This window comes from Dendropsophus ebraccatus, chromosome 3 (assembly GCF_027789765.1).
Source record: "Dendropsophus ebraccatus isolate aDenEbr1 chromosome 3, aDenEbr1.pat, whole genome shotgun sequence".
Lineage (NCBI taxonomy): Eukaryota > Metazoa > Chordata > Amphibia > Anura > Hylidae > Dendropsophus > Dendropsophus ebraccatus.
Genome location: NC_091456.1, coordinates 178,727,016 through 179,303,731, shown reverse-complemented (window position 1 = coordinate 179,303,731; position 576,716 = coordinate 178,727,016). Strand labels below are relative to the sequence as shown.

At 43.7% G+C, this 576,716-nt stretch overlaps 6 protein-coding genes and 1 pseudogene across 13 annotated transcripts; 5 read left to right on the top strand and 2 right to left on the bottom strand.

Annotated features, from left to right (window-relative positions):
- Positions 1-80,836: 80,836 nt before the first annotated feature.
- LOC138787662 (U2 spliceosomal RNA) lies at positions 80,837-81,001 on the top strand (annotated as a pseudogene).
- A 24,879-nt stretch (positions 81,002-105,880) lies between these two features.
- Positions 105,881-137,397, top strand: SLC14A1 (solute carrier family 14 member 1 (Kidd blood group)). 5 transcript variants are annotated; one of them, XM_069963244.1, is made up of 9 exons: positions 105,881-105,951; positions 128,003-128,171; positions 130,247-130,436; positions 133,697-133,825; positions 133,921-134,113; positions 135,390-135,537; positions 135,913-136,047; positions 136,454-136,503; positions 136,895-137,397. In XM_069963244.1, exons 1-9 carry the CDS (start codon positions 105,886-105,888, stop codon positions 137,069-137,071), a joined length of 1,257 nt encoding a protein of 418 aa, XP_069819345.1. In that variant the 5' UTR covers positions 105,881-105,885; the 3' UTR covers positions 137,072-137,397. The 5 variants fall into 5 exon arrangements, with proteins under 5 accessions (XP_069819345.1, XP_069819347.1, XP_069819349.1 ...); XM_069963246.1 differs by lacking the exon at positions 105,881-105,951 and adding an exon at positions 120,237-120,305; XM_069963248.1 differs by lacking the exon at positions 105,881-105,951 and adding an exon at positions 123,943-124,026.
- A 31,292-nt stretch (positions 137,398-168,689) lies between these two features.
- SIGLEC15 (sialic acid binding Ig like lectin 15) lies at positions 168,690-184,521 on the top strand. 2 transcript variants are annotated; one of them, XM_069964845.1, is made up of 5 exons: positions 168,690-168,777; positions 176,448-176,831; positions 177,981-178,352; positions 182,159-182,192; positions 184,368-184,521. In XM_069964845.1, exons 2-5 carry the CDS (start codon positions 176,492-176,494, stop codon positions 184,414-184,416), a joined length of 795 nt encoding a protein of 264 aa, XP_069820946.1. In that variant the 5' UTR covers positions 168,690-168,777; positions 176,448-176,491; the 3' UTR covers positions 184,417-184,521. The 2 variants fall into 2 exon arrangements, with proteins under 2 accessions (XP_069820946.1, XP_069820945.1); XM_069964844.1 differs by lacking the exon at positions 168,690-168,777 and adding an exon at positions 173,241-173,410.
- Positions 184,522-212,107: 27,586 nt separating this feature from the next.
- ARK2C (arkadia (RNF111) C-terminal like ring finger ubiquitin ligase 2C) lies at positions 212,108-286,039 on the top strand. Its single transcript, XM_069964847.1, has 8 exons — positions 212,108-212,168; positions 266,143-266,452; positions 268,196-268,315; positions 270,578-270,707; positions 276,318-276,422; positions 283,265-283,360; positions 284,210-284,316; positions 285,922-286,039. Exons 1-8 carry the CDS (start codon positions 212,108-212,110, stop codon positions 286,037-286,039), a joined length of 1,047 nt encoding a protein of 348 aa, XP_069820948.1.
- A 21,690-nt stretch (positions 286,040-307,729) lies between these two features.
- Positions 307,730-457,938, bottom strand: LOXHD1 (lipoxygenase homology PLAT domains 1). Of its 2 annotated transcripts, XM_069964843.1 has the most exons (46): positions 457,794-457,938; positions 456,672-456,827; positions 455,863-456,014; positions 455,380-455,499; positions 452,747-452,911; positions 451,506-451,701; positions 421,694-421,808; positions 405,973-406,053; positions 404,577-404,761; positions 404,360-404,458; positions 394,928-395,076; positions 392,755-392,878; positions 391,149-391,399; positions 370,834-370,969; positions 368,495-368,655; positions 366,582-366,668; positions 365,475-365,610; positions 363,149-363,303; positions 362,787-362,947; positions 361,465-361,541; positions 360,520-360,716; positions 357,553-357,745; positions 355,896-356,056; positions 354,913-355,228; positions 353,541-353,692; positions 352,789-352,922; positions 351,953-352,107; positions 349,568-349,672; positions 349,139-349,267; positions 347,468-347,632; positions 346,146-346,327; positions 341,468-341,584; positions 340,582-340,744; positions 338,735-338,889; positions 338,226-338,435; positions 336,530-336,668; positions 335,254-335,462; positions 334,958-335,143; positions 334,752-334,879; positions 333,990-334,107; positions 332,794-332,971; positions 329,518-329,703; positions 310,432-310,602; positions 310,203-310,341; positions 309,844-310,005; positions 307,730-308,441 (listed from the first exon to the last, which is right to left on the bottom strand). In XM_069964843.1, the coding sequence occupies exons 1-46, from the start codon at positions 457,936-457,938 to the stop codon at positions 307,961-307,963; spliced, it is 7,482 nt and encodes a 2,493-aa protein (XP_069820944.1). In that variant the 3' UTR covers positions 307,730-307,960. The 2 variants fall into 2 exon arrangements, with proteins under 2 accessions (XP_069820944.1, XP_069820943.1); XM_069964842.1 differs by lacking the exons at positions 452,747-452,911; positions 455,380-455,499; positions 455,863-456,014; positions 456,672-456,827; positions 457,794-457,938 and having other exon boundaries at positions 451,506-451,639.
- Positions 457,939-487,942: 30,004 nt separating this feature from the next.
- LOC138787507 (uncharacterized) lies at positions 487,943-489,646 on the top strand. The gene is made up of 3 exons (XM_069964841.1): positions 487,943-488,080; positions 488,311-488,457; positions 488,599-489,646. The coding sequence occupies exons 2-3, from the start codon at positions 488,348-488,350 to the stop codon at positions 489,485-489,487; spliced, it is 999 nt and encodes a 332-aa protein (XP_069820942.1). The 5' UTR covers positions 487,943-488,080; positions 488,311-488,347; the 3' UTR covers positions 489,488-489,646.
- An 11,553-nt stretch (positions 489,647-501,199) lies between these two features.
- Positions 501,200-548,164, bottom strand: ST8SIA5 (ST8 alpha-N-acetyl-neuraminide alpha-2,8-sialyltransferase 5). Of its 2 annotated transcripts, XM_069964838.1 has the most exons (8): positions 547,545-548,164; positions 530,986-531,093; positions 518,743-518,835; positions 513,306-513,392; positions 511,240-511,384; positions 509,828-509,940; positions 505,452-505,544; positions 501,200-504,053 (listed from the first exon to the last, which is right to left on the bottom strand). In XM_069964838.1, exons 1-8 carry the CDS (start codon positions 547,673-547,675, stop codon positions 503,591-503,593), a joined length of 1,233 nt encoding a protein of 410 aa, XP_069820939.1. In that variant the 5' UTR covers positions 547,676-548,164; the 3' UTR covers positions 501,200-503,590. The 2 variants fall into 2 exon arrangements, with proteins under 2 accessions (XP_069820939.1, XP_069820941.1); XM_069964840.1 differs by lacking the exon at positions 530,986-531,093.
- Between the last annotated feature and the right edge of the window lie 28,552 nt (positions 548,165-576,716).

Here is a 576,716-nt window from a genome sequence, read left to right as displayed (position 1 = left end):
TAAAAGATTCGTGAATGTCCCGTTTTAACACATCGTTGACCACAAGCGTTGGCCTCATTGTCGCTTCATTTCAGTTATTGAGTCCATTTTTTTTTTTTTTTTTTGGACTTTTTACAGCATGTATACTCACACATTATTCGTTTACAGCGTTCTCGGCGCTCTTGCAACACAAAACAATCTCTCATTCCTGGGAATATGCTGGCAAGGCTTTTGGGCAGCTGGAAGTGATCAGAAGTGTAATTATTTCCTGTGCTGATGCACATCTGGAAAATCAATCTTTGCGAGTATTTGAAACAACGTTAAACATGCCTGCAAAGAGTGGAGAGCTGTTCTTAAATGGATCAAAGGGGGGAAAAGTTATATAAGCTGGCATGACAGATAGGAAACACTGATTGAAAAATAATGTGCGCAATGGGAGTTACAATGTAGTTACAATGTGGTGCCGTCCACTAGTAGAGTCTCTCTATAAAATGTCGGGTTTTTATTTCCATGGTATGGGCAACACTAGGAACTTTGTGGGTGTTTGCTATTGAGGGAAGGTGGAGCTTAGAATTCTCCAATATTTGGAGACTAGCATCAGTAGGGCTCACAAGTTAAAGGGGTTGTCCAAAAACATGGCTGCTTTATTCCAGAAATAGAAACTCCCTTGTCATCAGTTTGGTCTGGAGAAGCATGTGAATACATGCGAAACAGCTGTGAGGTGGTTGGCGTCCTCGTGGTCTGCTAGCATGGACTATGGTTTTTTATGCTGAAGAATAATAAAGAACACTAAATGGTGAGTGTCTCTCATTATTTTTCTTCATTGGATTACTTTACATTGTGTCACTATGTGTTTCTCCTATATGCAGTGTCCCCCTTTACTAGTGAGTTCTTACTCCTCATGTTTGACTTATTATATATGTATCTCTGAATTGTCTATAAAATGTATATACTACCCTGGGCCTACTGCCCCTTAGTACAGATAACCCTGAGAACAATCTACAAATCCTGGAGTATTTTCAAGTCTTATTTGAAGAGATAGGTTTTATTAGGCAAAAAAGCCTCTTTCTGTATTCAAAATGCTGTTTTGCAGACCCCCAACCCCTATCTTATCTGCTCATTATCAGGCAGAGGCGTCCTCATTACAGAGAAGCAAAGTGAAGATGGGAGGGAAATGGGAGTCCATTATAGTCCGAGGGAGAGGAGTGAGCAGGGAGATTAAACAAGCAGCTGTACAGTTTGGAGACTGTCTGACCAAAAATGCCGGATTCACTGGTCAGAAAGGTCAGCTCTTATCGAGAGCTTGGTGAAAGATTGCAGGATGTAGTGTTTTGCAGGGCTGACTTTTTTCCTCTTCGTGCTCCCTCATCCCCCTTGACCCCTCCCCTTTCCATAGACTATAATGGACACAGAAATCCAGCTTTTTCTGAAGTGAGTTCTGAAGTGACTTTTTGAATTAAGTAAAACTGTTTTGCTAAATAAAACTTATTAGAAAGTTTCTTAAAATTGCTTGTACTATTGATATTTATTGATTTCTGAAAAGGGACATTTAAATGACAGTTACACTTTAAGGGAACTCCACTTTTCAATCACCAGCCATACCTAGGATGTGCCCCATAGAGAGACTATCACCATTAGGGCACCCCTCATTGTGCCAACCAAAAGAAGTGAGAAAGGACCAGTGAAGCCACTTCTGCCCCTCTGACATTTGACTTGGAGACCCCCTTCCTTCACCAGTGCCTACTGGATCCCTAGTAACCAATAACTCCTGGGCTGGCACAGGTGTCTATTACCAATGTTGGTGGTTAGGATTTCCGTGTCTATACTACATGCCTATTATTTAATGCAGAATATTTCTATATTGCTTCCAATCATTTGTCTTCCTCACTTTTTTGATATGTATCTATCTTTGTAGGCAGAGTAAGGTGTAAATACTGCATGCTGTCTTGGGCTGAATGATGCAGCAGGTGCGGCAACCTCCCTGGTGCTGTGGGAAGGGAATAGGCAGGGTGGGAGAGCTGTTATAAACAACTAAGTACAAGCAATGTAATGCTCAACGTATACGCAATACTATACAGTTCTGCCACATGTTTCTTTTTTACCTCATGTCGGAGAACTTTAAAGAAAGTGTGAAATAATCAGTCTGCAATTTTCTGTACTTTTCTTAAACATTTTTGTTTCTTTTATGTGTCTGAGTAATATGGTGCATTATCCATAGGTACTAACTGCCTTTAGTACCTAATATTTTTCTATTCCCTATTGTGGTTATTGCCTTGAAGTGTTCCACTTTAGGGATGAGTGGATTTACAGTAGTAGTGAAGCGCTCCGGTAGGCATGGCGGTCGGCTTGTCAGGCGGTCACCTTTGAACTCTGTGCCACTCCATGATGATCCTCTACAGGTGCCTGGAAAAGCTGCATCCAGTCCAGTTGGGAGAAATTTCCCAGGACTGGATCCAGCTGAAGGGTTAACTGTTTCCTTGATTGTTTGAGGAATTGATTATCTGCCTTATCCTGTCACATGCCCCTGTTTCTGTGATCTTATTGTTTAACTGATCCTTGACATGGGCAGTTCTGCAGTATATGTACTGAGGTAACAGTATTTTTGGGTAACGGTAGTTTGGGAGATTAATCAGTGTGTTCCTAAGCAAGTGTGTACAGAAAGGTGTTACTCCTGCTGCAGTTTACTCCAGGGCCTGGTCTGTGGGATTGTATTTCTTCTTCCACATCTTATACTCTTAGCCATGTCCAGCTAGTACTAAAGGAAGTGAGACTAAGGGGCCTACATTCCTTATTAGTGTCACTCGGTACCCACAGTCAGCAATAGGCAGATGTTCATAACCATGGGTGCAGGTACTGGTTCTATTAAAGCCCCCACAGTTAAGTACCTTAGGGTTTATATAGGGGACCATTACCCTGAACTAGCCATCAGCCCACTATTATCTCTTCTACCAGTCAAGTCAGTTTATTCAAGTCTATAAAGTAGTTAGAGAATTTGTCAAATATTTATACTATATACTATAAAGTATTCTATTCTCAGGTGTATAGCAAGTTACCCAGCTCAAGGAATCTTAAGTATTGTAAAGTATTATCTGAGTATTGCACCTTTATTGAAGGGAAGAGACTGTTACTGTGTACTGTTGCTTTAAGAAGATATCTACAGTAAAGTTTTCAACTGGGTAAGTTGAATTGCTGGTTCCTCTATACCTACATCTGCACTACACCTGCTCTAACTTTAAAAAGCCGTGTATCAGTACATCCAGGGGTGGGTGCATCCCACTCCTGGCCCCTTTAATTACCAATACAACCTAGATTTAGAGGGTTCAAATACTGAACCTGAACTCATGTAGACAAACAAGAAACTGGAAGCAACTTCAGCGGAAACCATTAGGTCTGAAAATCTTTTTGGAGTGTGGTAGGAAACTGGAAACCCACATGACCATGGGTAGCAAGTACAAACCCCATGATTATGGTTGACTCTGAAACCAGCTCATGAGTGCTACTAGGAAGCAGTACTAACCACTAAGTCACCATGCTGCCACAATGTAATGTAAAACTCCATAAGATGATTTGTCTTTTCAAATAGAGTTCGATTTCTCTGCAAGTTATATAGTTTCGCAGAAGTGGTATATTGTTTGAAGTGAGTATTTCACAAAAAAGTGAGTAGTCTGCATGTGACATAAGGGGTACGTGTAAACCTAGCTTACCAATTAGTATAATGATATATCAATCAGCCATCATGTAGAACAAACTACAATTGAGCAAGAGTTTCATATGTGTCTATATGTAAAGGAGTACAAAAGTACAGTACTGTTCTTCTCCCCCATGGATTTGCAGTGTCCCAGAGCGGATGCCCACTACTTTTATGTAAGCAAGTATAGGTCGGTACTGTATATGTTCTGAGACTGAAGCCTGTAGTATGTTGCTCCCACCACTTGGTGTCACTGTATGGTCTGTCTACTATTTGTATGGCTGAAGGAGAAAATGTCAGAGAGTTGACCATGTACTGTATTGATTGGATGTATTTCTCTATTATTAATGCCACTGTATGATGTTTTATGATGTGCACCAATCCCTGAGCTAGGTCCCTTAAAGGGTTGTTAGGGTCCTATTCCACGGGCCGATGGGGGCCTGATCAAAGATGTAAACGAGCGCCGATCTGCTAGATCTGCGCTTGTTTACTGGGCCTTTTCCACGGCCCCGATGATCGTTAAGCGAGGGCTGTAGGGACATCGTTACCAATGTCCTTGCAGCCCTTGCACCATACATTACCTGTCCGGCCTGCAGGTCTTCTCCTTCTCCCGGGGTCCCGCGCGCAGCAGCTTTGGAGCGGGGCTGTCTAAACTGACAGACCGCTCAGCCAATCACTGGCCGCGGCTGCGCGCGGGACCCTGGGAGAAGGAGAAGACCTGCAGCCTGGGCAGGTAATGTATGGTGCTGCTAAAATCGTCCGCCGCCGCCGTACACCGCTATTCCACCGTAGCGATGCGCTGGTGGCGAACGATGATTTTAGGTCTGAACCTAAATGAACGATCAGCCAATGACACGATCATCGGCTGATCATTCTCTCTATTACACAGAGCGATAATTGGCCGAATTGGCCCAATTCGGCCGATTATTGCTCCGTGGAATATAGAGAGCGATCAGCCGATGATCGACCGATTATCCTTCCGTGGAATAGGCCATTTAGCCTATCCTATAGGGTTTGCTTAGTTTTTCTGCTCAATTAGATCCCCCCTGAAGAGGTATATCGAGTGGAGTCGGGACTAGTTGAAGCAGGAGAGGTTTTCAATGGGGATTTTCTCCTGCTCTGGAAAGTTCCTGACATGGACAGAGGTGGCAGCAGAGAGCACTGTGTTAGACCGGAAAGAATACACCACTTACTGCAGGACATACAGCAGCTGAATAAGTACTGGAAGACTTAAAGTGCCACTGTTAGTTTTTTTTGTTGTTTTTTTTGCAGAAATCATAGTACAGGCGATTTTAAGAAACTTTGTAATTGGGTTTATTAGGCAAATATGCCATTATCTGCGTTCAAATAGACTTCAGAGGAGATAGCCCGGTGATGTAGCTGTAAATTAACTCTTTGTTGTCCTGTTTTGGTGCCTCATCTCCCACCACCCCTCCCCTCTCCATAGAAAACCATGAAGACAGGGAGGAGAGCTTCAAACTGCTTTTTCATGATAAAAATGCATTTTTTCGAATAATAAACCCAATTACAAAGTTTCTTAAAATGGCCTGTACTATGGATTTCTGCAACAAACAAAAAAAACGACAGTGACACTTTTCAACAGAAGTAAATTACAAATCTCTGGCACTAGTTGATTTTAAAGAAAAAAGAAATGGTGAACAACCCCTTTAGGTACAGTATAACAGAGCACTGTGTCATATGGCATCTTGAAGCATAAAACTATTTTAAGAAAAAAAAAATCCCGTCAAAGTAAAGCAATATGTTAGAAAATAAAGCTAAAAAACTCAAGATATTGAATCGGATCCTAGGAAAACAGATTTGCAAGTTCTCGGATTTGTGTTGGAACAAGAAGGGGTTGGGATAGTCCTGTGTAAATACGCCTGTGTTGGTGGACCACATGCATTTTAGTGAATAAGCTTTGTGATTGGGGTGAGTACTCTCTGTAGGCGTGATCTGTAATACTAGGTGGTAACTGGCAAGACTTGGCCGCTTACACTGTATCCGTGTAATAATGAGAACATTAGAGTCACTTTGGTGAAAGCCGACATTGTTCAACACTTGGAGAAGTCCTGGTAGCTAGGCCTTATATACATCTCCGGTATATCCAAGGAATGCAAACACAGAATAAATCTTTGTCCTGGCCCTTTGCCTGTAATAATGCATCCACAATAAAATGCACAATTATTTCACTTGTCAGAATTTCCAGAATGTTGTTTATGGTTATTTGTGGCTATTATCCCAGTGGATATTATTTATGGTAACCTATGATTCAATCAAACAGAAGCCAACAGCAGCATGGATCATGTTATACTTATAATACAGAAGTGAGCTTAAAGGAAGTGACATCACCATGTTATCCAGGAAGTGTCATCACCATGTTATCCAGGAAGTGTCATCACCATGTTACCCAGGAAGTGACATTACCATGTTATCCAGGAAGTGTCATCACCATGTTATCCAGGAAGTGACATCACCATGTTATCCAGGAAGTGAAGCCTTGATGCAGTAGTAAGTGCAGGGAAAAAAATCACTTCATGTGCATTTCCTGTAATAAGTGTATATTGGTGATTTGTATAACTTTTGGGGGGTAATACAATACTTTAATTAAAAAAAAATTGCTGGACTTCTCCTTTAAAGCGGTTATCCAGTGTTAGAAAAACATGGCAACTTTCTTCCAGAGACAGTACCACTCTTGTTTCCAGTTCAACTGGAGACAAGAGTGGCGCTGTCTCCTGAAGAAAGTGGCCGTGGTTTTCTAATGCTGGATAACCCCCATAATATCTTTTCATGGTGGAGGTCATGAGATGGGACAGAGATGGGACAACATGTATACAGCCTATGACTAGAGATGAGTGAATCTACAGTAGGAACAAAGTGAAGCGCTTCATTCCTATCTGCATTCTGCTCATCAGTCTGCGGGTATTTGAAGTCTGTGCCGCTCCTCTCCAGGTACTGGAAAAAAGATGGATCTAGTCCTGGGAAAAGTTTCCCAGTACTAGATACATCTTTTCCCAGCACCTGAAGAGGAGCAGCACGGATAGGAGCAGACTTAAAAGCCACAAAGCCAGATGAGCAGAATGCCGGTAGGAAAGAAAAACTTCACTTGGTTCCCAATGTAGGTTGTGCGGATTCCGCGGGTGGTGGGTCCGAGCGGATTCTCTGCGTTAATTCAGTAGTGTGAACGGCTTTAAAGCTGCATTCAACTTCGTCAGCCACTGGTATTCAAAAACCGAGCAATCTGACTCAAGAAAGCTTGATTTGTGCTCTCTAATGGTCATGTCAACATGCCAAAGAGCTGCAAAGAGGGTATCATGTCACAGTCGTTCAGGAGCTTAAAGCAAGTGATATGGAAAAAAAAGAGTCGGAGACCATCAGTAATCCCAGCAAATAATATTGGACATCGCATGGTTTAATGGGGTTTAATTTGTTGGGTTACGTTACCTCATAAAACATCCATTGCTCCCACCAAAAATCACTCCACAATGAAAAAGTCAGTTTTTAGTGTGTGCAGTCTCAGTTGCCCTGCTTTCTTTGACACCACCGTGAACACCAATGTGCACCTTACCATTTTTGAACACTTTTTGAATCAATTGGATGATGGAAGTCTACTTCAAGCAAGATGGAGCAACGTGTCACCCATCATCAAGGAGCATGGCAGAAGTTGAGCCCATTTTGGCAAAAGGGGCTTTGGCTACTATGATTGCCGGATGTGACCCCACCAGACAACTTCTTTTGGGGTATATTCAAAAGTCTATGGAAACAAGTTTGGCACTGTGAAAGAAGGAAACATCTAACGGAAAAAACCTTCTATTCTCCCCAATACATTTGTCAATACATGTTGGGATTTGTCAAAATGTCGTCTTAAAAATACGTCAAGGTATGTAACTTTTTTTTTTAGTTCAGATTGCTTAAACCTAATGAATCCGAACTAGAGATGAGCGCAACTCGAGCATGCTAGAGTCCAATTGTTTGGCATTTGAATACCAGTTGCCAAAGAAGTTGGATGCAGTACTAGGGAGTCCAAAAAAACCTCCTATTGCTGTATCCATGTTTTCCCTGATAACCTAGGGCTGCATACAACTTATTCAGCCACCGGCATTCAAATGCCGAAAGTCCATGGGAACAAGTTTGGCACTGTGGAAGAAGGAAACATCCATCGTGAAATACTAAATATTCTTCCCAATAATTTGTCGATACATGTTGGGATTCGTCAAAATGTGTCGGCATGGCATGTATTGCAAAAGATTTCACATACATCAAGGTATGTAGCTTATTTTTTGATTCACATTGCTTAAACCTAATTGATCCAAACTAGAGATGAGTGCAACTGGACCATGCCAGAGTTCGGCATTGGAATACCAGTGGCTGAAGAAGTTGGATACAGCCCTAGCAAGTCCACAAAACACTCATGGCTGCACCATGTTTTCCCTGATTCCCTAAGGCTGTATCCAACTTAAGTTGTGCTCATCATCTCTAATCCTAACATTCGGGACCTCTTTTGAGTAACTTTCCTTGCACCCCTCAGTGGTAACATTTCTTGATACATACAAGTTACAGTATTTCAGACAACTGGACTTTATGAAACATAAACCAATATTGTTCATTCATGAAGACCGGTTTGTTTAACTGGCTCATTCTAGAAGATTTTTCATTGTCGGGGTTGGCGTAGACCTCGGATATTGAGTCATCCACACATTGCCTGTATACGTGAATTGACGTCGAGCCGCACATGGAAGATCCTGTAATATTCCCTCAGCTTTTCAATTTTGTTGCATGTAAGAGCAGATGTTCTATAAATGTCCTCTCTCCCACAGCACATGGATGATCTTGGTTCCTTCTAATCTAAACACAGGCGAGTCCTCATAAAGCGGAGTGCTGGGAAGGACCTCAACTTCATATAATGTATTTAGCCTTATGATTGAAACATCTGCTTTACATGCACATGCAGATGACATAATCTTCATCACATAGTCTGGGATCCTTCTAATGCAATCACCAGAGATATATAAAACCTTTATTATGTGGCTGCAGCTGGATGGGGGGGGAAAGCAAATTTTTTTTTTTTTTTTAAATCAATTTTACAGCAAATTTCATAAATTATTTATTCACTTTTATTTTATTTCATCCCTTCTGTACCATAAATGTATCTTCACATAAGGCTGAAATTTATTGCCAACCCACACGATTGGGAGATTTTAGCATCCAGACATACCACTTGTCTACGTACCATCATGTGTGTTTTGGAGGGCTCTCTAAAGGCAAACAAAAGAAAATTATTGTATCAGGAAAAGTGGGTGCACGTACGGTTGTAGTAGGTAAAAATATGGATTATCTCCTATCTATAACGAAGTGATCACCAGGGGTCCAACTGTAGTTTGTCACCGATAATGGGAATTCAGTCATCCTCACATTGAGTGCGGGGACAACTGGGGCGCTCAAGCGTCTGCAAGGCCCCCTCTATTTATTCTCTACCAGTTTGCCGAACATTTACGAGCACTGATCTCGGAAACATTCTCAGGATGGGGGGTGGTTTTCAGTGTGTGGAACGATTAGCCTATTGTGCCCTATCCTATGGATAGGGAATAACAAGCGGAGATGGCCACTGAATCAAAAATTGACAGCTGATAGAAAGTTTTTGAATAGGCATTATTATTGGGTGCACAGTAGGGGTGTTTGGCCAACTATGATGACATGAATTGGTTGCATGAATGATCCAGGGATCTATCGTATGGTTGATTACTAGAGATGAGCAAACTTAGAAACATAGAAGATTTTCATAAAAAAAAAACCCAGTCCATCTAGTCTGCTCTTTTAGTATTTCCCTTCTTATTCTCTTAGTATAGATATATGTTCATCCCAGGCAGGTTTACATTCTGTTATTGTAGATTTACCTACCTTATTTACTGGAAATTTGTTCCAAGCATCTACTACTCTTTTAGTAAACTAATATTTTCTCACTTTGTTTCTGATCTTTCCCCCAACTAACCTCTGTTTTTTCTAAAAACACTTCCCTCCTGAACCTTATTTACTCTTCTAAGTAGGTTTGGGTTCATCTGAACCCCAACTCTTGGCATTTGATTATCTGTGGCAGCCCTAGGGAGTCCTGAAAAACATAGATACAGCCATATGCTTTGTTCATGTTTTCCAGGCAGCCTTCGGGCTGCATCCAACTTCTTCTGCCACCGGTAACCAAATGCCAAGAGTTTGGGTTCAGAAAAACACGAATGTACTTGAAATTTGCTTAGCTCTATTGATTAAGTCTTATAAAGGCTCCGCAAACAAGTTCCAATCCCTGTGGTGTTGCCATGAAAAAGGGGCCTTACTTCCTTGAATGACTAACCTGTGGCCGTTGGTAGGTTATGCAATACATGTTGGCACGCATATAGGTGGCCATATCTAGACACTGCCTAGCATAAACATCTCCTAAAAGAGTAACTTAAAGTAGTTTTTTAACCTTGTATTCTTGTGAAACTTATCTTAGGATAAGTTAAACTTACAGGGAAGGTAGGCAATGGCACTGTAGATGTTGAATATCCATTCCAAGGACAGAACCAGCAACCCAGAAAAGTACAAGTGTCAGGAACCGGACGTCAGGGACAAGACAAGACAGTGAGCCCTGACGCTGAACCCACCAACTGTCCCTACCTACTTGCCTCAAACGGCCCTAGGCAGCTGCGGACAACCACGAAGGCGGTCCCTGCACTAGTATAGGTGTACACAGGACAAGACAGACAAACAAATACAATAAAGAATAGTAAACAGTCCGGGTCACAACAATTTAGCAGCAAAAGTACAAAATCAGAATGAGAATCCAATAGGCATAGTCAAAGTACAGGCAATATGGTAAAGATCAGGAGATACAAATAAACAGAAGCCACAAGCAGGCAGAGACAAAGTCAATAACCAGCAATAAGTACACAGACTGGGGTTAGTTATATAGGATGTCAGGGTTCTGGTCCAGAACATAATTGGACACCCCCCGCCCCCCATCTCCAAGCACAGACACCTGACAACAAAACACATCTACTGGCAGGAAGACCTGTCAGTCACAGCAGAATCAAAACACAGATTAACCATGACATGGCCAGACAGAAATCAGCAGGTGAAGTCGGGTGTGTCCACCAAACCAAGAGAGCAGATAGACCAGTGTTCAGACACTGCAAAACAAAACACAGAAACAGAACAATACAAAAAAATCGCCGCCTTCTCGGCCGCACAGCACGAGCTGAGGGGCGCACCACGCTCCACAAAGATACAATCCTGACAACAACAATGGCTTTGTATTGATTTTCCTTCCCAATGACTCATGTTTTTAAACTAACAATAAATAACCAACACCGCACTCTCTAGGCAGTATAACAGTCCGTACACATCACGACGGATCCCACTCAATCCGCAATATACCAGCAATACTTCATAATAAGATGTGTATAACGTACGAGAAATACCTTGGTGTTGCAGCTCTTCAGTGCTCGCTCCAAGAAGTAGCAAGAACGTGTACTCACACAGATGCAGGCTTTACTTTCACTTATATCTCTTTAATCGGTATCTCGTACAGGACAAAATCAAATGCTCACTGGCTGGCGTGTTCTCCTCTCAGTCCAAACCATCCAACCTCGCGGCGGACGTTTCGGAGGACAGGCTCCTCCTTCCTCATGCGCGAGGACGTACAGGTAAGGAACGCCTTAAGACTCTGACAAAGATCACATGATCCAACATTACCAGGATCATCCAAGGTGAAATACCCAATATCTATATACAAACATTATATTGCACATAGTACAGACGCATGATGCATAATGGAAGAGAATACTCAACTACATTAAATTCCCGCATACATACTATAAAAAGGCTCTGAAGCTGCAGACTTCATTCAGACCATTAGGGCTGAGAGTCTCCAGCCTCATAATCCACCATGTTTCCCTCTGGAGCAATCGCTTGCGATTCTCCTCCACATCACTACACAACTCAAGCTGCTCCAATACTTGCCATCTAAGGTCACATACACTGTGGCGGTTTTCAAAAAAGTGGCGTGCCACTGTGGTTTCCTTCTTGTCCTTATTTTCCTTATTGTCATTAAACTTCCTAATTGCCGACTTATGTTCATTCAGGCGTATTTTAATTTGTCTGCTGGTTTGGCCCACATAGCCTAGCCCGCATGGACATTTCAACAAGTAAATGAGATTTTTGTCATTACATGTGTAAAATCCTCTTACATCCATTTTTGTCCCCTTACTTGGGTGATAGATCGTATCTCCTTTAATTATATTGTGGCAATGCTGACAATTCATGCACGCAAATGTCCCTTTTCTACTTGCTGCCAGAAAGGTCTGTCTATTTTGTTTCTTTTTCTGTATGTCACTTTTAACTAGTAGGTTACCTATTGCTCTATTTTTTTTTGTAACCAAAAATCGGACGTTCTTTGAAGATTTTACCATACTGGGGGTCACTAGCCAGCAAGCCCCAGTGTTTCAATATGGAATTTTTAATCAAATTTGCATGTCTATCATATGTCGAGCTGAATAATAACTTATTGTCCCTCTTACTTTCTTTCTTCTTTTGTTTTCTCACTTCACTTCTCTTCATTTTTCTAACTTCTCTTTCAACCGGTTTTAATTCACGTTCCCTATAACCTCTCCGTGTGAATTTGTTTTTAAGTACCTTTGCGTTTTTTAGATACTCACTTTCTGTACTCGAAATCCTCTTAGCACGGATGAATTGAGATTTTGGAAGGCTTTTAAACACATGTGGGGCATGATGACTGCTCCGAAACAATGTATTGTTCCTATCCGTGGGTTTCGAGTATAGAGTGGTATCAAAACCGCTTTCATTTTTCCTCACCTCTACATCTAAAAAATGGATGACATTAGAGTGGTATTCAAGTGTAAATTGTATAGAAGGATGACAGGCATTCAGCCTGGACACAAATTGTACCAAGGCACTCTCACTTTCTGTCCAAAACAAGCACACATCGTCCACATAGCGAACCCACGTGGACGATGTGGGCATGCCACACTCACCAATAAATTTTTCTTCAAATTCATGCATGAAAATGTTAGCGAGACTTGGTGCTACCGACGAACCCATGGATACACCATGTAACTGTAAGAAAAAATCATTATCAAACCTAAAATAGTTTCTGGTAAGCACCAAGTCTAGCAATCCCATGAGAAAATTGATCATCCTATTGTCCAATCGGGCATTCCTGCAAAGTTGCTGCCTGACACAAGCCATCCCCTCGTCCTGTGGAATGTTAGTATACAAACTTTGCACGTCTAAAGTGCATATAAAATTCACCTCTTTAGAACTTACGCTATCCAGGATGTCGAGAAAATGTCCAGTGTCACGCAAGCAACGTCCCAGGTTTTTAACTATATCTTGGAGAAACGAGTCCACATACACCGCTAAGGACTGCAGCAGCGACCCAGACCCCGACACAATAGGGCGACCGGGTGGGCTGCTGGAGTCCTTATGGATTTTGGGGAGAAGATATAACACAGGGACTCTAGGGTGATCTACTTGCAGCATTCTAGCGGTCCTGCAAGCAGCTGAGCCTTTTTATAGTATGTATGCGGGAATTTAATGTAGTTGAGTATTCTCTTCCATTATGCATCATACGTCTGTACTATGTGCAATATAATGTTTGTATATAGATATTGGGTATTTCACCTTGGATGATCCTGGTAATGTTGGATCATGTGATCTTTGTCAGAGTCTTAAGGCGTTCCTTACCTGTACGTCCTCGCGCATGAGGAAGGAGGAGCCTGTCCTCCGAAACGTCCGCCGCGAGGTTGGATGGTTTGGACTGAGAGGAGAACACGCCAGCCAGTGAGCATTTGATTTTGTCCTGTACGAGATACCGATTAAAGAGATATAAGTGAAAGTAAAGCCTGCATCTGTGTGAGTACACGTTCTTGCTACTTCTTGGAGCGAGCACTGAAGAGCTGCAACACCAAGGTATTTCTCGTACGTTATACACATCTTATTATGAAGTATTTCATGTTTTTAAACTTACTTTAGGCATGTCGCTAAAAGTTACTCCTGAGACCTGCCGCAATCCGGAGACATAGCCCAGTTCCCCCGGCTATGCACCAAATCTGACTTTCTGACTTATTTAAATGGGTCGGATCTCCTGCACACTTTACTTGACTATAGCAGGGTGACATCATGCCAAAGTTAGTTTATCTAACACTAACACTATAAGGCTATTCACGCATCCGTAGAATTCCATCTGTACATGGAAGGTAATCTGCGGATTGGATCTATGAGCTCCCAGCATCATGATTAACTATGATGTCGGGAGCTCCTAAGCAGAAGAAACTTTCACGCCAGTGTACTGACACAGCCACGCAGCTGTGTCAGTACACTAGCACAAACTTTTAAATAGTTTAGGAGCTCCCAACATTATAGTTAATCATGATGCTTGGAGCTCCTAAATCCAATCTGCAAAACAACATCTTTGTACGGACAGAATTCTACGGACGTGTAAATGACCCCTTAGCCAGAATCTGCCATAACCGGTCTATCTTAACTAGTGCAACTCCGTTTCTGTGTTCCTATACACTATACTATGTCAAGGAATCAATGTTGCTAATCAATAGGGAGTAAGACTAGGAGGCAATTATTGGCTATTCCAATCATGTATAAGTAGAATACAAGAAATATTCAGGAGAGCGCTCACCATAAAACTTGACTTTTAATTTATTTCTTAAAATCCATCATTGTGTAGCGGACGGCCAGGACGACACCACCATGCAGTTAATGTGACAGCTGTTTCGCGTGCATCAGAACGCTTCCCCAGACATTGTGACCTATTAGGGACAATTATTGGCTATGTTCCTAGCACTTAAATTGAGTCACCTTATTTTGTACAGATATTTTGTAGGCAGTGTACAGATTCTGTACAGATATTTTGTAGGCAGTGTACAGATTTTGAACAGATATTTTGTATGTAGTGTTTAGATTTCGTACAGATATTAAGAGGCAGTGTTACAAAAGAAAAAATTATAATAATAATTCAACAAGGATCGTGATCTCAAGCTATTTTCTATGTTTAAAACAACATTATACATGTGGCCATTAGGTGTTGTCCTGTCCAACTGTGGTCCATGCCCCCTCCCTGCCAATATTTGGTCTTTTCTCAGCTCAAAAAAAAGACCAAAAACAGGAAGTCCTAGTCTGAAACGTTTAGACAAATGCATCCGATCTGCTTGAGGTGCACCTCAACACCTAGTGAGGCATTAGTCCCTTCCTTTACCTTAAACCTGTACGGTATTGAGATATGTTTTTTTATTCACTTGGTCTGCAAATAAAAAAAAATGCCAACAGTGCAATGTCAGGCTATGCTTTCATGCGGTTGGAAATAAAAGAGATGGCGGCTATAAGCGGCTATAAGATGCATATGCTGAAGGTACCTGTAGGGTCAACTTGTATTTCTCTGTGCTGGTCTGCCACCTGCTTGAGGGTCGGTCTGTCTGGGTCACCGCCCCACTCTCAACTTATTAGAACTCAGTCTGTATCTCCTCATTCATTCCTGGGGCTTCTTCTTCCCCGTTGGTTCAGGCAGTCTTGTTCCAGTGTTGCTGGGAGAGATCCAGCTCTATTCAGAGATGGGGTGTGTCCTCTTCTAGGGATCTGGCCGCTGGCCAGTGTCCACCTGTTTCTGAGCTGCTGTACTGTTGTCTGTCCATCTTGCCTTAGAACCAGAAGTATGCTAAACACATAAGCTGTGACTACCTCTAAGGAGCCTGCCTGTCCACGCTGCAAGGTCCAACAAGTCTTCAGTCTTAAATCTCTAGAAGGTTGGAAAAGCTCACAGATGGGAAAGTGGCTGCCTCTACTTGGTTGTGCATTCCACCCATCCGCACCAGGTGATTATAATTTTTGCCGGTATTAGATGGATCCTGTGTGCCCAGAGCATAGGCTTATTATATGCCATGGAAAAGCTAAAATACAGTGTAGGTCCATCCCGGTATAAGGCCACCTTATCGTGCTGAGGTGGTTTACACTATTTGCAAATGGTAACCAAGAGGCTCCTTATTTTTATGAAGATTTTTTTGGCAGTCGGGCGGCTGGTTTTAGCCATTTTTTATATCTGTTTTGGGTCTGTATCTTGCCATTAGTGGTGAGCTTTTGCGTTTCTCTGTGTTTTTTTGTGTTTGCAATTTCAGCCATGGCAATGTGCTCCTGCCTAGTGTGAATGGTGACCAATTTTTTTGCCTGTGTTCCAATCGGTCCTATAGACTTATATAGAAGTGAACCCCCAACCAATCAAAACTTTTCACACTAATGCTTTCATTAGACCCTGTCCGAAAGGCAACATGTATCCAGGGAAGTCAAACAAAATCGCTGTTTGGCCAACCACTATGTAAGCTGCATGGGCAACTTTTTGGGCCAGTCTTCCAGTTTTCTAATTCTGTGGTCCATATTCTGGGCTAAGTTATTCTGCTCAATAATCTCCCTTCAGCTTGCTCTTCTCTATTCCTCTCTTCAAGGTTTTACAATAAACACAGCAGGAAATGCCAGGAAAACATATGGGTGGTCTTCTACTCAATCACTCTATCATATATCCTAAAGGGAATTTGAACTTCGAATTCTTGGGGGAAAAAAAAAAGATTACTGGAATTTTAACTCCATTAATAAAATGAGAAGAAAGGAAGTCCTGGCAGGAACACTGCTGTTGATTCCCACACCACTTGTTAGAACCACAACCTCATCCATCACTAGCTCTCATTCCAGAGAATATGGTTGTCTCGGATGTTTTAACATTATCTGCTGGATCTAATTCATTTGTTCCTGGAGGATCTAAACTTTAATTCTAAGTGATAGAGCAGTTGCCAATATTATATAGAGATCCTGACCATTGACTTCTTCAACTCATGATCAGCTTTACCTTATGATGATCCCATAACACGTCATTCATCCTAATGTAGAATTATTTGGGGGGGGGGGGGAGTAAAATAAGGAAGGAAAAAGCCAATATGGATGGTCTTGATCATATAAAGCAACGTGAAGCTCCATTTTCAATTCTGACTGACGTAAGTATCCTTATAGATGAAAAAATTCCAAATGCGTGGTTGATGGTCACTACAAATGGTTTATGCCCACTTGTCCTCCATTAAACATTATGTTCATCATATTTATAACATTTAGGCTTCATCTTTTTCCTCTTGTGGCCTAATGAGTCTTATATAGGCTTGAAAGCTTCCCTTTCTCCTGTAGAAAAGACCAGTAATTTCCTTATATCTGTAGAAACGTTTACAACTCTTTCCTCTCCTCTTATATCCCTTGGTAGGCTTATACCAATGCACATGTTGTATCTTTCCACAGTCAGGGTGGTTTCAGACTCCAGAATTCGCACGGATAAAATCCAAACGTCAATAAAATGACACGTCAATTCTTTCGGCAGATAGCGGAATCAGCCGGCTAATAGAATGGTGTTTATGGAGCCAGCCGCCTGACCGTGAGCTCGCTCCAGCGTCGGAATTTGTTGGAATTTATCCGCGCGAATTCTGTAGTCTGAACCCACCCTTAAAGAGGATGTACCACTAGGTACATCCTCTTGAATTTAACACACCAATAGAACGGCGCCGTCATGGGGAAGCTGATGCCGCGGTCCATTTTTCGAACCACGGCCTGGTTCCCGTGTACGGCGACGTTCTATCCAGCGGTATCGGCCGGTGCTCAAGCACTGGAGGTCGTCCGGCCTGCCCCCAGTGTGAGGAAATTCCCTCCCCTCTATGACGGGGCTCCATTAGAATCAATGGAGCCGCGTCATAGAGGGGGGGGGGATTCCCTCCCACTGGGGGTGGGCCGGCCGGCCTCCAGTGCTTCAGCAAGGGTCGGTAACACTGGATAGAACGTCGCCGTACACTGGAACCGGGCTGCGGTTCAAAAAACGGACCGCGGCACTGGCTTCCCCATGACGGCGCCGTTCTATCGGTGTGTTAAATTCAAAAGGATGTACCTGGTGGTACATCCTCTTTAAGAAAAATGTCCAGCAAAAATACCACTTTAACATGACGGATGGGTATACAAAATTGCTGAACCATAGATGGTCTTCATTGGCTACTAAAGCAAATACTTTTTTTTTTTGGTAATCAACAACAACTATAGCCCATTTCTGCTGTATTCTTTACACTGAACTTTATTGCTAGATACTACATTCAAGCTGAGTCTCTAAACCGGAACACTCTGGATTTGACTTCTGACATCTGGAGCATCTAGGCCTACCATCTAGGCCTACCAGAAAAAACATGCACACAGCCTGTCACTGTATCCATGTTTTCCAAGACTCCCTAGATTGGCATCTAACATCTCCAGACACCAGGAGTCAAATGGCGAGCACTCAGTTTCAAAGAACATTGCCGAACCTGAATGGTTCGACTACTCCACACTACTAGACAATAATGACAGAATCTTTTTTACATAAAACTATATTAAGAGGCACAAATCACTTTATTTAATGCGGTTGTCCAGAGAGCAGAAGACAACTAAAGATTTTTGCTTCCCAGCACTTACTTCCAGTGATTCCATGTCTCGAGGACAGGACAGGACTGTATCCTGATCACCAATCTCCAATAGCTGCGCAATGTAGCCGCATGATCAGGGTATGTATCCACCCTCTCAATGTTGCTGAAGGTTTAACTGCAAGACATGGAATCACTGGAAATTAGCGTCGAGAAGTACAAATCTTCAGCCATCTTCTGCTTCCTGGACAACCCTTTAACTTTACTGGATAAATGGTCAATAATAATATAATATTATATTTGCATTATTAGGGTGATTGATGCTTGCCTATATCTTGGTCAAATCATAAAGGGTTTTGAATAAGGCCAGGCTGGTGAAGTGGATCTCAGGTCTGGTAAAATGAAAGGAGCTGTGATTGGTTGCTGTGGGCAGTTTACACCAGTGGATATTTTACACCCTTTGATAAATTTACCCCTTTGTGTGAATTCACTGGGAGACACCCATTTTTATAAACTACCTCATACAAGAGACCAAGGAACTAGTGATTACACACACAGGCCAGGGTAGAAAACTACAATTACCAGAAACCATAATATTGTGACCCCTGATACAGACATTCAATTCAATTTGGTGCAAAAGAGACTGAGACCCCATTTTCTGTCGAAGAGTAAGTTTCAAGTAAAGACTATTGTCTTGTCCAATGACCTCCAGTGTTTTGACCTATTCTTGCACATTATTAAAATGAGTAAATGTTTCTAAATTTGTTTTGGCTCTGGTTCAATTCTGAGCCAGAGGGCAATTGTCCATAAAATTCATGTGTTGCCCTCCAGGGTCTCCTGGGACTGTACCCAGGTATATTAACCTGTTTATAGAAATATTATAGGTTTTTAAAACAATTAGATTTTTTTATGGCACTAACAGATGAAAAACAATGACTGCACAGTGCTATCTTCAACAGGATTTAAATTGTCACTTGAATCAAAGATTTAAGTCCAATGGTATTATATATGTGCAAATCGACCAACAAAACACAGTTATCACTGAACTCAAGGAGAACAGTGAAAAAAATTACAATGAAGTACTCAATCAAGAGTCTCCACTGATGCCCCCAAAAATTTAAATATGCAAAACAGGAGTCTGTGGAGCCTCAGTTGCAAGTCTCAAAACACGGGATAGCCAGATATCTCTAGTCTGTTGCCACGGGGTGCCTCCATGATAGGGAGAGCACCACACCACCCTGATAAATAGCCCCTTAAGTCCCACTCGGTTGCGAGTATTGGAACATAAATCGGGAAACACCAGGGTGGCCCCTTTTTGTCAATGTCTAACTCAAGGTGCGAGTATTGCAATCATGACAAGGGCTTGCCAAGGCAGGCTTCCATAGCTATTGCCCCAACTAGCCAGAATCCTACTCCACACTGACGAGGGGCAAAAACCCCGAAACGGCTGTCTGTGGATGGAAGCCTGCCTTGGCAAGCCCTTGTCATGATCGCAATACTCGCACCTTGAGTAAGACATTGACAAAAAGGGGCCACCCTGGTGTTTCCCCATTTATGTTCCAATACTCGCAACCGAGTGGGACTTAAGGGGCTATTTATCAGGGTGGTGTGGTGCTCTCCCTATCATGGAGGCACCCCGTGGCAACAGGCTAGAGATATCTGGCTATCCCGTGTTTTGAGACTCGCAACCGAGGCTCCACGGACTCCTGTTTTGCATATTTAAATTTTGGGGGGCATCAGTGGAGACTTTTGATTGAGTACTTCATTGGAATTTTTTTCACTGTTCTCCTTGAGTTCAGTGATAACTGTGTTTTGTTGGTCGATTTGCTATTGCCCCAACTAGCCAGAATCCTACTCCCCACTGACGACTGGCTATCCCGTGTTTTGAGACTCGCAACCGGGGCTCCACGGACTCCTGTTGTGCATAATTATATATGTGCATCCTTAAATGGTACCTGTGACAAAGTTCCCCGGACCCAATCGCAGTGCAATCTATTAGGCATCAGAAGTTGGGGTCTACATTGAGATGACCATGCCAGGTCAATAATGCAAAGGACCCCAACTGGAACAGAACATGGGTCGCACACAGTACTAACCTGTCATGGTTGTCTACATGAATACCTGAACTTCTGTCGACAAATGGATTGAACGCCAGTCGGGTCCAACGTACTTCATGAAAGGTACACTTTAATAATTGACACAAAACACTAACATATTTGATGACCTTTAAAAAACAGATGTAAAACAACAACTGCATGTCGCTATCTTCAACAAGATTTAAATTATGGAGACAGGCTGAAGTATAGCAGTGCAGTATAAACACTTGCTTGACTCTTGAAGTGCTACCTCTATAAATATATTGTTAAAAAAGGTTGGTAATTCAGAAAAACTGTAAGCTGCAGCCATTATCCCAGCATTGCTGCCTGTGCTTGTCTAAGGAATACACTGGCTTCTATCTTTCTCTGTCTCCATTTTCTATACTTTTTCTTTTCCTCAATATGAAATACAGTGCCTGACACAAATCCAACGTCATCAGGCCTTGATCTATGACACTTCATGACTTGCTCTTATAAGTGAATGGCCTGCAAGGCATTGTGGGAAAGCACACTAGTCCACCAGCAGAGGTCATGTGATCCTCCTTCTAAAATGGTGACCACCAAAAACAAATCACAAATTTGAATATTTTGTAAAACTTGAGCTGAGAGTTGCAAAGTATTTCCAATTAAAGGGGTACTCTGGCTCCTGTATGTCCTGCAGGAAATGGTGTATTCTTTTCAGTCTGACACAGTGCTCTTTGATGCCACCTCCACCCATGACAGGAACTTTTCAAAGCAGGTTAAATTTTCTGTGGGCATTTGCTTTGTGTCTGACCCACCAGATTTGCTCTGTGTCTAGACGCACCACTTCCTGCAGGACATACAGCAGCTGATAAGTACTGGAAGACAACATTTTTAAATAGAAATAATTTATAAATCTATGTAACTTTCTGACACCAGTTGATTTGAAAGAAAAAAAAATTGCTGGAGTACCCCTTTAAGCACTTTAAACAGTTCCTGAACTTTCAGAATAAGCTGTCATGGGTGTGCACATGGAGTAGTATAACTATGCCTGGCCATTATTTAACCTGTGTATGGCAATTTTCACCAGTTTTACTTTCTGCAGATGCCATTTCTGTTTATTAGTGGTCTCTGAACAAGTGGGAGGAGACTAGAGGCTATGATGTCTTCCATATCCCACTCCCCTATATCATTATAGCACATCTGGGATAGCAGAAACACAGAGAGCATTATAGAGCAGTACTGAGCAGTGTAAGCTGTAAATCCACCACTTGGATGAGACAGAAGACTTAGGGGGACATGTATCATCCGGCGTACGGATGATTTTTGTCGGAAAGTGCCGCCTCTACATAAATCCCCGTAGCGCTGGAGATGCGGGGACATTTTTAAGTCCGGTGTAAAAAACGCCGGACTTAATAAATGTCCCCCTTACTCTCTAACTAGGTGTCACTTTGTAGCTAACTCCCCTTCTTCCACTCTCTTCATGGACTTCTATAGGCAGCATGTAATCTGATGCTTAAGTGAGAACTTAAGATCTGTGTAAAGATAAACTTAAAAGCGTGATCCAAGATTTGAAAAACAAACAGCTATTTATTTATTTTTTAGCTAAAACACTGTACTCTTCCCCAGGTTGTGTTGTATTACCATTCAGCTTCATCGACATCAATAGAACTCAGCTGCAATATCAAACACAAACTAAGCACAACAATGGCATTGTTCCTGGAAGAAAACAAAATAGAAAAGTGAATAGAAAATTTTGTAAACAAGGGGAAAGGAAAGGAGTCTTATAAGCCGAAAGAAAGGCATTTTTCTCTGATAAGGTACATTACATTGTTTATGTTATATTGTATATTATAATATAATGCAGATCGATATGGTTTAAAATGATTTTGGTTCCTTGCAGTGTACTGGTACTGATTTTTACAATAAAAATAATTCCCTAATATAGCCCACCCCTTTGCAGGCGCCATTGTCACCAGATATTTAATGTGAATCACTTCACCTGTCGATGATGTACTAGTTTATTCTAGTCACAGTACTGTATGTCATTTGTATTGCAAATTTGTGATTTTACATAGGGCTGCAGATATATATCACTGTAAGGCTGGGTTCACACTACGTATATTTCAGTCAGTATTGTGGTCCTCATATTGCAACCAAAACCAGGAGTGGATTGAATACACAGAAAGGCTCTGTTCACACAATGTTGAAATTGAGTGGATGGCCGCCATTTAATGGCAAATATTTGCTGGTATTTTAAAACAACGGCTGTTATATTAAAATAATGGCCGTTATTTACTGTTATTTGGCGGCCATCCACTCAATTTCAACATTGTGTGAACAGATCCTTTCTGTGTTTTTAATCCACTCCTGGTTTTGGTTGCAATATGAGGACCACAATACTGACTGAAATATACGTAGTGTGAACCCAGCCTAAGTGTGAATTCAGGTCAGTAACATCTGTATGGGTTTCAGCTGAAGATATGTATACATTTTAGTAGAGAACCTGTGTGTGTGAGGATAAATGTCACCCTGCACACCTTTTCTGCATTTTCGCCCTGTCTAATAATAAATGCCAGTTACATCCAGTTACTGGCAATGATGTAGCCGCCGTATAACAGTGCATTCGGATGTTATACTATAAATTATATTGTCAAATATCAGCATCTAGTGGCCACACTGAGGTACTGCAGCATTCCATAAAATTAGAAGCCACCAAGTCAGTGGGTTTGCCAGTTTATCAGGCGTGAACTATTCTATTTTATATTACCCAAGGCTGCCATTCAAATATTCTGAGCCCCACAGAGTCATCCACCACTCGGAAAGCATAGTACCTTACTTCATACTGTGCTACACTCAGTAATAAACAGTATTTTGTAAGCTCCCTCTAATTTTTCTTTTGCCAGTTAGAAGTTTATATAGGTTCACGAGATTGAGGGGGACCCCCTGAGATCTCTTAGTTATACCTTATTCAATGGATATAGTGCATAGGGCATAACATATCAATGTGGGAATATCATCACCTGCTCTATAATTGCTAGTTCTATAATTAATTTTACTGTAACTTAGACAGCCTTCTTCATTCTCATTTGCATATTATTTTTCCCAGTGACCATTGATATGGTATGGTAGGTAAGGATGGTGACATAGGAGAAAGTTTGAGAGGTAAGGATAGTGACATACTGTAGGAGAAGGTTTGGTGTGGTGTCCCACTAGGGGTGTCACTATTATTCACAACCTTCGAAAAAGTCTGTACTTTTTGTGGTCTCATTACAGCTAAAGTGTTACTAAAGATGACCACTAGATGTCACTGTATTGTATAGATGAAGTATGGAAGCTTCACGGCTGAAGTATCTCAAAGGGTTAATGTATTTATGTGTACCAGATTATGTGAACCAGGAGGATCTTAACTTTCTTCTATCCTATTACGTCTTCCCTTTCTGCTCTTCTATTGCATTCTTTCCACCCAACCACAGCGCACCACACACGCTGGTTAAGTAGTTAGTGCCTTGGGTGAGGGAGGAGTTGAGGTCTTAGTTGAGATTCTGTAGAGAAAAGACACAGCTCAGATAGCTCTCCACAGTGGTTCTATCTGGGCCCTGGCCCTCTGCCGGGTCCCCCCTAACAAGTTGCAGTCTTAGTCAGTTCCCCCGTATGGGTAGGATGCAGAACAGTGCCCTCTTACAAACTTCTTTCCTGAAGCACCCACAGGCTGTGTGATGCAGTGCTAAACCCTTTAGGAGAGGACTAGCCAACAGATCATATTAGTGTGGTTCAGCCAAAGCTAGTGAGCATAGGGTGGTGTAAATACTATAGGAAAGTCAATACATGGACACAGGTTGTCTTCTTCTACAAACATTCTTCTATATACTCCAACATCCCGGCAGAGCACATTACTGCTTGGGTTGAGACTCTCACGGCACCCTCCTCTCTACTACGCTACCTCATTACAACCTTATCAACTCTACTACATCCTACTCCACACTTATCACACAGCTCTGGTGGTTCTATGTTCGAGTATTTATTGGAACTGTATCAAGTGTATATCAAGATCCATTGTATTCCCTGCTCCACATTTACAAGTAGTAAACCAAGTCAACATTATCAACTGAGTCTGTGGTTATTCACCACCACCTGCACAGCACTTGCACCGCAACCTTGGGATATCTCCCCTTTCTGTGGGTGGCGGGCCCTACTACTATTCGGGAGGGTCATTACACCTCTCTGGCCATCTGTGATAACACTAATACAAGGGACTTGGCAGCAACCCGACAGGACATCGACCACAGGGAAAAAGGGTACAACCGGCCTTACACCTTAAAAGCAGGCGTACCATCACACCTGTGTGCCCACAGGCACTGGCGTCACGTGACAAAACCCAAAGGTCCGGCTCTATCTCGGCCATCCACCACAGTAGTGGCGTCACACTTCCATCTAGCAAGTGACCGGCCGTTCCCAGGGCCGTATTTACCAGCACCTTGCAGGGGGGCAGCACCAGGGAGCAGGGGGACAGAAAAAACAATTTTTTTTGTTTTTAGTTTCTTAGTTTCCCTCCTTCCGTTCAGACTTGCCAGTAAATCTGGTGTCTTTTCCAGGGGGGTGGGGGTATGGTGGTATTGGTCAGGTCTGGTATCGCCAATAGGTGCGTGAAGATGGGGCGTCTTCAGGTTTAGTGCCTAGGGCAGCAGCAGCTGTTAATACAGCCCTTGCCCTCCCACCGCTACAACATCACCCAGGGGCTCACCACATTGGAAGGTAAGAATGGTGACATAGAAGAAGTTTTGCTAGGAAAGATTAGTGACATAGGAGAAGGTTTGGTAGGTAAGGTTAGTGACATAGGAGAAGGTTTGGTAGGTAAGGTTAGTGACATAGGAGAAGGTTCGGTAGGTAAGGTTAGTGACATAGGAGAAGGTTTGGTAGATAAGGTTAGTGACATAGGAGAAGGTTTGGTAGGTAAGGTTAGTGACATAGGAGAAGGTTTGGTAGGTAAGGATAGTGACATAGGAGAAGGTTTTGTAGGTAGGGATAGTGACATAGGAGAAGGTTTGGTAGGTAAGAATGGTGACATAGAAGAAGTTTTGCTAGGAAAGATTAGTGACATAGGAGAAGTTTTGGTAGGTAAGGTTAGTGACATAGGAGAAGGTTCGGTAGGTAAGGTTAGTGACATAGGAGAAGGGTTGGTAGGTGAGGATAGTAACATAAGAGAAGGTTTGGTAGGTAAGCATAGTAAGATAGGAGAAGGTTTGGTAGGTAAGGATAGTGACATAGGAGAAGGTTTAGTAGGTAAGGATAGTGACATAGGAGAAGATTTGGTAGGTAAGGATAGTGACATAGGAGAAGGTTTGGTAGGTAAGATTAGTGACAAAGGAGAAGGTTTGGTAGGTAAGGATAGTGACATAGGAGAAGGTTTGGTAGGTAAGGATAGTGACATAGGAGAAGGTTTGGTAGGTAAGGATAGTGACATAGAAGAAGGTTTAGTAGGTAAGGATAGTGACATAGGAGAAGGTTTGGTAGGTAAGGATAGTGACATAGGAGAAGGTTTGGTAGGTAAGGATAGTGACATAGGAGAAGGTTTGGTAGGTAAGGATAGTGACATAGGAGAAGGTTTGGTAGGTAAGGATAGTGACATAGGAGAAGGTTTGGTAGGGGAAGTTAGTGACATAGGAGAAGGTTTGGTAGGTAAGGATAGTGACATAGGAGAAGGTTTGGTAGGTAAGGATAGTGATATAGGAGAAGGTTTGAGAGGTAAGGATAGTGATATAGGAGAAGGTTTGGTAGGTAAGGATAGTGACATAGGAGAAGGTTCAGTAGGTAAGGATAGTGACATAGGAGAAGGTTCAGTAGGTAAGGATAGTGACATAAGAGAAGGTTTGGTAGGTAAGGATAGTGATATAGGAGAAGGTTTGAGAGGTAAGGATAGTGATATAGGAGAAGGTTTTAGAGGTAAGGATAGTGACATAGGAGAAGGTTTGGTAGGTAAGGATAGTGACATAGGAGAAGGTTCAGTAGGTAAGGATAGTGACATAGGAGAAGGTTCAGTAGGTAAGGATAGTGACATAGAAGAAGGTATGAGAGGTAAGGTTAGTGACATAGGAGAAGGTATGAGAGATAAGGATAGTGACAGGGATAATTGCTATCAAAGCTGGGGCCCAGGTTTTGTTTAAAGAATGCAATCTTGGAGAACTATAATTTAAACAGTTTGGTTTTCATTATCTATTTTGAGACTTGGGTAAGGATTTATTAGGACCAGCATATCTGTACACAGTCTTCACTAAATCCCCATACCCATGTGTGCTTCTCAATAAATCCGGCATATATCTGAGGATGTTGCATAGCCAGAGCTGGTGCAGGTCCTTGCTCTGATATACGTCCACTTGCAGGCATAAACCATTGTAAGTCAGGCGCAGCAGGAGGTCACATCCCCTTTGCCCCTTGTCACACCCCCTGCACATCCATTAGGGCAAAATGGCAAAAAGTTGCAAATTATTACACAGGCCAGCTGAACTTCCTTGTGATGTGATCTAGGAAGGTGTGAGCAGAGAGGATTGGGCACCATTAGAATACCAGTGGCAGGGATCAGCAGATAAGAACAGTTTGGCACCCCAAATTAATTAATAGGACCCATGCACTATACTTTATAAGTATTATGGAGCATTTTATTTTTAATACTGCTACTACTGTATAATACTAATATACTTGTATAATACTTACCATTACAACACTTACATGTACAAGAATATATCCACTATAAAACTGCCCCCTATGTTCAATATAACTACTATAATACTGCTCCTATATACAAGAATATAACTGCTATAATACTGCTCCTGTATACAGGAATATAACTACTTTAATACTGCTCCCTATATACAAGAATATAACTACTATAATACTGCCCCCTATATACAAGAATATAAGTACTATAATACTACTCCTATATACAAGAATATAAGTACTATAATACTACTCCTATATACAAGAATATAAGTACTATAATACTGCCCCCTATATACAAGAATATAACTACTATAATACTGCTCCTATATACAAGAATATAACTACTATAATACTGCCCCCTATATACAAGAATATAACTGCTATAATACTGCCCCTTTACACAAGAAAATAACTACTAAAACACTGCTTCTATATACAAGAATATAACTACTATAATACTGCCTCTATATACAAGAATATAACTACTATAATACTGCCCCCTATATACAAGAATATAACTACTATAATACTGCTCCTATATACAAGAATATAACTACTATAATGCTGCCTCCTATATACAAGACTATAACTACTATAATACTGCTCCTATATACAAGAATTTAACTACTATAATAGTGCTCCCTATATACAAGAATATAACTACTATAATACTGCTCCTATATACAAGAATATAACTAATATAATACTGCCCCTATTTACAAGAATATAACTACTATAATACTGCCTCCTATATACAAGAATATAACCACTATAATACTGATCCTATATACAAGAATATAACTACTATAATACTGCTCCTATATACAGTAATATAACTACTATAATACTGCTCCTATATACAGTAATATAACTACTATAATATTGCTCCTATATACAATATAAATACTATAATACTGCTCCCTATATACAAGAATATAAATACTATAATACTGCTTCTATACTCAAGAATATACCTACTATAATACTGCTCCTATATACAAGACTATAACTACTATAATACTGCTCCTATATACAAGAATATAAATACTATAACACTGCCCCCTATATACAAGAATATAAATACTATAATACTGCCTCTATATACAAAAATATAATTACTATAATACTGCCTCCTATCTGTGAGGTTGTGTATGAGTGGTTCTCATGATGTCTGGAGTAAGCCCAGGGAGGGGCCACCCTGGGCGGGGAAGCTCCCCAAGCAAGGCCCAGGCTTCTCGGCCTACACGGCGGGAAAACTCCCAGACCTTTCCTACTGTGGATGCAAATCCCAAAGTGATTCCTGTGCAGAGGAATATCCAGCATGGCAGCACTGCAAGTGCAAAGAGTGAAAATAAGAATATGGAATAGAGTAAAGCAAAGAAAGAAGCAGAAAGAAGCATCTGAAGAAAGTCCAGTGAAACAGTCTACCAGCCAAGGTATGCAGCGTGCAGAGCAAGTAAGTTTCTCCTAGAAGGAATTCATTGCAGGCAAACCAAAGCCAGAGAAGCAGAGCCAGCAAGGTGCACGGGAGGTGAGGCTGATCCAGAGAGGTGTACAGGAGAGCGGCCTCCATGCATCAGGTGTGCATCTCACCTCTCTAGAACACAGACAGAGGAGAACTTCCCTGGAGAGGCAGACATTGCAAGAAAACCTGCAGCAGCATGATGTGGTGACTAGCATGGCCCGCTCAGGCCGCACAAGATCCCAGACCGGAGGTGAAAGCCAAAGCCATGCTGAGGGGTCTGTGCATGTATCCTCGCTAAATCTATGGGGAAAACACCTGATGTTTGTAAGACTGCGTCTGCTTCTAACCCTGGTGACTGTGACCGGACCCCAGTACATGTGCCTAGCGATGGGTCTGCTGTATTTAAACAGCCTGAGACACTGCCCAAACCCAGACCACAAGGCAATGAGACCACCCAGGCACCTGAGCTACAGCTGGCAGAGGAGATCCCTGCTAGTCCTCAGCATAAAGCGATGCATGACAAGCAACTGTACTCACTGAGTATGGAGCTGGCTGATGTGGTGAAGGAGATACACTGTGTACTGGAAAGGATGGGACCACTGGCGGAGACCTATAAAAATTAGGAACGCTTCTCCCAATATAAACTGAACTTTGATACAGAGTCCAGTATGGAGTCAGACATCATCCCTGATGAGCCCCAGCAGGTGACAAGACCCGTCATACAACCCGCAATTTATGGAGAACAAGAGGAACCTTCAGCTGCCCCTGTGCCAGAGGATAAAGCAGCAGAAGTACTACAAGTCCCAGAAGGGCCAGCACAAGACCAGGACAGTGGACATGTACCTGTGTGTGAAGGTGACGGGGTGATGGAGCTGAGCTCTAATGCTGGGGCACGGAGTAGGGATGGTGATATTGCTGACAATCAGTGGCGGTCTTTGGCACCAAGCACCCCAAGCGATTGCTTGGGGCCCCCAACATCAAGGGGGGCCCCCACGCCCCGCTCTTGTGCTCAAGACCGCTGGACAGGGCCGCTGCCCCGCTCGCTGCTACCATCTGAACTGTAACTATAAGCACTCGTAATGAGCGCTCATAGTTACATGCAGGAGCACTGACAGGACGGGAGACATTGGCCCCCTTCCTGTCAGTCACTCTTGTGGCCGCAGAAAGGGTTTTCCCTGCGGTCACAAGTGGCAGCTTTGTCCTTGTGGTGCCGGCGCTCCAGTGACATCACTGGAGCATCGGCGCCAGGACAAGGGGAGTGCGGCCTCTTGTCATCGCAGGAAAAACCCTTCCTGCGGCCACAAGAGTGAAGAGAAGAGGAGACGCCCGGACCCAGGTGAGTATAAGTGTTTGTTTATTGTGTTATATACTATATGGGAGGGGGAGCACACAGGGGTCTGTTTAACTGGGGGAGCGCACATTGGGGGTCTATATAAATGGGGGGAGCACACAGGGGGGCTATATAAAAGAGGGAGCACACAGGGGGGCTATAGACTACTGGGACTTCACAGAGGGGTCTATATACTACTGGGGGCAGCACACAGGGGGTCTATATACTACTTGGGGCAGCAGAATGGGATCTATATACAACTTAGAGAGCACACAGGAGGTCTATATCCAAGTGGGGGAGCACACAGGGGGGCTATATACTACTGGGGGAGCACACATGGGTCTATATACTACTGGGGGAACATACAGGGGGTCTATATACTACTTGTGAGGCACACAGGTGGTCTATATATAACTGGGGGAGCACACAGGGGTCTGTATACTACTGGGGCAGCACACAAGGGGTCTATAATACTGGTGGGGCACACAGGGGGTCTATATACTACTGGGGGAACCACACAGGGGGTTTATATACTACTGGAGGAGCACACAGGGGCCTATATCCAAGTGAGGGAGCACACAGGAGGTCTATATCCAAGTGGGGGAGCACACAGGGGGGCTAAATACCCCTGAGGGAGCACACAGGGGGCCTGCATACTAGTGGGGGAGCACACAGGGGGTATACACAACTGGGGGCAGCACACAGGGGGTCTATATACAACTGGGGCAGCACACAGGAGGTCTATATTCTTCTGGGGGAGCACACGGGGGGCTATATATAACTGGGGGAACACACAGGGGTCTATATACTACTGGGGGAAGCAAACAAGGGGTATATATAATACTGGTGGGGCACACAGGGGGTCTATATACTACTGGGGGAACCACAAAGGGGGTTTATATACTACTGGAGGAGCACACAGGGGTCTATATCCAAGTGGGGGAGCACACAGGAGGTCTATATCCAAGTGGGGGAGCACACGGGGGGGCTAAAAACCCCTGAGGGAGCACACAGGGGGCCTATATACTAGTGGGGAGCACACAGGGGGTATATACAACTGGGGGCAGCACACAGGGGGTCTATATACAACTGGGACAGCACACAGGAGGTCTATATACGTCTGGGGGAGCACACAGGGGGGCTATATATAACTAGAGGAACACACAGGGGTCTATATACTACTGGGGGCAGGACACAAGGGGTATATACTATTTGGGGCAGCACACAAGGAGTATATATTACTGGCGGTAGCGCACAAGGGGTATATACTACTGAGGGCAACACACAGCGGTCTATTGTTTTGGAACGCGTGTCGAGGGGGGGGCCCCAGACATAACTTTGCTTGGGGCCCCAGAAATGCCAAGACTGCCCCTGCTGACAATGGACCTGAGGGATCGGTGGCTGGTGGGGGTGCACAGTCTGTTTGGGGTGGATTGTCTGATGATGCTATAGAAGTGGATGGGACAGGAGATGTGGTACAGAATAATATGCTTGAGTTTCCCCCATTACCCACAAATACATCAGGTGCAGCAGGCCCCTGTGCAGCAGACCCCAACCCTGTAGGTCATGTTAGCGAGACCCGTCGGGCCCCCCCCCAGGAATGCCTGGAGCTGTGGTGCTCCATCCTTCTCCTCCAGTGCCGGTTACACAGGTCAGGCATTCAAGCGGAGGAATGTGGTGAGGTTTAGGCACAGAGGTGCCAAGGAGGACCTACCGAATAGGAGGTTTGTGGTGAGAGAGCTCCTGTGCCACCAGATGGGGTTCGTGCCAGCTGACATCCTGGCAGTAATTAACCTACCAGAAAGACAGGGCTACGATGTCAGCTTTAAGCTCATGTCTAATCTGGATAGGTTCTGGTCTAATTTCCCCAGGTTCAGAGACACAGAGAGTTGGAGCAAATTCAGCTTCATTCCAATATCCAAGCCAGATACCGTCATTGTTAACATCATCTTCTGGAATGAGGCTGCCCCCACCCCCTCAGGACATTGTGGTGTGGCTCCGCAGGCATTGTGATCTGGTGTCAGAGGGTCTCATCACTAATTCTGCTGTCTAAAGGTAAAGACCCTAGCGACATCAAGAACTGGAGGCCAATTGCCCTCTTGAATGTCGATAGAAAGATTCTGGCAAAAATATTGCCATAGATTCATAGATTGGCTGAGAACTTAATACTGTGAGGGTGAGAGCTTTCCTCTGATTAATGGTTTGCAGGGTGGCACGTTCAGGGTTGAGGCAGGGTGTGACAGGGTTGCCCACTGAGTACGCTGCTGTATGTTTTTGCCTTTGACCCATTTCTAAGGTCACTGTAGCGGTGTGGTATTCAGGGGGTGCCGGTCCCCCATTGCTTGCCCCTGGATGTTGTTGCCTACGCGAATGATGTGACTGTAGTGATATCTGAGCCTCGTGAGGTGGAGATGTTGTCTGCAGCCATCAGAAGCTACTCAGAGGCCTCAGGGTCTCTGGTCAACCTTGACAAGAGTCAAGCTGTCTGGATATTAGATAGTGAGCCAGACTTTGATCTGCCGCAGTTTGCAAGTGCCTCCTCCTATATTAATATCTTAGGGGTTAAATTTGGGAGGGATGACAATGCCAGGTTAAATTGGAAAGAGAAGTTGGAAGCTGGAAATGCAAAGGTTCAGCGATAGAAGGATTGGAAGCTGACCTATAGAGAAAGGGTTACGATGTTGAAGACTTACCTGGTCCTCGTCTTCTTGTACGTCTCTGTCGCCTTTCATTTGCCAGAATCTTTCTCGGCTAGGCTCTTTAGCCTGTTTTTCCAGCTTTTTGGGGGGAACAGGTTGAACCCACTAAAAAGAGGGATAACCTACCTGCAGAGGAGAGAGGATGGGATGGATATGCTGTATCCAAGGGTGTTCTTTGGCTCCATGTGTCTAAAAGTTAATTTTGGCTGCCTGGACTCAAACGACAGTCCTCTGTGGGTGAATAGTATCAGGGACTGGATATTGCCTTTTGCAGAACCTTGGATGTGAGGCGGCAGTCTCAAGAGGGGGAGATTGACTCCTGGCCACCTTCCCCCAGTATGTGGAATATGGGATTAAAAGTCTTAAGAGATGGGGCATAGAAAAATCTTACATTGAGAGTAAGACCCAGAAGGAGCTGTATGTCAGGGTGTGTAAGACTTTTTTCTGTTTGCTGCCAGCTCTGAGGGACTGTACAACTGCAACCCTACAGCAGTGATTTTCAACCAGTGTGCCGTGGCACACTAGTGTGCCGCGACACATGGTCGGGTGAGCCGCGGGGAAAGTTCCCCAAACTATGGTGCCCCTGTGAAAAAGGAGAAAACAATGGGGGAGAGAAACCTGGGGATGGGGGAGAAACAGGGGAGAGAAGCAGGGGGGAGAGAAACATGGGGATGGGGGAGAGAAACAGCGGAGAGAAGCAGGGGGAGAGAAGTTTGGTGGAGAGAAGTATGGTGGAGAGAAGCAGGGGGAGAGAAGTATGGTGGAGAGAAGCACAGGAGAGAAGCAGGGGGGGAGAAGTATGGTGGAGAGAAGCACAGGACAGGAGAGAAGCAGGGGGGAGAAGTATGGTGGAGAGAAGCACAGGAGAGAAGAAGGGGGGAGAAGTATGGTGGAGAGAAGCACAGGAGAGAAGCAGGGGGAGAGAAGTATGGTGGAGAGAAGCACATGAGAGAAGCATGGGGGAGAGAAGCACAGGAGAGAAGCATGGGGGAGAGAAGCACAGGAGAGAAGCAGGGGGAAGAAGTATGGTGGAGAGAAGCACAGGAGAGAAGCACAGGGGGGAGAAGAAAACAGGCCCAGGTTTCAGTGAGTATAAATACATTTAGAATCTATATTATTAACTATATGTATAATATGTACTGTTTTAGTGTCATTTTGTGCCATTTTGGTTGGTGGTGTGCCCCGGGATTTTTTAAGTATAAAAAGTGTACCGCGGCTCAAAAAAGGTTGAAAATCACTGCCCTACAGGACAGTCTGAAGCTCCTCAATGGTGTCAGGCTCCCTCCCAAGTTCTATGACATTGCCTGGTTGTCCTTATATGGGAGACTTTTTGTAAAAGGGAACTTGAAATACCTGAGCGTGTCAGAGCGCAAGTGTCCCCTGGGATGTCCGGAGGAGGAGACCATGGCACATTTTATATCAAAGTGCTGGGGAAGGCGACAAATATGGCAGGAAATATCCAGCAGGCTAAAAATCCCAGGACTGAAGTCCATAAAATATCCAGAGATCTTCTATGGTGTACCATCTAGTGTGAGTAACATTGACAGGGGGACCCTGTATATAATCATCACTGTCATAAAGTACTATCATTGGCAGACCAGAACCAGGGTGTCCATGTACAGTGAGCCCTTCTATCATAGCCGAGCAGTGGACCTGATCCTGTCAGAGCTCAGGTGGAACAAATCTTTAAAAGTCAGGAAAAATGAGAACAACAAAAAATTATGGAGGAATGAACATATATAGAATGATATCCATCATTATATTGCACTTGTGTTGTCTTTATTATTTATTTTTATTTATTTATTTATTTTTCCTATTAACAGCAATGGACTTTTGATGAGCTAGTATTATTAATTTTACTTTAAGATTAACATGTATGATTTCTAATACTTGGTCATTGTGCTGTTGATTTAGTTTAATTGTTCTGTATTATTTCTGTTGGTTTTATACTAATAAAAATTGCCCCTTATGTTCGATACAACTACTATAATACTGCTCCTATATACAAGAATATAACTACTATAATACTGCTCCTATATACAAGAATATAACTACTATAATACTGCCCCCTATATACAAGAATATAACTACTATAATACTGCTCCTATATACAAGAATATAACTACTATAATACTGCCCCCTATATACAAGAATATAACTACTATAATACTGCCCCCTATATACAAGAATATAACTACTATAATACTGCTACTATATACAAGAATATAACTACTATAATACTGCCCCCTGTATACAAGAATATAACTACTATAACACTGCGCCTATGTACGATATACAGATTATTATACTGGATTGACCTTTTTGCCATAGAACATAAACCCGTGTAGTCTTAACACCCCCACGCAGACCACTAACACACTGCTGTCACTTTCAGATTGATGCAAGCGAAAATAATAACCTCCCAATGACGGTGAGATTAATTTTTAAACCTGACATTTTATGACCAAATGCAAAAAAAAAAAAAAAAAAACACTACAATGTCTCTCGCACACAGAAGTGTGATACAAAGTCTGATCACTGCAAAGAACATTTATTGCGGATCATAACATTAAATTACAACCTCGCCCGCTCTGCCAGGAATTTGTTGCCGCACACATGTGCTTCTAATTAAAAACCCTTTGATGTCAGACTGGACATTTATTAGCGATGGATTTACAGCCCGGCCTCCACTACGTTTCCTCATCATATCTGCTTTTCGTTGGCTCGCACAAAAATCGAGAGGGGAAAAAAAAATGTATTTATACGTACATCATCGGAATTTTTTTTTCCCCCCGTACAAAAAGGTCCTTTGTTCAAACCCAAAGACTGGGACCGTAGTTTTGTTTATAGGAAATCCTTTATAATGCACACTTAGTGTTTCCATCTGGAATTCTCCCAGGACAACTTTTTTATTTTTTTTATTTGGATAAGTACGGAGAAAAAGTGAACGTACATTCCCGAGATTCATAGTCATTTCAGATCAAATTCAATGGATTTTGGCAAGAGTTTCAAAAACACAGATACAGTGTTTTCGATCTCCTGCTGCGAAGCCTCCAGCTGTGCGAGTCTGGTCAAGGCACTTTGTGAAAATCCTAAAAACCCTATTAAATTCATGATATATGATATGTTGCTTTTTTTTTTCAGAGTAACTTTCCACTGAACTGTCTACAAAGATAGATTTTAACTGGAAATGTTACATAAACCAAGCTGTGTTTTCCTTGTTGCTAAATGTCCTTTTGCACTTTCAAGTCGAAAGTTTTTGAAATTTTTCTTTTTTCTTTTTTAGAATTTTTCATTTCACAGCTACATGTCAGGATAGGGATCACGACAGCCCGCGTTGTCTCTCATTTAATTTTATTCAGACGGCTTTTTCACTGACCCAATCGTAATTAAATCACAGGAGGGAGTTTCGATGACTGCGCGGAGAAAAGGTAGTTCATCTCCCGGCGGACCGCTTTATATCAAGGAGAGGAAAGAGGTGAAAACACTTTCCAGTACGACTGAAAAATCTGGAGTTTTATGCACTTAGGTCATTTCCTAGTGAGCTATAATTCACATCATTAAACTTGAAGTTTACTTTGGAGCAAACAATGAGGCAAAGCTTTTATGGATCTCGCCAATTTTTTGGTGATTAAATTTCGCACGGTTGGTGAATGAGAAGGTTATATAGATGTAAAGCATGGATGTGATGGCGAGGAGGAAGACAGGGGTGGACGGGGGGGGTTGGAAGAAGTGGAGTCTTTTAAATTTAAAGAAGTTTTTTTTTAAATATTTTATTCTTTGTAAATAAATAAAGAAATAAATTTAAGAATATGGTTACTGGTTGTTTTAAGGATTGGCCTCTGGATATTGGGAAGGTACTCAAAGATGTTGAATAAATCCTCGGATCAACAAGACTTCTCCAGAACATACTAACTATGACATGTAATCTATGAGTCCGCAAATCCATGCCCCTCAGGCCTGATCATTATGACAACTTCGCCTGGCAGAAAGCTGGCAAAGTCTCTCTGCTCTTACAGTAGAGAATCCACCTCTATGTAGAAAACTTTTTCCACTGAACATAGAGAATGGCTCCTCGTTATAGATACAGTCTTGAATATAAATAGATGATGGGAGAGATCTCTGTATTGAGCCAAGATATAGTTTATATTATATATATATTTGTTAGGTCAGTCATCTCTTTTCCCAACTTAATAACCCTAATTTTGATCATCTTTCTCTGTACTGTAATTCTCTCATTCCATTTATTTCTCTTGACACCCCCCCCCCCCCCATAGTTCTTTCCCCATACTGTATACATTCCCCTTTTGCAGGTAGTCCCCATACTGTATACCTCCCTCCCTCCTCTGCAGGTAGTCCCCATACTGTATACATTCCCCTTTTGCAGGTAGTCCCCATACTGTATACCTCCCTCCCTCCTCTGCAGGTAGTCCCCATACTGTATACATTCCCCTTTTGCAGGTAGTCCCCATACTGTATACCTCCCTCCCTCCTCTGCAGGTAGTCCCCATACTGTATACATTGCCCCTCTGCAGGTAGTCCCCATACTGTATTCCCCCCTCTGTAGTCGGCCCACATACCCTATGTGCCCCCATATTCAATGTCCCCTACTGTGCATCCTCCTACCCCTCCTGCCTTCCCTGAATAACAAGTCTAACAAGAGCATAACAAGTCTTGCTCTGATTGGCTGCTGACTTTAACTAGGGCTTATATGTCAAGCCTGCTACAGAAAGCCTGCAAAATGAAGCACCTGTAATCCTACACGTGTATGTGCACGATTCATGCATACTCCATCCTTCACAGGCACTATGCGTATGGGGCCCCAAATGCTGAAATATTATAGCAAAACCCAAAGTCATTTACTAGTGTACATTACCAGACAAAGGCGAGTATTAGGCTGGGTTCACACTGCGTTTTGAGCATACGTTTAACGGATCCGGGTTTTTTTACGGACAAATAAATAGTGTCAGCAGCGTTCTTGTGTCCGTCAAAAAAAATGGATCTGTTTTGATCCGTTTTTCTTTTTTTATAATGGAAGTCAATGGAAAAACGGATCAAAACGGATGCACACAAATGCATCAGTTTTTTTGCAATCCGTTTTTTGCAAAAATGGATGAAAGAAACAGATTGCAAAAACGCAGTGTGAACCCAGCCTTACCAATAATACTACTGAATTAGGCACAAATAATACTGCCACTTCAGAAACACTACCATAACCACTAAGTTACAGAATAATACTACACATAAACCAATATTTTCCCATACAGTGACCATATAGTGGTAGATACACAAGCTCTGCAGCCCATATAAGTGATTACAGTGCAGTTACATCTAGTGACTCACAGGTGACGCCTTCCCTGACGTAGTTTAGTTTCCTTTTTCTTCATCCCCAGGTCCAAGTAATTGTGATTGCGTGTTCCAGCCATGCCACACTTCTAAAGAATTTGCCAGACTTACCCACATAAGCCTTCCATCTATAGTCCCCCAAACAATTATACTGTTCCCTTGATGCCCTGCTTTGTAATAGTGCCAACTTTTGTGCCCCATACTGTAAAAGTGGGTAGGTGAGCAAGTTATATGGCGGTAAGTAAATCCCCCAAGTAGGTAGGTTACCCCTTAGGTAGGTAGGTCCCCCAGTAGGAAGTTGTCTCCCATAGTTAGGTAGTCTCCTTAAGAAAGTAGGTTCCCATTAGGTAGGTACTGTAGTCCTCTTAGTGAGTAGATAGTTCTCTCCATTAGTCCTCCCAGTAAGTATTGCTTCCAGTAGGCAGGCAGGTTGGCAGCAAGTAGGCAGCTAGGGCACCTTGTATGTAGGTGCCCTGAGCAGTATGCAATCACTTGCAGTAGGTAAGCAGTGCTCCATTTTTTCTCCATTTTTTACTGTCTTCTCTGCTCCCATGCAAAAGAGCAAAGCCCTTGCCTTCCTCCTTCATGTGACATCTCTGCATTGACAGACTATGCAGGGACATTGTTTGTGGTGACGCAGAGGTCCTACACTTACAGTTTCCTGTAGGCCACACTAAGCATCTTACAATCTACAGGATTAAGAACAGGTTTTAGTTAGGTTATCTGTACCAGCGGTCAGCTCTGCAGTACCGCACCTGAAACTGCAGGGTTTGAATAATGTTGGCTGGGTTTTTCACTTTTTAGCAATCTAAAGATTGTAGGTACAGTTCTAGCAAACCACTGAATCAATTGGCACACAAAAAACATCCAACCGCACCATGAATGCACTTAGGAAAAACAGGAGTGGGGCCACCTGCCCACCCCTGAGTGCTGGCTCTGCAGCACAGCACATAGGGGGAGATGTATCAAAGGGTGTAAAATTTAGACTGGTGCAAACTGCCCACAGCAACTAATCACAGCTCAGCTTTCCTTTCAGCACTGCCTAAAACTGAGCTGTGATTGGTTGCTGTGGGTAGTTTGCACCAGTCTAAATTTTACACCCTTTGATAAATCTCCATCCATAGAGTTGTAGTCACTGTAGTTAGGCAGAGTAGTGAGTATTGGATGGGATCAAAAAAATACACTCCAGTTCTTAAAAAGTTAAAGCTTTTAACTGAAGAGCTTAGTAAACAGTGCAACGTATGCGTTTCTTGCACAGTGTGAACAGTATGATTGATAAGCAAATTGTTTTCCAGATCCCTTTGTACGAGGTTGATCCGTAGTGTTGTTGAATAGGTAGTTTAATTAGGGTGCAGCTAAATGCTGTTAGGTGTGGGTAGTAAGGTTAACTTTAGCTTGGTGTAGGGCGAGAGAAGGTGCTTATCCAGAACCAGAGGCTCTCAACAAAAGGGACTCTGGCCACTTTGGGGTGCTGATAGAACAGCCTCTACTTCCACGGGGATGAACATCTGCTTTTACTATCTTGTGGGCACAGAGTGACACAGGATCAAGGAATGCAGCCCCTAAACCTGAGTGAGCTATTTGTCTAGACAACCCTCTAGGGACACTAGTGACTTGCAGCAGAGTCTTGGCTTGAGTAGTGTTCTTAGTTAACCACTGCAAAGAAAAAGGGAGAGGGAAGGCATAGGGTAAAGAAGTAAGGCGCACACTTGAAATAACAAAATATAAATAAGCTTTATTAGTACCGGCTACACAAAAGGAGATTAAAAACATTAAAAACCAAAAAACGGCATCCTCCTATGATGTGGGAGGTTGCTACCTGCTACATAGATAAGCTCAATAAGCCATGAGAGGACTACAAAAAATATATAAATACATAGGCAAAAAAAGATGAAAAACAATATAAAAAATAAATAATACCAACTGAGAGTGAAGGAGTCCCTATGTGGCAGGAAAGATGATAACCCCACGCGTATCGCCGCTCCGGGCGGCTTCGTCAGGAGTGGGTGACTAGTGTGAATAAGCCGGTATATATACCTGATCTAATGAGTATCCCATGACATGATTGTCAGACCGTCCGGGAATCGGCGTGCGGAAGTGCAGACTGCGGCTGCGCAAGAGGCGGGCAGAGCGACAGCCAATCAACAACCACGCCGTGCTCTGGGAATGAGTCACGTGGTGTCGACCAGCATCTAATGTCATGTGACAAGCCATGGTGACGTAACCAGGTCTCGCGTGATCTCGTGTGGTGTCATGTGACATACCGCAAGAAAGGTAGTAAGATGTAGAGGGGCGGTACTGGGGCTATATGCATAACTCGCCTCCCAATTCAATAAGAGCGCAGCAGAAACAAACATTATACACCACAGTCAAGGAAAAATGCCTAAACAAAACACGCCACCTAGTGGCAGTCACAAAAAATAAAAAGTAAAAATGGAGATAATTACGCTGGCCATGCACAAGATAAAGCTAAAGAAAACACATATTGCAATACCCCCCAAAAATAAACTAGACCATACTCATTAAAAACAGTAAACATATATAATATAATGTAATATATATATAGGGAACCCAAACCATGTATTAGCATAATAAAAAAATATATAAATGAATATTTGTACAAAATATATATAACACAATATGAATAAATATAAACTAATAAGGTGCACAAGTGAAAAAGTGCAAAGTGCATAAGGTGCAAAGTGTTATAGTGAGCATGCAAAAAAATATATATATGATGAAATAAAATAAAATAAATAAAAAGGTAATAGTGCTAAAACTAGGAAAATTGAAGACACAGCATGCCCCATAGGAATCAATATATATATATATATATATACAAATATAATATATAAAAGAGAAACACGTGCTCGCATAAAATGTTGGTCTAGCAGCATCAAAAAAGTTACTAGTGTACCCGCCACACAGCCACAGATAAAAAATATTCCTGCAGAAAAAAAAAAACAAAAACAAATTGGAATGAAGAAAATTAGGAAAACCCCCAAGGAATTCACAATAAACCTAGACAGATAGACATTATTTCTTTCAGAATACAAAAAATATACAAGAAATATATATACAAAAATGGTCGAAAACCTTCACATGCTATCAAAAAGGCAAAACCTATCTCCACAGGAGTACGTGGGGGGGCAAATTTTATAGGTTCACAGCAAAGTTTATCTCGATAAGAGAAAAGAACACTGGTTAGGGCTCTTCTACGCTTGATGTAGATTTATTCACGGAGGAACAAGCTCATGATATAGACGGATGTTGTACTGTATACGGCTTTCATGGGACAATTGTATCGTCCAATCCGAGGTAGAAAAAGAGGGCCATACATCTAGGATAATTCAAAGATTAATAATTAATGAAGCGAATGTAAAAAAAAAAAAAAAAATTATTCCATTAATTTTTATATAAAGTTGTATGTATAATAGGTATGAAGTATATTTTAGTATATGTTGTTGTTTATTATAAAAACATGACAAAAGAGATGGTGATGTGAGTGCATGAGGTGCATAAAGTGCGTAAAGTGTAAAAGTGCATGTAAACATAACTGAACACATGTGGTGTGAATGTAAATCAAGATACTGAAGGAGAGAGAAGGGAAAAAAAAAAAAACCACATCAGTGATAAAGAACAGGTAAATGAAACAAAAAACACAGAAAAACCCACACAAATGCCGAGAAGAAAAAAAAAAAAAAAAAAAGTGAAAATAAGCGAATGCTTGTAGATGTGTGTAAAGTGAATGACACTAAGAATAAAGTGAGAGTGAGTGTTATATGAATCAAGAATAAAGTGAGAGTGAGTGTTATATGAATCAAGTGAGTTAAAGAATGAAAGTGAAAAAAGTGTGATGTGCCACTTAATTAAATGTGTATAAAAAATCAATAATAAAATACATAAAATAAGTAAAAACATAAAAAAAAAAAAAAAAAAAAAAATTTTCTACCCTAAAAAACCTGTAAATAACAATTCCTCGTTTAGGCCAATGGGACTCACCGAGTTCAGTAAAAAAATCCAACGTGACTCTCTTCTTAATAATTGACTGGCAGCATCACCGGATCGAATGCCTAGAGCAATCTTTTCCAAGCCAAAGACTCGCAGACCCTGAGCAGAGCCACCATGTGCCTGTAAAAAATGAGAGGCCACAGAGGTAAGTAACTTACCTTGTCGAGCATCTCTAGCTGCTAAGTTAACAGTAGAGATGTGTTTTTGGATACGTTTCCGGAGCTCTTGTGTAGTCTGACCAACATATACCTTGTTACAGGGACAAGTGAGTGCATAAATTACCTGTCTCGTTCGACAGTTGATGTAATCCTTCAGATTATATCTTGCCCCATCCAAGGGATTCACGAAGTGGTCACAGTTTGACATGTATTGGCAGATATTACATTGGCCGCAAGAATAGCTACCGATTATACGTTGTCCAGTGCCCAAAGTGGTTTTTGGTCGCACAAAGTGACTGCGTGTCAGTTTATCTCGTAGGTTTGGTGCCCGTTTGGCAGTAATCACTGGTTTGGTGGGTATATTGTCCGAAATCCTAGCATCCGCCCGTAGTATTTTCCAGTTCTGTCCAAGAATACGAGTAATATCCTGCCATTGATTGTTATACACTGTAATGAACCTCAAAGAGTCATCCTGATGTCTATTGCGTGGTTGGAGAAGGTCGCACCGTTCTGTATTTCGCGCTCTTTGGAAAGCTGATGAAATAATTTTATGCGGATATTTTCTGGCCTTGAATCTGGTCGTCAAATCCCGAGCATGATGTTGAAAATCTTGCATACTAGTGCAATTGCGGCGGATTCGTTGAAACTGTCCCACTGGGATGCCTCTCCTGGTGTGAAATGGGTGGAAGCTGTCAAAACTTAGTAGACTGTTGGTAGCTGTTTCCTTTCGATGCAATGATGTCTTGATTCGGCCGTCCTCCAGCTTCAACTCCAAATCCAAGAATTGGACCATACTGGTCGAGATGTGGTGGGTCAAGACAATGTTATGGTCATTGTTATTCAGTTCCCGAATGAAGTCCTCTGCTTCTTCTAATGTACCTGACCAGAGGAATACAATATCGTCAATGAAACGATGCCATTTCAAAACCTTCTCCTGAAAGCGGGGGCAAGGGTACACGTGCGCCTCCTCCCACCAACCTAAAAAGAGGTTGGCATAGGAGGGGGCGCACCGTGCACCCATAGCCGTGCCAGATGCCTGTCTGTAGAACTTACCGTCAAACGTAAAGTAGTTATGTTTCAGGATGAAGGACAGTAATTCAATAAGGAACGAATCGTGTCGACGGTCATGTTCCACCATTTTATCCAAAAAATAGGTAATCGCCTGGATACCATCCTCATGTGATATATTTGTGTATAGTGCTTCCACATCGCATGTAATAAGGAGAGTACCTTGAGGGAAGGAACAATCAGTGAGAATCTGTATCAGGTGCATAGAGTCCCTGAGATAGGAGTCTAGTTTAAGAACCAGTGGTTGTAGAAAGAAGTCAACATATACACATGCCTTTTCCGTGAGACTACCAATTCCCGCCACTATAGGACGTCCAGGTGGTGATATCAAGTTCTTGTGTATTTTGGGTAACATGTACAATGTCGCCACCACTGGATGTTTCACCCACAGATAATCAAATTCACGCTGCAAAATAATCCCATGATGTTTGGCTGTGTCCAAAAGGTCATAGAATTTGCGTTGGAAAACTGCGGTGGGATCAGAGGGCAACAGTGAATAATACCTGTTATTGGTAAGTTGCCGCATGGCTTCAGTAATGTACATATGAATTGGCCACAGCACCACGTTGCTCTAAAAATTATTGTGGATATGCTCCTTGAACATGACAGGAGTTTATTGGGTACTACGAAACAAAAACTAAAAGATTTAGAGGTACAACTGACCAAATTTGACATAAATACCCAGGTATTGCCATTTCAGGAACGGTTAAAGGAGACAATTGATAGATATGAGAAGGACATTATTTCGGGTAAGAGATCCAAATTCCATCGGGATAAATCAGATTATGACAAACAAACTGTGTTCAAGTGGAAACATGCTGGTAATCCTAGGGGCCAAATTGGAGCACAGAAGCCAATAGGGACCACAGTCAGACCGAGGGATCAGAGTAGCAGTGATTTTTTATCCAGCGATACGGACGCAAGCCAAGACGGGGGAGGCGTAAATCCAAAAAAACGTGTGGCCACACATCGGGTTCCGGGACCATACCAACGCAACAAACGCCGTTAACCGCCACTCATGACCCTAATGCCAACCAATTACAGATAATCAATTTAAGCAAATATACGCTGTCTGAAAATGAGAGGTCAGTTTTACAACGCGGTCTTACATTCTCACCCATGCAGCCTTTGGATAAGTTCACGGTCATTAAAGATCTCTACTTTTTTTGCAGGAAACTTACACTCCGCATGTTACATTTATATCCCTCGGTGAGGACAGGAGCATTGGACACAGACCAACGGGTCTTACAGGACTTGTTAGAGCTACTTGAGGAAAATGAAAACCCTACAGGTATGGTTGAACATCATTCATTTCCACATAGAGCTCGTTCTAAGTCCATACCTTCCTTTGCCCTATTCCCTGCCATCCAATCATTTTTTCAGGTGGTTAGCCGGGACATCAAATGTCTTCCAACCGACAGACACATGGCACAAAATCTCTCCTCTGGGGAAAGAGCGGCTATTAGATCTTTACAATTACAGTCGGAATTTTTGGTGAAGGAGGCGGATAAAGGGGGCAACGTGGTGCTGTGGCCAATTCATATGTACATTACTGAAGCCATGCGGCAACTTACCAATAACAGGTATTATTCACTGTTGCCCTCTGATCCCACCGCAGTTTTCCAACGCAAATTCTATGACCTTTTGGACACAGCCAAACATCATGGGATTATTTTGCAGCGTGAATTTGATTATCTGTGGGTGAAACATCCAGTGGTGGCGACATTGTACATGTTACCCAAAATACACAAGAACTTGATATCACCACCTGGACGTCCTATAGTGGCGGGAATTGGTAGTCTCACGGAAAAGGCATGTGTATATGTTGACTTCTTTCTACAACCACTGGTTCTTAAACTAGACTCCTATCTCAGGGACTCTATGCACCTGATACAGATTCTCACTGATTGTTCCTTCCCTCAAGGTACTCTCCTTATTACATGCGATGTGGAAGCACTATACACAAATATATCACATGAGGATGGTATCCAGGCGATTACCTATTTTTTGGATAAAATGGTGGAACATGACCGTCGACACGATTCGTTCCTTATTGAATTACTGTCCTTCATCCTGAAACATAACTACTTTACGTTTGACGGTAAGTTCTACAGACAGGCATCTGGCACGGCTATGGGTGCACGGTGCGCCCCCTCCTATGCCAACCTCTTTTTAGGTTGGTGGGAGGAGGCGCACGTGTACCCTTGCCCCCGCTTTCAGGAGAAGGTTTTGAAATGGCATCGTTTCATTGACGATATTGTATTCCTCTGGTCAGGTACATTAGAAGAAGCAGAGGACTTCATTCGGGAACTGAATAACAATGACCATAACATTGTCTTGACCCACCACATCTCGACCAGTATGGTCCAATTCTTGGATTTGGAGTTGAAGCTGGAGGACGGCCGAATCAAGACATCATTGCATCGAAAGGAAACAGCTACCAACAGTCTACTAAGTTTTGACAGCTTCCACCCATTTCACACCAGGAGAGGCATCCCAGTGGGACAGTTTCAACGAATCCGCCGCAATTGCACTAGTATGCAAGATTTTCAACATCATGCTCGGGATTTGACGACCAGATTCAAGGCCAGAAAATATCCGCATAAAATTATTTCATCAGCTTTCCAAAGAGCGCGAAATACAGAACGGTGCGACCTTCTCCAACCACGCAATAGACATCAGGATGACTCTTTGAGGTTCATTACAGTGTATAACAATCAATGGCAGGATATTACTCGTATTCTTGGACAGAACTGGAAAATACTACGGGCGGATGCTAGGATTTCGGACAATATACCCACCAAACCAGTGATTACTGCCAAACGGGCACCAAACCTACGAGATAAACTGACACGCAGTCACTTTGTGCGACCAAAAACCACTTTGGGCACTGGACAACGTATAATCGGTAGCTATTCTTGCGGCCAATGTAATATCTGCCAATACATGTCAAACTGTGACCACTTCGTGAATCCCTTGGATGGGGCAAGATATAATCTGAAGGATTACATCAACTGTCGAACGAGACAGGTAATTTATGCACTCACTTGTCCCTGTAACAAGGTATATGTTGGTCAGACTACACAAGAGCTCCGGAAACGTATCCAAAAACACATCTCTACTGTTAACTTAGCAGCTAGAGATGCTCGACAAGGTAAGTTACTTACCTCTGTGGCCTCTCATTTTTTACAGGCACATGGTGGCTCTGCTCAGGGTCTGCGAGTCTTTGGCTTGGAAAAGATTGCTCTAGGCATTCGATCCGGTGATGCTGCTAGTCAATTATTAAGAAGAGAGTCACGTTGGATTTTTTTACTGAACTCGGTGAGTCCCATTGGCCTAAACGAGGAATTGTTATTTACAGGTTTTTTAGGGTAGAAAATTTTCTTTTTTTTTTTTTTTTTTTTTTTTTTATGTTTTTACTTATTTTATGTATTTTATTATTGATTTTTTATACACATTTAATTAAGTGGCACATCACACTTTTTTCACTTTCATTCTTTAACTCACTTGATTCATATAACACTCACTCTCACTTTATTCTTGATTCATATAACACTCACTCTCACTTTATTCTTAGTGTCATTCACTTTACACACATCTACAAGCATTCGCTTATTTTCACTTTTTTTTTTTTTTTTTTTTCTTCTCGGCATTTGTGTGGGTTTTTCTGTGTTTTTTGTTTCATTTACCTGTTCTTTATCACTGATGTGTTTTTTTTTTTTTTTTTTTTTTCCCTTCTCTCTCCTTCAGTATCTTGATTTACATTCACACCACATGTGTTCAGTTATGTTTACATGCACTTTTACACTTTACGCACTTTATGCACCTCATGCACTCACATCACCATCTCTTTTGTCATGTTTTTATAATAAACAACAACATATACTAAAATATACTTCATACCTATTATACATACAACTTTATATAAAAATTAATGGAATAATTTTTTTTTTTTTTTACATTCGCTTCATTAATTATTAATCTTTGAATTATCCTAGATGTATGGCCCTCTTTTTCTACCTCGGATTGGACGATACAATTGTCCCATGAAAGCCGTATACAGTACAACATCCGTCTATATCATGAGCTTGTTCCTCCGTGAATAAATCTACATCAAGCGTAGAAGAGCCCTAACCAGTGTTCTTTTCTCTTATCGAGATAAACTTTGCTGTGAACCTATAAAATTTGCCCCCCCACGTACTCCTGTGGAGATAGGTTTTGCCTTTTTGATAGCATGTGAAGGTTTTCGACCATTTTTGTATATATATTTCTTGTATATTTTTTGTATTCTGAAAGAAATAATGTCTATCTGTCTAGGTTTATTGTGAATTCCTTGGGGGTTTTCCTAATTTTCTTCATTCCAATTTTTTTTTTTTGTTTTTTTCTGCAGGAATATTTTTTATCTGTGGCTGTGTGGCGGGTACACTAGTAACTTTTTTGATGCTGCTAGACCAACATTTTATGCGAGCACGTGTTTCTCTTTTATATATTATATTTGTATATATATATATATATATATTGATTCCTATGGGGCATGCTGTGTCTTCAATTTTCCTAGTTTTAGCACTATTACCTTTTTATTTATTTTATTTTATTTCATCATATATATATTTTTTTGCATGCTCACTATAACACTTTGCACCTTATGCACTTTGCACTTTTTCACTTGTGCACCTTATTAGTTTATATTTATTCATATTGTGTTATATATATTTTGTACAAATATTCATTTATATATTTTTTTATTATGCTAATACATGGTTTGGGTTCCCTATATATATATTACATTATATTATATATGTTTACTGTTTTTAATGAGTATGGTCTAGTTTATTTTTGGGGGGTATTGCAATATGTGTTTTCTTTAGCTTTATCTTGTGCATGGCCAGCGTAATTATCTCCATTTTTACTTTTTATTTTTTGTGACTGCCACTAGGTGGCGTGTTTTGTTTAGGCATTTTTCCTTGACTGTGGTGTATAATGTTTGTTTCTGCTGCGCTCTTATTGAATTGGGAGGCGAGTTATGCATATAGCCCCAGTACCGCCCCTCTACATCTTACTACCTTTCTTGCGGTATGTCACATGACACCACACGAGATCACGCGAGACCTGGTTACGTCACCATGGCTTGTCACATGACATTAGATGCTGGTCGACACCACGTGACTCATTCCCAGAGCACGGCGTGGTTGTTGATTGGCTGTCGCTCTGCCCGCCTCTTGCGCAGCCGCAGTCTGCACTTCCGCACGCCGATTCCCGGACGGTCTGACAATCATGTCATGGGATACTCATTAGATCAGGTATATATACCGGCTTATTCACACTAGTCACCCACTCCTGACGAAGCAGCCCGGAGCGGCGATACGCGTGGGGTTATCATCTTTCCTGCCACATAGGGACTCCTTCACTCTCAGTTGGTATTATTTATTTTTTATATTGTTTTTCATCTTTTTTTGCCTATGTATTTATATATTTTTTGTAGTCCTCTCATGGCTTATTGAGCTTATCTATGTAGCAGGTAGCAACCTCCCACATCATAGGAGGATGCCGTTTTTTGGTTTTTAATGTTTTTAATCTCCTTTTGTGTAGCCGGTACTAATAAAGCTTATTTATATTTTGTTATTTCAAGTGTGCGCCTTACTTCTTTACCCTATGCCTTCCCTCTCCCTTTTTCTTTGCATGTATTATAATTACATAGGGTAGTAGGCTGCACTCCACTTTATCAGACCATTATTGTGGTGCCCACCCCCCCCCCCACTAGTCTTAGTTAACCACTGGCTTGACTTATCTTCTTCTCATAAATCCTCATTCTTTACTCCTCTCATTTGTGGATAAGTTATACCTATCTATTTCAATCCCCTTTGGTAACTCTGGAACTCTTTTGTAATCTCTGGATAACTCACTCTCTGGGTACCTGATTAGACTACCCTCTGTTCTCCTCAGACTAAACAGAACTGCAGCCAGACTACAGACAGACTACAGACTAACTGATACTGAAACTACTTCTTCACTTACATCTGCAGGGAGTCCTAGGATTGTGCAAAACACACCCTCTGACTAGATCTGAAGCCTCCGATAGGCTGTGTGTGAGGGGAGGGTTTTGTGTGAGGTACCCTCGACAGGGATTAAATCTTGGATAACTTACTGTACAAACAAGAGACAATGGTAGGAGGCAGCAACATTTATACTTGTATTATAGATGCATTGAAGTAACATACATAAAGCTCACGCATCTTTCTAAACCCGGCCTTGCCTGGTGCAGACTCTGCTCAATATATCAAACAGGTGTAGACTTGTATCATGCATAAATCAAGGCATAAGTCATGATAAACTACGCCTTCCCACCCATCGGGCGAGCAGGGGATACGACTGGCATAGGAGCAAATTTGCGCCTTCTCCCTGGCATATGCAGCCTTTGTAAATCCCCTTTATGTTTATGGTCAGCTTAAAGAGGTTGTCTGGCACAGTGAGGCGAGTGACTCGTTTCATAGTGGCAGGCAATAGGGATGGGGGAGTATCTATATTTTAGAGGATCTTCTACAGAACATAACAACTTGAGACCTATTGGTAATCAGGGGTCGGAAATCCTTGTTGTAGAATCCCACCACTGGTGTTCTTTTCTCTTCTCTTCTCTTGTGCACCTGTCGCTAAAGTTTCTTTCTCCAGGTTAAGTGGTGATGAAGAGCTATTTTGCAGTTTTACCACTAGATGTCAGTATTTTGTATTTCTATGTATTGCACAGCTCAGGAGGTTCATGGGTTAATGTTTTATTGTATGCCATGTGTTATTAGTGATCAATAGGAGGTGCTCTCTAATTCTGATCCATCTCTTTCCCTCTTTCTTATGTATCCCCACCACTCACATTGTAGATTACTTGGCCCCTGTAGGAAGTTGTTGCTTGGTGGAGGAAGTGCAGTTTAGTCTTATTCAGATTCTTGTGGGAGTGAGACACACAGAGCAAGTGTCCCTGCTGTGGCAAAGCCAGGGCCTTGGTTATGCCAGGACCCTTCTCCAGGACCAAAAGTTCAGTCTAGTCTGAGACATGTGTGTACACAGATGAAGCTAGAGACAACCAGTTCTTTTAGTATTCCTACTATCTATTATGCAGTGCAAAACACTAAAAAGGGAGAAGTGTCCAAGAACACCCTAACCCACGCCGAGAACCAGCCTACAAAGTGCAGGCAGTATCCAGAAACACAAAAGGAACTAGCCTGGATAGGACAAAGCTACCAAAGGAAGGTCTATGTATCCTATCTTGCAGTGCAGATAACTGGGAGGGCTTGGAAGCTTAGTTACACCCAGATAACCACGGCTGGGACTTGTATCACCCTATTAGGACAGGTCATGCGACACTGTAGGGCACAAGGTGGTCAGACATAGTCTAAACACAAGAACAAGTAAACTTCTCACTCTACAAGTACTTCTTTAAAGTTCCAGCAGAGTACATTGCTACATTGGGTTGGGACTCCCTCAACAAACTCCTCTACTCTCAACTTTCCAAGCACCGCTACAACTACCTCTCTTCTACTCTACTTCTCCAAGCATCTCCTTAGGCACAACCAATGTCCGGACAGGGGAGGCAGGACTAAGACACGGCAGTAAGCCCTAAGGCTGAACCCACCAACTGTCCCTACCTACTTGCCTCAACCGGCCCTAGGCAGCCGTGGACAACCACAAAGACATTCCCTGTGCTAGATACGTGCACACAGAACAAGACAGACAAACGAATACAATATGGGATAGTCAAACAGGAAAGGTCAGAACCAAACAGGCAATGTAGTACAGAATCAAGTAACAATCGAATAGTCAAAAGTCAAGTCAGAGGTCAGGTAACAAAGTGGAGCAAACAGAGAGAGTTAGGACGGGGATCGCAGGAATAGACAGGGGGAGCTGGGACCAGGGTATGAAACCTAATAGCCAGCGCTGGGAGACTGCCTCAGCTTTCTTTTATGCTGACCAAGAGCCTGGTCCGAATCCCCATTGGATCGGCGCTCTGATCTTTCAGGTGGCAGACAGGCAGAAAAACCAGTCAATCACACAGACTACTCAGCTGCATAATCAAGTCCAGCAGCACTCAGCTTAACTCCTGAATTGCCAGAAGCTGAGAAGCAATCGAGTGTGGCACACAAAAGCAAACACTAGGCCCAGTTCACACCAGGCTACTGCACATTCCTGACAACCGAGTTAAGCACTAAAGTCCGTGTGAAGATGTATCTATTTTACCAAAATGTGTTGTACTACTGAAAGACTGTACAGTAAAGCTGTTCTATTTTTTATATCACTGGGACTAACACTAACTACACACTAACCACAGACCTTAGATTATTCTTCCCCTTTCTGTGGGTGGCGGCACAGATAGTCTGGGTTGGTCATCTGCCACTCAGGACTACCGTGACAAGAACCCAAGGGACCCACACAAACCTGGCAGGTCACCAACCATTTGGGGATTGCAGCCAGCCACAACACAAATCAAATACCACTATCACACCCGTGCGCTGAACTAGCCCTGGTGTCACGACAATACCATCACTGGCTGAGCCATATCATATATATCAAACAAACTCATTATATCTAGGCTTTGGAACCAGAGAAGGTCCCGCTGCTCCTCATAAGAATGAACTTTGAAGTGACTTTGACTACCGAACTTCAACGTAGGGTACCTGATAGTACCAAACGCAGACACTACAAAAAGTATGGTATGTGCACATGTAAAAGATGAAGATACCCAAGATCTTGACTCAGTCAAAGTCAGCCACACCTCGAGATCTGATATTGTTGGCCTGTCCCCTTGAGGACAACCTAGATAACCCCTTTTAAATTCCACATTTGCTTATGTTCGTGTTCTACCTCCTTGCCTCCGATATTTTTCTTCTTCACTCCATTTTAATGCTACGCATTAGCCGGAAAACTTTTCTTTGCTGTTTTCGAAAGACATTTATGAGCAATGAGCAGATCATCTTAGCTTTAAATACATGCTTGAGGGCATATTATTTCCTGTTATTGCTTTTTTCTTGGGCTTTTGAACAGCGCTGTATTGTTGGCCTCTGCATTAGTAGATGATTTGAATGGCTGCTCTAGAGTTTATTACTTAGATGGCATATAAAAAAGATGAGGAAAAGGAAGATTAACCACTAGGATTTTTGACCTTGAAATGAGTAGAAGTTCATTTTATTGAATAATCCTTTCATACTTTATATCTTCCAGTAAGTGACAAAATCCATAAACGTGTAATAAAATGTTTGCGATGACTGCTTTTATGTCTGCTCATTTGGCTTTACGGCTGAGCTTTTAAGCGTCCATTTCCATACAATTTAAAAAACATTGCAAGCGTAGACAAAGTGCTTGATCAGGCCGCAAAACCGCTGGAGGAAGTGTCAACAAGCGGTGACTTGGGTCAATCCTCACCGTTCACTAAACACCCACTGTCAAAAGTCTACGGAAAAGAGACACTGATTATTATCTGCGCCTCGCAAGGTTACTGCCATCAAATCTGTCACCGAGTGAGGATTTCAGATGTTTTTGATGCCGTAGAAATGACGATCCTGACGATCCATCAAGAACCTTGTTACTTGTCAGCAAAGACGTATAGTTAAAAAGTACAAATGGGCCAACTTATGAGTCAAACTTTTTTTTTTTTGCGTCCATCAACAACTTTAAATTTTTTGTTACTAGTAAAAATAAGCAAATTGAACCTGATAATGGTGTGAAAAATTTGGTTGGGTGAAATCTGCAAAAAATGGCATCAACAACATGGAAAGGAAAAAGTGGAAAGATCCTACAGGTGTGATCCCAAGGTAGCACAAGTTGCTTTCCTAGCAAATTAGGAGACACTATAACGCTGAAAGGGAATCTTCTATCCGGGTATAATATTGGCAGTTCTGTGTTAGCGAAGACTTGAGAAGAGAAGGATTTAGGGGCAGTGATTTCTGACACCTCACAGGGATTTAAGAGTGTAGTCAGGTGATAGGAAAAGCTAATGATATACTGGGTTGTATATATCATGGTATGGTGGGCCGTATATATAATGGTATGCTGGGCTGTATATATATAATGGTATGCTGGGCTGTATATATATAGGTATGCTGGGCTGTATATATATAATGGTACGCTGGGCCGTATATATAATGGTATGCTGGTGTGTGTATATATATATATAATGGTATGCTGGGCTGTATATACTGTATAATGGTATGCTGGGCTGTATATATAATGGTATGCTGGGCTGTATATATATAATGGTATGCTGGGCTGTATATATATATATATATATAATGGTATGCTGGGCTGTATATATAATGGTATGGTGGGCTGTATATGTAAGGGTATGATGGGCTATATATATATATATATATATATATATATATATATATATATATATAAATAATGGTATGCTGGGCTGTATATATATAATGGTATGCTGGGCTGTATATATATATATATATATATATATATATATATATATAATGGTATGCTGGGCTGTATAGCTAGAGGTATAACCAGTAGGAAGAGGCAGATTGTGATCCCGCTGTATACAGCTCTAGTGACATCACATCTGGAATACTGTGTCCAGTTCTGGAGGCCTCACCTACATAAAGATACTGATATAATAGAACAGTCCAAAGACGGGCTACACAAATAGTGTAGGGTGTGAGGCATAAACCAAACCAGGAAATACTAAAGATCTAAACCTGTCTAGTCTAGAGGAAAGAAGAAAAAGAGAGGACATGATCAAAACCATTATATGTGTTATAGGGGCTAAATAGGGTTCAGGAGGGAATAAAATTGAACACAAGGACAAGAGGGCACACTCTCAGGTTATTGGGGGAAAGATTAGACGTAATATGAAAAAATATTACTATACTGAGAGAGTAGTAGATGCTTGTAACAGACTTCCAGCAGATGTGGTTGGTAAATCTACAGTAAATAAATGTAAACCTGCCTGAGATAAACATCTGCAACTTCTTCACTTTCCAGACAAAAAAAAAATCTGTAGTTGCTAAAAAGGGATAATTTTGTATACGGCTTGGAAAAAGCCATAGCCTCTATATCTTCATGTGGGTAAAAAACACTGGCAGATATCTGGCAATGTATGGGAATCAAGTCCTTCTAAGGCACCCTGCACAAATCTGTAAAAATGGTGAATATACAGTATAGGACCCATAGTATTATATGGGCCAATGCAGATGACCATGGATTCCATGGTCCATGCATTTGTCCAGAACCCGGACTGCGATAACCTGGCCAATCTGTGTTGAGTCAGGGGACCTGATGCTAGAGCATATAGAGCAAGTACCAGTACAGCTCAGTGGGAGACTTTCCTGGATTGTGTGCAGACTTTCAGAGGTGGTGACCTGTTCTTACAGATGGTGACTTGCCAAGAGTTGGCTTCAGACTACACAGGTTTAAAGGGTAAATTTAGTAGTTTTCACACCTTATTTTATATCATACATGACGTATGATATAAAATAAGGTGTGAAAACTGCTAAATTTATATATAATGGTCATGGTCATGGTGCTTGTTCCAGTAAAATGGGATCTTTTATCATCTGTGAATTGTGCTACCTTGGCGGGGTTCTTCAGGTGCAGCGCCACTTAGCCCCGCCCACATCACCACCATAGGCCATGACGTCACCACCATAGACCCCGCCCCTCATCGCCCATTGGTGGGGCCGGCCTAGAGGGGGTGAGGCCTTGACCTTTTGGCCAGCCCGTTCCAATGACTGCTAAGGGGACGGAATCTATGCAGCGATAACATCACGGAGGGGAGGGGCCTATGGTGGTGATGTGGGCAGGGCTAAGTGGTGCTGTGCCCGTGAACCCCGCCCACTTAGCACAATCTGCAGATGATAAAAGGTCACTTTTTACTGGAACAAGCACCATGACGTTTGATATAAAATAAGATATGAAAACTGCTAAATTTACCCTTTACACCTGTGTAGAGAAGTCAGAATTCAAAAAGGGGGGGACAGTGTCACTTTAAAGCTAAATGGCCTGAGATTATGGGACAGCAGCCCAAGTGTTTTTACAATCTCTCAGGAGATGTGATATTGTTATTCTCTTTTTGCATTTGTTGTACGTTACCAAGTAGAAATGACTGTGCATGTGTGAGTGTCTCTGTTGTGGGCAGGACTGGCCCACCATAGTATCGGAGCATCCTCCGGTGGGCCCATTAGTTATATAATCTATTGCAGCTCATTTCCTTTTGAAGTGAAATCTACTTGGCTGCAATAAACATAACCCCCGGGCAGGTGTGGTGCCGATTCGGGAAGAATGTAAAAATTTGTCTACTCTGAGAAAAAAAAAATTTAAGCAACTATATTAATTTTTTATCTAGATTCCATGGTGAGGACTGGGACATATTTTTTTAACTTGCCATGATTGACTTTTGGCACCAGGTGGAGCCACAATACAAGGCATACTATGACATTTATACAAGATACATACAAACAATTATATTTGCTATGAATGACTGGAGACTAAGCTATACTAGAGGTGGATAGAATGGGAGAGGTTTACTTTGGAATGATATGTAATTGGGGACATTGACTATTGGATAGTAACATCCTTCTCTCCCTTGATCCTGTTCTGGCCTACACTGCAATCCTGAAAGAAACTAATCTTTGTTACCTCGAGTCACTTTGAACCAACAGACCCAGTACATGGATTCTATGGGGGGGAAGGGTTGGGCACTCTTAAGCTCTATTTACTTCAATGGAACTGAGTTGTTAACTGGAGACAAGAGCAGTGCTGTCTTTGTAAGAAAGTGGTCATGTTTTTGTAGCACTGGATAACCCCTTTAAAATAAAGACAGGGTCTGGCCTGGAGACCAGGACCTATCCGTGGGTCCTATGCTGTTTCTGATAGTTGTATTTTTAAAAATTGTTCCAGTACTAGCCATGCTGGGCTAGTAACACCTGCGGTGAGGCTACTGGGGATGGGGCAGTAAGCCTTGTCCACGCTGAGGGGCTATCATCTTCTTCTATTTCAAGCATCCTGATAACTGAGACAGGAGCTAAACAGACAGCAGTCAGGAAAGTGCAAATAAAGCCGAGAAATCTGCTGCAATGTGCTAGGTTTCCTAAGGGGTCACCCTAACGGTTAACTTTACCCACGCGGTGGAGTATGTGTTTCTGTATTTCGTGTCACTCTGAGCTCTTACCCACGGATATTCATAGCTGTGGATAAAGGTACTGTTTGTCACCACTGACAAGCTGGTTGGAGTCCCTCCAGCTGAGAACCAAAGGGTCTGGATGGGACCCCCTACCTGCAAATAGCCCACCTGCAAGCCTTATCTTAAGTAAAACAAAGTAAACAGAGACTTTAGTCTAAAGTACTGTAGTTCAAGTACCCAGTGTATTACAAGGGATCTTAGTGAAAATACGGTATTCCTGCACCTTTATTGAAAGAACTGTGATTTACTGTGTACCAGACTCTATGGTTCCTCTGCACTACACCTGTTGTTAAGTGATCCGGATGCCAGCCACCATCAGCTGAAGATCCAGGACCGGATTTGGATAGAAAAGAATGATTGTTGACCTCAGGGACAACAACCAAAACACCATAGTGACACCATTGTGTGTTTCTCAATGTCAGTGAGCTAGCCAGACCTTCTAACATGACGGAACAACCAAACCAAGCAAGATGTCAAGACAGCTGCTCTGGATTTGGATGGAAGACTTGTCAGGTGTCTGTCAGATATCACTAGTAGAGATGAGCGAACCAGCCGGATTTGTGGTTCGTATAATTCAGAAATCTCGGCGGCTGACTCCCGCTGCCTGCTCCCTCCGTGCAGTGGGTGGATACATCGTAAGGAACGCCTGGAAAACTGGGATACAGCCAATGGCTGTATCCCAGTTTTCCAGGCGTTCCTTATGATGTATCCACCCGCTGCACGGAGGAAACAGACAGCGGGAGTCAGATGCCCGGCTGGTTGGCTCATCTCTAATCACTAGCTGAAAATATGATATTCTGTATCTTGGACATCACATAGGTGAGTCCCCCAGTCAGAATGCTTCTCTATGCGCCAAGGATGAAAAGATGCTCTATTTAAATGGCTCCTGGTCTGACAGTTTCAAAATGTTCAAGTAGTACATGAACGGCCATTCATTTGAATGATTGCCGTGTAATGCTTCATCTCCCCTGTGGTGTCCAATGCTGAAAAAATATACACCTAGATGCAGAGACAGCACCGGACACCAGGGCCGCTTTAACCATGGGGCAGATGGTGCATTTGCACTGGGCCCACTTGCTTCAGGGGGTGACCAGCCCAAAACACTGTAATCTATCTCTGACTGTCAGCCTGGCAGCAGAACCTGCAGCAGTTAGAGTCAGTGTATGCAAGATGCCACCTGACTGGCTCTAAAGTTACCCAGTCAGCTAGTGCAGGACTGCAGTCTGGAAGCTTGCTCCCTCCCCATGCTGGGTGATGGTCCTGCCACTGCCAATGTATGTATGCATGCACAGTATGTGTGTATATTATGTATGTATATGGTGTATGCATGCACAATATGTGTTTATGATGTATGTATATGGTGTATGCATGTACAGTATGTGTTTGATGTGTGTATATGGTGTATGCATGTACAGTATGTGTGTATATGATGTATGTCTATGGTGTATGCATGTACAGTATGTGTATATGATGTATGCATGTACAGTATATGTATATGATGTATGTCTATGGTGTATGCATGTACAGTATGTGTTTATCATGTATGTATATGGTGTATGCATGTACAGTATGTGTGTATATGATGTATGTCTATGGTGTATGCATGCACAGTATGTGTGTATATGATATATGTATATGGTGTGTGCATGTACAGTGTGTGTATATGATGTATGTCTATGGTGTATGCATGTAACATATGTGTGTTGTGACAATCTGGGGTTACTCACTTGCTGGGATCGCCATCTCCTGGGCCTGAGACGGTTGGCACATCACAAATTGCAGTCCAGTCAGTGCTGTATGCTTTATACTGACCTTAGTCAGCTTTATTTATCCGTTCAAAGAAAACACAAGACATAGGCAACACTGCCAATAAAATAAAACCTAGGCCGTCTAGCCACTGACTAACTCCAATTCCCACTCCAGAGGCATAGAACTGCCTCTTACTGCCCCACCATGCCACAGTGTGTATATGATGTATGTATACGGATGTACAGTTTGGGTGCATATGATGTATGTATGTACAGTATGTGTGTATACAGTATGATGTATATGTATATTGTGTATGCATGTATAGTATGAGCATATATAATGTATGTCTATGGTGTATACATGTACAGTATGGGCGTGTGTGATGTATGTCTATGGTGTATGCATGTACAGTATGGGCGTGTATGATGTATGTCTATGGTGTATGCATGTACAGTATGGGTGTATATGGTGTATGCAGAGAATGTAAACTTTATGGGGGGGGGGGCACTCTTGAGGTCTTTGCATCGGGCCCACCAGTGTATTAAAACAGCCCTGTCTGACACGACAACAGCCTGGGATTAGATAAGCTGAGATAAAGGGATGGTTTTCCATAGGCAGAGCTTGGTATCACAGCTAATGCATAATGAAGTTATGGGAAATGTATCCTCCATTTTTGAACGACCCCTCTAAATGGGTTTTGTTCTTAAGGGGTTACTCAGTGAGCCGGTGATGCCAGAAGTACACCTGTAGCCAAGTGATGATAATCTCCTCGATAGCCATCTCACAATTGTTTTACATAACATTTATAATACATCATAAGAACAGTAATATAATCATTTTATAGATGTTTTACGGCAGCTGCTGTCGGCTTATTCCCGGCCCGGACTCTTTGTGTATGCTAAACATCATAACTAACAATGCGTCTTGTAATTCTACAAGATAAGACGATAAGTGACTGATAACAGGTTGTACTAAACAAACAATATAAAAAAATGTATCGGAATGTTTTTGAAGGGCATCCAAAGCTGAAATAGTAAGTGCTGCACCTGGTCCTATCGGCCTCTATGGATCGGGGAATCAATGTTTAAGTAAACTAAGGGCCGGTGTTGGTCTTCTATATGCAGTGTGGGCCCTGGGAGTAGATGGTGGTTATATAGCTACTCGGTATATTAGGCGTCAATGGAGATAACTGGTGTCATAGATGTTTAGTAGGAGATTATCCGCCATTCCTTAAGGGAATTCCCATCTGAGCTTGTTATCCCCAATCTATAGCATAGGGAATAACATGGTGATCACTGGGGGAACCACAATGTTCCTGAGTACTGGGAAGCAATCTTTTAACAATGAATAGAGCATTCACTGTGCCTGTGCGGCCACCATGGCCTCCACTCCATTCATCCTTTATGGGGCCACTGAATGCTTCCTAGGACTGAAGCACCTAAAGGGGTACTCTGGGGAAAATAGTTTTTCTTGCACACTGATCATGCTCATTGCATCATTTAAAGGTTAACTATCAGCAGGTTAGAAGAATCTGACCTATTATGCAGGATACGCCGAGGAGGAAGGTATATGTCTTACCTAGATCCTCAGTGCCATTCCAGTGCAGTTAGTCGTTTGCTCCACGGTCCGGTAAAACCGTTAGAAGCATTAAGGCACCTGTTAAGAGCACTGCCCCACCCCCACAGCGCCAATGCAACCCCAGCTGGCCTGATCCTTCAAATGATAATCAATGGAGTGAGCAGGGGGTGGGTTAGATCGTTGATATGGGGTCGGGCAATGCTCCTAATGGTTCCACAGTGCTCCATTAGCAAATGACTGACTGCATCGGAATGGCACTGTCAGGCTGGGACTTTAAAGGGGTACTCCGGCGCTGATAAAAAAAAAAAAAAAAATCAAATAATCAATCATAAACATAGTTTTTACATTTACCATCCGTCCTTAGTCTGTCTCCGTTTGGATTTCGCACTGTTTGCAGGTCCCTGAAGCTCCAGTTGGTGGCTTCATTTTTTCTTTACTTCCTGGTTTGGGCTTTCCCATGATGCACTTTCTCTCCTGTGATGTCTAACTGACTTTGTAAAACTGTTAGATGGCTTACAGCTTGCTCAGCCAATCAGCGCTGAGCAACCTAAGTAATCTGATGAAGGGAGACTGGCTTAACAGGGCTTAGACCCGCCTCCCTCTTGATGATGTCATTCTCACAAAATGGCTGCCACAGAGAAGCCTGGATTCAACAGTCATTAGGTAAGAGGGAGTTTACTTCACTTGCTGGTGGGAGATGAGGGGGGGAAAGGGGGGCAGATAGGTGATTGAAGCATATTACAAAGTTATATAACTTTGTAATGTGTTTCAATTACTGGGAAAAAGCTTTTCGCTGGAGTACCCCTTTAAGCCACAGAATAGGTGAGGCCCTGCACTGGCACCTGCCCCACTGTCCCTGACTACTTACCATTATCTGCCCTAGGTGGCAGCAGGTAACTGGGCGCCAGTCCCTGACCTGGATTGGTTAAACACAGAGACGAAGAGAGAACAAACAAAAACAATGGTCTCAAGGAAAACAACTATCAGTCGAAGAAATATAAAATCAGAGGTTGGGGAGAATAGTCAAAGGTCAAGCCAAAAAATCATGAAACCAGGAAATACGAAATAAGCATACAACGCTAGCTTAGTCACACTCTAAAGAGGCTCTATCGCAGGAAAGGAAACATGATAGGAGTGGCAGTTTTATGGAGGCCAGAGACCCAGCCCCACGAGTGATTGGGGCAGAAACTCCAGCCCCCAACAATACTAAGAGCTGACTGGTGGTGTCAGTCTGCCAGTATGCCAGTCAGCATAACATTACCCTGGACATCTGTGCCAATCGGCCGGGGGCAGTGAAGTCCGACCGTGGCAAGAACAAAGGACGCCTTTGCAACCGTCCGGGCGGGTCGTTAGAGACACCGTCAGCATGCTCCCCACAAATGGCTGGATTGGGGAGGTCGCTCCTGCAGGATGCCGGCCATATGCTCTGGTGATGCCGGGAGCAGTGCGTGACGGCCAGCTCCAGGCAGGCGCTGAGGAGGAAGATAAGAGTAGGAATAGGGGGCTATGAGCAGGTTAGATTTGTCTAACCTGCTGATAGTTCCCCTTCGACGCTGATAGATTGTGATCGGCCACTTGGCCCCCCGATTTCTGTCATATTTATCAATAGGAAGAATATTCGGTAGCATTACAGGTTGAGGTTAGTAAATACTCTTAAAAACGGAAAAGATTGTGTGATATTGGGATAGAACTGTATCAATACCTCTTAATAGCAGACTAATGTTTTCCTATGGGACATAGGGCCTGACCTGCTGACTCGGTGTGCACTATGGAGATGACTATCTACGATACAACATAAGGAAACTGAACACAATGGATTCATCAACTTAAAAGCATAGGATAGGAAAAGGGCTCCAAGCTCAGGAAACAGGAGTCTCGATGCTGATGATGTTCCTTAAATCTAAAGAAATACAGGTTTGGTATTAGAAATAAATGAGTGTGTTATAAGTAAAAGGCTTCCTATTATGTCTAGAATCAAGGACCTTCATAGACTATGGAAGCCGAGAAACATCCCACCCATACTAAAAGGAATGTTCCCAATGATTATAATTAAAGGGGTTATCCAGAATCACAAAAACTTACCATAGGTGCTTTGTTCCAAACACAGCGCTACCCCTGTCCTCAGATTGTGTGTAGTATTACCACTTAAGAGCTGCAATACCATACACAACCTGAGGACCAGAGTGGTGCTGTTTCTGGGAGGGAGGGGGGAGTCCATGTTTATTCTAATCCTGGATCCTGAGATATTGCGCTCACCATAGCTGCTGCAGACAGAATGGGAAAAGACAGGAGGGATTGAAACCATGTGCACTCAGGTGTCTCCTGCTAATTGCGGTCATGTGAGTCTCACCAGGAGGAGTGCAAAACACGGAGAAAAGAGAGAAGCAAAATGCAGTTCAGGGAAGAAAAGGAGCGCTGCACCTCACACCTATGGCTTATACTTGTGCTGTTTGGGGGCAACCTTCTCCGCCGGCGGTGCTGGCCGGGTTCTGGTGTGGTGTTTTTGGGTCTGGTCCTGTGGCATGGGGGTCGCAGGGCCGTCCCATGGCCCCCAATCCCTTGCTATGCGCGCCTGCGGGGTTGGTGGCCACTGACTGGCACGGTGTGGACTTAGTGTAGGGACCCATGTGTATCAGATACCGGCACGAGGTACATGGGGCAGTATGGCTTGATCAATTCATACACAAAATTCTGATGTGTTTTTTATTTAGCCTAGGGGCACTAGTATCAGCCATAGGTGTGAGGTGCAGCGCTCTTTTTCTTCCCTGAACCGCATAACTACTATAATACTGCTCCCTAAATACAAGAATATAACTACTATGATACTGCTCCTATATACAAGAATAAAACTACTATAATACTGCCTCCTATATACAAGAATATAACTACTATAATACTGCTCCTATATACAAGATTATAACTACTATAATACTGCTCCTATATACAAGAATATAACTACTATAATACTGCTCCTATATACAAGACTATAACTACTATAATACTGCTCCTATATACAAGACTATAACTACTATAATACTGCTCCTATATACAAGAATATAACTACTATAATACTGTCAGGATGGTATCTCTGCAGAGCATTATGCGTCCCTCTGCTCGTGCTGTTCGGCCGAGAAGGCACTGATTTTCTTGTATCCTGTTTCTGTGTTTTGTTTTGCTGTGTGTGAACTCTGGTTTATTGCTCACCTGGGTTGGGAGACACACCCGACTTCACCTGCTGAGTTCTGTCTGGCCATGTCATGGTTAATATGTGTTTTGGTTCTGCTGTGACTGACAGGTCTTCCTGCCAGTGGATCTGTTTTGTTCTCAGGTGTCTGTGCTTGGAGATCAGGGGGATGGTCCAATTATGTTCTGGATCAGAACCCTGGCCTCCTATATAACTACCTCAGTCTTGGATATCATTGCTGGTTATTGACTTGTCTCTGCCTGCTTGTGTGTTCTGTTTTCTGGTTTCTCCTGACTACTGCTTTGTATTTTTGACCTCCCTTGTTTGCCGCCTGCCCCTGACCTCATTGCCTGTTTTCTGACTACGCTTTTGGATCCGATTTTGTACTTTTGCTGCCAGACTGTTGTGACCCGGATTGCTGACTATTCTTTATTGTGTTTTGTCTGTCTGTCTTGTCTTTGTGTCCCACCTAGCCAGTGCAGGGACTGCCGCCCAGTTGCTCGCCGCCATCTTAGGGCGGATTGTGGCAAGTAGGTAGAGGACAGTGGGCGGGGCTGAGCTTAGGGCTCACTGTCTTGTCTTGTCCTGCTGTCCGGTTCCTAACAAATACTACCTCCTATATACAAGAATATAACTACTATAATGTAATCCAACGAGAAAAGAAAGTGCCCGCACTATCGGTGTATCGGGCTGAATGAATTCAGGTGAGGCGTATATGGATAGACATTCACTGCAAATGCGTGAGACTGAATCCGGGGTGCATCGGCAGAAAGCAAAGTGTAAAATGGCACAAGCAGGTAAATACAGAAAGTCCAAAGTACTCACCGGATAGTAGCAGTCTTTAGCGATTTATTACACAGATCATCACAGGGAGGGGAAAAGATGGAGGAGGTGCGGGAGCGTCTCTGCGAACAACCGTTTCACGCCGAAGCCCTTCGGCGTAAAATAGCTGTTCGCAGAGACGCTCCCGCACCTCCTCCATCTTTTCCCCTCCCTGTGATGATCTGTGTAATATATACAAGAATATAACTTCTGGGTGAGTGCTGCTCCGTATTTCTCCTATTTCACACAAGTATTCCTCTGCTCCGGTGCATGCACCCCCATACAGCAGTCAAATACCCACAGGCGAGATCCCACGACCCATCCCTACCTGAGGACCTGTCTCTAGGTGCGTTTGTGGGTGTGGTGCGGAACTCTGTTTCTCACTACACCGATAACTACTATAATACTGCCCCTATATACAAGAATAAAACTACTATAATACTGCTCCTTTATACAAGAATATAACTACTATAATACTGCTCCTATATACAAGAATATAACTACTATAATACGGTTCAGGGAAGAAAAAGAGTGCTGCACCTCACACCTATGGCTGATACTAGTACCTCACGGCTGCATAAAAAACATCAGAATTCTGTATGTGAATTGATCAAGCCACACTGCCCCATGTACCACGTGCAGGTATCTGATACACATGGGTCCCTACACTAAGTCCACAGTGTGCCAGTCAGCTACCACCACCCCCGCAGGCATGCACAGTCAGGGAAGGGAGGCCATGGAACGGCCCTGCAACCCCCATGCCACAGGACCAGACCCAAAAATGCCACACCAAAACCCAGCCAGCACCACCGGTGGAGGAAGCTGCCCCCAAACAGCACAAGTCTGGATAAGGTATTGCACTCACCATATCAAGTGTGGCTTGATCGATTCATATACAGAATTCTGATGTTTTTTATGCAGCACTCTTTGTCTTCCCTGAACCGTATTTTGTTTCTCTCTTTTCTCCGTGTTTTGCACTCCTCCTGGTAAGACCCACATGACCGCAATAAGCAGGAGACACCTGAGTGCTCATAGTTTTAATCCCTCCTGTCTGTCCCATTCTATCTGTGATAGCTATGGTGAGTGCAATACCTTATCCAATATGCAAAAGAACACTGCAGAGACACCATCACATGTCTCGATGTCAGTGAATTAGCCAGACCTTCCCTCCAGGAAGGAACAACCAAGCCAAAGGCGTTCTCCAGTCAAGGAAACCACCTCAGCAAGGTATCCATCCAAAGACAGCTGTTTCAGGGTTTTTGCCCCTCATCAGTGTGGAGTAGGTTTCTGGCTAGTGGGAGCAATGACTAGTAAGTGCATGCAAAAGGACGCTGGTTGACCTCAGGGAGATCAACCAAAACACCGCAGAGACACCATCACGTGTCTCAACGTCAGTGTATTCTAGAACATTGCCCCCTGGGAAATCAAATATGCAAAAGAACACTGCAGAGACACCATCACATGTCTCGACGTCAATGAACTAGCCAGACCTTCCCTCCGGGAAGGAACAACCAAGCCAAAGGCGTTCTCCAGTCAAGGAAACCACCTCAGCAAGGTATCCATCCACAGACAGCTGTTTCGGGGTTTTTGCCCCTCATCAGTGTGGAGTAGGTTTCTGGCTAGTGGGAGCAATGACTAGTAAGTGCATGCAAAAGGACGCTGGTTGACCTCAGGGAGATCAACCAAAACACCGCAGAGACACCATCACGTGTCTCAACGTCAGTGTATTCTAGAACATTGCCCACTGGGAAATCAAATATGCAAAAGAACACTGCAGAGACACCATCACATGTCTCAACGTCAGTGAACTAGCCAGACCTTCCCTCCGGGAAGGAACAACCAAGCCAAAGGCGTTCTCCAGTCAAGGAAACCACCTCAGCAAGGTATCCATCCACAGACAGCTGTTTCGGGGTTTTTGCCCCTCATCAGTGTGGAGTAGGTTTCTGGCTAGTGGGAGCAATGACTAGTCAGTGCATGCAAAAGGACGCTGGTTGACCTCAGGGAGATCAATCAAAACACTGCAAAGACACCATCACGTGTCTCAACGTCAGTGTATTCTAGAACATTGCCCCCTGGGAAATCAAATATGCAAAAGAACACTGCAGAGACACCATCACATGTCTCGACGTCAGTGAACTAGCCAGACCTTCCCTCCGGAAGGAACAACCAAGCCAAAGGCGTTCTCCAGTCAAGGAAACCACCTCAGCAAGGTATCCATCCACAGACAGCTGTTTCGGGGTTTTTGCCCCTCATCAGTGTGGAGTAGGTTTCTGGCTAGTGGGAGCAATGACTAGTAAGTGCATGCAAAAGGACGCTGGTTGACCTCAGGGAGATCAACCAAAACACCGCAGAGACACCATCACGTCAGTGCATGCAAAAGGACGCTGTTCTAGAATACACTGACGTTGAGACACGTGATGGTGTCTCTGCGGTGTTTTGGTTGATCTCCCTGAGGTCAACCTTTGTCCTTTTGCATGCACTTACTAGTCATTGCTCCCACTAGCCAGAAACCTACTCCACACTGATGAGGGACAAAAACCCCGAAACAGCTGTCTGTGGATGGATACCTTGCTGAGGTGGTTTCCTTGACTGGAGAACGCCTTTGGCTTGGTTGTTCCTTCCCGGAGGGAAGGTCTGGCTAGTTCACTGACGTCGAGACATGTGATGGTGTCTCTGCAGTGTTCTTTTGCATATTTGATGGGGTCGACTGGGGTTGAGGTGTTGATGTCTGAGGACTAGAATGTAACTGCGACTCTTATTGCCGACAAGTGACCACGTTGACTTATACACCCCTGGAGAAGTCCGAGGGTAAGGACGGAACGCGTGGGGCTCTGTGGTCGGCACCCCAGCTTATCCCTGTCTCCCTAATATGGTGATATACAGCCTTGGTCATTTTCTTTTATAGCCATCATTATTTAAACTCTTTAGTATTACTTACCTTTATCATACTTTTGTTGTATATCTTACATGTATTGTTGTGCTATGGTGGTTTTTCTTATACTATATATATTCACATTTTTTTGCTGTATCTCTACTGTACGTATTGCTGCATCTTTGAATTAGGCAGGGATACTGTATGTATTGTATATGGGGTTGCCACCTTGGATAGCATTGGATTTCATGCTTTCCCTGGAGTTTTTTGGGGGGATTTTAAATGGTTTTAATGGGGATCTTTCATTTGTATCTTTGTACCTGATTCAATAAAGTACTTTTATATATCTAATATTGTGGTGTGCCGATGTTACCATTATAGTACACGTCTTTCGTTTTCTTTTTTGGATTTGTTGGTATAGTCACTACTCCTTTCTATAGACTATGTGATGCTGGTGGACTACTGTGACATTTACACAGTGTACTGCTATTAGTAGGTTTGGTTTCTGGTAATTGGTCCCTCTGGTGGATCAGGGAACGGACTGGACCGGACAGGACCAACTGAATTATGTAGGGAAAGACTAGCACGACATGGTGCATAATTTCCTACTTAATTAATAAGATTGTGTAGAATTTTGATATTTGTACATAACTGTATATATTGGTGACGGTTGGATACTTAATAAACACCTTTTTGTTACAAGCATATCCTATTTTTTCTTTTGTATTTTCGATTGCTGGGATACAGTTGATCTATTGCTTGGTGTAGCATATATACACTGTCGTATACATGCATATTTGATTTCCCAGGGGGCAATGTTCTAGAATACACTGACGTTGAGACACGTGATGGTGTCTCTGCGGTGTTTTGGTTGATCTCCCTGAGGTCAACCTTCGTCCTTTTGCATGTACTTACTAGTCATTGCTCCCACTAGCCATAAACCTACTCCACACTGATGTGGGGCAAAAACTCTGAAACAGCTGTCTGTGGATGGATACTTTGCTGAGGTGGTTTCCTTGACTGCCGAACGCCTTTGGCTTGGTTGTTCCTTCCCGGAGGAAAGGTCTGTCTAGTTCACTGACGTCGAGACATGTGATGGTGTCTCTGCAGTGTTCTTTTGTATATTTGATTTCCCAGGGGGCAATGTTCTAGAATAAACTGACGTTGAGACACGTGATGGTGTCTCTGCGGTGTTTTGGTTGATCTCCCTGAGGTCAACCAGCGTCCTTTTGCATGCACTTACTAGTCATTGCTCCCACTAGCCAGAAACCTACTCCACACTGATGAGGGGCAAAAACCCTGAAACAGCTGTCTGTGGATGGATACCTTGCTGAGGTGGTTTCCTTGACTGGAGAACGCCTTTGGCTTGGTTGTTCCTTCCCGGAGGGAAGGTCTAGCTAGTTCACTGACGTCGAGACATGTGATGGTGTCTCTGCAGTGTTCTTTTGCATATTTGATTTCCCAGGGGGCAATGTTCTAGAATACACTGACGTTGAGACACGTGATGGTGTCTCTGCGGTGTTTTGGTTGATCTCCCTGAGGTCAACTAGCGTCCTTTTGCAATACCTTATCCAGACTTGTGCTGTTTGGGGGCAGCTTCCTCCGCCAGCGGTGCTGGCTGGGTTTTGGTGTGGCATATTTGGGTCTGGTCCTGTGGCATGGGGGTTGCAGGGCCGTTCCATGGCCTCCCTTCCCTGACTGTGCAAGCTTGCGGGGATGGTGGTCACTGACTGGCACAGTGTGGACTTAGTGTAGGGACCCATGTTTATCAGATACCTCCACGAGGTACATGGGGCAGTGTGGCTTGATCAATTCACATACAGAATTCTGATGTTTTTTATGCAGCCGAGAGGTACTAGTATCAGCCATAGGTGTGAGCTGCAGCATTTTTTGTCTTCCCTGAACCATAACTACTATAATACTGCTCTTATATACAAGAATATAACTACTATAATACTGCTCCTATATACAAGAATATAACTACTATAATACTGCTCATATATACAAGAATATAACTACTATAATACTGCTCCCTATATAAACAAATATAACTACTATAATACAGCTCCTATATACAGGAATATAACTACTATAATACGGACATGGAGAGAAAGGAGCTCTGCACCTCAGACCTATGGCTCACACTTATGCACCTCGGCTACATTTAAAAACCAACGCCAGGATGTTGCTATATAATGTGATCAAACCATATTGCCTCATGTACCACGTACAGGTCCCCTTGCCCACATTCGGGGAGGGCCCTTGGGATTTGGTCCATTGACATTGGGGTTGCAGGGCCATTCTATGGCCCCCCTTCCCTGCTTGCGCTTGCTTTGCGGGGTTGGCGATCACTGACTGGCACAGTGTCGTTTAGTGTGCATCAGAGACCTGCACGTGGTACATGAGGCAATATGGTTTGATCAAATTATATACTAACTTCTGATGTTGGTTTTTAATGAAGCTGAACAACTTTCGTATCAACCATGGGTGCGATGGGCAGCCATTCCTGTCCTCCAGGCTTGTGCATAACTACTATAATACTGCTCCTATATATTTAACTTGGACATAGATTTACCTTAGATACGGTACATGGTAGCTGGTCAGTTTTATTACATTTGTCCGGGTGCCTTTAACTTATGTCCCTGGCTGCAAAATACAAAAACACTGCATTGAAATAGCATCATCATAGACTAATTAGTATTAGCTTCTCCCCTTCTGGTCCCCTGTATAATTACTTGGCACCCCCTAAAACTGTCCACAAGCCCATTTTATCAATGTTATAAATTTTGTGCATAGTTTTATGTCTGCTCAGGTTCATCCTGTACTTTGGTAACAAGTAAACAGGGCGGCAGGAGCGCCACAGAGATACTTGGAATGCATACTTTGCATTGCTGCTCTTACAGAGATTTTTTTTCTGGAATTTTCCAAAAAGCAAAACATTGGTTACCTAATATTTTTAAGGAACATAGAAGCTCCAAACCCATGTGATGCCAAATACATGTTTTATTAGAAGTAATCATTTATAGAATTGTCATAACAAACAAGATCCACATAAACATTAACAACGTAAAAATAGATTTTTTTTTTTTTTTTTTTTTGGGGGGGGGGGGGGGGGGGGTAGGGTAGGGTTCTGGAGAATAGTTAAAGGGGTACTCCAGCGAAAATCTTTTTCTCTCAAATGAAGTGGTTTCAGAAATTGATATAGATTTGTAATTTACATCTATTTGAACATTTCAAGTTCCAGCTGCTCAGGGGCGTAACTAGAAATGGCTGGGCCCCATAGCAAATTTTTGATTGGGCCCCCCCCCCCCCCCCCGCCCCGCCCGCCCCCTCTCGATCGACCACTACGCCATCAACACACTCAGCTCTACACAGGTCCTGTACACCATATAAATTACAGTACAGTTATATCAGGTGACTTACAGGGGACGTCTTCTCTGAGTTCTTCCCTTTTCATTTTCTTCTCCATCTCCTTCTCCGAGCCACAAATCCACAGAATCTGCCAGAAAAACATATTAGTCTCCTCACACTGGCACCATCCTCATCTCTCTATACTGCACATCTGCATTGGCCCCTTTACACCCTCATTTAGTGGGAAGGCTGACTCTATGTGATCCCATTTTATTATATGGCCCTCCTCTCTGTCGCCCCTCCTTATAAATAGCCCCCTTATGTTGCCCCCCTTATAGAAGCCCCCCATGCTGTCCCCCTTATAGATGCCCCCCATGTTGTCCCCTAATAGATGGTCCCCTATGTTGCCCCCCCTATAGATGGCCCCTCCTATGTTGTCCTGTTATAGATGGCCCCCTCTCCCCCTATATTGTCCCTTTATAGATGTTCCCCTCTCCCCTAATGTTGTCCCTTTATAATATCCCTCTCCCCTATGTTGTGCTCCTCTCCCCTATGTTGTCCCCTTATAGATGGCCCCCTCTCCCCTATGTTGCCCCCCCCCTTATAGATGTCCCTCTTCCCCCCTTCCTTATAGATGTCCCTCTCCCCCCCTTCCTTATAGATGTCCCTCTCCCCCCCTTCCTTATAGATGTCCCTCTCTCCCCCCTTCCTTATAGATGCCCTCCTCTCCCCCCTTCCTTATAGATGCCCCCTTCTCCCTCCCTTATAGACGGCCCTCTTTCCCCCATTCCTTATAGATGTCTCCCTCTCCCCCCCCCCTTCCTTATAGATGCCCTCCTCTCCCCCCCTTCCTTATAGATGTCCCCCTCTCCCCCCCTTCCTTATAGATGTCTCCCTCTCCCCCTTCCTTATAGATGCCCTCTTCTCCCCCCCTTCCTTATAGATGTCTCCCTCTCCCCCCCTTCCTTATAGATGTCCTCCTCTCCCCCCCTTCCTTATAGATGTCCCCCTCTTCTCCCCATCCTCCTTATAGATGCCCTCTTCTCCCCATTTCCCATATAGATGGCCCTCTCTCCCCCCTTCCTTATAGATGCCCCCTTCTCCCTCCCTTATAGATGTTCCCCTCTCCCCCCTCCCTTATAGATGCCCCCTCTCCCCCCTTCCTTATAGATGTCTCCCTCTCCCCCCCTTCCTTATAGATGCCCTCTTCTCCCCCCCCCTTCCTTATAGATGTCTCCCTCTCCCCCCCTTCCTTATAGATGTCTCCCTCTCCCCCCCTTCCTTATAGATGTCCCCCTCTCCCCCCCTTCCTTATAGATGTCCCCCTCTCCCCCCCCCCTTCCTTATAGATGTCCCCCTCTCCCCCCCCCCCCTTCCTTATAGATGTCCCCCTCTCCCCCCCCCCCCTTCCTTATAGATGTCCCCCTCTCCCCCCCTTCCTTATAGATGTCCCCCTCTCCCCCCCTTCCTTATAGATGCCCCCTTCTCCCTCCCTTATAGATGCCCCCTTCTCCCTCCCTTATAAATGTCCCCCTCTCCCCCCTTCCTTATAGATGTCTCCCTCTCCCCCCCTTCCTTATAGATGCCCTCCTCTCCCCCCTTCCTTATAGATGCCCTCTTCTCCCCATCCCCCATATAGATGGCCCTCTCTCCCCCCTTCCTTATAGATGCCCCCTTCTCCCTCCCTTATAGATGTCCCCCTCTCCCCCCTCCCTTATAGATGCCCCCTCTCCCCCCTTCCTTATAGATGTCTCCCTCTCCCCCCCCCCTTCCTTATAGATGCCCTCTTCTCCCCCCCTTTCTTATAGATGTCTCCCTCTCCCCCCCTTCCTTATAGATGTCCCCCTCTCCCCCCTTCCTTATAGATGTCTTCCTCTCCCCCCTTCCTTATAGATGTCCCCCTCTCCCCCCCCTTCCTTATAGATGTCCCCCTCTCCCCCCCTTCCTTATAGATGTCCCCCTCTCCCCCCCTTCCTTATAGATGCCCCCTTCTCCCTCCCTTATAAATGTCCCCCTCTCCCCCCTTCCTTATAGATGTCTCCCTCTCCCCCCTTCCTTATAGATGCCCTCCTCTCCCCCCCTTCCTTATAGATGTCCCCCTCTTCTCCCCCTATCCCCCTTATAGATGCCCTCTTCTCCCCATCCCCCTTATAGATGGCCCTCTCTCCCCCCTTCCTTATAGATGCCCCCTTCTCCCTCCCTTATAGATGTCCCCCTCTCCCCCCTCCCTTATAGATGCCCCCTCTCCCCCCTTCCTTATAGATGTCTCCCTCTCCCCCCTTTCTTATAGATGCCCTCTTCTCCCCCCCTTCCTTATAGATGTCTCCCTCTCCCCCCCTTCCTTATAGATGCCCTCTTCTCCCCCCTTCCTTATAGATGTCTCCCTCTCCCCCCCTTCCTTATAGATGTCTCCCTCTCCCCCCTTCCTTATAGATGTCCCCCTCTCCCCCCTTCCTTATAGATGTCCCCCTCTCCCCCCCTTCCTTATAGATGTCCCCCTCTCCCCCTTCCTTATAGATGTCCCCCTCTCCCCCCTTCCTTATAGATGTCCCCCTCTTCCCCCCTTCCTTATAGATGTCCCCCTCTCCCCCCCTTCCTTATAGATGCCCCCCTCTCCCCCCCCTTCCTTATAGATGCCCCCCTCTCCCCTCCTTCCTTATAGATGCCCCCTTCTCCCTCCCTTATAAATGTCCCCCTCTCCCCCCCTTCCTTATAAATGTCCCCCTCTCCCCCCCTTCCTTATAAATGTCCCCCTCTCCCCCCTTCCTTATAGATGTCTCCCTCTCCCCCCCTTCCTTATAGATGCCCTCCTCTCCCCCCCCCCTTCCTTATAGATGTCCCCCTCTTCTCCCCATCCCCCTTATAGATGGCCCTCTCTTCCCCCTCCCTTATAGGTGCCCTCTTCTCCCCATCCCCCTTCTCTCCCCCCCCCCCCCCCCGGAAAGCAGGTTTAAAAAAAAACAAACAAACTCACCTTACAACGCGCTCCCCCGTCGAGCCTTCTTCCTGTCAGTCCCCCGTCTGATGCGCGGCTGCCGGGGGTGTCGCGTCCTATCCCCGACAGCGCGCGTATCATAGAGCTCTCTGTGGGCTTGTGCTGCAGCCGCGACTTCCAGCACACAGAGAGCTCTATGATACGCGCGCTGCCGGGGATAGGACGCGACACCCCCGGCAGCCGTGCATCAGACGGGTGGACTGACAGGAGCGATGTCGGTCGATCACGTGCTCCTCCTGGCCCAGTGACTACTTTTCCCTATGGTTGGGGAAAGGAGTCGCCGGGTCAGGAGGAGCACGGGACCCGCGTCACGGGCCCCCTGATGCGGCGGGGCCCCGTAGCAGCCGCTATGGCTGCTACGGCGGTAGTTCCACCAGTGCAGCTGCTGTATGTCCTGCAGGGAGTGGTATATTCTGTTTAGACTGGAAAAAATAGACCACTTCCTGCAGGACATAAAGCAACTAATAAATACTGGAAAAATTTAGATTTTTAAATATGAGTAAATTACAAATCTAAAATTAAATGTTTTTTATAAAGTTTTTTTCCCCATAGTTTTCTTTCCAAAAAAGGTTTTTTTTATGTTTTCCCCACCAACAGACATCTTTAGGAGGAAAGCTGCACTAAAGAGGGAAAAAACACCAAAAATGTCACTAGTTATTTTCTATATTGACTCTCTAACATCTGGCTGCAGCTTTTAATGTAATATATATAAATTTTGCCCTCAGATAGGGACACTTAGTGACAGATTCCGCTTAAAGGGATTTTCCAGGCAAAACATGCTGAGCCCCAGAATAGTCACTGATCATTGCCGATTTTTTGGTAACATACTGTATGCCTGCCCCTCTTCATTTTTTGCAACCATCTATTCCTGTCACTGGCTGGTAATGTGAGAGACCAGCCCCTTTATAGTCCGAAGTGCGACCCCATATAACAGAAATGATCGGTTGTACTCTGCCCTTACGTTCAAGGTGGTGTTACATATGCTCACAGCGGTTCGATAGCCAGGAAGTTGAGGCAATAGGCTTCCCCCTGTCCAACTTGAGTTCTTTACCAGGGTACGAGATGTGCACGCCATGGAGCACCTTACTGCTAAGCCCAATAATAGGATGGAGGCCTTAGAAGCAATTTTGTCCCCATGGGATTCACTTAAAGTGTCACTGTCATTTTTTAAACCTTTTACCATGTCACAGAGACATGTCAAATGTTTTGATCGGTCCAGGTCTGAGTGTTCAGACCCATACCGATCTGGAGAACGAGCCAGGAGAAAATGGCGCTCAGCATGGTCCTCTCCCAGCTCTGAGTCGCGTGATATTAGTCTGGCTCCATAGATTTACATCAGTCAGAGCCTGACTGGTCACGTGAGACAGAGCCGGGTACCGATCGCACTTAGCATGGTCTTCTCCCGGAACCTTCTCCCGATCGGTACAGGCCTGTACGTTCGGACCTAGTACGATCAAAACTTTTCATATGTTAGCACTCTGCTGATCGGTGACTTATGAACAATCCTAAAGATAGTTCTTCAGTGCATTTTGCATATAAAAAGCCTTTGAGAGGGGAACTGTCAGCAGGTTAGACGAATATTACCCATTGATAGCTGCCTACTGCACCCGGGGCGATGAGCATGAAGGCGTCTCTCTTACCTTTTTACTAATTGCTATTCGAGTGCAGTTTTAATGTAGTGCTCTGTCTGGTCAGGCCAATTGGAGCTCTTCCCTGCCCCCAGCTGGCCGGATCGGTACTCTGGGGGCAGGACAGTGCTGCAAACAGCCTTACCGGACAGAGCACTACATTGAAACTGCATGGGAATTGCTCTGGGGATGAAGGTAAGGGACATATCGTCATCTTTAATGCCCCATGCGCAATAGGGAGACAAATATAACCTGCTGACAGTTCCCCTTTAAAGGGGTACCCCGGCCCGGGAGTATTTTTAAGCTATGGCTGGGGAGGGGGTGGTTATGGAAGTCACTTACCTCCCCGGTTCCAGCGCCGGGTCCCGGATCGCGCCGCCCAGCCTAATTCAAAATACACCACAAATACCAGACCAAAGCACATAGATGAGAGCAAAATCTTTCTTTCTGCTGACTGGGGACAAATGTCCAACTGATGATGTTAAAAATAAAAAAAAAAATAAAAAAAAAAAAGGATTGGGCATTGTAATTTAACCCCAATCAAGAAGTTTTTTTTTTGTATTAGGATTTTAGTTGCAACTTCTATGGCTATACATAATCCTGTCTTCTATACAGCTCTTAAGGAGTATTCTACTTCCTTTTAGCTGTTTGTGTGTGCATGACATTAAGGTATTATTTTTATTTGGTTTGAGTTACTTTCTATTTTCACCTATAACCTCAGAAACCACATTCCTCCTCAGTAACAAGTTTATAGACCTTAGGGTACCGCCATGGGCACCTTATAGCCCCTATTGCTTAAGTCTTAGAGCAATTACAATCAGAATTGTTGCCTATGTCCTTTTTTATAGAAATTTGTCCTCTTTGTTCATTACAATAGATTGAATATACATATAAACAGTGGCATAGTTTCTTTTTTATTTATTTTGATGATTCGGTTACGCCTAAGGCATAGTCATAATTTTCAGATCTATTATGTGAAAAATTTGAATGGAAATTTTTGCAGAAGCAAGAACATAAATTATGTCGTCTTATGTTTTCACAGATTTTATCTGGATTCTCTCAAAATTTCCACTCAATAAATCTGGTTTATACGACCTGCACATATTGTTCTTAAAGTAGACACACGTCAGGCTTGACTACAATAGGACTACGATTACGTACTGTAAGCGAGTATACTATCTGAACAATCCTTGAAGGAAGTTTTGAATAAATTTAATAACATAGATGAAAGATTTGACAGGATGCACGCTACCTTATGTTTGGTGTCCGAATTCCTGGACAAAAAAGTCTTTCTAGGTCAAAGGCGCATTGGATTGAAAACTTAATATCCTACTCCCCCATGGTTTGAGTAAGACTTAACCATTTACCTTTTTTTGTAATTTGGAAATTTTACTGTTAATGATTGTTTTTCATCTATAGCACTTATAGGTAATAGATATTTACATATAGTCATCACTTTGTGAGAAATTTAGTTTTTGTAAGGTGAAGTTTAAATGCACCCTCTTTCTGCTCATTCCTTGATCCCGACACAGGTAAATATAGTGATACGGAGCTTACCCCTTGTCTATTGTAGTGCATGCAGGTATTAGAATAACACCCTACACTTGGGGAAGCTGTCTGGATCAACAGCGCTGTAGGTATGGCAGCCTGTAGAAGAGGGTGCGGTAATTGTCAGTTACCCAAACTTGTTCAGCTACACGGTGGCACAGCTACAGTGCTACTGATGCACACAGCTTTCCAAGTCTAATGTCTGATAAAATGCATTGATATAGACATCAGGGAAGGTTCAGTATGGTTAGTGCTGCATGCAAATAGGTAAATGTGCCAAGACAGGGCAAGAATGGCCCTGCAGCTTTATAGAAAGCCATCTTTATATTCGTATAAAATTTGTCCATTCTCCATCAAATAATCTGGTCAAAAAACACGTATAACCTGAAAAAGCTCTGTCCCACAGGCATCAACCATAATAATAATAATAATAATAATAATAAAGCTTTTATTTGTATAGCTTCAACCAATTCTTCAGCACTTTACATAGTTTGTTAATTTTGGTCCATTTGGTTATTAGGGCTCACAACCTAAATTTGTTTATGTGTATGTTTTTGGATGTGGAAGGAAACCGGAGTAACCGGAGAAAAAACTTGCCCTTGGACCCCCAGATCTGCAAGGCTACAATGCTAACCACTGAGCCACTGTGCTGCTACAACATCAGAGGTGAATGGTCTGTCTCACAGGCTGTAGTCACATTTTCAGAGGAGCATAATCTTCCTTACAGACTGTAGTGATGTTAATGGATCTGTTGCACAAGCTCCAACCATAATTTCAGAGGAGTATAGTCTGTCTCACAGGCTGCAGTCACATCAGCAGCAGAGCATGGTCTCACTCACAGGCTGCAGTCACATTTTCAGTGGAGCATGGTCTGTCTCACAGGCTTCAGTCACATTGTCAGCAGAGAATGGTCTGTCTCACAGGCTTCAGTCACATTGTCAGCAGAGAATGGTCTGTCTCACAGGCTGCAGTCACATTGTCAGCAGAGAATGGTCTGTCTCACAGGCTGCAGTCACATTGTCAGCAGAGAATGGTCTGTCTCACAGGCTGCAGTCACATTGTCAGCAGAGAATGGTCTGTCTCACAGGCTGCAGTCACATTGTCAGCAGAGCATGATCTGTCTCACAGGCTTCAGTTACATTGTCAGCAGAGAATGGTCTGTCTCACAGGCTGCAGTCACATTGTCAGCAGAGCATGATCTGTCTCACAGGCTTCAGTTACATTGTCAGCAGAGAATGGTCTGTCTCACAGGCTGCAGTCACATTGTCAGCAGAGAATGGTCTGTCTCACAGGCTGCAGTCACATTGTCAGCAGAGCATGATCTGTCTCACAGGCTTCAGTTACATTGTCAGCAGAGAATGGTCTGTCTCACAGGCTGCAGTTACATTGTCAGCAGAGCATGATCTGTCTCACAGGCTTCAGTTACATTGTCAGCAGAGAATGGTCTGTCTCACAGGCTTCAGTCACATTGTCAGCAGAGAATGGTCTGTCTCACAGGCTGCAGTTACATTGTCAGCAGAGAATGGTCTGTCTCACAGGCTGCAGTCACATTGTCAGCGAAGCATGCTCGGTCTCATAGGCTACAAGAGGAAGGGGTGAATAAACCCTTCCTATTGAAAACCCTTAGAGGTTCTCCAAGGTTTTAAAAAAAGCCCTGCTACAGGTTGTGTGTGGTATTACAATTCAGCTCCATTCACATCAATTGAAGTGAGCTCCAAAACTCCCACAAACCCCAAAAAGGACAGAAGAGGCTGTTTCTGAAGAAATGAGGCCATGTTTTTCTAAGCCTGGGCAACCCTCTTAAAAATTTCTACCTGGGTTCTATTATGTCACCCACCTGGGTGCTATACGAAAAGCCAATTTGTAATTTGCCAAGGGGATAATTTATTAGGTACAAAATGTTATAAATTTCACAGCTATTGACTTTAACTAGGCAGGACACAGTCAGTCGTGCCAGGGGAGATTTATAGCTCTGAAGACGGTAATTAAAACGAGAAAATGACACAAAGAAGGAAGAATGCAAAGAAGCCGCAAACAGGAAAACAATAGAGGCAGTGAGAGGTAAAGCGGAGGTGAACTAACGCTGTGACATCACCAGTAACAGAGGTGGATGCTGGAGGAAAAGCACCAATGTCTGTGACCTCCTGACTATACAGAAATGACATGTTTATATAGTTTGCATATTTGTTAACATACTGACAAAAGTTACACCCACGCTGACCTAAATTCTTTACATGCATGCGTTTTATCTGACTTAGATCTTATATGTTTTATAATCTAAAATTGTTTACTGATTTTTGGTCATGGCTTTAATCCTTTAAGGACACGGTGGATTTTAGCCTTAAAGGGGTAGTTCAGTAAAAATATTCTTCATTCAAATTAACTGGTGCCAAAAACTGAAAGAGATTTGTAAAAATTCTTCTTTTTAAAGAAAAAGAAAACTTCTAGTACTTATCAGCTGCTGTATGTCCTGCAGGAAGTGGTGTCTTCTTTCCTGTCTGACAAAGTGCTTTCTGCTGTCACCACTGTACAGAGCAGTAACAAATCCCCATAGAAAATCTTTACTGCTCTGGACAGTTCCTGACATGGACAGAAGTGGCAGCAGAGAGCACTGTGTCAGACTGGAAAGAATAAGGTTATAAACTGTGATAGGCTCCTATGATGTACCAGTACAGCATGGATCCTTAAAAGGGTACTCCAGCGCTCATATAAAAAAAAACAACAATCATAAACATACTTTTTACATTTACCATCCCTCCTGAGTCTGTCTCCGTTTTAATTTCCTGCTGTTTGTAGGTCCCTGAAGCTCCAGTTGATGTTTTAATTTTTTCTTCACTTCCTGGTTTGGATTTTCCAATGATGCACTTTGTCTCCTGTGACGTCTAACTGACTCTGTAAAACTGTTAGATGGCTAACATCTTGCTCAGCCAATCAGAACTGAGCAACCTGAGTCATCTGACAAAGGGAGGCTGGCCTAACAGCGCTTAGACCCGCCTCCCTCTGGATTATGTCATTGTAACAATATGTCTGACACAGAGCAGCCTGGGGTCAACAGTCATTAGGTAAGAAGGAGTTTACTTCACTTCCTGGTGGGGGTTGAGGGGGGAAAAGATAGGGAAGGGGGGCAGATAGATGATTGAATCATATTACAAAGTTGTATAACTTTGTAATGTGTTTCAATTACTGGAAAAAAGCTTTTCGCTGGAGTACCCCTTTAAGGGGTTAATCATCTCTGCTTGGTGGGTCCTAGCCATGATTAGCCACTACCTTTCATCTGTTCTAAACACTTAGCAGTCACCTGTGTACTCTGAGGCTTAAACCTGTTTAAAAATAGCTGTTAGGCCAAAGGCCACGGAAGGGCCACCGATTAACCCAATTAACACAGTAAGCGAGTGCCGACCTGCTAGATCGAAGCTCGCTGACAGAGCCTATTAAATGGTTTGTTTATTGTGCAGCTAGGCCTGCAAGAGCTATCATCTGTGCAGCCCTTGTTTCAAATAGAAAGTAATAAAGAATATACTTACCTGTCCTTCTCCCCGGAGTCCTGCTCCCTGTCCCTGGCTCACCGAAGCTCCCGTTTAAATTCTGAGCAGTGACTGTCCGCTCAGCCAATCACTGGCCAAGACGGGACAACACCGCAGCCAGTGAATGGTTGAGCAGCCAGTAACTTCAAAGACGGCTTTTGAAGTTTCAGCGGCGGCTGCAGTGAGCAGACAGCAGGACATCGAGGAGAGTGGAAAATTAAGTATAATCTTTGTTATTTTACTTTATATTGTTATCTGCTGTCATCGACACATCACTATTACACAATGACCAGCGACCAATGATTTTTACACTTGCCAAGAGACAATGATCAGCCAATGATTGCACATTTATTTTTAAAACAAATAAATAAAAGCTAAGTTTTAAATTGAGTGATCTTCACAGTTGTTGGAACACGTTGTGATACAGATTTATACATAGCGTGAAGATCAGAGGCAACTTTGATTCTTTTCAATGATCTCTACCCTTTTCTATAGACTCTTTTCTCCACCACTCACAGGAGCTGTTACATACACTCTGTAGGAAGTAGTCACATGGGGAGATGAAGTGTAGGAGCACACTTCAGTTCTTTTCTGATTCTCAGTGGAGCAAAACACACAGATCAGGCATCCCTGCTGAACTTAGCCAGGAGCCTGGCAGAGCCTGTCCGGGACAGACCAGCTTTAGTGTACACATATGGAGAACTCAGAGACTGTCTTTCTTAAAACAACACTTATACTAAAGATGCAGCGCTTGACACTAAAAGAGAGGACAAGTAAGAGAACACCTCAACCCACGCCAAGAACATCTCTAAAAGTACAGGACAGTATCCTAGACAGAGGAACTGATCTGGATAGAGCAAAGCAGCCAAGGGCCATCTCGCAGCGCAGATGACACTGGGACACGCTCGGACACTTTGCTCAACTCAGGTAACCAAGACTGGGGCTTGTGTCACCCTCATAGGACGGGTACCCCGACACTGCAGGGCAGAAGTTGGTTTAGCAACAAAGATGGAAACACGGGCAAGAGTATTCTTCTTCTTTAAGTATCTTCAAGTATCTCTTTTTACAAGTTCTGGCAGAGCACACAACTAAACTGGGTTGGGGCTCTCCCAACGAAATCATCTACTCTCCTGATAAACTCTTCTCTATTCTTCTCAACTCTCAGCGATCAACCAAACTAGCACTATCGTTCTACCTCAGCACTTCGACAACTCTCAGAACAGATCCAGTGAAAAGCAAGTCACGTATTAGTCTACTACCCTGTTTAGTTTATTTATTTAACTGTGATTCAGTAATAATTGTACCAGAACCCATATACACAGGCTACAACGTCCTTGGGTCACATTCCCTTTTTCTGTGGGTTGCAGGACTGACAGTCTGGGTGGGTCATATGTCCACTCCGGACCACAATAAGAGCCCAAGAGACCCATCGCTTCTCGACCTTTTGGCTAATATCAAGTGTAGTATCTGTTCTTATCAGTTTAATATCTAATATGTCCCCTATCTGGGGACCATTTATTAAATGAATTTTTAGAACAGGGAGATGGAAAAAGAACTTGCTCTGTCCTCTCCAGGCATTGCAGTGCTTCCTGGCTCAGCATACAAAAAAAAAAAAAAGCCCAAGGGACCCATCACAACCTGGCAGGTCACCGACCATTGGGGGTGAATATAGTCAGCCACACACTAAAGATGGTATACCATCCCATAGTATAATATATGCGCGTCGGGCCCGTGCAGCAGACAATCACAATGAGGTGCCAACCCTCAAAAGAAAAAGTCTCTAGTGGGCATAATTCACAACAGGAAAATGAATGAGGTGGCACTCTTTATTTCATCTTATAAAAGGACATAACAGATGCAAACAACGGCGTGGCAGACGCCAGCAAGTAGGTGGTAACAGTCTGTTTCGCAATGTAATCGCTTCTACGGACCGCCTACCTGACATATGTCATCACTCAGTTAAATAGTCATATGACCGGTGACGACCATCAACAAATCATGTGATATAAAATACATATAATTAAACAAACAACATGTGCTTTACAATACTTTATAAACAAAGAACATACACAAGTGTGTATAAACATGGGACCCACTACATAATCTTAAATTAGGAAATTCCGATCAACTTTATCATTTAACCCACCAGGGCCTTCAGCTTCTAATCGCAGTATCCATTCCGTTTCTAATCTCATAAGCATACGGCGTCTGTCTTGCCCTTTAATGCCGTGGACTCTTTGTATGCCAGCAAATTTTAAGCAAGAGGTGTCACCATGATGCACGTCTCTCATATGTTCAATGAATCTCGGAGCTCCTGAGCCTGTTTTAACAGAATAAAAATGTTCCTTTATGCGTATATGCAAGGCTCTTCTTGTCTTGCCCACATAGAATCTTCCACAGGGGCAAAATATAACATAAACTATATGATTGGTTTTACAACAAATGAAATCCTTTACCTGTATAGCAAAACCATTAACAATGAGAGACGTGCCTCTGTGCACCTGTTTGCATAATTTGCAGTTACCGCAATGAAAATTACCGATTAATTCATTTCTTAACCACATTTTGTTTCTATTTTTATCTGTGAATCTGCTTCGTACTAGCATATCTTTTACATTTGTCCTACGTCTAAAAGTTGTGAACGGCTTTGTCATGGACCAAGCACCTAGAGCTACATCATTTTCCAATAAGCTTTAGTGCTTGGAAATAACTTTGCGTATCTGTGACGCCATTGGGGATAATTTAAACGAAAAAGCAAAATGTTCACATTTAGTCTTTTGTTTGGGTTTGGTACTTTTGCGCAACAGTTCATTCCTATCTTTTTCTCTTTGTAGAGCCCTATTCAGATTATGTTAAGGGTATCCTCTATTTAACAGGCGAGTTTTTAACTCCAAAGCCTGTTCCATAATGGACTCCGCCGAACTATTTATGCGACGCAAACGCAGAAATTGGCCGTAAGGAGCGGCTTTTTTGGTGGCCTCAGTACGATAACTTTCATAATGTAGCAAACTGTTACATGCAGTGGGTTTTCTATACCCCTGGGTAATGATCATACCATTTTCTTTATGTACCATCAAATCCAAGAATTCCAAGTGATTAGGATCAATCTTGGATGTAAAAGCTATATTCATGGTATTAATTATATTGAGATGGGCCACAAAATCTCCGAATTCATCACTCGTCCCTGACCAAACTATAAATATATCATGAACAAAACGTGAAAAATATTGAATATATTTAAGAAATGGATAACTAACAGAGAAGATGTGGAGCATCTCAAAATATGCAAGATACAAATTTGCAACACTGCAAGCCACCGGAGTGCCCATGGCCACTCCGGAGACTTGCAAAAACCACTGGTCATAAACTGAAAAAGTATTGTTGGATAAAACTAGCTTTAACTCTTCACATACTAAAGAGATAAATTACTCTCCTTTTTCTGCCCTTCTCTAAAATAATTCTATGCATTCAATAGCCATATCTTGGGGAATACGTGTATACAATGACTCAACGTCAATAGACGCAAGCAAAAAGGAGTCATGACATGCACAATCCCCCAGGCCGACTAAAAACTTGTTTGTGTCTTTAACTAAAATAGAAACACCACTAAGCATGGGCCCCAAGAGCCAGTCAATATACTGGGACAATGGTTCCAATACTGAGCCCACGCCCAACACAATAGGTCTACCTGGGGGATTGTGCAGTGTTTTATGAATTTTGGGCAGAAAATACCAACATGGAGTATATATACTCTTAGAAAAGTTTGTAATTTATCTCTTATTTTATTCTTGGGGTCTGAAAATTTTTTGAGTAATTCCTAATATCATCTAGCTGTCTATAAGCTTCAGAAATGTAGTAGTCTTTGGTCATTAAGACGATATCCCCCCCCCCTTATCCGCACTCTTTACCACTATATCTTCTCGTTGTTTTAAACATTGAAGAGCTAACCACTATTCTTTATTAAGATTGTGGTAGATGAAGTGTCGGATCCTCGGGGTAGGCGGGGACCACAGGAGCCAGAATGACGGCGCTTCACGGCTTCAGGTTTAATGAAGTAAAACGATGAATTTTAATGGTCTCATAAACAACGCGTTTCGAGGCATAAATTGCCCCTTTGTCAAGTAGGAGAGACATCTCCTACTATACCTAAACCCTTAAACCCTTAGATAACACAGATACAGTAGGGGAGTCTAAGGCCAAATCAGTCAAATTCACAATATTAACTGTATTACCATCATTATTCAGTCCCGCATTTAATGTCTCCACGAGACGTTCTTCCTCTTCCCCCTCATTTCTTTTGCCAATATTTTCCTTCTCCTCTTGCCTCCCCTTCTCGTCTTCCGCCTAAAGGGGGTGCAGGATGTGAAAGAGGGGGTGCGTTAATTGAGGTTGTTTCCATTGCAGCTGTTCCTTGGTTAGCCGCAGTGTCTGAGAGACTTGAGTCTGAATCGGTAGTCCAGTAGTCGTTATTGGTGCGATTTTTATTTTTGGGTTTGTGCTGTTTTCTGTTGTTTTTTCCATTCTTTTCAAATACTTTGTTTTGTTCATAATCTATTTTATCTCGTAAAAACTTGTCTCTCTTTTGCTCTTTTGTGATTTTTTGTAAAGTCGTAAGCTATTTCTCCAGACGATTCATAAATGACACAAATTGCTCTTCAGAAAGCCTTGTTTTAAGCTCAACTTTAGCTCTATTTAAATCATTCATTACAGTAAGATATTCCTTTTCATTTTGGGCTCTTACAGCTTTTAAAATGCGAATGGAGTGTTCCTGGTGCATTTAAACCCAGTATGCCATAAGTTCCGGATCTTCAGTAAATTGTGACCAAAAAAGAGCCTTGCATATACGCATAAAGGAACATTTTTACTCTGTTAACAGTCAGGAGCTCCGAGATTCATTGAACATATGAGAGACGTGCATCATGGTGACACCTCTTGCCTAAAATTTGCTGGCATACAAACAGTCCATGGCATTAAAGGGCAAGACAGACGCCGTATGCTTATGAGATTAGAAACGGAATGGATACTGCGATTAAAAGCGGAAGGCCCTGGTGGGTTAAATGATAAAGTTGATCGGAATTTCCTAATTTAAGATTATGTTGTGGGTCCCATGTTTATCCAACAAAAACTCTGAGTCCAGCTTCCAGCAAATAGTTGCAAAAGTAGGTTTATTAGAACCTTCGTCCCCGTACACACACTGCAGCCTGCTCCCAACAAGACGCCTACGCGTTTCAGCAGCTGAAACGCGTAGGCGTCTTGTTGGGAGCAGGCTGCAGTGTGTGTACGGGGACGAAGGTTCTAATAAACCTACTTTTGCAACTATTTGCTGGAAGCTGGACTCAGAGTTTTTGTTGGATGTATCTCGTGGCACCTGTTGGAGTGAGAGTCCGAGCTAGGAAGCAATAGGAAAGAGGGTAAGCTGGCTTTTCCTTTATATTACTTGGTCCCATGTTTATACATACTTGTGTATGTTCTTTGTTTTTAAAATATTGTAAAGCACATGTTGTTTGTTTAATTATATGTATTTTATATCACATGATTTGTTGATGGTCGTCACCGGTCATATGACTATTTAACTTAGTGATGACGCATGTCAGGTAGGCGGTCCGTAGAAGCGATTACACCGCGAAACAGACTGTTACCACCTACTTGCTGGCGTCTGCCACGCCGTTGTTTGCATCTGTTATGTCCTTTTATAAGATGAAATAAAGACAAGAAATTCCTCAGATGGTGAGTGCCACCTCATTCATTTTCCTGTTGTGAATTATGGTATACCATCCCACCTGGCGTCACAACAGAACTATAACCGGCTGAGCTATATTCCAACCACAACAGAAGTGGCGTCACCTGGAACAATTAAACAGGTGACCGGTCGCAGAGCTACCGCACAAGCATTGTTAAAAACGCTCATTCGTCCAATATTTGGTCCATAAAAAAGCGGTAGTGATCAGCTGAGGTGCGGGAAAACAACTCACTTTTTGGCTGAGCACATCTTTTAAGCAACCCTAAAAATCATTGTTTATTGGCAACTCATCTCCCTGTGTAAACCTGGTTTGGCCGTTCCAAACTTTCGCCCATCCATTCATTGGATCAGATGGCTTACAGCGTGCTCAGCCAATTGGAACTAAGCAAGGGAAGGTAACCAGATGAGAACCATTTTGGATTATATGTAACATGAACTATTGTAACAGAACTATTACATTGTTGATAAGGTAAAAAAAAAAAAAGTCTATCAAGTTCAGCCTTTAACCCTACTGTGTTGATCCAGAGGAAGACAGAAAAAAAAACTCTTATGAGACAGGTGCCAATTGCCCTATCACAGGGAAAAAGTCTTCTCCGACTAAAAATATGGCAGTCAGGATATTGATCCAGGGATTTGTTCTATCTTTAGACATCTAGTAGCCACAACATGTAATATTAGATTTTTCAAGAAAGGCATCCCGGCATCGAGACCCCTCTTGAACTTGACAACATCATGTGACAGAGCGTTCCAAAGCCTCACTGCTCTTACAGTAAAGAATCCCCCTCTGTGCTGGTGGTGAAACCTTCTTTCCTGTAGAAGTAGAGGATGCCCCTTGTCATAGTTACAGACCTGCATATAAAAATATCTGTATCCATACTATCCCTTCATGATCGCCCCCAAGATGCCTTTTTTCTGAACTATCACATTTTTTTCTTTATAAGACGCACTTTTTTTTTCCAAAGTGGGAGGAAAAAGTTAGTGCGTCTTATAAAGTGAAAATATGAAAATTTACTTACCTTATCCGAAGCTGTAAACCTCTCCCTGTGGGCGTTCAGCAATGTGATCCACTCCTCTTGTAAAGTTGCCGGATCTGAGGTGGAAGATCCAGATAAACTGCATGCACCGTATTCTGTCTCAGTGGCGAAGGCGCGGTCAGGCGTGAGACAGTGAATTCGCCATCCTTTATCTGCTCTCAATATTCCAGCGCCATGGAGACAGAAGATGGTGCTTGTCGTTCACCTTGATCTTCCACCTCAGCCCCGGCAACGTTCCAAGATCAATGGATCGCAGCCTGGACGATGCGGAGGGGGTTAAACAGGTACCCACTGACCACCAAAGAATTTAACTCTTTAAAAGGGACTGTACAGTGGCCGGGGGCAGCAGGAATGGGCGTCCGTATCAGGTGAGGGTCATGATGATGAATGGCCACCAACCAACTGACCACCAATTATTATAACCTTTTAAAAAGTACTGTACAGTGGCCGGGGGGATATCAAGTGTGGGTCGGGATGAACGGCCACCAACCCACTGCCTACTAATGACCTCCTTTCATTACAAAAAATTTTTGACCTGTCAAATTTTTGATCGATTCGGGTCTGAGTGCACAGACTTTAGGCATTACAACCAAATTGTCACTTCAAAATTGTTCAACGAACGATTAAGAGATTTCTTGCTCCGTGTAAAAAAAAACATAAGACTCCATTCTCCAGTTGGCACTCCCAAATCAGGTACTGAAGACATCCCTTTAAGAGACATCTCAGTTTTTCTGTTTGTCTTCTTACAGTGATACGTACCATGCACTCCCACCGTTTTCTCCTTATTTACAAACAATGCACCATGGGAGAGGCACGTGAAACTGCTGTGCCCTGCTTTGTCCTTAAACGGCAGCTCCCAAGTGGAAAGTGCCCCCTTGTATAACAGTGGGAAAAGGATTGAATAACTAGTCCAGGCTAGCCAGGTCAAATCAAGAGAATACATCAGGAACAAAATCACAAGACAAGAGACAAAAGACAAACAAGTCAAATACCAAGCTGAGGTCAGAAAGTCCAGGAGGAGCAGGTCAAAACCAAATCACAAAGGCAAAGGGTAATCTGGGACACAGGCTTTATAGGCCGACGAGAAACATACTGGAAAGTTGGGACCAGATCTGGGTGACCCAGCACTCCAGGCTTCTTCCAGTACTCCTGAGTGTGGGTGAATAGAATGGAGTCTCCTGATGTCGGTTCCCCTAGCAATCTGGGGAATTATCCCGATGTTTACGAGAAATAGGGGAGCCAACGTGTAAAAGGAAGGTCGGTTGGCACTGGTGGAGGATAGCACTGACTCGGGCTAAGATCACTTATCTGTCATTAAAAGAAGAAGTCCGGCCAAAATTAAGAACTACAAGGCAGGCAGGGGTTGGGGGGGGGGGGCATAATAGAGAAAGTATACTTACTGGTGCCCGTAGCACCATATCAACAGGCTCTAAGACCCCCCCCCCACACACACACACACACACACACACACACAACCCGCTGCGAAGGGGTCAGGAAAAAGACTGGCTGAGCAGGGCATCTATCAGCCAGGTCATGACATTGCAGGAAGGAGAGATGGAGGAAGACGACGGGGGGTTCGGTTTAAGAGCTCCCTGTACTAGGTAGGATGGGAAGTGGGGGAGGGGCATGTGTGAGGGGAATAGTGTGACCATGGCTGATCCATTTTAGGCTGCATCAGGGGACAGGACTGTGGAGGTAATCTCTCCTTAGCTGTAACTGTAACCCCTCTGTACACCCTGCTAATTCCTTCCTGCAGTCTCTGTCAGCCCTTGTTTCACTTCTTCGTCATTCCTGTTATAATGTGCCTGCACTCACACTCAGCTATACACACTACTGCTATAATGTGCCTGCACTTACACTCAGCTATATACACTTCTGCTATAATGTGCCTGCACTCACAGCTATACATACTGCTGTATATAAAAGTTTCTGTCACTGTCCTCCTGCACAGCTCTGTGATTCTCACTTCCTGATTGGTCCATGCTGAACACACACCCCTTCTTCATTGCTGTCATGTGACCACACAGACCTCTGACAGCAGCCCTGCTTGTCTATTCTAGCCTGTTATACTACACTACTGCATTATGGGGATCTGCAGTCCCATCCTGTATCTACAAACTGCTGCTGTTTTTAGGTTTATGCCCTTACTATACATTATACTCCACATGCTGAATGCTATACTGTACAGTAACTTATAATATCACATATTCAGCTGTTTCTTAATGTTTGTTTTATTAGTTATACATGTTATTCAGAATAAAAAATCATTATTTTGGAGCATGGAACCAATTGTTTGCATACCAGTCATTTCTTATGGGAAAATTTGCTTTGGTTTAAGAGTGATTTGGATTACAAGCACGGTCCCGGAATGAATTATGCTCCTAATCCAAGGCACCACTGTACTGGTAGAGGAAAACAAAGATACAGGAAAATAGCGGTGGAGTGCCCACAGCACCTGTCTATATGGTTGGGTCAACACCAAAGTACATGGAGTACTTTTAATAGTAATTAAAAAGACAATTAAAATCACTGGGAAAGTTGAAATGTCAGTGTGTATATTAATACTGGACTCTTTGTAGGACCAATTTTAACCAGAGGCAAATATTTTACAACCTAGTCTAATACCAAAGCCACGTGTATTGTACGGGACACTATTTCTTAATGACACTCCAAATGTGATGACATTGAGTAATGTAGAATTTCATAACCTCTGGCAAGTTCAGTGGTAATTGATTTTTCGTGAACTTGCAGACACAGGAAACAATCACCTTAAGCCTAGATTAAGATTGCCTAATACCATAACATACCGCCAGACATATGAATACAAACAATAGCGAATATTTGAAACAGTGAGATGTCATGGAATCGATCAAAAACTGAGATTAGATAAAGAAAATGAGATACTCCTGGCATGTCAATGAGCCACTTGGCTAGATGTACAGTAGGTCCATGTGCACCATTTTCACTCTGTGGCCATTGTTATTGGAGGAGTCCATTGTTGTTATTGGAATAGTCCATTGTACAGTTGTCCAATTGTGAAAAAAAAAACCTTCATATCATTTCATCATTTTAATTTTAAAAAAATTATTCCGGACAGGGGCCGTATTTAGGATCTTTATCTCTTGGCCAGGGTGCAGAGCGGCTACAAAAAGAGTCTCTTGTTCTGGAGGACTTGTCCTGTCCTACCGTATAAATACAAATCTATTCATGTCAATGAGCATTGAGTAATGCTTAATTTTCCTTGTGGGCAACTGACTTACTGTCAGGTGTCCCCACAGGACTCATAGGAATCATGATGTTACTACTGTCTTAGTCAAGATTTCTCACTTTTAAAGCGACTTTGTATCCTTCCCCCCCAAAAAAAAACACTTGTACCTTCGGATAGCTGCTTTTAATCCAAGATCTGTCCTGGGGTCCGTTCGGCAGGTGATGCAGTTATTGTACTAAAAAACAACTTTTAAACTTGTGGCCCAGTGCCCAACGGCCGGGGCTTAGAGTATCTGTGCCCTAACTTTGCACCAGCCCTCCGTACCTCTGTCCTAGCCATGTCAGGCTAGCATTTCTTGCGGTGAAGCTGCTGTAGGCCTGGTAAAACAGGAATACTATCCAACTGATAACTAGACAGGAGTCTACAAAAGCAGTTAGGTAAGAGCAATTAAAGCCAAGAACTCTGCTGCAACATGCTAGGTTTCGCCGCCGGCTATCTTTACCCACTAGATGAGGCCTGCATTTCTGAATAGTGTCACTCAGTGCCCACAGAAAGCAATAGGCGGAGGTTCATCTGCGTAGATTCCACTGTCACTACCACCAGTCAGTCTACATCTAGCTAAGTCTATTTTCCAGTCAAGTATCCAGAGACTGTGATGAAGCATTATTCTAAAACGTATACCTTCCAGTCAAGCAATGATTTCTCCAGTTTCCAAGTCTTCCAACCAGCCTATCTGTGCTAAATAGAGATTATCTAAAAAGTATTGCAAGCATCCAGCTACAAGGGATCTCAGTCATTGTCTCCAAATTATCTGTATTGCACCTTTATTCAATAGAGACTGTTACAACATGTACTGCACCCTCGATAGGTCAACACCACCTGGCTCCCCTGGGTTACTACACATATGTACTTCACTGCATTCTGGCATCTGCTCGGCTTCAGGCCAGGCCTAGCCATTGGTGTAGCTGCACTTGGTGTACAGGCACCTGGCCTTTACAGGTTGGGCACTAAGAACATCAAGTAATCCATAGGATAAATTGCCCCAGGGTGTTCTTCTATAAACACTTGCCTTGTAGCATCTGTACCACGCTGTGAAAAGTCTATTGTTCTTCTGGAATTAAGAGAGACTCATTGTCTCCTGCTGTTTATTCCTCACTACATCACCAGGTCAATCTCTACTTTCCTTCTGAATCCTGATCCAGCCTACCAGAACAAGGGAAACCTATGGGGAGCCCATACGCGTGACTGGCTCTTACACCACAAGTTCCAGTCTGCCCACAGGTACCCTATTGTATATCAGCAGAGCAGGCCAGCCAGGATGGATCTGTGTACTGGAGGTGGCAGTCCCATCCCCAGTGCACCAAATGCCCAATTAGCATACACTTAAGAAGTCTTCCAGTACTTATCAGCTGCTGTATGTCCTGCAGGAAGTGGTGTATTCTTTCCAGTCTGACACAGTGCTCTCTGCTGCCACCTCTGTACATGTCAGGAACTGTCCAGAGCAGCAGAAAATTCCCATTGAAAACCTCTCCTGCTCTGGACAGTTCCTGTGTAGAGACAGATGAAAAAGACAGTGTGGGCCTCTGTGCTATTTCAGCAAAAAAAAACAAAAAACAGATTTGTCGCTTTTCCCTTTCTTTCCTTCCCAAAATTCTATGCAAAGTATAAGGCAACAGTAGTGCCTTAGGACTTAAAATTATGTCCATTTAAAGGGGTTGGCCACTGTATAGTAAAATTGTTCAGTGTACAGTATTAGTAACTGTACTCACTGTATATACTGACAGCGGCTCCCTATGTGCCTCATAGAACTAAAATCAGACTGTCCTCCTTCAGGCTGGGCTTCCCTGCTCTGTGGTGAGTCTGTCCATAAGATGTCCTACATGGAGGTGCATGTGACCATGCCTCGCCCCCCAGTGTCCACCATAGGCATATCCAGGCTCAGCTATGCGCACTGGGGGCGGGGCATGGTCACATGCTCCTCCATGTCGGTCGTCTTATGAACAGACTCACCACAGAGCAGGACAGCACAGCCTGGAGGAGGGGAGTCTGATTTTAGCTCTATGCGGTAGAGGGAGCTGCTGTCAGTATATACAGTGAGTACAATTACTAATACAGTACACTAAACTATTTAACTATAAAGTGTCCAACTCCTTTAACAGACCCATTCTTCTATTTCTCCATATTTATCTGGTTGTCTACAGGAAGAATATAAAAATTAGTTAAAAAAAAAGAAAATGGACCCATAGCTTTCTAAAACTACAAGGCTACATTCACACATCTTCAACTTGTCCACAATTGCAGCTCAACAGATATGTCAGTTAATTGAGCGGGAATGGAGGCACGCGAGCCATCCCATAGAGACACTGTGTGACGCTGAGGCAGGCGGGATTCAATTCCGCCTATATTACTCAGTGTGAACATACCCTTATCCAGGCTTTAGAAGAACACGTCTGCTTTGTTATAGACACGGGGGAGATTTATCAAACATTGTGTAAAGTGAAACTGGCTCAGTTGCCCCTAGCAACCAATCAGATTCCACCTTTCATTTTCAAAAAAGTCTGTGAGGAATAAAAGGTGGAATCTAATTGGTTGCTAGGGGCAACTGAGACAATTTCACTTTACACCATGGGGGAGATTTATCAAACATGGTGTAAAGTGAGACTGGCTCAGTTGCCCCTAGCAATTAATCAGATTCCACCTTTCATTTTCCAAAGAATCTGTGAGAAATAAAAGGTGGAATCTGATTGGTTGCTAGGGGGAACTGAGCCAGTTTCACTTTACACCTTGTTTGATAAATCTCCCTCACAGCGCCAATTGTGTCCTCAGATTGGGCATGGTTTGTGCAGCACCATTGAAGTGAATGGAGATTAACTGTAATACCACACACAACCTGAGGACAGGGGTGGCGCTGTTTTACAAAGAAACTTGCTGTCCTTGTTTTAATCCTGGATAACCCTAATTGCAAGGTCTTTTCTTTCAGCCATCTACAGCTCAAAAGTCATTATTTTGTAAATATATATATATATATATATATATATATTAATGATAAATAAAATACAAAAAAAAAATCAACACCAACACCCCCAGCCCCCATCTGCAGGTTTGCAAATTGCATCATAGCTCTTGCTGTAAAAGTACAATGAATGGTCCAAAGAAAGAAAATGGCTACACAGCTGTTTTTTATTCCTTGCAGGGCAGCTCAGTGGTAACAGACCCTCAATAAGCAAATCTGCAATGTGTGAAGGGGCCCAAAGTGCTTGAGATTTTCCTTGTTTTGCAGCTCTTACCTCTATGCTGAGATCTTGTGGGCCTGAGCCGGCTATGCTGGTCACACCATCACACTGCAGCAGGTGAGTCTGCACACCTGTCACAGGGCATACACCTCCCCGCCTTTGCACCTCCCTGGACCTAGGCTTTTCAGGTTTTCTGTAGAATGTTCCTTTTGGGAGATACTAAGTAGTTCAGGACATTGTACACCATGGCTGGTAGGCTGTTACTTTTCTTACATGCATTTGCTGTTACTACTTTGGGGTTTTTTTACCTGCTCACTTCCATCTTTTCTCTTTGTACTGTCAGTGTGGCTTTGCTATGTATTCCATTTTTTGCTGTCTACATTGGGATTCGTATCCATATTTATTATACTGTATGACCTGAGGAGTTTCTCCGTCCCATAGACTCAAGGATATTTGCTTGCATCACGTCAATTCTTTGGCCAGACGGTAGAATTCACTGGCAAATATCATTGAGTCTATGGGACGGGCGGAACTATAAGCGGAGGCCATGCAGCAGAATCCGCTTGAAGTCTCTGCACGTATTCCATTATGTGCGCTTATTTCCACGTTCCATGTTTTTCTTGGAACACGGATGTGGAAGTCCTGTACAGGAGCCTTCCCCCCGCACGGCAGCATTGACTCCGGTGCAGGCCTTCTACGTCCGTGTTCTGTGAAAAAAACGGAACGTGGAAATAAGGCCTTACTCGGGAAACAACCCTGATCTGGCCTGGGCCTATATCATACATCAGGAGAGATACTGACACACAGCCTCATAGTTGGAGGCAGTATTGTATATTGAGATAGATAAATATATCGGGGCAGTATCTTAGTAGTTATGTTCTTGTATATAGGAGGCAGTATTATAGTAGTTATATTCTTGTATATAGGGAGCAGTATTATAGTAGTTATATTCTTGTATATAGGAGGCAGTATTATAGTAGTTATATTCTTGTATATAGGAGCAGTATAATAGTAGTTATATTCTTGTATATAGGAGCAGTATCTTAGTAGTTATATTCTTGTATATAGGGGGCAGTATTATAGTAGTTATATTCTTGTATATAGGAGCAGTATTATAGTAGTTATATTCCTGTATATAGGGGGCAGTATTATAGTAGTTATATTCTTGTATATAGGAGCAGTATTATAGTAGTTGCATTCTTGTATATAGGAGCAGTATCTTAGTAGTTATATTCTTGTATATAGGAGGCAGTATTATAGTAGTTATATTCTTGTATATAGGAGCAGTATCTTAGTAGTTATATTCTTGTATATAGGAGCAGTATTATAGTAGTTGGATTCTTGTATATAGGGGAGCAGTATTATAGTTGTTATATTCCTGTATATAGGAGCAGTATTAAAGTTGTTATATTCTTGTATATAGGAGCAGTATTATAGTAGTTATATTCGTGTATATAGGGGGCAGTATTATAGTAGTTATATTCTTGTGTATAGGAGGCAGTATTATAGTAGTTATATTCTTGTATATAGGGGGCAGTATTATAGTAGTTATATTCGTGTATATAGGGGGCAGTATTATAGTAGTTATGTATAGATATACAGCGATGGCAAATATGTATTACATATTACAAATATGGTTTTAATATATATAGAATTAATGTTGAACATTTTTAAGAACAGTGAGCAATATACCACAAGAGTCTAAAATTCGGTTTCTATAAACAGTTTAACCAGGGGTGATTGTTAATTCTGCATTGTTAATCAGGGCGCCAGATAAATGTTTACGGTTAGTTACATTATAAAGGATTCAGGTGCCAGAAGAAGTCACAGTCGCAGTGTCTGCTGGCGCTATCTCCCATAGTGTGCAAACTAAGAAGACGTCCACTTGTTATGTTAAGTACGGGATAGGATGACATCCTTATTCTTTTGCGTATTGGGAGTTAATGCACCAAAAGTTCCGAGAACTTGCTTTAATCAAGGATAGAAACTCTGCGTCTCCACTATCCCTGGGAAAATTCAGAAGTGGGAGTCTAAATTACTTTAAATTACCCAGGTTTTGGAAATCGAGTGTGGGGGGGTGGCACCTTGGAGGACATCCTGGGAGGTAGCTTGGAGGTCTCTGAGAGGGAGAGGTCTCTGAGGTTAGTGTCTCTTAGCATGCAGGGTGCTAAGATCTCTGGGAGAGAGTCCGGGGGTGGCCAAACCATTGGAAGGAGTGATCTGGGCCTGGAGGGTTGGTGTTCTGATTCGGTAGCTATACTGCTGGCTGTTCATTATTATATTATTGTGTTCTTGTTATAGTAGATAGTTGGTTGCAACTGTGATGTGGGGTTATTTGTCTGATTATTTCTGATCATTTATGTACTGTTTTTGATTTGTGGTGGGTTATGTTGTGTTATATTTTTGTAAGATTAATTATTTTGTTTTTTTATTGCTTTTCACACGGTTTATTTGTATTTGTGAATAATATAATTCCTTTAATTTATATGCGCTGTTGTTTTGTACTCTCTTCGCTGACCGTCCTCTAGAACTTACGTGGGAATATTTTTATTGTTCAGTATTATTATTCATTAATTGTCAGGAACCGGACAGCAGGACAAGACAAACAGTGAGCCCTAAGCTCAGCCCCGCCCACTGTCCTCTACCTATTTGCCACAATCCGCCCTAAAATGGCGGCGAGCAACTGGGCGGCAGTCCCTGCGCTGGCTAGGTGGGACACAAGGACAAGACAGACAGACAAAACACAATAACGAATGGTCAACAGTCCGGGTCACAACAAACGGGCAGCAAAAGTACAAAATCACAATCCGAAGGCGAGGTCAATATACAGGCAGTATGGTCAGGGGCAGGCAGCAAACAAGAATGGTCAGAAAGGCAAAGCAGGGTCAGAATAAACAGAGCAAGAGTAGCAAACACAGAACCAGGCAGAGACAAGCTCAATATCCGGCCGTGAGAGGCAGGCTGGCAGACACTATATAGGAGACCAGAGGTCCAGTGCAGAAGCTGATTGGACCAGACCCCTAATCTCCTCAGAACACCTGGGGCAAGAGCAACCTGACTGGCAGGGAGAACAGTCTGTCAGACTAGCTAACCAGCATCAGAGTTAACTCCGGAGTGGCCAGGAGTATCTCAGGCAAAGCGGGTGTGGCTGAACACACAGAAGGAAATAGAGCAGTGTTCAGACAAGGTTCAGGTTACTGCTCAAGACACACAAAACACTGAAATCAGCGCCATCTCAGCCGCGCAGCACGAGCCGAGGGGCGCACGGAGTTCATCCCAGGCACATTCATGACAGTACCCCCCCTTTTATGAGGGGCCACCGGACCCTCACTCAATAAACCAGAAGTAGGCGGAAAATTACCTCTTACCACACAGGTTTGAATATCACTAGCAATATCGCTATCAGTCTCCCACTCGTCAGCAGAGGACTCTGAGTTATAGACAGATGAGGTACAGACAGAGTTATCATCACCACAATTTTCATTTACATCAGGCACAGGTATGGCAGGATTATCAGAGGAACAATTTATGCCAATTTCACCAATTGTTACCTGTGCGCCCAGATGACCTTCCTGGTAGTCATCTGGACGCTGATGATGTTCTGATCGCTGGGGACGGATGGGGCAATGGCTGATGTAGTGACCACCGTTCCCGCAGTAAAAGCACAGGCCATTGTCTCTCCGGAATTCTTGTCTGGTCCTGACAATCAATGCTCCCATCTGCATAGGTTCCTCCTCTGAGACAACAGGGAGGAAAGGTTTTTCAGCAGGAAAAGAAGAAGATTTGAAGAGGTCAGAGTTAGCTTTCGCCCTCTTCCTGTCACGGAGTCTGCGGTCGATACTAATGGCCAAGGCCATGGTCTCTTTAAGGGTTGGAGGATCTGGGTGACCTACCCAGGCATCCTTAATGGCCTCTGCCAATCCTTGCTTAAAGTAAGCCTTCAAAGCTGGTTCACACCAAGCAGTCACCACACTAAATTTTCTAAACTCGGAACAGTATTCCTCTGCTGGTCGTTTACCCTGACGGAGAGAGAATAGGTTATTCTCTGCCAATGCCCTGTCATCAGGTTGAGCATATATAGTACCCAGGGACAAAAAGAATTTCTCCAGGCTACTCCATTCCTCCGCCTCAGGGGGAATTTTGAGAGCCCAAGCCTGAGGATCTCCCTGAAGTAGTGAGACCACAATACCAACCTTCTCCTGCTCAGAAGGGAAGTGATTGATCCGAAAAAACAACATGCAAGCACCCCTAAAGGACTCAAACTTTTCCATATCACCAGAAAATCTATCAGGGAGCAACATGACCGGTTTTCTAGGCCTTTCCACCACTGGGGGCGCTACCACAGCATTATTCTGGTTGACGGACAAAACTTGAACCTGTTTAGCTAGGTCTTCAACCAGGCAAGACAAAGCCTCCATCTTAGCAACCAGGTTAGAATCCATTAACTGGGTGATCTGGTTTGCCAGTTTGACCACCAGGCCTGACACCCCCTCCACCCGGGTAGCAAGATCTTCCACAGTAGCCATGGCACCAGAGGGGGCAGTATATATATTAGGCCGGATATTCTGTCAGGAACCGGACAGCAGGACAAGACAAACAGTGAGCCCTAAGCTCAGCCCCGCCCACTGTCCTCTACCTATTTGCCACAATCCGCCCTAAAATGGCGGCGAGCAACTGGGCGGCAGTCCCTGCGCTGGCTAGGTGGGACACAAGGACAAGACAGACAGACAAAACACAATAACGAATGGTCAACAGTCCGGGTCACAACAAACGGGCAGCAAAAGTACAAAATCACAATCCGAAGGCGAGGTCAATATACAGGCAGTATGGTCAGGGGCAGGCAGCAAACAAGAATGGTCAGAAAGGCAAAGCAGGGTCAGAATAAACAGAGCAAGAGTAGCAAACACAGAACCAGGCAGAGACAAGCTCAATATCCGGCCGTGAGAGGCAGGCTGGCAGACACTATATAGGAGACCAGAGGTCCAGTGCAGAAGCTGATTGGACCAGACCCCTAATCTCCTCAGAACACCTGGGGCAAGAGCAACCTGACTGGCAGGGAGAACAGTCTGTCAGACTAGCTAACCAGCATCAGAGTTAACTCCGGAGTGGCCAGGAGTATCTCAGGCAAAGCGGGTGTGGCTGAACACACAGAAGGAAATAGAGCAGTGTTCAGACAAGGTTCAGGTTACTGCTCAAGACACACAAAACACTGAAATCAGCGCCATCTCAGCCGCGCAGCACGAGCCGAGGGGCGCACGGAGTTCATCCCAGGCACATTCATGACATTAATATTGTCAATAATCATATTTCTTACAGTTGTATTCTTGTATATAGTACCAGTATTATAGTAGTTATATTCTTGTATATAGGGGGCAGTATTATAGTAGTTATATTCTTGTATATAGGAGCAGTATTATAGTAGTTATATTCTTGTATATAGGAGCAGTATTATAGTAGTTATATTCCTGTATATAGGAGCAGTATTATAGTAGTTATATTCTTGTATATAGGAGCAGTATTATAGTAGTTATATTCTTGTATATAGGGGCAGTATTATAGTAGTTATATTCTTGTATATAGGGGCAGTATTATAGTAGTTGTATTCCTGTATATAGGAGCAGTATTATACTAGTTCTATTCTTGTATATACAGTGCTAGCCAAAAGTATTGGCACCCCTGCAATTCTGTCAGATAATACTTAATTTATTACAGAAAATAATTGCAATCACACATGCTTTGGCATTAATCTCTTCATTTAATTAGTCTTCAATGTGTGGTGTCCCACTAGGGGTGTTACATACATCCTTTGCAAAAGTCTGTACTTTTTGTGGTCTTATTATGATGAAAGTAGTATTAAGAGTTGGCCTCTAGATGTCATTGTATTGTGTGTTAGTATATGGAGGCTGCACAGCTGAAGGATTGCAAAGGTTTATTGTGTTTATTTGTCTGTAGACCAGTAGAATTTCTGCTTTGTTCTTTCCTATCACCTCTCCTCTCTGTTCTTCTATTGCACTCTTTTCACCCAATCACAGCGCACCCTACACACTGTAGAGGAAGTTAGTCCCATTGGTGGGGGAGGAGCAAGAGTCTTCTGTTCGGGAAGGTGTGGAGGAAGGATGCAGACTAGATAGCTCTCCACAGCGGTCCTATCTGGGCCCTGCCCCTCTGCCAGGACCCTAAGCAGTCAGTCTTAGTCAGTACCCTGCATGGGTAGGATGTAGAACAGCACACTGTTACCAAGTATCTACACCAAGTACTATGTAGTGTTAAACCTCTCAGGAGAGGACTAGCCAAAAGATAACCTCAACCCACGCCGTGGACAAAAAGAAGAGCAGGACGTATCCACTATAGAGCCACAGAGCCAGGAACTGTTCCGGACAGAGCAAAGTTGCAGTAGCCTAGGAACTCTGTCTCGCAGGGCGGCTAGTGGGCATAAGGTGGTGTGAAGTCTGAAGTCAAAGGTCAATACACAGGCATAGGTCTTCTTCTTCTCATTCTTCAAGTATTGTATTTTATCCTCTAACATCTCGGCAGAGCACATTACTACATGGGATGAGACTCTCACGGCATCCTCCTCTCTGCTACTCTACCTCAACAAAACTACTGACACGACTATCTCCTACACTGCACTTATCCTACAGATCTGGTCGTTCTATGTTTAAGTCTTTATTGGAACCATGTCAAGTGTATATCAGAGGCCTTATGTATTATCTGCTGCACATTTACAAGTAGTAAACCAACTCAACATTACTCCAAGAGTCTACGGTCATTCATCACCACCCACATAGCATACACACCGCAACCTTGGGACACTTCCGCTTTCTGTGGGTGGCGGGTCCTACTATCCGGGAGGGTCAATACACCACTCTGGCCACCTGTGACTACATCATCTGTGACATTATCCCAAGGGACCCGGTAACAACCCAGCAGGACACTGACCACAGGGGAAAAGGGTACAACCGGTCTTACACACTAAAAGCAGGCGTGCCATCACACCTGTTTGCCCACCAGGCACTGACGACATGTGACAACCCATTAAGGTCCGGCTGTATCTCGGCCATCCACCACAGGAGTGGTGTCACACTACAACACCTAGCAAGTGACCGGCCGTCCCTCCAATATTACACATTCGGGGGTACACCACAAATAGAAAACCACAAAAAGAATTGTCACAAAGCCAAATTTGATATAATTCCACACCAAACATAATAAAGGGGTGGAAAAAAGTATTGGCACCCTTAGAAAAATCATGTGATGCTTCTCTAATTTGTGTAATTAACAGCACCTGTTACTTACCTGTGGCACTTAACAGGTGGTGGCAATAACTAAATCACACTTGCAGCCAGTTGAAATGGATTAAAGTTAACTCAACCTCTATCCTCTGTCCTTGAGTGTACCACATTGAGCATGGAGAAAAAAAGAAGACCAAAGAACTATCTGAGGACTTGAGAAGCCAAATTGTGAGGAAGCATGAGCAATCTCAAGGCTACAAGTCCATCTCCAAAGACCTGAATGTTCCTGTGTCTGCCGTGCGCAGTGTCATCAAGTAGTTTAAAGCCCATGGCCCTGTGGCTAACCTCCCTAGATGTGGATGGAAAAGAAACATTGACGAGAGATTTTAACTAAAGATTGTGCGGATGGCGGCTAAAGAACCTCGACTAACATCCTAACAAGTTCTAGCTGCCCTGCAGTCCGAGGGTGCAACAGTGTCAACCCATACTATCCGTAGGCATCTTAATGAAAAGGGACTCCATGGTAGGATACCCAGGAAGACCCCACTTCTGACCAAGAGACATAAAAAAGCCAGGCTGGAGTTTGCCAAAAGTTACCTGAGAAAGCCAAAAACTTTTTGGATGAATGTTCTCTGGTCAGATGAGACAAAAGTAGAGCTTTTTGGGAAAAGGCATCAACATAGAGTTTACAGGGAAAAAAAGAGGCCTCTAAAGAAAAGAACATGGTCCCTGCAGTCAAACATGGCGGAGGTTCCCAGATGTTTTGGGGCTGCCTCTGGCACTGGACTGCTTGACCGTGTGCATGGCATCATGATGTCTGAAGACTACAAACAAAGTTTGCAGCATAATGTAGGGCCCAGTGTGAGAAAGCTTGGTCTCCCTCAGAGGTCATGGGTCTTCAGCAGGACAATGAACCAAAACACACTTCAAAAAGCACTAGAAAATGGTTTGAGAGAAAGCACTGGAGACTTCTAAAGTGGCCAGCAATGAGTCCAATCCTGAGTCCCATAGAACACCTGTGGAGAGATCTCACAATGGCCGTTTGGAGAAGGCACCCTCCAAATCTCAGGGACCGCGAGCAATTTGCCAAAGAAGAATGGGCTAAAATTCCAGCAGAGCATTGTAAGAAACTCATTGATGGTTACCGGAAGCCGTCGTCCGCAGTTATTTTGTCTAAAGGTTGTGCTACCAAGTATTAGGCTGAGGGTGCCAAAACTTTTTGGATGACCCATTTTTGGAGTTTTGTGTAAAATGACTTTTTTTCATTCTCTTTTGTGTTTTTCCATTGCAAGCAAAATAAATGATATTATTACCAAAGCATTTGTGATTGCAGTAATTTTCTGGAAGAAATTGAGTATTATCTGACACAATTGCAAGGGTGCCAATACTTTTGACCAGCACTGTAGGAGCAGTATTATAGCAGTTATATTCTTGTATATAGGGGGCAGTATGATAGTAGTTATATTCTTGTATATAGGGAGCAGTATTATAGCAGTTATATTCTTGTATATAGGAGCAGTATTATAGTAATTATATTCTTGTATATAGGGGCAGTATTATAGTAGTTATATTCTTGTATATAGGAGGCAGTATTATAGTAGTTATATTCTTGTGTATAGGAGCAGTATTATAGTAGTTATATTCTTGTATATAGGGGCAGTATTATAGTAGTTATACGAACTGGAGAGAATGGAACCGCTGCACATCCCATCTATGGCTGATACTAATGCCGCTAGGCCTATATTAAAAATCAACACCAGAGTGTCTGTATATGAATTGATCAAGCCATATTGCCCCGTGTACCACCGCGCAGGTCCTCTGGTCCACACGGGTCCCTACGCTAACTCCACACCGTGTCAGTCAGCGACCGCCAACCCCGCAAAGCGTGCACGTGCAGGGAAGGGAGGCCATGGAACGGCCCTGCAACCCCAATGTCACAGGACCAGACCCAAAAAGCCCCACCAAAACCCAGCCAGCACCACCGGCGGGGAAGGCTGCCCCCAAACGACACAAGTATGGATATGGTATTACACTTACCATTGCTGCTCTCACAGAATGGGGAAGACATAGGGTCCAGACATGTGAGCACAGAGATATCCTGCTAATTTTGGTCATGTGGGTCTTATAAAGGAGTGCTAGCTGTTCAGAGAGGGAGAACTGCAAAACACGAACTGGAGAGAATGGAACCGCTGCACATCCCATCTATGGCTGATACTAATGCCGCTAGGCCTATATTAAAAATCAACACCTGAGTGTCTGTATATGAATTGATCAAGCCATATTGCCCCGTGTACCACCACGCAGGTCCTCTGGTCCACACGGGTAGTTATATTATTATATAGTTATTATAGTAGTTATATTCTTGTATATAGGGAGCAGTATTATAGTAGTTATATTCTTGTATATAGGAGGCAGTATGATAGTAGATATATTCTTGTATACAGGGGCAGTATTATAGTAGGTATATTCTTGTATATAGGGGGCAGTATTATAGCAGTTATATTCTTGTATATAGGAGGCAGTATTATAGCAGTTATATTTTTGTATATAGGAGTATTATTATAGCAGTTATATTCTTGTACATAGGGGGCAGTATTATAGTAGTTATTTAAGTGTCAGATCAAGGATGGATTTTTTGCGTTTTTTTCATTGCAGTTGCGACTCAACACCATATTACTAAAGTTAGGTACAGCACAGTGCAATCTTTATGTTGCATGACAAGTCACTTGTAGCCTTAGTCCTATGGTTTATATAGGGTGGTTTAATGCTTGTATATATAATTGTTATAGTCCTCTTTAAAAAAAATCACTTAAAAGATTCATACAATCAGAATTTACACCTCTGCTTTGCTAATCTTATCTTTTGTACTTACAGATATAAGGCTATCGGTGTCTTCCCCTGGGGCAATCTCAGTAAGTAGTTCTATTGCTTTTCACTTTTATATGAGTCACTTTACACGTTGTCATTGACAAACCTTGTGTTTCAAAATTACTTACCATGCTTTTTATCACAGGTATTACCCAGCAGGGGGCGACATTGAACATATGAAAAAAAAAAAAAAAAAAACACCTGTCAGAATAAAAGACATAGTAAAACTGTTCATTCTCCCGGGGCACCGTAGACATGAAATTCAGAATATGAGAGTATTTCTCACATCGTCTTTGTAGTCTTTGCACAAAGCTTTGTGTCGCTGGAATTAGAAAAATGTTAATGATCATAAATCTTTAAAATACAGTGTCTTGTAGTATACATGGTGTGATGACCCCCATACATGACCCACATACACCTGTCACTTTTAGGATGAGTTCAAGGTAATGGCCTGCAGCAGGTACATGCTATTATCTCTAACTTTGCTGGCAGACCACACATTCTTATAGTACACGCCATCCCCACCTCTCCTGGACACAACAATGCATTGTTGGAGATTTGGTGAGAAAAGTCGGCCATGTGACCCGGCTCTGCCGAACATCATGTTACAGGAGCAGCTAAACTTGGCAGCAAGGTGGAATTCTCCATCGCTACATAGTGCGTGAAAGGAATCTTAAAAAGATCTCTCTGGCTCTCTTGTAAGTGAATCGAGTGAATATTGTCATTGATGGACTGTTATTTATAGGGCTTCCTGCCTGCTGGGCCCTGGACCTGGGCCATGGAGCTTATCCACACCACAATGACAGGAGCTCTCAGCTCGGAAAGTTTTGGAAAGTTACTGGAGTTTTAGGCACTTTTTCGTTCAGTATCGGTCGAGTATTAGGGTCCTGGAATCGTAAGGGTGTAGGATAACGTCGTCAATGTACAAGGGGTGGGAGGACTACTAACCCCAGCAATCAATGGCAGTCTGTAAACTGTAGGTTGTAGCTCTGTAGAATAGCCTGATTACTTTTTATTATTATTATTATTATTATTATTATTATTATTATTATTATTATAGATGATGATGGTTATATATAGTTGGATATTATAACACATATTACAATATATAGTATGTATTGCTGTACCAAACTTCATCCGTAGTTAACTATACTATTATAGTATCTAATATTATGTTATAGTTTATGCTGCGCTGATGTCATAAATGATACAATATAATAATTTTTATTAGTATAGCATACTAACATACAATACTATGACAGTGGTCTATATATGGTACTTTACTAAAGTCTCAAATACTATACAATGTTAGGGGTCTATATTTAGTCATATATAATGCTATACTATCCTATACTAGTCATATATCGTGCTATACTGTCATATATAGTGCTATACTAGTCATATACAGTGCCATACTAGTCATATATGATATATTATACTATACTATATATGATATATTATACAGCTACTATCCTATACTAGTCATTATATGGTATATACCATGCTATATGATGTGCATGGTCTACATGTTATGCTATTGTATATTAGTCATCTATTTGATATGTCCTATAGTTGTGGTCCATACCATATATTATTCTACATTATTCATCTTTACTGTATAGATTGTATACTATACTAATGGTTTATACAAGATACTTTACTATTCATCCATATGGCATATACAGCACTGACTTTTTGTCGTTGCACATTATATGAGAGAACCCCGACTCCATCTGCGGCCGGAATAGGGAGCGCTACATCCTTCTATATTCCGGAGCCTCTGAGATGCAGCTGATGGGATCTCTGGTCTCCTCTGGATAAACTGGTTATAGAGACCTCGTCCAGACTGCGACTCCTCATTCTAATCATTCTATATCCAAGGAGACAAAATATTCTCAGCTACATATAGGACATGCCATACTAGTCATCCTGAGTATATTATAAACAGTATATACTATACTAATATACTATCCTATTCATCTGTATAGTAGTGGTCTATAATATATACTATACTATTCTATACTAGTCATCTATATGGTATATACTATAGTAGTGGTCTATAATATATACTATACTGTTCTATCATTGTCTTCTATATGGTATATACTATAGTAGTGGTCTATAATATATACTATACTGTTCTATACCAGTCATCTATATGGTATATACTATAGTAGTGGTCTATAATATATACTATACTGTTCTATCATTGTCTTCTATATGGTATATACTATAGTAGTGGTCTATAATATATACTATACTATTCTATACTAGTCATCTATATGGTATATACTATAGTAGTGGTCTATAATATATACTATACTGTTCTATCATTGTCTTCTATATGGTATATACTATAGTAGTGGTCTATAATATATACTATACTGCTCTATACCAGTCATCTATATTGTATATACTATATTAGTCGTCTATAATATATACTATACTGCTCTATACTAGTCATCTATATGGTATATACTATAGTAGTGGTCTATAATATATACTATACTGCTCTATACCAGTCATCTTTATGGTATATACTATAGTAGTGGTCTATAATATATACTATACTATTCTATACCATTCATCTATATGGTATATACTATAGTAGTGGTCTATAAAACATATTAAAGACTGTTCTATCATTGTCTTCTATATGGTATATACTATAGTAGTGGTGTATGCTAGTTATCTGTGCGATATAACAATGCTCTTGTATTACACTTATATATCTATTGCTTGTGTGTGTGTGTGTGTGTGTGTGTGTGTGTGTGTGTATATATATATATATATATATATATATATATATATATATATATTATATTAGAAACACTAAGTTTGCGCCCCATGCAGTTTAGTGTGAGTTAGCAGTATAATAGCTGTGTTATATGTTATACTATTCTTCTTCCTGCTGGTGTATATACTATGCTGCTGTATCTGGCTGCACATTATGGCACCTCCTGTATTATCCTCTGGTGAATACACAGCAGCTTTTCACACCGCTTGGCTCTGACTATGTTCCATGTAGGAGTCTTAGGTAATTGTGATGCATTGATGTTAGAGGACAGGGGAGTTTCTGGCAGGGGCCCAGCCCCAGAGGTAGGAGCAGACCCCAGTCATGGGCGGGACAGGGAACTCTAATACTCTGATATAAAGGACTCTATGGAGTGTAGGAGAATCCCAGAACCCATGAGAGGTCCAGAGGTCCCAGCTAAGGCTCTGCACCAGGTAAGGTCCTATAGCAGTCTGTTATATGGGGGTCTCACCTTATAGCAGTAAGACGTTTATTCATTTACAGTCGTATTTGTATTGCTTCATGCTGAATGTCATGCAGGGGCCATGTGTTCTGCAGCCGCTGTAGGACTACAACTTTCAGCATGCCCTGATAGTTGTAGTTCTCAGCTGCAGAAATAAGACGCATTGGGAGCTGATATCATCCAGTGATACTGACTAATATTATACAGGGTGTCATGTGGTCCAGCGCTGCCAAATAGGCAGCACTGACAGCGCTGGCAGCTCCAACGTGGAGTCTATTGTTAACGGGAAAACACCTGGGAAAAGCCAGGGTTTATCTGGGTAGTATCACACTTTACAGGATTAGATACACAGCTCTGCAGAGAGTGTCACACGTTACAGGATTAGATACACAGCTCCGCAGAGAGTGTCACACTTTACAGGATTAGATACACAGCTCCGCAGAGAGTGTCACACGTTACAGGATTAGATACACAGCTCTGCAGAGAATGTCACACATTACAGGATTAGATACACAGCTCAGCAGAGAGTGTCACACCTTACAGGATTAGATACACAGCTCCGCAGAGAGTGTCACACGCTACAGGATTAGATACACAGCTCTGCAGAGAGTGTCACACCTTACAGGATTAGATACACAGCTCAGCAGAGAGTGTCACACCTTACAGGATTAGATACACAGCTCCGCAGAGAGTGTCACACGTTACAGGATTAGATACACAGCTCCGCAGAGAGTATCACACATTACAGGATAATATACACAGCTCCGCAGAGAGTATCACACATAATAAGATTAGATCCGCAGTTCAGCAGAGAATATCAAACACGATCAGATTAGATATGCAGTTCAGCAGAGAGTATCACCCATGATCAGATTAGATATGCAGTTCAGCAGAGAGTATCACCCATGATCAGATTAGATACGCAGTTCAGCAGAGAGTATCACCCATGATCAGATTAGATACACAGTTTAGCAGAGAGTATCACCCATGATCAGATTAGATACACAGCTCTGCAGAGAGTGTCACACGTTACAGGATTAGATACACAGCTCCGCAGAGAGTGTCACACCTTACAGGATTAGATACACAGCTCCGCAGAGAGTGTCACACGTTACAGGATTAGATACACAGCTCTGCAGAGAGTGTCACACCTTACAGGATTAGATACACAGCTCCGCAGAGAGTGTCACACTTTACAGGATTAGATACGCAGCTCCGCAGAGAGTGTCACACGTTACAGGATTAGATACACAGCTCAGCAGAGAGTGTCACATGTTACAGGATTAGATACACAGCTCTGCAGAGAGTGTCACACATTACAGGATTAGATACACAGCTCAGCAGAGAGTGTCACACCTTACAGGATTAGATACACAGCTCCGCAGAGAGTGTCACACGCTACAGGATTAGATACACAGCTCTGCAGAGAGTGTCACACCTTACAGGATTAGATACACAGCTCAGCAGAGAGTGTCACACCTTACAGGATTAGATACACAGCTCCGCAGAGAGTGTCACACGTTACAGGATTAGATACACAGCTCCGCAGAGAGTATCACACATTACAGGATAATATACACAGCTCCGCAGAGAGTATCACACATAATAAGATTAGATACGCAGTTCAGCAGAGAATATCAAACACGATCAGATTAGATATGCAGTTCAGCAGAGAGTATCACCCATGATCAGATTAGATATGCAGTTCAGCAGAGAGTATCACCCATGATCAGATTAGATACGCAGTTCAGCAGAGAGTATCACCCATGATCAGATTTGATACACAGTTTAGCAGAGAGTATCACCCATGATCAGATTAGATACGCAGTTCAGCAGAGAGTATCACCCATGATCAGATTAAATACACCACTCAGCAGATAATATCGCACGTGATGGCGTGTGCAAATAGTAGCATGTGTGATAGGATTAGATACATTGGCTCAGACGAGAGTATCATGCATAACAGGATTAGTTAGATCGCCTCTGCAAACAGTATCATAGTGATACACTCATTAGCCGATCACAACACTGTCATGCATTATAGGATTAGATACAAAAGCTCAGATGGGCTGTATCACAGTCATAGAAAGATGGGATGAGCATTACTGTAGATACACCAGCTCAGCAGTAACCATTCATTATGATGCTTAGATACACTAGAAACACTAGCTCAGCAGGACCATAATACAAAGGGGAGATTTATCAAACATGGTGTAAAGTGAAACTGGCCCAGTTGCCCCTAGCAACCAATCAGATTCCACCTTTCATTTTCCAAAGAGTCTGTGAGGAATCAAAGGTGGAATCTGATTGGTTGCTAGGGGCAACTGAGCCAGTTTCAATTTACACCATGTTTGATAAATCTCCCCCATGATTAGATACACAGTAGAGATTTATACATGAAAGGCTTGGATTAGCTTAGATACACTAGTTTAGCAGGACAGTATCATATATAATAATCTTAGTTATACTAGCTCAGCATGACAGTATTATATATGGTAAATCTATAAACACACTAGCTCAGCAGCACAGTATCACAATTATAGGCTTAGATATACTAGCTCAATAAAACTGTATAATATGATATACTAGCTCTGCAGGACAGTATCATATATGGTATACTAGCTCAGCAGGACAGTATCATATATATAATATACTAGCTCAGGAGGGCAGTATCATATATGGTATACTAGCTCAGCAGGACAGTATCATATATAATATACTAGCTCAGCAGGACATTATCATATATGATATACTAGCTCAGCAGGACAGTATCATATATGGTATACTAGCTCAGCAGGACAGTATCATATATGGTACACTAGCTCAGCAGGACAGTATCATATATAATATACTAGCTCAGCAGGACAGTATCATATATGATATACTAGCTCAGCAGGACAGTATCATATATAATATACTAGCTCAGCAGGCCAGTATCATATATGATATAATAGCTCAGCAGGACACGATCATATATGATATAATAGCTCAGCAGGACACGATCATATATGATATACTAGCTCAGCAGGACACGATCATATATAGTATACTAGCTAAACAGGACAGTATGATATATTAGTTCAGCAGGACAGTATCATATATGGTACACTAGCTCAGCAGGACAGTATCATATATAATATACTAGCTCAGCAGGACAGCATCATATATGATATACTAGCTCAACAGGACACGATCATATATGATATACTGTACTAGCTCAGCAGGACAGTATCATATATGGTATACTAGCTTAACAGGACAGTATGATATATTAGTTCAGCAGGGCAGTATCATGATGATAGGCTTAGATACAGTAGCTCAGCATAATATACTGTATAAAAGTCCTATGACCTATCATAAGGTTGTTCAGATACTACACACTGCCTCAGTAGAGTATTACACATAAGAAGTTTAGATACACTAGTTAACCAGACAGTATCACATGTACCAGCCAAACGTCACACATATAATTGTAAGTACACAGATTCTGCAGATATAATCACACATGAGAGGCTTAGATACACTGGCCCAACCAACAATGTCACCTATGCAGGCTTAGATACACTGACTCAGCAGACATTATTATTATATCCCAGAGGCTTAGATACACCAGCTCAGCAACTCATCTCCCTGGAAACCCTTTAGAGGTCTTGGCAGCTGTGCGGCTGGCTTCCTTCCCGCAGACTAACAATCCATCCATTGGCAGCCGCACTAGCTTCTGGCTTCCACCAGAGAGAAGCATTTATGGAACAAATTTATTTCATATGGCTTTGATGCTGTATACGGGGATGCTGCTAGTATCTGTCTATAATAACAGCAGATGGCCGGAACTATAGGGGGTGCAGTCGTATCGGGGTCCTTGGGCCTGGGGTTATGGCAATTGGTGGGGGTCCTAGAGGTTGGATCCCATCATAAAATAAGGACTTATTGTAGCCATATACTATACCTTTATGAGATTGTAATACTCCTTTAAAGGGGTACTCCCATCTGAATATTTATGGTATATGATAGATGGGGGATCCCACCTCTGGGATGAGTACGGCAGCTTGTAGTAATAGCTATTGGTTGCCAGGAAGAGCTGACATGGCGAAAATGCATAGAGGCCAGTCTGTCTCTTCACCTTAACTTTCCATAATTGCCATTGATCATAATGGCCCTATCAGGGGCGTAGCTAGGATTCACGGGGCCGCATAGCAAAAATTTTTAAGGGACCCCCCTTCCCTAAGCACAACACAAAGCACTGTGTGTATATATTTATATATATAATATATATATTCCTTTCATACTTGATTGCACAGCTGCAGAACAGAGGTCAGAGGTTATCAGTGCAGTGAAGCAGAGATCTTTTGCTTGTTAACCCTTTTTTGTGTTGTAGCATGTAAGTACAAAGGGGTTAAGCAGAAGGACACACGCTCTCACCTTCTCCCCTGGGCCTCCCTCTTGCACAGGCCCCATAGCAACTGCCTTCCTGCCTCTATGGTAGCTACACCACTGGGCCCAATCATTTTATCGATAATCGGGCAGTAAGGGCTGCATGGACATCGTTAGTGACATCCATGCAGTCCTTGCCCAAACACCTGATACATTACCTCTCCCCGCTCCCGGTCTTCTCTCCTGTGCGCAGAAGCTTCCCAGCAGCAGTGTCTAAGCGGCCTTTAAGCTGAAAGGCCACTCAGCCAATCACAGGACGAGACTGCCGCGTCCTGTAATTGGCTGAGCGGCCTGTTAGCTGACAGGACGCACTGACGCTGCTGCCGCCAAGACGGGGAGGCTGCGGAGCACAGGAGAGATAAGGTGTCAGGTGTTTGGGCAATCGTCAGCCGTCGGCCGCACATGGCTATGACACAGCGATCGGCGTTCGGCGATTTTAGGTCCAAACTAGAGATGAGCGAACCTCGAGCATGCTCGAGTCCATCCGAACCCGATCATTCGGCATAGCGGAGGCTGCTGAAGTTGGATAAAGCTCTAAGGTTGTCTGGAAAACATTAATACATGGATATGTTTTCCACATAGCCTTAGGGCTTTTCCAAGTTCAGCAGCCACCGCTAATCAAATGCCGAATGCTCGGGTTCGGATGGACTCGAGCATGCTCGAGGTTCGCTCATCTCTAGTCCAAACCCAAGCCAACGATCGTTGTCTCTATCACATGGAGTGATAATTGGCTGAATTGCTCCGTGTAATAGGGTCCTACTGCTCGGCCTACATGGTAACACAATCAGCAACCACCATGGTGCACTGCCTGTCCCATGACCCCTTCACTCATACAATTTATTAGGGTTACTTTACGAACCAAATGTGCCCAAAACCATGACCCGGCAGTCAGAAAAGACTTTTAGCTTACGTGTATGGGATCAACGGGATTCCACAACAGACAACTGGTTATTGGTTGGACGACTAGGAGTCGCCATTTAGCCCCAGTCTAAAAAAAAAAAAAATTTTTTACCTATTTGCTTGTCCAACCTCTATCCATGTTATCCAGACTCCCTAGGGCTACGTCCAACTTCTTCGATCGGTCTTGAGCACGCTCGGGTTGTGCTCATCTGTAGTTGTTATAACTGATTTCATTCTAAACAAGACGGTGGTTTAAAACTTCTCTCCAGTGAGGTGCCTACCTGGTGTTATGTGTTCATTCATCTCAATACAGAACAATGATCTCGAGGTTTCTCTTCCTCCTCTGCACATCGCGCAGACAGAAGAGACGGTTCATGTCATCAAACCCTCAGGCAGTAAAAAAAAAAAAAAAAAAAAAAAGATGTTTATAATCCCCTATCCAGGAGTGCGGCTTAACCTTGTATCTGTAGAATTGTAGAATACTACACAGGTACAGGCTTTGGTTGCCGACTGACATTAATTCACTATTAGATGAGCTCCCTATGTAGGAAGGTGCCTGACGAGTCGTCTCCAGTCCACCACTGCTTATCCCACCTGCACAATCAGTTGGTATATAAGATAGGGATTTAGAGCCTTAAAGGGAATCTGTCACTAGGTTTATTTTGCCTTAAATGAGGACAGCATAAACTAGTGACAGAAATGCTAAACAGATAAGTGTTCTCTTAATATGCAGGAGAATAGGTTCTTGCCACAACCCTCCCCCCGCCCTCCAGCTGCTGATTGGCAGTTAACTGCCTATACACAGCATGGATAGATAACTTCCAATCAGCAGCTGGTGGGCGGAGTCTTTTGCTTCTCATGAATATCCAGGACTACTGGGCTCATGCACATGTTACTCTGAGATAGGGCCACATAAACCTGCTGACAGAGTCTCTTTAAAGTAGTATTCCCATCTCATAAAGTGATGGCATATGCCAAGGAATGCCATCATTAATGATCAGTAGGGGTCTTCCCTTTTGTATTTCCCATCAATGGTGAGAATGACTACTGCTTCTCCTGCACAGTGGGCTCCCGTCTGTGCAGGGAATGCCAGTACAAGCCCCAATCACTTGTGGGTGGGTAGCCAGCACTATTGCCAGGTAGACTACTACAGAAGCCTAGTTTCTATGGTGGTTTAGGATAGCAAAGTGGTAATGACAACATCCCTGGTGGTCTAGGATAGCAGAAGGGTAATGACAGCATCGGGGTGGTCTATGTAGCAAATTGGTGACTTCTATAAATTCTTATGTAAGATGTACATTGGTTTTTGAGGAAGTTTTTATTAAGGATTTCCACAGTGTCCTATAGCCTTGGGCACAGTACATGGCAGTACATACGGGTGCCAGGCTTCTAGTAGAACACTGTGTATCCTCTGTAATATTAATGTATTAATAAAACCGGCACTGTACACTCTTTGTTATGTGGTATACTTCATCTGGGCATGAACATTACGTACGATGAGTGGCAGCCAAATGATGCAAAATTCATGGAAGGAAACCACCAAATGTCCTACCGCGTCACAGCATTTACTGCTATACAAAACATAAGGAACTGCGGAGATCCAGCCCAACCAGTGGGACATCCATTGCAAATACTGCCATGTTGTAGCTGCAGAAAAGCAGAACATTGTTAGTTGAAAAGTCCACCTAATAACATAGGTTGTAGATGGGTAATACTGCCCCCTAGTGGAGCTATGTACACAACTAGTAGTGTTAATGAACTTGCTGATAGTTCAGGTTCCACAACGTTTGTCTGAACCCCAATGCTTGGTGTTAGACTCCCGGCTTCTGTAGAAGTTGGATGCCGCCCTAGGGAGTCCTGGAAAACATGGATACAGCCATGGAGTCATGGAAAGCTGAGGGTTCAGGTTTGGACATTTAGAACATTGCAGAATCCAAACTTTCGGTAAGTTCACTAAACACTAATAACTATCCATGTGCGTTTGTTATTAAAACTTCCTATATAAGCCATCGAAAGTTGATCATGTTGGGTGTCAGCGATCAGCTGATCGACACTGATGCGGCAGTACAAGAGCTGGAAGATTTAGCTCCACACATTTTTTGAGTGCAACTGTGTTCCACTTCTATTGAAGGTCATGAATAGAGATGAGCGAACCTGGAGCATGCTCGAGTCAATCCGAACCCGACCTTTCAGCATTTGATTAGCGGTGGCTGCTGAACTTGGATAAAGCCCTAAGGCTATGTGGAAAACATGGATATAGTCATTGGCTGTATCCATGTTTTCCAGATTTATTAAGTTCAGCAGCCACCACTAATCAAATGCCGAACGTTCGGGTTCGGATCGACTCGAACCCAAACCCGGTTTGCTCATCTCTAGTCATGAACATTTTTGCCAGGAAAACTCTTTTAATGCCTTTTTGGTGGTGGTAACATCTTTTTCTAGACTGTTGCGTTACGCTCGTCCTCTGCTGTTCCGCCTGTGAATGTTTGAATAGAATGACAACCAGGTGTTACCATAAACCTTGTCAATAGGGTGTGTCCCATAGGGCCAGTTGAACAGTGTCAAAGCATAAAAGTACCTGCCCCGTTGACAAGGGGAATGGTAACACCCAGTTGTCAATGTATTCCGACATTCACCGGAAGAATAAGAGATGACGTTTGATTCTGGAATGTAACCATAGTAGTGATAACTACTATGAAGCCGCTTCACTTCAGACGGTGACATTTTGCCACGATCTTTACGTAAGAAATATATCAGTTCCTTGGAGGTTTTGCCAATAATTTTTTCACCATTGACACTGTGTGCTATTAGCCTTGAGCGTGGAAGCTTCGTCAAAAATTTCTTTACCATTGAAACAGTGTCCCATAGCCTGGAGCACAATACATGGCAGTACATACACATGCTGGGTGCCAGGCTTCTGTGGTGCCAGGCTACTGTGGTGCCAGGCTTCTGTTAGAACACTGTATCTTCTGTTATATAAATGGATGTAGAAAACCGGAAATATTCCCTCTTTGTAATGTGCCATACTTTAACGGGGCATGAACTTTAGAGGCAGACGATTGATTCAAAGTTCACGGAAGTTCCTACGGTGTCTGCATTTGGTTCACCTTGATCTACCAGGTTTGGGGATTCCAAAATGTAGGAGATCCACATCATCCATGAGATTCTCAGCAGATTCTGGTAGAAAATGACACATTTAGGGGAAAGGAATGGGATTCCATGATTTTTTTTTTTTTTGTAGAAAAAGTTGAAATAGCAACATCTCTGGTAGTCTAGGGTAGTAAAGTGGTAATGACATCTCTGGTCGTCTAAGGTAGTAAAGTGGTAATGACATCTCTGGTGGTCTAGGGTAGTAAAGTGGTAATGACATCTCTGGTGGTCTAGGGTAGTAAAGTGGTAATGACATCTCTGGTCGTCTAAGGTAGTAAAGTGGTAATGACATCTCTGGTGGTCTAGGGTAGTAAAGTGGTAATGACATCTCTGGTGGTCTAGGGTAGTAAAGTGGTAATGACATCTCTGGTGGTCTAGGGTAGTAAAGTGGTAATGACATCTCTGGTGGTCTAGGGTAGTAAAGTGGTAATGACAACAACATCCCTAGTGGTCTAGGGTAATAAGGTAGTAATGTCTGTATCCCTGATGGTGTAAAGTAGTTAAATGGTAATGACAACATCATCCCTGGTGGTCTAGAATAGTAAAGAGGTAATGCCAACATCCTTGGTGATGTAGACTAGGAAAGTGGTGATGACATCTGGGGTGGTCTAAGGAATCTAATTAATAATGCCAACATCCCAGGTGGTCTAGAAGTGGTAATTATGATATACTTGGTGGTCTAGGGTAGCAAAATGGTTTTGTTGACATCCCTAGTGGTCTAGGGTAGTAAAGCGGTAATGTTAGAATCCCTTGTGGTCTAGGGTAGTAAAGCGGTGATGTTGACGTTCCTGGTGGTCTAGGGTAGTGAAATAATGACATTAGCATACCTTGTGCCCTGTTTGTATCCTATTTCTTGGGGTTCTGGGAAGCTGAAGGTAGCTAGTATATGTCAGGATGATTAATGGCCCTAGGGGTGTGATATAGAAGACATTGGACAGGTGATTTGGGAGATGTCAATCTTTGATTCTTCAAGACACAATTTGTAGACTTATATCACTAAGGATAAATCTATCCCATTCATACCTAATACCTGTACGTGACAATGGGTTGAAACAGGAAAAATCTTCCTTGGTACCTTCATTAGCCAAAGTTAGATAGACGGGGAACTGTGTGACTTCTATAGATCCCCACGTAAGATGTACATGAGTTCCTTGTAAGTTTTGTTGAGGATTTCCACAGTGTCCTATAGCCTTGGGCACGGTACATGGCAGTACATGTGTGCCCAGGTGCCAGGCTTCTAGTAGAACACTGTGTATCCTCTGTTATATTAATGTATTAATAAAACCAGCACTGTACACTCTTTGTTATGTGGTATACTTCATCTGGGCATGAACATTACGTACCATGAGAGGCAGCCAAATGATGCAAAATTCATGGAAGGAAACCACCAAATGTCCTACCGCGTCACAGCATTTACTGCTATATGAAACACAAGGAACTGCGGAGATCCAGTCCAACCAGTGGGACATCCATTACAAATACTGCCATGTTGTAGCTGCAGAAAAGCAGAACATTGTTAGTTGAAAAGTCCACCTAATAACATAGGTTGTAGATGGGTGATACTGCCCCCTAGTGGAGCTATTTACAAAACTAATAGTGTTGATGAACTTTCCGATAGTTCAGGTTTCACAATGTTTGTCCGAACCCCAGAGCTTGGCATTAGACTCCCGGCATCTGTAGAAGTTGGATACCACCCTAGGGAGTCCTGGAAAAAATAGGGAGTCATGGAAGCCTGAGCATTTGGATTTGGACAAACATTGCCGAACCCGAACTTTCGGCAAGATCGCTCGACACTAATGACTAGCCATGTGTGTTTGTAATTGAAACTTATATAAGCCATTGAAAGTAAATTGTGGGGGTCGTGGGTGTCAGCGATCAGCTGATCGGCACTGATGCGGCAGCGGGAACAATGTACGGAGCATTGGCTCCATACATTTTTTTTTTTTTGTATAGGTGATGCGGTGTTCAACTTCTATTGAAGGGCTTCGATCGGAAATGCATCCGTTCTTTTGTCCAAAAAAAAAAAAGTTGAATCCCATAGACTTCTATTGGTGCTTCTGTGCCGCAGGTACAGTCCGCATTCGGGCCCTAAACTTGCAGATCGGCAATTAGGGAAAAAAGAACAGAACCTGTGAATATAGCCCAAGGCTTTAATTCAGAGGATTCTCCCCAAGCTTATTTTCTGCATTTATTTAAATAAAACACGGGACGATTATCGTGCGAATTATCATTATATTGTTCGAATTTAAACAATAATGCAGGCAAGGATCAAACGACCAACGAGAAATCGTTAAGCGTTTGTTTGATGCTGACACCGAAATCATTGTTAATCCATTGTAATTCCACATTCGTAAACTAATCGTTCAGCCCTATTACACGGCCCAATGACTTTCTATAAGCAGTCGCCAATCTCCTAGATCAGAGCTCGCTCACTGTGCCCATAAACTGCCCAATGTCCATGATGTCCGTGCAGCCCTTGTAAATAAACTCCTGCATCCACGCTCCCTGATGTCCTGTAGCTTCAGCCCGCTCCTGGCACTAAGTCACTAAGTAGTGTCAGCTACTTTTTTGTGTCCGCCAAAAAAAACGGATCCGTTTTGATTTTTTTTTTTTTTTTTTACAATGGAAGTCAATGGAAAAACGGATCAAAACGGATGCACACAAATGCATCTTTTTTTTTCATCCGTTTTTTGCAAAACATGGATGAAAAAAAACGGATTGCAAAAACGCAGTGTGAACCTAGCCTAACTAAGGACTATCATTTTGTGTAATATGGTGAACGATTTTAGGTTAACAATAAACAATCTAGTTTGCGATTGTATATCATAAATCGTTAAAAATCGATTTGTCTAATAGGACCCTTATTTACTCTTTTACAACGCACTGTTCCCAAGATCGGCCATCGGATGTAGACACATTCAGTGACGGCAACCACTGCGTCTAGAGGGTTAATGCTTCTATGTGCGCACCTTGTGCAACACCTGTAAGGTCACCCCAGTCATTCAGAGCATTTCAACCAAAAATATTCAGATTGACGTGTTCTGAGAAATACAGAAATTTCAAAGCGCAACTGTCCGTCACTGGCCAAGAGTCACAAAGCCGGGGTGACATTCCAGCCTAATCCTGTCCTTCATACGGTGACGTTTGTCCTGACTCAGTGAATCTATTATGTCTTCTTGCTGAGAACGCAATGTTAGTCCAGAAATCTCACCATTTCGGAGGCGATAGGGGCAATGGTCATTAGTCATCTTGGTTTGGATCTTAAAGAGCAGGACTAGCTATGTACAATGTATCAGACTGGAGTCCAGGCTGTAGAGCTCACAGAGCATTGTCTACACTGGATACAATTGTATTTACGTGTAAGTGGAGGGCAGGACTAGCTACTGTATGTACAGTGTGCCCAGGCTGTTCAGCTCACAGAGCATTGTTTAGACTAGATAAAAGCATAATTGCAGAAACACTGCCACCCCTGCCTATAGGTTATGACTAGTACTGCAGATTAGTGCCACTGACAGGAGCAGGGCTAAGCTGCAGTACCACACAGAACCAATAGATAGGTGTGGCTCAAGGATATCTGGGGAGGGTACGTGCCACCATACAGCTAGGCAGAAATTGGAGAGACTCATGGGGTAAAGTAGAATTGGCTCAGTTGCCCCTAGCAACCAATCAGATTCCACCTTTCATTTTCCAAACTATCTGTGAGGAAAGAAAGGTGGAATCTGATTGGTTGCTAGCGGCAACTGAGCCAGTCTCCCTTTACACCATGTTTGATAAATCTCCCCCATGGTCTTTGCCTGGAGTCACTGTGAGTTTCCCATATGATTCCTATTCTTTACTGACGGCTTGACCCAGAATGGCCTCCGCGTGTGTCTTAACCCCAAGGCTCATAAATACTTTAAACACATAGGATAAAGCAGGGTCTGTCTAATACATTTTACAGAACTCAATCCACTCAAGCCACCCAAGCCGTACACAATGACCAATTGTAAAAATTCCACAATTCCACTTCAAGAGATTAAAGGGGGTTGTCCGGGGACTACTTTTTGTTTGTAAACGTGCCCAGGATGGATGAAAAGATTAAAACAATGTGTACTCACTGGCTGCAGCCCCCCCAGAACTGCTGTCATTCTGATAGGATATGGTCTCACAGCTCAGCTCTTCCTAGTCTCTGCTCAGCCAATTAGTGGCCACAATGGTGACACGCCTCAGTCAGGGATTGGCTGAGCAGGCACCTCCTTGTGTCCTTAGAACCAGGTGATGATAGGGAGATTGGGGCAGGAGGGTACATTTGTTTTATTCTTTTTACCTAAATTGGCCAAATCTACACTTGAAAACCCTTTAGGGTGCATTCACACCTACCGCATCTGCAGCTTATTTTTCCGCGGAAATCCGCGGGTCTGGTAGTGCAGATTTCAACCTGCGAGAAATCCGCGTATGTGTGCGTTTTGCGGTTTTTCTGCAGCAAGTTTATCGCAACTGAAATGTCCATTTAGAATGAGAGACATTTTAAACGGACATTTCAGTTGCGATAAACTTGCTGCGGAAAAACCGCAAAACGCACACATACGCGGATTTCTTGCAGGTTGAAATCTGCACTATCAGACCTGTGGATTTCCGCGGAAAAATAAGCTGCGGATGCGGTAGGTGTGAACGCACCCTTAATATAGAAAAAAATGCTTCATGCCATTGAAATAATGCCATAGCTTATCTTACATCCCATAAAGTTATATTACACGCTGATAGCTATATTGAATATGCGGAGAAGTTAGCTTCTGTACATCCGCTGTGATAACTTTTATCTCATAAAGTAAAGAAACATTCAAAAATTATACAGTGCTTTATGCCTAGTACTGGGCCTTAAAGGGGGAGTGGCTTGACACAGATTCAAAGAACAGAAAACAGAAAGTCTGTGTCATGTCCCACCCCTGAGGACCCACATTAGGCAGTATGAGCCTCATGTCATATATCGGTCACCCTATGTAATACACTAGAGAAAAGTAGAATTTGTTCAGACACCAAAAAAACATTCCAGATAATGTTTCAAAATTGTAGGTTTACATCTATCTATCTATCTATCTATCTATCTATCTATCTATTTATTTATCTATCGGTCTATCTATCTATCTGTCTTATCTAATATCTATCCATCCATCCATCCATTTATCCATACACATGGTAATCCTAGGAGTTAACCCATTATATGCTTTGGCTGTCCATGATGGCTGGATTGATGGGAATTGTAGTTTTGCAACAGCTAGAGAGCCACGGGTCCCCATCCCTGTACTAAGGGCTTCTTAGGTTACTGAAATACCATGGTTATCAAGCATCAAAGCCTGGATGAAATTGTTATTTTTGTACCCCATACACTTACAGCTGGCTTGTTCCTATAGGTATAAGCAGTATATAAGCTAAACATTGTGTTGTATATAGTGCCTCTGACATGGGGGTTATCTGGCTTGAGCTTGATGGACTGTCTGTACATAGTGAAGCTGTAACCATATGTACTGTAGCAGAGAAATGACTTCCTGCTTCATAGCTATGAGACTCGGAAATACAAGACTTCCTGTATCTCCGCTGCATGTGCTGCAGACATCTGCCACGTAGGGACATGCTGGCTTCTTCTGGTCACAGTACGGGATGTATGCAAGCCCTGCAGGCAGTGTGCACCGACATGGCACCAAGTTCCTGGCCCTCAATATCAAGTCTGTCCGTTCATCTGACATCAGATAGCATTTTTCTTCATTGACTTGATTAACCTGTGACCAGAAAAAAATGGCCGCCTACGCGGGGGCAATTCCTACTAAGGATCTCAATGAAATGAGCTGCCTCTACATGCAAGGGAAGGTAAGTCACCGCTGTGTGTAGATTAAACCCATAATATCCATATCTGTGAACTGATGCCAAGCCGGGCATACAGAAGGACCTGGCTGGCATGGCTCCATGTGTCCTTATCCTTACAATTTGAGCAAGACCTACTCATACAATAACATTATATTATTCCTTAAAGTGTCACTTCACAAAACGTTTGACATGTCATAGAGAAATGTCCAAAGTTTTGTTCGGTATGGGTCTGAACACTCCGACCAATTGGGAGATAGCTAGAGCTGCAGCGCCTCCTCTCCCAGCTCTGTGTCACTCGATCAGTCAAACTTATAATGGAGCCCGACTGATTAGTCGACTGATCACGTGACACAGAGCCAGGAGAGGACGCGCTGCAGCTGTATCTATCTCCCCGCTCCATCTCCCGATTGGTACGGGTCTGCTGGATCGATCAAAACTTTTGACATGTCTCTATGACAGTGACACTTTAGTCATTCAGACCTTGTACCAGACCCCACAATAATTTCAAACCTTGGACGAGATCCATAGATCATTTCAGATCTGACACCACGCATTTCAAACCCCAGATTATACACTAAATATATTCAGGCCCATTAACCCCTTAGCGTCCCATGACATATCTGGTACATCATGGTGACGCTGGGGAAGTTCAGAGAGGGGTGCCGTTGGGACCCTGCTCTGAACAGCGCCGCTCCCGGCTGCAGCAGGGGACGGATCTCCGGAGATCCGTTCTTCTGGCCGGGCCGGGCCTCAGCGTCGCAATGACGCTGATCCCGGCTCGGCAATAGATTGCTATGGCCTGCAGCAGGCCAGTGCAATGTATCACCGATGTGACTGATCTTTGCTGTGTATATACACAGCATTGATCTCTATGAGAGATCAGTGCTGTGTATATAGAAGTCCCCCAGGGGGACTTGTAAAAAAAAAAAAAAAAGTAAAGAGTGTTTGTATTAATAAAAAATCCCCTCACCTATTAAAAGTCAAAATCACCCCCCTTTTCCCATTTTATAAATATAAATAAATAAATAAACATGTTTGCTATCCCCCCCCCCCCCCCCCCCAGATCTTCTACTTACTCTCCTTGCTCTCAGACCCACCACCAGCCACATAAACCACCACACACAAGGTCCTAAAGCTTACAGCACTATGTCCTGGCGCTGCACCATATTAGGATCATTGCGGCACATTTGGGCAGCTCCTGGCGTCACGTAGAGCCAGAGAGGTGGGCACCATCCGCCCCTATAGTATAATTCCAACAGATAATGGTCAATGATGAGTCAATCATTGCTACATTGACCTGACTAATGGAGATCTGCCTGTCTTTAAGTCTTGAGCGACTATCTTTCAACACCAGCCCATCTGGCATGTACCAGAATTGCAAGTTAGGCAGTCCTGCCCTTTATCAATGCAAATGTATATGCAGATAGCAAAGCACCTTGCAAGGAACCTTTTATACAAGTGTACAGTACCGGTAAGGCACGTGGATCCTGGAGTTGGCCTTAAAGGCAATCTGTCAATCTTACCAGGTGGAGCTGCAGACAGATGTGGCACTTCAGCCTCTGAGGAAAATACTACAAATAGATAGCTGTGGCCCTTCAGCCTCTGAGGAAAAATGTTGTTTTATAACTTTGCAAATGGCCATCAGCAAAGATAAAAGCATCACTTGTTTTATCTCCCTATCACCTATCTGCCTGCGTCTGCAGTTCTGTAACTGGTACATACCTGACGAATCTGTCCCCCTTTAAAGGGCTAGTTAAAGGGGTTATCCAGTGCTACAAAAACATGGCCACTTTCTTAGAGAGACAACACGACTCTTGTCTCCAGTTCGGGTGCGGTTTGCAATTAAAGGGGTAGTGCGGCGCTAAACAATTATTCACAAAATAACAACTTTGTAATGTATGTTATGTATGTGAATGGCCGGAAGTGTGGTGCATTATACTCACTGCATCTCGTGTCGACTCCAGTCCGCCATCTTGGGACAATGAGGTAGTCTTCAGGAGGCCTGCCGAACCGCTCAATCCGTCCCTCATGCCAGCCCCCCTCTGCCGCGTCATAACTGCTCAGCCGCGATTGGCTGAGCATAACTTTGCTCAGCCAATTGCAGCTGAGCTCCTGATGACGCGGCAGAGGGGGAGCCAGCATGAGGGACAGCAGCAGCGGGTCGGCCAACCTCCCGAAGACTATGTCATTGTCCAGACATGGCGGATGGGGGTCGACACGAGATGCGGTGAGTATAATGCACCACACTTCCGGGTCTAGCGTGGTGGGGGGAAACACGGGAAAGGGGGCCATTCCCATACATAATATACATTACAAAGTTGTATAACTTTGTAATGTGTGTTATTTTGTAAATAATTGTTTAGCTCCGCACTCCCCTTTTAAGCTCCATTCACTTCAATGGAACTGAGCAGCAAAACTCCGCCCAAGCTGGAGACAAGTGTGGGGCTGCCTCTGGAAGAAAGTGGCCATGTTTTTGTAGCGCTGGATAATCCCATTAAGCAAAAAAAAAATTATTCAAATCATATGGTGACAAAAAGTGCCAGAGATTTGTAATTTACTTCTATTAATAAAAAGTCTTCCAGTACTTATCAGCTGCTGTATGCCCTGCAGGAAGTGGCATATTCTTTCCAGTCTGGAGAGCAGGAGAGGTTTTCTATAGGAATTTGCTACTGCTCTGGACAGTTCCTGACATGAACAGAGGTGGCAGCAGAGAGCACTGTGTCAGACTGGAGAGAATACACTACTTCCTGTAGGACATACAGCAGCTGATACCTACTGGAAGACTGGAGATTTTTTTAATAGGAGAAAATTACAAATCTCTGGCGCTAAACTACCCTTTTAATGTCTAGGCTGTCTTTGAATGGGGCAAGATCATGATGGAAAGAAGGGGATGAAGAACAAGTGGCAGGTCGCAGAGGCAGAATTATTTTAGTGAAAATAAATACTTTAGGAGATGTTATGGGGCAATATGTTACTGGGACGGTGAGTAGAGGAGATGTGAGTTATACAGTGAAAGTAGAAGTGAGTAGATCGGGGTCGGGAACCTTGGCTCTCCAGCTGTTGCAAAACTACAACTCCCATCATGCCTGGACAGCCAAAGCTAAAGCTTTGGCTGTCCAGGCATGATGGGAGTTGTAGTTTTGCAACAGCTGGAGAGCCAAGGTTCCCTCCCCCTGGTGTACATCCTTAGTGTGTTTTTGTAGCTTAGTGTTATCTTTTTGGCCACAGCAGAGTGATGGAGCACCCGGCAGGACACAGATAAGACACGCCGCCCTATCTCTTATATAACTTTATAACACAGCAATTAAACCTAATATCATACTCTTCTTCTATCTCAGCTGGAATTTGGTGCCTCTTGTCCTCACGTCACATTTATAGCGTTGTCTATATCCGGCAGCCATTGCTATTAATTTCCCGGCTTGACGGACATGTGGCAGCTGCTGTGGGTCTCCGGCCTCTTTCGGTGACCACAGTGGTATTCTTTTTCTGTGGTTACTTGTGCGTATAGTGATGAGGAGGATAATATATTGTGATGTCTCTTCTGGCCAAGAGGCTGATGATGATTTTGCTAATTTGCTAACAGATTGGCGCAGCTCCAGCCTGTCTGCTGCCCGAGCTTAGAGGGGAAAAAAAAAATAACACGAGATAGCAAGTCCTAAGACCAAGTCATCTAGTAGTGACTCAGTGGCTGGGGTGAGCTGGACGTTGTAGGACGGAGGACATTGTAAGTCTATTTTGGTCTTCGCACATTGTTGCTTGGAGTGAGGGGGTTAAAGGGGTACACCTTACAAGGCAAAATACTGTTTATATGTATATCCATACTGTATATCCATTATGTCTCAGTACAAGGATATCACAGTACTGAGATAATAAACATGGGGGGGGGGGGGGATTGAAGACCATTTACGTATATGTGTATGGATAAGGAGCTACTGTGCGGGCAGGTATATCCTGTCCTGACTGCGTAACCTGGTGGGATATCAGATAGTCATCACTTACCCTGTGATTATATGGTGTACATAAGATAAGATACATAGAGATAAGGACGGGATTCCTCTTGGGTATAGTGGTGGGGGGGCACAGACTGATTAAGACTTTCTAGATCAAAAGTGAATGGGCAGGAAGGGGCAGTTCTGTACAGAGGGGGAGAAAAAAAAGTCTTTTAGATGCCACTTCTGTGTCTAGGGTGGTGCTCGCAGTAATAAAAAATCCAACAGTATTGTAAAAATTCATTCTCGGCACTCACCATCCTGCTTCATAAATGTTTATTGTAGAAAAAAAAGTCCATCAGAAAAATATACAACGGCAACAGGACGTTTCGGCTGAAGGCTGAGGAAGGCTTGACGCCGAAACGTCCTGTCGCTTTTCTACAATAAAATTTATGAAGCAGGATGGTGAGTGCCGAGAATGAACTTTTACTGTATAGAGAAGGAGGTCTCAGATATCTGGTCAGATGCCAAAAGAGAGAGGGTGCATAGTAGAACCACCATTAACCAGCACCAGGAAGAATAGGATGCTACGTATATCCTATAGAACCTCCTATATATTATGTATCCTAGTCCAGGGAAGGGTCTGACGGTCTATATGTATGCTGGGCAGCAGGGGTTGTGTGTGTATGTTGGATAATGAACTATGGTGATTGTATTGTATTGTGGCCTGTAGATTATAGTATGTCAGTCTTAGGGCCCGTTCGTACTACGGAATTGGCACCGAAATTCTGCTTGGAAGAGGCAGATGCGCGCAAGGCCTCTCATTGAAAGAGACAGCAGGCAGGATTCGGCGCGAAATCTGCAGGCGGGGGGTTTGAACGGAATTTTGTCGCTGAATCCGTAGTGTGAACAGGTCCTCACTGTGATCTGTAAAAATATTCTAGTTTAGAGACATTCTGATGGTTGGCACATAGCGAGCGATTTCTTTACATACTGTATGTCTAATTGGTCGTTTTGTTGATAGTGATCCCGCTGGGAGAATAAAGGGGTATCCCAGCATTTACTTTTTTTTTTTTTTTTTACAGTCATAGTAGATAATAAGCACCGTGATGTTACAGGGTATGATGTAATAAAGCAGGAATAACCAGCTCTGTGATGTCACATCACTGGGTGTTACATAAACTCAGTGGTGTTACAATACAGGCACAATAAACACAGTGATGGTACGGGGTATGATGTCATAATGCAGGAATAACCAGCTCTGTGATGTCACATTACCGGGTGTCACATAAACTCAGTGTGTGTGTGTGTGTGTATGTATGTATATGTATGTGTATATTATATATATATATATAATTATACATAATAAATACAGTTATGTTGCCGTATAAGGATAATTTTAAATGTTTATAAGTACATTGATGTCACACTGGTAATAGTACTAGGATAATACACTTTAAGGGATATTACACTCAAAAATGTTTTCTCTAAAATCAACTGGTGCCAGAAAGTTTTCATAGATTTGTAATTTACTTCTATTTAAAAAGTCTAAAATCTTCCAGTACTTATCAGAGGCTGTATGTCCTGCATCAGGTAGTGCGTTCTTTCCAGTCTGACACAGTGCTCTCTGCTGCCACCTCTGGCCATGTCAGGAACTATCCAGAGCAGGAGCAAATCCCCATAGAAAACCTCTCCTGCTCTGGACAGCTCCTGACATGGACAGAGGTGGCAGCAGAGAGCACTGTGTTAGACTGGAAAGAATCCACCACTTTCTGCAGGAAGACTTGAAAATTTAAAATAGTGAATTACAAATCTATATAACTTTCTGGCACCAGTTGATTTAAAAGAAAAATAGTTTGCTGGAGTACCCCTTTATTGTGTTGGTTCCCTGGTAGAAAACATAACTAACATGCTATTCCCTTATTCTTTGACTTCCCCCAGTTTTCTCCTACAGCATTAAATGATCCCACTTCCACTTCTGAAAACTCGTCTTAGCAGTGACAGCTCGCACAACCAGTCATTGACTGAGACTGGACAGCACCGTGCCGCGGGTGAGCAGGCTGTCGCTGCTGAGACCAGTCCATCTCGGAAGTGGAGGCGGGATCATTCAGCGGGGGACCCGAAAATGACAAAGGACACCCAGTGAGCGCAAAGACTAGCACAGTTGTTATGTTCTCCATCAGGGAAGCAACCTATGAAAAAGGTACAAATGAGCAGAATACCCCTATATAGGAATAATTTACACTGGGTTCAGGGGCAGCGCCAGTCTGTACCATGCCCCTCTTCTCCTGGACCCCATAATAGCTGTAAGAAGAGGAGAGAGATCTGCCTTGTTCCAGAACTTACCCTATCCTCCCAAATTGCACTTTTTGGCCCAAAAAGATGGTCAATAAATGTCATTTGATGCCCCATAACAATGGCATGACCTTCACCTGTATCGGATATACCCCTAGAATGAACATCTGAAACAATAATGTATGGTATTTTCCATCAATTTCTTCCATTGTTAGGGGACAATGCAAACCCAAAACACTGCGACACCTGAGATCAGAAATCCGGGTGTGTTCCGTTCCGTTCATTATGGAAAACGTTCAAAATATGTAATGCCATGCAAGAGGGCAAAGCTGTATGTCAAACAGCGCAGTGCAAACAGACGGGCACAAAGAAGGAATTATTGAAATCTCCTCTTTATCATAGGATACATTTCATCAGCCTGGCAATGCACACCTCACCTCTCAGTGACACCGGATTGTCCCTGTGTTTACAGATTTAAAAAAAAAGGATAAAATCAATCAAGAATGTTTGCCTTCAGCTTCTCCTTAAAGGGATAATCTGGAGAGAAAAAAAAAACGTACAAAATTATTTCTTTTTTAAAATCTCTAGTCTTCCAGTACTTATGAGCTGCTGTATGTCCTGCAGGAAGTGATGTATTCTTTCTAGTCTGACATAGTGCTCTCTGCTGCCTCCTCTGTCCATGTCAGGAACTGTCCAGAGCAGGAGAGATTTTCTATAGGGATTTGCTACTGTTCTGGACAGTTCCTGACACGGAAACAGGTGGCAGCAGAGAGCACTGAAATCATCTAACGCTTCGGCTGTCCGGGCATGATGGGAGTTGTAGTTTTGCAACAGCCGGAGGTTCGATAGTTCCCCATCCCTGGAGTAGACGCTGACTAGTTGAATGGGGGTATCTGACTGCTAACACTTCCATCGATCCCGAGAACAAAGGACGGTTGACACCTAAACAAATGGCGACGTTGCCCATAGCAACCAATAACCGCTCGGCTTTCATTTCTTAAATGGCTGTGGTAAAATGAAACATGAGCTGTGATTGGTTGCTATGGGCAAATAGGTTCATAAATCTGCCCTCTTAGTATATTAGAAAGTCCCTTAGCAACCATAGTCCATAGCAACCAATTCAATTTCTTCTCAAAGCAGGTTAGAAAATGAAAGCAGTGATCTAATTGGTCATCCCAGCCAATAACAAACGCTCATACTAAAACACGCTGGCCAGATTTATCAAAAGTAACCATGGTAACCAATCGCATGTGAAGCTTTTATTTTAAAGGGGTCTATATATTTTATACTAAAGTTGTCCGAACCTGGCACTGATGGTGTCAGCTGGATTTTTGCTGCATACTTTTGTTCTCAGAGGAATAAGCCAGTGTCAGAGTAGCCTGACTCCTCCCCTCTCCATAGATAACACTCCATAGTATGTGTGAAAAAGGCCTAAAAAGTTGATCCTACCTGGTATCTTCTGTTTTTTTTTTTTAGCACTACATAAGAGTCGAAACCATGGAAAGTCATATCCCAATGAACAAGGTAGAGATGGAGGAGAAGAAGACGGACACTCCGGATCGTTGTTCCCATGGGCTTGGAATACTTTGCACTGCCCTCCATTACATCTCAGGGGAAATGAAGGAACTGGGAGACTGGCTGAAAGGTGAGCGGAATATATTCTATTATTTATTTATTTGCCATTTTTATGGTTTCCTAATACCATGTTACATTATTATTACATGAAAAAACAGCTACGACCTATTTTTGGAGTAACACCACGTACCCTCCATCCTCCCATATGTAATGTCCCTTAGGGTATGTTCACACTGAGTGAATTAGGCGGAAAGTTCTGCCTCGGAATCCCGCCTCTCTGTGTGTCATTGCCCGTCTATGGGAGAATGTGCGCTCCTCTTCTTTGAGCGGAGAGCGGCGGCAGTGGAGGAGCGAGCGCTCTCCCATAAATGGGCAATGACACACTGAGGAAGGCGGGATTCTGCGGCGGACAGTTCTACCGCGGAATTCCGCCTAATTTACTCAGTGTGAACATACCCTAACTGTGTATGTTGTTATCCCTCCTGCCTCCCCTGCAGCTTGTGTTTAGCAGGTGGGGGCGGAGCATAACAAGTCTGGCACTGATTGGCTGATGCTCAGTCACCCAGTGTCAGAGGTTTGATCAGCCGATATGTCAATACTTTGGGCCTATGGGAATGGGGGAAATTTTAATCCCACGTCTCTGTGCGTATTCCGTAGTGTGCACATACCCTCAAAGGGAACCGGTCACCATGAAAACGCTACCAAAGCTATCAGCATCAAGTTATGGAGCGGAAGGACCTGAGCAGATTGATATATATCTTTATGGGAAAACATTCAGTATAACCTGTAATTTATTGATAGAAATCTCGGATGTTTTCATGCTAAAGAGTCCAGTCCAGAGTGGCACCGCCCACTGGACTCCTTACAGAATGTACAGGGATTTCAATCAACAAATTATAGGTTATACTGAATCTTTCCCCACAAAGATATATATCAATCTGCACAGCTCTTCCTGCTCTAAAACATGATGGTAATACATTAGATAGCATTATCTTGGTGAGAGGTTCCCTTTAAACCTAGTAATCACTCAAAATGGGTGCCTAAACCTCTAGGACCTTATCCTTACCTCACATTTCTATCATTGGGGTCAGACTAACTATAAACAGCCACCTGCCTATGCTAACCCCAACAACTCCACTAAACAAATCAAAACCAGACAATATAGCATAGTCCTAGCAAAAAAAGGCTACCACTTCTTATGGCAAAAACTAACTTGTGATATAAAAACATCAAACTACAATTATAGTTATACCCTTAAGGCAAAACATCAAATCCCAAGTAAATCGGCCAATATATACGATATGGCATAAATACATATAACATTGCATGCGAGTATTGGCGCCGGTACATTTCCACAGGAAGGTTCATCGGGGGATCAATAACAAGCAGTACCGTGCCCAATCTCTGTTAATGTAAAATCCCCCGGCATGGAGATTACCTTGCTTACAAATGATAATCACAATCAAACAAATTAATCTGGGCAATGATTGTCGAGACAAATGCTGAAGATGGGAAACCAGGAGTGATAAGGTGAATAGCCCCTAGTGTGGCCAAATCTATTCCCCGCTGTTTTCCCACTTTTGGCGCTTGTGTCAAACACACTTTGTACTGTCACAGTGCAGATAAGTTAGTTGATTGCTGTTATTATCCTTTGTAGACAAGACAATCTTCATGCTGGGGGATTTTACATTAACAGAGATTGGGCACCATACTGCTTGTTATTGAGCGAGATCCCCTGATGAACCTTTATAGGTGAAACCCACTGAGCCAATGATTGCATGCCTTGTTATATGTGCAAAGTCCTGTGTATTTATATCATAGTAGACTATGTCAGGTCACATTGACATACCTTTATACCAATGTAAACGTGATACTGATAAGTGACGTACCTTTATACCAATAGGGTCGCAATACCGATAAGGTCTTACACAGCACTAGTTCCATTGTTGGATTGTACAACATCTTTATGGGTGTCAATGCAAATTTCCTTGACAGGGATGAATGAATGTTATACAGCAGCAGTACACACATTCTATAAAATGTGGCCAAATTTAAATAGAATGATAGTCGAGGCCAGCTCACAATGTATGCAAAAGGGCAATGCAATAGCGGCAAAAATCATGAAACAATTCATTCACTTTCCAGATAAACCCATCCCGTTCCAGTTCATTGACTGGGTTTTACGAGGAACATCCCAAGTGATGTTTGTCAACAATCCTCTCAGTGGACTCATCATTATTGCTGGACTGTTCCTTCAAAACCCCTGGTGGGCCATTGCCGGATGTCTGGGGACTATAGTTTCAACACTGACAGCGCTAATTCTGAGTCAAGACAGGTATGTATAGAATCTACACAGCAATGGGATAGTAGTAGTTATATTTCAGTTTGCATGAGGGTGTAATAAAGTAGTTGAATTGTTGTAAAAATGAAACACTATTATAGTAGTTATATTCTTGTATATAGGAGCAGTATTATAGTAGTTATATTCTTGTACATAGCAGCAGTATTATAGTATTTATGCGGTTCAGGGAAGAAACAGAGTGCTGCACCTCACACCTATGGCTGATACTAGTGCCGCTAGGCTAAATAAAAAACACATCAGAATTTTGTGTATGAATTGATCAAGCCACACTGCCCCATGTACCTCGTGCCGGTATCTGATACACATGGGTCCCTACACTAAGTCCACACCGTGCCAGTCAGTGGCCACCAACCCCGCAGGCGCGCACAGCCAGGGAACGGGGGCCATCGGACGGCCCTGCGACCCCCATGCCACAGGACCAGACCCAAAAACACCACACCAGAACCCGGCCAGCACCGCCAGCGGAGAAGGTCGCCCCTTGGTGGGGCTTTTTGGGTCTGGTCCTGTGATATTGGGGTTGCAGGGCCGTTCCATGGCCTCCCTTCCCTGCATGTGCACGCTTTGCGGGGTTGGCGGTCGCTGACCGACACGGTGTGGAGTTAGCGTAGGGACCCGTGTGGACCAGAGGACCTGCGCGGTGGTACACGGGGCAATATGGCTTGATCAATTCATATACAGACACTCTGGTGTTGATTTTTAATATAGGCCTAGCGGCATTAGTATCAGCCATAGATGGGATGTGCAGCCGTTCCATTCTCTCCAGTTCGTATTATAGTATTTATATTCTTGTATATAGGAGCAGTATTATAGTAGTTATATTCTTGTATATAGGAGCAGTATTATAGTAGTTATACTCTTATATAGGAGGCAGTATTATAGTAGTTATATTCTTGTATATAGGGAGCAGTATTATAGTAGTTATATAATGCACAAGCCAAGTAGTGAAGCAGCAGAAAGATGACCCGTAGCACTCACCAGTCTTCAGGCAGTACGTATCTTTATTTCAGGGTGACATCAAACAGGTTGGTGTGGGGCAGGGGGAGACAGATCCAGCAGATGCTGTGCCCTCGGGCTACAGCCGTTTCGCGGGTAAACTTCCCGCTTTCTCAAGCCTCAAGGCTTGAGAAAGCGGGAAGTTTACCCGCGAAACGGCTGTAGCCCGAGGGCACAGCATCTGCTGGATCTGTCTCCCCCTGCCCCACACCAACCTGTTTGATGTCACCCTGAAATAAAGATACGTACTGCCTGAAGACTGGTGAGTGCTACGGGTCATCTTTCTGCTGCTTCACTACTTGGCTTGTGCATTATATTGGATTAACTTACCTCTGCATACCTGTCTGAGCACCACATAAAGGCAACTCTATCGGGTCTAAACAATCCCGTTACCCGAGATACCAAAAGTGACACTTCCTACACTTAATACACATTTGTGAACGCATTGCTTACCACTGAATGCGATAGTGCCGACATCTCTTTGTAGCTTGTGTTATAGTAGTTATATGCTTGAAAAAAAAGGAACAGTCATATAGTAGTTATATTCTTGTATATAGGAGCAGTATTATAGTAATATTCTTGTATATAGAGAAGCAGTATTATAGTAGTTATATTCTTGTATATAGGAGCAGTATTATAGTAGTTATATTCTTGTATATAGGAGCAGTATTATAGTAGTTATATTCTTGTATATAGGGAGCAGATATTATAGTAGTCATATTCTTGTATATAGGAGGCAGTATTATAGTAGTTATATTCTTGTATATATTCGTCTATATATTCTTGTATATAGGGGCAGTATTATAGTAGTTATTTTCTTGTATATAGGAGCAGTATTATAGTAGTTATATTCTTGTATATAGGAGGCATTATTATAGTAGTTATGGAGAAGGTAGAACAATAGAGGCGGTCACTCACCACAAAAGATGCCGAAAAGACCTTTATTCATCCGGGTATGAACATAGCAGGGAAGAGGGAAGGTGGAGGAGCGGATGCAATCAGACAAACGTTTTCACGCTATGCGCGCTTCGTCAGGTCTGGCGTGCGTAACACAGGTGGAGGTGTGTTTATAGGTCATGTGATACATGTGAAAAATAGTACAAAATGTTACTACAAAAAAGACACATATAAAAACACATTAAAACCAAGCCAATGTAACATATTAGAATAGTAGGGCATTGAGATCGTTTCTCTCATTGAAACCAGATACTCCGGTAGCATCCAATCGGATAATCCATTTGGTCTCACATTTGAGCAGCAATTTCAGCCAGTCGCCGCCATTGCCGGGAGGGTTAACTCTTTCTAAGCCTATAACCTTAAGACATGTAGCATCATTAGCATGATCATTACGTACGTGGTTAATAAGGCGGGGGACACCCTTACCCGAGCGCAGGGAGTAGAGGTGCTCTTTAAATCTAGTCCACATTGCTCTTTTAGTTTTCCCCACGTAGTATCTGTGACAGGGGCAGATTATCGCATACACCACGTGAGTGGTTTTACAAGTGATGAATTGTTTAATAAAACATTCAACACCTCCTAAAATGATGTAAGACTGTGCGAGTAGTTGGGGACAGTAATGACACTGGCCGCAACGTTTATTGCCCGAGGGCAAAGATTTAGTGAGCCATGACTTAGAACGGTCAATTTTACAGGAGGATAACGCATCCCCTATAGTCTTACTTTTCTTGAATGTGAACAGGGGTTTATTAAGGGCAACGTTTTTAATAATAGTAGTTATATTCTTGTATATAGGAGCAGTATTATAGTAGTTATATTCTTGTATATAGGAGCAGTATTATAGTTATATTCTTGTATATAGAGGAGCAGTATTATAGTAGTTATATTCTTGTATATAGGGGCAGTATTATAGTAGTTTTATCCTTGTACATAAGGGGCAGTATTATAGTAGTTATATTCTTGTATATAGGGGGCAGTATTATAGTAGTTATATTCTTGTATATAGGGGCAGTATTATAGTTATATTCTTGTATATAGAGGAGCAGTATTATAGTAGTTATATTCTTGTATATAGGGGCAGTATTATAGTAGTTTTATCCTTGTACATAAGGGGCAGTATTATAGTAGTTATATTCTTTCCAATGGATGATGGTGAAATGGATGGTTAGTGAGAAAAGAGCTTCCTGTTATTTTTTTTTATGTGTTTTATGTGTTTACATTGTATGCAAATTCAGATTCATATGTGATGTTTTGGAGTCTCACATCCATGTTTCACACAACAGATCTGCAATCGCTGCGGGGCTATACGGATACAACGGAATCTTGGTTGGCTTATTGATGGCTGTGTTTTCAGACAAAGGAGACTGGTACTGGTGGCTCCTTATCCCCGTTACTATCATGTCAATGACTTGGTAAGTCCTTGTCGCCGTTAAAACTTTGCACTACCAGTCAACATTATGGATTTTAGACCTAACATTTGATCAAAATTTTTTTTTTTTTTCTCTAGCCCAGTCTTGACTAGCGCTTTGGCCTCCATATTCAGCAAATGGGACCTGCCAGTCTTCACACTGCCCTTCAACATTGCGGTATGCCTTCACATCGCAGCCACCGGTCACTACAATATATTCTTCCCCACCGTTAACATTCAACCTATCGATGCTGTTCCAAACATCACTTGGTCTGATGTCGAAATAACCTCGGTAAGACTGGTAATCATATCATGTGAACGTCCATCTTAGTTGTTCGTAAATTTTTAGTTTCATCCAATGGCTCTTTTTGGGTTCATGTTAACACATTGGAGGTTCCAGACCACTGACTATGTATTAAAAGACATTGGATCCTGGATCAATACTATAACTAAATTATCTAGAAGTCTTCAATGATAAGTCTCCATAGCCGACTGTTATATATAGAATTCCCAGTTCTTTTATATATCCCATATAACAATGGATTCTGCCGTACGCCGCGCATCGATCATTTCACCCCGGGGTGGTTTTATCACCTGGCACATAATTCCACTAGATTTATTTGCCTTAAAGTAAAGTAATTATTTGAAATAGCTTGTGGCCGACTTTATTGGGCTGAAAACTCGTAAAAAAAAAAAAAAAGTGTGAGGCAAGATTGTTTTTTACAGGGTGCGGCCACTGCCCAGCTGTGAACATAAATAGTAAAATAGATGTGTGTTTGAGACCTTGTCCGTACAGCCCAGCAGTGCCGGGATTTAAGGAGGAACCAATAAAACTTACAAGATAAAATATGGAGGGTTTGTGTCTTGGCGGCACTACAACGTGATTTACACCTCGAGCACTCTCTCTTTCTATATCCACGACTTACGGGTTTTACAAAATGAGGGATATTCAGCGAGCTGAGATTGTTTAACCACATGATTATAGTTCAAATACCATTAAAGGGGTATTGCGGAAAAATCTTTTTTTTTCTTTCAAATAAACTTTTTCAGAAAGTTATATTGGTTTATAAATTACTTCTATTTTTTTTTTTTTTTGAATTTACAGTTTTCCAGTAATTATCAGCTGCTGTATGTCCTGCAGGAAGTGATATATTCTTTCCAGTCTGACACAGTGCCCTCTGCTGCCACCCCTGTCCATGTCAGGAACTGTCCAGAGCAGTAGCAAATCCCCATAGAAAACCTCTCCTGCTCTGGACAGTTCCTGACATGGACAAAGGTGGCAGCAGAGAGCACTGTGTCACACTGGAAAGAATACACCACTTCCTGCAGGACAAACAGCAGCTAATAAGTATAGGAAAACTTGAGATTTTTAAATAGAAGTAAATTAGAAATCTATATAACTTTCAGAAACCAGTGAAAAATATTTCTTGTCTGCAGGAATACATTAAGATACAGATTCAATACAACTCAATATACATTGAGGCCTATGCATAGTGGTCTATGAGATTATTTGTCAACAATTACTTTAATGGTGCATACTGTAACCTATATCCTTGTTTGTCTTGTAGTTGTTGAAAGCCGTACCAGTCGGTGTCGGTCAGGTGTATGGATGCGATAATCCTTGGACTGGAGGGATCTTCTTGGCGGCTCTCTTTTTATCCTCCCCTATTATTTGCATGCATGCAGGAATTGGATCAGCCTTGGGAATGATAGCAGGTAAATTCATGGACTGTATATGAGTGGTTTATATGTAGCTCAAGCCTATAGACTATGGGGGAGATTTATCACACATGGTGTAAAGTGACACTGGCTCAGTTGCCCCTAGCAACCAATCAGATTCCACATTTCATTCCTCACAGACTCTATGGAAAATGAAAGGTGGAATCTGATTGGTTGCTAGGGGCAACTGAGCCAGTTTCACTTTACACCATGTTTGATAAATCTCCCCTATACATATATATATATATTTCGCCCTATTTGATAAAGTTCCCCTATTTGTCTTCCTAGCAATTCTAGATGACTTCTTTTAATTCCGATAAATCTTAAGATTTTTAATTTACTTTTATGATGTCTCCATCTTATTTTTTTTAGGTTTGAGTTTGGCGACACCATTCGAGAAGATCTATTTTGGGCTGTGGGGCTATAACTCTGTTTTGGCCTGTATCGCAGTGGGAGGCATGTTCTACGCTCTCACCTGGCAGACTCACCTGCTCGCTTTAGCTTGTGGTATGTTCTTATATTTGGATTACATTTTATTAAAGGTTTAACATCAAAATGTTTGCCAGCTTTACTCAAAGACAATAGTGATTGTACTGCAGCCCCAGAGTGTAATACAGGATGTAACTCAGGATCAGTGGTGTATGTATACAATGATTCCACCAGCAGAATAGTGAGTGCAGCTCTGGAGTATAATACAGGATGTTACTCAGGATCAGTACAGGATAAGTAATGTATGTACACAGCGACCCCACCAGCAGAATTGTGAGTGCAGCTCTGGAGGATAATACAGGATGTAACACAGGATCAGTAATGTAATGTATTTAGAGTGGGCAAATGAAGATTAATGTATGGTGACATCCGTATACTCCTATGTGAATTGTTAATTAATAATAATTTTTTGTTGTATCCCTAGCTCTCTTTTGTGCCTACCTAGGAGCTGCATTGGGCAACATGATGTCTGTGGTAAGTATCCATGTAAATACTATATGTAAAATGTAAAGATAAATTGAACTTTACATTAGATCACATTATGGGCTCAGGATGGGTTATGGATGTTGTAGTGGGGACACACATTACATATTTTTATTATTATTATTATAATTTTTATTTTATATATATATATATATATATATATATATATATATATATATATATAAAATTTTTATTTTTTTTTACTATGGCTCATTTTATTAAGCCATATACCAGAGGCCTCACTATATAATAGTTCAGCCATGTCCTTCTTATTATACATAAGTACCAAAAATTATTTATATTCTAAATATATTATCCATAAATGAATAATCTATCATTTATTCTTACCTCCTTATAATCATACGCTTTGGTCTTTTTATAGTTTGGGCTGCCATCTTGCACTTGGCCGTTCTGCCTATCGGCACTCACCTTCCTCTTGATAACCACAAACAATCCAGAAATCTTTAAGCTTCCACTATCAAAAGTCACCTACCCGGAGGCCAACAGGATCTATTTCCAGAACCTGAAGAAGGACAGTAAGGACAAATGCAACGTCTGAACACGACACATAAGGGAATATTGGACTGTCTTAACGTCTTTTCTTATGTGTCTTCAAATCATCTTTTCTACTCTAGTTAAAATCCTTTGACATGCTAAAGGTGTAAGACCATCCACGTTGGTATATTTTGGTATCTGGAAACATGCCAAGAGACTTGGGAGGCCTAATACGGGTGTAGTGAGTAGATTAGAGTTTACAGGATTGACACGTGTAGATTGGGAGCTGATCTACAAACAAGTATTTAATCGTAAAACATTATTTATTTCTGAAAATAAAAAAACTACAGGACAAAAGGGAACAATTTCCGAGATAATACCGTCATCCGAAAGAGATGACAAAGAGTAGATATGAGAAGTCAAGGAACAAACCTATAAAAAACCTATATAACCTATAAAAAAAAATAGATTCGGGAGGCTCCATTTTTCATATTTGGTATTTATGTAGTGTTTCTAGGTCTATTTCCCGGTCTTACGCCCTCAAGTTCAGTTTAGGATATAGGAAAATGTCCATTCATGACTACTAGAACAAATCATAGACAATGGTGGCACAGCAAAAGGTTTCCACTAAAGCCAAGTTGAAGCTTGTTGTACATCCCAACATAAAAAAAGTTAAAGGCACTCAACCCTTATTTACAGGACTGACTGCTAGCACTGCCATGATCACACGAATGGAAGAAGTCTTTGGTTGAATGGACGGGTGTTTAGATCCGAGCCCAGCACCATGACCCACACCATTCAGACACCCGTCCATTATCTGTCAGTCAGCTGCTAAATGTCTTTCATAGGCGTTACTTTAAAATCTCCAACCAAAATGTCTGCTACAATTTTGCCTACCTCTACCCAGATTTTCTGCCTAGCAGATAAGGTTAAAATATAATCACATAGGGGCAGATTTATCAAACATGGTTTAAAGTGAAACTGGCTCAGTTGCCCCTAGCAACCAATCAGATTCTACCTTTCATTTTCCAAAGAGTCTGTGAGGAATGAAAAGTGAAATCTGATTGGCTGCTAGGGGCAACTGAGCCAGTTTCACTTTACACCATGTTTGATAAATCTCCCCTAAAGTCTTAAAGGTGAACTTGTCACCACTTCTGACCTGTCTATTTTAGAAAGTCCTTGTATTCTCCGTAAAATCACAATTCTGAAACATATTTTCTTATAGCTCTGTGATGTGCCGTTCCCCTCTTATTCTTACTAAAAAGGTATGACTAAATATCCAAAAGGGTGTTACTAGTTGTGGGTGTGTCTCTACACAGTCTAGCACCGTCAGTTCTGATTGGATCATGTCAAACAGTGTAAGGACACGCCCCAAATTGGTAACACCCAGTTAGTTACTGAGTCATGTATTTGTAGTAAGAATAATAAAGGAATGGCACATCACACAGATATAGAAATTGGTGATCTAGAATGGTTATTTCATGGGCTTTGCATGTATTCGCTAAAACAGACTGGTCAGGAGAGGTGACAGGTTCACTTTAAGGACTAAAGAAATAAGAGTATTGGTTTTAATAAAAAATTCCCCCCTTAAAAAAAAAAAAAAAAACTTTTTTATGTTGCTCATTAGAAAAACTGGAAATGACTCTCCTTCCATTGACTGTTATGATAAAAATGTGAAAAACTACTTTTTTTCATCTTATTTTAAACCAGAGCCATTTTTGTTTTCTGTGAAACCAGGAGCCGATTGTAGAAAAAAAATTTAAAAGGCTTGGTGCACTTATGTAAATAGTGTGTGTGTTTGTGATGAATATAGGAAATTCCTGTACCGATTCCAAGATGTAGGTTGTTGAATCTGCAAATTGGTTATGAATTCATAAGCTAAAAAATAAAAATACTAAAAAAAAAAAATTGAAATGAAGAGACCAATAGACTAGGACTATAGAGCTACATTCGACTTTTTATAAAAGTTTGATTTTAAAAGACATTTGCTCACTGATCTTCTGTGCACATACGAGTGTTCTCTGTACCCTCAAACATATATGTATTATACAGGCACACTTTGTACATTACAGTCGTATATTGTCACTAGTTTGGTGTGAAATGCACTAAATAAAATAAGGAAAAGTACTCTGTTTCATTGATTTAAAGTGATATTGTTGTTTTTTGTTTTTTTTGTTTTTTTGGTAAAAGAGTTGGTATAGTAATCCATAAACTAATTTAAAGGGCAACCCCACACAGATCTAAAAAAAAAAAATTCTGTTCTATTTGGTATTTTATCCATTGGTACCTTCCTCTCTTACATTCATGGGCCAATTTCATGACTATCCGTATTTATTTGGATTTTAGGAAGGAGCAGCAAATGTTTTCTTCCCTTCCAGCATGAGGCTGGTAAGGTTAAAAGGTTGTCCAGCTTTTTTCGCTCACTGGGAATAGTGCTGGTTCGGGTTATTGCTACAATGGCAATTCACACAACGTTCATAGAAACACTCAGAGACATAAGGGCCTTTTACATGGGCCGATTATCAGTCGGTAGAAACGCTCCTTTGGCCGATAATCGGCCTGTGTAAAAGTGACAGTAATCAGCTGAGGACTGGAAAAAAAAAACAATACTCGGACTGCGTAAACAGGACGATAGCAAAGGGAAACTGACAGCACAGATATACATACGGTATATCTGTGCTGTCAGTTTCCAGATCATACATGCAGTGCATACATACTGTACCTAGTGTGCTGCTGTGTGATCCGGCATCCCACTCTCTAACTCCGCCATCCAGCTCCGAAGGCCTCTGTTTTTTCAGGCCACCACCTCCTGCAGAATGATAGACAGCTGGAGGAAGGGGGTGGCCTGAAGATACAGTGGTGAGACAGGAGAGCCGGAGTGTGGGATGCTGGATCACACAGCAGCACACTAGGTATGCATATCTCCGCTGTCAGTTTCCATGGCCGCACGGACGATACAAGTTTGTGTGTCCCAGAAACGTAATAAATTTTTCTGTAAAGGCACCGAAAATGAGCGCCGATCTCTCTGATCGGCACTCCTTTGCATCCTTGCACAGCCTCATGTTGGGTGCCATGTTAAAGGACCCTTACATTACCCAAGTCAAAGTGACTTATGGTCCATGCAGAAGCCCCAGTGTGAATCAGCTAATCATACTGGGCAGCAGTAGGGATCAAAAGTGGTTCTCTATAGAAGGTGACTGGTAAGCAGTGGCAGCAAGGCAACCATTTACCCTCGCCACCCTTATGCTGGGAGGGTCAAATAAACTAGCTATGTTGCAGGAGTGTTTGCAGTGGTGCCTTTGTTTGCAGTGGTGTCAAGAACACCATTGGTTGGCTACAGACTGGAACCATACTGTTCTTAGTGACAAATCAAAGTTCTGTTTGGGATGTGTTGACGGTCAGAGACGTTATGTTAAGCACAACAATCCTGCCTTTACTGTGTAACATTGCCACACTGCCCCCAGCTAGTTGGATGATGAGCAGGACATACTGCCCCCTGCTGGGGTGATTATGTGGGGGAGGACACATTGTCTCCTGCTGGTGTGATGATGTAGCCAGGAAACACTGCCCCTTGCTGGTGTGATGATGTATGGAGAACACACTGTCCCCTGCTGGTGTAATAATGTGGGGAGGACACACTGCCACCTGCTAGTGTGATGATGTAGGGAGGACAAACTGTCCCTTTCTGGTATGATAATGTGGAGAGGCCACACTTACATAGTTACATAGTTAATACGGTTGAAAAAAGACACATGTCCATCAAGTTCAAGTTCAACCACTTCCTCGCTGCTGGTGTGATAATGTGGATGACACACTGCCCCCTACTGGTGTGAAGATGTAGAGGACACACTGTCCCCTGATGGTGTGATGTAGGGAGGACATACTGTCCTCTCCTGGTGTGATGATATGGAGGCCACACTACCCTGCTGCTGGTGTGATGATATAGGGGACATACTGTCCTCTGCTGGTGTGATGATGTGGGGAGGACATACTGCCCCCTGCTGGTGTGATGATCTGGGGGGGCTATCACATATGACAGTGGTAACCCCTAGCAGTAATGCGAGGGAAACTAAAAGCTTGGTTATATGTGCAGCACATACTGCAGCCATATGTGTTGTCCGGCAAAAACAAATAATACCCTGCTGGCAGGGGGGGGGGTGCAGGAACACAATAAAGAATCAATACTTACCTGTCCCCGTGGCACCAGCTCCCCAAACCGGGCTCCAGGTTCTCCCATGTTCCGATGCTGTCCTTCCTTAGTCACTGACTGGCTGAATGAGCATTCCTGAGCCGGGCTGTGACATGCCAGGAGCTGCAGGAGGCCGGCGGGGGTCCAGGAGCAGTTACACTTTGCTGCAAAGTAAAGGCCCTATTTCACGGAACGATTACTAAGCGATTATCGTTTAAAAGACTTGCTTCAACTATGGCTCGTTAGCGATATTTCAACAAACGATTTACCGTTATTCCATGCACGATTGGTGTCTTGAACGATAAATTTTGCGGTCGTTAAACGGTCGCTGAAACGTTTGCGAGGCGGAGGGGAAAAAAGAAAAAAAAAATTCTAGGCGGGGGAAAAAAGATGTAAAGAACACACTGCCCCCTTCTGATGTGAAGATGTAGATGACACACTGTCCCCTGATGGTGTGATGATGTAGGGAGGACATACTGTCCTCTCCTGGTGTGATGATATGGAGGCCACACTACTAAATTCGACACAAAATGCCACTTTAACTACCGCAGTCTTACAAAGAGCCCTCGTCTACAGATCTGGTGTTGTCTCAAGCATCATTGGCTTTATTCATTGCATCAGGTAACATACTTGAGATAAAACACATTAAGTACCTGGACTGGTTCAGACTTTGTTGACTGCGAAGTTGGATGGTATCACGACGACTGGATTAAGTTAAAATTAGAGATGATTGCAGATCGCTTTGCATTTGAATACTGGTGGCTGACGAAGTTGGATGCAGCCCTAGGAAGTCCTGGAAAACATGCATACACCCATAAGATGTATCCATGTTTTTCCGTACTCCCTAGGGCTGCATCCAACTTCTTCAGCCACCGGTATTCAAATGCCAAGTGATCGAGCATGTTCCAGTGACACTCATCTCTAGTAGAGGTCATTGCTTTGAAAAGGAAAAGGAGAAAGTCTGACCAAAACAAATAATACCCTGCTGGCAGGGGGGGGGGGGGGTGCGGGAACGCAATATCAATATTTACCTGTCACAAGGTCCCCAAACCCCGCCAGCTCCAGTTTATCCCATGTTCTGGTGCTGTCCTGAGCCGGGCTGTGATGTGGCAGGAGCTCCAGGAGGCCGGCGGGGGTCCAGGAGTAGTTACACTTTGCTGCAGGGTAAGTATTGATTCTTTATTATATTCCCCCACCTTCTTGCCTGCAGTGTATTCTTTGTTCTGGCCGGACTTCTCTTTTAAATAAGGAACTAAAATTTGCCCACAAAGCAGTGCACATCCTGTATATTTAGTGACTCTCGGTAACTTATTCTCTTAAAGTAATAAAACATTTGCAATAATTAAATTTGCAACACCAGGGAATGTTATTCACGATGATTTTTTTCTTTTTTTAGACTATATTGTAAATAAAGACAACAGTATTTCAGAAAAAATAGAAGCTATAAAATATCATTGTAAACTTTCAGAGCTCAATATATTAATATATTTGTAACATTGCACAATAGAATGAGACCCCAAGGTGTATCTTGAAACTCTTGCTTCTCGGTACTCACCTTCCCAATTTCCCACCACTGGCACTCCAAGGGCACTCCAACTCCGCTGTGCGCCCCTTTCTTGTCCCCATCTTAATCCCAATACTCACTCAATTGCCGGCTGAAACAAATCACCACTGCAACCAGCTATTCACCAAGCAAATCTTTCCTCCTGTGTATTAAGAGGAGACCAGGGAGTGGTGAGTGCCTGTGTTTTAGAGTAGATTTTAAGATGCAGGAATAAATATGTCCACACACAATAAGAAGTTAATAGAGTTTACTTAAAGGGGTACTCCGGGCTGGGGTAATTTTTAGGGTATGGCCGGGGAAAGGGTGGAGATTGAAGCCGTCGGCCACTTACCTTCCCGATTCCAGCGCCAGGTCCCAGATCGCGCCACCCCGTTCTTCCATCCCGCAATTGCTTCCTGGTCTGAGCTACGGCTTGAGACGTGACGTCTCGAGGCAGCTCAGCCATTTAGCAGTGGTCCCGCCTCGGCCGCTGAATAGCTGAGCTGCCTTGAGACGTCACGTCGAAAGTCGCAGCTCAGACCTGGAAGCGGCAGCCAGACAGGAGAACAAGGCAGCGCGATCCGGGACCCGGCACTGGAACTGGGGAAGTAAGTGACCGGCGGCCTCTATTCCCCCCCCCCCCCCTTCCCTGCGCCATACCCTAAAAATGACCCCAGCCCGAAGTACCTCTTTAAATAATAAAAGCAAGAAAAATATAAGGATATATGCAGAATAAAAGATACAAATACAAAGCTAAGTCAGATATAGTACAATATATTTCGCCATCCCAGGTCAGGGCCCCGTCCGTTCTTCTAGGCACCTGGGAAAGATGACTTTAAGACCCCATTACACAAAGCGATTATACACTAAGCCAAAATTCCAGCAAGGCCCCTGGCCCCCTGTACTTTGGGCAAGCGTAGATCAGCCTCATGTTGTCATTGGTGGAGAATGTGAAGACTCTCACAAACACACAGTCATAAAACATCTAGTTGACAGGTAGCTAAGATAAGGAGTCTGCACAAACAATAGTAAAGTGAATAAATTCACACTTAATCCAGGATGACTATATCAAAGTCCTACGTGCTAGACTATACATAAAGATTCACTGTGCTAACTAATTATTTCATTGATAAAACCACAAGAATTTATGGATATATAGTATACAGCCTGGAATTGGCCATCGTCAACATGGCAGCGGCGGGGTACCAGACGGCTTTTTTTCATCCCAGCCTGGAAACTTTTAATAGGAGAAGACTTGACAAACATTGCCAAAATGCCCTTTAAGATAAGCCAAGGCAATAAAACTGAGGTTTTTTTGTTACAGATTGAAGGCCAATAAAAGGTGTTGACTTAAGAGTTCAGCTATCTGAAGTCAGTCTGCTGCGGTTCAGGGTGTGAATTTATATAACGACTCATAAACTCAGGTGTTGGATTGATGCCTTGTAGCAATGAATAAAATGTGTTTATCAGTTTGAATTCCTTCTACATCTGCCATATCATGGCCTGGGCAGAGAAGGGTTTGTGTCCTGCACTCTGACAATGATCTAGGTCACAAGTGTCAATCTTGCAAAAATACAATTTTCATCATGTTAGAAATTGTAGTTTTGCAACAGCTGGAGGGCTGTAATGTTGCGGGATGTCACTTACTAGCGGCAGTGCCATCCTGTCCACTCCTCTGCTGTGCTCCAGCAGTCCTGGGGCTGCTTGTGGCTTCCAGCATCTTCTACCTCCTTCTCCTGCAGTTGCACCTCTGGCCACTAGGCTTCGCAGGTGGTCAACTGCTCTAGATATATAGAGGCAGCTTGTCTCCACCTCCTACTGCCATCTACTAATCCAGAACCTCCGGCACCTATTTAAACCAGCTTTACCTGCTCCCCCCTGCCTGAGCATTATTGAACTCTTGCATCTCTTTGACTTCTAACTAGAGATGAGCGAACCGGGTTTGGGTTCGAGTCCATCTGAACCCGAACGATCTGCATTTGATTAGCTGGGGCTGCTGAACTTGGATAAAGCTCTAAGGTTGTCTGGAAAACATGGATACAGCCAATGACTATATCCATGATTTCCACATAGCCTTAGGGCTTTGTCCAAGTTCAGCAGCCACCGCTAATCAAATGCCGAAAGTTCGGGTTCGGATGGACTCGAGCATGCTCGAGGTTCACTCATCTCTACTTCTAACCCATGCCTGTTCTTCAGATGACACTTATTGCATGACCCTTGCCTATACAGTGGACCTCTCCTGTTGCCTGACTCGGATTGTCTGACCTGCCTCTGAAGCCGTCTGCCCTGATCTGTAGCCTTTCTGATTACGATAGCCATTTCATCCCTGGTACAGTGCTGACTCTCCTTATGATGACCACACATACTCATCTTGTTCCCTGGAGCCTAGAACCGAACTGTCTGGTTTTTGGGAACCACCAAGACCACACTTGTGGGGCATCCTGATGCCCTCTAGCCCCAGACGTCCAGCTTCTGCATCCTGGAGCGAGATAAGGGATGGAGACCTAGAGGGTATTAGACTCCACTTCCTGGTGTGGCCTAAAGCTAACCCGGTTGAGTAGCACAGTGGGTCCATACTGTCTGTTACAAGGGCCACAGGTTTTACACAAGGTTATTTGGCATGAATCCACTCCTAGTTCTTATCTTGTTTTTCTTGCATCTTCTCGACTTGGCTTTTGTGTCATGTTCCTTATACAAGCTCTTAGTTTTCTGTCTTTGCCTTTCTTCTTCTTCATCATCTTCCATCATTAGTAGTAATATCATAATGGCTGCAACCAGCAGAAACGACACAATAAAGCCCAGTCATTCTTTAGATGGACCCTATCGGTGACCAACCACCGGTGCATTACCTACGTCCTCATCGACACCCCCAAGATTGTAATATTTCCCCTGGAAGACAACACTTCTTTCTCAGTTCCCGGTAAGAATAATGCTTATATCCAAAATCAATTTATTCCGTAACCGAATAACATTACATAAAACTAGTTAAGTGAAATACCATAACTTCTCCAAACAAAGAAATCTATTTCTGTCGGTACATTTTTTCCCTTTAGCGGGGAGTTGCTGACACCTCCGCGCAAAGGTCACCGGCATGGAGAAGCTGGCTCCATATGTGGAAAAACTGATGTTCAAAACATTCATACAATTACTGGTACTGCGGTGTCTAGACGCTTTTGGGTTATGTTCAAGCAAGACATGATTAAAGAGTAGCTGAGGATAAGACACAATGGTGGAAACCTAGCGGATCAAAGCTTATCAATTCACAAGGAAACGGTGAGATCATTAAAGATGTGATCCTGAGGTCACTCCGAGGCTGGGGAAAATGTGATCTGCAGAACATTTCGTTATTATCAAATACTTTCAGCCGCTCTACAGACACAGAGCACCCAGCATGGAATGTGAGGGTCTACTGATCACTTTTTTTAAACAATGTTAGTAGATTTTTACCTTTTTTTTTTTTTTTTTTTTTTAACACAACAATGGCTCAACTTCTCGATGGTTACAGTTCACAATATATTGGATCCTTAGCAGTTTGTTCCGGATGGTTGTCGATCGTTCTTGATCATAATTTGGTGGCGATTCTCATAGAAGAGAACCAGTTGGTGTCTGGACACTTAACCCCTATTATACGGGGCGATCACCGGGAGCAAGTGAGCACCGACCTGTCAGGTGAGAGCTCGATTGCTCCTCATTGCCCACTCGCTGCTGGCGCTATTACATCTGCCGACATGTGGGGGGGTTAGGGGAAAGCTGGGGAACCCATAGGAGATAGCGGCGGTCTGATGCCTGCCACTCCTACTACACGGAGCAATGGCAGCAGATCGTTGCTATCCAAGTCGTTTATCTTTCAACATGTTGAAAGACTACAAAATGCAATGTTCTGCTAACATCGTGCATGTCAGCTGATCGTTGCTTTTTAATACACAACGCGATTATCGGCAGTAATGGCTGACAACCGGTCAAATATGGCTGATAATCTCTTCGTGTAATAGGGCCTTTAGAGTAGGCAATCGCGGCTGAGCACAGTTTTGACGCGGCGGAGGGGGGGCGGGCGGCAGCGACTCGGCCGTCCGTCCAAAGATGACGTTTGGCACAAGATGGCGGACGGCCCTCGACACGGATCAGGTAATGTATAATGCACCACACACTTCCGGGTACACGGGTGGGGGGGTGGGACACGGGGAAGGGGGCGATTCACAGACATAACATACATTACAAAGTTGTATAACTTTGTAATGTGTGTTATTCTGTGAATAATTTCTGAGCGCCGCACTTCCCCTTTAATGGGTGAAAATGTATTGATGCTTGGGAACATCTACCTACTGGGAGGGAAATATCTATATACTGTACTGTGAGCTTCTACCTGATGGGGAAGGATTATATACCTGGTGAGGGGGTTATCTACCTACTGGGGGTATGTTCCTGTTCCTGAAGTGGGAATTATTTACGTACTATGGCTATATGGCTGATAGTGTGGTGGTGGGGGGGGTACCTACTTACTGAGAGTATCTCCCCGATGGGGTAGTATATATCACCTGGGGACTTCTACTAGATTAGGGTGATTAACTACTGGGGCCATTTACCTGATGCCGGGAATTATTTTCCAATTAGGAGCATCTACATAATGGTGATAAATAATCTACGTACCTAAACTACCTAAGATGATACAGTAGTTCAAGAGGTGAAATGAGGAGATGCCCCTTCAGTAAAGTGCAATTGTATGCGTCTAGGGATTTTGGGCAGCTTATTCTTTTCTCCGTACAGAAGTGCAGGTACTAGCATCACTGAGGTCATTCTTACGGATTTGCTACCATTGGGTATACACATAGCATAAAGGTTCTCAAAACAATTGCACCATAATGTCCCCTTCAAGGCGCAGGTCTTGGAATAAATGCTTCACCACATCATAACCACAAAATCTATAGGTGTGATCTGAAGTCCTGGTAGGTCCTAGACTTACTGGCACCTACTTTTGTAAACTTCATTAACTTTCCAACACCAGCGGGCACTTTCTTAAATTCCTTGCTGTAACCGTTTTCTTGATAAATGGTGGCTACTCCAATCATAGAGAAATACAATAGCGGGGAACTGAAATTCCCCATAGCTGCTGTTAAAGGAGCAGTCCGACCTCTGGCTTTTCTTTTTTTAAATGGCAGGGCATGGGGGAAAAACAACAAACTGCACTAACTTACCTCTTCCTGTGCATCTCCTGTGCTGCCGACGTCACAACCCGGCTAATTGACAGCCCACTCAGCAAGCTAGTGACTGGGGTGGGACGCCGCTCCAGTCACTGATTTGCTGAGCGGGCTGTCCATCGGCCAGGTTGGGCATTTTCTCCTGAGTCATGACGTCATCACAACGCTAGGAAAAATGCCTTTCGGTGGGGGTCCCGAGGTCGGTCAGGTGGCGCATCGAGAGCACGGGGAGAGGTAAAAAATCAATCGTGCTCATGCCTGCCGCCTGACAACTATTTGTTTTGGCGGGACTTCTCCTTTAAGGGAGCGTATACCAAAATGGCTCCCAACAAATTTCCCCCCTCCATTCACACAGTGCAGCCATTTTATCCAGCATCCATTGTGGCCAAATGACCCGCTTTCCTGTTTATGTACAATAATCAAGCGTGTATTGTGTGACAGATAAGGCAACGCAACTCCAATATTGAATTATTGCTTCGAACCGCTGTCCTGTAGATCTTGAGTCCCCATCTGTTTGTGTTCATTCGAGGCCATGACTTCCCCTTTGAAGCTGAATTTGTCTCCTGGCCAAATTAATAATCAGGACTCGGCCACACTTGATATTTACAGCAGGGAAGTCACATTGGCTTCCTGAGGGTGTTAATTGAAAACACAGGTCAGTTCTCAGCATACGGCCAGTCCAAAAAGTCAATTGCATAAAACCAAGTAGAACTTTTTTTTCTCAGTGTAGAATTATAGGGCATATTAGATACATCTGAAGTAAAATGGGCCTGGGATTCAGCCATTTAAGTTGTTGTTTTTTTTTTTTCATAAAAGGTAAAGCATAAAGATATGTTTACAATGAGGAATAGGCGAGGAATTTCAAGCGGAGTCCGCGCTTAATTTTAGGCTTTAAATTCTGCCCGTAAAATATGTACAGAGCAATGTCCCACAGTGTTCAAAGGGATTTTCGGTCTGTTGTTCAAACGGAGGAATTTACACGCGCAATGTTCTGCCATGGATCCACCTTTTTGGGTGAATTCTGCTAGAGAAATCTCATAGAAGTCAGTGGGTAAGAGCAGGGGGGGTCACGGGCAGCTGAGGGGGGGCTGTCCATGCTATTGTTAGATCGTGTGTGGAGGAACTCATAGAAAATAGCGGCGGTCTGCTGCCGACATTGTGCATGTTGGCTGACCATTACCTTTTAACATAACTATTACACGAAACGATTATCGGCCTTTAGAGTTGAGCAAACTTCAAATATGCAACTACCTTTGGTGAGTGCCGGGATTTATTTCTACTCTCTCTCTGGATTTAACTGCCTCAATGACCACGCACCAGCAGAGTGCCGTTTTCCCTCTATACTAGGTCTCCCTTTCTGTGTGAGACTCTGGAATTTTGGGAGTTCAGGTATGCTTATTAGAGTTGATCAAACTTCAAATATGCAACTACCTTTGGTGAGTGCCAGGATTTATTTCCCCTGTCTCTCTAACCTGTACTGATGTGTTGAAAACAATGCTCCACTCCAATAAACAGTCTCAGGTTTTATAGGGAACAGATCAAATAGAGGAGAAGTGACACCCCATAAGATAAAAAAAAAGAGTATCTGGAGTATCTATTTGATTTGCGCCCTATAAAACCTGTGTTTAATGGAGTGGAGAATTGTTCTCATCACATTTTTTTACCTGGAAGGGATCACACAGGAGGAGCTGCCATCACTACTGTCTTGGGTTGGACATGTCAATTCTTTCGACAGAATGTGGAATCCGCCCCTGCATAGAATGGTGTCGGAGAGGCACGGGAAGAGAGGCAACAGTATTCGCCGAAATGTATCAGTGCAGATTCCATAGTGTGAACCCACCCTTATTTCCTCTTGGTTTTCTGCACTATGGAGAACTGTCTTGTATTTCTATATTGATTTGTAACACACAGAATTAATAAGGAACTACATTTATGTGAGTGTCGGGATTTATTCCCATTGTTTTATAGTATTCCATGATTTTTCCTAGATGCTAAATGAAGCAACTTTCTAGTCTTTATTCGAAATGTCCTACTATTTACCTGTTTAGGTGCATTAAACACCATGGGGGGGCACAGTGTATTAAGGGGGTGCAGTGCATTATAACTCATTAAGGGGGGCACAGTGCATTATACCTCATGAAGGGGGGCACAGTGCATTATACCTCATTAAGGGGGGGCACAGTGCATTATAACTCATTAAGGGGGGCACAGTGCATTATACCTCATTAAGGGAGGGGGCACAGTGCATTATACCTCATTAAGGGGGGGCACAGTGCATTATACCTCATTAAGGGGGGGCACAGTGCATTATACCTCATTAAGGGGGGGCACAGTGCATTACACCTCATTAAGGGGGGCACAGTGCATTATACCTCATTAAGGGGGGCACAGTGCATTATACCTCATTAAGGGGGGGCACAGTGCATTATACCTCATTAAGGGGGGGGCACAGTGCATTATACCTCATTAAGGGAGGAGCACAGTGCGTTATACCTCATTAAGGGGGGGGCACAGTGCATTACACCTCATTAAGGGGGGGCACAGTGCATTATACCTCATTAAGGGGGGGCACAGTGCATTATACCTCATTAAGGGGGGGGCACAGTGCATTACACCTCATTAAGGGAGGAGCACAGTGCGTTATACCTCATTGGGGGGGGGGCACAGTGATGATATAAGCCTACATAAATGTATCCGCTAACAGATGCCCACAGTTTAAGTTTCTTCAGACATATTTTATTCTAACTAAATAAATACGTGAACGGAAGCTTCTGGCATAAAGAGCAGATCACACAAAACCCTCATTCTGCAGTAAGAGCCTGTGGTGACCTTTCGAGGTCTGTTCTGGCCTTCAGCACTTGACATTTAAAGAATATTTTGGAACACTTTGCATTTTATGATGTCTTTGTGAGAACATCATGTAACTTCCTAAAGTTATCCGATAAACACTGCAAGAAAAACTCTGATCCATAATTTTACATAAATCCAACTATAGGGATCTCATAAGTCCAGCCATAACTCCTAAGACTTCACTAATGCCCAATAAGAGGTGACTAATTTGGGAAATTCATGGGGAGATCAATGGGTTCATCCATAATTGTAATTCATCCACACATGTAATGCCTTTAAGTGTTACTATGTAATGGGCAGCAGACGTGGACCCACCAGGGAGCAAAGTGTCCTTTAGGTCTGCACCCTTTATTAGAGATGATCGAACATTGTGAATTTTAAAGTTTGATCGAACTTGAACCTTCTCGAACCTTCATCATTTGATTCTTAGGCTGTATCCCTGTTTTCCAGGCGGTCCCTGGGCTGTCTCCACCTTCCCCAAGGAACGGGAAGGCATTGGGAATCAAGGTGAAGGTTCGAGAAGGTTCGAGTTCAATCGAACTTGAAAATTTCCGATGTTCGATCATCTCTACCCTTTATGCAGCTCTAAGAAGTGGAAGCTGGACCTCTGTGGCTAGAAGACACCACATCATTTCACGAGCGTGGTCCTGGTGTGGGGAGCTGCTGGCCCCAAAGCCCAGACAGTGCCGGTGTGAGGCAATGGTGAACCGGGCAAGTAAACATAGTCATCAAGACGAGTCATCAACAAGAGAGTCAGCACTGTACCAGGGATAAGGAAGCAACATAGTCAACAAGGCGTAGGATCAGGGCTGGCGGACAGAGATGAAGGTCAGAAAGTCGAGGAGAGGTAAATAATACAGACAAAAGAAAGGCATATGTAATCCGAGGAACAGGCAGGATACCCGGAATAGCAATATAATAGCAATCGCAGAAATACACCTTCATTGGAAACTCAAGGATGCAACAACACTCAGGCAAGGATGAACAGGCAAAGTGGACCAGGAACAGCTAGGAGATAGGCGGAGGAGTGGGTAAGACAAAGGCGGTGAGCAGGAACAGGACCAGGATGGTACCAGAGGCACTAAGTATCGGGATACCTGATGGGCTAACTAAGATGGAAGACGAGAGACAAGACAACCAAACGGTCATCAACCTGCTATGGTGATGACAGAAGGAGTCACCTCAATTTGTCTAACCACTTAGATGACCCAGTCGCTAATGACTGCAGCATCTAAGGAGTTAAACAGCTGGGAATGGAGTTGTCTCTCTCCTTATTCATTGCCAGAGTGTCTCTGATGGTGCATGCTCCTTCCTTATGGTGCTGTATATACTGTAGTGGTCATACATACAGTATTACACTATGCCATATGGGATTTGCTATTCTAAATGTCAGATCTGGTCAACACATTGAAAAATCAGCCGTAACTGATGTAAGACTCCTTTTCCAATGTAATTTGGCCAAGTCTTAATTTCACAACTTCTTGGTCTCAGTCCAGCCCGGTAACAGTTTGACATGTTAGTAAAATGGAGTAATATACAGACCAGCAAACAGTCCTTATCTTGCCAAGTGTTGCCTGTTTGTCTTCTTATGTTATATAAATATTATCACATTGCGTTAACCAGTAAACACATGGAGACACGGACGTTCTCCGAGCGGATGGTTTCTTAATCAGTCTTTTGGCTCCTGGGGATTTTTGGCAAAGACTCTTGCGGGATTAAAATAGCACTTTATGTAAAGTTTATTTCGTGAATTTGGTTCTATAATCGTGTTTAGATCTTCAAATAGAACAATAAACGTCTTCTGGAGAAAGTTCACCGAACAATCCAAGCGTTTATGTATGAGATTATGTCGCCTTGGATAATCTATTCCAAAACGATAATGAGTCATGTAAAATTGAACCTGGTCAGGGGAGATCTGTTTGGACCTTGTAATCCTGTCAATACTTAATTTTAGGTGTGCAAGAAATGTAACAAGGATTAAAGGATAAAGAACACTTGGAGAAATCTAGCGTGAAAAGTTATATAGATATGTAAATTATTTCTTTTTGAAAATCCCAAGTCTTCCAGTACTTACCAGCTGCTGTATGTCCTGCAGGAAGTGGTGTATTCTATCCAGTCTCACACAGAGGCACGCGAGACATAGCCTAAGAAAAAGCATATATGTGATTCTAGCAATAGGGAAAGAGCGGTGACAGCTGTGTCATGGATTTAGTTCAATGGATCTCAATTGTACTTGACTGACCGCATGGGCAGTGGATCTACTTGCTTTCCTCCAGGTCTATGCCATTTTGTATGCAATGCTATTCTTGCCATAAATATTGATGGAACTGCTGACAGTTGCCTTAAAACAACCCTGTACCCACAATCTGCCCCCCAAACCACTTGTACTGTCAGATAGCTGCTTTTAATCCAAGATCTGTCCTGGGGCCGTTCGGCAGGTGATGCAGTTATTGTCCTAAAAAACTACGTTTAAACTTGCAGCCCTGTGTCAAATTGGCATGGCCTAGAGTGTCTGTGCATTGGACTTGCACCACCTCTGCGTCCCTCCTCCCCGCACTCCTCATCATTAAGAATGCACTATTCATCACCTGTGTGAGCACGGCACATGAGCTGGATCACTAAGGCACCTGATGAATAGAATAAATTCTGCCCAGGGCATTCCTAATGATAAAGAGGGCGGGGAGGAGGGATGGAGAGGCGGTGCAAAGTTAGGGCATAGACACCCTAGGCTACGCCAATTTGACACAGGGCTGCAAGTTTAAAAGTTGTTTTTTAAGACAATAACTGCATCACCTGCCGAACGGACCCCAGGACAGTTCTTGGATTAAAAGCAGCTATCTGAAGGTACCAGCGGTTTGGGGGGGGGGGGGGGGCAGATTGTGGGTACACAGTCGCTTTAAAGGGAACCCATTACCATGAAACTTCTACCTAAGCTATCTGCATCATGTTATAGAGCAGGAGGAGCTGTGCGGACGGATATTTATATATATCTTTATGGGAAAAGATTCAGGATAACTTGTAATTTATTGATAGGAATATTTGATGTTTCCAGGCTAAAGAGTCCAGTTTATTAAATTACACCACCCACTGGACTCCTTAGCACATAATGATCAGGGATTTCAATCAACATGTTACAAGTTATTCTGAATATTTTCCCACAAATAAATATATATCAATCTGCTCAGCTCTTCCTGCTCTATAACATGATACCAATAGATTAGATAGCATTGTCTTGGTGACAGGTTCCCTTTAGGTCCCCATACACCTTAAACTTTAGTCGGCTGTGCCTGTTTGTATACAATGTATGGGGCTCCACCGACAGATGATGTTGCTGGAGAAAGGGGTTGGGCCTGATGAAAAATCACTGCTCGACCCCTTTGTTCTGGTGCAAGATTAACCATAGTCAGAGCAGTCTGGCTGCGGCTTAATTCTCCCCTTCTCAAAGAGAACTTAGGAACGCTCAGCTACCCACGGCTGTATCCAAAACAAGCCGGGGGCCAATCTGGAGATCGGCAGGGAATACAGTGGTCGGACAGTGGTCGGTCTTCATCCCAAGAGGTCTGGGGTTAAAGACTTTTCAAAGACTACGGGTCTATTTTTTACAGTAACTTTCAGCACCTATTGTCCTCTCAGTCTCCACCCTCCACTGGATTATGTTTTAATTACCTCTTTATACATAGTGACCACAATGCTCTATTATATTTTGACAGTGTTTTCTACATAGAGCAATGATGGATTGCCAAGCCGGTCCTCCAACGTGGATATCTGCTAGTCACATCCACTCCAGCTTCTTGTGTTTGTCTTGGAGACTTAATAATGATTGAAATATCCAGTTTCATAACAATCCCCTATTTAAGATAGATAGATAGATAGATAGATAGATAGATAGATAGAAGATAGGAGATAGATAGATAGATAGATAGATAGATAGATAGATAGATAGGAGATAGATAGATAGATAGATAGGAGATAGATAGATAGATAGATAGATAGATAGATAGATAGATAGATAGGAGATAGATAGATAGGAGATAGATAGATAGATAGATAGATAGATAGATAGATAGATAGGAGATAGATAGATAGATAGATAGGAGATAGATAGATAGATAGATAGATAGATAGATAGATAGATAGATAGATTGATAGATAGAAAGGAGATAGATAGATAGATAGATAGATAGATAGATAGATAGATAGATAGATAGAAGATAGATAGATAGGAGATAGATAGATAGATAAATAGATAGATAGATAGATAGATAATAGATAGATAGATAGATAGATAGATAGATAGATAGATAGAAGATAGATAGATAGGAGATAGATAGATAGATAGATAGATAGATAGATAGATAGATAGATAGATAGATAGATAAATAGATAGATAGATAGATAGATGGATAGATAGATGGATAGATAGATAGATAGATAGATAGATAGATAGATAGATAGATAGATAGATAGATAGATAGAAGATAGATAGGTAGGAGATAGATAGATAGAAGATATATAGATAGAAGATAGAAAGAAGATATTCTGCTGATATTAGCCAGACGCTATTTACCTCTGAATTCCAGGGCTGTAAGTCCTATTCCTGTGAGGTACGGTATACCGGCGTTTTTGGCTAATTGCTAATATGCTAGTTAGAAAGCTCGGAGCATTTGGGGCGTTCCCCATGCTCCTGGAGCACCCGCTCGGCCTGCCTCCTCATGATCCGCCCACTATGCATATTCATATTTGCATAGCTAGGCCGCTTGTTATGGGCTGCTTCCTGCACATGCTGATAGTGCCGCTTTAAAAACCAACATCAGAAGTTAGTATATAATTTGATCAAACCATATTGCCTCATTAGAGTAATAGAGTAATAATATCATGTCCCTTTTACCATATAGTGCATTACGTAGACACAGGAACCCCCCAAACGTTACCATATTGCATTCTTTTTTACAATTTCACCAATTTATATCTACATAAATAATATATTTGGAATTCTGTCATACATGTTATGGTAAAATGAATGACGCCATTACACAGTACAACTATTCCTGTAACAAATAAGCCCTTACATGGCCCTGTAGATAGAAAACTGAAAGTGCTAGAGCTCTTAGAAGGGGAGGAGGGAAAAACGAAAACACTAAGATCAAAATTTGCGCGGTCCACTGGGTCATTTTGGGCCTGGTCCTCAAAGGGTTAAGGAATAGTGGATTGCATGGTCAAAATAATATGACTGGTGTCATATATCCAAGACTCTGTTGAAGTAACTACTATATATGACTTCTCCTTCTGCATTTTTTCTCAGAAAAATAACCTAGTGTCTCGATCTAACAGGTCACCAGGCAGACGTTGCAGAACATTCCTTCCATAATATTGTGTAATATTTTCTCATCTGACATTAAGCCAGGATTAAGTACATAGAAGGATACTACTATTGCATGTTCCCATCTTCTCTGTACAATGGAAGGTGTTTTTTTACTTTGGACAATGCCTCATTGTTAGAAAGGTCTCCTGACAATAATCTGATGACAAAGTGTTCCCTGGCCAGTGATCATCTCTAATCTGTAGAGAAACCCAGCTCATTCACATCATTGGCTTGTAGTAATACAGGACAGGTCTTCCCCTTTAACCAAGGCAGCGGAGTGATGATGCAGCGATTACCTCCAGCATGGACTTCATCAATGATATCCACTAGTCCTGTGGTCACTTTAAGCTTCCCTTAACATTCCATATACAATGAGTGAACAGTTTGGGTTCCATTTCAGGGAGAAAAAAAAAAGTTTTGGCCACTAGGTGTCTCACTCTTCTGAAATCTGCTGCCTATTTCTTCCTGTCAGGAGAAATCTGTCTCTAGCAACAGCCTGAACAAGACAGATTACAGGGAAAAAAGGGGTGGGGCATACCATGTGCTCTAGGCAGGAGAGGGGGAGTGTGCGCCTGCAAGCTGTGAATCTTCGGATGATCTGCACTGTGCATATGAGGTAAAGGCCTCCTTCTCAATAGCAGCAGCAGTTGGGTTTACTGAACTCTTTAATTGCTGAGTTGGGGCGGGTTCACATTGAGGAATTCCGCCGGCTGTACGCGCTCACGGACGGGCGCCTTTCCGCCGGCTCCATAGACACCATTCTATGGGCCAGCTGATTCCACATTCCGCCGAAACTGATATGTCACTTCTTTCGGCGGAATGCGGAATCAGCCGGCCCATAGAATGGTGTCTATGGAGCCGGCGGAAAGGCGTGCGTCTGTGAGCGAGTACAGCCGGCGGAATTTTATCCGCGAGAATTCCTCAATGTGAACCCGCCCCAACTCAGCAATTAAAGAGTTCAGTAAACCCACCTGCTGCTGCTATTGAGAAGGAGGCCTTTACCTCATATGCACAGTGCAGATCATCCGAAGATTCACAGCTTGCAGGCGCACACTCCCCCTCTCCTGCCCAGAGCACATGGTATGCCCCACCCCTTTTTCGCAAGAATTCCTCAATGTGAACCCACCCTTGCTGTTGCTTTTTCTTTAATTTCTGTTCACACAAAGCCAGTACATGTCGTCTATAGTAGTATACTGTATAAGTCAACCCCTCCCCCCCTCCGCACATTGCTGTTGGTACAGTGTTTAAGGTTCAGTGCTTGCTGTGGTTTATTTCAACTCTGCTCATGTAGCAGCTTGAAAAGCAAGTGCATCAGTGACCCCTTCGCCCACATCTATGGTTGTGTATTGTATAAATTGTCAGTCTAGCACTGTGCAGCCTGTTCAGTTCCCTTTCACTTACACTATGTCCTGGCATATGTGTTGTGGTTGGTTAGAGATGTAAGGGAGGAATTCTGCATGTGTACTACTGGCAAGCAGCCCAGCTCTGGTCCCGCAGCATGAAATGGAGAGAAACCAGGGATGGGGAACCTGCATCTTCCAGGTGTTGCAAAACTACAATTTCTATCATGCCTGGACAACTAAAGCTAAAGCTTTGTCTGAGTAATATTCCTATGGACATCGCTGCAGAATATGCTCTTGCTCTATTAGCAACATGAATAAACTTGCTAAAATGATTTATTAGATGTGGAAATACTGACATCTGCAGGATTCATAGTCTCCAACATAGTGACATGGGATTTTACTGGACAGGAGTGTTGCGGAGCCGCTTGCTATGTAACCAAACATCCAATCGTCTACGACTTTGCCTCTTGCGTAACGTCTGCAAAGAATTCACACGACACCTTATTAACGTTAGAATGAACAACCATGACAGCCACTTTAATAAATAATATAACAAAATATCACATGAAAACATTACTCAGTATATACACAGCATATTTATACACTTACAATCGACACTCTATTAGTAGAGTCTGCCTAAGGCAGTAAAATTAAAACACAGGAGAGCCAAGGAGGATATGATAACTGTATAGTAGAGAGAGGAGAGTGTGAGTTCGACTGCTAGGGTGCACTTCCAACGGGCCATGATTAAGGGTACGTGACGTACCGGAAACGCGTTGGCGTGGGTCTGAGAGAGCGCACTACATGTCTCCGTTGTTCTTTGGATCACCAAATAAAGCAAGTTTATTGAAGCACTGCATCGCTGAGTCCAGGTGAATTTTATGCACTTCCAACGAGGTCAACCTAAAAATGTTCCTATACCCCAAGGAAAAAGAGAATATATAGAGAAGAGAAGTGTAGGTCCTCTAGTTAGAAGTGTAAATTGGTATTATGAATAAAGAATAGGATATAATATATCAGGTGTATAAATTACTGGGTTTCAAATTTATTTATAAGATACTGTCCGCAAATATTGTAGAAAAGAAGTAAAAGATATAGTATAATACAATATATAATATAGTTTAGAGATCTCTAATTAAAAGACAAAAATTGTATGAAAATCCATCAAAAGAAAACAAAAAGCAGAAAATAAATAAAAAAAATCAAAATTAAGTATAAAAATCGAAAAAAATAGAAATATTGTAAAGTTCGGATGATCGAGTTCTTATGTTAGTCCTTTATACAATGAAATGATAGACTGATCTCTTGTAGAGACTTATTCACATTCATTCATCCGTATGTTTGCTATAGTATCCTGATTTGGAAAGTAGCAATCATGTATTATAATGAAGCAGTAATGTCTATTAGTTATATATATTAGTTATCCAATTTGGCAATCGTTATGACTTGATCATGCATTCGTAGATATTTGTAAACATGATAAAAACGTGCTTGATTATTAGCAGATGGTCTATAGCTGTGTACCACAGCCCAGGACGAGTGAGAGGACCATACTGCAACTCAGGACTGGTGAGAGGTGTCAGTGACACCAAAACATATGCTGTTAAATATATTTCATATACCGCTAGGACATTAAGTACATTTTTACTAATATCGCCAAATCTACAGCGGATTAACAAAAACACAAATACGAAACAAGCAATTGCAGACAGTGCAATAACCCGCTATAGACCATCTGCTAATAATCAAGCACGTTTTTATCATGTTTACAAATATCTACGAATGCATGATCAAGTCATAACGATTGCCAAATTGGATAACTAATATATATAACAAATGGTGCGTTTACACAGACAGATTTATCTGACAGATCTTTGAAGCCAAAACAAGGAGCAGACTATAAGGGTATATTCACACGAACGGGCTCGCAGCGAGAATCTCGCTGCGAGCCCGGCAGGTCCTGGCAGTTCCCATACACTACATATTTGCTGCGGTCTAAACGACCGCAGCGAGTATGTAATTATACCGCCCTTAACCCCCTCTGCTCCCCCGCTGTAAGCATACTTTACCTGTCCTTGCTGCACGGGTCCGGCGTCCTGCTCTCCCGTCCGGCCAATCAGTGGCTGCGGCTGGGCAACACATTAATTGGTCGGACGGGAGAGCAGGACGCCGGGACCCCGTGCAGCAAGGACAGGTAAAGTATGCTTACAGCGGGGGAGCAGAAGGGGTTAAGGGCGGTATAATTACATACTCGCTGCGGTCGTTTAGACCGCAGCAAATATGTAGTGTATGGGAACTGCCAGGACCTGCCAGGCTCGCAGCGAGAATCCCGCTGCGAGCCCATTCGTGTGAATATACCCTAAACAGGGATCAGGTCATAAAGAAAAGACTGGGATCTATCACCTTTTTTAATCCATTCCTGGCTTTGGCTTCCAAAATCTGTCAGATAAATCTTTCTGTGTAAACGCACCCTAATAGACATTACTGCTTCATTATAATACATGATTGCTACTTTCCAAATCAGGATACTATAGCAAACATACGGATGAATGAATGTGAATAAGTCTCTACAAGAGATCAGTCTATCATTTCATTGTATAAAGGACTAACATAAGAAATCGATCATCCGAACTTTACAATATTTCTATTTTTTTCGATTTTTATACTTAATTTTGATTTTTTTTATTTTCTGCTTTTTGTTTTCTTTTTATGGATTTTCATACAATTTTTGTCTTTTAATTAGAGATCTCTAAACTATATTATATATTGTATTATACTATATCTTTTACTTGTTTTCTACAATATTTGCGGACAGTATCTTATAAATAAATTTGAAACCCAGTAATTTATACACCTGATATATTATATCCTATTCTTTATTCATAATACCAATTTACACTTCTAACTAGAGGACCTGCACTTCTCTTCTCAGGATATGATAACTGTCCGGCAGCCTTCAATTGCATCGGATGTCTAACACCTGTCAGACACCCACCTAAACAATGCAATTTCGGCATCAGAGGGATCGCTGATGTCGGTCACTACAGCGAGTGTCTACTGTCAACACCTACAGTGTATGGAGTTGGCTCCGCTTCTCAATTCCATTCAAATAGAGGTTATGTTAACTTATGTGGGGCAGTCGGAAGTGATTAAAGGGATAATCTGCTTGAAAACTTTTTTTTTACACTATTAGGCTATGTTCACACTCTGTAAGAGACCGGCCGTTCCGTGACCCCGGCCAGGTCACGGAACGACTGGTCTCTGGACAGATCATCCCAGACGGTACTGCAGTAACGGCCAGATGATCTTTATGGCTGTAGTGCTCTGATGCTTGCGCATCAGCGTGCGCCTACATCAGAACACTCCACAGCACACAATGAAGCAAGCGGCCGGAGCTGCTCGCTTCATTGTGTGAACTGACAGGGCTTCCTACGGCCGCAATTCACTGAATTGCGGCCGCAGAAAACTGACATGTCAGTTTTTTGCAGGCCTGCATAGGATCCCGGCCGGAGCGTATACAATGTGTATACGCTCCGGCCGGGATACCATAGCAGATGGCAACAACGGACGTGCTTTTACGAAGTGTGAACATAGCTAACCCCAAGGTATTTAAGTTTGGAATATGCACTATATAGTCTGCAGTGTTCTGGTGGTATTTTGGGCTACTCAACCCCCTTTAGCAAGGAAAACTGCTGTTCTGGCCATGCACTCTGTCTTTTCTTTCCCCCCTCCCTTCAGAGACGGCGCCATCAACGTGGTATCCAGCGTCTCAGAATTGGGCCTGGCCTGGTACTAGTAAGCTAAGCCCACTACTGATGTCACCACTGGGGGAAGACTTTCTAAGAGGACAGGGGCGGGTACATGTCGGAACAACAAGGAGGTACACGGCATGGCGGGAAATGTGGTTTCCTCACCAGCACCATATAAGATGATAGTCCTGAGGAACCGGAAGAACGGCGGGAACTAGAAAGACAGGAGAGGTCTCTAAACTATCTCAAAGAAGCGGTGACCAACAAGGGTGTTGTTTGGGAGCTTTTTCTGGGGACGGGCTTGGATGGCATACTCCTTTAGGCTATATTCACACTACGTATATGTTCGGCCGCATATTTTCGCGGCCGGACACATACGTGTTAAACTCCGGCCGGGAATTTACGCAAGTTGCGGCCGGCTACGTGTGGACCGTGAACTTACGCCCGTAGTCTACTTACACTTCCGGAGCGCCCTACGTAGCGATCTGACAGCGGTCTTTTACTTGGAAATCTCCGCCTAGCCCCGGAAACCCCACAGAACCTTTTGGATCGGCACAAAAAGCTGCAAAATGAAGAAATCACCACTACGTACGGGACCGCATGTTACGCTACGGGCGTAAGTTACGGCATTTTCGTCCTCAAACAATGGTCTGGTTCATTTTTTACGGCGCCGCATACGATCCGGGCATAAGTTCGTACGTAGTGTGAATTGTGCAGCCGTACATCATATACTTTCCATTGTACGCAAACTACGTAAGTCTCCGGCCGCTTATTCACGGAACGCGCTACGTCCGGAGACTTACGTAGTGTGAACATAGCCTTAGGGTGCGTTCACACCTACAGGATCCGCAGCAGATCAGCAGCAGATTTGATGGTGCAGATTTGATGCTGTGTTCAGTTATTTAAATGAAATACGCTGCGAATCTGGTAAGTGTGAACGTACCCGTAAAGTTCCCATTTAGAAGAGTCCTATAAGACCTCCCTACTGCGATGCTGCAAAATGACAAAAACAACAACCTCTGCTGCTAGCCTTCTCACTGCCACCATGCAACACATGGCACAATGGGCAGCCGCAATGATGGGAATGGCAAGGTTCCACCCTTTCTGCCCTTGTAACACATATACTATATATTGGACATTTACTCCAACTTTTGATAACTATGGCAGTGAAAGATGCCATATTGTCTATTATCAAAAGAGTTACTTCTTTCTAAATCCCTGATTTCACTTTGGGCCCCTCACTCCTCCTTCCGACCTGGCCACATGCAAGTTCACGGCTGTGAAACTACTTATCCAAACATTTTGGCGCTCCACTGATCCATCTTGGCTCGAGGCTTGGTTGCCCAAGGTCTATGCAGGATGGAGGGATGGGTGAGCTGGGGAGACAGGTCTCATGAAACCACCCGCTTCACCTTTCTTTTTACCCCCTCTAAGTATCTGATGGTGGCTGGTGTCATATGTTCTATAAAGAACGGCAGAACAACAGATAGGCAAGTTAAGTGCCTTGAGATCATTGAGGAAACAATGAGTCCAGAGGTATATGAGCACATTTCACAGAAGAATGTACGGGCTGCCATCAATAACATTAAAGGGGGTGTTATGATGTTATGTTATGATGGTGTAATGATTTAATACTTGGGGGCTGCAGTGGACATGTGAGTAATATATACTTACCTGTCCCACTGCCCCACCCCTGCCAGATCTCAGGCCCTCCAGAAATGGCCGGTCAGCATAGACAGTATAGGATCTTTGCTGACTGGAGGGAGTGGGATATCACCGGATGTTTCCAAAACACTGACAGCGACAGAATGGACGGCCCGAGATCCGGCAGGGGAGCGTGACAGGTAAGTATAAACCACCCTTATGTCCCTGCATCACCAGACAAAACACTGACATCAACAGAGAACGGGCGGCAGGGGAGTGGGACAGGCGAGTATAAATCACTCACATGTCCCCACAGCCCTGGCAGGATCCCCAAGATTTAAATTATTCCAGACTTTAAGAAAAAAAGGGGGGGGGGGCATGGTCGAAACCTTTACATATGTTAAAGGACTAAATAAGGTTCAAGAGCGAAGAAACAACAAAAGAACATGGTGCCATAATGAGGTTAGTTTGGGAAAGATCAGAAATAACAAGAGAAAATATTTCTTTACTGAAAGCGACTCTGTACCCACAATCTGACCCCCCTTATACATTCGGATAGCTGCTTTTAATCCAAGATCTGTCCTGGGGTCTGTTCAGCAGGTGATGCAGTTATTGTCCTAAAAAACAACTTTTAAACTTGCAGCTCCGTGCCCTATGGGAGTATCTGTGCCCTAACTTTGCACCACCCCTCCGTCCCTCCTCCCCACCTTCCTCATCATTAGGAATGCTCGAGGCAGATTGCCTTCTATTCCTCACCTGTGTCAGCCAGGCACATGGGCTGCATCGTTAAGGACCTGTGCAATGTTTAGCATGGAGAAAATGGCACAGACACTCCCATTTGACACAGGGCTGCAAGTTTAAAAGTTGCTATTTAGGACAATAACTGCATCACCTGCCGAACGGACTCCAGGACAGATCTTGGATTAAAAGCAGCTATCTGAATGTACAAGTGGTTTGGGGGGGGGTCAGATTGTGGGTACGTAGTCGATTGAAAGAGTAGTAGATCCTTGGAACAAACTTCCTGCAGATGTGGTTGGTAAATCTACAATACGTGAATATAACTGGGATAAAACACATATCTATCCTAAGATAATAAGAAAGAAAATAATATAAGGACGGACAAGATGGATGGCAGACAATCGTCTATGTTTATATATTATACTCTTAGAAAAAGTAAATGAAAACTTTGGGTATAAAATATATATGTATGGTAAAAAAATAAGTGAAAACTCACTTTTCCCAGTTACTGTAGATGCTGACTGTCAATACCATCCTTTCTTGTTACACTGTGGCCTATCTTTATGACCCAGTTTTTCACCATAAAGGGGTTGTCCAGCGAAAATCTTTTTCTTTCAAATCAACTGGTGTCAGAATGTTATATAGATTTGTAATTTACTTTAATTAAAAAATCTCAAATCTTCCCATACTTATCAACTGCTGTATGTCCTGCAGGAAGTGTTTTATTTTCAGTCTGACACAGTGCTCTCTACTGACATCTCTGGCCAAAACAGGAACTGTCGAGAGGTTTTCTATGGGGATTTGCTACTGCTCTGGACAGGTTTTATGAACCAGAAAATACACACCAGATGGAAAACATTCTAAATTACCCAAGAGTCCAGTGCCATAACCCATTTAAAGGGGTACTCTGGTAATTTTTTTTTCTCTTTCAAATCAACTGGTGTTAGAAATTTATATAAGAAAGGTTTTCTATGGAAATTTGCTACTGCTCTGGACAGTTCCTGAAATGGACAGAGGTGGCAGCAGGGAGCACTGGAAAGAATATACCACTTTCTGCAGGACATACAGCTGCTGATAAGTACTGGAAGACTTAAAATATTTAAATAGAAGTAATTTTCAAATTTATTTAACTTTCTGACTTTAAAAAAATTATTTTATTTTTTTTGCTGAAGTCCCACTTTAAGCCTATAGGTCAATGGATGGGACTTTGGATGCAAAAGATCCAGCTTTAACCATGTTTGTTTTAAAGGTAAAATAATAATTTTTCACACAATTTTTAGAATTCAGTGTATTCTTGTGCCGACTATTATAAAATCTCCCCGTATCGTTCACCTCACATGGTCGGACTATCTGCAGATCTCTGGAATTTACTGTTATTTGTGGTATTGTTATTTGTTACCTAATCACCTTTAATGATGTCCATTTGCTGTTACAACAAGGATAAAAAAAAATTAAAAAAATCCCATAAAAATTACGGAAGTTCACTATCTGTGTCACCTTGTACTGTCCTTTTTACCATAGAATTAAAAATTCCTCAAATTGAGGATAAGGGTTAAAAAGCCAATGGGGGAAAGGGGGGGGGGGGTCTGACAGCTGGCCCCCCACACTTTGGATTAGTTTTTGCAATCCATTTTTTTCATCCGTTTTATGCAAAAAAAAAAAAAAAAAACGGGTGAAAAACCGGATGTTATGTGCATCCATTTTGATCCGTTTTTCCAGTGGCTTCCATTATTTAAAAAAAAAAAAAAACGAATCAAAACACAATCTTTTCTTAGTGTACACAAAAGCGTATTTTACACAAAAAAAAAGGATGTGCTTTGTTCCATTTTTTGGTCCGTTTTTTTTAATAATGGACGTCAATGGACAAACGGATCAAAACGTATGCACACAAAAGCGTCCGTTTTTCATCCATTTTTTGCATAAAACAGATTGAAAAATGAATTGCAAAAACGCAGTGTGAACCCAGCCTGATGCCTGATCCATGTTTTACGGATGCGCAAAAATTACTGACAAGCTCTTGTACGAGCAAAACTGTGGCACAAGGTGTCCCAAGGCTATGGGAACATCCGTAATTTCGTAATGTCCGCAAATCTGTAAAAAAAAAAAATATATACGGATGAGTAATCTTTTTAAACCATTACCACTGATTTAAAGGGGTTATCCAGCCATTTTTTTCTTTTTCTAAACCTACTTGTGTCAGAAAGTTATATAGATTTGTAATTTACTTCTATTAAAAAATCTCAAGTCTTCCAGTACTTATTAGCTGCTGTATGTCATGCAGGAAATGTTTTATTTTCAGTCTGACACAGTGCTCTCTGCTGACATCTCTGGCCGAGACAGGAACTGTCCAGAGCAGGAGAGGTTTTCTATGGAGATTCCCACAGAAAACCTCTCCTGCTCAGGACAGAATGGGAAAGATAGGAGGTACTAGTCATGTGTGCACAGGTGCCTCCTGCTGATTGGGGTCACATGGGTCTATGGCCTCCCTTCCCTGTTTGTGCTCGCTTTGCGGGGTTGGCGGTCGCTGACTCTAACAGTGGTAAGTTAGTGTAGGGACCCATGTGAACCAGGAGACCTCCACGTGGAACATGGGGCAGTATGGTTTGATCAAATTATTTACCAACATCCTGGCGTTGGTTTTTAAATGTAGCCAAGAGGCATTGGTGTCAGACACAGGTGTGAGGTGCAGCGCTCCTTTCTCTCCATATTTTACGTTTCTCTCTTTTCTGAGTGTTTGCACTCCTCCTGGTAAGACCCACATGACGGCAATCAGCAGGAGGCACCTGTGCACACATGACTAGTACCTCCTATCTTTCCCACTCTACCTGCAGGAACAATGGTGAGTGACAAGACCATGTTCACACTTGTGTTGCTTGGTGGCAGCTTTCTCCGCCGGTGATTTTGGAGGGGCCCTTGGGGATTGGTCCTGTGACATTGGGGTTGCAGGGCCGTTCTATGGCCTCCCTTTCCTCTTTGTGCTCGCTTTGCGAGGTTAGCGGTCTCTGACTGACACAGTGGTGAGTCAGTGTGGGGACCCATGTGAACCAGGAGACCTGCACGTGGTACATGGGGCAACATCCTGGCGTTGGTTTTTAAATGTAGCCGAGAGCCATTAGTGTCAGCCATAGGTATAAGGTGCAACAGCTCCTTTCTCTCCTTGTCCGTATCCTCCTGACCAGTCATATCATTCAGTAAGTTGTGTCCTTACACCAGGGGTAGGGAACATCGGCCCTCCAGCTGTTGCAAAACTACAACTCCCATCATGCCTGGACAGCAAAGCCAAGGCATGATGGGAGTTTTGCAACAGCTGGAGAGCCAAGGTTCCCTACTGCTGCCCTACACACTGTGAAACTTAGTGTACCCGCGTAAGAACATATTCCTTTGCTATGGAGTAACGTAGTTTTACGTTTCCAGGAGAAACTACTGAGGAACTACACAATGCAGATGGAGAGAAGATGCCACAGGGTTGTTATATTGCATGAGAATCCACATCTCGGAATACGGATATGTGTGGAGAGCCAACAGATCCTCTATAAATCAGAATAATATGGGTGAAAGGTTTTATAAGTTTATCATCTACGTGGTCCTGCGTTGCCTGAACCGAGGAATAATAACAACCAACATGAACAAAATGTTCCTTTCTGCCCTGTATGTAGTGTATGTCCTATCATCAGATCAGCCTTTATCTGCTATCATCTCATCCTAATAATCCTATCATCACGTATTATGTCAACAAGAAGCGCAGAGAACACGATTTACAGTCATAGATCGGAGGAGAGAGGAGACATCTGTGAGAAAGAATCCAGCTCTGGAGGAAACATGAAGCTGTATTAAAGGGGTACTCCAGTGGAAAAAAAATCTTTCAAATCAACTGGTGTCAGAAAGTGCCAGATAGTTGTAATGTATTTCTATAATAAAATAAAATCCAGTCTTCCAGTACTTATCAGCTGCTGTATGTCTTGCAGGAAGTGATGTATTCATTCCAGTCTGACACAGTGCTCTCTGCTGCCACCTTTGTCCATGTCAGGAACTGTCCAGAGCAGGAGCAAATCCTCATAGAAAACCTCTCCTGCTCTGGGCAATTCCTGTCTTGGGCACGGGTTGGCAGCAGAGAACACTGTGTAAGACTGGAAAAAAAACAACATTTCCTGCAGAATATACAGCAGCTGATAAGTATGGGGAAACGAGATATTTAAATAGAAGTAAATTACAAATCTATATAACTTTCTGAAATCAGTTGATTTGAAACAAAAAAAGATTTACCCTGGAGTACCCCTTTATAACCCCTTTAAGCTCTCGCACCAATTTTTCAAAGTGGCTGTCCCTTAAAGTCAGTGTTTTACTTCAACTAGAAGCCTTAAAACATGACTGGAGATATATGCCAAGCTAGAGATCACCCGATCTGTACACATCTGTATCTGGGTTATTGCCTCTTGTCTGTACTGTCTGGCTAGTGACAGGTCTGTGACAGGCTGAGACACTGATCAGTCAGGGTTTGAGTGTTAAGACCACCACTGATAACCAAGACAAATGAGGGGAGAAGCGTGGGGCTTAGCGCTTCCCTCTCTACTTTCTGTGAACACAATTAACCACAGCTCTATAGACTCCATTTGGACTCCATCTTAGTTACGTGGCAAAGAACCTGGAGAGAACACACTTTTCTGACACTTCTAACAATCTGAACACCTAGACACCCATCACAATTTTTATTTTATGACATTTTTTTGTTTTTCTAATTTTTCTATTTTACCATCTATATTATAATGAAATTTTGCCGTTTTCACTAGGCTTAATATTTAGCTGAGTTTTAGCGCTCCCATTTGAGTGAATAGGTTCTGTATTAGGCAATGGGGTGCTGTCAAAAATGGCAGCCCCCATAATAATGTGCTAATAATGGAATAAAAAAAATACAATCTGAAAATGCAAACAGATTAGAAAACATCAACATGTTTCAGCACCAACAATACAAAACCATCTAGTGATTGATTCACTTTGAAATAAACCTCCTGCTGTACCAGTAGTGACCACTAGATGTCGCACAAAGATCATTTATTCCTGTAAAGATAAGTACAGGAGCTGAGAGGTGACAGGAGACAACCGCTCACAAGTAGCAGAATTTCCAGCACTTATTACTTGTATAAAGGTCCGGCCCTGATGGTATAGTGTGCAGACACAGGTTATTTATTATCACCACTAAAGTTACACCATTATTTAATATTTGTGGGGTGTTTCTGCTATGTAGTGGTTACTACCTACCAAACATGATCCAAGGAAGGAGACTGGTACAGGTAGAGGTGGTGATGGGCACCCAAGGATCAGTGATTAGGAGAAGGCACACCTGGTATGATTCCACAGAAGAGCTGCTGTAAAGGAAACTGCTGTAAAAATTGTGTGACTGCGGGGGTCCCGATTGTTTAACAGACCGTCAGAGGTCTCTCACCTTCCTCGTGCGGTCCAATCGGCGCTCTGTTGATTAAGTCACACTGCGGGGGTCCCGATCGTTTTAACGGACCGCCAGAGGTCTCTCACCTTCCTCCGTGTAGTCTGATCGGCGCTCTGATGGCATTGCAATGATCAGTGGGAATAATCAAAGTGTTGAATGTAAAAGTCCTCCAGGGGGACTTAAAATGTGTAATAAAAAAAATAAAAATGTCTTTATAAATACCCCAAAGCCCCTCCCCCAATAAACGTTTAAATCACCTCCCTTTCCCATTATATAAATAAAACATATAAAAATAAATAAAAAGGCATATTATATACCGTAGTGTGCGTAATTGTCCAATCTATTAAAATATGACAAGCGTCATCACTAACGGCGAAAACGAAAAGAGGGAAAAAAGTGCGCGGATTAACGTTTTTTGTTACATAATATATAAAAAAAATTATAAAACGTGATCAAAACGTTCGATCTTCACAAATATGGTATTAATAAAAACTAGAGATCATGGCGGAAAAAATGACACCCCATACAGCCCCGTAGGTGAAAAACTAAAACCGTTATAAGCGTCACAATATGGCCACTTTATTAATAATTAATTGCAAAAAAAAAGGATTTTATTAAAAAATATATATATAACATTAGAGAATCTGTGTAACCTGCATATGGTTGTGTTCGGACTGACCTATAGAATAGTGGTAACATGTCGCTTTTACCATATAGTCCAGGGGTCCTCAACTTCCGGACCCCTGGTCAGACCTCCTAACCGCCCGGGATGGACCGGATCCGGGGCAGTTAGGAGGTCCCGCTCCCCACCTCACTGCCTCCCGCCCCATAGGCGTACTGTCCTTAGATGTCAGTACGCCTGTGGGGCTGGGGGCAGTGTCGGTCCGGCCCCCGGCTGATACGCGCTTTCTGGGGACGTCCCGGGGATTCCCCAGCAGAGCGCGCACCAGAGACCTCAGTGTACGCTGCCCGCTCTACCGGAAGTACAGGCCGGCGGCGTACAATAAGGGCCCTGGTGCGCGCTCTGCTGGGGAATCCCCGGGACATCCCTAGAGAACGCGTATTAGCCGGGGGCCGGACCGACAGGAGAAGAGAAGAAGACAGCCGCAGCGGGGAGCGAGGTGCTAGGTGAGTTGTGGGTTGTTTGTTTTTTTCTCTGGGGGCCATCTGTAAGGGGAGAGCGCACTGGGGGGCTATATACTACTGGGGGGAGCTCACAGGGTGCTATATACTACAGGGGGAGAGCACAGGGGGCTATATACTACTTGGGGGAGCTCACAGGGGGGCTATATACTACTGGGGGGCTATATACTACTGGGGGGAGCTCACAGGGGGCTATATACTACTGGGGGGCTATATACTACTGGGAGGAGCTCACAGGGGGCTATATACTACAGGGGGAGAGCACAGGGGACTATATACTACTTGGGGGAGCTCACAGGGGGGCTATATACTACTGGGGGGGCTATAAACTACTGGGGGGAGCTCACAGGGGGCTATATACTACTGGGGGGCTATATACTACTGGGGGGAGCTCACAGGGGGCTATATACTACAGGGGGAGAGCACAGGGGGCTATATACTACTTGGGGGGCTATATACTACTTGGGGGAGCTCACAGGGGGGCTATATACTACTGGGGGGCTATATACTACTGGGGGGAGCTCACAGGGGGCTATATACTACTGGGGGGAGTTCACAGGGGGCTATATACTACAGGGGGAGAGCACAGGGGGGCTATATACTACTGGGGGGACCTCACAGAGGGGGCTATATACTACTTGGGGAGAGCACAGGGGGGCTATATACTACTGGGGGAGCTCACAGGGGGCTATATACTACAGAGGGAGAGCACAGGGGGCTATATACTACTGGGGGGAGCTCAAAGGGAGCTATATACTACTGGGGGGCACTCACAGGGGGCTATATACTACAGGGGGAGAGCTCACAGGGGGGCTATATACTGCTGGGGGAGCAACAGGGGGCTATACACTACTGGGGGAGAGCGCACAGGGGGGCTATATACTACTGGGGGAGCAACAGGGGGGGTTATATACTACCAGGGCAGTCACCCCCTTTGTACCTAATATCAAAGGGCTGTTGAGAGAGAAAAAATGCCCGTTTTCCCGCTAATAAGCAGCAATTCTGTATGGAAATAGTTGAACGTTTGTGAAAATTAACAAAACACGTTTCCTACTGATGTTCAGCTCGGACCTTCACCTGACAATAGACCCCGGTAAGTGGCCCTTCACTAAAAGTTGTTGAGTACCCCTGATATAGTGCATTACGTAGACACAGGAACCCCCCAAACGTTACCATATTGCATTCTTTTTTACGATTTCACCTATTTATATCTTCATAAATAATATATTTGGGATTCCATCATACATGTTATGGTAAAATGAAATTAGCACTTTGTATCGGATCTGCATTATTTGATATTGCTGACGTGTAGCACAGGCGTATACTTCGCCGTTTTATCTGTTACTTTGCTATTTATTGTTTTTTTAATAAGATACTTCTTTGTAACTGGCATCAGCACTTTATTATAATTATGATGGGGTATTTATCTTTTCGGTTATTGGAAATCATACTGTCTATATTTGGGCTCAATTTTTGGGCTCACTATTTATACACGTTTTGTATAGGGGTTGTGTCATTTTTTATATCTTGTGCTATTGTGTCCGTTTTGTGTTTTGTTTCACTTTATTGTTGGGTTCTCTTGAACCTGCTATCACACGATTGATCATGCGACCGGGTGGCTTTAGGTATTTTGAATACGATGTTTTCATCGCTTCCATAGTATTTTTCTAAATATATTTTTCCTTCAATATTGTTCATATTACATTGTAACAGTGTGAGATGAGGTTCCTCACTTTACCCTTTCAAAGCTACTTATGTATATATTTTTCTCTTTTCTGACTAAGTTTATTGAATCATGTGACTATTATTTAGTCACATGATCGCCGACGCTCTAAGTGTTGCCGCGTGATCGCGCTACATTCCGGCTTGTCCGGACAGGTTGTGCGCAGCTGCGGACTCTGGTCCCGCTCACTGTCCACTCTGGATCTACTTCGTTATCACGTCACGCACCGGAACTCCCGGGAGCGTGGCGTGTGCAGCCGCAGACTCCATTTCCGCCCGCCATTCTTCTTGAAGCCATGTTATCCATGGGAAGACTAATTAGATTATAGGTATATATACCGGCTCACTGTCATTCTGTGTTTGACTCCTGACGAAGCCGCAACGTAGCGGCGATACGCGTGGGGTAATCTCTTCTGCTACATGGGGACGTGATATACTTTTAGGGTATGATCTGGTTCTTAACCATGCAAATATCAATATTTTTTTCTTGATCATTGTGTATTATTATATTGCCATTTTTCCCTGTCTTGAGTCCCATCTTTTTGGGGGGCCCATTTTGCCCGGAACATTGTAGCAGTGCAGTTGTACCTTTATTCATAGGTCCTGCAGTTTTGTCTTCCCCTTTTTTGGGGATTTTAAATGTTTTTAACATGTTTTGTGTAGCTGGCACTAATAAAATTTATTTTTCTTTCACTTTATTTTTGGTGTGCGCGTGACTTAGTTACCCTAGTTCTTTCCTGTCCTTCTTTCCTTACATGTTGTTATTTTTCTAGGGTCGTCTGCAGCACCCAGTGCTTTATTTGTCATTATTGGAGGGTGGTGCCCACCCTGTTCTCTCTTCTTTTCAACAATGGTAAAATGAAAGACGCCATTACACAGTACAACTATTCCTGTAACAAACAAGCACTCACATGGCCTGTAGATAGAAAACTGAAAGTGCTAGAGCTCTTAGAAGGGGCGGAGGGAAAAATAAAAACACAAAAATGAAAATTTGCGCGGTCCACTGGGTCATTTTGGGCCTGGTCCTCAAAGGGTTAATGAAAGTAATTTACAAATCCCTGGCACTTTCCAGCACCAGTTTATTTGAAAGAATTTTTATTTATTTATTTATTTTGTTGCTGGAGTACCCCTTTAAGAGATCTGTCTTCTTATACATATATATATATATATATATATATATATATATGTGTGTTGAGGTTGTATAGTAGGAAGGACACCACCGTAATATGTATCATCAGCCGCCCCATCAGGGACTATATTTCTAGCATCTTCCCCAGGAACATATGACCAAGTGGAACATTTCTGTATGTACACGGAGAGCTCCAGCAGTCACATGGTCTCCACCACCATCCTGACTTCCCTTTTCCCAAAGCTTCTCAGCTCAGCTGAGGATGACTGGATCCAGCACAGACCTCTGATCAGTGAGGAAGATGAGAGCATTACTCCTCTCCCTTACCAGCTGCATTTGTCTCCTCTATAATGGTGAGTGTTTACACAAAGGGTATGTCTATATGTAAGGTCAATGGGATCTGAGCACTTAAAGGGGAACACCTCATCCCCCTACACTCCTCCCACAAACCGAGGGTTTGCAGTATTATAGTAGTTATATTCTTGTATATAGGAGCCGTATTATAGTAGTTATATTCCTGTATATAGGAGCAGTATTATAGTAGTTATATTCCTGTATATAGGGGCAGTATTATAGTAGTTATATTCTTGTATATAGGGGCAGTATTATAGTAGTTATATTCTTGTATATAGGGGCAGTATTATAGTAGTTATATTCTTGTATATAGGAGCAGTATTATAGTAGTTATATTCTTGTATATAGGAGCAGTATTATAGTAGTTATATTCTTGTATATAGCAGTATTATAGTAGTTATATTCTTGTATATAGGAGCAGTATTATAGTAGTTATATTCTTGTATATAGGAGCAGTATTATAGTAGTTATATTCCTGTATATAGGGGGCAGTATTATAGTAGTTATATTCTTGTATATAGGAGCAGTATTATAGTAGTTATATTCTTGTATATAGGAGCAGTATTATAGTAGTTATATTCTTGTATATAGGGGCAGTATTATAGTAGTTATATTCCTGTATATAGGAGCAGTATTATAGTAGTTATATTCTTGTATATAGGGGCAGTATTATAGTAGTTATATTCTTGTATATAGGGAGCAGTGTTATAGTAGTTATATTCTTGTATATAGGAGCAGTATTATAGTAGTTATATTCTTGTATATAGGAGCAGTATTATAGTAGTTATATTCTTGTATATAGGAGCAGTATTATAGTAGTTATATTCCTGTATATAGGGGGCAGTATTATAGTAGTATATTCCTGTATATAGGAGCAGTATTATAGTAGTTATATTCTTGTATATAGGGGGCAGTATTATAGTAGTTATATTCTTGTATATAGGAGCAGTATTATAGTAGTTATGACACGAACTGGAGAGAATGGAACGGCTGCACATCCCATCTATGGCTGATACTAATGCCGCCAGGCCTATATTAAAAATCAACACCAGAGTGTCTGTATATGAATTGATCAAACCATATTGCCCCGTGTACCACCGCGCAGGTCCTCTGGTCCACACGGGTCCCTACGCTAACTCCACACCGTGTCGGTCAGCGACCGCCAACCCCGCAAAGCGTGCACGTGCAGGGAAGGGAGGCCATGGAACGGCCCTGCAACCCCAATGTCACAGGACCAGACCCAAAAAGCCCTACCAAAACCCAGCCAGCACCACCGGCGGGGAAGGCTGCCCCCAAACGACACAAGTATGGATATGGTATTACACTTACCATTGCTGCTCTCACAGAATGGGGAAGACATAGGGTCCAGACATGTGAGCACAGACATATCCTGCTAATTTTGGTCATGTGGGTCTTATAAAGGAGTGCTAGCTGTTCAGAGAGGGAGAATTGCAAAACACGAACTGGAGAGAATGGAACGGCTGCACATCCCATCTATGGCTGATACTAATGCCGCCAGGCCTATATTAAAAATCAACACCAGAGTGTCTGTATATGAATTGATCAAACCATATTGCCCCGTGTACCACCGCGCAGGTCCTCTGGTCCACACGGGTCCCTACGCTAACTCCACACCGTGTCGGTCAGCGACCGCCAACCCCGCAAAGCGTGCACGTGCAGGGAAGGGAGGCCATGGAACGGCCCTGCAACCCCAATGTCACAGGACCAGACCCAAAAAGCCCTACCAAAACCCAGCCAGCACCACCGGCGGGGAAGGCTGCCCCCAAACGACACAAGTATGGATATGGTATTACACTTACCATTGCTGCTCTCACAGAATGGGGAAGACATAGGGTCCAGACATGTGAGCACAGACATATCCTGCTAATTTTGGTCATGTGGGTCTTATAAAGGAGTGCTAGCTGTTCAGAGAGGGAGAATTGCAAAACACGAACTGGAGAGAATGGAACGGCTGCACATCCCATCTATGGCTGATACCAATGCCGCTAGGCCTATATTAAAAATCAACACCAGAGTGTCTGTATATGAATTGATCAAGCCATATTGCCCCGTGTACCACCGCGCAGGTCCTCTGGTCCACACGGGTCCCTACGCTAACTCCACACCGTGTCGGTCAGCGACCGCCAACCCCGCAAAGCGTGCACGTGCAGGGAAGGGAGGCCATGGAACGGCCCTGCAACCCCAATGTCACAGGACCAGACCCAAAAAGACCCACCAAAACCCAGCCAGCACCACCGGCGGGGAAGGCTGCCCCCAAACGACACAAGTATGGATATGGTATTACACTTACCATTGCTGCTCTCACAGAATGGGGAAGACATAGGGTCCAGACATGTGAGCACAGGCATCTCCTGCTAATTTTGGTCATGTGGGTCTTATAAAGGAGTGCGAGCTGTTCAGAGAGGGAGAACTGTGAAACACGAACTGGAGAGAGTGGAACGGCTGCACATCCCATCTATGGCTGATACCAATGCCGCTAGGCCTATATTAAAAATCAACACCAGAGTGTCTGTATATGAATTGATCAAGCCATATTGCCCCGTGTACCACCGCGCAGGTCCTCTGGTCCACACGGGTCCCTACGCTAACTCCGTCCCATGGCCCCCGTTCCCTGGCTGTGCACGCCTGCGGGGTTGGTGGCCACTGACTGGCACGGTGTGGACTTAGTGTAGGGACCCATGTGTATCAGATACCGGCACGAGGTACATGGGGCAGTATGGCTTGATCAATTCATACACAAAATTCTGATGTGTTTTTTATTTAGCCAAGCGGCACTAGTATCAGCCATAGGTGTGAGGTGCAGCACTCTGTTTCTTCCCTGAACCGCATTATAGTAGTTATATTCTTGTATATAGGAGCAGTATTATAGTAGTTATATTCTTGTATATAGGAGCAGTATTATAGTAGTTATATTCTTGTACATAAGAGGCAGTATTATAGTAGTTATAGAGCTGAAATAGCTGCCCATTGCTTCCTGCAATCTAAACTGAGTTTTCTCTATTTTGGTTATTTCAGGTGTGGGTGGAAACACTTGGTCCTTACAAGTCTCAAAAGATGTTATGGGAGAGATTGGGAAAGCAGCCACTTTGCCTTGTTCGTTCAGTCACCCTCACAAGAGCCATGACAGTGGATTAACCGTCATATGGAGAATCAAACATCCTTACAATGGCACGGTGGTCTTTAAGTGTATGAGTGAAAGCAGCGGCGACCCCTGTAAAACCACCATCAACCACATGAACAAGTTCCGTCTAATCGGAAACTTACGTAACAACAACATTTCCATCAGCATTGAGAACCTGACATGGGAGGACAGTAACAGATACTACTGCCGGGTAGAGTTATCCAGTGATAGACATGACAAATACGAAACCAAATCTGGGACGTGGCTGCATCTATCTGGTAAGATGTCCTTGTTCAACGGTGTCAAAGGGGCGGTGCTAATCCACAATATGGAGAGGGAGGAAGCATGCTTGTTGAACCTCCTCTTTGACACAGATCTGATGTCTATGGCCACCTATAGTTATCATAGTAAATGCAATGCTTTCACCTAAGAGGGTATATTAAAGGAGTCTGTCAGCAATTTGAAGCCATAAAGTGCTGATAGAGGTTGGGGGAAAAGACTGCAATGATATCTGCATTTTAAGTCAACTTGCTTGACTAAGACAAAAGTTGTTTAATATCCTGGTCATTGTCATTGCAAGTGTCCAGGAGGCGGGATCTTCTGGTTAGGTGCCCTGAATGCTTTGTAATGGGAGTCCCATGGCTCCTCTTAACTATGAGTGACAGATTTAGCAGTCTTCTGAATGGAGGGTAAATATGTTGAACTTAGCTTAGGGGAGGGGGGCATAGACTGGTAAAGCCCTCCTTTTGGACCTTGGTGATGGCCTCCAAAATATCATACAAGGTAACACAAGCTGCACGACCATAACATCAGGTATGAATACATTCCCCTCCATGACCTCTGCTGTCCACTGTTGTGATGGCTTGCAACTGCTGACTACTTTCTTTAAACTATATATTAACGTGTGTGTGTGTGTGTGTGTGTGTGTATATATATATATATATATATCCCGATCCCACTGATCGTTACAGGATTCAGTCAGTAGTTAGGTAAGCGTTAAAAGACAAAAATTTACTGCAACCTGCTAGTTGCTGTACCCTATGTGGGGCCTATGTCCCTCATCTCATGTCACTCAGTGCCCACTCACAGCATTAGGCAAACGTTCATACCCGTGGATGTAGGTACTCTTTCTCCAAGCCCTCTTCAGCAGAGTACCTTAGGGTCTAGACAGGGCCCCATTATCCCAAATTAGCCTTCAGTCCACTACTCTCCTGAAGTCAAGTCCATTCGGTTTATTCAAGTCAAGCAAAGGACCTCAGAGAGTGTATTCAAAGTATATATATCCACCAGTGAGAAGCTGTGATTATTGAAGTACTCCAAGTGTATTGTAAAGTATATCTACAGCTACATAACATATATATATATATATATATATATATATATATATATATATATATATATATATATATGTGTGTGTCTATTTCTAGCCCATCCTAGGATTGTTAACATCTCAGTGGCATTCGATAGCGCTCGGGGGTACCACGCAGTCTGCACAGCTGAAGGAGAGCCCGTACCATCACTGCTCTGGATCAACCCTCGCAACGATCAGGAAGATCTATTCCTCCCCAGCCCCATCCTAAAGCATCAGCGGACCTCAGAGCTCCATCACCTGAGATACGATGGGAAGTACACCTGTGCGGCCACAAACAGTCATGGAAAAGTGGAAGGGTCGGTGTACTTCTTTAAATTTACAGCAGGGGGCAGCAGCGGAATGGGGTACATTATAATATGTGCTGCACTTGGAGCCAAGCTTCTCCTGCTCTTCCTGATGGTTGGGGTGGTCAGCTATTACAGCAGAGGTGAGTGAGTTGCAAACAGTCCCGATTTTTTTTCTATATTTTTAATGGCATCGATGGCCATGTCCAAACCTGAGAAACAGGGCATTAGAAGAGGTACAGTATACTGTCCTTCTCTCTACCCTATAGATCAGGGGTAGGGAAACTTGGCTCTCCAGCTGTTGCAAAACTACAACTCCAATCATGCCTGGACAGCCAAAGCTAAAGCTTTGGCTGTCAATGCATGATGGGAGTTGTAGTTTTGCAACAGCTGGAGAGCCAAGGTTCTCTACCCCTGCTATAGATGGTCTACACTGCACTGTTTTTCTGTTGTTGCTGACATCTAGTGGCCACAATAAGAAATACCCTGTACTACTGGAAACCATCCACAGTGACATCATGCCTCTCTATGGTTGTACATAACAATAATATTACATTCTGTCATTGTCTGGCTACAAATGTAATTTCATTTCAACCACTAGATGGCACAGTAGTAAAAAATGGGTTTTACTATTCAAGTGTGAAAATATCTGTGTTCATTTACAGTAGCATCATCTATTCTAGAAATAAGTGCGGACTAACAGAATGTATGCCAGGGCAGGGCAGTTTCTAGGTCATTTTGGCAACAGGGTGAATCTTGATAAAAGCCCACCACCACCACCACCTGTCTCAGTTCAGTCCTGGGGAAGAAAGGGGGGCTTTTATCAAGATTCAGGTTACTAGGAAGAAGCAGTGTGTGTATTGGGGCATAGAGCAGTGTTGCACCCCTGACAAATAATGTTCTACTGAGTACAAAATCATCATACAGAGACTCACAGGTGACGTCTTCTTTAACCTCAGACATCATTTTCCCTTTTCCTCTCCATCCGGCCCCGGCCTCCATGACGGTTTCTTGCAGATACAATTCATCTCTTTAAGACCTGCCAGACAAACATCTCAGGCTCCGCACTTCCAGAAACTTCCTTCCCTTTTCCCACCTATAAGGTCCCAAACTGTAGTAGTTCTGCTGCTCGGTGCAGAAACCGCAGCTGGAAGCTGAGACCTCCATTATACACTGACATACAGGATGCTGGAAAAGCTGGGTGACCTCCATTATACACTGACATACAGGATCCTGGGAAAGCTGTGTGACCTCCATTATACACTGACATACAGGATGCTGGGAAAGCTGGGTGACCTCCATTATACACTGACATACAGGATGCTGGGAGAGCTGTGTGACCTCCGCTACACTGACATACAGGATGCTGGGAAAGCTGGGTGACCTCCATTATACACCGACATACAGGATGCTGGGAAAGCTGGGTGACCTCCGCTACACTGACATACAGGATGCTGGGAAATCTGGGTTACCTGTAAACTTTGGCGCCGGGGCGGGGCTTATCATGAAGGGGGTGGGGCTTATCACAGGAGGGGGCGCGGGATTATCGGGACATATCGGGCTCCCTCTGTGCAGGGTTCCCCCCACCCCCTCCTCACTAGCCCCCATCAGCTACTCACCTGTCGCCCTGCTGCCTCAGGCTCCTCTTCTGGGTGAGTCCGTCCTCTTCTTGGTGAGTCCGTCCTCTTCTGGCTTCCGGTGCAGGCAGACACCTGTCATACAGAGGTCGCTTGCACAGGAAGTGTCTGCCCCGGCGCTGTTACCTTTAGCTGTGAATGCGTAGGCACAGCTAAAGGTCGCTCTGCCCAGGGGATCTGGAACTTAGATTCCAGATCTCCGGGCAAGCCCTGAGGATGCGGGGGTACAGGCCGGGTACTGTCGGGCGCTGGGCGCCCCCTAGCTGTGGGCACCCCGTGCGGTGGCCCGGCTCGCCTGGCCCTAGAAACGGCCCTGTGCCAGGGGTCTGTTATTATGGTCTGAGGTCTGTATTTGTTATTATGGTCTGGGGTCTGTATTTGTTATTATGGTCTGGGGTCTGTATTTGTTATTATGGTCTGGGGTCTGTATTTGTTATTATAGTCTGGGGTCTGTATTTGTTTATATAGTCTGGGGTCTGTATTGTGCTACATGGTCTGGGATTTTCATTTATTTACATGGTCTGGTCTGAGGTCTGTATGTGTTTATATGGTCTGGTAGTGGGGTAAGAATTTGTTAGGGGGTGATGTCTCTATATTCATTTTGGGGTCTGGTCTGTGGGCTTCATTTGTTTAGAAGGTCTGGTCTGGGGTCTGCAATTTTTTTTATTGTTTGGGGTCTAGATTTCTGTTTATGGTCTGATTTCTGCATACGGTCTGGCGCCTGTATTAGTTTATATGATCTGGGTTCTGTATGTGATGAACATGGTCTGGGGTCTGTATTGGTGTATATGGTCTGGGGGTTGTATTAGATGTATATGGTTTGGGTTCTGTATTGGATCTATATGGTCTGGGGTCTGTATTTGATATATATAGTCCAGGGTCTGTATTAGTTTATATGGTCTGAGTTCTGGATTTAATATTTATAGTTTGGGGTCTGTATTTGTTTACTTGGTCTGGTCTGAGGCCTCTATACGGTTCTTGTCTGGGGTCTCTTTTTGTTTAGGGTATTTGTTCTGGGATCTGTATTTGCTTACATGGTCCGGTCTGGGGGCTGCACTTTTTATGGTCTGAGGCCTGTATGTGTTTATATGGTAAGCATTTGTTTAGGGGGTTGTCTGGGGGCTTTATTTGTATATAGGGTCTGGTCTGGGGCCTGTATGTGTTTATATGGTAAGCATTTGTTTAGGGGGTTGTCTGGGGGCTTTATTTGTATATAGGGTCTGGTCTGGGGCCTGTATGTGTTTATATGGTAAGCATTTGTTTAGGGGGTTTTCTGGGGGCTTTATTTGTATATAGGGTCTGGTCTGGGGCCTGTATGTGTTTATATGGTAAGCATTTGTTTAGGGGGTTGTCTGGGGGCTTTATTTGTATATAGGGTCTGGTCTGGGGCCTGTAACTGTTTTGGACCCATTGTAATGGGTGGAAACATTGCCATTTCTCTGTATGATGGACACAAGAAGAGAGATGGAATTGGATATTGTTTGTATTATGATCTCTAAGCTGCAGTACCAGACACAGCCACACATGTTCGGGTGTCACTGTGACTGCATAAACAATAAAAGCGCTGCTCCAGCGAGTCACTTTATTCTGATAATAATTGTGTGTTTTGTCGTTTTTTTTTAGCATATTGTAGCAGTATTAAAGAGGTTGTATCGTATTTCTTTCTAATGAACTGGTGCCAGAAAGTTATATAAATTTGTAATTCACTTCAATTTAAAAATCTCAAGTCTTCCAGTACTTATCAGCTGCTGTATGTCCTGCGGGAAGTGGTGTATTCTTTCCAGTCTGACACTGTGCTCTCTGCTGCCACCTCTGTTCATGTCAGAAACTGTCCAAACCTCTACTGCTCTGGACAGTTCCTGTCTCGGCCAGAGATATCAGCAGAGAGCATTGTGCCAGACTGAAAATAAAACATTTCCTGCAGGACATACAGCAGCTGATAAGTATGGGAAGACTTGAGATTTTTAAATAAAAGTAAATTAGAAATCCATATAACTTTCTGAAACCAGTTGATTAAAAAAAAAAAAAAAAAAAGATTTTCGCTGGAGTACCCCTTTAATTCCATGCCTTACTATGACATTGATCGTCCGTCAGAATGTTTATGTGGTCACCTCCATAGATCTTATCCAGGTTGTGTCATTGATCTGCTATATATCTATATAATCTCAGTATTGCAGATCATCTGTTGGATAACCCCCATGATTATTCATTCTAGAGCGCCACCATGTTGTGCAACCTGACAACCCATCTCTGATACTTGAGATACTGAAAATACTGAACCTTTATGTTCTCTCTTTTTTTCCTTCTTTAAGCGGACGATACTAAGTCTATTACGGACCCTTCCCGGTAAGTCACAGTTGTTATTATCATTAGTAATAAGATCTATATAACCAATACAGCAGCTGCTGTGACTATACGGATGCAGAACCGAGTTACATATAACGTATCATAATGGCGCCATGTGTTGCTTGTTGAACTCCACAATGCTCCATGTGTGCTTTTTTTTCTATGCCTTTGCAGCAGCTGCCTGGCATTGGTTGCTGAGGTTAAAGGGGTATTCTTATGTGAACATTTATGGCATATGCAAAAGATGTGCCATAGATGTGTAATAGATGGGCTCCCCCCCGGCCTGCCTGTGGCCATCGGAGGTGGTCAGGATGCCAAAAACAGCATGCAGCTGTAGGTACAGTAGATTTGGACACTTATGGCATCCTAAATGTGCAGAGTACCCCTTTAAGTTTACTGTTCACTAATATCTCTTTAAGTGGTATACTGTATGATTGTATTTCTTTTCTTATACTCATAGATTATTATATCACTGTTATGCATCCACTGGATGGCACAAGTATGTGCACAATCTATAGCAGTATTAGTTAGCTGTACTCTATGGCGGTATTATTTATTTACATTTAAAGGGGTTATCCAGCGCTACAAAAACATGGCCACTTTCCCCCCTCTCTTGTCTCTGGGATTGGGTGGGGTTTCAAACTCAGTTCCATTAAAGTAAATGGTGCTTAATTGCAAACCGCACCTGAACTGGAGACAAGAGAGGGGGAAAAGTGGCCATGTTTTTGTAGCGCTGGATAACGTCTTTAAAGGGGTTTTCAGAGAAAATATCAAACTTACACTACTGCCTCCCCAGAGACCATGCTTACCCCTTTCCATCCCCCCGCTGCTCTTGCTGTGTGATCTTCTAGTGCCCAGCTCAGGTGACATCACCAGGGGCGTAACTACCGCTGTAGCAGCCATAGCGCCTTCTATGGAGCCCGCCGCCTCAGAGGGCCCAGTAGCCCACGCCTACAATACACTGGACACACCTGAGCCATCATCGTTTGCAATACCCGGTGGCCTCCTGGGTGCTACAAATGTCCCTTTAACTGCAGCCGCTCTTGACAAGCACTTGCATTTAAATGTTATGACTACACTTGACGGATCTGTGGTCAGTTGGGAGGGGGGCTCACTGAAAAGTTTGCTATGGGGCTTGGCCATTTCTAGTTATGCTCCTAGACGTCACGTTCCTGTGTTCATCTCTGTGATTGGCTGAGCAGAAAGCTGGAAATCACTGAAAGCTGGCAGAATGGGAAAATAGCCCGGACTGGAAGATCGCGCAGAAGAAACAGCAGGGGGAGTAAAGGGGGGTTAGTATGGGCGGCTATTGTTTTCTGGAATAGCAAGATAATAGGAAAAGTTTTATATGTACCCAGAAAACTCCTCTTTAGACAGAAACTTGTCCCTTTAAAGGGGTTGTCCGGCGATTAAAAATTATTCACAGAATAACACACATTACAAAGTTATACAACTTTGTAATGTATGTTATGTCTGTGAATGGCCCCCTTCCCCGTGTTTCCCCCCACCCACGCTAGACCCGGAAGTGTGGTGCTCTATACTCACCGCATCTCGTGTCGTCCACGGTCTCCGATCCTCAGCAGTGACGTCTTCTTCGGGCGGCCAGCGGATCTTCCCGAGTGCCGGCCGCCCTCTGCAGCGTCATCCGAAGCTCAGCCGCGATTGGCTGAGCTTAACTGTGCTCAGCCAATCGCGGCTGAGCAGCTGATGACGTGGCCGCGTCATCAGCCGCTCAGCCGCGATTGGCTGAGCACAGTTATGCTCAGCCAATCGCGGCTGAGCTTCGGATGACGCTGCAGAGGGCGGCCGGCACTCGGGAAGATCCGCTGGCCTCCCGAAGAAGACGTCACTGCTGAGGATCGGAGACCGTGGTCGGCACGTGACAGGTAATGTATAGCGCACCACACTTCCGGGTACACGGGTGGGGGTGGTGGGACACTGGGAAGGGGGCCATTCACAGACATAACATACATTACAAAGTTGTATAACTTTGTAATGTGTGTTATTCTGTGAATAATTTTTTATCGCCGAACAACCCCTTTAAGTAAAAAAAAAAAAAAAAGTCCTGTTTTCCCAGGAGTCTTCACCAAATGTGATTTGTTCTAGATAAATGTTACATTGTAGCGAGTGATGTTTCTACTACTATACGCAATATCAATGTTACTTGTCTTATAGGAACACACAGGAGTCCACATATGAAAATTACACCCAGAGATCTCCGTGACATCTGCAAGTCAGGAGTAACAGCTGCAGCCGGCCCGGCCCGGACACGTATATGGCATCTAATGTAAATCCACAACTTTCCTTCAATCCAGTTATCTTTTTATTACCTAAAACTTCCAAATCTAAGTAATTTTCCAAATCTAATTGGTTTAATAAAATATTAAAGAAAAACGTGATGATGGAGCAGCGTTTTATTTAAAGCTTTGCCCTGATTTTGCAACAGCTGGAGGGGTCACAGGTTCCCCATCCCTGCAGACAGTAAACAGTAACTAGTACTATATAGTGCTCGGGTAATACTACTTGGACATGCTATGGCACCATCATTTGCTCACTTTATAATACTAAATTATACATGCTTTCCATAGCCAATTGTGAGAATGCAGGTCTCTTGTTCCTCGAGTGAATGGGGCCCCTGCACATATTCTTAACCACCACCTCATTCACTCTTTATGGGCTTTAAAACATTGCTGAGCTTCCCCTAAGTCATACCGCCCACTGATCAGCTGATTGTCACTTATCCTGGTGATAACAGGATTTTTTTTACTATTTTCAACCTACATGTGCAATATAACATTTGTCCACTAGATGGCAGCAAAGATTAAAAATTCAAAAATCAGTTTCTATGCTAAAGTATGTGAAAAGGTTACATGAGTTCAAGAGTTAGGAGGGGGGTTTTTCTTCACTTCTTCAGGAAGGAATTTTTTTTTTTGCATTGAAGTTGATCCTTATAATTGTACGTTAATCAGTGTATCGCCATTTTAATGATTAATTCAGACTTAAGAATTAATAAGTGTAGTTTTAACAATAAGGTCACCATGTAGTCAAGACCATCTAAGATATCATTAGGGGGGGGGTTATAATTCTATCCTGTTAAAAGATAATCACCATGTAGCTCATATTTTCTCCAAAAGGAGGAAGTGCATTATTTTGCATAATTTACTGCCCCTTTAAGGAGCAATCATTTTTATTTTTTATTTTTGTCTTCGCATTTCAAACGGTTCTGCAGGTTGCCATGATGAGAACAATACCAAATTTATATTTTTATGCTTTTTCAAAAATTTTGAAAAGGGCCCCTGTGTGCTGATCCATAAACTACAATTCTGCACACATACAAGCATGTAACCATATGATCAACCAGCAGAGAGCGCTATGTACAGACAGATTATATACCAGGCTTCCCAGGAAGCAGTGCAATTAAGGTCAAACTTTTAACTACTTCCCTTCTGCACTTATTCAGACAGAAAAGAATACACTACTTCCTGCAGGACACACAGCAACTGATAAGTACTGGAAGACTGGAGATTTTTATAACAGAAGTAAATTACAAATCTCTGGCACTTTCTGACACCAGTTCATTTGAAATTTACTTTTGTGGGAGTACCCCTTTTAATTGCAAGCCACACCTGAACTGGAGACAAGAGGGGCGCTGTCTCTGGAAGAAAGTGGCCATGTTTTTGTAGCGCAATAGAGAGCACTGTGTCTGACTGGAAAGAATACACCGCTTCCTGCAGGACATACAGCAGCTGATAAGTATGGGATATCTAGAGATCTCTTAATAGAAGTAAATTACACATCTGTCTAACTTTCTGAAACCAGTTGATTTGAAAGAAAAAAGATTTTTGTCGGAGTACCCCTTTAAAGTACAGTCTTGTAGAGTTATTTATAAGGACTCCAGACTCCAGTATCTCTGGATTAGGCAGCCATCATACAGATTATCCGGATCCGCGGCCTCCGCAGATTTCCGCTAATTACATTGGAGGTCGCGGCCTCGCTGGGAGAGCTGACGCAGGTATTCCCCATCCATTACACAGGTAATTACAGCTCCGCCATCCCAGGCAGGACGACATCCATCACAGGATCCGCACCACCGTCTTTACTGCCGCTCCTGCCCCTTAGTTCAACAAAAACAAGGGGAGCATCTCAATTACAGAGCGTGCGAGCGGCCGCAATAACTCAGCTATGACACCGCGAGATGGAAGCGTATGGTGCTTGTTAGAGGGGGAGAAAAAATGGCTGCCATCATTATAGACTTATCGCCAGTCCACAAGATGGCCGTCTGAGGGAGTTTTTGCTGAACCTTGTAGTTGCTTTTTATCAGGTCAGACATAAGCAGTCAGACTAAAAGAGGTGAAGGGGTCCCTGATTTATGGGCCCACCACCAACCCTTATAGCTACGCCATGGCCTGTCCTGTGGTTGCCATGGGGGAGATTTATCAAACATGGTGTAAAGTGAAACTGGCTCAGTTGCCCCTAGCAACCAATCAGATTCCACCTTTCATTTTCCAAAGAGTCTGTGAGGAATGAAAGGTGGAATCTGATTGGTTGCTAGGGGCAACTGAGCCAGTGTCACTTTACACCATGTTTGATAAATCTCCCCCCATATGTTTTCATTATGGGATAATCACCTTTTAAAGGGGTACTCAGGCATTGGGAAAGTTTTGATATAATGCTGTAGATATATAGAAAATAATATATAATATAATAAATAATTGTTTCTCTCTTGGTAATATAGCAAAACTTCCCCAATGGCAGAGTACCCCTTTAAAGGGGTTCTCCACTATATAAAGTGACATTGTCATCCAGTGTCGGACTGGCCCACCAGAGCACCAGAGGATCCTCCGGTGGGCCCCCAGCTTTAGAACCTGCACAAAACTTACTGACATGTTGTTTTTCGCTGGTTCTTCATTGGTGGGCCCCAAGGATCATTTCCTCTGGTGGGCCCCAGATACCCCAGTCCAACACTGTTGTCATCATTCATGGAGAGTCCCTCAACCTCAGCCCTGTAGATATGGCTGTGGATCCCAGAGGTAGGACGCACATCTTACCAAGCCTTGGCAAGGTGAGGCCCACAGAATCTCTCAGCACTTAAAGGGGTTATCCAGCTCTACATAAACATGGCCACTTTCTTCCAAAGACAGTACCACTCTTGTCTCCAGTTCAAGTGTGGCTTGCAATTAAAGGGGTATTCCAGCAAAAGAAAATTCATATCAACGGGTGTCAGAAAGTGCCAGAGATTTCTAATTTACTTCTGTTAAAAAAAATCTCCAGTCTTCCAGTACTTATTAACTGCTGTATGTCCTGCAGGAAGTGGTGTATTTTCTCCAGTGTGACACAGTGTTCTCTGCTGCCACCTCTGTCCATGTCAGAAACTGTCCAGAGCAGTAGCAAATCCCCATAGAAAACCTCTGTGCTGATTATCGCTCCGTGCAATAGAGACACTTATCAGCCAATGATCGTTTATTTAAGCTGATCATGTCTTTAGGTCCGGACCAAAATTCATCGGCCGCCGACCATACATAACTATATGTAATAGCAATTCAAGGCCGATGACTGACATTTAACTGAAGGGGGTTATCCAGTGCTACAAAAACATGGCCACTTTCTTCCAGAGACAGCACCACTCTTGTCTCCAGTTCAGGTGCGGTTTGCAATTAAGCTCCATTCACTTCCATGAAAATGAGTTTCAAAACCTGCACCCAAACTGGAGACAAGTGAGCTGCTGTATCTGTGTAGCGCTGGATAACCCCTTTAACAGTTATACATTACCTCTCCACGCTCCCGGTCTTCTCCTGCCCTCTGCTTCCTCCCCTGCCCTGCAGCTGCAGCTTCGGGGTCTGAGCCGACTGAGGCGGTAGCGGCCAGTAATTGGCTGAGCAGACTGTCAGCTCAGACAGGCCGCTCTGAAGCCGCAGTCCTGGGAGGAAGCAGAGGGCAAGAGAAGACTGGGATCTTGGATAGGTAACAGTTTAGGGCAAGGGCTGCATGGACATTGCTAGCGATATCCGTGCAGCCCTTGCTAAATGATGATCGACCCGTGTAATAGGCTCAGTAAATGAACACTGATCTAGCAGATCGGTTCCCGTTTATATTATTGATCAGGCCATAATAATACCCTTATTGTCCACAACACACCTTGAAACTACAAGACCTATCTCCTCAAGAACAAAAGGACCAGGAAGTTGTACTCCAACATCTCTGACCCTTCTCTCCTCTGACATCTGTCATTGGGGGACAGAAGGAAGACCCCCATATACATCTGATGGTCAGCAGGTTCATATCAGGTGAATGTACAGTTATCCGGCCTCTATGTTGATAGTAAAACAATATATGATATGGGTTTTTGTATACTATATGGACCCTCCCGGTACCAACATAAGGTATCGTACTCGGCATCATCCGACATACGCCTCTCCCGCCAAAGATTGTTCTCTATGACACTGAATGGTTAAACACGATTCCTGGAATAGCACAAACTACACAAGAATAATCCAGGAACGCTGATTGACCAAAGGCAAAACATCGACCCGGATGATGGATATTTATTGAAGTTGCTTTTTCCTATTGTACAGAATGTTGGTGGAGGGCGCTCGGGCACAGATCAAAGGAACCACAGCCAGATAACGGCCGCCATCTCATCCACATAAGGAGAAGTATAACAAACAGATTCAGTTGTTGTTACTGCGCCCACCGGAGGACAAACCCTAAGCCTTCTCCTGGTTCTCTGCTCCGTATTCATGAGACTGAATATAAAGCATGTTATAAATAAATAATAAGATAGGAAAAAGTGCAGAGCAATGTGAAAAAAAATACCTACATAGACTTCAGAATTCACAGCTAGGGAAGTTATTGCTGAGAAGTCTTAAACCATAAAGGGGTTGTTCATCCAAAAAAAAAAAAAATCTTTCAAATCAACTGATGCCAGAAAGTGCCAGAGATTTGTAATTTACTTCTATTAGGAAATCTCAAGTCTTCCAGTACTTATCAGCTGACGTATGTCCTGCAGAAAGTGGTGTATTGTTTCCAGTCTGACACAGTGCTCTCTGCTGCCACCTCTGTCCATGTCAGGAACTGGCCAGAGCAGCAGCAAATCCCCATAGAAAACCTGTCCTGCTCTCCACACTGGAAAGAATACACCACTTCCTGCAGGACATACAGCGGCCGATAAGTACTGGAAGATTTGAGATTTTTTAATAGATGCAAATTACAAATCTCTGGCACTAGTTGATTTAGAAGAAAACTTTATGTTGTGAACTACCCCTTTAAAGTGAATGTGCAGTATAGAAGACACAGAGATCCTCCAAGTGCTCGTCTTGTCCCCAGAGTAGAGTTGTCTAATTTATCAGGATTTAGGGTTGGGCGGCCATGTTTGATTTTAAGTAGAGTCCAATGATTGGATCCCCCTTTCTGGCGTTCACTGATTTCCAGGTATCAGATTTAGCCATAGCCAAAAGAGGCCGGTGCCTTAGGAGGCCAGAGCAAGAAGGGCGGCTGCTCTTTAGGTTGAACTATGGATGCAATAAAAGAAGGCTACTTCTAGGACAATGTACAGCCCTTGACTTTGTATAGAATTTGTTAAATAAGCTATTGAGGTTGGGTCTATTAACAGGAGGTAATAAGCTTCTTGTTTATACGGGCTCCTAAAATGTGACCCAAGTGTTACTGATATGGTCAAGACCCCAACTATTCTGGTTGTAAGCCAAACAAATGCGGCTAATAGGTATCTAAAATGTATGGTGGGCTTAAGTAAACTTACTCCTGGGATATGTTTGTTTGTTTTTCTACCTACAGAACAAGTGCTTGCTCAACAAAAAAAGGGCTATCGCAGTACCATCTGGCATTTGCCGGAATTGCCAGATGAGCAGTCCAGTCTTGCTTTCTTTCTATAACCCAGTGCTTTTACATTGATTTTTCCAATCATTCCATAATAATAATAATGCCGCAGAGACGATTTTATTTCTCATCATCCAATGACATTATTTCTACATTTAATACATTTTTAAAAGAAAAGAGAACTACCGCAGCAGCGGCCCATCTGGTATTTCTGGAATTGCCAGATGAGCAGTCCAGTTTTGCTTTCTTTCTATAACCCAGTGCTTTTACATAGATTTTTCCAATGTTCAATCATTCTGTAATACCATGACCTAAAGTCCTGTTCTCGTGGTTTGCAGGCCCCTTTTTCAGTTGTTTGAGCCAGCCACTGAAATACTGTATACTATGTCATTTATCAATTTATCAGAGCAGATGAAGGATATAGACTGCCACAGAGACGCTTTTATTTCTCATCAGCCAATGACATTATTTCTACATTTAATGCATTTGTAAAAGAAAAGAGGACTACAGCAGTAGCGGCCCATCTGGCATTTGCCGGAATTGCCAGATGAGCAGTCCAGTCTTGCTTTCTTTCTATAATCCAGTGTTTTTTTCCAATTTCCAATCATTTGGTGTTGCCATTCCCGTAATACCATGAGCTAATGTCCTGTTCTAGTGGTTTGCAGACCCCTTTTTTCTCTTGTTTGAGACAGCCACTGAAAAACTGTATACTATGCAGTGATTTTCTATTCATCAGAGCAGATATGGGATATATGACGGAGTCTGCAGACTGCCATAGAGACGCTTTATTTCTCATCAGCCAATGTCATTATTTCTCCATTTAATACATATGTAAAAGAAAAGAGGACTACAGCAACCGCGGCCCATCTGGCATTTGCAGGAATTGCCAGATGAGCAGTCCAGTCTTGCTTTCTTTCTATAATGCAGTGTATTTTTCTCTTGTTTGAGCAAGCCACTGAAATACTGTATACTATGCAGTCATTTTCTATGCATCAGAGCAGATTAGGTATATATGACGGGGTCTGCAGACTGCCGCAGAGACGCTTTATTTCTCAGTAGCCAATGACATTATTTCTCCATTTAATACATTTCAGTACTCCAGGAACCCGGCACTTCTAGTTCTCCAAGGTATTAACAGAAAGGCCTGACATTCTGGGCTTTGTTCCTAGTGAAGTGTGAAATTCAGTAATTATATTAACTTTTCATTGATTAGAGAGACGGCCCTGCTGGATGCCGCTGTTCCCTCCGCACAGAGCACGCTCGCCACCACCACGCAGGCTTTATATTGGATGAATGTGTTATTCAGTATACTGTAGGACGTTGCCTTGAAGTAGATACGGTTTGAAATGCAACTTAAACAAATGATCGGTCCCTTTGTGTCAGGTTTACGTCGCCATGAATATAGGATTAACGTTTTATAAGTTTGTATTGTAAAAGCGCAGAACACAACATAATGTCATGTCATGGATTTGGTAGCTTTCCCATAAGGCCCTGCAGCTCCCAATGGCTCCTAATGTATCTATTAGGAAGTCTGTGGGGTATTATATCGCCCCCACCCCCCTTAAAAGATTATTATACCGTAATTTTATAGCACACTGTTTAAATGGAAGGTGTTATCAGAGGAAAACCTATTGTTTAAGTTCAGTCTTTATGAATTTTTTGTTTTTTTCTAATTTTCTATTTTACTGTCTATATTATAAAATGATCCTGAAATCTTGCAATGTTTCCATTCTGGCCACTAGGCTTAAAACTAAGAAGAGACTTCCCATTTAGTAAAAATCATTTCCAAGCAGTCTCCTCCTTATCATCACAAAAAGGAATATAGTGACAGGTGACACCAGTATATAGATAGCACAGACAGGAGTACAGTGACAGGTGACACCAGTATATAGATAACACAGACAGGAGTACAGAGACAGGTGACACCAGTATATAGATAATACAAGCAGGAATACAGTGACAGGTGACACCAGTATATAGATAATAGAGGCAGGAATACAGTGAAAGGTGATACCAGTATATAGATAACATGCAGGAGTACAGTGATAGGTGACATCAGTATATAGATAACAAAGACAGGAGGACAGTGACAGGTGACACCGGTATATAGACAGCAGAGGTACAAACAATAGCTCACAACTCTGCGCCCCTCCCTGTTTAATGACCTCTATAAAGGTCACTAAGCATGCCCAGAAGCCTTTCTCATTTATCTGAATGGGACAGGTCCTGTCTATTGTTGCATATGGTCCATGGGGCTTGCTGTAAAGCATATCCTTATATGCTGTTAAAACTGCTCAGGTAAGATGACTGCCCCTATAATAATGGACAAAAAATAAAACAATTACACAATTTTTTTTTTTGTTATTACCTCAATCCATCTAAAAAAAAACTATTTAAATCACTAAAAATGTCTTCTCATTATGCACCTAAATCTCTTATGGGACCTATGTGTCTCTAAGCAAACATACAAAACAATCACTAAGTAGTCTGATCCTGCAGTCATACTATGTTCCCCTACTTCTTACAAAACAACAAAAAATCTGTAGGATCAGACTACAGTGAGTTTGTTTGTAGTCTGTTACCATGGAGACCCATAACTCTGCATAGATAATATAGACACAAGGCAATAGATTTTTTTTTTTTTAAGTCTAGAAGGACATAGTCTTAAATTTTTTAATTTTTCACAGTCGCTCTTGAACTCTCTAGTCCTTTGTTCTCTTTCACAGCAGAGGTCTCTCTTTCTTTCTCATAATGTCCTCATCTTACTTCATCCCCCCCCCCTTCCTCTTCTCTTCTGATGTAATTGGAATATACAGGGCCATCGAGAAAATAAGGAAACCCAACTGCAGGTCACAACTTTTTTTTTAACCTAGATTACATTGAAACAATAAATCACTGTCTGGCTCCACGTCAGAGCTGGCCCCTTACTCTACTGTATTGTGGCATGGCGAGAGAGTAATAACAGCAATAATAGTAATGACAGAGTACTTTACTGCCAGCGTAATTTAAGATCAGAATATACACATCATTTTCACAGCAAGAAGCCAGCGTGTCCCTAGAACAGAAGCCCGGCCTGTACAGCTACTGAGATTCCCGCACATATGATGGATACCCCCAATTACACCGGAACCTAATGTGACTCTTTATACGTGTTGACACCACGTCGCTGTTTATTTATGACCCACGCCAGAACCCAGACGTGGTTCCCGCTCATACCAACCATCTGAATTATATCTTTCATTATGTATTTTACAGTCCGACGCGACGGCCAATCATGTCTGCTGGTATTTACGGTCAGAATAACAGATGCATAAAAATGATACCTGCTTAGCCTGCGTAACGTAACTCGACATCCTATGGAGAGGTATAGTGATATTACTGCCTCATATATCAATGGTTATTAATATTTAATGTGGTAATGACAAGGCCACAATTATGTTATTTCTATAATCAACCACATCCATTATATTACCATTAATAATAACACTTAACCTCTTCATATCAGATATATTGTGAATCTTAAAGGAGAACTCCGGTAAAAAAAATACTGTTTTTTGTTTTTTTAACTGGCTCCAGAAAGTTGTACAGATTTGCAAACTACTTCTATTAAAAAATCTCAAGTCTTCCAGTACTTATCAGCTGCTGTACGTGCTGCAGGAAGTGGTGTATTCTTTCCAGTCTGACACCGTGCTCTCTGCTGCCACCCCTGTCCATGTCAGGAACTGTCCAGAGCAGTAGCAAATCCCCATAGAAATTCTCTGCTGTGATCCAGTTGGAAAGATCAATTGTGGGAATAGCTCTGCTTTTCTTTACACCTTATTTATACAACGTGTTATATATGCTGTATTTTCATTTGCAAAAATTTGCTTTGTTTGCAAAATTCTATTGAAAAAATTGAATAAAATATATTTAAACAGAAATTCTCTGCTGCTCTAGACAATTCCTGACATGGAAAGACCTGTTTTTAACAGCAGTTAGTGGTATTCTTTATAGTAAGCCCCATGGACAAAGACACAATGAACATCTCCTGACCCTATTCTTTATATAGGGCACATTTGTACACATGCTCTGCCACCCTCTGTGTCCATGAGAAGTAGTATTATTTCTGACCATAATATAACCTGTATATGGCATTCCCATTAGATTTCAGACTCCAAAAAGGGATCTTGTTCTTCTATGTCTAAGAAGTAGAAGCAGCATGGGTAACATTATAGAGCAACACTGAAAAGTCTAAACTTTCTGGTAGAATTTTGTAGATAGGCACAATAAGCTTTAGGGTGTTATTACACGGGCTGATGGGGGCCCGATAATAACTGTAAACGAGCGCCGATCTGCTAGATCTGCTCTTGTTTACTAGGCCTATTACACAACCCGACTATCATTTAACAAGGGCTGCATGGACATCGGATGTCCTTGCAGCCCTTGTTTAAACTTTATACATTACCTATCCAGGCTGCAGGGCTCCTCTTGCAGTCTTCTTCTCCCCTTGTCCTGCATGCTGCAGCTTCAGAGCGGCCTGTCTTAGCTGACAGGCCGCTCAGCCAATCACTGGCCGCGGCGGTCCCGGCCTGTGATTGGCTGAGCGGCCTGTCAGCTCAGACAGGCCGCTCTGAAGCTGGAACGCGCGGGACACGGGGAGAAGAAGACCGCAAGAGGAGCCCTGCAGCCTGGATAGGTAATGTAAATCATCAGCAATCACATAGCAATGCGCGGTCGTCACCCGACAATTATAGGTTCAAACATATATCAACGATCATCCGATGATCGTTGTCATTGGCTGATCGTTGTATTTATTACAAGGAGCGATAATCGGCCAAATCGGGCCGATGTGGCCGATTATCTCTCCGAGGAATAGGCCCCTTAGTGTAGCCTCTACTAATGGTTCTCTACACTCACCTCCCCCCCCCCCCCCCACACACACACACACACTTCTCTCCAAATACTTTTTTGGCCAGCATGTAATCTGATTCCTCAGTTAGATAGTTGTGAAAAAAAAAGTCTTTCAAATCAGATGGTGCCAGAAAGTAAGTCTTCCAGTACTTTTCAGCTGCTGTATGTCCTGCAGGAAGTGGTGTATTCTTTCCAGTCTGGAGAGTAGGAGGGGTTTTCTGTGGGGTTTTGCTGCTGCTCTGGACAGTTCCTGAAATGGACAGAGGTGGCAGCAGAGAATACACCACTTCCTGCAGGACATACAGCAGCTTATCAGTACTTAAAGACTGGAAATTTTTAAATAGAAGTAAATCACAAATCTTTTTAACTTTATAAAACTAGTTGATTTAAAAGAAAAATATTTTAGCCGGAGTACCCCTTTGAGACTCAAGATGTCAATCCTCATAGGCTCCTAAGTCACCGGTGGGGGGGGGGGTCTTCTCAGCTTCGTCATCTTAGGACGATTATATGTCATAACTCTATGACAGCCTCTATGAATGATTCCTTCCTTAGTGCATCTCATTTGGCGCATCAATCAGCCGCCTGTCGGGAGTCGATGTACGTGTCAATCACATGGAGCACTAAAACTTTTTCCCTGCCAATTAAATTATACAGGGAAAAAAAAGCCATATAATAGCCGTAACTTGAAATTGCTCCAAATTGCTTCCATTCTTTACTTAGCGGCTCATTACATGATGACAGGGATGGCGGACGGCCTGTGAAGGGTCCAGACGAGAGGATGAGAGCAGCCGACATCTAAGTCAATCAGGATGGAGCCTCTCATTCCTGATACTTCACTCTCCACGTTAGAGAGGAATCCGCAGCATTAAACTATAATTATCAATCAGACTAAGTTCCTTCTTCTGTGGAGTGATTCAGAGACATGATGAGCAGATATCGACTCTTCAAGGGGAAGTACACAAAATGAATATGCATCACATTGTTGCATCCTGTACTTCTATAACCCTATGGCTGACGTTTTTTCATGACATGGCGTCACTCTTCAACACTGCGCTAAAGTCATTGCTATTGTAATACTGATGTATTATTTGGGCTTTTTCTGTCCTCTTAATTTAAAGGGGTACTCTGTATAAAAAAAATTCTCAAATCAACTGGTGTAAATTACTTCTATTTAAAAATACTTCCAATACTTATCAGCTGCTGTATGTCCTGCAGGAAGTGGTGCAATCTTTCCAGTCTGACACAATGCTCTCTGCTGCCACCTCTGTCCATGTCAGGAACTGTCCAGAGCAGTAGCAAATCCCCATAGAAAACCTCACCTGCTATAAGGATCATTAGATATTCCTGCATTGCACACTTGCTCTCACACTACCTACCTGAGATTTATTTGATAGCTCATTTGTTATAGCTACTCTCTACATTCCTTTGCACATTTTCATTAGCTTTTAATGATGATTGCCATTCCTAGGCAAGGAAACTTCCCAGCTTTTCCTGCAATTTTAATATTCACTCATACTGCAGTGTCCCAGAACAGAGTATTTATTTGTCACTTTATCTCTGCACCTTTATTATGGCCAGTTCTGTTCTGGAAAGCTATGGTCCACTGCAAACTGTGTTTATCGTGTCACCTCTCTCAGTGTTCAGGTCTGCTATTCCATTCATTTCTTGTATGCATATTCAGTTATCAGTGCCTAATGGTATTATGTCACCTCCCAGTGTTCAATTATGGTACTTCTCATGTATATTCAGTCCTATATGCCTAATGGTGTGATGATGCAATGGCTTAATGTCACGTGACTGCCCCTGTTTCCATGGTAACCCCAATGGCCATCGAGCTTTGGCTGGGAATACCATGTGACTTCCTGTCTGCCTCAGTCCTGTCTTCCACCTTCAGGGGGACAGGTTGTGTGTGTGTCCTCTCTCCCCTGTCAGGAGAGAGATACGTGTGCTTTGCTGCTCCAGTTCCACTAGAAGTGTTCCTGGCTGTGTTCTATTCTCATGTTCTCAAGATTCTCATCTATTCTCAGGATCTGGGTGCCGTTCTTCAGTCATTCCTCTCATCATCTTCTCTAATCATCAACAGCAAGTATTCATCTCAGTCTCATTCCGCCCAGCATCTTATCCTCAGTATCACTACTACTCCCATCATTCAGCACGTTATCATCACAGCCTATTGCAGCATCACCCATTACTCTGCCTTATCCAAATCTGCTTTATACCCGGTTGCATCCGGAGAGACTGTTGCTACTAGTTACCACCGTTATAATAAATATACAACCACCGTTGTTTTTGAACCTTGGCATTGGTGTAATTATTGGTGCCCTGACTAAGGACAACGAAGAATTGCTCGGGCTCCGCTTGCTCAGGGTCCTGCTGATTAGCTGCATCCCCTCGTGCCATAACCGTGACCTAACATCTGGCAGGCAGCTGTCCGGGATCCTACCCAGTACTACCACCTACTACTACCCTCAGCGGAGTGCCCAGCGCAATACCCTTAGCCCATGGGTCTCCAAACTGTGGCCTTCCAGCTGTTGCTAAACTACATTTCCCATCATGCCTGGACAGCCAAATCCAAAGCTTTAGCTGTCCAGGCATGATGGGAGTTGTAGTTTCACAACAGCTGGAGGGCTGCAGTTTGGAGACTCATGCTTAGCCTAATATCACTTCCAGCATTTCCTTATACTGCATCATTGCTTATACAGCGTTCGATATATCTTACCACACTTATTTTATCTGTCATAACCTGCGTTGTTTTATGTGTTCTGTTCCACCCACATCTCTCCTGCCGATGGTATGTCCGGCTTTCTCCTGTAATTTATACCTCTATTATCTACCTGCTCAGTTACCCGACATGGGGAATATTACCTGTTATGATGTGTAAAATTTTTGTTTGAAAAATCTCAATAAAAATTTTATGAAACAGAAAACCTTTCCTGCTCTGAACAGTTCCTGACATGGACAGAGGTGGCAGCAGAGAGCACTGTGTTAGACTGGAAAGAATACACCACTTCCTGCAGGACATACAGCAGCTGATAAGTACTGGAAGACTGGAGATTTTTAATTAGAAGTAATTTACAAATCTGTATAACTTTCTGGCACTGGTGGATTTAAACACAATTATATTTCTCCAGAGTGCCCTTTTAAGTAGTAAAACTAAAAACAGAATTAATAAAAAAAAATAATAATAATAAATAAAAAAAAGAGTTGAACCATGAGGAAGGTAATCAAGGTTAATGCCCAATGGGAGAGATTTGTAATTAAATTCTATTTTTAAAAAAATCTCAAGTCTTCCAATACTTATCAACTGCGGTATGTCCTGCAGGAGGGTGTATTATTTACAGTGTGGAGAGCAGGAGAGGGTTTTTTTTAGTGGGAATTTGCTACTGCTCTGGACAGTTCCTGACATGGACAGAGGTGGCAGCAGAGAGCACTTTGTCAGACTGGAAAGAATACACCACTTCCTGCAGGACATACAGCCGCTGATAAGTACTGGAAGACTGGAGATTTTTTTTAAACAGAATTAAATGGCACTTTCTGGCACCAGTTGATTTAAAGGTAAGTCGTGTACATGTCTAAATATATTAGGGGTAGTCCCTTTTTTTTTTTTGTCTGTCGAACCCAAGGAAAGTCAATAGCCATTATCATCGAACACCGGCCCATGGGGATGTAAGGGGAGATTTATCAAACATGGTGTAAAGTGAAACTGGCTCAGTTGCCCCTAGCAACCAAACAGATTCCACCTTTCATTTTCCAAAGTGTCTGTGAGGAATGAAAGGTGGAATCTGATTGGTTGCCGGGGGCGACTAAGCCAGTTTTACTTTACACCAGGTTTGATAAATCTCCCCCTACAGGGGTTGGTTCTGGGGTTGATATTATTTAACCCATGGAGAGCTGTGTAGGTTGTGGGCAGTTGTTAGGAAAAAGTCGGACGTTATGTCCGTCCATGACAGCTGCACATACATGATACATAGAGCCAGGGTGCGTTTCTATATATCATTACAGTATTTTATGGTGCAGCTGGATATGGTATTAAAATAGGATCACTGTGTAACCTGACTACCGAGCGGTCGTATGGACCGCAGACCCCCGACACAGGAGAAATGTGCTAAAAGGCAGATATCATTCTAATATAAGGAATATAGCCAGCAGATTCATATACCAGGCGTCCACTATAAATATTCTGTGGGATACCGAATCATTTCTCGCCTGACGTTAGTTGGATGTAGATATTGTAGAAGAAGCTGCTATGGGGTAAGTGGAGAATAGGGTGTGTATGGGGGGGTCACTGCAGAAACAGTACTTATCAGCTGCTATATGTCCCGCAGGAAGTGGTATATTCTTTCCAATCTGACACAGTGCTCTCTGCTGCCACCACTGTCCATGTCAGGAACTGTCCAGAGCAGTAGCAAACCCATAGAAAACCTCTCCTGCTCTCCAGACTGGAAAGAATACACCACTTCCTGCAGGACATACAGCAGCTGATAAGTACTGGAAGACTTGAGATTTTTTTTTTTTTTAAAGTGTATTAGATTTTTAGAAGTATATTAAAAATCTATGGCACTTTTTGGCACCAGTTGGTGTGAAAGAAATGTTTTATTTGGTGAAGTACCCCTTTAAATGCCAATGCATTTATCAGTATGGTCCCCGGTTTTAGATATATTCCTATAATCCAAGGTCCAAAAATCTCCCAAGATAACATACAGAAAACAGAAAACTTTGGAATGATGATTCATCCACCAATCCAGTGACTGACTGATGTTGAGATGGAAACCAGAAAGTAAACCGTCGGAACAGTCGGACATACAGCAGCTGATAAGTACTGGAATACATGAGATTTTTACATAGAAGTAAATTACTATATAACTTTCTGAACCAGTTGATTTAAAAGAAAAATATTCTCGCTGGACAACCCCTTTAAGGATGCTCAAACCACATATGGTCCCTTGTTTGATAGGTCTGTCCCTCTTTGGGTATAAGAAACAACCTATCAATCATGGCTGGTGGGGTACACAGTCCGCCCCAATGACTCATGATTTGGGCACCAGGTGACAAGTTCCCTTTAACCCCTTCAGGACCGGGCTAATTTTCGTTTTTGCGTTTTCGTTTTTTCCTCGTGTTTAAAAGGCCATAGCTCTCGCATTTTTTCACCTACAGACACACATGAGCCCTTATTTCTTGTGCCACTAATTGTACTTTACAATGACAATAAAAAAATAATAATTATGTGCAGTGTAATTGAAAAAAAAAAAGGCATTTGTTTTCATTTTGGGGGGTTTCGTGTTTACGCTATTCGCCCGATGGTAAAAGTGACATGTTATAAATATTCCTCAAGTCGGTACAATTCCAATGATATGTAATTTATATCACTTTTCTTTCATCTGACGGCTTTTGAAAAATTAAAACCTTTAAAAAAAAAACTAAATGTGTTTAAAATTGCTCTATTCCCAGCTTTAGGCTATGTTCACACTACGTAAAAGTACGGCCGTTGTTGCCAACAACAGCCGTACTTTTGGCGCGGTGGAACAATGCCTGTTTCTTTATGGGATCCCGGCCGTAGCGTACACACATCGTATACGCTCCGGCCCGGATCCCATGTCAGTTTTCTGCGGCCGGAATTCAGTGAATTGCGGCCGCAGAAAGCCCTGTCAGTTCACACAGTGAGGCGAGCGGCTCCGGCTATGGGAAGCTCTGATGCGGGCACGCGCTGATGCGCCCGCATCACAGCTCTGCGGCCGGACGGATCATCCGGCCGGTACTTAAGTACCGGCCGCGATGATCCGGGCACAGACCGGGGTCACGGAACGGCCGGTCTGATACGTAGTGTGAACATAGCCTTATAACACTTTTATCCTTTGGCCTATGGGGCTATGTCAGGTGTTATTTTCTATCAGTACCTTGCTTGTTTATATGCGACTTTTTTATCACTTTTTATTACAATTTTTCTGCATTTGATATGACAAAAAATGCGCAATTTTGCACTTTGGCATTTTTTTTTTCCATATACCATGCGAGATCAGGAATGTGATAATTTAATAGTTCAGACGATTGTGCACGCGGCGATAACAAATATGTTTATTTATTTATAAAAAGTGAAAGGGGGGGGGGGTGATTCAAACTTTTATTATGGAAGGGGATTTTTTATTAATAAAAACACTTTTTTTCTTTACTGTACACTGTAACTTTAAGTCCCCCAGGGGGACTTTTAGTATTACTGCAGTGATCTCCCATAGAGATCACTGCAGTATACTTAATACAGCAATGATCTATTAGATCATTGCTGTATTACTCTGGTTTGCAGAAGACCAAATCTACAGATTGCCGAACCGGGATCAGCGTCAGTGCGACGCTGAGCCCTGGCCAGCCCAGTGTAAGGAAATCCCCCACTAGACACCAGGGAAAGGGTGATACAATACATTAAAATGCAGCTGTCAGTTTTGACAGCTGCATTTAAATGTATAATTAGCGGGCGCATCGATCGGACCGCGCCTGATAATAGCTGCAGTCCTGGGCTGCACATAGCACCCGGTTCAGAGCAGGGTCGCCATGCGACCACTCTCTAAATGCCCCTACCTGCATCACGACGTACAGTTACGTGCTGATGCGGGAAGGGGTTATACAATTTCTTATTTAATAATTTTTATCTATATTATTATATTTTTGCTGCACCAAACCACTATAATCCAGCATACAACACCGTCCTGGCATTGATACAGGATTCACATATTTTGTTTCGGGACTCTCGTCCTCTACCCTTAAGTGTTAATTTTTTTTGCCGATATTCCGCTAATCCAATCTCTTTCAGGTTATGTCAATCCTAATTAATAATAAATGATCATTTCATAGGGACTGACAGCGATGATGCTATGAGGTTCCTCCGATGGAGAACAGAACAGATGTGGGCGTCCCCTCCATTCGTCAGCCGAGTACTATGAATGATGTGAGCTCAGAACCCCGTGTTCCTTCCTCCATTATTATTCCGACACTGTGGGAGGGGACCTGTCGTCTCTCTGCCCACCAGAACGCTGTTGTGTCTGCCGGGGGATGATGTCACATGCTGCAGCTCGCAGTCACATTCATCAGACACTTCTCCGGAGAACCTCGTACCGTTCCGACAGCGCCGAGGATGATTTCCCAGCCAGGTGACCTCAGGATCTGGCTCAGGGGGGTCTACAACTTGTCACATGACCTTGTAAATTAAGTGTAAACAATTTCACCAATATAAGGCCAAGGTCAATGTAATAAACGTGGATCCCAGACGCGGCCGAGAACAGAAAGGGTCTCCTGTATTTATAAGACGCAATAATGCCAGCTGGAGATAAGGCTGCAGAAATGGACTTCAACCATAGCAGTCACCTTTCCTGAATCCTAATAGTGCTTCACATACTCCGAAACCCCCAGGACTTAGGGTATAGCCAAAGTCTACAACATGGCAAGTATAGAAAATAAAACATTCGGCACTCACCCAGATTTGCTGTACACCAGGTCCAGTTTATTCAAAGCTTTATTAAGTAGGAGAAAGATGAGTTGAAGCAGGGGAATCCCTGACTGGAAGAAGCGTCCCCTGTATCTGGAATTTTGGACAGTATCCAGATGTGCATCACGAGCTGTCCGGAATTCCGGATGCGGCAACCCGAGAACAGAAAGGGTCTCCGATGAAATATCTGTATCTATCAGACATTGTAATGCAAGCTGGAGACAAGACAGCAGAACGGGACTTCAACCATAGCAGTCACCTTTCCTGAATCCTAATAGTGCTTGACATACTCTGATACCCCCAGGACTTACAGTACTGTCAAACTACACAACATGGCATGTATAGAGAATAAAACGTTCAGCACTCACCCAGATTTGCTGTAGGGGAAAGGGGAGTTGAAGCAGGTGCATCCCTGCTAGAAAAAGCGCCCTTGCATCTGGAATTCTGGACTATTTACGGATGTCCATCATAAGCTGTGCGGAATTCCAGGTAACACAGTGCTCTCTGCTGCCACCTCTGCCCATGTCAGGAACTGTCCAGAGCAGGAGAGGTTTTCTGGTTCAATGTTTTTATTAGGTTTTTTTAAGAACAAATTACAAAAGAGAAAATCTATAAGCACTGACTTTAGTGCCAAAAGTATAGTTAACGTTTAGAAACAACAGGAATAACATTCGGTATATTATATAGATATAAAATTGTGGGTTTTCTATGGGGATTTGATACTGCCCTGGACAGTTCCTGAAATGGACAGAGGTGGCAGCAGAGAGCACTGTGTCAGACTGGAAAGAATACACCACTTCCTGCAGGGCATACAGCAGCTGATAAGTACTGGAATACTGGAGATTTTTAAATAGAAGTAATTTACAAATCTGTATAACTTTCTGACACCAAATAATATGAAAACTATTTTTTTTCCACCAGAACACCCCTTTATTTCATAATTACCTAATAAAGTGTTAAAGTATCGGTTCCGTAAACTGCACTGGCCAAACTGTACATGGCCAAAAAGATGCAGCGTCCAAAACATATGTGACAATGAAAACGACCAATCCTATATGTTGCTATATATGCAAATATGGAGCAAATATCCCAATATTTATAGTTGTCCATCATTGTGCTTCATGGCTGCTGACAGCAGGGGGCGCACAAGGAACTGTCATGCAGCAACTGTCCTCTCTTTGTCTCTCTCTAATTGCCCCCTTGGTTGGGTCATAGCCTGATGACATCATCACAGCCATCCCTGCTGTTAGAGCTAAAGATATGGCAGATATTTCCAGCTCAGCATTCGGGCGGTATTATATTACTGAAGCCGGGCAGCTGTACATATTATATTTCTCTGCTTGTATAGAATATATATATATATATATATATATATATATATATATATATATATATATGTGTGTGTGTGTGTGTGTGTTGTAATGCTGATACATATGTCTCTTCAACCTCTGCCTTGATAAAGCATCCGGACTCTAAAAGGAGATGACAAGCGGGGCAGGGTGGACGTCCCAGGAGATTGTCACCTACAGATAATATATCGATCGTTCTTGTTAGTGTCATCAGACTACGGTCGGAGTACAACATCCTCATCCCACTGTATCCAGCACAGATCTCAGCTCTGGAACTTTTCGCGCCTCCATTGACTATAATGGGCATTTGTAATTTACTTCTATTTGAAAATCTCCAGTCTTCCAGTACTTATCAGCTGCCGTATGTCCTGCAGGAAGTGGTGTATTCTTTCCAGTCTGACACAGTGCTCTCTGCTGCCACCTCTGTCCATGTCAGGAACTGTCCAGAGCAGTAGCAAATCCCTCTTCAATTCCTCGCCTATTACCCATATAGAAGATACCCATATAGAAAACCTGTCATCAATTTAAAGGCAATTTTTTTTCTTTTAAATCAACTTGTTTCAGAAAGTTATATAGATATGTAATTTACTATGTAAGTTTTCCCATGCTTATCAGCTGCTGTATGCCCTGCAGGAAGTGGTGTAATTTCTCTAGTCTGACACAGTGCTCTCTGCTGCCACCTCTGTCCATGTTAGGAACTGTCCAGAGCAGCAGCATATCCCCATAGAAAACCTCTCCTGCTCTGGACAGTTCCTGACATGGACAGAGGTGGCAGCAGAGAGCAATGTGTCTGACTGGAAAGAATACACTACTTCCTGCAGGACATACAGAAGCTGATAAGTACTGGAAGACTGGAGATTTTTTTTTTTTAAAGATTACAAATCTATATAACTATCTAAAACCAGTTGAATTAAAAGAAAAATTAATGACAGGTTTTCTTTATTGGTATGTTAAATTGATGACAGGTTTTCTTTATGGGTATGTTAACACTGAGGAATAGATGAGGGATTGAAGAGGGACTTGCTACTGCTCTGGACAGTTCCTGACATGGACAGAGGTGGCAGCAGAGAGCACTGTGTAAGACTAGAGAAAATAAACCACTTCCTGCAGGACATACAGCAGCTCATAAGTGCTGTAAGCCATCTGTCTGGGACAATCTGAACCAGTATCTCCTATTACTGCCTCTTGGTGTGTAGCAATTGCATGGTGGAGGGATCAGCGATTACTTGGTGGAGGGATCAGCAGGTGTGGACTCCATTACTCCAGTACATTTCATTTTGCTATATAACATAGTTAAAAGGGAACTCCGGTGAAAATCTTTTCCTTTCAAATGAACTGGTGCCAGAAAATTATATAGATTTGTAATTTACTTCCATTTAAAAGTCTCAATTATTCCAGTACTTATCATCTGCTGAATGTCCTGCAGGAAGTGGTGAATTCTTTCCAGTCTGACACAGCGCTCTCTGCTGCCACCTCTGTCCATGTCAGGAACTGTCCAGAGCAGTAGCAAATCCTCATAGAAAACTTCTCCTGCTCTGGACAGTTCCTGACATGGACAGAGGTGGCAGCAGAGAATGCTGTGTCAGACTGGAGAGAATATACCACTTCCTGCAGGGCATACAGCAGCTGATAAGTACTGGAAGACTTGAGATTTTTTTAATAGAAGTAAATTAAAAGTCTCTGGCACTTTCTGGCACCAGTTAATTTGAAAGATTTTTTTTTTTTGTGAACTACCCCTTAAACCCCTTGACGACCTAGAGTATACCCATACGTCCTGAGTTGTTGATGTGCTATGAAGCACGCTCAGGAGTGGAGCACGCTTCATAGCAGGTCGGGATCAGCTGCAATCAGCAGCCCGGCCCACACCGTTAATGACAGGCTACAGCAATCGCGCTGCAGACTGTCATTAACCCCTTAAAGCCGCAATTGTGGCATTTAAGTGTAAGTGATAGGAACAGCTCCTGTCACTTACCGATCAAACCCCCGCAGTCACACAGTCCCGATCGCTGTGCCGGACCGCCGGAGGTCTCTTACCTTCCTCCGTGTGCCACAGGCAGGCTCAATGAGCAGAGCGCCTATAACACTGATCAATGCTATGCCTATGGCTGCATTTACACGGAGCGGTAATTTGCCCGATCGTACAATTAACGATTTCGAAGTAACAATTTTTTTTTGTAATGATCGGCGTTTAGATGGAACGATATATCGCACGGAAGAAACATTTTGCGATCGTTTTGCGATCGCTTAAGCCTATCTCACACATAGGTTAAATCGGTGAACGATTACACGGAACGATCTGCAATTTTTTTGGGAACGACAAACGACGATCTAAGAACATGTTTAAAGATCAAAATGAACGATTTCTCGCTCGTCGTTCGCTGCGTTTACACGTACGATTATCGTTCGAATTCGATCGTTATCGTGCAAATTCGCACGATAATCGTTCCGTGTAAACGCAGCGTATGGCGTAGCAATGATCAGTGTATGCAAACTCCTGATTGCAGGTTATAGTCCCCCAGAGAGACTTAAAATGTGTTAAAAAAAAGAAAAGGTTAAAATGTCTTCAAAAATACCCCAAAGCCCCTCCCCCAATAAAGATTAAAATCACCCCCCTTTCCCATTATATAAATAAAACATATAAAAATAAACATATAATATACCGTAGCGTGCGTAATTGTCCGATCTATTAAAATATGACAAGCATCATCCCACACAGCAAACGGGGTAAACGAAAAGTGGGAAAAAGGATTACCGATTTTTTTTGTTACATTATATATAAAAAAAAAACATTGTTAAAATGTGATCAAAACGTTTGACCTACACAAATATGGTATAAATAAAAAGTAGAGATCATGGCGGAAAAAAATGACATCTCATACAGCCCTGTAGGTGAAAAACTAAAACCGTTATAAGCGTCACAATAGGCCCATTTTATTAATAATGAATTGCATATATATATATATATATATATATATATATATATATATAACATTAGAGAATCTGTGTAACCTGCATATGGTTGTGTTCAGACTGACCTATAGAATAATAGTATCATATCGCTCTTACCATATAGTGCATTACGTAGACACAGGAACCGACCAAACGTTACCATATTGCATTCTTTTTTACGATTACACCAATTTATATCTTCATAAATAATATATTTGGAATTCTGTCATACATGTTATGGTAGAATGAAAGACGCCATTACACAGTACAACTATTCCTGTAACAAACAAGCACTTACATAGCCCTGTAGATAGAAAAATGAAAGTGCTGGAGCTCTTAGAAGCTAAAACGTTAAAAAAGCAAAATTGAAAATTGGCGCGGTCATATGGGTAATTTTGGGCCGGGTCATGAAGGAGTTAAAGTGTATAAAATGTAAATTCCAAGTGATATTGTCACCCCCTTTTCCATATATGTAGTTCTCAACACTATTCTAAAGAGTATATTCTGGATAAACCACGTGCGTGTTCTCTCTCCGGTCAAAAAAGCAATTTATCATTGGTGGACAGTGCCATCTGGGCGGGGCTTCGCAGCCATCCTGCCCCTTCTTCCCGCCTACATCGGCCCGTTCCAGGACGTCATTGACTCATGGGCACAAACAAACCTCAAAAACATGAGGTCTTCAGCTTCCATTTACTTTAATGGAGGATTCTCAAAACAGCATGAGAAGCAACACTAAAAAAAACAGAATTTATAGCAGTAGTGGGAAACTTGGCCCTCCAGATGTTGCAAAACTACAACTCCCATCATGTCTGGACAGCCAAAGCTTTACTTGCAATACTGTACGTGTGAAGGCACGCTAAAGGGGCTATTTGGAGCTCGCACATTTTTAATGGTGCGTTTACACAGAGAGATTTATCTGTCAAATATATGAAGCCAAAGCCAGGAAGGGATTTGTAAAGAGGAGAAATCTCAATCTTTCGTTTGTGACCTGTTCTCTATTTATAGTCTGTTCCTGGCTTTGGCTTCAAAAATCTGTCAGATAAATCTCCCAGTGTAAACACACCCTAACACATGGGTCTTCAAACTGCGGCCCTCCAGCTGTTGCGAAACCACAACTCCCATCATGCCTGGACAGCCAAAGCTTTGGATTTGGCTGTCCAGGCATGATGGGAAATGTAGTTCTGCAACAGCTAGAGGGCCGCAGTTTGGAGACCCATGCCTTAACATGTTGCTGCCATATAAGTAAATATAACAAACATTATGGGGGAGATTTTTCATTTTCCAAAGAGTCTGTGAGGAATGAAAGGTGGAATCTGATTGGTTGCTAGGGGCGACTGAGCCAGTTTCACTTTACACCATGTTTGATAAATCTCCCCCATAGTGTCTATGTTTATGGCAGCAAAATGTAAAAAATGTGCAGGCAAAGGAAAACCCCTTTAGGCTATGTTCACATAATGTAATTTTTGAATTGAAACAACAGCCGGTATTAATTCCAAAGATACTTTGCATTGAAAATGAATGAAAACCCGGCTGGAGTGTATACACACAATGCAAAGAGTGGCTCCCGACGCACTTTACATTGTCTGCTATGATGAATTGGGATGTGGGCGTATTATAGTAGTTATATTTTTGTATATAGGAGCAGTGTTATAGTAGTTATAATAGAGCTGGAGAGTGCAGTCGGCACTGTCAGCAACGCTAGCAATAAAGGACGTGTAGTGGAGTGGACCAGCCTGAAGTGCTTGTACTAGAGGTGCTCCCAGACAAAGGCAAATAGAGATATGCAATGCAGTCCTCCCTCCACCATGGACTTGTAGATATCGGCATTAAAGTCTACAGCTTGGATACATTGGTGAGTGCCCCAGTCTCTACTTTCTCTCGCCACTGCGTTATAGTAGTTATATTCTTGTATATAGGGGCAGTATTATAGTAGTTATATTCTTGTATATAGGAGCAGTGTTATAGTAGTTATATTCTTGTATATAGGAGCAGTATTATAGTAGTTATATTCTTGTATATAGAAGCAGTATTATAGTAGTTATATGGTTCAGGGAAGAAAAAGAGCGCTGCACCTCACACCTATGGCTGACACTAGTACCTCTCGGCTGCATAAAAAACATTAGAATTTTGTGTATGAATTGATCAAGCCACACTGCCCCATGTACCGCGTGCAGGTATCTGAGTCCACACTGTGCCGGTCAGTGAGCACCACCCCCGTAGGCGTGCATGGGCAGGGAAGGGAGGCCATGGAATGGCCCTGCAACCCCATGCCACAGGATCAGACCCAAAATGCCCCCCCAAAAAACTCCCAGCCAGCACCGCCGGCGGAGGAAGCTGCCCCCAAACAGCACAAGTCTGGATAAGGTATTTCGCTCACCATTGCTACTGCAGATAGAATGGGACAAACAGGAGGGATAAAAGCACATGCACTCAGGTGTCTCCTGCTGATTGCGGTCGTGTGGGTCTTCCAGGAGGAGTGCAAAAACACTGAGAAAAGAGAGAAACAAAATACGGTTCAGGGAAGAAAAAGAGCGCTTCACCTCACACCTATGGCTGATACTAGTGCCTCTCGGCTGCATAAAAAACATTAGAATTTTGTGTATGAATTGATCAAGCCAAACTGCCCCATGTACCGCGTGCAGGTATCTGATACACATGGGCCCCTACACTAAGTCCACACTGTGCCGGTCAGTGACCACCACCCCCGCAGGTGTGCATGGGCAGGGATGGGAGGCCATGGAATGGCCCTGCAACCCCCATGTCACAGGACCAGACCCAAAATGCCCCCCAAAAAACTCCCAGCCAGCAGGGGTGGCCTCCCTTCCCTGACTGTGCGCGCCTGCAGGGGTGGTGGTCACTGACCGGCACAGTGTGGACTTAATGTAGGGACCCATGTGTATCAGATACCTGCACGCGGTACATGGGGCAGTATGGCTTGATCAATTCATACACAAAATTCTGATGTTTTTTATGCAGCCGAGAGGCACTAGTGTCAGCCATAGGTGTAAGGTGCAGCGCTCTTTTCTCTCCTGTAACTATTATAATAGTTATATTTTTGTATATAGGAGCAGTATTATAGTATTTATATTCTTGTATATAGGAGCAGTATTATAGTAGTTATATTCTTGTATATAGGAGCAGTATTATAGTAGTTATATTCTTGTATATAGGAGGCAGTATTATAGTAGTTATATTCTTGTATATAGGAGCAGTATTATAGTAGTTATATTCTTGTATATAGGAGGCAGTATTATAGTAGTTATATTCTTGTATATAGGAGCAGTATTATAGCAGTTATATTCTTGTATATAGGAGCAGTATTATAGTAATATTCTTGTATATAGGAGCAGTATTATAGTAGTTATATTCTTGTATATAGAGGGCAGTATTATAGTAGTTATATTCTTGTTTATGGGGGCAGTATTATAGTAGTTATATTCTTGTATATAGGAGCAGTATTATAGTAGTTATATTCTTGTATATAAGAGCAGTATTATAGTAGTTATATTCTTGTATATAGGGGGCAGTATTATAGTAGTTATATTCTTGTATATAGGAGAAGTATTATAGTAGTTATATTCTTGTATATAGGAGCAGTATTATAGTAGTTATATTCTTGTATATAGGAGCAGTATTATAGTAGTTATATTCCTGTATATAGGAGCAGTATTATAGTAGTTATTCTCATACATACAATTTAGAATATCATAGCTGAACCTAGGAAAATTTCTTTGTAAGTCTAAGGTGTGCTCACAGAAGTTATCTTTACCTTCCCCCATTCCCCTCGGCAGATTATATGAAGTCTATTACATTATAATATACTGATAGTTATAACTAGTCACCAGGGTCATCAGTATTTATGAACCACGATGGAAATAATAAAGTACATTGTGATTTACGTTGTTATAAACTTTCAAACTTTTTTGCTTACCCAGCCATAATATGGCTGTACTTCACAGTTTTTCTGACAGACTCATGCTGATCTCATTCTGGCAGTAATAATGTGAACCCTAAAATGCGGCCTCAAAGGGAAAATTATATGTAAACAGGGTCCCCTTAGGCTTGCTATAAAATGTTACATGGATTGTCCGAGACCCTGTAAACAGCTGATATTGCCAGCAGAGGTTTCTGTCCTTAGTATTTGCATACCTCTATGTAATAGGTGGCCGATCCAAATTCACCAGAATAAGGGGTGTAACTGTATGGGATGGGGTGCTGCCATAATTTCTTAGCAGTACAATAGATGGAATGTTATGATCATGGAACTCTGTCTATGAAGTCTTAAAGGGGTACTCCGGTGGAAATATTTAACTGGTTTCAGAAAGTTTTATAGATTTGTAATTTACTTCTATTTAAAAATCTCCAGTCTTCCAGTACTTATCAGCTGCTGTATATCCTGCAAGAAGTTGTGTATTCTTTCCAGTCTGACACAGTGCTTTCTGCTGCCACCTCTCTCCATGTCAGGAACTTTGCAGAGCAGGAGAGGATTTCTATGGGGATTTACTAATGCGCTGGACAGAGGGGGCAGCAGAGAGCACTGTGTCAGACTGGAAAGAATACACCACTTCCTGCAGGACATATAGTAGCTGGTAAGTACTGGAAGACTTGAGATTTTTTTTTTATACAATTACAAATCCATATAACTTTTTGAAACCAATTGATTTATAAGAAAAAGAGTACCCCCTTTAAGAGATGACAATTACTCTCCCTTCATTCCATTAAATATTTAGTCCCCTACGAGTTTTCAGTATAAAATTTCGATGCCCTTTGTCACCCTAAAAAGGCGACTAAACTTTTGTCCGCCCGCCGACTAGGTGTCAGATCTAATCTCGTCTACAGGCGAGTGACGGGCAGAAATATTACATTGACTGACAGCTACTCCCAAGAGTGTCTGCAGCAGCCATTCCGACAGTCCCCGTCTATACGGCCTTTTATACGCTTCCCATAAATACAGAACAAATGTCAGCTATCTGGGTCAGACACCTAACGCCCTCCTCTAGCCATCGGCCAGGCAGGGCACGCTGCCACCTAGGCGCCCCTTGACTCCGGCCCTTGTTTCGTCAATTACCAATCTTAAAAAGAGGAGGCAAAAAAAAGAGAATAAAAGATAATAAATCCAATGCAATGAAACAAGCTAACCCAGACAGACTGCAGGGAGCTTGGCCGCCCTCCCCCCAGCTCGGAGCTGATTGGCTGGGCTGCTTTGTCTTAGGGGAGCTGTAGAAGGTAGCTCCGAGCCCCCTCCCTTTGTGTTGAGGCAGCTGCAGCACATTTGAATGTATATAGGGGGGATTTGAAAGGACCATTACCAATGGGCCATCTGTCTCCCAGCCAGCAGTAGGAGCACACAGACTAGGATCAGCCTGTCCATATAGTGATCAGCAGCACCAGGGGTTGCAAGCACTGTTGTCTCGGCCAGCATGGTGTTAGTCCACGTAGGATATCTTGTTCTTCCAGTCTTTGGCTCTGTACGGAACCGAGGTATGGTGGTGGTGGTGGTGGTGGTGGGCTTGATGGGAGGGGGGGGGGACTGCACTAAATCCTATGGTGGGAGGGAGAGGGCAGCTATGTTGATCAGCCAGGTCTGCAATCTCCTGCTTGTGTATCTATTTATAGATCCAGCCTATGGATACATTGTATCCGTAACCAAATACATCTAAGGATACAATCTATCCCGATAAGCTCGGATCGGAATTTATTTCTATATAGTGATTATATTATATTGTATTGTATGGATACTGTGTATTGATTTATTTTATTTTTTTATGAAGGGCCGTCAGTGTTTTAGATACATCGTATCCGCACGTTCCTGGATACATGGTATCTATCTACACTGTATGGCTACAACATGGCACGGCTGTCTATCTATTGAGCGTTCTGCAGCAAGCAGATTCCGAGTCTATATATCTTATTTAGAACCTAGGCTGTATACGGTTTTATTTAAGGAAGATCAGATCCAATTACTCTTTGTGAGACGCCCCCCTTCCTCCTCCTCCTCCTCATTGCTTCGTCTCATCCTCACATCAGCTGCTTTTTCCTACTGTCACCAAATTCTCTTGCAAAAAAAAAAAGGTGGCTGCAGCTCAGGGGGGGTTGTGGTATGGGGTCCATTTAAAGAAGGGGAGGGGGGGTATGTGGGATTGTTGTTATGGTCTAGCAGATGCTCAAGGATTCTATAAAAACGTGCATAGGCTATAACCCCCCCAACCAACCAACCCCCCCTCCCAACCAACCAATGCAAATTGCTGATGACCTGACATTTTTAAGCATGGCACAGTGCATTTATTTTTAACCAGCTCAATTACAACCGGCTCTTCCCTGTGTGTTATGTGCAATGTTGTGTTAGATTAGAGGTTATTGCAACATGACTAGAGCTCACTTGTAGGATGTGATGATACGGTTGGGATTACTGTGCACTCTATGGGGGAGGGGGGGGGGGGCTGGATAGATTTGCACACTGTATTGCATTTGACTACAGACCTGTCCTTCTTCCTCTGCTGGTGAGGTCAGCAGATCATTGCTCTTCAATAATTTCCTGTCCTCTCCAGCCAGGGGAGTGTGAGAGTATTGGCTAAGCCATTGGGATGATGCCCCCTAAAAATCACTAGAATAAATTTTATTATTATGCATGCAAAATAATTTTTAAAAAAATACCCTTTAAAAAAGCTTTATTGACAATGGGATTTTACATTTGCATTTATCAATTCTTTTTTTTTTCCTTCATTGTGTAGCACAGTGAATGACCCAACATGCTGCTCTTGGTGTAGTCCTCTGCCTCTGCATATACCTGTATTGTGACACCCTCTTAACCATTTCCTGTTTCCATCTGAAGACAACATTGTTCTTTACTTAAGCTGCGGTATCCCCTTCTTTCATGGCTGCTTGTCCTTTCTTTGTTTATGGAGAAGGTTTACTTGCTGGGTAACCCTTGTGCTTGCATGCAAATGCAATTATTACCCCCCCCCCCCCCTCCTCCTCGCCACCACCACTATCACCGCCACCACCTTTAGGCTCCAATAAAGGCTTTTATTTCACAGTCTCATAACTAATATAAAGAAAATATATATTTTTTTTTTATTATTTATTTTTGTGTCACTTTTAGCCATACATTTTTTCCTTTTTATATTTTTGTCTAATTTTTTTATTAGATTTTTTTACGTTTTATTTTATAATTTTACAATTTTTATTTATATGTTTCATTTTTACCCATATTAATATTTACATTTTTTATATATTTTTAACATTATTTTTTTATTTTAGCCATTAATTATATATATATATATATATATACTTTTTTGCAAATTTTTTTTACCTAATTAATATTTAAATTTTTTACCAAATTTTTAGCCATATTATCTCTCCCTTTAATATATTTATTATTTTTGAATATTTTTTAGCCATATATTCTTATCTACTTTATATTTTTTTAATGTTTATGTATATTTTACAGCCTTAAATTATTATTATTATTATTATTATTATTAGCCATACATTTTTCTTTTTTATTTTATATATATTTTTAATATTTTTATCCCTATTTTTTTAAACCTTTTTTTAGCCTTTAGTCACAAATTCTCACCCTATTTTTAATTTTTAAGTCTTACCCCATTTTGAATATTTATTTATTTATTTTACAAATTCCCACAGTAGCTTTCGAATCCTGGGTGCCAATAATAAAGCAATGACGTTAAGCCCCATAATGCCATCTGGAGCGTTCAGCTCTAGGCCAGTATAGCCCTGCAACAAGAGGATACTAACGCTTGCAAATGAATTTCCTAAAATCATATTTTTACTTGTTGAAAACTGTAGAGAATGTAACCCTGGACCTGTTTTTCTTTCTTTTTTTTTCTCTATAGTCTCATTGTAGTAACATAGAACCTAGTCATTCAGTAGAGCTGTAGAGAGTAACAGCCATTTTTCTTTGTATCTTCATCCTGTTTAGCTAAGTACATTACACTGTAAATTTCTGTTAAGTGGATTCATTTTGCTCGTGGGGGGGAGGCCAGGCCTCGATCTGGGAGATTATTGTTTACCATCAGCCCTATGCCAAATTTAAAGGAACATATGGAGGGGGGGGAGAGGGAGTAAATTGATTTCCCTATTGTGTTTTGCAACAATCGGAACCTATTGTCTGCAGTCTACCGTCTGCAACAACGATGGGTTAAACTTCAATGGATTACAAATGGCGGCGTAAACACGTGTGCCCACCATTGTGAATCCTGCAGTCAAAAATTCTGAAAAAAAAAAAGAAAAAATTTAATTTAAAAAAAAAACAAACTTGTGCAAAATGGCCGATCCATTTAACAGGGGTATCCTTTTTTTCTGCTGTGCTATAAAAACTACTTCCTGTTCTTATTTTGTGGGTAATGTTCTGTATCTGAAAGCCTTTAGTCGTGGACCTCTTTTTTTTTTTTTTCACCTTTTTATTTCATGTACTAAGACTAAAGCATGTTCTGTATTTTTTTGACATTACCTAGTTCTCTGATGTAAAATCTCTCTGTAGAGACGTACCCTTGCTGAAATGTACTGTGCTGTAGCCTACACATCTACTCATTGTATGCCGCTTTTGTTCTGTTGTGCCCCTCCAAAGCATGGTGGGCTTGCCTTTGTATCGTGTGCATGACTCTGTTACACTCAGTTTCACAAATACTAATACAACAATCTTTCAATAAAGAAACTAGTTTTCCTATATTAACCTAGTCTGCCTTTTCTATTGCTGTTTTCCCATTTATTGTCGTACTCCTTTTCTCTAGTAGATCTCTATATCCCTCATTCCTTTTTACTGAATCTCCTTCCTGTGAGTGAATGACTTTAGTCCCTTCGCTATGGGGCCCTTGTCAGAATTTTTTTTATTTTATTGATATTTAATAGGTTAAAAAACAACAAAAATATATATATATAAAAAAAAAAAAAAGTTTGGCTGCCATTATTACAAAGAGGTTTCCCATCTAAAATGTTTAAAAATGATGTTTTATTAGCTGTGTCTTAAAGGGAGTGGTTTAAAGGGAATCTTTCAGCCCTATTTCATGCTCAGAGCTCAAGTGTCAAGGAGGCGTTATTGAGCCGCAGCATGCATGCCTCCTCCCTCCCCCACCCTTCCCTGCCTTGCATGTTTGATATACATCAATTAGTCAAGGCAGAGAAGGGGTGGGGGAGGGAGGAGGCATGCATGCTGCGGCTCAGCAACACCTCCTTGACACTTGAGCTCTGAGCATGAAATAAAGCCAGACGGATTCCCTTTAAAGGGAATGTGTGAGCTCTATACCATGCTCACAGCTGCTTATAGCTGATATGAGGACAAAACTAATGATACCTGTCTGTTAGTTCATGACTGTTTGCAAATTTATAAAATCATGTTTTACTTCTAAGCACAAAAGTCATAGATAAGCTGCAGCATGCATGCCTCCTCCCTCCCCACCCCTTCATGAATCCAAATCATGGAGGAAAGAGAGTGGTAGTGGAGGGAAGAGGCATGCATGCTGTAGCTCAACACAGTCTTTTGACTCTTGAGCTAAGAAAAACACATGATTTTATAACAGGTATAATTTGTTTTATCTCCTTATTAGCTATCTATGTGAGCAGCTTTAAAGATCATATAGAATTGACATATTCCCATAACTCTGCAATGGTAAAACCCTTAGATTGTGCATGTTGTCCACTTTCCTTAGTGTAAAACTGGTCAAAGCAGCAGGAAGTTGCCCAGTCTGAAATTCACTACTATGGGGGGGGGGGGGGGGGGTGCAGGTTAGAGGCCTGATGCTTAAAAAAAAAAAGTCCACTCTTTCTAATAATCACACATTGGGACACTTATTCTTGGTACTAAAAGGAATTGTTTGAAATTAGAAAACACTTTCTTCACAAAACAGGGCCGCAACTGTTAACAGGATGCGTGGGGTATTGCAGCCCCAGTCACTTAAACATTGGACGCGACCAATAAACACATATTCCACTGTTTCTGAAAGAGGGACTTGTAGTTTTTATATAAGCAATGGCTTTCCACCACCATCTTTGTTTGAAATGTCAGACTAACTAAACATTGCGTATGGTCTAGGACTATAAGTAAATTGCCCACCATATTGTATATGTTCCTTTCGATGTGCATGGTCCTTTAATGGCAGTGGTATTCACCACTTAGAACATCCAAGGACTGGAAGGAATCGGTGGTAGTTGGTGAGATTTCCTCCAGCATTTTGACCTTCAGAGTGGTGGATACCACGGTCTATAGCCATCTTTGCTCTTCAGTAGGTGAATGAAGTCTCTTATACTGCATCTCTAGTACTCAACATCTTGGAGACAATGAACTTACAGTAAATAAGAGAGAAGTGAAGGATGGTGTCCACCATTAAGGAGGCTCAAAGACTGAGCGACCAGTCATCTATGGCAGAGACCAGTCAAACCACCCATTGGCCGAGCCAGGTCTCCTCTACTGTGGAGAACATTTAGTCTTAAAAAAGCTTAAATTGAGATCTCGTAACCCTGCGTAACATAATGGCTGGTGGACATTGCAGCACCTACCGTAAAGCAACAACATTTAGGGATCTTTATTCAAATTTGCATCATGCCAATTTCCTGAATCGACGTTAGAAAATGGAGGTCTAGAGAGCCTAAGATAAGATTTCATGGATAGGAACGTGCACACACAAAGCATGAACGGGAAGTCCTCCAATGACGGGTTAGCTTGTGTCTCTCTCTTTGTAAACAATGTACAGACCCCCCCAACCCCCTTACTCTGCTCTTTTCTTTCTAATCTGGATTTGTAGGCTAAGCTCCCGGCAGCGGCATATGCACACACATACACACGTGTCAGTCAGGGAGGTTGTGCTTCGCCTTGCATGAATGGAAACATGCATGTGTTTTGAGGCTGCTCATCTCAAATGTGATTTTTTTTTTCTTCTTTTCACTTCCATTAAACTAAGATATGATACGATAAATTTCTCTATGGGGCCTGGATATCGGATGACGACGCTGTCCATGTGTTCCCTCATGGGGATATGTGCTACTCAGGAATATGTTCTACTAACGGGGTTTTTTTTGGGGGGGCAATAGCTGGACAGCCTGGTCATGTGACATCCAACACTGCGGCGCCAATAGATCTCAGACTGTGTGGACTTGAAGGTATCAGGATATTTTTATTTTAATATAGCTATACATCTCAAGGTTAGTGGAAGGTCACACTACTCAACTCTATATTTATGTAGGACATAAGAATGTCTCCTTCTCATCACCTTTCAGGGCATACGCTGGGTTACCCCTTGGCTGCCCAACAGTGTCCCTGGTGGGCCTGTTGACATTGATGGGCTAAATGGTGACTATGCTTGAACAACCTATATCTGTGTGGGACTTTAAGGTGGACTCAAATCAACTGGTATGAGAATTTACTTCTTTTTAAAAAAAAATCTCCAGTCCTCCAGTACTTATCAGCTCCTGTAGGTCCAACAGCAAGTGGTGTATTCTTTCCAGTCTGACACAGTGCTCCCTGCTGCCACCTCTGTCCAAAGCAGGAGAGGTTTTCTATGGGGATTTGCTGTTGCTCTGGACAGTTCCTGACATGGACAAAGGTGGCGGCAGAGAGCACTGTGTCAGACTGGAAAGAATACACCACTTCCTGCAGGACATACAGCAGCTGATAAGTCCTGGAAGTTTTAGATTCTTAGAAGTAAATTACAAATCTAAATAACATTCTGAATCTTCTTTAAAAACCCATGAGCCCTTATTCAGAAACAGGATATCTTTGGCAACTGGACGTTTAGACTACTGTACCTTCAGCCCCTTAAAGTCAAATGACACAATTGACTATATGTCAACATTCCTTTAAAGAGGTTGCCGACATATAGCCTGATGTATTCCCATGAAACATTATGGGGGAGATTTATCAAACATGGTGTAAAGAGAAACTGGCCCAGTTGTCCCTAGCAACCAATCAGATTCCATCTTTCATTTTCCAAAGAGTCTGAAGGAATGAAAGGTGGAATCTGATTGGTTGCTAGGGGCAACTGAGCCAGTTTCACTTTAAATTATGTGTGATAAATCTCTCCTAATGTATATAGGCCCCCAAGCAAAGGAGAAAATGGGCCTAAAAAAACCTCTGTATTTATAACGATGAACGATTTCTTGTTAGTCGTTTGATCGTTAGCTGCATTTACACTAAACGATTATCATTTAAATTCGAGCGATATAACTATAATCGTCCCATGTAACAGGGCCCTAAACTGAGACAAGCTGGTTGAAAGGGCATCTCAGCACCATGTTCATTGTCAGACAGTGTTGCCCTAGCAACCAGAGCCCAGCTCAAAGGGGGAGATTTATCAAACATGTGTAAAGTGAAACTGGCTCAGTCGCCCCTAGCAACCAATCAAATTCCACTTTGCATTCCTCACAGACACTTTGGAAAATGAAAGGTGGAATCTGATTGGTTGCTAGGGGCAACTGAGCCAGTTTCACTTTACACCATGTTTGATAAATCTCCCCCAAAGTTTTTAGTTGTACACCTTATAGCCTATGGTGGACCATTAGAGGTATCGGGAAGGCCAAGGTGTAGATGATAGCCGCTATAGCCTCAGACTCTTTTTACACAGGCATTTACCATATGAACCAGATATGTCCCCAGCATTTACAGGAAACATATCCATAGCCCCTGATTATAACTGCAGAGGTTAGCTGGTCAGTCAGGTGGTGGCTGTCTGTCGTGATCCACAAAGCATGTGCATTCTTGGTTTGGCCATTTTCTCAACAGGGAAAGAGTATGAAAGCCGCTGCCAGACTCCTTTTCAGCGTCAAATGACAACATCCCCCTCCGACTCTAATGGGGTCCATCAAATTTCTCAGACTATACACTATTTTGCCTTACCTGTGAAGGAGGTGTGAACCATAGTAGTCTGATGGTCCTTCCAACTCTAATCTAGCTTTATACGGGACCAGCAGTGTGTCTATATATCTTTTTAGGAAAAGTTTCCATTGCTCTATTGCTTACCCTACAGTCTAGCAAGTCAAGAAAAATATGTCAGCCTTTCCCCAAATTGTATTGCAACCATTCACGGGTGAAATACCAGATAAAACCTATGGACAGGTATGGCATTTGTTTTTGGAGGGATTGATGGTTATGATCCATCGTAGGTTTAGTCATCTGCTACTGATTCTGATGCCAATTATTTTCTACCCACTTTCATGACGCTACTGACGCCCATAGACGTTCTTAAAGGAGAAGTCCGGTGAAAATTTTTATTAAAGTATTGTATTGTCCCCCCAAAAGTTATACAAATCCCCAATATACACTTATTACGGGAAATGCTTATAAAGTGCTTTTTTCCCTGAACTTACTACTGCATCAAGGCTTCACTTCCTGAATAAAATGGTGATGTCACTTCCTGGAAAACATAGTGATGTCACTTCCTGGAAAACATGGTGATGTCACTTCCTGGAAAACATGGTGATGTCACTTCCTGGATAACATGGTGATGCAAAATTCCTGGATAACATGGTAATGTCAAATTCCTGGATAACATGGTAATGTCAAATTCCTGAATAACATGGTAATGTCAAATTCCTGGATAACATGGTAGTGTCAAATTCCTGGATAACATGGTAATGTCAAATTCCTGGATAACATGGTAATGTCAAATTCCTGGATAATATGGTAATGTCAAATTCCTGGATAACATGGTGATGTCAAATTCCTGGATAACATGGTGATGTCACTTCCTGGATAAAATGGTGACCCGACTCCCAGAGCTGTGCGGGCTGTGGCTGCCACAACCACAGCCCGTACGGCTCTGGGAGTCGGGTTGTGACATCACCATGTTATCCAGGAAGTGACATCACCATTTTATCCAGGAAGTGACATCACCATGTTATCCAGCAAGTGACATCACCATGTTATCCAGCAAGTGACATCACCATGTTATCCAGCAAGTGACATCACCATGTTATCCAGCAAGTGACATCACCATGTTATCCAGGAAGTGACATCACCATGTTATCCAGGAAGTGAAGCCTTGATGCAGTAGAAAGTGCAGGGAAAAAAGCACTTTTCTGTAATAAGTGTATATTGGTAATTTGCATAAGTTTTGTAGGGCAATACAATACTTAAATTTTCATCGGACTTCTCCTTTATAGCAGGCCGCGATTAGGTAATAGCAGGCAACGATTAGGTAGGCAGGCAATGAGAAATTGTCGATCATTTGAACATCGTTCGGTGTAATAACACGTCATTCTCTGGTCTATTAGCCACGAAAGGATGACTGTAAGTAACAATCATCGTTCTGTGTAATAGGACTGATTTAAGATAGTTTTTCATAGCGGCCGTTTGAGATCGTTAATTGCCAAAAAATCATCCCATGTAATACCGCCCTATGGGTCCTTTTACACAGCTTGATATAGGGCCGTGCAAGGATGCAAGCCATCAGCGAGATCGGCAATCATTTGTAGTGCCTTCAGGAGGCACGATTAACAATAATTTTGGTGTCAGCACCAAACAAACGATGAACAATTTCTCATTGGTCATTTGATCGTTGCCTGCATTTACACAAAACGATTATCGCTGAAATACGAACGCCATAATATTAATTTGCACAATAATTGGCCTGTGCCCTTAAGCCCTGATTACACGGGAAGATGAGAGGAAGCAAGCGAGCGCTGACCTGCTTGCTCCTAATTCCCTGCTGGCTGCCAGCGCTATTATACGCGCCAGCAGCAAGCAGGTAAGAGCCGGGGGGGGGGGGGGGGCGCATGGAGCTGCAGGGGGGGCTGCCCGGGTGATCACTAGATCATCCAGGCAGCCCATAGAAAATAGCTGCGTTCTGCTGTCGGTGCTCCTATTCCACAGAGCGATAACAGCATAACGCTGCTATCCTGGTCGTTGATTTTTCAACGTGTTGAAAGACAATGTCGGCTGATCGTTGTCTTCTATTACACGAGACGATTATCGGCTGTAACGGACTATATCTGCCTCATCAGTGGACAGTGTCACCTAAGCAGGGCTTTGTGGCAGTTGGACCCCATCTCCCAGCTGGGCATGAAGTCCTGCCTAGGTGACACTGTCCACCGATATAGAGACACCGATATAGTGAAGCAATGTTAGGGCCCATTCACACTACAGAATCGGCACTGAAATTCCTCTCGGAACCCCTACCCCGCAGATGTCAATTCTTTGAGTGGAGAGCGCAGGTGCACGAGGCCTCCCATTGAAAGAGATAGCAGATTGGATTCGGCAGAATTTCACCACCGATTCCGTAGTGTGAACGGGCCCTTAGAGCAGAAAGTTGACTCAGACAAGTGTTACACAGGTATATATCAAATGTGCAGCATCTAAGCTTGTAATCTAATAATACAAATATTATTATATCACTTTAAGTCATTCAGGTATAGTAACTAGTGATGAGCGAATACTGTTCGATCGAATAGTAAGGTATTCGATCTATCGAATATTATCGAATAGTTCGCCGAATATTCGACAAATATTCGATAAGCGTTCAAGTCCCCTACTTCCGTTTGTTTTTCAATAAACGAATACTTGTTCCCATAGACTTTAGTGGGATTGAATATCCGATCGAATATTCGAATATCGGGGAGATATTTGTACGAATATCGAATATTTGAATATTTCACTAATCACTAATAGTAACCATTGTCTACCCAGATGACCAGTGGCCATAACCTATATATCTACAGCAGCTACACAGTCAAAGGTTACCTACTCTTTATCTATATGTTCTTCTCACTCATGTCTTACATAATTTATGTTGAATTATCATTACTTATTGATGACCCCCTCCACCCTTAAAAGGGGTCATGACCGGAGCTATAAAATCTCAGATGATGACAAGCTCAAAAAGGAACATGAAGCTGTAAAGTGAACCCATTTCTTAAGTGTTTTATACCAGAAAGTAGACATCTGTCTTTGTTCCTCCGGAGCTGCACTCAATATTTCCCTAGAGGCACACTCTCAGGATCCCAAAACCATAGGGATTACAGGGTTAGCCATCCTACTGAAGACCATACAGCCACCCTACCATACTAAACCAGACTATAAATAAGAGGTATATTGCCCCTTTAACTAAAAACATCCTCCCATGATCTCCTATATAACGTACAGGACGTGTAACAAAATCTTGGCCGATCTAATAGCACCAATCCAAAGCCAATGACTCACCAGCCAACCTTATAATTACACCATATTGTGTTATGACAGTCCTGCTGGGATAGTTCTATGGTGTTCTATGTAGGTTACAACCCCCCAATCGGATATACAAAGGAACAGCCGGCATCTGGAGGTCTAATAATGTCTTCTCCGGGAAGGGCCTTCAGATAATGTTCTCCTGCTCTTGGGAGCACCTGAGTGTTCCTTCTCAATAGCTTCCCTTTAAGAAATCTTGAAAGGAGAGAATCTCACTTAACTACAGCTTGGAGCAATGTGTATCAATGCATCTGCCCGGACCATTGTTTTCCGGCCACCTGTCACTGGCCCAGTGGAGAAAAGGATTTCTTTTCTTTTTTTTTTTTTTCTTTGTCTTGCATTATGTTATCCTAGCTTTACCCAGACACATCAGACGTGAGGTTGGAATGTAGTCAATGAACGCTTTGTAGAATCCCTTTTAGTATGAAGTATTAATGGAGGCTGACCAAACAATCCCGGCGATCAAGTGCAAGAGAAACCAACAACAAGTATTCAGCTCCTCTACAGCACCACCACAGGAGAAAGGAGGCATTGCATGCTGCCCACTAGAATCAGATACTTGTAGCTGCTTTTCACTCAGGTTAAAGGGGAACTCTGCCGACATTTTTTTTTTTTTTATCAACTAGTGTCAGAAAGTTATACAGATTTGTAATGGTGCGTTTACACAGAGCAATTATCATTCGAATTTTCACAATAACAATTGCATGTGAGCGATAATCGGCTCGTGTAAACACAGCGAACGATCAAGCGACGAACGATAAATCGTTCAATGTGATCTTTCAAAAAGTTCTCAAATCATCGTTGGACGTTCACTGAAAATTCATGGATCGCTTTGTGTAAACAGTTTTTCACCAGTTCACTCTATGTGTGAGATAGGCTTAAGCGATCTTAAAATGATCGCAATAACGATTTTTCCAAACGATATATTGTTCCGTCTAAACGCTGATCGCTATAAAAAACACATTGTTATTTCGAAATCGTTAAACGTTCGATTGGGCAAATTATCGCTCCGTGTAAACGCAGCATAATTTACTCCAATTTAAAAATCTCTAGTCTTCTAGTACTTATCAGCTGCTGTATGTCCTGCAGGAAGTGGTGTATGCTTTCCAGTGCTCTCTGCTGCCACCTCTGTCTATGTCAGGAACTGTCCAGAACAGAAGAGGTTTTATATGGGGATTTGCTACTGCTTTGAACAGTTTCTGACATGGACAGAGGTGTCAGCAGAGAGCGCTGTGTCAGACTGGAAAGAATACACCACTTCCTGCAGGACATACAGCAGCTGATAAGTACTGGAAGACTGGAGATTTTTAAATAGGAGTAAATTACAAATCTATATAACTTTCTGACACCAGTTGATTTGAAAAAAAAAAAAAACATTACCCCTTTAATAGATAGTGCTCATAAATGTATATATGGCCTTAGCCCACAGTCGATGGAAGATGTAAGACACAGGTGTGACTGTATACTGAGCACGCATTTTCCTATATACCTCAGATAAAGTAGTCAATATTCAGTTTAACTTACCCTTACAAGACCATTGGGGCATATTAGGAGTTTCCATATATGCATATGGCAGAATTGATAATATCGCTCTGTAGTGTAATACAGGAGTTATTGTGACTATTTCATTGATAGTGTATCCTCAAGACAAGCCATTAATATATATATTACTTGGGGTCTGTGCTGATCAGCTGTAGTTAAAGGGTCAGGAAGCAGACAGCGCCATACCTTGAGTAGTGGCTGTACTGGGTTACTGCAGCTCAGCTACCATCTAATGGAATAGGAAGTTCACAAAAGGTGAGGGATTTACTTCCATATTTCCCACAAGCATTTGTATTTTGTTGCCGATGACTTAACTGCAGCTGTCTTGGAAGGAAATTGATCCAGTCTTGGCAGTCCAGCCACACGCATAGCAATATCAGCAATGCCACCATGGTGCTTACAGCAAGAGACAGGACATTGATCCAGCTGTCCCTCAGAAATCTCACACAATTAGTTTAGCCTAAATTCAATAAGCCAATTCCGTGCGTCTGGGGATCTTGAGCAACTCTGAAGTATTGTGTGAAATCCATTGCCCACAAAGGAGACCCCCTAAGTGAGTTATTATTCCACAAAGACGTCTGTGGTGGTGGTGAATAGGATTTGGGGGCCGTTCTCTTAACATCTTTGCATCGTGTCATCCTCGTAACCGCTAGTCAGGCCGAATGATTTTCTCAATAGATCCATAAGAGCGCGGTCTGACGTACAGTCTCTGGTGATGCGGTCGAAAACCACTCAGACATGCAGTTTGGCGCGGTCTTCTAATGGATGGTTAATGACTAAGCAGTAACCCTCTGGTGATGCGAGTAACAAGTATAAAGCTTGCAAAACCGCACCAGTGGGCCACTTAGTGGCGGCGCTAGGTTACTGCAGTGCAGCTCCCATTGAGGTGAATGGAAGCTGCACTGGAATAACCCAGCACCATCATAACAAATAATATATGGAGCTAAGACTTGTTTATTTCCAGCATTGGCTCCAGAACCATTGGCTTAAGCCAGTCAACCTGTGGGTGCCCAGAAACACCTTAAAGTGAATCTTTCACCCATGACTGCCTAACAAAGTAGCAGCATCACTGGAAAGATAGCAATAAAAGCATTCAGTATAAAATAAATATGAAAATAAAATTTGGGCCATAAAGAGTGTCAAGGAGGCGGGGCTTATGATTGCCAGGGTCCTATCATCACTACAATTAGGGTCCTATTACACGGCCTAATACTAAACAGTAAACGAGGGCCGATTTGCTTTACCAAGCTATTACACGGGCCGAATATCGGGCATCAAGGGTTTGCTAACGATGTCCATGCAGCCCTTGCATTTAGTCTAAAATAATAAATATTAACCCACATTCCTTGGAGTTCTCGGAGGCCTTCTGAGCTGTGTGCAGACTCCCCTGTGTGGAGACTCCCCTGCATCTACGGACTCTCTTCCTTTCTACACTATAGCGGCTGTTGCAATCTGACAGATATTCCCCTTCGGCACCCCTTAGTACCCATCTGCATTGTGTTATTGCTTATGATTGTACCTTTTTTCTTCCTCTGTTCTTTATAAAAAATTGTAATCTGCAATAAAATTCAGATTTACAAGAAAAAAAAAAAGAAGGTTGCACGGACATCGTTAGCAATGTCCGTGCAGCCCTTGCATTTAGTCTAAAATAATAAATATTAACTCACCTTACCACATTCCTTGGAGTCCTCGGAGGCCTTCTGAGCTGTATGCAGCTCTGCCTCTGCTCCAGTGTTTGCAGTGACAGGCCGCCAGCCTGTCACTGCAAAAGACTGACGCAGAAGCATAGGTGCACACAGCGTGGAAGGCCTCCAAGGATTCCCGGAAACGTGGAAAGGTGAGTTAATATTTATTATTTTACACTATAATCATCAGCCGTCGGCCGTGCATCGCTATTACACGTAACAATGTGCGGTCAGCGCCCAATGATTTTAGGTCTGAACCTAAAGAAACGATCAGCTGATGATTGTTTTATCGGCTGATTGTTCCTTTTATTACACAGAGCGATAATCGGCCAAATCGGCCTGATTATCGCTTCATGTAATAGGCCCTTACCGTGCTGTATGCTCCCTGTTTGCATACAGCACAGTGAGGGGTAGTGGTGCTAGGGCCCTGGGATTAAGGCCCCAGCCTCCTTAACACTATTCACACCAGCAAAAAAGCCACTATTTTATAAAAAATAAAAACACGGACACAGGTATTTTCTGAATGCTTATACTGATATCTATCCAGCAGTGTCACCAGCTTGGTAGTTGGTCATGGGGATGAGAGATTGGCTTTTAAAGGGTTTTTTTTCTGCACTAGGAAACCATGGCTGCTTTCTCCCAGAAACCTGTTGTGTCCCAGTTCCATTAAAGTGGATGTTTTTAGCTTTGTTTTTAGCAGCCATGTTTTTTTCAGTCCTTGACAACCCCTATAATAAAGAAGTTCAACTCCTATACTTCTAGGCCTCATACAGTCATAGCTCAGGACCAGATTGATTCCGCAGCTAAGATTTTGTAGATGCCCTAGTCCTAACTCAGTTTATAATCCTCCTATTTAAAAATAAAAAAGTGATGAAGCAGTGACTTGTTAAAGCCTCAGCGAAGATCCGTGACCAGCTCTCTGAGACTTATCAGGCGGGACAGATGGCTGACGGTGACTGGGTAACACTAGGCCTCTTTGTGCAGCCTCTAATACTTAACGTCCTGCACTAGAAGACAACAGATGGTCACGTTTTATGGACTAACTAATGTTTAGTGACACATTTTACACTGGCGTCATTGACGGAACCCTCTTACTGCGGCTTTATAATCTGATAAAACCTCAGGATTCTGTGTGTGCATTATAGAAAATACACCAAGGATAGCAAAAAAAAAAAAAACCTAGAAAGCATGAATGGTAAGACTAACGCCAACAGTCATGAAAAGCAATCTGTTAGCTGGGCCCTAAGCATTAGATAGTGTATAGGACAATGCGAGTACAAACTATTATGTAAAGTCTATGATGGACTAATCACAGAAATCCAGGCTAAGGAGCCTATTCCATGGATCGATAATCGGCTGAATCGGCCCGATTCGGCCGATTATCGCTCCGTGGAACAGAGAGAATGATCAGCCGATGATCGTGTCATCGGCTGATCGTTCATTTAGGTTCAGACCTAAAATCATCTGTCGCCACCCGCGCATAGCTATGTGGAATAGCGGTGCACGGCGGCGACCGACGATTTAAAAACACCATACTTTACCTATCCAGGCTGCAGGTCTTCTGCGCTCCTTCTCCTGGTCCTGCACGCAGCAGCAGCTTCGGAGCGGCCTGTCTGAACTGACAGACCGCTCAGCCAATCACTGGCCGGGTCCGCCGTGGCCAGTGATTGGCTAAGCGGTCTGTCACTTCAGACAGGCCGCTTTGAAGCTGCTGTTGCACTCGGGACCGGGAGAAGAAGCGCAGAAGACCTACAGCCTGGATAGGTAAAGTATGAAACAAGGGCTGCAACGATGTCCCTGAAGCCCTCGCTAAACGTTTATCGGGCCATGGAATAGGCCCGGTAATTGCGCGCCGATCTAGCAGATCGGCACTCATTTACATTGTTGATCGGGCCTGGTCGTCCCGTGGAATAGGACCCTAAGGGTTACTGTGCCGGCCACTTCAGACATGATAGTGGGATGGTCTGATATGTACAGCCACATAGATCTGATCACTACATAGACCCTGGATAGATCAAAGTGAGTAATATTTCTACTTGAATAGTCTATTTATATCACTTTTAGGAGGAGAAACTGGCTCAGTTGCCCCTAGCAACCAATCAGATTCCACCTTTCATTTTCCAAAGAGTCTGTGAGGAATGAAAGGTGGAATCTGATTGGTTGCTAGGGGCAACTGACCCAGTTTCACTTTACACCATGTTTGATAAATCTCCCCCATAGAGTGTCTATTTAAAGGGAATGCGTCACTAGAAAAGGAGTATACCTGTCAGGATGCCCCACTACAGGATCAGCAGTGAGTTCCTCGACTAATCTGGAAGTTTCGGTCTCCATGGATACGGAGACACAATGAGACGATGCATGCGACCCCCATTGGATCCAATCAGAGTCACGTGCGTTATGGTCTCATTGCATCTCCGTATCCATGGAGACTACCGAGTATAGTATATAGTATAGGAATACAAAAAGCTTGTTGAAAGGCGGCTGGGTATAATGAATTTTTACAACCTTAAAATGAACCTTCCAGATGAGCGGTGAGATGCTCTGCTTATCCAGAAGGTCGGGTCTCCAGGGATACTTTGACATACAGTCAGACCATAGAGGTTGTATGGGCAAAATCAATTTATTCAAGTTCATTTTTCTTGGAATATCCCTTTAGGCCATGTTCACACAACCTATGTTTTACATAAATTTATGCAAAACATATGTTGCATTTGAATGAATGGAATCCTGGCCAGAGTGTATACACATAGTATATGCTCTGGTCGGGATTCCATCCGGCACACTAAAAACTGACGTGCCGGTTTTCTGCAGACGCTTATGATTAAATAGCGGCCGCAGAAGACATGTCAGTGCACACAATGGAGCGTGTGGCTCCAGCCGCATGCTCCATTGCGTGCAGTGGTGAATTGGGATGCGGGCGCAACTCATCTAAAATGAAGTTCTGGCAGTACCGGTCGAGATGATCTTCTCTGACACTGGCTGCTCTGTGACCCGGTTGGGTCACAGAACTGCCGGTGTCTTGCGCCATGTGAACATGGCCTTAAAGTGTACCTGTGATCGACCCTTCCAGATCAATGGTGAGATTCTCTGCTTATCCAGAAGGTCGGATCCTCAGAGACTCAAGCAAATAAGAAGTAGGTAGGGTCATTGCTTCCCTGCCTTAACCTTTGAGATGAGCGGCCACCATAGGTATCTAGAAGCCAATTTTAGTTAAAGAACACGCACACTTGGCCAAGATTAACATCCATGGAGGAGCCCGGAAACATATAGACATATTCTCAACTAGATTAAAGTGGCCTCACATCACATTTGGGTTTCTCATCCCGTCGAGATATAGGCAAAAGCTATCATTTTGGGAAACAGACTGAACACAGTTGGTAGTAGACACCATTCTGTCCATTAAAGTCAATGGGCCCAATGTGTACAATATGATGTGACCACAATCTTGATGTGAATCCACCCTGTCATACTTCGAGGAACAAAGCTTCACTTTTCCTACATAAAAAGTAGTATCTCAACAATAACGGTATTTGTGACAAAAATGCCCATGAGGCTTTTAGGATATATACGGTAATATTTTCAGGAATAGTCCTGAGTTGTCCCCCCCCCCCCCAGAGCCGAGGATTGTACTTAAAGGAATATCAAGCTGTTTCTATCCATCTCCTAATCTTCGGGAACAGACGTCCATCACCCGCCCAGTGGCCTCAGGCCATAGATGAGTAGGGGGCGGTCATACACATAATGCATCTGCTGGGTGATTCATTGAAGCCCTTTGGATTTTCTTGCCCGCTTTGGCGGTATTGATCTGACTCACCATTACATGCAGATCCAAAAACAATCCCCACCACCACCACCCCCAACTAATACTGAGAACTCAAGGTTGATCCTATTTGATGTGGTGGAAAACAGGTCAGATGTCGCCCCCCACCCCCACCCTCACATTGTTCTTACACAATGCCTAGAAGGATTCCTAAATGGGACAACCAGCTCGAGCGGCAGAGGGGAGGATACTAGTTATATCAAGTGCTCATGGCAAATCTTTCAACAAAGGGGTAGCTTTAGGCACCAGGATCCGAGTGCAAAATCTATAAAAGGGCCCCCCTCCTACTATATGCCATTTATTATATTAGTGTCTACTAGAGATAAGCGCAACTGGAGCATCCAATCGTTCGGCATTTGATTGGCTGAAGTTAAATGCAGCCGTGGGGAGTCCAGGAAAACCTGGAAACGGCCATAGGTTGTATCTATGTTGGGTTGCTTTCAACTTCTTCAGCCTCCGGTAATCAACATAATCAAGCTGTTCTCATTTCTAAAGTCTACATACGTGGCCCATGGGTCTGTGGACTCCATTAGGCATCAGGGTCCACAGTTTTTCCTGCAATATTCAACTTTGAGCAATATTGGTTATAATTAAAATGTCTTCTGAATGCGCACGTTGCTTCACTGGAGTGGGGCCGGAGATCTCTGATAGGAACAAGGAATTGAACATGTAAAGGTAAAGCTTCAACTTGTGGACAGAAGGCATTGGAGATCATACACGTAAAGCTGGCCAAAGACGTTTGTGGCCATATCTGATGATGGAATCTGATCGGCTGACTATCCAATAAATGTAGGGTACCCCAACTTTCCCATGACAGTAGATTCTGGAATTTAACAAGCATAATGTGTGAGATGTGTGACCACCAGAGATATCCAGTAGGGAGCACTTATGCGTTCCATGCACGAACCGAAATCACAGAACTCCCGGCATCAGGATTCATTGTGGTACTGGGAGCTCCAAATCCGCGCAGCTATGTCAGTACAGCAGTGCGAAGATTTAGGGTCCTATTACATGGAGCGATTTTTAATGATTAATGACTAACAATAAACGATCGCGAACGAGATTGTTTATCATTAACCTGAAATCGCTCACCATTTTACACAGAACGATGGTCGTTAGTTACAATCGTTACTACGATCGTTACTATGATCGTTACTCTCCTTCTGATCCCAGCAAAACAATGAACAATGTGCGATTACACTGAACGATTAGTGAACAAATGCGGAACTTGAGCGAACGAACAATTAGCCAACGATTAACGATAATTTTAGGTTCAGATCTAAATCAACGATCAACAACATATGAATGCTTTTTCGATCGTTACCTGCTATTACACAGAACGATTATCATTTAAATTCGAACAATATAACGATTTTTCGCACAATAATCGTCCCGTGTAATAGGGCCCTTAAACTGATTCGGAGCTCCCGGCATCATAATGAGGAATGATGCGGGGAGCTCCGCATTCCATACTGTAGACGGAATGTGAGACTGCCACCTAATGGCCCTATTCCCCGGGCCGTCTAGAGGAGCAAACGAGTGCTCTCAGTGCTCGTTTGCTCCTCGTTCCCCGCTCGCTGCTGCTGCTCTTCAACGCGGCTGCAGCGAGCGGGTGAGTGCGGGAGGGGCGGCGGGGGGCTGCCTGGGTGATCGCTGATCGTCCGGGCAGCCCATAGGATACAGCACCGTCTACTGCTACAGCGACTCTGTACCCACAATATGAAACCCCCCCCCCAAACCGCTTGTACCATCAGATAGATGCTTTTAATCTAAGATCTGTCCTGGGGTCCATTCGGCAGGTGATGCAGTTATTGTCCTAAAAAGCAACTTTTAAACTTGCAGCCCTGTGCCCAACGGCAATGGCCTAGATTGTGTATGCATTAGGCTGGCACACCCTCTCTATGCCTCCTCACCGCCCTCCTCATCATTAGGAATGTTTTAGAACATTTTCTCCTGCAGAGGTGCCTTAACGATCCAGCCCATGTGCTGTGCTGACACAGCTGATGAATAGGAGACAATCTGCCTGGAGCATTCCTAATGATGAGGAGGGCGGGGAGGAGGGACAGAGAGGTTGTGCCAGCCTAATGCATAAACACTCTAGGCCACGGCCGTTGGGCACGGGGCTGCCAGTTTAAAAGTTGTTTTTTAGGACAATATCTGCATCACCTGCCGAACAGACCGCAGGACAGATCTTGGATTAAAAGCAGCTATCTGATGGTAGAAGCGGTTTTGGGGGGGGGGGGGAGGGGGGGTTAAATCGTGGGAACAGAGTTGCTTTAAATTAGGGCAATGAACGGAATCTTCAAAAAAAGAAACTGGTTGCTAAGGACTGGCTCTATAGAAGAGAATCCATAGCAACCGAGTTGTCAGTTCCGAACTAGATGACTGCCACTGTAAGTAACAGGAGAAGCGACTTGGCAGTAGTCAGACCCTGACATCCCCTCCATCCTGCATTATTAATCAGATTTTTCAGACTTGACTGGTTAATTTGTTTAAATGGGATCGCATTGTAACTATGTCAGATGTTGAACGAAACATTGACTTTGGAGTGAGGGAATCTGGCAGCAATTTTTTTTAAATTACCTTGCAGCGACACCAAAGGCAAAATAAAGCATTACACATTTCTAATGAAATCAATGGGTGGTCCCCAGATGTGCGGGGTCCTCTAGGGCAGGGGATGTTTTTAGTGGTTGCTTCTCCACACTGGCTAATAGACGAGGTTCCTAAACATGGCGCTAAGCCTATATAGCGATCTATGTATGGAGCACTGCCTGACATACACATCACACTAATACCTTAAATACCATGTAAATGGAACTTTACAAGAATGTCATGACGAAAAATCCAGCCTCATGAATCATGACTCCTCCAGCCGATAGCTGTAGGCCGTCAGAGTGAACTGTAATATTTCCTTTCTTTTTACAAACACTTTAAGCCCCTGAAACGCTCTGTGATAAATGTGAATCACAGGAGACCGAGGATTTCCCAGAAAGCACTGCTTCTAATTCATGAGAAGAGCGCAGACACACCGATCCCACTGACAGCTGCTGAAGATTTATTTATAGCCAAATGTCAGATATTAAACCTCTCCTACTCATTCAGAGCCATACTGTCATCATATAGTGCGCAGGTATGGCGTCATTATCTACATAGGAGCAGTACTGTAGTAGTTATATTCTTGTATATAGCGGTAGTATTATAGTAGTTATATTCTTGTATATAGCGGTAGTATTATAGTAGTTATATTCTTCTATATAGCGGTAGTATTATAGTAGTTATATTCTTGTATATAGGAGCAGTAATATAGTAGTTATATTCTTGTATATAGGAGCAGTAATATAGTAGTTATATTCTTGTACATAGGAGGCAGCATTATAGTAGTTATATTCCAGTATATAGGAGCAGTATTATAGTAGTTATATTCTTGTATATAGGAGCAGAATTATAGTAGTTATATTCTTGTATATAGGAGCAGTATTATAGTAGTTATCTTCTTGTATATAGGGGCAGTATTATAGAAGTTATATTCTTGTATATAGGAGCAGTATTATAGTAGTTATATTCTTGTATATAGGGAGCAGTATTGTAGTAGTTATATTCTTGTATATATGAGCAGTATTATAGTAGTTATATTCTTGTGTATAGGAGCAGTATTATAGTAGTTATATTCTTGTATATAGGTAGCAGTATTATAGTAGTTATATTCTTGTATATAGGAGCAGTATTATAGTAGGTATATTCTTGTATATAGGAGCAGTGTTATAGTAGTTATATTCTTGTACATAGGGGGCAGTATTATAGCAGTTATAATCTGGATTCAGGAATACCCTCTTTCTAATCTATGGCAGTCAAAAGGACACATTCTCGCCAGGCGACTTCCTTTAACTGAAACTTGCAAACAGGTTAATTTCTCCAGCATTAATAAAGCATTCAGCATATGAGTGTGACAGTATAATAAGCCCCGCGTAGTGTCTACCGGCACAAGGTCGATTAGTCTTTTCTTCAGCGGTGAAATTGCTGCAGTTAATTCACTCTAAGCGGGAACATTTTAATTACGCCACATAGGAAGGTTTCATCAAACCCCGGCGACATCTCACAATCTGCATCCCAGTTAATTAATCAAGTACAGAGAAAATCAATTGCTTCTTTTCCATCGGCCCTTGTGCATTCAGCCCGCCACTACACCGAGCTGCAGTCAGGTATCCATTATCCCACAGACGAGGTCACTTCAGTCTCCAGCTAACATTTCCTCTTACCTCTCCTATAGCCGGCTTCGCTCTTGCAGGTTTTATGGCACTTTCCGAATGGCGGCAGAAACCAATTCACATAGAACCAATTATGTTTTATAAAAATCTATCGAGGTTCACAACCACAAACTGCTTTTATATAATTGCATATAATATATCGATGATGATGATCCCAGCCGACAGGCACATTATACATGAGCCTCATTACCTTCTTCTGCTCATGGAACCGACTGCAATCTAGTTTCCCCTGCTGATAAGCAGCCTTCTGTATACAGCCCTGCTGGGCCCGCAGAATAAAGAGAAACCCGTCGGCTCTCCTTGTGCGTTTGTTCTAGTAAATACTTCCATCGCCCATAAAATAACTACTCTTGACCATCTTTTTCTGAGAACAATGCTTTCATTTGTTATTCTTCTCGGAAATGTTTGAATATAGTGACAGACGGACAATTAAAAAAAAAAAAGGTATTTATTAAGTCAATCATGTCAGGACGGTGACAGATCCTTTTTTAAAGGGGTATTTCTATTTCATCACAGAATGGGGATAACAAGCTCAGCAGTGGACTACAACCTCTGGGCCCCCATTGATCATAAATAGTGACCAGAAATGTATAGTTAGTACCATGCATGCACAGGCAGTGCTCCATTTTTCTCTTTTATCTTCCTTTGACAGGAGCTACTCTCTCCGTCAAATCCTTTTGTACGTGTATGTTCACACTGAGGAATAGGTGAGGAATTTTAAGCAGAATCTGCACTTAAAGGAGAAGTCCTGTGAAAAGTATTGTATTACCACCCAAAAATTATACAAATCCCCATTATACACTTATTACGGCAAATGCTTATAAAGTTGTTTTTCCCTGCACTTACTACTGCATCAAGGCTTCACTTCCTGGATAACATGGTGATGTCACTTCCTGGATAAAATAGTGATGTCACGTCCTGGATAACATGGTGATGTCCCGACCCGACTCCCAGAGCTGTGCGGGCTGTGGCTGCTGGAGAGGATGATGGCAGGGGGACACTGAGGGACACAGGGCACTGGGGGGACACTGAGCATCCCTCTGCCATCATCCTCTCCTGCAGCCACAGCCCGCACAGCTCTGGGAGTCGGGGCGTGACATCACCATGTTACCCAGGAAGTGACATCACCATGTTACCCAGGAAGTGACATCACCATGTTATCCAGGAAGTGACATCACCATTTTATTCAGGAAATGACATCACCATGTTATCCAGGAAGTGACATCACCATGTTATCCAGGAAGTGACATCACCATGTTATCCAGGAAGTGAAGCCTTGATGCAGTAGTAAGTGCAGGGGAAAACAACTTTATAAGCATTTTTCTGTAATAAGTGTATATTTGGGGTTTGTATAACTTTTGGGGGGCAATACAATACTAATAAAAATTTTCGCCAGACTTCTCCTTTAAAAAACTACTCTGGCGTCTTTCCCGTCCCTTAATTAACACACATTACAAAGTTATATAACTTTGTAATATATGTTAATCAGCTGTCTGGAGCTGTTCCCCAAACACACACCCCCTTCCCCCGGAAGTGATAAAAAAAAGCTATACTTACATGTTCACTGTAGACCACGTCCTCTTCTCCCGACGCCATTTTGTGTCGATGTTGTCACAAGCAAGGGGTCGGGCCTGGTCTTTCTCCTAGGAGAGAAAAGGCTACTGATACCCGTGCTTTTTCATTTTGGCTGGAACGCATCACATGGCTTCCAGCTTGCTTAGCTCTAATTGGCTGAGCAAGCTAAAAGCCATGTGATGCGATCCAGCCAATGAAAAGGCTGCCAGTGCACACGTGCACCAGTAGTTATTTCTCTCCCATTAATACCAGAGGAACCCAGAAGTGCAGAAGATCCGAAGACAGGGACGGGGCTGACGGGGACCGCAGCTGATGGGAATTTTGAATGGTGATCGACTCAGGAGGGATGGTCAGTATACTATCTGTGTCTGTTAGAGTTTTTTTTTCCCCCCTACCGCCAGAGTTGTCCTTACATATATTCCGCTTGAAATTCCGCCCATTAATCATGGACAGACCAATGTCCCATTATGTTCAATGGGATTTCCGCTCAGAATGTTCCGCCGCGGATCCACTTTCCGCCCAAAGAAATAACATGTCAATTCTTTGGGCGCATTCTGCTAGAGAAATCCCATAAAAGTCATTGGGGGCTTTGAAGTTCCACTTTCCGCTCGATTTTCACCAGAGCTGAAGAATAGAAAATTTCAAGCAGAAAACTTTCCTCTTCAATTCCTCACCTATTCCTCAGTGTGAACATACCCTAAACCAAACTTGATACTTAAGGGTTCTATTAGACTAAGCATGAGCCCATGCCCCCAGTTACTCGAGGCCATATCTTTTTCCCCCCTCTCTTATCAATGTGCATTTACATGGAGATTAGACAATTAGGTCTGAGCTGATTGTATGGGTATAGTAATGATAGCAATGATCCGGTAGAACGCATTCAGAATCTCGCCGCTATAATCACTGATCTGAGCCGCTCGCATTCTGCTGCGTGATTGCCATGAATTAATGCAGACTGCATGGGCAGCGAGATGGCCGGACAGAATGCTTGATCAAAAGCCCTGAACATTTTATTCAGTACATGCAAAGAACATCAGTCCATGGAGAAGAACTATAGAGCGAGATATTTAGCAGTGTATTCATCCAGCCCGACCATCATTCTGCAATCAGGAACTTGTCTTGGTTACCCATGACTATTGATGAAGAGTCATCCGGCACTGTAATTATCTGTAAGCTCAGACCAGTAGTGGTGGGGGTCTTAAAGGGGTATTCCCAATTTACTAAAAACCTAAACTAAAGGGCAAAAAATAAGGCACTCGTCCTTAAAGGGGAACTCAGGATAAGAAATAATAATCTAAGCTTGTGCATAACACTCTTCTATTACATGAATTGGGCCGTTTGTCTGCAGCACATCCTGACTTATATACCATGAAGCTGCTAAAAAACCTCACTTCCTCGTCCACCCTGTCTCCACTCCGCTGTCCTCCCCCCTCTCTTCTTGAGACAGAGGTCACATGATGCCAGGCAAGCTGTAACACCTCATCTGTAAGCCCACCCACAACTGACATTGCACCAAACAGTGAGCACCTGGCCAAGGTGGGAAAAAAGCCTCTCCTGAGTAGTATAGGGGAAAGGATACACTGTTGTTTTATCTCTCTGTCTTTCTCTAATCTATTAATGTAATAGATAGATAGATAGATAGATAGATAGATAGATAGATAGATAGATAGAGACTGTAATTACTGTGCAAAGTAGAAGCAGATCGAACCAATGGTGGTCAGATACTACAAGACAGGGGAAGATACCCAGCAGCAGATTCGGAGGTGCAATACATGATGGGAGATGTAGTTTCCCAGGGGGATGCCATGATGTAAAATTGGGATTATTTATTAAAATTTGAATCTGAGGCAAACAATCAGTGAGGAATTGGTGAGTGCCCCTATATACTTTTCGTGCATTTTATTTTTTTAAAGGATCAGTGAAGCTCCTCTTTAAATGGGTTCTCTGCTGTGGACAATGATTAACCCCTTAGCGACCCATGACATATCTGGTACGTCATGGTGCCGCGGGGGGTGTTCAGAGCGGGGTCTGTGATCTGCAGCCGGGGAGCGCCTCTATTAGCCGGCGCGGGTCCCGTTGCCGCGCCGGCTAATTAAGCACTTCAATGCAGCTGTCAAACCTGACAGCTGCATTGAAGTGCTTCAGACCTCACGTCCCTGGTGTCTAGTGTAACGGATCTCCCCCCGCGATGAGATCGCAGGAGGGAGATCCGCTCTTCTGGCTGGACTGGGCCTCAGCGTTGCAATGGCGCTGATCCCGGCTCGGCAATAGATTGCTGTGGCCTGCAGCAGGCCAAAGCAATCTATGACCGATCTCTATGAGAGATCAGTGCTGTGTATATACAAGTCCCCCAGGGGGACTTCTAGTTCTTGTGAAAAAAAAAGTAAAAAAAGTGTTTTTTATTAATAAAAAATCTCCTCCCCTAATAAGTCCAAATCACCCCCCTTTTCCCATTTTACAAATATAAATTAATAAATAAACAAATAAATAAACATGTTTGCTATCGCCGCGCACGTAATCGCCCGAACTATTAAATTATCACATTCCTGATCTCGCACGGTAAACGGCGTCAGCGCCAAAAAATTTGCATTAAATCCAGAAAAAATGTAATTAAAAGTGATCAAAAAGTCGTATATGCGCAATCAAGGTACTGATAGAAAGAACACATTATGGCGCAAAAAATGACACCTCACACTGCCCCATAGACCAAAGGATAAAAGTGCTATAAGCCTGGGAATAGGGCGATTTTAAGGAACATATATTTGTTAACAATGGTTTGAATTTTTTACAGGCCATCAGATAATATAAAAGTTATACATGTTACATATCATTGTAATCGTAACAACTTGAGGAACATGCATAACAAGTCAGTTTTACCATAGGGTGAACGGCGTAAATGCAAAACTCCCCGAAATCAAAACAAATTCCTTTTTTTTTTTCAATTTGACAGCGCAAATTATTTTTTTCCGGTTCCGCAGCATATTTTATGGAAAAATAATGCCTGTCACTGCAAAGTACAATTGGTTTCGCAAAAATAAGCACTCATATAAGTCTCTAGGTGAAAAAATGCAAGCGCTATGGACTTTTAAACATAAAATGGAAAAAGCAAAAGCGCAAAAACGAAAATTGGCTTTGACCTTAAGGGGTTAATCTTGTCCCTCTAATGGGATCACCCTTGATTAGCTGTAGCCTGACAGTACCTGTTCGAGTTCCCTGCAGCGCCACCAGAGAAAAAATTAGGCATTACACAATGTCCATTCACATCATTGGATTGCCAGCGCAAGTTCATGAGGTAGCCCAACTAGAAGATGTAACTGTAACACTAGCTACTGTAGGACGGGACACTATAACCAACTAGAATAGACTGGTATCTATGGGGTAGACCAAGTGGCGTCTACAGAACACATAACTGGAATACTACTTATGGGTTCCAGTTAAAAGTTCCACCCTACCCAGTGTACGCATTGAAACCGAGGGCACATTTGCCGTGCTAGACTACCCCACCGCTGAACCATTGTAGGTGCCTAAACATTCTTGTCTATCAAGTTACCACAGAAACCTTGACTGCAGTATAATTACATGTGCCGCTTTGTTCCTTCCATGTACCCAGTGGTTAAAATGTAAAAAAGACACGTACTACGCCTGAGCGAACGTTCCTATTTGCCGAGCATTCCTGGAAGAGTGTGTCATCTCGTTGTCTTATTTTAGAAAGTTCTTTTGCACTTAGAAAGCCAAGTGCCACAGACTCTCCTCAAGACTACCGAGAGTATCTTAATATAGGACGGCGAGCGTTCATTTAGTCAGTGCAGATTGTGCGTCTCTGGCCTGTAAATTAAATGGTGGACGGAGAGCAAACAATACTGTTCACATAACAGGAACTCATAGAAACTAAAGTCATTAAAGGGACCTTCTGCTTAGAGGGCTTGTCTCACAAAGCTAAATAGGTCTACATTGAATCAAATGTACAACCATTTTTGAATTAAGAGATTAATCAAACATGGCGTAAAGTGAAACTGGCTTGGTTGCCCCTAGCAACCAATCAGATTCCACCTTTCATTTTCCAAAGAGTCTGTGAGGAATGAAAGGTGGAATCTGATTGGTTGCTAGGGACAACTGAGCTAGTTTCACTTTACACCATGTTTGATAAATCTCCCCCGTATAGTTACTAATTCACCTGCTTTGTTTTAATAACCTGCTACCCTTGGTTGTAATCACCTCTAAGGTAGGCCAGGCATGCTCAGTATAACTGCAATCTCCAGCAAGTACTGGCAGGTGGTCTCCACTGATCCTGAAAGCAAGGGGGATCGTGGGAATGGGTGTGCACTGTTGCATGGCAACAACACAAACACAGTTCAGAAAGGAAACCAGGAAGTGATTAGATCTATGAGGGAGCAGAACTCTTCAGGGATATCAGTTACTTTACTTAAAACACTACATTTGTACTCCTTTACTTATAAGAATGTGGTAAACATCTGATTTTACCAACTTAGACCCCTTTAAGGAACCCCCTGCTAGGCTATGTTTAGACACTATATGACACTGGCCGTTCTGGGACTGCAGTACTGTTACTGTTACTGCAGTAACGGCCAGATGATCTTTAGCGCCACTGAGTTCTGATGTGGGCGCATCAGTCTGCTTCAGAACTCCCCACTGCACACAATGCCACATGCTTCATTGTGTGCACTGACATGTTCAATGAATAGCGGCCGCAGAAAACTGACGTGTCAGTTTTTTCAGTGCCGCTAGAGATACTATGTGTATACACTCCGGCCGGGATTCCATAGACGGCAACGTAATGTATATTTTCATATTAATCACGGCCATTGTTGCAATCGGTAACAACGGCCGTACTTGTACGAAAATATACATTGTCAGAACATAGCCCTAGGGTGCATTCACACAGACAGTCATACCGTAACATAAATCTAACCTCACTAGGGCGGTTTCTACATTTTATGACAATTGAGTATGCCATGGTATTAACCCATTAAAGTCTAGAGGATAAAAACTGACAAAATGCAAAACCCCCAAGCACCCCACCAATTACCGCATGAGTCAAAGACCATTCAAATAGGCACAAATGCTGGTGGCCATGTTCTCCATTACCATAGGTGGTAGTACCCCTGTAACCCTCTTACTAATAGAGTTAGAAAGCTGATGCCAACCTGGGCAGATAAGGGCACAAAATTAAGGTCTACAAAATTCATGGGCATCCACTATGACGGATGTATAATGGTATGGTAGGAGTTTTTGCAATTGGAGGTCCAGTTCAATCTATGGTCATGTGCGCAGCCCGTAGACTTGGATGGATCCATATACTTTCCACGATTGTGGACAATAATGACAGCTATATGTAAGGGGCCTTATAGTAAAAGGGCCCTATCACACTGAATGAATATCATCCTTACTTGGCCAATGACTGACCGTTCATGACGATAATCTTTTAGGGTAATAACACTTGTTGAAAAGGCAACGATCAGGCATGGTGTCTGATGATCGTGGTCTTTCAATATGTTGAAAGATCATGATCAGTCTTCAGTATGTCACTCCGTGGAATAGGAGCGGTGGCAGCAGACCGCCGTTGACTTCAATGGGCAGCCCAAACAATCTGAGGATCAGTCGAGCGTCTCCTCTTACTATTACAGGCACAGACAGCGAACAGAAAGTTAGAGTTGAGCTTTGAGGTTGACGCTCGCTTACCTGGGGCATCGGACCGTGTTATACAGCCTTTCGATTATCCTTGTTGCCCATAACAACCAATCACAGCTCAGCTTTCATTACTCATATTGCTCTAGTAAAATAAAAGCTGAGCTTTGAATGGTTGCTATGGATAACAGCGAAAACTTCACCATAAGATGATATATTTCCCCATAGTCATTATATTGGTTTCACTTTACCCCCTTCATGTTTTCTTTAAAGGGACAAGCAATAATAGTTTATAATGTTGCAGCCCACTACAGTACGATCTAAACCCAAATTGTACAGTCAGAATGTGAATGATCCCTCATAGAAATGGACATGGCAGCTCTACGGTGTTATAGCAGGCAGCTCTCTGTACTGGGTGACCATCCACTTCTATTAATGACATAGTCCGTCTTGTCCTCCATGCAGGGAGTGAGGGTTAGGCATAGCAGGCAGCGGTCTAGGGCACTTTGAAAGAGAAAAATCTATTTATTTAAAAAGACTTATATTTCCGAAGAACACAAGACTGTATATACAGACATAGGGGGAGATTTATCAAACATGGTGTCAGTTGCCCCTAGCAACCAATCAGAGCCCACCTTTCATTTTCCAAAGAGTCTGTGAGGAATGAAAAACAGAATCTGATTGGTTGCTAGGGGCAACTGAGCCAGTTTCACTTTACACCAGCGATGGGAACCTTCGGCCCTCCAGCTGTTGCAAAACTACAATTCCCATCATGCCTGGACAGCCGAAGCTTGTAGTTTTGCAACAGTGGAGGGCCGAAGGTTCCCCATCCCTGCTTTACACCATGTTGATAAATCTCCCCCATAGCTGCCACCATCTTGATACAGGTTTTTTGAGAGGCACACTATGATACATACCGGGACAAGAACATATATGAACACTACATAAACTAACTCGCTCGGAGGCCTATTGCTGTCTAGTGTTCCTTCTCCTATGTTCTGAGATCTGGAACCACTCCGAATGGGAGCGCCCAGAGCAAGAAGTGTTGTTTATTGCAAATGGCACACCCTCACACTGGGCACAGACCTCGATCTATAATGATGGACCTGTCAGATTGAAAAACACTGCGATCGATCAAACCAGAAGGAAACTATGGTGGATCTCTAGACATACTGTATGTGAACCCACCTTAAGACCTTTAGTTGTAGAAGTCAGTAATTTAAAGTTACAAAATAAAAACCTCTTGGGACGACCACCCAAAATTCTTCTACGGGGGAGTGGTCTTCTTCAAGAGGATTGCCACTATGTATAATACATGGTCAGGGCAAGGGGTGGGCTTTTAGAGGGGTTTCACTCTATTCCTGTTGATAACCTACTCTATTCCCCAGACACAGATGCATACCTCTTTATTAAAAAAAAAGTTTGGGTATATTGTAAGAAGCCCCGCCCCCATGTCAGCCGACGTGATTGACGTGATCATGACAGATCTTGCCCCTATGAATATTAATATGTTTCCATTCACTGACAGCAACAGATTTTACTAAGAAATTAAATAACTGAACGCTAGCTAGCATTGCATGATGCAAGGATCAAAGGAGTATTCCGTTCAAACATAACTTTTCATATGTTGCTGCCCAGGGTGAGACTAACAATTCATTCCATACTTGTTATTATCTATTCGTTCTCCTTCCCCCAGTTCTCAGCTGCTGCTTTTTGCTGAAGACACATAAAACAGTGTGTGAGTTTTTCTCTCCTCCCTCTCTTCCGAGACGGCTAATGTAAATAAGTCACTGGCAGGCTATATCTGCAACTTTGTAGCTTCTTTGTAATGCTGGTAGGTCAAGTTGCGGATGAACTCGCTGTGATTATTCCCCACGACATTACAGACTTACCACAAAGTTGCAGATATATAGACTGAATAGATAATAACAAGTATGGAAGGAATTGTTAGTCTCACCATGGGCAGCAACATATGAAAAGTTATGTTTGAGTGGAATACCCCTTTAAAGCCTTGTGGTTAGGACCATTCCCACAGTTTGTACCTCTAAGATTGGAGCATAGAATTGATTTAAAAAAAAAAGAAGAAAAACCAACACTATATGCTACTTAAGTATGATATCACATATCAGGTCTTTCCAAATAAAATACTTGATATGTATTAAAGTTCCAAAAAAATGACACTGCCACTTCATCTCAGACACTTCCCGGGACGGGGAGCACAGTCCACCGTTACATTCTGTCCTGAACCCCTTAATCCTGCAGCGTCAGCTACAAGATGAATGGGGTAATAAAGACAAGAGAACAGCCAGCTCTGATCTTCCTGGGCCACTTCCAGTTACTGCTCTGACATAATGTCACCCGATACCTAAAGGAGATCTTCGTCTAAATTATGATGGAAATTAATTTGTATATAGCAAGGTAAAAACACTTTAAAATCACTTTAGAGTATACAGTATCTCACAAAGGTGAGTACGCTCCTTAAAGGAGAAGTCCGGCCAAACTCATTTTTTAGCAAGTGCTGGGAAACGGGGGGGGGGGGGGGGGGGGGGGATAAAAGAAATAACATGTACTTACCTCCCCGCTCCTGCGCTGGTGGCCACATCTTGCCGCCCTGGTCCCTGGACGCTTTCTGGTCTGAGGGGGGACCCGGGTCAGAATGTGTGAGGTTCACTCAGCCAGTCAGCGGGTGTGGTGGGGTCCCGCCTCAGCCTCTGACTGGCTGAGCTGACCTCACATGTGACGACCTGGATCCTCGCTTAGACCAGGAAGCGGCCGGGAACCAGAGCGGCAAGATGTTGTCATCAGCGCTGAAGCGGGGGAGGTAAGAGCATGTATATGTAAGGGGCCGTATCACACTGAACGATTATCGACCTTACTTGGCCGTTCATGATGATAATCGTTTAGTGGAATAACACTTGTTGAAAAGGCAATGATCAGGCATGGTGTCTGATGATCGTAGTCTTTCAATATGTTGAAAGATCATGATCAGTCTTCAGTATGTCACTCCGTGGAATAGGAGCGGTGGCAGCAGCCGTCGTTGACTTTAATGGGCAGCTCAAACAATCTGAGGATCATTTGGGCGTCTCCTCTCACTATTACAGCCACAGACAGCGAACGGAAAGTGAGCGCTGAGCTTAGAGGTTGACGCTCGCTACCCGACCGCCATCATTGGAGCGGGGGAGGTAAGAGCATGTTACTTCTTCTATCCTCCCCCTCCAAAGCACATGAGATTATAATATAATCCAGCAGCATAGTCATAGGGGTGGTAGTTGTACCTTATCATTGACAGATCCAGATCTGCTTATGTGTATGACCAGACATTGTCCTCAGATCTCACCAAATATTTGCCTTGTACCTCTGAGATTCAAACAAGTAAGATAGAGAGGAAAAGAGCGGGAGTGAGATGGTTGTATGTGCGGTACATCAGTCACATGCAGTAACAGTACTTGGAGGGGGGCTTGGGGGAGCCATTAGGCAGTAAATAGAGATTGGCTTTAGAATGTGGATCCTCTTTATGGTTGACCTCTTGGCAGCCCCTTACACTAGTCGCCACTGAATATACATAGCTCCTCCTGAGTCACATACATCCAGGAGGGTATTTCTTACAAGGCAGGACCCCCTCCAGCCCTGCTGTGATGTATAGATGGAGGCAGCGCAGCTTATGGCTCTCAGCAAGATGCTGAAACTTCCTTATACATCGCTGGAGGACGTGACTGCATCTTAAGGTCAAAATATTCAGTATATCAAAAAGCAAAGGGAATTATACATAACGCTCTGTGGTGCTTCTTACCTGCAATCCCCTGTATGAGTACAGCTCTTAAACCATTAAATAGGTGAAGGCTGTACGTAGATTGTAATGCGTTCTTCTATATATATTCGTATCTCTATACCCCGATATATGGAGAAATGCCCGAACATGCTCCAGCATTCAGGAATAGGTGCAGTGCACAACATGCAGCAGGTTACTACATGGCCTTTCTGGGATGTCCCTGCATTGTTGTCAGGCACAGTCCCTCATAGTTGTCAGGCATAGTCCCTACAAACACCAAGCACAGTGCCATAGACAATAGACCCAGAAGTGCCAGTGTCAACCATAGTGCCGCCCCATTAGTACTCGTAAGTGCCTCCACAGTGCTCCGTAAGTACCAGTGAGTTCCTCCACAGGGTCAATCACAGTACAATGGTCAACCACAGGGTCACCCCATAAGTACAAGTGCCTCTAAATACCAGTGAGTGCCTACACAATGTCAACCACAGTACCGTCTCATAAGTACCAGTAAGTGCTTTCACAGTGATATTGGCAGTGCCCCATAAGTACCAGTAAGTGCCTCCACAGGGTCAACCACAGTACAACGGTACCCATAAGTATCTCCCCAGTGATATTAACAGTTCCCCATAAGTACCAGTGAGTCCCTCCACAGTGATATCAACAGTTCCCCATAAGTATCAGTGAGTCCCTCCACAGTCTCACATACATGCCAATGTGGTACAGTATTGGTGGTAAGATATGGTACTACTGGTCACACACTGAGGTGGTGACGCCACTTCTATGGTGGTTGGTAGTGTAGTACAGCTCTGCCAGTGATGGAAGTGTCGTGACGTCAGTGCTAGTTCAGCACACAGGTTGTGTGGTATACCTACTTTTATGTTACGGCAGGCCGTACTGTTCCCCAATGGTCGGTAACCGGCCGGGCTATGATGGGTCCCTTGGGCTCTTGTCACGGTGGTCCAAAGTGGGAAGATGACCCACCCGGACTGTCGGTACGGCCACCCACAGAAAGGGCAGAGTGACCCAAGGTATATAACAGATGTGTATAGGTGCTGGTGCAATGATGAGTCCCAGTGAAATAAATAGATAGTTATCTGTTAGGTATAGACTTGCGTTCACTGGACCTGTGCTGGAAGATACTTTAAGTGCTGAGGTGGAAGAATAGTAGATATAGTGATGCTTGCGTAGCTTTGTGTTGAGCAGAGAAGAGGAATTTGAAGAGAAGAGGAATTTGTCATGAGGGTCCCAACCCAGGGTAGAAGTGTGCTCTGCCGTAACTTTAGGAAGAAGACTTGAAAGAAGAGTGCTTAAGAGAAAATACTTGAGCCCGTGTTTCGACTACGCTGTTGCTGAACCACCTTCTGCCCTGCAGTGTCGGGGTACCCGTCCTATCAGGGTGACACAAGCCCCAGTGCCTATACAGTGTCAACCACAGTGCCCACATAGGTACCACTTAAAGTGTCTCCACAGTGTCAATTACAATGCCCCCCATAAGAGCTAACAAGGTCAAATACAGGGTCATCCACAACAACCCCCCCCCCCCCCATCAGCACCAGTGAGAGTACCCCCACAGTATTAACAAAGTGGCGTTAGCGGAGCTTACAAAGCATCAATCCCATTGGCCCCATACATGTTAGTGCTCCGACAGTGTCAATCAAAGTGCCACCTGAAGCCCCAGTAAGAGTGCTTCCACAGTATTAACCAAGTCCCCCATAAGTGTCATTAAGAGTGTCTACCATTTATTAAGTGCCCAATAAGTGTCACACGGTGCCAACCATAGTACCTCCATAAGGGACAGCAACTCTAGCTCCAGTAAAAGCGATTTCTATGTGTCAACCACAGTACTACCAGTACCCCCATAAACCCACCAGCCACAAAAGCCACATAGATGTCCTTTTGGTGCCATTGACCTCCCCCATGTGCCAATGATGTGGCGTTGTGTCCTTACGGGTTATAAAAGCATTTTATAAAACCATTGCATCCACATGGCCTTGTTCTTTACAATGATGCAACACACTTTTCTTTTCACTATAAGAAAGGTTTATCTCTCTTAAGTTAGACACCCCCCTTAAATCCTCTAAACTAGTTGTCCAATCTTTTCTGGAATACCCGGGCGGCTCTACCACTTTGCACTTCTCCCTCCCAAATATATCAGCATTGACTGCTCGGAGCTCAGCTTGACTTATGGTCCTGGACGATCATTCAAAAAGTAATGGCCATTGATTGTTTGGGAATTAAATCCTGATGACTAAAATCTCAGGGGTCGGAATCACGTAAAGTAGACCTGACTCAGGGATACGGAACGCGATTTGTTTTTATTACCTATAGATCATACCAATTTACTTACAAATACCACATGTCACCGCGGCTTAGTGCAATGTGTAGTGCTCGGTAATTTGCAATTTAATGAAACCAACAATTAAAATCTATAGTGATGTAGCAGAGCTGGAATTGTCATTTGGCACAAAGTACTTTGATACACAATTTTATTTTTTTTTATAGAAGATACACAGAAACTAATGTAAGCATATAGCATTAGATACAACTCCATATGGAGTACATCTATCTATCTATCTATATATAATGCTCTTGTACGTCCTCTCCATGACTCACTACGTCAATGGTGTAGCACGTCCCGTGAAAAAAATACGTCAATATCTGTCTCAATTTTATGTTTAGGCAACCATATGTATAGAAAAGTCCTGAAATACTATAGTCTTTATACCTAGGCTGACATTCTGTATTTCAGCCTTTTTGTGTAGAATGGGACAGAATGAGCAGAGTCATCTCAATGTTACTAAAATTTGTTCTAATGTACTGCCAGAAGCCTAGAGGCAGGATAGGAATGTTATATACACACACACACACACACACGGATAAGCCTATATACAGTACACTGCTCTGTCACTCCCTGGTCTCTAGGTGTAGCAGGGGGAGGAGGTCAATACTATATCCTTTCTATTAGTCTAATAACACTTTTTGTTCATATATTCATAAAGCACATAGCCATAAAGCACACATCCGTGCTTTTACACTGTCTATATTAAGAATACAAGAAGGAAATGTGAGTCTCTAATATGGCCACCACCAAGGATGGTTTTACAAAAGAAAAAAACAATGCTCTACAAAGTTCCCCAGGTCTGCTAAAGGACTAGGCATGTCAGTGTGGCTTATATATAATTTTTTCATTAAAAAAACATTGTTAATAGTAAACATAAAAAACATACATAGGGCCTTGTTGCAGTCATAGTGAACTGTAAAAGTATGTGAGGGATTTCCCACTTCTCTCCACTGCCCCTTCTTAAAAAAAAAAAAAAAAGAAAGAAAGAGAGAAAGCAAAATTAATAAATTACATAAATCCAGAGAGTTAAGTTTGGGAGATTTTATATTAAAAGAAAAGAAAAAATATATACTGGAGCAGTGGGGGGGGGGGGGGGGGAGCATACTCACCTAGCCCTGGTTCCTTGATCTTCTCTTCCTGTTTCCAAGATGAGCATTTGTGCAGGACCTGCACAGCCAAACACTGGCCAACAAAGGACACTGCTACAGCTATTGATTGGCTGAACCAGCAGGTCTTGCACTAAGCAGTCCGATTCATAAAGAGGAGAGAAGATTAAGAGACTGGATGAAGGTGAACAGTTGCTGCGGAGATTGGGATAGGTGAGTATGCCTTTGTTTTCTATTTTTATCCTGTCCTAGCAGATATTTATTTATTTTTAATAAATTACCATAATACCCTTTTAATAAAAAATAAAATAAAATGAAGCTTATAGCTCTTGGAACATAGTAATGGTCCTAAAAGAAATTACCTTCTATCCACAAGACTGGGAGAAGCTAGCTGCTCAGTGAAGGTCCAACTGCTGGGACCCCCTACTGTTTATGGAAATAAAGGTGGATGTCCCCCCAATTACATGGAGCAGCAGTGCACATTTTGGCTGACGCCCCATTCATTGTATATGGGACTTCCTAACATTGCTGAGCACTGTACTCCTCTATGTCCGCACGTCCCATATTCAGTGAAAGGGGTGGTGGCGCATGTGTTGTCCATCCATTGATTTGGGGAACCCCACAGATCAGCTAGGTAAAAACTATACTGGATTATTACATGCAGGCTCCATATGGTAAATCAGGACTATGGGTATAGATAATTTAGGGGAAATAATATTCAATTTTATTTCAAAGACACATTTGATTACTGTTCCCAATATGGAAGCCCTGAAATAAGCTGACACTTTTATCTGACACTCCTTGTGCTGCGCCTTGTCACGGATGACGGATACGTGTATGGATTTATATCCTCATCAGTCATTAGGTAATCTATGGGGACGGGGAAGAATGGCTCCTCTGATAACACAGCACCGGTCAGGGATGATAAATAACTGTTTTTAGACAGCAACGAATTGGCTCCCTCCATTTATTCAGGTTAGACATTGCTCATGCATTCATGTACCTGTCACACTGACTAGCTGCGGCGCCCCCTGTCTGTCATCGCCTCCTGCCTCTGGTGGCAATATAATGAATATAAGAGTTTGCTTGGCAACTGAATACTTGTCAGGTTTGGTGATCTACTAAAAAAAAATTGTGGAAAATCCAACTAATTCATAAATTGCAGATAAAGTCATAGTTATATTCAAGGAGTGGTAAGGCCTGACCAGTGAGGGCCCCTAAGGACTCATGATTGTGAGGGAATCCCTTCACTGCTCCCTATTAGAACCTAAATCACCCAGATTTAATTAACAATCTACAACCGTTTTGGTTAAACTACTTTTATGCATAACTGCGTTTCCATAGTTACAGACTACAAACAAACCCTGTGTAGTCTGATCCTGCACTCCACAGCAACTTCTTACTAACTCACATTCTGAAGTTTCAACAAAAATAGATGATGGAGAGAATGAATGATCAGACTATGCTGTGTTTGTAGTCTGTAACCAAGGAGACGTTTTGGTTTGTATAGGAGCTGTATACACAATACAGAAGAATGCACGACTACTACTGTTTCCACCCCGTCTCCTGTATATTGGTCAACAGCCTTTTTTTTTTACTGGCAATGATGACAGAGAGACCTGGCACGTAAGCACAGAGGGATGACCAGCAGACTGGGGAGAAGAGAGGACACACATGTACACATATAAGACCACAGGTACACATATAAGACTGCAGGTACACATATAAGACACTGAGCACAGCGGAATTCCGCCATATTTGCTCAGTGTGAACATACCCTTAGACAGTATCGGTGACCGTCCTGATAGGTAGTACAAGTCCCAGGCATCTGTCTCTGGGTGAAGTTAACTTGTCGATGCTTTCCTACGTAGTGGAGTGTAGTCAGTAGAGAGCGGCTTATTTGAATCTCTGCTCAAATATCAGTCTTTCTTTTCCTCTCCTTCTCAAGGGGATGTGTGAGAGTGTGTAACAGGATTAACCTTCCTTCCTACACTGCAGCTGTGCACAGGGGGAGTGAGACACCTAGTGGCTGGAGTAGGGCACAGCAGCTAACTGCACTAACTGTGACAGAACTAGTTTTACCTGGGTGTGTGAAGATAGAAGAACCCGCAGTGGGATACTACACACATATAAGACCACAAGTATACATATATGACCACAGGTACACATATAACACCACAGATACATATATAAGACTATAGATACACATATAAGGACACAGATACACATAGATATAAGACTACAGGTACACATATAAGACTATAGATACACATATAAGACCATAGATACACATATTAGACCGCATGAACACATACAAGACCATTTGTACACATATAAGACCACAGGTACACATATAAGAACATATGTACACATATAAGACCACAGGTATACATATAAGACTACAGGTACACATATAAGACCATATGTACACATATAGACCACAGGTATACATATAAGACCATATGTACACATATAGACCACAGGTATACATATAAGACCATATGTACACATATAGACCACAGGTATACATATAAGACCATATGTACACATATAGACCACAGGTATACATATAAGACCATATGTACACATATAGACCACAGGTATACATATAAGACCATATGTACACATATAAGACCACAGGTATACATGTAAGACTAAAGATATACATATAAGACATTGGGGGGGATTTACGAAGACCGGCCTACAAGTAGGCCGGTCTTATATTAAGCCCCGCCCCCTGTTTCCAGGCAGGATTCGCTAAGAGGCGTACGCCTCTTAGCGAATCCGGCCGGCCAGGCGCCCGAATTTGCGCCCAGCGTACCAAATCTACACCTGCTTCTAGCAGGTGTAGCTTTGCGTCATGATTTGCACCTGCGAGCAGGCATAAATCATGATAAATTGGGCGTGGAAGGAGGCCACGCCTCCTTCTTGCCTTATCACACACCCTGAAGCTCCGCCAGCCCGCCCATCAGGCGTGCCAGGCGTACGGGAGGCATAAGCCAGGGAGAAGGGGTGTATCTGCCCCTTCTCTCTGGCGTACCTTTCATAAATCTCCCCCCATATGTACACATATAAGACTACAGATATACATATAAGACTACAGATATACATATAAGACCACAGGTACACATATAAGACTACAGATATACATATAAGACCACATGTACACCTATAAGACCACAGGTACATAAGTGCTCTGGACAGTTCCTGACACTGACAGAGGTGGCAACAGAGAGTACTGTGCCAGACTGGAAAGAACACACCACTTCCTGCAGGACATACAGTAGCTCATAAGTACCGGAGCACTTATTAAAATAAAGAGTAGTGATTCACAAATCTGTAAACCTTTCTAGCACCAGTTGATTTGAAAACAATTTTTTAATTTTCCTATGTGTAAACATATTAGCAAACTACTCCCCCTGAAATACTCTGTGCACCTATCAACACTGCCCAATCTACAACCAGTATATAACCAGTCCATTCTTCTTACGGCCCCTGCCCCATGTAGCCTTGATATTATATGAGCAGACAGGTCACAGGCCACAACGTTAGCAAACCACTCTCCTGAAATACTCTGTGCAGCTGTAGACCATTCTGCATCTGCAAACTTACACCTTTTCTCACCACGTGCAACCTTGTCCCCAGACGTATCAGTTGTCACATCAGTGGACAGCTCACTGCTCCAGCACTCTGTACTGCTTAAATACTCTGCACAGCTGTGACTACCTTCCCTGACTACTACCTCTTAGTCTGCGTCTTTCTCTTTGGATTTTTCACCTTGCAACGTCCAAGTCAATGCCGGCCGCAAGATCAAAAACAATATTGTCCTTAAACACTCTGTGCTGCTGTTGATCCTGTCCCTTTAATTGAAAAGAACAGATAATTGCCATTGCTGACAAGTACATCCACCCCCCCACCCCCCTTACAGGAACCTGTACATACTGTATCTGTATTTATTGGATTTCCTTGATTGTGTAAAGTGCCTCGGATGGCTTTGCCGCCTCCCACCTGACACACGCTCTCTGCATTAAATTAGCGCCTCTATTAATTTGAGCTTTGTTTATTGAGCTGTGACAGTAATTACAGGGGGGGGGAGCCAACATTGGACATAATTTAGATGCATTAAGGCTGCGGGAAGAATGACTTTTGTATGGGGGGGGGGGGGTATAACATTAAATATTAATCTTGTCTTATTTCAGTCTAAAGCAAACGTGGCTTCAATTAGCCGCAACATTGTGCAAACACGATTAGAGGAGAACGAGGCAGGAAGATCAAACCGAGCGTTTACTGTACAAAAACAGTGTACGCTAATAGGGCGCCACGTGTGCTTTTGCCTTTGTGATCCAACCAACAGGCCGTATGTATGTAACCCATATATCCCAGCAGTCAATAAGATTATTTAAAGAGGCACTGTTATAATTTTTGCTTTTTTTTTTCTCAAGAAACCAACAGGGGTTGTGGTCACAAGCTGTTTTGTAATATATTCTATATATTTATTAAATTTATCAAACTGGTGTAAATTAGAAGTGGCTCAGTCCAATCAGATTCCACCTTTCATTTTCCAAAGAGTCTGTGAGGAATGAAAGGTGGAATCTGATTGGTTGCTAGGGGCAACTGAGCCAGTTTCACTTTACAGCATGTTTGATAAATCTCCAACATTATACTTAACGACCACTAGGTGTCTCCCTTTACTGTTCATGTATATACTGTGATTTCCCAAAAGTAGGACATCCTCCTAAAATAAGACACCCCCACTATCTTACCAACTAGCTTAAAGTAAGACATTCCCCTGAAAATAAGGCACCCCCACCCGACAATAAGGCACCCCCTGAAAGTAAGGCCGCAACCCCCTGCTACTCACCTAATCCCCCTGTGGACCTTCACTGCTGGCGCTGTCCCGCCGCACGCTCTGGGTCCTCTCCTACACCTTAGACATTGGGGAGTGAGCCGGGGGAGGCAGATGGGAGAGAAATAAGACATAGGGGGAGATTAATTAAACTGGTGTAAAGTAGAATTGTCTTAGTTGCCTGTAGCAACCAATCAGATTTCACCGTTCTATCCTCACGGATTCTTTAAAAAATGAAAGGTGGAATCTGATTGGTTGCTAGGGGCAACTAAGACAATTCTACTTTACACCAGTTTAATAAATCTCCCCCATTGGGAGAAAAAAATAATATAAAGCACTGCCTTATTTTCGGGGAAACACAGTAGCTGCTGCGCGTCCACATTCAGCAGATGTAGCAGAGAATCCTGGGTGTGCTTGCATTGTATGGTCAGCTCTCCTGTCACACAGCACCAAAACCTCTGTAAGCACACAGTGACATGATACTGACTGGATTGTTACATAACAAAGAGCATTGTCTCCTGATAAGCTGCAGAGCTGATAATAGAATAAGCAAAATATTTTTTTTGTATTAAATAATTCTTCCTAGAAAACAAACACATAAAAGAATAACATGACAAAAGCAATTCTTAACCCATAAATGTACGTCCTTGCGTCGTTAAGGGTGTCCGGGGGGGGGGGGGGGGCGATCCTGGGTGCTATCTGCAGCCTGAGATCGCGGCTATTAGCGGACACAGTCCTATCGCCGTGCCCACTAATTAGCCTTTTAAACGCAGCTGTCAAAGTTGACAGCTGCATTTAAAAGCCTCCTTTTCCCCATGGTTGGTGGTATAGTGGGGAAATCGCAGCAGCCAAGAGTAACAGAATGCCTATCTCATTGATCTATGAGATAGGCGGTGTATTCTTTCCAGTCTGACACAGTGCTCTCTGCTGCCACCTCTGTCCATGCCAGGAACTGTCTAGATCAGTAGCCAATACTCATAGAAAACCTCTCCTGCTCTGGACAGTTCCTGGCATGGACAGAGGTGGCAGCAGACAGCACTCTGTCAGACTGGAAAGAATACACCACCTCCTGCAGGACATCCAGCAGCTGATAAGTATAGGAAAAGTTGAGATTTTTAAATAGAAGTAAATTACAAATCTATATAACTTTCTGAAACCAGTTGATTTGAAAGAAAGGGTTTTAATACCCCTTTAATTTTCCAGCAAAATGCTTTCAATGAAAGGAGAAAAAAACACACACACAGCAATAGCACCATGTGATGTGAAAAGTGACCATGTCAGCTCTGCTATATCTGTATGCCCCCAATCGATCCTCAGACACTTCATTACGGGGGTCACACAATAAGACTCTCACCCAGTGCAGTGAAAACTCTTTATCTATGGGTGAAAAATGAGGATGATTTCCATTCCTAGACGGAAGATAAGAAGGAAAACTAACATCTCTGATGCTTTCAAAAATAGAAAGAAGGGGCCATCTGGATGCCGTCTATCAGCAGCGGCGGCTGCCTGCCAGTGTTTTCTCATAGGTAGCAGGTACAGGAAGGGAGTGGGAGGATAGAGACACACAGATTTGTTGGATACCTGGTTCATACTAATGGAGAGATGAGAATTTTTTTATTTTATTTTAAAAAGTTGACGTTAAAGGAGAACTCCTGCCAAAAATTATCTTTTTCAAATCAGCTGGTACAAGAAAGTTATATAGATTTGTAAATTACTTCTATTTAAAAATCTCCAGTCTTCCGGTACTTATCAAATGCTGTATGCCCTGCAGGAAGTCGTGTATTCTTTCCAGTGTGACACAGTGCTCTCTGCTGCCACCTCTGTCCATGTCAGGAACTGTCCACAGTAGTAGCAAATCCCTATAGAAAACCTTTCCTGCTCTGGACAGTTCCTGTCATGGACAGAGGTGGCAGCAGAGAGCGCTGTGTCACACTAGAAAGAATACACCACTTCCTGCAGGACATACAGCAGCTTATAAGTACTGGAAGACTGAAGATTATTGAATATAAGTAAATTACAATTCTATATAACTTTCTGAAACCAGTTGATTTAAAAGATTTTTTTTTTTAGCTGGAGTACCCCTTTAAAACTTTTTGATGCTTTTTTTTTTTTTTTTTTTAAACTGACAGTAACACTTCAAGTAACTCTAGAAGAATCAGCAGGGGTGTATGTGCCCATGGGTAAATAACTATACTGGGTGCAGCTATTAGGGGGTAGGGGTGCAGTCACATCCAAGCGATAGGGCCTGAGAGGGTCCAGTGACCCCATCATATAACATAAAGAGGAAATTCCAAAAAGTTATCCCCTATCCACAGGCAATGTTAAGAGACCCCATAAAGAATGAATGGAGTACACACTGCCCTTCGTGGGTTTGGAGGACCACTTTTCTCCATTCTGGTGACTGATGGGGTCTCACATTCAGACCCCTTCTTTATCAGTTATCCTGTGGATGGGGGATAACACTGTAAGTTAGGACTATCCCTTTAAATATCCATCACTACCTGTACCAATCCAGTTCGTAGCCACCAATAATACCATAAACAATCCGGCCCTTATGTGTTATCCCGTTATAATGATATAGATATCAGGCCTCGGCTTATTATCTCATGTCCTACTATAAAGCTTCTCACAGACGTTAGAGGTTTTGTTGGATGAAGCATCTGGTGCTGGCAGGATGTGATCCTAAATCTCGTGTCTACAGGGCTTGGCAGACCCCACCGATCCGTCATAATCAGGAAACCATCGGACTGAGGCTTAAATACATCCAGATACGGCCAAGCCAAATGTGAGAAGTATGAAGTGTTGAGAGCAAAGGGGCTGAACTGCCTCATCAGGTTCAGTCAGCTAGTTCACTTACATTCACCTATGTGTAGAGGTTTGGCAGCACTTTTTTTTTTTATGTGCTTGTTTTTAAGGAGTACAAAATTTTTTTTTAGATCGACTGGTTTCAGAAAGTTATATAGATTTGTGATTTACTTCTATTTAATAATCTCAAGTCTTCCAGTACTTATCAGCTGGTGTATGTCCTGCAGGAAGTGGTGTATTCTAGTCTGACACAGTGCTCTCTGCTGCCACCTCTGTCCATGTCAGGAATTGTCCAGAGCAGAAGCAAATCCCAACACGTTGAAAGACAAATGACCACAATAGCAACGATCTGCTTCCGTCGCCCCGTGTATCATCTATTGGCTGCCTGGACGATCGCACATAAATGCAACCATATCTTATATGATAGAGTTAGATACATTAGTTTAGTAGACAACAAAACACATGACTGTATACACAATTTTAGAAGCTAGTATCACACATGATAAACTTAGATACATCACCTCATTACCCAGTATCACACATGATAGGCTTAGATACGTCACCTCAGTCGCCAGTATCACACCTAATAAACTTAGATACATAATTTCAGTAGCCAGTATTACACATGACAGGCTTAGATACATCACATCAGTAGCCAGTATTACACATGACAGGCTTAGATACATCACATCAGTAGCCAGTATTACACATGACAGGCTTAGATACATCACATCAGTAGCCAGTATTACACATGACAGGCTTAGATACATCACATCAGTAGCCAGTATTACACATGACAGGCTTAGATACATCACATCAGTAGCCAGTATCACTCATGATAGGTTTAGGGTCCATTTACACAGAAAGTTTATCTGCCAAGATTTGAAGCCAAAGCCAGAAACAGACAGAGAACAGGTCATAAAGGAAAGCCTGAGATTTCTCCTCTTTTCAAATCCATTCCTGGCTTTGGCTTCAAATATTTGGCAGATAATCTGTCAGATAATCTTTCTGTGTAAATGGACCCTTAGATACATCACCTCATAGCCCAGTATCACACATGATAGGCTTAGATACAACACCTCATTACCCAGTATAACACATGATAAGCTTAGATACAACACATCAGTAGCCAGTATCACACATGGTGGGCTTAGATACATCCGCTCTGCACTTGCCTATTCCTCATGGTTGTTGTCTGACAGTCATACAGTAACCAATGACTGAATCTACTCTGGTATTGAGAGCGCCTGTACTTAGATACAGCTAGGCCGCAGCCTATGCCACATACAGCTCTGCTAGGTGTAAGGAGTATCTAGGGAGATACACCCCAGGGCTGATCTTGTTGATCCACCTAAAACAATGGCTGACTATCAGTCAGTCTGTGAGACAATGTAGTGTATATATTCGCCGTATGTGTCATATGCTCCTATTTATTTCCTTTAAGGATCTAGTTTCTCTGTAACTTAAAGGGGATCTCTACTGGGCACAATCCTTTTGTGTTAGAGGGGTCTCTAACAATAAGCTGATCCCTGGATGTCCTGGTTAGACCCCTAGTGATCATCTGTACCCTGGGGAGTACTCTCCTGCAGCGCCCCATCAGGTTAAATACAGCATTACAAGGCTTCTATTGAAATGAATGGGCCGTCTCTATAATGCCAGGACATTAGCACTCTATTATAACTGCGGGGCTATTAGACAACAGCTGGATAGTGACTATACCGTAAAGTGTCCCAGAGCGGCCTCATTCAGTCTACTACCATTACGGCTATGATAATATATACCGTGCATCATTTATCAATGTGTCATTGACCCGAAACAGCCGACTAATCCAGGAACCAACCCAGCCAGCCACTCCCAGTAATGAGCTACACTAATGTGAATATACTTCAACTGTATGTAATAGTCATGTGAGCACTGTAATCATAACAGGACACGGACAGAATTGTGAGTGCAGCTCTGAGGGTGACTGGAAGATATAAGAAATGCAGACAGATAGATAGATAGATAAATAATAGATAGATAGATAGATAGATAGATAGATAGATAGATAGATAGATAGATAGATAGATAATCAGACATAGATAGACGTGACAGTCATTGGATTAGCCGGTGGTTGCCGCTTGCAGTCTCACATGAAGCAGTTTATAGTAAATCCTATGTATGTCACCAGCCATCACACCTATAAGCCGCTCTCACCAGGACTTTGGCTTCACACCTAGAAATTAGAGGACGGTGCGGAAACATCAGACTACAAACACCATGAACCTGCGGATGTACAAGACGCCTCTGCTACACGAGTAATACAGACTCATTCCAGGATACCAGAGCCGAATCAGGAGCATTACCCTCCCCTACAAGGGGACTATCACCCCTATCATATACATAACTATCACCCCTATCATATACATAACTATCACCCCTATCATATCATATACATAACTATCACCCCTATCATATACATAACTATCACCCTTATCATATCATATACATAACTATCACTCCTATCATATACATAACTATCACCCCTATCATATACATAACTATCACTCCTATCATATACATAACTATCACCCCTATCATATCATATACATAACTATCACTCCTATCATATACATAACTATCACCCCTATCATATACATAACTATCACCCCTATCATATACATAACTATCACCCCTATCATATACATAACTATCACTCCTATCATATACATAACTATCACCCTTATCATATCATATACATAACTATCACTCCTATCATATACATAACTATCACCCCTATCATATACATAACTATCACTCCTATCATATACATAACTATCACCCCTATCATATACATAACTATCACCCCTATCATATCATATCCATAACTATCACTCCTATCATATCATATACATAACTATCACCCCTATCCTATACATAACTATCACTCCTATCATATCCATAACTATCACTCCTATCATATCATATCCATAACTATCACCCCTATCATATCATATCCATAACTATCACTCCTATCATATCATATCCATAACTATCACCCCTATCATATCATATCCATAACTATCACTCCTATCATATACATAACTATCACTCCTATCATATCATATCCATAACTATCACCCTTATCATATCATATCCATAACTATCACTCCTATCATATCATATACATAACTATCACTCCTATCATATACATAACTATCACTCCTATCATATCATATCCATAACTATCACCCCTATCATATCCATAACTATCACTCCTATCATATCATATACATAACTATCACCCCTATCATATACATAACTATCACTCCTATCATATCATATCCATAACTATCACCCCTATCATATCCATAACTATCACTCCTATCATATCATATACATAACTATCACCCCTATCATATACATAACTATCACTCCTATCATATCATATACATAACTATCACTCCTATCATATACATAACTATCACTCCTATCATATCATATACATAACTATCACCCCTATCATATACATAACTATCACTCCTATCATATACATAACTATCACTCCTATCATATACATAACTATCACTCCTATCATTCATATACATAACTATCACTCCTATCATATACATAACTATCACCCCTATCATATCATATACCTCCCTCCTCCCAGCCTCTGAACAAATGGTGCTGAGACACTGACTACATTCTCCGTGCATCAGGAGGTCCTGGATGAGCAGCACTAGAATTGCACTAGTCTTGTCGAGAAGCTGTTGTGCCCTTTAATAGAAGCCAAGTCATTTCCATGGCCCAGTTGCTCTGCGATTTACAGCAGCTGCTTCTGGGTGTAGCAGGTGCTGCGCGCTCCGCCGCTGTGTGCCATGTACTAGGAGTCTTACATGGCTTATAGTGATATTTCACCTACCTTTAGCTCTCCAGCTGTTGCAAAATTACAACTCCCATCATGCCCTGACTGCCCTGAGATATATTGATGGGTCATGTAAGGCCACTCAGAAGACCCATACAGTGATAAATAATAGTACCATATAGTGCACATATTACTATACAATGTTGAAAACAATACCTACATGGTAATGCCACAAATGATCCAAGAACAGTTTATCACATTACTTCCTATATAATAATACCATATAAAATAGAAGTGTCATTTAGTAGTGTCAAACAGTGCCCAAATACTACTACTACATACAGTGTTCATAATAGTGACACATCATGCCCAAATAGTACTACTGTAGTGTGTGCTGCAATCGGTCACTTGCTAGATGGTCCTGTGTGACGCCACTACTGTGGTGGTTGGTCGGTGGAGTGTAGCTCAGCCGATGGTTGTACTGTCGTGACACAAGTGCCAGTTGGGCACACAAGTATGAGGCACACCTGCTTTTAGTTCAGGATGGCTGGCTTTTTAGTACTGTGCTCTGACGGAACTTTAGAAGAAGAAAAAGTAGAATACTTGAGAGTAGAAAAATACTTGTGCCCCTGTTTCTACCTCTGACGTGAGACCACCTATTGCCCTGCAGTGTCGAGTGACCCGTCCTAACAAGGTGACACAAGCCCCTGACCTTGTTACCTGAGTTGAGCAAGGTGGCCAAGATTACCTGGTAACACCTGTGCTGCGAGATAGAGTATGTAAGCTTCTAGCAACTTTGCTCTATCTGGATCAGTTCCTCTTGTTTCAGGATATTGTCCTGCACCTCTAGAGATGTTCAACGGCATGGGCTGGGATGATCCCTGACTTGTCCTCTCTTGAGTGGTTTAGTACTGCATAGTTGGAATACGTGTAGGCTCCTGGCTAAACTATGCAGGAGACTCTGGTCCGTGTGTCTTGCCTCTACGAGAACCAGAGAAGAACTCCCTAAGTGTGGGTGTACACTTCCTCTACCCACGTGACGGCTTCCTACAGGGTGTGTAACAACTCCTGTGAGTGGTGGAGAAGAGAGTGCAAAGAGAAAAGGAGACTAGAGATAGGAGGAAAAGAAGAAGAGCTCTCATTGGTGCACAGACCACAAATAAACAATAACCCCTTCCTCACTACAGCTGTGCAATATACAAGTACAGAGATACCTACTAGCGACATCTAGTGGCAAAACTTAGCCATAACTTAATTACCACTGAACTTTGAGTACAGGCTTTTGCGAGGGGTGTACAGACTAGTAACACCCATGGTGGGATACCACACTACCATATACAGTGTTCATAATAGTGACACATCATGCCGAAATAGTACTACTATATACAGTGCGATCTGCTTCATGCTCAAACAGTATTACCATACACAGTGTTATTAATAGTGCCACTTCATGCCCACATATCAGTGCTATATACTGTGTTTATAATAGTGCCACCTCATGCCCAAATGCTACTGCTATATACAGTGTTCATAATAGTGCCCCATCATGCCCAAACAGTACTACTATATACTGTTTTTATATTAGTGCCACTTCATGCCTAAATAGTACTGTACTACCATACAGTGTTCATGATAGTGCCACATCATGCCCAAATAGTACTACTATATACAGTGTTAATAATAGTGCCACATCATGCCCAAATAGTACCGCTAAATCGTGTTCATAATAGTGCCAAATTATGCCCAAATATTAGTGCCTTATACTGCCTTTATAATGATGCCATATGCTGTCCAAATAACAGTGCTGTAGTGGTGTCATATACTGCCCAAAAATACTACCGTATACAATATTCATAATCGCACCACATCAGGCCCAATATAACAATGCCTCATAATACACTATACACATAATAACATATACATTATAAAGCATATACATTAAAGATCCTCCCGGCTGGTTAATGCAGTACTGGCCGGATGATCTTTTCAGCCGCAGTGTTCTGATGCGGGCACACTCCCCACTCCCCACTGCAGGCTATGAAGTGAGCGTCCGGATCCGCACGCTCCACGGTGTGCACTGACAGGGTTTCTGCGGCTGCTATTCACTGAATAGCGGCCGCAGAAAACTGACATGTCAGTTGATTGCAGCGCCGCTAGGAATCCCGGCCGGAGGGTATACCATGTGTATACGCTCCGGCCGGTATCCCATAGACAGCAATGCAACGTATATTCTCGTAACGTACAAAGGCCGTGGTTTTACAAAAGTATACGTTGTGTGAACATTGTCCAACACTGTATATTGTCCAAATAAGTGCCATATAGTGATTGTAGTAGTGTCATATAGTGCCCATAAATACCACCATACACAGTATTCTCAGTAGGGCCATATCATGCACACATAACAGTACCCTGTACTGTACATAATATTACCATATAATACCCATATAAAAGTGCCACTTAGTAGTGTCCAAGTAGTACTAATACACAGTATTCATAATAGTGCCACATCATAACTTAATAAGTGTCATGTACTGCCTCTATAATAATATATCATGTCCAACATTATATAGTGTCATATATTGATGTGTATATATAGCGATTTTCTGCTGACAATCTTCTAAGTAGTGGTGTCATACAGTGCCCGAAGTATGTAAAATATTCATAATGGTAACATATCATACCCTACTTAATAATAATTATATTGACTAAATAGTGCCACAGTGTCCCAAATAATAGTACCATACAGAGTATTCATAATAGTGACATATCACACCCAAATAATAGTACCATACTGAGTATTCATAATAGTGACATATCACACCCAAATAATAGTATCATACAGAGTATTCATAATAGTGACATATCACACCCAAATAATAGTACCATACAGAGTATTCATAATAGTGACATATCACACCCAAATAATAGTACCATACAGAGTATTCATAATAGTGACATATCACACCCAAATAATAGTACCATACAAAGTATTCATAATAGTGACATATCACACCCAAATAATAGTACCATACAGAGTATTCATAATAGTGACATATACCCAAATAATAGTACCATACTGAGTATTCATAATAGTGACATATCACACCCAAATAATAGTACCATACAGAGTATTTATAATAGTGACATATCACACCCAAATAATAATACCATACAGAGTATTCATAATAGTGACATATACCCAAATAATAGTACCATACAGAGTATTCATAGAACTGACATGTTACACCCAAAGTGCCATGTACTTGCTACATGATACTATCATATATTTTCCAAATATCATTGGCATGTGGTGGTCCCAAATAATAGTACAGCACAGAATACCCATCACAGTACTATATCATGTTCAACTAACAGCCATGTATTGGCTACATTATAATACCGTAATGTCTAAACAGCAGTGCCATGTAGAGCTGTAATGCTTTTGTACAGTACCCAACTAATACTACTATACCATAATAGTGCCATAAAGTACACAAACAATACCGTCATTCAGTATCATGCATATAATAATAATAGCGCCATATGGTGCCCCCAAATAATAATTGTCAGTGTAATCTAATAGACAATGACATTCTAGGTTTCTGACAAGATAGATTATGAGATTCCAGGTTACGAGGAGGATTATGAGGTTATGGTTTATGATGGAGCGGATTATGATATGGAGTATGACAGTAATTATTTTATTATGAGATGTGATGGCATACATTATAATATTATGGGATGGGATGCTATAGATTATGAAATTATAGCATATGATGGGATAGATAATAATATTACGAGTCATAGATTTTATCATTCAGCTCGACAGTATCGTTCCCGTAATATTTACTGCTTCGCCTTCTCTGCGACTAGTAAATATTCCGGCCATGGAAGAGATATTTCCAGGGGTCATTACACATATAGGGGGAGATTTATCAAGCATGGTGTGAAGTAGAACTGGCCCAGTTGCCCCTAGCAACCAATCAGATTCCACCTTTCATTCCTCACAGACTCTTTTGGAAAAGGAAAAGTGGAATCTGATTGGTTGCTAGGGGCAACTGAGCCAGTTTTACTTTACACCATGTTTGATAAATCTCCCCCATACTCTCTTTATAAAACAAGGCAACCTTCACAATCCTCTGTCTATGGTGGATCCTCTGGCCATGGTGGATACATGTGTCGGGGATGGGATTAGGCCAGGTGCGTAACTACCACTGTAGCAGTCATAGCGGCTGCTATGGGGCCCACCGCATCAGGGGGCCCCGTTGCCCACTCTTGCAATACACTGGGCCCACTGAGATGTCATCATTTGCAGCGCCAGGTGGCCAAGCGGGCCTCTCAGGTTCTGCAAATGTCCCTCAACTGCAATCGCTCCTGAAGAGCACTTGCAGTTTTGACGGCTTAGTCAGTCATGAAGGAGGGGGGCCCAATCAAAAGCTTGCTATGGGGCCCAGCTATTTCTAGTTACGCCACTGGATTAGGCCTACACTGTGCCCCAGATTTCCTGTACAGACTACTCTGTCCTGATATGTTATCCTCTTGCGGTGTATGCATAGACGCTGCTATAAACAAACGGTCTCAGAGTTTGGTTTTCGTATATAGATTATTATCGGAGGTCTGGTTATCACAACTTTAGGAAGGCTTCTTTTATAACGAAGAATGGAGATGGGAAATAATGAGAAAGCATTAAAAAAAGGTTAAATGGATTGTCCTAAGAATTTTTTTGTACCGTTAAATGCTCTCAGTCTGGAGTAAAAACTAAAAAAAAAAAGTGTACTCACCTGCCCCCATTCCCATTCCGACTGTGACTGATCTCGATATTTAGCATGAACTGATCTCAGTCTCAACACTATAAAAGTGCCCATCCGGTCAGCTGTCTCAGCTACTGATTGACTGAGTACTGAGTACTTCTTTGTGGCCATGCTCAGCTAGGCTTGGCACAGCAGTGGTGAGGAATCAGGAAAGGTGAGTACCCATTTTTTTTTTTATTTAAAAAAAAAAAATGTCTAGGAAAATACTTTTAAAGTGTACCTCCAATTATAATAATCTTTCCAGAAATCCTAACAAAGAAAATAAATTATATATATATATATATATATATATATATATATATATATATATCACGAAAATGCCTCCTTCTCCATTTATCCTTCTCCACACCCATACCCTCTGAATTGATAAAATCCTTATACATGAAGCACAAGGAAGATCGATTTTTATCTTAACTGAGAGATCAGATTACACCTGCTTCTCATAGTAGACCACTGACGGGGGACAGCAGCAAGAGAGGCAGACAGATGCTGCTGCTCACATAAACAGTAGTATGGAGGGCATTACACAGCGGTAATATGTGGCACTGCTATAAATCCAGTACTAGGTTGGGACAGTAGAACACTCACTGAAGCATCCGCATCTGTATGTATGCCTTTATTTGCAGCTGCTCCTTCCTCCTCTTCCCTCTCCCCTTTCCATAGACTTCTGTGGGCAGCAGCAAGTAACAATGCCTTCCAAGTAAATAACAAATACAAGTTTCTATACAGTACTCAAATAATACCACCACATAGGGCACAAATAGTAGTGCTTAAGTCCATATCAAGACCAGAAACTCGGAGGCCTAGCAGTTAAAGATACGAATATGGACATAGGACGCTAGTGATTCTATAGAGGTTTTCTAGGCATGCTCTGTGACCAGCGCAGTGCTCATTGTATAGGGAGATGGAGTAAGGAAGCTGTGATCATTACCTATTGTGAATGGCCTGACCTCATTTTATGTACTGTATATACTGGTGTCACCTTTCATTAATACTGCCTGTGATGCATAGGAGGAGACTGCTGAGACGTTATCTCTATAGAACAGAAAAGGTCACCTTATTCTTAGGCTTAGTGGCCAGACTGAAAACTGCAAAAGTTCAAGATTATTTTATAACACAGTAAAATGGAAAGTTAGGGGAAAAAAAGTTTAATATAAGTAATTGTTATACATAACAGGTAATTTTTCCGCCCAGTCTGATGCCAGGGTATTGTTTTTGTTTTTCAGGTGCCCCATTTCAGCGTTCCCAGCATGGCCATGCTACCTCCTGCCGCCACTTTCATCTGAGCCCTCAACCTCAGCTCCCAGAATTCCCCATTCATCCTCACCCAGTTCAGCCACAACAAGGAATGACCTCTCACATGGCTACTGCTCACCAGCATAATGGACCACTGCACCAGCCCCTGCCATCTCTGACTGGTCTACAGTTTCAGGAGGTGGCAGGACCCTCCTTCCTACCTCAGGCCCTACACCAGCAATACCTTCTCCAGCAACAGCTCCTGGAGGCTCAGCACCGCCGGCTAGTCGCACACCCCAGGTGGGTCACAATCTCCGGGACAGATGAGGCGGGTATCACTAGTCATTTGACACCTGGCTACCATGAAGTAGCTCCAGATGGCACCTATTTTTGGATGTCTATCCCAATGACTCACTTGATTTCGGAGTTTCCCATTAAAGGGGTTATCCAGGACTCTTAAATATTATGACAACCTTGTTCCCTGTCTCCCTGCTGCCATAGCCATGCCAGCTTAGCATAGGTATATTAAAGCAGAGGCCCATCAATTGCTTAAAGGGGTTGTTGTAAAAAAAAATCTTTTAAATCAACTGGTCTCAACAAGTGCCAAAGATTTGTAATTTACTTCTGTTAAAAAATCTCCAGTCCAGTACCTATCAGCTGCTGTATGTCCTGCAGGAAGGGGTGTATTCCTTCCAGTATGACACAGTGCTCTCTGCTGCCACCTCTGTCCATATCAGGAACTGTCCAGAACAATAGCAAATATCAATAGAAAACTTCTTCTGCTCTCCACACTGAAAAGAATACACCACTTTGTGCAGGACATTTTTTTTTTTTTAAAAGAAGTAAATTACAAATCTCTGCCACTTTCTGGTACCAGTTGATTTTAAAGAAAAACAAATTGGGTAAACGACCCCTTTAATAGCAAATCAGACCGTGTTGGCACAGAAATGGAAGACCAGGAAGGGAGGATGTTATAAAGTTTTTTTAGAGAATCCTCCAATATGAAGAGTTACTGCCACATTTTTTTCTTTATGTTATGATAAATGTTATATGTCAGCTATCCCTGCCCCTTCTGAATTGTAAGGGGCAGAAAAGCCACTGCCAGACTCTTATGAAGGCAACTTACTTCTCCAAGAACAAAAGGATCGGGCAGTGAAAGTTGAATATGCCCAATCCTTCTATAGGTGGCCATACGCCATCCATAGCTGTCGGGAAAACATTCATTTGGCTGGCAGTTTTTTCAGCATATACGTCAATGTTCAGCATGGTCGAACGTTCAACATAAAGAGAGGAGGGGGTAAACCACTATGGCAGTAACTTATTTCCCTGAAAACAATAGGGTCGGGCAGTTGAAATCCTCCACACCTGACTCTTTTCTCATCTGTCGGAGAAGAGTCTGGGGTCGCCCATCCACTTTAGGGTATTGGCTGGTCCCAACAAGGTTTGGTTTCTGCCTTTAGGTATATAGGCATATAAAGGCAAATAAGCCTCAAGTGGCTAAAGCTTTGGCTGTCCAGGCATGATGGGAGTTGTAGTTTTGCGACAGCTGGAGAGCAAAGGTTCCCTCCCATTGGTCTAAGGTATATAGGAGCCTCCCAACTCTCTCTGGACAGATTATATTATCGGAGAGTCGTAAGGCCCCCATTAGACAACTGGATGGTCTACCATATAGTCAGGTGCTGCCAATTTTCCCGTAATGACTCCAATGAACATTCACAGTCCTGTATACATCTCACGACCGCTACTTTTTTACAGTCTTGCAAATTTTTTTTAAAGAATTCTTCCCCCCCCCCCCCCCCCCCTGACCACTACTCTTATCCGGTAGGACTGGAGGTCAATGTGTGCTCTTAGTCAATGCTCTACCAGCGTTATATCCTGAAGTGCTTTGTTGTTCAATGTCAAAGCACAAAAGAACAGTTCATGCCGGGATAAATACTTTTAATGTTCGGTCTATGGCAATAATAAGGATGACATCGACCGCTAAGAACCAGGAACGGTAACGTTACCGCCATGACTGACTACTCTCTCTTCATGTTTCGACAGGCGGACTCAAGAGCAAATGTCTGTGCATCCGCACCGGTTACGCCCAGGCTTCGACTTTAACCAACAAGTACAAATGTCTCAACCCCTGGGGCCCAGGTACTTGGCTGAAGGTACAGACTGGTAAGTGCCCATTGTGTCACCCCAATCATGTATATGGAGAACCACTGTGTAGGGTTGCTTGTTTAGTAAAAATCCATTGTCAAATACCCTTTTAAGACATTCAATCGATAGAGATTAGTCCCACATTTAGGACTTCTATCAATGAAGCGCAAAGCAGTGCATTGATAGGAGCCTTAGAACATGACTGGGGCCAAAGCCAAGCCAGAAACTTCTCCAGAAGGAAAAATTACTCGTCTATAGACAGACACCCCCAAGTTATTGCCCCTTGTTAGTACAGTGCTGGAGGGCTGCAAAAAGGATTATTATGGTGCAGATAGTTAATCTTCCTGGCTTAGCATATAGCTCCAGTCATGTTCTAAGGCTCCTAGTTGGAGTGAAACACTAAATTGAAGGAAAAACTACCTCCAAAGGTTGGCAGCAGAGAGAGATTTTGCATATGCTTTTCTCCCAGAATTCCCAGTGGAGCATAAATGGCCTAAAAGTCTCTTCACGTCTTTGTGACACTTTGGCCTCGGATAGTGTATCTAGAGGACTATGCACATATGTACCTTACACAGACAGTCCATTAATTTTAATGGGCAATGTGTAATTCCTCATCCTTGTGCACCTTTTACCATTCTATGCACCTGGGTGATTGAGCATGCAGATCACAATTGATCACGATGGGTCAGTGTATTTTCTGATGACTAATATAACAAAAGTGATTGTGAACATGGAGCTGATGGATTAAAGGGGTATTCCACTCAGACATAACTTTTGATATGTTGCTGCCCATGGTGAGACTAACAATTCCTTCAATACTTGTTATTATCTATTCAGTCTCCTTCCCCCAGTTCTGAGCTGCTGCTCTCTTTGTGCTGAAGACACAAAAATCCATGTTTGAGCTTTTCTCTCTGTCTACCCCCCCTTCCCTTCTGAGACAGATAATGTAAACAAGTCCCTGGCAGGCTTTATCTGCAACATTGTAGCTTCTTTGTAATGCTGAGAGGGTTATTCTGAGATCAAGTTGCTAATGAACTTATTGTGATTAATCCTCCTGGAATAACAAAGAAGCTACAACGTTGCAGATAAAGTTTGACAGGGACTTGTTTACATCGGCCGTCTTAGAAGGGAGGTGGGAGAAGGAGGAGACAGAGAAAGGCTCATGCACAGATTTTTGTGTCTTCAGCAAAAAGCAGCAGCTGAGAACTGGGGGAAGGAGACTGAATAGATAATAACAAGTATGGAAGGAATTGTTCATCTCACTATGGGCAGCAACATATCGAAAGTCATATTTGAGTGGAATACCCCTTTAAGTTGTGGTGACCAAACATCCCAAAATGCTAATAGACTGTTATGGTGGCTCATCTGGGATCCCTCATGCAATTCTGAGGCCCATGTAGCAATTGGAAAAATATTTAACCCTATTCTTATACCGACCTCAATATCGGAAAGCATCTGTAAGATTGTTACTGTACTTTGCATGCAAATGAGAAGTAAAAATGTAGGGTACTGTGTCGAGGGATGCCATACGCAGGTAACCTAAGAAGCCGATTCGGTTACATTGAAGACGCCAATTATTCGGCTTGCAGTCATTATCAGGGGATAAGCCGCCTTGCGATATAGTCACTTCAAGGGAAATCTGTTCATTCATTGTATAGGGGTACGGCTGGTTTACAAATCGTCTGAACCATCACACATTGTTGTAAACACAACCATACGGGGGGGGGGGGGGCGACTTTGTAAGGTGAATGCAGCTATGTGTATTTCTGTGTGATCTTAGCGCTTCTGTTATAAAACAGATGGAGCTTGTGCTTCAGAGATGATTTACTGGCACCAGCTGTTCCCTATTCCTTTCCCTGTGTGCTATAGTAATAGCGTCACAGCGGTTTTAGAACAATCCGCTTTCCAGAACATCGGGTGACATGATCTCTATACAACGACATCGTTTTTGGAGAAAAAGCGGTATAAGATTCCTAGCAAGATGCCAAACATCGGGGCATGGTTGGTAAATGTTGGCTTAGTGAGTGAGAAGAAGAAGGAGAAGAAGAAGAGGAGTCTATGACTCTGCAGGGGTGGGTGCATATAGAGTCAGTGGGCTGGAATCTAAGGAGACTTTTTGAAGCCATAACAACAGCTGTAGTCATCTGTAATTTTTTTTCCCTGTGGTTGGTTGGTTTAACAAAAATTAAGAGAGTCTTATATTATGATATATAAAACAATCACATCTGTCCATCCAATTTAACCTGAACTAAATTTTGGCCAACTTTTTTCTATTTTTAGGGACCTCAGCGTGGATGCCGGCTTGACACATCCTCAGTTCCAAGTCAGACCAGTCCCGCAGCACTATCAGCATTACTTAGCGAGTCCTCGCCTGCACCACTTCCCAAGGACCACCTCCCTAACACAAATGGTGAGGAGCCTTCCGGTTGTCTTCTCTTTATGTCTCGAAAGTCTTCCATCCTGTATCATTCCTAGGACGTTAGTTTGGTTGTGAAACTGAAATTTGGGACGCACCTTTGTTGCCTATTTTTTATGCTAGATTTTGGTTTTGGATTTTGGTCCATTTCAAGTAAAGCTGAGAAATAAGACGTGTCGTAAAAGCATGATCTCCAATGGGATCCCCATTCCTTGTTCTTGACGGAGATAAGGCCATAGTATGTATGGTCACTCTATAAAAAATAAGAAATTCTACTCTTCACCGGGAAAGGTTGACTAGTACAGACAGGCACCATATGCAGTGAAAATTTCATATCTTCATTTTTGCCACATGTATTCCAATGAGCACATAGTTGTCCAATGTTGAGGACTTAGATGTCCATACTTTTTTCCATCCCTGTTTTTGAGAAAATGTATGTAATATTGGTTTTCCCCATTGTATATAGAGTTTGCAGATCTTTGCATAGTTCAGGCTGGTGGCCATGGTTTGGTGGATCTAGTTTTCCTTGGCTTTCTGTTCAGTGGTGTTGGCTGTTACATACTTGTCTATTTAGGTTACACAGGTTCTAGAAGAGCAGACGAAAATGAAAGATCAGGGATATATCAAGGCCAGGAGGGTCAAGTTGACAATTGCCGATTGTTTGGAAACCTATCATAACGTGTTACTGGACCCCATACGTTTAGAAGGAAATTATGGAAACTTTTCCATAAATCCCATACTCATACATACAATATGGTTCATAACAGACAAGAATACTTGGATTCTTTGAGATTCCTCTGCTATTCTTTCTGGAAACCTAAACGAATCTGGAGCATGTTTGGGTTCGTCCAACCTGATTGTGGAGCCACTTTATTACCGGCTAAAGAAGTTAGATACAACCCTAAGAAGTCCAGGCAGTCTTAGAGCTACTCTCAATTTCTTCTTACCCCGCAGGATTGGTTTCGGATAAACATGAATGTGCTCCAGATTCGCCCATCTTTAGTAATAACCATATTTCCAGGAGATGTTGTTGAGGAACATAACAATTCAGGGAGCTAGGATAAGATGTTTTGAGGAAAGGTGACAGGAAGAGGGGGTAGGTCTCCTTTTAGAAACCAAAACTCCCTCAAGACCCCTGTGGTTTAAGGTGTGATAGAGCTAGGGGATAGCCAGCTGATTGTGTTGGGGGTCCAACCACTGATCCAGAGATCGGAGACATAATTATCCCTGGAATGAATGGAGCATGTACTGACCACCATAAAGTGTGCTCCATTCATTCCCTATGGGCTGCTGAACGTTTCACGTGCTAAACTCAATGAATGAATAAAAATGGAGCCCAGGCCACATTGGCTGCGTAAGTTACCGTTCTTAGAATTTGGTGGGTGCCGGACGATCAGACCCCTCCTTGATCAGCTTGCTACATGCTGAGAAGAGCATATCCCTTTAAGTTCATATTGACGACCATCTCTGGGGAACCCTGACTAGCATTGACGCATGTATCCCGTGCATTTGGAAGCCTTATGCTACCCAGCTTTAGGATAATACCCGGCACTAGCGCTCACGTTATTCTGTATTTACAAGCCATCAAGCTCTCCACGAGAGGAGATGCAGTAAATTGCAGTCACTTTTGCCCCCGCAGAGCCGTCCTTTATGTTGAATGTCAGAGCTCTTCACGAGCCCTCATTTTCCCGGATTACTTTCCGTATAAGTGGTTTAGCCTCTCTACTGGTAATAGCTCCTTTCATACATCCTGAGTGGAATCAAGAAAACGGGAAGTCTGCCTGTCCATGAGACGTATTACAGCTCGTAGAGGACAGCCGAACCAGCCGCACTGTCACTATACACTCAGTATGTACCAGAACTGGCGGACACAAGGAATTTCCATATTCTGTTTCTTATCCTTCAAGCTGAGATGTCCATCAAACCATAAGGAGGAGAGATCCGGCCTAGTTAAAACAACTCTGTACCCACAATCTGTCTCCCCCCCCCCCCCAAACCCCTTGTACCTTCGGATAGCTGCTTTTAATCCAAGATCTGTCCTGGGGTCCGTTCGGCAGGTGATGCAGTTATTGTCCTAAAAACAACTTTTAATCCTGCAGTGCTGTGTCTAATGGCCGGGGCTTACATTTGTATATGCATTAGGCTGGCACCACCTCTCCGTCCTTCCTCCCCACCCTCCTCATTATTAGGAATGATCCAGGAACATTTACTTCTGTTTGAGCTTTGCACAGGTGTATTAACGATCCAGCCCATGTTCATTATACACACAGGTGGGGAATAGGAAGCCATTTGCCTAATGATGAGGAGGGTGGGGAGGAAGGACAGAGAGGGTGTGCCAGCCTAATGCATATAGAAATGTAAGCCCCGGCCATTAGACACAGCGCTGCAGGATTAAAAGTTGTTTTTATGACAATAACTGCATCACCTGCCGAACGGACCCCAGGACAGATCTTGGATTAAAAGCAGCTATCTGAAGGTACAAGTGGTTTGGCAGAGTTGCTTTAAGGGTCTGACAGCAAGAAATCACATATATTTAAAGGGGTTATCCAAGAGTAGAAACCGCGCCATTTTTTATCTCAGTTTGTGGAATTGCAGTTCGGTTCCATTAAAGTGAATAGAGCCGAGTTGTAACACCATATCCAACCTGAGGACAGGGGTGGCGCTGTTATGCAAGGAAGTAGCTGTGTTTCCCTAGTCTTTAAAAGGATAGACATAAAAAATGGCCAAAAAAGTCAAGCATACATGATCATTTTGGCGGGACTGGCTGACTATCTTATTTGTATGTCTCCTGTCTCTCTGGCTATAGATGATGTAATAGGAAAGAAAGATCAAGCATGATGAATTTCAGTGCCTGGTCCTTTTGTTGTCCCTGGAGATAAGCCACTGCCAAAAGAGGCTGATAGCGATGTACTCCCATGAACCTATGCATGCTTGGCTGAACTGAGTGTACATGTGTACAGGGGGTCAGCTGAGGTATACAGGAATCTTGAACTACAATTGTAAGGAGTAACCATCTATAGGACTGTCTCGGTACTTTGTGCAGTGCATGCCTGTGGTTGTCTGATAAGGTATGATAGTGTGGATGGTTGTATGATGTCATCTTATGTCAGAAATGCACTTTTGTTAAGAGTACCCCATCAATTAGATCCCAAGTGATCAGCCTTATGAGGCAAGATAGCAGCAGCGCCACCTGAGGGGAAATAAAGTATTACATCACTCCCATTGAAATGAATGGGCTGATTATTAAAGGCAGGGATGTGTCAGGTCCTCCAGAGTAAGAGACTCTCTTTGTCAGGGCTGGTGTCAGGACCCATTAAGGTGAGGTTAATGCTGCGGTGGAGGGCAGAAGACCCCATTGTTACTGCCTGCCCTGCATTTACATCCTGATTCCTGCGTAGTCTCTACCTAGGAAAGACTACTAAGGACAGTACAGTACACAGTCCTTACAGTACATATAGTACATTACCCCTTATCATGGTATTTCTCTGACAGTTATTTCCCTTTCTTCCTTCCCTGAAGGTGCTCCTTATAATAGGAGGCAGAACCATCATCAGTGCCCACATTCTGCACTTATGTCTATGAGATGATTTTCTCTGTCTAAATGATGTTACTATTCACACAGAGAATGTACTAGTATATAGATTTTCCATTAAAGTCATTGCCTCCTTAGGTAGTTTCCCTCATTAGGTAGTTGGCCCCTGTAGGTAGTTATCCCCATTAGGTAGTTGGCCCCTGTAGGTAGTTATCCCTATTAGGTAGGTGGCCCCTGTAGGTAGTTTCCCATATTTGGTAGGTGGTCCCTGTAGGTAGTTTCCCCCATTAGGTAGGTGGTCCCTGTAGGTAGTTTCCCTCATTAGGTAGGCAGTCCCTGCAGGTACTTTTCCCCATTAGGTAGGTAGTCCCTGCAGGTACTTTTCCCCATTAGGTAGGTAGTCCCTGCAGGTACTTTTCCCCATTAGGTAGGCGGTCCCTGTAGGTAGTTTCCCCATTAGGTAGGCGGTCCCTGTAGGTAGTTTCCCCATTAGGTAGGTGGTCCCTGTAGGTAGTTTCGCCATTAGGTAGGTGGTCCCTGTAGGTACTTTTCCCCATTAGGTAGGTGGCCCTTGTAGGTACTTTTCCCCATTAGGTAGGTGGCCCCCTGTAGGTACTTTTCCACTTTAAATAGGTGATCCCTGTAGATACTTCTCCCCATTAGGTAGGCGGTCCCTGTAGGTACTTTTCCCCATTAGGTCATTGGCCCCTGTAGATACTTCCCCCATTAGGTAGGTGGTCCCTGAAGGTACTTTTCCCCATTAGATAGGTGGACCCTATAGGTACTTTCCCCATTAGGTAGGTGGTCCCTGTAGGTACTTTTCCCCATTAGGTAGGTGGTCCCTGTAGATATGGAGATATGGAGTCTGTACAGTAGACAGCAGATGCTGGGGGCATGACATGCACACTATAGAATCCCGATAGAACACCTGCTGCGGTTTCCGCAGCTCACACCCGCTCGCGGACGCGCACATCTCCCTTGCTCCCATATACTTCATTGTATGGTTTGCCAGATTCCACCGTCCAGTGTCGGACTGGGGTATCTGGGGCCCACCAGAGGAAATGATCCTGGGGGCTCACCAATGAAGAACCAGTAAGAAATGACATGTCAGTCAATGTTAGTGCAGGTTCTAAAGCTGGGGGCCCACCGGAGAATCCTCCAGTCCCCTGGTGGGCCAGTCCGGCACTGACTGTACAGTACAGTGCCTGGGACATTTAAGAGAAGTCCCTGTCCCTCTAAATAGTTTGGGTAATGCTCTATACTGATAGCATAGGAGAGTTTTTCCGAATCTATGGCTATCCAATTGATGGCCATATGGCCAATGAAGAACCAGTGAGAAAAAACATATCAGTCAGTCTTAGTACATGTTCAAAAGCTGGGGGCCCACTGTAGGATCCTCCAGTCCTCTGGTGGGCCAGTCCGACACTGCCACCATCCACGCCAAAGAATGAACCCACTCATTGTTTGGGCGGACGGCGGAATCTGGCAAACCATACAATAAAGGCTATAGGAGCAGCGGAGATGCGGGTGTCCGCGAGCGGGTGTGAGCTGCGGAATCCGCAGCCGGTGTTCCGTCAGGATTCCGTAGTGTGCACATACCCTTATAGGTAAAAGAAGAGCTTAGGTGTGGCAGGGCTCTAAATGGAAAGGGGGGGGGGGCACCCTGGACCATCCATTAAAGTGCATTTTGAATATATTTACAAGAGTTGCTGGCTGCTACAGTGTTTGTTCATAAAACTGGTCTATTATTTTATGTGTATGGAAACTGTTGAGGTCAGGTATAGATTTCTTGGTGCTCTTGGTGCTCCTGGTACCAGAGGTGTCTAGCAGCGGTGTACTCCCCTCTCCCCATTGAGAGTACATGCATGTCGGGGGTCGGGAGGAAAATTTTTAGTCTTCTTCTTGTCTTGACTTAATGTCCTTGTCATATTTTTGGCTTATAAAAGACTCACCCCATACAGGCCCATCAGCTCTGCAGTGATGTGGATGGTGTTTGCTCGACATTCATAGTCAGGCTGGACACGACCGTTCTTTATGAATTAACCGTTTCTCTTGTCTGTCTGTTTTACAAGGTTGTCCATGAGATCAGAAATTACCCTTATCCGCAGCTCCATCTCCTTGCCCTCCAGGGTCTAAGTCCAGCGCGACATACGTCTGCTGTGAGGGAAAGCTATGAAGTGAGTAGCTTCCAGCTTCACATGAATGTGTCCAGGACAATCTGACATTCATAACCAATCCTAGAGCTTAGTGCACCCTAAACGACAGAGCTAGGCCATCCACATTGACTACCGTGTGTGTCCAGTCCAGTCTGCATGTGCTTTTCACGTGATGTGGTGATCCATTCATCCATCCAGCTATGAATGACTATGCTGCTAGTCTATCATTAGAGCAATTGTCTGTCCCACCTGTCTAGTGGCAATCCTTCCATCCATGTGTTTAGGTGACCATTCTGTCACCTATCTGAGTGACTTTATATTGATCTGTGTGGGTGGGCACCTCCTGGTATGATGATCTGGCCAATCAGATTTGCTCCCTGTCTCCTCTCTGTTTCATTGAGAAGTTGCAGCTGCATCCCCCACTTCCCCTTATTTCTATATTCTATTAACTGTAATATGCTTGATTTGTTTTAGTAGGTTGCACTAGTAAGAGAATGATAGGCAGCTGGAACCTACTTCTAACTAATATACAAGAAATATTGGGGTGTAGGCTAGAAATCTCTTACGGGGCCTTTGCATATAGTTTAAAGGGAATCTGCCACTAGTTTTATGTGGCCTTAAATGAGGGCAGCATAAACTAGTGATATAAATGCTGAATAGATCAATGTATCACTTGTACTTTTTGTGTTCAGCCGTTCTCCTAATATGCAGGAAAATAGGATTTTTGATAGATAGACTTGGATTTTGCTTTGGAGATTGGAGTTCTCCTTTTAGATATATTTTTAGGCGTCTTTTTGTACAAAGAGGGATCCACCGTATAGATTATGGATCCAGGAGCATATGCCGTATGGCGAGGTTGCTAGGTGTTGTTAGCAGTGGGCTAGGTGTGGTGGTACAAACTAGGCACTTGGCACAGTGGCCAGGAGTGGTATGCCCACCCCCAGGTATACTAACACTAGGCTTTGTAAAGGTATTACTGGGTGTGTGGGTGCAGGTGCGGTGCAAAAAAATAGCCAACACTTCACCAGGATAACACTTTACTAAGGAATCGTCAGTGAAATACAAGTTAAGACTTGGAAAAGTGGAAGTGTGCAACAGATAATCACAAAAACCAATATCCTTTCTCCTGGTGGACAACACAGAAGGATTGGTGTAGGTGCTTGTAGTGTAGATAAAGAAGTGTAGCTTGAGTAGAGTAGGTTAAAGGGGTTATCCAGTGCTGCAAAAACATGGCCACTTTCTTCCAGAGACAGCACCACTCTTGTCTCCAATTTGGGTGGAGTTTTGTATCTTATTTCCATTGAAGTGAATAGAGCTTAATTACAAACCCCACCTGAACTGGAGACAAGAGTCATGTTGTCTATGTAAAAAAGTGGCCATGTTTTTGGAGCACTGGATAACTCCTTTAAGGGACTGTCTTGGGACCTTACCTAATAAGTGAAGAACTCTGCAGGAATAACTTGTAGTTTGACTTGTGTAGAAGAAGAAGAAGCTTGTACTCACGGTCAAGGCCAAGAAGAGAGAAAAAGAAGACAGCCTTTTGCCAGAAGAGCCCACAGAGTGTCAGGTCTGGTAGTACAAGTCCCAGGGTTGAGCAATTGGGTATAGCTAACCCTTTAATGTTTCCAAGTCGGTTGAGCAGTTTACAATGGAGTACTTCAGCTTAGGCTCTTTGCTCCACTGTCGACTAAACCCTTTTCTGGATCGTCCTGACTAGATCCAAGATGGTTATCTCAGGCGTAGGTAAGGTTTACTCAGGTGATAGATACCCCATCACTGGATTTAGTACTGCTCCCAATACTCCCGTCAGAACTGTCTACTGTCTCTCTCCAACTCCAACTAACAGAGGACTAACTAGAAGATCCCTCCCACCCGGATCTAAGTGTCCTATATAGGGGTGACCGGGACTAACCTCCTATTGATGGGGGAAATGCTAGAAAGGGTGGAGTGTAAGGGTGTGATAGGTAAAGAAGTGTGAGGCACCCAAGCCAGTGATTGGACAACAGCATAACACAGTAAAAGTTAACCCTTCATACCTTCAGCTGTTTTGTTAGGTTAGGGGAGAGTGAGACACCAAGTGGTGACAGTGCAAAAGGACACCCATCATCCCAGAGTGTGAAATCTGATAGAGATACCTTTTTATAGGTGGAATAGAAGCTTAGTGGCACATTTGGATTGGGACACTACACATAGGTATAGGGGCTGTAGAGGGTTCAGTTGCACCTGGGCCCAGGAGCTTGAGGAGGACCATAACGTTTCTTCCCCATAGCCAGCATTATATTTGAGGGACTCTGTAAGAGATTATGCTCGTATATAGATATAGCCTAGGCATAGCTATGTACAGATAATAAGTCTATTAGTCTAAGATCTATGTATATAGTGTACAGAAGATGGATCTCTGTATATAGACAGGGATATCTATTGTATAGATTATGGTTCTCTGTGTATAGATGAGGCCTCTCTGCCTATAGACCGGGATCTTCACGTATGTCCTTGTACAGATGGAGGTTTTTTTTGGTGACTCATATGAGTTTTATTCTGTATTTCACACAATTTGACCCCTCAGTATGGCGGCCCTGACTTCCAGGCCACCTTTATAATGAAATGTTAAATCTTCTGGATGCCAATTCTGAGTAATGAAACCAATATCATCACTGCTGGTGGAGGCTCAGAGGAGAAAATGAGAAAATCCAGTTTTTCAATAAGCAGGTTTTTCAATATAATGATAAAAATAGCGGCATCGGTGGGCCACCAGCTAATAGCGTTATATGTGTGTGATATTGTGCCCGGCCTCTCCCTATAATTACATGGCGCATAGATCTCTCATATACGTGTACTCTCATATATTGATTTTCCAGCTTCATATAGATGCGGTCTTCTGAGGTCAGGTTTCCTGGGTATGTAATGCACTGGTTGCAATGAATAGGCTTTGTGGGTTTTATTCGGCTTCAGAGACCCAGGGGTATCGGCTGTTATTGCTGCGGCTGGCGATACATTGCCCCTGCAAAATAGGTCTGTCCTTTCATAGCAACTCATCACTGTGGTTAATAGCGGAGAATCTATATATCTTCATATAAAGAGGGTCTGGATTGGCTTTAAGTGATGAAACAACCACTTTAAGGAACAACTAATGGAACCCCTGACAAATCCAGCTGCTACATGCATATTAAAGGGGTACCCAAGCCACTTTTTTTTTCTTCTTTCAATTCAACTGGTGTCAGAAAGTTTTACAAATTTGTAATTTAATTCTATTGAAAAATCTCAAGTCTTCCAGTACTGATCAGCTGCTGTATGTCCTGCAGGAAGTCGTGTATTCTTTCCAATCTGAAACAACGCTTTCTGCTGCCACCTCTATCCATGTCAGGAACTGTCCAGAGCAGAGGAGGATTTCAATGGGGATTTGCTACGGGTTTGGACAGTTCCTGACATGGGCAGAGGGGGCAGCAGAGAGCTCTGTGTCAGACTGGAAAGAATACACCACTTTCTGCGGGACATTCTGCAGATGATAAGTACTGGAAGACTGGAAATAATTCAATAATTCATTCTTAAAGGAATTATCCATAGAAAACTAATGGTCTGTCTCTGGGATAGGTCATCAATATAAGACCCCTGATCAGTTACTTGAAGAGGCCCCAGCACTCATCTCTTCAATTTTTACCAGAATAGGGCCCTGTTAAAACATTGCACTAGGGACCAGTAGATTCAAGTTACACCTCTGTAATTATGGATCAATAGCATTATTTATCATAGTAAGTGGTCAGGATATAACATTCTCAAAAGTAAGAAAATAAAGAAGCGATCTGATTGGCTATGTCACCCCATGATAACCCTTTTATATCACTGGGGTGTAAGAACAGATGCCTGTGTTCTTAAAGGGGTATTCCACTTAAACATAACTGTTGATATGTTGCTGCCCATGGCGAGACTAACAATTCCTCCCATACTTGTTATTATCTATTCAGTCTCCTTCCCCCAGTTTTGAGCTGCTGCTTTCTGCTGAAGACACAAAAAACTGTGTGTGAGCTTTTGTCTCTGTCTCCCCCTCCTCCCCCTCCCTTCTGAGACGGCTTATGTAAACAAGTCCCTGGCAAGTTGTATCTGCTACCTTGTAGCTTCTTTGTAATGCTGTGAGGTCAAGTTGAGATCAAGTTGTTGATGAACTCTGTGATGAATCCTTTCGACAATACAAAGTTGATAGTAAATTGCATATAGGGACTAGCTTACATCAGCTGTTTCGCAAGGGAAGGGGGAGGAGAGGGTTGAGAGCAGAGACGGACTGAACAGCTCAGATACAGTTTTTTGTGTCTTTAGCAGAAAGCAGCATTTGAAAACTAGTGGAAGGAGACTAAATAGATAATAACAAGTAGGAAGGAATTGTTAGTCTCACCATGGGTAACAACATATAAAAAGTTATGCTTGAGCAAAATACCCCTTACTTCTTACACCTCACAGGTTGGAGACTCAGATTTAGTCCACTGGTAGCTTTCCTTGTGCTGTGATATCTTTACTTTATATTTTATTCTCCTTCTCAGCGCTGATTCATTTTCCCTTACATAAGAAGTCACAAGGTCTACAGTGATGGTAATGCAGACTTTTCTGCTGCGGCCTATTGATATCATCTACCCACACACCTAACCAGTGCTAAAGATTAGTGCAAGAACGGACGGAGCTCTGCACAAATTACAATGACTTCACCAGCTGAATGATGTAAATGATAAAAAATACAATATATATAATGCAGCTATACAGGTTTGCAATATACCTGCTGTATTGATTCCTCTTGTATTCAGCCCTTTAATAAAAATGTAATTGTATACATTCAATGGATAAAATATCAGACTGTAGCTGTGTGGTCGTCACATGAGCATATAGGGTATTATTATCTGAAAGTAAAAAAATTAAAGGGAAAAAAAATTAATAAATTAAATAACGGTGTTGGGCTTCAGTGTGTAAGTACTTGACGCTGCTTTGCAGCTTCATTCTTTGTATTATAGACCAATAGGCTGCTGATACCACCTGAATGCCTCTCCCTGTATGTGTACATGCTAATGTTAATTATATGTATACAAGCTAGTAACATATATACTTTAGCTTAGTATTTTTCCCTACGTAGCTACACTTTGCTTTTTGCAGCCAAATATGTCATAGAGATCATTACAGTGATGACCATACCAAAAGAAATTCATATTCATGCTAAATCATCTCGTAACCTAGCACACAGCAGTAGGCTGAAATGATAGTATAACAGCCTAGAAAACTAACACAGACAGCCCAGATTTAGGTAATTACTTGAGCAGACTGGTAGCAGAGGCAGCAAACCTATGACTGGTAGCAGAGGCAGCAATCCTATGGCTGGTAGCAGAGGCAGCAATCCTATGGTTGGTAGCAAAGGCAGCAATCCTATGGCTGGTAGCAGAGGCAGCAATCCTATGGCTGGTAGCAAAGGCAGCAATCCTATGGCTGGTAGCAAAGGCAGCAATCCTATGGCTGGTAGCAAAGGCAGCAATCCTATGGCTGGTAGCAGAGGCAGCAATCCTATGGCTGGTAGCAAAGGCAGCAATCCAATGGCTCATAGCAGAGGCAGAAATCCTATGGCTAATAGCAAAGACAGGAAAGCTATGGCTGGTAGCAGAGGCAGCAATCCTATGGCTGGTAGCAGAGGCAGGAATCCTATGGCTGGTAGCAAAGGCAACAAACCAATGGCTCATAGCAAAGGCAGCAATCCTATGGCTGGTAGCAAAGGCAGCAATCCTATGGCTGGTAGCAAAGGCAGCAATCCTATGGCTGGTAGCAAAGGCAGCAATCCTATGGCTGGTAGCAAAGGCAGCAATCCTATGGCTGGTAGCAGAGGCAGCAATCCTATGGCTGGTAGCAGAGGCAGCAATCCTATGGCTGGTAGCAAAGGCAGCAATCCTATGGCTGGTAGCAAAGGCAACAAACCAATGGCTCATAGCAGAGGCAGAAATCCTATGGCTAATAGCAAAGACAGCAAAGCTATGGCTGGTAGCAGAGGCAGCAAACCTATGGCTAATAGCAGAGACAGGATAACAGCAATCCTATGGCTGGCTCCTAGTAGAGAGGGATTGAAGCTAACAACAGCAGTGTAAAGCAAATGCCATAGTACATAGACCTCTTATGGCTTAAACTTTAGGCAATGATTTTTTTCAATGTGAAAAATTGTTGTACGGAAAATAAGTTTTATTTCATGTTCTCTGTTTCATTTCTGCCTAATGTTTGTTTTGTAATATTCTTATTGTCATAACAGCATCACAGAGTATTTCAGGAGGGTTTACTATTCAAATCCCAAATACTGTAAAATCCTTTATTTATGTTGCCTTTAATATTACTTCCAGATTCTTAGGCCAGTAAAGTTGAATTTTCATGAATTTTTTGCTATTTATCCAACTAGACAGCCACTATATTTTCTATTTGACTATTTTCAGTCCATTAAAACTTTAGAAAATATTTTTTTTACATAGTTTTCTGTTTTTACTTATAAAGTTGTTAATTCTTGCACCATAATATTATCTTGTCAATCGAGTAAAAAATTTTTTTTACACTTTTATATGTTATTTGTTGCCATTAATAAGTGTGAAAATATTTCAAGGAATGCTAAACTGAGAAAAAGAGGGAAAAGTTGCCCACAGTGTTTATCTGCCTGCAGGATACTTAGTATCTTTGAACCCAAATGGACGAGATTTAGTATTTCTAGGCTGCTGCCATAGACAGAAGCATGGGGGAGGGCTCCTGCTGCAGCTAGTTGCTTTACAGTATGAATTAAAAGGATCATTGTGCATGAGTATATGTAATCTTGGTGTAGGTCTAAGGACATCTGTTTGATCGCTGTTTTTCTCCACTTAAAGGAACTGCTACAATTAGAAGACAGACTGGGAAGTGTGACTCGAGGAGCCGTGCAGAACATCATAGAAAGGTGTACGTTTCCGCACAAATACAAGAAGGTAAGAGACACGCTGTGCTTCATATTCATCTACCCATATATATATATATAGGAATCAGCTATTGGTCGTAGTGTTTCAGGATCAGTATCCTGCAGCGGCCACTACAGGAGAAACGTGGTATTACATGGGGCTGTTTAAATGAATGAGCATCCATGTAATACATGGTAATACCAGGTAGATTAGGGGGTGCTAATTTGATGTTTTAGAAGAGACTATGGTCTGGTTTACTGTCAAAGAAGAACTGATTTGCATATTTTTTTCCTATGGTTTTGGAGTGGGGTGGGTGATCAGGAGGGGCCTTCAATGCAAGATCTGTATCTAGACTCCTAGATGTTTTACACCTATTTGTACATTCTGGACTTTCACCATGAAAATGCTATCAACTCTATCGGCATCTTGTTATAGAGCAGGAAGAGCTGAGAAGATTGATATATATCTTAGTGGGAAAAGATTCAGAATTGAAATCACTATTTTTTTCCAAAGAGTCCAGTCATAAGACCTCCCACTGGACTCCTAAGCATGAAACGGGCCGAGATTTTAATCAATAAATGGCAGGTTATTCTAAATATTTTCCCACAAATCAATATATCAATCTGTTTAGCTCTTCCTGCTCTATAACATGATGGTGATAGATTATATAGCATTTATATGGTGACCAGTTCTCTTTAACTCCCAAATGACATCATAAGTGAGAAGGGAGGGCCAAAGTTTTTGTAACTATCCTTACACATTTGTCCCCGTTTCCTCCATCTTTCAGACCTTTTCCCCTTTTTTTATCCAACTTTTTGTACTTTTTTTTAAATAATTTCTTAGTTTTTTTTATGACTTTTTTTTCTTACTGCCTAACAGAGAATGCCACACGATGGCAAAGACACAAAAGAAGATGAGGAGGAGACGGATACGGACGAAAAGTGCACAATCTGCCTGTCAATGCTTGAAGATGGAGAGGATGTGAGGTAAGTCCTCTGGTCTCCTTCATTCACCCCCTCATTACAGTAACAAACACAGGATCTCATTTAAAGGGGGTGTCCACTAAAAAATATTGTCTATTTTTGTAAATTTATTACATCTGTCTATTGTTATATTGTTATAGTGATCTAATTTTTTTGTTGTAATAATTCAAAATGTCTCCCTATGGATTTTTATAAGGGTTGGCACCTTTCACCTTTCTGTGCTATCATCTCCTTTTACAAGGGGAAGATATGTGACTGAGGTCAATGTTTTTTTTTTTGTTTTTTTTTTTAGCAGCTCAGAATGGCCGTTCAATGAGCATGTACAGTCCTTCCGCCAAGCTAGTCAAGCTTGAAATAAGTTTACTAAATGAGCATCGATCTAGGAGCCAGGTCAATTATAGAGAGTGTCGGACCGTGTAATAGGACATTGAAAGAAGAATTCTGATTGGTTGCTATGAGGCCTAATGTTCCTATCATATGTAGAAGAAACCTGGCACTCACCAAATCAATTAGAGCGTATTTATTCTGTGTAGAATGCATCAGGATACACGTTTCGGTAGGCGTTTTGGCCAGCTTGCTAATGAAGGCCATGTCTGTCCCAAACGCGTACTTGAAGTCCTGATTCATACTGCACAGAATAAATAAGCTCTGATTGATTTGGTGAGTGCCGGGTTTCTTCTACCCATACTACTGGACTATTCCACCTTGTGCACTACCAACCCACGAAGTACCGTCTTCCTATCTTCTACATAATGTCCCTATGATAACTTTGGTAGTTTACTGTTATTACAGGGAGACTGGGCCAGCAACCAATCACAATCAGGTTTTTATCTTTTGATCAATATAAGACAATGAGTAATGAATTGTTGTGAGGCCTAGTGTCCCTATGATAACACTGAGCTCTGGCAGTTTACTATTATCATAGGGACACTGAGCCTGTAGCAGCCAATCAGAATCAAGCTTTTTAATAAATATGAATAATAACCAATAATAGCGTTGAGCAGTTTTGCCGAACTGTGCTGGTTCGGCAACGCTGTCTTTACCGGAACATTTGGCATTTGACTCTCAGCAGCAGGAGAAGTTGGATGATGCCCTATGGAGTCCTGAAAAACATGGATACAGCCATAGGCTATAGACTGTATTCATGTTTTCCTGGCAACCCTAGGGCGGCATTCAACTTCTGTTGTCAAATACTTAGTGTTCGGGTTCAGAGAATGTTGCCAAACCAGGACAGTTCAGCCACCCAAGTCAACACTAAGTACGAATGAAGAATTTTGATAGGTCGCTATGAGGTCTAAAATTCCTACGACAATACTAAACTACAGGAATAGGAAGTGTTATCAGGGGGACCCAAGCAGTGTCGGACTGGGGTATCTTGGGTCCACCCCAGGAAATGACCCTGGGGGCCTGTCAATGAAGAAGCGGTGAGAAACAACATGTCAGTCAGTGTTAGTGCAGTTTCTAAAAATGGGGGCCCACCGGAGCATCCTCCAGTCCTCTGGTGGGCCAATCCAACCCTAGACTCAAGTCTTTGTAACTTGACCTTCACAATGGCGCCATGTGACTGTAGCCAAATCTCACTAACCCGTTCCTTTTTGTCCCCACCAGGAGGTTACCCTGCATGCACCTGTTCCACCAAGTCTGCGTTGACCAGTGGTTGGCCACCAGTAAGAAGTGTCCGATCTGCAGAGTGGACATTGAAACGCAACTGGGAGAAGATAGTTGAGAGAGAGAGAACGAGGACTTTTGTCAGGATCCCATGTTCCTTATCAGGTCACGTGGCCATTGCCTGCAGCAAAACTTTGCCTTCTGAGCCATTTGTTTTAGAGGACAGCCTGCAAGCACATTATTCAGTAGACGAATTGTGGGCATGTAACAATTACCAGAGGATCTTAACAGCCATAATGCCCTGTTGCATTGGAAGCTGGCCTTCCTAGAGCCAAAGAGGGCGATCGCTGGAGATGGAGACTAGCTCTTGGAGGTACTAGTGTGGTAGTCTGGCTTGCCAATCCTGCACTTCAAAGGATTGTATATATACCTCTCCAATAAGTAGAATCAAGTAGGGGTACTTAGCTACAGTATTTATGTGGACGGCATCTGGAGCATGTTAGCTTATTTAAAAAAAAAAATGTTCTGTGTTTGATGCCCTAGTCATCTTGTGGTGGACATGTTGCTATTAGCCTAATTTTGCACCAAATATTATTTTATTATTTTTTTATTTATATTTTTTTTTTCTCATTTTGTGTATTTTTTTTTTTTATTTTTTTTTTTTTATTATTGTGCTTGGGTGAGCCATAACAGACGATCAAATTTCCCAACCTTCCGAAATAAGAGGCTACAAAGGGAAAAAAAAATCCTGTTTACAGAAAAATGGAGGAAATTTGTAGCCTTAGTTTGTTCTTCTTTTTTACTTTGAAGTAATTTATTTATTACACTTGTTATGTTTACAGAGGGTTATCTAAAGGGCAAACAACTTCTCAGATTATTACAATGGTTTACTCTGCTTTTTGCCGGGCCTGTTATATGAAGACTAATCCCACAATGGCCGCTAGAGTCCATTTTCTCCATTGTTATGGTTCAGTATCCCCGAGAGTCCTGAGTACATTGCAGCCATGAGTGTCGAAGAGCTGGATGTTAGCCAATGTAATAGCTGGTTTAGTGCCGCCATTAGCCGAACACTCGAGACGTTAAATTTATTTGATAATGGGATCCGTGGATTATTACATCCGTTACAATGGGTTGTATTCTACTTTACAGTGCAGGTGCCAAAATGTATCTATAAAGACTTTTTTTATTTGCTTTTGTAACTTTTAAAAAATTTTAGTACAACCCATGTTGCGTTCCATAGCCGAACGTGGATTTCCCCCAAAAAATTTTAAAATTTCTTCCCCCAATTTTTTTTTTAAATCGCAGGGTATCTTTTTGTGCCAATACATGTTACCATTGTGCCCAAGACTGTAAGATTTCCTAGGCTTTTACCCTAGAGTAACCATTATCTTTATGGTAATCGGAATATACATGTTAGTATGTGTCCAGCCAAAAAACATTGCTACAATGGGCTCATTCCAAATATCTAGCTATATGAGTAAGAGCACAAATTGAGGTGGCCATAGCCGTAATTGTCCAGTCTGTCCAAGAACTATTGATCTATGGTAGAGTTGAGCAAACGTCAAGCACACTTGAGTTCATCCTATGGCTGTATCCATGTTTTCCAGGACTCCCTAGGGCTGCATCCAACTTCTTCAGCCACCGGTAACCAAATGCTACAAAAAGTTCGCTCAACTCTAGTCTATGGTAATAAAACTAGTTCGGTTCGGTCCCAGCTTGACGACCACCTTGTGGTCTAAATGACGTGGCTCAGGAGACCCTGTTTGGCTTCAGGTATACGGCATAGTCAATCTCCTGATCTGCCAAGCCACGCCATGGTGACCACAAGGTGGGACTATGAGAATTTATCCTATGGACCATGGGTCCGAAAGTCAAAATCTATGAACCTTGAAGAACTCCGAAGCTATAACAGAGCAAATTTTGGTAATAAAAATTTCCACAGTGACCGATTTGTTCTTGCAATCACCTGATTTTTTAAAGACAGTGGAAATGTTCTGTCATACTCAGAGAATCATTGAAATTGTAGAAAAAAATCATCATAAACAATATTCAAAAATTCACGGACTGTTAATTTTATGTCTATGGCTACCTTTGTTTAATTACAAATGCAATTTGTGAGCTTGATATGGGACAGCCATGGGGTGCTAGGCCAGGCCAAACAGTGGGACGGCCATGGGGTCCTACATAACCCCTTCCAGCATAAACAGAGTAAACTATAAACCACAGACATTAGAGGGGTCTTCTATGGGGTATAACCATAGACCCTCTCCCCCAGAGCCTGGAACAATCAATGCATGACGTATAAAGCCCATGAGTGTGTCAAGATGGAAAAAAAAAAGTATTACATTATCGCCTAATGAACAAGCACATTTTTTCTAAGGAAAAAAAAAAAGCAAAAAAACAAACAAAAAAAAACAAGGACAAAAAGCACCAAGTTTTTAATGGAAGTTATTTGTACGTATGAAACCCTTGACAGTAAAAGCGTAATGTCGCAGATCGTATCGGTGTATAGGGTTCGGTGTGTTAAATATCTCGTGAGAATACGACACTGTAGAACGATTTTTTCAAGTCCGTAGGAATCAACTGTTGATAGTTTACAGGGTTTTGTGAGTTTCAATGCCTTATATTTAACAATCATAATTTATGACTAACTTGTAGACTTTTTTGTGGGTTCTTATTTAATTATTTTTATAGTTGTTTTGGCCTTTTTAATTATAATTTATTTATTTAGAGACGATACTAATTTTTTTTATATATGGATATCTATAAATATACATAACTCCTATTACCTCATATTTTGCATTGCTCTGGACTGGAATGCTTTGCATGTGATAGTAACTTTTAAACAAATGAAATCTTTATCTTGTGGAAAACGATAAAAAAAAAAATCAAGTAATAATAATTCAGGGTGTGTGATTATGAACTGTATTACTGTGGTGCTGTAATCTTGGATACATTCCTTACGAATGCAAACCTTTGATTCTGTATGCTGTGACCTAGTGGATAACTGCAATATAGTGGACGTGTTTAGCACATATACATATTATTTGCACTCATAATCGAACTGAGATGACCATTTCACTTTCCTCACCGTCTATTAAACATTTTATGTGCGACAAAAGCCAAAGGGTAACCCAAAAACGGAGTAATTGGGCTAGCCTGTAATTCCCAGTTTCTCCTGCGGAGGCAGTGCAGGGAAATTGAACACTTGATGCCAGGTTTCCCTAAAAAAAAAAAAAAAAATCCAAATTAACTGTGTCAACCCTTTTAAGAAAAAAGAGATTGTAAAAAGTGGACAATCCTTTTAAATTTAGCTCTTCTGTGTATGTAAATTTAAAATGTTTTACTACAACACTATTTTACTAGTTTTAAGGGTTGTCCAGGCTTTGAAAAACATGATCGCTTTCTTCCAGAAACAGTGCCCCTCTTGTCCTCAGTTTGTAAGCAGTATTGCAGCTCAGTGCCATTGAAGTGAATGAAGTTTGGTTGCAATACCACACACAGCCTGATGACAGGGGTAGCGCTCTAATTGTAAGAAAGTAGCCATGTTTTTCTAATCCTGGATAATCCCTTTAATTAGTAAAAATTTGTCATTTCTACCTGTATAGAATTTTTAAGAACCTGACAGAAGAAAACGGGGACTCTATTATTCTATTTAAGGATACATTTTATATTCAAGCTTAAAGGGGAATTTATAAAAAAAAAATGTTTTTAAATATTTAATGGTCAAATTAAATCTTAAAAATTTCAGAACACTACAGTCCCTTCATTTTCAGAATTAAAGGGGGTCACCCAAGTGGTCTCTTAATGACATCATGACTCTTTTATAAAAGTGGAGTTCCCCTTTAAACTGCTTTTTTTTTTTTTTTTTTTTTACATTTTCAACTACTTTTAAATTTCAAGGTTTGTTTACTGGAATGGACGCAGAACCAAAGTCGCTAGCTGATTTCTAATGACTAATGTGGTTATTTAAAGGAAAATTATATGTATGATGTACGAAGGAACAGAATCTAATGCTATAATATATACAGTATATGACAAGATCCGTCTTAAAAAAAAAAAAAATCTGTTAATATTCCGAACCTATGGAAGGACGAGGGTAATCGTTGTGCCCTTCCATGGCGTTGCCATTGTTGCATTTGCTCTCTATGGAGAGTTTTCACGTTTTTGTTTTTTTTTTTGTCTTTTACGAGCAAAATTTTTATTTCACATAAAGCTGCTGTGACTTGAATATATGCACATATATAAAGAGCTATTACAGTGATGTCATGCAAACTGCATCTATCCGTGCAGTCCAGGAGACTTAGTAAACTGATGTTTATTCATGAAAAAGAATGTTTCTTGCCTCTTTTTGTCGTACCCCCCCCCCCCCCCCCCAACGTACCTTCTCAACATATAGTGGGGTGGGGGGATGCAAGATGGGGATGGAGAAGGAGTTGGTTTTCTCTGTCCATTAAGTTAGTCCAGAAACTTATAATGGCTGCTTATAGTGGGAAACATAAGGGGAGATTTATCAAACATGGTGTAAAGTGAAACTGGCTCAGTTGCCCCTAGCAACCAATCAGATTCCACCTTTCATTTTCCAAAGAGTCTGTGAGGAATGAAAGGTGGAATCTGATTGGTTGCTAGGGGCAACTGAGCCAGTTTCACTTTACACCATGTTTGATAAATCTCCCCCATAGTTCCTATTACAGAATTTAGGCTAAATATCACATATGAGACAGTCACTGTTACCCTATTGTTGCAATTTTTTTTAGGGAGAGAACCCTAAGTTAGGTAAAAGTAGTTCCTACCTTGGAGGACCCGGCCCACCTGTATTTTACATGGTTGACCATTTATTTCAATGGTGGTATGTAATACTACTTTTACCCAGCAGTGGCCGCTGCAGAGTAACGTATCTTCTTGTTATTGAGAGTTACGGAATTGATCGATTGATCTTTAGACTTTTACCTTCATAGAACAGCCCAAAAAAAAAGGGTCCAGATTAATACTGTGGGGGAGATTTATCAAACTGGTGTAAAATAGAACTGGCTCAGTTGCCCCTAGCAACCAATCAGATTCCACCTTTCATTTTCCAAACAGTCTGTGAGAAAAGAAAAGTGGAATCTGATTGGTTGCTAGGGGCAACTGAGCCAATTCTACTTTACACCGGTTTGATAAATCTCCGTCTATATGTCTTTTATCAGTTCTCTTTTGACCCCATAATTACCAGTAATGAAGATATAGTATTGTAATTATGGAGATCCATACCTGTCTAAAAAAAAAATATTTTACTACTGTTCTGTGGCCTCCTTCCACCTTTGATCCAGGCTGTGTGCTCTGTTGTCCTCATTACCCTACTTCCTGTCTAGTGCACATCCTGTAATAAACTTCCTCTTTCTGCTGTACATTCTACCTGGGAATTCAGCCAACTCTATCTCCCTTGACTATAACCCTGCTACTGAACCCACAAAAGCCTCCAACGTAGTCAGAGAGTTACGGAGTTGGCTGAAATCCCAGCTAGGGTGTACAACAGGAACAGGAAGTTTGTTAAAGGATGGGTACTAAACAGGAAGTAGGGCAATAAAGACCAGGAAAGCATAAAAGGATGTAAAATAACCTTATTGGCTAATATCTGTTCAGTTACAAATATATTTTACAATCAAGAAGCCCCTTTAAGGCCTAAAAAACAGTTCTCGTCTTCCCCTTTAAATTCTAAATGGAGAAAAATGGATGTTTTATCCCTGAATACTTTATGTCGCAACGGTCTATGGCTCTTCATAATACAAATAAACTGTATTTATGGCCAAGCTATATTTTCCCTTGAAGAACCAAAGAGTCGTCCGGCAGTAATACGGTAAAATATGACTAATTTACCCGGCAACCTGGTGGAAAATGTAATATTCTCACTTTGAAATGAGTAAAGAGGAAAGTTAATGTAAAATCCAATTATTGTAATCTGGGAGCGTCACACAGAGCTGGTTTTTAAGGCGCCACTTCTCTGGGCTCTGATAATAACGGCTTGTATTGTTGTCATACCGATGTACCGAGGAGAATGGGAAACAATGCCGAGTGCTCTGTACAATCTCATTTGTCTGCAAATCACTTTTGTACGATTAAAGTTTTATAATCAACTCTGTACAAAACTCACTTTTGTAATTTTTTTTTTTCTTCTATCTTTTTGTCGCCTTCATTCCTATTACCGTGACGACGCATGTAGTGTCCCTCCTGCAACTCTCATCAGTCGGCAGAGGCTTTAAAGGGGTAGTTCAGCAAAAACTTTTCTTTCTTTTAACTGAACTGGTGCCAGAAAGTGCCAGAGATTTGTAATTTACTTCTATTAAAAAATCAAGTCTTCCAGTACTTATCTGCTGCTGTATGTCCTGCAGGAAGTGGTGTATTCTTTCCAGTCTGACACAGTGCTCTCTGCTGCCATCTCTGTCCATGTCAGGGACTGTCCAGAGCAGGAGGATTTGCTACTGCTCTGGACAGAGGTGGCAGCAGAGAGCACTGTGTCAGACTGGAGAGAATACACCACTTCCTGCAGGACATACAGCTGCTGATAAGTACTGGAAGACTTGTTTTTTTTTAATAGAAGTAAATGACAAATCTCTAGCACTTACTGGCACCAGTTCATTTGAAAGAAAAATTATTTGGGGTGAACTAATCTTTTAAAGGTGATCATAGACATAAGATAGCTGTCATTTTGGCCATATATGTTGTGCATGCTCGACTCGACTGAGCTTGCATGGGTCTGGATTGCAGAAAGGGGAGAAATGCACCGCCTGCCACCTCTGGGGTGTATTATCTCTCCAGGATCCAGTCTGATCCTCACTGCCTGATCCCCCTCTCTCCCCTAACAGAGTCCCCCATTTATATTAAAGGGGCGTCCAGGCTTAGAAAAACATGGCTGTTTTTTCCAGTAACAGCACCACTTGTTCCTGAATAAATGGAGCTTAATTCTAATACCGCACACAACCTGAGGACAGGGGTGGCGCTGTTTTTGCAAGAAAGTAGCTGTGTTCTTTCTAATTCTGGATAATCCCTTTAAGCTATCAGTAGACGTATATCTAATGCGTATTGTCAGCTTAATTATCCGCATAGCTATAATGTCCCAGACCTATGACAGACAGCAGGAGTGTCCAGTGTACAGATGTAGCAGAGCTGAGTTTGTCCTGCACAGAGCACTGCAGGTCGCGGTACTCTAGTACCACAATGCACCAGCACATCTGCAGCTTGCCTAAACCTCATGTTTTTCACAATATTCTCGTTTTAATTAATAGCAGAGATATATAAAGCGGAGAACCTGGCAGCGATGTTATATACCCAGAAGAGCCGACACCAGTGATGGGGAACAGTGGTCTCCACAAGTACGGGGGGACCAGGGAGACCGAAACCAGTCAATTACTGCATGCAAATAAGGTGCGCTCTCTATCCGAGAGGGATCCTGCAAACTGCACACTGCATTATCTATATATAGTACAGGGTATACAATACTTATATACTACAGCATATACAATACCTATTTACTATATGGTATACAATATCTATCTATCATCTATCTATCTATCTATCTATCTCCTATCTATCTATCTCCCATCTATTATCTATCTCCTATCTATCTATCTATCTATCTATCTATCTATCTATCTATCTATCTATCTATCTCCTATCTATCTATCTATCTATCTCCTATCTATCTATCTATCTATCTATCTATCTATCTATCTATCTATCTATCTCCTATCTATCTATCTATCTATCTATCTATCTATCTATCTATCTCCTATCTATCTCCTATCTATCTATCTATCTATCTATCTAGATCAATAAAAAAGTTCCAGCAGCACTTTGCCTGCAGGTAGTAGCGGGTGCCAGCAGATCCAGGTCAGAGACCACTGACCGCATGTAGATAAATGTAGAAAAGTCCACAGCACTCCAGATGTATGCCAAGAACATGTGGAAATTAACAGCAAACACAAGCGCGGCGTTTCGGTGGCCCATGCCACCATTTTCAAGCGTGCCACCTTGAAAATGGTGGCATATGCCACCGAAACGTCGCGCTTGTGTTTGCTGTTAATTTCCACATGTTCTTTTGAATAAATCACCTCACAATTTTGGCATACATCTGGAGTGCTGTGGACTTTTCTACATTTATCTTTCTATCTATCTCCTATCTATCTATCTATCTATCTATCTATCTCCTATCTATCTATCTATCTATCTTCTATCTATCTATCTATCTATCTATCTATCTATCTATCTCCTATCTATCTATCTCCTATCTATCTATCTATCTATCTATCTATCTATTTATCTATCTATCTATCTATCTCCTATCTATCTATCTATCTATCTATCTATCTATCTATCTATCTATCTATAATCTATCTCCTATCTATCTCCTATCTACCTCCTATCTATCTCCTATCTATCTCCTATCTATCTATCTATCTATCTATCTATCTATCTATCTATCTATCTATCTTCTATCTATCTATCTCCTATCTATCTATCTATCTAGTAGTGTAGGAAAATCCACAGCACTCCTCAAATGAAATTCAGGTGAGTATTTATTGGAAAAGCAAGTGCAGCATACAGACGCAACGTTTCAACGGCTACTCGCCGCCATTTTCAAGCGTGCTCAGTGAAGCTTTGTGCAGACCCGTGAAGTGGACATGTTTCTCACAGCAGCCAATCCGATCACACTTTGTCAGATTTGGAACTAGAAGCTGTGATCTGATTGGTTGTTATGTGTTCCTTCCCTTCTGCCTTAGTATATTCCCCATTCCTCATACTGTGTACGTGCGCAGCGGCCAAAATCAATCTTTAAAATAGTAAATTTCAATACTAATAAAAAAAAAAAAGTCAATTCCTGGAATGAAATGTTTAATAAGGTGGATGAGAGAAATGGTCATTCTCGGTTGTGTAATCTCTACTGCTGTCTGATTTGCTGTGGTGGAACATTTTGTTACATATAGAATATTTTATAGTAAAAAAAACAAGTAAAAAGACAAGAATAAAAAATGCTAGAAGATTATTTATTATTATTATTCTCAATATAAAAGCAATAGTGCATTACCGAGGAGACGTTAGAACTTGTGTACTGGCTTCAATTCACATTTTGTGGAATTTTTTGTACTTTATTTATAACTAATAAATCAAATTGCATTGCTTACTATTTATTTCTGATTTTCTTTATTTTATTCCTTTTTTCTAATTATATATATGTATATATATATATATATATATATATATATATATATATATATATATATACACAGTGGCGGTCTTTGGCACCAAGCACCCCAAGCGATCGCTTGGGGCCCCCAACATCCAGGGGGGCCCCCACACCCCGCTCTTGTGCTCAAGACCGCTGGACAGGGCCGCTGCCCCGCTCACTGCTGCCATCTGAACTGTAACTATGAGCACTCGTAATGAGCGCTCATAGTTACATGCAGCAGCACTGACAGGGCGGGAGACATTGGCTCCCTTCCTGTCAGTCACTCTTGTGGCCGCAGGAAGGGTTTTCCCTGCGGTCACAAGTGGCAGCTTTGTCCTTGTGGTGCCGGCGCTGTGACATCACTGGAGCATCGGCGCCAGAACAAGGGGAGTGCGGCCTCTTGTGATCGCAGGGAAAACCCTTCCTGCGACAACAAGAGTGAAGAGAAGAGGAGACGCCCGGACCCAGGTGAGTATAAGTGTTTGTTTTATTGTGTTATATACTATATGGGAGGGGGAGCACACAGGGGTCTGTTTAACTGGGGGAGCGCACATCGGGGGTCTATATAAATGGGGGGAGCACACAGGGGGGTTATATAACAGGGGGAGCACACAGGGGGGCTTTATACTACTTGGGGCAGCAGAATGGCGTCTATATACAACTTGGAGAGCACACAGGAGGTCTATATCCAAGTGGGAGAGCACACGGGGGGCTAAATACTACTAGGGGAGCACACAGGGGTCTGTATACTACTGGTGGGGCACACAGGGGGTCTATATACTACTGGGGGAACATACAGGGGTCTATATTCTACTTGTGAGGCACACAGGTGGTCTATATATAACTGGGGGAGCACACAGGGGTCTGTATACTACTGGGGCAGCACACAAGGGGTCTATATAATACTGGTGGGGCACACAGGGGGTCTATATACTACTGGGGGAACCACACAGGGGGTTTATATACTACTGGAGGAGCACACAGGGGTCTATATCCAAGTGGGGGAGCACACAGGAGGTCTATATCCAAGTGGGGGAGCACACAGGAGGTCTATATCCAAGTGGGGGAGCACACAGGGGGGCTAAATACCCCTGAGGGAGCACACAGGGGGCCTATATACAGTGGGGGAGCACACAGTGGGTATATACAACTGGGGGCAGCACACAGGGGGGTCTATATACAACTGGGGCAGCACACAGGAGGTCTATATACATCTGGGGGAGCACACTGGGGGGCTATATATAACTGGGGGAACACACAGGGGTCTATATACTACTGGGGGAAGCAAACAAGGGGTATATACTACTGGGGGCAGGACACAAGGGGTATATACTATTGGGGGCAGCACACAAGGAGTATATATTACTGGCGGTAGCGCACAAGGGGTATATACTACTGGGGGCAACACACAGCGGTCTATTGTTTTGGAACGTGTGTCGAGGGGGGCCCCAGACATAACTTTGCTTGGGGCCCCAGAAATGCCAAGACCGCCCCTGTATATATATATATATATATATATATATATATATATACAGTATACACCAACACAGAAGTATTGATTTTTTTAGAAGGTGCGTGGACCCAGGAGAGCACATTATCTATGAAGAACATTGATTAACTCGTCGCCCATATATCATCTTTACTGTTTTTGTTGTGTTAAGATATTTTCCTCCTATTTCGGTGTACCACTGGAGACCATCAACAAGTAGGCTTATTGCTGACAGATCTCATTAAAGAGATTTTCCAGGATTAAAACATTGATAGGTTATTCTTAAAGGGGAATGTATGGCTTAGATTTTTTAATGTTAGATGTTCTAATCTGTTTCTTTTTCCCCGCTTCTTGCAATCTGTCTTGCTTGGGTTGTTATTGGAGACAGATTTCCCCTGACAACAGGCAGTGAAAGGAGACACCTAGTGGTCAAAACTTTAGAGCTGTTTTTTTCTGGGGTTTATTTTAGTAAATGAAGCGAATTACAAAAATGATATCGTTATCAAAAATGTTTGAAGCAACATTGACCATTTAATGACCATTGACATTGACCGTTTAATCTGTTAATATAGCCATATGGGCTATAGATAATCTGTCAATATATCCCAGATGGGCAGGGGGTGCTGGTGGGGAAAACATAATAAAGAATCTATACTCACCTGTCCCCATGCTCCCACACAGCAAGGTCACCAGCTCTCTGTTGGTCTCTAATCACTGACTGGCCGAGCGGACATGACATCACCAGACTGGGAAGTGCAGGAGGTGGGCGGTGGTCCATGAGCGGTGACAATGTGGTCCCACCCCCTGCCCGACCGGGACTTATAGGCTGGAGCTCTATTTTCATTTCATTTTTTATTATATTTTATAAATCTTTTTTTACAGCCACTGGGTGACCACCATTCACTATCTAAGGTTTTACATAATAGAATATCTACATAAAAAGCTGTAAAACATTAGTAAAAAAAAAACAAAAAAAAACACCACACACCAGTAGTTTATTGATAGTGGTAATAGGCAGATATAGGAGTTTCCGCTCCAAGCCCTTGGATTCAATCAGCATCTGCCAATGTGAGAACTACAGACGTCATGAAGAAGCCCGGATTGGCGGAACATCCTCCACTGCCAAATAATGGTCATACATATTCACAGGTTCTGCCACAGCGATGACTTCAGCCGGCTGGAATTAGTCATTTCTGTTATTTATACTGTATGTCACCAACATATTCTGGAGTGTTTGTCATCACTCACCTCTCCCCGGTCCCCCATGGTTCCCTGTTACATGCACATTGTGAATGCGGGAGGGATAATGTCATAGCCATAATGTCTCTAGGCCTAGCCTGAAGCCTGTGCAGGTCCTAGACGTGCTATGTGGTGCTTGTGCACCTCAAGGTCTTTGACACTCCTTTCTTTCTGAAAAATCCTCCTATATGTCATCAGATAGGAAGGACTTAAAGGGGTTCTCCCAAAAAAAAAAAAAAAATTCAAATCGACTGGTGTCGGAAAGTTATAAAGATTTGTAAATTACTTTTATTCAAAATCGGAAGACTTCCAGGACTTATCAGCTGCTGTATGTCCTGCAGGAAGTGGTGTATTCTTTCCAGTCTGACACAGTGCTTTCTGCTGTACCCTTTTAAAACGTATCTGTCACCCTCTTACCGATTACCAAGCTGGCGGCAACGCTGGATAAATATTAATAAAACGCATTCAGAAGCCACCTTTGTTGCCCTTGTCTGTGTTTTTATTTCCACACACCCAAAAAAAACTTTTTATGTACATAGGGTCAAAGAGGCGGAGCCTATTGTTCCCTCAGCCGTAGCAGGGCTACACCTCACTGTGTTGTATGAGCAGTGTACAAGTTTATAAGTGCCGCTGATTATGCAAAGGGTGATGCTAGGGCCCAGAACACAATAGGCTCCGCCTCTTTGACACTATTCACAGACCAAATAAAGGTGTTATTTAATGAAAATAAAAAAACAAAAAACAAAGAAACAGGCCATAAAGGCATGTTCTGAATGCTTCTACTGATATCTATATAACAGGGCCACCAGCTCGGCAGGTAGTCGGGGGGTGACAGACGTGACATTTATGAGCACTTTACAGGTACTTTTGTATTAACCCCAAGTGTTCCCAGGAAATAAGTCCTAGATAATAGAAGGAGAGGCGACCAGACAATCCCTCCACCTCCTCACTTGACTGAACTAAACAGGATTTCATGTTCAGAGAAGAGAATGGGATAAGAGAATTTTCTTTTGTGTAATGGATAATGAATGGGGACCCTACTCATTATCGCTGTGACATCAATCCACCATTAGGTGGCAGCATAACACCATGTCATACAGCATATAGAAGAAACCTGAAGGAAGGGTCCTATTACACTGAGCGATTTTTAACGATTAACGACTAACGATAAACAATCGCAAACGAGATTTTTTTATCGTTAACCTGAAATCGTTCCCCATATTACATAGAACAATTGTCGTTAGTTACAATCGTTACTACGATCGTTATTGCGATCGTTACTACGATCGTTTGTTCCTTCTGATCCCAGCAAAACAGTGAACAATGTGCACATACACTGAACGATTCGTGAAAAAATGCAGAACTTGAGCGAACGAACGCGGAATTACAGCGAACGATTAGCGAACGGTTAGCAAATGATTAACGATATTTTAAGTTTAGATCTATATCAACGACATACGAACGATTTTTCGATCGTTGCCTGCAATTACACAGAACGATTATTGTTTAAATTCGAATGATTTAACGATTTTTTTCGCACAATAATCGTCCAGTGTAATAGGGCCCTAAGCCAATTTGTGTGAAGTGAATGGCGCCAGAAAGAAAGGAGGGAGGGGCACCAACTTTGACGTATACTTTGTTAATCGTGTAGGCTGTAATGCTGCGTTTACACGTAACGATTATCGCGCAAATTTGCGCGATAACGGTCGAATTCGAACAATAATCGTACGTGTAAACGCAGCGAACGATCGAACGACGCACGATAAATCGTACATTTTGATCTTTCATCAGGTCATCAAATCGTCGTTCATCGTACGCAAAAAATTCGCAAATCGTTCCGTGTGAACACTCGTTCGCCGATTTAACCAATGTGTGAGATAGGCTTAAACGATCGCAAAACGATCGCAGTGCGAATATTCGTACGATATATCGTATCATCTAAACGCTGATCGTTATAAAAAAAAAATCGTAAATCCGACATCGCTAATCGTACGATCGGGCCAATAATCGTTACGTGTAAACGCAGCATAAGTCTTGCTGGTCAGTCGTTGGGTCACACGTCAAGGGTTGGTCAGTTGCCGCAGGGCGTCTCTGGTTTCGGGTCACATTGGAGAGCACAGATCTGGGAATGCAATCACTGCTGCCACATATAGATCCATGTGATGCAATCAGATCAGGTAACGCATAATGAGCCCAGTAATCAGGAACAGCGTCTCGTCTCCATTAATATCCCAATAATTAGATGCATTATTCTGACATCTCCTGCCGCCTAATGCATAAATCTGCTCCTTCCCTCCTCTGATGTGTCAGTCTCATAAACATGTCTCTATTACTGACATAATGGGGGAGGAAGAGTTGTTACTGCAAACCTTTCCCTGTCTAACAACTCCCCAGATGCCACTTAAAGGGGAACTCCATCTCCTGTTGTTAAGGATGCTGACTCCCTGCTTGGAAGGCCTCTGTGTTCTTCAGGGGTCACTCATCCCCTCTTTCCTTCCCTCTGTCTGACACGTCTTAGAAGCTTCGGGTTACAGCTGTAAGAATCTTCATCAGGTGTCAACTTCCCGTCTACTGAACATCAAAGGGATTATCCAGAATTAGAAGAACATAGCTGCTTTCTTTCAGAAACAGCGCCACTCTTATCCTTAGGTTGTGTGAGGTATTGCTGCTCAGTTACAATGAAGTGAATGGAGCTGAGGTGCAATACCACACACAACCTAAGGACAAGGGGTGGCGCTGTTTTTGAAGGAAAGCTATGTTTTTTTCCAATCCTGGATAATCCCTTTAATTTTAACAGTTACATACTGAAGATTACATAGCACACACATAGGCAGAAGTAGAACTTGGTGTAGATTAGCAGGTGATTTAACCCTTTGGGGCATTACTCTATTACAGAGATAGGTGTATATCCAATAAGATAAGACAATGAGCACTGGGACTTTGGATTAAGGAGCCATAGCAAACCCTCAAAATGGCCATGATGGTGTTTGGGGCATTAGAATGGGAGGAGATGTGGACCAGAAGCTGGTTGGTTCAGTAAACATGAATGGGGGATATAGGATGGAGACAACAGGTGGCTTATGAGTAGGAAAGTTTAATGGGGCAAACTGCCCTTAGGAAGGGGTTATAGTCTTCATACACATTAGAAACAAGCTGATCGAACCTGACAATCTCAATCTATGTGAGTCTCTGGACTCTTCTCAACAGATGATGTTGATCAGACATCCTGGATTTAGAGATGAGCGAACCTGGAGCATGCTCGAGTCGATCCGAACCCGAACTTTCGGCATTTGATTAGCAGTGGCTGCTGAACTTGGATAAAGTCCTAAGGCTATGTGGAAAACATGGATATAGTCATTGGCTGTATTCATGTTTTCCAGACAACCTTAGAGCTTTATCCAAGTTCAGCAGCCCCCGCTAATCAAATACTGATCGTTCAGGTTCGGATCGACTCGAACACGAACCCGGTTTGCTCATCTCTACTTGGATTTCAACTACCTAAAACTATTGTTCTTGGATAGATGTAGTGTCTCACTACGTGTTTTCTTCTTTTCTTACACCTAGGCAAAAGTGTTTTATTCAGTGTCACGGTTAGGACAGTAAGATGCTGTATCTTACTCCAACCACTAGGTGTCACACTCTCCCACAGCACAGCGGCAGTCAAAACTAGGTTTAGCTACACACACACTTCCCTCTATAGTCTAGACTTCCCTTTAGTTTTAGATAGTGCCTGGCTTCAGGACAGGCAGGATGTGTTTAGCCTGTTCCCCAGAGCTAGTGATTCAACCTCCATTAGTTGCTAGACTTCACCCGCAGGGAAACTCTTTGCCTACATTGTGGATTTTTCTAGTTTCAGGAAAATCACCTAAAGAAAGAAGAGGAACTCTAAGACTGTACCGCAGTAGAGCACAGTGCAAGTTAGCTGCTCCTCCCTATTGAATTTTGCTCAGCTGAGTAGGAAGGATACTACTAGCTAGCTCTACCCAGTGACAAAAGACCTGGGACTTGTACTACCCCATTAGGACGGAAACCCAACACTTAGGGGCAGAAGGCAGTCAGATGGGATAACAGACTCATCTATACGGGAGTTCAAGGATTCTCTTCAAGACTATCTATAGACACCATAAAATGCCAAACGATCGGACTCGAACATGCTCATCTCTACAAGCCACAATATGGAAGATCTCCTGCAATAGGTTGTTACTCAGAATGGAGGATCAAGTAGTTTCCTTTACAGATGTGGAGCTTTAAGCCATTTTGGCCTTGTTCCAATCAACTCCTCCGCACGGATACTGGAAATCTTCCAAGGCCCCAGTGGTCGCCAAGCTGAATGCAAGCTCACAATGGGAAACCCAACTGCACCATTTACCTATACATAACAGAGAGGTTTGACAGTCCCTTTAAGTCCCCGCCGAGCCTCCATGAGATGATAACACCATATAGCACAATACCTGTCATCTCTCACCGGCATTTCAGGAATATGAGCCCTATATGAATATCAATGAGATCATGGCGTCACTTCACTGTCGTCTCAGCAGGGTCTGATTTTCTCTCATCTCTAGAACATTCCACTAGTAGGAGAATCAGACGGCATGCTATGTTGTCTTGTTAGCTACATGAATAATTAACTGTATACTGATAGATGTATAGAGAACCACAGAACCCCCCCGAGGTGCTTGCCAGTCGGATCCGTTATGATGGCAGAGGATGCATAATAAATAACAGCAGTGGAATCATTATAAGAATCCGGGCATATCCCGATGTCGGCTCATTTCGCATGCATTTATACGTTTCATTTATTGCTTTTTAATTAAAGATGAAAAGGCTGCTGCACAACGTTTGGCTCGGATAGACATGATAAGCCCATGGACCCAGATGGAAGCAACAGGAAATCCAAGCGTAGAGAGGCAAAGGCCAAGACTCAGTCTAGTGGGTGAGAAGAGAAAGCGGGTCGTGTGTAAATATATACAGAGAAATAGCCATGAGCAGGTGTAGACAGGTAAGTACGGATATACCGACATTGGTAATCTGGCACCATAGATTTAGCCCAATTGGCTTCCAATGGACCCAAAACATTAGTGACATCATAGGTCACCAAGAACTGAACCGGATCGGCACTATGGGGCGGGGCAGTGCTCAACAGCAACAGCATCGAGAATGAAGGTAAGGCTGGGTTCACACTACGCTTTTCCTATCCGTTTAACGCATCCATTTTTATTTGGTTACTTTTAACGGACAGAGAAACGTGGTACGTAAAAAAAAAAACGCATCCGTTTTGATCCATTTTTTTTTTTAAATAATGGAAGTCAATGGAAAAACGGATCCAAAGGGATCAATTGCATCCATTTTTTTTCCCCATAAAACATATACGTTAAATGGATAGGAAAAACGCAGTGTGAACCCAGCCTAAGGCTAGGTTCACACTGCGTTTTTGCAATGCGTGTTTTTCATCCGTTTTTTGCAAAAGAACGGATGAAAAAATGGATGCATTTGTGTGCATCTGTTTTGATCCGTTTTTCCATTGACTTCCATTGTAAAAAAAACTGATCAAAATAAATCCGGGTTTTTTTTTTACAGACAGAAAAGTAAGGTCAGCTATGTTTTTGTGTCCGTCAAAAAAAAGGGATCTGTTTTGATCCGGTTTTTTTTTTTACAATGGAAGTCTATTTTTTGCTAAAAACGGATGAAAAAAACGGATTGCAAAAACGCAGTGTGAACCTAGCCTTAGAGACGTACCTTCATCCTTAGCACCTACTGTGCAATAGGGACATATCAGCAGGTTAGATTCGGTTCATATCAACGTGATGCAGAACCTGCCTTCCAGGCTACACGGCACTGTAGTAGTCATCGCAGATCCTGCATTGTACCAGGGATTGCATTCAGTGTCAATGAATTAGACGGAGCGGATTTCAGTTGCTGCTATTCCCAGCTCACTCGTGGAGTAAGAAATCCAACACCCCCCCTCCTATTTTTTTTTGCTTGTGTCAGCTGTGTTCAGCATAATCGCAGACAATTAGCCAGTTCCGTCCGCATCTGGGAATTCCAGGGCTCGCTAGCTGCACTTTCAAGCCAATTACAGCACCGATCAATACTTTTAACAAAATGAGGAGCTGAAGGGCAGAGATGATAGGACGGGGTAATATACAGGACGATGGTACTGAGCTTACAGAATCTCTACTATGATTATTTCTGAGGAATCCTAATGACTCCGCAGTGCATCATGCCAGAGGGCGATAGGGAGCGAAGCACAAGGGACGGGCACAGATGATGTCAGGGAAACTTTCAGGAATAGAAACCATCAATGTTTTGTACAGTGAGAGGGTGGCCTCGCCTGGTTGTCTGGGACCCTGACGCAGATATCTGGACCCTGCAACAAATTTCCCCACTCGTGTCTTAGTCCAATATTACTTTTTATTTTGCCATAGAAAGGTAAGAGAGTGCACAAAAAAAGGCGACCATCGTTTCGCGCTTAGACGCGCTTTGTCACAGCCCATACGTCATATCCTTCATCTGGTCTTTTAACTAAGACCACTTAAAGACACATAAACCCAATATAATGTGAAGGTTAAAAACATACAAAAAGACATACAAAAAGAGCTGCAGATATACAGGAGAAAGTTCCATTAAATGACATATAATTTTCTGTTGTCATATAACTAAATTCATATCAGATCATTCATTTAGGCCAAGTGGGCCCAAGGCTTCTGTCTTTATAATCCGTTCCATTTCCTTCCGTAACAGTAATTTGTGTTGATCACCCCCATGTCCTGATGGTTCAACTTTATATAGTCCCATAAATTTCATTTGCGAGGTATCACCCGAGTGCACTGTCCGTATATGATTTATTAGCCGGGGTCACCCCTTGCCTGTTCTGACCGATCTTTGATGTTCAACGAATCTTCTGCACATAGGTCTAATTGTTTTCCCTATGTAGAAGGAACCACATGCACAAATGATTGCGTACACTACATAGGGTGTTCTGCATGTAATAAAACCTTTTACCATAATCTCTGAACTGCCTAGACGCACCCATTTCACATTATGCAGATGGGTACAATTACAGTGTCCACATTTGTGGTTTCCTGACAAAGGACCTCTATTGAGCCAGTTCACACTACGCGATTCTTCCTTTTCTATCCGGCCCCGGACCAATTGGTCACGTAAATTAGTACACCTCTTAAACGTTACCAAGGGGCGCTCCTGTGTGAACTGGCTCAATATCGCATCATTTTGCAAAATATGCCAGTTTTTATTTAGAGTTGTTCGTACTATTTGATTCGTGGGGCTATGTTTGAAACTAAATACACATCTACGAGATCTCTAGGTTCTTGGCGGATTACTAACTAGTTGGTGTCGAGTAAGCTGTCTCGCTTTTATGAGATCCCTGTTCACACTATCCACAGGGTAGCCTCCGGCGATAAATCTATCACTAAGTTCCTTAGCCTGTATCTCAAACTGTGCATCTGTGTTATTAATCCTTCTAATGCTGCGTTTACACGGAACGATTATCGTGCGAATTCGCACGATAACAATCGAATTCGAACGATAATCGTACGTGTAAACGCTGCGAACGATCAAACGAGGAACGAGAAATCGTTCATTTTGATCTTACAACATGTTCTAAAATCGTCGTTCGCAAAAAATTGGCAGATCGTTCAGTGTAAACAGTGGTTCGCCGATTTAACCAATGTGTGAGATAGGCGTAAGCGATCGCAAAACGAATTTCCGTACGATATATCGTACCGTCTAAACGCTGACCGTTAGGAAAAAAAAAATCGTTACTCCGACATCGTTAATCGTACGATCGGGCCAATTATCGTTTCGTGTAAACGCAGCATAATCCGGACCGCCTCCTTATGAATTATGTTTTTTGCTATTTTTTTGGATATATGAACAACAACTCCCACAATATGCGCTTTACTGATGTGTTTGGTGGCCACAAATTGGAATTCCTTGACGTGAGCCTAGAGGTGGTAGATAATTCTCTTCGTATCAGTAGTTATAGAAAACCTACAGCTACTAATTCATTGCTGCGATACAATAGCTACCACCCTAGACACGTCAAGGAGGTGGTTCCTTATGGGCAATTTGTCCGGATTAGACGGATTAATAACACAGATGCACAGTTCGAGATACAGGCTAAGGAACTTAGTGATAGATTTATCGCCGGAGGCTACCCTGTGGATAGTGTGAACAGGGATCTCATAAAAGCGAGACAGCTTACTTGACACCAACTAGTTAGTAATCCGCCAAGAACCAAGAGATCTCGTAGATGTGTATTTAGTTTCAAACATAGCCCCACGAATCAAATAGTACGAACAGCTCTAAATAAAAACTGGCATATTTTGCAAAATGATGCGATATTGAGCCAGTTCACACAGGAGGTAACGTTTAAGAGGTGTACTAATTTACGTCACCAATTGGTCCGGGGCCGGATAGAAAAGGAAGAATCGCGTAGTGTGAACTGGCTCAATAGAGGTCCTTTGTCAGGAAACCACAAATGTGGACACTGTAATTGTACCCATCTGCATAATGTGAAATGGGTGCGTCTAGGCAGTTCAGAGATTATGGTAAAAGGTTTTATTACATGCAGAACACCCTATGTAGTGTACGCAATCATTTGTGCATGTGGTTCCTTCTACATAGGGAAAACAATTAGACCTATGTGCAGAAGATTCGTTGAACATCAAAGATCGGTCAGAACAGGCAAGGGGTGACCCCGGCTAATAAATCATATACGGACAGTGCACTCGGGTGATACCTTGCAAATGAAATTTATGGGACTATATAAAGTTGAACCATCAGGACATGGGGGTGATCAACACAAATTACTGTTACGGAAGGAAATGGAACGGATTATAAAGACAGAAGCCTTGGGCCCACTTGGCCTAAATGAACGATCTGGTATGAATTTAGTTATATGACAACAGAAAATTATATGTCATTTAATGGAACTTTCTCCTGTATATTTGCAGCTCTTTTTGTATGTCTTTTTGTATGTTTTTATCCTTCACATTATATTGGGTGTATGTGTCTTTAAGTGGTCTTAGTTAAAAGACCAGGTGAAGGATATGACGTATGGGCTATGACAAAGCGCGTTTAAGCGCGAAACGATTGTCGCCTTTTTTTGTGCACTCTCTTACCTTTCTATGGCAAAAAAGAGTAACATTGGACTAAGACACGAGTGTTGCACCATCTTTTGCTGGATTGCTGGTGTTTCAAGGACTGTTCTTATGTGTCGCTGAGCACCGTGAGTCCGTGGATGGATCCCAGGTGAGCCAGATCCTGCTATTCCCGAGATGGTGGAGAGACAGTGCCTTGACTCCATATTGACTGCAGCTAGTAGTACATTTCCCCACTGCCTTGCAGACTACACTGAACAATCTTTATTAAAGAGGTTGTCCAGTAAAAATGAATACTTGGCTGCTGGGGCTGCAGGGGACATGTTGGTAATGTATACTTACCTGTCCTGTCCTCCCGCCACTGCTGGATCCTCTGTCAACATCCAATGACGTTGCATTCCCATAGGAAACGGTCACTCAGTATAGAGCCTATGCTGAGCAGGCATTCCCGGTGGGAGCACAATGCCATTGTATTTTATGAAAACACAGGAGACGGCGCAGAGCGATCGGCCCGGGATCTGGCAGTGGTGGGAGGACAGGAAAGGTAAGTATACATTACTAACATGTCCCCCGCAGTATTAATTATTAAGTAATAATTTTTCTCGAATAACCTTTTTTAAGGTCCAGTGGCCTTTCACAGCTTACCCTGACTCCTCTGATATACGAATTAAGAGGTTCTTTACGATCACAAGTTGACAAGGAATTACCAAGATATATTCATTTATTGAGCTTTATGCCACTGTATGATTCGTCTCAGAGGAGTCATTTGTTTTCTTCAGTTTGCGGGAAGCCTAGTGTAGCTTCTTGGCTTCTCCATACATTAATACAGTGAGCGGTTTCCATACATATACTTCAATATTCTATACACATTATACAAAGTCTGTATACAAAAAAATATATAAAATACATTTTGTAATAATTTATGAAAGACGTGGCAGAGATGACACAAGTGAGTTACATTGGTTGGAGGTCTACCGGGCAAGGTCTTTAGTACATGGGGTAGAGCTCTCGCCAGATTTCACCATCCCCTCTCTTCTTATCCAACCACTTGCCGCAAGGGAATATGGTGGTGACTCCAGTTGCAGAATTGGTCACCTCTACCCTCTCTAGAAGCCACCCAGGGCTGAGGCTGCTGTTGTCGTGCTCCACACGCACTTTCTTCAACTCGCCCAAGTCTAAGGTCTCGATGTAGAAGCGATCAGTGTTTCCACGCTCAAAGAGGTTCCTAAATTTCTGCTTCAGGGCGTGCTTCCCAGAGTCACCATTAGACCCGTACATTGTAAGGAAAACATTGGCGTCCGTTCCTGCTCCTTTTTCGAAACCAGTCACTACAATGACTTCGTACTTCACTGGTACCAAACTGCGGGCCCGGCTGGCAAAGCTCTCAATGGTCTTGGCACATTCAAAGACTTTGTAGTCATCTCTCTTGATACGCAGGGGGATCTTGGCATTGCAGTTAAACAAGTATCTGAAATATATGATGGCATTATACTGAAATTTTATCCGGAACATGGGAATATATTTTTAAAAGTCATATTACCAGCACCCTAAATGAATATACACAATTGTAGACACAATTTGTAGAATGTAAGCCCGAGCTGGCAGGGTTTTCTGTCCCTATGTAAACCCTTGTGGGCAGGGTCCTCCCTTCCTATATAAGCCCTTATAGGCAGGTTCCTCCCCCCCTATGTAATTCCTCATAGGCAGGGTCCTTTCTCCCTATGTAAGCCTTCGCGGGCAGGGTCCTCTCTCCCTATGTAAGCCCTCGCGGGCACAGTCATCTCTCCCTATACAAGTCCTCATACGTAGGGTACTCTCTCCCTATGTAAACCCTCGCGGGCACAGTCCTCTCTCCCTATACAAGTCCTCATACGTAGGGTACTCTCTCCCTATGTAAGCCCTCGTGGGCAGGGTCCTCTCTCCCTATGTAAGCCCTCACGGACAGGGCCCTCTCTCTCCCTATGTAAGCCCTCACGGGCAGAGTACTCTCTCCCTATGTAAGCCCTCATGGGCAGGGTCCTCTCTCCCTATGTAAGCCCTCACGGACAGGGCCCTCTCTCTCCCTATGTTAGCCCTCACGGGCAGAGTACTCTCTCCCTATGTAAGCCCTCGTGGGCAGGGTACTCTCTCCCTATGTAAGCCTTCATGGGCAGGGTCCTCTCTCCCTATTTAAGCCCTCACTGGGCAGGGTCTTCTCTCCCTATGAAAGCCCTCGCGGGCAGGGCCCTCTCTATGTAAGCCCTCGTGGACAGTGTCTTCTATCCCTATGTAAACCCTCAGGGACAGGGTCCTCCCTCCCAAAGTAAGCCCTTGCGGCCAGGGTCTTCTATCCCCACGTAAGCCCTTGCTGGCAGGGTCTTCTATCCCTATATAAGCCCTTGCGGGCAGGATCTTCTATCCCTATATAAGCCCTTGGAGGTAGGGTCTTCTATCTATATATAAGCCCTTGTGGGCAGGGTCTTCTATCCCTATGTAAGCCCTTGCGGGTAGGGTCCTCTATCCCTATGTAAACCCTCGTACGCAGGGTCTTCTATCCCTATGTAAGCCCTCGCGGGTAGGGTCCTCTATCTCTATGTAAGCCCTCGTGGGCAGAGTCCTCTCTGCCTATTTAAGCCCTCATGGGAAGGGTCTTCTCTCTTCCTATATCTGAGTCTTTTACTTTATTTATGTATTGCCCCCCCCCCTAGATTTATGCTACAGTCTGTATGTTAATCCATTATCATATGCACAGCGCTCTGCATTCAAGGGTCCTTTAAAAATAAATAATACGTTTTTTTCTCCAACACAGAAACCCTTTAAACAAGATGTCTCCCTTCAAAAATGAAGTGACTGGGGGAGGGCTGATCTCTTACATCACTTGAATCACTTACTGGTTCCCCAGCTCGGTCTCGGTAACGGTGATCTCCTTAACGTGCCAGTAGGAATCTGCTTTAGGTGTTACCTTCCTCCCATCCTTAGGACAATGGCCAACACATATAGCAGCGATGTCACCTACATTCTTGGAGGAAAACTTGAATACATCCGTTGCGTCCCTGTCGAGGGATAATGATAAAGATGTCATACTTTATTATAAAAAGCTTCTCCCAGAGGATGAAAACTGGACACAAAACAACAATAATATACATCTGTGTGGATCAATTTTTCAGAAGTTGACTTTCTATTACGATTGTGTAGGAGCTCAAGCTTCAAGCTTGTGATCAAGTTTCCACCAATAAATCGAAACACTCACTGAGCAAATCTCCTCTTCTTGGAGGAGTTCTCCAGCAGAAACTCCTTAGATCTTCCTTTCTTCCCCTCTAGAATTATCCACACATTCTCCTTGGTTTCAGCATCTTCTCGGTCACTTGTTACGGTCACAATCTCATAAGCTGGAAAAAGCACAAGAAAAGTCATCTAGAACCTGCCATGACCAAATAAGACTCCTCTACGACACAGGAAGCACTCGCGGATCCACTTACACGTGCGCTCCTTCAGGTCTAGGATATCATTGTTGGCACAGGCGAGTTCTCTTACGATCTGCTTGTCATCTGCATTCTTGGCCAACCACCGGTCACATTGGAAGCGGAAAGTCTTGCTCATCGTTTCATCTCTGACTTCGATGAATTCCAGGTGCCAACCGGGGCCGATACCTTCAAAGATATAATGGGTATAGTCAAACCACGTGTTACTGAAAGGGAAATACTTTTATGGGTGATAGAAAGATGTTGGGACAGGATCAGGTGAGGTCAAACATTATGCCACAAAATGGGTCCTGTAGACTTCAAAAGACACATATACTGTACATGGAAAAGATTATGTATACCATACCATGGATCATAAATGGTCGAACCCACTGATTTTGATAAAGATGCCCAATCTTCGGTTCTAGAGGGAGGCAAGCCACTGCTGAGGGTAGCAGCCAACAGAATTGATCATATATGTTTATGGGAAAGTTGGGAGAGATAGGTTTCCACCAAACAAGCGTTTAGCTGACCCTACAGTATCTTATGTATGACCAGTTTTGGTCTAGTGGGGCCACCGGGCGTCTTGGTTATTCTTCCTATGTGTTCGGTGTTGTGGCACCTTATGTTTGGACATGCAGACCAATATATTTTGCCCTGGGAGCATCCAGAACACCCCTTTACCAGTAAAATTGCAATAAGGGCTGCAGAAGTTGCAGCCAATAGACAACCCCTTCCCATATGCACTATATTTAAGGCATCTCTGTAATATATAGGACGGTCTCCCCTCCTCTATTACCCAAAGTCAACTTCTATCTTCTGTACATTTTGTGTGAAATATGTGACCACCTCAAGCCTTCTTTGGCAATATCAAATGAGGTAAGTTTCATAAGGAGCTGGGATTCCAAGACTTCAAGTCCAACTTTCCATGCATTACAGTTTGACCCCAAACCTAGTGTACGCCAGAAACAGCTGAGATGGGTGACTCTTCTGTTTTGATGAGACTCTGGTTTACCCAATAGTCATGTTTAAAGGAAAACTTTGGGCTGGGGTGATTTCTGGTAGAGATCTGGGGAGGATGAAAGAAGTAACATACTGTAACCTCCCCCGCTCCATCGCTGGTGTCCATATCCCACAGCTCCAGTCCCGGACGCTTCCTGACCTGACTGGGGACCTGGGACGTGACGTTCTAAGCCTGCTTAGCCAGTCAGCGGCCATCACGGGACCGTGGTACTGCCTCTGACTTGCTGACCGGGCCTAGCATGTCACGTCCCAGGTCCACACTCAGACCCAGAAGCCGCCAGGGGCTGGGGGACCGAAGCTGCGGAATACCGGCACCAGAGCTGGAGCAGGGAGGTGAGAGCATGTTAGAGGAGGCGCTTGCTTTCTCCTCTACATCGCCTTGTCCAACAGGATCCTTAGTAAGACTTGTTAAAGGGTGAACCACTGACTTATAATAAAGCTACCTCTAAAAAAAGGCACTAGAGATCTCTCTTCCTTCCAGAGGAAAGTTTCTCTGCATACCGCGTCCCTTTGTAATGATCGTATATAGCACATAGCGCTGGATTATCAACTCCCAATGTGATAATTAGACAATAATCATTCCCACATATTGATACAATGTTTCATTCCAGTCAATATGATCCTGTAATGCAGAGTCTAATCACATCATATATGAAGACATTGTATAACTAGATTCCTCTGACTCAAAAAAATAATTTCATGCATCCTTTTTGCGGAGAAGCCGGCGGCTTCAGGGAATTCGGATGAAAGTGGAGCACAAGTCTTCACAACTAAAATGAACTTAAAGGAGAAGTCCGAGCAGGGCCATTTATTGTAAAAGTGCACACAGAGTAGACATCCCTGTGGAGGTTTAGCCAGGGCCTGGCTCAGCAAGGACCCCTGTCCGGGACAGTCCAGTTGAGTTGGAGAGTCTGAGACACACGTGTATGAAGCGGACAGAGATATCCAGTTCTTCTAGTCTATCTACTTCCACTATGCAGTCCTAGACACTACAAGGAGGACAAGTCGGGGATAAACCCAGCCCACACTGAGAACCACTCTACAAGGTGCAGGGCAGTATCCTAAGCTACAGAGAAACTAGCCTGGATAGAACAAAGCTACCGTAAAGAAAGTCTACGTATTCTATCTCGCAGTGCAGGTGACACAGGGACACACTCGGACACTTAGCTTCACCCAGGTAACCACGACTGGGGCTTGTGTCACCCTATTAGCACGGGTAACTCAACACTGTAGGGCAGAAGGTGATCAGACAACAGTCTAAACACAGGCACAAGTGATTCTCACACTCAAGTACCTCAAGTACTACTTTGGGTTGGGACCCCATTGACAAACTCCTCTCCTCTACGCCGCTCCACTCTACTCTAAACTTTCAGCTATACAAGCACCGCTACAACTACCTCTCTTATCTTCATTGCTTGCAAGTATCTCTCAGCACAGATCCAGTGAAGCACTTTAAGGGGTAGTGCGGCATTAGAAAATGATTCACTAAATAGCACACATTACAAAGTTATACAACTTTGGGCTGGGTTCACACTACATATATTTCAGTCATGACTTAAGGGATAGCTTACCTGCGCCAGGCCATACACCACCCCCTTTTACCCATCGAAGAGACGACACATAGTTGTGGTGCAAAGGCCACAGCGGCCCAATTTTATTAACAATAAAATATCCACCAGGTATGAAAATTACTTCTCTTATAAAATATAAATAACAATAACCAACATGGTTAATAACATTGGAAACCACACCCCCTGAAATAATCCAACCCCAGTGAGAGGAGAATTGGAAGGACCCCCTGCTCCTTTTCCCCCTTTCCGTTATCCACCAAGGTCTTCAACTTGCCCTCAGTCGCAGGCACCTAACCTGAGGACACCACCTGTTGAAGCCATGCACTCCCCTGTGGCACTGGCCACAGGATCTCCCACACCAGCTGGGTACCGCCCCAGCATTCCAAAACCATGTTCTCCAATTTTAACTAATATTAACATTAACTATGAGTCTCCAATTTTAACCGGGTCACCTCCAATTCCCCTACCCACTCCAGCCGCCGTGACAAACCGTACCCCCAGACACTAAGGGCGGGCGGGCGGGAACTTTTCTTCTGTGTAGCTCCGCTAGGTCTGCCCGTTCTGCTCCTCCCTCCCCAAATATACCTAGCAATCTTCCCACCTCTTCCTCCCTTATCCCACCAATTACCATCAGCCCCCCTCCCCACTCATCCCCTTTGCACGATCCCAGCACGTGCTTGCCATCTCCCCTAGTCATGTGCACCCTCCACTATGTTGCACATCGCTGCGGGGCTTTCTTGACTTAAGGGATAGCTTACCTGCGCCAGGCCATACACCACCCCCTTTTACCCATCGAAGAGACGACACATAGTTGTGGTGCAAAGGCCACAGCGGCCCAATTTTATTAACAATAAAATATCCACCAGGTATGAAAATTACTTCTCTTATAAAATATAAATAACAATAACCAACATGGTTAATAACATTGGAAACCACACCCCCTGAAATAATCCAACCCCAGTGAGAGGAGAATTGGAAGGACCCCCTGCTCCTTTTCCCCCTTTCCGTTATCCACCAAGGTCTTCAACTTGCCCTCAGTCGCAGGCACCTAACCTGAGGACACCACCTGTTGAAGCCATGCACTCCCCTGTGGCACTGGCCACAGGATCTCCCACACCAGCTGGGTACCGCCCCAGCATTCCAAAACCATGTTCTCCAATTTTAACTAATATTAACATTAACTATGAGTCTCCAATTTTAACCGGGTCACCTCCAATTCCCCTACCCACTCCAGCCACAGCGGCCGTGCGTGACACCTTATGCATGGTCGCTCCTCCACAATCTAAGGGCCCGCACCATCCCATCCTTGAGCCCAAGGATCCACAAATCCAACCCCAGCGCATTCAGGTGCACCCCATCAGCCCGCAAAAAGGAGTCATTAGGAACCTCCAAATCAGGATGGCGGACCACTATCCCTCCGTTTCTGGCCACAAAACGCCCAATCGTTTTATTAATTTTTGCGCGGGCCCTATTCACCCCCCGCACCGATCGTGCTTGATTCCACGATTTTCTGGCCACAATGTCCGACCACACAACAATCAAGCCAGGATAGGCCACCCACAATCTCAATAAATCAATCTTAATATCCCGGACTATCGCCCGGGACGTGCGCGCTCCCAAGTCATTGCCCCCTGCGTGCACCACCAAGACATCGGGGGCCCTATCCATATTGGCGTAAAACTGCACCAAGGGCAACAACCTGGACCACACCAGGCCCCTCCTCCCCAGCCACCTGACCTGCACCTCCCCCCTGGCAAACCCCAGCTGACGGCCAGCCGGCCGCACATCCGCTCTTAAACCGCCCCAATGCACGAAAGAATGGCCCACGATCCACATCAGACAGGGGGCTGCATCTGGGAAAACAAAACAAAAACACACATCACCACCACCGTGCACCGTAACTCCCTACCTCCAAAACAAAAACATCCTCAAAGCAACTGAGGTCTAACATAAATCCTGAACCTCTCAGACTCCCAACGACCTATTTTTCTAATCACCTCCGGCCCCAAACCCCAACGCGCCGCCTCGGTAGCGGCCCCAATCCGGAACGAATGAGAGCTGTACTCCGACGCCCTCTCCCCCACAGCCTCCAAACCCCGCCGTAACACCTGTACAAATTGGTACCGAGACAAAAACTGGCCGTCCGCATGTACTAACAGCGGTCCCTCCACTGCCGGTCTGCACCCCACGTAAACCCGAAAACACTCCACAGGGCAAACTGAAGACCCCATCAAGGGGGCCAGCTTTACAACACACCCCTTACCACCTTGATCCGTCTTGGATCGCCGCAACCTACATTCCAACAACCCACCCCGAACACTCACATCAGTCCCCAACAAGCCCCCCCCTCTCTGCCGGCTAGGGGAAACCAATTCAGATATCCTAAACGCACCAAAGAACGCAAGCGAAAATGCCAATCGAAACAACTTTGCCTCGTACTCTGACAGACAAATACTCCCCAACACATCCCACACCCGCATCAATAGCTGAAACGACACCGGCCGGCGTGTGTCCCTGCGGCGAGCCCCCTTCTTATATCCCCTCAACGCCTGGCGCACCAGGAAGGATTTGGTAAAATCCTGCATCCCCCTCAACCTGAACCAGAAAACTAACGCCGACATACGTTGTGCTATGCCAGTAGGGGACACCCCGAGACTAAACGACCTCCCCACATAATACAAAACACACTCCTCCCAACTGCTCCTCTCACCACCTTGCGACACCTCCCCCACTACCAATTCCCACTCCCGCCACCACCTAGCATAAGCCGACCAAGTACCTTCCGACACCGACCGCTGCACAAGACCCAAGGCAACCTCTACACCCACTGCCATAGGTGCTCCGGACACGGGACCCCGACCTCCTCCGCCTCCGGTGCCAACTCCCGAAACCGCTGCCACTGAAAACGAGAGAGTGCGTCAGCCACCGTATTACAAACACCAGGAACATGCACAGCCGTAAAATGAGCATTCAGCGCTAACCCCCGCAGCACCAACTTCCTCAACAGCCTCACCACCGGGGGGGACTTCGCCGTCTGCGCATTAATAGCCTGAACCACGCCCAAATTGTCACAGAAAAACCGCACCCGCTTGTTCTCCAACAAGCTGCCCCAAATCACCGTGGCCACCACGATCGGGAACAATTCAAGCAATGCCAAATTTCTCACCAACCCCAACTCCTGCCATTCTGAAGGCCACGCCCCCGCGCACCACCTCCCTTGCAAAAAGGCCCCAAATCCCCGACCCCCAGAAGCATCAGTAAACAATTCCAAATCCACGTTGGACACAACCTTGTCCATAACCATTGACCTGCCATTGTAACCTGCCAAAAATTCCTCCCAGACCCCCAAATCCTCCCGCAATTCTGCTGCGATCCGCACATAGTGATGAGGTAGTCGCACCCCCGCCGTGGCCGCCGACAACCGTCTACAGAAAACCCGGCCCATGGGCATAATCCTGCAGGCGAAGTTCAAGCGCCCAATTAGCGACTGCAAATCACGCAACTGGAGCTTCTTGCACCGCCTCGCTGCCCCGACCGCCTCCTGTAGTTCCCTCAATTTGTCATCAGGCAGACGACATTCCATCTTGTCGGTATCAAGTACTATGCCTAAAAACTTCACCTCCGTAGCGGGCCCCTCAGTCTTCTCAGGAGCCAATGGCACCCCGAAATGACTGCAAATTCTTTCCATCGTCTGCAACAACACCGCACACACCCGAGACCCCCCCGGACCCAGAAACAAAAAATCGTCTAAGTAGTGCAACACCGAGTCTACCTGAGACTCCTGCCGCACCACCCACTCCAGGAACGAGCTAAACAATTCAAAGTAAGAACAGGATATCGCACACCCCATGGGCAGGCACATATCAACATAATATGCGCCCTGCCACTTACACCCCAGTAACCTAAAACTTTCCGGGTGAATCGGCAACAGGCGGAAGGCGGCCTCGATATCCGTCTTTGCCAGCATACAGCCCCTCCCATACTTCCTTACCCAGAGTACCGCCGTATCAAAGGATGTATAAGAGACCGTACACAGTTCCGGCGCAATGCCATCATTCACCGAACTACCCGTCGGGAACGACAGATGGTGGATAAGCCTGAACTTCCCTGGTTCCCTCTTCGGGACCAGCCCCAATGGGGATGTGCGCAAATCCCTAACCGGAGGTGACTCAAACGGGCCCGCCATCCGGCCCAACCCCACCTCCTTCATCAATTTTTCAGTAACCAAGTCCGGACGGGACAAGGCCGAGGACAGGTTGCGCACATTCCCGGTGGAAGGCCCGAGCGAACAAGGGATGCGAAAACCCACACTAAAACCGTCCCGCAGAGTCTTAGCGGCCAGCCTATTTGGATAGCGGTCTAGAAACGCCCCCATCCTTTCCACCCTCACCGGGGTCCATCCTCTTCTGCTCAGTGTCACCCCCTCTACCCCTACCCCGCTTGAAGCATCTAACAAGGCCGTGCGCTCCCCCACAACCCGAGCATTCATGCTTAAACCGACACTCGGCCCCGAACTTACAGGTGCCGTCATTGTATTGCCAGCAGCACCCTTTTCCCGCACCAGCCGACCGCCCGGCTGCTGACCCTGCGCCGCCGGCTGACTCCCGAAAGGGCTGCCCCCCTCCCGCAACCCGCGGGGCGGACATTAACTTCATCCAAAGACTGATGTCTTTGTGATCCCACCGGATGGACGGGCGGACCGCCTTCCGCTGCCTAAATTGTTCGTCATAGCGTAACCATGCGTTCCCCCCATACACCCGGTACGCCTCACCGATCGAATCCAGATAACAAAACAAGGCAGAACAGTGCTCCGGTGCCTTCTCCCCAATCACACAAGCCAGAATTGCAAACGCTTGCAACCAATTGGCAAACGTACGCGGTATAAGCCTATACCGCCGACGTTCCTCCTCCTCCTTCTTACTCTCATCCGGTTTTAATCTATCCAGATTAAATTTCTCAAGGGGAAGCAGCGAAAAAATTTCGACATACTCCCCCTTCCATATCTTCTCCCGCACTTCAGCTTTCAGATGAGCCCCCAGCGGTCCTTCAAAGCATACATACACCTCCCCCCGCGCTGCATCCGCAAGCCGCACATCATCCACCGGCTTCTGCACCACCCCCGATGCCACAGGCCCACTCACCACAACTGGCCCCCCAGACACGTCACCACCAGCAGCTACTCCTGCCCCCCCAGCCACCCCAACACAAGCCCCCAGCCCCGACTGCAACCCGGGCCCTGTCCACACCGTCGCTGGCGCTACCCCCACACCCGCCAAACTCCTCGACAGCAACTCCTGCATCCCCTGGAAAAACATATGCAACCCCGCTGCGCTACCCTGTGTGATCCCCCCACCCCCTGTGTTGGTGGAGAAGGTGGTCAACTCACCCAGCCTCGCTGGACCCGGGCCTCCAGCGGCCGTTTCTCCAGTGCCTCCTGGCACCGTCACCGTGGACCGGACAGCTGCTGACGACGGGCCTGGGTCCTGCCGATGCACACCCGTCTCCCAGGCAACAGATGAGCTAGGCCGAGGCCCGCCGGATCTCCCGCTCTCCTCCTCCTCCACATGAGGGCCGCCCCCCGGCGCAGCCGGCACTAGCAGCGCAGGGGCCCCCACGCTGCCGTCATCAGAATCCTCTGCCGCTGCCCTGGAGGCGGGGCTGCCTGCCTCACCTCCGTCCTCGGGAATCAGCCGCCTCCTGGCCCGACCTCTCCTCGCAGGCTGCCTGTCCCCCCGGCTGGTGGGGGCCGCAGCGTCTCCTCCTTCCCCCCGCCGGCGCGCGTCACCACCTGCAGATCTTCTCCCGGGTGCCGGCAAAGGGGGAGGGGAAGGCGAGCTCCGCTCGCGCCGACGCTGCCCACGCTGAGCTCTCCCGCCGCTCGGCACATCAGCAGGCGGGGGAGCCGCCACTCCATCAACCACATGTCGTCGGCCGGGGGCGGGGGAAGCCGCAGCACGTACCCCCAGCGCCTCCACTCCCACCCGCAGAGGGCGATTCCTGCCGGACCTCCTGGCCGCAGGACCGGGAGCTGCCTGGGCGGCAGAGGCCGGAGGGTCCCTGACGGGGCTGCGCCGGCGGCGATGGGAGCGAGGGAAGGCATCAGGACTCAGTCGCGCCGGCGGGCGCGACCGGCGTGGCCGCACCGGAACATTTTCCTCCTCTACCGGGACTTCTGCGGGCGAGGGGACCCCCTGCAACAGCTGCTGCTGGAGCCAACCCGGTCCACGGACCAACGCTGCCTCCCGGACCTGCTGCATCAGCGCTTCCAGCTCCATGAGGTAAGCCACAACACAGAGGGACGTAACTTTTCTTCTGTGTAGCTCCGCTAGGTCTGCCCGTTCTGCTCCTCCCTCCCCAAATATACCTAGCAATCTTCCCACCTCTTCCTCCCTTATCCCACCAATTACCATCAGCCCCCCTCCCCACTCATCCCCTTTGCACGATCCCAGCACGTGCTTGCCATCTCCCCTAGTCATGTGCACCCTCCACTATGTTGCACATCGCTGCGGGGCTTTCTGTATTGTGGTCTTCATATTGCAACCAAAACCAGGAGTGGATTAAAAACACAGAAAGGCTCTGTTCACACAATGATGAAATTGAGTGGATGGCCGCCATTTATTGGCAAATATTTGCTGTTATTTTAAAACAACAGCCGTTATATTGAAATAATGGCCGTTATTTACTGTTATATGGCGGACATCCACTCAATTTCAACATTGTGTGAACAGATCCTTTCTGTGTTTTTAATCCACTCCTGGTTTTGGTTGCAATATGAAGACCACAATACTGACTGAAATATACGTAGTGTGAACCCAGCCTTGTAATGTATGTTAGTGAATGGCCCCCTTCCCCGTTTCCCCCCCACCCCCGGAAGTGTAGTGCACTATACAAACCTGATTCGTGTCGACCCCGGCCGGCCTCCCGAAGACGACGTCATTGTCCCCAAGATGGCGGCCGGGGTCGACACGAATCAGGTTTGTATAGTGCACTACACTTCCGGGGGTGGGGGGGAAACGGGGAAGGGGGCCACCCAAGAGCCCTCCTTCATGCCGGCCTGCCTCTGCCGCGTCATCAGCTGCTCAGCCGCGATTGGCTGAGCATAACTAAGCTCAGCCAATCGCGGCTGAGCAGCAGATGACGCGTCCCTCATGCCGGCCCCCCTCTGCCGCGTCATCAGCTGCTTAGCCGCGATTGGCTCAGCTTAGTTATGCTCAGCCAATCGCGGCTGAGCAGCTGATGACGCTGCAGAGGGGGGACGGCTGTAGCGGTTCGGCCGGCCTCCCGAAGATTACATCATTGTCACAAGAGGGCGGCCGGGGTCAACACGAATCAGGTGAGTTTAATGCACCACACTTCCGGGTTTACTGTGGGTGGGGGGGAATACCGGGAAGGGGGCCATTCACATACATAACATACATTACAAGACTATGTTCACACTGTGTATGAATCCTTCCGTAGTGCGAACCGCGAATATACGCACGTAGTTTTGAGGTTGATGCGTTCGCTTGAAAGTATACGATATACGCCCGCACAATGCACACTATGTATGAGCTTACGGCCGGATCTTATACGGCGCCGTGAAAAAAGAACAAGACCATTGTTTGAGGACGGAAATGTTGAAACTCACGGCCGTGGATTTCCAAGCGGTCCCGTACGAAGTACTTATTTCAGCCAAATTGAACTTGATTTTTCGATCCAAAAGGTTCTGTGTGGTTTCCGCGGCTGGGCGAAGATTTCCAAGTAAATGACCTATTTCAGATCGCTTCGAAACAAGCTAGGGAAGCATAACTGTACTACGGGCGTATGTTCGCGGTGCGTGCGCATACGGCCACATGTCGATTTTTCGCACCCCCGTAGTTTCAGCCGCACATGTACGGCAGCGTAAGACCTGCGTACGGATTTATACGCAGTGTGAACATAGCCCAAAGTTGTATAACTTTGTAATGTGTGTTATTTTGTGAATAATTGCTTAGCGCCGCACTACCCCTTTATGCCTCTACCCAGATCAACTCTCAATTGCCAAAGCGTTTATATTGTTTAAGAGACAAAGAGACAACTATCAGTCCAATGATGCGACTCCTGTCAAAGTCTACTTGGTTCGCTGAGCATGTCTAGTGGTCAGCCATCTCGCAACAAGAGCCATACTACTGCAAAGTAGCATCTGAAATCCCCTTTAAGGCTTTTGCCTGCTGTCAGTGAATTTAACCATTCCTGAAGCTGAGCGTTTTTCATCACCTAGTCTTCATGCCATGTGTATGCTACAATCTGGGAATACTCCCTTACTCCCTGGACACCACGTTGCCATCTTTTGGTATGAGCATATATTCCCATTCACCATCAGCAAGCAGTGAAGTTGAACAATGCAAAAGATTCATTTACATAGTCACATAGGTCCTACATACTGCCTAAGGACCCTTCTGACACTGCTTATCCTTGAGGATCAGTGGCGTAGCTACAAGGGTCGCAGCGGTCGCCGCTGAAACCCGGCTTGCCCTTGCTACTGCACTGCTCCCCTCATAAATCACTCTTGTGACCGCAAGCATTACTTTACATCTATAAGGGGAGGGGGGAGAGGGGGGCATCTATATAGGGAGGGGGAGAGGGGGGAATCTATAAGGGGGGAGAGGGGGCCATCTATAAGGGGAGGGGGAGAGGGGGGCATCTATAAGGGGGGGAGAAGAGGGGACCATCTATAAAGGATGGGGAAGAGGGGGCCATCTGTAATGGGGGGAGAGAGGGGGCAATCTATAAGGGGAGGGGGGGAGGCGGCCATCTATAAGGGGAGGGGGGAGAGGGGACCATCCATAAGGGGGGGGGCAACATGCAGTGGGGGCCATCTTTAAGGGGGGTAGAGGGGGCCATCTATAGGGGGGAGAATAGTGGGCCATCTATAAGGGGGGGCAACATGCAGTGGGGGCCATCTATATATACTATAAGGGGAGTCACATAGTGTCAGGGCTACCCACTAAATGAGGGTGTAAAGCGGCCATTACAGATGTGCAGTGTGTAAAGTGATGAGGATGGTGCCAGTGTGAGGAGTCTAATATGTCTGTCTGGCAGATTCTGTGGATTCGTGGCTCGGAGAAGTTCTCATAACAGCCCTGGGCAGATGGAGAAGAAGAAAATGAAAAGGGAAGAACTCCGGAACAGAGAAGACGTCCCCTGTGAGTCACCTGATATAACTGCTATGCAATTTATATGGTGTATACAACCTGTGTGGAGCTGCGTCTACCTCTATATGACTGTATGAGATGATGGTGATTTGTGTACAGTGGATCTTATTCAGTAGCAGCGGTGGTGTTAGTCAGTATGTGGTGGTATTAGTCAGTATGTGCTTGTGTTAGTCAGTATGTGCCGGTGTTAGTCAGTATGTGGCGGTAATATTTGTTACGTGTTATCCGGTACTGTGTTTTATTGGTCTTAGTATACTGGATTTGGTCAGTAACAATATGGTGGTGATGGTAGTGGTTGTGGTGTGCCGGTAATATTTGCCCCTTGTATACTGGTGGTATTGGCAATATTGGTCACAGTATACAGGATTTGACCAGTAACAGTATGGCGGTAATATATATGGTGATAATATTTTCTCTTCCTATATGCTGGTGTTATTGGTAATATCTGTCTCTCGCACCAGGGCCCAGGAGACATTAGCTATGCCCCTGTTGAGGATGATAGGTCACAAAAATCCAACATGGCAACTAAAAGACTATAGCCATTGAGGTGTCCTGGTGTCTTCTGGTGCTTATAGAAATAAGAATTTCATCTGATTTCACAGGACAAGTCACTGACAAAGACGGGAGGAAATTGTAATTGTGTTTTCCCCTATGAATCAGCAGTCATCTGGATTTAGTCACCAGAGCAGAAGAAGCCAGAGCGGCGGTGATTGGGTCCCGTAGGTTCCGGTGGAGGGCCAGCTGTCTGCTAATAGAGCCTGGCACAGAAGTGCCGCCTGTCAGAAGAGACGCAACCAATTACTTGCATGAAGAGGCCTCTCCATGGGAAAGCACTGGAACATATATTAGATCCTCCGAAAATACAGTAAGGCCGACAAGCTTCACTAATAAGAGGAAGAGATGGAGGAAGAGCCGGAGATGTATCTGTTCTTAAAGAGATTCACCGCCATACAGCATGACTCCAGGCCTGGAGCGCTGGGCTCTGAAACTTGTTCTTCTATGGATTGTGGCTCTCTCAAAGTGTAGTCTCCTGGTACTTCCTTAGGCCATGTTCACACAATGTATATTTTCGTAAAAGTACGGCCGTTGTTGCCAATTGCAACAATGGCCGTGATTAATACGAAAATATATGTTACGTTGCCGTCTATGGAATCCCGGTCGGAGTGTATATACATAGTATACACTCCGGCCGGGATCCCTAGTGGCACTGCAAGAAACTGATATGTCAGTTTTCTACGGACGCTATTCATTGAATAGCGGCGGCAGAAAACCCTGTCAGTGCACACTGTGGAGCGTGCGGATCCGGCTGCATGATCCATTGTGTGCAGTGGGGAGTTCAGATGTGGGCGCACACGGATGCGCCCGCATCAGAACTCAGCGGCGCTAAAGATCATCCAGTAGGAACTGCAGCACTGGCCGGGATGATCTTTTAGAGATTTTGAGATTTTCTAAATATGTGGACAGTATTACAGAAGTTATATTCTTGTATATAGGGAGCAGTATTATAGTAGTTATATTCTTGTATATAGGGGCAGTATTACGGAAGTTATATTCTTGTATATAGGGAGCAGTATTATAGTAGTTATGGACAGTCCAAAAAGGAAATAGGAGCGAGCACAAATGCGCATATAGGGTATATGTGGAATACTCTGGGTCAGGACTAAGAGTAGAGGATGTATAGGCAGTGGATATTCAGCTGGGTGGTGCATAAAGCTAATAAAAAGATAAATCCAGTCCAAAAAAGAAGAAAGAGCTAGCACTCACCGTTTGCTGAAGCACATTATCCAGTTTATTCGGGGTTCAATACAGCATGGATCACGGGGAGGGAGGCGGAAGCAGGTGCGTCAAGGCGACAGACTGTTTCACTTGCGTTTGCAAGTTTCGTCAGGCCCACTGACGAAACTTGCAAACGCAAGTGAAACAGTCTGTCGCCTTGACGCACCTGCTTCCGCCTCCCTCCCCGTGATCCATGCTGTATTGAACCCCGAATAAACTGGATAATGTGCTTCAGCAAACGGTGAGTGCTAGCTCTTTCTTCTTTTTTGGACTGGATTATAGTAGTTATACACGAACTGGAGAGAATGGAACCGCTGCACATCCCATCTATGGCTGATACTAATGCCGCTAGGCCTATATTAAAAATCAACACCAGAGTGTCTGTATATGAATTGTTCAAGCCATATTGCCCCAGCTAGCACTCCTTTATAAGACCCACATGACCAAAATTAGCAGGATATGTCTGTGCTCACATGTCCGGACCTTATGTCTTCCCCATTCTGTGAGAGCAGCAATGGTAAGTGTAATACCATATCCATACTTGTGTCGTTTGGGGGCAGCCTTCCCCGCCGGTGGTGCTGGCTGGGTTTTGGTGGGGCTTTTTGGGTCTGGTCCTGTGACATTGGGGTTGCAGGGCCGTTCCATGGCCTCCCTTTCCTGCACGTGCACGCTTTGCGGGGTTGGCGGTCGCTGACCGACACGGTGTGGAGTTGGCGTAGGGACCCGTGTGGACCAGAGGACCTGCGCGGTGGTACACGGGGCAATATGGCTTGATCAATTCATATACAGACACTCTGGTGTTAATTTTTAATATAGGCCTAGCGGCATTAGTATCAGCCATAGATGGGATGTGCAGCCGTTCCATTCTCTCCAGTTCGTGTATTATAGTAGTTATATTCTTGAATATAGGAGCAGTATTATAGTAGTTATATTCTTGTATATAGGAGCAGTATTATAGTAGTTATATTCTTGTATATAGGGGGCAGTATTATAGTAGTTATATTCTTGTATATAGGAGCGGTATTATAATAGTTATATTCTTGTATATAGGAGCAGTATTATAGTAGTTATATTCTTGTATATAGGAGCAGTATTATAGTAGTTATATTCTTGTATATAGGAGCAGTATTATAGTAGTTATATTCCTGTATATAGGGAGCAGTATTATTATAGTTATATTCTTTTACATTCTTGGTTCAAGACAATATAACATGTCCTTCACCCTGAGACATGGTGTTAGTTACATTCAGTATATAAATAATATTTTTTATTTATTAAAGTAATTATATTCTTTAAATGTCCTCTCTTTTCTCCTGATGTTGATGTCGGACTGGAATTACATGTAAATGTTTGGGGCTGCAGATAATGAACACTTTTTGCATATAACCTTGATGAATAGTCATCGACCGTTTCCCATTAGAATATAGATATTGGCAGTAATACAGAGAAGAAATCCTAAAAATGTACTAATCTCAGTTGACTAGCACAGAGATATGTAACGGCACATGCAGCAAGGTCAGCGACTATGTATACCACGTCTGATTGACACTTCCTCAGGCTCCTGTTCACTTTCGAAAGTTTCCTATTCGCTTTTAAACTTTCGCTGTTTTCCTGAAATATTAATTTTCCTGGGAGCGGTTCATGGTCTGCCAAGTTACTAATAAATCTGCAAAGCCATTGTTCTATCAGCAGACGGATACAATATGCAAATCTGCCTGAGCCCTGGTGGGAATCTGGGATAACAAGTGCAGACCCCAGCACCCCGCATTATCTGCCGATTCCTGCTTATCATTGAAAAGCATGCACACACTGGATAAGGCTCCGAGAATAGAACGGACACCAGAGATAAAGACGTCTGGATAAAGTTGCACCGTCGACCCCCCCCCCCCCCTTTCCCCATATTACTTCAAAACCAGCCGGCCTCTTTTCTGAAAGCTGTGACTAATGTAACACAATCATGTGCCCTGTAACAAGGTATGGCGGCATTGTGTCCCCTATAATACATACATAGCACCAGCGGTATGAATTACACAGGCGAGTGACCGTGAAGGAGAATAAGAAGGGGCAAGGAAAGCGCCGCACCGAGGGACGTCTCCGGAGATAAAAGGCGAGAGGTTACATCAAAGAATTGCGGAAAAAATTAATACATAGCAAAAGATAACAACAAAAAAAGGCAACATGAAAGCCGGAGGGGGGGGGGGGCATGCAGCAGGTTAGGAACTCCGCCGGGAAATTTACTGTAAGTGAAAGCAAAAATAAAATCCATTCAATTGAAAGGTGGTTTTAAAGGTTTTCCCTTCTCTGGCCTGGAATGGAGTTTGGAGTTTTGGAGCAGGCTCATAGGACCCTTACTTTTTTTTGCTGGAGGGTGACCGAGCGTCGACAGACTGTCAGCAACCAACTTGCCCAACCGAGTGTCAGCAACCAACATGCCAATAGAACAGTGAGCTAAAAAACATCTAGAACCAATCCTTCCTCGAAGGAAAATTTCCAGAAATTTCCAGTTTGTTTTCCTCCCCCCATGTATAATGGCCAGTATGAAGACTTAGGGCCCTATTCCACCGGACTATTATCGTTCAGATTATCGTTAAATCGTTCAAATCTAAACGATAATTGTTCGGTTAAAATGCAGTTAACGATTAACGACCAAATGAGAAATCGTTGATCGCTTTGTAAGACCTGGACCTATTTTTATCGTTGCTCGTTCGCAAAACGTTCGCAAATCGTTTGCATTTAATAAGAGTTGGTTCGGTCGTTTGCAGTAGATACGAACGCAATAGCGAAGAAATAGCGAAGAAAAAACGATCGCAAATACGATCATAAGTAACGATCATTGTTCCATGGAAATGAGTGAACGTTTTCAGGTCTTTCGCAATAGCGGTCGTTTGAGATGGTTAATCGTTAACGATTATGCGAACGGTAATCGTCCGGTGGAATAGGGCCCTAACAGACAATATGGGTATGGGTATGAGTATTGGCAATACAATAATGGGTTTCTCCAAAAACAATACAGAGTCTTGTTTTTTTTTCTCTGAGGGGTTATTATCAGGTTAGGTTTTATTTTCGGAGAAACACAGTATGCCCATACACTGTAGCCCCATTCTATATAGTAGTTAGCTGCCATACTGTATGTTCCAATGTTGTTAGACTCCTATACTGTAAGCTCCCCTGTAGTTAGGCCTCCATACTGTATACCCCCCCGCAGTAAGGACCCCCATACTATATACCTCCCTTTCTCCCCCTCTGCACAAAGGCCCCCCATACCGTATACCTTCTTGCCCCCTCTGTAGTTGTTCCCCCATACTATATACATCCCCCCTCTGCAGGTAGTCCCCATACTGTATACCTCCTTCCCCATCTGTAGTTGTTCCCCCATACTGTATACCTCCTTCCCCATCTGTAGTTGTTCCCCCATACTGTATACCTCCTTCCCCATCTGTAGTTGTTCCCCCATACTGTATACATCCCCCCTGCAGGTAGTGCCCATACTGTACACCTCCCTCCCCATCTGTAGTTGTTCCCCCATACTGTATACATCCCCCCTGCAGGTAGTGCCCATACTGTATACATCCCTCCCCATCTGTAGTTGTTTCCCCCATACTGTATACATCCCCCCCTGCAGGTAGTGCCCATACTGTATACATCCCTCCCCATCTGTAGTTGTTCCCCCATACTGTATACATCCCCCCCTGCAGGTAGTGCCCATACTGTATACCTCCCTCCCCATCTGTAGTTGTTCCCCCATACTGTATACATCCCCCCTGCAGGTAGTGCCCATACTGTATACATCCCTCCCCATCTGTAGTTGTTCCCCCATACTGTATACATCCCCCCTGCAGGTAGTGCCCATACTGTATACATCCCCCTCTGCAGGTAGTCCCCATACTGTATACCTCCTTCCCCATCTGTAGTTGTTCCCCCATACTGTATACCTCCTTCCTCCCATGTATTGTTCCCCCATACAGTGGTACCTTGGTTTAAGAGTAACTTGGTTTAAGAGCGTTTTGGTTTAAGAGCTCACAGTTTTTCAAAATTGTGACTTGGTTTAAGAGCATTGTTTTGGTTTAAGAGCTCCCTGCACTGGGTGGGAGGGCGAGTGGGGGAGGGGCTTGGCATGCACACTGGGGTCTACAGCATTGTACTCTGACCCAGGAAGTCTCCCTCACCTTCCAAATCATAGCAGATGCACTTCAGGCTGGGGCTTACATCAGGGGACAGGACTGTGGAGGTAATCTCTTCATAGCTGTATCCCCTCTCTCCCCGGACAGAGAGTGCTGCATGTATGTGCCCACATCTGTCCCGCTCAGTCCTTCATGCTCCCTGCAGTCTCTGTCAGCTCTGATTGGTCCATGCTGAAAATACCCCCTTTCCCATTGCTGTCATGTGACCACACAGACCTCTGATAGCAGCCCTCCTTCTCTATTTGAGCCTGTTGTACTACGCTCCTGCATTATGGGGATCTGCAGTTCCATTCTGTATCTACAAATTGCGGCTGTTTTTCAGGTTTCTGCACTTACTCTATAATATATTATACACCACATTCTGATTTCCATACTGTACAGTAACTTATAATGGGACATATTCAGCTGTTTTTAAATGTTTGTTTCATTTGTTTTACATGTTATTCAGAATATAAATGCACTATTTTTGGGGTGTGGAACCAATTGTTTGCATTTCAGTAATTTCTTATGGGAAAACTTGCTTTGGTTTAAGAGTGGATTTGGATTACAAGCACAGTCCCGGAACGAATTATGCTCGTAATCCAAGGCACCACTGTACTGTATAACTTCCTCCCACCTCTCCCACTTACCCTCCAAACTCCCGTATCCAATGTCCCCTACTATGCATCTTCTTACCCCTCCTGCCTCCCCTGCAGCTTGTGTTGCTCAGTCGGAACGGGGCCTTATTTTCAGAGAAACACGGTACTTCAACCAAGAACCATCTTGTGCTGTATGTAAGGTGTAGTCAATACACAGTACATTGCGGTAGCCAAAAATCTAAGGGCCCTATTACACGGGACGATTATCGTGCGAAAAATCGTTATAACATTCAAATTTAAACGATAATCGTTCTGTGTAATTGCAGGCAACAATCGAAAAATCGTTCGTATGTCGTTGATCGTTGATTTAGATCTGAACCTAAAATTATCGTTAATCGTTCGTTGGAATTCCACATTCGTTCGCTCAAGATCCGTATTTGTCACTAATCGTTCAGTGTAATCGCACATTGTTCATTGTTTTGCTGGGATCAGAAGGAATAAACGATCAGAGTAACGGTTGTAACTAACGACCATCGTTCTGTGTAATATGGTGAAAGATTTCAGGTTAATGAAAAACAATCTCGTTTGCGATCGTTTATCGTTAGTCGTTAATCGTTAAAAATTGCTCGGTGTAAAAGGACCCTAATGCTTTAATAGGACCATATGTTTTGTGACTCCTGGATAGGCTCTTTAACATGTATGGCAACGTTTTTATTTATTAGTCTATGAAATTGATTTGATGTTGTTTTTGTGCCTTGTATCCTGCTGTAAAGTAAATGATATAACCTGAATCCCCCCGTACCTGAGTTATCATGCCAGACGCGCACTTTGCACAGATCTCCTAAGCTCAGCATGTCTGGGAACCGGAAAGTGTCCATCTGATTCTTCTCAAACTTGTTCGAGTTATTGGATTGTTTCAAGGCGAGAGTCCCCGAGTCTCCATTCTCTCCAAATATCACAAGAAATACATTGGCATCAGTACCGGCTCCTGCAAACAGATAAGAACGTTTGTTTTTTTATTGAATTGGATTTAGTATTGGATTAAAAAATTTTTAATTACAACAATAAGACCATGCTTGTATACACTCCGGTGGGGATTCCATAGGGGTTATTGCAATCGTCCGTTAATGCAAACTTGCAACAACGGCCGTGAATACTGCGGAACTTACGTTGTGTAAACGTAGTCGGATTGTAGTACTTTGGTCAGTATTTTTAACCAAATCCAGGAAAAAAAATTTGCGCCTTCCTGGTTTAAGCTAAAAAAGTAATGATCACATGACTATGTGTGAACCTTGCCTTACAATCTCTTAAAGGGATTTTGTGGTGATGACAACTATTTTCACTGGCTAATAAATGAAGATAATGAGGTTATTTTTCTACTTTTCTTTAAAGCTTTCCTACTGTTTCTGAAGAAAACTGCCTGCACTGTTTTCATCTTTGCCTAACTTCCTGCCTAGTGTACATCCTGTTCCCGCTGTACACTCTAGCCAGTAATTCAGCCAACTTCTTCTCACTACACCTTCTTGACTATAAGGGTCCTATTACGCAACCTGATGTTGTGCTGTGCAGGGATGCAAGCACTGGTTTGCCGAGTCTTTAAAAGGTAGGATTAATCGTGTGGCTGGGCCACACGAACAATCACTCTATCGTTCCTGCAGGGTTTAAAATACATTGCTATTGCCCACACATCCCCTGTCTGTAAATAGATGAGATGCACTTTTAAACTGGCTGATTATCGGCATTTTTAGCAACTCTCTTTGATGATCACCAACCCGTGTAAAAAAGAAGTAGATAGAGTTGGCTGAATTGCATGCTAGAGTGTACAGCCTTATGTAAACTAGATAGGAAGTGGAGCAATAAAGACCACAGTGCAGGCGGGTTGAATCAGAAGCAAAAGGAAAGCATCAAAAGCCAAAGAAAAGTAGTAAAATAACCTTATTTACCGATATAGGTTCAATTATTATTACTGTAATCATCATAAAGCTGCAGATACCATTAAGATTATGGCCACTTATATTTTACAAAGAAAAGTTACAGGAGAACTCCAGACAAATGTAAAAAAAAACTGGTTCTGCTCGCTCATGCTCCCCATGAATGAAGGGTGAGTAGTTGTTCTTCTATTTTTCAGAGCTGTCACTCACCGAGTAGGACCGCCCACTTGACTATTTAGCCAAGAATGAGCAGAATTCCATGAAGAAGTAACAAGTAATTCTGGAACTTGTCTCACAATCTATATATCTATCTGCTCAGCTCCTCCTGCTCTATAACATGAGGTTACTGCTTTTTCAATGTGACAGGTTCCCTTTAAGGCCTTGGATATATATATATATATATATATATATATATATATATATATATACTGTACTTGAGGAATATAAATCTTATCTGTGTGACTTTGCAGCTAGTCCTACAATATAAATGGAAAACTTCTATTCATTGACAAGGACATTTCTTTTTTCTATATCCAGGCACTGGGTTCGCACAGCGTGGACTCTACAGAGAGTTGGTAGCAGTTTAATGTTCATTTAACCAGAGATATTTGAGCAGAAAGAAGCATTTTTCATTCGATTCCCCGGCGTCTTTTCTTCTAACCTCTTATATAATTGCTCATCTCCGCAGCCACTTTGTGCCGTAACAGAAGCTATATTGCAGCTTTGTGGTTTCTCGCATTCATGTTTATTCCCCAGCTGACCGATTCTAGAAAAACGTCTTTATAACAATCCGCAGTTCGGTATTATGATCGCCCTCTGCCACTTTCCAGCTATGAGCTGGAAGCCATTTAGAGGCTTAAAGTGAATTTCCGCCATTTTAATCTAAATAAGTTGAGCATCTAGTGCTGATTCATTTTTTAAATACTGATCAGAGAGGTGGTGTTCTAACACAGAGCTCCGAATCCACTAAATGGACACAGATTTAAAGGGGTATTCTAGCAAAAATAAACTATAATTTTTTTTTTTACATTTCCTTAATAAAGGTATGTAACGTTTATTATAGAAAATGTATACATTTACGTATTTTTTTTACATTTTTAGATTGAGTGGCAGCAGTAAGAAGTGACACAACTCCCTCTGCTGCCTCCGCTGGCTGTGTTCCAAACTGCAGGGCAGTTGCTGCAGCCTCCCCTGATATCTTTATAATTTATATTCATATTAGAATAGACATTACACTGGGGGAAGCTGTCTGTGTCACTAGTGCTGCAGCCTGCCCTGATGTCTATATAATACATGTTACCATTAGAATAGACATTACACTGGGGGGAGCTGTCTGTGTCACTAGTGCTGCAGCTTCCCCTGATGTCACTAGTGTCCAGTGTAATGTCTATTCTAATGGTAACATGTATTATATAGACATCAGGAGAGGCTGCAGCACTAGTGACACAGACAGCTCCCCCAGTGTAATGTCTATTCTAATGGTAACATGTATTATATAGACATCAGGGGAGGCTGCAGCACTAGTTACACAGTCAGTTCCCCCAGTGTAATGTCTATTCTAATGGTAACATGTATTATATAGACATCAGGGGAGGCTGCAGCACTAGTTACACAGTCAGTTCCCCCAGTGTAATGTGTATTCTAATGGTAACATGTATTATATAGACATCAGGAGAGGCTGCAGCACTAGTGACACAGACAGCTCACCCCAGTGTAATGTCTATTCTAATGGTAACATGTATTATATAGACATCAGGAGAGGCTGCAGCACTAGTGACAAAGACAGCTCACCCCAGTGTAATGTCTATTCTAATGGTAACATGTATTATATAGAAATTAGGGGAGGATGCGGCACTAGTGACACAAACAGCTTCCCCCAGTGTAATGTCTATTCTAATGGTAACATGTATTATATAGACATCAGGAGAGGCTGCAGCACTACTGACACAGACAGCTCCCCCCAGCACAATGAAACTGTGCTGGGACCAGGGCTTGTGCAGCCATGAAGTTCCTGAAACAGCCATTGGTGGCAGCAGAGAGGCTGTGTTGCCCCTTACTGTTGCCATGCAATGTAAAAAAAAAAAAAAAAAAAAAGTCATCTATGCACCCCTATCACTAATATGGGGGTCATAAAGCTAGAGACAAACCTGAGGTATCGCTTGTTTTCACTTGTATGATGTATGTGGTGGTCTCCACCATCTCCTCCCCGTCCACTACAGCAGCCAGCTCACAAGAAAGAGTTCTCTTCTCGCCCTTCGTCTTCGAGAGCCATTCTTCATACGTAAAGACGGTCTCTTCTTCTGTCACTGTATTCTTCAATATAATCTGCCCAGAAGACACATGCGGTATTTAGTGACATCCTTATTTCTGCCCCCACAGATCAGACCAATCTCTAACCGAGAGAGAGAGTGTCAGGAGAAACCCGTCTGGATAACTCATGCCCCATCAGTCTGTGGCCAAAGCTTTGGTGATTGGGGGAAACACATACATAAAGAAATAAAGGGAAACTGACAGCACAGATATTTTACAAGCATTGCATAGGTGCCATTACTTAGATCAGATGCATACCCCTTATTTCCCATAAAACCACAATTACTGAACATCTTTTCTTAAAGGGGTACTCGGGTCAGAAAGTGCCAGAGATTTGTGATTTACACCTCCTAAAAAAAAACTCAAGTCTTCCAGTACTTATCAGCTGCTGTGTGTCCTGCAGGAAGTGTAGTATTCTTTCCAATCTGACACAGTGCTCTCTGCTGCCACCTCTGTGAATTCCAGGAACTGTCCAGAGCAGTAGCAAATCTTGCTCTCTAGACTGGAAAGAATACATCACTTCCCGCAGGACATACAGCAGCTGATAAGTACTGGTGGACTGGAGAAATTGTTTTTTTTAATAGAATTAAATTACAAATCTCTGGCACTTTTTAGCACCAGTTAATTTGTGGAGTACCCCTTTAAGAGTCTGCATTGCTCTGTTCTTCTGCTAATCCTCCTCAATATGTATATATATATATACATTGACATTCGGGCTTTATCCCCTTGGTCTGGCACAGTGTCTGGTCACACCTTATTGACATGGAGTGTGATTATAATAAACAGTCGTCAATTTATTCAAATCAAGGAGGAATAATAAAAAAGCAATACAAGGCCCATCCATCCTTGTACCCGTTTTGGACTATCAGTCAAGCAGAGTTAGGAATGGGATGGGGAGCAAGGAGGCATTACAGCCCCCAGCACCTATTCTGGAAGCACGGGCGGACCTCCAGTTGTAGAATAACACTGGGTAAGCATCCTGGTAGTATAGGTCTGCGTTGTTACATTCAAAAAGAATCTAACTTTTTGTTACCTTTTCAAGATACCATTCAGGCCGACTGCCCTTCCCATCTATGCGCATTCTCATCTTCTTAAAGGGGGCGATGTCAGCGATTTCCATGACAAATGTGTCTCTCTGACCTCTCTCAAACCTACAAGAACCATGTGAAAAACAACTTTTTATTATGGATCTATGCAGTGCAGAGGGACTATGTGTAAAAGGGGAGGGGGGGTAACAACATTGTCTAACCTTCATAAACATACTGGGGGAGATTTATCAAACGTGGTTTAAAGTGAAACTGGCTCAGTCGCCCCTAGCAACCAATCAGATTCCACCTTTCATTCCTCACAGACTCTTTGGAAAATAAAAGGTGGAATCTGATTGGTTGCTAGGGGCAACTAAGCCAGTTTCACTTTACACCATGTTTGATAAATCTCCCCCACTGTATATTAAAGGGGTTGTCGAGTTTAGGAAACCCAGTTCTATATACTCTATTAATCGGGGAGAGTCCTATGTTCAGGATCCTCACCTCTTTGCCACAGTAGAGAGTGACTACAAAAAGCATCTCCCACCTGTCCTGCAGAATACATTGATTTGAATGGACACTGTGTAATGCTAAGTTTTCCCTGTGGTGGTGCTGAAGAGAACCTATCTACAGCTTGTGTGAGTTGTCCTCCAAGCTTTCTCTACCCCCTGCCACTCTGGTGTGTAACCCTTCCCTGCCATCTCTAACGCTGAGAGAACAGGAAGTCCATCTGACAGAGTATGAGATAGATGAGAAACCAAACTACAGACCTGTCTCCACATTTTGGCAAAAGCATCTCCTCTGTGTTACCACTGGCACCGAAACACGTCATATAGATATTGGCATCTGTCCCACCGTTAGCAACGTCCCCGGTGACCACGGTAACCTCGTAAAGAATCTGGAAAATTGGTGTGAAGTTTTTAGTTTGGTCCATTATAATCTTTAGTCAATGGACAGACGTTCCACCAGACCTCACCTTTTGGGGAACAGTGATGGCGGACGCGTCTAACATGTTGAAGACCCGGGCGGATAATCCATCGCCTCTGTCTTTGGCAAACCAACATTTGCACACGAAGGTGTACAACACTCCTTTAGTAGGCACGCTGAGTTTTATCTCTTCCACTAGCCAGCAGCTCTCTGGAGTGGCCCCATCGTGGCCCAGCTATGGACGGGTACATGAGGTAAATGGTAATTGGCTGTATATATGTATATAGTATATATGTATGTATATAGTATATAGTTTCTATGGATTACTATGGAAGTTATTCTCACCTCCATTCGTTTCACCTCTCCGACATCTAATCCCATTACAGTGAAATGCTCCACAGAACCGGGAGCGAAGCCCTTCTTGCTCTTGGGCAGGTCCAACCACAGGCGCTCTGTCCGTATCTTCTGGGGGCCCATAATGATCACATACGCTCGGCTTTCGGTTCCTGCGTCCCGTTCCTGACCGGTGGAGATGCTAAGGTGGTAGAGGATCACTGCAAGAAAATTAGGATTATATATAGGATCAGTCCGGTGAATAATGGGTAAAAGTGAGCCCCAAGAGCTTTTTATACGGGCCGATTATTGGCCAGAAACGCTCCTTCCGTCAAAAATCGTGAACAGTGACAGCACTAAGCCATAGAGTCGTGACATGTGAGGCCGGCTGCCTAGCAAGGTCCTGCCTGGCTAAGCGGGAGTGGGACACACAGACATAGAAGTGACCGGTACACTGGCAACCAGAGTGGATGACAGCGGATCCCGGCGCTAGAGGAGGGGCAGAGGGGGTGAGGTAAGTTAATGTTATATTCAGCCACCTCCTTCCAGGCTCTTTTGAATAAAAAAAAAAGTCAGGGCCAGGATTTTTCCTCTAAAATTTATTGCTATCGGCCACACATGTTCCTGGAGATGTGCGGCCGATAGCAAAGTGAAACTGACAGCACGACTATGCATATACCCGTGCTGTCAGTTTCCAGATCACACATACATTGCATACATACCTTGTGCACTGCTGTGCGATCCGCCATCCCACTCTTCGGCTCTCCTGTCCTGCTCTCTGCTCGCCGGCAGTATATTTAGTTCACCGCTGTCAATTATTCCAGCTGTCAATCATTCTCTCCGATCAGATCAGAAAGCAGGAGCGGAAGAGCTGGAGAGTGGGATGCCAGATCACACAGCAGCACACTAGGTATGTGTGCGCTGCATGTGTGATCGGGAAATTGACAGTAGAGATATATACGTATCCTAGACCCCAGTATACACCTATCTGTGCTGTCAGTTTCCATGGCCACACGAACAATACAAGGATCATTCGTGCAGCCTGGCTGCTTGATTATTAGGCCATAGTAAAGTAAAGACTCTGCAAACAAATGCCAATCTCACTTATCAGCACTCTATTGCATGGCCCCATGTTCGTGATCAAATGAGTTGGACTGCAGTTTAATTACACTGTCTAATTGCAGCAGTCTCCAACCTACCCCCTCTCTCATTACAAGCTGTATCTTCTGTGAAGGTAGAGAAGACATCATAGCCCCCCTGTCTATAGGTAACATATATGATCTCTTACTTGGTCCCTCCTGTATGGATCCATCTTGGCTGCTCTTGCTCCTCAGGTTGGCGTTGTTATCCTGACTCTTCAGGCTCATAGAGGAACCCCGGAAGCTTCGAGCTGAGCTGCCAAGGCTATTTCTATCTCCATCATAATCCTGCAATAAAATTGGAATAAGAACAGCGTAGACGCCATTGCTTCCTTCATCTCGGACACTATACACATCCCAACCTCTCACCAGGACACCTGACTTTCGAACGGACCTGAACTTTTTGGGCCCAAACCCAGTAGGCACCACCATGATCTCCAGAGTAATACGATAAAGGGGTTATCCAGCACATATGTTTTTTCTTTCAAATCAACTGGTGTCATAAAGTGCCAGAGATTTGTAATTTACTTCTATTTAAAAATCTCCAGTTTTCCAGCACTTATCAGCTGCTGTATGTCCTGCAGGAAGTGGTGTATTCTCTCCAGTCTGACACACTGTCAAGATCAGTAGCAAATAATCCTCATAGAAAACCTCTCCTGCTCTCCAGACTGGGAAGAATGCCACATCCTACAGAACATACAGCAGCTGATAAGTACTGGAAGTACAGTGGTGCCTTGGATTACGAGTATAATTTGCTCCGGGACTGTGCTTGTAATCCAAATCCACTCTTAAACCAAAGCAAATTTTTCCATAAGAAATCATAGAAATGCAGAAATGTAATTGGTTCCACACCCCAAAATCATTTTTTATTCTAAATAACATGTAAAACTAATGAAACAAAAATTCAGAAACTGTACTGTACAGTATAGCAATTAGCATGTGTATAATGTATAGTAAGTGCATAAACCTGATAACACAGCAGCAGTTTGTAGATACAGGATGGAGCTGCAGATCCCCATAATGCAGGAGTGTAGTACAACAGGCTAGAATAGAGAAGCAGGGCTGCTGTCAGAGGTCTGTGTGGTCACATGACAGCAATGGAGAAGGGGGGGTGTTCAGCATGGACCAATCAGGAAGTGAGAATCACACTGCTGTGCAGGAAGACAGAGACAGATACTTCTCTATACAGCAGTGTGAATGGCTGAGTGTAAGTGCAGGCACAATATTGCAGCAGTATGTATAGCTGAGTGTAAGTGCAGGCACATTATAGCAGTAAAGTGCATAGCTGAGTGTAAGTGCAGCCACATTATAGCAGGAATGGAGAGAATGGGAAACACAGGGACTGAAAGAGACTGCAGGGAGCATAAAGGAATGAGCAGGACATATGTGGGCACATACATGCAGCACTCTCTGTCCGGGGAGAGAGGGGTTACAGCTATAAAGAGATTTCCTCCACAGTCCTGTCCCCTGATGTAAGCCCCAGCCTGAATAGCATTTGCTATAATTTGGAAGATGAGGGAGACTTCCTGGGTCAGAGTACAGGGCTGTAGACCCCGCTATGCACACAATGCCCTTCCCCCGCTTCCCCTCCCACCCAGTACAGGGAGCTCTTAAACCAAAGCAAAGCTCTTACACCAAGTTACAATTTTGAAAAACTGTGAGCTCTTCTTACAAAACGCTCTCAATCCAAGTTACTCTTAAACCAAGGTACCACTGTACTTGAGATTTTTTAATAGAAGTAAATTACAAATCTCTGGCACTTTCTAGCACCAGTTGACTTGAAAGAAAACATTTTTTGCTGGAGTACCCCTTTAAATCTCCTGGACTCTCATAGCATCCATTTACCTTCTCATACAGAATCCTCTCGATCTTTTTGTCTTCCTTCTTGGTGGAGAGCCAGCGTTCACACAAGAACATATAAGTCTCCTCCGTCACTTCGTTCAGGATCTCCACCCTCTCCAAGTACCAGTCGGGATTCAGTAAAGCGTTATCGTGCCGGATCTTTATCTTATAGAGGGTACCCAGGTCTACAGCTTCTATGACAAACTTGTCCACCTAGTAATATAGATACTGTATATTATAGCATCCAAGGAATGTTTTCATTTTGCTAAATCAAAACCACCAACATGCGGCCAACTTGCTGTTGACTGATCTTCATTGTAACTCTATACTTATTCAAATTCTGGTTTGTGTGAACACCCATACACTTGTGTAAGCCCAGCCCATTCATAGTATGACACCATTATACATTCAATAACCTGTCTTTATCTAGTAATAAAAGAAAGATCCATCAACAGCAGCTCATTGACAATTTCCCTGTAGCAACTAAAGATTTTCCCTATAAGATTGGTTACCTGTCCTCTCTCAAACTTATTGGAGTTGGTTTCTGATTTGCTGAGCTTCCTCTCCCCGGTGTCACCGAGGTCTCCGTACATGGTGAGAAACACGTTGGCGTCAGTGCCAGCCCCATAGATGTCACCGGTGTACACAGACACACAATATGTATGAGCTGCAGAAGAGGGTATGATATATAGTCAGATACAGGAATATCTATTATTATCTATCTATCTATCATGAAATTCATCTATCTATCTATCTATCTATCTATCTATCTATCTATCTATCTATCTATCTATCTATCATCTATCTATCTATCTATCATGTATCTATCTCCTATCTATCAATCATGTATCTATCTCCTATCTATCTATCTATCTATCTATCTTTCTATCTATCTATCTATCTATCTATCTATCATGTATCTATCTCCTATCTACCTATCTATCTATCTATCTATCTATCTATCTATCTATCTATCTATCATGTATCTATCTCCTATCTATCTATCTATCTATCTATCTATCTATCTATCTATCTATCTATCTATCTCCTATCTATCTCCTATCTATCTATCTCCTATCTATCTATCTATCTATCTATCTGTATGTCTGTCTGTCTGTCTCATCAATCTATCTACCTAGAAATTCACCTATCTTGTATCTATCTCATATCTATCTATTTATCATGAAATTCTCTCTATTTATCTATCTATTATCTATCTATCTATCTATCTATCTATCTATCTATCTATCTATCTCCTATCTCCTATCTATCTATCTATCTATCTCCTATCTATCTCCTATCTCCTATCTATCTCCTATCTCCTATCTATCTATCTCCTATCTATCTATCTCCTATCTATCTATCTCCTATCTATCTATCTCCTATCTATCTCCTATCTCCTATCTATCTATCTCCTATCTATCTATCTATCTATCTATCTATCTATCTATCTATCTATCTCCTATCTATCTATCTCCTATCTCCTATCTATCTATCTCCTATCTATCTATCTCCTATCTATCTATCTCCTATCTATCTATCTCCTATCTATCTCCTATCTCCTATCTATCTATCTCCTATCTATCTATCTATCTATCTATCTATCTATCTATCTATCTATCTATCTCTCTCCTATCTCTCTATCTCCTATCTCTCTATCTATCTATCTATCTATCTATCTATCTATCTATCTTCTAGTAAAATTATTTAGGGAAAACCACATATACTAGGTTATAGCTGTTTGAAAGAAGCAAATTACACGACATACTGCTGCTACTACTACTTCTACTAATAATAATAAGTAATCACTGAGTGATATAGGTGATGCTAGAGATGTGATGGGCTTCTGGGAATTACAGGCTGAGCCCCAGACTTTGCCCTCCTGGCCGCAGTGACGGGGCTGTATGTAGACTTTTCCCAGTATAGAAATCCCTCCAGGAACAGATGGGCGACCAGTGAGTAACAATACAGGTTAATGCCCATTAATGCAGCACATTAGCCCCGGCTTTTGTTATGGGAGATGTCTGCAGGCCCCCGACATGGCTCAGTATAAATCAGGGGAGCTGCGGGCAGACTGGGGGGGCACAGTAGCAGCTGCTCTGTCTGTGGCGGTGGTGGCGGGGGAGGGGGGGTAGTGCCGCTCCTGTAAATCTCTGCAGTCACATTAGCATTAGAATGAAGCAACTTCTGCTATAAAACTTCCTCCGAGTTTATAAGTTCCAGCAGGCCCAGGTCTCCTGACAGCGATGAGGAGGAGATACTTGAGGCCTGTGCTGCTGTCATGTGCCATGTACGTGTATTCATATAGATCAGGCTACAGGATACAGACTGGCCCCCCCCACATATAGATGGCTCTTACTCTCCAGGGGGTCTTCAACCTCCATTTCAATCTGTTTCAGGGTCCCGTCCTTTGTGAGCTTTTCAGTGAAGATGTCAGATGGGACGAGCTCCCGGATGGTCTCTCCGTCATCTTCAGACTTTGCCAACCATCGATCACAGGGGAAGGTGACCGTCTGTGAACCCTGGGGCAGTGTTAGAGGAATATAAAGGGTTAATAACTCACGTCTTCATATATAATCGCTAATAGAGAAGTCTAAAGAGCGTCTCCATTTCTGGAGGACCTGTAGAATAACAGTCTATAGCAAACTTATAGGTACAGCAGAAAGAAATGTTTTTTAATCAACACGTGTCAGAAAGTTATAAAGATTTGTAAACTGCTTCTATTTAAAAAAAAAACCCTAGCCTTTTAGTACTTAACAGCTGCCGCATGTTCTGCAGGAAGGGGTGTATTCGTTCCAGTCTGGCACAGTGCTCTCTGCTGCCACCTCTGTCCATGTCAGGAACTGTCCAGAGCAGGAGAGGTTTTCTATGGGGATTTGCTACTGATCAGGACAGTTCCTGACACGGACAGAGCACTGGAAATACTACACTACTTTCTGCAGGACATACAGCAGCTGAAAAGTACTGGAAGACAGGATCTTGGTGTCTGCATAGAGACTAAGTTGCATTGAAAACATTTAAAAAATATTACACAACAAATCTAAATAGAATAACAGATGATATTTAGCATTAATCTCCGAACTGTGACTCTCCAGTGCCAATAACGGCATTGCAGCTTCACAACAGCTGAAGAGCTACAGGTAACCACTGATCTATAATAAATACATACTATATATATATATATATATATATATCATATATAATAAATGTAAAAAAATATAGTTTCAGTATTTTGTATAACGCACCTTTCCATTGGGTAAAAGTCTACGAATTTCCACTCTGTCCAGGTGCCACCCGGCATTGATGCCCTTGCTGTTGTGGCCGATACGGATCTTTTCTATCACGTCGCCGATGTCTTCGAGCTGCAGCACGGATGAGGACAGGAGTCAGGGAGACAGACATTGGTCAGTATGTGGGTCAAGTGTAAGTCGGTTCAGGGACGGTGTACAAACATAGTGTACGGGAAGGTGTCAGCCATTGAATGTGCAAACACATATTACATTCCGGCTACAATAATCACCGACAGCGTCTGTCACTGACGGCTGAATAATTCAGCAGGCGGCCTATTATCACTGTGTTACTGGGTCTCGGTCTGACTGTGACGGAGATGCCAAGATAGGAAGCTTTCTGCACTGATCCTCCAGCTGGGAATTCACTACTGTGGATCTGTAGGCTTGAAATGCACGCAGAAGTAGCAGAGCTGAGTTTGTTATTGTGACACAAATCACGCTCATCTCAGCAGAGCATGCAGGTGTTCTATATACTGGTGTCACTTTACTCCTGTCCGTGTTATCTATATACCGCTGTCACCTCTCAATATACTCCTGTCTGTGTTATCTATATACTGGTGTCACCTGTCACTGTACTCCTGTCTGTTTTATCTATATACTGGTGTCACCTGTCATTTTACTCTTGTCTGTGTTATCTATATACCGCTGTCACCTCTCAATTTACAAGGCAAGTTGGGGGTGCTAAGCAGGGGTCTAAAAAAAGGGAGCCACAGACAGTAGTCTATATGAGAGAGCAGGAACTGTGAGCAGGAATCAAGGACATTCAATGATAACAGTCTAAGCCTACATTCTATGTCAACATTCTAAACCAACATTCTATGTCAACAGTCAACATTCCAAGCCTACATTCTATGTCAACATTCTAAGCTTACATTCTATGTGAACAGTCAACATTCTAAACTTACATTCTATGTCAACATTCTAAGCCTAAATTCTATGTTAACATTCTAAGCTTACATTCTATGTCATCAGTCAACATTCTAGGCCTACATTCTATGTCAACATTCTAAGCCTACATTCTATGTCAACATTCTAAGCTTACATTCAATGTCAACAGTCAACATTCTAAGCCTACATTCTATGTCAACATTCTAAGCTTACATTCTATGTGAACAGTCAACATTCTAAACTTACATTCTATGTCAACATCCTAAACCAACATTCTATATAAACAGTCAACATTCTAAGCCTACATTCTATGTTAACATTCTAAGCTTACATTCTATGTGAACAGTCAAAATTCTAAACTTACATTCTATGTCAACATTCTAAGCCTAAATTCTATGTCAACATTCTAAGCTTACATTCTATGTCATCAGTCAACATTCTAGGCCTACATTCTATGTCAACATTCTAAGCTTACATTCTATGTCAACATTCTAAGCTTACATTCTATGTGAACAGTCAACACTCTAAACTTACATTCTATTTCAACATCCTAAAGCAACATTCTATATAAACAGTCAACATTCTAAGCCTACATTCTATGTCAACATTCTAAGCTTACATTCTATGTGAACAGTCAACATTCTAAACTTACATTCTATGTCAACATTCAAAGCCTAAATTCTATGTCAACATTCTAAGCTTACATTCTACGTCATCAGTCAACATTCTAAGCCTACATTCTATGTCAACATTCTAAGCTTACATTCTATGTGAACAGTCAACACTCTAAACTTACATTCTATGTCAACATTCTAAGCCTACATTCTATGTCAACATTCTAAGCCCATATTCTATGTCAACAGTCAACACTCTATGTCAACATTCTATGTCAACATTCTAAACCAACATTCTATGTCAACAGTCAACATTCTAAGCCTACTTTCTATGTCAACATTCTAAACTTACATTCTATGTCAACATTCTAAGCCTAAATTCTATGTCAACATTCTAAGCTTACATTCTATGTCAACATTCTAAGACTACATTCTATATCAACATTCTAAGCCTACATTCTTTGTACACATTCACTGTCAACATTCTAAGCTTACATTCTATGTCAATATTCTAAGCCTACATTCTATGTCTACATTCTACTGTTGTTATGTGGACTGGTGGGGTAGTTTGTGTGCCAGTGCTGATTTTTTTTGTCCCAGTCCAGCCCTGCCTGTCACTGTACTCCTGCTTGTGTTATCTATATATTGGTGTCACCTGTCACTGTACTCCTGCTGACTGTTTCCAGTAACAACCCTCAAAGTTACAGTATATGAACCAGAACTGAAAGCTACAAAGTAAGAGTAGATCTAGTGTGTCCATGTTATATATATGGTGGGTTGTAACACTTTAGAGAAGGGGGTGTCATGCTACAGTTAAAGAGACAACAGCATAAAGTATTGATTGATTACCGATTAATTATGGATTAATGATATTGTTTAATTGTCACGAGACAACCTATTTAGCTATGCTTAAAGAGACATGGCATGAATTATTTATCGATTACTGATTAATTATTAATTATATTGTTTAATTATTCATTATATTTTTGACAGCCTTAAGAGACTTATCCAACTTTCTACCAAAACAGAAGATTTATGAAGGGTGATGGCCAAAGCCAATGCTATCTATAGTAAGTGACAGACTACAGTGATAAACTGCGATGGGGAACTTGCTGAGCATAGGGTGTGGATTGTAGCAGACAGTACTGGGATTACCTGGGTCATCATCTGCCTTTTCCACCACTATAAATGGAGATTTGTCTAGTAACTGGGAAGAATCCCAAGTCTAGGACCAACAGGGCTTCAGGCCGGGCCTTGTTATCTATGTGGCTATAGAAGCTACACCTTAACTAGCCTGTATCCCACAAATTTTGTATTGCAATGAAAGAGTGAGTGGTACATGTTTCTTAACAGGTGTGAACTCCTTTAGTGAAGCTGAGACAGTGGATCCATCATTGCACCCAGATTGTGGCCCCCCCAAGGAGCTAATCCAGCCTACAGAACACACACTGCCCTGACAGGTCCCATAAGCCCATGTGACCATGACCAGCCCGGACACTACAGGGCCCAGTGATTGGGTTGGCGGCACTGTCTTATGTCAACCCATCATGAAGAAGTGGACCAGAGACTTTGGGAAAGAGGGGAGGGCGAGTACAGTCTGATTTTTTTTCAACAAGCAGCCTGGGCATCAAGGTGTGCTTCAGAGGAACAACTACCCCCATCATCCCAAGTGCAACTTCCCATTTCTGTGTCAGCCCGAGGACTGTGGGAGTTTCGGTAGGCGCAGCTTGGACAACAGCTTTTTAAATGATAATTGTTCATATATAAAGGATTCTCTTTACGTAATATGAGTCCACTTCTGTTCTCTGAAAGTGAAGGAGCACAGGTTGTGGCCATTGTGTCCATTACCATTAGCTTGGAATTCCTGGAATTCTTCACAAGGGCCATAAATATTCCCAGTGTAGTGACTCAAATATTTACAAGAGGAGATGAACACAGCTGAGCGGGAAGTCCGTCCATTCCGATAACAGGCGGCATAACCGTGCTCAGCCGGGATGTATACATACAATGAGTGTCTCATACGGACTGCCTCTTTTATTTACATCTGAATGTGAAATGATGAGTAAATCCACAGCGTATGAGCTCAGCAGTGTGTGTGGCGGGGAGAGAGTCGGACAGTGCAGTGTACTAAATGTTACCCACATGGCAGTGCCATAACCTATTACAATCAATCAATCAATTAATCAATATCATACATATTAATCATATATATATATATATATATATGTATATATATATATTTATATATTTTTTTATTATTATTAGCAGTATTTTTTATTATTATTATTTTTTTATTATTATTATTATTATTATTATTATTATTATTATTATTATTATTTCTTCTAACACTTTTTCAAGGGGGTACCATTCAGCACTCTAACATGTCTAAAAACATCTGGATGCTGTGATCATTACTGACTGCGCCATCTTGAGATAAATTACTAGCATCAGAGTAATCTTCCCACTCCCCACTACATCCCTAGTTTTCAGTGTTTTGATGTCTCCCATACACTACATTACACTACTCAGAATTGGGGATCCTGCTCTGCTGTACTTCCACTGCACACCCTCATAAGCAGCAGCAGCATGAAAGACATTATAGAGCAGTGCTGCCCAGTCTAAGGGGACCTTTGTCCTTCCAGCTGCCGCAAAACTACAATTCCCATCATGCCTGGATAGTCAAAGCTTTAACTTGGGCTGTCCAGGCATGATGGGAATTGTAGTTTTGCAACAGCGGGAGGGCCGAAGGTTCCCCATCCTTGGTCTAATCACATGTAGAGGTTCCATAATGGGGAATGAGCTCTAAAATACTTTCCTATTGCAAAGTCTGGAAACTTTACCTCCACTATAAACTGGTCCACTGATGCTGGCCACTGAGGTCTCTTCCCGCTCCTCATCCCTAATTTTCAGTGTTTAGTGGGAATAGACTAGCCGCTCTGATGTCTCTCATATGCTACATACTCAGAATGGGGAATCCTGTTCTGTTATATCTCTATTGCACTCCCTCATAAGCAGCAGCAGCATGGAGGACATTATAAAACAGTGCTGAACAGTCTAATCACATGTACAGGTTCCATAATGAGCAAAGAGCTGAAAAATACTTTCCTTTTGCAAAGTCTGGAAAACTTTACCTCCACTATGAACTGGTCCACAGAATTCCTCTCGAAATACATCCTGCGCTCCCGTTTGTTTACACACAGGGATTTCTGCTGGGTGCACACTCCATCTCTCCCATAAAGAACGATAAAGACATCGGCATCTGTCCCAGCCCCAAATATGTCGCTAGTGTAAACTGTGATCTCATAAGGAACAACTGGGGAGATACAAACACAATGTCGGCGTGTTATTATCAGCGCTGCCAACGGAAAAGCCATTACTAAAACACCAGAGAGTATACTGTATACAGAGATCTGCCGCACAGGAATCTCAGGAATGGACTTCTGGAAGGTTTTATCAGTCACCGTGCTGCTCATAAGTGTTCTTTATATTGTATGGATAGATGTAACAAGCCCTTCTATATCGCACAGTGCCCATGGTTGGTATGGCTCCTCTATATCACACAGTGCCCATGGACAGTATGGCTCCTCTATGTCACACAGTGCCCATGGACAGTATGGCTCATCTGTATCACACAGTGCCCATGGACAGTATGGCTCCTCTATGTCACACAGTGCCCATGGATAGTATGGCTCCTCTATGTCACACAGTGCCCATGGATAGTATGGCTCCTCCATGTCACACAGTGCCCATGGACAGTATGGCACCTCTATGTCACACAGTGCCCATGGACAGTATGACACCTCTATGTCACTGTCACACAGTGGACAGTATGACTCCTCTATATCACACAGTGCCCATGGACAGTATGGCTCCTCTATGTCACACAGTGCCCATGGACAGTATGGCTCCTCTATATCACACAGTGCCCATGGACAGTATGGCTCCTCTATATCACACAGTGCCCATGGACAGTATGGCTCCTCTATATCACACAGTGCCCATGGTTAGTATGGCTCCTCTATATCACACAGTGCCCATGGTTAGTATGACTCCTTTATATCACACAGTGCCCATGGACAGTATGGCTCCTCTATATCACACAGTGCCCATTGACAGTATGGCTCCTCTATATCACACAGTGCCCATGGTTAGTATGGCTCCTCTATATCACACAGTGCCCATGGTTAGTATGGCTCCTCTATATCACACAGTGCCCATGGTTAGTATGGCTCATCTATATCACACAGTGCCCATGGTTAGTATGGCTCATCTATATCACACAGTGCCAATGGTTAGTATGGCTCCTCTATATCACACAGTGTCCATGGATAGTATGGCTCCCTGATGTCACACAGTGCCCATGGTTAGTATGACTTATCTATATCACACAGTGCCCATTGACAGTATGGATCATCTTCCCCTAATGAATAATCCAGCTCATGAGTCTACATACAGGGAGTATACTCTTCAGTCTGCAGATCGGAAGGAAACAGATATCTCTCAATTGCGCCATCATCTTCTGTTTTATCCAGCCACCGCCCACAGGGAAACTTCAAGCGCTGTCCAAGTGATGGGGCATCAACTTCCACATAGTCAAGGAACCATCCGGCGGAGCTGCCTAGAAGAACAAGTAAGACACAGAGTGATCAGCCATCCCGACATAACAACTGCAGCCAAGAAAGCATGTGAGGAGCAGACGGAGTCATGTCCACCCTGGTCTCCCCACCACGGCCAGCTGCTCAGATCCACTATTATTATCAGTTATATATATATCATCTTTGCATTGATAGAACACTTGACACTTGATAAGACACTTGATTGAGTTTAGGATCCAGATCTGCAGTGAAAGCATAGGGAGTAGTACAGTCGTGCTGACTGAGTTGCGTGCTGAAAGGTATATAGAACAATCAGAAGAGTTGAGAGGAGGATGTTGTAAGAGTCCCAAACCAAGTAGTACTCTGCTCTGCCGGGATGTCGGAGGTAGAAATCGAAAAATACTTGAGAAGAGAGAGAGAGGATACTTGTGCCTGTGTTTTGACTCTTTGGTCTTCGCACCACCTATTGCCCTACCAGTGTTGGGGGACCTGTCCTAGTGGGTAAAACAAGCCCCAGAACTTGTTACATGGGATGAGCGGAATGCTGAGGGTTCCCTGTTTACACCCGCGCTGTGAGATAGAGTTGATAGGTTTCTAGCAACTTTGCCCTATCCGGATCAGTTGCTTTACTTTTCTTTATGGATACTGTCCTGCACTGTGTCTCTCTTGTCCACAACGTGGGTTGAAATGATCTCTGACTTGTCCTATCTAGTGAAGGGTTTAACACTGCATAGTGTTGAGTGGAGTTACTTGAGAAGAATCTGTAGGTTGCATGTGCCTAGGTCTGCACACTGAGACTGGGGACCTGGCAGAGGGCCAGGGCCCAACTGGACCGCTGTAGAGGGCATTCTGGCTTGTGACCTTCCTCTACAGAGTCTAGCGACAAAAGACCCTACACTTCCTATCTACAGCCCCTTGGGTGCATTGTTGAGGCTGAGCAGGCAGGTGGTTGTGGCATCATGGTCTCAGGAACATTTCAATGGCGTGCCCTAGGAGCACTGGTCATCAAACAATTATCCTTAAAGCGACTCTGTACCCACAATATGCTTCTACCATCAGATAGCTGCTTTTAATCCAAGATCTGTCCTGGGGTCCGTTCGGCAACTTCTCCTAGTCTTTACTTGTCAGAACACTACACAGGTGCCTTAACTATCCAGCACATGTGCAGTGTTCACACAGGTGATGAATAGGAGAAATCCTGCCTGGGACATTCCTAATGATGAAGAGGGTGTGGAGGAAGAATGGAGAGGCGGTGCAAGCCTAATGCACAGACAGTCTAGGCCACGCCAGTTTGACACAGGGCTGCAAGTTTAAAAGTTGCTTTTTAGGACAATAACGGCATCACCTGCTAAACGGACGCCAGGACAGATCTTGGATTAAAAGCAGCTATCTGAATGTACAAGCGGTTTTGGGGGGGGCAGATTGTGGGTACAGAGCTCCTTTAAATGGTGAATATGTGTGAAGTGTAATATATTCAGTAGGTCTTCACCGACCACTGTGTCGCCAAGATATATATATATATTTCATACCTTTGTTGTCATGGCCAATTTTGATCTTCTTGAGTTGCCCGATATCTACAGCCTCCACAGTGAATACATCAATTTTCCCCCTTTCAAACTTGTTCTTATTGGTTTTAGATGCTTTAAGATTCATAAAACCTAAGGAGAAAACATGGAGTATAAGTCACACTGTAGCAAATGTGGCTGTACATCCTTACATACATTCAGAACCTAAACTTCTCACAGCTGAGGGTTCGCTACACCTGCATCCACTCTGGTCATTGCTTGCTTTACAATTTTATAAATATATGGAAAACTTCTCAATTTGTCATACAGGAGTTTTGTATATGAAGTATATACCGCCTATGACAGCCCTTACCCACAGTATATTCATAGGCCTATTGGGTAATACAGAAGAAAAAGACATAAAATAAAGCTGTTGGCATGGGTGCTGCGTACCAGTGTCGTCCTTCTCCCCATAAAGAATTATAAACACGTTGGCATCGGTCCCAGCATTCTTCTTGTCTCCAGTCTTCACCCGTACTGTGTAGGTAGTGGATTTGGCTGTGAGAAAAAAAAACATTATATAATAATGATATAATATCCAATATAAAAATGACACTGGCTGGCAATGTACACACAAGAATATATATACGGAGTGAAAAAGACTCCAAGAAATTCAATATATCTATCTCCTATCTATCTATCTATCTACCTCCTATCCCATATCTACCTCTCTATCCATCCACCTTATATCTATATGACCATATGGCCCCTTCCGCACTATGACTACAGATTATACACATCCTATCAGTCATCCCTGTCTTTTCTTTCTTTCTTTCTTTCTTTCTTTCTTTCTTTCTTTCTTTCTTTCTTTCTTTCTTTCTTTCTTTCTTTCTTTCTTTCTTTCTCTCTTTTTCTCTTTCTTTCTTTCTCCTATCTACTTCCTATCTATCTATCTCCTATCTATCTATCTATCTCCTATCTATCTATCTATCTATCTATCTATCTCCTATCTATCTATCTATCTATCTATCTATCTCCTATCTACTATCCAACTATCTATGTCCTATCTATCTATCTCCTATCTACTATCCAACTATCTATCTCCTATCTATCTATCTATCTCCTATCTATCTATCTATCTATCTATCTATCTATCTCCTATCTATCAATCTATCTATCTATCCATCTCCTATCTACTATCCAACTATCTATCTCCTATCTATCTATCTATCTATCTATCTATCTATCTATCTATCTATCTATCTCCTATCTATCTATCTATCTCCTATCTATCTATCTATCTATCTATCTATCTATCTATCTACTATCTATCTATCTATCTATCTATCTATCTATCTATCTCCTATCTATCTATCTATCTATCGGTCTATCTATCTATCTATCTCCTATCTATCTATCTATCTATCTATCTATCTATCATCTATCTATCTATCTATCTATCTATCTTCTATCTATCTATCTATCTATCTCTCTATTATCTATCTCTCTATCTATCTCTCTATCTATCTATCTATCTATCTATCTATCTATCTCCTATCTATCTATCTATCTATCTATCTCCTATCTATCTATCTATCTATCTATCTATCTATCTATCTCCTATCTATCTATTTATCTATCTATCTATCTCCTATCTATCTATCTATCTATCTATCTATCTATCTATCTATCTCCTATCTATCTATTTATCTATCTATCTATCTCCTATCTATCTATCTATCTATCTATCTATCTATCTATCTATCTATCTCCTATCTATCTCCTATCTATCTATCTATCTATCTATCTATCTATCTATCTATCTATGTCCTATCTATCTATTTATCTATCTATTCTTTCTCCTATCTCCTATCTATCTAGTATCTATCTATCTATCTATCTATCTATCTATCTATCTATCTAGAATCTATCTATCTATCTATCTATCTATCTATCTATCTATCTCCTATCTATCTATCTATCTATCTATCTATCTATCTATCTAGTATCTATCTATCCATCCACCTTATATCTATATGACCATATGGCCCCTTCCGCACTATGACTACAGATTATATACATCCTATCAGTCATCCCTGTCTTTTTCAGCCTGAATAATCATTGTTCCTTCCAAAACAGAAAATCATTCATTCATAAGACATATTAATGGCCAATGCTAAGGAAAATACATATATGACTACGTCAGTCCAGGTGACGCGTCGGCCACTGTGCCAGATGCTTGGGGTGGATGTAAGCAGTAAGTAAATCTGGCGCTCAGACTTGTAGTTACAGACTCGGAAAGAACATAAAGAAATGCGCCTACATCCCCTCTGAGCCGGAGTCAGATCACACACCATATGTTACCGCTGTAAATGGGAGTCTAGGGAGAGCGCGGCTGCTGAAACGGTGACAGCGCCAGTAAAATACGGAAAATTCCAAGGAAGAAACATAAAAAGGAGTCCGGGTAACAGGGATGTAAGCGGCGGGTCTATAAGAAACACTCAGGCTTTAATGTGAGGAGCAAGAAGGTCACTCAAGAAGAAAGTTCTGCAATAATCTGAAAGGTCACCTCCATCTTTGACCATGTATGGGCCAAGAGGTGGGGCTTAGGTGAATAGGCGGAGTCAAGATTCTTTAACTTTTTATTATTTTTTTATTTACAGAGTTGTCCCTAGGCCTCTTGTGTGCTGTCCTGTGTTAGTGGCTGGTTCCCTCCAGACAAGACCCTTAGAATTGAGGCCAAAAAGGTAAATCTTGGTTTCATCACATGAGAGAATTTAGCTTTTTACAGTCTGAGAGCAGAACTATAAAGAGTTGGAGGCTACTGATCACACAAACCTTTTTGTTCCAATCCCAGTGTGGCAAGAGATTGCTCTTCATCATCATCATCATCATCTTTTTTCATGAAGGCTTCATTCACTGGAACCAGCATCCGAGAAATCTGACCATCATCTTCATCCACCGCCAACCATCTTTGGCATGGGAAAAAGTATCTGCATAGACAAGACGGCGGAGGTAACTTAAAGGGGTACTTCTACATAAAAATCTTGAGTCTTCCAGTACTTATTAGCTACTGTATGTCCTGCAGGAAGTGGTGTATTTTTTCCAGTCTTACAGTGCTCTCTGCTGCCACCTCTGTCCATGTCAGGAACCTGACCCCATAGAAAACCTCTGCTGCTTTGGACAGTTCTCATCATGGACAGAGGTGGCTACAGAGAGCACTGTGTCAGACTGGAAAGAACATACCACTTCCTGCAGAGCATACAGCAGCTGATAAGTATTGGGAGGCTTTATTTTATTTTATTTTTTGCTGGATTCTACTCTATGTAGAAATTTTGTAAAATATAGCCTCAGGTTGTGTGGAGAAGCGTGGGCTCGATTATTCATAGTAATGACCATTGTCAGCCGCGCACCGCCAGGTCTTATATCCACTCTGGGATCTGTAAAGCCCTTGATCCATGACCACAGTACACTCAATCATACATTTCAGGAACTCTCACGACATGGGACTACAACATTACACAAATGTCTTCTTTTTTTATGAGCCAAGAAAATTTCCAGACAAAAAAAAAAAGTCTGCTAATCTGGCATTCCTTCAATCCCACGAGTACTAGAGTATGGATGTTTACACTATATACAGCCTGGTCCCTATAGTGTATATAGGAGATGCTTACCTCGTGTCATCTTTCGTGTCCACAATCTCCACTCGGTCCAAGAACCAAGCAGCGTTGGCCTTCGAGTTATCATGGCGGATTCTCAGCTTTTTCAGTTCCCCTAAATCTACAGCGTTGATGCTAAAAATATCTTCCTGCAAAAAAAAAAAATTTTTTATATTTATATATATATATATATATATATATATATATATATATATATATACATATATATATATTACATATGGATTTTTCATCATTGTAATGTTAAAGGGGTACTCAGGAAGCTCAACTGGTGTCACAAAGTTATATAGATTTGTAAATTTCTTCTATTTAAAAATCTTAAGTCATCCAGTACTTATCAGCTGCTGTATGTCCTGCAGGAAGTGGCGTATTCTTTCCAGTCTGACACAGTGCTCTCTGCTGCCACCTCTGTCCATGTCAGAAACTGTCCAGAGCAGGAGCAAATCCCCATAGAAAACCTCTCCTGCTCTGGACAGTTCCTGACATGGACAGAGGTGGCAGCAGAGAGCACTGTGTCAGTCTGGAAAGAATACACCAGTTCCTGCAGGACATACAGCAGCTGATAAGTACTGGGAGACTTGAGATTAAATTACAAATCTGTATAACTTCCTGGCACCACTTCAGATAAAAACTATTTTTTTCTCTGGCGTACCCCTTTAAGTAAATACATTGTTTACTTTAGCCTAACCCGTTTCTGTCCAGTACCCAGGTACTAGAGAGTGATGATCCCAGTAAACAGAACACAATACCTGTCCCTTCTCAAACTTATTCAGGTGGTTGGACTTTTTCAGCTGCCGTTCACCGGTGTCCCCCACCTCTCCGTAAAGGGTGGCGTAGACATTGGCATCAGTTCCAGCTCCCCACACGGTGCCGGTAAATACGTGAACTTCATAAGTGTTTTCTGAAAGAAAAGGATTTATAAGGCTTAGATGAAAATGCTCCTTTAAGACCAACAGAGGATCTGCGAGGGACGAGACTTTACAAGAAAGGGGGAGTGGCCTCGTGCTCAGGGGTGGGTCTTTGCTAATGAATAGGAATACAGTGGTACCTTGGATATGAGCATAATCCATTCCGGGACGGTGCTTGTAATCCAAATCCACTCTTATACCAAAGCAAATCTTCCCATAAGAAATCACTGATATGCAGACAATTGGAGCCTAAAGTGGATCTGCCATGATTTTAAAGGTGAGGGAGACTTCCTGGGTCAGAGTACAGGGCTGTAGACCACCCTGTGCAGGCCAAGCCCCTCCCCCACTTGCCTTTCCACCCAGCACAGGGAGCTCTTAAACCAAAGCAATGCTCATAAACCAAATTACAATTTTGAAAACTTGTGAGCTCTTCCAAGTTACTCCTAAACCAAGGTACCATTGTATTTGAAATATTGGTAGCATTGTGATGTATAATTTTCTCAGTAAGCGAATAATACAGGATGTAACTCAGGATCAGTATAGGATAAGTAATGTAATGTATGTACACAGTGACCCCCACCAGCAGAATAGTGAGTGCAGCTCTGGAGTATAATACAAGATGTAACTTAGAATCAGTACAGGATAAGTAATGTAATGTATGTACACAGTGACCCCACCAGCAGAATAGTGAGTGCAGCTCTGGAGTATAATACAGGATGTAACTCAGAATCAGTACAGAATAAATAATGTAATGTATGTACACAGTGACCCCACCAGCAGAATAGTGAGTGCAGCTCTGGAGTATAATGCAGGATGTAACTCAGGATCAGTACAGGATCAGTAATGTAAGGTATGCACACAGTGACCCCACCAGCAGAATAGTGAGTGCAGCTCTGGAGTATAATACAGAATGTAATTCAGGATTAGTATACCACTGTGTGCAGTCAGTTGCAATGGCTATTGTCAGCCCTCCCCACTGCATCCATACTGCACCTTTATGTGGTTAATACTAGGGCCGTGGGCATCAATGGTTTGTAATGTTATGGGTGCCATGTATCCTACTATGGTGTACCAGTTGCTGTGTAAGGTTAACATCAGGATATTATTAGATTACGTGGAAAGCATATAGAGAGTTATGGTGCCCCAACAAATTCTTCTCCAGAATGTTACCTATTGTTCAGTAGAATATCTGCAAATATCTTAGAGGATTTACCTTCAAGCCCAGCATCTTGGGGAAGGAGCTCCACCACGATTTGCCCATCACATTCCCCTCGGGCCAGCCACCTACTACACTCAAACTTGTACGACTCCACCACCTCCTGCGGCTGCATCTCCACTTCTTCTTCCTTGCTGGATTTCTTCTTCTTCTTGTCAGGTTTCTTCTTCTTATCGGGTGGTGCGGCAACTGGCAACATCTGGACCCCAACGCGTTTGATCTCAACCGTTTCTAGGAACCAACCGTCCCCGAAACCGGTTCCATCATGACCGATCCTAAGCTTGAGAATCTTCCCCACATCTACTGCCTCTATCTGTGAGCAGAGAGCTTCATGTTATATAGTGCCAGGATAATACCGCCATACTATAGCCCACATAATACCACTATAAAATGCCCAATGTTTTAAAGGAGAACTCCGGCCAAAAATATTTTCTTTTACATCATCTGGTGTCAGTAATACAGATTATTAACTTACTTCTATTAAACAAATTTCTCAAATGTCTTCCAGAACTTATCAGCTGCTGAATGCCCTGCAGGAAGTGAGGTATTCTTTCCAGTCTGAAACAGTGCTCTCTGCTGCCACCTCTGTCCATGACAGGAACTGTCCAGAGCAGGAGGGGTTTTCTATGGGGATTTGTTACTGCTCTGGACAGTTCCTGACATGGACAGAGGTGGCAGCAGAGAGCACTGTGTCAAACTGGAAAGAATACACTACTTCCTGCAGGACATACAGCAATTGATAGGTACTGGAATCTATATAACTTTCTGAAACCAGTGGATTTGAAAGAAAACGACTTTCTCCGGATCACCCCTTTAATGAAAACAGAAAATCTAAACCCATTATAAACCAAAGCTACATTAATTGTAACCAGAAGAAGTTCCAATCCCAATACCTCCAACCATACTGGGTACATAATGTACATATAGGCTCAGAATGAAAGATGTCAGATTATTCTAAGGACGTTCATTTATTCAAAGACCTTAAAGATGTCGACAGCTCCTCTCTCAAAGTCATTCGAGCGGCTTCTCAGGAAAGTCTCCTCCGACTTCCCGCGGTCTCCATAGAGCTGCATGAAGACATTGGCGTTGGTGCCTGCCCCTCGCACGTTTCCGGTGGTCACGATAACTTCATAATTCACAACTGTAGACGAAAATGGAAAATACTCTTAATCACTTTGCATGTGTAGTAACAATTTTTGCAGTATTATATATGTATTGTAAGCTCCCAGAGACCACACCCCCTGCTCTCAGCCCCACCCTCTTATTTAATCCTCTGTCATACAGTAGTTGGTTTGGGGCTTGCAGATGATCTTTTACTCTGAGCTCAGGGCTCATTTGGAGTAGCAGGTTCCAGGGGCACAACTTGTGGCCCAGAAGCACTTTAAAGGGTTAATCGACCTTAAAGCTAAAAAATGAAATGCTAGCTGGCCTTAACCACCAAGTACCCCTGAGACTTTTGAGCCATCTCCTGTCTTTCTAGCTGCTGCCATTCCTGAGTTGCAAGTTTTTCTAAAAGCCGATCTATATCCAAGATGGCGCTGTCCAAGAAACTACATTTCCCATCATGCATTTACCTGATTGGTCCATTTGCACACGCGCCCCCTTAGTTTTCTTTCCTGCCTACTGCTGTCATTACTATTGCACAGTAAACACTGTTTTATTCACATCACCCCAGTATGTATTCCATACTAGCTGATGATGTAGCAGAGCTTATGCCCGCATGGTGTAGCATGTGACTAAGCCCAAACCCCCCGGCCCCCCGACGCTGACGATCCGATCGCTCCCCCCGCTGCCGCCGCTCCAATCGCCCCCCACCCCTATCCCCCGCCGCCCCCACCACGAGCATACGTTACCTGCTCCGCGTAGCAGGTCTTCGAAATCCTCAGCTCCCCTCTTCAGTGCATTGATTGGCTGAAGAGGTGAGTTGGGAATTTCAAACGGCTCCTCTTCAGCCAATTAGTGCTGAAGAGGAGCACTGATTGGCTGAAGAGGAGGAGCCGTTTGAAATTCCCGGCTCCCCTCTTCAGCCACTCAATGCACTGAAAAGGGGAGCCGGGGATTTCGAAGACCTGCTACGCGGAGCAGGTAACGTATGCTCGTGGCCAGGGCGGCGGGGGTGATTGGAGCGGCGGCAGGGGGGCCGGGCTGCAGATGAGCGGGGGGCCAGGCTGCGGGCAGGCGTCCGGACTTTCGCACGACGACTGTTTACATGGAACGATCGGCGAATTTTTTGCGAACGACGATTTAAGAACAAGATAAAAGATCAAAATGAACGATTTCTCGCTCGTCGTTCGATCGTTCGCTGCGCTTACATGTACGATTATCGTTCGAATTCGATTGTTATCGTGCAAATTCGAACGATAATCGTTCCGTGTAAACCCAGCATTAAACTGTCCCATTAAAATGAACGGGATCAGTTCGAAGATCCGTTTTCCTCCGGCGCCGGGAAAAGCTGCCGGGTGAAGGTAAATCCGGGCTAAATCTTCTGCACAATAATATAGTTATACAATAAAATTCCTGTTACCTGTGACCACCTCTAGAGGGAGGGATGGTGGGAGTTGTAGTTTTGCTAGATCTGATGAGTAACAAGCTGGGGATATAGCACAGTATTAGTGATAAGCAAAAGGCTAAGCTTACGTTTCTCGATGTCGATCACCTCACTGGCGTACACTTCGATCTCCACTTTGCCGTCACACTCATCCCTACAGAGCCAGCGGTTACACGGGAACATGTATTGCTTGCCGTGTGCCGGGACCTCCACCACCACATTAGCCAGGAACCATCCCGCTCGGATCCCCACATTGTCATGACCAATAAGCAGCTTATTGATCTGATGGGAAAGAAATGGAATTTTTAGTATATTTGTATACTATATAGCAGGGGGAGGGAACCTTGGCTCTCCAGCTGTTGCAAAACTACAACTCCCATCATGCCTGGACAGCCAAAGCTTTAGCTTTGGCTGTCCAGGCATGATGGGAGTTGTAGTTTTGCAACAGCTGGAGAGCCAAGGTTCCCTACCCCTGCTAAATAGACTATATACAGAGTAGGGATCCTGAGCCTCAGAGCTTGCAATCTAAAGAATATTACATAAAACAACAGCAAGGCCTAGGAGACTCCGACACTGGGATATAGGCTCATAAGATCTTATATTACGACTGCGAAGTATCCGAGGCTCCTTGAAGAATCGCGTAATGAATGCAGTGAAGATTACTGAGAACCAAGCAAATAAAAGGCAAAGCAATAAAAGCAAAAGCTATTCCGGTAATGGCAATTAAATGGACTTTTAAGAGAGAACCAGCAGGGGGGCGCTGCGTTGGTAATTCTTGAAATGGCTCTGTAGGGTTTTGGAAATCTCTTTATTGGTAGAGTAAATGGTCGCTCTGAGATTGCTATATTGTGTTATGTTATTCTATGGACCGGTATACGGTGTAATTTTTCATTTGGGCGGCACTATCCGGATATATAAGTAGAGGAGCCATGGGGTTAAAGGGTTATTTTGAGGTGTTTTTTTTTTATAGATTAACCCTTCAGAGTGGTGACAAGGTGATTTTACTACTCTCACCGCTGTTATTGAGCACCTGAGAGTCCTCTCCATGATTTCGCATTCTCTACATTTTAGGGTATGAGAAAAGGATTAAAGGGATTGTTTCACCTAAATTTTCTTTTACCGATTTACCGAGTGAGATACTAAAACGGATTCTCTTATTCTAATCTGTTTCTATTTTCTGACTTTAATTTTTCTTATTTCTATTTTTTTTACATTGTTATAGGAGCTGCCATCTTGCCTGGACTGTTCCTAACAGCATTTAGTGATATGCTTTACAGCAAGATTCATGGACATAGACAACAATAGATAGAGTCTGTCTACTTGAGATGAATGTAAAGCATAACTGAGCGTGTTCTGTGACCTTTGAAGAGGTCATTCCACAGAGAGCTACTATTGTCTCCTCTATCTACTGGTGTCACATGACGCTGCAATATTGTACAGATCACTTTACAGCAGTCTCCTCTTATCACCAGAGACACAAAAGGAAGTCTTAGCTTAGTTTTAGTCCCAGTGGTGAGAATGAAAACTGCAAGATATTCGGATTATTTTATAATATAGATAGAAAATGGAAAAATGTCACAAAAATATGTTTAACATAAAAACATTATTTATACAATAAGCCATTTTCTGATGACACATTCCCTTTAAGCTGTTTGCCAGCAGTACACATACAGGACTCCCTTTCCCTTAGTTGTCTAGCCAATCATAACACAGCACAACAGTCCTTACTGCTATGCTAACACTGGTGAATAGACGGACTATGTGCTAGGGAGTGATTTATATAGTAGCCATGTGGTGGGAGAAGGGGTTACAGATGTACTGGGCCTTCAAGGTGAGCAAAAGTACAAGAAATAGCCGCTGCAAAGTTACTAGTGAGAAGCTAAAGGGAGGGGAACAATATTACACTAGAGCAGGGGTCCCCAAACTTTTAACACAGGGGGCCAGTTCACTGTCCCTAAGACCGTCGGAGAGCCGGACTATAAAAAAAAAAACTATAATCAAATCCCAGTGCAAAATGCCACAACGCCCCCCCCCCCCCAAAAAAAAAAAAAGTAAAAGCATCCCTCTCTTTCCACCCCTCACCCAGCCCACACTCAACCCCTCACTCCCCCCTCAACCAGCCTCCCCTAACTCCCCCTTCACACCCTTAACCAGCCCCCCTCACCCCATATACTAATAATGTATCCCTGCATTGTCCCCCATATAGTTATATTGTCCCCCTGCAATGTCCCCCATTTGTCCGATTTGTCCTGAGTCTCTGTTACAAGAGACAGAAATCTCCTGACAACAGGCACAATTTGGGTCTCTTGTAAGAACTAAGGAAATCTGGAAGGACGACTGATATAAGTACAATCTACTTCTGCCATCTTGTGTCCAGAAGGCAATGTTATAGATATACATGGACTTTTGGCAGAAAACTGCCGGAAAAAAAAACACTCTAGAAGAAAATGACGACTATTCTGGGCTCTGCAGAGGTGTGGCCTACACAATATGCTCCGCCCCTGCCTCCCACCCTAGAGGATCTCTACACTGTCATTTTATGTTATACAAGTTCTACAAGTATACTGCTGCCAGTATATAGAGTGTAGGGACAGTCCGGCAATGTACTCCATGGGGCTGCCGACACTATTATGTTATCCAATGGCAATACATGAATTTATTGATTCTTATAAAGGGACTCGTCCTATTGTGTCTCTATTTTTTTACATATTTTTTAGAATTTCCTTAGCCCTTGAGTCATATTTAGTTATTTCTCTTTGCTATAAAGCTGATTAACAAGCCGTATGGCCTCCATTACAATGTCCATTGAGCCTTCCCTCCATAAATATGTACATTTGCCAGCCTGAGGATAGTGAGTTTACAACACTATATATAAAAGAAAAAATCTGTAACCGTCTAAGAAGCAAACAAGAACATTGCTTTATTGATTTCAGTTTTATCATAGACTTTTAAAAAAACAAGAAGTGTTGTCATGGGGGCAAATGAGAAACGCAAGTGCTGGCATCATGCTTGTAACCTATGTCACATGAAGTGGCTTTTATATAATGTTTTCTTACCTTCCCAATGTCTATAGTGTTTATAGTGAAGCTGTCCACCCGTCCTCTCTCGAAGTTATCGGCCAAGTCATTGTCCGAGACCAGCAAGAACTGCTTATTGGTGTCTCCCTTCTCTCCATACAGCTTGACGAAGACTCTGGAATCAGAGCTGGCACCGCTGACATCTCCCGTCTTAATGTGGAAGTGGTAACTTATACCTGCAGGAACGGATGCGACGTGAGATATGAGACTTGATGGAACAGCAATGGATCTCTATGTAACTACAGAAACAGTCACCCTAATGTATTTGTCCTATAAGGAGACATCCAAACAGGGTGGTAGAAAACCCTTTAAAGTACTTAAAGAGGTAGTTCAGCAAAAAAAAAAAAATATATATATATATATATATATTATTTTAAATCAACTGGTGTCAGAAAGTGCCAGAGATTTGTAATTTACTTCTATTAAAAAAAGTCCAGTCTTGCCATACTTATCAGCTACTGTATGTCCTGCAGGAAGTGGTGTATTCTTTCCAGTCTGACACAGTGCTCTCTGCTGCCACCTCTGTCTATGTCAGGAACTGTCCAGAGCAGTAGCGAATCCCCATGGAAAACCTCTCCTGCTCTGGACAGTTCCTGACATGGACAGAGGTGGCAGCAGAGAGCACTGTGTCAGACTGGAAAGAGTACACCACTTCATGTAGGACATACAGCAGTTGATAAGTACTGGAAGACTGGAGATTTTTAAACAGAAGTCATTTACAAACCAGTTGAAGAAGCAAATTATCAATCAGTTTGACATTATGACACCAGTTGATTTGAAGGAAAAACTTTTTCACTGGAGTACCCCTTTAAATGGACACAATAGAAAGTATGTAAGATCCAGCAACAGCAACTTGTTACAGAAAAATAAGGTGATGAATAAGTTTAAATAGGAAAAAGGTGAAGAAATCCTTTATGAACTCACTCCTGAGATTCTGTGAGTCTCCGGCTGGGACCAGCTCTCGGATAATGTGACCATCGTCCTCATTCCTATCAAACCACCTGTTCAGGAAACAGCCGTATTATAGCAACACAACATCATATAACGTTCATCCAAGACAGGATGGCAGAAAGGCTGATGGCCTGTTTCCATGTGTAGAAATAAAACCAGAAGAATGACTACGTCTATGCTTTTATCTAAATCAGTTTACTGTTTTTTTTTTTTCTTCTAAGGCTGGGTTCACACTACGTTTTTGCAATCTGTTTTTTTTTTTTTTCATCCGTTTTATGCAAAAAATGGATGCATTTGTGTGCATCTGTTTTTCCATTAAATTCCACTATAGAAAAAAACGGATCAAAACGCATCCTTTTTTACTGTACACAAAAACACGGTCGATTACATAAGTGTACTCTTAAAAAAAAACAGATGCATTTGGATCCGTTTTTTTGATCTTTTTTTTTTATAGTAAAGTCAATGGAAAAATCAGATCAAAACGGATGCACAAAAATGCATCCGTTTTTTTCATTTGTTTTAGGCTGGGTTCACACTGCGTTTTTGCAATCCGTTTTTTTCATCCGTTTTTTTAAAAAAAAAAAAACGGATATAAAAAACGGATGCATTTGTGTGCATCCGTTTTTCCATTGACTTCCATTGCAAAAAAGACGGATCAAAACGGATCCGTTTTTTTTTTGACGGACGCAAAAACGTAGCTAACACTACTTTTGTGTCCTTTAAAAAAAAGTGGATCCGTTTTGATCCTTTTTTTTTTTACAATGGAAGTCAATGGAAAAACGGATCAAAACGGATGCACACAAATGCATCCGTTTTTTTCATCTGTTTTTTTTGCAAAAAACGGATTGCAAAAACGCAGTGTGAACCCAGCCTTATTCCAATAACGGATTGCAAAAACGTAGTGTAAACCAAGCCTAACTGCTGTCACCAGGTGGTGCCACATTAAATTATTTACTTATTGTGCCTAAAAGAGAAACTCTGACCAAAACATTGCAGACTCACTAAATAACCAATAAAATCCCTGTCCGTTTAAAGGGGATATCCCCATGGTAGTTTTTTCATCCAAAAATAGTGTCATGCTTAGGTTGTGTGTGATATTCACCATTCACTTAAATAGAACTGAGTTGCAGTACCGCACACAAACTGAAGACAAGAGTGGCGCTGTTTCTGAAAGAAAAGATAACCTCATCAAGCACATGGCAAAGTTGGTGATAGTTGGTAGAGAATGGTATAGGCTGGCAGTAGTCATTGAACCTCGGTGTGTGTTATTGCGGCTTTTTACTCTTTTATTGTACCTGTTACAAGGAAACTCAATGGCTTCAGTCTCAGGTTTTCCTTCTTCCTTCACCACCACTTTGTCCAGATACCATCCGCAGCCGCCTCCTTTTCCATCATGCCCAATGCGGACTCTTTTCACCTGCTTCAGAGTCACAGCCTCAATGATGAACTCGTCTGCCTGGGGAGAAGAGGTGAGGACTGAGCCTTTCCTGCTCTGCAGGTTTGTTACAATGTATCGGTGCAGTCTCTGGAGGACCCAACGCATCCATTACTTAAACTAGGCATACTCACTGCACCTTTTTACCATTATGACAACATACTAGGTGTCCTGACTACATGATATCCCCATAGATTTGGTTAGACAGCTCCTTGTACTTACGTTGCCTTTTTCAAACTTGTTCATGTTGTTCTTGCAGTCGATGAGGAAGCGTTCCCCGGTGTCCCCCAACTCTCCAAAGAGGCAGAGAAAGACATTGGCATCGGTGCCACTTCCACTAACGTTCCCAGTGTGAACGGTCACTCGATACTTCACCACTGCGGGGACCAAACATATCGGTGAGATGAGGATCTCACAGTAATTGGGGCTACACCGCCCTGAACACCCTGTGTGATACATTATTCAGCGGTGACAGCTGGTGCGCACCCCATAGATAATGCACAATGGCGATCAACTTTCACTTCGGAAAACCTAAAAGGTCAAGTTCACCGCTAGTTTAATCATGTGCAAAGGAAAATATAAGTATGTAGTACAAAGACTTGATGTGTTTGTGCTGATTCAGTGTTGTTGGGTTTTTTTTATCTTCTACTTCACTCACATCCAGAGCTGCACTCATAATTCTGTTCTTCTCATCTCCCTACGGACCTCATATTATGTTGTTGTTTTGGGATCTAAATATGTGGTACATGGTATATAGAGCACATTATGGAGGTGCGGTGTACATTGTGGAGGTGAGGGGCACATTGTGGAGGTGAGGGGCACATTGTGGAGGTGAGGGGCACACTCTGGAGGTGCGGTACATTGTGGAGGTGCGGTGTACATTGTGGAGGTGCGGTGCACATTGTGGAGGTGAGGTGCACATTGTGGAGGTGAGGGGCACACTGTGGAGGTGCGGTGCAGATTGTGGAGGTGCGGGGCACATTGTGGAGGTGAGGTGCACATTGTGGAGGTGCGGTGCACATTGTGGAGATGAGGTGCACATTGTGGAGGTGCGGTGCACATTGTGGAGATGAGGTGCACACTCTGGAGGTGCGGTACATTGTGGAGGTGCGGTGCACATTGTGGAGGTGAGGTGCACATGGTAGAGGTGCGGTGCACATTGTGGAGATGAGGTGCACATTGTGGAGGTGAGGTGCACATTGTAGAGGTGCGGTGCACATTGTGGAGGTGCGGTGCACATTGTGGAGGTGAAGTGCACATTGTGGAGGTGCGGTGCACATTGTGGAGGTGCGGTGCACATTGTGGAGGTGCGGTGCACATTGTGGAGGTGCGGTGCACATTCTGGAGGTGCGGTGCACACTGTGGAGGTGCGGTGCACACTGTGGAGGTGCGGTGCACACTGTGAAGGTGCGGTGCACATTGTGGAGGTGCGGTGCACACTGTGGAGGTGCGGTGCACACTGTGGAGGTGCGGTGCACACTGTGGTGGTGCGGTGCACACTGTGGAGGTGCGGTGCACATTCTGGAGGTGCGGTGCACATTGTGGAGGTGCGGTGCACACTGTGGAGGTGCGGTGCACACTGTGGAGGTGCGGTGCACACTGTGGAGGTGCGGTGCACACTGTGGTGGTGCGGTGCACACTGTGGAGGTGCGGTGCACATTCTGGAGGTGCGGTGCACACTGTGGAGGTGCGGTGCACACTGTGGAGGTGCGGTGCACACTGTGGAGGTGCGGTGCACATTGTGGAGGTGCGGTGCACATTGTGGAGGTGCGGTACACATTGTGGAGGTGCGGGGCACATTGTGGAGGTGCGGTGCACATTGTGGAGGTGCGGTGCACACTGTGGAGGTGAGGTGCACACTGTGGAGGTGCGGTGCACATTGTGGAGGTGCGGTGCACATTGTGGAGGTGCGGTGCACATTGTGGAGGTGCGGTGCACATTGTGGCAATGTGGAGGTGCGGTGCACATTGTGGAGATGAGGTGCACACTCTGGAGGTGCGGTACATTGTGGAGGTGCGGTGCACATTGTGGAGGTGCGGTGCACACTGTGGAGGTGCGGTGCACATTGTGGAGGTGCGGTGCACATTGTGGAGGTGCGGTGCACACTGTGGAGGTGCGGTGCACATTCTGGAGGTGCGGTGCACATTGTGGAGGTGCGGTGCACATTGTGGAGGTGTGGTGCACACTGTGGAGGTGCGGTGCACACTGTGGAGGTGCGGTGCACACTGTGGAGGTGTGGTGCACACTGTGGAGGTGCGGTGCACATTGTGGAGGTGCGGTGCACACTGTGGAGGTGTGGTGCACACTGTGGAGGTGTGGTGCACACTGTGGTGCACACTGTGGAGGTGTGGTGCACACTGTGGTGCACACTGTGGAGGTGTGGTGCACACTGTGGTGCACACTGTGGAGGTGTGGTGCACACTGTGGTGCACACTGTGGAGGTGCGGTGCACACTGTGGAGGTGCGGTGCATTGTGGAAGATCCCCAACCTCTTTGACTCAAGCGCCACCTCTAGGCCATTTAGTAATTTCAACACATGATGTCTGACCTGGTAAAACACTCGCCACCAATGGACCCTCGGCTGGAAGTTCTCGCACAATCTCATTGTCGTCCTCATTGAGGTCCAGCCAACGGCCACACTTGAAGGTGTACTTTTCTTTGGTGAGGGTCTTCAGCAGGGTGACCTGGGATGATGCAGAGATAAATTCAGAGGATTAATACATAGCTTTATAACGTGTCTCTCCCTCTCTAGAGGACATGTCCTATATGGTACAGACATCCTATTGGTTTGAATTCCACTTTACTAATGAGGATTAGGGCCTATTTAGATTGAATTGAAATTATACCTACATTTACCTGCCAGACCACCACCAGGGGTACTCCAGCTCAAAACCTTTTCTTTCAAATCAGCTGGTTTCAGAAAGTTACACAGATTTGTAATTGACTTGTATTTGAAAATCTCAAATCTTCCAGTACTTATCAGCTGCTGTATGTCCTGCAGGAAGTGGTGTATTATTTCCAGTCTGACACAGTGCTCTCTGCTGCCACCTCTGTCCATCACAGGAACTGTCCAGAGCAAGAGCAAATCCCTATAAAAAAAACCTCTCCTGCTCTAGACAGTTCCTGACATGGACAGAGATGGCAGCTGTGTCAGACTGGAAAGAATATACAACTTCCTGCAGGACATACAGCAGCTGATAAGTACTGGAAGACCTGAGATTTTTTTAGTAGAAGTAAATTACAAATCTAAATAACTTTCTGGCATCACTCTAAGCCCCTTTATGGCTTGTAGCGCCACCTGGGATTTATAGGGAAACTATCAGTAAACCCTTAAATATGCTATAGTGTGTGATAGTATATTGTATATAGATCTAGTATATCTAAAAAATTGATCAATGATGGGCATCAATATATCCTTTATATCAGTAATTCTATATGTATTGTAGCTATAGTAAAGCTTTCTGTGCAGGCCATGTTGTACACATAAATTGATCATAGTGGGTCCTCACCAATAAATGGTCGGTCTGCCCCTGGTGGGGTTATATGTGGAATACTTGGCAGGGCTTCCTGACCTTACACCCAATAGAAGGAATAAACGTTCTTGATATATGGCGTCACCACCGCCCACTTTGAACCATATGAGTTGGGGTCTTACTTTATTTAAATGCCAGCCACTGAACGCATTTCTCTTCTCGTGCCAAATCCTCAGTTTATAAAGGACTCCCAGGTCTGGAAGCTCGATCTGAAATAGACAAAACATGAGTCCACCTCGGAAAATGAGAGATGGCTAGAATCTCCCAGTAAACTGAATGGCTCCTTAGGGTCACTGTCCATCTCACAGTTAGAGTTTTTCTGTATAGAGATCAGACCTGTGACCCTGCAATGCATCATAAAATAAAGTGATTTATTGTACCCTCCAATAGTGCCCCATATAGTACACAGCCCCCCTCAACAGTGCCCCATATAGTACACATCCCCCCTCAATAGTGCCCCATATAGTACTCAGCCCCCCTCAACAGTGCCCCATATAGTACACATCCCCCCTCAATAGTGCCCCATATAGTACTCAGCCCCCCCCTCAACAGTGCCCCATATAGTACACATCCCCCTCAATAGTGCCCCATATAGTACTCAGCCCCCCTCAACAGTGCCCCATATAGTACACATCCCCCCTCAATAGTGCCCCATATAGTACTCAGCTCCCCTCAACAGTGCCCCATATAACACACAGTCCCCCTCAATAGAGCCCCATATAGTATTCAGCCCCCCTCAATAGTGCCCCATATAGTATACAGCCCCACTTAATAGTGCCTCATATTGTGGTCATCCCCTCTCAATAGGGCCCCATATAGTACTCAGCCCCCTCAATAGCACTCAATATAGTAATCAGTCCTCCTTCTCAATAGTGCCCCATATAGCAGTCATCCCTTGATAGTGACCCATATAGTACTCAGCCCCCCTCATTACTGCCCCATATGGTATTCAGCCCCCCCTGAATAGTGCCCCATATAGTATACAGCCCCACTCAACAGTGCCCCATATACTGGTCATCCTCAATAATGCCCCATATAGTACTCATCCCCCTCAATAGTGCCTAATATAGTAATCAGTCCTCCTTCTCAAAAGTTCCCCATATAGTAGTCATCCCTCCTTAATAGTGGCTCATATAGTACTCAGCCCCCCTTATTAGAGCCCCATATAGTAAATCAGTCATTTTCCTCAATATCGCCCCATATAGTAGTCATCCCCCTTTAATAGTACCCAATATAGTAATAAGTCCTCCTTCTCAATAGTGACCCATGTAGCATTCATTCCCCCTTTATAGTGCCCCATATAGTACTCAGCCCCTTCAATAGTGCCCCATATAGTAATCAGTCCTTCTCCTCAATATTGCCCCATATAGTGGTCATCCCCCCTTAATAGTGCCCCATATAGTACTCAGCCCCCTCCTCAATAGTACCCTATATAGTAGTCATTCCCCCTCCATAGTGCCCAATATAGTAGTCATCCCCTCTGAATAGTACCTCATATAGTAATCAGACCCTCCCCAATAGCTACTCCGCCCGCATAATGCACCCAGTACAGGCAGCGTGTGTGATGATGTCACCACGCCACCTGTAGCGGGATATGGTGCAGCCTTCTATTACTACCCACTTCTAGGCCTCAGGCAGCATTAGGCCTGCAGCCTAGAAGTGAGGTGCAATAGAGGCGGCATCCCTTGTCTGCAAAGGTAACATGGTGATATCATCAAACACACTGCCTGCACAGAAGATAATAATATGGGAGGTCTGGACAGCCATCCAGACCGCCCATATAATTAGCTGTGCTGTCGGCGGGCCAGCTGTCAGGAACTCATTTATTCCACAGGCCAAAAATTATTGCCCCACTGACCACAGTCTGACATACCTGAACTAGTAGAGTCCATACCAGGGATAGTTGTAGTTCCTAAGGCCAAAGGAGATACAACCCACTACCACTGTAGATGGGGGGGCTCTAATATAGAGGCCATTCGGTGTACCTCTTTAAGAGATGTAGACACTTACTTCACCGCCTTGTGTCGACTCTTACCATGAACTTGTCTGTCTGTCCAGTTTCAAAGTTGTCCGAGTTGTTATCCAACTTCATTTCATCCGACTTCCCCTTCTCACCGTAGATCTGGAGTAGGATATTTGCATCAGTTCCAGCATTTTTTACATCACTTGTCCAGATCCAAAGAGACCATGGATGTTCTGTAAGGGGAATGAGGATTGTAATGGAAATCTTAAGACGTACAGATGGATTAAGTATTACAGTCATGTTGTCCAAGTCAGCTATTCCTATATATATGTTGTAGTGAAATGATAGAATCCAGGGATTTGATCAAATCCCGGGAAATTATGAAATGACCGCGCCGTTCCATCATTTCCCCAAGGATTTGATGAAACTCCATGACTCCTTTCAGGGAAATGATGGAATGAATGATCGAGAAATCACCCGGCTCTATGTTTAGCGGCAAAGGCAGACGGGAGAACAGAGCGGCACACCTCCCCGGCAGGCATATGGCGGCGGGACAGACAGGTACTCCCAGCAGGCATATGGAGGCGGACGGGGGAACAGAGCGGCACACGTCCCCAAAAGGCATTTGGCGGCGGGGGCGGACAGGTACTCCCAGCAGGCATATGGCGGCGGAGGCAGACGGGGGAAAGGAGCGGCACACCTCCCCGGCAGGCATATGGCGGCGGGGGCAGACAGGTACTCCCAGCAGGCATATGGCGGCAGAGGCAGACGGGGGAACAGAGCGGCACACCTCCCCGGCAGGCATATGGCGGCGGGGGCAGACAGGTACTCCCAGCAGGCATATGGCGGCGGAGGCAGACGGGGGAACAGAGCGGCACACCTCCCTGGCAGGCATGTGGCGGTGGGAAAGACAGGTACTCCCAGCAGGCATATGGCGGCGGAGGCAGACGGGGGAACAGAGCGGCACACCTCCCTGGCAGGCATGTGGCGGTGGGAAAGACAGGTACTCCCAGCAGGCATATGGCGGCGGACGGGGGAGTAGATCGGCACACCTCCCCGGCAGGCATATGGCGGCAGGACAGACGGGACCGGGGGCGGACGGGGAACGGAGCGGCACACCTCCCGGCAGGCATACGCTATTGGGGCAGAGGGGGAGCAGATTGGACAGGCCGGGGGAGCAGGAGGCATGTTGCAGGGCGGGGCGGACAGGACCAGTGGCGGATGGGGAGCGTTGCAGCACGCCTCCCGGTAGGCGTGTAGTGGCGGGGGCAGACGGGGAGAGGAGCGGACAGGCCGGGGGAGCAGGAGGCGTGTAACAGGGAAAATGAAAGGAACGGAGAACAGAGAGGCGGCGGAGGCGGACGGGGAGCAGAGCGGACAGGCTGGGGGTAGCAGAGAGGCGATACGGTAAGCGAATTCTATGTTACAGGGGGAAATGATAGAGTTCATTCCATCATTTCCCTGAATGGGGTCAGTGATTTGATCAATTCCCTAGGGAAATGATGGAACGGCGCGGTCATTTCATCATTTCCCGGGATTTGATCAAGTCCCTGATTCTATAATTTCACTGCAACATATACATAGACTAGGTATGCCAATATAGGCTGTTTACAATTCCAGAAAATCACATTGTATGATTTTTGAATAATTAATTTGTATTTAATTGTATAAATGTTAGTTTCTCTTTAAGAAGCTCCTCCTACTCTGCCCTCATTACCTGTATTTATTGCACCTGTTTAACCTTGTTACTGTATAAAAACTCCTGTCCACACACTAAATCAAACTCACTCCAACCTATGCATCATGGCCAAGACCAAAGAGCTGTCTAATAACAGCAGGGACAAAAACGTAGACCTGCACAAGGCTGTGATGGTCTACAGGACAATAAACAAGCAGCTTGGTGAGAAGGCAACAACTGTTGGTGCAATTATTAGGAATTGGAAGGAACACAAGATGACTGTCAGTCTTCCTCGCTCTAAAGCTCCATGCAAGATCTAGCCTTGTGGGGTAAGGATGATTCTAAAAAAAAAAAAAGGTCAGGAATCAGCCCAGAACTACCAGAACAACCACCTTCTCTCAGTAAGATAATTGACTATGGGTAGTGGCTGGATCTTCCAGCATGACTATGACCAAAAACACCCCACCAGGGCAACTAAGGGGTGGCTTTGTATGAAGCATTTTAAGAAGAGATGAGCGAGATGAGCCAAGGTTCGGGTTCGTACAAACCCCAACCATTGGCTTTTTAATACCGCTATCTTCCCGGTCCATGGGGAAGGTGGAGACAGCCTGAGTCATGCCTGGAAAAGCGGCATACCGCCTATGACCTAGCTGTCTCCACCTTCCCCACGGACCGAGAAGTTAGCGTGATTTAAATGCTGAGGAATGCCATGGAGGAATCCCATTTTACCCACTTTTCTGCCTTTTCTGTCGCAGGGAAACCATTTCGTAGAGTTCTCGTTCTATCAGTCCATCTCCTTCATCCACGTCCAGCCATCTACCGCATGGAAAGGTCTGCTCAATGCCTGTGAATGGGCAGTAGACGACAACCTGTATGAAGAAGAAAAAGTCCGGGATTACTTTGAACATTTATCTCCCAGCTGAGACCGATCCAACACACATCTCCCGTTATTACACAACCTACTTACCCAAGGAACCATAATATTGGTGAAATTATTGCTTTACATAAAGCTGCCATTTCAGGAGCAAAAACCTTTTCTCGTTACTTTCTAGTAATAGTGATATAGTAACAAAGTGATTCTTTTCTAGACTATTGGGGGTAGTATTATAGTAGTTATATTCTTGTATATAGGAGCAGTATTATAGAAGTTATATTCTTGTATATAAGAGCAGTATTATAGTAGTTATATTCTTGTACATAGGAGCAGTATTATAGTAGTTATACGAACTGGAGAGAGTGGAACGGCTGCACATCCCATCTATGGCTGATACTAATGCCGCTAGGCCTATATTAAAAATCAACACCAGAGTGTCTGTATATGAATTGATCAAGCCATATTGCCCCGTGTACCACCGCGCAGGTCCTCTGGTCCACACGGGTCCCTACGCTAACTCCACACCGTGTCGGTCAGCGACCGCCAACCCCGCAAAGCGTGCACGTGCAGGGAAGGGAGGCCATGGAACGGCCCTGCAACCCCAATGTCACAGGACCAGACCCAAAAAGCCCCACCAAAACCCAGCCAGCACCACCGGTCCTGTGGCATGGGGGTCGCAGGGCCGTCCCATGGCCCCCGTTCCCTGGCTGTGCACGCCTGCGGGGTTGGTGGCCACTGACTGGCACGGTGTGGACTTAGTGTAGGGACCCATGTGTATCAGATACCGGCACGAGGTACATGGGGCAGTATGGCTTGATCAATTCATACACAAAATTCTGATGTGTTTTTTATTTAGCCAAGCGGCACTAGTATCAGCCATAGGTGTGATGTGCAGCACTCTGTTTCTTCCCTGAGCCACATTATAGTAGTTATATTCTTGTATATAGGAGCAGTATTATAGTAGTTATATTCTTGTATATAGGGAGCAGTATTATAGAAGTTATATTCTTGTATATAGGGGGCAGTATTATAGTAGTTATATTCTTGTATATAGGGGCAGTATTATAGTAGTTATATTCTTGTATATAGGAGCAGTATTATAGTAGTTATATTCTTGTATATAGGGGCATTATTATAGTAGTTATATTCTTGTATATAGGGGTAGTATTATAGTAGTTATATTCTTGTATATAGGAGCAGTATTATAGTAGTTATATTCTTGTATATAGGAGCAGTATTATAGTAGTTATATTCTTGTATATAGGGGTAGTATTATAGTAGTTATATTCTTGTATATAGGAGCAGTATTATAGTAGTTATATTCTTGTATATAGGAGCAGTATTATAGTAGTTATATGCACAAGCCAAAAAGACAGAAATGGCTGCACATCGCACCCATGGTTGACACGAAAGCTTATTCAGCTACATTTAAAACCAACATCAGAAGTTAGTATATAATTTGGCCAAACCATATTGCCTCATGTACCACGTGCAGGTCTTCTGATACACATGAGTCCCTAACCAAAAAACATCACTGTGCCGGTCAGCGACCACAATCCCCACAAAATGTGCGCAAGCAGAGAAGGGGGGCCACGGAATGGCCCTGAAACCCCAATGTCACAGGACCAGACCCTAAAGGGCCCCCCCGGACCCTGCAGGCGCCACCGGCGGAAAAAGTGGACGCCAAGCAACACAACTGTGAAAAAGCTCTTACCTCTCTCCATTCCTCTGCAGGTAGAATGGGAGAATACTAGAAGATCCTCCCCTTGTGTTGCTTGGCGTCCACTTTTTCCGCCAGCGGTGCCTGCGGGGTTCTGGGGGGCCCTCCAGGGTCTGGTCCTGTGACAATGGGGTTGCAGGGCCATTCCGTGGCCCCCCTTCTCTGCTTGTGCACGTTTTGCAGGGATTGTGGTCGCTGACCGGCACAGTGATGTTTTTTGGTTAGGGACTCGTGTATCAGAAGACCTGCACGTGGTACATGAGGCAATATGGTTTGGCCAAATTATATACTAACTTCTGATGTTGGTTTTAAATGTAGCTGAATAAGCTTTCGTGTCAGCCATGGGTGCGATGTGCAGCCATTTCTGTCTTTTTGGCTTGTGCACATATTATAGTAGTTATATTCTTGTATATAGGAGCAGTATTATAGTAGTTATATTCTTGTATATAGGGACAGTATTATAGTAGTTATATTCTTGTATATAGGAGCAGTATTATAGTAGTTATATTCTTGTATATAGGAGCAGTATTATAGTAGTTATATTCTTCTATATATGGGCGTATTATAGTAGTTATATTCTTGTATATAGGGACAGTATTATAGTAGTTATATTCTTGTATATAGGAGCAGTATTATAGTAGTTATATTCTTGTATATAGGAGCAGTATTATAGTAGTTATATTCTTGTATATAGGAGCAGTATTATCATACCTCCCAACTTTTGCAAAGAGCAAAGAGGGACATGTGCGCCGCGGTCCCCATAGCCACGCCCCCATAGCCACGCCCCCATAGCAACCCTCCATAGCCACGCCCCCATAGCAACCCTCCATAGCCACTCCCCTACAGTCACCACATGCTGCTGACTGAATAGTGCCCTATACAGTATCCAATCCCCCATTATAGTGCCCCACATAGTATACAATCCCCCATTATAGTGCCCCACATAGTAGCCAATCCCCCCATATAATGCCCCACATAGTAGCCAATCCCCCCATATAGTGCCCCACATAGTAGCCAATCCCCCCATATAGTGCCCACATAGTAGCCAATCCCCATATAGTGCCCCACATAGTAGCCAATCCCCTCATATATGCCCCACATAGTAGCCAATGCCCCCATATAGTGCCCCACATAGTAGCCAATGCCCCCATATAGTGCCCCACTTATTATCCAATCCCCCATATAGTACCCCACATAGTAGCCAATGCCCCCATATAGTGCCCCACATAGTAGCCAATCCCCCATATATGCCCACATAGTAGCCAATCCCCCCATATATGCCCCACATAGTATCCAATCCCCCATATATTAGCCAATCCCCATATAGTGCCCCACATAGTAGCCAATCCCCATATAGTGCCCCACATAGTAGCCAATCCTCCATATATGCCCCACATAGTAGCCAATGCACCCATATAGTGATAGAGATGCAGTTGCTGTTGGAGACATGGCTGCTCAGGTTATTTCCAATGGGGATGTTGTTTTGGATGGGCCACTGAGGGCAGAAGTAAAGGTTAGTAAGAAGAGAAGGCATCTTCTAGTTGGTGACTCGATTGTTAGAGGTGTTGTGGTAGGACAGGAGGAGGATGTGTTTAGAGAGGTGAGATGTCTCCCAGGTGCTACTGTCAGGAGGGATAGGAGACGGATTGTGAACATTGTGAAGGCTGCTAGTATAGATAGCAAGATTGATCTGGTGGTTCATCTTGGAACCAATGACTTGTCCCAAGGAGATGTGGATTTGGTTAAAAAGGAATTTCAAACTTTTAGTCTGGAGCTGGGCAAGATAACAGATTCTGTGACATTTTCAGAGGTTTTGCCGGTCTGTAATCAGAACAACAAGGCATGTCGTATCTCAGAGTTTAATGCATGGTTAAGGCAGTGGTGTAAGGCAGAAGGTTTTGAGTTTGTTAGTCATAGCTTTTGCAAGTGGTGCAAAAAGGACATGTTCAAGAGGGATGGTTTGCACCCATCACACATAGGTACACAGGTACTTAGTGAGGAATTCAGATTGTTTTTGGACAGACATTTAAACTAGATGAAGGGGACAGAAGTATAATAGAGGAGGATTTCTGTCCCCGACCAGTAAAGACAAATAAGTGTATCCGGATTGGTGAAAGTGCAGTGGTTGGTGCTGTAGACACAGTGGTTGGTGCTGTTGATGTAGTTGTTGGTGCTGTTGACGCAGTTGTTGGTGCGGTTATTGGTGCTGTAGATGCAATGGTTGGTGCGGTTATTGGTGGTAAGGAAGGTGCTGTTGGTGCGGTAGATGAATTTGGGAATAAAGGTATTATGAAGCTTAGTAATCTTCGGGCAATGTGTACGAATGCTCGCAGCTTAGGAAACAAGATCTGTGAGCTGACAGCCATTATGTCTAGAGATGATTTGGACCTTGTTGCTGTAACAGAGACCTGGTTCAAAGAGTCTAATGATTGGGAAATAGTTATACCGGGATATATTCTGTACAGGAAAGACAGAGCAGAGAGAAGGGGAGGCGGGGTAGCCATATATGTCAGGGATAGTCTTAAATCGACACTCATCCAAAATACATATAAAGAGCTGGAGACTCTCTGGGTTTGTATGCAGTCCAAAGAGGGATCTGTTATTAGGATAGGTGTTGTCTATAGGCCTCCGGGGCAAAGCGAGGACTATGATAATATGCTGATGGATGAAATTACTAAAATGTCATTAAAGGGGGACATTGTAGTTATGGGCGACTTTAACATGCCGGATGTGGATTGGAATATCCCTTCTGCACTTACATGTAAAAGCAAGAATGTAATGGAGGCCCTTACAGGGGCATCTCTGAAACAGCTTGTGAAGTCACCTACCAGAGGAGAGAACATTCTAGATTTAGTATTTACTAATGTGGATCGGGTGTCTGAAGTTAGAGTGGAAGAAAATCTAGGTTCCAGTGACCACCAGTGTCTATGGTTTGACGTACAAACTGACTACGTCCAATCCCATACTACAACAAGAGTATTGGATTTTAGGAAGACAGATTTTAATAAAATGGGGGAGTATTTAGATAAAGAATTAAGAGGGTGGGATAAAACATCAGGGGCGAGCACTCAGTGGGCAGAATTAAAAAATGTCATATTAAAGGCAACTAGACTATATGTACGAGAAGTTAGCAAAAGTAAAAGGAAGAAGAATCCATTATGGTTTACTAGAGAGGTTAAGGCCATTGTAAAAGGAAAAAAGGCAGCGTATAGGAAGTATAAGGAGACTGGGAATGAAGCTGACAGAGAGACGTATAAAAGTATACAGAAGGAGGCAAAGCAGATTATAAATGCTGCTAAAGCCTCAAAAGAAGAGGGAATGGCAAAATCTGTTACTGCGGGAAATAAAACCTTCTTCAGATATATAAGTGACAGGAAGAAGAAGAAGAATGGCTGCAGCATTACTAAAATAAGTAATGGGGAGAATACGTTTATTGATGGAGATAAGGCGGTCGCTGACTATTTGAATAGTTACTTCTGCTCAGTGTTTTCAGAAGGCGGCCTTCACAATCACAGGATGGTTGGACACAGCATTGCCTCCAGCTATATGGGTTCGGCTCCAGTATTTTCAGAGGCTGAAGTTGCAGAGGAACTTGCCCGTTTAAAGCTGAATAAGGCGATGGGTCCAGATGGGATCCATCCCAGGGTTCTTAAAGAACTCAGATCTGTGATTGCTGCCCCCCTGACAGATCTGTATAACCAATCCCTGCTAACAGGAGATGTCCCCGATGATTGGAGAACAGCCAATGTTATACCAATCCACAAGAAGGGGAATAGAGAAGAGCCCAGTAACTACAGGCCAGTGAGCCTGACATCTGTAGTAGTGAAAATGATGGAAACTCTTCTAAAAAAGAAGATAATGGATCACCTAAGAATCAACAATTTGATGGATCCAAACCAGCATGGCTTTACTGAGGGCCGATCATGTCAGACTAATCTCATTGATTTCTTTGATTATGCCACAAAAGTGCTGGATGAAGGTGGTGCTGTGGATATTGCCTATCTGGACTTCAGCAAAGCTTTTGATACAGTTCCCCATAAAGAGCTGATAGAGAAGTTGGAGAAAATTGGACTAAATCCCTGGATAGTTCAGTGGATTTGTGGTTGGCTGAAGGAGAGATATCAGAGGGTTGTTGTTAATGGTGTATATTCTGAGCAGAGACTGGTTACAAGTGGTGTGCCACAAGGGTCTGTTCTGGGTCCTATTCTTTTTAATATGTTTGTAAGTGACATAGGAGAAGGGTTGATAGGTAAAGTTTGTCTGTTTGCTGACGACACAAAAGTGTGCAATAGGGTGGATATTCCTGGAGGTGTCAGTAATATGGAAAATGATTTAGCTTTGCTAGATACGTGGTCCAAACAGTGGAAATTGAAGTTCAACGTTTCCAAATGTAAAATAATGCACTTGGGGAGGAGGAATCCTCTATCCGAGTATCACATCGGCAGTACTGTGCTGGAAAAGACTTCAGAAGAGAAGGATTTAGGGGTAATGATTTCTGAAAGCCTTAAAATGAGTCACCAGTGCAACCAGGCGGTGGGGAAAGCAAATCGTATGCTGGGGTGTATAGCTAGAGGTATAACCAGTAGGAAGAGGGAGATTGTGATCCCGCTGTATAGAGCTCTGGTGAGGCCACATCTGGAATACTGTGTCCAGTTCTGGAGACCTCACCTAAAAAAGGACATTGATAAAATAGAACGGGTCCAAAGACGAGCTACAAAAATGGTGGAGGGTGTGAGGCATAAACCATATCAGGAAAGACTTAAGGATTTGAATCTGTATAGTCTGGAGGAAAGACGGGAAAGGGGGGACATGATTGAAACCTTTAAGTATGTTAAGGGACTAAATAAGGTTCAAGAGGGGAGTGTTTTTAGTAAAAAACTGAGCTCAAGAACAAGAGGACACAGTGAGAGGTTAGTTGGGGGAAAGATCAGAAGCAATGTAAGAAAATATTATTTTACTGAAAGAGTAGTAGATACCTGGAACAAACTTCCAGCAGAGGTGGTTGGTAAATCTACAATAACAGAATTTAAACAGGCCTGGGATAGACATATATCTATCCTAAGATAATAAGGAAGAAAATACTAAAAGGGCGGACTAGATGGACCCAGTGGTCTTTTTCTGCCGACAATCTTCTATGTATTATAGTAGTTATATTCTTGTATATAGGAGCAGTATTATAGTAGTTATATTCTTGTATATAGGAGCAGTATTATAGTAGTTATATTCTTGTATATAGGGGTAGTATTATAGTAGTTATATTCTTGTATATAGGAGCAGTATTATAGTAGTTATATTCTTGTATATAGGAGCAGTATTATAGTAGTTATATGCACAAGCCAAAAAGACAGAAATGGCTGCACATCGCACCCATGGTTGACACGAAAGCTTATTCAGCTACATTTAAAACCAACATCAGAAGTTAGTATATAATTTGGCCAAACCATATTGCCTCATGTACCACGTGCAGGTCTTCTGATACACATGAGTCCCTAACCAAAAAACATCACTGTGCCGGTCAGCGACCACAATCCCCACAAAATGTGCGCAAGCAGAGAAGGGGGGCCACGGAATGGCCCTGAAACCCCAATGTCACAGGACCAGACCCTAAAGGGCCCCCCCGGACCCTGCAGGCGCCACCGGCGGAAAAAGTGGACGCCAAGCAACACAACTGTGAAAAAGCTCTTACCTCTCTCCATTCCTCTGCAGGTAGAATGGGAGAATACTAGAAGATCCTCCCCTTGTGTTGCTTGGCGTCCACTTTTTCCGCCAGCGGTGCCTGCGGGGTTCTGGGGGGCCCTCCAGGGTCTGGTCCTGTGACAATGGGGTTGCAGGGCCATTCCGTGGCCCCCCTTCTCTGCTTGTGCACGTTTTGCAGGGATTGTGGTCGCTGACCGGCACAGTGATGTTTTTTGGTTAGGGACTCGTGTATCAGAAGACCTGCACGTGGTACATGAGGCAATATGGTTTGGCCAAATTATATACTAACTTCTGATGTTGGTTTTAAATGTAGCTGAATAAGCTTTCGTGTCAGCCATGGGTGCGATGTGCAGCCATTTCTGTCTTTTTGGCTTGTGCACATATTATAGTAGTTATATTCTTGTATATAGGAGCAGTATTATAGTAGTTATATTCTTGTATATAGGGACAGTATTATAGTAGTTATATTCTTGTATATAGGAGCAGTATTATAGTAGTTATATTCTTGTATATAGAAGCAGTATTATAGTAGTTATATTCTTGTATATAGGAGCAGTATTATAGTAGTTATATTCTTCTATATATGGGCGTATTATAGTAGTTATATTCTTGTATATAGGGACAGTATTATAGTAGTTATATTCTTGTATATAGGAGCAGTATTATAGTAGTTATATTCTTGTATATAGGAGCAGTATTATAGTAGTTATATTCTTGTATATAGGAGCAGTATTATCATACCTCCCAACTTTTGCAAAGAGCAAAGAGGGACATGTGCGCCGCGGTCCCCATAGCCACGCCCCCATAGCCACGCCCCCATAGCAACCCTCCATAGCCACGCCCCCATAGCAACCCTCCATAGCCACTCCCCTACAGTCACCACATGCTGCTGACTGAATAGTGCCCTATACAGTATCCAATCCCCCATTATAGTGCCCCACATAGTATACAATCCCCCATTATAGTGCCCCACATAGTAGCCAATCCCCCCATATAATGCCCCACATAGTAGCCAATCCCCCCATATAGTGCCCCACATAGTAGCCAATCCCCCCATATAGTGCCCACATAGTAGCCAATCCCCATATAGTGCCCCACATAGTAGCCAATCCCCTCATATATGCCCCACATAGTAGCCAATGCCCCCATATAGTGCCCCACATAGTAGCCAATGCCCCCATATAGTGCCCCACTTATTATCCAATCCCCCATATAGTACCCCACATAGTAGCCAATGCCCCCATATAGTGCCCCACATAGTAGCCAATCCCCCATATATGCCCACATAGTAGCCAATCCCCCCATATATGCCCCACATAGTATCCAATCCCCCATATATTAGCCAATCCCCATATAGTGCCCCACATAGTAGCCAATCCCCATATAGTGCCCCACATAGTAGCCAATCCTCCATATATGCCCCACATAGTAGCCAATGCACCCATATAGTGCCCCACATAGTAGCCAATCCCCCATATATGCCCCACATAGTAGCCAATCCCCCCATATAGTGCCCCACATAGTAGCCAATCCCCCATATAGTGCCCCACATATTATCCAATCCCCCCATATAGTAGCCAATCCCCCATATATGCCCCACATAGTAGCCAATGCCCCCATATAGTGCCCCACATAGTAGCTAATGCCCCCATATAGTGCCCCACATAGTAGCCAATGCCCCCATATAGTGCCCCACATAGTAGCCAATGCCCCCATATAGTGCCCCACATAGTAGCCAATCCCCCATATAGTGCCCCACATAGTAGCCAATCCCCCATATAGTGCCCCACATAGTAGCCAATCCCCCATATAGTGCACCACATAGTAGCCAATCCCCCATTATAGTGCCCCACATAGTAGCCAATCCCCCATATAGTGCCCCACATAGTAGCCAATCCCCCATATAGTGCCCCACATAGTAGCCAATCCCCCATATATGCCCCACATATTATCCAATCCCCCATATAGTGCCCCACATAGTAGCCAATCCCCCATATAGTGCCCCACATAGTAGCCAATCCCCCATATATGCCCCACAGAGTAGCAAATACCCCCCATTTGTGTGGCCCCAGCAGAAAAAACAATAAACCAGTAACTCACCTGTCCGCCGGTCCCAGCAGCTCCTCTCCCGGCAGAGCGCGCACTCCCGTCATCCTCCGGGGCGGGCAGCGGGGTATACAGACACTGACTGTGCCGGAAGTGATTCATGATGGAGGCTGCAGGTCACTTCCGGTACAGTCAGTGTCTCTGTACACCGCTGCCCGCCCCGGAGGATGACGGGAGTGCGCGCTCTGCCGGGAGAGGAGCTGCTGGGACCGGAGGACAGGTGAGTTACTGGTTTATTGTTTTTTTCGCTGGGGCCACATATAATGCGGGACACTGGGGGCCGTTCCGGGACCGCGGGACAGCACCCCGAAAACGGGACTGTCCCGCGAAATCCGGGACGGTTGGGAGGTATGGTATTATAGTAGTTATATTCTTGTATATAGGGACAGTATTATAGTAGTTATATTCCTGTCTATAGGAGAGGATAGACGTGTGCTTGTGAGCTCCCTGAGGGGAGGAGGCATGGCTTCTGACCCAGGAGGAGGGGAGGGAAGCTGGGCTGATGATCCTGGGAGAGTCCAGGGTCTGGAGTGCGGCCTGCAGCATGGAGCTGGTGGAAGTGGAGATTTGGACATGGTGGCTGGTGAGTCTTCAGAATCTTGCAATGTTGTTGGATTTAACAGAAAAGTTACAAGGAAAAATATATTTATGCTGGAAATGCAGATTGGCAAATTGAGAGATGAAATTAAGAAAGAGACTGATCCTAAAGTAAAGTTGATGAAATGTGAAAGGCTGGATGATTGTACACGTGAGCTGGCCATAATGAAGGGCAGACTGGATGAGGGAACAAACACCGCACCCAAAGTGGAAAACTGGGCGATTGAGAGAAAGAGAGAGGCCAGAGCCCAAGGTATGAGAAGGAGACTGAGAGACATTATTAACAAAAAAGATATTAACTATGACACAGTATATGACATTGTGGACCAGGGAAAACCTGTGAGATTTGGGGGAGCAGCTACTGAGGAATCGCTGCACTCAGAGACAAAAAATGGCGGATCTGTAGAAAACATTGACAGTGATGATGATGCAGAGAGTTCTGTGCCAGCCAGCAAGGGGTTAAACGCAGAGGATTCTGACTGTAATTCTGGTCATATGAGTGAGAATGACTCCACTATGCAGCAAAGTACTGACATTGTATATGATACCCCACAGAACAGTGGGAGTGTGAGCCGGCTAATGCCAGAACCAACCGCACAGCCTGCAGCACACAGTATACAGGACACTCTGCAGCCTGCAGCACACAGTATACAGGACACTCTGCAGCCTGCAGCACACAGTATGCAGGACACTCTGCAGCCTGCAGCACACAGTATGCAGGACACTCTGCAGCCTGCAGCACACAGTATACAGGACACTCTGCAGCCTGCAGCACACAGTATACGGGACACTTTGCAGCCTGCAGCACGCGGTGTACGGGGCTCTCTGCGGCCTGCAGGGAGTAGAGTAAAGGGTGCACAGCCACCAGTAGCACACACAGTTGGATCAGCAGGACAGCCTGGTGTCAGTAATCCTGTGGAGAGGCCCAGCACTGATCCCTCTGCCGGCAGACCTCAGTACAGACTGTTCTCCAGTGTTACAGGGTCAGCTAACCCCACACCGCAGAGGAGGAATGCGGTAAGGATCCGGTATACGGGTCCAGAAGATAGCATCCCCTCTAGACTGTACATTGGAAAAGTTTTATTAAAAGAGTTTATGCGGTTTGAGGCCTCGAAGGTGTATGCCCTAATCCATATCCCCTCCACCAGAATCTATGATATCAGCTTTAAGCTGCAGTATAGTCTGGACTTATTCTGGAATATCTACAATGATACTAAAGGTCACAAGATGTGGGAACACCTCCAGGTAATACAGTTGTCCAAGCCTCAGGTAGTGACCATCACCATCCTGTTCCAGTCCGAGGTGGTGGCTCTGGCGGATCTAATCCACTGGCTGAGCCGGCAGTGTGATGTGAAGAGCCATCCGGCTAAGATATACGATGAGGAGGGGATTTGGAATGGTGGGTATACAGTAAAGATTCAGCTCCGGCGAGAGAGTGGCATGACCAAACACCTACCACACTCCTTTTACCTGGGCTCAGAGCGTGGGATATGCTATTACCCAGGTCAGCCACGTCTTTGCCATAGATGTGGGGGCCGACACCTGGCCATGAACTGTTCTCGTATCAAGTGCTCGTTATGTGGACAGTTTGGGCATGGAAAGGAGGATTGTACGGGCCCGGTCATCTGTAATCTGTGCTCTGGCCCAGGTCACACATTCAAAGATTGTCCACATGCAGAACACAATAAGTGTAATGAGACCCTCATCGAGGCCATGGAGGAAGAGCAGGAGGACGTCACTGAAAGTGTGGGCATAGCCCCAGAAGTCGCCAGTACCAGTACTAATGTCAAACAAGGTACCAGTGACCCTGCTGCAGTGCCTCATGTTCTGTCTATGGATGCTGCACCACATGTACCAGAAGACAATGTAGATGAACCATCTATGGATGCTGCACTTATCACTGCAGAGCCTGAAGTATTATCCACCAGTACAGAGTCTGCTAGTCCACCTAGGGATGCTGCACAAAAAGTATCAGCAGCAACAACTGACATACCACCTGCGGATGCTGCACAACAACTCTCATCAGCCACTGACATACCACCTGCGGATGCTGCACAACAACTCTCATCAGCCACTGACATACCACCTGCGGATGCTGCACAACAACTCTCATCAGCCACTGACATACCACCTGCGGATGCTGCACAACAACTCTCATCAGCCACTGAAGAGACAAGTAAAGTGCTCAGAGAAACAGTCACTAAACCCTCCAAACAGCAGCCCAGCACCTCTACAGATCCAGCTGCAAATACCCGTGTAGATGATGACGGGTTCCAGATCGTAAAAAGAAAAAACACAACAGTGGATTCCTCTAGAAAGATCACTGCAACCAAGAAGCCAGCTGAGCCGCCAGCGCTGGAGATCACCTCTGGAAGGTACAGTGCTCTGGGAGAAGAAGAGCAGGAGACAACAATAGAACAAGTTCCCTCAACCCTTCCTGATGATGATCCTGAACCCTCAGTGTCCACCAAGAGATGGGGAACTACAGGTCACAGCAGTGGAAGGAGAAAAAGGACTAAGAAGGCCAAGTGAATGAGACTGAGACTCAGCTCTATCAATGTAAACAGTGTGAGGACTAAGAGCCGGCGACAGGCGATCTACCAGCTTCTGTCTAAGGAGAGATCTGAAATAGAGTCTCTAAAGACTGTATATAAGAGAGACCTGAAATGTGACCCGCACAATGTGTATTGGAGAAACATCCATGTGTCATGTTTTCTGTAATGTTATCAAGTAATGTAACAATATCTTTATTTTCTATGATTTTAATGTAAATACACTGTAATAATTTGGTGTAAGTTTTAAATAAAAAGATCATTATAGTAGTTATATTCTTGTATATAGGAGCAGTATTATAGTAGTTATATTCTTGTATATAGGGACAGTATTATTATAGTTATATTCTTGTATATAGGAGCAGTATTATAGTAGTTATATTCTTGTATATAGGGGCAGTATTATAGTAGTTATATTCTTGTATATAGGAGCATTATTATAGTAGTTATATTCTTGTATATAGGAGGCAGTATTATAGTAGTTATATTCCTGTATATAGGAGCAGTATTATAGTAGTTATATTCTTGTCTATAGGGGATAGTATTATAGTAGTTATATTCCTGTACATAGCGGATAATATTGTAGTAGTGATATTCTTATAGAATAGTAGACATTATTTTAGTAGAAGCAGTATCATATATATAAACAGAGAGATAAAGAGACGTGCACTCACCAATGTGGTATGCCGCTGGGGTGCTTTATTAGAGGTTACTTCCACATGTGCAGGGAGGGGGAGGTGGAGGCAGGTGTATTCTCAGGAGTAGACAACAATCGTTTCACGTGTTCCCACGCTTCTTCCGGTCTACGGAATGACGCCATGCCACTAAGGAGGTGCTTAAATACAAGTAAGTGTAAGTGATGCACACAGATTAAAATAGAAATCAGACAAAGGGTGCAAATTCGTTACGCTCGTTCAACCCTAAGGGTCCAAGCGCATTTAACTTTGAGATCCACAGAGTCTCTTTACGTTGGAGGTTGAGATGACGATCCCCGCCCCCTGAGGGCTGGTTAACTCTCTCCAGACCACAGAATTTGAGACATCTGGTGTTGCCCTGATGGACCTGGCGTACATGGTCAATCAACCTGGGTACGCCTTTCCCTGATCGTACTGAGTAACAGTGTTCCTTATAGCGGACTGCAAGGGCTCGTTTGGTCTTCCCTATGTAAAACCGTCCACAGTCACAGACAATGGCATAAACCACAAACGTGGTTTTGCAGGTGAACAGATTACTGATGCGGCACTCTACGCCGTTCAAGCTGATGAAAGATACATTAAGCAGTTGTGGGCAGTATGCGCAATTACCGCATTTCCTGTTCCCCTCAGGCATAGCGGCATTCAGCCAATTCTCTTTCCTCTTTCTCGTGGATGGCGGTTTGATGGCATCTGCGACTGTTTTATTTCTGCGGTGGGCTATTATGGGTTTAGCAGCGGTGCTCTCTTGTAGATCTGGATCTTGTGCCAACAATCCCCAGTGCTTATAGATAATATGGCGCAGGGTGTCATTCATGGGCGAGTTTGCAAGGATAAAGGAGAAACGATCTGATTTTTTGTCCCGATTGCTCTTTCTCCCCTTAAGTAAAACATCTCTATTGGCACTGCGGGCTCTCTGGAGGGCAACGTCTATCAATTTTTCCGGGTAGGCTCTTTCCAATAGTCTACCTTTTAGTTCCCTGGCCTGCCACTCAAAACCATTCTCGTGGCTATTTACCTTTTTGACCCTCAGCATTTGGCTGTAGGGTATAGCATCTCTGGTATGGGCAGGGTGTGAACTATGGTAGTGCAAGAGGGAGTTACACGAATTGGGTTTCCTATAGATGGAGGTAGAGATGACCCCGTCGTGCATCTCCACCAGAACATCCAGGAACTCCAATCGCGTCCCTCCAAATACACTGGTAAAGGCCATATTCACATGATTAGCGGTATTCAGGTAATGCACAAAGTTGGTAATGTCGCAGATGCCATCAAACCGCCATCCACGAGAAAGAGGAAAGAGAATTGGCTGAATGCCGCTATGCCTGAGGGGAACAGGAAATGCGGTAATTGCGCATACTGCCCACAACTGCTTAATGTATCTTTCATCAGCTTGAACGGCGTAGAGTGCCGCATCAGTAATCTGTTCACCTGCAAAACCACGTTTGTGGTTTATGCCATTGTCTGTGACTGTGGACGGTTTTACATAGGGAAGACCAAACGAGCCCTTGCAGTCCGCTATAAGGAACACTGTTACTCAGTACGATCAGGGAAAGGCGTACCCAGGTTGATTGACCATGTACGCCAGGTCCATCAGGGCAACACCAGATGTCTCAAATTCTGTGGTCTGGAGAGAGTTAACCAGCCCTCAGGGGGCGGGGATCGTCATCTCAACCTCCAACGTAAAGAGACTCTGTGGATCTCAAAGTTAAATGCGCTTGGACCCTTAGGGTTGAACGAGCGTAACGAATTTGCACCCTTTGTCTGATTTCTATTTTAATCTGTGTGCATCACTTACACTTACTTGTATTTAAGCACCTCCTTAGTGGCATGGCGTCATTCCGTAGACCGGAAGAAGCGTGGGAACACGTGAAACGATTGTTGTCTACTCCTGAGAATACACCTGCCTCCACCTCCCCCTCCCTGCACATGTGGAAGTAACCTCTAATAAAGTACCCCAGCGGCATACCACATTGGTGAGTGCACGTCTCTTTATCTCTCTGTTTGTATTACACTCATCTGCTTAGATGTAGCACCCCAAGCTAGGTTACCGCAGTAGGGGCACCCCTGTAGTCCCATCCCATTGCTCCCGGTGACCGGAGATTGCGAGGGCGGTGCGATCCATCTCTCCCCTTCTGTGATTGACTGTGCTCTTGCTTCTGGATCTGTGCACACTCGCCTTGCCGGTACACACATGGATCCTAACATGGAAACGGAGACGAGGGGAAATGAGGAGGTACTCCTAGCAGGGAGGGCGGACGCAGGTGTTTTCTTCACCTCCTGCAACACCAAGGAGGATATTCAGATTTTCAGCCCCAAGATCTTGGAGCATAGAATCACAACATTGGCTGAACGGGAGAAGAAGCTCTTTTGGACCGTCAATTCCCTTGAATCCTACGTCGCGAGCCAGAGAGTTCCGAGGGGCTTACGTATGTATAAAGCACCCGCACAGTTCCAAGAGAAGGAGGAATTTATGTTGGCTTGGCAGAAAGCACATTTGCAACATTCTAGCAATTTATTGCTTCTTGTTTTGGAAGAAAACAAGAAAGAATATAACAGCATCACTGCGGACCTATGCCGAGCTAAGTTAGAATATCGCACCCGTGTGACTGAAGAGCAATTGTCCTCATTCCAGAAAAAGTTGGATAAAAGACTGGTCACGTTGCAGACGGATATTAAGCAACAGAAACGTGACAAGTTCATGCGGGATAAAATGGACTACGACAGCGGCAAGCTGTTTGACTGGGGCAGTAAGAAGTCCAGAAAATCTAAGCCCCGCAAACGCGGTTTTTCGGAGTTCTGGACCACAGACTCCGACACCAGTGCCTCGGACGAAACCACGGGCCCAGAGCGTTCTAATACCTACCCTGGTCGCGCCCCTTTAGGAGGAGGACACGGCGAGGGGGCCAGAAGAGGAAGAGGCGCTTGGAGAGGAAAAGGCAGAGGGAAGCAGGTGACATGGCAGGATTAGTCACACCCCCCAAAGTCCTCAATATCTCTGGAATAGAGATCCCCCGAGAATGCACGGACTTATTATCTAAGGGCCTCAATTTTGGGCTCATGGAGAACTTTTCCCTATCACAATTCGAAGTGGACTTTCAGAAAGGTCTTAGGCGCATCAGCTTAAAAAAATTTTTTGCAAACAAAGTTGGAGCACCAGATCCCCAATCAGGCCCTCACAGATGTACCATAGGTCCCCTTGGCTTTAATGTCGCAGGTCATATGGACACCCAGGATTTGCAGGGCATCAACATGTTGGTTAACATGGATGGACACCCAGAACCCACCTGTGTGGCTGATACAGCATTCACCAAGGGCAAGAAATCCACATTCTGCCCACCGGTGGCACCGGGAGGAGCCATTGAAAAATTCACACAGGCTGTTATGAAAGACGCTAGGGCGTTGGTGTATCCTGAGGCCAGAGTTAATCTTACTAACATGGAACAAAGGGCTGTGGCTTGGCTGAAAAAAAGACCTGACTTGACAGTTTGTAAGGCGGACAAAGGGGGCGCCACGGTAATCATGACCGCTGCTATGTACCGGGAGGAGGCGAGAAGACAATTGTCAGATACTACGGTGTATAGTACACTTGGGAGTGATCCTACTAATAAAATCAAAGATAAATTAAGGTCTTTGCTTCGTGTGCATATGTCTACTGGAGCTATTGACAGCAAAACCGCAGAAAGATTGCTCCCTGACCACCCTAGGATCCCCAAGTGGTACTACCTCCCAAAAATGCACAAGCTAGTGCACCCCCCTCCAGGTAGACCCATTGTCTCCGCAGTGGCATCTGTCACCGAGAGTCTATCTCAGTTCTTAGACTGGACTCTCAGGCCGCTACTCGCAGCTGTCCCGTCATACCTTAAGGATACGGGGGATTTCCTACTGGCCCTACGTGATACATGCCTCGCCCCAGGCTGTTCCCTAGTGTCGGTGGACGTCGAGAGCCTCTACACCCGCATCCCACATGATGCGGGTGTGGAGGCTGTCGGTCGTTTCCTCCGGCAGTCTGGTCAGTCCCCTGAGTACACCAACTTTATCACTGAAGCCCTCACATTCATACTGACCAACAATTGCTTTACATATGAGGACCAATGGTACACACAGAGGGTCGGGACGGCCATGGGGACGCCAGTGTCATGCACTTACGCCAATCTTTTCTTGGCGTTTCTTGAGAGTGACCTGGTGTTCTCAGCGGCCAACCCTTACATTAAATTCATCAGGACATACCATAGATATGTCGATGATATTTTCATCATCTGGGAGGGCTCAGAGGATGATTTTACCAACTTTGTGCATTACCTGAATACCGCTAATCATGTGAATATGGCCTTTACCAGTGTATTTGGAGGGACGCGATTGGAGTTCCTGGATGTTCTGGTGGAGATGCACGACGGGGTCATCTCTACCTCCATCTATAGGAAACCCAATTCGTGTAACTCCCTCTTGCACTACCATAGTTCACACCCTGCCCATACCAGAGATGCTATACCCTACAGCCAAATGCTGAGGGTCAAAAAGGTAAATAGCCACGAGAATGGTTTTGAGTGGCAGGCCAGGGAACTAAAAGGTAGACTATTGGAAAGAGCCTACCCGGAAAAATTGATAGACGTTGCCCTCCAGAGAGCCCGCAGTGCCAATAGAGATGTTTTACTTAAGGGGAGAAAGAGCAATCGGGACAAAAAATCAGATCGTTTCTCCTTTATCCTTGCAAACTCGCCCATGAATGACACCCTGCGCCATATTATCTATAAGCACTGGGGCTTGTTGGCACAAGATCCAGATCTACAAGAGAGCACCGCTGCTAAACCCATAATAGCCCACCGCAGAAATAAAACAGTCGCAGATGCCATCAAACCGCCATCCACGAGAAAGAGGAAAGAGAATTGGCTGAATGCCGCTATGCCTGAGGGGAACAGGAAATGCGGTAATTGCGCATACTGCCCACAACTGCTTAATGTATCTTTCATCAGCTTGAACGGCGTAGAGTGCCGCATCAGTAATCTGTTCACCTGCAAAACCACGTTTGTGGTTTATGCCATTGTCTGTGACTGTGGACGGTTTTACATAGGGAAGACCAAACGAGCCCTTGCAGTCCGCTATAAGGAACACTGTTACTCAGTACGATCAGGGAAAGGCGTACCCAGGTTGATTGACCATGTACGCCAGGTCCATCAGGGCAACACCAGATGTCTCAAATTCTGTGGTCTGGAGAGAGTTAACCAGCCCTCAGGGGGCGGGGATCGTCATCTCAACCTCCAACGTAAAGAGACTCTGTGGATCTCAAAGTTAAATGCGCTTGGACCCTTAGGGTTGAACGAGCGTAACGAATTTGCACCCTTTGTCTGATTTCTATTTTAATCTGTGTGCATCACTTACACTTACTTGTATTTAAGCACCTCCTTAGTGGCATGGCGTCATTCCGTAGACCGGAAGAAGCGTGGGAACACGTGAAACGATTGTTGTCTACTCCTGAGAATACACCTGCCTCCACCTCCCCCTCCCTGCACATGTGGAAGTAACCTCTAATAAAGTACCCCAGCGGCATACCACATTGGTGAGTGCACGTCTCTTTATCTCTCTGTTTGTATTACACTCATCTGCTTAGACGTAGCACCCCAAGCTAGGTTACCGCAGTAGGGGCACCCCTGTAGTCCCATCCCATTGCTCCCGGTGACCGGAGATTGCGAGGGCGGTGCGATCCATCTCTCCCCTTCTGTGAGTATCATATATATGATGTAGTTGTAAGGAATATAAACATAACAGGTACTGATCTCTGCATTATAGTCTATGTTAAAGCTAAGGGAAGGGATTAATAGATAACATTCTAGATAGTCAGAGTGGGAGTTCTGGACAATGTACTTTCCATGTCTTTCTATGTTATTTTTAACAGAACAAATGTACAAGATTGATGCATTTACAAGAGACAGGACAGAGCGGCCAATGTGTGAGGGGACAAAGTGCAGATCATATTGACTCCAAAACCTCCAGGGAATACCGATCTGTAAATACATTTCCGTGTCTGCCAGTATGCCCACCGTTGATTCTTAGGTTATGATTTAAAAGTTACATTTTGTGCATGGTGGCAACTGATCCTGTGGCTGATCAGCTGTTGCAGAACAACAACTCCCAGCTTGGCTTGACGGCTGGAGACTATACCCACTGAGATTCAAGGGGTACCAATGCAAATTACATTTGCTTTAAAGTCCCAGAAAGAGAGGAACACCCCCCCCCCCCCCCCCCTTTGCCTTCTAAAGGGGTAGTTCACCAAGAAAAATTCTTTTAAATCACCTAGTGTCAGAGATTTGTACTTCTATTAAAAAATCTTAAGTCTTCCAGTACTTGTCAGCTGCTGTATGTCTTGCAGGAAGAGGTGTATTCTTTCCTGTTTGGAGAGCAGTAGACATTTTCTATGTGGATTTGCTACTGATTTGGACATTTCCTGACATCGACAGAGATGGCAGCAGAGAGCACTGTGTCAGACTGGAAAGAATACACCACTTCCTGTAGGGCATCCAGCAGCTGATAAGTACTGGAAGACTTGAGATTTTTTTTAACAGAAATAAATTACAAATCTTTGTCACTTGCTGAGACCAGTTGACTTGAAAAAATATATATATTTTGGTGAACAACCCCTTTGAACAATGACATGATATTCGGGACTCCTCTCTGTCAGGGATTGCTGCACATGTATATTGCATTGGTAACAGGGAAGATGTGCAATACATAGAATAAGGAAACTCCCAGTATAGTCTGGAGGACTCAATCACAGATCATCTGAGTGAAAAGCTAAGAATATTAGTGACTGACCTTCTCGCAGTACCAGCCGGAGCTGACACCTCTCCCGTCATGGCCGATGGTCACTCTGCTGAGAGGGCTGAGCAGGGCTGCAATCTCTATATTGAAGATGTCAATTCTCGCTCGCTCAAACTCTCCTCCTTCTAGAAATATCTTCCCGCTGTTCTTTAAACCCTTCGATCCATGGAGAATGATGTGAACCTTGGAGTTGGTGCCGGCACCCCGGATGTCGCCAGTCATTATAGAAACATTATACACAATTCCTGATAAGTAAAGGAGAAGCATGGTTGGCAAAGATTGTTCCTTCTGCCAATGGATTGGTTTCTGTCCTCATGTAGTGCCCAGGAGTAAGGGTGCCTTTGATCATGGACATTCGCTAAAATGGAAAGCCATTACTATCTTACTCTATTGTATTTTTAAGGGTTACCTTGCACTGTGTTGTTCTGTTGTATACACTTGTACTGTGTTGTAGTATTGAACTTTGTTTGGTATGTAATGTGTAATTGCACTGTGCCTGCACCATACCATGAAGGGGTTAATATAAAGCCAAGCTATGACACAAGAAGCTTAGAAGCTAGTACTTTTCCATTGTTGCTGTAAGGTAGTGTGCAGGGCTGAGTTTTTGCAGGGAAACTTTTGGAGGGAAAAAAACAGACATGTTGACCTTTTCAATGTTGTTTATGGGTACAAACTCACTGGGCGGATCCGCAGCGAGACCCGCTGCTGAAGCCTGCCCTGTACAGTCTATGGGCAGACAAATTCACAACAGGGTGTACATCTCGCTGCGAGTTTGTCAGCAGCCTGCCCCATTAACCCCCCGGTCGCCGGAGCCTATACATCACCGGGTTCCCGCTCCGGCTTGCTTCGGGGCTCTTGGCGTGTCCCGCTCGGCCAATCAGTGCGCTGCCCCGCTACAGCAAGCCAGAGCAGGGACCCGGTGATGTATAGACTTCAGCGGCCGGGGGATTAACGGGGCAGGCTGCTGACGAACTTGCAGCGAGATTTACATCCTGCTACCAGTTTGTCTTCCTATAGACTGTACACGGCAGGGATCCGCAGCGGGTCTCGCTGCGAATTTGAAGCGAGAAACTCGTTGCAGATTCGCCCAGTGACTTTGTACCCTATGTCTAGAAAACTGATTTGTCATTCCCATAGACTTGTATGGAAAACTCAGTACAAGTCTATGGCAGACTAAAGTTGAAACATTGTGTCTCTTAAGGCTGTGCTGCTCCACTCCACCCCACCCACTAGAAGGTTTTAGTATTCTCACAAACAGTATGAAAGGAAGAGTCAGTCAGTAGCCTAGTGTTCTGCAGATGGAGACTAAAGAAGTGAAGAGACTGTGCTAGACCGCACAGAAGACAAAGAATAAGATGCTGACTCTACAGACCCCGGGTCACCAGACCAATAGGAGAATAGGGGAATAGGAGGCAATCTGCCTGGAGCATTCCTAATGATGAGGAGGGACGGAGGGGTGGTGCAAAGTTAGGGCACAGATCCTCCCGTTTGGCACGGGCTTAAGTTTCAAAGTTTTCACATATACTTCATGGACCCCAAATTATTGCTCAACAACAGTGGCAACTAGATGACAAAGCTCATTTCCTATCAATCTTCCTACCTGTTGCCTCACTTCCCCCAACAAGAAGATCCCTCTGGATTTTTCCATCATCTTCATCGATGGCGAACCAGCGAGCGCAAGGAAATTCATAGATCGTCTTGTTACCGATGTCTTCGATAATTACCTAGTGAGGGGCAGGGATTAAAGTTTATTGGTCATTAGATAACATTGGACACCAGGATATCTGATAAACAAGCCCTGACTCTTTACAGTTAAAAATGTTAATAGGAAGTAAACCTTAAAGGGGCACTCCAGAGAAAGACAACTGTTTTAAAATCAACTGATGCCTGATGGTTATACAGATCTGAAAATTATTCCTATTTAAATCTAAAGTCTTCCAGTACTTATCAGCTGCTGTTTGTCCTGCAGGAAGGGGTTTATTCTTTCCATTCTGACATGGTATTCCTTGCTGCCACCTCTGTCCTATTATAATGTCTCTAAGCAGACCAGATTTTTTATTTTATTTTACTATTGACATGACCGTAAGTAGGATGTGACCAGAAAAGGGGCGAGGAAGGACACAGACAGTGACCCTAATCTGTTCCCACCAGATGACCCTACCTACTTGTCTCAACAGTCTTAAGCAACTGCGGACAACCACGAAGATGGTCCCTACTTGTGATAAGGTAATGACACAGAACAAGGACATGACAAACTGCCAGAGATTTGTAATTTACTTCTATTAAAAAATCTCTTATCATCTGCCGTATGTTCTGCAGGAAGTGGCCTCCTCCCACTCCTAATTTATCATAATTTACGTCTGCAAACAGGCTTAATATATGGCAAGAATCTATACCTGCTCTGCCAGTCTACCAGATTTACTAAGGGGTGTGTTCCTCGTAGTAAGATCAATGCGGGGGCTTTATTTATGCCAGTCCTGTTATATTCCCCCCATTATGTCTATTACAACTTTTACAATATATCTTGCAGCACCTACATGTTACAATATATCAAATATTAAGTATAGTTGAGCCCAGTACATTTGTAGATGATCACACCCTCTAAGGCATGAGGAACCCAAGCCATAGGTAGACAGTCCTGGGATCCTTCTGTGGACCATGCCTGTATATGATATGGCTACTGATGTCATGCTAGGGATGTCTTATGACATGGATAAAGGGGGGGACCTCTATGGCACTGATGCCATTATAACATAGTCAGAGTCCCACCTCTTTTCCTTATTCAAAATAATAAAAAAAAACAGGAAATTCTCCCAGTATATCAGCGGGTTAACCCCAGGCTGTGAATTCAGGAACAAATACAATTATACATTATTATACGTTAAAAAAAGCAACTAATTAGCGATTAATTACGACCTGTCGGGTTTCCGAGTCAGACGAGAACGCAATGTGCTCGACTAAATTGGTGACTACTGTGCAGAAAACGATTTCTTTTTGATACAATATATTTCATACCTTAACCGGAACTGAACAGTAAAGTGCCCCTTTAAAGGGAATGTGTCAGCAGAAAATGATTTATTGTATAAATAATGTTTTTATGTTATGCATGTTTTATTATATTATTTTATTAATATTATGATGTATTTTTTATTATTATTTATTGTTATTATTTTATTCTATTATTTTAAGAATTTTTGGTGATTTTTCCCTAATTTTCCATTTTTCTATCCTTTTTATAAAATAATCCTGAGATCTTGCAGTTATCATTCTCACCACTGGGGCTAAAACTAAGCTGAGACTTCCTGTTGTGTCTGTGGTGATAAGGAGGAGGCTGCTGTAAAGTGATCTGTACAGCATTGCAGCGACATGTGACACCAGTAGATAGTGGGGACAATCCTGTGGAATGACCTCTTCAAGGGTCACAGAGCGCGTTCAGTAATGTTTCATATTCATCTCAAGGGGACAGAGTCTGTCTATTGTGGTCTATGTCCATGAGGCTGTAAAGCATGTCACTAAATGATGTTAAGAACAGCTCAGGTAAGATGGCAGCCCCCATATCAATATACAAATAGTGAAATAAATAAAAAATGACAATGAAAAAATAGAAACAGATTAGAATAAAAGAACAATTTTTGTATCTGACTCTAATCAGTAAAAGAAAATTTAGGTGACACATCCCCTTTGAGGCTCTATCCCAATAATAGAGGACATAGAGTTGTATAAAAAAAAAAAAAAAAAAAAAAAAAATCTCTGAAGCCTTTCCTTCTACAGACCTTTTCCAGGAACCATCCAGCCGACCCTCCTTTGTTATTGTGACCAATTGTTATTTTTCTAATTTTTCCCAAATTTGGTGCATCGATAGTGAACTTGTCTTCCGATCCCTTTTCAAAGTTGTTTTTATCGTTGTCCAGTCTTCTCTCTCCTGGCAGGACAGAATGAGAAAGAAATAAGTGTATCACATGGATCACCCTTTAAGATGCACATTTTGTGTATTTGGAGATGAGGGAGAGCACTTACAAAGTTAGATTACAATAACAAATACAAGTGAAAAATAATGTAAAGTAAAGAGTAACTTAAAAGAAGATATTCATCTACATGTTTTAAGGGCAACAGCGCCACCAGAAACACAGGCAGTGTGTGGTACTGCAGCTGAAAGTAAACCTAGGGGGTAATCCAGCCTATGCAAATTAATGGCTATTCTCAGGATAGGTCATCTGAGGATACAAGTTTGATCACTACAGTTTAAATACAGGATTAGTGTATATACATAAAGGGGGGGATTTATGAGGACCGTCTTATATTAAGCCCCGTCCCCTTTTTCACGGCAGGATTCACTAAGAGGCGTACGCCGGGCACCCGAATGTGCAGGTGTAGATTTGCGCCATGATTTGCGCCTCCTCCCCGCCTCATCACGCCTCCGCAAGCTCCGCCAGCCCGCCCATTGGGAGGCGTACGCCAGGGAGAAGAAGCGAATCTGCACCTTCACCCCGGCGTACGCCTTAGGCGTATGCTTTGTAAATTCCCCCAAAATGTTGGGTCATTCTGCAAATATTTTGCATTATTTATCCTGTACTGATCCTGAGTTACATCCTGTATTATACCCCAGAGCTGCACTCACTATTCTGCTGGTGGGGTCACTGTGTACATACATTACATTACTTATCCTGTACTGATCCTGAGTTCCATCCTGTATTATACTCCAGAGCTGCACTCACTATTCTGCTGGTGGGGTCACTATGTACATACATTACATTACTTATCCTGTACTAATCCTGAGTTACAGCCTGTATTTCTTTTATTAAAATTTTAAACATAACAATAAATAAATACAGAAATAACACACCATATACCATATCTGACCAGAACAAGACAATAAAATAGAAAAATGAAACCATAACATAAAGCACCGGTCCATCCCCGCACTCATTCTTCCACACATACAACCCATATACCTATATACAATATATACACCCATATACAATATATACACCCATATACCCATATACAATATATACACCCATATACCTATATACAATATATACACAATATAAACTATTTAGCTAAACATATTAATAAACTATATACACTACTATATACAAACCTATATATACACTACTATATACTATACACCTATAAACACACCTATATACACCACTATATATACACCTATATAACTAACTAATTGTGAACCCCCTGGCCCAGTTGCATTGTGCACAACCTAATATACCACCGACATAACTCTACTCAACCCAACACCAACTAAACAAGTCATCACTACACAAATAAACTAAAACTAAACAAGACACAATGCAAAATAATAACCTACAACTAAACAATACATATGATATTTTTAAATTTTTTTTTTTTTTTTTTTTTTTTTTTTTTTTTTTTTGGCCCTGAACTGGTCCCGCATCCCATGCCCCCAGTACATGATCACGGACGTCCATGAACCAGCCCAGGATTTTATATATATGTAAAAAGTCCCAACAAAGTCCCACAGAAGCCCCCTCCCCCCTTTTACCCACCACCCAACCTATCACTAAACCCGAACCCCAGGTGCAAACAAAACATATATAATATATACAGTATATACAATTTATACAAACATACAAAGATAATCACAAAGACAATCACAATACACAAACTTTTGAAAAAAATATATAACATACTAAACCCAACAATAATGAGACTTCTCAGCCCCACACACAGCCCGAAAGCCCAAGTTCAGCGCCTGCAAGCCCTATACTCCAGTATCTCTACAGCACAAAACAAAAGACTAATGTGCCAGCATCAGCCCACCACCAGGAGAGGAGACGCAGGCTAAGGAACCTTATAGGCAAAGCCCCTCCAAAGACAAGAGGCCCTACCAGCCCCCAGCCTCTCGTACTCCAGAGAGCGCACCTTCACCAGGTCACCGAGTGTGCCCCTAACCACTTCATCCACAGGGAGGATTTTACGTTGCGTCGACACTAAACACCGTGCACTCCACGTGTGGTACCTGACCACTATGCTGACTAGGAATAAAGTGCTCCGGTCCCAGCCACCAAGGTTTCTGAATGCTCCATAGGCCCATTCCGCATAGGAGAGGCGGACCAACCTGGGCCACCCGATGGAAGCGCCCACCCTGTTGTAAACCTCTGTATTAAAGGGACAATGAAGCAGAAAATGCTCCATGCTTTCCAGCATGCCTCCACACTCCTCCCGGGGACATCCCCGATCCTCAGAGCTCCTGCACTTCAGATTGTCCCTCACATACAGTTTCCCATGGAAGCAGCGCCAAGCCAAGTCCCAAAACTTCAAGGGGATCCTGATGGAATTCAATAGGCCCAACCCAACCTCCAGATCCCGACTTGGGCAATCCTTGAGCGCCAGCGGTTTTTGGAAATGGGACGACAGGACCCTATTGTCAAGGAATTTCCTCGACAGAGTCCTAATCTCCCACATCCCCAAACCCCACCGACGAATGACCTTCAGAACCAGGGTAGCATAAGCCGGAAGATGCCCGTGTGGTGTGCGGAGATCCTTCACTTGCCCTCCTGTCTCCCATTCCTGGAAGAAAGGCTGAAACCATCCCCTACAGGAGAATACCCACGGAGGAGCCCTCTCTTTCCAGAGGTTTGCAATGTTGGTCTTAAGAAAGGTATTCACCAGGAACACCACGGGGTTGACCATACACAACCCCCCTTGTCTCCTCGTACGGTAAGTAACCTCCCTCTTGACTAGGTTCAGTCTATTCCCCCATAACAGTTGGAAGAACACACTGTAGACCCGAGTCCAGAGAGGTTCTGGCAAAATGCAAACACTGCCCAGATATATCAGCAAAGGGAGCAGGAAAGTTTTGATCAGGCTAACCCTTTCCCTGAGGGTCAAAGACCAACCCTTCCACTGATCCACCCTCTGAGCGGCGATCTTAAGCCTGCTGTCCCAGTTTTGTTTGGGGTAATCCCCTTGGCCGAATTCGATGCCGAGAACTTTTGCAAACTCCTGGGGCTCTGGAAGGGTGTCCGGGAGATCAAATCCAGGATCTCCACCTCCCAGCCAGAGACTCTCACACTTATCCTGGTTGATCTTGGACCCAGATGCCTCTGAGTAGCGCTCCACCTCTGACATCACACACCGCACCTCCTCTTGCGAGGAGACGAATATGGTGACATCATCGGCGTACGCTACCACCCTCAGAGTGGAATCCGGCACCGCAGGGTCCATTCTCACCCCTGCCAACGGTCCACAATCAATCCTCCTAAGGAAAGGATCAATTGCAAACACGTACAACAGTGGGCTCAAAGGGCAACCCTGACGGACACCAGACCCAACCTCAAAAGAGCGGCCAATCCAACCATTCACAAGCGGGAAACTCTCTGCCCCTGTATACAAGGTCTTAAGCCAATCAACAAAAACCCCCGGCAGGCCATATCTCAGAAGGACAGACCAGAGGTACTCGTGGTTAACCCGATCAAACGCTTTTGCCTGATCCAAGGACAGCAAGTACCCCTTCCAGTGACCCGCCCTACCCTGCTCCACAGCCTCCCGGACACCGAGCACAGCACTAAAGGTACTGCGGCCTGGAACAGAGCAATGCTGGGCCCTCGAAAGGAGCTGGGGTGCAAACTTCACCAGCCGATTAAACAGCACTTTTGCCAGAATCTTTCTGTCCGCATTGAGAAGCGCTATGGGACGCCAATTCTCAATGCGGGACGGGTCTTTACCCTTTGACAAGATGATCAAGGCTGACCTCCTCATTGACCTTGGCAGAGTGCCCGAGGAGAGACACTCATTGAATACCTCAGTCAAGAGGGGAACCAAAGTGTCCTTAAAGGTCTTATAGAACTCAGATGTTAAGCCATCTGGACCGGGTGACTTCTTGAGGGCAAGACCATCAATAGCCACCCTGACTTCCTCTTCTTGGATCATCTCTGTCAAAACGTCAAGAGAGGGGTCTACCCCTGGTTCAGGGACGGTTTCAGTCAAGAAAGCTGAGGCCTTATCCCGATCTAGATCTTTCCTCCCCAAGAGGTGCGAGTAAAAGGATCTGACGACCTCCAGGATCCCCGATCTGGACCTTTTCAGGGATCCTGTACTATCAATCAGTCCTGAGACGATTTTACTATTCACTGACATCTTGCAGTTTCTGTAAGGGTCGGGCGAGCGGTACTTCCCGTAATCCCTCTCAAAAACCAAAGATGCGTGTCTATCATACTGGCACCTCAGTAGCAAGGCTTTCACTCTGGAGATATCATCACGACTACCTCCAGTCGAGACAAGACGTTCAAGTTTCTTCCTCAGGCCCTGGTACAGGCGATACCTGTCCAGACTCCTGAGGCTCGAGAGCTGGCGGAAGAATCCCGCAACCCTTTTTTTGAACATCTCCCACCACTCTGACTTACTGCTACAAAGGCCCAGCAATGGTACCTGGCTCTGAAGAAAATCCTCAAAGGACTGTCTTATTTCCGCTTCTTCCAAGAGAGACGAATTGAGCTTCCAGTAGCCTCTACCCATCCGGGGGGTCTCTGTAACATTCAGAGAAAACAAAATTAAACAGTGGTCGGAGAACTCCACCTCAACAACGGACACCGCTGAAGAGACGGCTTCCTCCTTTAAATAAAACCTGTCTATCCTGGACCTACAACTACCCCTATGATAGGTGAATCCCGCGTGGCCTGGTGTATGCCGTATGTGGACATCCACCAGGCGAGCCTCACTAGCTATACTATTCAGGGCGACGCCATCATAAGTCAGCTTGTCTCTGGAACCTCCCCTATCCTGGGGCCTCGTGACAGCATTGAAGTCCCCTCCAAAGACCACCTGCCGACTTGTAAAAAGATAGGGCTTGATCCTCATAAAGAGACACTTCCGATCCCACTTGGACTGTGGACCATAGATGTTAATAAGGCGAAGTTCTTGTCCCTTCATGAGGACATCTAGAATCAGGCACCTCCCCATTTCTAACTCAATAACCCGTCGGCATTCTACCGGTGCGGCAAAAAGGACCGCCACCCCGCTATACGGCTCGGCCGCAAGAGACCAGTAGGAGGGCCCATTCCTCCATTCCCTTCTGGCTTTAAATATAGATGACATGTCTGTTAGCCTGGTCTCCTGCAAAAAGAAAATATCAGCATTAATGTGGGCAAAATAATCATAGGCCGCAAATCTAGCCGTATCTGACTTAATGCTGGCTACATTAATGGAAGCCAGCGTCAACGGAGAGGGTGCCGCCATCATGGGTTATTGAGTTAGACGGCTTTCTTTTTCCCACTATCCTTTCCATCCTGCCCGCCACCTTCCTCATCTGACGATGGTTTACCCCTCTTTAGTGAAACAGATGTATCCATATCCCCTTTATTTACATTTTCCTCGTCCCCCGACTCTGGGCAGATCCTCCCCCCAAAGGAAATACGTTCCCCAGGGAGAGAGGATTCGACGTCCCCTGCAGGCCCCTCCGTCACCGCGACAACCAGAACCTCACCCTGCGCCTCCTGCACCTCTGAGGAGGAAACATCTTCGAGGGTTTGGAACCGGTTTGAGAGACCAATCAGAGGGAGGATGGTTGTACCTTCCTTTGGCATCTGGGGGGTGGGAGAAGATCTTACATCTCCCCTTTTCTTATTCTTTTTAGTACCCCGCTTGTGCTCCACCCATCTCCCACTATCCTCATCCGCGCTCTCAACATGGGAGGACAGTGGAGAGATGGCACCTTCTTCTTTCCGAATCCTCCAAATCTCCTCATCCAGATCACTGTCCCTCAGAGCCTCAGCAGTAAGATTGGCCTCAGGGATGAGATCAGAGGTCACCACAGTTGCGCAAGGCTCCTGAGACTCCCCCATCTCCCTCTCCCTTTGGCGCTTATCCCGACGCCTCAGTTGGGCTGGCGTCTTTTGCTTACTTTTCTTCCCTGGCTCTTTTACTCCTTCACCTCCGCCAGCTGCCCCCCCAGTAGATTCCTCCTCACGACCTTTCTCCACCGGGGTAACAACTGCATTGGCAAAGGAACGAGGGCAGCGACTGAATGGGTGACCTAAGTCACCACACAGGTGACACCTAATCTCCACACAGGATGCAGCGAGATGGCCTATTTCCCCACACAATGAGCACTTCATCACTGTACACCTAGCACTGAAATGTGTGGGGTCACCGCACCTGTGACAGAGCTTAGGCTGACCCTGGTAGAAGACCTGGATTCGATCCCTTCCTAGGAAGGTGGCAGATGGTATATGGGTAACGGTGTTTCCTGAATACCTAAGTTTGACCATAAAGGTCCAAGCCCCTGACCAGATGCCATATTCGTCCCTGTTCTTTTTTGGGACTTCCACCACCTCTCCATACCGGCCAAGCCACGTCATGATGTCAATACAAGAGAGTGATTCATTACGGGTTAAAACGGTCACTCTCTTGATGTTATTTTGGCGAGACACCGCCTGAATGGCAAAGTCTCGCCAGCCGGGCTCATCCTTTATCAGCTCATAGTTCGACCAAAAAAGCTCAAGCCCCTCCGGCCGAACAAAGCTGATATCGAATTCAGGGGTACCAAAGGGATGTATCAAGGCAAAGATGTCGGCTGCCTTGAAGCTCATCCTCAGCAGGAGCTCAACAACTTTAGATCTTGGGGGACATGTATCACTGCCTCTCCACCTCAGACGGACCACATTCCTTCGGACACCACCCGGCCCGGCTGTTGGGAGAGACCACACAGTTTCCCTACCCCTTTCCTCTCGGAAGGCTGCAAGGCCATGCCTTTCTATCAAGAAAGACAGATCAACCTCCCTACCCTCTACATTGATTGTTCTCTCCCCTCTCTTTAAGGCCTGCAGGACACGTCGATGCAAGTCACCATCCCCAGGGCCCGAGGACGAGGAAGGCACCCCACTTCCCCCAGCGGCAACATTTGCATAGCTGCGTACCGCTGCTGCAGCCGCTGGGGGTGCAACTGGACCAGGCCCTATGCTCCCACCACTAGTCTGTGCCCCTTCACCACCCTCCTCCACATAATCCATACCCACACCAATACCACCTGTCACACTGCCCCGACCACCCTCCAAAGCCCCAGACAGATTCCTCCCCACATTCACTCCTGCTTTCCCCCCCCACATTAATTCCCCCATTCACACTGGGTGGACCGGTGTTTTCTGGGACAGAAAGAGATTTTGTACCATCAGCGTCATTGGGTACCAGGACCGGAGCCACCTCCACAGGACAGGCCACTGGTCCCTTTAGAAAGGACCGAACAGCCTGCCTGGACTGTTTAGAGGCAGCCCCTGCCCTATTTCTGCTGGTACCCTCTGCCTCATCAGTACTAGACTCCTCCGCACGATCTGGTCCAGCAGCACCAATACAAAATAAAGGCTTAAGTCCAGTCTTTCTTTTGGGAGGTGAAGACATCTTAGCCCCGGCAGCATCCCGACGACGACACCGCTGCCCCAAAGGAACAGCAGCGCCAAGAGCCACCGGAGCTCCCGCAGCTGACACCGGCACACACCCGCTCCCCCCTCCCGTCAGGAAGCGAGCTGATGCACCAGTGCCTTTAACGTTACTGCCCACCGCTGGGCCACCTCTCCTGCCACTGCCCGCCACTGGGCCAATATCACTGTCCGACCTTACGGCCGGTTCCTCACCTGCTCCACCTCTGCTACTGCAAACAGAGATGGAGCTTACCGCCATACTAGACTCCATACTCTCCCCATTCTCCTGCACTGAGTCCACAACAGAACTCAGGCCGGGCTGAGATATGGGGTTCACACAGTGAGCTGACCCTGAGGCCAGTCCGGGGGGCACAGGGAGGGGGGAATATACAAATGTTACCTGCTCCTGAAGCTTGGTGGTCTTTACCTTGGTCTTTCTCCCAGGCGCCTCCTCTGGTAACTCATCTCCGAATACGAAGTCCTGGAGGCGCCCTGGTGACTCCAGGAGCTGGATCTGGGCCATCAGCGCCCCTCCCTGGTAACTGGTGTTGCTTTCATCCCCCGAACAGCGGCTAGATGACAATGCTGCTTGCCCTGCAGGGAGCCCACTGTATGGGGTCTGTTGTTGCGGACCCCCGGGTGGATTCGGCTCAACATCACGTACCTCCGCAGCGTCTCCTTCCTCCTCCACCCGGCTCTCTGGCTGGAGCCCTCTCAGCCTTCTCTGCCTTTCTCTCTCCGTTTGAGCAAAACGATCGTCGTTCTGAAGTTTCTCTTTAAACGGCCCACTGTTCTCCAAAATAAAAGTTCTCTTTTTCACTATTTTTTTGATGTCGGCTTTCAGAGATTTAATTTTCGCTGATAACTCAGCCTTTTGCTGCTTAGCAGCAGTGTCCATCAATGCTTTTACAGCACATACCTCCTCCTGGAGCTTGTACAGCTGGTTCCTGGCTTCCTCATACCCACAGAGGCTTGCAGCAATCCGTAGGCCATAGGTCTGCCCCGTCTCTTGGGACCGCTGCACCCCCCAATCTTCCTCCACACCTTCATGGGCAGACAGCCTTGCTCCAGGAGGAGTGTCACTGCACAGATTTTCCTGGCTGGTTTCCACAGTTGTTCCAGAACTTCTGGCACTTGTAGTTCCACAACTTGCTGTAGCCTTGCGGCTACCCTTTGTTACCTCAGGTTCAGGGGTGGCTGGAGAAGCATCGCTGCACCTCCTAGTAGAACGCCTCAGCCCTTGGACCTCTGATGGTATTCCCTCTGTTGGTCGCTGGATTCCTCTGCCCCCCACGGACCTGGTTCGGGGGGCAGGAGTTGGGACTCTCCTTGGCTCGCTCATGCCTGAAAACCTGCTCCCTCCCTGGGGAGGAGAGAGCAGGCCCAGGGGCAGATCTTCCTTGCCTGGAGCTCAGGAGCAGCAGACTTGCACAGCCTCACACAGCAGGACCACACCCAAAACTAATTGGATCACCACTGCAGAGCTGCGCTCACTATTCTGCTGCTGGAATCATTGTATATATACACCACTGATCCTGAGTTACATCCCGGTCCATCAATAGGAAATGGTGGACATGCCCTTCAAATAACAGCTAAATATTTAAGGTAAGCCCCTCCCCTTCCTGTTATGGCCTATCATATAGCCTAACAATAGTTCTCATTGTTTGAGAGTAGAAGCAGCAGCATACATGCAATAGCCACAATACATGGACAGGTGATATATACTGTATACTGGATGAGTCTGACCACCAAATGACTGAGCTACAATTTAAGCCATTCTAGTGACAAAAATCCAAAAATTATTTACCATACCTGTGTCTCCATTTTCCCCAAAAATATTCAGGAACACATCGGCATCTGTTCCACTGCCATTGGCGGCGCCAGTGAACACCCGGGCAATATATTTGTTCACTGCAAGAAAAAACAGGAAACAATTCCGTATGATAGCTACCCTCTGGTGGCTCCATTTTATTTAGTTTTTCAATGTTTTTTTGTGTATGCCGACCCCCGATGATGCAGGTGTACTTACTTTTAGGCACGTCCATGGGGTTGAGACTTCCCAGCAGATCTCTGACATACAGTCCATCCCCATCTTCTTTGCTTAGCCAATTGTTACATGGGAAGTAGAAGCGCAGGTGAGGCCGGTTCATGTCGGTGACGATCACGCGATCGAGGTACCAGCCTGCATTCATCCCTGTGTTATCGTGCTCAATTCTAGAAACAAAATGGCGGCTCTAAGAGTTGGATTACCTCACAGTTATTATTATTTGGAATTTAGACATTTGTAATTTACTTCTATTACAAAATTCTAAGTCTTCCGGTACTTATCAGCTGCTGTATGTCCTGCAGGAAGTGGTATAGTCTTTTCAGTCTATACCACAGTGCCCATATCAAGAACTGTCCAGAGCAGTAGCAAGTCCCCATATGAAACATCTCCTGCCCTCCAGACTGGAAAGAATACACCACTTCCAGCAGGACATACAGCAGCATATAAGTACTGGAAGGCTTGATTTATTTTTTTTTTTTATAGAAGTGAATTACACTTATATTAAAGTGAATCTCTGGCACTTTCTGGTAGTTTATTTGAAAGAAAAAAAATGGAGTTAACTACTGCTTTAAATGACATCATAACTTATTAGCGTTCCTCCTGGGCGTGGCATAGATCTGCAGTGCTCCATGGGGGACGGTCTTGTGTTTTATTTAATCTCATCTCACAGACGGGGTCCTGCAGCTCTGCTAGCTGCAACATCACCACCCCAGTTGAGTGACTGCTCGCTCAGCCAATCAATGACTGAGGCAAGGCACCAACCCAGTCACTGACTGGCTGAGCGGGTAATTGCCGCACCGTGACATTGCTGCTGCCGGTTTGTCAGAAGTCTGGCAGCGGCGAATAGGACTCCAGCAGCAGCGCTATAAAGCAAGGGGACGGGTAAGTTAACTTGTTTGTTACTTTCACACCCACCTGCAGATTTCAAAGTTGGTGGGACTTCTCCTTTAACTATATAACGATAATAGTTAACAACATTCCACAAGCTAACTATTAAGCAATTAAGCTCCGCCCCTGAGGTGCCCAGAAAAACTCCCAACATATCTACAAACTTATGATTTAATGACTTTAGTAGGACTTGTTAATTTATGACTTGATAACTTATTATTCTACTTATTTTTTATTTATGTAGGAGGAGCTTTTTTATTTTTATTTTTTTTTACTTATTTATTTTTTATGCTTTTTATTTTTTTTTTGCTTTTATTTTTTTGTTTCTAGCACAAGATGCTGTAAAACCACATATATGCTTCCTAGGCTCCACTATCACTACAGTACATGTATCCATCTTATTCTTCATCCTTCCAGAAGCTAAAAGGGTATAGGTCACCATCTACAGGATTTTATAGGGTACTGCACACAAAATTCAGGGAGTCCCTACCTTATTTTTTTCAGGGGTCCGACATTATTGGTTTTTACTCGAAACACGTCCGTTTTTGTCCTCTCAAAGGCCGTTCTGCTCCTATAACACACAGACATCAGTCAGTTGCATACCATAACACTATAAAAACATAAAAACACACACATAATACATCTAAAAGCAGTAAACACATGGTTGGTGCTAAGTCCACCAGTCAGGTACATGCGACCATAGAGGAGTAAAGCCGGAGGGTAGACGTAGATATCGGATCTTTGGAAGAAATGTCATTACTGTCAGGGAGGCCAAGATGATCGGCGACTTGTACATTGCTTCCAAATGTGTTTCTTGTGCACGAAACACCTGCAAAAACTACAAAGTCAATGAGGATTCCAGGACGGCTGAAGCCCTAGAATCCTCTATATAAGAGCAGGAGAAGTCTATTGCCTTATATACATGGGGGGGTGTAGAGGAACCTATGCAGAAAATGTGCTGTAACCAATAGCAACCGACAGCTTATTGTCATAAGGAAAATGGCGGCTTCAAGGGGTGATGCTAATGTATCAGGATATTCTGTTCAATGGATGCCATCCTATAGGGGTATAGTAGGAAGCATGTCCATGACTTCTTTATCATTGGGCTAAGCAAAGCAACTATAACATAGTTTGCCCTAACATTTTATAAAGAGGGGTTCTTCTAATGTCCAATGGTAAAGAAGGTAGAAATAATACTACATTATAAGGGGTCGCACATCAGGGGCGGATTAACTTTACCATGGGCCCGGGCTGTTCACAAAGCTTGGACCCCTAACCCACTGTAACTATGTAACAGCACTAGCTTTAGTCTTTTTCCTCCATAATGCAGCCTGTAAAGGACCTGTGGTGACATCATTATCACATGATAAGGTCCTTCAGTATGTTCTCTAACGTTTCTGCATTGTCTCCTGGCTGCAGCTTTGCCCCGATTTGTGCAAAATTGCAGTAAAAAGCAGCGATTTGTAATGCAAATCATAGCAAAACTGTAGCCAGGAGATAATACACCATACAGGCATGGGCTCCAGTGGGCGCCTATTTACATCTGAGGATTCCATGAAATTTGAATGTCTATAGCGCCCCTGCTGGACACATGAGGAATTGCACTGAGAATTCCTCCATGATAAGAGCTCATAGCATGGTCTTCCAATGGTGGAACACTTAGGCCCCATTCACACGTCCGTGTCAGTTTTTACTCTCAGGAACCGCTGATGTCTGGTCCGGGGGGGGGGGGGGTGTTGTCTGGGCGGCGGGCAGCTGATGTCCGGTCGGGAGGGAGGCGCGGCTGGCTGATCAGGCGGCGGACAGCCCTGTGCTAATGTCTGGGCGGGCGGGGGGGGGGGGGGGGGGGGGGGGGGAGGGATGCCAGTGGTCCAGAATCATGTACATCAGGAAAGTGCCAGTGATTCCGGCACTCCCATAGACTTCTATAGGGGCGTCCGGGCCGGAATTCTGGATAAAAATAGGACATGTCCTATTTTTTCCGGATCTATTTTCTGAAACGGACACCATTCCGGAAAAATCCGGAAGGGTGTCCGTGACTAATTAAAGTCTATGGGTCCGGAAATCCTATCAGGAAAGCCAGACGGTTTTTCCGGACGTGTGAAGGGGGCCTTAGCAAGTGTAATCTCAGCAGGGAGGGAAGGGGACATAATCTAAAAAAGTTTTTCTGTATATAGTCCATGTAGATCAATGACTGTAGGGGCAGCAACTACAGGGTCAACCAGCCAGCCCCTGCTATCAGCTGCAATAGCTGCTATTGGCCACAGCACTCTGTATTCTACACCAGGTTTTCATAAATTTCCCCCATGGATGTGTATGGAGGTACTGCAGGTATTTTATTTTTAAGTAACTTACCTTCTATTCCAAGCTTTAGCTTTGGCTGTCCAGGCATGATGGGAGTTGTAGTTTTGCAACAGCTGGAGAGCCAAGGTTCCCCATCCCTGGTCTATTCACTCTGGGTTAAGGGTTAATTAATGTATCCATACAATGGTGGATACAGGTCATCTACTATAAAAATATTATTACATCCTGGTGGGGAATGGCTGAGACGTCATTACCTCTTTTCTCCATGTGGTGGCGCCTTTGACTTAAACTTAATTGGGAGAGAATAAATTAAAAGGCTGCTGGAGCTTAAAGGGGTTGTCCGGCGAAAAAAAATTATTCACAGAATAACACACATTACAAAGTTATACAACTTTGTAATGTATGTTATGTCTGTGAATGGCCCCCTTCCCCGTGTTTCCCCCCACCCACGCTAGACCCGGAAGTGTGGTGCATTATACTCACCGCATGTCGTGTCGTCCACGGTCTCCGATCGTCAGCAGTGACGTCTTCTTCGGGAGCTTGGCGGATCTTCCCGAGTGCCGGCCACCCTCTGCAGCGTCATCCGAAGCTCAGCCGCGATTGGCTGAGCATAACTGTGCTCAGCCAATCGCGGCTGAGCGGCTGATGACGCGGCCACGTCATCAGCTGCTCAGCCGCGATTGGCTGAGCACAGTTATGCTCAGCCAATCGCGGCTGAGCTTCGGATGACGCTGCAGAGGGCGGCCGGCACTCGGGAAGATCCGCCAAGCTCCCGAAGAAGACGTCACTGCTGACGATCGGAGACCGTGGTCGGCACGCGACAGGTAATGTATAGCGCACCACGCTTCCGGGTACACGGGTGGGGGTGGTGGGACACGGGGAAGGGGGCCATTCACAGACATAACATACATTACAAAGTTGTATAACTTTGTAATGTGTGTTATTCTGTGAATAATTTTTTTTCGCCGGACAACCCCTTTAAGGGAACTTAGGTGCATGAGAAAACCATGGCTGAACCAATACCTCTGTGCTTTTTAAAGGGGTTATCCAGTGCTACAAAAACAGGGCCACTTTCTTTCAGACACAGCACCACTCTTGTCTCCAGTTCAGGTGCATTTTCAAATTAAGCTCCATTCACTTCAATGGAACTGAGCAGCAAAACCCAAGCTGGATACAAGAGTGGGGCTGTCTCTGAAATAAAGTGGCCATGTTTTTGTAGAGCTAGATAACCCCTTTAAGTGCAAGGCCTGATACCAGGATTTACGCCCCACAAGATCAAGGGGAAAAGTAGCTAAGCATGACCACAGCTAAGCATGCCCTTAGTTAAGGTTGTCCCAGCTATCCACAACTAAGTATGTCTATAGCTAAGCTTGGCCCCAGTTAAGGGGGAACTCCAGTGATTTTTTTTCCTTTCAAATCAACTGGTTTAAGAAATTTATATAGATTTGCAATTTACTTCTATTTAAAAAATCTTAAGTCGTCCTGTACTTATCATCTGCTGTGTGCTTTGCAGGAAGTGGTGTATTCTTTCCAGTCTGACATAGTGCTCTCTGCTGCCACCTCTGTCCGTGTCAGGAACTGTCCAGAGCAGTAGGAAATCCCTATAGAAAACCTCTCCTGCTCTGGACAGTTCCTGACATGGACAGAGGTGGCAGCAGAGAGCACTGTGTCAGACTGGAAAGAATATACCACTTCCTGCAAAGCACACAGCAGATGATAAGTACAGGATGACTTGAGATTTTTAAAAAGAAGTAAATAACAAATCTGTATAACTTTCTGACACCAGTTGATCTGAAAGAAAATAACTGTCTCCGGAGTTCCCCTTTAAGCATGTCTTCAGCTAGGCATGCCAGTAATGAATACCCACAGCTAAATATGGCCGAGTTAAGAATGCCCCTAGCAAAGCATGCCATCACTTAGGTATACTTCCAGCTAAGCATGCCCACAAATAAGCATGACCCAGCTAAGCATGCCCACAAGTAAGAATGCCCTGCTAAGCATGCCCACAAATAAGCATGCCCCAGCTAAGCATGCCCACAAGAGCATATTGGCAAGTAATAAAATTCCTGCAGTACTCCATACTCCGAACCAGTCGACAGCAAATACATTAATAGCAAACAACTTTTATCCTATAAAACACAATAAAAAAAATCACTTGCCTTAATAATTTTGCCATAAGATTTGAAATGTAAACCAAAAAGGCAGAAAAAAGTCCATAAGAAGTAGAGGGAATCTCTGGTAGTTCAGTGCTATCATGGGGACCTTTTCTGGACCCCAACCACCATCTTCATCAATGATCACATATAGCCAGGCCTGTAGAATGGCAGTGGTCTATATATATGTAGACAAAGATACGGATGGGGATTTGATTTCACAAAAAGATTCTTAATCGTATAAGGCTGGGTTCACACTGCGTTTTTGCAATCCGTTTTTTTCATCCTTTTTTTGCAAAAACCGGATGAAAAAGGGATTGCAAAAACGAATTTGTGAGCATCAGTTTTGATCTGTTTTTCCATTGACTTCCATTATGAAAAAAAAAAACGGATCAAAACGGATCCGTTTTTTTTGACGGACACAAAAACGTTGCTGACACTATTTTTTTGTCCGTTAAAAAAAACGAATCCGTTAAACGCATGCTGAAAACGCAGTGTGAACCCAGCCTAACTGGCGGGTAACAGAATTATTTGCGTTGCCAACGGCAACCGATCAGAGCGATGAATTTAATTTTGAGAACAATTCTGGCAAAATTACTAAACACAATGATTTTTTTAAATACATGATAATTCTTTATTTATTGGACATTTGCTCTGCGGCCGTCGCCAGCGTGGGGAATGGATCAATCCCTATATACCAGCTCCGTCCGCAGAGTCAAAGGACACATCACCGATATATAATACATAGTATAGATGGCAAGGAAATTGTCATGTATTTGACTACCAGGGAAAACAACACACTACTCCTGCCAGGTGGGGGCGCTGAGAGGTCAGCTTGTTTTCAGGGCAAGGATCTTCTCCACCTAAATTTTATTTAAGTTTTATTATTAAAAAATCTGATTCATAATAGGAGAAGGCCGGGTCCTCATAGCCAACAGCTCTGACCATTACACCAATGCCCGGTCCTCATAGCCAACAGCTCTGACCATTACACCAATGCCCAGTCCTCATAGCCAACAGCTCTGACCATTACACCAATGCCCGGTCCTCGAGGACGTCTGACTTCCAAGAGGTAAGAGACATGAAGGCATCAAGGACTATTGGAGGAGCACTGTGCAATACACTAGTATAGGGGCACTGTGCAATACACTAGTATAAGGGCACTGTGCAATACACTAGTATAGGGGCACTGTGCAATACACTAGTATAGGGGCACTGTGCAATACACTAGTATAAGGGCACTGTGCAATACACTAGTATAGGGGCACTGTGCAATACACTAGTATAGGGGCACTGTGCAATACACTAGTATAGGGGCACTGTGCAATACACTAGTATAGGGGCACTGTGCAATACACTAGTATAGGGGCACTGTGCAATACACTAGTATAGGGGCACTGTGCAATACACTAGTATAGGGGCACTGTGCAATACACTAGTATAGGGCACTGTGCAATACACTAGTATAAGGGCACTGTGCAATACACTAGTATAAGGGCACTGTGCAATACACTAGTATAGGGGCACTGTGCAATACACTAGTATAGGGGCACTGTGCAATACACTAGTATAAGGGCACTGTGCAATACACTAGTATAGGGGCACTGTGCAATACACTAGTATAGGGGCACTGTGCAATACACTAGTATAAGGGCACTGTGCAATACACTAGTATAGGGGCACTGTGCAATACACTAGTATAGGGGCACTGTGCAATACACTAGTATAAGGGCACTGTGCAATACACTAGTATAGGGGCACTGTGCAATACACTAGTATAGGGGCACTGTGCAATACACTAGTATAGGGGCACTGTGCAATACACTAGTATAGGGGCACTGTGCAATACACTAGTATAGGGGCACTGTGCAATACACTAGTATAGGGGCACTGTGCAATACACTAGTATAGGGGCACTGTGCAATACACTAGTATAGGGGCACTGTGCAATACACTAGTATAGGGGCACTGTGCAATACACTAGTATAGGGGCACTGTGCAATACACTAGTATAAGGGCACTGTGCAATACACTAGTATAGGGGCACTGTGCAATACACTAGTATAAGGGCACTGTGTAATACACTAGTATGGGGGGCACTGTGCAATACACTAGTATGGGGGGCACTGTGCAATACACTAGTATAAGGGCACTGTGCAATACACTAGTATAAGTGCACTGTGCAATACACTAGTATAAGGGGCACTGTGCAATACACTAGTATAAGGGGCACTGTGCAATACACTAGTATAGGGGGCACTGTGCAATACACTAGTATAGGGCACTGTGCAATACACTAGTATAGGGGCACTGTGCAATACACTAGTATAGGGACACTGGGCAAAACACTAGTATAGGGGCACTGTGCAATACACTAGTATAGGGGCACTGTGCAATACACTAGTATAAGGGCACTGTGCAATACACTAGTATAGGGGCACTGTGCAATACACTAGTGTAGGGGCACTGTACAATACACTAGTATAAGGGCACTGTGCAATACACTAGTATAGGGGCACTGTGCAATACACTAGTATAAGGGGCACTGTGCAATACACTAGTATAGGGGCACTGTGCAATACACTAGTATAAGGGCACTGTACAATACACTAGTGTAGGGGCACTGTACAATACACTAGTATAAGGGCACTGTGCAATACACTAGTATAGGGGCACTGTGCAATACACTAGTATAGGGGCACTGTGCAATACACTAGTATAAGGGCACTGTGCAATACACTAGTATAGGGGCACTGTGCAATACACTAGTATAGGGGCACTGTGCAATACACTAGTATAGGGGCACTGTGCAATACACTAGTATAGGGGCACTGTGCAATACACTAGTATAGGGGCACTGTGCAATACACTAGTATAGGGGCACTGTACAATACACTAGTATAGGGGCACTGTGCAATACACTAGTATAGGGGCACTGTACAATACACTAGTATAAGGGCACTGTGCAATACACTAGTATAGGGGCACTGTACAATACACTAGTATAAGGGCACTGTGCAATACACTACTATAGGGGCACTGTGCAATACACTAGTATAGGGGCACTGTGCAATACACTAGTATAGGGGCACTGTGCAATACACTAGTATAGGGGCACTGTGCAATACACTAGTATGGGGGGCACTGTGCAATACACTAGTATAGGGGCACTGTGCAATACACTAGTATAGGGGCACTGTGCAATACACTAGTATGGGGGGCACTGTGCAATACACTAGTATAGGGGCACTGTGCAATACACTAGTATAGGGGCACTGTGCAATACACTAGTATAGGGGCACTGTGCAATACACTAGTATAGGGGCACTGTGCAATACACTAGTATAGGGGCACTGTGCAATACACTAGTATAAGGGCACTGTGCAATACACTAGTATAAGGGGCACTGTGCAATACACTAGTATAGGGGCACTGTGCAATACACTAGTATAGGGGCACTGTGCAATACACTAGTATAGGGGCACTGTGCAATACACTAGTATAGGGGCACTGTGCAATACACTAGTATAGGGCACTGTGCAATACACTAGTATAGGGGCACTGTGCAATACACTAGTATAAGGGCACTGTGCAATACACTAGTATAGGGGGCACTGTGCAATACACTAGTATAGGGGCACTGTGCAATACACTAGTATAGGGGCACTGTGCAATACACTAGTATAGGGGCACTGTGCAATACACTAGTATAAGGGGCACTGTGCAATACACTAGTATAGGGGCACTGTGCAATACACTAGTATAGGGGCACTGTGCAATACACTAGTATAGGGGGCACTGTGCAATACACTAGTATAGGGGCACTGTGCAATACACTAGTATAAGGGCACTGTGCAATACACTAGTATAGGGGCACTGTGCAATACACTAGTATAAGGGCACTGTGCAATACACTAGTATGGGGGGCACTGTGCAATACACTAGTATGGGGGGCACTGTGCAATACACTAGTATAAGGGCACTGTGCAATACACTAGTATAAGTGCACTGTGCAATACACTAGTATAAGGGGCACTGTGCAATACACTAGTATAAGGGGCACTGTGCAATACACTAGTATAGGGGGCACTGTGCAATACACTAGTATAGGGCACTGTGCAATACACTAGTATAGGGGCACTGTGCAATACACTAGTATAGGGGACACTGGGCAAAACACTAGTATAGGGGCACTGTGCAATACACTAGTATAGGGGCACTGTGCAATACACTAGTATAAGGGCACTGTGCAATACACTAGTATAGGGGCACTGTGCAATACACTAGTGTAGGGGCACTGTACAATACACTAGTATAAGGGCACTGTGCAATACACTAGTATAGGGGCACTGTGCAATACACAAGTATAAGGGGCACTGTGCAATACACTAGTATAGGGGCACTGTGCAATACACTAGTATAGGGGCACTGTACAATACACTAGTGTAGGGGCACTGTACAATACACTAGTATAAGGGCACTGTGCAATACACTAGTATAGGGGCACTGTGCAATACACTAGTATAGGGGCACTGTGCAATACACTAGTATAAGGGCACTGTGCAATACACTAGTATAGGGGCACTGTGCAATACACTAGTATAGGGGCACTGTGCAATACACTAGTATAGGGGCACTGTGCAATACACTAGTATAGGGGCACTGTGCAATACACTAGTATAGGGGCACTGTGCAATACACTAGTATAGGGGCACTGTGCAATACACTAGTATAGGGGCACTGTGCAATACACTAGTATAGGGGCACTGTGCAATACACTAGTATAGGGGCACTGTGCAATACACTAGTATAGGGGCACTGTGCAATACACTAGTATAAGGGCACTGTGCAATACACTAGTATAGGGGCACTGTGCAATACACTAGTATAAGGGCACTGTGCAATACACTAGTATGGGGGGCACTGTGCAATACACTAGTATGGGGGGCACTGTGCAATACACTAGTATAAGGGCACTGTGCAATACACTAGTATAAGTGCACTGTGCAATACACTAGTATAAGGGGCACTGTGCAATACACTAGTATAAGGGGCACTGTGCAATACACTAGTATAGGGGGCACTGTGCAATACACTAGTATAGGGCACTGTGCAATACACTAGTATAGGGGCACTGTGCAATACACTAGTATAGGGACACTGGGCAAAACACTAGTATAGGGGCACTGTGCAATACACTAGTATAGGGGCACTGTGCAATACACTAGTATAAGGGCACTGTGCAATACACTAGTATAGGGGCACTGTGCAATACACTAGTGTAGGGGCACTGTACAATACACTAGTATAAGGGCACTGTGCAATACACTAGTATAGGGGCACTGTGCAATACACTAGTATAAGGGGCACTGTGCAATACACTAGTATAGGGGCACTGTGCAATACACTAGTATAGGGGCACTGTACAATACACTAGTGTAGGGGCACTGTACAATACACTAGTATAAGGGCACTGTGCAATACACTAGTATAAGGGCACTGTGCAATACACTAGTATAGGGGCACTGTGCAATACACTAGTATAAGGGCACTGTGGCAATACACTAGTATAGGGGCACTGTGCAATACACTAGTATAGGGGCACTGTGCAATACACTAGTATAGGGGCACTGTGCAATACACTAGTATAGGGGCACTGTGCAATACACTAGTATAGGGGCACTGTGCAATACACTAGTATAGGGGCACTGTACAATACACTAGTATAGGGGCACTGTGCAATACACTAGTATAGGGGCACTGTACAATACACTAGTATAAGGGCACTGTGCAATACACTAGTATAGGGGCACTGTACAATACACTAGTATAAGGGCACTGTGCAATACACTACTATAGGGGCACTGTGCAATACACTAGTATAGGGGCACTGTGCAATACACTAGTATAGGGGCACTGTGCAATACACTAGTATAGGGGCACTGTGCAATACACTAGTATGGGGGGCACTGTGCAATACACTAGTATAGGGGCACTGTGCAATACACTAGTATAGGGGCACTGTGCAATACACTAGTATGGGGGGCACTGTGCAATACACTAGTATAAGGGCACTGTGCAATACACTAGTATAGGGGCACTGTGCAATACACTAGTATAAGGGCACTGTGCAATACACTAGTATAAGGGCACTGTGCAATACACTAGTATAGGGGCACTGTGCAATACACTAGTATAGGGGCACTGTGCAATACACTAGTATAGGGGCACTGTGCAATACACTAGTATAGGGGCACTGTGCAATACACTAGTATAGGGGCACTGTGCAATACACTAGTATAAGGGCACTGTGCAATACACTAGTATAGGGGCACTGTGCAATACACTAGTATAGGGGCACTGTGCAATACACTAGTATAGAGATATAGGGTTACGGTGCAGAACAATACTATAGGGGCACTGTGCAGTATACTATTATAGGGATACAGTACAGTATACGACTATACTTCCTGTCCCTCTTTCCCATTTCCAGTTGCTAGGATGCACTGACTGGTTGCTAGGCACCTGTTGTCTGACAACCAAATAAAAGCATTGCCGTTGTTATGCAGTGTATCCCTAGCAACCGGTCTGTATCAACTGTGCAAATATAATCTAGACTAAACTGTGCTGAGAACCAGGGTGGGCAGTAACATGGCAGCGTTCACACTATCTCAGGCTGTCGTATCAATCAGATTTCTCTAAAATTAAATTAAGGGTGGAGAATCCCTTTAAGCGCTAGAACCCTGCTATAAACCCAGTCCTCTTAATGGCTACATTACATGGTAGTCTGAGTATTGTCCTGCGCAAAAGAGAAAAATATTAGCAGCATGCTTTCATACAAATCAGTGTATACAACGAAAATACATGAGTTTTCTTCCTCTTTTTTTGCCATACAAATATATGATGTTGCCCTGCTGCTGACCTTCAAGGGTTACTACAGGGTTAGTGACATCTGTACAAAAGAGACATAGCGGAGGACTCGTCTGAGACCCCAACAGCCAAACTATTACCCATGTGTAGACTATAAATCCTCAGTGTTACAATCCCCATAATGCATTGCTGCCCCCCCCCCCCAGTTCTCCCACAGCACTGCTGCTACTTCCCGGCCCAGGGCTGCCGCAGATTATCACACAATTGATGGGTTTGCAGCACCTGCTGCATTTATTCCAAGTCTGCTCTTTCTTTAACATCATTCATAACAAGACAGCGTGCTGTAACCACACCTTACTCTCTCTAAATGTCACAATGAGTCTTATTTAAAGGGGTTTTCCGCTCAAATATCACTATTCATATGTTGCTGCCCATGGTGAGACCAACAATTCCTTCCATACTTCTTATTATCTATTCTGTCTCCTTCTCCGAGTTCTGGGCTGCTGCTTTCTGCTGAAGACACAAAAATCTGTTTGTGAGCTTTTCTCTCTGTATCCCCTTCCCTTCTCAGACGGCTGATGTAAACAAGTCCATATCTGCAACTTGGTAAGACGGCTTGTTTACATCAGCCGTCTCAGAAGGGAGGGGAAAGGAGGGGGAGACAGGGAGAGAAAAGCTCACATACTGTTTTTTGTGTCTTCAGCAGAAAGCAGCAACTTAGAAGTGGGGGAAGGAGACTGAATAGATAATAACAAGTATGGAAGGAATTGTTAGTCTCATCATGGGCAGCAACATATCGAAAGTTATGTTTGAGTGGAATACCCCTTTAAGTAAAATTTTCTGACATCGGAGTACCCCTTTAAGCTTTATATCCTTTATATCTGTAGGAGGTTGCCTATGAGCTGAGAAACTCCCAGAATAGTCTCATTTCATGTACTGATCCCATGAAACATTGCAGGCACGCTTCTTAGCATTTCGGAGATTAAACCGCTGCGGAGTGGCACTTTACAGTAGACTGGCCCTCCTGAAAACCTATTAAAGCTATAGAATTTTAAAAAGGTTTTAATGAGAAAACGGCATTATCAGTCCCAGGAAGCGTCCAGCCTCTTAATCCCCAACATGACTAATCGCTCCCTTATTCTCACACAAGGCAACGAGCGAGCGTCTCATTGTATCCGCTCGCCCAAGCGAGGCCTCCTGCAGACAGAGATTACAGACACAACTCTCATTCCGAGCAGTGTATGGCAATAAAAAAATTAAATAAAAAAAAAAAAGCTTAAGAAATCCCATGTATTTTCTTTACCGGTCCCACTTCAGTTTCTGTACAGAGTGTAAGGGTCGCCTGACTGCTCCTAACACTCAGGACAGTGCGGTTACCTCTTGTCAGTGCTGTAACAAGGATAAAACACAATATACAAACTTTAACAATGCAATTCATCTCAAAAGCAAGAGCATATCAATTCCTGTAGTAAACATGTCTGCCACTAGATGGTGCTCTAAAGGATTGAACTGCATGTACATCAAAGACAGTGATTTTTGTGCTGTATCCCTAATGGACAAGCTTCCTGTAAACAGCGCACCGTGTGGTCACACATGGTGCTGCGGGTAAAATTAGTCAAGAGGTAAAATGTGGAACATTATTATCTATCTTCAGTGACGTCAACAGATTTTTTTCAGTTTTCATATAAGAAATAAATTTAAAGGGATTCTTCACTTTCATGCTGCTTGAAGCACAACCAGTGGTGTCTCCCTGCCTATCTGGCCTATAGATCTCTTTGTATACCCAAACAGTAAGCGATTTATTAATCAAGGCCATTAGACCACCACAATGGCTTGTGGTTCCGACAGCATGAAGGTCATGCCAGGTCCTCCTTTAAGGGGGAGGGTCCTTTTACATGGGCCGATGTGTGGCCAAATTACTTCTATTTAAAAATTTTCAGTCATCCAGTACTTATCAGCTGCTGCATGTCCTGCAGGAATTGGTGTATTCTCTCCAGTATGACACAGTACTCTCTGCTGCCACCTCTGTCCATGTCAGGAACTGTCCAGAGCTGCAGCAAATCCCCAGAGAAATTATCTACTGCTCTGGACAGTTCCTGACAGGCACAGAGATGGCAGCAGAGAGCACTGTGTCAGACTGGAAAGAATCCATCACTTCCTGTAGGACATGCAGCAGCTGATAAGTACTGGAAGGCTTGAGAATTTTAAATAGAAGTACTTTACAAATCTATATAACTTTTTGATTTGAAAACAGAGTACCCCTTTAAACACACACAAGTTCCCCATTCGTCCCTTCAACTTATTTAAAGTGTACAGACGTGACTGTAAACATAAGGGGTGATAGTTGTTAAATTTGGCATAGTAGAAATCTAGAAATAGTCTCAGTTTATAAGAAAGTTCAACATTTAGGATACTATTTCTTTAAGGGAATTTAAAAAGGCTTTTTTTTAACTACCAATGGCTGTATCAGGAACTGCAGGGCTGTTCAAGCCCTGGTCCCATCACAGTTGCCTAAGGGCCCTATTACAAAAAGCAATAATCGGCCGAATCAGGCCGTTTCGGGCAATTATTGTTTCCATGTAAGGGTGGGATCACACTACGGAATTCTCGCAGATAAACTCTGCGGAATTCCGCCGGCTGTACACGATCACGGACGCGCGCCTTTCCGCCGGCTCTATAGACACCATTCTACGGGCCGGCTGATTCCCCATTCTGCGGAAAGAATTGACATGTCACTTCTTTTGGCGGAATGCGGAATCAGCCGGCCCATAAAATGGTGTCTATGGAGCCGGCGGAAAGGCGTGCATCCGTGAGTGCGTACAGCTGGCAGAATTCCGCGGAGTTTATCCGCGAGAATTCCGTAGTGTGAATCCACCCTAATAGAGACAACGATCGCTTATCTTGTCTTTAGGTCCGACACCAATATTATCGGCTGCTGATTTACACTACTGATCAGGCCGTCATTGTCCCATCTAATAGGACCCTGACACTAGTGCTGCTGCATGCAATGACTGAGCTTCCCCTGACTATTTCAATGCAGGTTAGTATTAGAAAAGACATTATACTTCGGGAAGCTGTCTGTGTCTAGTGCTGCAGACTGGTGATTGTCAGTTATCCCTGATCGCTATACTACAAGGTGGTGAGGCTGCAGCGCTACTGACACAGACAGCTCCCCCAGTGTAATGTCTATTCTAATGGTAACATGTGTTACATAGACATCAGGGGAGGCTGCAGCACTAGTGACAAAGACAGCTCACCCCAGTGTAATGTTTATTCTAATGGTAACATATATTATATAGACATCAGGGGAGGCTGCAGCACTAGTGACACAGACAGCTCCCCCAGTGTAATGTCTATTCTAATGGTAACATGTGTTACATAGACATCAGGGGAGGCTACAGCACTACTGACACAGACAGCTCCCCCAGTGTAACGTCTATTCTAATGGTAACATGTGTTACATAGACATCAGGGGAGGCTACAGCACTACTGACACAGACAGCTCCCCCAGTGTAACGTCTATTCTAATGGTAACATGTGTTACATAGACATCAGGGGAGGCTGCAGCACTAGTGACACAGACAGCTCCCCCAGTGTAATTTCTATTCTAATGGTAACATGTATTATTTAGACATCAGGGGAGGCTGCAGCACTAGTGACACAGACAGCTCCCCCAGTGTAATTTCTATTCTAATGGTAACATTTATTATTTAGATATCAGGGGAGGCTGCAGCACTAGTGGCACAGACAGTCCCCATCAGTGTAATGTCTTTTCTAATGGTAACATGTAATATATAAAGATCAGGGGAGGCTGAAGCACTAGTGACACAGGCAGCTTCCCCAGTGTTTTGTCTTTTCTAATGGTAACATGTAATATATAAACATCAGGAGAGGCTGCAACACTGGTAACAAAAACAGCTTCTCTCAGTGTAATGTCTATTCTAATGGTAACATATAATATATAGTTATCAGGGGAGGCTGCAGCACCAGTGATAGACAGCTTTCCCCAGTGTAATGTCTATTCTAACGGTAACATGTATTATAAAGCCATCAGGGGAGGCTGCATCACTACTTACAAAGACAGCTTCCCGCAGTGTAATGTCTATTCTAACGGTAACATGTATGATATAGACATCAGGGGAGGCTGCAGCACTAGTGACAAAAACAGCTTCCACTAATGTAATGTCTATTCTAATGGTAACATATAATATATAGCTATGAGGGGAGGCTTCAGCACTAGTGATACAGACAGCTTCCCCCAGTGTAATGTCTATTCTATTGGTAACATGTAACATATAGACATCAGGGGAGGCTGCAGGACCAGTGGCACAGACAGCCCCCCTCAGTGTAATGTCTATTCTAATATTAACTTGTATTATATAGACATCAGGGGAGGCTGCAGCATTAGTGACACAGACAGCTCCCCCAGTGTAATGTCTATTCTAATATTAACATGTATTATACAGACATCAGGGGAGGCTCAGTAGCTGCATGCAGCAGCACAAGTGATATATAACTGTGCTAGGACTAGGGCTTGAGCAGCCCTTCAGTTCCTGACACAGCCATTGGTGGCAACAGAGGGGCCATGTCGCGCCATACTGCTTACAATGTAGGGCCATGTTCCCATGTAGTAAGACACCGACCATTCCAAACTGGCAGGATGATCTAAACTGCTGCTGAATTGGGATGCAGGCGCATCCGTGCACGCCCGCATCTCAATACGCTGCAGCACACAATGAACAGGCAGAAATTTTTTTTTTAATAAAGTCATATAACTTTATTTAAAAAAAATATATATAACTATAAAAAATGATCATGACATATAACTAGAGTTACATAATTCTCAGACCTGACACCTTACTCTTGCTTCTTACTAGTACATACTTGCTGGTGAGATGAATCTTCGGAGTAATCCCGTACTCTCCAAACAGAGTAACAAAGACATTCGCGTCGGTTCCTGCCCCTCGCACATCTCCAGTGATGGTGACCACTTCATAAACTACAAAGAAAACAAGAGGTATTATGAGAAGAATAATTCTATGTCTACTTTCTTCCAAAACACACCGCCACCCCTGTGCTCAGGTTGTGTGTAGTATTACAACTCTGCTTCATTTACTTTAATGGAACTGAGCTGCATTACCTCCCTTTAACTGAGGACAGGAGTGGCACTGTTTCTGGAAGAAATCAACTATGTCTTTCTAATAATTTAAAGGGGTTGTCCAGGCTTAGAAAAACATGGCCACTCTCCTCCAGACAGCACCATTCCAGTCCTCAGTTTGGGTGTGCGGGCTTTGCAGCTCAGTTCGAGTGAAGTGAATGGAGTTTAATTGTAATACAAAACACATAGAGAATTTTAGCGTTTTTTTTTTTTAATTGAGGTTCTTAGCAAACAATTTAATCAAATAGAATGTATCAACTCACCATGTTAAGGTGACCCCAAAAACTTGGAACCTACACTAGCAATGGCCTCTCTTGGACTATAAGTCTACATATCTGAACATATAGAATCAACTAGTGTAGACTCCAACTCTCTGGGGTCACCTTAACGTGGTGAGTTGGTACATTCCATTTGATCAAATGGTTTGCTAGAAACTGTCCAGAGCAGTAGCAGATCCTCATAGAAAACATTTTCTCCTCTGGACAGTTCCTAGCATGGACAGAGGTGGCAGCAGAGAGTACTGTGTCAGCCTGTGAAAAATACACAGCTTCCTGTAGGACATACAGCAGCTGATAAGTACTGGGAGAATTTAGATTTTTTAATAGAAGTAATTTACAGATCTGTATAACTTTGTGGGACCAGTTGATTTGAAAGAAAAAAGGTTTATTTCACTGGAATACCCCTTTAAGACTGCTTTAGAGTCTCGCAGGATTACAGCATACATTCAGAAATGGGCTAGTAGACTACTGCTTGTGGTCCATTGAACTAAATAGGCACAGTTCAGCACAGTTCTGAATAGGCACAGTGATATATGTTGGAATACTGTTTGACTAGGGCCGTCTCCAGGCTTTTTCGGGCCTAAGGCGGCCCCCTCATCCGTCCATTATGCACCCATCATCCACACACTATGAACAATCACTTGAGAGACCACGAATTTACACAAAAACACATGATTGACAGACACTGACACATTGAGACACTTACAGCTCAGTCTTCTCCCTCTTCCTCTCTGTCAGGCTGCTCTCCACACTGTAAGGTTGAGGACCTGCGGGTCATGTGATCAGGTCCTTCACCCTTTTCTCTCTTTGTGCAGGTCCTGCTCCGTCTCCTGTGTCTTCTGATGTTCAGCCCCTCACCCTGCACTACAGTGACCAGGCTGAACATTAGCCACTGGACCCCTCTCCCTCTCTGTGCCCCTAGAAGCGCTGTGGGCCCTGACACTTGCCCAGGTGCATAGTTGCCCCGATTCTGAGGAGACAGCCACGGTAAAACCATGTCCCGGGTATGTCCCGGGAAGCTACGCCCCCCGCTGCAGTAAGCCCAGCTCTCTTCAAGCGTGAGTGATGTCACTCATGCAGAGCAGCGAGAGGAGTCCCTTGGGGACTAGAGGAACCATACTGGTGAGGTAAGTACTGTATAGCTCTTTTTTGTTTTAAATACAGATGAAGGGACAAGAGGATGCTGAAGGGGGTACTGGTCTGATAAGGAAGGGACAGGAGGAGGATGAAGGGGGAAGTAGTATGATGATGGAGGGGCAGGAGGATGAGAGGAGTAGTACTATGATGATGGAAGGGCAGGAAGATGAAGGGGGTAGTAGTATGATGATAGAGGGACAAGGAGGATGATGAAGGGGTAGTAATATGATGATGGAGGGGCAGGAGGATCAAGGGGGTAGTAGTATGATGATATGGGGTGCAGCTGCATCATATGGGTACAAACTACCAGTATATACAGTCAGTCAGTAGGCTATCTCTGAGTCTCAGCCTGCACTGAGTGGGATGTGTAATATACAGGAGACCTAATACTGGGATGTGTAATGTACTGGAGACCTAATACTGGGATGTGTAATATACTGGGGACCTGAAACTGGGGTGCGTAATATACTCGGGACCTAATGCTGGGGTGTGTAATATACTGGGGACCTGAAACTGAGGTGTGTATTATACTGGGGACCTAATACTGGGGTGTGTAATATACTGGGGACAGAATCTTCTCCCGGTTTCCCAGGACGGGATCCATCTTTTTTCCAGCACCTGGAAAGGAGTGGCACGGAGCGGAGCACACTTCAAAGCGCTGGAGCCCGATGAGCAGAATACAGATAGGGGCGAAGCGCTTCGCTTAGTCCTTACTGTATATTCGCTCATCTCTATTGGCAACTATGCAGGTGACACCAGTCTTGTGTTTGACAGATATCTGATGTTAGATGCACAAGAACTTCTCTATCTTGGGGTACAAAAGGAGCGATAGTAATCCCTTTGGCCCCTAACGATACTATCCTCACCAACAATGCCACATCCTGGCACATAGCAGTACACCCCTAAGGTTTCAGGTGCCCACCACCCAACAGCCCATGTGGTACTGATGGTACTGATTATATATATTATTATCTATATTATATATATATATATATATATATATATACAGACAGAGACTATAGCAGTCATCCATTGCTCTGTGCCCACCAGGAATGGTCTGCAACCATCTTTGCCAGGATCCACAGAACACTGTATGATGGAGCCCGCCGTCACGTCAGGTTCCTGGAAAATCAAGAGTTTTTGAATGAAAGCGAAACCGGAGTTTATCTTGGCGCAGCCTCGACATAAGATTAGTCCGTGCCAGGTCAGGTACTTGACACCAACTATACGCCATTCTGGGCACAGAGCAATCACATCAACACCAACACATCCTCTGAAGGGATCTTCAATTCTTTTGATATTTTCATGAAGAAAATATGAGCTAAATCACAGTTATTTATATTAAAAGGGTACTCCGGAGGGGAAAAAAATGTGTTCAAATCAAATGGAGTAGGAAATTTATACAGGCTTATTAAATATTATACAGGCTTAAATTTAAAAAAGAATATCCAGTATTTCAGTACTTATCAGCTGCTGTATGTTCTGCAGGAAGTGGTGTATTCTTTCCAGTCTAACACAGTGCTCTCTGCTGCCACCTCTGTCCATGTCAGGAACTATCCAGACCAGTAGCAAATCCCCATAGAAAACCTCTCCTGCTCTAGACAGTTCCTGGCATGGACAGAGGTGGCAGCAGAGAGCACTGTGTCAGACTGGAAAGAATACACCACCTCCTGCAGGGCATACAGCAGTTGATAAGTACTGGGAGACTGGAGATTTTTAAATAGAAGTAAATTACAAATCTATATAACTGTCTGACACCAGGTAATCTGAACACTTTTTCTTTTACCAGAGTACCCCTTGAATAGGCTACAACAAATACCAATGACAAGCAGGGGCAGGGTATAGATATAGCATATGGGGACCTCCACCAGTTAATTTAATAGGGTACTCAGATTCAGAGAAAGACCACATACATTGTGGAAGCATCCAGATCCAGCTGGTGCTATAACACTGATGTGCCAACCGTCCTCATTCAATTCAATCAAGGTGGTAACAGCTGGTTACTACTGTGGGTTAACACTTGGTATTATGCATGCATATATATATATAAATATATATATATATATATATATATATATATATATATTTACAATTTTTATTTTTTTCCTAAATATATATATATTTTTGGGCCATACTGTATGAAACTATTATTTGCATATTATATGGCACTATTATACAGTTTAGGATGGTATTACCTGGGCATTAGGGGACCCTAATAATTGGATATTGTATACTGCTACCACTTAGGCACCCTATGTCTCTTATTATTGTATGTTATATGGTGCAATTATAGAAGACTATTATTTGGATACTATTATTTGAAAAGTATATTTTATAGTGGTAATTTCTTAGCATTATTTGGGTACCCTATGGGGTACTAATTTGGGTATCACAAGACATTATAATTAAGAAAAATATAACACTGTTTGGTACTATTATTACCCATCTAGTTGTATTGTCAATGTGTTTTCAGACTCTTGTTTAGATATGGTATAACACTTTTATTTGGAAACTATAGGGTACTATTCATTGTAAATGTTAGGGTGGTATTATTTGGGTATGACATGACACTATTACTAACATAAAATATACCGCTATTACTTGCCACTGCTTAGCACTATTATCCAGATATTACAGGACACTATTATGTGGATAATATATGACGGTATTATTTAGGTACAGCATGGGACTATTAACTACACATTTTATGATGGTATTGTTGGTGTATTACCAGATACTACTATATGGATGTGGAAAATGCTATTATTTGGCACTGTTTATTGTATATATTATGGTGGTAATTTTTTTTTATATTTTTGGATACTGTATGACACTGCTATTTGGATATGGTATAGTGCTGTAAGTGGTTTTGTTGGTGTATTATGGGTTACTATTATTTGTGATACAATATAACTATTACTTAGGTACTGTATAGTACTATTACTTGTATATTTTACAGTATTATTTTATGGTATTTATAGGGTATTATAAAACAGTACCATTGAAATACGGGATGTCATTGTCTTTGGACACTGTATGACACTCTTCATTTACATTATGGTGTTAGTATTATATAGCACTATTATTAGATGCTGTATGGTACTATTATTTAGGTACTCCATGCTAGTAGTTTGACATGTTGCAGTAAGTTATATTGGAACTATTGACTGAATATTACAATGTATCAATGCTGGTTAAAGAGGGTCACCCAGGCATGTTGTGCCCGATCTGACAACAGATGGGGATAGACACAACTTCACGCTGAGGCAGCCACATGACGCCTAATGAGTACGGTACATGGTTCTAATTACTGTGACCTATACACAACACTTGCTGGGTGTTACATGGTTGCCTTGGTGTCCCAAGCACCAAGCGTGAAGTTGTGTTCTTCTATGGCTGAAAAGGATGTCTGGACAACCCACACATAACAATCAGCCAGGAGACCAGGATAGAAGAGAGATCTGTGCTGCATTGTTACATAGGCAAACTCTTCCTTCACCGTCACAAACTCTAAGTCACTACTAGAAAACTAAAAAAGTCCCATTGAATGAAGTAAGCCGAGATCTTGAACATCGTATTCACCCTCATATTGTTCTTCTTTTCTAGTCCTTTTTACCAGATAGTGTCGATTATGGATATCAGGGTCAAGGTGGGTAAGCCTTCCTGTCTCTCATTGGTCGGGGTCATAGTAGTCGCCAATGAATTGATAATAAATTTCCATCGACAATGTAAAATTGCCCATTATGTCTACTAATATATACTGTACATCCACTGTAAGTCCATACCCCATATTATGGGTGGTAGTGAGCAGGAAACCACAACAATAGGTAGGGTTTCTCTTCTTTATTATTACTTGGACAGCAACGTTTTAGATTATGATGCCGCCATTAAAAGATTAGCATGGAAATTGGATACAGTACTACCCGGCAATAATATTAATCCCCTTAAAGATTCCAATTCCAATGGACACCCAAGGTCCACCACATGCGTAAGCACAGTCCTTTGCCATATATAATAGAGAGCGAGAGAGGGTGGATGATGCCGTAATACTGTAAGTGATAAATAACAATTCGGTATATAATAGAGCAGTGAAATGCTTTGGGGGAAGTAGTCAAACCTATAAAACTAACCTTTCTTCTTGTTGTAGTCATCATCTTCTTCATTGGAAGTCTCAGAGTGGTAATGAAGAAGTTCCTGTTCGTACAACTCAAGATAACTCAACTTTTTTGGTTTATTGGCCTTATCACCCTTCCCTTTTTTCTTGTCGGACTCCTTGCCAGACTTCTTGGACTTTTTCTTCTTTGCACTGCTTTCCTCCTCGTCTTCTTCAGAGTTCTCTTCCTCGTCTTCTTTTTTCTTTTTCTTCTTCGTCTTCTTCCCGTCACCATCTTTTCCAGACTTGGACTTTTTCTTCTTCTTCTCTATGACTTCTTCCTCTTCTTCTTCATCAAGCTCTTCTTCCTCTTCTTCTTCATCTTTCTTTTTCTTACGCTTCTCTTTCATGTCATTATTATTTTTTTCCTTGATTGTTTTGAGGTCGGCTTCTATAAAGTCATCTGGATCTTCTAAAAATTCCTCTTCTTCTTCATAAATCGGGGCTTCTTCTTTGGGTTTGGATAACTTTCCTTGGTCTTTTTCTTTCTTTGTTGACTTGCGTTGTGTTTTTTTTACTGGTTTTGCTTTCTTATTTTTTTCCTTTTCTTTTTCCTCTTCTTCTTTTTCCTCTTCTTCTTCTTCTCCTTCTTCTTCTTCTACTTGTTCCAATACGATCTGTTTCAGAGCTACTTCTTCCTTCTGCTTCTTGTGACTAACTTTACTACTCGATGACTTCTTCTTCTTGTTCTTCAAGGGAGCTGACCTTTCCTCCAAGTCCCCGTCTTCATCACCCTCTTGGATTTCATCTTGGCTCCTTGTTTTATTCTTTTTCGGAGCCATCACTTATTGATGGAAATGTACCCTTTTTTTTCAACCTTGACTTTTGCCCCCTCGGCCGAATCGAGAAACGATATGGGCAGCGATATGAAAACTGGCCAATCGAATCCAGGCCCCTTGATTAAAGAGACCTAAGAGGGGCACATGGTTAAACTCTGATCTTGTCTCTACTGCTACCTGTCCCTGATACTGTGTCCTGACGGGAGTAACCTCATGAAAAATTACTTACTGCTTCGTATGTCATGTGACTGGCAGAGAAAGCAACGTGAAAAAAGAGATCCTCTGGCCTAGCTTATCTTACTGCACTGAGTTTCCTCTTCATTATTCATAGTGTCAGGATCGCTTTACAGATAAGAGATGTCTCAGTTTTACCTCAATATTTTCAGGCCGGTCCAGCTATCATTGAGTGATTGATGAGGAGAAGAGTGTGAACGACAAAAAGGAGAACAATAGAAGACATCATAGAGGACTCTAGGAAACCTCCTCCGTAGCCTACACAATACTCTAGTTTTTGCATGTTTGTCTTTCTCCTGTCATATACTTTTTTCTTCTTAGTGTTGTCCATGCCAAAAAGTGACACTGTGATGTATTTATATACCGGGTCTTCCCAAGATCAAATTCCCGAGGAACAATGGGGAGACTTAATAATTAAGGCACATTGCTAAAAATGGTATAGAAGGGGGAAGTATGGAAACACTATGTTAGAATTTTAAGTAGAGTTTCCCTATTAATCTGGCATTGGTAGTGAATGACAGACAGCAGATGTTCTGGATTATTAAACAGGCATATAAATTTCAGGTACAGTGCAAAGATATCACTTGAAACTCCTGGACAGTAATACATATTCTGTAAAAAAAAAAAAAAAAAAAAAAAAGGCAACCCACCTACCATGGCAATCCTCTTAAAGGGGTATCCCGGTCAGGTAAAATACATGTTGACTTATTGACCCTCCTGGAGACTAAAAATGAATTTCAGATTTGTTATTATCTTTTCAATCTCCTTCCCCCAGTCCTGAGCCTGCTGCTTTGTGCTGAAGACACAGAAAACTGTGTGTGAGATGTTCATTCCATCTCCTGTCAGAACTCTCCCCCTTCCCTTCCGAGATGGCTCATGTAAACAGCATCTCTAGACATCTGTCTCTGCACTCTGTGATGCCAGGAGGGATCCTCTCAATGAGGTCACAAGAATTTTGACCTCAGATTAAGCCACCAGGCATTACAGAGTGCACAGACAGCTGGCCAGCAGCTGTTTACATGAGCCGTCTTAGAAGGGAGCAGGGAGATGAGAGCGGACATGGAGTGAACAGCTCATACACAGTTTTCTTTGTCTTTAGCACAAAGCAGCAGCTCAGAGCTGAGGGAAGGAGACTGCAAAGGTAATAACAAGTATAGAACAAATTGTTAGTCTACAGGAGGGGGGATGATTCGACATGTATTTTTCCTGACCGGGAAGCCCAGACATAACAATCACAAAAAGGGATGTCCTAATTTTTACAAAAAATGCACTATATTAAAAAAAATACTTTTGTGCCAAATCATTGCCACACCTAGTATCAGGTTGTGAGTGGTATTGCAGATCCTCTTTAGTCACTTCAAACAAGCTGAACTACAAAAACTGGAAGGGAAAAAGGAGGCTAGAGGTTGCCGGCCTCTTGTCTTATAGGAAAGAAGTTTCTGTGATCCTTAGGTTTCCTCCTCTCACGGTATCAATGCCGTGCACGGCTTCAGACGGGGATTTCTCGGCGGCAGGACAGGCAGGACAGGCTCTGGGACCAGGACTTCGTGAAAGCAAAGTATATGGTTCTGCACCGGGGGGGTCGGCCGGGCTCTGCCCTGGCACCGGGGGGGCAGGTTCCCTTTAAAGTAAAGTGGGGTTGAAAAATGCTGGTGGTTAAACAAAAACATTAAAGCGAATCTGTAAAGGCCGGCAAACCTTGCCCTAGGCCTGCAGTGCTGCTGGAGTAAAAGTTGTTTTTGCCAGAATACCATCCTCGGGAGACAGGTAGACCCCGGAACCAGAGGGGATGTCGGGTGGTACGGATTCACTTTAAGTGGTAACTAGAGATGAGCGAGTAGTGAAATATTTGACTTTCGAGAATTCGAATCAAATAGGCACCAATTAGTCTATGGGAAAAAAATTTGCGGCACTTGGAAATCAAAATTCAACCACTTGGGAGTTCATCAAGTTCCCCATGAAACCTCCCTAAACAATGCAAACACCTCCGGAATGACACTGGGACATTAGGGGGAGCATGCCTGGGTGCACCCAACACCCCAAAATCGCAGTATAATGTCACTCTCCGCAGCTGCGAAGGAAAAATATTTGCGAACGCTTTACGAATATTTATGGCAATGTTCACACAGTTCGTTGGTATTTCTTGCGCAGTGTTACATACATGATTCCAATGTGCGTCCGCAAAGCGTCTTGTTATTCGCGCGTATCACGCGTAATGCTATATGAACGTTACTGGAACAATATGTATCACGTGCCTTTTACTGGGCTACTGAAACAGTATATAGCAGGTGCCCTTAGTGGGCTACTGGAACAATATGTATAACGTGCCCTTACTGGGCTACTGAAACAGTATATATGAGGTGCCCTTAGTGGGCTACTGGAACAGCATGTATAATGTGCCCTTAGTGGTGTTGACCAGGGACACTATAAGTCACTTGTACACACAGGGTACTGGAATGAATACACCTGATGCTGCTGCTGTTATATCATCTATGTCTTAGCACTGAGAAGGGCTTTGGATTCAGAGATGACTTTTTCGCTTGATCTTAGCCCTGAAAAGGACTTTTGGGTTCTGTAGTAATCCTGCCTAACCAAAACGCTACTAAAACCTATCCCTCCCTGCTGCAAGATCTCTCCCTGGCTAGGTTGAAAGCGCATCTTCGGTCGAGAGGCGGGAGCCAAGTATTTAAGATTCGAGGTCATGTGGTTCAGCTATCCAATGAGGGTTGACGCCGTTTTCGCGCTGTGTGCGTGCTCCCAGGGTCCCTCACAGCCTCCCTGCATGGTCATTGGGTTAAAAAAAGCGACAACTGTGAAGGGAGGGATTTCGAATGTTTCCCGCGTATTCGCCTCACTACTCGATTAAATTCGAATCTTTCGAATACCGCCAGGGGCGGTCTTGGCATTTCTGGGGCCCCAAGCGAAGTTATGTCTGGGGCCCCCCCTTGACACGCGTTCCAAAACAATAGACCGCTGTGTGTTGCCCCCAGTAGTATATACCCCTTGTGCGCTACTGCCAGTAATATATACTCCTTGTGTACTGCCCCCAATATTATATGCCCCTTTTTTGCTTCCCCCAGTAGTATATAGACCCCTGTGTGTTCCCCCAGTTATATATAGCCCCCCCCCATGTGCTCCCCCAGAAGTATATATACCTCCTGTGTGCTGCCCCAGTTGTATATAGACCTTCTGTGTGCACCCCCACTAGTATACAGGCCCCCTGTGTGCTCCCTCAGGGGTATTTAGCCCCCTTGTGTGCTCCCCCACTTGGATATAGACCTCCTGTGTGCTGCCCCCAGTCGTATATACCCACTGTGTGCTGCCCCCAGTTGTATATACCCCCTGTGTGCTCCCTCACTAGTATATAGCCCCCCCTGTGTGCTCCCACACTTGGATATAGACCTCCTGTGTGCTCCCCCACTTGGATATAGACCCCTGTGTGCTCCTCCAGTAGTATATAAACCCTCCTGTGTGGTTCCCCCAGTAGTATATAGACCCCCTGTGTGCCCCACCAGTATTATATAGACCCCTTGTGTGCTGCCCCAGTAGTATAAAGACCCCTGTGTGCTCCCTTAGTTATATATAGACCACCTGTGTGCCTCACAAGTAGTATATAGACCCCCTGTATGTTCCCCCAGTAGTATATAGACCCCCTGTGTGCCCCACCAGTAGTATATAGACCCCTGTGTGCTCCCCCAGTAGTATATAGCCCCCCTGTGTGCTCCCCCACTTGGATATAGACCTCCTGTGTGCTCTCCAAGTAGTATATAGACCCCCTGTGTGCTGCCCCCAGGAGTATATAGACCCCTCTGTGAAGCCCCAGTAGTCTATAGCCCCCCTGTGTGCTCCCCCTGTTATATAGCCCCCCTGTGTGCTCCCCCCCATTTATATAGACTCCCGATGTGCGCTCCCCCAGTTAAACAGACCCCTGTGTGCTCCCCCTCCCAAATAGTATATAACACAATAAAACAAACACTTATACTCACCTGGGTCCGGGCGTCTCCTCTTCTCTTCACTCTTGTTGTCGCAGGAAGGGTTTTCCCTGCGATCACAAGAGACTGCACTCCCCTTGTCCTGGCGCCGATGCTCCACTGATATCACTGGAGCGCCGGCACCACAAGGACAAAGCTGCCACTTGTGACCGCAGGGAAAACCCTTCCTGCGGCCACAAGAGTGATTGACAGGAAGGGGGCCAATGTCTCCCGCCCTGTCAGTGCTGCTGCATGTAACTATGAGCGCTCATTACGAGTGCTCATAGTTACAGTTCAGATGGCAGCAGCAAGCGGGGGCAGCGGCCCTGTCCAGCGGTCTTGAGCACAAGAGCAGGGCGTGGGGGCCCCCCTGGATGTTGGGGGCCCCAAGCGATAGCTTGGGGTGCTTGGTGCCAAAGACCGCCACTGAATATCGCAATATTCGATCGAATACCTACTCAATCGAATCGTATTCACTATCTCTAGTGGTAACCCCTTCTTTCATAACCATATCATAATACCCTAAAGGTTTGGACAAAAGGGCATTAGGCAGGTATTATAGTGATCCTGTTGTGACCCTCAGCACATGCTGTAATACATGGAGAAACCTGGAAGTAAATGGTCACTGTGGTTTCTTATGGCTGCCCTCCATGTGTAGCCTATGTGACCTGTAACGTTTTTCTATATTATTCATTTACCAAACTAGTTCATTACCCTATTAAAACCTTTACGTTTTAGGGCCCTATTCCACGAGACGGTTATCGTTCGCATAATCGTTAATGATAAACGATCCAAACGACCGCTAGTCTGAAAGACCTGAAATCGTTCACGCATTTACATGGAAAGATAATCGTTACTTATGATCGCTCTTGCGGTCGTCTTGTCGCCGCTATTGCGTTCGTCACTTCTGCGAACGACCAAACGACTTATGCAATGCAAACGATTTGCGAACGAGCAACGATAAAAATAGGTCCAGGTCTTATTAAACTATCAATGATTTCTCGTTCGGTCGTTAGTCGTTAACTGCTATTCAAACGAACGATTATCGTTTAGATTCGAACAATTTAACGATAATCTGAACGATAATCGTCAGGGGGAATAGGGCCCTTAGCCATTAGATGTCCCACATTCCTGCAAACTGCTGTCCATCTCTAGCAGCAGAGAGACCAAGATGGAACACAGGAAGTGGGAGAGGAGCTTAGCTAGTGCTAAGCACAGAAAAGAGAAAAGAGGAGGAGTAAGAGCCTGAGCTGTAACCTGCAATCTCTCTGCCTCCTCCAGGTGATCTTCACTGTCCCTGAGAGGTAAATTAAGGCTTTCCTTTCTGCAGCAGCAGTTCAGTGCTCTTACAGCAGCACAACAAGGGGTTGACTATCCTTTCTCATATCTGCTCATATATCACCTTGTAAATCCAATGTATCAGTAACCCTTTCTTCCCCCATGTGCCATCTATAGTTGTGTATTGTACATCATCCCCCAGCACAATGCCAGTCGGTGCAGTCCAGTGCACTTTCCCCATGACTATGTTATGGCAAAGCAGATAGAAGTAAGTGAAGCACTGTGATTGACCAAGCATTTAAGAGAAAAAGAGTAACATTGTGTGTACTACCAGGGCTGTAATTGCCATTAGATTCTGTGCCTGGGGCAACAGTTTTGAGGAGGGTAGCACTTAAAAAGGCATTCTGGTCAGGTAAAATACATGTTGAATCATCCCCTCTTCTGGAGACTAATAATTTGTTCCATACTTAGTCTGCTTCCCCCAGTTCTGAGCTGCTGCTTTGTGCTGAAGGCACAGAAAACTGAGTGTGAGCTGTTCACTCCGTCTCCACTCAATTCTCCCTCCTCCCCCCTCCCTTCTGAGATGACTCATGTAAACTGTGTCCCTGGCTGTCTCTGCACTCTGTGATGCCAGGAGAGTTAATCTGATTTCAAGTTGCTGGGGACTTCACTGTGATCAACCCTCCAGGCATTACAGAGTGCAGAGACATCCGACCAGGGACACTAAAAAATTAATTTAATTTAACAAAACAATGTAGTTTAAAAAAAATTATATTAATAATAATTATAATTTCCATTCAGCATCATCACAGGGGAAATAAAGTACTGGGCAATACCCATTCAAATGAATAGGTTGTCTCTGTACTACAGCAATCTATTATAGATTATAATAGAGTATACACTCCCCCCCCCCCCTTTACTGGATAAAACAGGTGGTCCATAAATGTTGATGACCCCCAAGCATTCACATATAGTAGCCTTTTCTATAATGGCCTACACCATGATATATAGCCAGATATCATCACGGCAAGACCCAGCACTTGCAAAAAGGTCCCAGCATGGGATACCACAAGGCAAAACCCCATCCTGAAAAGGAAAGGGCCCAACCCGTATAACCATTACCGTACAGAACAGGGTAAGCCCATTGAGCGCTTATTCTCAGGATTGTCTTTTTACAGGCAGATGGCTGATAACAATAGAAGGTATTGGTGCATAGAGGAAAACTGGGAAAACGACCAAGATACTGGCTGGAAACCTTAGTTAAAGTTGTCAAGTGTATTTATATGAGCTTATTATGTCATTATTGCTGATAACAGGTGCGGGGTGAGGACAAAGGGACCTGGTGCCAAGCTCCGAGGAGATTACGAATCACCTGACCAAAAAGAAACTTTTTGCCGTAAAAAAAAAAATTACAGAAATGAAGTAAAAAGTGAAACCATCTTTCTTACAGAATTTTTTATGTCATAAAATCATAGTCTACAAATAGAGAGTCAAGCATGCTTGACAAGGACCAGTTCTGGTCGAAACATTGCATTTTTTTTCTGTTTTTGGACATGGAATAAAGCTTTGAAAACTGGAACGCCTGTAGATTTCTACAAAATCATAATCCATGACAAAATAAGATTCTGCGGAACATATTAATACGTTACAAAAGAGTTTATAATAATACCTATAGGTCCCTATGCAGCACTTCCCATGACAAAACATCAAACCAAACAACAAAAAGATTAAAATTTTACTGAATGACAATAGGCTAAAAGAACATAATAAAAGATGATTAAAAAATGTTTGAGCACAGAACAAAAAAAATTGCTTTTAGATGACCCGAATACGAAAGAAATATAAATAAAGAAAAATACAAATGGGAGGATAGTATGTAAACCCAACAATAATAGGACAAAAAAATCAGGCAAATGGAGAAAACCTCCTAATCCCTGCTCGGACCAAGGGAAAAATACCAACCCCAGAAGAAGCCATGAGGTGCGAAACGTACGTTAAGCATGGCTGGGGTTCCTCTTGGTCTTTCATGATCCTTTGCTTTGTTATTTAGGTTTCTGTGTATGTTCTTAAGAACATGCAAATACAACTAAATAACAAAACAAAGGATCATGAAAGAGAAACATGCACCCCAGCCATACTCAACGTACGTTTCGCACATCATGGCTTCTTCCAGGGTTGGTAGTTCTCACTTGGTCAGGGAAAGGATGAGGAGGTTTTTCTACCCATTTGCCTAATTTTTTGTCCTATTATTGTTGGATTTACATACTATTCTCCCATGTGTATTTTTCTTTATTTCTTTTTCTCTTGTATTTGGGTTAAGGGCCCTATTACACACACAGATATCTAAAAGATTATCTGACAGGAATGGATTTGAAAAGAGGAGAAATCTCAGTCTTTCCTTTATGACCTGTTCTCTGTTTATAGTCTGTTCCTGGCTTTGGCTTCAATAATCTGTCATATATCTGTGTGTGGAAAAGGACCCTTAGAATAACTCTTAACTTTTTTTGTTGTGTTGTCACAGGCTGGGTTCACACTGCGTTTTTTCAGTCCAATCAAAACGGATGTGTGTGTTTTTGGTTTTGTTTGTTTTTTGCGTACCCAAAAACATGGTTGAAAATGTTTTTGTGTATGTTAGAAGTAACCATTTTTGTTTACAGCTGTTTACAAATGTTTACAGCTTGAATGATATCGTTTTATAGGTTGGATTTGTTAAAGACGTAGCTATACCAACCATGAGTTTTTGTTTACAAATGTTTACAGCTTGAATGATATCGTTTTATAGGTTGGATTTGTTAAAGACGTAGCTATACCAACCATGAGTTTTTTAAGTGTTTTACATAACATTTTATTATATGTGGGAAATACAATGCATTTTTATTATTGGGGGAGGGGTGATTTTTTTATTTTATGTTTTATTTTACACTTTTTTTTAACTTTTACACTGGTGTACATTACTGTACACATATGCTAATGTGATCTACCCCCAGAGATTACCATGGAGATGATCGGTAGCTGGGACTCCGCCGCGGGACCTTCGATCACATCACTATGCCAACGCCATGCCACTGTCATGATTGGATGGTGGCATTTAATGGGTTAAACTACCCGGAGCGGAGGATTCTCTGCTCCGAGTAGTTACAGGGGGAGATCAGCTGTTATTCAGACAGCTGATCCTCAATGATGCCAGCGCAGGAGCACGGCAGAGCCTTCCGATACAAAAGGCATATGTATCGGAATAAAGACCATTAGTGACCGCCATGAAAAGGCGTATTGGCGGTCACTAACAGGTTAAAGTTTAAAGGGATTATCCAGGGTTAGAAAAAACTACAGCCACTTTCTTACAAAAACAACGCCATCCCTGTCCTCTGGTTGTGTGTGGTATTACAATTCATCTCTTCATTGGAACCGAGCTGCAATAATGCTGTTTCTGGAAGAAAGCGGACATGTTTTGGATAACCGCTTTCTACCAACCAACCACAGGGACTGGTAAATATGCGACGTCTGCAGTTTTCGGCCACTTTTACCTGCAGAGTCATTGCGCACCTGCGCTCTGAGCGGTTCACGCAGCCTGTGATGCCCTCATAGACTATGCTCAACCCCCAGGACACCTGCTCCAGTTACATGATTGAGAGGTGTAATTCCACGTCTCTTTCCAGAGCAGCACTCTCATTTTCTGCTGCCTTCCCAATAGGTAAATGCCCCCTGAAGACCTGCCGTTATTACAGCCGCTGCGTTCTCCATAATGATGGATGTTATTAAATTCAACCGACATCCAATTATCCAAATGCACTGATAAGAGATAGCAGGAAATATTGGGTGCTTAGCCCTTGTGTGAACCTGCCGCAGGAATGGATTGAGTTCCAAGGATGTCATTTAATCTGTGAGTCCAATAACACTTACTTATATAAAACGGTATCGTAACACCTTCAGTGAGCGATACAGAGATGGTGGTGGTCCTGTGGAGTCCTCTAGTGGTCAATGTGTGAATTACATCATATACTGTACAGTAGGGGTAGGGAACCTTGGCTCTCCAGCTGTTGCAAAACTACAACTCCCATCATGCCTGGACAGCCTTCGGCTGTCCAGGCATGATGGGAGTTGTAGTTTTGCAACAGCTGGAGAGCCAAGCTTTCCTACCCCTAGTCTACAGGAAAGCAACCTTTAAATACTATTCGGTATATGATGTTGTGCTCTGTTATGGGGGCACTGCAGTTTTCCTCTCTGCTGCCACCTCTGTCCATGACAGGAACTGTCGAGAGTAGTAGCAAATTCCCATAGAAAACTTCTCCTGCCCTGGACATTTCCTGACATGGACGGAGATGGCAGCAGAGAGTACTGGAAAGAATACACCACTTCCTGCAGGACATACAGCAGCTGCAGCTGGAAGTAAATTACAAATCTATATAACTTTTTGACACCAGTTGATTTTAAAGAAAAAAGTACCCCTTTAAAGGGGTCATCTAGGATTACACAAAGCAGTTACTTTCTTGCAAGAACAGCACCACCCCTATCCTCAAGTTGTGTGTGGTATTACAATTTTTCAATAGAACTAAGCTGCAAAACCCCACACCTGCTGTTTCTTGAAGAAAGCAGCCATGTTATTCTAGGCCTGAATAATGGCGACTGTGCTCCAGCATTCAGTGCACTTCAAAACTCCAGGCTGAAGCTAGTGACGTGTAAGCTCCGCTGGCTTGTCAGTCACATCTCCGTTATCTGCATAAGCCAGCGCTGTGATAAAAAAGCTGGTTTTATGAATATTTCCCACTCAATTACATATAAGTGGGTAAATACATACCTCCCAACCACCCCGGATCCGGCGGGACATTCTTAATTTTGGGGTGATGTCCTGCTATCCCGGTAAGGCTCCCTGTCTGTCCCGCTTTTTAAAAAACCCTGGCCCCTTTAACTGTGACCACTCCTAAAGGTCATTCTCAGTAAAATGCTGGAGCCAGGGGTTACTACCTGCAGCAGAATGTATGCTGGGGGATCTTACATACTGGGGGGAGGGGGAGTACCTTGGGGCATTACCTGCTACATTGGGGAATATTATCTACATGGGTGTGCCTGTCTAAAAGGGAGACTACATTGGGGGGGGGGGGTGTTATTAGCTACATACTATAGGGTGGGGGTGTCACTGTCACTGAGTACTGTATGGATGCACAGAGGAGGGCCTGACTACTATATGCATGCAAACATGGGAGGGCCTGACTACTATATGCATGCACAGAGGAGGGCCTGACTACTATATGCATGCACAGAGGAGGGCCTGACTACTATATGCATGCACAGAGGAGGGCCTGACTACTATATGCATGCACAGAGGAGGGCCTGACTACTATATGCATGCACAGAGGAGGGCCTGACTACTATATGCATGCACAGAGGAGGGTCTGACTACTATATGCATGTACAGGGAAGGGCCTGACTACTATATGCATGCACAGGGAAGGGCCTGACTACTATATGCATGCACAGGGAAGGGCCTGACTACTATATGCATGCACAGAGGAGGGCCTGACTACTATATGCATGCACAGAGGAGGGCCTCATTATGATTGCATTAGCAGTTAGATTTATCACATATTTGTTGTTGTTTTTTATTTATGTGTATGTTTCCTTAGATTATTTATATCATGGTTCATGATTATATATGTATACTGTGGTGGCCATGTAGATAGTAGATTGTCAGGGATGCTGGAATTATTTTATTTACTACAGCGATATCATGTGTAGTTTGCATAGAACTCCCAGTCATGTGACGCTGGTGGGTGTGCGCTCCTAGACATGGCCAGACGCCGAAATCACTTCTGGACGCGTGATCGGTTTCTTGGCAACGCGCCGTGACGTCACACGGGGACCCGTCCATGTGACGGATCACGTGGTGTAGTCGCGCTGCCGCGCCGGGTGCGATCACGTGGCCGGAAGTGAGGACGGCGTCTGGAGGCCGGATTCTCCATTAGAGATCAGTATATAAGGGACCTTGGGATAGGGGAACATCACCTCCTAGAGAAAGCTTTGCGCGAAACGTGCGTTGGAGGGGAGCGTGCATACACCCTGACCACAGGTACTGGATACTTTATGTAATCTCACCCTTCTCTATTAATTCTTTTGTGCTGCCACTGGGTTTTGTGCAATATAAATTATATTCACTCTTTGAAGGGAATTGTGCAATGAACCAATACTAATAGATTGTAACATAACTGGTTTACTGGATCTTGTGCAATACTGTTCAAATATTTCCTGTGTACTATTCGCCCCATGTGTATGGCTATTATGGCTCTTTTAATATTGTTTGTCTGAAATAATTTTTATGTGAATTTAAATAAAGACTATTATTGATTATACTGTTGTCCGTTGTATAGGAGTTGTGTACTATATGCATGCACAGAGGAGGGCCTGACTACTATATGCATGTACAGTGGATGGGCCTGACTACTATATGCATGCACAGATGAGGGCCTGACTACTATATGCATGCACAGAGGAGGGCCTGACTACTATATGCATGCACAGAGGAGGGCCTGACTACTATATGCATGCACAGAGGAGGTTCTGACTACTATATGCATGCACAGAGGAGGTTCTGACTACTATATGCATGCACAGAGGAGGGTCTGACTACTATATGCATGTACAGGGAAGGGCCTGACTACTATATGCATGCACAGGGAAGGGCCTGACTACTATATGCATGCACAGGGAAGGGCCTGACTACTATATGCATGCACAGGGAAGGGCCTGACTACTATATGCATGCACAGGGAAGGGCCTGACTACTATATGCATGCACAGGGAAGGGCCTGACTACTATATGCATGCACAGAGGAGGGCCTGGCTACTATATGCATGCACAGGGAAGGGCCTGACTACTATATGCATGCACAGGGAAGGGCCTGACTACTATATGCATGCACATAGGAGGTTCTGACTACTATATGCATGCACAGAGGAGGGACTGACTACTATATGCATGCACATAAAGTAGTCTATCTGTCTCCCCCTCCCCCCCCCCCTTCCAAAACGGCTGATGTAAACAAGTCCCTGGCAGTCTTTATCTGTAACTTTGTAGATTCTTTGTAGCTTCTTTTCAGCAAAAAGCAGCAGCTAAGAACTGGGGGAAGGAGACTGAATAGATAATAACAAGTATGGAATAAATTGTTAGTCTTACCATGGGCAGCAACATATCAAAAGTTATGTTTGAGCAGAATACTCCTTTAAATAAAGCCCCATCCCCCTGCAGTTTACCAGATTTACTAAGAGGCGCACCGCTGGTGCAGAGTAGCTCCGGTGTAGATGTCTGCCATGATTTACACCTGTTTACATGAATAAACCATGATAAATCAGGCAAGGGAGGAGATTTCTCCTCTTTCCAATCCATTCCTGACTGTTTTCCTTAATTAATCTAAATTAGTTTAGAAAAAAATTCCATTAGGCTGGAATCAAAAACTTGCCCATAGACTTCTATAGAGGAGTAAAAATAGAAAAAAAAAGTTATGTCTGTATGTCTGCTGATATTTTTTCCCGGCTGTTCAATAGAAATCCTAAAATCACATGATAAAGAATCACATGATTGTACTGAATAAAAATGCAGGGAGTAATATGGCAGTGACCAAAACACCTATAGTAATGTACACTAAAAAAAAGTTGTGTCTGAAGGTTGGGAAGCAAGAGTAACAACCGTCTTTCACCACTAGATGGCGGTATATATAAACACAAGGGGGAGATTTATCAAACTGGTGTGAAGTAGAATTGTCTTTGTTGCCCCTAGCAACCAATCAGATTCCCACTTTCATTCCTCACAGATTCTTTGGAAAATGAAAGGTGGAATCTGATTGGTTGCTAGGGGCAACTAAGACAATTCTGCTTTATTCTAGCTTGATAAATCTCCCCCAAGGAGTGTTAAATGTTTCTACAGTCTAAGGCTATGTTCACACTACGCATAAGTACGGTCGTTGTTGCTATAGGCAACAACGGCCGTACTTTATGCGCCTGTAAACACTGCCTATTGATCGATGGGATCCCGGCTGGAGCGTATATACATCGTATACGCTCAGGCCAGGATCCCGTGCAGCGCCGCAAATAACTGACATGTCAGTTCACACAATGAAGCAAGCGGCTCTGGCCGCTTGCTTCATTGTGTGCTGTGGGAGGTTCCGATGCGGACGGCTGATGCGGTCAGAACCCTGCAGCCGGAAAGATCATCCGGCCGATACCCACTACCGGCCGGTTGATCTTTCCGGCCACAGTGTTCTGATGCGGGCGCATCAGCGTGCGCCCCCATCAGAACCTCCCACAGCGCACAATGAAGCAAGCGGCCAGAGCCGCTTGCTTCATTGTGTGAACTGACAGGGTTTCCTACGGCCGTAATTCATTGAATTGCGGCTGCAGAAAACTGACATGTCAGTTATTTGCGGCGCCGCACGGGATCCCGGCCGGAGCGTATACTATGTGTATACACCGGCCGGGATCCCATAGAAATGTAGGCTATGTTCCACACTGCATAAAGTACGGCAGGAGTGGATTGAGAAACAGAAAGGCTATGTTCTTACACTGTTGAAATTGAGCAGATGGCCGTCATTTAATGGCAAATATCGGACGTTGTTTAAAAAAAAAACAGTAATTATTTGCCATTAAATGACAGCCATCCACTCAATTTCAACAGTGTGTGAACATAGCCGTTCAGTATTTTCTATCCACTTCTGGTTTTGGTTGCAAAATACTGACCAAAATACTGAGCAAAAATACTGTGTGTGTGAACATAGCCTTAAAAATGATACAATAATGAGGAAAAAAAAGACATCGATTTAATTTACATCAGGGGATTCGAACCAGAGAATGACCTGCTGTCAGGTTTCTAGACAGGTGAGTTACCCCTAAACCACAGCTCCTACACATTACAGAGGAAAGATTCTTTCAGAGATAAACTGCCTACAGAGGACTGATCTGCAATCTAACAGCTGAGCGAGCAGGAGGCCGGGCAGCATTGATTATTCATGAAGAGGGAGGAGGATGCATGACAAGTGTGGCACGAACAACAGCTCTGTGACAGTAGGAGACATAAGATTGTACATAATCCGCTGCACGGAAAATTACCAAAAAGGCACCATCCTCACTGGGGGACTGCCAGCTACAGCACACTGTCAGCACCTTAAGTAGTGCCTGGGAGCTGACGGATTCCCTTTAAATTCATTGGTGGATTTCAGGGTTATTCACAGTCGTTCCTACAAGTAGTGTGCAGGGGTTGTTGTCATGCCCCAGCCCTGGCATACAAGAGATATACAGTAACTCCTCTGCCATTTCTTAAAGGGGTTGTTCACCCCCCAAAAAAAATATTTCAAATCAACTGGTTTGTAATTTATTTCTATGAAAAAATCCCCAGGCTTTCCAGTACTTATCAGCTGCTGTATGTCCTGCAGGAAGAGGTGTATTCTTTCTAGTCTGACAAAGTGCTCTCTGCTGCCACCTCTGTCCATGTCAGGAACTGTCCAGAGCAGTAGAAAATCCCCATAGAAAACCTCTCCTGGTCTGGACAGTTCCTGACATGGACAGAGGTGGCAGCAGAGCGCACTGTGTCAGACCGGAAAGAATACTCCACTTCCTGCAGGACATACAGCAGCTGATAAATAATGGAAGACTTGATATTTTTTAAAAGAAGTAAATTATAGATCTCGCACACTTTTATCGTCATCAGTTGGTTTGAAAGATTTTTTTAGGGGGGTGAACTACCCCTTTAAAATACCACATCCTTATGACACACATACATTTCCCATACGCCTAATAAACAGGCAGACATGGTCCTCTGTATTGAAGTCTATGTGAGTTACAGTAAGAACCAGGCAGGAAGAGCTCCTGTGGATACACCATGAATGGGAACATTGCACAGATACATGCGAGAAGATGACACCTGTGAAGTCTGGAATCAAAAGCCTCTCCGTACTGACACGTCAGACCCTTTTGACACCGCTCGGAGATTTCTTTGTAAACCCGATACAACTAAGCAAAGGGCCGTTGACCTAAAGCTTCTTTGTTCTGGCGGCTTTATTAATTTTTCATGTAAGCTCAGGCTGGATTGTGATTTGGACGAGGGAGATCCGGACAGTTCTCCTAAGGATCCTGTTCGAGGGGTTTTCCATGAACATTTGATCAGAGGCTGCCAAGGTCCAGCACCCCTACTGATCAACTATTCAAGAGGACTGTGAACGGAGCTGGGAGCCTTGGCTCTGTACATGGTGTAGTGCTGCTCTGGGGTCAATAGGAGATGAGCTGCATTAGCCCAGGACAGCTCTGACTAACAGAGATATATATATATATATATATATATATATATATATATATACCCTATTATTCTACAACTTCTCCCATGAGTGCAAGGATAGTGAGGGAATAAGGACAAATGAGTATGTTGCTTAGGATGGCACGTCTGGGAATATGTTGTAGGACAATATAGTTAAAGGGGTACTCCAGCAAAAAAAGGTTTTTTTTCTTCAAATCAACTGGTGCCAGAAATTTGTAATTTACTTCAATTAAAAATCCCAAGTCTTCCAGTACTTATCAGCTGCTGTATACCCTGCAGGAAGTGGTGTATTCTTTCCAGTCTGGAGAGCAGGAGAGGTTTTCTAAGGGATTTGCTCCTGCTCTGGACAGTTCCTGACATGGACAGAGGTGGCAGCAGAGAGCACTGTGTCATATTGGAGAGACTACACCACTTGCTGCAGGACATATAGCAGCTCATAAGTACTGGAAGACTGGGGACACCAGTTGATTTGAAAGAAGAAAAACACTGGAGTGCCCCTTTAAAGCTATGTGATCTACTTGGGACCTTTCAGAGACCTACAAGTTTATCCCAATTTACTTGTTACCTACCTAGGGTCTAACTAATTGGGGCGAGTAGATTGAATCCATGAATAAGTAATGTATACGTTTAATGCATTGAGTGTGGGTCACTGTATGTGTAGGGACATGTAGTTATATTCATAGTGTGGCAAACTGTTTTTTAAATGGTCATTTAAAAAAAAAAGTGATCTGTCACCCCCCCCCCCCCCCCCCCCTAACTTTCCCTTCTGAGACAGCTGATGTTAAAAAGTCCCTGGCTGGCTTTATCTGCAACTTTGTAGCTTCTTTTTAATGCTGGGAGGGTTCATCTGAGGTCAGGTTGCTGATGATGAATCCTCCCAGCATTATAAATTTGCAGATAGGGACTTGTTTACATCAGCCATCTCCAAAGGGAGGGGGGCAGAGAGAAAAGCTCACAAACAGTTTTTTGTGTCTTTAGCAGAAAGCAGCAGCTCAGAACTGGGGGAAGGAGACTGAATAAATAACAAGTATGGAAGGAATTGTTAGCCTCACCATGGGCTGCAACATATGAAAATATATGCTTTATATAACCTTTTAGATTTTCCCCAATATCCCCTCTAAAATGTTGACTACTATGGTCAGAGGGCTCTTGCACCCACTTTCAACATTGTTCTACTGGGGCTACTGTACAATTGTTCAATTTCCTTTCAGAAGACGAAAGGAAGGAAGAAAAAAAGGATTAGGGTCCTATTACACAGAGTGATTATTAACGATAAACAATCACAAACGAGATTGTTTATCGTTAACCTGAAATCGTTCACCATGTTACACAGAACAATGGTCATTACTATGATCGTTATTGCGATCGTTACTATGATCGTTTATTCCTTCTGATCCCAGCAAAACAATGAACAATGTGCAATTACACTGAACGATTAGTGAACAAATGCGGAACTTGAGTGAATGAACGTGGAATTACAGCGAACGGTTACAGAACGATTAACGATAATTTTAGGTTCAGATCTAAATCAACGATCAACGACATACGAACGATTTTTCGATCGTTGCCTGCAATTACACAGAACAATTATCGTTTAAATTTCAACTATACAACGATTTTTCACACGATAATTGTCCCGTGTAATAGGGCCCTTACTCAAAACCTATAGAAATCACCGGCTGTCTGTGTAATGGAGGACATGGTAGGTCCTCCAGAGCAAGAGACCCTCTAAGTAGCCACTCTCTATCATCGCCAAAAGATGAGAGACCCAAATAGAGGATTGCCCTTTACTGACTCCCTACTAATTTATATAAAAGTGGGTTACCAAAACTGGATAATCTCTTGAAAAAAAAAAAATTCTTCCAGTCTGAACAACCATCATCCATATGGACCACATACGTTATCACTGTGTATCCACTAACACATCACCCCCAAATATTTGCCCCTTGCCCCCATTTTACCACCTCCCTGACTCCCTAAGTGATGACAGAATTGCCGCCATAAGAGTTACCACCCCATAAAAGATACAACTATGAGGACTATTTAAAGATACAACTATGAGGACCATCTAAATAATGTGTCCCCCCCAACGAATGACATTCAAGATGTAGCTCTATGCATAGTAGATGGGAGCAACATGGAAACAGCACATGAGCAACTTGAGGAGTATTAGGTGTCTCTAGTCAGAGATCCATCCATAGAAAATCTTAGCTCATACCAGTGTCCGGACTCTCCCGCCGTTTCTTCCTCCACCACATCCCCAGGTGTCAGTAACACGTCCACGTTGCGCAGGTCAAGTACCAGTGATTGCGTCAGATCGCATTGATAGAAGCCATTAGATACATTGCTCAAGTCAAACGAACAGATCTGGCCAGGTACTTCTCTCGGGAGAGCCCCGGAGGAGAAAGGTCCCGAAGACTGACGTAGGGTATTTAACTGCAGTGCTTAAGAAATAAGATGCCTCTCAGCCTTAATGAGTTGTTTAAAAAAATATGAAGCTGACGGGGAGAGAAGACGCTTAGAGAGAGTGTGACGGATTGAGAGGTCTGGAGAAGCCCCCGAAGGACTAGATTACTGGGACAATCCTCTGCTCTATCTTCACATCCATCGCAAGGAAATGGCTAAAGTTACCTTGTTATTGTTGAGGGTTTACAATAGGAGAGCGGGAAGATCCAGCTAAGGTTCCTCCGCCGGCATGGATTATTTTCTAGGACTTTTGCCATCAGGCTACTGGGCATCATGGGTCAGTGGCTACTGACGTTGGCGGTGAGCATGCATATTGATTTATTTATTATGACTAATTGTGTTCGTGGCTGAAACTTCACTCTAGCTGGGTGATGTCTCATCTACAGGATACCGCCCGGCCTCATTTACATTTTCTTAATTTAGTCATTAGGCTAACATCTTGGTTTTTGTATTATATTATAATTATATATATTATATATTTGTATGTATTATAATTGCCTATAGTAGGGGCAATTAAATGTGGCACCACTATAGCCCAGTTACTGGCATATGGGGCACTGTATTGCCCTCACCCATTTCTGAGTCATACAAATTATGTTTAATACTAAATGGAATCTAACATCATGGGAGCCTAACATCAATATGGGGGCACAGTGGGGGCCTAATACTATATAGAAGCACATAGAAACTTAACTACTATATGGGGGCACAGTCGGGGCCTAACACTCTATGGGGACACATGTTTTCTTAAGCATCATGTGATCTAGTCCCATTTCAAATCACAATAATAAAAGTTAAAGGGGTTGTTCACCAGAAAAAAAAAATTCAAATCAACTGGTCTCAGAAAGTGGCAGAGATTTGCAATTTACTTCTCTTAAAAAAAATCTCCAGTCTTCCAGTACTTATCAGCTGCTGTATTTTTGACATGAAGTGGTGTATTCTTTCCAGTCTAGAAAATAGGAGAGGTTTTTTTATGGGGATTTGCTACTGCTCTGGATAGTTCCTGACATGAACAGAGATGGCAGCAGAGAGCACTGTGTCAGACTGGAGGTAATACATCACTTCATGAAGCAGCTGATACTGGAAGACTGGATAAGTCTCTTTAGTAGAAGTAAATTACAAATCTTAGACACTTTCTGGCACCAGTTGATTTGAAAGAATGAAATTTTCGGTGAATAAACCCTTTAACTACTATATGGGGGCACAGTGGGGGCCTAATACTATATAGAAGCACAAAGAGACTTAACTACTATATGGGGGCACAGTGGGGGCCAAACACTCTATGGGGACACATGAGTTTTCTTAAGCATTGCATGATCTAGTACGATTTAAATCCACATTTTAGGTCTGCACATTATAAATCACTGTAAAGTTCAGTTTTATATACATATTTTTGGTCTTCATAGACTATTGGAAATAAAAGTTGTTTTGCTGTAAGTACCAGTCGTGACGATTATAGGGCACCTCCCTGTTGTTACATGTATATGGGGGCACTATTACTATATGGGGACACAAAAGGGCATAATATTAGATAAGGTATAGATGGGACCTAACTACTAAATAGGAGCACAGGGGGGGGGGGGGGGGGGGCTAACTACTATAAAAAGGATATAGAAGGATATTATTTTATGGGGCACTATTATTGTGTAGGGTAATACAGATGAGTTTGCATAGAGGTGAGGAGGAGCCTAAAATGTTTGTCTGGCAGACTCGTGTCTAGGAGGAAAAGTGAATGACTGATTGATCAGAGAACTAGTTGTAGTGTCCCAGCACAGGTGTGCCATTAAGTTTCTCATGCACCTGAGCAAAGTAACTCACTCAGGTTCTCACAAAGGGAATGAAGGGCAAGTGTATTGTGTTTTCCCCCCACTAGTTGTCTCTGCTGTAGTTATTGTGTATCTTGTACTATGCACAGCTGAAGGAAGCAATGTTTCTCTTCTACCACAGGTCCAGGACTGATTTCCCTCACTTTTCTGCCTATCACCTCTATTCTCTCTTTTGCACACACAGCCCCATTAATCCCTCACTAGCTAAGGTAACCTAGCCAGTTCCTGGTGGGAGGGCCTTTTATGCAATTAACTACCGTTAACTTGCAGTGCTAGACCCCTGAGGAGGGGGACGTCCTCTGAGAAAAACCTTGTCCACGCTAGGGATACCTTCTGCAACATACAGGGCAGACACCTGGAGTTAGGTACTTACCAAAGTAGGACAAAGCAGCAGTTAAGCCTATGTATCCTACTGTAACACACGGCTATTCTGGGAAACCCTGGGAAGTCTGCTCAACCCAGCGAAGGGACCTGGGACCTCGTCATACCTTAGCAGGACGGGTACCCCGACAGTATAGGGCAAAAGACGTTTAGATCAACAGTATCTATACATGAGTACGAGTATCTTCTTCTTCTGTTACTTCTGTTGTCTACTACGCTATCTCAGCACACTCTCAGTACACTGCAACATTGGACAGGGCCCTCAAGATGTTCCTCTACTCTACTCTGTTCTAACAACTCTTATTGTTACTACCTCCTGCCTGCACCTGCAGTTACCAGAGTGTGGTCATTCTGTATTGCACTAAAGATTCTAAGTAAACGTTAGTTATCCTGTTTAGCTATTGGACTCTAGTCTATCATTTTTGCAACTGCACCCATACACCTGTCCACACTTGGGTTATTTTCAACTTCAAGCGCAGTGCCCGTTTGTCCAGGGGTGGGTTTCAAAACCACTCCTGGCCACCGTGACAAGTGCCCAAGTGACCCTACACCCACATAGCAGCCACAACACCGCACAGCTACCCCAGCATATGTCACCGTCACCTGTGAGTCACTGGATATAACTATATACAGTAACTGCACTATAATAACTTATATGGGAGTGTAAGGTGGGAGTACAATTAGGTTATAGGGCAGTCAGGCACATTTTATGCATAGGCTGCAGTCTGGGAATAGGTGGCTGTAAAGATAGTCGGCAACACACTCACATACTGGGGGGGGGGGGGGAAGTAATACTAAGCACCTCGAGCTTTGTTAGTTTGTTTAGTATTAAAAAAATTGGTGCGCACATGGTAAACCAGATTCTCAAAGTCTTTGTGCAAGAACCAACAGCACTCTGAACCAAGGTCAAGTGTAAGGGCCCTATTACATGAAGCGATTATCTACCAAATCAGGCTGGTTCTGTAAAATATTGCCCTGTGTAATAAAAACAACAATCAGCTGAGGAGCCAATCATTGGCTGAACATTGTCTTTCAACGTGTAATAGCGATACACGACCGTCAGCTGAGGAATGTGTAAAGAAAATAATAAAGATAATACTTACCTGTCCAGGCTCCCCTGGTGTTCTGCTGCCTTCACCCCCCCCCACAGTCACTGCTGAAGCTTCTCAGCCAATCACTGGTGATGTTCCATCACGATCAGTGATTGGCTGAGCGGCCTGTCACTCCAGCTGAGAAAAGGCAGCAAGAAATTAATGAAGCCTGGACAGGTAAGTATAATATCTATTATTTTCTACATAAAAAAAGAGCTAAACACACTGCCAACGATACCCGTGCAGCCCTAGCCACATGATTCTCAAATCGTGTAATAGGCTCCGTAAGCCTATTAGATTAAGGCTCGCTAACAACGATCATTGGGTCATGTGATACTACCATAAGCCAACCTCACTCTGCTTTTGGCTACATATTCTCTGCAGTTTACTGACAAACTGAGGACAGAGGTGGCTCTGGACAAAAAAAAGACATGTTTTTCTAAATTTGAGTAACCCCTTTAAACAGGGTAGTTCGCCAAAAAAAATGTTTTCTTTCAACTCAGCTAGTGACAGAGATCTGTAATTTACAGCTGCTGTATGTCCTACAGGAATTGGTGCATTCTTTTCAGTCTGGAGAGCAGGGGAGGTTTTCTATGGGGATTTGCTTCTGCTCTGGACAGTTCCTGACATGGACAGAAGTAGCAGCAAAGAGCACTGTGTCAGACTGAAAAGACTACAGCACTTTCTGCAGGACATACACAATCTGCTAAGTACTGGAAGACTTGAGATTTGAAAGAAAAAATTTGGGGGTGAACAACCCCTTTAAGCCTACAGTATGTTGTAGGGATGGTCTGAACCCGCCGAGGTTTGGGTTCGGCTGAACCCGAACGCTCGGCATCGGATTCCCGCTGTCTGCCCGCTCCGTGCAGCGGGCGGATACAGCGGGAGGAACGCCTGGAAAACTGGGATACAGCCTATGGCTATGGCTGTATCCCAGTTTTCCAGGCGTTCCTCCCGCTGGATCCGCCCGCTGCACGGAAATCATTGCGGAGGGTTCGGGTTCGTTCGGACCATCCCTAGTATGTTGTAAATTGTACACTAGGTTTTCAAAACGCCAAATGCAAGGTGTATGACGCACAGGGTGATTTGCATTCACAAACAAGTAGTCGTTTTTTATTTATCTCCCCCCCCCCCCCGCCGCCCACAGAGGGGAAGCCATTACTATAATGAAGTAGAACTTCTTTTCATGTAGTAGTTTGACCTGCGGCTCCACATCTTGTCGCGTGACAAGTATCAGAGCTCATGTTTCCCGTGCAACGTACAGTGACATGTAAACAATTCAGTGTATTGACAGGGGCGATGCACTTGAGTAGTCTCAGGGCTGATGTACAGATCCATCACACTGCACTCACAGACGGCCATGGACCCTATAGATTTCATATGGATTATGGGGGAGATTTATCAAACATGGTGTAAAGTGAAAAATGGATCAGTTGCCCCTAGCAACCAATCAGATTCCACTTTTCTTTCCTCACAGACTCTATAAAAAATGAAAGGTGGAATCTGATTGGTTGCTAGGGGTAACTGAGCCAGTTTTACTTTACACCATGTTTGATAAATCTCCCCCTATAACTTTTACCTCCATATGGGGATGCAGAACATTTTCGGTGCTCTTCTTTAAATAAATAAGGAGGAGGACAGTCATCTTACCAGTGTGATCTCCCGGTTTGCCATCCAGCTGATCAGCGGAGCTTTTATCCGGCGTTAATATTCGGCTGAGCTGACAATCTGTATGGTACAGAGAAAACCACCGCCGGCAGGGGAAATGCCACATCATGTCTCGGTGTGTATTGGTGACAAAGACTTCATCCACATACCAGGCGTGCTGCTGTTCCAGTCCGTCATGCTAGGTGAGAACACAGAGGTTAAAGGGGTAGTTTACAACAGAAAAATTAACTGGTGCCAGAAAGTGCCAGAGATTTGTAAAGTACTTCCATTAAAAAAAAACTCCATTCTTCCACTACTTATCAGCCGCTGTATGTCCTGCAGGAAGTGGTGTATTCTTTCCAGGCTGATACAGTGCTCTCTGCTGCCTCCTCTGTCCATGTCAGGAACTGTCTAGAGCAGGAGCAAATCCTCATAGAAAACCTTTCCTACTCTCAAGACTAGAAAGAATACACCCCTTCCTGCAGGGCATACATCAGATGAGTAATGAAAGACGAGATTTTTTTTTTTTTTTTTTTTTAATAGAAGCAAATTAAAAATCTCTGGCACTTTTTTGAAAATCTATTCATTTACCAAACTTGGGAAAGAATTAAAGAGATTAAAACATGGATGCAGCCCTAGGGACTCTGGGAAAACATGAATACAACCTATGGCCTATGGGTGTATCCATGTTTTCCAGGACTCCCTATGGCTGCATCCAACTTCTTCAGCCACCGGTAATCAAATGCCAAACGATGGGACCTGAGCATACTCGAGTTGCTCTCATTTCTAATCTTCATTCTTTGAACATACGCTGATGATGTCACTTTCCTACCTGGCAAGTTCACCTATACAGCAGGTAGAGAAAGCTGCTCACTCCAGTGCGATGCCTGCGATCCCGGGTGTATAGTTGCGGCCGGGATCTTCCAGGGAACTCAAGATACATTCCCTGGAAATCCAGGGAATGTATCTTGAATTCCATTAAAGATCCAGATTCCTGCAGTAGCCCACAGAAGAGAGGGAGAACTCCGGGAAGCGCCAGAGAGTCCCCTATACCTGCGGAAACCCTCGAGCCCACCTGTGACCGTGACCAGCTATCCTGCAGGTACAGCACACCCTCACTCTGCAGCCTCGGTGCTTCCCCTCACTGAGGAGCTCAGCGCCACACTCAGGAGAGACTACTACCACCATCATCCTCTCCTCATTCCCCAGACTCTCTTCCAAGTACCCTGGCTCGCTGCACTTACCTCCAGAGTGATGTTCTTGATGTCCCCAATATCAGGGCCATAAATTTTGAATGTTTGGGTAGATCCTTTGCTGAACTTAAATTCAGAGACTTTATCAGGCCCGGATTTCTTACACAGCTGGGTCTTGTTAATCTTTCCTTTGGATCCTTTCATCTGTATATAGACCTGGGAGGTGTGATAGTATTATTAGTATTCTTTGCACAGCACACAGTCTCATATATCTGACTCCAGTCCATGTATAATATGTAGTGTCCCGAACCTCACTGACATCGGAGGTAACTAAAAAAAAACCCCACAAAATAAATTCTTTTTTAACAGATGGAGAAGACCTCATTTTCTTCCTAAAGAAGTCTATAATATCTGTCTATAATATAGTTATATAATTTTATTAAAGTAAATATAAATAGCTTTTTTTCCCTTTTACATTGAGTGACACCAGTAAGGGGAAACACAGCCTCTCTGCTGCCACCAATGGAACTGCAGGACTGCTCAGGCCTTAGTCCTAGCACATTTACATGCAGTTCTAGTGATACTGAGCCTTCCCTGATGTCTATATATTACATGTTACCATTAGAATAGACATTACACTAGGGAAGCTGTCTGTTTCACTAATGCTGCAGCCTCCCCTGATGTCTATATAATACTTGTTACCATTAGAATAGATATTACACTGGGGGAGCTGTCTGTGTCAGTAGTGCGGCAGCCTTCCCTGATGTCTATATAATACATGTTACCATTACAATAGACATTACACTAGGGGAGCTGTCTGTGTCACTAGTGCTGCAGCCTTCCCTGATGTCTATATAATACTTGTTACCATTAGAATAGACATTACACAAGGGGAGCTGTCTGTATCAGTAGTGTTGCAGCCTCCCCTGATGTCTATATAATACTTGTTACCATTAGAATAGACATTACACTGGGGGAAGCTGTCTGTGTCACTAGTGTTGAAGCCATTACTGATAGCTATATATTATATGTTACCATTAGAATAGACATTACACTGAGGGAAGCTGTCTGTGTCACTAGTGCTGTAGCCTCTCCTGATGCTTATATATTACTTGATGTTTATATATTAGAATAGACATTACACTGGGGAAGCTGTCTGTGTCACTAGTGCTGCAGCCTCCCCTGATGTCTATATATTACATGTTACCATTAGACTAGACATTACACTGGGGGAGCTGTCTGTGTCACTAGTGCTGCAGCCTCCCCTGATGTCTATATATTACTTGTTATATATTCTAGGCTGCAGCACTAGTCAGCATTAGTTTCACAGACAGCTTCCCCCAGTGTAATGTCTATTCTAGTGGTAACGTATTATATAGACAACAGGGGAGGCTGCAACATTAGTAACACAGACAGCTTCCCCCAGTGTAATGTCTATTCTAGTGGTAACATGTATTATATAGATATCAGGGGAGGCTGCAGCACTAGTGTCACAGACAGCTTCCCCAGTGTAATGTCTATTCTAATGGTAACATGTATTATATAGACATCAGGGGAGGCTGCAGCACTAGTGACACAGACAGCTTCCCTCATTGTAATGTCTATTCTAATGGTAACATGTAATATATAGCTATCAGGGGAGGCTGCAGCACTAGTGATACAGACAGCTTTACCCAGTGTAATGTCTATTCTAGTGGTAACTATCTATCTATCTATCTATCTCCTATCTATCTATCTATCTATCTATCTATCTATCTATCTATCTATCTCCTATCTATCTATCTATCTCCTATCTATCTATCTATCTATCTATCTCCTATCTATCTATCTATCTATCTATCTATCTATCTATCTATCTATCTATCTATCTATCTCCTATCTATCTATCTATCTCCTATCTATCTATCTCCTATCTATCTATCTCCTATCTATCTATCTATCTATCTATCTATCTATCTATCTCCTATCTATCTATCTATCTATCTATTGCCTAAATGACAATGTTATAAAATATTGCAGGCACCATACATTGCCATTCAGTGCCAAAGCACAATACCTCTATAAATACTGCTAAACCATGTACAAATAATACCAACCTACAAAGAGCACAATATATAGCTGGGTTCACACTACGTATATTTCAGGCAGTATTTGGTCCTCAAGTCAGGTCCTCATAGCAACCAAAACCAGGAGTGGATTGAAAACCCAGAAAGGATCTGTTCACACAATGGTGAAATTGAGTGGATGGCCGTCATATAACGGCAAATAACTGCAATTATTTCAATATAACAGACGTTGTTTTAAAATAACAGCAAATATTTGCCATTAAATGACGGCCATCCACTCAATTACAACATTATGTGAACATAGCCTTTCTGTGTTTTCAATCCACTCCTTGTTTTGGTTGCTATACAGCCTCACAAATACAGCCTCAAATATACATAGTGTGAACCCAGCCTATAATATGATCTAACAACATAGCTATACAATGTTTAAATAAAACTGATGTAAAATTCATTTTATTTTAATGTTGGTCACAAACCTTGAGTTCTAGGCCTTCTGTGGCACCTTCTTAAGTAAGAGAGGCTAGTGCACCCTATCACCACAAGATGGCATACCCTAAAAGAGTCACTGACTAATATTTTTTCCCCTAGGGATCTAAAAACCCATGTCTTCCAGCTTACCCTGGCAGTAGTACCACAATGCTTCTTATCGCCAGTCTTCACTACTACTTTGTACGGCACCTTCTTCGCTACTATTGACCCAGGTCGAGATCCAGTGGATCGGGTACTTAAGGCACGTTTCTATAAAATTACAAAGCAAGGAACATTTCATTGTATATAATGTACATTCCTGTAAATCCTATGTATCTAAGCCCGGTAACTAACATGAAACTACACGTTCTGCTCTATGATAAAAAGCCTTTTTAGGCTACACAGACTTGTTTTAGGCTCCACCCACTTGGATAACAGACAGATGAGAAGATTTCTGATTGCTGATAAAGTAATGAAGCTGCTTTTTGTGAAAAACACAGAAAAAAAGGTGAAAAAAGGAACCTAGGAATTTAGGAAGAGAGGCTGGAATTTAGTTTTTACCTTTTTTCCTCCAAATTCAAGTATAAAAGCCATCCCTCCCCCTGAACTCCTCCTCAGGTGCAGGATACTTACACTAGTGGACGGCCGCATGTTAACCTGCAGCCCGAATTTCTTGGCGTAGTAGTCGTATAAGTGAGGGTCGTTCATGGAGCTGTACGTAGTGAGGGTGTCCACGTGCCCATTTTTATATCGATAGCCACCGGTGTCGGCACTCATGGTCCGTGCTGACAATTTGAAGAAATGCCATTTTAGTAAATAGTTCCTCTCTGTTTTACTAGAACAAACATGTTATCAGTTTCACAGTTGTGAAAAGAGTTCTGTGAGGGTCCCACTCTGTCTACTACCTTACCCCCGTCCTTCAAGGAATGGATGACAATATCCAAGACGTCTCCCATACTGCTATACCCTAGAATGAACTATCAGGCTGTATCCTCATGAAAACAAACACACCAAAATGTGTTAAAAAAAAAAAACCTAAACATCACAACAAGGAGATAAGTCCCACATGACTTTCAGATAACTTGGATGTGTAGCTTGTCTTTAGACTGTATTTGATATTTTAGTGCAGCTTTGTATATCTTGCCTATCTTGGCTCAGGCATTAGGACACACCCATAATTCTCTCAAAATAAAAGATTTAAAAGACCCATATGTCACAACAGAAGGAGATAAGGTCCATGTAATGTCAGATGAGTTGGGTAAGTAGTTTGTCGTCGGATGAGATATCAGTATATTTTAGTGCAGCTTTTAGTGCAGCTTTTAAGGAGCTTAATTAAAAAGGGGGCGTGGTCTGCAGGAAATGTTAATATGTGAGAGAACAGCTTTGTAGGCTCTAGGTGACGCTTAGATTTTGTATTTTGAGGACCGGATGTCCGTTATTACCTGCAAATGGAGTCCGTCTACTCAGCACAGACTCCACAGGTCTATGGTTCATGCTGGTTTTATATCTCCGTAATGAGTTTGTCCAGACCTCCGATTTGCGGGAATCATTCCACACCGGTTTCCCACGGGGAGGGGAAACATCCCTAAACTGAAACCCTGAAAAAGAAGACATAGAAAGCTTCAGGAACTACAGTATCAGAGATTTAAAGGGAATGTATCATCTAGATTTTTTAAAATTTTTTTTTACTGTTTAGAGCCCCATAATAAAACATGTCATTTTTTTAAGGCTAGGTTCACACTACGTTTTTGCAATCCATTTTTTTTTTTTTTTAATCCAATTTTGGAAAAAAATGGATAGAAAATGCATGCAATTGTGCGCATTAGTTTTGATCCGTTTTTCCATTGTTTCCATTATTTAAAAAAAAAGGATCAAAACACGTCCGTTTTTTTTAACATACACAAAAACTTAGCTGACCTTATTTTTATGTATGTTAAAAAAAATGTGTTTTGATCCATTTTTTTTTATAACGGAAGTCAATGGAAAAACGGATCAAAACAGATACACACAAATACACAGCCCTATAATAAATAAATAAAAAAAAAACATCAGAACGCATCTGGGTTTTTTTTACGTAAACAAAAATAAACAAAAAAGTATGTTTTTGTGTACGGTAAAAAAAAACAACAGATGCGTTTTGATGTAAAAACGTATGAAAAAAAACGGATTGCAAAAACACAGTGTGAACCCATTATTTGCACATATTATTTGCACAATATTAAGGGGGCAGTATTTGGATATCTGTTTTACAGCAAGCCCTATGGATAGAGGCAACAATGGACAGAAGTCTCATTAACATGAATGGGAAAGGTGTCTGGGTGTGCTCTGTGACCTGTCCAGAGGTCACTTCACAAAGAGGGGGAGGCTGAGCTGTGAACATCTCCTATTGTCTATATGATGATGTCTCCTGTTTGTGATGATAAGGAGGAGACTACTGGAAAATGATCTATACAGAACAGGAAATCTCAGCTTAGTTTCAAGCCTAGTGGCCAGACTGGGGCACTACTAGTAAGAATTGGGCAGAAATTATTGTATTGCATCGTTTCCTTTGCTTTATAACTCACCGGTGGAGGGGCGGATACGTGGCACTGTGGCAGCAGGGTAGACATCTCTTGGTCTGACCGGTCCGAAAGATCCAGGCACGCTTAGTGGCTGCAGTACGCCAGTGACTGATGGTGAGGAGTTATAATACTGCATCTGGGTAGGCATCTGTTAATTTCTGAGGATTTACTATCCGTCTTCTTCCTATAACAGAAGCCGATTTATTATATGATAGTAACATCTTCCTCCCATATAGCCAACCCCTGCAGACCTAGAGCTACAGTGCTGCCCATCCAGATCTTCCTGGTTCATGAAAAGTCGCTCATGTCTGACTGAAACAGATGACATGTCACTGTACCATTGAAAGTTGTGTCTTTCTATAGAAGTCAGGTTAGTAACGCAATATAATTCTCGGAGGAGTCGCCGTTCAGGGACAAAGGAAAGCTGGGTGACAGTCACCAGGCTCCCTGTAATGGCCACTAGCTGCATGTAAGGATGGGGATTGGCCAGCTTTGTTGTTACAGAGGCCAGGTGTACTTTGGCTTGTTCACAGCTGATAGGATCGCTGCAATGTATCAGTTCAGATAACTCGGTGTAAGGCCGGCTTCTCACATTGCAAACGAAATGTGGCCGAGGTGTCGGTTTTCAGCTTGACTTAAGCAGAAAACACTCCAGTCGTCTTCGCGGTTTGCGGATGCACATTGGATGCAAAGTGACCAAACGTTATAGTCAAATACAATAGGAAGACTAATGTTTTGCTGGTCCTGGACTTTATATTAAGTTTCTATACACCCGGGGAAGGGGATCACCAGGGGAAGGGGATCAATGAGTCTGTATTATGCGTTTTCCCCACTAGGTGTCACTGTTGTATTTCCTGTATATACTATACTATACAGCTGAAGTTAAAGGGGTTGGCCACTTTATAGTAAAATTGCTCAGTATACAGTATTAGTAACTGTACTCACTGTATATACTGACAGCAGCTCCCTGTGTACCTCATAAAGCTAATGGAGGATGCAGGGGACAGGGCATGGTCACCTGCTCCTCCATGTCGGCCATTTTATGGACTGAAACAAAACAGAGCAGGGCAGCCTAGCCTGGTGAAGGGGGGTCTGATATTAGCTCTATAAGGTACACAGGGAGCTGCTGTCAGTATATACAGTGAGTACACTTACTAATACTTTGTACTGACCTATTTTACTATAAAGTGGCCAACCCCTTTAACTACTGTTTGTCACATATTGTGTTTCCACCTATCACAGGAGCAGGCTTGTTTCCCTCACTTTTCTGCCTATCCTATCTTTTCTCGCTCACCCATACACATCCCCACCAATCAGAGGCTAGCTAAGGTACCCCCTACAAAAAAGAGCTAGTTCCTGGTGGGAGGGTCTTTTGTCAGTAGAGGTTGGGAGGGACTGAGACACTCAAGCAAGTTCTACCGCTAGCATGCAGTGTTAAAGATCTTAGGAGGGAGTGACGTCCTCTGAGGAAAACCTTGTCCACGCCAGGGATACACTCTACATCGCACAGGGAAGTCACCTGGAGTTGGGTATGGACCCCAGTATGACAAAGAGCGTGTATGCCGACGTATCCTACTGCAACGCACGGCTGTTCTGGGAAGACTTGGAATGTCTGCTCAACCCAGCGCAGGGACCTGGGACGTCGTACTACCCTAGCAGGACGGGTAACCCAACACTATAGGACAAAATGCAGTCAGATTAGTGAATCTTTGAGTATGAGTATCTTCTTCTTTTCCTATTTCTGTTCTCCACTATGCTATCCCAGCAGAGTACATTGGACAGGACCCTCAAGATGGCCCTCTACTCTACACTGTTCTTACAACTCATACTACTACTAGTACCTCCTGCCTGCACCTGCAGGTACCGAAAGTGTATTTATCGTGTATTGCACAGAAGTTCTTACCAGTAAACCAAGTGATTCTGGTTAAGTCATTGGACTCTTGTCTATTCTTTCACATCTGCACCTATACACCTGTTCAAACTTTGGCTATCCAAACCTTAAAGCAAATGTACCATCAGGTACATTCACTTTAGCATGACCCACGGATAGATTGGAGCCAGCACAGGGAAGCTGGTGGTGCGGTCCATTGGAACCATGGCCCGGTTCCCGTGTACGGCGCTATTCTCTCCACGGGTACCAGGCCGGGGCTGAAGCACTGGAGGTGGGCCGGGAGCCCCCAGTGGTAGGAATCCCCCGCCCCTCTATGACGCAGCTCCTTTAGAATCAATGGAGCTGCGTCATAGAGGAGCGGGGTATTCCTCCCACTGGGAGCAGCCTGGCCCGCCTCCAGTGCTTCAGACCCAGCCTGGTACCCGTGGATAGAACGGCGCCTTACACGGGAACTGGGCTGCGATTTAAAAGATGGACCATGGCACCGGCTTTCTTGGGCTGGCGCTGATCTATCCGTGGGTCATGTTAAAGCGAATGTACCTGATGGTACATTCGCTTTAAGCGCAGTGCCCGTTTGTCCGGGGGTGGGTTCCAACACCGAATAGCTACCCCGACTCACGGCATATCCAGGGGCGTAGCGAAAGTTTCATGGGCCCCAATGCAAAAGCTTAGCTTGGGCTCTCCCATCAATGGTTATAGGTATAAGAGAGCTCAAGACAAGTGTTTATATGATACCAAAAAATAAATAAGTAAATTAAAAAAAAGGAATAAGGAAAGGGTAAGGAATGTCAACAAAAAATGTTTTCATTCACTGACAGTAAGCAACATTTTGAAAAGAACAAGAAATAGAGAAAAACTGTAAATCCCCTGCATAGATATAGAGTTACATATAGAGTACTATAAGAAGCGCACTGCTAACAGATTTACGACTTGTCTACATCTGTATGCAGTGAGCTCCCCCTAGAGGTGGTTGCAGGCAGAGAGAATTTTATTATGTTACTTGTTTATAGTTGCCGTTATGTGTTTCTCTTATTGTTCTTATAGCCTGTGTCAACTAAACCAGTACACTTACTGTATAAATTGGAACTCAATCAGTTTTAATCTCTGTGTCAATACCAAGAGGTCAAGTATATCTGGTCGATCCAGCCCAACCACATCCCCGCCTGTTTACTACTGATAGGGGAAACATAAGCTCAGGTTACTTACTGACTCAAGAATACAATAGGACAGGAAAAACACTATTTGGACCTTTTAAGATCAGTTACTTTGGAGGTGGGGGGGGCACATGATGCCATTAGACACAAGACTACCCCCCCCCCCATCCTTCCAAAATGCCATCTATAGGCTATAAGTATGGTACAGCTGCCTGTATGTATTCTATAAGGAAATCGTCTGCTCTTGGCTCATCTGAACAAGCCTAGAGAGAGAAAGTTATATTTCCCAGTCCCTCTGCCCTTATCCATAGAAAGTATCATGGTGGGCTTCCAGAGGTAAGCATGCATTTGGGGTAGGGGTAGATGTGATAGATGAAGAATGCTGCAGGGGTAGGAATTCATCCAACCACCCTGGGTCTCAGCAGTTCAGCCTTCCAGACAGACTCCCTATGTATGTCTGCAGGGTGGTCTCCTCATACATGGAGAACTCAGCCATGTACTTCTCTCCCTGCTTGTTATAGCCATTGAATACTCAGACGTTTGACATATGACATGTGAGCGGTACACTTTAAGGCTATGTTCACACTGTGTATGTTTCCGGCCGTAGTGCGAACCGCGAATATACGCACATAGTTTTGAGGTTGATGCGTTCGCTTGAAAGTATACGATATACGCCCGCACAATGCACACTACGTATGAACTTACGACCGGATCGTATGCGGCGCCGTGAAAAATGAACAAGACCATTGTTTGACGACGGAAATGTTCCAACTCACGGCTGTGGATTTCAGTGCGGTCCCGTACAAAGTACTTATTTCAGCCAAATTGAATTTGATTTTTCGATCCAAAAGGTTCTGTGAGTTTTATTGGGCTGGGCGAAGATTTCCAAGTAAATGACCTGTTTCAGTTCGCTTCGAAACAAGCTAGGGAAGCATAACTCTACTACAGGCGTATGTTCGCGGTTCGTACGCATCCGGCCGCATGTCAATTTTTCCCACGCCCGTAGTTTTAGCCACACATGTACGGCGGCGTACGAAATGAGGCCGGAAACGTGCTTAGTGTGAACATAGCCTAAAGGAGCTTCCCAAGCTTGGCCTGTCTTTTCCAGAAACAGCGCCACTCTTGTGTTCAGTTTGGATATGGTATTGCAGCTCGGTTCCATTAAAGAAAAAGGAACTGAATTGCAATACCACACACAACCTAAGGACACGGGTGGCGCTCTTTTTGCAAGAAAATAGCTGTGGTTTTTTTTCTAATACTGGATACCTACTTTTAGGTCCCCATCCTTATGTGACGGCTCTCAACTGTCCGTTTCACCCTATCCCTCCATTACACTTGAACACTCTAAATGGAGGTAGTCGTATGGCGGCACCTTATCTCTCTGAGAACAAAAGTGTTGTGCAGTGGAAATCCACTAAGCCCCATCAATTTCTCCCCCACATCATCTGTTGGGAAGATCCGGGAGACCCCCATATACATACTAATTCAGTGGGTTTAGCTGGTTTGTCTCTAATGTAGATGAGGGTCTTTAGGCCGATTTCACACCAACATAATATGGAACTATCTCCATATTAAAACCCCAAGCTAGACAGATATATATGCAGCTGTGTATGTAGTGCTGCCTGACCATTATACTACTTTATGTATCTGTAATAGTAGACAGTCATAGATTGTAGCCCCTTCCCCACTGATGCCCCAGGCAGCTGCCTACTTTGCCTCCGCCATGTTCCGGCCGAGGTATCCACAATCACTATAGATCTCAGAGATCCCGATACACACCCACCCCATTACCTTTAGGATAAGTACAGAGTCTCAGAGGGGACTCAGGGCCCAGGATCTGAGCAGTCCTATGGCAGACGACATCACGCTGAGTGACACAAGGAATAGCTGACACGCACAGAAATTTCTAGTCACCTCACAATCATCCGCAATGTTGTCATCTCTCCTTAGAGACTCCGTTTATCCTCGGGACGGTAACTAGTGTTCCCTATAGCGGCTGCCTGCGTGACACAAGCTGCAAACACAACACTGCTTAACCCTTCCCTCACTGGACCCTGCAGAGGTAGATCCGTCACCAAATGTTCCTAAAGGAGTTAAAAGGTATCCCCAACCCACAGGATAGGGAACAGCTCGATGGTGACAGCAGAGGTCAATGGTTCTCTAAGTGAGTTGACCTGTCACAAGTATGTTCTACAATTGCCATCATGCCTGGACAGCCAAAGCCAAAGCTCAGAGACATGTACAGGGAATTCCATTTACTGCTCCATATGTTCACATAGCAGACACATCCCTGGTGGTATGAAGAAGTAGTAGGCCGGAGCCACATGTTCCCTATGTGGATATCGCCACTGAAATTGTGTAACAAAGTACAGTACAAAGTGCCCACATGTTTTTTGAGGTGAAAATTCTGCTGCACTTTGATCATTACACCTGTAAATAAGGAGTACGATTATTATTTACGGCCATATTTTCAATATTGTGTGAACATTGCTTAGAGGGGTTATCCAGGATTAGAAAAACATAACTGCTTTCTTGCAAAAAAACAGCGCCACCCCTGTCCTCAGGTTGTGTGTGGTATTACAACTTGTTTCCTCTCAGTTAAAGGGGTTGTTCACCCCCCAAAAAATCTTTCAGATCAACTAGTGCCAGAAAGTGCTAGAGATTTGTAATTTACTTCTATTAAAAATCTCCAGTCTTACAGTACTTACCAGCTGCTGTATATCCTGCAGGAAGTGATGTGTTCTTTCTAGTCTGACACAGTGCTCTCTGCTGCCACCTCTGTCCATGTCGGTAACTGTTGGGAGCAGGAGCAAATCCCCACAAAAAAACTTCTCCTGCTCTCCAAACTGGAAAGAATACACCATTTCCTGTAGGACATACAGCAGCTGAGAAGTACTGGAAGACTTAAGATTTTATTTTTTAATTACACTTTAATCTGACACTTTCTGGCACCAGTTGATTTGAAAGAATTTTTTTTTAACTACCACAAGGTGGCGCTGTTTCTAGAGGGGGGCTGCTATGTTTTTGTTATATTGCCTGGTGCTATGATATTACACAACTCCCATTAATATCAATGGAAGTTACACAAACCACTTCCAATGGCTGCAGCTAGGTTGAACGAGAGAGATGCTGAGATGTGAACCATATGTATCAGATGGATATGTCATAAATGTTTAGATGACAATACCCCTTTAGGGTAGCTTCACACGTACCGTATCGCAGTGGATTTTCTGCTGCGCATCCGCAGCAGATTTCGTCTGAATACAGCATCAAATCTGCACCATCAAATCTGCTGCGGATCTGCTGTGAATCCTGTACGTGTAAACCCACCCTAATGCTGGGTTTACACGGAACGATTATCGTGCGAATTTGCACGATAACGATCGAATTCGAACGATAATCGTACGTGTAAACGCAGCGAACGATCGAACGACAAGCGAGAAATCGTTCATTTTGATCTTTTAACAGGTTCTTAAATCATCGTTCGTCGTTCGCAAAAAGATCGCCGATCGTTCCGTGTAAACAGTCGTTCACTGATTTTTCCTATGTGCGAGATAGGCTTAAGCGATCGCAAAACGATCGGAAAACGAATTTTCTGTACGATATATCGTTCCATCTAAACGCTGATTGTTATAAAAGAAAAATTGTTACTTAGGAATCGTCAATCGTACGATTGGGCGAATTATCGCTCCGTGTAAACCCAGCATAAGGGTACAAACTCGCTGGATCTGCAGCGAGTTTTTCACTTTGAATACGCAGCGAAACTTGCTGCGAATCCCGGCCCTATTTACTCAATGGCAGACAAACTCGCAGCAGTGATGTTTGTCCGCAGCCCCAGGGCCGTCTTAACAGCATTATGGGCCCCTGGGCAAAGGTGCAAATTGCCCCCCCCCCCCCCAATCGCCACCATCAAATCCCCCACATCTTTGCATATAGTGCCCCCCATAGTAGCCAATCCCCCCATAGTAGCCATTGCCCACATAGTAGCCAGTGCCCCCCATAGTAGCCAGTGCCCCCCATAGTAGCCAGTGCCCACATAGTAGCCAGTGCCCCCCATAGTAGCCAGTGCCCCCCATAGTAGCCAGTGCCCCCTAGTAGCCAGTGCCCCCATAGTAGCCAGTGCTCCCCATAGTAGCCAGTGCCCCCATAGTAGCCAGTGCCCCCCATAGTAGCCAGTACCCCCATAGTAGCCAGTGCCCCCCATAGTAGCCAGTGCCCCCATAGTAGCCAGTGCCCCCCATAGTAACCAGTGCCCCCATAGTAGCCAGTGCCCCCCATAGTAGCCAGTACCCCCATAGTAGCCAGTGCCCCCCATAGTAGCCAGTGCCCCCCATAGTAGCCAGTGCCCCCATAGTAGCCAGTGCCCCCCATAGTAGCCAGTGCCCCCCATAGTAGCCAGTGCCCCCATAGTAGCCAGTGTCCACCATAGTAGCCAGTACCCCCATAGTAGCCAGTGCCCCCATAGTAGCCAGTGCCCCCCAAAACAAACCAGTTACTCACCCGTTCGGCGGCCCCAGCAGCTCCTCTCCCGTCAGCGCGCACTCCCGACATCCTCCGGCACAGGCAGCGGGGTACAGAGAGACTGCCTGTGCCGGAAGCGTCCGGCTGCACGACACATCCAGGACACAGGCAGCGTCTCTGTACCCCGCTGCCTGTGCCGGAGGATGTCGGGAATGGCACACTGACGGGAGACATCAGCTGCTGGGGCCGGCGGATGGGTGAGTTCCTGGACTGCCCGCCCCTTCTATCGCCACTTAGCTGAGTCGATCAGAAGCCCAGGAAAGTGCTGCTCCTTGCACTTTCCTGGGCTTCTGATCGGCTCAGCTGAGAAGCGATAGAAGGGCGGCTGAGCGGGCAGAGGAAGTCGCTCAGTGAGCGGCAATACAGGGGGCGGGCGGGACGGCTTCCTTGCGGTGCTCAGCCCTGCTTGGGAGCCGCCTTCGCTTTATAGGACGCACTTAGTTTTAGAAGTGCGTCTTATAAAGCGAAAAATACAGGTCACAGAGGACAGGGGCCCCCTAAGACACAAGGGCCCCCGGGCAGCTGCCTACCCTGCCCAATGGGTAAGACGGCCCTGCGCAGCCCGCCCCGTTAACGCCCCGGCCGCTGAAGACTATACATTACCGGGTCCCCACTCCTGCTTGCTTCGGCGGTTCCCGACACATCCCGCTCGGCCAATCAGTGCGCTGCCCCGCGGGGACCCGGTGATGTATAGTCTGCGGACAAACTCGCAGCAGGGATGTACATCCCTGCTGCAAGTTTGTCTGCCATTGAGTAAACAGGGCCGGGATCCGCAGCGAGTCTCGCTGCGTATTCGAAGTGAGAAACTCGCTGCAGATCCGGCAAGTGGGTTTGTACCCTCAAGGGCAATTTCACATACACATCTCTAAGGTTATATGCCTGCCCAGTGGACTGTATGGGATACATTGTAACTGCATTTCTGGAATATTCTGGTATAGTTTTCCAATAAATTTAAAGAGGATGTACCATCAGGTACATCCTCTTTAATCTGACCTACGGAAAGAACAGCGCAGTCACGGGAATTCTAATTGATTCTAATGGAGCCGCGTCATAGAGGAAAGGGAATTCCCTCCCACTGCATAGAACGGCGCCGTACACAGGAACGGGTTCAAAAAAACGGACCGCGGCATCGGCTTCCCGGTGACGGCGCCGTTCTATCCGCGGGTCGGATTAAAGGGGATGTACCTGATGGTACATCCTCTTTAAGATCTCTACTGTCAGTTTCCATTTTAGACGCATAGGAGGAGATTTATCAAACATGGTGTAAAGTGAAACTGGCTGGATCAGATTCCACCTTTCATCCCTCACAGACTCTTTGGGAAATGAAAAGTGGAATCTGATTGGTTGCTAGGGGCAACTGAGCCAGTTTCACTTTACTCCATGTTTGATAAATCTCCCCCATAGTGTAAGGGGGTGGGCAATGGAAAAGAGATAGCAGCAGCCATAGAAATGTCTCACTTTTACTGGATTCATTGCTGACAATCTACATTGATGTATCTAAGGCAAATTTATCAGGGATATATGGATAGAGGCTGCTATGGCGTAGGGATGGGGAACCTTCAGGCCTTTGGCTGTCCAGGCATGATGGGAGTTGTAGTTTTGCAACAGCTGGAGAGCCAAAGGTTCCCTACCCCTGTGGGATGCAGCAACACACGTGTGGACACCATAAAGGGTCTAAAACATGATCTACAACATAGATGTCAAACTCAGGTTCTCCAGCTGTTACAAAACTACAATTCCCATCATGCCCAGACAGCCAAAGCTAAAGTTTTGGCTATCCAAGCATCATAGGAATTGTAATTTTGCAACAGCTGGAGGGTCTGAGTTTGACGACGATAATATACAAGGAGATGCAGTAAATTATAAAGGGAAGGAAAGTCAAGTGGGGACAACAAGAACCATGCTTTGTTTCCTAAAGCAATTATAGCAATTGTAGCTGTTATAGTGGGGAGTGGCGGGTCCCAGTTCCCTTCTTTACCATGTGGTTTGATAGACCTGGAAGAACCATGCACCATCTAGATTTCATGGCAATGATTTAGACCAGGGATGGGGAACCTTCAGGCTCTCCAGCTGTTGCAAAACTACAATTCCCATCATGCCTGGACAGCCAAAGTTTTAGCTTCGGCTGTCCAGGCATGATGGGAATTGTAGTTTTGCAACAGCTAAAGAGCCAAAGGTTCCCCATCCCTGATTTAGACCCTTTTCTGCATGTACTGACAACAAAGAGAATTGATCATTATTAAAATTTATAAAAAAATTAAAATAAAAAAAACATATAAAACTACATTATACAGAATATATTAAACAAAATGACAGAATGTATAAAATATAACAAAACGTATCAAACGTTCGATAATACACAATGTATCAAAAGTTGCAGTGGGGAAAAACAAACAAACTTTTATAACTTTTATAACTTGCACTGGACAAATCATCCCAAGTGTGAGGTATATAAGCCTGGCTATTAAACTGCAACGTCCCCTTCCTTATTCTGCCCCCTGCAGTCTCCTCCATGCTCCTTACCTGGGGATCTGGATCAGTTCTGTAAACTTCTTCTCTGGGTTTCCAAATTACATAGCTTTGCCACAATGAATCTGTACACAGCGACCCCTAGCGGTAGGGAAGGGTAATACAAGGCGACCAGACTGGTAGCTGCTACTTGTAGACCAATAGTAGTGATTAGTAGTCCTGTGGTAGAGATCATAGAGATCAGCAGTCCTGTGGTAGTGATCAGCAGTCCTATGGTAGTGATCAGTAGTCCTGTGGTAGAGATCATAGAGATCAGCAGTCCTGTGGTAGTGATCAGCAGTCCTATGGTAGTGATCAGTAGTCCTGTGGTAGTGATCAGCAGTCCTGTGGTAGTGATTAGTAGTCCTGTGGTAGAGATCAGCAGTCCTGGGGTAGTGATCAGTAGTCCTGTGGTAGAGATCAGCAGTCCTGTGTTAGTGATCAGTAGTCCTGTGGTAGAGATCAGCAGTCCTGGGGTAGTGATCAGTAGTCCTGTGGTAGAGATCAGTAGTCCTGTGTTAGTGATCAGCAGTCCTGGGGTAGTGATCAGCAGTCCTGTGGTAGAGATCATAGAGATCAGCAGTCCTGTGGTAGTGATCAGCAGTCCTATGGTAGTGATCAGCAGTCCTGTGGTAGAGATCAGCAGTCCTGTGGTAGTGATCAGCAGTCCTGTGGTAGTGATCAGCAGTCCTGGGGTAGTGATCAGCAGTCCTGTGTTAGTGATCAGTAGTCCTGTGGTAGAGATCAGCAGTCCTGGGGTAGTGATCAGCAGTCCTGTGTTAGTGATCAGTAGTCCTGTGGTAGAGATCAGTAGTCCTGTGTTAGTGATCAGCAGTCCTGGGGTAGTGATCAGTAGTCCTGTGGTAGAGATCAGCAGTCCTGGGGTAGTGATCAGCAGTCCTGTGTTAGTGATCAGTAGTCCTGTGGTAGAGATCAGCAGTCCTGTGTTAGTGATCAGTAGTCCTGTGGTAGAGATCAGCAGTCCTGGGGTAGTGATCAGCAGTCCTGTGTTAGTGATCAGTAGTCCTGTGGTAGAGATCAGTAGTCCTGTGTTAGTGATCAGCAGTCCTGGGGTAGTGATCAGCAGTCCTGGGGTAGTGATCAGCAGTCCTGGGGTAGTGATCAGCAGTCCTGTGTTAGTGATCAGTAGTCCTGTGGTAGTGATCAGCAGTCCTGTGGTAGTGATCAGCAGTCCTGTGTTAGTGATCAGTAGTCCTGTGGTAGTGATCAGCAGTCCTGTGGTAGTGATCAGTAATTTTGTGGTGCACCAGAAGACTGAGGTCATAGACTGACAGTTCTATGACACACAGGGTACTCACTATAGAGGCCTCAGCTATACACAGCCATGAAGCCTAGGGAGGGACTTCAGTGAGTGCACATTGTGATCTACTGTACAGTGTAGGTCTAGGATCCTCCAGGGAATCAGAAGGTGTCAGGGATCTGAAATGCACTTATATACTGAGTGTCCCAGGCATACACTCACACAGGTATATACTGGGTCATGCACTCACACAGGTATATACTAGGTGTCCCAGGCATGCACTCATACAGGTATATACAGGGTCATGCACTCGCACAGGTATATACAGGGTCATGCACTCACACAGGTATATACTGGGTCATGCACTCACACAGGTATATACTAGGTGTCCCAGGAATGCACTCATACAGGTATATACAGGGTCATGCACTCGCACAGGTATATACAGGGTCATGCACTCACACAGGTATATACTGGGTGTCCCAGCCATGTACTCACACAGGTATGTACTGGGTATATACTAGGTGTCCCAGCCATGTACTCACACAGGTATATCCTGGGTCATGCACTCACACAGGTATATACTAGGTGTCCCAGCCATGTACTCACACAGGTATATACTGGGTGTCCCAGCCATGTACTCACACAGGTATATACTGGGTGTCCCAGCCATGTACTCACACAGGTATATACTGGGTATCCCAGCCATGTACTCACACAGGTTGCTAAGGACGCATAGAGCAGCTGGTGCAGTCTGTGGGTGTGTGTGGGGAATGAATGAGACTGAGTCACCAGGGAACAGTCAGTGAGGACAATACACACAGGATCTCAGGTCACTACTAATCCTATAGGTGACAGCCCCTCTCCTAACCTTACATCATTCTTCATGTTACATCTGCTGCAACTCCACTGTCTCCTTGATGCATCCTCCAGTCACCCAGCTTTCCCTGACTCCTGAACAGCAGATGTGCCTGGTAATCTCAGTAATATGGGAGTAAAGAATGAATCACTGCAGGTGACTGTGTGGGTTCACAGTGGTCAGATCCACACCAGTCTAACATGTATCACCTCTCCAGCAGGGAATTGTGGTGGGCACTGGGGTCAGCAGTTAAAGGGATTATCCAGGATTAGACAAATCACAGCTACTTTCTTGGAAAACAGCACTACCCCTGTTGTCAGGTTGTGTATGGTATTAAAGTACACCTCACCATGTAGCAGATCGGCGCTCGTTTACATTATTGATCGGGCCCCCATCGGCCCGTGGAATAGGACCCTAACTCAGGATGAAACTGTCAGGTCCAGGGCTTGTGCAGCCCTGCAGTTCCCAACACAACCACTGGTGGCAGCAGAGGGACCATGTTACACTTTATTGCTGTCACAATGTTTTTGGGGTATTTATTTTAAGTACTTTTTCTTTAATAAAGTTATATAGTTATAATTTAGTTATAGTTATATTAATTGTTCGCCCTAATATCCCTTTAATACATATGCCTGTGATTTTTTTTTTATGGCTTTTCCCAGGTATGGGGAACCTTCCGCCCTCCAACTTTTGCAAAACTACAAATCCCATCATGCCTGGACAGCCAAAGCTTTGTCTTTAGCTGTGCGGGCATGTCGGACCTCCACAAATCAGATGTTGATGGCCTATTCTATAGATACGGGATAACTTTTACTCTAGGTGTAAACAAAAACATAAACAACCAGGGCACCAGATACTTAGATAATACATTGCTGGACCACTGGCAGACACTGCTAGATAGAACATGGCGACACATAGGAGGTCCATTGTTGATCAAACTCTATGGAGGAGATGTATCAAGCAGTAATATCCTTTGTTGCCCGTAGGAACCAACCACAGATCACCTTTTAAATATTCCTGAGCCCTGGTAAAATGAAAGCTGCGCTGTGATTGGTTGCTATGGGATCTGTCAGGCTGTTAGACTGCTTGATATATATATCAGGGGTGTCAAACTCAAATACACAGTGGGCCAGAATTAAAATAGTGGACAAAGTCGCAAGCCAAGCTTCATAATTATTGAGGCGCGAATGACGCGGTCCTGGCACTGTCAGAGAAGCATGCGGCATTCCTGGCACTGTCAGGGGTGTGTGTCTCCCAGCACTATGATAAATGACATGATAAATTGCTATGATGTGATTAAACCCCAACCCATGTAATAGACCCCCCCCCCCCAATATTGCCCCATGAAGTAGCCAACCCAACCAAAATTGCCCCACATATTAGGCAGCCCTCCCAATAGTGCCCAAATAAGTGCCCAAATAGTAGCCAGCCCACCACGTGTCCCATATAGTAGCCAGCCCTCCCCCATAGTCTCTTTTATAGTAGCTAGCCCTCCCCCATAGTCTCTTATATAGTAGCCAGCCCTCCCCTACAGTCTCTTATATAGTAGCCAGCCCTCCCCTATAGTCTCTTATATAGTAGCCAGCCCTCCCCTACAGTCTCTTATATAGTAGCCAGCCCTCCCCCATAATCTCTTATATAGTAGCCAGCCCTCCCCCATAGTATCTTATATAGTAGCCAGCCCTCCCCCATAGTATCTTATATAGTAGCCAGCCCTCCCCCATAGTATCTTATATAGTAGCCAGCCCTCCCCATAGTGTCTTATATAGAAGCCAGCCCTCCCCAATAGTCTCATATAGTGGCCAGCCCTCCCCCATAGTCTCTTATAGTAGCCAGCCCTCCCCCATAATCTCATATAGTAGCCAGCCCTCCCCGGTAGTCTCTCATAGTAGCCAGCCCTCCTCAATAGTCTCATATAGTAGTCAGTCCTCCCCCATAGTCTCTTATATAGTAGCCAGCCCTCCCCCACAGTCTTATATAGTAGCCAGCCCTCCCCAATAGTCTCACATAGTAGCCAGCCCTCTCCTGTAGTCTCTTATAGTAGCCAGCCCTCCCCCATAGTATCTTATATAGTAGCCAGCCCTCCTCCATAGTCTCTTATATAGTAGCCAGCCCTCCCCCATAGTATCTTATATAGTGGCCAGCCCTCCCCCATAGTATCTTATATAGTAGCCAGCCCTCCCCATAGTGTCTTATATAGAAGCCAGCCCTCCCCAATAGTCTCATATAGTGGCCAGCCCTCCCCCATAGTCTCTTATATAGTAGCCAGCCCTCCCCCATAATCTCATATAGTAGCCAGCCCTCCCCCATAATCTCATATAGTAGCCAGCCCTCCCCGGTAGTCTCTCATAGTAGCCAGCCCTCCTCAATAGTCTCATATAGTAGTCAGTCCTCCCCCATAGTCTCTTATATAGTAGCCAGCCCTCCCCATAGTCTTATATAGTAGCCAGCCCTCCCCCACAGTCTTATATAGTAGCCAGCCCTCCCCCACAGTCTTATATAGTAGCCAGCCCTCCCCCACAGTCTTATATAGTAGCCAGCCCTCCCCAATAGTCTCACATAGTAGCCAGCCCTCCCCCATAATCTCATATAGTAGCCAGCCCTCCCCGGTAGTCTCTCATAGTAGCCAGCCCTCCTCAATAGTCTCATATAGTAGTCAGTCCTCCCCCATAGTCTCTTATATAGTAGCCAGCCCTCCCCATAGTCTTATATAGTAGCCAGCCCTCCCCCACAGTCTTATATAGTAGCCAGCCCTCCCCCACAGTCTTATATAGTAGCCAGCCCTCCCCCACAGTCTTATATAGTAGCCAGCCCTCCCCAATAGTCTCACATAGTAGCCAGCCCTCCCCCACAGTCTTATATAGTAGCCAGCCCTTCCCAATAGTCTCACATAGTAGCCAGCCCTCTCCTGTAGTCTCTTATAGTAGCCAGCCCTCCCCATAGTCTAGCCAAAAATAATAGCACCACGGGCCAGAGTTTGACATGACTGATAGATAGATAGGAGATAGATAGATAGATAGATAGATAGATAGATAGATAGATAGAAGATAGATAGATAGGAGATAGATAGGAGATAGATAGATAGATAGATAGATAGATAGATAGATAGATAGATAGATAGATAGATAGATAGATAGATGTCCAGGGCAGGTGTAGGGAAGCTTGCCTCTCCAGCTTTTGCAAGACTGTCCAGGCATGATGAGAGTTGTAGTTTTGCAACAGCTGGAGGGCCAAGGTTCCCTACCCCTGGTCAGTGGCGCCGCAATGATGAGGCGACCTGAGTCGTCTGCCTCAGGCGGCGCCACCAGCTGTTATCATGGGGGCGGCATTCAGTGGCGTAGCTACCACGGTCGCAGCGGTCGCCGCGACCGGGCCGCTACTGTACTGCCACTGTACTGCTCCCATCCCACTCCTTCTTGTGACCGCAAGCAATGTTTTGCCTGCGATCACAAGAGGCGGCTGGGACGGCCCCCGGCTGACTTGCGGGGCTGGGAGCATCTTGAGGGCAAAAAAACAGGTCCCGCGAAGCTCCGCCCCCTCCGCTGGAAGCCACACCCACAGCCGCGGTAAGCCCGCCAGCGCGCGTGACAAGAAGACTAGAGGAACCATTCAGGTGAGTAAAGATTTTTTTGTTTTAAAGGGCATGATGGGGGGTGTAGTGGTATGGTGGTGGAACAAGAGGATGATGGGGGTGTAGTGGTATGGTGGTGGAACAAGAGGATGATGGGGGTGTAGTGGTATGATGATGGAACAAGAGGATGATGGGGGTGTAGTGGTATGGTGGTGGAACAAGAGGATGATGGGGGGTGTAGTGGTATGATGATGGAACAAGAGGATGATGGGGGGTGTAGTGGTATGATGATGGAACAAGAGGATGATGGGGGTGTAGTGGTATGGTGGTGGAACAAGAGGATGATGGGGGGGTGTAGTGGTATGGTGATGGAACAAGAGGATGATGGGGGTGTAGTGGTATGGTGAAGGAACAAGAGGATGATGGGGGGGTGTAGTGGTATGGTGGTGGAACAAGAGGATGATGGGGGGTGTAGTGGTATGATGGTGGAACAAGAGGATGATGGGGGGTGTAATGGTATGATGATGATGGAACAAGAGGATGATGGGGGGTGTAATGGTATGGTGAAGGAACAAGAGGATGATGGGGGGTGTAGTGGTATGGTGATGGAACAAGAGGATGATGGGGGGTATAGTGGTATGATGGTGGAACAAGAGGATGATGGGGGGTGTAGTGGTATGGTGAAGGAACAAGAGGATGATGGGGGGTGTAGTGGTATGGTGGTGGAATAAGAGGATGATGGGGGTGTAGTGGTATGGTGGTGGAACAAGAGGATGATGGGGGGTGTAGTGGTATGGTGGTGGAACAAGAGGATGATGGGGGTGTAGTGGTATGGTGAAGGAACAAGAGGATGATGGGGGGGTGTAGTGGTATGGTGGTGGAACAAGAGGATGATGGGGGTGTAGTGGTATGGTGATGGAACAAGAGGATGATGGGGGGTGTAGTGGTATGGTGATGGAACAAGAGGATGATGGGGGGTATAGTGGTATGGTGGTGGAACAAGAGGATGATGGGGGGTGTAGTGGTATGGTGGTGGAACAAGAGGATGATGAGGGTGTAGTGGTATGATGATGGAAAAGAGGATGATGGGGGGTGTAGTGGTATGGTGGTGGAACAAGAGGATGATGGGGGGTGTAGTGGTATGGTGATGGAACAAGAGGATGATGGGGGGTATAGTGGTATGGTGGTGGAACAAGAGGATGATGGGGGGTGTAGTGGTATGGTGGTGGAACAAGAGGATGATGAGGGTGTAGTGGTATGATGATGGAACAAGAGGATGATGGGGGGTGTAGTGGTATGATGATGGAACAAGAGGATGATGGGGGTGTAGTGGTATGGTGGTGGAACAAGAGGATGATGGGGGGGTGTAGTGGTATGGTGGTGGAACAAGAGGATGATGGGGGGTGTAGTGGTATGATGATGGAACAAGAGGATGATGGGGGTGTAGTGGTATGGTGGTGGAACAAGAGGATGATGGGGGGTGTAGTGGTATGATGATGGAACAAGAGGATGATGGGGGTGTAGTGGTATGATGATGGAACAAGAGGATGATGAGGGGTGTAGTGGTATGATGATGGAACAAGAGGATGATGGGGGTGTAGTGGTATGATGATGGAACAAGAGGATGATGGGGGTGTAGTAGTATGATGGTGGAACAAGAGGATGATGGGGGGTGTAGTGGTATGATGATGATGATGGAACAAGAGGATGATGGGGGGTGTAATGGTATGATGATGGAACAAGAGGATGATGGGGGTGTAGTGGTATGGTGGTGGAACAAGAGGATGATGGGGGGTGTAGTGGTATGATGGTGGAACAAGAGGATGATGGGGGGTGTAGTGGTATGATGATGATGATGGAACAAGAGGATGATGGGGGGTGTAGTGGTATGATGATGATGGAACAAGAGGATGATGGGGGGTGTAGTGGTATGATGGTGGAACAAGAGGATGATGGGGGGTGTAGTGGTATGATGATGATGATGGAACAAGAGGATGATGGGGGGTGTAGTGGTATGATGATGATGGAACAAGAGGATGATGGGGGGTGTAGTGGTATGATGATAATGGAACAAGAGGATGATGGGGGTGTAGTGGTATGATGATGGGGGTGTAGTGGTATGGCATCTGTAAGGGGGATAAAATGGGGGGCCATCTATATGGGGGATAACATGGGGGGCATCTATAAGAGGGACAACACAGGGGGCCATCTATAAGGGGGAAACATTGGGGGCCATCTATAAGGTGGACTACATGGGGGGTGTATACAATAGGACATGCACAGAGGGGGGCATGTACTTTAAGGGGGGTCACATAGTGTCAGGGCTACCTACTAAATGAGGGTGTGAAGGGGACAGTACAGATGTGCAGTTTTTAGAGAGATGATGGTGTCAGTGTGAGGAGCCTAATATGTCTGTCTGGCAGATTCTGTGGATTCGTGGCCCAGAGAAGTTCTCAAAATCGCCCACAACAGATGGAGAAGATGAAAAGTGAAGAACTCCGATCAGAGAAGACGTCCCCTGTGAGTCACTTGATATAATTGCACTGTAATGTATATGGTGTATAGATCCTGTGTACAGTGCGTCCACCTCTATATGACTGTATGAAGTGATATTGGTCTATGTACAGAGGATTATATTCAGTAGCAGCGGTGGTGTTAGTCACTATGAGGTGGTATTATTTGTTACTTGTTATCTGGTACTGTGTTTTATTGGATTTAGTATACTGGATTTGGTCAGTAACAATATGGTGGTGATGGTTGTGGTGTGGCGGTAATATTTCCCCTTGTGTACTGGTAATATTGGCAATATTGGTCTCAGTAAACAGGATTTGTTTAGTAACAGTATGGCGGTGATAATACTTCCTGTATACTGGTATTATTGGTAATATCAGTCTTGAGATATATATATACCAATAGCATCGAGAAAGGGGGGGCCCAAGTTGACCTCTTGCACCAGGGCCCAAGAGACATTAGCTACGCCCCTAGGGGCGGCATTCAGTGGCAGATTATAATATGGGCGGTTCGGGCGGCCGCCCACATTATAATCCGCCACTGATTGTACCATGTACCAGAGACCCCCTGCGCCCGGACAGCATCTGTAATTAGATGCTGGGAGCGGGGGGAGACTGTATTCATAAGCGCTGCGGTGTAATGAATCAGCCACGCGGTGCTGTTACTACAGCGCGGCGCTTATGAATACAGTCTCCCCCGCTCCCAGCATCTAATTACAGATGCTGTCCGGGCGCAGGGGGTCTCCGGTACCGGCATTCCACGGAACGTGGGAATGCAGCCTTTAGTCCCCCGGCTGATGTGCGGCTGCCGGAGGTGTCCCATCCTGTCTCCGGCAGCGCGCGCATCAGAGAGCTCCCTGTGCACTGGAAGTCACAGCCACAGGCGCACGGGGAGCTCTCTGATGCGCGCGCTGCTGGGGACAGGACAGGACACCCCGGGCAGCCGCACATCAGCCGGGACCAGACCAGAGAGGCTTGACGGGGGAACGGATGGTAGGTGAGTTGTGTGCTGTTTTTTGTTTTTGTTTTATCTGCTGTGCAGGGGGGGGACCATATATAAGGGAGAGGGAAGAGGGGGACCATCTATAAGGGGGGGGGGGAGAGGGGGACCATCTATAAGGGAGGGGGGAAGAGGGGGACCATCTATAAGGGAGGGGGGAAGAGGGGGACCATCTATAAGGGAGGGGGGGGAAGAGGGGGACCATCTATAAGGGAGGGGGAGAGGGGGACCATCTATAAGGGGGGGGGGGGAGAGGGGGACCATCTATAAGGGAGAGGGGACCATCTATAAGGGGGGGGGAGAGGGGGACCATCTATAAGGGAGAGGGGACCATCTATAAGGGGGGGAAGAGGGGGTCCATCTATAACGTATAAGGGGGGAAGAGGGGGACCATCTCCTAAAAGATCAGCACCCTCCTCTCCTGACATCCTCTGTGCTGCTGTGACCTCCCCTATAAGATCAGCCCCCTCCTCTCCTGACATCCTCTGTGCAGCAAGGGACCAAACATTATGTTTATTGGGGACAGCAGTTGGGGGGGGGGGGGGCAGTAGTGGATTATAATGTGGGCGGATTGACCGGGGGGGGGGGGGGGGGGGGGGCGTCATCCTATAGTTCGCCTCGGGCAGCAGAGAGGCTAGAATCACCCCTGCCCCTGGTCTAGGGTATATGGCGGCCTCCTGCCTCCCCACTAGCTCATGATATACAGAAAAGGGCCGGGCATGTTGGATCATCAGGGGTCACGGGTGGCAGAGCAGTCAGGACCCACTACCCCTTCCTCTCCATGCAACAAGGCAATAAAACGCTCCACAAAACGTGTATTTCTAATCATTTATGACTTTATTATAATCTCATCACCATCAATGGAATCACACACATCACTTTCCTGCGGACACAGAGACAGACATGTATTACCCTGATACAGTCTATACGTTATGGCTTACATCATCCATGTAGGTTCACAGGCTATGCTTCCCATACAGCCATCATCTTCAGAAATATTTTTAGATGTCTCTTTTGGCCAACATATATAAGTACTATAGTCCATCCAGTACCTACACACCATATGGGGGGAGGATCTTCTAATAACTATGGGAATAAATGTTATTTCACCAGGCACCATTGTCATATAGTGTAAGCAGGTTCTTCCTTTAAATACAGTGCAGTTCCAGAATATGTCAATGGGGGGCAGTAATTATTTAAAACAATGTTTTTTTCTCCAGTTTTATGATTAGTCACAGCATGACTAAGTTTAACAACACCGGTGGTAAATTCCCCCCAAGGTGTATTTGTAAGTTAGAAAACTCTTCATAAAGCAATCATCTCAAGAAAAAATTGGAAGAAAAAAAATCCTTTTAACCCTTATGAAGATTTGTACCATGTTTGAGCAGTAATGGTGACACCACATTCGAAAGTTACACGAAATAAAAAATAAACGTACTGAAGCATGACTGTAGGATCAGACTACATTCAGGTTTGTAGTCTGTAACCATGGATACACATAGATCTGCATAGAAGAGGCACACAAAATGGTAAAAAATGTATAACCCAGACTATTGTGAAAGTTGCTTCTTTTTTATTCTATTGGATAGAAAATATAGGTTATTAAAAGTAGCCATAACCTTTAAAAAGAAGTCCAGCCATTTTGAAAACCCAGCAGGGGGGGAATTTGATTACAAGTACAATCTTACCTCTCCCCGTGCCCATGGGGGGGCATGACCCTAGAGAGTTTACAGTCCCCTTATATGAAAACCGACTCATCTCCTGTCAAAGTCCTAATTGCGCCAATGATCTGTAGCCAAACAATTACTAATCTGATCCCTGGAACAATGCATATCCCAAGAGATTAGGATGTAGGCAGATGAAATAGGACATGTCATGCATTGTCAGCTCCTTAAAGGAGAAGTCCAGCGAAAATTTTTATTAAAGTATTGTATTGCCCCCCAACAGTTATACAAATCCCCAATATACACTTATTACAGGAATTACTTATAAAGTGCTTTTTTCCCTGCACTTACTACTGCATCAAGGCTTCACTTCCTGGATAAAATGGTGATGTCACGACCCAACTCCCAGAGCTGTGCGGCTGTGGCTGCTGGAGAGGATGATGGCAGAGGGATGCTCAGTGTCCCTCCAGTGCCCTGTGTCCCTCAGTGTCCCCCTGCCATCATCCTCTCCAGCAGCTACAGGCCGCACAGCTCTGGGAGTTGGGTCGTGACATCACCATTTTATCCAGGAAGTGAAGCCTTGGTGCAGTAGTAAGTGCAAGGAAAAAAGCACTTTATAAGCATTTCCAGTGATAAGTGTAAATTGGGGATTTGTATAACTTTTGGGGGGCAATACAATACTTTAATACAAAATTTTTGCTGGACTTCTCCTTTAAAAAAAACAAAAAAACACAAAACATAAAGTGCAAGAAATACAGTTCAAGGTCTCAGGGAGAACAATAAGGCTGTGACAGCTTAACTTCATATAGGTTGAGTTCCCTGGCTGCCAGCTGTATTGATTTCCATAAAAATCCAGTTAGGCAAAGAAGCTAGCTACTTCCTTCTTAAAGGGGTATTCCGGGCAAAAAAAAAATTTATGTTTTACATTTCTTTAGTAAAGTTATATTGTTAAAGTTATATATAACTTTAAAAAACTGTAGAATAAATATTTTTTTATTCACCAGAATACCCCTGAATTACATTTCCCAGCATTCTTAGTTGCTCAACAATCACTGTAAAGCTCTGGTTTGTCTGATGCTTCTTTGATTCATTTACATGGGTGCTCATGGGTGGATACTTTCAGGGGGGTTACTAAGGCATGTGCATGGGTGGGCAGGGGAGCAAAAAACCACTTTGCCTTGTTCAGGACACAAGGAACATTTGCATTGAGAGAAGAAAGCCCTGGGTTCTCTCATTGTGACTGACTGCAAGGGGCAAGTAAGAGAGAGATGGAGGAGAACTATCTGTTGGGTGACCAGGTGACAGAGAACGCAGCCCCATGAGAGCTAATATAGCTGACATTAGTAGAAGTTAGCTACTTCCTATAGCTACTTCCTATATGACTGTACGGCTCACAATTATTACTAGATAGACAGAAAGCGACATAAAGGGGTTGTTCACAAAAACATTTTTTATTTCAAATCAACTAGTGCCAGAGATTTGTAATTTATTTATATTAAAAAAATCTCAAGTCTTCCAATATTTATCAGCTGCTGTATGTCCCGTAGTAAGTGGTGTATTCTTTCCAGGCTGACACTTTACTCTCTGCTGCCACCTCTGTCCATGTCAGGAACTGTCCAGACCAGTAGCAAAACACCATAGAAAACCTTTCCTGCTCTGGAAACTCCCTGCAGGATGTACAGCAGCTGATAAGTACTTAAAGATTGGATATTTTTTTTACAAACCTCTGTCACTTACTGGTACCAGTTGATTTGAAAAAAAAAAAAAAAAAAAATGGTGAACATAGAAAGATAAAGGCCATATGCTGTTCTGTACATGGGCCCTGGGTTGTATGTGTACACCCCTACCCGATGATACATATACAAGTCAATCAATGATGGCTCATATGTTATGATAGATAGTATATACACATAAGCCTCTAGTATACAAGACAGACCCCATATCACTGATGACTAGCACACAAGTCTGTATACTAGTCAGTATGCTAGTATACAAGTCGGAGTCACAGCATACAAAGAAAAGCATGGCAAATATACAAGGCAGACCTGCGATACTGATGAAGACTACACATTACCAATATTATAGGCCGACATCATACAAAGCATATCTACACCACCGATCTCTAGTATACAAGAAAGCCTCATGTTTCTTACAACTACTATACAGTCAAACTGGGTTCACACTATGTATATTTGAGGCTGTATTTGTGAGGCTGTATAGCAACCAAAACCAGGAGTGGATTGAAAACACAGAAAGGCTATGTTCACATAATGTTGTAATTGAGTGGATGGCCGTCATTTAATGGCAAATTTTTGCTGTTATTTTAAAACAACGGCTGTTGTATTGAAATAATGGAAGTTATTTACCGTTATATGACGGCCATCCACTCAATTTCAACATTGTGTGAACAGAGCCTTTCTGTGTTTTCAATCCACTACTGGTTTTGGTTGCTATGAGGACCTGACATGAGGACCAAATACTGCCTGAAATATACTGTGTGTGAACCCAGCCTTAATACAGATCACTAAGTTGGGTATTCAGGAGAAGAAAGATAAAGTCTAACGCAGACCCCCTTCCCCCCTTAATAAATGACTTTTACCACTACCAATATTACAATAGGAAGACTGGCTAGTATACAAGTCAGATGCCAAAGACTCAACACTGCCGGTGACTAGTTTACAATGGAGTTTACACTATGTTGGACGTATTCCTCCATAGAATAGAATATCAAAATTTGCACCATTTAATCGGAAAACCTACAATGGCGGGCAAAATCCCCAAGGGCTACCATTTGCTTAGACAGCGTTCCATTATATTACAGGATTTGCTTATACAGCGTTCCATTACGTTCCATTATATTACAGGATTTTTTAAAATGGCGTTCTATGAAAAACGTATATGGCCTATAGCAGAGGTTTTATACACGGGATCCATATATACAGGATAGTATTTACAGACGGCTAAATCACTATACGACATAAAGGGGAACTTGACAACTAAATATGGAACCTAAAGGGGGCGATCTGGAACATACATTAAGGCACCGTACAGGTTATAGATATAGAGGGAGATTTATCAAACATGGTGTAAAGTTAAACTGGCTCAGTTGCCCCTAGCAACCAATCAGATTCCACCTCTCATTCCTCACAGACCCTTTGGAAAATGAAAGATGGGAATCTGATTGGTTGCTAGGGGCAACTGAGCCAGTTTCACTTTACACAATGGGGGAGATTTATCAAACATGGTGTAAAGTGAAACTGGCTCAGTCGCCTCTAGCAACCAATCAGATCCCACCTTTCATTTTCCAAAGAGTCTGTGAGGAATGAAAGGTGGAATCTGATTGGTTGCTAGGGACAACTGAGCCAGTTTCACTTTACACCATGTTTGATAAATCTCCCCCTTTGTTCTCGATACATAGGGTTACACTGGTAGGCGGGTAGTCCGGGGTTCAGAATCAAGAAATTCTACAATTAGTTTTGAGTTTACATACACTTAAAGGATATTAACCACATCAAATTGATTATTGTTGGAGATCTTCTGTTTGGGGGTGACAGAATACTAATGGAGCAGAACACTGATACTTTGGTTGGTAAAATAATGATAAACTAAAGGTCGCTAAACACCGTATAATTTTGTTGGTTGAACCCGCCACTCACATCAGTATAAAAAGTGTATGGGGGTCTCCCGAGACTCCACAGATGATGTCGGAGCATAATGGAATTTGATCACCCAACCTCTTTGTTCTCGGAGGGATAAGCCACCATCAGAGCTGTCTGGCTACAGCTTACCCCTCCCTATAGAGAACACAGGAACCTTCAGCTGTGCGGTAAGTATAAGTGTAAGAGGAGGACGTGAGAGAGAACTGTTGGCCGAACTATTGCTCGGCCCACAGTTATTGAAGACTTGGAGTGAAGACAATGGAACTGATACTGGGGTACAGAACAATGGCACCAATATCTGGGTAATAAAATATGACACACTGACACATGGTACAGGACAATGGCATAAAATGAAAGTTGATGTCAAAGAACAATGATATTTTGGGAACAAGACAATAAGAGTGACCCTGATACATGGGGTACGGGATGATGATACACTCACACTTGAGGTGAATGAAAAATGACACTGTGACCTAGGGCAGACAACAGTTATACAATGACACAATGATTCTTGTGGGTACAGGACAATGACATTAATATGAGGTACAGAACAGTGACACAGACACTTGGGGTACAGGATAAGGACACTTGGGGTACAGGATAATGACACGCTGACACTTGGGGTACAGGATAATGACACTGGCACTTGGGGTATAGGACAATGACACGGGGTACAGGATAATGACACACTTGGGGTACAGGATAATGACACTGGCACTTGGGGTACAGGACAATGACACTTGGGGTACAGGATAATGACACTGGCACATGGGGTACAGGACAATGACACTTGAGGTACAGGATAATGACACTGGCACTTGGGGTACAGGATAATGACACTGGCACTTGGGGTACAGGATAATGACACTGGCACTTGGGGTACAGGACAATGACACTTGGGGTACAGGATAATGACACTTGGGGTACAGGATAATGACACTTGGGGTACAGGATAATGATACTTGGGGTACAGGATAATGACACGCTGACACTTGAGGGTACAGGATAATGACACTGCATACAGGACAATGTCATGCTGATACTTGGGATATAGGATAGTGACAAGCAGACACTTGGGATACAGGATAATGACATGCTGACTCTTGGGGTGCGGGATGATGACACTGACACTTGGGCTACAGGATAGTGACACTTGGGGTACAGGATAGTGACACTGACACTTGGGGTGCAGGACAATGACACTAAGACTTGGTACAGGATAGTGACACTAACATTTGGGGTACAGGACAATGACATGCTGACTCTTGGGGTGCGGGATGATGACACTGACACTTGGGCTACAGGATAGTGACACTTGGGGTACAGGATAGTGACACTGACACTTGGGGTGCAGGACAATGACACTAAGACTTGGTACGGGATAGTGACACTAACATTTGGGGTACAGGACAATGACATGCTGACACTTGGAGTACAGGATAATGACAAGCTGACACTTGGGGTGCAAGATAATGACCCGCTAGCATTGGAGAACAGGATAATGACACTAACACTAGGGGTACAGGACAATGACGCTTGTGGTACAGGACAATGACGCTTGGGAGGACATTTATCAAGACTGGCATACTTGAACGCCAGTCTTAAATAAAGCCCTGCCCCCTTTCCCCAGGCCAGATTTACCAAGAGGCACACACTGACACTTGGGGTACAGGATAGTGACACGCTGACACTTGGGGTATAGTATAATGACACTTGGGGTACAGGATACTGACATGCTGACACTTGGCGTACAGGATACTGACATGCTGACACTATGGTTATGTTCCCACAGAGCAAAAGCAGCGGATCTCTCCACTGCGGAATCCCGCCTGCCTCAGTGTCACACAGTGTCTCTATGGGAGGACTTGCACGCCTCTGCTTCAGTCGCTTTCCGCTCAAAGGATTGATATCTCTCAGCTGCGGAATTCTGCTGCTTTTGCACCGTGTGAACATACCCTTAAAGTGAAAGTTAAATTACATTGTGACACCTTGTGTAGACAACAGTTATACAATGGCACAAGGATTCTTGTGGATACAGGACAGTGACATGCTGACACTTGGGGGACAGGACAATGATGCTAACAACTAGGGAACAATACAATGACAGTGACATTTTAAAGGCACAGGGCACAGACACAGGGTACAGACACAGGGCACAGACACAGGGTACAGACACAGGGCACAGACACAGGGTACAGTGACAGGGCACAGACACAGGGCACAGATACAGTGTACAATGACACCAATACAAGTTGAGTTTTGATACATTTTGCAGCAGATATTATCCACCCCGGTGAGTTCTGCAGCAAATCTACAACATGATAGACAGGATGATGAGGCTGACGATGAGGGCATAATGATGATGAAAATGATGAGGATGATTGGATGATTTTGTAGCACAGCCTCGGTTTTACATGACCAGGAGTTTTGAAATCCAGATATGCATGTAATGACTTGGACTTTGTTGCAGGATCCCAAACTTTTACCCATGATTTAACAAGCAGGGTTGCATTTGTCATGTAATTGGCTAAAAAGCATCATGTGACAAGTACTGTCACTTCCTGTATCCTGTGTATTTTTTTTAGGCATCATTCACACTGATATTAGGGCTCAGCTCTTCCAGCATCATGTATAGGGGAGAATGTTATTGTTCTCATGAATGGTTCCGCCGTTGGGTATCACAGTGGGGGAGTAGGCAGTGTCCCATCTCTGCACTTAGCTAGTAGGATGTACACAGTACAGTGTTTACCCCAAAATGACTTGTAGTTAACTAGAGGGTTATGATTAGTTGGGGGTCCAACCACTAAGACCCCCACCAATCAATAGACTGAAGGTCAGTTGTCCTCTAATAGAATAAAGTATTAGCATGCAAATTTATCCACCTCTTCATTCACTCTCTGTGGGACATTTAAACATTGCTAACAGACAGTCAGTGATTGGAACATAGGTTGATATGCACACTACCACTCCATTCACTTCCCAATGATGGTCCGAAGAGGATACAGTTTAATATTTGGATAGCCCCTTTAATTTAAAGGGGGTATCCACTTTTGTATGATCAGTTCTTCAGCCACCTTGCCATGCTCCTTTGTAGGATATATGTCATCACACATTACCCATGAATCTATACAACAGGTGGATACACTTCCCCCCAAACTGAGAACTGACTTTCGGGCAGAAAGCCAACCATGCCACATGTACAAGCCAATTCTGAAGCAGGGAGGTAGAGGGGAAAAAAAAAAATATATATATATATATATATATATATATATATATATATATATATTGAAGCAAAAGTCAGAAACTACAATTTAATATGAAAAACAAGCATCCCCCAAAGCAACTCCAAATCTCTTATAACCTTCTTTTCACTTTAAGGGCACTTTCACATTAGACAGGGTGGGGAAATAAAAAATACATCTACTATTACAGACTTTATAAAACATAAAGTTTTCTTTACTATATAGTATATACTATACTCTAACCCACAGTGGTAAAAACACCGCCACAAATCCACATAGCGGCAATTTACAGCTTAGGATTTACATTTTAAAAATCTGCTAAATTTCTCTTTATTTTTTTTCTTTTTAAGATTATTGAATGTTAAACAAAAATTCTAAATACAAAAATAAAATTCTAATACCCTGTTAACAGAAAAATATTTAATTTTAACCAAACGCACCAAGAACCTATTGAATGACATACGCAACTTGGCAACTTCACCAATAATTTATAGAGCCTTGCTGCAATATTCTTTCTTCAATTACCTTTTTTTATTTATTTATTACTATTATTTACTAGCTATAAATATGAGGGTAGGTAGTAGTCCTAGGTGGTGTCGAACCTGTGGCCCTCCAGCTGTTGCAAAACTACAATTCCCATCATGCTTGGACAACTAAAGCTAAAGCTTTGGCTTTCCAGGCATGATGGGAATTGTAGTTTTGCAACAGGTGGAGGGTCACAGGTTGGACACCTATGAACCTAGTGCTACCTATTCTATAGCTGGGAACCAGTAATATTAGTTATGTATAACTGAATGGCAATATCAAAATGGCTGCCTGTGCACCATATAAGGGATCACACATCATCTCAGAGGCCTATATATATATTATATATATATATATATATATATATATATATATATATATATATATATAGGCCTCGCTTATCAAAGCTGCCTAAAAGAAACACTGTCTCCCATAGCAACCAGTCAGAGCACAGCTTTCATTTTTTCAACAGCCCTGGTAAAATTAAAGCCGCACTGTGATTGGTTGCTAGGGGCAACAGTTTTTCTTTAAGACAAATCCAATATACTTCCTGCGGAATTAAATTGCCATATGGCTTTGTTCACACACAGTTTTTTTTTTTTTGTTTTTTTTTTTGCATTCTACTGAGGGGTTATCCTTTCTCCAGGATTAGAAAAACATGGCTGCTTTCTTCCAGCAATAGCGCCACTCTTGTCCTTAGTTTATGTGTGGTATTGCAGCTCAGTTCCCATTGAAGTCAACGGAACAGAGTTGCAATGCCACACACAACCTGAAGACAGGAGTAGAGCTGGGTTTTTTGGAGGGAAGAAAGCAGCTATTTTTTTTTTTATCCTATTCAGTAAATTTTTTTAAATTAAGTGCAAAGGCCTCTTTTTGGCAGTTTTTGTTCCTTTTTTGAGCTGTTTTTTTTTCCCAAAAGACAACTGATTTGCAAATAATATATCATAATTGTGGCAATAAAAAGTAAAAAAAGTGAATGAATGGAACACGCTATTCATGCACAGCCAAAGCTCTGTTCATTCCCACCAAACATTGCGAAATGCTGAGATCTGTTTGGTCCATTTCTATTTTTTTTTTAAATATTTTTTTCACTTTTTTTTTTACTCCCCCCTCAAATTCACAGACACAATATTTAGGCCGGTTTCACACGTAGTAACAGTGCGGGCGTTAAAATTTCTGTCCCGTACATCTCCGGGTGGTCTGGCGGCTGTATTTGAAAACCACTTACGGTCTTATCGTAAGAGTCCGGCCGTAGTGTCATGATGTGTCTTGGCTTGTTTGGCCCCGCTCAAAAGCATGTATTTGATTCATGAATCTGCCCCCGGGCCAAATAAGCACACCCACATCCCTATAAAATCTCCGCCCACTCGCGAAGTACGCCCATATGCTTGTAGTGTTTTGAATGCCAAAAAAATAAAAAAAAAGATGTCTGATGGCGCTAATAATGCGCCCTATGGGCCAGCCCGGCGTATGAGGCTGCGCCGCAAGCACCAGCTCGTGGTGCTTTCGATCCTGTGGAAGATGCGTAATTATTACCAGCGTTTGTGTGTAAGTCTCTATATATTTTAATTTTTTTTTTTTTTTTTTTTTTTTTTTTTTAAAGCTTTATGTAACTTATTTCAAACTAGCCTTACAAACTGTTTAGGCTTATAATCCGTAAAACATTGATTTAAATGTATTGTTTATGCAAGCTCCCTTAAGTACTGTTGACCAAAGGTCCTTAAATGCAACTGTGTAATAATTTTGTGACTAATTGAGATGTCTTAAAAATAAGAAATTTAATTTTTTAAAAATTCTTCTCAGAGGCAAAAAGACGCAGAGCAGCGCCGTCTGCAGGAGGTGGGACGGCGATATTGGGTCCACCCCATCAATGTTCGGAGGGAGACCCGGGGCCACATTGGTTGCCTGTATGATGATTTGCGACGGTATGTCGATTTGAATACATCAAAGTCGTCAAATCTTTGAATGTAATATTGCAAATGTAAAGGTTACTGTCCACAAATGTTTACCCCAAAGTCCATAATTTTATTATGTTTTTTGTTTATCCTTACAACGTTTGATGTTAATTTCAACATTTGTAAACCGTATGACATCTTCCTATGATGTGTGTTTGTGTGTAATATTAGTGATCAATATTTTTCTTAATTTGTTGCAGACATCCTGACAAGTTCCAGGACTTCGTGCGCCTGCCTATGGAGGCCTTTGATAATTTACTTTCCATTTTGACCCCACATCTCCAGAGACAGGACACCTACATGCGGAAATCCATCCCTCCTGTGGGACGTCTGCTCATAACGTTAAGGTGAAGATGCTTTATTTTAATGCGAACTATTTGTTCATGTAATTGTAGTTAAATCTAATATAGTGTTAAAATATGTAATAATTTAATATGTAGCTGAATGTGAAATAGAATCATAAAATACTATTTTTCATTTTTTCACAGATTCTTGGCGACAGGGGAGAGTTATGTATCGTTGCACCTCCAATTCAGGGTTGGTACGTCCACCATCTCTGGAATTGTGAGGTGCACGTGCGCCGTGATCTGGGAGCATTTGCAGCCCATCGTGATGCCCAGTCCGACCCGGGAGATTTGGTTGCAGTCAGCAGCAGGCTTTCAGTCTGTGGCCAATTTCCCCAACTGTATAGGGGCGGTTGATGGTAAGCACATACGTGTGAAGCAACCACCGCGATCAGGATCACAGTATTTCAATTATAAGAAATTTTTTTCTGTGGTCCTGATCGCGGTTGTTGATTCCACGTATCGTTTCCTTGCCATCGACGTCGGCTCCTATGGCAGTACTGGGGACTCCCGGGCGCTACTGAGATCAGAGTTTGGGCGGCGCATACTCTTAGATCACGTGACTCTACCTCCTCCCACTCCTCTTCCGGGTACCACGCATCCCGCTCCATTCGTCATGGTAGGGGATCAAGCCTTCCCTTTACTCAACAACCTGCTGCGCCCTTACCCACGGAGAGGGCTGGATGAACGGGGGAGACTATTTAACCGGAGGCTGAGCCGGGCACGTAACTTCGTGGAGTGCGCCTTCGGGATCATGACTAGTCAGTGGAGAGTGTTTACCACTGCCCTGCAGTTGAAATTGGCCACAGTTGACATGGTCATTAAAGCTGCCTGTGTTCTCCACAACTACCTTCGGGACTATGCTCCCACCCCGGAGGTGAACGTGGAGACACTGCCAGCTTTTAGTGCCCCTATCAACTATGGCCAAGGGAGACAACTCAACCGCGGGATAGTGGTCAGGAACCTCTTTGCTGACTACTTCATGACTCCTGAAGGCGCCGTGCCCGTGCCCCTTTCACAGCCTCCCTTATGAGCCACGGCCACAGGACTGATGTTTTCCCGCATGTATGTCACCTGTCTCTGGGATGTGTGTTTTTTTATTTTCTTTTGTTGTTTGAACCCGATGTATTGGTTGATATTTAATTTTCATTCTCTTTTTACTAAAACAAAAAATATATTTTCTTATTCGACTAAACAATGTGTCTGCCTTTTCAATGTATGTAAAACATGTTGTGTGTTCCCACATAGTAGTGTTCGAAAATACACATTACCTCACTCGATATACTACTGGCCAGTAATTATCGAGCATGGTCACATCATGCTAATGTTAATTGTATAGTCCTTTGAACCTAGTGTGCTGAAAGATTGATGTGATCAAAACATGTGCATTTCCTATGGAGTGACCAGCAGGGTGCGCACTATATGTCTAACTTTCTAGTGTGGGATATGTAACAGGATCTGATATCTTCTAGTGCCACAGTCCATCTCACTTCTTAACAATCACTATTAACACACCACATATATCCCTCCACACATCACCCAGGTGCGCCAGCTGGATGTGGTCTACTTAGGTTGCGGTTCAAAAATATTCTTTTATCATCCATTTTTTTTCTGTAAAACACAGAAGAGTGTATTCAAAGATTAGAAATCTCGCTCTTTACTTGATCACCTGTTCCTTGTCTACAGTCATCTCCTGGATTTCTTATCCAAAATCCATCACATCAATCTGCCAGTGTAAACGCTACATTATGTAGTTTATTGTGTGTACGTTTATATATCCTCCACTTTGTACATAATGACCACATGCTGGATGTCCTGCAGGAGGAGATTTCTACTACCATCGGACATAGAGCTCTATGTGGAAATGATAGTGTCATGATAATAACATTAATGTCCCAAAATATGTTAGTGCTCATCACAAGCCTCTCCTGCTCTGCCCACTTCCTGCCTTGGCCACAGATGTCAGCATAGAGCAGGCTCAGACCTCAAAAAGAAGGAATCGCAGCATTCACTACATCTTCGCTAGTGGCTTCACAATACGTGTATTTCACTCAGTATAGCTAACAAAAACAGCAGTGGATTCTAAACACCCAAAGGATCTCGACACAATGTTGTAATGTTGTGGATGTGCGCCATTAAAACACTAAATAAGGAAATTTCCTAATAACATCCATTCTTAGAAAAAAACTTAGCAATATTTCACTTTAAATGGCGCACAGCCACTCTATTTCTACATTGTGTGAACACAGCCTTTGTGTTTTTAAGCCACTACTGGTTTTGTTAACAATACTGACCAAAATATACTGACTCAAATACACGTATTGTGAACCTACTACGAACATGTAGTGAATGTTGCGATTCCTTGTTTGTCATGTATGACAGTGCTCTCTGCTGCCATCTGTGGCCAAGGCAGGAAGTGGCCACAGCAGGAGAGTGTTGGCCTGATAAATGAAATACTTAACTACATTATAATATTTCCTATCATGACACATTCATTTTAACACATACAGCAATGTCTCACATATGATTAGAAATATTCTCCTGAAGGACATCCAGCATGTGTTCATTTTCTACTAACGTAAAGCATACAACAAAATTTTATAAGACACAATAGCAACATTCAATACAGCTTTCTATGCAAACAAAGTCCACTAAGTATTTTGAAGCGTATTTCGTAGTTCCTTAGTGGCAGTCAATAATCATTTGTTTTTTTAACCCTTAAACACTAAAACATAAACAAGTAAAAAATAAGATTTCGGGAAACAACAAGATATGTCGCAATGGATTTATTACATGTCAAAAAATAAAACATTCACATGATAGTGTGTGTGGGTGGATGTGGGCGAGGGTGTGTGGAGACTACTTTGGACCATGTTGACAGAAGTTAGAATAGTGTGCAGAGGCAATAGTGTGGGCAATATGTGAAGGACACAGCCAGCCTGACTGTATTCTGGCACCACAAAACTAAAAGGGACATCCCAATCCCCCCAAGCTGTTATTGTCATCCCTAGCTAATGTGATGCCAGACCTTCTAAACAGTGTGTTATTGATGTGGTCCTGGTGCACACAAATGTTAGGAAATTATTAATGCTAGTAAGGCGCGGTTGGCACTAAGGCCCTACAGTGTAGCAGACAAGGGGTGGTGTTGGTGTAGCTGAGGAGAGGGAGTGCGGAACAAACACAAATGTTGTTGGACGGTCAAGGCACATGTCACTCTCTCTCGCCAGGCTCCACAGGACCCTCTTGACATCTTGGTGGTGGAGTCCTGGCCAACCCCTCTGCCAGATTAGGTTCTTCATTCTCTTCATCCGATGAGGCCTCTGCTGGTTGCTGAACTACTTGTGGTCTGAGGAGAAAACAACACTGGTCACTATCTAAGATGGCACTTTTGTTTAAGGACATATTTAGCCAGATAACTAAAATGGAGGCATCCAATGCAGGATTACACTCTGCCTGCTTTCACACTATTTTCTATGTACGAGGTGCCACACTAGAACTTTTTACAATATATTCACACACTGTTGACCCAAAATGTGGGTCTTCACAAGGCCACCCGAGTGGAACATTAGTTTACTCTATGGACACATTGCGTACATTGTTTAAACATTATGAAGACAGTCCACGCTATTGGCATAACTGCCATTTCATGTTCTGGATTAGATCCTGGAGGGATCAAAAGCTGTTCCCAAAGCGGTTAGGCCAGGCTGCATTTGTTAGTTATCTTGTGTCCAGCAGGGGGCGGCTCATCTTACCGAAATCGAGATTACTCTAAAGTGTTCACTAAATATACTGCTCCCCCTGCTGGAGCCTCGATGTATACAATCTATATAAATCTAACACATGTCTATGTCTGCACACATAAGACACTGAGCTACTTCCGTCATCATCTGCTCCTACCATGGACACATGCAATTAACACACACACTTACCTGCGGCGTCTGGGGGAATTCAAAATGAAACGCAGCATTGGGGCAAAACGCAAAGCGGCCAGTTCTTCTTGGGCGGCCCCACGCCTGATCAGCTGCCGTCGCTGCCTGATGAATCGGTCCCTCACACTGGACCACCTGGTCTCCACATAGTTAGCTTCAAGCAAAAGCATCCACACATTAGGAATATATCAGCGTCAGGTGACCATAACACTCGAGTTAATGGTTTGCCACAGTGGCTAAACAACTTACCAATTATCCATTGCTGTAATCTAGTATGCTGGTCCCAATCTGGGTATACAATCCGGGCAACCTCCCTCCATGCGGCACTCCGTGTTAGCCGGCTTCTGTACCCAGGCGCAGGGCCGTCCCATAGCACTGGCCGAGCATGGACCTGAAAATCCAAAATAATTACAGTAACGTCTTAGAAATTATTAGTCAATAAGGTCATAGCTACTACACCCATGTCACATGCTACACGCCATGTTTGATTGTAAATAGTACGTCACTTATGTGGGTGGGGTCTCCAGCTTCACCTGCAGCCAACTCCCTCCCTCCATGATGTTTGCTGGCGCCACATATCATATACACAGTACACTACTACTCACATCATGTCCTCATAGTATTTGCCCTAAATATATGTGCTTACTACTAGGGAATGGAAGGCCACAATCCGGCGCGGGGGTCTGGGATCGGATAGCGACACGGGGGGACACGCCTCCTCTCTGTAGTCTCGCCACCTCAGCACTGGGCGTAGCGGGGGTGGGGGGGGGGTTAACTATTGCGTGTCGTGTGCTCGGCGAATTGCTATGTGACACCATGTAACGATGCTCAGCTTACCCATTTCTGTCCGGCATTGTCACGTCGTAAGCCGCTGCACTACAAGTGCCATAATGGTCGGCCACGCCTCTTTGAACGTGGCTGCTGCGGATTGTGTGTGCTTCCGACGTTACAACGCCTGACAAAGTACAAAGCAGAGCAGCGCTAAAAGCCAAAATACTCATTAGCCGAGCAGTGAACAGAATTAGCACAGCACACCAAACACTCCGGCTAAACAACAACCCCGCTACGCACACTGATGACGTGCATGTACTACAGAGAGGGGGCGTGTCCACGCTGTGTCGCTAGCCTATAGCATCATCAGCCTGCGCCGGATCTTGTGCGTGATTTGCGTACTATTTAAGCGACCTCCTTATGATGACACTATCAGCACATTATATGGTAGGATTTCTACTATGTATGTGCCGCCAACAACCATCATGGAGGGAGGAGGGAGGAGGGAGGAGGGAGGAGGGAGGAGGGAGGAGGGAGGAGGGAGGAGGGAGAAGGGAGAAGGGAGAGAGTTCGCTGCACGGCCATCTCGCTAAGAGCAATCCTAAGTCACGCCCTGTTTGCCCAACAACATGTGCTATTACAAGGACAATTCCTCGACCAGCCATTACTTACAAATCTCGCCTAAAATACGATGTGCGTTACATGGTCCGAAAGAGCTAACACATTCACAGATTTGGAGGAGACACACACATCTGAAAAGACTCATGCAGTCATTGCTGGATTTCAAGCGCCCCCTGATGGCAAACACATAGGAATTACACACAATCGTACTTACATAAACTACTCGGAGCGATGTATCGTGCCACTAAATGACTATAGACAATCGTACACATAAAATAAATATTATCTAGCATCTATTGATCATTACATAATCGATTTGTTTTCACTAAATTATTTACCACTTAAACAGGATGCAATTACAGATGTGACTTTTGGACATCACAAAAAGCGATATAAAAGACAAGACTTGTAAATTACATGTATGTAAATGTGACTCACACAACAAATGACAGTCATACATTAAGTCACGGCCACACAACTATCTTCTCCGAGTCCAAAGGACGATCGAAATCTTTCTATCGATGATCTTATCTATGTATAAAGCACTCCCAACAGCTCCAGAAAATACTTACTTCACTGATCAGCTGGCCGACGGCTATAACAGACCGATCAGGATACATCTCGGGCTCCATGAATCACTCCGGCTTTGTTGTCCAAATCACTTCTTCTTCCAGCGACGGTTTTCAAAGTGCAGATTCTTACAATGCAGACACATCCTAAATAACCTTGGCTTCTACCCATAGGAACTCAAAATGATACATTTGTTATCTCCATCCAGTCACGGACACGGCCTAGGTGAAGCCTGGACACAAACAGTTGTTACATTCATCCCTGTATTTTGAGTTATATTTAAAAATATACAAGGACAATTACAAAATAAGACCGTGAGAAATGTGTGGCAAACAATATTTCTCTCATGGCTAAGCTTCAAATAAATAATTCCTTTCTTCTATCATCCTATGTCAAGGCCAAATGGCAATCCTGCTCTCATCACACAGGTGCAACTAGCCACAGTGCAGGGTGGCACTCAGATACATGCACTAACAATGCTATATAACATTTGGCCACTTCTCCAAGAAATGGACCACAAACACAACATTCCTTTCCCTTCCGGCCCAAAAGGCACCTGCAAAGGTCCAGGACACATGTCCACTCTCTGACAAGGCCGAGAGCACACCTGTACCAACGATACCTCATACCCAGCCCTCAGGCCAGGCACTCACTGGTCGTCAGTTAACTGCAAACTAAGGTGTAATCTCCAGAAGGAGAAAACTGGTGCTCAGCCATGAAATGACCACAGAACAACACGTTTGTTATTCCTAGATTCATTCCTTACACCCCTTTGTTTGCACCATGTCGTACCTGCTTGCCGCTTGGGCCCCACGATTTCTGTGATCCATTCTATATTGGAGCTACCGAACCGGTGGATCAGCCCAGCCACTATCTCCATATGTGAGCGAACACACTCATTTACATATGCAAATAACCAGCCCTTGGCGGCAAAGGCCACTGTTGACTAGAAATCAACGTTAGTTTTCACTTTGGTTACTGACAGGGTTACGAAATTTTGAATTACCATATGAAATAGAGGCTTTGTATTCAGACTGATAAAGTGTTGCCATCTGTATACATGGCTAAAATAGGCATGTCGCATTAATGCAAATCATTACGCGAAACAAAGTGCACAACCAGCTAAGCTTTTTCTGGGAGAGGTGAAAAAATGAGAGATTATATAAATACACAAGGAATTTAATTCAAAAACATTCTCAGACTTGCCAAGCAATATGATGTCACAATAGTAAAGTCAAAGTTAGATTAGGACAGAGGGGGAAGGGCGCATGAAGCTGCAGCTTACTGCAGACAGATCATTGCATTCTGCTGCAGGCTCCCAAAGGCCGATCTCGTGGGCCAGTCTAGGAGCAGACTATCAGATATTCATCCAGCACACACTGAGTCAATGATTAGCGTAGTGACACAACATGTTAATAAAAGCCTGAGACTTGTGGGAAATGTTACATATATATCGTCAACACATCCATTAACTGCACTATGTGCAAAGGCCAAACCAATACAAACATAATAATGGTTAATTTTTAGCTTTTTAAACTGAAAACATGTGAATAGATCCTTGATGTATCCTTGGCAAGGCTTTAGGCCTCTCCATGTGTGAAAATGTGGATTTTATTCTAGGATACAGTACATTGTGTAAGCGCGCGGTACTTTAGTAACCTTGAGCCAAATCACTACATTACACCTCCCAATCGAGAGAGAACAACGCAGATGTGTGTGGAAGAATGTCAACTATTCGACTTACACACACACACAATGTAGCATTGTTTTCTCCAGGCCAAATGTAGTTTGGATTTTATTGTTGATCATTAAAATACTTATAATGTTGAATTAAATATTATATCTAAAATAATTTTACACCAAACTCTGCATGTTCTGTATGAAATATCACATTAAACCCATTATTGTGTATAAAGGTTAACAAAAAGGATACATTTCACAAATCAACCTTCTGTGCAAGATGCTGAGTCAAACATAGGCAACAAAAGTCAGTAATGGATGTAAAAACCGGACACATCAGACACTTGCATTTAGGAACTCATCTATTTGTATGACAGTCCTTTTTTTTCCTTATTGACGTTTAAATGTAGTGACATATTGGTTCTGCTAACAAGGGCCCCTACACACAAGAACCATTCGCCCTGGAGATAGCTAAAGGAAAGACATTATGATTTTACTTTTTTCTATAGATTCTTTTAAATGAGGATCTTAGCAAACTGTTTTTTCAAACAGAGTGTACCATGTCACCCCGGTAAGGTGTCCTCAGGGACATGGACCCTACTCTACCCTAACACAAAATGACCTCTCTGGGCCTGAAAAAGGAGACCACTTGCCATAAACCAAAAAAAAAAAATAAATAAAAAAAAATAAAAAAAAAAATAGAAAAATTAAACCAAAAAAATATAATAATATTATGATGTATTGCCTCATACATCACATAGTAGAAATCATAAACGTCGTGGGTAACGAGATGTCCGAGAGCGCCGTCCACGCCGTGGCTGGCGCCTAGGAACGGCCCTAGTACCCTCAGATGGAGGGGGCATGGCACCAGGTGGCTCTCGGGACAATGCTGGGGGGACAAGGGGGGAGAGAGGTGGGGGCACAGGTGGGGGCGCAGTGGTCTCGGGGAAAAGAAAGCCCTCCGGCGGGATATGTGGCCTCCGTGAGTGTAACCCATACACAGATTGTAGGAGGACGCCCACATAGCAAGGGTCGGGGAAAGTATCGGGGTCAATCTGCTCGTGACACGACAGCAGCACTTCTGTAACCATCCGCGCACTACGTGCCAGATTAGTAGGGAGATTCCGTAAACGGACTCCCAGATAGTAGCAGAAGAAATCATTCTGATCATCTCCTCCATCAAACCGCCTGACAAAGTTGACGACAGATTGATCCAACTCACTCAGTGCTGAATGAGCTTCTTCTTGCTCCCGACGCCTCCTGGTGGTGGTAGTAGTGGGCCTCGTGAGTGGCTGACGTGGCCGAGCTGCCAGGGGCACACCACTAGGACCTGCACCAGATGTTGATGGTGCTGCAGCCTCCTCCTCTTCGTGCATGGAAGTCGAGCCAGAAGGTCCTGGCATCGGCTCCGTGCCCTCAGAAAGAGTAGGACTGCCAGGCTCCTGTGATGGCGGTGGCGTGGCACAATCCCCCTCCTGCTGTGATGCTGCAACATCAGAACCAGCAGCATCCTGTCCTCCCGGTGGGTCTGCGAAATTGCCACTGGTTCTGTGGAGAGACAGAAAGGTTAGCTAATATGGACACATTCATAAAGGTACTTCATATATCGAATGTTTAAGTTTTGATAACATACAGTATGTCGAAATGTGTGTTTTGGTAACACGAACACATTATGTAGTACTATGAGCATCCTATGTTAGGACATACAACTATATTAACTCATTCACATTAGTGTTTTCTAATAAACTTAAAGCAAAAAACATTAGCCCTAAATGTTCCCCTTTCTGAGTGTGTAAACAATGCTCTCATCTTCAGGGCATGTTGTGGGCATGGAACCATTCTGGTGACAACACAACAACAAGTGTTTTTTAATGTGGCCCAGCAGGGAGAGGAGCCTGAGTTAGTCATGTGACCAGATACACAAGCGGCCAGTAAGAGGCCTGTGTACCTGTCATAGATCCCCGCAGGCCACACTGAGACAGTGACAGAGCAGCAGGCCGCCCAGCATTGAGTATAAAGGAAGTGAATAGTGTGGGCCGGAGAACAGCTCTCGGACTGCTTAGTACTGTAGGACACTAAATATAAAACATTATCCGCTGCATAGAAACAGCCATTTCATTCACCATGCTTACTGGCTCTGCCACCTACAGCACACGCTAAACAACTGAGGGAGTGACCGTGATCTGCTAAAATCACGAGATGTTGTTCTAGCGCCATGACAGAAACTAACATATTTTAGAGAAATGACAGGATGTTGAAGCACGAGTCAGAGTGGTGTGTAAGCATTTGTTTGAGTGTGAGCAAAGGGGACTATTGTGATTGGTCAGGATACATTAACCCTCTCTGGACAGTCACATACACCAGCATGAAGGCTAACAAACATGACACAACTAGGGCCTTATAAAGAATGGCAATAGTGTATGTAGTCAAATTATCGGGATACATTAAAGATAATTGTCTGCACATTCCTATAAAACATATACATAAAGAGGCAGATTGGTGAAATCGGATGAGATTATCTGCTAGTGAGTATGGACCAGGTTCTGCTGAACAACCAAAGGCAGAATTAAAATTCATTACTCCCATATAACATTTTATCTCATGTATTACATATTGTACACTATATGATACTATATACATTATGGAATAAGAAAAATATACTTACTGCCGTTGACTGCGGCTCGGGATAAAATCCAACAAAGGCGCATAGCGCATGGAGATCGGCTCCCCACCCCTCTCCTCCGTGCGTATCGCCCGTTGGTACTGGTCCCTGACACTAGACCAGCGTGTCTCCACTGCTCGGACTGACAAAAGCAAAGATTTATTAGAAATAGATAGATTTTAATAATTGATAGATATTTCGAGGTCTTGGTAGAAATATCGGACATTGTTCTCACAATTTTATGTCATACATTATTTGACAACACGACATACCCATCCGCAGCTGCTCGCTGTCCGTCACATCGCCCCACTGTGGGACTACCACAGCCGCTATCGTCTCCCACGTCTCGCGACGCAGGACGCGGTCGTGGTAGCCACGCACAGTCAAGTCCCACAAATGGGGACGGGACCGCACCTGAAAAATTATATAGAAAGACAGAAATCACTAGACATCTCCATCTGACTTCACCTCTCTGTGTGTCTACATCGATTAGAATAAGAACATGTTTTCCATTATGACATTACATAGAGTGGTGTTGGGATTCCAACAGACCACCTGTGTAATCTAAGGAACACAGCCTAATAACCACTGAGCCAAGACTCACTAAACCAAGGAATGCCAGAACTCTTTGAACACACTTCTGAAAACATACCAAGATTGGTGTCTAATGATTGAATTTAGGAAAGGCTTTGTATCTTAACTAGCACTAATTAGTAGGCCACAAGACCAGATCAATCCCAGCTTTGCATTCACACCTGATGAAAGAGAAAATCAACATTGTTTCGAAAATACATGAACACATGTGCAAACGAGTGAAGCTAACTATTTCACTGCTGCGGTGTTTGTTCTGGTGTGTGTGTGGTGTTTTGTTATCTTAGTGTGTGGATAAAACATGTCACAACGACTATGGTTAGAGATCTCGACATTTTGTAATAACTATGGTCAACATTTATGTATTAAACAGTCGCTGATATAGAGTGACAAATATATTTTAATAATTAAATACATGTAAGGTTAGGTATAGCATTAGGTCGAACATTCGAGGAGGAGCACACAATAACATGAAACTACGTGCAAAAACGAGCTACATGAAAAACGCATCCAAAACGCAACCTTGCTCGACTCGATTTGCAAAAGATTCCACAAACATTACTTGACTATACTGTGTACTGTGTAGTGCGCACGCTTACTCAGATTCACATGCACTATATCACACAAAAAACGCATCAAAAACGCAACCTTGCTCGACTCGATTTGCAAAAGATTCCACAAACATTACTTGACTATACTGTGTACGGTGTAGTGCGCACGCTTACTCAGATTCACATGCACTATATCACACAAAAAACGCATCAAAAACGCAACCTTGCTCGACTCGATTTGCAAAAGATTCCACAAACATTACTTGACTATACTGTGTACGGTGTAGTGCGCACGCTTACTCAGATTCACATGCACTATATCACACAAAAAACGCATCAAAAACGCACTATACTGATTTGTGCAGAAAAATTGTCTACATTTGTACACATGTCACTGTTATTAAATACAATTGATACATGTAAGAAATCAAACAACCCTACACTCAATAGGGATACTAAATTCGACATATGTAAGTAGTGGTTTTATATGGGAACTGCACTAGAAATTAATACTATAGCAGATAAGGAAACACATGACGATACTTTGTGGTTTTTTGCAGGCCACATTCCCACGCCCGTGTCGCATGACTAAAACGATTATATTTAAGACCACTAACAGTGTTGACATTCATATGTGTGTTACATGTGGCTTAGGTGCGTTTTGGTTGGCCGAGACGACCATGTGCATTTCTAAGTCCAAGTAAAACATTTTAACACATCACATAAATATATAAACAGAGATATGTATTTGGGTTCGCATACATTACATATTATTAGACATATATTTACATAGATATATAGATAGAGAGAGGGATAAATAGATACACAGAAAGAGACTACACATCCTATTTTCCAAGTAAAACCATTCTAGAAAGATGAGTGTAATTCTTCGATCAAACTTACCTCTGCGATCAGGCGTGGAACATCAATGTCCCGCTGCCAGGAACCACGTCGCCCACGACCAGCACCACCATGCTCCGCTCGCCGTGCCATCGCTCCAGATCGGGACACCTAAAAGGATGGTCACCTATTGAAGCCCATTCACTTGGGCCTTTTAAACTGAAGGGGCGTTACGCATTGATGAATTATTCTAATGAGAATCCAGATTGATCCGGCAGTAATCAGAGGTTCCGCCAGGCCCGAATGTTACTTCCTACGGTCGACTTGGACCATTTCGGCCCGGAAATAATGGTCTTGCTCATTTTTTACGGACCCGGATACAATCAGGCCAGAAACTCATACGGAGTGTGCACTGTGCAGCCGCATATCCTATACTTCCCAGCATACACACGAAACATCAAATATACGGCCGCACTATTACATCCGTACATACGGACGCACTATTACTACGTGTGAATCGAGCCTTAAACTGCAAAAAAAAAAAGACATTTTTTTTTTTAAAAAAACTCCTGAAACTGAAAGCAGATTTGTAAAACTTGTCTGTAAGAATAACAGCGCTTTTTGCCCTTAGCGCCAATCACAAAGCAGCTTTGAATTTTCAAGAGCTGATCAGGAAATCAAAGCTGCGTTTTGATTGGTTGCTGTAGGTAAAAAAAATTTTATCTTTTAAACAATGAAACTGCCCCATTGTCTTTCATTGGAGGTAAGATGGCGGCCTGCGGTGGATGTGAATTATTCCTGAGCTTTAACACCAGATCCATATTGACTCTTTTTTTTTTATTCATATTGCCTGTTATTTCACTTATAACACAAAAATAATTTCTAAAAATGTTTTCGAGACAACAAAGAAGAATAAAAGGGGGGGGGGTGGCTAATCCGCCGCGGAAATAATCTTTTTTCAAACGGAAAAGGCATAAAATGGTGTTAACTTATTTGAAGGGGTGTTCCCATCATACACATTTATGGCAAATCCAGTTCTGGTGGGCATCGCTACCTCTGGGACTTGTACCTAATTTCAGTATAGGGGTCTCCCCACCTTGTTCTTCCTGGTGAGGTGGTCTCCGGATACCACATCCAGCCCAGGAATAAGTATAGAAGTCGCTATACGCACTAGATATATTTTGGCCATACCCGACTTAAAGGGGTTGTATCATTAAGAAAACCGTACTGATTGAGATACACAGATACTAATCCCCCAGTGTTGGCATTGTTTTGATAACCTGTTGCTCTTGGCAACAGTACCCGCTAAGATGGGCCAGGCATGCTCAGTTCAACCAAAATCTCCAGGAAATACTGGCAGTTAGTCTCCACTCAGCCTGCAAGCAAGAGGGATTGTGGGAAAGTGTGTGTGCACTGTTGCATGGCAACAACAGGGTCATAGTTCAGAGAGAAAACCAGGAAATGAATGGATGCATGGGGGAGAAAAACAGTATCAGGATTTAGCTTATTTTGCTAAAAACTGTACATGTGTACTCCTATACTTATATGTAAGGATGGTCCGAACCTGCCGAAGTTCGGGTTCGTGTGAACCCGAACGCTCGGCATCAGATTCCCGCTGTCTGGCCGCTCCGTGCAGCGGGTGGATACAGCAGGAAGACCGCCTGGAAAACTGAAATTCAGCCTATGGCTATGGCTGTATCCCAGTTTTCCAGGCGTTCCTCCCGCTGTATCCACCCTCTCCACGGAGCGGGCAGACAGCGGGAATCATTGCCGAGAGTTCAGGTTCGTACGAACCCAAACCTCGGCAGGATCGGACCATCCCTACTTATATGTATGTGGCACACATCGGATTTTACAAATTTTGCTTCATGGGACAACCCCTTTAATGTATATTGTGGCCTCCTGACAACAGGCGTTAAGACAGAGAAAGATCAGGCTTGTTAGGTTTCAGCGCGACCAGTCTTTTGGTTCCCACACCAGAGGTGTGCGGCAGCAGCTTTCTTCCCCCTCCCCATTCAGAACACGCGCATGATCTGCCAAGCCGAGCATGCATATGTATATGGGGGCATATAGGCACACATAGCTGTCTGTTTACACGTCTTATCACCAGGTGGGACATTGACCCCTGTTCTGAAGACGGGTTCCAGTCCTAGAAATAGTAGCCACACCTTTCAGACATTATGGCATATCCTGTAGACCCTCACAGTGCCTCTTAATACAAGATAATCACTTATAATGCTATTACATAATACAAAAAATTCTAAGTAGAGCCAAAGCGGAGCTTCGTGTCATCAACATACATGGTATTTTTGGTTTCCCTGTTTTCCCACTTGTAATTCCATTGTTTAGATAAGTGCCAATGTTGCATATGCCCAAGATGGGAATTGTCCAGAAAAGTGTCCATCAATGCCTACCGGAATAGGCAATGGCAAAGGCATAATGGGTCACCAGCGGACCAGCTTGCCCTATAGGGCTTCATCGGCTCCTATATTATAACTTTACATTGTTTTACATGACTTTTTTTTTTTTTGAGGTTTTCATAAAACCCAAAAAGCAGGAAATTACGTGAACCGCTATAGTAACTGTTCCTGCCCTCCTCCAGTCTCCATGGCGGATGGTGGGTTAGGTGGATGATGCTGGTAAATGCACTGCGTGTGCTAATTCTTCTCCTGTGCTTTGCAGAATTGTAGCTGTCAAACCAGTGCTGATGAAAATGCTTTTTTTTTTTTTTACTGTTTTTTTTTTTTTTTTTGGTTTCACCATATTCCCCTTTGACAATAAGTAATTTCTTGAAGTGGCTCTGGCAAATCGCCAACTCATTTGGAGGCATCGTCCTACGTAGTCTGCTCAAAGCATTTATTGCATAATTTCGGTGGAGACATCCAACTCTTGCATGTGGTACACGCAACGGACGAGGCTTCTTAGAAGCAAGTGCCGGTGTGGACACGGAGGATGCCCTTACTATGCATATGGATAAAGTTGAAGATTTCCGAAGGCATGGCGTGGAAGCCTGGTCGAGGTTTCACATTGTCATAATAATGATGGGTGATGAAGGTTCCTGATGGATTCATGGGAAAGCCCCAAAAGCCGTAGAGGTGGACCTCATCGCACAGCTCCAGAGCAGCCGTCACCAGGATCAGGCCGCTGCTGATGCGTTTGGCCCTCACACCTTGGATGAGCCAAAAGCGGGAGACATTGATGAGATACTGAGGATGGAAATAGTACACGGACTGCTGGGACTCAAAGTCATCCAGGACGTACTTTACCCGGATGGAGACGTCGGTGTTGCGGGTGTTGTAGAAGGCCGGGAGGAGGATAGAAGCGTTCTCGTAACCCTGTAACACGTCGTAGAAAGGTTTCCGCCATTTCTCCAACTTCTGGAACCTATCAAGGCAGAATAGAAATGATCATGATCTACTCTCAGATTGTTACAATGCATCTGCCTAAACTTTATTACCGTACTCGTACTAATAATATTAGGACCTTTATGGGTCCAGACAACCTGGAGCTTGTACAGGGATAGAACATGGAAATAATAACATAATAAACAAGTTATACTCGCCCATCCCTGTCCTTCTCTAGTTTCCTCCATCTCCTGATTCCTGTGACATCATGTTACCACAGGACCTCCTCAGCCAATCAGTAGCTGCACCATTGCCCCACCTCAGTCACTGATTGGCTAAATGGCAATTCCTGTGGTCATATGACGTTATAGAAATTGAGAAATAAACAAGACCTGTGGAGGACTGGGCACAGCTGCATGGGACGAGGACAGGTGAGTATAACTCTTTTATTAGGTCCAGACCATCTCCTGCTGTCCTTCAATTTGTTTGTTTTTTTTGCTTAGACAACTCCACTTACATATAAAGACCAATAGCGAATTATAATAGGTCTACCGCCGGGGCCCTGAGCTTCTGGGGGATGGGGGCCATGGCCACCAAATCAGACTTATACTTTCAATGGTGTATTGTTCCTGGCTACAGTTCTACCATGATTTGCAAACAATCGCTACTTTTTTTACCTCGATTTTGCACAAATCAGGGCCTCATGACATTATCTATCCCGTACTTTATGCTGTCAGTGGGGTGGATGGGCCCAGGCTTGCTGAACAGCCCAGGGTCTATGGTAAAGTTAATCCGCCCCTGATAAAGACTCCTCTATCTCCCAATTCTTGTGATGTCAAGTTACCACAGGAACTGTCCAGCCAATCAGTGACTGCAGCATTGTCCCACCTCAGTCACTGATTGGCTAAAAGGGCAATTCCTGTGGTCATGTGATGTCACAGGAATTGGGAGATAAAGTAGACCGGTGAAGGATTGGGCGTGGCTGCGTGGGACCAGGACAAGTGAGTATAACTTTTTTATTATGTACACACCACCTCCTGCTGTTCTTTTTTTTTTTTTCCTTGAAGAATTCCACTTACATAGAAACAAGAATGATTCTACTCATTTAACTATCGGCAGATATCTTGGAAAAACTGGAAAAAAAAAGTTGCAGTTTTCTCATATATGGCAGATACGGGAAGAAATCATCCCACGTCTTTTGATACAACCTAAGAGAAGCCATTGCTTTTCAAATTTTATGAATATTTGAAAATTTAAAAAAATGAAAGTTTACAAAACCAAACAAATCGTAAACTACTATAAGGTGCTAGATGTGAGTTTTTCCTAGTTTATGATGTAGGTAGAACAGGATGTAACATTAAAACAGTAGACAAGGAGGGAACAGCCAAAGCCCTTTGGCTTACTTTCATGGCACCTCGTCACTGATCACATGACTGACCTCTCTGTTATAATACTTGGATTGATTGTCACCACGTCTGTCTTCATGCCAACATCTGCCACATACTTATCAGATATAGGAGGGAGGTTGCATCTGGGAAAAAAAGACCAATAGAATAGTCAATATAGTGTTCAGTATTGTAAGCCTCATGTTTGTTGGTCACTAGCTGTTATATGAGTGGAGTTGTACATAGCCACGCATGTATCATAACTCCGCCCATAAACACAGGCCACACCCACACAATGGCAACTGAAGTGCCCCTTTTAATAATGTCAGTGGGGAACCCTCATACATCTAATGCTGGCAAAACCTATTTAAAACCAACCTAATTTGGGATTGTGACAGCTATCTCATATCTAATTTTTGAAGTGTATTTTGAAGCATGAAAAGGACGAGGGGGGAAAACGTTAAATTTACTTTCCATTAAATCACAGTTCATGTCAGGAACTTTCCAGAGCAGCAGCAAATCCCCATAGAAAACTTATTCTGCTCTGGACAGTTCCTGACATGGACAGAGGTGGCAGCAGAGAGCAGTGTGTCAGACTGAAGAGAATCCATCACTTCCTGCAGGACATACAGCAGCTGATAAGTACTGGAAGGACTGAGATTTTTTAATAAACAAAATTTACAATTTGTATACCTTTTTGTCACCAATTTATTTAAAAAAAATTGTTAAAGTATGCTTTTTCATTCTGTTTTCTATGACCACAAAAAGGCAACCGCAGACAATGTTATTATCCATATTGGACAGCAGATGGCGCCAGAGAGATACCTTAGATAGCATAATCCACTGTCCAGCCAGAGACAATACAATACAGAGAGGACAACACATGCTTGTAATGTATTCATTCATTTGTAAATCCCCCACATTCTAGAAACAGCTATCCCATCAGAAAGCCCAGTATTGTCCTTGCTGCGGCCTTGACTGTGCGGCTATCGACTACTGATAAATTAGCCAAAGCGGTAGCGGGAGCGCTCAGCGGATTAAAACCAAGGTCAGGATAAAAAACAATGCTTCAGAAAGGATTAGGAAGATCAGCTGCTCTGACAAAATCTTTGGTCTTGTTATAAGACTGAGGCTATGTTCACACACAGGGAAATACAATGTGCTACATTAAAGTCTATGGAATGTGCTCACGTTCTAAAAAAAGAATCAGTGATGGAAGATTTCAGCTCTGAAGTCTACAGAATAGTGAATGCAGCTCTCTGTAGAATAATTGCTGTAACTCAGGGTGGGCAATGCAATGTGGCAGTGTCAAGAAAGTAACTATCACTGACGTTTGTCCAAATTCAACTTAAGGGTGCGTTCACACCTACAGGATCTGCAACTGATTTTCTGCCGCAGATTCGCAGCAGATTTTATTTAAATAACTAAACACAACATTAAATCTGCACCAACAAATCTGCTGTGGATCTGCTGCAGATCCTGTAGGTGTGAACGCATGATAAAGGGGTATTTCTATCTCAACTAACATATATAAACTTGTAGGACTCCTCAAGTTAAATGTTTGTTGCAAATACATTCATTTAACAAACTTGCCTCCTCCTCCTGATATTCTGCTATTTCTTTTCTATTATTGACAGCTTGTTATTTAGGTCAGTGATTTTCAACCTTTTTTGAGCAGCGGCACACTTTTTATACTTAAAAAATCCCGGGGCACACCACCAACCAAAATGGCACAAAATGACACTAAAACAGTACATATTATACATATAGTTAATAATATAGATTCTAAATGTATTTATACTCACTCAGTGTGAAACCTGGGCCTGTTTTCTTCTCCCCCCTGTGCTTCTCTCCTGTGCTTCTCTCCACCATACTTCTCCCCCCTGCCTCTCTCCTGTGCTTCTCTCCCCCCTGCTTCTCTCCTGTGCTTCTCTCCACCATACTTCTCCCCTCTGCTTCTCTCCTGTGCTTCTCTCCACCATACGTCTCCCCCCTACTCCTCTCCACCATGCTTCTCCCCCCTGCTTCTCTCCTGTGCTTCTCTCCACCATGCTTCTCTCCCCTGTGCTTCTCTCCACCATACTTCTCCCCCCTGCTTCTCTCCTGTGCTTCTCTCCACCATACTTCTCCCCCCTGCTTCTCTCCTGTGCTTCTCTCCACCATACTTCTCCCCCCTTCTTCTCTCCTGTGCTTCTCTCCACCAAACTTCTCTCCCCCCCCCCCCCCCCCGTATATGTAGCTATAATAAATATATATATATATTTTACAATATATATATTTTACAATATATATATATATGTGCTATTAGTGCTTTTAGATGGGAGGAGAAACCCTCAAGGACTTTGGGATCCAACAGCGATCTTCTAAAGTGCCAAGCGCAGGTGGAAAATGGAGTTGCGTGGTAATAATAAATAGCCGCATGTGCGGTAACCACAAAATATAGCTCCCAGTCAAACTGGTAAAAAAACAAATAATTTATTGGTAGTAGCGACGCGTTTCGGCACCAGCATCCATAGGTGCCTTTCTCAAGCCTAACAACAGTCCTAGATTTGCTGCTCCCTAATCGGGAGTTGCAAACATTTAAAACCGATAATTTAGAAAGATGGCGCTTCAATTTCATCACTGCATTTAATAACAGTAATATACCGATCAAAAAAACTCTTGAAAAACACTGGCACCTACTTACCTCTGATCCAATTTTAAAGAGATTAATCCCGGAAAAACCAAACTTGACATTTAGAAGAGGTATTACCCTACGTAATATCATAGCACCAAGCAGATTAAAACATCCAAAAAAAAGAGATGATGTAAAAAAATTGGATGAGAAAAAAGGAGTGTGGAAATGTGGAAAAAAACAATGTAAATGCTGTTTGAACATTTCAGTGGGTGCTAATAGGTTCAAATCAAATATAACAGGAGATAATTTTGCGATTAAACAACATCTTGATTGCTCCTGTCCTTTTGTAGTATATTTGCTTACTTGTGAGTGCGGGTTACAGTATATCGGGCGCACCATCCAGCCCCTCCATAAAAGGATAAACTCACACAGACACAACACAGTAAAAGGATTTTTAAAACATAGTTTATCGCGCCACCTCACTAGTGCACATAATAGAGATTTTAATAAAATTTCAATTATTCCTATTGAACAAATCCCAACAGGAACATACAATAGAATTGCTGCATTAAATAAACGTGAAACATATTGGATATATAGAATCCAATCATTACATCCTGATGGTTTGAATGAACTTATTGAACACATCTAAAAGGGGTCGAATTTATGTATTATTGTTGTTAAATATCCTATTTATTGATTTTATATATAGGTAGTACCACTAAGGATATTTGTACTTTTGATATATATAATCTTGAGTGCTTGGTTACACCTGACGATATTGTTGTGGTCAGGTGTAGTCCAAAGATAGTGTCCATCTAGTGGTCTGCAGGCGTTATTTCTACTAATGCACTTACCCTCTTTACGTAGTATTACGCTGATAACGTAGATCGTGTACACTAACCCATTGCGCTCCATGTCACTTCCGCCGTAGCCACACGAAGTTCCGGCAAGGGGATCATGGACGGAGGGTTATGGGACTGTAAGTACACGATCAGTGTTCTGTTTTGTAGCATGTATTGTGTTATATTTGTATAATTAACGGTATTTGATGTTCAATGAAGTATCCGATGATTGTGAGTTAACACCGGCGGCGCTCCGGGATACCGGAAGTGCCGTGCTGAGACCTGTAGTACTATGTATGTATAAATAAGGTGATATCTAGGACTGTTGTTAGGCTTGAGAAAGGCACCTATGGATGCTGGTGCCGAAACGCGTCGCTACTACCAATAAATTATTTGTTTTTTTACCAGTTTGACTGGGAGCTATATTTTGTGGTTACCGCACATGCGGCTATTTATTATTACCACGCAACTCCATTTTCCACCTGCGCTTGGCACTTTAGAAGATCGCTGTTGGATACCAAAGTCCTTGAGGGTTTCTCCTCCCATCTGTATATGTGCTCCACAAGCTGTGTGGATGATCTTGTGCCGAGCTGCGGTATTTATCTGAAGCCCTAGATAGTGTTGTGCCTATCCTTTGCACAACACAACAAGGTGAGTGCATTGGAGATTGACCTCTGCACTGCTATTTTATAATCCTCACAATATTGCACTAGGAAGCGCCTCTCTCTCTCCCCCTCCCTCTTTTTTTGCTATTAGTGCTTTTAGAGCAGAGCTGTTGTTGGTAACCTGGACAATGAGCTGTCAACAATGAAAGGAGACACGTTTGCTGAATGAATGTTTTTGTAAAAAAATTTAACATGAAACACTATAACCTTAACAGAGTTAGTTAAGATTTCAATACCCCTTTAACAGTGGCCAATGTAAGGAACAGGGGGGTGAAGTAACATATGATATCAGTATATGATACCTGAAGACAAAGTCAGCATTGTCTATCTCTTTTCCACATTTGCTGTTCTTCAGTATTCCTCCATTCCCGACCACAGCGCACTTCTTGAACTGGGACCGATAATAAGGCATTTCCTGCAAGAAACATAAAATCACCTATAATAACTGCATAATGGATGGCATGTTAAGGAGAACCTGTCAGTGGTATAGAACAAGCACTCCTTGCACCCACTAAAAGGTGATCCCACCAGCAGAATAGTGAGTGCAGCTCTGGAGTACAATGCAGGATGTAACTCACAATATTCCTCACCTTATAGGAAACAAGTGCTTTCAAATTCTAAATGCCGGGATCAGTGGCCCTCCTCTAGAATTTAGTACCTACACCTTAGTAGTAGTATTATACACAGTTCCCCATGAGTTTCATTGTCTCACCGCTCTTACAGTAAAGAATCCCCTTAAATGCTTCTTCCCTAACTATAGACGTAGTTATAGACACATAGCTTTATTTAACTTATTAAATTTAAAGTGACATTGTCACCCCCTATATGCATTTTGACTGCTCTCCACAGGTGTAAAGAGTAAATTTTACAGCTTTCATTACTTATTTTATATTATACCTCATGTTCCTTGTTCTGATAAAAAGTCGTTTTTATCACCTGTGGATTGGTATATGTGGGCGGGGCCTCGGGGCCTATGTGCCACATCGCTCCGCCCCTAGCACCACTTAGCCCCGCCCCACCCATGTAATCATCACCACATAGGCCCCGTCCCCTTGGTCATTAGTGTGGGCAATCTAGGGGGTGGGGCCTAGAGCTTTAGGCTGGCCCTTCCAATGGCTGCTGAGGGGGTGGGGCCTATGCGGCAATGACGTCACGGATGGGGTCGGGGCTAAGTGGCGCTCGGGGCGGAGCGATGTGGCACAGGTCGTGAGGCCCTGCCCACATATACCAATCCACAGGTGATAAAAATTACTTTTTACCAGAACAAGCACCATGAGGTGTGATATAAAATAAGTAATGAAAGCTGTAACATTTACCCTTTACACCTGTGGAGAGCAGTCAAAATGCAAAAAGGGGGTGAGAGTGTCACTTTAAGCTATCTGACTATTCCTGACACTGTGGTGTAAATGTATTCATCACTCTGGAAGAGGGTTTTATATCTAACGTATAAGGGGGGAGATTTATCAAACATGGTGTAAAGTGAAACTGGCTCAGTTGCCCCTAGCAACCAATCAGATTCCACCTTTCATTTTCCAAAGAGTCTGTGAGGAATGAGAGGTGGAATCTGATTGGTTGCTAGGGGCAAGTGAGCCAGTTTCACTTTACACCATGTTTGATAAATCTCCCCCAAGGTTTTTAAAACTTTCAAAGTTTATTTTATCAAAATAAATTCTGTCCTCCTCCTCACACCGCCATGACCCTGTAGTGATGATACCTTTGGGAATATCTTGAAGATCTCAGGGCTGATCTGGAATATACCGCTCGTATCAACTTCATATCTGAGCTTTGTCCCGAGCGGAGTGTTCTTCTGGGTGGTGAAAAGGAAGGAAGGGGCATTGCAACACCTGGACAGCTGAGATCTATGGAATAAAACACAATGGGGTCACCATGGAAGGACACGAGGTTCAGAAACAGAACCTGTATTATCATAGGAAAGAGAGGTGGGAATGGAAGAGCAGGGAGGCAGCTTGTGAACATCAGTGTCAGACCTGAACTATTACCACCCAACCTTCCATCTATACAACTGGTACTTTGCAGGATTAGGGCCTTGTTACACGGTCTTATCAATGATGTCCGTGAAGCCCTTACTTTTTTGGCCTTATTCACAGGTCCTGTAAAGTCGACCGTAATTGCGGATCCGTAATTACGGTTCAACTTCAGAGCACATTGACTTATATTGGGCTATTCACATAATCCGTGTAAATTTTGATCCGTAATCCATTCCGTAAAAAAAAGGACATGTCCTAGTGCAGATGGTGATTGCGGTACAGATTACCAATAGAAGTCTATGGGATCCATAGACATCTGTGACGTTCATAAAAAAACACAGATCAAATCTATGCAAACTAGTACTATTCACATTTTACTGATACGGAAAAGGATGCAATTATGGATGCAAATACGGATGATTTTACACGGATCACGGGGAAAAAAATAGCGAGAGGTTTGGCGGCGCAGAAAAATTAATGAATGAGGCCTTCATAATTAGGTATGTATGAACCTTATTATTTTACACTCTCCCCAGGGCCTCTCCGCGCTTTCCAGTACCTTCCTGCCTTCTGCCCAGTTCTGCAGACACCGTAAGAACTGCAGAGACGTCCTTTGAAGTGACAGGCTGCTCAGCCAATCACTGGCCGAGACGGGACAGCACCGCTGCTAATGATTGGCTGAGCAGCTTGTCACTTCAGACGCCAACTCTGAAGTTCCACCGGCGGCTGCGGAAAATGGGAAGAAGCCAAGAAGACACCAGGGAGCGGGCAGAAGCACGGAGAAGCGTGGTCAGGTATATATTAACTTTATTATTTTCTTTACACATCGCTATTACAGGTCAGCGGCCGATGATTTTAGGCCAGGACCAAAAGACCCAATCAGCCAGTGATCATTGTCATCAGCTGATCATTACCTTTATTACACGAAACGATAATCTGTCGAATAGACCCCATTTGCCAGATTATCGCTCTGTGTAATTGGGCCCTCACACTGGTAGGGATTGGGACAGCCTTGAGAGGTAACCTAGAGGGTCATGAGATAAGTGTCTGTAAGGTGTGGTAGAAATGAGAAGCACTGACACTCCGACATCTTCCAGCCAGTAACTACAAAGCCCGGAGACAGTGAGGAGGAAAGCCAGCCATCTCTTGTGTAGCTGAGAGGCAGAGGGTGCCCAATTACTGCAAGACGGGGCTAACCCATCAGGAATTACACAGGTAAGGCCTACCCCTGCAGTACTGTGCTGAGGTCATTGACTGGGGACTGAACATGGCCGCTGCAGTGTCAGGCACCTCCAGAGGAGTGCAGGAAAAGAGGAAGTCTTCTTCTAGTAATGGTAGAGAAGATATCTGTTGATGTCTATGGCTGAGCTGCAGCTATCACTGGGAGAAGAGGCCAGACTGGTGTGGAAGAAGGTGCCAAGATGTCCTCAGCAAACGCAGGTCCACCTTGTGACTAAAGAGACTGTAGACAGTTATATCTGACCGCCAATGATGGACTGTTCCTGTGTTACCCATGTGGCTGTTGTTGCCATAACATTTAAAGTGACCATAGTGTCTGACTTGTTTTTACGTACAAGAACCCGATACTGAAGCACGTTCTCTCTTCTAGTCTGTTTCTAGTTTCTAGTTGTGTTTAGTAATGTTTTTGGTTTTTTAGTACATTATTAGCACATATATATAATGTATATGGGCAAGCTTTAGACATCTACCCAATCTAAGGAAACTTTGACAAGTGAATTCCCACTCATGTTGTATTTTCTCCGGTGGGAGGGGCGAGAAGGGGGTCACTTACTTGAAAATATTGGCTTCAGTCGTATTCATCTCCCACTTGCAGATCTGAAGACTTTTCCAACGATCAAATAATTCTGTTTCCTTTACCCTGGAAGAGAGAAAAAGAGTTTATAAAGTTGAAAAAAAGACACTATGGTGGAGATTTATCAAACATGGTGTAAAGTGAAACTGGCCCAGTTGCCCCTAGCAACCAATCAGATTCCACCTTTCATTCCTCACAGACTCTTTGGAAAATGAAAGGTGGAATCTGATTGGTTGCTAGGGTCATCTGAGCCAGTTTCACTTTACACCATGTTTGATAAATCTCCCCCCACCCTACTGCGTTGATCCAGAGGAAGCAGACACCAATTGCGCCATCACAGGGATAAAATATGGCAATCAGAATACCTGGATCAGCGTCCTATCAAGTGAAATCTATTGGCCATAACTCGTAATATTATATTTTTCAAGAAAAGCATCCAGGCCTCCCTTGTACTTATTTAACCCCTTAAGGACAGAGCCAATTTCTATTTTTGCATTTTCGTTCTTTCCTCCTTGTGCTTAAAAGGCAATTTTTTCATAAAGTACACTGCGAAACCAGAAAAAAAATAAATGTGTGGTGGGTATTTGTTATTACGCCAATCACCCTGGGGTAAAACTGACTTGTTATGCATGTTCCTCAAGTCGTTACGATTACAACGATATGTAACATGTATAACTTTTCTTTTATCTGATGGCCTGTAAAAAATTCAAGCCATTGTTAACAAATATATGTATGTTTCTTAAAATCGCTGTATTCCCAGGCTTATAACGCTTTTATCCTTTGGTCTATGCGGCTGTGTGAGGTGTCATTTTTTGCGCCATGATGTGTACTTTCTATAGGTACCTTGATTGCGCATATTCGACTTTTTAAACCCTTTTTATTACAATGTTTCTGCATTTGATGCGAGCAAAAATGCGCAATTTTGCACTTTGTGATTTGTTTGCGCTTACACCGTTTACCGTGCGTGATCATTAATGTCATAAATTAATAGTTTGGGCGATTATGCATGCGGCGATAGCAAACATGTTTATTTATTTATTTTTATTTATAACCTGGGAAAAGGGGGGTGATTCAGATTTTTATTAGGGGAGGGGGCTTTATTTTTTTTACACTTATACTAGAAGCCCCCCTGGGGTTAGGGTTATTCCCCCTGGGGGACTTCTAGTATATACACTCTGATCTCTCATTGAGATCTATGCTGTATACTTATACAGCATAGATCGATGAGATAGGCACTCGTTTGCTTTCGGCTGCTGCAGCCGAAAACAAACGAGTGCCGAGCCGGGATCAGCGCCATCTTGGCGGAGACCCCGGCAGGTAACAGACACGGAGATCGGTCCTCCGGGACAACGTCCCGGGGGGGCGATCTCCACCACTAGACACCAGGGAACGGCTGCATCCGGTAATCAGATGCAGCTGTTAACTTTGACAGCTGCATCTGATTAGCAGGCACGGTGATCGGACTGTGCCCGCTAATAGCCGCGGTCCCGGGCTACATGCGGCACCCGGGACCGCGACGGTTCAGAGCGGGGTCGCTGCGCGGCCCTGTTCTGAACCCTCTTACCGGCAATAGCGCATAAATTTACGCCGTTTGTCGTTAAGGGGTTAATGAATCAGCCATGACAACATCATGTGGCAGAGAGTTCCATAGTCCCACTGCTCTTACAGTAAAGAATCAGCATCTGTGCTGGTGGTAAAACCTTCTTTCCTCTAGACATAGAGGACAGTAGTGGATCATAATAGGGGCGTTTCGGACGGCAGCCCGGGGCCCTGAGCTCCTGGGGGGCCCATGACCACCCAAAAAGACTTATACTTTCAGTGGTGTACTGTCTCTTGGCTACACTTCTGCCATGATTGGCAAAAAATCAAATTTTTTTCAATGGCAATTTTTCACAAATCAGGACATCATGACATTATCTATACTGTACTATGAACGCAAGGCTAGTGCTGCCATAGTTACAGTGGGGGGGGGGGGCAGGCTTGGTGAACAGCCCGGGGCCTATGGTAAGGTTAATCCGCCCCTGATAGAGGATGCCCCCCTTGTCATTGTTACAGGCCTAGGAGTAAAAAGATCACTACAAAGACCTCTGTACTGTCCATTCACATATTTGTACATTGAGATCAGATTACCCCTAAGACGTCTTTTTTCTAAACTAAATAGCCCCAAGCTTGATAATCTGTCTAGGGATCTAGCGCTAGGTGCCGGGGTCACAGCGTCAGCAGGAGGTGAAACAAAAACATGGCCACTTTCTTCCAGAGACAGCACCACTCTTGTCTACAGTTTGGTAGGTTTTGTAACTCAATCCATTTAAGTAAATGGAGTTTAATTGCAAACCACACCTGACCTTGAGACAAGAGTGGCACTGTCTCTGGAAGAAAGTGGCCATGTGTTTGTAAGACTGTATAGTTCCCTCTCTTACCTATGAGGTGGTTCCCTCTCTTACCTATGAGGCCCATAATCTTATACCAACTCCAAAGGCCCACCACCACCACGCCAACCTAACTGCTGCGACAAGACAAATGCATGAGCTGTGCCCAAATCCTCATGGCCCATAAAGGAATACCAACTCTACAAAAAAACGAACCTACCGAACCCCCTCGAAGTAACTTAATTTACCAATAATCTTAATGCATCTCTCTAACAGCCAATAATCAATCCCCTGCCCTTATAACTCGCCCCACCTTACTCTGCCCCACTGATCCCTTGCTCTCCTTTAACTCCAAGCCACACCCTACTCTGCCCTCTTCCTCATGCCAACTACTCCTGTCCCTCCAAACCCCAGTCATGAGGGCTCTCCAGCCCCTCCCGGCTCTGCACTAGTACGGCCATTACCGGGTATTACTTGTAGTGTATTAGTTAATAAGTTATAGGCACTCAAAATGGCCCCACAGTATTAAAGGACAACTCCGGCCAAAACTATTTTTTAATATGTTATTACTTATGGAAAGTTAGACAAATTTCTAATGTACATTATTTATGGGAAATGCACATATAGGGCTATTTCCCTTAATTTAGTAGATCAGGGAGACTTCAGATTCTCTGAAATACTGTGACGTCACGAACCGGGGGTGTAATTACAATGGAGTGTCCAGCAGGGGGCGCACTATATATATATATATATATATATATATATATATATATAGAAGTCAATGAGTGCCACTATCCCGCCGCTCACCGCCTCTCTCCGCCGCCGCTCACCGCCGCTCTCTGCTCTTGTGGTGAGCCGGGGCAACTCGTTAGGAGTAGTAGTTAGCAATAGTAGATTTAGCCCAGTTAGTCACTGGCCAGATGTTATGTCATGGCTATGGCACGAGGGGAGCTGACTAACTGACGGGCATCTGTCCAAGCGGGCCCCGCTACACCACACGATTCTTCGTTGTCCTTAGTCAAGGAACCAATAATCAAACCAATGCCAGGGTTCAGAAACAACGGTAGTTGTATGTTTATTACCTCGGTGGTTATTAATAGCAACAGTCTTTCTCTGGACGCAACCAGGATTGAAGCAAACTTAAATATAACTGATAATAGTAGTTGATGCTGCAATAGGCCGTGGTGTAGTAGCGTTACTTTGAGTGAGGGACAATTGAATGATGGGCGTAGTAGTCTCGGGAGTATAATGCTGGGTAAACAGGCTGAATAGGATACTTGCTGTTAACAATGATGAAGCGACTGTGACTGGAAACGATGCCCAGATCTTAGATAAATATGATAATTGAAGAGTCAGGATGATCTGGACTAGACAGGAATACTTCAGACCAGCAATAGATAGGATACTGCAGGGTTGTGGCCTCTCCCCTTGAGGAGACACAGGAAAACACGTCCTTCCCCCTTGAAGGTAGAGGGAAGTCTCTAGAAAAAGGGGTGTGACCAACTGATCCCAGCCAGAGCTCAACGGCTGTTTTGGTTACTATGGCAGCCAGGGAGGTCACATGACATGAGGCCAGTTGCATTATCATACTACTAAACAACAGATGAACTAATACTTAATACTTGCTCCCCAAAGTATTCCATAAATGTATTCAATCAAAAACATACTGTCTATTACATTTACATACACATCGATTGTAATTCCAATGGAGTGTCCAGCAGGGGCGCACTATATATAGAAGTCAATGGTACTCATTGACTCCTATATATAGTGCGCCCCCTGTTGGACACTCCATTGTAATTACACCCCCCGTTCGTGACGTCACAGTATTTCAGAGAATCTGAAGTCTCCCTGATCTACTAAATTAAGGAAAATAGCCCTATATGTGCATTTCCCATAAATAATGTACATTAGAAATTTGTCTAACTTTCCATAAGTAATAACATATTAAAAAATAGTTTTGGCCGGACTTCTCCTTTAAATAACAAGCATGTAGAGGATCTTCTTATGGGATGATAAAATAATGAAAAGAAAACTTGGACCTTAAAGGGGTTAAGTTTAAAGACTATATGACTATAGGAAATGTAAAAATAGGAGCAGATATTCTTTAATTATAGATGCCTTAACTTCCTAACGGAGAAAAGATGAGTCAGCATCAATCCTAAAAGGAATAAGTGGCCAGAGATTCCCTGCCAAGCCCACATCCTACAAGTAAAATCAATGTCTGGGATATGCATCAGTATCCTATATAAAGACTCTAATGCATCACGCCAGGCAACATGGCTGTAGTTCTATGCAATGCATCCTCTCTAATCATCCACCGACACGTCAAGAGGACAGGACTGTAGGGAATGGCTGGGTATAAATAAAACAGAGTACATTAGGATGGGAGTGTAAGGAATGAATGGGTTTAAATAAAGTTTTATTCAATTGTGTCTACTGATAACAAAAAGTATTTAAAAGGCAAAAAGTCGTAACATTATTGAGCAAACCTCCGAAAATGTTTTGCCATCAGCACCATTCGTGGCAAAGAGGCGTGGGAACAAAGGGGGTGTGGTCTCCACAATGACATCGCAATTTACAAAATTACAGTTTAATATCAATGCCAGCTCGCTGAGTGGAGAATTACTTAAAGGGGAAAGAAATTGGTTTCAAATCAACTGATGTCGGAATGTTATATAGATCTGTTCTGTCCGGGGAGAGAGGGGGTTGCAGAGATTACCTCCACTGGAAAGAAAACACCCTTTCCTGCAGGACATACAGCAGCTGATAAGCATTGGAACACTTGAAATTTTTAAGTAGAAGTAAATTACAAGTCTATATAACTTTCTGACACCAGTCGATTAGAAAGAAAAAAAAACACAGCTGCATACCCTTTAAGACTAGTGTTGAGCGGACTTGCTGTATAAGCAAGTAGAAATAGTATTGTACGCTCCACAGGACAATAAGCGCCAAGAAGCAGGATGTGTTATAGCTTTTACTGTGCCTTTAAACCTTTAATATTCCAGGAACTTGCCATGATCTTTACAGGAATCCTACATACTCACATGGAGAGAACCTTCACATCAATGATGTCCTTCCTCAGCTCCAAGCATTTTGTCGAATTGAAATCCATAGGACCTTCATAAAACTCGAAATACCTGAAGCAGAAAAGAACAGGAATATATCAGGTGAACAAATATACCAAAGTAATAATATACAGTGTATGGGAGAGCGGCAAATGAGCATCCTGTCCTTCATTTCACAGACCTCCTATTGATGTAATGCTTCATTTCCCCTGCGGAGGCGCTGCAGGGAAATCAAATAATATTATCCTTACAGATTACTGATCACTGAGGTTCTGAGTCTATGTAGAGCAGGGGTGTCAATCTCAGGCCCTCCAGCTGCTACAAAACTACAATTCCCATCATGCCTGAAGAGCCAAAGCCTGAGTTTGACACCTGTGATGTAGAGAGACCACCCAGAGACATCCCAACACTTGATAGCTGTCTTCCTGGCAGGTGTTATCGCTTTCCTATGGAGCATAGTGCCAGGAGTTCATTTAACACATGTCCCCAGCACACAGCACTGACCCCGGATACTTATAGCAATACAACATTAATAGTATGGATATTATTAATCCCAGCAATGTTATTTCCTGTTTATCCTGATCCGTATGTCCCATTACCATGTACACAGTGACCCCACCAGCAGAATGTGTGAGTGCAGCTCTGGAGTATAATACAGGATGTAACTCAGGATAAGTACAGGATAAGTAATGTAATGTATGTACACAGTGACCCCACCAGCAGAATAGTGAGTGCAGCTCTGGGGTATAATACAGGATGTAACTCAGGATCAGTACAGGATAAGTAATGTAATGTATATACACAGTGACCCCACCAGCAGAATAGTGAGTGCAGCTCTGGAGTTACTTAACTTAGCATATGTACACAGTGATTCAGCTCTTTATGTGGATTTCTATACCTAACCTGGAGACCAGAGGTAAATGTACACTCTAGGACAGATACACAGTACAGTAATATATAGTAGAAGCTTTCACACAGATGATTGAGGCCTCTATCATAACCAACTAAAACCTTACAGCATGAATAAACCCAAAACAAGAGCAGGGATTCCCTATGCTTCTTTTCACTGGCAGCGAGAAGAGAACTTGAAAAGAATTAAAGGGGTATTCCACTCAGACATAACTTTTGATATAATGCTGCCCACGGTGAGACTAACAATTCCTTCCATACTTGTTATTATCAATTCAGTCTCCTTCCCCCAGTTCTAAGTTACTTTTTTCCACTGAGGACACAAAAATCTGTGTGTGAGCCTTTCTCTCTGTCTCCCCCTCCCTTCTGAGATAGCTAATGTAAACAAGTCCCTGGTTGGCTTTATCTGCAACATTGTATCTTCTTTGCAATGCTGAGAGGATTAATCACAGTAAGTTCTTTAGCAACTTGACCTCTGTATAACCCTCCCAATATTACACAGATGCTCCAAAGTTACAGATAAAGCATGCCAGGGACTTGTTCACATCATCTGTCTCAGAAGGGAGGGAGGAGACAGAAAGAAAAGCTCATACAGATTTTTGTGTCTTTAGCAGAAAGCAGCAGCTCAGAAACGGGGGAAGGAGACTGAATAGATAATAAGTATGAAAGGAATTGTTAGTCTCACCATGGGCAGCAACATATGAAAAGTTATGTTTGAGTGGAATACCCCTTTAAATAAAGAATATTATGAAGTTGTAGAACTGGAAAGTCTTCTATGTAGATGTATAGTAATAATCTTTGGCTGTACCACACATTATAGTAAATGGTACTACCTTCCAGTCACAGAGTACATCACAGTATTTAGTGTAGTGTAGCTGCGTCCATTCATTCACACCTCTATATAACCATTAGTGACAGGTCATGTAATACGCCGGCTCCTCAGCTGTGCGCGGATTACATTTCAGATCCGGAGGAAGCGATAATTCTGGCTGCACAGATCACACTCACCCCCTGCTCGGATCTGTCACCCTCTGCTGTGTCAGGAGACACAATGATTTACTACGAGAAGTGTATGGACAGATTGATGGCATAACTTTATAGACACAGTCACCGTCAGCCTTTTGGGTGAAATTCTGGCCTATACAATACAAGCTTTTGGGTGACATCCCCTCAGGACAGGGGTAGAGAACCTTGGCTCCCCAGCTGTTGCAAAACTACAACTCCCATCATGCCTGGACAGCCAAAGCTACAGCTTCCTATACCTACCCTTTTGCTCTTCTTCCCACTTGTAAAAGCAGTCAGAATGTCTTGGCATATTCAAGAAGCAGGAGGCTCAGGATGAACAGAACCCACATGTTCTTCCTAAATAGGCCAGACATGATATTTTTGGCATGAAGTCAAGCAAAACTGAATGTAATCTTCCACAAATGACCTTTTCGTCATCATACAGATGATAGCGGGCTCTGGAGGGTAGGTTAGGCTGCCGTACAAGTAATCTCCAGGTTCTGTACAACATGCTGGGATGTATTAAGCAAAGAAAGCACCAACATGTCAGGTTGTCACATAGCGAATGCAAATCTGTGCGAGACCCATTGCTCTTGGTTGTGCCTGGGGTACAGTCACATGGGGTTAACCGGCTTTGGTGCAGAAGAGTAGAAGGAATAGCGGGATTATGTAATGCCGGCATTCAGCTTTCAGCTGTGCTCTCTCCAGCCGAGCGTACGCCTGGGCAGATCCGGAAACCTGCGGCATTCCTGCCAGATGATCTTGCCATGGATGGGATGTCTGCTTAATGACCCCTGATCGATGCCCCCATAACGGCGCTCTCCAGGAGGAACATCACTAAGCCCCCCGTCTCTCCAGCTCCGCTTACTGCCAGACGCTTTGCTCTTATAACATTACACATAGCGACAATAAATTCTGCAAATGGACATGTGATAGTGGTCTACGCTACACGCAGGACTGAAGGTTTTGCATTAGATCAGGTTATGGTAGCCACACATTTATGCCTCCCTCCATTACAATCTATTGGAGTTATGGAAACAGCGGAATGCCCCTATAATACCACCCTCTGAATGTAGATGTCCTTAAGTCGGCATCTGACTCCATAACTGGGAATGGAAGCCAAGCCAGACAACTCTCAAGGAATTTGCTTAAAAAATTCAAGTCTTTCAGTACTTATCAGCTGCTGTATGTCCTGCAGGAAGTGGTGTCTGACACAGTCCTCTCTGCTACCATCTCTGTCCATGTCAGGAACAGAGCAGTAGCAAAGCCCCATAGAAAACCTGTCCTGCTCTGGACAGTTCCTAACATGGACAGAGGTGGCAGCAGAGAGCACTGTGTCAGACTGGAAAGAATACACCACTTCCTGAAGGACATACATCAGCTGATAAGTACTGGAAGACTGGACATTTTTCAAACAGAAATAAATTACAAATCTCTGACACTTTCTGGCACCATTTGATTTGAAAGAGAAAAAAAAATTCTCTGGAGTTCCACCTGAATCACCCACCAAAGGGTAATTTTATGTGCCGCCAACATATTACAATATCATCTACAGCAGGGGTCCTCAACTGGCGGACCGCGGTCCGAACCCGGACCGCGGAGGCCAGCTGTCCGGACCCCTGGTCAGACCTCCTAACCGCCCCGGATCCGGTCCGTCCCGGGGCGGTTAGGAGGTCCCGCTCCCCACCGCACTGCCTCCCGCCCCATAGGCGTACTGTCCTTAGATGTCAGTACGCCTGTGGGGCTGGGGGCAGTGTCGGTCCGGCCCCCGGCTGATACGCGCTCTCTGGGGATGTCCCGGGGATTCCCCAGCAGAGCGCGCACCACAGACCTCAGTGTACGCTGCCGGCCTGTCATTCCTGGAAGTGCAGGCCGGCGGTGTACACTGAGGTCACTGATGCGCGTTCTGCTGGGGAATCCCCGGGACATCCCTACAGAGCACGTATCAGCCGGGGGCCGGACCGACGGGAAGAGAAGAAGACGGCCGCAGCGGGGAACGAGGTGCTAGGTGAGTTGTTTTTGTTATTTTTTTTTCTGTCTGGGGGGCATCTACAAGGGGAGAGCGCACAGGTGGACTATATACTACAGGGGGGACCTCACAGGGGGCTATATACTACTGAGGGGGCTATATACTACTGAGGGGGCTATATACTACTGGGGGGAGTGCACAGGGGGCTATATACTACAGGGGGGACCTCACAGGGGGTTATATACTACAGGGGGGACCTCACAGGGGGCTATATACTACTGAGGGGGCTATATACTACTGGGGGGAGCGCACAGGGGGTTATATACTACAGGGGGGACCTCACAGGGGCTATATACTACAGGGGGAAAGCACAAGGGGGGCTATATACTACTGGGGGGAGAGCACAGGGGCGCTATATACTACTGGGGGGAGCTCACAGGGGGCTATATACTACAGGGGGACAGCGCATGGGGGGGCTATATACTACAGGGGGAGCTCACAGGGGGCTATATACTACAGGGGGGAGCTCACAGGGGGGCTATATACTACTTGGGGGGAGCTCACGGGGGCTATATACTACTGGGGGGAGCTCACAGGGGGCTATATACTACAGGGGGAGAGCACAGGGGGGCTATATACTACTGGGGGGAGCTCACAGGGGGCTATATACTACTGGGGGACAGCGCACAGGGGGCTATATACTACAGGGGGAGAGCGCACAGGGGGGCTATATACTACTGGGGGGAGCTCACAGGGGGCTATATTCTACAGGGGGAGAGCGCACGGGGAGGCTATATACTACTGGGGGGAGCTCACAGGGGGCTATATACTACAGGGGGAGAGCGCACAGGGGGGCTATATACTACTGGGGGAGCAACAGGGGGCTATATACTACTGAAGGAGAGCGCACAGGGGGGGCTATACACTACTGGGGGAGCAACAGGGGGGCTATATACTACCAGGGCAGTCACTCCCTTTGTACCTTATATCAAAGGCTTGGTGAGAGAGAAAAAAATGCCAATTTTCACGCTAATAAGCAGCAATTCTGTATATAAATAGTTGAACGTTTGTGACAAAGTAACAAAACACGTTTCCTACTGATGTTCAGCTCGGACCTTCACCTGACAATAGACCCCGGTAAGTGGACCTTCACTAAAAGTTGTTGAGTACCCCTGATCTACAGCAATGCTGCTCATTGTCCTAACCTTGCCCTTGTAACATATTTAGCCTCGCATCTGACATGTCTCCTTGACTTGTCATGTGCTTGGATCCTCCATGTCCTCCAGTGCTAATCCCTCACATTCCATCTGTAGAGAACGGCCAAGATCTAAAAGCTTCACCATGTCCATATGACGGCCCCAGATATAGACAGAACATCTCTGCTCACAGCAGGGCGGAAATCACAGCTGGGCACAGCAAGGTCCGTCCTTTGCTTCTCCTTCAATAAGCATTCCCCGGTGCTTCTGCCTGCTCCCTGGTGTCTTCTTGGCTTCTGCCCGCTCCCCGGTATCTTCCTGACTTCTGCCCGCTCCCCCATGTCATGATGCTCTCTGCCCGCTCCCACTTGTCTTCCTGGCTTCTGCCTGCTCCCACTTGTCTTCCTGGCTTCTGCCTGCTCCCCAGTGTCTTCCTGTCTTCTGCCCGCTCCCCCGAGTCATCCTGGCTTCTGTCCGCTCCCCAGTGTCTTCCTGCCTTCTGCCTGCTCCCCAGTGTCTTCCTGCCTTCTGCCCGCTTCCCAGTGTCATCCTGCCTTCTGCCCGCTCCCCAGTGTCATCCTGCCTTCTGCCCGCTCCCCAGTGTCATCCTGGCTTCTGCCCACTTCCCTGTGTCATCCTGGCTTCTGCCCGCTTCCCGGTGTCTTTCTGCCTTCTGCCCGCTCCCCGGTGTCTTGCTGGTTTCTTGCTGCTCCCCCGTGTCACCGTGTCATCCTGGTTTCTGCCTGCTCCCTGGTGTCTTCCTACCTTCTGCCCGCCCCCCAGTGTATTCCTGGCTTCTGCCAGCTCCCATGTGTCTTCCTGGCTTCTGCCCGCTCCCCAGTATCTTCCTGGCTTCTGCCCGCTCCCAATTGTCTTCCTGGCTTCTGCCCGCTCCCCAGTATCTTCCTGGCTTCTGCCCGCTCCCCAGTATCTTCCTGGCTTCTGCCTGCTCCCAATTGTCTTCCTGGCTTCTGCCCGCTCCCCAGTATCTTCCTTGCTTCTGCCCGCTCCCAATTGTCTTCCTGGCTTCTGCCCGCTCCCCAGTGTCTTCCTGGCTTCTGCCCGCTCCCAATTGTCTTCCTGGCTTCTGCCCGCTCCCCAGTATCTTCCAGGCTTCTGCCCACTCCCCAGTGTCTTCCTGGCTTCTGCCCGCTCCCCAGTGTCTTCCTGCCTTCTGCCCGCTCCCCGGTATCTTCCTGGCTTCTGCCTGCTCCCTGGTGTCTTCCTGCCTTCTGCTCGCTCCCATGTGTCTTCCTGGCTTCTGCCGCTCCCAGTATCTTCCAGGCTTCTGCCTGCTCCCCAGTATCTTCCAGGCTTCTGCCCGCTCCCCAGTATCTTCCAGGCTTCTGCCCGCTCCCCAGTGTCTTCCTGGCTTCTGCCCGCTCCCCAGTGTCTTCCTGGCTTCTGCCCGCTCCCCGGTATCTTCCTGGCTTCTGCCCGCTCCCACGTGTCTTCCTGGCTTCTGCCTGCTCTCCAGTATCTTCCAGGCTTCTGCCTGCTCCCCAGTGTCTTCCAGGCTTCTGCCCGCTCCCCAGTGTCTTCCTGGCTTCTGCCCGCTCCCACGTGTCTTCCTGGCTTCTGCCCGCTCCCACGTGTCTTCCTGGCTTCTGCCCGCTCCCCGGTGTCTTCCTGGCTTCTGCCTGCTCCCCGGTGTCTTCCTGGCTTCTGCCTGCTCCCCGGTGTCTTCCTGCCTTCTGCCCGCTTCCACGTGTCTCCCTGGCTTCTGCCTGCTGCCCAGTGTCTTGCTGCCTTCTGCCAGCTCCCATGTGTCTTCCTGGCTTGTGCCCGCTCCCCGGTGTCTTCCTGGCTTCTGCCCGCTTCCAATTGTCTTCCTGGCTTCTGCCCGCTCCCCAGTATCTTCCTGGCTTCTGCCTGCTCCCCAGTGTCTTCCTGGCTTCTGCCCGCTCCCACGTGTCTTCCTGGCTTCTGCCCGCTCCCACGTGTCTTCCTGGCTTCTGCCCGCTCCCCAGTATCTTCCAGGCTTCTGCCTGCTCCCCAGTGTCTTCCTGCCTTCTGCCCGCTCCCCGGTGTCTTCCAGGCTTCTGCCTGCTGCCCAGTGTCTTGCTGCCTTCTGCCTGCTCCCCGGGATCTTCCTGCCTTCTGCTCTCTCACAGGTGTCTTGCTTGTTTCTGCCCACTCCCCAGTTTCGTGCTGGCTTCTGCTCACTCCCCGGTGTCTTTCTGGCTTCTGCCCGCTCCCCCGTGTCATCCTGCCCTTTGCCCGCCTGTCTGCTGCCCCCTTTTTTGGTGAAAAACCCCTTTAAAATATTCTAAGAGGCCGATAGACATGATGCAGAAAGACACAGGGACCGCAGCACTTTTTACCAAATGGAGAACCTTGGGCCCATTACATCGATAAACAAACTGGGGAGATAGTAATACCAAATAAATCCTACTTTCAGACATACTTGGTACACCTTCAGGGGGCACACTTGGCAGACTGCACATCACTAACTGATTTCCTGGTTACGTTCACACAATCTTTTTGTTTGCAAAAAATGGCTGCATTTTGTCGCTAAATTGACAGCTGTCCAAAAAAAAAGATGTTGTGTGAACATAGCCTTATGTCTATCTGTCAGCCTATACTGCCAGATCCAGTTGGTCCTAGAATACCTGTAGCCCATCCTGTTATGATGGGGGACCTGGGACTTACCCTTTCCTTCACTTTTTAAAATTTTGTCTGATATTTTATGCCTGGAACATAATAAAGCGAGTTAAAAAAAAAAAAAAAAGACTTTTTTTTCCTTCAATACCCAGGAGAAAACCCAAAAAGAAAGCCAAAGAGAAGAGGTGTACTGTGACTGGTAGCAGACACAACAACAAGCTAAGGTGTTCCTCTCACTTGTTGAGGTGTTTGGACGACATAAGGAGCAGCTGTGATATATTTTACACTCCCTATTATTAGACGCTGCAATATCCACCCGGGACTGTCTCCAGCTCAGTGTGCAGAGAAATCACACAGGAACTGAGAGGGGACGGCAGATGGCGAAATGGTAGGTGGAAAGGCAAAACCTAGACTGAAGATTACTCATAGACAGATTGAAAAACAGCGATCGGCACTAAAGTAGTGTGAACAGTGTCCCGTTAGGATATATCATTAGATTTAGCCTTTTAGTCAGAAGAAAGAAGTTTGGGGTGCTCCTCCTTAGAATTTAAGGTTCTAATGCGAGATCCAGTATGAAAAAATAGAAAAATAGAAGGGCACTCACCATGGTGAGTGCCCTTCTATTTTTCTATTTTTTCATACTGGAACTCATAGACAGAGCAACTCTGGCAAGAAACTAAGAACAGAAAGACAGGATCAGAAAATGACTGAAGACCTAAATCAGGTTTCTTTTTATGACCAACGTAGATGGTTTAAATATTTTTGCAGGTTTTTTGCAGTTATCACATTGGCCAATAGAACAGACACAACGGACTGATGCTTCCTGCTGCCTGTAGCTCACTTGTCAGCTTTGCTGTATATGCTGTGTCAGAATAAGCAGAGCTATCCTAGTGTTCTTGGAGGGGAGGCAAGTTAATAAAGGTCCTATTATACTGCTGTACTGCCTAGATGAGGCAGTACAGCAAGACTATGAGGCTATGTTCACACTACGTATATTTTTGTAAAACTACGGCCGTTGTTGCAGAGTGGTTATTACGAAAGTATATATAACACTGCCGCTTATGGGATCCCGGCCGGAGTGTGTACACATAGTAAACACTCTGACCGGGATCATCTCTTCAAAGAATAGCGGCCGTAGAAAACCCTGTCAGTGCACACTATGGAGCAAGTGGCTCCGGCCGCCTGCTCCATAGTACGCAGTCGGGAGTTCTGAAGCGGGCGCGCACGGATGCGCCTGCATTAGAACTCTGCGGCTGCAAAGATCACCCGGCCGGTATGTACCGGCCAAGATGATCTTTTCAGAGACCGCCCGTTCCGGGTCACGGAATGGCCGGTCTCATACGAGGTCTGATCATAGCATAAATACTGATAAAGCCAGAGACTGTGTTGTTTTATGACTCCCATTAATTTCAGCTGCCATGAAGCACCCAATATAGCAACTTCTATACCTACAGAAAGAAAGGGTGTCCCTTCAATAGGGATGTTTCCAAGGACTTAAAAGGGTTGGCCAATTTATAGTAAAACAGCTCAGTGTACAGTATTAGTAAGTGTTTTGTATATACTGACAGCACCTCCCTGTGTACCTCATGGAGCTAATATTAGACTCCCCTCCTCCAGACTGGGCTGTCCTGCTCTGTGGTGAGTCTGTCCAAAATATGGCTGACATGGGTGGGGTATGGTCACATGCTTCTCCGTGTTGGCCCTCTTATGGACAGACTCACCACAGAGCAGGACAGCACAGCCTGGAGGAGGGGAGTGTGATATTAGCTGTATGAGGTACACAGGGAGCTGCTGTCAGTACATACAGTGAGTACAGTTAATAATACTGTACACTGCACAATTTTACAATAAAGTGGCCAACCTCTTTAAATAGGTTGTCCAGGAAAAATTAACTTGTCCCCTAACCACAGGATAGGAGAAAAGTAAGCATGCGCTGAAATCCGTATTGGACCCCCTGCTTCTTTGTCTTGAAGCCAGCGGAAAGAGAGAAGTAAGCACTTTCTGGCTTCCTCAGCTCCTTCTGGCGGCTTCATAGGAATAAATAGAGCCGCGGGTCACATGCCGTACCCGTGGCTCTATTAAAAACAAAGAATCCAGGGGCCCGATATGGAGATTGTGGGGGTACGGAGGTCAGACCCCCTCCTGTGGATAGGGGACAACTTAATTCTCCCTGGACAACCTCTTTAATTAATAACTAAACTATATATAAATATATTTATTTATTTGCTCCAGACTTACATCTAATTTATAAAACTAAAATTACATTATTTCAAGATGTCAGCGAATGGATTCCGTAAAGAAAACCAAGATCTAAGATAACTGACCATGAAACAAAATGTACATATGAAAACGTAAGTTTTTCAACAACTTTTATGTAGGCAATGATCTGTATAGTTAACATTTCGGGGAAGATTTATCAAAGGGTGTAAAATTTAGACTGGTGCAAACTGGCCACAGCAACCAATCACAGCTCAGCTTCCAGCTCTGGTGAAAGGTAAAAGGAGCTGGGATTGGTTTCTGTGGCCAGTTTGCACCAGTCTAAATTTTACACCCTTTGATAAATCTTCCACTTCGTGTTAAAGAGCAGTTCTAGTCACCCCTCATATGGTCAGAGATATTTATTGGTAATTACCATAATCCTGCCCTCTGTGTAAAAATACAATTCCTATATACAAGAATATAACTACTATAATACTGCCTCCTGTATACAAGAATATAACTACTATAATACTGCTCCTATATACAAGAATATAACTACTATAATACTGCCCCTATATACAAGAATATAACTACTATAATACTGCTCCTATATACAGGAATATAACTACTATAATACTGCTCCTATATACAGGAATATAACTATTATAATACTGCTCCTATGTACAAGAATATAACTACTATAATACTGCCCCTATATACAAGAATATAACTACTATAATACTGATCCCTATATACAAGAATATAACTACTATAATACTGCTCCTATATACAAGAATATAACTACTGTAATACTGCTACCTATATACTAGAACATAGCTACTATAATACTGCCCCCTATATACAAGAATATAACTACTATAATACTGCTCCTATATTAATGGTGTAGTGCCAGCCATCTGTCTCTCCCTCCATAACTACTATAATACTGCTCCTATATACAAGAATATAACTACTATAATACTGCTCCTATATACAAGAATATAACTACTATAATGCACAAGCCAAGTAGTGAAGCAGCAGAAAGATGACTCGTAGCACTCACCAGTCTTCAGGCAGTACGTATCTTTATTTCAGGGTGACATCAAACAGGTTGGTGTGGGGCAGGGGGAGACAGATCCAGCAGATGCTGTGCCCTCGGGCTACAGCCGTTTCGCGGGTAAACTTCCCGCTTTCTCAAGCCACTGAGGTTCAAACCCGGGAGTCAGTTAGTAACCTCTCACTCTGACGTCACCGGTGACGAGAGGTTACTAACTGACTCCCGGTGAGAGGTTACTAACTGACTCCCGGGTTTGAACCTCAGTGGCTTGAGAAAGCGGGAAGTTTACCCGCGAAACGGCTGTAGCCCGAGGGCACAGCATCTGCTGGATCTGTCTCCCCCTGCCCCACACCAACCTGTTTGATGTCACCCTGAAATAAAGATACGTACTGCCTGAAGACTGGTGAGTGCTACGGGTCATCTTTCTGCTGCTTCACTACTTGGCTTGTGCATTATATTGGATTTACTTACCTCTGCATACCTGTCTGAGCACCACATAAAGGCAACTCTATCGGGTCTAAACAATCCTGTTACCCGAGATACCAAAAGTGACACTTCCTACACTTAAAACACATTTGTGGACGCATTGATTACCACTGAATGCGATAGTGCCGACATCTTTGTGGCTTGTGTGATATAACTACTATAATACTGCCCCTATATACAAGAATATAACTACTATAATACTGCTCCTATATACAGGAATATAACTACTATAATACTGCTCCTATGTACAAGAATATACCTACTATAATACTACCTCCTATATACAGGAATATAACTACTATAATACTGCCCCTATATACAAGAATATAACTACTATAATACTGCTCCTATATACAGGAATATAACTACTATAATACTGCTCCTATATACAAGAATATAACTACTATAATACTGCTCCTATATACAGGAATATAACTACTATAATACTGCCCCTATATACAAGAATATAACTACTAAAACACTGCTCCTATATACAGGAATATAACTACTATAATACTGCTCCTATATACAAGAATATAACTACTATAATACTGCTCCTATATACAGGAATATAACTACTATAATACTGCCCCTATATACAAGAATATAACTACTGTAATACTGCCCCTATATACAGGAATATAACTACTATAATACTGCCCCTATATACATCTGACTGGAATTGCTCTTTGGGTTATGTGAGGTTGTATTAGAATACTGTGTATTCATACCCAGGGTCTGAGGAGGAATGGTCTGTCATGTAGTGCAGTGTATTGTCATTCCGTGTGAGTCTGTACCTGCCGCCTGCGTCACTGCCCGTCTTCACTGCTCCGTCATCCGTGAAATTAAAGATCCCCGTCCAATTCCCCAACTCCTCTCCGCTCTGCCAGCTAAACTGCAGTCCTCTAGTAAGAAAAGGAAGCAGTTTACATTGTGTTCCCATATCCTCCAGTCCAGCAAAAATCATTACAGTCAATCTTATCATGTATGTAACTTATTCAGTACCACAACATCAATGAACCCGAATCACTGCTAAAAGGGTGACATTTCACAATGTTCCAAATTAAGTCAAATAAAGATCTATGGTGACTTCAAGTGAACCTGTCATTACCTTAATGCTGCCTGAACAACAAGTCATGTGAGCTGTCCATGATGGCCTGTGTACCTTTCCCACCAGCCCTGATTGATAAATTTCCCACTATACTCAAACAGGGAGAGATCTACCAATCAAGACTGGTGGGGTGGGGAAAAACCACCAGGGACTGATCAGATGACTTGTGGTTCGGGCAGCATAAAAAGTAATGAAGGTTCTCTTTACTAGGATACTAATGTTAAATGGAATCTGTCAGCACTACATCATACTTCAAGTAGGGTGATGACTCAAATGATACTTGTCTGTAATCTGATGATTTGTAAAGTTATAAAATCATGTTTTCATTTCAAGTTTCAGTGTCAAGGAGGCCAGACTGAGCTGCAGCATGCACACCTCCGCCTCCAACCCTCCCGGCTCTGCATAATGGATGTACAAGGTTTGGCTGAGCACTGAGCCTTGTAGTCCAATCATGCAGGGTGGGGAAGGGAGGAGGTGTGCATGCTGCAGCTTAGCATAGTCTCTATGACACATGAGCTTGAACGTTTTATAACTTTGCAAACAGCCATCAGCTAAGAGACATCATATATCATATTTTTTATCTATTAGCAATCTGATGATACAGAGCTGACAGATTCGTATTAAAGGGGTACTCTGGGCTCGGGGGCTTTTTTGCCTATGGCCGGGGAGGAGGTGGATGAGGGCAATGACGTCCCCTTACCTCCCTGGTTCCAGCGCCGTGTCCCGGATTGCGCAGCTCCAGTTCGCGCTGCCTGGCCGCTTCCTGGTCTCTGCAAGGGCTTGAGACGTGACGTTTCAAGTCCACTCAGCCACTCAGTAGCAGAGGCGGGATCTTGCCTCTGCCACTGACTGGCTTAGTGGACTTGAAACGTCATGTCTCAAGCCCGCATCAGTGACCAGGAAGTGGCCAGGCAGCGCGGATTGGGGCTGCGCGATCCGGGACACGGCACTGGAACCGGGGAGGTAAGGGGACGTCATTGCCCTTATCCACCTCCTCCCCAGCCATAGGCAAAAAAGCCCCCCAGCCCAGATTACCCCTTTAAACTCTGAGAAGCACTACCAGTCATGGCCACAGCTATAGGTATGGCAATATAACTTTAAAAACAAAGAACAGGAACACAGAACTCACTAGAGCAGTAGAAGTCCCAGGAGCCACATCCCTATTGATCTAGTAATGAAAACCCCTTTAATGGGAACCTTTCATCACTTTCATGCTGCCTGAACCATGAGTCATCAGGGCTTTCCTGGGCATCTTTTCCCCACCCCACCACCCTTGATTGATTGTATAGTATAGGGCACAAAAAGAGATTAATCAAAACAGGGTGTTGAGAACCATTCCAATGATTTGTGGTTCGGTGCAGCATGAAAGCGTTGACATGTCCCCTTTAAATCTTGAAAATCCTTTATTGCAAGTCATCGACTCATTCTCAAATTCTAAGGTGAGTCATAAGGCCACAATACAGACTGATTCATAGAGGCTGAATAGCAGATCTGCCGTACTCATAATTTCACATTATATATATATATATATATATATATATATATATATATATATGCAGAGGCTGGGAAAATACTTGACACCCTGTACAATCTGTAATGGCAACCATAGCGGTGGATACTAGGGAGAACATTTTATGAGCATAAAAAGATGACGTAATGGTGTTTATGCATTAGGCATATTACATCACATGCTTTCATGGTGGCCGCTGGAAGTATACAACCGCCATAAGGTGTTATCCTGTAATATGCAGATAATGTTGCACGTCTGGATCCTAAATAGCATCACAGCGGACAGATCGGTAAGGTGCAAGCACAGCCCTGTACATCTATAGAAGGTGCTAGAAGTGACACCTCACTAATCTGACATAAATGGTGGGATAAATATAACTGTGTGCTGCCTAACAGAGACTAACTACAGATTTGGTAACAATGGAGGGGGGGGGGCTTTGGCAATTTCCTGTTCATTTTAAAGACTATGGAGATCTATTAAGCTATTGTAAATTGGAATTGTCTTAGTTGCCCCTAGTAACACATCAAATTCCACTTTTCATTCCTCACAGATTCTTTGAAAAATTAAAGTTGGAATCTGATTGGTTGCTAGGGGCAACTGAGCCAGTTTTAATTTTACACCAGTTTGTTAAATCTTCCCCTATGTTCCTCTTCGCAAGTTGTTTTTTTATTATTCTGATATATCTAAAAGTTTGTACATGGACGATTAAAAAATCCTAATTTTGTGTCTACAGCTGCAATAGAAATATGTGTCTCCACGGTAACAGACTACAGACTAACCTCTGTAGTCTGACCCGTATTCATTCCTGTATTTATGTTCTACGGTTCTTACTTCTATATGGGGTAGGTTGGTAAGATATACTTTAGGAGATACATAGACAGAAGTATGGCTGTAGGATCAGACTATATGGGGCCTAGTTTTCGCCTGTTACCATGAAAACACATAGATCTGTGTGGGAGCTGTACCTATAAGAAAGGCACAATTTTTTAATAAAGTTTAACAAAATGTCATTTTAGACACATTGAAGTGATGAAGATACGCGGTTGAAAAGGTGGACTATAACATTGTCAGTCGATTCCTGCCGGTATACTGCTCATCCCAGAGGACACAGCCACTGAGTTACCTCCTCTGCATTGTATCTGCTCCATGCTTTCTTAGGTCGCTGCCAGTACTAGCATAAAACCTTGTCCTGTATCCAGACTTCTCTGTGCCTGACCTTTCAGTTCCTCATATTAGAATCCTCTGACTATCACGAGCAGCCACCACCACTTATAGCACACAGAAGAACCAACACAGTAATCTCCTGCAGGGATGACCAGATCCTCATCAGGGGATTGTAAAGGGTGAAAGCCAGGAGGCTAGCTAGACAACACCCTATGGGATTGCCCCAATTTCAAACCAGTTAGGCGGCACAGGGGGCCGAGGGCTAGACAAAGACCCCCAGGGGTCAAAACGTTGACAATGTGTATGTTGCTTGAACAAACTTCTTGACTACTGGATGCTTACTTCTAATTACTTCTTTGCTGGATGTTACATAGTCTCCAGTTGGGATTGGAGACTCCCAGGTGTGCGTCCCATATGTGTTATCACAAAGGCCGCTCTCCACACTCTTGTGTTTGGTGCTTTTCGACACCTTAAAGTGTCACTGTCGATATAACTTTCAAAACCTAAATCAACAGTAGATGTGATATAAAGCAAGTTTGCAATTTACATTCTTTTTTTTTTTTTAAGCTATCATGGAGAACACAGCACTTCCTGTTTTCTGACTCTTTTTTTTCTCAAGAAACAGGAAACAGGAAGTCCTGTGTATCCCAGGCCATCTGAGCGCTCACAGAGAAGGCAGTCATGTGACTGATGGACACATTGGCTGTATCTATGTTTTCCTGGACTCCCTAGAGCTGCATGCAACTTCTTCAGCCACTGGTATTCAAATGCCGAATGATAGGACTCTAGCGTGCTCGAGTTGCGCTCATCTCTATTGCCAATCATCTGGTAGGATCCTGTTAAACCAGCTTATTAGGGTTTATTGAAACAATGCCCAAAGTGGGCATGGGGGGCATTTATGGCCTTTAAAGGGGGTTTCCTTGGTGGTTGCATAGTCCTAATGTCAGGACAGGGAGGTACAGACACAACAGACAGTGGGCCCTAGGTCTGAACCTACCCACTGTCCCTGCCTACTTGCCTCAGTCGGCCCTAGGCGGCAGTGGCACACTAAACAGGACAGACCAAAAAAAATAGAGGAGGGTAAACAAGCCAAGTCAAAAGCACACGGGCAACGCAGTACAAAATCGGCAATACAATCGGATAGTCACAGGTCAGGAGGGAGGTCAGATAACGAGTCGAGCAGTCAGAGGGAATTAGGAAGGGAAAACGCAGGAAGAGACAAGGGGGAGCTGGGACCAGGAGTTAACCTAATAGCCAGCAATTAGATGCTGGTTCTGACTACTATTTATACTGGATCAGGAGCCCGGACCAAAGGCTGATTGGTCCGGCCTCCTGACTCCATCTACACAACAGCAGCGACACTGCAGGCTGAGTGGCAGAGCGAAGCCACTCAGCTGTGTTACCGGCCGGCCGCCTGTCACGTGAGCGCGCGGCGTCCCAGGTTGTGAGGGACGCCGTCGGGTCTTGCTGACGTCACCCGGCTCCGGCAGGCGGAGAAAAGGCGCAATCCTGTCCCGGTCACCGGAGCTGAGTCAGAGGAGGACACCGCAGGACCCTGGTAAGGTAAGTTCCTGACACCTAATTCTGGCTTTTGTGGCCATTGGCCACAGTGTACAAAAAAAGTATACTATGCACTTCCCGTTTTTTGCAGTCGTCTGCCCAGTTAAAAGGTATACCAGTGCATACTACCCCAATGGAAGCCAAAACGACAATCCTTAGACCTCCATCAATGGCTGTGATCTGTATAGGTTATTAGGAGTTTTCCCATCCCATACACCAAACATATTCCCCATCTGTCTAAATCATTCCATTCTCCGACATGGGGGCATCTAAGGTTCCCGTTATGAGATCATTAGGAGTGACATTTACTACTAATTTCAATCTCTATGTCCTAAGTCGAGAATTATGGAGATCATTTTGTCAAAAAGTTGCCTTCAGATTTTGATATCTTTACCAAAGGAAACAAATGTCCTTTTCATAGGAGCCCGGCGTGGAGGAGCGAAGCTCTGTGTGAAGAGTAAGACAAGTGACTGACACATTCTATGATTTTATAAATTGTTTCCAGATTTTGGTCCCGTGCCTGGAACTTCCCATATACAACCGCGTCTAGATAGAAGCTAATGACGTGCTCAGATCCCGTCTATAATTCACATGTCTACAACAGACAGCAAACTGGTAATTTACTTGGGAAAAAACGCTGAATATTTAAAACCTCAACATCCTGACATAAAATCCAGATCTCAAGTTTCCTCTCTCTATGATAGAAACGAACAGTAATATTGTGGAGACAATTTTTAGAATTTTCATTATTCTACAGTTTTATAAAAGTATGTAGGGGCTTAAAGGGAACCTGTCACCCAGGAGAGTGGAACCGAACCCACCCTCCATAGAGCCCCGATACTTTAAAGGGGTACTATTTAAAAAAAACTCAAGTCTTCCAGTACTGTATGCCCTGCAGGAAGTGGTGGATTCATTCCAATCTGACACAGTGCTCTCTGCTGCCACCTCTGTCCATGTCAGGAACTTTCCAGAGCGACAGAGGTTTTCTACGGGATTTGCTACTGCCCTGGACAGTTCCTGACATGGACAGAGGTGGCAGCAGAGAGCACTGTGTCAGACTGGAAAGAATACACCACTTCCTGCAGGACATACAGCAACTGATAAGTACTGCATTTGTTTTCCTCCTTCACTTTAACTATAGAGGAGGTGACCCCCCCTTAAGGTAATGGTGAGGAGATCCAGACATCTAAGCCATGATTACAACTGGTAAGCTACAGCACAATTGGTTTATGCTAAGTGGTTCCTCAGTTCTTTTGCCAGCTTTGTTGTACAGACTAGGACACTATGAACAGAGTTATTTCCACATCTAAAAGTAGGAGAGCGATTTAACAATTTCTTTAAACTTCATGGATTTCCAGGCACATCTCCATACTGTCAGCAGTGTCTATGCCTGGTATTACAATGTAGTACAGCTTTGTCCCATTTAAGGGAATGGGGTTGAGCTGCAATACCAAGCATAGTCACTAAATGTATAGAGGTCTGCCTCCTTGAAAATGGAGGGACCTCAGTATTCTGTGAATCAGACTGTCATTGATTTAGTATGGATGACCAATCCTAAAGAAAGGCCATCAGTTTTAAAGAACCAGATCAACCCAATAACTTTCCACTTCCTAATGATAATGAAATGGCTCTGTAGATTGTGTCCAATTCTATACAGCAAACCTGACAAGTTAAATTTAAAGGAAAGCAAGTACATCAAGCCTACTGAGTCTGCTGTGGTGTAAAAAAAATGCAATACCTAAAGATCTTCTTGTGTGAATGGAGAGTTACAAAAAAAAAAATACCACCAATATTTTTATATTGACCACACATTGCGCTGTACAGTATATCTACAATTCAGAAAAATTAAAATAATAATAATTTAAAAAAAAAACAAAAAAACAGTAATATAATTTCACTTCTACAGACTTACATTTAGTCAATTAAATGAAATACCTGACACATTCTCTTTAAGAAACCTCAAGGTGTGAACAGCTGCTAATGAATCATTTGAATGGGAGAGTCTATTAATCTTAATCTGGAGGGGGAGTTGGGTTATGAAGAATAATGACTTGTTCTGGTCACCACGCATTGCTTAGAGGCAAAAGAATGGAAGAAAAACATCTGTGCTGGCGTACGTAAGAGAGAGGTGCAGATAACGGAGATAAATAGAGCCCCTTATCAGGAGGGTAGATAATTGCATTTTAGAAACAGCGCCACCTTAGGGCTAGGACTGATATTGCAGCTGTGCCCCATTCCAGTCTAGGGCTTAGCTGTAATTCCAGAGACAACCTACAGAGAGGAGTGGCGCTGTTTCTGAGATCCTTTAATTCGGTGGTGAAATATTCCTTTTGTTGCAGCCATGGAGGTGTTGAATCTATTAATGTCATACAATTATTCTCCCATGTACGTATTTCAGGCATCGTGTCACATAGCTAATCACACGACAGCTGTCGCCGTGTAGCCCTCGTCTCAGACTGCGGGACAGTGAGGAAGCTGCTTTCCACGTGGCTCAAGTTACAGCTAAACCAGCTTAGCGGGAGCTCAATTCAGTTGACAAAAGAGATTATAAATCCGGGGAAAAGAATAAAAAAAAAGAATAAAAATCTGAAAAATGACTTGTTTTATTCCGCTAAACGAGCCTAAAGCGGTTCTTGGAGGATATGAGAAATCTCCGCTCTCTCCAGTGTGCTGAATATAGTGTATTAACACTCAGGGGAACAGGCTGGTGACAACCTGGAAATATTACCAGGGCCGAACCAGGTGGGGGGTCTGCAGCTGTGCGGTTATATATCAGCACCCATACCCACATCATCAGCTAAACACATTCACTATACGTATGACATAGAGCCTACTCCAGTCACAACCAAAGCTGCACTTACAATATTAGGCTGCGTTCACACTACGTATATTTCAGTCAGTATATGTATATTTCAGTCAGTATTGCAACCAAAACCAGGAGTGGATTAAAAACACAGAAAGGATCTGTTCACACAATGGTGAAATTGAGTGGATGGCCCCCATATAACAGTAAATAACGGCCATTATTTTTAATATAACAGCTGTTGTTTTAAAATAACAGCAAATATTTGCCATTAAATGGCGGCCATCCACTCAATTTCAGCATTGTGTGAACAGATCCTTTCTGTGTTTTTAATCCACTCCTGGTTTTGGTTGCAATACTGACTGAAATATACTGACTGAAATATACGTAGTGTGAACGCAGCCCAAGTATGTTCACACTGCGTACGCTTCCGTCCGCAGTTCTTACGCCGCCGTACATGTGCGGCTGAAACTACGGCCGTGGGAAAAATCGACATGCCGCCGGATGCGTACGAACCGTGAACATACGCCCGTAGTACAGTTATGCTTCCTAGCTTGTTTCGAAGCGATCTGAAGCAGGTCATTTACTTGGAAATCTTCGCCCAGCCCAATAAAACACACAGAACCTTTTGGATCGAAAAATCAAATTCAATTTGGCTGAAATAAGTACTTTGTACGGGACCGCATGGAAATCCACGGCCGTGAGTTGGAACATTTCCGTCCTCAAACAATGGTCTTGTTCATTTTTCACGGCGCCGCATACGATCCGGTCGTAAGTTCATACGTAGTGTGCATTGTGCGGGCGTATATCGTATACTTTCAAGCGAACGCATCAACCTCTAAACTAAGTGTGTATATTCGCAGTTCGCACTACGCGCGGAACTATACATAGTGTGAACATAGCCTAAAAGGGGTACTCCGGCGAAAATCTTTTTTTTTTTCCAATTAACTGGTTTCAGAAAGTTGTATAGATTTGTATTTCTCTTCTATTTAAAAAAATAAATAAATCATGTTTTCCTATACTTATCAGCTGCTGTATGTCCTGCAGGAGGTGGTGTATTCTTTCCAGTCTGACACAGCGCTCTCTGCCGCCACCTCTTTCCATGTCAGGAACTGTCCAGAGCAGGAGAAGTTTTCTGTTTCAATATATTTTATTGAGTTTTTGTCAATAAATTTTTGCAAACAAAAGTAAAATTTGGCAAACAAAAGTATAACAAGAGTACATCGAAAGTACTACAGAAAAAACAGTTTTCACAAATGGAATGAGAAATAGAGATAAGGTAAAGTTAACAATAACGTAACATGTATTAAGATGTCTATCAAAATATGCATGAGGGTATATTGAGTCTGTATGTGATATCATCATATATGTGATTATAGCTTATTCTTAAAGGAGAAGCCTGGCGAAAATTTTTATTAAAGTTAAACCAATCACCAATATACACTTATTACGGGAAATGCTTATAAAGTGTTTTTTTTTTCCCTGCACTTACTACTTCATCAAGGCTTCACTTCCTAGATAACATGGTGATGTCACTTCCTGGATAACATGGTAATGTCACTTCCTGGATAACATGGTGATGTCACTTTCTGGATAAAATGGTGATGTCACTTTCTGGATAAAATGGTGATGTCACGACCCGACTCCTAGAGCTGTGCGGCGCTGTGGCTGCTGGAGAGGATGATGGCAGGGGGACACTGAGGGACACAGGGCACTGGAGGGACACTGAGCATCCCTCTGCCATCATCCTCTCCAGCAGCCACAGCCCGCACAGCTCTGGGAGTCGGGTTGTGACATCACCATGTTATCCAGGAAGTGACACCACCATTTTATCCAGGAAGTGACATCACCATGTTATCCAGGAAGTGACATCACCATGTTATCCAGAAAGTGACATCACCATGTTATCCAGGAAGTGACATCACCATTTTATCCAGGAAGTGACATCACCATGTTATCCAGGAAGTGAAGCCTTGATGCAGTAGTAAGTGCAGGGAAAAAAATTACTTTGAATGCATTTCCTGTAATAGGAGTATATTGGTCATTTGTATAACTTTTGGAGGGCAATACAATACTTTAATAAAATTTTTCGCCGGACTTCTCCTTTAAAACAGATAAGAAAATAAACAGAAAACTTAAGGTGAAAAAAGTGGACTAGATGTCCATAGCGACCACATCTCTCTAATTGTATTGTTGCCATAGGCTATAGCCTCCTCGTATTTATAAATTATATTTAATTCTTGTATTAGTTCTGTTTTAGTTGGGATGTTGGACGTTTTCCAACGTCCAGTGAGTAGTAATTTTGCTATTGTCGTAAGCAGGCAGAACAATATCCTGTGTTGAGGCAGCAGGAGAGGTTTTCTATGGGGATTTTCTACTGCTCTGGACAGTTCCTGACATCGACAGAGGTGGCAGCAGAGAGCACTGTCAATACACCACTTCCTGCAGAACATACAGCAGCTGATAAGTACTGGAATAACTGAGATTTTAAAATGGAAGTAAATTAGAAATCTGTATAACTTTCTGACACCAGTTGAAAGAAAACACATTTTACCTAAGTACCCCTTTAACCATATAGCCACAACTTCCCTTACTCCAGCAGAGAGCTCATTTGGTAATTCCATTTGTATGGAATTCAGAGTAGCCCATGCAGAAAGTCAGCAGAGTGACTTTATCATATCACTAGTGAATGTAATGCCAGCAGTATCCTAGCCCCAGCAGTACCCAGACATTACTACCAGTGCTTGCTGCTTTCTGACGGGTGGGTATGGGGACAATGCACTAGTAGTTACCCCCAATCCAGGATCTGCTACAAAAGAAGACACCAATTCTATATGGTAGGTGAGGCAGGGCGATGGTACAGATTGTGCATTAGATCCTGGGAGCTATGTCCGTATTGTTCCCTGCCGATGACTACTGCATATTCCTGGCCCCATGCATTTACAGAGGGTGAGCACTTGGCTCCGGCATCCACCATTGTCAGCAGGGCTTTAATAATAGCAGGGTTGTTCTACATCAGAGGAGACGGCTGGGTATATGATGCAGTCATGGGTGCTGCACTGACTTCAATGCAAACTGAGCAGGTCAGCAAACTGCAGCACATTAGCCGCTCAGTTATCTATGAACAAGGCCTCCCCGCTGACTGCTGTATCCTACAATGTGACATGAAGGTTATACATGGAAGATACCAAAGATACACTGAGGCCCTGACAGTCACTATCTATAGGTTATACATGGACACCGAGGATACACTGCGGCCCTCACAGTCACTATCTATAGGTTATACATGGACACCGAGGATACACTGAGGCCCTGACAGTCACTATCTATAGGTTATACATGGACACCGAGGATACACTGAGGCCCTGACAGTCACCATCTATAGGTTATACATGGACACCGAGGATACACTGAGGCCCTGACAGTCACTATCTATAGGTTATACATGGACACCTAGGATACACTGCGGCCCTCACAGTCACTGAGGATACACTGCGGCCCTCACAGTCACCATCTATAGGTTATACATGGACACCTAGGATACACTGCGGCCCTCACAGTCACTGAGGATACACTGCGGCCCTCACAGTCACCATCTATAGGTTATACATGGAAGATACCAAAGATACACTGAGGCGGTGACAGTCACCATCTATAGGTTATACATGGACACCGAGGATACACTGTGGCCCTCACAGTCACCATCTATGGCATATACACATGGACACCGAGGATAAACTGCGACCCTCACAGTCCCCATGGAGACCAAGGATACACTGAGGCCCTCACAGTCACTACCTATAGGTTATACATGGACACCAAGGATACACTGCGGCCCTCACAGTCACCATGTGGTGACCCCTGTTGTGGAGGTGTAGCCGGTCACTTGCCAGATGGTTCAGTGCGACGCCAGTCCTGTGGTGGTTGGCCGAGATATAGCCTTGCCCAGTGGGAGTTCGTCATGACGCCAGTTCCGGTTGGGCACACACGTATGGTGGCACACCTGCTTTTATTTTAATGGCCCTGTGGACAGTGACCTGCCGGGCTGTTGCGGGGCCCTTGGGTACTTATCACAGTGGTCCGAAGTGGAGTAGTGACCCACCTGGACTATTGGCACTGCCATCCACAGAAAGGGGAGATGACCCAAGGAAGGTGTGTGTGATGTTTCGGTACTTGACAAGGATTCAGTCTCTTTAGCATAATCTTGTTTACTCTGAAGATACTTGAGGTAAGAAACAGATAATACAGCTTTACCTTTTCACCACCTATTGCCCACCAGTGTCAAGTGACCTGTTCTAGAGGGTGACACAAGCCCCAGACCTTGTTACCTAGGATGAACGATATGCTGAGGGTTTCCTGCTTACACCCGTGCTGCAAGATAGAGTACATAGCCTTCTAGCAACTTTGCTCTATCCGGATCAGTTCCTTACTTCTTTATGGATACTATCCTGCACTGTGCTACGATGTCCACGGCGTGGGTTAAGATGATACCTGACTCTAGTGGAAGCTTAACACTGCGGAGAAACTTTCTCGCTGCATGTGCTGTCCGTCTAGACCACAACTTAGACTGGGGACCTGGCAGGAGCCACGGCAAAACTTGACTGCTGTAGAGAGCGTTCTAGCTTGCATCCTTCCTCTACAGCAGTGTTTCTCAACTCCAGTCCTCAAGACCCACCAACAGGTCATGTTTTCCAGATATCCCATACAACGAACAGCTGTGGCAGTTACAACAAACAGCTGTGGCAGTTACTGGTGCACTGACTATAATAATATCACCAGTGAAATCCTCAAAACATGACCTGTTGGTGGATCTTGAGGACTGGAGTTGGGAAACACTGCTCTACAGAATCCAAAGACCCTACACTTCCTCTAACCATGTGACTTCCTTCCTACAGCATATATAACCTGTGCTGTGAGTGGGTGAGGAGTGTGTATGTAAAAGTAAAGAGAGAGATTATAGGTGAGAAGAAGAACTAATTGGTGTACAGACCCATGTGGTACATAAACAAAACAATAACTCTTTGGGTACTACAGTTGTGCAATATCAGGGTACACATACTTGCAATAACGACATCTTGTGGCAAAACTCTGGTACTACTACATTGCCACTTACTCTTAAAAGTACAGGCTTTTATGAAGGGTGTAACCAATAGCAACACCTGTGGTGGAACACCACAACCATCTATAGGTTTTACATGGGCTCTGAGGATACACTGTGGCCCTCACAGTCACTATCTATAGGTTATACATGGACACCGAGGATACACTGTGGCCCTCACAGTCACTATCTATAGGTTATACATGGACACCGAGGATACCCTGCACCCCTTACAGTCACCATCTATAGGGTATACATATGGACTCCGAGGATACACTGCAGCCCTCAAAGTCACCATGGACACCGAGGATACACTGCGGCCCTCACAGTCACTATCTATAGGTTATACATGGACACCAAGGATACACTGTGGTCCTCAGTCACCATCTATAGGTCATACATGGACACCGAGGATACACTGCGGCCCTCACAGTCACCGTGGACACTGAGGATACATTTCGGCCCTCACAGTCACTATCTATAGGTTATACATGGACACCGAGGATACACTGCGGCCCTGAGTCACCATCTATAGGTTATACATGGACACCGAGGATACACTGCGGCCCTCACAGTCACTATCTATAGGTTATACATGGACACCGAGGATACACTGCGGCCCTCAGTCACCATCTATAGGTTATACATGGACACCGAGGATACATTTCGGCCCTCACAATCACCATCTATAGGTCATACATGGACACCGAGGATACACTGTGGTCCTCAGTCACCATCTATAGGTCATACATGAACACCGAGGATACACTGCGGGCGCGGCCCTCACAGTCACTATCTATAGGTTATACATGGACACCGAGGATACACTGCGGCCCTCAGTCACCATCTATAGGTCATACATGGACACCGAGGATACACTGCGGCCCTCACAGTCACTATCTATAGGTTATACATGGACACCGAGGATACACTGCGGCCCTCACAGTCACTATCTATAGGTTATACATGGACACCGAGGATACACTGAGGCCCTGACAGTCACTATCTATAGGTTATACATGGACACCGAGGATACACTGCGGCCCTCACAGTCACTATCTATAGGTTATACATGGACACCGAGGATACACTGCGGCCCTCACAGTCACCATCTATAGGTTATACATGGAAGATACCAAAGATACACTGCGGCCCTCACAGTCACCGTGGACACTGAGGATACATTTCGGCCCTCACAATCACCATCTATAGACATAGTTCCACATCCCAGAGGACGACGTGGGAATTGTGTGAAGAATCCAGCAGTATAACCAATAATTCTGGAAATGACTCAGTTCCCACATTTCATGTCCCCAGAGGATGAAGCCTGGGAAGACACACGAGTCCACAGACATATATAGCTGCAACCCGTCCATGGGTATAGGGTAGCAGCTATCAACTTACAGAGGCCATATAGCAGCAGTTACAGGGATGCCCTGACCTCCTAGTTCCTTCAGTCTTTTAGATGTTCTGCCTCATCTGACAGGGCAACTTTCACCATGTTAGATCCAGTAACACATCCAGAGCTGCATTCATAATTCTGCTAGATCCCTGTTACCACAAAGGAGATCATAGCTACATAGTTCCAGTTCTCCTTTTATGTCATATTTGAGGCTATTCAAGTATTCAATTTCCCTGGTGCACCTCCGCAGGGGAAACAAAGCATTACACCAAGCCCATTTTAAATCGCTGGGTTGTGTATTAAAGAGGTACAAAATTTTTTCTTTTTCAAATCAATTTGTGTCAGAAAGTTATATAGATTTGTAAATTATTTCTACTGAATGTATAGGTTTTGTATAGGGATTTGCTGCTGCTCTGGACAGTTCCTGACATGGACAGAGGTGGCAGCGGAGAGCACTTTGTCAGACTGGAAAGAATACACCACTTCCTGCAGGACACACAGCAGCTGATAAGTACTGGAAGACTGGAGATTTTTGAATAAAAGTAAATTACAAATGTGTAAAAAAAAAAAAAACTGACACCAGTGGATTTAAAAAGGAACTAAGAATCCAATAAACTACAGACACTATAGATCAGGGCTGTTAATGATAAACCCCTATAGAGTCCAGCGGTGTATTGGTGCAGAAGATGTACAATGCAATATTACATAGGTGCTGGCAATGCAATGTTAAATTATTGCATATATATTGCAATATAACTTATTGCACTGTATCTATAAGTGCAGGTATGATCATTCATACTGTGCATCATATATATATATATATATATATATATATATATATATATATATATCTGTAAGTACCAGACTGCAATTTTCTACTATCCATACTCCTATAAGTACTGATCATTTATACTTACATTGTGTTATAGTTTATAGGTGCTGGTACAATTATATAAGGTCCAGAAACCGATACCATGTATAATTCTATACGTGCACCTTCTGTCATATGTATATAGTGCACTACAGTGTCAGAACAGTCAGTTCGGGTGCTGACGTCATTCATTCTATACAGTCCAGTGATTAGACACATGCAGTGTGACCTTCCATAGCCGCCATATATTGTAGTAGAATACATACACTATTCTATAGGCTTTAAGCATCTATTCTAATACACTTAGGTTGGGTTCACATAAAGTATTTTGATCAGTGTTTGGTCATTATTGTTATTAAGGGTTTGGTTACTATTTGGTCAGTATTTTGATCAGTATTTAATCCGTAGTTTATCAGTATTTAGTCAAGATTTGGTCAGTATTTTGATCAGTATTTAGTCAGTATTTCATCAGTATTTGGTCAGTATTTTGATCAGTTTTTGGTCAGTATTTTGATCAGTATTTAGTCAGTATTTCATCAGTATTTGGTCAGTATTTTGATCAATATTTGGTCAGTATTTTGATCAGTATTTGGTCAGTATTTCATCAGTATCTGGTCAGTATTTTGACCAGTATTTGGTTAGTATTTGGATCAGTAGTTCATCAGTATTTGGTCAGTATTTTGATCAGTAATTGGTCAGTATTTGGTCAGCAGTTCATCAGTATTTGGTCAGTATTTTGATCATTATTTGGTCAGTATTTTGATCAGTATTTGATCAGTATTTCATCAGTATTTGGTCAGTATTTTGACCAGTATTTGGTCAGTATTTAGTCAGTATTTTGATCAGTATTTGGTTAGTATTTGGATCAGTAGTTAATCAGTATTTGGTCAGTATTTTGATCAGTAATTGGTCAGTATTTGGTCAGTAGTTCATCAGTATTGGGTCAGTATTTGTTCAGTAGTTCATCAGTATTTGGTCAGTATTTCATCAGTATTTTTAGCCTAAATCAGCAGTGGATCCAAATCATGCAAATCTTTTTTTTTTTCATGTCGGTCCTACTCCTGGTTTTGGCTAAAAAAAAAAAAAAAAAAAATCGACTACATGTGAACCCAGCCTAAGGTTAAAAAAAAAAAAAATCTGTACATTTTTGCACTGCCCTATACCGTCACACTGTACAACTTTCTATAAGTGCTGGTGCAGGTGATGTCATCTCTACTGTATTGTACACTATACTATGATATCTTACCATTTATTACAGGGACCTGTTCCATCATCTCTTGTATCACTGCTGGAAAGTTTATTACCCTCCATAGGTGCTGGCACTGGCATTCATTCTTATTCACAGGATCTATAGGAACTCCGCCTGCCACCCACCCACCTGACACAGTTTGCAGAGGATTGTATAGAGACTGTTACAGTCGCCCTCTATAATTACATACACCCACTCTCACAGTGCAGACCCATTACAGTATGTATGCCTATATGTATAGGGAATTATTAGAAAACTCACATAAAACTAGACGAGAGACCTAAAATTGCTGAACCCCCTGAGGACCCTGCAGCACAACTTGGTGCCAGTCTAAAAACTTCTATGGGCAGCCCTGCTGTTCCCGCATATGTCACCTCCTTGTGCAGGATACATTGTTACCAGCATGTTACCATAACAAGGATATGCTATACATGCTACATTGGGAGCCATTCCAGTTAACCCCTCCAGAGCCGAATAGCAAACCTTGGCACAAATAGGAGAAAGCGCCAATGAAAGGGTTAACGGATCACCTTACGCCCAACCCCCCAAAGGACACATGCTGTGGAGGAAAGGGTTAATGCCACTCACCTCTTGATGTAGTTCCTGCCATACAGGATCTGTTGCAGCAAGGTCACCAGGGCAAAGGCGCAGATGAATATAAAAAATAAAGTTCTGTTCCCCAGCAGGTCCCTGCTGGACGAGGGGTCCGAGTACCCCATGGCCGGGGTCCGCCAACCCCCCCACCCCAGGGACTGTGACCGAAGCTGCTTATTTATTGCAGGACTGCAGGGAAGATGTCCTTGTTATTCACAGTGAAAGCATGACAAGCCCCTTGCCCAGCCCCCCTTAGCTCTAGCATCCAGAGGACAAGGTACCCCATTGTGCAGCTTCCAGGGTAAAGTTTACAAGAAGCCCAGGACATGGGAAGAGGGATGATCCCCCCCCCCCCCCCTTCCCTGATCTCCCCAGGAGAGGGGTGCAGGTCCCTTGCAGCCCCTTCTCTGTGTCTATCTCTCCTCCTCCCCTCTCAGAAGCCTCCGCTGGCAATTATGTTCTCCATGATGAGGCTGATGATCCTCTCCTGAGCAGCCCCATGCCTGTGCCCCAGCAGCAGCATCAGCTCTGCCTCCTGTGTGCCCTGGCAGCAGCCTCTGCAGTGATCAGCTGCAGTGCTGGGCTCCTGTCTGTGCTGGGCTGATGCATTCTCTGCTGCTGCTGCTGACAGTCAGTGCACAGAGCTGCAGCCTCCTTCCTGATCACAGGGGCTGATGGCTGGGGGTCTTCAGTCTGCTCACAGCCAAGGTCACACTGTGCATCTGCCCAAGGACACGGCTCCAGGCGCACAACAACCTGCCCTGTTGCTCTGACACTAGATAGGACGAGGCTCCTGCCATGATTTATTTCAGCTGTCGGAAGGAAGGAGGAGAAATTATGAATTCTTCTCATGTACAATGACATTTATAGGCTAGGTTCACACTATGTTAAAATGACAGATGTTATTTGCGCAATGACGGCCGTTGATATGAAAGACGGACATACACATAGTGTAAACCTAGCCATACTTCTGTTTTTTACATGGTCAGTATAATTCTAAGTTCACACTATGTTAAAATGATGGATGTTATTTGCGCAATGACGGCCGTTGATATGAAAGACGGACATCATTTTTACGTAGTGGGAACCTAGCCATACTTTTGTTTTTTTACATGTTCAGTATAAGGCTATGTTCACACTAAGTGGAAAATAAAAATAAAAAAAAAAACAGAATAGGCGTCCGCTTTTGCTTTTTAAAAAGACGTCTGTTTTTGCCGAAATTTGATTGACTGTAAAGCATTGGATGACGGACGTCCAGTGCACACAGTGTATTAAAAAACGGATGTTGTTGGCGCAGACATCAAAATAATGATCGTGACAATTATTCGCAGACGTCTTTTGCAAACAGCGGACGTTATTTTGTAGTTGTTCACACGCAGTTATCCTTTTTTCACCGTTTTTTAAAAATAAAATTCAATGGACTTTTCAACTAAAAACACACCCAAAGACGTTGTGGGACCAAAGCCCATGACATAATAGAATATATATATATATTCTATGTATTCCTATACTGATGTGGAATTAAAATTTTGTGGTTGATGATTATAATGGTATCACGAACACGAGGAAGAAGGAATTCCTACCTCGAAACCCGTTGGAGTTTAGTTCATTTTCTGCTTTTAACCTAAGAAGTGTTTTGATTGTATTGGAAGGGATCAGTCCTTCACAGGTTGCTGCCAGATATCAGGTAGAAGCACCTACATTCATCCCTAACCCTGAGGAATGAGATTTACAGTCCCCCAGCCAGAGAAACCCATCAGGACTATGTGCTTCTCTGTTCCTTTTAATACTATTAAAATTTTACCTTTTGAATCACTTCTACACAGCATGAAATACAAGGTGCACCAATGAGTTTTGGACACATATAATTCATACTAATGGCAGCCAGAAGTGCCCAAAACGTGTTTAAGTATCTTTGGTGTTTTAGGCTATGTTCACACTACGTAAACTTACGGTCGTATTTACGACCGCAAAAATACGAACGTAAGTTTGAGGTTCACTGATATGAATGTAATGCAATGGAACTACGGCCAGGAAGTGCACACTACATACGAACTTACGGTCGGATTTTATACGGCCCCGTGAAAAAGGAACAAGACCATTATTTGCGGCCAGAAATGCTGCACCTACGGCCGTGAGTTTCAATGGACGCGAACGTACATCTGATATCTGCCAAAGTAAACTTGATTTTGATATAAAATATATTCTGAGTGGTTTCTTGGGCTGGGCGCTATATTTAAAAGTAAACGACCTGTGTCAGCCCGCTTGAAATCATGCTAGGAAGCCACATTAAACAACGGCCGTATGTTCACGGCTAGCACTTACGGTCGGAAGTGCGATCGGACATATGACTGTATGTGTGAAAGCAAATCCACGGCCGTAAAAAATTACGACCGTGGGTTTGCGTAGTGTGAACATAGCCTTAAGCTGTCTAGAAGCCACTAAATTCTAGCTTCACGTAAGGTGACCATGGAAGCATGAAAACAATCTCCCTCAGCAGCTGTACACTGCTCCAGAAGGCAACAAATTGTGGCATATGATATCAATTTCCCAACACTTAGCAGCCCCTCCATGTGGCCTTAGCCGCATACTGACTAACTTCCTGCTAACAGCCCCTTTATGTACTCTATGGTGCTATAGCGGCATCTAGTGGCAGCAGCCAACATTTCAGGCTTACACGCATACAGTTAGGGCCCTATTACACGGAGCGATAATTGGCCTGGGGCCCCAGTGTGCCAATATTCCCTCCCCTCGGTGACACAGTCAGAACTGATTCTGAAGGGACAGTGGCACCAGGGAGGAGGGGATAGCGGTACACTGGGAGGCACTGGGCCTGTCTACAGTTCATAGAGGGGCCCTATTTACATATAAAGAAACTGGTGCAGATGCCGAGAACTGGGCGTTTTTTGCAAAAACTGATGAGAAAACAGATTTCAAAAACATGGTGTGAACCTAGCCTAAGTGTTATGTGGTATCCCACTAGGGGTGTTATTGCTGTTCACATCCTTTGCAAAAGTCTGTACTTTTTGTGGTCTTATTGCAGTCAAAGTAGTATTTAAAGATGACCACTAGATGTCGCTATATTATGTGTTTAAGTGTGGAAGCTGCACAGCTGAAGTGTCTCAAAGGGTTATTGTGTTTGTGTACCAGAATTTGCGAGTAGGATCCTTGCTTTCTTCTGTCCTATCACGTCCTCTCTCTCTGCTCTTCTGTTACACTCTTTCCACCCAACCACAGCGCACCTTACACGCTGGATTGGAAGTTAGTCCCTTTTGTAAAGGAGGAGTCTTAGTCAGGATTCTGTGGAGGAAGGACGCAGACCAGATTGCTCTCCACGATGGTTCTACTTGGGCCCCGGCCCTCTGCCAGGTCCCCCCATAAAGTCTAGTGTTAGTCAGTGTCCCGCATGGGTAGGACGCAGGACAGTGCTCCGCTTCAAACTTCTCACTTAGCAACTGTACGCAGCACTATGCAGTGCTAAAGCCTTTTAGGAGAGGACTAGCTAACAGATCATCTCAACCCACGCTGTGAATTAGGAGTTACAACCGTGCAGGACAGTATCCACTACAAAAGCCAAAGAGCTAGAAACTGATCCGGGTAGAGCAAAGTTACTAGAAAGTCTATGAACTCCATCTCGCAGCGCGAGTGTTAGCCAGGAAACCCTCAGCACTCTGCTCATCCCAGGTCACTAGGTCTGGGGCCTGTGTCACCTATTAGTACAGTTCAGCCAACGCTAGTGGACATAAGGTGGTGTGAAGACTATAGGACTATATATCTTCTTCTTCTGAAAGTATTCTTCTCTACACTCAAACATCCCGGCAGAGCACATTACTACTTGGGTTGAGACTCTGACGGCACTCTCCTCTTCACTACGCTACCTCAGTACAACTCTACCAACTCTACTACATCCTACTCAGCACCTATCCCACAGATCTGGTGATTCTATGTTTAAGTATTTATTGGAACTTTATTCAGTGTACCTCTCAGCTGTTTTACCTGTTACCCATTTGCCAATAGTAAAACCAGTCAATGTCATATAAGGAGTCTGTGATTATTCACTACCACCTGCATAGCCTATATACCGCAACCTTGGGGTGGGTCCTACTATTCGGGAGGGTCACTACACCGCTCTGGCCACCTGTAACTACATTATCCGTGACAACACTATCCCAAGGGACCTGGTAGCAGTGGCGTAGCTATAGCGGTCGCCAGGGTCGCCATGGCGACCGGGCCCGACGCCAGTGGGGGCCCGCCGACTCCCCCTCCCCACCCCCTGTCACTCACAGTTCTCCCCAATCAGCTGCGATAATAACAGGCGGGTTTTGAGAACAGCACTAAGCAGGCAGCATATTAAAAAACTCACAGGCAGTGCAGCGGACACCCTCCCTCCCAGGCCCCCTGCTTTCTAAAGCAGATGCTGAGGGCCCTGACAGACTCTTCCACTGACTGTGCAGCAGCAGCAGGAGGCCCCGGCCGACCCTGTTACATGCTCCAGGAGGAAGAACAGGAACGATCTGCTGCTGCATATCTCATGCTGATCGGTGGGGAGAGGACAGGATACAGAATACAGGGGGTTACAGAGCAGTCCTGTCCCCTGCAGAAGAAGCTCCTCCCACACAGTACCTAGAAAATACAGGAGAGGAGGACTTTGTAAGTGCTTCAGTGTAAAGAACTGTGTGTGTCTGTATAAGTATATATATGTGGCTGTGTGTGTCTGTATGAGTATATATATATGTGGCTGTGTGTGTCTGTATGAGTATATATATATATATGTGGCTGTGTGTGTCTGTATGAGTATATATATGTGGCTGTGTGTGTGTGTGTGTCTGTATGAGTATATATATGTGGCTGTGTGTGTCTGTATGAGTATATATATGTGGCTGTGTGTGTGTCTGTATGAGTATATATATATATATATATATATATATATATATATATATATGTGGCTGTGTGTGTGTGTGTCTGTATGAGTATATATATGTGGCTGTGTGTGTGTCTGTATGAGTATATATATGTGGCTGTGTGTGTGTGTCTGTATGAGTATATATATGTGGCTGTGTGTGTGTCTGTATGAGTATATATATGTGGCTGTGTGTGTGTGTCTGTATGAGTATATATATGTGGCTGTGTGTGTGTCTGTATGAGTATATATATGTGGCTGTGTGTGTGTCTGTATGAGTATATATATGTGGCTGTGTGTGTGTCTGTATGAGTATATATATGTGGCTGTGCGTGTGTCTGTATGAGTATATATATATGTGTGGCTGTGTGTGTGTGTCTGTATGAGTATATATATATATATGTGGCTGTGTGTGTGTGTCTGTATGAGTATATATATGTGGCTGTGTGTGTGTGTGTGTCTGTATGAGTATATATATGTGGCTGTGTGTGTCTGTATGAGTATATATATGTGGCTGTGTGTGTGTCTGTATGAGTATATATATATATATATATATATATATATATATGTGGCTGTGTGTGTGTGTGTCTGTATGAGTATATATATGTGGCTGTGTGTGTGTCTGTATGAGTATATATATGTGGCTGTGTGTGTGTGTCTGTATGAGTATATATATGTGGCTGTGTGTGTGTCTGTATGAGTATATATATATGTGGCTGTGTGTGTGTGTCTGTATGAGTATATATATGTGGCTGTGTGTGTGTCTGTATGAGTATATATATGTGGCTGTGTGTGTGTCTGTATGAGTATATATATGTGGCTGTGTGTGTGTCTGTATGAGTATATATATGTGGCTGTGCGTGTGTCTGTATGAGTATATATATATGTGTGGCTGTGTGTGTGTGTCTGTATGAGTATATATATATGTGGCTGTGTGTGTGTGTCTGTATGAGTATATATATGTGGCTGTGTGTGTGTGTCTGTATGAGTATATATATGTGGCTGTGTGTGTGTGTCTGTATGAGTATATATATGTGGCTGTGTGTGTGTGTCTGTATGAGTATATATATGTGGCTGTGTGTGTGTCTGTATGAGTATATATATATATATATATATATATATATATATGTGGCTGTGTGTGTGTGTCTGTATGAGTATATATATATATATATGTGGCTGTGTGTGTGTGTGTGTCTGTATGAGTATATATATGTGTGTGTGTGTGTGTCTGTATGAGTATATATATGTGTGTGTGTGTGTGTCTGTATGAGTATATATATGTGTGTGTGTGTGTGTGTCTGTATGAGTATATATATGTGTGTGTGTGTGTGTCTGTATGAGTATATATATGTGTGTGTGTGTGTGTCTGTATGAGTATATATATGTGGCTGTGTGTGTGTGTCTGTATGAGTATATATATGTGGCTGTGTGTGTGTCTGTATGAGTATATATATATGTGGCTGTGTGTGTGTGTCTGTATGAGTATATATATGTGGCTGTGTGTGTGTCTGTATGAGTATATATATATGTGGCTGTGTGTGTGTGTCTGTATGAGCATATATATATATGTGGCTGTGTGTGTCTGTGAGTATATATATGTGGCTGTGTGTGTGTGTCTGTATGAGTATATATATGTGGCTGTGTGTGTGTCTGTATGAGTATATATATGTGGCTGTGTGTGTGTGTCTGTATGAGTATATATATATATATATGTGGCTGTGTGTGTGTGTGTGTCTGTATGAGTATATATATATATATATATATGTGTGTGTGTGTGTCTGTATGAGTATATATATATATATATATATATATATATATATATATATGTGGCTGTGTGTGTGTATGAGTATATATATATATGTGGCTGTGTGTGTGTCTGTATGAGTATATATATGTGGCTGTGTGTGTGTCTGTATGAGTATATATATGTGGCTGTGTGTGTGTCTGTATGAGTATATATATGTGGCTGTGTGTGGCTGTATGAGTATACATATATATATATATATGTGGCTGTGTGTGTGTCTGTATGAGTATATATATGTGGCTGTGTGTGTGTGTGTCTGTATGAGTATATATATATATGTGGCTGTGTGTGTCTGTATGAGTATATATATGTGGCTGTGTGTGTCTGTATGAGTATATATATATATATATATATATATATATATGTGGCTGTGTGTGTCTGTATGAGTATATATATATATATATATATATATATATATATATATGTGGCTGTGTGTGTCTGTATGAGTATATATATATATATATATATATATATATGTGGCTGTGTGTGTCTGTATGAGTATATATATATATATATATATATATATATGTGGCTGTGTGTGTGTGTCTGTATGAGTATATATATATATATATGTGGCTGTGTGTGTGTGTGTGTCTGTATGAGTATATATATATATATATATATGTGTGTGTGTGTGTCTGTATGAGTATATATATATATATATATATATATATATATATATATATATATGTGGCTGTGTGTGTGTATGAGTATATATATATATGTGGCTGTGTGTGTGTCTGTATGAGTATATATATGTGGCTGTGTGTGTGTCTGTATGAGTATATATATGTGGCTGTGTGTGTGTCTGTATGAGTATATATATGTGGCTGTGTGTGGCTGTATGAGTATACATATATATATATATATGTGGCTGTGTGTGTGTCTGTATGAGTATATATATGTGGCTGTGTGTGTGTGTGTCTGTATGAGTATATATATATATGTGGCTGTGTGTGTCTGTATGAGTATATATATGTGGCTGTGTGTGTCTGTATGAGTATATATATATATATATATATATGTGGCTGTGTGTGTCTGTATGAGTATATATATATATATATATATATATATATATATATATGTGGCTGTGTGTGTCTGTATGAGTATATATATATATATATATATATATATATGTGGCTGTGTGTGTCTGTATGAGTATATATATATATATATATATATATTATGTGGCTGTGTGTGTGTGTCTGTATGAGTATATATATATATATATATATATATATATATATATATATGTGGCTGTGTGTGTGTGTCTGTATGAGTATATATATATATATATGTGGCTGTGTGTGTGTGTCTGTATGAGTATATATATATATATATGTGGCTGTGTGTGTCTGTATGAGTATATATATATATATATGTGGCTGTGTGTGTGTGTATGAGTATATATATATATATGTGGCTGTGTGTGTCTGTATGAGTATATATATGTGGCTGTGTGTGTGTCTGTATGAGTATATATATGTGGCTGTGTGTGTGTCTGTATGAGTATATATATATGTGGCTGTGTGTGTGTCTGTATGAGTATATATATATATATATATATGTGGCTGTGTGTGTCTGTATGAGTATATATATGTGGCTGTGTGTGTCTGTATGAGTATATATATATATATATATATGTGGCTGTGTGTGTCTGTATGAGTATATATATGTGGCTGTGTGTGTGTGTCTGTATGAGTATATATATATATATATATATATATATATGTGGCTGTGTGTGTCTGTATGAGTATATATATATATATATATATATGTGGCTGTGTGTGTCTGTATGAGTATATATATATATATATATATATATATATTATGTGGCTGTGTGTGTGTCTGTATGAGTATATATATATATATATATATAATGTGGCTGTGTGTGTGTCTCTCTCTCTGTCCCTGTATGAGTATTTATGAAGCTGACTGTATGTGTACATAAGACTGTATGTGCCTCTGTGTACAGTATGTATGCATGCATGCCCCCCCCCCTGTATGGGTATGCCTGACTGTATGTGTACATAAGACTGTATGTGCCTCTGTGTACAGTATGTACGCATGCATGCCCCCCCCCCCCCTGTATGGGTATGCCTGACTGTATGTGTACATAAGACTGTATGTAAGTGCCTGTTATACAGCGTCTGTGTGTCTCTGTGTGCTTATATATGTGCTTGACTATATGTGCCTGTGTATATGTAATTGCATGTGTCTCTATGTATATCTATGTCCGTATGTGTATATGGGACTGTATGTACGTACCTTTGTGTACAGCATGTATGTGTATTGGTATATATGTGACTGTATGTATGTGCTTGTGTGTATAGCATATGCGTCTCTAAATAAGTATATATGTGCCTGACCATATGTACTTATGTGACTGTATGTGTAAGACATAGTCACATAGAGACACACATATACAGTACATATACTCTGTACACACACACACATATATATATGCCTGATTGTCAATTCTTTGAGAGGACAATGGGACAGGCGAAATTTCAAGCAGTGTCTCCTGTGGGGACTCCGCTTGAAATTCTGCATCTTTTGCTCTGTGTGAACAGGCCCTAACAATATGATGATAATGAGCATAGATAGATAGATACATAGTCAGCCACATTGCTGATCAAGCCTTATGTTACTATGTGAGCCAAACCAACAAACTTCACTGCCTGACTGTGCCTCATCAGATGGCATAGGGGGGGCCCCAAGCTAAAATTTTGCACCAGGGCCCATCAGCCTTTAGCTACGCCCCTGCCTGGTAGCAACCCGACAGGACACCGACCACAGGGGAAAAGGGTACAACCGGCCTTACATCTTAAAAGCAGGCGTGCCGACACACCTGTGTGCCCACCTGGCACTGGCGTCACGTGACAAACCCTTAAGGTCCGGCTGTATCCACACTTTCATCTAGCAAGTGCTACAACATTATCCGGGGGTCACCACAGTTACAATTGCTTTAACAGTACAATTGGCTGTCAGACAATGAATAGGAATAGGGCAGAGAATCGCCCCCAATTTATGTAAGTTCAATAATGAAAATAAATCTGAAAATTTTAAGGATGAAATAGAGCGAGAGATTCACATAGCAGAAAATTGTAGCGGACAGATTTATAAAAGGAAAGAATAGAGAGAAATCCAGGGACACAGAATACAGAGGATAACAGGAGCTACTAAACAGATGGCGGCCAGCGCACAACTATGGGGGATAGTCATCAAGGCTGGTGCAAAAAGAACCTATCGGATGCCAGCTCTTATATGTCCGGGGTTCTTTTAAAGATGAAAGAAGAAATTTGATTGGTCATTGTGGTTATTTTATTTCTAATATTTTTATATTAGCAAAAAAATAATAAAAACCTTTCAAATCAACTGGTGTCAGAAAGTTTTGTAATTTACGTCTATTGAAAATTCTCCAACCTTCCAGTACTTATTAGCTGCTGTATGTCCTGCATGAAGTGGTGTTTCCTTCCAGTCTGACACACTTCTCTCTGCTGCCACCTTTGTCTACATCAGGAACTGTCCACAGCAGTAGGAAATCCCCCACAGAAAACCTCTCCTGCTTTTTAAATTGGAAAAAATACACCACTTCCTGCAGGACATACAGCTGCTGATAAGTACTGGAAGACTGGAGATTTTTAAACAGAAGTAAATTACAAATCTCTGGCACTTACTGGCACCAGTTGATTTTAAAGATTTTTTTTTGGTGAACCACCCCTTTAACCCCTTTCTCTCAATTAAGTATCTACCTATGCTGTTCACCAACAAGGTGCCCACACTTGGTGCTTGTGCCGGGACCAGCCAGCTAAGTATAGGATGATGATATTTCCCTCATCCCCCCCCCCCCAAAAAAAAAATAAAAAAAAATAAAAAAAATGGTCTAGCTGCCCATGTTTAATTTACTATATCCAATAAAAAAAAATAAAAGAAATCACCATTTTCCAAGTATAGGTTGATGTACGGTGTGCCATCTGCCATCTGCAATACCGGGACACATCTCAGGCCTCGTGCCTTGCAGAATAATGGTGGCAATCAGAGCCGCAATGCGAGGACGGATGGGGAATTTTTCATTGTTTTCTTTTGTGCTAGATCTCTATCGAAATGATATTCTATTCAGCTGGAACAGGAATTGGCCTACAGGAGGCTTGTCTATCTGGCAAGGAAGAGTAGAAAAATCATTGACAAGGACAATTTTACCCGGAGACTGTGTGGTAGAGGCTGGAAGAATCACAGCGTGTCACTGCAAACAACATCTGCTCCTCCAGCCCAATACAGAACGCATCAGTATCAAAGAAGACGGCCAGAGCGGACATCTCCGTAGAAGTCTGTAAGGGTCACGGGGAAAGTCCTGAGACATCGTAATGTAATATTGATATTGATCGACACTGTATATAACAACAGTACCTTCTTATGTAGCAGAGGAGTACCAGGGCCTGAGTGTGGCTGCTATCGCTATACCCCCTAAAGCTCAAGTAATGTACTATAACCTGAACACTAGAGATGAGAAAACCTCAAGCACACATGGGTTTGTCCAAACCTGAGTGTGTGTCATTTGATCACTGATGGCTGAAGAAGTTGGATGCAGCCCTAGGGAGTCCTGAAAAACATGAATATAACCTATGGCTGTATCCATGTTTCCAGGCAGCCTTATCACGCATCCAACTTCTTTAGCCACCAGTGATCAAATGCTGCACGCTCAGGTTTGGACAAACCCAGGTGTGCTCAAGGTTCAATCATCTCTACTAAACACAAATGAACAAGAATATAACTACTATAATACTGCTCCTATATACAAGAATATAACTACTATAATACTGCCCCCTATATACAGCAATATAACTACTATAATACTGCTCCCTATATACAAGAATATAACTACTATAATACTGCTCCTATATACAAGAATATTACTATAATACTGCTCCTATATACAAGAATATAACTACTATAATACTGGTCCTATATACAAGAATATAACTACTATAATATGTAGAGAGTAAGAGACCTCAGCACAGCCGATGAGTATAACACACAACCAGCGGATATGGAGCACGGATATAGGCAGTAGGAGTAACCCCCTGAAAATAAAGGCAGCCTGGGCGGCGGTGCACGGATACTGACAGTAGTGCAATACAGTCCAACAAGGAAGAAAATGTATTCAGCACTCACCGGTAACTGTAAGTCAGGCTTGTATCTTTATTTCACATGAAATGTGCAGGCGGGGAGGAGGAGGGTGCGTGGCGTATCTCAAATGGCGACGGCCGTTTCTGGCCTCTCGGGCCTGTCGTCTAGCCAGGAGCATGCGCCGTGTAACAAAGGGGAGTGTAAAATAGACACAGGTAACACACCTGATCAGTGGTGTTAAAAAGATTATCTAAGCAATAAAACGTTACAAAAATACTGTCAGATCGTTTCTCTCATTCAGGCCAAGTGGGCCCGTGGCTTCTAGACTCGCTATCCACAGAGACTCTCTTCTCAGTAGTGTCTGGTGCTGGTCTATGCCGTGAGCTTTGGGATTAACCCTCTCTAGACCTAAAAACTTTAAAACCCTGGTATCGCCTCCGTGCTCTTTACGGACGTGATCTATAAGGCGTGGCACTCCTTTGCCTGTACGTACGGAGTATGCATGCTCCTTATATCTATTCCACAGGGGCCGCTTCGTTTTGCCAATATAAAATCTTTTGCACGGGCATACCAGGGCATATACCGTGTATGTGGTTCTGCAGGTAATAAAATCTTTAATGAAGCAATCTCTGCCCCCCAAATGAACATATGCCGTACTGAGCATCTGCGGACAGTAATTGCACTGTCCGCACTTATGGTTGCCTTCCGGGAGGGACGCATTCAGCCAGTGCGTTTTATGTTTAGTGTCATGGTCTGAATTGCTGCTAAGCGCATCCCCTATCGTTCTGTTCTTTCTATGCGTGATACACGGTTTGCGACTTGCTATTTCACTCAAATCAGGGTCATTTTCTAAAAGAAACTAATGACGGTTTATGGCTTGTCTAATAACGTCATTGAGTGGCGAATTTTGGAATATGAACATAAACCTTTTTTCTGAAGTTTTTTTATTATGGGTCGAAGGGTCTAAGAGTCTGGTCCTGTCTTGACTAGCAGCACGATTATAGGCGTCCTGTATGATACCTTTAGGGTATCCCCTGTGTGTAAGTCTCTTCTCCAGATCGCCAGCCTGGGCCCTAAAACTATCATCATGACTATTAACCCTCCGCAGGCGCAACATTTGCCCGTACGGTATTGCTTTTTTAACAACGGTAGGGTGAGAGCTGGCGAAGTGGAGAAGGGAGTTACACGCAGTGGGTTTTCTGTACACAGAGGTCTTGATGCCGTCTTCTACCATCTCTACGAGCACATCTAGAAACTCGAGTGTGGGGCCCCCATATTTATATGTAAAAAACATATTTCTGTTGTTCTGGCGGTTAAGATAGTCCACAAAGCCACAGAAGCTATCGTAGGAGCCCCCCCATGCAATGAAAATGTCATCGGTCATAGAGGTGGCAAACAATCGGCTTTCACGCCCCAGGTCACACCAGGTAGTGCCCTGGATCTTTTTCACAAGTTAGTGACCCGTGACGTGAAAGCTTTGACATATCCTCAACCAGCTAAGAACCTTACACTGAGAGAAAGCCGTGCCCTCAACTGGCTTAAATCTAGACCTGACCTGGTGGTCAGTAGGGCAGATAAAGGGGGAGCCGCAGTAATCATGTCTAAAGCCTATTACACTATGGAAGCCCAGAGGCAGCTTAATGATAGAGGGACATACTCTACCTTGACTAAGGATCCCATGAGTAAAATTAAAGAGGACCTTAGGTCATTACTTAATAAGCATGTAGCTGCAGGAGCCCTTGATAAAAAAACGGCAGAAAGACTTATGCCCGTCTCGTCTAGAGCGCCCAGGTGGTATTTTCTCCCCAAAATTCATAAATCTTTGGAGAAACCACCTGGGCGCCCTATTGTCTCGGCCATTAACTCTGTAACAGAGGGATTATCCCAATATATAGACTGGATCCTTAGACCCATCCTCGAAAACACTCCATCATATGTTAAGGATTCAGGGGAATTTTTGGGGGTCATTAATGGCATTCAGTGGGAGGCAGGTATGGCCCTTACCTCTATTGATGTGGAGAGCCTCTACACCCGCATCCCTCATGATGCGGGTGTAGAGGCCGTGGACTGGTTCCTGGAACGAGGTGGTAACCCTATAACCCTGCGTAACTTTGTCAGAGAGGCCCTTCTTTTTATCCTGAGAAATAACGTGTTTCAGTTCGAGGGCAGGTGGCATCGACAGGAGATTGGCACTGCCATGGGCACGCCGGTCTCCTGTACGTATGCCAACCTGTTCTTGGCCAAACTTGAGCATGACCTGGTATATGTATCCCATAACCCCTTCATTACATATATCAAGGGGTATCATCGGTATGTCGATGACATTTTCATTGCATGGGGGGGCTCCTACGATAGCTTCTGTGGCTTTGTGGACTATCTTAACCGCCAGAACAACAGAAATATGTTTTTTACATATAAATATGGGGGCCCCACACTCGAGTTTCTAGATGTGCTCGTAGAGATGGTAGAAGACGGCATCAAGACCTCTGTGTACAGAAAACCCACTGCGTGTAACTCCCTTCTCCACTTCGCCAGCTCTCACCCTACCGTTGTTAAAAAAGCAATACCGTACGGGCAAATGTTGCGCCTGCGGAGGGTTAATAGTCATGATGATAGTTTTAGGGCCCAGGCTGGCGATCTGGAGAAGAGACTTACACACAGGGGATACCCTAAAGGTATCATACAGGACGCCTATAATCGTGCTGCTAGTCAAGACAGGACCAGACTCTTAGACCCTTCGACCCATAATAAAAAAACTTCAGAAAAAAGGTTTATGTTCATATTCCAAAATTCGCCACTCAATGACGTTATTAGACAAGCCATAAACCGTCATTGGTTCCTTTTAGAAAATGACCCTGATTTGAGTGAAATAGCAAGTCGCAAACCGTGTATCACGCATAGAAAGAACAGAACGATAGGGGATGCGCTTAGCAGCAATTCAGACCATGACACTAAACATAAAACGCACTGGCTGAATGCGTCCCTCCCGGAAGGCAACCATAAGTGCGGACAATGCAATTACTGTCCGCAGATGCTCAGTACGGCATATGTTCATTTGGGGGGCAAAGATTGCTTTATTAAAGATTTTATTACCTGCAGAACCACGTACACGGTATATGCCCTGGTATGCCCGTGCAAAAGATTTTATATTGGCAAAACGAAGCGGCCCCTGTGGAATAGATATAAGGAGCATGCATACTCCGTACGTACAGGCAAAGGAGTGCCACGCCTTATAGATCACGTCCGTAAAGAGCACGGAGGCGATACCAGGGTTTTAAAGTTTTTAGGTCTAGAGAGGGTTAATCCCAAAGCTCACGGCATAGACCAGCACCAGACACTACTGAGAAGAGAGTCTCTGTGGATAGCGAGTCTAGAAGCCACGGGCCCACTTGGCCTGAATGAGAGAAACGATCTGACAGTATTTTTGTAACGTTTTATTGCTTAGATAATCTTTTTAACACCACTGATCAGGTGTGTTACCTGTGTCTATTTTACACTCCCCTTTGTTACACGGCGCATGCTCCTGGCTAGACGACAGGCCCGAGAGGCCAGAAACGGCCGTCGCCATTTGAGATACGCCACGCACCCTCCTCCTCCCCGCCTGCACATTTCATGTGAAATAAAGATACAAGCCTGACTTACAGTTACCGGTGAGTGCTGAATACATTTTCTTCCTTGTATAACTACTATAATACTGCTCCTACATACAGGAATATAACTACTATAATACTGCTCCTATTTACAAGAATATAACTACTATAATACTGCTCCTATATACAAGAATATAACTACTATAATACTGCCCCCTATATACAAGAATATAACTACTATAATACTGTCCCCTATATACAGGAATATAACTACTGTTATACTGCTCCCTATATACAGGAATATAACTACTATAATACTGCTCCTACATACAGGAATATAACTACTATAATACTGCTCCTATTTACAAGAATATAACTACTATAATACTGCTCCTATATACAAGAATATAACTACTATAATACTGCCCCCTATATACAAGAATATAACTACTATAATACTGCTCCTATATACAAGAATATAACTACTATAATACTGCTCCTATAAACAAGAATATAACTACTATAATACAGATCCTATATACAAGAATATAAGTACTATAATACGGACAAGGAGAGAAAATAGCGCTGCCTATGAAAATGGCTGACACTAATGCCTCTCGCCTACATATAAAAACCAACTCCAGGATGTTGGTATATAATTTGATCAAACCATATTGCCCCATGTACCAGCGTGCAGTTCTCCTGGCTCACATGGGTCCCTCCGCTAACTCACCACAGTGTCAGTCAGCGACTGATAACCCCGCAAACCGTGCACAAGCAGGGAAGGGAGGCCATAGAACGGCCTGGAGTTGGTTTTTAAATATAGCCATAGGTGTCCGCCATAGGTGTGAGGTGCAGCGCTCCTTTCTCTCCATAACTCATATAATACTGTAGAAGGTTTGCATGGTCCCAACGTTCCTATCTACAATGAACTGTTTCCAAGACAGCACAGACCTTGGATCGGGCCCGGTGAGACATGCACATACTATTGGGTACCGATGCTACTGTATATGCCCTTTTACAATTATATATATATATATATATATATATATATATATATATATATATATATATGTACTGCCTATAAAATTCAGTGTACACAGCACATTCATACATACATACACTCATTCTATTGACCTGAATTGGTCAACAGTCAAGTAAACAGTGATGCCGCACAGTCCATGATTGCTCAGTTCCCAGGGGATAAGCACCGGGAGGCCATTACAACTCAATTACCCTTTTAAAACCAAAGTTAAAGAGTTTAAGATGTTGTTACTAATGCACTGTCCTGCATCAAAGGTACGAAACTTCAGCTGTGAACATAAAGTATGTTAATAAAAGGGGGAAAGTCCTGCAATGACTATAAAGCCAGAATGACTATATAAAAAAAAAGAAAGAAAGAAAAAAATGAAGCTTCTAAGGTTTAACAGTAAAGATGTGCTGCCATCTAGTGGCAGGGGAAGGAACACTAGTAGATTAACCTGTTGATTTATGGAAATGAAGACTCCATTCACTGCATAATAAAATGTTCTGCACATGTGTAACATACTATGTTTTTAGCATTGCATCATCATGTTTAAGATCTTTGTATAACAGTAAGTTGTAGAATTAAGCTTTGTTGAGATCAGCTAATATTATATAAGGAAAGCTTTTCTACCACTAGGGAATTATAACAAGCTTTGATGCACTAAAAGATCTAGAGAAGAGTTATAATTACTTATAGTATGGCACCATCTGGTGTTCACAGTGTATAGCAGGTCCAACTACTCTGAGCTTAGTGCTGGAGGACTCACATGCTCAGTCCCATCTCTTAGTTCCCCACTGAGCCCAGAGCTGGAGGACACACATGCTCAGTCACTCTCCCTGTCCATATACTGAGCTGAATGCTGGAGGACACACATGCTCAGTCTTCTCACTGTCCACCTACTAAGCTAAGTGCTGGAGGACACACATGCTCAGTCACTCCCCCTGTCCATATGCTGAGCTGAGTGCTGGAGGACACACATGCTCAGTCTTCTCACTGCCCACCTACTAAGCTAAGTGCTGGAGGACTCACATGCTCAGTCACTCTCCCTGTCCATATGCTGAGCTGAGTGCTGGAGGACACACATGCTTAGTCCTATCCCTGTCCACCTACTGGGCTGAGTGCTGGAGGACACACATGCTTAGTGCTCTCCCTGTCCATATGCTGAGCTGAGTGCTTGGAGGACACACATGCTTAGTGCTCTCCCTGTCCATATGCTGAGCTGAGTACTGGAGGACACACATGCTCAGTCACTCTCCCTGTCCATATGCTGAGCTGAGTGCTTGGAGGACACACATGCTTACTGCTCTCCCTGTCCATATGCTGAGCTGAGTGCTTGGAGGACACACACGCTCAGTCCTCTCCATGTCCATATACTGAGCTGAGTGCTGTAGGACACACACGCTCAGTCCTCTCCCTGTCCATATAGTGAGCTGAGTGCTGTAGGACACACACGCTCAGTCCTCTCCCTGTCCATATAGTGAGCTGAGTGCTGAAGGACACCCATGCTCAGTGCTCTCCCTGTCCATATACTGGGCTGAGTGCTGGATGACGCACATGCTCAGTCACTCTGATAGCATTCGGGAGGGGCTTGGATACATTTCTGGAGGGTAATCATATTACACACTGGCTGAATGTGATGTGACCAGACTTAGACTAAAATGTGCCCCCAAATATATACAGTGAAAACACAGGCCATATACTCTAACACACACACACACACACAGCAACACATATAAAGTATATATACAAATACAGGGCATATACTAGATATACTATACAGGTGGTCCTCGGGTTACGACGGTCTCGAGTTACGACGTTTCGTGGTTACGACGCTTTGTTCCGACGCCTTGTTCCGACCTACGCGGTTCCGTCGTAAGTCGAGTACGTGCAGTGGCGGAAGAATACAGTACAGTACTGTACTATACTATACAGTGACAGGTTCCAGACTGAGAAAAACGAGTCTCCTGGCTGCTATAACGCCCTGCATTATGGCTCCCAAACCTAAGCCAGACTCTGCTGATGCCACCTGATGTACCTATGTGTTTATTGATACTTATGCAGGGTACTGTGTTAGCATAGGCTAAGTGTTTACAGCACAGTACTGTTATTATGGTACAGTACTGTATGAATGTATGATCCGACTTACGTCGAAATTCGGTTTACGCCGCGCAAGAACGGATCAACGGCGTAAGTCGAGGACCACCTGTATATATATATATATATATATATATATAAATTATACACACATGCACATAAACTGCATACAGATACTGTACATACAATATATACATATGCACTTAACATACACTGTATACACATACATATCCTCTACACACACACACACACTGTATATACACATACATATCCTCTACACACACACACACACACTGTATATACACATACATATCCTCTACACACACACACACACACACACACTGTATATACACATACATATCCTCTACACACACACAAACACACACACACACACACACTGTATATACACATACATATTCTCTACACACACACACACACACACACTGTATATACACATACATATCCTCTACACACACACACACTGTATATACACATACATATCCTCTACACACACACACACTGTATATACACATACATATCCTCTACACACACACACACTGTATATACACATACATATCCTCTACACACACACACACACTGTATATACACATACATATCCTCTACACACACACACACACACACACACACACACTGTATATACACATACATATCCTCTACACACACACACACACACACACTGTTTATACACATACATATCCTCCACACACACACACACACACACACACACTGTATATACACATACATATCCTCTACACACACACACACACACACACACACACTGTTTATACACATACATATCCTCTACACACACACACACACACTGTATATACACATACATATCCTCTACACACACACACACTGTATATACACATACATATCCTCTACACACACACACACACTGTATATACACATACATATCCTCTACACACACACACACTGTATATACACATACATATCCTCTACACACACACACACACACTGTATATACACATACATATCCTCTACACACACACACACACACACACACACTGTATATACACGTACATATCCTCTACACACACACAAACACAGTATATATACATACATATCCTCTACACACACACACACACACACACACACTGTATATACACATACATATCCTCTACACACACACACACACACACACACACTGTATATACACATACATATCCTCTACACACACACACACACACACACACTGTATATACACATACATATCCTCTACACACACACAAACACACACACACACACTGTATATACACATACATATCCTCTACACACACACACACACACACTGTATATACACATACATATCCTCTACACACACACACACTGTATATACACATACATATCCTCTACACACACACACACACACACACAGTATATACACATACATATCCTCTACAAACAACCGCATCTATACCATCCTATCTATATTAACCATGGCTGATGTCCTGATGTCCCTTGAATCCTCCTGGTGGCTCCTGCAGTTTCTAGTGGTGAGATCCTTCCTGCTGGGGATATACAAGGCAGAGACTAGGGATCAGAATATAACAGCGCCCCCTTGAGTTGGGACATACAATGTGCTCTCTGCAGCTGCCCCTACACCCTCTTCAGGTCTAAGAAGAATAGGACATAGAATATGCAGCATCTGGATTCCATCTAAACAGGTATACACGGAATAAAAACACGACAGACACATCGTATTTAATATCTTCTATGTCACTCTTCTCCAACCTCCCCGGCTAGTGCAAAACTACAACTCCCAGCATGCCCTGTACGCTGTGTGTTATTGCTTTGAAGAACTGCAGGTATGAAACGGGGCCATATTCTCATGAAAGAAAAAAAATTATATATATATATTCTTTTTTCTCCCTACAGCCCCCACTGGAGCGGCAGCACGCCAGCAAAAAAGATTTTTGTACAAGGAATGGAGAAGTTTGCTTTACCCTCAGAAGACATACCTATCAACATGCAGTGCCATGTAAATAACCTCACTTCCCTTCCCTCAGCTCTTCCAATATAAAGTCCCATGTAAGCAGCATCAAAAAATAGGCCGCACCCTTTACTGTGACATCATACCTTCAAGGGGCCCATATAATACAGCATCTACCACTGCCATCTAGTATAGATGTATAACTATTATACAAAGACAATATATGGTAGTATTATGTGGATACTGTATGGTATAGCTCTTTGGCCCCATGCACAAGTCAGGAAAATTAAAATTTATAAATTTCCTGATCCACCGGCTTGTAATGAGGATAGCCGCCCATCAGGATTTCTCTTGAAGGGTGCCCATTCTGGAAAATAGACTCTAAAAATAAAAGAACAGGTCTTATTTTTGGCTTGAATTGGCATAGAATTCCAGAGAGCTCTGAATGTGCATTTGGAAATTTTCCAGTATTCCAGACAGCCCAGGCCAGCGTCAACTCTATACGGTCCTGATCACGGGTGGATACAGATAAATTCTACACTGTGTTTCTTGACAGGGCCATGAACCACTGGCTCCCCGCCCTGTCAATCACTCTTTGGCTCCAAAAATCTTTAATTTGTACAGTCAGAAAAAACTGATGGTTTCCAGAAGCCTTCTTAAAGATTTCCTAATCCATAATGTTGACGACCTGTTAGGGTTTGGCAACATTCTCCGAACTCAAACGATCTGCATTTGACTCCTGGCGGCTGGAGAAGTTGGATGCTACCCTAGGGCTGTAAAGAATACATGGATACAGCCTACAGCCATGTTTAGACCTTGTAAGAGACCAGCCGCTCCGTGACCCGGCTGGGTCACAGAACGGCCAGTCTCAGAAATGATCATCCCGGCCGGTACTGGAGTACTGGCCGTATGATCTTTAGAGCCGCTAAGTTCTGATGCGGGCACATCCGTGCGTGCCCGCATTGGAACTCTCCACTGCACGTTATGGAGCGTGTGGCCGGAGCCACTCACTCCATAGTGCGCACTGACAGGGTTTTCTGCGGCCGCTATTCAATGAATAGCGGCCGCAGAAAACTGACATGTCAGTTTCTTGCGGCGCCGCTAGGGATACCGGCCGGAGTGTATACTATGTGTATACACTCCAGCCAGGATTCCTTAGGCGGCAACGTCACGTTTATTTTCATATTAAGCACGGTCGTTGTTGAAATCGGCAACAATGGCCGTAGTTTTTCGAAAATATACGTAGTGTAAACATAGCCTACAACAGTATCCGTCTTTTCTAAGATTCCCAACTTCTCCAGCCGCCAGGAGTCGAGTTTTTGGGCTCGGAAAACGTTGCCAAACCCGAGCAGCTTGTCAAGTTCACTCAACATTACTAATCAGTATTTCCTGGCTGTAAAAACAGCCACGGACGTGTGCATGGGGCCTTAGGTTGTGGTCCTGTACTGACAGGCTTGTGATGATAATTTTTTTTTAAAAAGGTTACAGAGAGATTGAGGCTACAAAATTCTGATGAAATACACAAGTTCCTTCATCCTTCTTCCCCTGAGTCATAAATCCTCAGAAACCTAAGAAAAGCCTGGGTACAGCTCTCTGCTTTTGAAGCCCCACGCATGGCAGCAGACGGCGGTGTGCTGTAGGCGGACTTCTATTAGTCGGCTGTCGAGTTATTAAGCTGTCTATGGGGGCGGTATTAGCATCCCCGCAGAGATGATTGGCAGCCCATTCTTCACGGAACGCCATCTGGAGCCAGCAGCTCTTATATCGCCACGTTCCTGATATTTACTACATCCGCCCGAGTCTGACACTTTCCACAATGTGTCGCATCATCTGGAGATAAAACAGGCAAAAACGCTGTTCTGCCGCAGATGCGATATGCTGTAACCCACGGCTCTATTTATCATATGTACAAGGGTATATATCTAAAGCCCCATACTGAGTATGCAGGGGTAGGATTCAGATTTAAAGCGGTAATCCAGTGAAATTTTTTTCTCTTTCAAATCACCCAGTGTCAGAAAGTTATATAGATTTGTAAATTTACTTTTATTTAAAAATCTCCAGTCTTCCAGTACTTATCAGCTGCTGTATGTTCTGCAAGAAGTGGTGTATTCTTTCCAGTCTGACACAGTGATCTCTGCTGCCACCTCTGTCCATTTCAGGAACCATCCAGAGCAGTAGCAAATCCCCATAGAAAACCTCTCCTGCTCTGGACAGTTCCTAACATGGACAGAGGTGGCAGCAGAGTGCACTGTGTCAGACTGGAAAGAATACATCACTTCATGCAGGACATACAGCAGCTGATAAGTACTGGAAGACATGAGATTTTTAAATAGAAGTAAATTACAAATCTATATAACTTTCTAACGCTAGTTGATTTAAAATGATTTTTTTTTTTGCTAGAGAACCCCTTTAAGTCCCAGGACTTTATTATTGGTGGCTTATCCGCAGGAGCTTATTGTGGGAGGTCTGAGGCCTGGCAGCTGAATAAATAAACCACTGCACTTGAAGCTTGTACTTTTGCAAGCACTGAGCCCTATTGTCTTCCTACCAGACACAGCACTGTCCAACAAGTTTGGTTGTATCTGGCATTGCACATACAGCTTGTCCAATTAAAATGAACGGCATAAGCTGCACCACTAGGGGTCTCTCTTCTGCAATCTGCTGTTCTCTGCCTGTTGCCAGGAGAAATTTGTCTCTAGTAAAGGTTAGATCAGGACAGAACGCAGGAAGTGTGATGAGGCGTAGCATGTGCTAGATGCAGAAGAGATGTGAGGTTTGCAACATGAAGCGTCTTTCAGCGGCACTAAAATCACCTTACTACTTTTTTGAAGGGTTAAAAGGGTCCTGTCCCTGCTTTGCTCCTGCTGAGATGGCTTTTGTCTATAATTCTGCTGGCGTCTGTTCAAATCTGCTGGACAAAGTCAACTGCTGCTGGCCGGTGTGCAACCTCAGCACCAAACACAAAGGAGAAAATTACAGAGGGGGACGGGGAGGGGGGTGATGTGGCTGGGTACTTCAAACTCCCCATTACACATAATAGAGCAGGTTTTGGGTGGAGTTGCCATATAAATGACTTGACTTTGGCTTTATTTACTGAGTTGTGTTAGATTTAAAAGTTTAGATTCAAAAGTTAAGAAGAAACTTGTCCGCTTTCTCCCAGAAACAGCACACTTATTCATAGGCAGTGGCTGGTATTGCAACTGAGCTTCACTGTAGTGAATGGGGCTGAGCTGGAATGTCTACACTTCATACACAGGTGACTCTCTGAACCCGGACAACCATTACTGCCACATTATTGTGACAATCTGGAACAATCACATGACATCAGATGAACCCTGACACCTCTGCATTCAACCTTCATAATATGAAGCCTATAGCAGACTGAAAAAAAAAATCCTTAAAGGAGTTGTTTCATGAAGACAACCATTGTCCTTATACCCTAGTAGAGCAGAGAGTTCCTCCAATAGCATGTTGACTGTGCATACCAATAATATCAACCACAGCCCCCACCCCCTTCAGATCCAGTGTTACCCTGGTAGTCAGTAAGAAGGGAGTGTAAACTGGGAAATTGCCCAGGTTGTCCATCCACAAGGTGGGCCTTTGAAATGCCAGAGTTTGGCCTAGTGCCCCAGATCAGCCCAAGGACCAGAGGTAGTCACCACCACCTGCCAGGTCAGTGGGAATATACTACCTTTTAGGATGTGTGTGCTGTTGAAAGTAAGTCACTGGCCCCCCAATCTGGTGCAGTAACCCAGAGGTGCTAGGGGTTATTTGCAAGGGCTGGGTATTGCAGTACCGCTGCGGCACTTGAGCCTACCTGGGTCCCAACACCCTCCCGTTAAAGATATAAGGAGAAATTTATCAAACATGGTGTAAAGTGAGGAATGAAAGGTGGAATCTGATTGGTTGCTAGGGGCAACTGAGCCAGTTTCACTTTACACCATGTTTGATAAATCTCCCCCATAGTCCATGTGTCTCTGTAGAGTGATGGTGCAAGACAAGGAATCCACAGAGTCCAAAGCACTTAAACAAGTTAACGTTTTATTTGTAGTTCTCTTAAAGGTGCAGTACGCAAAACATAGAGTCCTTGGGGGAGATTTATCAAACATGGTGTAAAGTGAAACTGGCTCAGTTGCCCCTAGCAACCAATCAGATTCCACCTTTCATTTTCCAAAGAGTCTGTGAGGAATGAAAAGTTGAATCTGATTGGTTGCTAGGGGCAACTGAGCCAGTTTCACTTTACACCATGTTTGATAAATCTCCCTTGTACACAAAGTGCAAAATCAGTAGCTTCCAGTGCTACAAAAACATGGCCACTTTCCCCCCCTCTCTTGTCTCCAGGTCAGGTGTGGTTTGCAGGTCAGGTGGGGTTAAGCTCCATTTACTTCAACGGAACTGAGACAAGGAGAACCCAACCCGGACTGAAACAACGGAACCCAATCTAGAGACAAGAGTGGGGGAAAAGTGGCCATGTTTTTGTAGCGCTGTATAACTGCGCTGGGCGACTCCGCTGAGAGTAGTAGTAGGTGGTAGTACTGGGTAGGGACCCGGTTAGCCACTTGCCTGATGGTATGTCACTGTATGGGCACGAGGGATAGCAGCTGTAGACCGGGAACCTGACCAAGCGGAGGCCGAGCAATTCTTCGTTGTCCTTAGTCAGGGCACCAATAATTACACCAATGCCAAGGTTCAGAAACAACGGTAGTTGTGCATTTATTACTACGGTGGTAACTCGTAGCAACAGTCTCTCCAGATGCAAAGCAGAGTAATGGGTGATGCTGCAATAGGCTGTGATAATAGCGTACTGAATGATGGGAGTAGTAGTGATACTGAAGTTGAGATGCTGGGCGGAATGAAACTGAGATGAATACTTGCTGTTGATAATTAGAGAAGATGATGAGAGGAATCACTGAAGAACGGCACCCAGATCTTTAGTATAGATGAGGATCTTGAGACTTGAGAATAAGGACACAGCTAGGAACACTTCTGGTAATGCTGCAGCAGAGCACACGTCCTTCTCTCTCCTGGCAGTGGAGAGAGGACACACACACAACCTGTCCCCCTGAAGGTGGAAGACAGGACTCAGGAACAACAGAGCAACACACCCTTCTCCCCTAAAGGTGGAGAGAGGACTGAGGTAGGACAGGAATTTACATGGTATTCCCAGCCAAAGTTCGATGGCCATTGGGGTTACCATGGAAGCAGGGGACAGTCACGTGACACCAAGCCATTGCATCATCACTCCATTAGGACATATAGGACCAAATATACATGAAAATGAGTGAAACAGCAGACCTGAATACTGAGAGGGGTGACATATCATACAGTTTGCAGTGGACCATAGTTTTCCAGAACAGAGGCAATAACATATTGACTGACTCAGATATAGACATACACTTTTGAGAAATAATAAGAAGAGAAACTCTGTTCTGGGACACTGCATAACCCCTTTAAGAGTTGGCTTGAAAGAATCCCTTCTCACTCAGAGGTCGCTGTTGAGAGCAGATATACTGAAAGAGAGTGTTTTAGGGTTTTGGCAGTGTCTCTTTAGGAGGTTACTTAGTTGAGATATGTAGATATCAAAGCTAGGGAGGCTACAGTGAGGTGGTGGGGGTCCTATACAATTAGTAAGTACTCTGCTGGAGGGGCTCTAATCACTTTGGAGTCGGTGAAGCTATACTTGAAGAACAACTTGTACTCACGGCTATGAAGATCTGTCTGTTGCTGGTCGAGGACCCAGAGTGACACGTCCAGTGGTACAGGCCCCAGGATAAGCCAACCTTTGGGGTTCCCTGTTAGGTCCTGGCGAGTTGCATTGGGGTAAGTGGGCGTAGTTGGTCTTTTCCTGACCCATTTCTTAACTGAAGGTCCTGTTAAAGTTGCAAGGCTTAAAGAGTCACTGTCGTTTTTTTTTTCTTTTTTTGTTTTTTTTTGCAGAAATCAATAGTCCAGTCGATTTTAAGAAACTTTGTAATTGGGTTTATTAGCCAAATATGCCATTATCTGCATTTAAAAAGCCTTTTCCCAGGCCCCCTCTCCCTCCTCTTTTCCATCCACTGCAAAAAATCAGGAAATTGTGACTTGTTGCATCAGACATACCCAGTCTGTTCCAGGGAGAGGGGAGGGGGGAGGAGGAAGGAGGGAGTTAGCCGACAGCAGAAAGCAGATAACAGAGGATTACAGGCACAGAGCTGGGTGACAGCTGTAATTAGAGCTCAGAGAGGTCAGTGGTGACTGTCAGAGGAGATAAAGGGTGAGGTATTTGTAGATTAACTCTTTGTTGTCCTGTTTTGGTGTTTTATTTAGCTCTCTCCATAGGAGAACAATGAAGACGGGGGGAAAGCTTCAAACTGCTTTTTCATGATAAAAATGCATTTTTCAGCTAAAAAACCCAATTACAAAGTTTCTTAAAATCGCCTGGACTATTGATTTCTGCAAAAAAAAAATAATAATTTCACAACAGTGACACTTTAAAGAAGAGAAGTGAATCGCCCCTAAGCAAGGATAGGATTTATTCCCTTGGTAGCCTCATCCGAGGAGTACTAACCCGACATGCTTATCAAAGAGGTCATTTTCTTGTAGGAATTGAATGACCTTGGGTGACCTTTACATGGATTGGATAGCAAGCCAACTCTCAACTGGTGGCAAACAGGAGAAAACATGTGCCTTGGCATGTACACCATTGACATTTTTCACATATACCTTTAGCAATAGGAGAAAATAAAGGGTGACATCTAGTGGCCAAAATGCAGTACAACCTTTCATCCGCATAATTCTCAATAATGTGTGTATCTTCAGTGCCGACCTAAAAAGGGAGGAGGGGGGCCTGCACAACCCCCCCCCCCAAAAAAGGGTAGCAGAAAGGGTGCCTCCTCAAACAAACCAACATAAATGAACCACAGCACAAAGTAAAAAAAAAAAAAGGGGTATGTTATACCATAGGAGCACACCACAAAATCATCCAAGAAAATTAACAAGTTTGTTAAATATACAAAAACACATACATATGCTTCCTAACAGGAACTTCATTGTGTTTTTGTATATATAATAAACTTGTTAATTTTCTTGGATGATTTTTTGGTGTGCCCCTTTGGTATAACATACCCCTGTTTTTCTTTGTGCTGTGCTTCGGTGCCGACCTACACATACACAGAACTAGCAGTGGTGCATGGGTTCTGTTTTGTTTTTGGTACAAAGCTGTAATTATTTCCCAGCATAGGGGCCTACCTACCTAATGGGGGGACCTGCAAGTAAGGAGAAAGCTCCATACCTTCTGGATAAACCTACATATCTACTTGGGGGGGGGGCACAACCTACTTACTGGCGGACCTACCTAGCTTCCTGGGGGACCTACTTACTTGTGACCTACCTACTGGGTGGGCCTACTAAATGGGGGGGGGGGGGCGTCCTACTAGCAGGAACTACCTATTCACTAGGGGGGCCTACCTACTTGTGGCCCTGCCTACTTAGTTGCAACAACCTACCTACTCCTACTGGGGGAACCTACTTAAAGGGGTAATCTTTTTCTTATATATCAACTGTTCAGAAAGTTATATAAATTTGTAATTTACTTCTATAAAAAAAATCTCAAGCCTTCCAGTACTTATCAGCTGCTGGATGTGACTGTCCTGCAGGAAGTGGTGTATTCTTTCCATTCTGGAGAGCAGGAGAGGTTTTCTTTGGGGATTTGCTACTGATCTGGGCAGTTCCTGGCATGGACAGAGGTGGCAGCAGAGAGCACTGTGTCAGACTGGAAATAATACACCAAATGCGATAGAGGTACACCAGCGGCAACTCACCAAGTAGTGATCAAAATTGCTTTTATTTTCAGGTCAAGTGCAGACATCAAATTGCATTTCACAACAAAGAACACCACTTCCTGCAGGACATACGGCGGCTGATAAGTACTTGAAGACTGGAGTTATTTAAAGTACCCACAATCTGTCCCCCCCAAACTGCTTGTACCTTCAGATAGCTGCTTTTAATCCAGGATCTGTCCTGGGGTCTGTTTGGCATGTGATGCAGTTATGCTCTGGCCGCTTGCTTTATTGTGTGCTATAAGAGCTCTGATGCGGGCGCGCGCTGATGCGCCCGCATCAGAACACTGCGGCCGGGAAGATCATCCAGCCGGTACTTAAGTACCGGCTGGGATGATTTTTGCAGAGACTGGCCGTTCCGTGACTCGGCCGGTCTCTTACGTAGTGTGAACATAGCCAAAAACACTGACGTCCCAGAATCAGGTGTAATTCATACAAAGTGTCCAGCAGGGGGTGCAGTATTTGGTGAAATTACATTGTAAGAATAACTATATCACAGCCCCCAGTGAACACCCCAACCCCCAAACTACCCCCATCACAAGTGCCAGCAGCCCCATCCATGGCACATAGGACGGGGCTGCTGGCACTTGTAGTGTGGCTGCCCCCGCCCTGACAGCAGGCCCCAGACCAGCGACATTCCCCCCCCCACCCCCCACGGTGTCTCCCCACTGTCTCTCTTCTCCTGCTGCAGTACATCTGTTCAGCAGGAGAGGAAAGAGAAAGTGGGGAGACGCTGTATCACAAGAGGGGATGCACCTCCTCTCCATGCAGCTTGGCCACCCGGGGGAAGGGGGGTTGGGTTGAGCTATGGGGTCCTTGGAGCGAGGGG

Bases quoted from the DNA above. Each gene is read 5' to 3' on its own strand.
- LOC138787507 (XM_069964841.1), top strand. From the start codon at position 488,348: ATGGAGGCCTTTGATAATTTACTTTCCATTTTGACCCCACATCTCCAG. The intron at 488,458-488,598 runs GTGAAGATGCTT...ATTTTTTCACAG, and splicing joins CGTCTGCTCATAACGTTAAG to ATTCTTGGCGACAGGGGAGA.
- SLC14A1 (XM_069963244.1), top strand. From the start codon at position 105,886: ATGGAGTGTAGGAGAATCCCAGAACCCATGAGAGGTCCAGAGGTCCCA. The intron at 128,172-130,246 runs GTGAGCGGAATA...TTCACTTTCCAG, and splicing joins ACTGGGAGACTGGCTGAAAG to ATAAACCCATCCCGTTCCAG. The intron at 135,538-135,912 runs GTAAATTCATGG...TATTTTTTTTAG, and splicing joins AGCCTTGGGAATGATAGCAG to GTTTGAGTTTGGCGACACCA.
- ST8SIA5 (XM_069964838.1), bottom strand. From the start codon at position 547,675: ATGGGGTACTCGGACCCCTCGTCCAGCAGGGACCTGCTGGGGAACAGA. The intron at 518,836-530,985 runs GTACAGACTCAC...TTTCTGCTTCAG, and splicing joins GGCAGTGACGCAGGCGGCAG to GTATTTCGAGTTTTATGAAG. The intron at 511,385-513,305 runs GTAAGTGACCCC...TTTATTCCATAG, and splicing joins ACTGAAGCCAATATTTTCAA to ATCTCAGCTGTCCAGGTGTT.
- SIGLEC15 (XM_069964844.1), top strand. From the start codon at position 173,359: ATGAGAGCATTACTCCTCTCCCTTACCAGCTGCATTTGTCTCCTCTAT. The intron at 176,832-177,980 runs GTAAGATGTCCT...GTCTATTTCTAG, and splicing joins GACGTGGCTGCATCTATCTG to CCCATCCTAGGATTGTTAAC. The intron at 178,353-182,158 runs GTGAGTGAGTTG...TCCTTCTTTAAG, and splicing joins GGTCAGCTATTACAGCAGAG to CGGACGATACTAAGTCTATT.
- ARK2C (XM_069964847.1), top strand. From the start codon at position 212,108: ATGGTGTTAGTCCACGTAGGATATCTTGTTCTTCCAGTCTTTGGCTCT. The intron at 212,169-266,142 runs GTATGGTGGTGG...TTTGTTTTTCAG, and splicing joins TGGCTCTGTACGGAACCGAG to GTGCCCCATTTCAGCGTTCC. The intron at 268,316-270,577 runs GTAAGTGCCCAT...TTCTATTTTTAG, and splicing joins TTGGCTGAAGGTACAGACTG to GGACCTCAGCGTGGATGCCG.
- LOXHD1 (XM_069964843.1), bottom strand. From the start codon at position 457,938: ATGCCTACCCAGATGCAGTATTATAACTCCTCACCATCAGTCACTGGC. The intron at 392,879-394,927 runs GTCTGTAGAAGG...GCCCCTCACTAG, and splicing joins CTGGATGGTTCCTGGAAAAG to GTAATTATCGAAGACATCGG. The intron at 334,108-334,751 runs GTCTGTAGTTTG...TGGTTCTTGTAG, and splicing joins TTGCCAAAATGTGGAGACAG to GTTTGAGAGAGGTCAGAGAG.